Genomic DNA, 547,795 nt, shown 5'->3' with positions numbered 1-547,795 from the left:
AGGGCCCCCCTTTCCCCCCTTCCTGCCCCAGCCAATTTTCAGCGCTGTTGCATTTTAAATGACAATTGCACGGTCATGTAACGCTGTACCCAAACTAAATTTTTGTTACCACAAATAGAGCTTTTGGTGGTATTTGATCACCGCTGGGATTTTTATTTTTTACTAAGCAAACATTTTGAAAAAAAAGTTTTTCTTTGTTTCAGTTATAAAATTTTGTAAATAAGTACGTTTTCTCCTTCACTGATGGGCACTGATGAGGCTGCACTGACGGGCACTGATAAGGCGGCACTGATGGGCACTGATGAGGTGGCACTAATGAGGTGGCACTGATAGGCACTGATGATGAGGCACTAATATGCAGCACTGATGGGCACTGATAGGTGGCACTGATATGCAGCACTGATGGCCATTGATAGGTGACACTAATGGGCACTGATAGGTGCAATGATGGGCACTGATACTGTAGGTGACACTGATAGGCACTGAAAGGCCACCCTGATCGGCACTTATAGGTAGCACCGATGGGCACTTATAGGCAGCACTGATGGGCACTGATAGATGCACTGATAGCACACCTCCAGACATTTTGAGATGGGAATGAGGGACACCTACTAGCAGATGTATGTAGGCATAGGACACGGCCCCTTAAAGGATAATTAACCAAAAAAAAGGTTAATTAAATCCACAAGGAACTTTTTTTAACCACTACTACTTTATATTGGCTTTAAAATTTACAAATGCAGCAATTTATAATTTGGATGAAAGGTTTAGCACTGGGAAACACTTTTTGAAAGATAAAAAGTGCATTTTATATACAACTATATAGATCAGACCAAAATGAGGGACAAATGAGGAGGAATGAGGGACAGAGGGATATTGCTCGAAATCAGGGACAGTCCCTCGAAATCAGGGACAGTTGGGAGCTATGCTGATAGGCAGCACTGATGAGGAGGCACTGGCAGGCATTACTGATGGGCACTGATTGCCATCTATAATGGGCACTGATTGGCAACCCTAATGGGCACTAATTGGCATCCCTGGTGGTCATGGGTGGGCATCCCTGGTGGGCACGGGTAGGAATCCTCGGTGGGTCTGTGCTGATAATCAATCAATGCAGACACCCCCCCCCCCCCATCAGGAGAGCAGCCAATCGGCTCTCCTCTACTAGCGTCTGTCAGTGCGAGTAGAAGTAAAGCCAATAAACGGCTCTTCCTGTCTACACTGTGATCAACTGTAATTATACAGCTGATCACATGGTAAAGAGCCTACGTCAGAGGCTCTTTACCTCGATCGGAAATGGGGTGTGTCCAGGGCCGGCCCAAGACATTGTGGTGCCTGGGCCCAGGATCGAAATGCTGCCCCCCCCCCCCAAAAAAAAATAATTAAGCCCACTAAAAGGCCCCCACATTCATTATTTTATATCATGACAATTAAAACCAAAATTACATTTATTAGGAAGTCAGATTTACATGCAGTGATGGTGGGGTTCAGACAGAGGCGGCGGTGGTGGTGGTCAAGGCCGGATTAAGAACATCATGGGCCTGGTGCTAAGGATTATGGTGGGGCTTTTTATAAAAAAGTAAAAATAAAAAAAAATAATTAAAATTGCCAACATTTTTTGTTATAACAAATTAAATTAAATATAGAGAGGAAGGATGAGAGAGAGAGAGAAAGGGGATGAGAGAGGGGTGAGGGGTAAGGGAGGGAGGATGAGAAAGAGAGGGGGGGATGAGAGGAGGAGCGAGGATGCGAATGAGCATGCGTGGAAGTGACAGCAACACAGTCCGGCCAAGGCAAGTGACCGAAGGCACAGAACCTGGAAGGAAGACAGGGTGAAGATGGAACAAAAGTGTGCCTATTCTAGAGCTGGTAACATTGAGGATATTCAATATCATTTTAAAGAACTGTTTTTGTGTGTAAGAGGCATAGGGGAGGAGCATGGATGGTATAAAAGTGGGAAGTATGTGCAAGTGAGGGAGAGGAATGTGGAGGGTATAACAGTGGGCACTATGTACAGGAGAGGAGTGTGGAGGGTATAACAGTGGGCACTATGTACAGGAGAGGAGTGTGGAGGGTGTAACAGTGGGCACTATGTACAGGAGAGGAGTGTGGAGGGTATAACAGTGTGGGAGTTAGGAGTTGGAGTTTGAGGAGTAAACATCTCTGTTTCATCGCTGTGATTATTCGTATTGTCTATAGTGTGATTCAGAGATTTACTAGATTTCTGCGATCTGGTGATGTTCTCTAGAATTACAGGATATTGAATCTCGCTTGCCAGGAATATATACATCTCTTTCCAGGCAAAATGGTGAAATTAGATCGCACCGCCTACCTGCGTGTAGGAGAATGCGGTCCGTATCAACGGCGCAATAACAAAAAACATCAAGAAAAAACATCAGAATGCCAGGCTCAGCCTTCTAAGAAGTTAGTGTAGCGCTGGTAGGTTTGCAATCTACCGCAGATTAGGTAAATTTAGTAAATTGGGTGTTAGGAAGGCTAAAAGTTCGCCTCTGTTCCAGCTTGGCTGATGTTGTGTGTGCTTCCGTGCTGACCGGTGGGTGTCACTGTTACCATTAGTCAGTGTTGGAAAGGCAACGTGTCAAAGTGTATAGATGCTCCTCTGTCTCGGAGACAAGCTCGGTGGACGTGGTCCTCTGGGAAGAGGGTATTTATGGGACAGACGCCATGTTCTAGGGTTCATTTTACAGCCACCTGCTGGCCCTCCTGGCCGACAGGTATGCGTTAAGGAGCTACCTCGTGGTCCTCCGATCGGGAGGCCCACGATACAGCAGTGCAGGGGTGGGTCCAGGGCCTACCACCGCGGCCGAGGAATGGTCCTGAGCTGTCGGTCCTGTGTGACGAAGCTGGACAACCGAGGAGATCCCAGGGAAGGACCCGTCTTGGAGAGATCACGCAGCATGCTGGTCTATAGAGGGGCCTGGTGACTCGGTTGAAGGACGTATCCAAAAGAACTAACTATACAGCATAATGTTGCCGGTTTGTCTTAAAGGTTCAGGCACTGTGACTGACTGTTCACTGCAGAAGATCTGATACATCCTGTGGCAGAGGATCGTACGGATTTACCCCCCAAACAAGTCTGTGGCAGAGACTTTTGATTCGTGTTGCGTACTGGCTGCTAGACCGATGAGAGAGGCCTATCCAGACAAGCAAGGAGTGTGTCCCACGAGGGGAGCGCATTCCACATAATTATCTGAATTCTACCAGGACATTTGTCGCTAAGATTCTATAAGAAGATATTTGAGTTTCTCCTGAAAGTTTCCTTTTCCGCCTCTTTCCTGCTACTTCCTAAAGTTTGTTTGTTCAATAAAGCATTGAAAACGTACTCCAGTGTTGGTGCATGTGTCGTCCAGAAGTAAACTCAACGGAACCCTAGACCCGATGCCGGTGAAACAGAGGGAAGCAAAGCGAAGGTAACAGACCATCAATAACCAGTAGGGGATCAATACAAAGTGGCAGGATATAAAACAGAATTTATTTAGAAGTGATCAGCTAATCATGAGATTTTGAATGTGTCAGTAAGAAGGAGGCCAACTGCAGGTTATATACACCGGTCAATGAATTCTGAATCATTTCAGAAATATCTTAAACTAATATTAAACTGATGTCATAGGTACAAGCCTATTTCTATTTCTGTTCTATGTTTCATAGAAACCACCAAACTTCTTTATCTTGTTCTACAGAGAATTTATATTATTCTAATAAAAAATATTTTTGACCATTTATTAAAATGGAGTTATGAGAAAAAAACTGGGGATCCTGGTTATTTCACTTGTCAAACACACATGACCAGCTCTCTTCCAATCACAGAGCAAGTCTGTGAACTACCATGCTGCTTTTCGCATGTAGCCACACACCGATCGTTTACCTGTGGATGTCGGAGTTGGACACAGCTGACTGCATCAAGGCTCGGACCTCCGCAGGTAAACACGCGGTGTGCGGCTATATGCGAATAGTGGTGACCACTGTCAGCCTGTCATTAGTTTAGAGGCTGACCGGCCACTGCTATTCCCATTATCAGGTCATTATACTGGAAAGAATCTGCCACTGGAATCCACAGAATGCAGATAACCAGCCATGTGAAGGAGGCCTTAAACTCCTCAGATCTGTTATTAACCACTTCAGGTCCGCCCCATTGCACTTTTACTACAGGGCGGTACCCGTGCGCCGGATCAGGTATATATACCTGATTCGGCTCTTCCAGGTAGGGTGTGCGCATGCGCAGCACCGGTGGCCCGCTCCTGCTGTGATTACACAGCGGGAGCCCAGTGGCGATACTCACCGATCGTTTGTTACAGAGGCAGAACGGCGCTCTAACTATGTAAACAAGGCAGATCACCGTTCTGTCAGTAGGGAACGGTGTTCCTGCAAAGCATGGACATGGATCCATGCCTTCCCCTAGTCCCACACAGTGCACAAACACTGGCTGGGCACACATTTAACCTTTTTATTGCCCTTGATGTTAACACCGTCCCAGCCAGTGTCATTAGTACAGTGACAGTGCATTTTTTTTGCCACTGATAACTGTACTAATGTCTCTAGTCCCCAAAAAGTGTCAAAAGTATCAGAAAGTGTCCAAATTGTCTGCCGCAATATTGTAGTCCCACAATAAGTCGCTGATCGCCACCATTACTAGTAAAAAATAAATAAACAAAAATAAAAATCTCATAGTTTGTAAACGCTATAACTTTTGCACAAAACAATCAATATACACTTATTGGAATTTTTTTCTTACCAAAAATATGTAGCAGAAAACATATTGGCCTAAATTTATGAAGAAGTTTGATCTCTTAAATGTATTCATTGGATATGTTTTATAGCAGAAAGTAAAAAATTTTTTTTTTTTTCAAAATTGTCGATCTCTTTTTGTAGTGCAAAAAATAAAAAACCACAGTGGTGATCAAATACCACCAAAAGAAAACTCGGCAGATAAATCTGACCCCAAATGACACTTTTTGGGGACCAGTGACATTATTAAATTGATCAGTGCTATAAAAATGCACTGATCAATGTAAAAATGACACTGGCAGGAAAGGGGTTAACAGTAGGGGGCGATCAAGGGCTTAACTGTGTTCCCTGGGTGTGTTCTAACTGTAGGGGGGATGGGCTGGCAGGGACATGACACAGATCACTGTTCTTGATCACTGGGAACAGTAGATCTCTGTCATGTCTCCTGTTAGAACGGGGATCCGCTTGTTTACACTGACAGATTCCCATTCTGACTCTGTACTAGGCAATCATCATCCCATCGAGTCCGCCCGACCCACAGGCAAGCTCCCACAGCATGCGTGAGCACACGCCTGCCCGCTATCTCGGCTGGCGCAAGCCGCCGTACAGCTCCGGCACAGGAGAGCCGGCCTGTCGCGGTATAACGACGACGGCTGGTCAGCAAGTGGTTAAATGAAATCATGTTATGGTCACTGCTACCCAGATGTTCTTTTATATGAACATTAGTAATAAGCTCCTCAAGGTTTGAGGTTACCAGATCCAGCAGAGCATCATTCCTAGTCAGGGTCTCTATGAACTATGTACCATAAAATTGTCTTGTACATTTCCGCCCTTTTACTGTTCCAAGCTTGGGTTGCTACCTTTTCTTAAAGCCAAACCCAAACACTTAGTAATGCAGTGCATATAGCATGCTGCAGCAAAATGTGGGTGTGGCCAAATTGCTTTTGCTGACATCATCACCCTGCCCCCCAGTGATGCCAAACCTACTCCCAGACAGCCGCCAGCAGCTCCAGGATAGCAACAGATTTGTGTGTGACTTTCTTGGTTACTTGGGGAGCCACAGCCCAGTCTAAATAGAGTGTCCGGGTTTCAGGTGGACTGAAACCCGGACACATGTTTCAAAACCTGGACTGTTCGGGTGAATCCCGGACAGGTGGCAACCCTATATATGGGATACATTTTACCTTTACATTCACCAAAAAAGTGTCAAAAAGTAAATAAAAACGCACACACAGTTTTTAACAAGTCCTTTATTAAGAAAAATAAATAAATTTGTCCCCAGTGCAAATCCATTGTCAATTAAGTTGACCTAAGGGTCTGGTATCAATTTCAGGGGAAACCCTTTGCCGTGATTAGTATGCAGGGGAAAGAAAACAAGCACCTTCTAAGTGTAGCATATACTGGGTTTATTTCAGGTAAAAAAGAGTATTACTCACAAAGGTATAAAAGTCGCACGCATGTAGCGCTGTTTAGTAAGATCTTCAACATTACTGTCCTGGGGGTGCCCAGTGGATGTAGAAGGCTGTGTTTCCTCGATCGGATAGCCTCGGTGGACTCCGTTGCTTCCTGGGTCCATGGAACGCAATGTTGGGCTGCCGTGTTGTCACTTTCAAGATGTGATGTGCAGACTTTAGCTAAACTCTGTACATGCTACACATAGAAGGCGCTTGTGTTCTCTCCCCTGTCGTCCTTTAGTGCTGCTTCTTGCTCCATCACTGAGCTGCCACTAGAGTGAGCATTTCACATGGATTTAACAGACTTTCAAGGAATTTTTACATGAACTGTCATTATTTATACTGAGAACTCTAGACTCCTACTTGGTACCTACTTTTTGCGCCAATATTTTATTGTCATTATTTTAGGTTTGGCGTGGGGTTCCCCTTAAGACCATACCAGATCTGAAGGGCCTGATATGGATTAGGGGGGAGACCCCCATGCTGTTTATAGCCGGCAATTATTTAGTTTACATTCAGCTGTCAGTGGGGAACCCCGTTGACAGCTGATGAGTCATCTGTTGTTAAGGACACAGCAACCCGGCTTGCCGACCCGCTCCTTAACAACCAGTTATTCACTTGCCGACCCGCTCCTTAATAGAAATGCTACTGATCCTAAACACTTTAGAAAATGTTCCTAAACCCTGCAAAAACACTGGCAAAAAAACTAAATGTTAGTGTTTTTATCCAGCAGTTTTTTAGTGTTTTTTTAGCATCTAGTCTGCATGGTGCCTTAAAGTGGTTGTAAAGTTAAATAACTATTCCTGCCAGCCCCTCTATTCTACTAAGTAATCCTACACTGTGTACATGTTTTTTCAAAATTGTCCCTGTAAATACCTTTTTTCAGATCGGTTCTGGCAGGTCACGTGACCTCCAGCTGGTCTCCTCCCCGATCTAAGGGCTACAGCGGGAGGGGCCGAGATCCCCTTTGACATCAGTCGGGAGGTCACGTGACAGCTGTGCTTTCGGCTTAGCCCCTCCCACTGTAGCCCTTAGATTGGGGGAGGAGAGCGGCCAGAGGTCACGTGACCGGCCAGAACCGATCTGAAAAAAGGTATTTACGGGGACAATTTTGAAAAATCATGTACACAGTGTAGGCTCACTTAGTCGAACAGAGGGGCTGGCAGGATTAGTTATTTAACTTTACTGCCAGCTACTAATAGCAGCAGGAGGGAAGGGGATGGGTGGAGGAGATGGCTCACACACACACAAGCTGACCCGGAGTAGTCCTCCCCGGAGACTCTTTCAAGTGTTCTCTCTCGCTGTCCTCTACTTGTGCTCCCATGTGCCTCTCCTTCCAGGATCTCATCACTCCTGGATGCACCCGAGCCCCAGCCCAGGGTCACCCCCCCAGACTGGGGAGCTCCCTGTGGGCCCCAACAGCCTCCACACTCTCACTCCAGCTCTTCCACTCGACAACTCCTCCACAGCTGGGCTGACCCCAGGTATTTAAGGAGGCCTACCCCCTGGCAATCCAAGTTGGGGATTGGTCAAGGCTCCCCAGAATACCCCAGGCAGCTCCACCTCTCCTCTCCTCCTCTCCTTCCAGGACCTTCAAGAAAGAAAAGGGAGGGGACAGTGATGCTGTCTGTGAGTCACCAGTTGCTGCCCTGAGCCACTCCCAGCCCAAAATGAAAACAAACAGGCCTAGCCACCAGCTAGACCTGCCTAAATTTTCCTACTCTGTCAGAAAATCCTCACTCTAGCACCTCCCTAACTAGAAGGTGCTACATAAACAAGTAAATATATATATTTTAAAGCATTCTTCACACCTGAGCAGGCGGATAACAGGTCTATGTCCACTCCGCTTATGCAGAGTGGACATGGACACAGACTGTTTTCCTCTATGGGCTGTCAGGCGATTCCATGCTCTGCACCTCCAGCACACACTGGACTGTGGAGGGGGCGGGAGCAGCAATGCGTTACATTTGGCACACTGGGGATGCCTTTCTCCTCTCATTTGCCATACAGTAAGATGACCAAATGTCTCAGATTTCTATGAACAGTCCCTGTTTTCATGGGGCTTATAGGCAGGTGCAAGTTTTCCTCCATTCAGTAGGTGGCACTGTACAGATGGAGCAAAGTCTTTAGAGGGAAGCGTCCCTTCAAGGACTTCTTCGGTGTCTCAGAGGTAGCAGCTGTCTGATTGGAGGTTGCAACCTCTGGTGATCTTTGGCAGCCATCTTGATGTGGGGCCTTATAAATTAGAATGCCTGCATGATTGGGTGTGCCTAAAGCAAGTGGGAGGACAGGGACATAGACTCTGCTTTATAAGGAGAGTTTATAGTGCAGGGAGAGGTTCCTAACGAGTAGGGTCAGTGCAGGGACAACGCCTGATCCGAGGAAATGTTCTGTTATGCAGACCAGCGTAGTGGGGATCCCCTCAGCAACATTCTAATACCATCCCAGTCCACTCCAGTGGAATCCATCCTTCAGTAATACAGGCCTAAGCCTGGAGATACTGTACAGATACCAATCGCCAATTATTCATTACCATTACTCTATTTATAATATACAAGATAAATTGCAATAAATGACTGTGCATGTGGTCTCTCCCTGACAGAACCCTGGGCCTAGGCTCTGTCTACAGGCTGTCCAAAGAAAAAAGTGTCCCCAGATGTGACCCTGTTTAAAACACGGAGTCCCCAGTCTTGTAATTGAATTGGCATCTTGATTCAGTTCTCTGGCTGCTTGCAGTGCTGACTGACAGGAGTGACTGCATTACTCCTGTCAGTCATAGAGAGCAGGGATCAGACTAGCTGCTGGTGGGAGGATTTTACTCACTCCTGCAACCATTACCAGCCAACTCTGGGCCATGGGCAGAAGAGGGCAGGAAGAGAGAGTGCCCACTGGGGAGTGAGAGAGGATTGCCTGGAAGTCCACCTACCATGGCCAGAAAGAAGGGGGGCAGTGGAGAAGCTGCCACTGCCATGGGCACAATGTTTCCACATGTTGGGGGGGGTAAGCAGTGAAGAAGCAGAACACAGAGCTGCCGCCTATGTTGTTCATATGTCAGAGCCCTGCCTTCACTCCTCCTGTCCTCTCTTGACCTGTCCTGCTGCCTGTCTGACAAGACATTGCTGAGGGGAGTTTAGAGCTGTGGCTGTGGATTAGAGCAGGGCTGTCAGCTTCCACATCCCATCGGCAGCATCTGCATCACATGGTGGATGATTACCTCGGGGCCAAAACAGAGATGGAGAGCTTTCCAGGTGACGATCCACTGACTTACTGGGTCAAAAGAATAGACCACTGGCGGAAACGTGCCCAGTATGCTATTGAGTTGTTTGGCTGCCCTGTATCCAGCGTGCTTTCAGAACGGGCATTCAATGCTGCAGGAGGTTTCATTACTGATCATAGTACACGTCTGTCCACAGACTCCGTGGACCGTTTGACTTTTATAAAAAATGGATCAGTCCTGGATTACCAGCTACGAGCCCCTGATGCCCGATGATACTGATTAAATCTTTTTGGGATGTGTTAACTCTGAAGGACTTCAAGGCTGCCTAGCTTTGAGGGTGTTCAATCGTCTCATCTGGAAGAATGTTTTTGGTATAGGTTTCATGGGCACAATTAACACCCAAAGACCAATTTTTCAGCACCTGTTTGACAGGTGCATATCATTCCAATTTTTTACAGCAAGGCCAACTCTTGCTTTCATCAAGAGTACCTCTATATGGTTACGGTGGGAAGGCGCCACCGACACCCAAAGATCAATCTTTATGCACCCGTTATTTCTATCCAAAGTCAAAGTGACACCAGAATGTATCCAAAAGATCTCTAATAGGGATGGGCTTTATGTTCGAACATGAGTTTGACTCGAACATTGGCTGTTCGCTAGTTCGCCAAACAGCGAACAATTTGGGGTGTTCGCTGCAAATTCGAAAGCCGTGGAACACCCTTTAAAAGTCTATGGGAGAAAACAAAAGTGTTAATTTTAAAGGCTTATATGCATTGTACTGTCACAAAAAGTGTTTGGGGACCTGGGTCCTGCCCCAGGGGACATGTATCAATGCAAAAAGAAGTTTTAAAAGCAGTGATTTTAATAATGCTTAAAGTGAAACAATAAAAGTGTAATATTCCTTTAAATTTCGTACCTGGGGGTTGTCTATAGTATGCCTGTAAAGGGGCGCATGTTTCCCGAGTTTAGAACAGTCTGACAGCAAAATGACATTTCAAAGGAAAAAAAGTCATTTAAAACTACTCGCGGCTATTAATGAATTGTCGGTCCGACAATACACATAAAAGTTCATTGCTAAAAACGTCATGGGATTTCCCCACAGGGGAACCCCGAACCAAAATAATAAAAAAAAAAAAAAATGCGTGGAGGTCCCCCTAAATTCCATACCAGGCCCTTCAGGTCTGGTATGGATATTAAGGGGAACCCCGCGCCAAAATTTAAAAAAAAATGGCGCGGGTGCCCCCCTGAATTCCATACCAGGCCCTTCATGTCTAGTATGGATATTAAGGGGAACCCCGTGCAAAAAATTTTTTAAAAATGGCGTGGGGGTCCCCCTCAAAAACCATACCAGACCCTTCAGGTCTGGTATGGATTTTAAGGAGAACCCCGTGCCAAATTTTTTTTAAAAATGGCGTGGGGTCCCCCCAAAAATCCATACCAGACCCTTATCCGAGCACGCAACCTGGCAGGCCGCAGGAAAAGAGGGGGGACGAGAGAGCGCTCCCCCCTCCTGAACCGTACCAGGCCACATTGCCCTCAACATTGGGAGGGTGCTTTGAGGTAGTCCCCCAAAGCAACTTGTCCCCATGTTGATGGGGAGAAGGGCCTCATCCCCACAACCCTTGGCCAGTGGTTGTGGGGGTCTGCGGGCAGGGGGCTTATCGGAATCTGGAAGCCCCCTTTAACAAGCCCCCCCATGTGAATTAACCCCTACCATTTCACAAAAAAAGTGTCAAAAAGGTAAAAAAACACAAGAGACGGTTTTTGACAAGTCCTTTATTAATTTCTTCTTTCATCTTCTTTCTTCTGGTCTTCCTTCGGTGTTCTTCTTCTTCCTCCATCTTCTTCTTCATCTTCTTCTTCTCCATCTTCTTCTTCCTCCGCTCTTCTCGTTCCGCATCTTCCTTCAGGCATCTTCTCCGCTCCATCCGCACAATCAGCTTCAGTGGGAGTCTTCCGCCGTGTGACGCTTCGGTTCTTCTGACATTTCTTATACAACGGAGGGTGGGGCCACCCAGTGACCCCGCCCTCCTCTGACGCACGTAAACGGGTGACCCAGCCCCCTCTGACAACATGGGGAAAGTCACAGGGAAGTTCCTGTGCGTCAGAGGAGGGCGGGGTCACCAGGTGGCCCCGCCCTCCATTATATAAGAAATGTCTGAAGAACCGAAGTGTCACACGGTGTAAGACTCCCACTGAAGTGGATCGTGCGGATGGAGTGGAGAAGATGCCTGAAGGAAGATGCGGGACGAGAAGAGCGGAGGAAGAAGAAGACGGAGAAGAAGAAGAGATGAAGAAGAAGATGGAGGAAGAAGAAGAACACCGAAGGAAGACCAGAAGAAAGAAGATGAAAGAAGAAGAAATTAATAAAGGACAAAAAACGTCTCTTGTGTTTTTTAAACTTTTTGACAATTTTTTTGTGAAATGGTAGGGGTACATTTGTACCCCATTACCAATTCACACGGGGGGGCGGGATCTGGGGGCCCCCTTGTTAAAGGGGGCTTCCAGATTCCGATAAGCCCCCCCCGCCCGCAGACCCCCACAACCATCGGCCAAGGGTTGTGGGGATGAGGCCCTTCTCCCCATCAACATGGGGACAAGGTGCTTTGGGGGGCTACCTCAAAGCACCCTCCTAATGTTGAGGCCATGTGGCCTGGTACGGTTCAGGAGGGGGGGCACTCTCTCGTCCCCCTCTTTTCCTGCATCCTGCCAGGTTGTGTGCTCGGATAAGGGTCTGGTATGGATTTTTGGGGGGCCCCACGCCATTTTTTAAAATTTTGGCACGGGGTTCCCCTTAAAATCCATACCAGACCTGAAGGGCCTGGTATGGAATTTAGGGGGACCCCCACGCATTTTTTTTTTAATTTTGGTTCGGGGTTCCCCTGTGGGGAAATCCCATGCCGTTTTTATCAATGAGCCTTTATGTGTATTGTCAGACCGATAGCCACCGATAGCCACGAGTAGTTTTAAATGACTTTTTTTCCTTTGAAATGTCATTTTGCTGTCAGACTGTTCTAAACACGGGAAACATGCGCCCCTTTACAGGCATACAATAGACACCCCCCCAGGTACGAAATTTAAAGGAATATTACACTTTTGTTGTTTCACTTTAAACATTTTTAAAATCACTGCTCCTGAGAAAACGTCTGTTTTTAAAACTTTTTGCATTGATACATGTCCCCTGGGGCAGGACCCAGGTCCCCAAACATACAATAGAAAAAAGTCGACCCCTATATTGCTACAGGGATCAAAAAGTGGCTACTTGAAGCAACAATAAGTCAACACCAGGGTATGTATATATAAAAAATAATTGTATTTATTATTTAATTTAAAACTGCTTCAACACGCATCAGTTGCACATCACGCCCAGTGATACATGTTCACCTCATTGTATGAATTATTAATGGACTGACTGATGTTCCAGCGGGGGGAATGGACTGCCTTACGTGCCTGAATAAATTAGCTGGTGGACTAAGAGGCAACTGCAGCTATCAGCTGCTGCATGTTATACTTTGTGAGGGACTTTGGTGAGAGCCTCTGGAATTCCCGACTGGGAATAATCTATTGATTCCAGTTTTACTTGGGCGATAGCACCCCTTACCCAGCAATACATGTTTAACTAGCCCCAGTTCACCAGTATCATCTATGGCCATATGGTTTCCTAGGGGGAGCCTTCACAGTGATACTGGGTATACCCTGGTCTGAATTTAACATATGGGATGTACCCCTATGTCTCCTACCCATTCCCCGGGTGGTTATGGTAGTTATACTAGGGTCAGGTATCCAGCCTCACTGTGAAAGGCGTCTAGCCGGCGTCCGGACTGTCTGTATTGTGGTTGTGTTATATATGTGTCCCTTATCTGTTGTCTTGTTATGTGTTCAGGTGTATGTGTTTTTCCTTTTGCTTGATGTGTATTCACTAACCACAGTGCCCACCAGGACAGTGTCTTATTGCTGCACCTGGTGGTGCACACCATGTGCATGAGCTACATGCCCTGCATATGGATGCAACTGATGCGTGTTGAAGCAGTTTTAAATTAAATAATAAATACAATTATTTTTTATATATACATACCCTGGTGTTGACTTATTGTTGCTTCAAGTAGCCACTTTTTGATCCCTGTAGCAATATAGGGGTCGACTTTTTTCTATTGTATGCTGCGGTCTGTTTGGCTATAGCAACATCACTAGACTTTAGTGAACTGTTATAGGGCATATTATTATTTAAGTCCCTACCACCAGGTAGTATATAAAGTAGGACCTGGTTTTATTCTCTTCTTTTTGGTTACCCAGGTCCTCAAACACTTTTTATGACAATAACTTGCATATAAGCCTTTAAAATGAGCACTTTTGATTATTCATGTTCGTGTCCCATAGACTTTAACAGTGTTCGTGTGTTCAAACTAATTTTTTGCCTGTTCGCTGTTCTGCTGCGAACTGAACCTGGGGTGTTCGGCTCATCCCTAATCTCTAATCTTGTTCCTAATGCACTACATTGTGGCCTCATCATACACACTGGCTCCCTAGCTGTTGCTGAGCAAAATAAAGGCAGCTTGCAGAGAAAATGTCTTTTTTTTGGCTTTAAAATGCAATTATTTCTGCAGCAGATTCTAGACATGGTACAGATCTGCCACTTTACAGGTAGACTAAGGGGAACCCCCAGGCACTATATTGGAAAGAATTTTTTATTTTTATGCTTTCACTTTAAAAATCAAAAAATCACTGCTCATTTAAAAATGACTTTTTTTTTAATTGATACATGTCCCCCAGGGGAGGACATGACCCCTATAACCATTGTATGCCCAATTACTTGCATATGAGCCTTCAAAATGGGCACTTTTGATTTTTGACATTCGGGTCCCATTGACTTTGAATGGAGTTCGTTATTCAGGTCTGAACTTTGGCGGTGTTCAAAAGTTCTGGGCAAACCGAACGGGGGTCCGTTCGGCCCATCCCTACAATTGAATCAAAAGCTGTTTCATGGCCAGGTGTGGGCTACTCCTTTGTTATTTCTTCATCAATTAAGCAGGTAAAAGGTCTGGAGTTAAGTGTGGTATTTGCATTTGGAATCTATTGCTGTGAACCTACATCATGCGTGAGCTGTTTATGCAAGTGAAACTGGCCATTGTAAGGCAGCAACATTAGAAGTGGCCAAATCAACAGTTTGGTACATTCTGAGGAAAGAAGAAGGCACTGGTGAGCTCAGCAACATAAAAAGGCCTGGACATCCACGGAAGACAACAGCAGTGGATGATCGCAGAATCCTCTATATATATGGTAAAGAAAAACCCATTCACAACATCCAGACAAATGAAGGACACTCTTGAGGAGATGGGCGTATCATTGTCAAAGTCTACAATCAAGATAAGACTTCACGAGAGCAAATACAAAGGGGTTCACTACAAGGTGCAAACCATTCATAAGCCTGAAGAATAGAAAAGCCAGATTAGACTTTGCCAAAAAAATATCTAAAAAAGCCAGATCAGTCCTGGAAAAGCATTCTTTGGACGGATGAAACTAAGATTATTCTGTACCAGGATGATGGGAAGAAAAAACTGTGGAGAAGGCTTGGAACAGATCATGATCCAAAGCACACAAAGTCATCTGTAAAACATGGTGAAGCTTGCAGTGTGATGGCATGGGCATGCATGGCTTCCAGTGGTACTAGGTCATTGGTGATTATTGATGATGTGACAGAAGACAGAAGCAGCTGGATAAGTTCTCCAGTGTTTAGAGATATACTGACAGCCCAGATTCAGCCAAATGCAGCAAAGTTGATTGGACGGCGCTTCACAGTACAGATGGACAATGATCCAAAACACACTGCAAAAGCAACCCAGAAGCTTTTGAAGGAATGGCCGAGTCAATTACCGGATCTCAACCCAATTCAGCATGCATTTCACTTGCTAAAAGGTAAAGCTAAAGGCAAAAAGACCCACAAACAAAGAAAAACTGAAGACAGCTGCAGTTAAAGCCTGGCAAAGCATCAGAAAGGAGGAAACCCAGTCTTTGGTAATGTCCATGGGTTCCAGACTTCAGGCAGTCATTGCCAGTAAAGGATTCTCAACAAAACATTAAAAATGAACATTTTGGGGGGGCAGGAGGTGGAGCCTAGCGGAGCAGACATACATTGTTAGAGCTCCACACCGCTGAGAAGAGAAGGACAAAGCGGAGCCTGCAGGCTCAAAAGGTATCCATTTGAACCTTTTTGCCCCTGGGAACAAACTGTGAAAGTTTGGGCAGGAAATATGGTACTGGGAGGAAACCGTGGCAGAAATAAAAATCACCTCACAAAGAGCTCACAGGAACTCACTGCAGCTGAAGCAGCTCCAGTCACCTCACAAGATACAGCATCAGGGCGCTCTCACAGACAGAAAAATGTCACAGCAAGACTCTCCATTTGAGTCAGATACAGAACAAATCCTCTCACAAACTTTTCCACAAGCCTCCTCAGCATCCCCAGTAATATTATTACAATTTGAAAAGATGCTTCATAAGGCTTTAAAACAAACCTCAGACCAAATAACAAAAAGCCTAACCAAAGAAATAAGAGAGCTGGGAAACCGCACCGCAGCCCTAGAAATAAAAATGGATGAAATTGAAATTACAACCCAAGAAAATATAACAGAATTGGAACAATTAAAAAAAGAGAATTTAATACTTCAAACTAAGCTCGAAGATTACGAAAATAGAGCCAGACGTTCAAACTTGCGCATAAGGGGAATACCTGAAACTGTGACAGACCTGCAATCTACTATTACTGCTCTATTACAAGAACTAAAGCCAGATATCCCTATTGAACGTTTAGAACTGGACAGAGTACACAGAGCCCTCACAGCCAAAAAGAAAGATGGACCCCCACGTGATATAATCACAAAATTTCATTATTACAGAACGAAAGAACAAATACTAATTGCTGCAAGAGAAAAAAAGGAACTTAATTTTCAAGGACACAATTATCAAATTTTTGCTGACCTATCCCAACTTACTATTACTAAAAGACGATCCATGAAACCCCAACTAATGGAACTGCAACGCCACAACATTATGTATCAATGGGGCTTCCCCTTTTCAGTCAGATTTAACTACCAAGGTACAATTTACAGAAGCAGATCAGCAGATGAACTACAACAAACCCTTTTAAAATTAAATCTGACAGAACCCACAAGCAGCAACTCTCCCACACGCAGAAGAATGGCATCATCTTCACCTTCAGGCAGCACCCAGAAAATTTCAGAACAAAATGGGAATCATCATTCTCACAAAAGAGGCTGTTATGCTACATCATCCATGGACCAAGAAGATTCAATGGACTGACATCCTAATTCCTGATATCTCTTCATTTATTATACTAAGAGATGGTTCTCTATAAAAAACCTATATTTATAACTGAATGTAACTGCATTCTGATAGTCACACACTGTGTGGGATCATGTTACATTCCAGTTATATTTCTTATTACTTCTGATTCATATAGCCTTAGAATATATAAGTGAAATAAGGAAATTCTTGTTCAGTTATATATTATCAGGTAATAACAATAGATTTATTACTTTTTAGGACAAATATGTTCAATAATCCAGAAGTAATGGAAGCTTTTTCTTTCTTTTCTTAAAACAAATATATTATTACCTAACTAGTTCCTAGAATTATGTTTTTGTTTATTCTAATCTGAAGCAATACAACCTCAATTTTATGAGTTAACATATCTAAACAGTTGCATATGAATAAAATATGTACCGTATTTATCGGCGTATAACACGCGCCGGCGTATAACACGCACCCCAAGTTTAGGAGGGAATTTTAAGGAAAAAAACTTTTAGGAGGGAAGTTTAACCACTTCAGCCCCGGAAGGTTTTACCCCCTTCCTGACCAGAGCACTTTTTACAATTCGGCACTGCGTCGCTTTAACTGCTAATTGCGCGGTCATGCAATGCTGTACCCAAACGAAATTTGCGTCCTTTTCTTCCCACAAATAGAGCTTTCTTTTGATAGTATTTGATCACCTCTGCCGTTTTTATTTTTTGCGCTATACACGGAAAAAGACCGAAAATTTTGAAAAAAAATGATATTTTCTACTTTTTGTTCTAAAAAAAATCCAATAAACTCAATTTTAGTCATACATTTAGGCCAAAATGTATTCGGCCACATGTCTTTGGTAAAAAAAATGTCAATAAGTGTATATTTATTGGTTTGCGCAAAAGTTATAGCGTCTACAAACTAGGGTACATTTTCTGGAATTTACACAGCCTTTAATTTATGACTGCCTATGTCGTATCTTGAGGTGCTAAAATGGCAGGGCAGTACAAAACCCCCACAAATGACCCCATTTTGGAAAGTAGACACCCCAAGGAATTTGCTGAGAGGCATGTTGAGCCCATTGAATATTTTTTTTTTTTGTCCCAAGTGATTGAATAATGACAAAAAAAAAAAAAAAAAAAAAAAATTACAAAAAGTTGTCACTAAATGATATATTGCTCACACAGGCCATGGGCATATGTGGAATTGCACCCCAAAATACATTCTGCTGCTTCTCCTGAGTACGGGGATACCACATGTGTGGGACTTTTTGGGAGCCTAGCCGCGTACGGGGCCCCGAAAACCAATCACCGCCTTCAGGATTTCTAAGGGCGTACATTTTTGATTTTACTCCTCACTACCTATCACAGTTTTGAAGGCCATAAAATGCCCAGATGACATAAAACCCCCCCAAATGACCCCATTTTGGAAAGTAGACACCCCAAGCTATTTGCTTTGAGGCATGTTGAGTCCATGGAATGTTTTATATTTTGACACAAGTTGCGGGAAAGTGACAAATTTTTTTTTTTTTTTTTTTTTTTTGCACAAAGTTGTCACTAAATGATATATTGCTCACACAGGCCATGGGCATATGTGGAATTGCACCCCAAAATACATTTAGCTGCTTCTCCTGAGTATGGGGATACCACATGTGTGGGACTTTTTGGGAGCCTAGCCGCGTACGGGACCCCGAAAACCAATCACCACCTTCAGGATTTCTAAGGGCGTACATTTTTGATTTTACTCCTCACTGCCTATCACAGTTTCGGAGGCCATGGAATGCCCAGGTGGCACAAACCCCCCCCAAATGACCCCATTTTGGAAAGTAGACACCCCAAGCTATTTGCTGAGAGGCATGGTGAGTATTTTGCAGCTCTCATTTGTTTTTGAAAATAAAGAAAGACGAGAAAAAAAAATTTTTTTTTTCTTTTTTCAATTTTCAAAACTTTGTGACAAAAAGTGAGGTCTGCAAAATACTCACTATACCTCTCATCAAATAGCTTGGGGTGTCTACTTTCCAAAATGGGGTCATTTGGGGGGGTTTTTTGCAACCTGGGCATTCCATGGCCTCCGAAACTGTGATAGGCAGTGAAGAGTGAAATCAAAAATTTACGGCCTTAGAAAGCCTGAAGGCGGTGCTTGGTTTTCAGGGTCCCGTACGCGGCTAGGCTCCCAAAAAGTCTCACACATGTGGTATCCCCGTACTCAGGAGAAGCAGCAGAATGTATTTTGGGGTGTAATTTCACATATTCCCATGGCATGTTTGAGCAATATATCATTTAGTGACAACTTTGCGCAAAAAAAAATAAAAAAAATAAAAAATTGTCTCTTTCCCGCAACTTGTGTCACAATATAAATTATTCCATGGACTCAACATGACTCTCAGCAAATAGCTTGGGGTGTCTACTTTCCAAAATGGGGTCATTTGGGGGGGTTTTGAACTGTCCTGGCATTTTATGCACAACATCTAGAAGCTTATGTCACACATCACCCACTCTTCTAACCACTTGAAGACAAAGCCCTTTCTGACACTTATTGTTTACATAAAAAAATAATTTTTTTTTGCAAGAAAATTACTTTGAACCCCCAAACATTATATATTTTTTTTAAAGCAAATGCCCTACAGATTAAAATGGTGGGTGTTTCATTTTTTTTTTTCACACAGTATTTGCGCAGCGATTTTTCAAACGCATTTTTTGGGGAAAAAACACACTTTTTTACATTTTAATGCACTAAAACACACTATATTGCCCAAATGTTTGATGAAATAAAAAAGATGATCTTAGGCCGAGTACATGGATACCAAACATGACATGCTTTAAAATTGCGCACAAACGTGCAGTGGCGACAAACTAAATACATTTTTAAAAGCCTTTAAAAGCCTTTACAGGTTACCACTTTAGATTTACAGAGGAGGTCTACTGCTAAACTTACTGCCCTCGATCTGACCTTCGCGGCGATACCTCACATGCATGGTGCAATTGCTGTTTACATTTGACGCCAGACCGACGCTTGCGTTCGCCTAAGCGCGAGAGCAGGGGGGACAGGGGTGCTTTTTTTTTTTTTTTTTTTTTTTTTCTTTATTATTATTATTTTTTTATCTTATTTTTAAACTGTTCCTTTCATTTTTTTTTTTTTTAATCATTTTTATTGTTATCTCAGGGAATGTAAATATCCCCTATCATAGCAATAGGTAGTGACAGGTACTCTTTTTTGCAAAAATTGGGGTCTATTAGACCCTAGATTTCTCCTCTGCCCTCAAAGCATCTGACCACACCAAGATCGGTGTGATAAAATGCTTTCCCAATTTCCCAATGGCGCTGTTTACATCCGGCGAAATCTAAGTCATAAAATGCTCGTAGCTTCCGGTTTCTTAGGCCATAGAGATGTTTGGAGCCACTCTGGTCTCTGATCAGCTCTATGGTCAGCTGGCTGAATCACCGGCTGCATTTTCAGGTTCCCTGTTGAGACAGGAGAGCCAGAGAAAAACACGGAAGACGTTGGGGGGGGGAGGGGCATTCCCTCCCACTGCTTGTAAAAGCAGTCTAGAGGCTAATTAGCCGCTAGGATTGCTTTTACATGAAAGCCGACCGCTGGCTGAAAAGAATGATACCAAGATGATACCTAAACCTGCAGGCATCATTCTGGTATAACCACTCAAAGTCGTGAATGGCGTACCTGAAGACAAAAAAATGGTTAACAATAAAGCACAGTAAACGGTAAGGTATAAAAAATTGCATACCTGAAAAGCAAACATGATAAAACATAATAACAATAAAACATTGCAGAATAGAATACAGTAAAAAAGAACAGAACAATAGAGAGAGAGAATAGAGAGAGAAAGAACAATAAAACGACAACTATTTTTTTTTTATTTTATATTTTTGTATGTTTTTTTTTTTTTTTTTTTTTTACACTTTTTTTTGTAACTAACTTTTATAACTGTAACCGGTTCCAGGTTCGGGTCTCTCAAAATGCGATGGCATCTTGGGAGACCCTGTGAAAGTGTGCCTAGTCTGTGCAATGCTGTACCCTACGCTAATACTCAACTAGTGTATGGTAGCGTTCAAAACATTCACCAATGCAAAGACCAGGATTGTCAGGACAGGAGGGACAATAATAGCGGGTGTCACGTCTATATCCGCGCTTCCTGCAGACACAACATCTTTTTTGGGGGTTCGTTGGGTAGGGGTACTCGGGAGGACATAAAGAAAATGCCTCTCATGCAGCCGACTGCATTTGGTTGGGGATGTGAATGGGGGAAGTACGGGCGCTGCAGAAGTGGTGGGTTCCCAATTAGGATTGGCGAATGCAGCAGGAAGGGCATTATGGGCACGACAGGCCTGTGTTTGTCTTTTTGGTGGCAGCGGGACACTACTTGTGCTTGCCACCTCACCAGCTTGAACTGCACTTATGGGACTCGCCACGTCACCAAGTGTTACTGCAGTGCTGGTTTGACTACGACCGGGGTGTACTAGGCCGCTGGTGCTTGCCAGTTCACCAAAACGCTACCAAAAAAACTGTTAGCGATCGCAGGGATCAGGCCTGACTCTGCGAATGCTGCAGTTATGCGTTTAGTGTTTTGTAAGTGTCAGTGATCGATCGATACTGCACTTGGGTGGGCTGGGCTGGGCCGGGCGGAGGGGCAAAACGCAGGTGCTAGCAGGTATCTGGGCTGATCCCGCTAACACTGCGTTTGTGGGAACCCTAAACTGCTGGGGATGCTAGTATAGATCTGATCAGATCAGATATTGATCCGATCAGATACTATAGCACTAAGGGAGGCGTATGCTGCGTGCATGGGTGTTAGCGCTACTGGCACTAACCTGACGCTGCCTGGGGCTGGTGCTTGCCAGTTCACCAAAACGCTACCAAAAAAACTGTTAGCGATCGCAGGGATCAGGCCTGACTATGCGAACGCTGCAGTTATGCGTTTAGTGTTTTGTAAGTGACAGTGATCGATCGATACTGCACTTGGGTGGGCCGGGCGGAGGGGCAAAACGCAGGTGCTAGCAGGTATCTGGGCTGATCCCGCTAACACTGCGTTTTCGGGAACCCTAAACTGCTGGGGACGCTAGTATAGATCTGATTGGATCAGATATTGATCCGTACAGATACTATACCACTAAGGGAGGCGTATGCTGCGTGCGTGGGTGTTAGCGGTACTGGCGCTAATCTGACGCTGCCTGGGGCGACGCATATCACCGCCGGGCGATCGGGGGGCTAAACCTTTATTCGGTAATAAACGGCGGGTGCCCTGACACTATAAAAAATAAACGAACTAACCAGCGTCACTCGTAACAGTTATACGGTGATCAGTGGTGAAAGGGTTAACTAGGGGGCAATCAAGGGGTTAAAACCTTTATTAGATAGTATATGGGGGTCCCTGACGCTATAAAACGCTGACGGCGAACCTAAATATTTACGTTCCTAACTAGCGTCACCAGCGACACTAATACAGCGATCAGAAAAATGATCGCTTAGTGACACTGGTGACAGGGGGTGATCAAGGGGTTAAAACTTTATTAGGGGGGGTTAGGGGGGTATCCTAGACCTAAAGGGGGGTAATATTCACTGCCCTAACACTGTAACTGTCACAAACTGACACTATGCAGTAATCAGAAAAAAAAAAAAAAAAATACTGCTAATGTCAGTTTGTGACAGGGGGGGGGGTGATCGGGGGGCGATCGGGGGTGTAAGGTATGCCTGGCATGTTCTACTGTGTGTGTGTGTGTTGTGTGCACTTACATGTCTTCTCTCCTCGGCGCTGGGACGGAAACTGCCAGACCGAGGAGAGATGACATCACATCCTCTGCCTGTGTGAAACTACACACAGGCAGGGGAGGATTCCTATTGGCTGGGAGCGATCGCGAGGGGGGGGCCACGATCGGATGGTCTCCCCCTCGCCTCCCGACGCTCCTAGTCAGATGCCGACCGCCGGTGGCACCGGGGGGGGGTCCGATCGGACCCCCCGCCCGCGGGAGGCAGATCACGTACAGGTACGTGATTCTGCCTGCCCGTGCCATTCTGCCGACGTATATATACGTTAGGCGGTCGGCAAGTGGTTAAGGAAAAAAAACTTACATTTAAATGCCCATCAATGCAGCCTCATCAGTGTTCATCTGCAGCCTTTCCCCAGTGTCCAGTGCAGCCTTGTCAGTGCAGCTTTGCCCCAGTGCAGCCTTGTCCCCAGTGCAGCTTTGCCCCAGTGCAGCCTTGTCCCCAGTGCAGCTTTGCCCCAGTGCAGCCTTGTCCCCAGTGCAGCCTTGTCCACAGTGCAGCCTTGTCCCCAGTGCAGCTTGTCCCCAGTGCAGCTTTGCCCCAGTTCAGCTTTGCCCCAGTTCAGCTTTGCCCCAGTGCAGCCTTGTCCCCAGTGGTCCGTGCAGCCTTGTCACCGCTGACATACAAACGTTTAGTTTGTATTTTTAAACATGGCGCCGCGGAGTTCGGAGGGACTCGGGGGCGCTCGTTCACTGAACGAGCGCCGCCGAGGACATAGTGACTGGGCGGAGCCGAGATACACATATCCGAGGGTTCTCGGCTATTCTCAGCGCCGTTCACAGTCACGCCCAGTCCCTATGATTGACATAACACAGGTCCAATGGCGGGACTGGGCGTGACTGTGAACGGCGCCGAGAAAAGCCAAGAACCCTCGGCTATGTGTATCTCGGCTCCGCCCAGTCACTGTGTCCTCGGCGGTGCTCGTTCAGCTGAACGAGCGCCCCCGAGTCCCTCCGAACTCCGCGGCGCCATCTTTAAAAATACAAGCTATGTGAATGTCTATTCATCTCTTCAGTCCACACAGGTTGATCTGCGCAGTCAGCTCTGCATAACAAAAAGTAAGTCAAAACTATTTGATCTATTGCCATGGCACCACTGAATATACTTTCCCTGAATGTTCAGGGAATAAATGTCCCTCAAAAAAGGACCAAAGCCTTCCGTACTTTCCATAACAAGAAGGCTCACATAGTATGCCTCCAAGAAACACACTTCACCAAAGATTCTACTCCAAAATATATTTCTCCTTTTTATCAACAAATTTACGCGGCTTCTGCCTGTACCAAGCAAAGGGGAACTCTAATTGCATTTCACCGATCCACCCCATTCACCTTATCATCAGAAATTAAAGACCCAGAAGGTAGATACCTGATACTCATGGGTTATATAATGGATACAGCAATCACGGTGATTTCCTACTGCGCTCCTAACAAACAACCTACACCATTCCTCTCACATATATTACAAGTGATTAATACACACAAAATAGGAACAGGGATAATGTGTGGGGATTCGAACCAGGTCCTCCTCCCATTTCTAGATAAATCACTTTTTACACCATCCAAAATAACCTCTAGATTACCTTTTTCTCAACTTCTTTCCAAATACAATCTGGTAGATTCGTGGAGAGAAAGTAACCCAATGAAAAAGAAATTCACTTATTTCTCGCACCCTCATCAAACCTTCACCAGAATAGATCATATTTTTCTAACAATAGGAATGATACCAGAAATTATTGCATCAGATATAATTCCGATTCCGTGGTCTGACCATAATGCAGTATACACTACTATAGCCTCAGCCATACCAAAAGCGCATGACCCAACGTGGTACTTACCGGACATAATGCTCAAACACCCACTACATCAGATGGCCATTGAACAAGCTTTAAAGGAATACATATCAATTAATAATACAACAGACATCTCCCCAATAACACTGTGGGAAGCTCATAAGCCTGTCTTGCGTGGTACAATACAAAGACAAATGGCACTATTTAAACGGGAACGCAAAAATCTAGCAAAAAAACTAGAACTCAATTTTAATGCAGCCTACATATCATTTCAAGATAATCCATCTCAGAGTACAAAATCTCATCTGGAAAAATCTAGATTGGAATACGATCTATTTCTCACTGAGTCAGTTGATAAATCCCTCAAACGCTCCAAACACAATTTCTACATGAATACAAACAAACCAGGTACATATTTGGCTCGGGCATTAAATTCAACTAACAAATCTTTCAAACCAATACGTTTGAAATTATCAAAAAATGTTTACACTTGTAATCCAGTTAAAATAGTCCATAAATTTCACTCACATCTCGCAACTTTATATAAGACAAACAATGAATTTAATCCTACAGAGGCTGAATCCTTCTTCTCAAATATAACCTTACCTGAATTATCTCAGAATCAAAAAAGCAGTTTGGATGAGCCTATAACTATAGATGAAGTTGCTAACGCCATAAAAGACCTAAAACTTAACAAAAGACCAGGCCCAGACGGCTACTCGGCTTTATACTATAAAACATTCTCAGAAATACTCTCTCCCATTCTCACTGAAACGTTTAACAAACTTCTAGATGGACATTCTTTTCGTCAAGAAACACTAATGGCAATTGCTTGTATGATCCCAAAACCCCTTTCTGATGATACTTCCTGTGTGAATTATCGGCCTATCTCTCTGTTAAACCTCGATATTAAATTATTAGCAAAAATAATAGCAAAACGCCTTAATAGCATTATAGGTAAATTAATACATAGAGATCAAGTAGGCTTCATGCCAAATAGACAGGCAGGCGATAATATACGCAGGGCAGTGTTATTGGCACATATTGGTAAAAAACTGAAAATCCCTTTATGTTTTCTATCTCTCGATATTAAGAGGGCATTTGACACAGTATCCTGGCAATATATGCAATATTCATTACAAAAATGGGGTTTTGGACCCCACTTTTTAACATGGATCAAAGCATTATATAATAAACCCAAAGCCTATATAAAATATGCTGGATACAAATCTGAAGCCTTTAATATCGAAAGAGATTCCCGACAGGGTTGCCCATTATCTCCCTTATTATTTGCCCTTATACTCGAACCCATGGCCCAATACATCAGAACAAACCAAACTATAACTGGCATTGAAGTAGGAGGTATTACACACAAATTATGTATATTTGCAGACGATATATTACTTTTTCTATCATCACCACAGGTCTCTAGTCCTAACTTAATACCAGCTCTTGATGGATTTGCAGCCCTATCCGGCCTTATGATTAATCCTAAGAAATGCCTAATGCTTAATATTTCACTCACAAACATGGACTTGATCCCGGCTAGGGCTGCACTCCCATTCACATGGGCAGAAAAATCAATCCCATATCTTGGAATTCATTTAACAGCATCTCATTCTGACTTATTCTCAACCAATTATCCTCCTGTATTAAGACAGATCACAAATCTAATAAAACAATGGTCGCAACTTCCTTTATCCTGGATAGGGAAGATTAATGCAATCAAAATGACTATTCTACCCAGATTGCTTTATCTATTCAGAGTCCTCCCTATTCCAATTCCTTCCTATTTTTTGAGAATAGTATAAAAAAGAGCAACTTCGTTTATATGGGGCTCTTCTAAACCACGTATACCTATACACACACTACATCTTCCCAAAAATAAAGGAGGCCTGGGATACCCTAATTTTACTAACTACTACAGAGCAGCACATTTGGCCAGTCTGTCCAAATACCATGCAAAACAGGAAATCCCATTATGGGTATTTATAGAGGCTTCAGAAAATGACCCTCTATTAATATCAAATTTATTATGGCTTGATCCTAAAGACCGCTTTAAAATTCATAATCCCATAACTAAACACTTCTTATCTCTCTAGGATAAACTAAAAACCAAATATCAGTTACAATCTCCACACAATCCTCTCCTTTCTTTTATCAGAAATCCGGCCTTTTATCCGGCATGGATCTACCCAAATTCTTTTAAAGCTTGGACAACATCAGGCATTCAGACACTAAATGACTTCATAGCATCTAAATCATTCCTTTCATTCCCATCGCTTAGAGAAAAATATGATCTACCAAACTCTGAGATATTTAGATATCTCCAAATCAAAAATTTCTATACACCATTCCTAAAGGGGGATACACCATTATCCCAATTATCCATTTTTGAATCAATCTGTACAAAAGATCCATTTGCTAAAGGTACAATTTCATCACTTTATAATCAATTATATGGAGTAGCAAATCTTAATAGACCCTCTTACGTTCAGAGGTGGGAGGAGGACCTGGGATGAACTTTAGAAGACACGGACTGGTCTAACATATGGCTCACATCTAAGTCATCTTCACCCAACATCTTAGCACTGGAGACAAATTATAAAGTCCTAACTCGCTGGTACCTTGTACCCGCTAGAGTGGCAAAATATTCACCTAATACCTCAGCTCTTTGTTTTCGAGGATGCTCAGAAATAGGCACATATTTACACATATGGTGGACGTGCCCAGTAATCCAAACCTTCTGGAAGGAAGTCTTCGTGATTGCATCTAAAATATTTAAAAAATAATACAACCAGATCCATATTTAACTTTACTTAATCTAAAACCGGAATGGTTAACACTCTCTCAATTCAAACTTATGATCCAACTAATAACGGCTGCAAAACAAACAGTGGCCAAGGCATGGAAATCTCCTACATTGGTACTAGCAGAAACAGTTCACAGAATGAATAATACAATGTCCCATGCTAAGATGGTAGCCATCGATCAAAATCAAATTCCAAAATTTGAAAAACTTTGGCATCCTTGGATAAAACAACAGTTCCTGTCAAACTTCAATGACTCTGTCCTGTTGCCATGGTAACAGATTAAATGACTTACAGAGACACCCATTCTAAGGCTTCAAAGAGAACTAAAAAGAATAATAAACTGACGAGCGGGACAACCTTGTGGACCATACCTCTACCTTTCAACCCTTTTTCTTCTTTTTCTTTCCTTTTCTCCACCTTACGATTAAAGCTCATTATCAGAATTTATTTGACCTATATACACTCTACTTGTAAACAATATGTATAGTAGGTATAAATCATTTAAATACCTACAAAAGTAACTAAGGAAATGATATATATCTTTAATTTAGGTTTACTTAAACCCAATGTTTAATATTTGAAATTTCATTATATTTACCTATAGAAACCCTACTGTAAAACAATGAGCTTACTTTATAGATCCTTGTAAACTTACTTTATGTATCTTTATAACATTGTATACTCAATAAACTTCTTTTGACAAGGAAAAATGAACATTTTATTTATGATTATATTCATTTGTCCAATTATATTTGAGCCCCTGAAAATGGGGGGACTGTGTATAAAAATGGTTGCAGTTTCTAAAATTTGTACTTGATATTAATGTTCAACCCCATGAATTAAAGCTGAAAGTCTGCACTTCAAATTCATTTGGATAGTTTCATTTTGATTTTATTCTGGTGGCATACAGAGCCAAAAGTATGAAAATTGTGCCCGTGTCCAAATTTACAGTCAGGTCTATAAATATTTGGACATCGACACAATTCTAATCTTTTTGGCTCTATACACCACCACAATGGATTTGAAATGAAACGAACAAGATGTGCTTAAACTGCAGACTTTCAGCTTTAATTTGAGGTTATTTACATCCAAGTCAGGTGAACGGTGTAGGAATTACAACAGTTTGTATATGTGCCTCCCACTTTTTAAGGGACCAAAAGTAATGGGACAATTGACTGTTCAGCTGTTCCATGGCCACATGTGTGTTATTCCCTCATTATCCCATTTACAAGGAGCAGATAAAAGGTCCAGAGTTCATTTCAAGTGTGCTATTTGCATTTGGAACCTGTTGCTGTCAACTCTCAATATGAGATCCAAAGAGCTATCACTATCAGTGAAGCAAGCCAACATTAGGCTGAAAAAAACAAAGCAAACCCATCAGGGAGATAGCAAAAACATTAGGTGTGGCCAAACCAACTGTTTGGAACATCCTTAAAAAGAAAGAATGCAACACCAAAAGACCCTTAAGACCACGGAAAACAACTGTGGTGGATGACTGAAGAATTCTTTCCCTGGTGAAGAAAACACCCTTCACAACAGTTGGCCAGATCAAGGACACTCTCCAGGAGGTAGGTGTATGTGTGTCAAAGTCAACAATCAAGAGAAGACTTCACCAGAGTGAATGCAGAGGGTTCACCACAAAATGTAAACCATTGGTGAGCCTCAAAAACAGGAAGGCCAGATTAGAGTTTGCCAAACAACTTCTAAAAAAGCCTTCACAGTTCTGGAACAACATCCTATGGACAGATGAGACCAAGATCAACTTGTACCAGAGTGATGGGAAGAGAAGAGTATGGAGAAGGAAAGGAACTGCTCATGATCCAAAGCATACCACCTCATCAGTGAAGCATGGTGGTGGTAGTGCCATGGCGTGGGCATGTATGGCTGCCAATGGAACTGGTTCTCTTGTATTTATTGATGATGTGACTGCTGACAAAAGCAGCAGGATGAATTCTGAAGTGTTTTGAGCAATATTATCTGCTAATAATCAGCAAAATGCTTCAGAACTCATTGGACGGCGCTTCACAGTGCAGATGGACAATGACCCGAAGCATACTGCGAAAGTAACCAAAGAGTTTTTTAAGGGAAAGAAGTGGAATGTTATGCAATGGCAAAGTCAATCACCTGACCTGAATCCGATTGGGCATGCATTTCACTTGCTGAAGACAAAACTGAAGGGAAAATGCCCCAAGAACAAGCAGGAACTGAAGACAGTTGCAGTAGAGGCCTGGCAGAGCATCGCCAGAGATGAAACCCAGCGTCTGGTGATGTCTATGCGTTCCAGACTTCAGGCTGTAATTGACTGCAAAGGATTTGCAACCAAGTTTTAAAAAGTGAAAGTTTGTTGGATGATTGGCAATCTGTCCCATTACTTTTGGTCCCTTAAAAAGTGGGAGGCACATATACAAACTGTTGTAAATCCTACCCCGTTCACCTGATTTGGATGTAAATACCCTCAAATTAAAGCTGAAAGTCTGCAGTTAAAGCACATCTTGTTCATTTCATTTCAAATCCATTGTGGTGGTGTATAGAGACAAAAAGATTAGAATTGTGTTGATGTCCCAATATTTATGGACCTGACTGTATATGGACCTGTGCAGAGCGGCTGCCCTTTACCAGTAAATGTGCTATGGGACGGTCGGCAACTGGTTAAAGGATAACCTCACCTTTTATAAAAAAAAAACTATAATAAATGCACATCTTTTTGCAGGTAAAAAAATGTGCATTTTTTTTTTATACTGGAGCCTGTAAAGCATTGCACCCACAATCAGGAGATTGTGGGTGCAATGCCAGGATCCTGCAGGCTCTCAGTACACTGTCTGCCCGTACCTCTGATATGGGCAGGCGGTTACTGAATTGCAGGAAGGATCAATGAATTACAAGGATGCTCACCGCAGTCGTCGGCTGCAGTGGGTGACGGTACTTGTAGTTAATTCATTCACAGGACTGAATGAATGATGTGGCAGTGTGGACAGAGCCCCTTACAGCTGCACTGTTTTCAAATTGTGACAGCGAGTATGAGGAGAGGATCCACCGCCCGCTGTCACAGGGAGGGGGGATCAGGGGGAGAGGAAGCAAGAGCTGGAACATTATACATGTTCCACCCTAAATACGGGTAGAACATATAACATGTACCAAAGGTGAACTTATTCTATAAACAAAGGGCCAGTTTACTTCAGACTTTAGGGGGGCCGGACTGTGGTACAAAGCACCTGTGGCAGATAGGAGTATTGCATCATTATTGGTATCAGTGGGAGGAATAGTGTCCAGTTGCTGGTGTCAGTGGGAGGAATAGTACCCCATAGTTGGTGTCAGTGGGAGGAATATTAACCCATCGTTGGTGTCAGTGGAAGGAGTAGTGCCCCATCATTGTTATCAGTGGGAGGAATAGTAACCCATTGTTGGTGTGAGTGGGAGGAATAGTACCCCATAATTAGTGTCAGTGGGAGGAATAGTAACCCATTGTTGGTGTCAGTGGGAGAAATATTAACCCATCGTTGGTGTCAGTGGAAGGAATAGTGCTCCATCATTGTTATCAGTGGGAGGAATAGTAACCCATTGTTGGTGTCAGTGGGAGGAATAGTAACCCATTGTTGGTGTCAGTGGGAGGAATAGTGCCCCATCAATGGTGTCAGCGGAAGGAATAGTAACCCATTGTTGGTGTCAGTGGGAGGAATAGTGCCCCATCGTTGTTGTTAGTGGGAGGAATAGTGCCCCATCAATAATGTCAGTGGAAATAATAGTGCCCCATTGTCAGTGTCAGTGGGAGGAATAGTGCCCCATCATTGGTGTTAGTGGGAGGAATAGTGCCCCATCAATAGTGTCAGTGGAAGGAATAGTGCCCCATCGTCAGTGTCAGTGGGAGGAATAGTGCCCCATTGTTGTTGTCAATGGGAAAAGTAGTGCTCCATCTCTGGTATCAGTGGAAGGAATAGTGCCCCATCACAATTGTTAGTAAAAGAAATAATGTTTCAAATTGTGACAGCAAGTATGAGGAGAGGATCCACCGCCCACTGTCACGGGGGGGGGGGGGGGGGGGGTCAGGGATTTATTTGTAAAAAAAAAATGAAAATCATTTATTATTTTCCACTTCACAATTATGTGCCACTTTGTGTTGGTCTATCATATAAAATCCCAATAAAATACGTTTATGTTTTTGGTTGTAACATGACAAAATGTGGAACATTTCAAAGGGTATGAATACTTTTTCAAGGCACTGTATAACCCCCATTTATCCCTATTATCACAAATCACCCCAAAAAATGTCCCCTCCTAGCACAATTCCCCTGCCCCCACTACCACATTACCACTTCTAGCACAAATGTTCTTTTCTCACCCCCCCAACACAAATCCCTCTAAAACACCACTCCTAGCACGCCCTCCAAATTTTCCCTCCTAGAACATTTCTTATGCCCTGCTGCCCCCCCCCCCCAAATTCCCCCTCCCAACACAAATCCCCTCCCCCTCGATCTCCTCCTGGAACCCCACCTGACAAGATGCCACAGTGCCCAGGACAATTTCCCCTCCTGCCCACATCTTGTGCCGACCCTGAACAGCAGATTTGACTGATTTACCTCTTCTGACTGCAGTGTCTCTTTAACAATATACTGCATTTTATCTTCCTTTCTCTTCAGAGAGCTCAGCATGTTCAAAGCTAAGAATATACTGGAAAATAAAGTTTTGTACCAGAACAGGATGAAGACTACGCCATTGAATGACCTAGAGAACAATGGCTGAGAACAACACTTGCTGATTCAATGACAAGGCCTTTTACCTAGTGCCTGTCCCTGACGTCTATAAAACATTCATATTAACATTGTTTTTCTTCTCACATACTGGAGGTGTTTGCTGCATTGTTTAACTTCTTTAAGACTGCCCAGAACATTTGTGCGGCAGAAAAAGGGTGAGTTTTATTGCCCACACACTGGGCGGCTGATGTTTATGTGCTGAGAGCGCGCGCGCTGCGCACTCCTAGCACAAAGACCGAGCTGTCAAAGACAGCTCTCGGCGGTGGCGGCCCGTCCATAAGGGGCGCAGGGGCGCTGCCCCCCTAATCCATGAGCCCGGACCCTAATCTACATGCAGGGCTTGGATGCATGGATTTCATTGGGTTATTTTTTTTTAAGCACATGATTAGAGCCTGAGGCTCTAATTGCCGTGAAAAAAGGGTGGGCTTGGGAGGCGCAGAGCACTGCGCCCTGAGCCCACCTAGTTATGTGACAATAGCGAATTAATATTCGCTATTGTCTTCCTGATTCTCCTCCCGGCCAGGAAGCAGGTCCTGAGACTCGATTGGTCAGGGAGTCTTAGGACTCCCTGGCCAATCGGATCTCAGGACACACTTCCTGTTCAACTGGGAGGAGAAGCAACGGCCCACCTCTTACTTCCCCCTGCCTCCTAAGGTAAGACCTCTGATCGCCGCATTCTTGTCCGTCTCCCGTGGGGTGGGGTCGATCGGCGCACTCCCTTCCGTCTCCCACGGGGGGGGGTGGTGGTCTATCACCGCATTCCTGTCGCTTTCCCGTGGGGGGAATCGCCGCCTTCCTGTCAGTCTCCTGTGGAGGGGTTTTTTTGTTAGTGTGCCCCCCCCCCCCCCAAAAAAAATATTGAGCACTGGCTGCCACTGGCTCTCGGCCCAGCTTCTGATCATGTGACTGGCGAGACCAGCTTCCAATCATGTGACCACTGTGTGGTCACATAATTGCCAATCCTTCCCGTCTCCCAGGTGATGGGAACTGCTTAAAGGGACGTCTGGGCGGGCATTACACCAAGCAAGGTGTAATGTAAATTTTTTTTTCTTCTTAATCCTCTGCCCCTAAACTAAACAAGCATTTAACCATCCCCGGGGGGTAGGGGGGAGGGCGTATTGTAAGGGAGGATTTTTTTATTTTTATAGAGTTGGGCTTTAATGGAAAATCCTGCCTTTTGTATCAAAGTAATAGATGCACTCATATTGCAGAAAAAAAAGTGCATTTATTGTTTTTTTTGCATTTGAGCCTGCAGAGCACTACAACTCAAATCAGTGGATTGCAGGTACAGTGTTCTTGTTCCTGCTGACTATTCCTCCAGCTTGGTATGGACCTTCAGTTTTAGAGCTGGGGGAAGTATTAATGGACTACAAATGTGCTGATGTCATCACACTTGTTTTCCATTGGAAACTACAGTTGCTCTGCCATAGTAGTTTTTCTCTGTGAATACAGTATATATGACGTGGCTGAGTTGGCGTGGTGAGTATGCCTGGTGACTTCACAAATGTCGTTGCTCCTGCTCCTTCGAATTTTCTCATCACTGTGGTTGAAAACAAATGTCTATTTTTGAACATAATTCTACTAGTGTATGGCCAGCTTTCACTAACTCCCGCCTGGCCTATAATAAAATGATGGCCGAGCGGGAGTGCTGCCATCCTGGGTGGACGTCATATACAAGCTATACAGTGAGATCGGTGTTCACAGCTGTCCCTCCCGCTGCAGCTCCGCCCCCCTCCGTGTCCTCCTCTGCCCCCCCGTTCTCTTCCGGCTCCCTGTCCTCCTCCGCCCCCCGCAGCTGGCTTCCCTCCTCTCCTCTCCCGCCGGCTGCTGGGGGGATCTGTCAGGATGGAGAGCGGAGGAAGGGACCCTTCCTTTTCTGAATTGGACACAGTGAGCAGCGCTTGCTCATGTGTCCTGTGAAAACAGAGCAGAGTAAACTATGTTTACTCTGCTTCAGTTTATGAATGGACAGGAGCCTCTGCCTCCTGTTCATTCATCTTTAATGCTGAGAAATCTGTGGGAATCTGTGTCCTTAGTCTCTTTCTCTGTCTCAAAGGGGAGATGTCAGGGGTCTGTTTAGACCTCTGATATCTCACCAAAGGCCACCAACAAGGCTGATTAAAAAAAATGCAAAAAATATAAAAAAAAGAATTTTTTTTTTTTTCTAAAAACCTAACTTGTAAAAAAAAAAAATTATATAATAAAAAACTACTGACACGACTCCCTCCCTGCCCTACCAACACTGTCCACCGCAACAACCCCCTCCCCCCCAAAAATCATTGTGAAAAAAATTAAAAACAAATTAAATTGTAAAAAAATCAATGTATAAAAATAAAAAAACTACTGACCCCGTCCACTGAAACATACCCCCCACCCCCTTCCCCAGAGACACTGTGAGAAAATATTCAAAAAATAGTTTCAAAAGAATCTCGCCGCAGGGGGGGTTTTGCGGCACTGAGCGCCACCTCCCTGAAATTTGTATTTGCAGGTTGGGATGTCTGTCCTCGTGAATTATACTTTGAGTGCTAATGAATCTTACCAGTTGCTGGAATTGATAGGGTTAAATCTTGAGAGCACCGTTGTTAGTGTAATGAAAATACCAGGTTTTTGTAAAAGCTGGAACAAATACGTTTTTGCTCATGGTTTTTGCAACCTGCTGATATGTCTTTCTCTATAGGAACATCTTTATGCCAGTTAATCCTGTTTTATTTAGCAAAATGTAATGTAATTAAACATTCACAGGTTAAAGATCTTTCAGTCTGTGTGTTGACATATCTTGGGGTAATTTTTGGCCTTGCTGAGTCCTATTTCTTTGACTATGAAACTGGTTTGTAAATGTCACATGACCACCATCAAATGGAACATTAGTTGGGCAGGTCCCCATCCCCGGTGTTCCTCCTGGGATAAGTTGCACCGACAGCCAAGAGCGGTACCTGTGTGGTCAGATCAGCATTGTATGTCCAATAATCCACAAATATGGATTTAGCCCAACTCTATCCGCTGGCCCAATGTGATTTCTTTTAGGTGTATTTTAGTAGGTGAATATGAGCACTTCCACCACTGGAAGTGCCTTTGTTATCACTTAGCACTGGCATTTGTTCTAAAATCAGTTTGAGATGTTTCAGTGATCACTCAGAATTCATTAACAGGTAAACTTGACCTCATTCTGACCTGCATTTACCTGTGCTTTATACAGATTTTGCATTCCAATAAACTTGCATAGGTATGGAAAACCTACTTGAAGCAAGCAAAAGACTCTCAACACAGGAGCTTAGGGTCCATTCACACCAGCCGCTGCGTTGATGGGGCCTAAAGCAGAAGAGGTGTGGTTTGCAGATGACAAGGCGGGTCTTAAATGGGAAGGGGTGTGTCCTTGACAGGAAGGGGTGGGTCATATTTAATTTAGGTGGTACACGAGTTTAGTCAGGCCTAGGGCAGCACAAAACCTAAATACACCACTGCCTGCGGTGCGACCAGTGGTGGACCATGCATTGTGGGCGCAAGGGCGCTGTCCCCCCTTATCCATGCGCCCGGCCCCTTTCAGGATGCTGGATGCATGGACTCCTATTGCGGAGGTGTTTTTTTTCAAGCACCTGATTAGAGCCAGAGGCTCTAACAGGCTTCAAAATAGGGTGGGTTCGGGACGCAGAGAGTGCCGATCCCACCCAATTGTGTGACGATATATAATTCATTTTCGCTATTTTCACACTAACATTCCTCCCCGCCAATCAGGAGGCAGGGCATCAGACCCGTTTCCCAATTGGCCAAAGCACCAGACGTTCCTATTGGATGCCTGGTGCTTAGGACAAGGAGCAGAGGAGACACGCACTGGACTGGAGGAAGGATGCCTCCTCCGCCACTGCTGCTCTGGTGGAGACACAGGAGCACTTGGAGAGGATACCCGCAGCCTGGCGGTAAGTGCCTGTCATCAGAGCCCAGAGCCATGAGCCCTGGGGTGGGGGGGTGCTGTAATCAGAGCCCAGAGCGCCGCGAGTCCTGGTGGGGTGGGGTGCTGTCATCAGAGTCACAAGCTGGGGGGTATACTGTCACCAGAGCCGCAAATCCCACGGGGGGGGGGTGCTGTCATCAGAGCATCAGAGCCGGGAGAGGGGGGGTGCTGTCATCAGAGCCGTGAGTCATGTGGGTGGGGGGGTTCAGGGGTGCTGTCTGAGCCAGGGGTCCTGTGCCAAGCTGTATACCCTGATCTGTGTACCCTGATCTGTATACCCTGATCTGTGAGGCTGAGCTGTATACCCTGAGCTGTATACCCTGATCTGTATACCCTGATCTGTGAGGCTGAGCTGTATACCCTGATCTGTGAGGCTGAGCTGTATACCCTGAGCTGTATACCTTGATCTGTGATGCTGAGCTATATACCCTAATCTGTATACCCTGATCTGTGATGCTGAGCTGTATACCCTGATCTGTGATGCTGAGCTGTATACCCTGATCTGTGAGGCTAAGCTGTATACCCTGAGCTGTATACCCTGATCTGTGAGGCTAAGCTGTATACCCAGAGCTGTATACCCTAATCTGTGAGGCTAAGCTGTATATCCTGAGCTGTCTACCCTGATCTGCGAGGCTAAGCTGTATACCCTGATCTGTACACCCTGATCTGTATACCCTGAGCTGTATACCCTGATCTGTGAGGCTGAGCTGTATACCCTGATCTGTGAGGCTGAGCTGTATACCCTGAGCTATATACCCTGATCTGTGAGGCTGAGCTATATACTCTGTCCTGTGATGCTGGGGCTATATACTCTGTCCTGTGATGCTGCGATGTATACTTCTAACAATATGGTGGAAGCAAGTGGAATACAGGGGACGGAGTGGGTGGATCACATAGTAGCCCATTATGTGTCACTTACCTGACAAGGGAGCCTGCGATGTCACCGCTGTCCCTTCTCCTACGAATCGTCCATCTTCTTTCCGGGTATCGCGGCTCCGGCGCTGTGATTGGCCGAAGCTGCGATGACGTCACTCCCCACGTATGCGCGCTGGTGCCACTACTAACGGCATGATCGCCGTTAGAGACGGCACGCTCAGTGCGCCGTTATCTACGGCGCATGCGCCGTAGACATTGGTGCCTGTCTTTTGGAAATATCTCCTAAACCATGTAGGTTTAGGAGATATTTCTTGCACCTACCGGTAAGCCTAGATTAAGGCTTACCTGTATGTGCAAGAAAAAAAAGTGGTCTGTAAGGGTTTACAACCACTTTAATCCTCTTGGGCATGGAGTTCACCAGAGCTTCATAGGTTGCCACTGGAGTCCTCTTCCTCTCCTTCATGATGACATCACGGAGCTGGTGGATGTTAGAGACCTTGTTCTCCTCCACCTTCTATTTGAGGATGCCCAACAGATGCTCAATAGGGTTTAGGTCTGGAGACATGCTTGGCCAGTCCATTACCTTTACCCTCAGCTTCTTTAGCAAGGCAGTGGTCATTTTGGAGGTGTGTTTGGGGTCGTTATCATGTTGGAATACTGCCCTGCGGCCCAGTCTCCGAAGGGAGGGGATCATGCTCTGCTTCAGTATGTCACAGTACATGTTGGCATTCATGGTTCCCTCAATGAACTGTAGCTCCCCAGTGCCGACAGAACTCATGCAGCCCCAGACCATGACACTCCCACCACCATGCTTGACTGTAGGCAAGACACACTTCATAGTAGGTGAGGTTGAAAAAAGACACAAGTCCATCAAGTCCAACCTATGTGTGTGATTATGTGTCAGTATTACATTACATATCCCTGTATATTGCGGTCATTCAGGTGATTATCTAATAGTTTCTTGAAGCTATCAATGCTCCCCGCTGAGACCACCGCCTGTGGAAGGGAATTCCACATCCTTGCCGCTCTTACAGTAAAGAACCCTCTACGTAGTTTAAGGTTAAACCTCTTTTCTTCTAATTGTAATGAGTGGCCACGAGTCTTATTAAACTCTCTTCTGCGAAAAAGTTTTATCCCTATTGTGGGGTCACCAGTACAGTATTTGTAAATTGAAATCATATCCCCTCTCAAGCGTCTCTTCTCCAGAGAGAATAAGTTCAGTGCTCGCAACCTTTCCTCATAACTAAGATCCTCCAGACCCTTTATTAGCTTTGTTGCCCTTCTTTGTACTCGCTCCATTTCCAGTACGTCCCTCCTGAGGACTGGTGCCCAGAACTGGACAGCACACTCCAGGTGCGGGCGGACCAGAGTCTTGTAGAGCGGGAGAATTATCGTTTTATCTCTGCAGTTGATCCCCCTTTTAATGCATGCCAATATTCTGTTTGCTTTATTAGCAGCAGCTTGGCATTGCATGCCATTGCTGAGCCTATCATCCACTAGGACCCCCAGGTCCTTTTCCATCCTAGATTCCCCCAGAGGTTCTCCCCCCAGTGTATAGATTGCATTCATATTTTTGCCACCCAAATGCATTATTTTACATTTTTCTACATTGAACCTCATTTGCCATGTAGTCGCCCACCCCATTAATTTGTTCAGGTCTTTTTGCAAGATTTCCACATCCTGCGGAGAAGTTATTGCCCTGCTTAGCTTAGTATCGTCTGCAAATACAGAGATTGAACTGTTTATCCCATCCTCCAGGTCGTTTATGAACAAATTAAATAGGATTGGTCCCAGCACAGAACCCTGGGGAACCCCACTACCCACCCCTGACCATTCTGAGTACTCCCCATTTATCACCACCCTCTGAACACGCCCTTGTAGCCAGTTTTCAATCCATGTACTCACCCTATGGTCCATGCCAACGCACCTTATTTTGTACAGTAAACGTTTATGGGGAACTGTGTCAAATGCTTTTGCAAAAACCAGATACACCACGTCTACGGGCCTTCCTTTATCTAGATGGCAACTCACCTCCTCATAGAAGGTTAATAGATTGGTTTGGCAAGAACGATTCTTCATGAATCCATGCTGATTACTGCTAATGATATCATTCTTATTACTAAAATCTTGTATATAGTCCCTTATCATCCCCTCCAAGAGTTTACATACTATTGATGTTAGGCTAACTGGTCTGTAATTCCCAGGGATGTTTTTTGGGCCCTTTTTAAATATTGGTGCTACATTGGCTTTTCTCCAATCAGCTGGTACCATTCCAGTCAATAGACTGTCTGTAAAAATTAGGAACAACGGTCTGGCAATCACCTGACTGAGTTCCTTAAGTACCCTCGGATGCAAGCCATCTGGTCCCGGTGATTTATTAATGTTAAGTTTCTCAAGTCTAATTTTAATTCCGTCCTCTGTTAAACATGTAGGTGCTTCCTGTGTTGTGTCATGAGGATAAACACTGCAGTTTTGGTTACTGAAGCCCCCCGATTCACTCGTGAAGACTGAGGAGAAGAATAAATTCAATACCTTTGCCATCTCCCCATCCTTTGTAACCAGATGTCCTTCCTCATTCTTTATGGGGCCAATATGGTCTGTCATCCCTTTTTTACTGTTTACATACTTAAAGAATTTCTTGGGATTTTTTTTGCTCTCCTCCGCTATGTGTCTTTCATGTTCTATCTTAGCCATCCTAATTGCACCCTTACATTTCTTATTGCATTCTTTATAAATTCTGAATGCTGTGGATGATCCCTCAACCTTGTATTTTTTGAAGGCCTTCTCCTTTGCTTTTATATGCATTTTTACATTGGAGTTAAGCCATGCAGGATGTTTGTTCGCTCTTTTAAATTTATTACCCAATGGGATACATTGGCTAATGCCCTTATTTAATATGCTCTTAAAGCAAACCCATCTCTCCTCCGTATTCTTTGTTCCTAATATTTTATCCCAATTTATGCCTTTTAGCAAGGTTTGTAGTTTAGGGAAGTTGGCTCTTTTGAAATTCAGTGTCTTTGTGTTCCCTTCATGTCTCCTATTTGTGTGATTTATACTGAAACTAATTGACCTGTGATCGCTGTTACCTAAATTGCCCCGTATTTCCACATCTGTTATCAGGTCTGTATTGTTGGTAATCAGTAGATCTAGTAATGTTTTATTTCTAGTTGGTGCGTCTACCATCTGACCCATAAAATTGTCCTGCAAGACACTAAGGAACTGGCGAGCCTTAAATGAATGCGCGGTTCCCTCCGCCCAGTCTATGTCTGGATAATTAAAATCCCCCATTATGATAACACTTCCCATCCTTGCTGCTAATCCAATTTGTGATAGGAGATCTGTCTCCACTTCCTCCCTCAGGTTAGGGGGCCTATAGCATACTCCCAGTATTATTTTCCCCTTAGCTTCATCCCTTTGGAGCTCTACCCATAAAGATTCCACCTCCTCCCTAGCCCCCTCAGTGATGTCATCTCTCACATTCACTTGTACATTATTCTTGATATATAGGCATACCCCTCCCCCTTTTTTACCCTCTCTGTCCTTGCGGTATAGGGTATACCCTTGAATGTTTGCCAGCCAATCATGAGAGCTGTTGAACCAGGTCTCTGAAATTCCCACAAAATCCAAATCCTCCTTGTACAACAGTATCTCTAGTTCACCCATCTTGTCCGCCAGGCTCCTGGCATTGGTGAACATGCCACATAGTTTAGACCGGTCGCATATTGTCCTCGTATTGGATGTTTCAAGATTGCAACTTGGACTTGCTACTATACTCACCTTGTGTTTTTGTGCTTTGGTTAACCTACCACTAATGCCCCCAATACTACCCTCTGGAATATCTTCCGCGCTGGCTATCACTGTCTCTGGACCCTCCCCCCCATCGCCTAGTTTAAAAACCCCTCTAACTTTTTGGCCATCTTCATTCCCAGCAGATCTGCACCCTCCTCATTTAGGTGCAGTCCGTCCCTTCTATAGTACCGGTTACCGACTGAGAAGTCGGCCCAGTCCTCCAGGAACCCAAACCCCTCCTTACTACACCAGCTCTTCAGCCACTTGTTTACTTCCCTAATCTCCCTCTGCCTCTCTGGTGTGGCTCGATGTACCGGTAGTATTCCTGAGAACACTACCTTGGAGGTCCTTTTCCTCAATTTAGTTCCTAAGTCCCTAAAATCGTTCTTTAGGACACTCCATCTGCCTCTGACTTTGTCATTGGTGCCAACGTGCACCATGACAGCCGGGTCTTCCCCAGCCCCTCCCAGTAATCTGTCCACAAGATCCGTGATGTGCCGAACCCGAGCGCCCGGTAGACAACATACTGTTCGGCGCTTCAGGTCTTGGTTACAGATTGCCCTCTCTGTCCTTCTAAGAATTGAGTCCCCTACCACCAGAATCTGTCTTTCCTTTCCCTTTGCTGCCCCCCCACTCTCACTGGAGGAGTTCTTCCCCTGGCAGCTAGGAGAGTCCCTCATCTCCAGCAGTGCTGGTCCCTGACTGGTTACACCAATGTCACTCAATGGAGCGTACTTATTGGGATGCTCCAGTCCTGGATCGGCCTCCCTGGCACTTCCCCCTCTACCCCTCCTGACTGTCACCCATCTACTCTTTGCTAGTGCCTGCACCTCTTTGTCTCCACCCGCCTCTGTGCTGGCCCCTGCCGGCACCTGCCGTGTACGTTCCTGGCTCACCTTTAGTATGGAGGGACTTCTCAGTGCTGACAGTTGCTTCCCCAGATTCAGAACCTGGGCTTCCAGGGAAACAATGTGCTTACATTTTGCACAGCAGTATTCGCCCTCGATCGGATGATCAAGGAACGCATACATGCGGCAAGATGTACAAAGAGTCACCTCTCCACACCCGCCGGGCATCGTACCTATTAAATTTGGTGAGGATTTGGGGATTTTACCCTGTCCAAATTACCTAACAACTAGCTTCCTGGCACTAATACTCAAGACAATACACAGGTACACGACAAGACAATACACAGGTACACAATACACAAGTACTAACGATCCACACACACTACTCAGACAACACTCAGATACTCACACTACACAGGTACTATGACCCCTGTTATAACCTCCTGTTTTAAACTCTTGTTTTTAACTCCCACTTAATCCAGCTCCACTTACACCAAGCTCCACAGCTTCAAACTAAGCACGCTCAGACTGAGTCCTACAACAAGTTAAATAGGCACCTGTGAGCAATTAACCACACCCCTTAATTGATAGACTGATGAAACAAGAAAAAAAAAAAAAAAAAAAAAAGCTATTTAAAAAGTGACAGCAAAAGGCAAATTAAAAACTAAAAGGAAAAGTCCCCAAAATGCAACCCAGCAAACACCAACAGACAGCAAACACACACCAACAGACAGCAACACACACCAACAGACAGCAAGACTTGTATACTCTAACACTTGTTTTTAATTCCCACTTAATCCAGCTCCACTTACACCAAGCTCCACAGCTTCAAACTGAGCACGCTCAGACTGAGTCCTACAACAAGTTAAATAAGCACCTGTGAGCAATTAACCACACCCCTTAATTGATAGACTGATGAAAGAAAAAAAAAAAAAGCTATTTAAAAAGTGACAGCAAAAGGCAACTTAAAAACTAAAACTTGTCTTTGTACTCCTCCCCTGGTTGCCACCACACACGCTTGACACAATCTGAACCAAATAAATTTATCTTGGTCTCATCAGACCACAGGACATGGTTCCAGTAATCCATGTCCTTAGTCTGCTTGTCTTCAGCAAACTGCTTGCGTGCTTTCTTGTGCATCATCTTTAGAAGGGGCTTCCTTCTGGGACGACAGCCATGCAGACCAATTTGATGCAGTGTGCGGCGTATGGTCTGAGCACTGACAGGCTGACCCCCCACCCCTTCAACCTCTGCAGCAATGCTGGCAGCACTCGTACGTCTATTTCCCAAAGACAACCTCTGGATATGATGTGGGGCATGTGCACTCAACTTCTTTGGTTGACCACGGAGAGGCCTGTTTTGAGTGGAACCTGTCCTGTTAAACCGCTGTATGGTCTTGGCCACCGCGCTGCAGCTCAGTTTCAGGGTCTTGCCAATCTTTTTATAGCCTAGACCATCTTTATGTAGAGCAACAATTCTTTTTTTCAAATCCTCAGAGAGTTCTTTGCCATGAGGTGCCATGTTAAACTTCCACAAACAATGAGAAATAAACAGATACAAAGTATTTCTCCCTCAGCGCTCATGCAAAAAAAATATGATAAATAAAAATATATATAGCTGCTACTATAAAAATGTAAACTGTATAAAAAATATGTTAAAAAAACAAAGTAGCAGCGCTTAAGAAGTTCATATGTGAAATAAAATAAAAATAAAGATGAAAAGTTCCACTTGTGTCTTAATTGTGTACAGCAGAGTGTGGGGTGGTAGCTGATCCATTTATAAAGAATGTTGAACACCAACTCTCTGCTGATCAAAATCCCAGATAAATCCTTCACCACATTGCTTTTATGGGAATCCCCTATATAGGTAATTCACTTACCAGAAGGTGATGGGTTAACAGCGTGCCTTTCACTGGTTTAATATCAATGGACTTAGTTCACTCAAATAGGACTGGATCCGTGAATGGATATTTGGATAGCTGTCAGCGCACTCTGCATACTTCCATCCAAATTAAGCTCATAACGAGCGAAGAAATAGAAGTGCCCATAGCGTAATCCAGTAAATTAAAATACTTTTATTTAAAAAACAAAGTGATCCCATATAGATGTACATTTACAATGTATCAAAATAATATAAGCATGCATCATAGATCGTTGAGTCCCGATATATCTTATTACCGCTGGGAGCGGTATTCCCAGGTAAGGTATCACAGAAGATCAACGGCGTGGGTAGCTGAATGGTCATGCCCTGAGCCCTGAGGCCATGACCAGTATGAGAAAGTGAGAGCGACAACACCAAATTTAACACACCTGCTCCCCATTCAGACCTGAGACTTTGTAACACTAATGAGTCAGATGTCACCGGGGAGGAAAAATGGTTAATTGGGCCCAATTTTGACATTTTCACTTAGGGGTGTACTTACTTTTGTTGCCCGTGATTTAGACATTAATGGCTGTGTGTTGAGTTATTTTGAGGGGACAGCAAATTTACACTGTTATACAAGCTGTACACTCACTACTTTACATTGTAGCAAAGTGTCATTTCTTCAGTGTTGTCACATGAAAAGATATAATAAAATATTTACAAAAAATGTGAGGGTTGTACTCACTTTTGTGAGATTCTCTATATCTGTAGTGTTTACTTGACTCTCTCCAAAGCGCTAAGTGTCCTTTCTATCTGGTGTTTCCTTCCTCTGTTATCAGCATAAGTGACTTCTAAGAAGTTTATTCCAAAACATGAGATAAATATGTGATGGGGAGGGAGCTCAGCACTTAGCTTGTCTGTTCAGAACACTTTTTTTCTTCCTTCGTCCCTGTGCAGTGTGTGGATTGGGGGGTCCCTTTCCTCCAATCAGCTCTCACACACTGTAACTGCAGCTCTCCACCCCCTCCTCTCTGCTCCTCACAGATGCTGAAGGATTTTATCACAAATCTGCACTTTTGAATAGATATAGGGAAGACAAGACTGCAGATAAGTAAGTAGAACTTGTGTAAGGAGATTTGTTTCATCTCTGTGTCTCACCCAAAGCTGTTCACTTCACTGGTTATAGGAGAGGGTTAATATGTTATTTGCATGCACATACATTTTGGGGTCTATGTATTAAAAAAAATTCCATGCGAATGTGCCAATGATCGCACAACCTGCATGAATCTACACCAACACTTTAGTAATAGGTTTGTTTCCTAGGACTGTGAGCACCATCTAGTGGCATTTTGCGGTATTTTTTCCTGAAATACCTCAAACAGCAAAAATACTGCATTATTGCCACAAGATGGTGCTGTTGATCCTGGGAAATAAACCTATTAGGAAAATTACAGTGAGGATTCCTGAAGTTTGTGTGAATGATTAAAGTGGCATTAAACCCCAAATCAAAACGGTAATTATTTGCAGCTTACTGATCCTTATACAGTATGTGTTGACTGTGTTTGTTTTCTTTTTTCTTTTTAATCTTTTTATTCTGATTTCACCTTGTGATCTGGCCAGTAGCACACCTCCTGTATTAGAGAGTGCCCACTCTGGATGAAGGAGCACCGGGGGCACATTTGGATGTTAGCATTGTGTTAAATGGACTAGCAGATTCCGATATGCTAACAAATTGAAGCCACACTCCAGCTCACACTGCAGTTACACAAGCAACAGTTTCTTTCTATTTGGGATAAAGGTTTTACATGAATATATAAAAGCCAAGCATTGTAAGCACCCCTGTTAGTGCTAAATGGTTTGTCTAAACACTCTAATTGATACATTTATTGGAATAACTTTTTCTTTTTAAAAACAACAGACTTACTGGCTAGATCATCAGGGGAAAAATAAAAGAGAAAAAGCCTAAAAAAGAAAACCACCCGCCCCATGCTTGGGGGGCTTGTGGGGGGCTATTTACGCGAGAGCAGGTAGCCTGTGGGGGTTAGCTGAAGAAGAGGAGGAGCCCTTGAAATGTGTCCTGTGACCCCACTTCTACAGGAGACGATCGTCCACAGAGAGCTGTCCTTGGGAATGAACGAGCCGAGGAGGAGCAGCAGAGATATCTGGCATCCAGCCCAGCTCTTCACCTGTCAGCTGGCCACACAGCGATCCAGACACTGTAGCTGCTCATCCATCCATTCCTTGTCACTGTGTTTTGTGATGAATGGGCTCTTTCTCATAGACTATATGTGCTTGTGAGTATATAATATGTTGTTTTTATTAAAGCCGTTTGATCCTTTTTCTAGACTTTAACATTGCATACTGTAGTGAATAAAACCACAGGGTACAAACCATACATCTTTACCATTCCATGTAGTGCCTCTAGAGGATGCTGTAGTGCAGCATTTTGTCTTACTCGGAGTAATAGCATGGAGTATATGTACATTATCTATCAAAGATACAGATAATAATCGAATGAATCCTGTTCTACTTTTTGCTGGCATAAAATCATGGCATAATTCGATAACTTAGGCCTCATTTAATAAATATGTAATAGGATAAATTGACTGCAAACCCAAAGTGATTGTAAAGTCTCATTTTAAAAATAAAATAACAAGCAGTTGCGCAGTTTTTTTTTTGCACAGAGCAGTCCAGATCCTCCTCTTCTCGGGTCCCTCTTTGCTGCTCCTGGCTCCTCCTTCCTATTGAGTGCCCCTACAGCAAGCAGCTTCCTATGGGGGCACTGGAGCTGAGTCACAGCTCACTGTGTCCATTCAGACACAGAGCCCCAACCCGGCCCACTCCTTTTCTCCCCTGATTGGCTGACTGACTTTGATTGACAGCTACGGGAGCCAATGGTACCGCTGCTGTGTCTCAACCAATCAGGAGGAGTGTCCCGAAGTGTTGTTCACAATGTTGCCCCCCCCCATCTTCTTATACCTATACTACATAGATTTTATAAAAAAACAAAAACAAATGTGGAAATATTTTTTTTTTAATCCACTCCAGTGCAGTCACATGATCCAGAAGCTCCAGCTCCCCTGGGTAAGTGATTGGCTTCTGCAGGAGGCAAGGGAGTGTCAACAATGGATGGACAATTGGGGGACATTTCCTTTTAGACCGTTAACACTGCAACGTGTGTTCCCATTGGAAGGATTTTCCAACAATTCCTATACCAAAGACACACTTCCTGTCCTGAGCCAGTTGCTCCCACCCCCTCCACAGCCCCAGCGCTCCAGTGAGCACACGGGGGGCAAGGAGCTGGTGACTGTCAGTCTCCAGATCTCTGCTGCCCCCCCCCCCCCATGTAGATTAGGGGTCCAGGCGCATGGATGGGGGGGTGGTGCCCCTAATGGACAGACCACCACTGTTAACAATACCGAAGTCGCTCCAACTTTTGAAAAGGTTCCTGTACCACTTCAAGGCGACTTCTATCTGACTTGTTCCTATTTCGCTGCCAGAGCAGTATTTGTGTTTTTTGCACACATGTTTAAAAATAATTTTAGGCCTGAAGCTTACACAAACCCCACAAATATTATATATTTTCTGAAAGCAGACACCCTAGAGAATTAAAATGGTGGCAGATCGCTTCTAAAGTTGCATCAAGTCGCATTGTCGCATTAAAGTAGTACTCAAGTCGCCTGGCAAAGTTGCACCGTAAGTCGCATGACTTTCAGGTCGCAGTAGTGTGACAATGCTGCTGTTCAAGGTGCTTGTTCATCCAGAGTGGGGGCACTCTAATACAGCAGATGTGTTATTGGCCAGAACACCAGAGGGAAACAAGCCCCCCAAAAAAGAAAATGAATGCAGGCACCACATCTAAAGGTTGGTAAGCTGCAATTTATTACACTTCAGGTTTTGAGATTAATACAGCTTTAACATCCACAGCTAAGACACCATGCAGTTGTGGGTCATTACGTATCAGCCTGTATAGATCCACCTTGCTGCTATATACGGGTCTTCTAGCTTTTCATGTGCCTGCTCAGGATCAGCTTTGTTTCTTCTACTCATGCCTTACTATTGGAAAGAAGCCAATTGAATGTACAGTTCTGCACTGCAGCAGAATCCTTTGCTGGGAAGGCAATCTGATCATTAGGAATAAGTATCCTAAAACACTGACCAGTCTGTGGCTGACTTCTTGTGCAATCTGAATCTAGATAACAATTGTGAAACAAAAGTATATAGAAGATAGTAAAAAAACAAAACAAAACTAAAGTTTCTTAAACCAATATAATTCAGTTCACCATCTACTAAGTATTTTTGCAGCATATGTGAAAGTATAGGCATAGTCAAAAGTCTGGGGTGGCTGTCATTGAGGATGATACGTATATTCATTTAATCATAGAGTAGAATGAAAAAAATGATAAAGTATGAAGAGACTGTATGAATACAGATTCAGCATTTATGTAGTAACATCTCTACAGCACCATTCACACTGGGCTTTTATTGAATGTGCATCTAAATGCATAGGAAACGCACGTTTTTCCCTCGTGTTTCAGTACCGTGTTGCAAACATGTGTCTTACTTGTGGTGCCATTAATTGTTAATGGCACCCCCAAACGCAGTTAACAAATGTGCGATGTGCCGCAGAGCAAATACACTACAAACGCATTTTTCAAAAAAAGGCCGATGCTCCACGCCCAAAAAGGTTTGAGAGCTTCTTTGGCACATTTATCATGCATAGGACAGCCCATTGAAATGTATGAGCTGCCCTATGTGTGACAAGCAGAACACACAAAGAATGCACAAAATTTATCATGCATAGGGAAGCCTATTCATGTTTACAGGCTTTCTTATTGAAGTCTATGGGACCAGAATCACCCATATATGCTAAAAAATAAGCTTGTGTATTGGGGCAACTGAGTGTACAAGTGTGAACTAGGACAATTGGAAAAAATGAATTTTGAGCCTAGTCAGGCCAATGGCGTACTTAGTGTGGTTCCAAGGGTGCAGTACACACCGGGTACCGGTACTATGGGGGTGCTGGTCAGTACACGTTCTGGTCAGTGGTGGCTGGTGCTCAATATTTTGGGGGTGGGGGGGCGGCAAACAAACCTCCCCCCTCACTCGCACCGCCACCACCACACCAAACCCCCTCCCCGCGGGAGGCGGACGGGAAGGCGGCCTTACCTTAGGAGGTTAAGAGGATCGAGGACGAGGGGTAGGGCTGCTGTTCCTCGCTCCAGCTGAGGGAAGAGCCAAGGCTTATCCTCCCGGGTGAACAGACGTTGCTTCTTCTCCCGGCCGAACAGGAAGTGGGTCCTGAGACCCATTTGGTTGCCAATCGGGTCTCAGAACCAGCTTCCTGATTGCCTGGGAGCAGAACCAAAAAGACAATAGAGAATATTCATTCGCTATTGTCATACAACTGGGTGGGATCAGGGCGCAGTGCGCAGTGCTCTTTGCCCCAAGACCATCTTTTTTTTAAGACAGTTAGAGCCTCAGACTCTATTCATTTGCTTCCAAAAACAAACACATTGAAATCCATGTGTCCGGAGCCCTGCATGTAGATTAGGGGCTGGACGCATTGATTAGGGGGGCAGCGCCCCTGTGCCCATACCTCCCAACTTTTTGAGATGGGAATGAGGGACACCTACCAGCAAAAGTATGCAGGCATAGGACACACCCCTTGCCACGCCCACTTAAAGGAGAATTGTACAAAAAAAACAAGATTGGTTAAACCCACAAGTGCTTTTTCAACACTACTCCTTCCTTTATATTGGCTTTTGGAATTTACAAATGCAGCAATTTAGAAATCAGATAAAAGGTTTAGCACTGGAAAACACTTTTTGAAAGATAAAAAGTGCATTTTATATACATCTATATAGTTCAGACCAAAATCAAGACAAATGAGGAGGAATGAGGGACAGAGGGACATTGCTCCAAATCAGGGACAGTCCCTCGAAATCAGGGAAAGTTGGGAGCTATGCCTGTGCCCCTTAACCACTGATTCTGGTGCTGTACACATTACATCTTGTGTAGTCTGTGCAATTTGGCCACATCCGCTTTATTCCATTACTTTTTTTTTTTCTGTGGGTCAGGCCTAGTCAGGCCTAAGGAAAGAAGCTGAAAAACGCTTTATAATTGGAGGGGTAATTTAATATTTAAGCCATGCAAATAAAGCCTTTGTTGCAAGGAAGCAAATTTTTTTGCTCAAATCTGCAATACATGCTTTCTGGTCATCAACTTTTATATGTCAGATATAAACTTCATATTACTCCTGACCACAGGAAAAGAATCCCTTTGGATTTGTATCAGAGATTGTCAGTAAGGTTCTTGACAGCTTCTATTTCAAATGAGAAAACTCTTTCAGAATACGTCTGTAGCAGAAATTTCCAGTACTAGCTATTAAGCTATTTTTTTTTTTTGGCCCTCTAAAGTTGTTATTACTGTAAATTTTTTTGCCTTGGGCCCTCTAGGGCAAAGACCAGGTTGTATTGTTATGCAGAGACGTAACAACCAAGGTTTCAAGAAAAAATCACATAATGGGTAAATGGTTTTTGAAGCTCCATTTTAAAAGCAATCTCACAGTGTTGAACTTTATCACTATATACCTGTATTATTGTGATACAATCATTTACAACCCATACTAGTTGTGTTTAGAATAAGCTGCCACATGAACTTCATACCTCCCAAATTTTTGAGATGGGAATGAGGGACACCTATCAGCAAAAGTATGCAGGCATAGGACACACCCCTTGCCACGCCCCCTTAAAAGGAGAATTGTACAAAAAAAACAAGATTGGTTAAACCCACAAGTGCTTTTTTTTTACCACTACTATTCCTTTATATTGGCTTTTGGAATTTACAAATTTAGCAATTTAGAAATCATATGAAAAGTTTAACGCTGGAAAACACTTTTTGATACATAAAAAGTGCATTTTATATATACATCTATATAGATCAGACCAAAATGAGGGACAAATGAGGAGGAATGAGGGACAGAGGGACATTACTCCAAATCAGGGACAGTCCCTCGAAATCAGGGACAGTTGGGAGCTATGTGAACTTTAACCTTCTATACAAAATTTTTTGCCTGTGTTACGTCAGAACCAGCAACCCGTCAGATTAGGTAACTAAAGGGACGTTTCGTCAGCTGTGCACATGTACACCGCTACCAGGTTCCCTAACCTGACAGAACACTGTAGTCAGGAGAAGGCGGCAGTGGACACACCCAGCTAGGTCTTCAATTTAAGAGTAATTTTAGTAATAAAGTGAGCGTATATACAGTATCTCACAAAAGTGAGTACACCCCTCACATTTTTGTAAATATTTTATTATATCTTTTCATGTGTCAACACTGAAGCACTTTGCTACAATGTAAAGTAGTGAGTGTACAGCTTGTATAACAGTGTAAATTTGCTGTCTTCTCAAAATAACTCCACACACAGCCATTATTGTCTAAACCGCTGGCAACAAAAGTTAGTACACCCCTAAGTGAAAATGTCCAAATTGGGCCCAATTAGCCATTTTTCCTCCCTGGTGTCATGTGACTCATTAGTGTTACAAGGCCTCAGGTGTGAATGGGGAGCAGGTTTGTTAAATTTGGCACGCCTGGTTACGTAATTTCTCGATTTCCATTTTCAGTTGTCGGCGGCTGATGCTGGAACGCACGCCAGTCAACACGCGCCAAGCGGAGCTCTCAGCCTCCTAGGAGCAGTTCAGGCTCAGTGCCGGGAGAAGGCACCCTGAGATGTAAGCAGCCATTTGGCTTTTGTTTTTAACTGTTTTTATCAATAAAAGGGATTACACTATTGTAGCCCTTCTTGTATCCTTATGCATATATCCTGATGTCCTACCGGGTGAGAGGAAAAGGCTACCCAGCACGGCTCATCCATATCATTACAGCAAGTCATTTCTTGCTAAAAGCCCATTTGATCTTTTTTTAATTAAAAAGGTCAACAACTTCTGGTAAGCGGACATCCATACACAGAGCACTTTGGGTGTTTAACACTGGTGGTGAAGGTGATCATCAAATCAGCGGAAGAGTCACCTATTTGAGTTTTTTCTAACCTTATGAAATCGCATATCGACGTTTTCTTATATTTTTCTCGCAAAGGACATTTATTTTTATTTATTTTCAATACATGCTTAAACGGCACGGATGTTATCCTTTTCTAATACGTTGTATTTGCACGCTAATATATAGCTTTTTTTGTATAGCAAATTGATGTATATTTAAAATATTGCTGTTGGATCCCACATTTTTATACATTGTAGCTAACAGTAAATTTAGACTCAGCGCCCCCACCATACACATTCTTCCATTGCCAGTATTGCCTTGGTTCAAGAGATTTGAGCTCCATGCACACTGGCTTAAAAAAACATTGCTCCTAGAGGAGTTTAGCGTTTTGCCTGTTGAAGCAACTAATGTTATCCTATGTATCCATACACATTAGGTAGTCTAGAGGCGTTTTTTTAAGCTCGGCATTTAAAGGCAGAAAAAAAGAACCTTCTGCTTTGCGTTTTTGAGAGCGTTTTTCTGGCAGACAAATAAAATGCTCCTAAATGCTAATATAAAAACACTCAATTTATTTTTTAAGCGAATGTGCATGGAGCCTAATACTGAAAAACTGAGAATATTCCCTACTCTTTATTAATAGTTTTATGCTACTTAAGGCCTCATGCACACTACAGCTGATAATATTACGTTTATGTGAGTTTGGGTGGTTTTTTAAACAGCCGTTAAACTTCTCTCTGTGTTATCCTATGTGTCCATGCACACATGGATGTTTTTTGAAGTTTATCAGCAAGGGAGTTTTTGGCCTATTGTCTGAATGCCCTAAACAAAACAAACAAAAAACGATGAACGCTGAAAAACACTCATAAACATTCATAAAAACACTTTAATCAGTGTTCAGCATTTTCTACATTGCAGAGCTGAATGTAAGCTGGTGTCATTTTACAAAAACACCCAAAAACGCTCACAATCAATCACAATTGCGCATAAACGCGATTAAAAAACACTGTCAAAAGCGCGTTTTTAAAGCAGCAGTTTCCTGCCAGCAATCCAACGTCCAAAAAGACTCTTTTGGACGTTCTGTGTGCATGGAGCCTAATAGAAGTGAATTGCATTTGCCACAGCAAGGAAGCTGGCACTGCCATGGACTACTGCATAATTCCACAAATTCTTTAGTGTTGACCAGCAACAGTCATTCACTGCATTTGGGCACATCCTTTAGATCACTGTTCTTTTGGAGGCCCCTGGGATATTATTCAAAGGATTCTACAGCAATTCTGTAAAATAAAGTTGAATTTTACAAATAGCCACAATGCTATTGCTGAAAACTCTTTTTACTAGTTTGTCACTATCTCCAAACAGAAAACTTAAAGCGGTAGTAAACTCTTGTATATTTTTGCCTACTGGTAAGCTTATAATAAAGCTTACATGTAGGTAAAATGACATCACCGGCAGAAATGCGCTCAGAAGGAATGGCATACCTGTGCCATTCTTTCAGGGCTTTGTGCCATGGCCAAGACTTCATTGCGGCTCGCCCAGTCAGGCAGCTGCAGTCCCCAAACCCGGACGAAAGACTGGGTTAAGATGGAAGCCTCTGCAGTGGTGACAGCGTGCCGCTGGAGGGCTTCGTTTTAAGGTAAGTCTTTCATACAGTGCTAGTATGCATATGATATTGCCTTGCAGGGGGAAACTTTTTTTTTCATAGAGTTTACTACCGCTTTAACACTAGATGAATTATTTTTCTGATAGGTGGAGTATAGTCCAGGGGGTCAGGTCCCAACAGGTCCTCTCAGTGTCACTCCGCCTGTGCAGGAAGCATCAGCTTATGCGACTCTGCTCTGCAGCTGTTTGCTTCCTTTACCACCGATGTCGCAACACTGATGATCTGGGCTTGCCAACCCGCCATCCCAGAGCAGGAGGTTGTGGGCAACATCAGAGGGCTTCGCAGGCCACTAGTTGGGCACCCCTGCTATAGCCCAACCTTTCTTAACCAGGATTCTGTGGAAACTTAGGGTTCATTAAGAGGTTGCTAGGTGTTCTTTGAGCTCTGGCTAACTGACCTCCCATCTGATGGTGCCTTCATAAGTCCGGTCCATCGCCATTGGCAAAGCTAGTAGTATGTCCAAAATAATCTTTTTAGCTGGCTGTAAGGGTGGAATTCTAATCACCATTGTGAGAGTGGCATTCTTCCAACTGACCACCAAAGTAAGGGGAATTTTCATGATAACCCCCTACTGACTAATCTTAGCAGGGGTTCCCTTAGCCTCGGTTCACACCAGAGGCGGCACGACTTGCAGGTCGCCTCACCGAGGCGACCTGCACACGACTGCCGGGGCGACTTGCAAGACGACTTCTGTATAGAAGTCTATGCAAGTCGCCCCCAAAGTAGTACAGGAACCTTTCTTCTAAGTCGGAGCGACTTGCGTCGATCCGATTAGAACGGTTCCATTGTACAGAACGGGAGGCGACTTGTCAGGCGGCTAGGTCGCCTGACAAGTCGCCCCCGTGTGAACCGAGCCTTAGACCTGAAATTCATTTCAAGGGTTCCTCAGGGCCAAGGAAGGTTGAGAAATATGCCCCGTACACACGATCAGACTTTCCGAAAACAAAACTGTGGATTTTTTTCCGAAGGATGTTGGCTCAAACTTGTCTTGAATACACACGGTCACACAAATGCTGGCCCAAAATTCCGAACATGAGAATGCCGTGACGTACAAGATGTACGAGGAGCCGAGAAAAGGAAATTCAGTAGCCAGTGCGGCTCCTTCTGCTTGATTCCGAGCATGTGTGAACTTTTGTGCGACGCACTTGTGTACACACGATCGGAATTTCAGACAAAAAAGTGAAGTTGGCGGAAAATTTGAGAACCTGCTCTCAAACATTTGTGTGCAGAAATTCCGACAGCAAATGTTCGATGGAGCATACACATGGTCAGACTTTCCGACATCAAGCTCACATCGAACATTTCCCGTCGGAAAGTCCGACCGTGTGTGCGCGGCATTACTGTTCTAATGTAACAATTGGCTCAGTGCACAAAACTATAAGGTTGATTTACTAAAACTGGAGCAATGAAAATCTGGGGCAGCTCTGCACAGAAACCAATCAGCTTCTAGGTTTTATTGTCAAAGCTCAATGGAACAAGCTTAAATTAGAAGCTGATTGACTACCATGAACAGCTGCACCAGATTCTGAGTGCTCCGGTTTTAGTAAATCTCCCTCACGACTGTTATTTGACAGATTTAATAAAATATTATCTATTTGAGAGCTCATTGCTGGAAAAAAAAGGGCATCATAGAAAATAACATTCATTATAGTATAGTAAATTGAACATAATCCCTTAAAATATGAATGTCTCAAAAATATTCTTGTCTTTTTACCATGCAACAATCACCTGTAATTAGGCAATTTTTCCTTTGGTAACGGGGGCACTCTTTATGTCTGGAGAAAAAGAGATTTTACCTTCACATATGGAAAGGCTTCTTCACAGTAAGAGCTGTGAAAATGTGGAATAGTCTCCTTCAAGAGCTGGTTCTGGCTAGCTCAGTAGACTGTTTTTAAAAAAAGAGCTGGATGCATTTCAAATATAATAGGATATACATTTTTTTTTTTTTGGTAATAACACCAGGAGTAGTTGATACAGGGAATATCCGATTGCCTCCTGGGATCAGAAAGGAATTTTTCCCCGGCTGGAGTAATTTGGATCATGCTTTATTGGATTTTTTGCCTTCCTCTGGATCAACTGTGGGTATAGGATAGTGTAAATGGAGGTTCTTGCCCACCGCCTAACTGTAAATGTACATAGTTACTTTACAGTTAAATACCGAGGTTATGGCTGCAGCTATCTACCATAACCCCGGTATCTTTTTTTCTTTCCACAGGTGATCGGTTTTAAGAAAAAAGTGATCCCAACGATAGAATCACTTTTATATGCGGCGGGGGAGGTGACACCCCCCCCCCCTCCTGTGCTTGCCGTTGTTTCCGAGCTTACTGGAGCCGCCGTTACCGATCCGGTGTGGCCGATAGCTAGGCAGGAAGTCGAGTGAGGGCAAGATGGCCCCCACTCAGCTCTATGTCCCTGGAGGACCGAAGCGACATCTGACGTCACTTGTTGTTTTTAAGGCAAAATGTCTTTTTTTCTTTCTTTGCTTTTCAATGTAAATAAGAGATCTGGGGTCTTTTTGACCCCAGATCTCTCAATAAAGAGGGCATGTCATGCTTATTTCTATTACAAGGGATGCTTACATTCCCTGTAATAGGAAATAAAAGTGATCAAAAAAAAAAAAATGAAACTAAAATAAATAAGCAAAAAAATTAAAAATTTAAAGAGCTCCCATCTCTCTGAGCTCCCGTGAAGAAATGGACGCATACATAAGTCGCGTCTGAATCTGTAAACAGTGTTCAAACCATACATGTGAGGTACCGCCGTGATCGTTGGAACGTGAGCAATATTAATTCTAGTGCAAGACCTCCACTGTAGCTCTAAACAGGTGACCTGTAAAAATAATAAGTACCGTAGTATGTCGCCAATTCCACGAGCGTGCACAATTTTAAAGCATTAGGTATCTATTAACTCGGGGGAACATCATCTTTCACATTATACAAAAAATTGGGCTAACTTTACTGTTTTTTTATTTTTTTCATTCATTAAAGTGTATTTTTCCCCAAGAAATTGCATTTGAAGGATCCCTACACAAGTACAGTGTGACATAAAATATTGCAATGACCGCCATTTTATTCTCTAGGGACTCTGCTAAAGAAAAAAAAAAAAAAAAAAAAAATATATATATATATATATATATATATATATATATATATATATATATATATAGCGGAAAATTTTGTTTAGATTTGTTTCATTGTCATTCGTAAAAAAACATAGTTTAGGTCGGTTATATTCGTTATGTTACGTTAATTCGTTTTCAGATAATTCGTTATTTCTGTAGAGTGTGAATATCCGTTATACTAAATCTCGAATCATGTTGAATTCATTCATTATATCCGCTATAATATTTTTCGTATTAGTTGAAATTCGATATTTATGTATGTATATATATATTCGTGATAGTGATTCGTAGTTTGGAAAGTTGTTTGTTTATTGAATCTTTTAACACGCACAATGACAATATCTCTTCTCCTCTGCTCAAATACAATACAACACCCTTCTCACTCAGTTCTCAGGAATGCACTTTGCCAGTAATCCAACCTCCAGCACAAAATTAATCAGCTGATTGGACTGTAAGATTTACTTTGAGTTGACCTTTTGTTTCATTAGATCTTTAACAAATTACTGAATCATGTCTAATTCATTCGTTATATCCGCTATAATTTATTTCGGATCAGTAGAAATTTGTTATTTTTTCGGCCGAATTTCGTTTTGTTACGAAACGAATTGCACATGTCTAATATATATACTGTGGGTTTGAACATAAACTGGCTTATGTTACTGGTACAAGCTGCATCATAGCCTGTGGGAGCTTTATGACAGGCTAAGGCTGGGTTCACACTTTCTCCGCATCCAATTCGCACAGCAGGAGATTGTGACCGGCTCTCTATGGAGCCGGTTCACATATATCCGCAGCGTCTCCAGTGCGATTGGCACAGGAGCCCGGTGCGTCTTTTGATCCGTTTCAGGTCTGAATTCAGCCAAACATTCGGGCTGAAATTAAACCTGAAACTGTGAACGAGGACGCACCGGACTCCTGCTGTGAGCCGCTCCGTGCTCATATGTGAACCCAGCCTAAAGAAACACACACAGGTCCCCAAGGGGGCTAAAAGTAAATATTTACTGTGACAATTGCTAAATGATTCAAAAGAAGTAACATATTCCATTGATTTTATCACAAACAATCTGAAATATTAATCATTTATCATAATGTGCTCTACACAGTCTTTTTTCTTTTCAGTTATTGTATTTTGTTCTGTAATGAGAAAATATGTCTGTGAAATCTCTGTAAAGCTATCCATAGGGACACTGCAGCCACAGGGTGATCATTACTCCTTATAACTTGGACCATTGTATGTGGTTGGTTGATTTTTTTAAATTTTTTTTTCTGTATTGTTCTGTGCTTGTTAAACTTGTTTTATTTTTTATGCAATCCATAGAAACAAATCATAACAAAACTAAAATGAACGTTTTTTTCTACTTTGTATCATTTTTTTTCTACCATATTCCCCAAATAAAATAACACTAACAAAGCTATTTACAAACAAATGAAAGGCTTTAAAAAACAAACAAACAAAATAAAAAAAGTTTAAATAATTATAGTTAGAAATAGAAATAATGATAAAAATATCAGTAGGAAAATATTTATTAACAAGAGAAATGGAAGAAGGAGCTAATTAGGATGGGTTGCTTAGGGTAAACTAAGGGTTACTAGAGGTTAAATAAGAACACATATTATATACAATATCTCACAAAAGTGAGTACACCCCTCACATTTTTATAAATATTTTATTATATCTTTATATGTGACAACACTGATGAAATGCTACAATGTAAAGTAGTGAGTGTACAGCTTGTATAACGGTGTAAATTTTCTGTCCCCTCAAAATAACTCAACACACAGCCTTTAATGTCTAAACCGCTGGCAACAAAAGTGAGTACACCCCTGAATGAAAATGTCCAAATTGGGCCCAATTAGCCATTTTCCCTCCCCGGTGTCTGTAACCTGTTAGTGTTATAAGGTCTCAGGTGTGAATGGGGAGCAGGTGTGTTAAATTTGGTGTTATCACTCTCACTCTCATACTGGCCTTGCCACAGTCGACCAAAGAAGTTGAGTGCACGTGCTCAATGTCATATCCAGAGGTTATCTTTTGGAAATAGATGTATGAGTGCTGCCAGCATTGCTGCAGAGGTTGAAGGGCTGTCCCAGAAGGAAGTCTCTTCTAAAGATGATGCACAAGTGTTGGAAGGCAACATGTTTTATTTCATAAATATAAGAGGTGTTTGAAATATGAACTATGGCTATTCCAAACCTTTGCATTCTTGGGGGCTTTCTGGAATGTAACAAGTTGCACATCAAAGCTTTGTAGCTTATAAGAATATTCATCTGAAAGAAGCAAGACTGAACAAAAGCTTGGCTCCTGACTGGCTGGTGTGATAACGCTCTGCAAGCATGCTTCAAAAAGGACCATGGCTGACAAGATAATTGATGAAAAAACAACAATAATAACCCAGCGCCAATGAGTGTACACTTAGGGCGTTCAATCAAGACATGTGGTGTATAACATATAATTTACAATTAGCATATCGTGTAATACATAACATAATTGATGAATGTCCTGCTACAGAAGATCAAAGGGCAAGCTAAGAACTTCCCCTGGAGGCCAAAACAGCAGGACATACAGAAATATAATATATTAAAAGGACTACCTCTTGGCAATATCTCATTGGACAGGAGGGTAGTGGGGTGTGGTTATGAGTGGGTCTGAATGAATGTGTAAAAAGTGCACACAGAAGGGAAATCGTCCCCTTTTTCTGCTCTTGGCTCATGCCTGATGGTTCTCTGAGCCTCATGGCTCTCTGTTACCATTTTTTAGCCCAGCTGACGAGACACTATCTAGGAGACAGTCCTGCGATAAGTATATTTAATTTTTTTTGTTATATGCTCTATAATATTTATTTTAAAATTTATTTCAATTGGCACCCCAGAAGGCGTGTGGAATTTATTTCTGCACAGAACCCAAACCCTAAGCCTTCTCTACTGTGGACAAGATTCACGCTGGTTCGTGAATTCTGAAGCCCTGCGTGAGTGGTCCTGAAAGTTCTATGAAATATTTCATCAGTGAGTGGACACGCAAAACCTGGTGAGATTTTTGGCCAGTATATGTGTATGTGTTAACGTTAATTGTATTGCTAATGCAAATTGTTTTAGGCCTGTGTTGCTGGTCAAGTGTGCTGGCGAGTGAGGGGCTGATCACCCTTGGTTATCTGATGTAGCCTGCAGATTGACAGGATAAACCAGACATCTTTGAGGAGAAAGTGGGAGAAATAGAGATTTTTTTTTATTTATTAGTTTATTTATTTATTTTTTCTCCACGTGAGAGTGAAATAACTCTCTGTTCCAATAGAAGTTCAATGTGGCCTGCGTTCTGAGATAATAGAGCTAAAATCAGTGGAAAAAGTAGAGCATTAAGAGTGTTCTCTGCCTTGTGACAAGTAAAAGTTAGCTTTTAAACAGCTTTTTATCTGTGTTCTGTCTGTGTGTATTGTATAAGAAACTGTTGTATAGACTGGTTAACAAGATTCAGTGTGAACTTAGCATATCAATGGAGGTCATTGAAGATTTTCTTAAGAGATATGCCTGTGTTAATTTCAGCACTGTGGCAGAAAACACTTTAACGCACCAATTTAGTGAGTTATTGAGACAATGTAATATTCATAATGATCAGATAAAACATAAAAGGCTTAGAAAAAAGGCAGGAAAGCAAAGATGGGCAATGTTGTATGCATGTTATTGAAAATGAAAGACATTGCTATAGCGAAAGAATGCCAATGATATGCTGAGAGAAAGCAATTATTGGAGCAGGTACAAAGTGTAACTAAGAATTTAATAACAATGGTTGCAAAGGCAGATGCAAATGTTCGTGATCACATTGATCATTTAGTGACTGAGAAATGTGTATTGGAACAGAAAATGAATGAATTAGAGGAAATGTGTAAACAAAGTGAAAATTGCATTGCCTCTTTGAATCAGAGAGAGGCTGAGAATGAGCGTATTATAATACTGCTTAGGAAGGAATTACATGAAGCCCAGTCAGCCATGGAGTTCTCAATCGACAAGTTTTACATGTGTATCTGCAGTCTTCCCCTTTCTACATTCTTTAGAAAGTGGTCGTTATCATGTTGGAATACTGCCCTGCGGCCCAGTCTCCAAAGGGAGGGGATCATTCTCTGCTTCAGTATGTCACAGTACATGTTGGCATTCATGGTTCCCTCAATGAACTGTAGCTCCCCAGTGCCGGCAGCACTCATGCAGCTCCAGACCATGACACTCTCACCACCATTCTTGACTGTAGGCAAGACACACTTGTCTTTATATTCTTCACCTGGTTGCCGCCACACACGCTTGACACCATCTGAACCAAATAAGTTTATCTTGGTCTCATCAGTACACAGGACATGGTTCCAGTAATCCATGTCCTTAGTCCGCTTGTTATCAGCAAACTGTTTACGGGCTTTCTTGTGCATCATCTTTAGAAGAGGCTTTGTTCTGGGATGACAGCCATGCAGACCAATTTGATGCAGTATGCTGCATATGGTCTGAACACTGACAGGCTGACCCCCCCACCCCTTCAACCTCTGCAGCGATGCTGGCACTCATACGTCTATTTCCCAAAGACAACCTCTGGATATGACGCTGAGCACGTGCACTCAACTTCTTTGGTCGACCATGGCGAGGCCTGTTCTGAGTGGAACCTGTCCTGTTAAACCGCTGTATGGTCATGGCCATTGCGCTGCAGCTCAGTTTGAGGGTCTTGGCAATCTTCTTATAGCCTAGGCCATCTTTATTTAGAGCAACAATTTTTTTTTCAGATCCTCAGAGAGTTCTTTGCCATGAGGTGCCATGTTGAACTTTCAGTGACCAGTATGAGAGAGTGAGAGCGATAACACCAAATTTACCACAAATTTACCACACCTGCTCTCCATTCACACCTGAGACCTTGTAACACTAACAAGTCACATGACGCCGGGGAGGGAAAATGGCTAATTGGGCCCAATTAGGACATTTTCACTTAGGGGTGTACTCACTTTTGTTGCCAGCAGTTTAGACATTAATGGCTGTGTGTTGAGTTATTTTGAGGGGACAGCAAATTTACACTGTTATACAAGCTGTACACTCACTACTTTACATTGTAGCAAAGTGTCATTTCTTCAGTGTTGTCACATGAAAAGATATAAGAAATATTTACAAAAATGTGAGGGGTGTACTCACTTTTGTGAGATACTGTATATATGCCCAGGTCAAATTTAATTAATGGGGTTTACAACCACTTTAAGGTGGCCCTGGTGTGAGCCACTGAGGAGAGAGACCCAGAGCCACTGCCCTCATGCACATCTCTGGATAGAGATGGGGCTCGGGTAAGTATAAAGGGGGGCTGGGGGGAGCTGCACCCAGAAGGTTTATTTTACCTTAAAGCATAAAATGTATAAAGGTAAAAAACCTTCTGTCTTTATAACCACTTCAAAAGAGGTCTGTAGGTATATAGGTGTAGCTTTGACCAATGTTCGGCAATTCCCTTGCTATAGGTGTAGGCCATTTATGTACCCTATGAAGCCTGATTGGAAAAATTCCAATATTTTGCTAAGAGACTCCTAGCTGCTCACTTGGGATGAGCTAAACACACCCCCTGGTTCGGTTTGCAGCAGAACGGGCAAACAGGCAAAAAATTTGTTCGAACACGCGAGCACCGTTAAAGTCTATGGGACACGAACATGAAAAATCAAAAGTTCTCATTTTAAAGGCTTATATGCAAGTTATTGCCATAAAAAGTGTTTGGGGACCTGGGTCCTGCCCCAGGGGACATGGATCAATGCAAAAAAAAGTTTTAAAAACGGTCGTTTTTTTCGGGTGCAGTGATTTTAATAATGCTTACAGTGAAACAATAAAACTTAAAATATTCCTTTAAATATCGTGGGGGGGGGGGGGTGTGTCCTTAGTCTGTAAAGTAGCGCATCTTTCCCGTGTTTAGAACAATACTGCAGCAAAATGACATTTCTAAAGGAAAAAAATAGAATTCAAAACTACTCGCGGATGTAATCTAATGTCGGGTCCTGGCAATATAGAAGAAAATCATTGAAAATAAATGGAATGGATCCCCCCCCCAGCCCATTACCAGGCCCTTTGGGTCTGGTATGGATATTAAGGGGAACCCCACACCCAAATTTAAAAAAAAATGGTGTGGGGGTCCCCCAGGCACTATATACTCTGAACAGCAGTATATATACTATACGGCCTGCCCTATATACTCTGCAGAAAATTGGGCCTTAGGTGTTGGTGGTACCAGAACACTGTAAGTCCTCACAGTTACTCTTGCTGGACGCAGGAACGAGCCCTGCTGTGAAATATTAGATGAAGAATTGTAATTACATGTCCCTGTTAAATAGGGGCAGAAAAATTGGCCCTCAGGCGGTGGTGGTGCCCTAAACCAAAAATATTGTTGGAAGCTAGCATCATCAAGATTGAGGAGGAATAGGATAGTCAGCATAGGCAGTCTTCAAGGGATCCCACATCCATAGCAAATTCAACGTTACATCGGCATCAGGTGCTTGATAACTGCTGATCCAGGACTGATTCATCTTTATGAATGAGCGATGAATGGGACGTGCTCTGTGCTGAGCTTCCTGTTCATTCACAAACCGAAGCATAGTAAATACAGTTTACTATGCTTCAGTTGTGAATGAACACAGTGAGTGAGTGTATTAACTACGTTCATTTAGAAAAGGAAGGTGCTGGAAATGACATATTCCATAGCTCCCAACTGTCCCTGATTTCAAGGGACTGTCCCTGATTTGGAACAAAGTCCCTCTGTCCCTCATTCCTCCTCATTTGTCCCTCATTTTGGTCTGATCTATAGAATTGTATATAAAATGCACTTTTTATCTATCGAAAAGTGTTTTCCAGCGCTAAACCTTTCATCAAATTTCTAAATTGCTGCATTTGTAAATTCCAAAAGCCAATATAAAGGAATATTAGTGGTAAAAAAAGCACTTGTGGGTTTAACCAACCTTGTTTTTTTTTGTACAATTCTCCTTTAAGTGGGCGTGGCAAGGGGTGTGTCCTATGCCTGCATACTTTTTCTGGTAGGTGTCCCACATTCCTATCTCAGAAAGTTGGGAGGTATGATTATTGAATAGTCCCTTCCCTGCAGCAGCTAGGGGGAGAGGAGAGAAGCCAGTAGCACTGCTGTGGGGGCAACACAGGGGGAAGTCCGGGCAGTAGGTGGATCAGCCTTGCAGGTAGTGATTAGGGTGTGCCCAGGCACACCCTCCAATGATATTAACTCTAACCTGTATTCAGTGTTTTGATTCATGTGACTATTTTGTGACTTTCATGACATCAGAAAACCACAATTTAGTATTGAAGTAAATCCTCTGAGGAAACACCATGACTGCAGAAATTACACTGCAAAAAAAATTCCTGCCCTCGGCACCTCAGAGGTTAACTCTGGCAACTTCCCTCCCATGAAGGATTGCTAAGCTTTCCCTCATCAGCCAATAAGAGCAAAGCTTTCTCTTTTAGCCACGCCCCGTTTTCCAGCGTCGTCCTGGTGAGGCCGTCTCGACCAATCAGCAGCGCCCAAGCCTTCTTTTAAGAAGCCGAGCGCGCTCCCTCCCTTCCCCTTTCAGCCTCCCGGACGTTTCCATGGAGACCGAGGCGGGCTGTGCGGAGGCCTTCGGCGTTGCTATGGAGACGGGCGCAGCAGGCTCGGCGCTGGAGGTTCAGCACCACGGAGAGCGGCGCTCGGCCTCTGCTGCAGCCTCGGCCGCCAGGTGGGATCCTCAGAGACATTACCTGCTCATCGTCATCGGGGACATCGCCACCGAGAGCCAGCTGCAGGCGGTGAGGGATCACCTGGAGCACGGTGAGCGGCCCGGCCTCTGGGGATGATTGGATGAGGGGGGTGCGATGGCTGGAGCCATACACTGTGCGATCTATTAGATAGGAGGACAAACCTCAACAACCAGGCAGGCTGCATCTAATAGTGACCATGTGTGCTGTGATTGTAGAATTCCATCCAATCCCATAGACATAACTTACCTGTCCGATCAGCCGGGGCGGAATATTATTGATCGTAAAGTATTGATCGGCAGTAATGAGATACTCTGTTCAAGAAAACAATCGAATTGCGACCGGTCAGATTATGAAATTGCATGATGATGACAGAGATACGATCCATAACTTGCAAATCGTGTCCTAAGATCATAACTAGTGATCAAAATCTGCTTCCCTGGTTGTGTCGTATCGATTGGATGGCTTGTCATTTATCGATCAACTATTCCTATTGCTGGAGATCGATCAGAAAGGAAATCCTATGATTTATTGAAGTATCTTCATCCCCCATAAATCAGATTGTATAATGTATGGACACCTTACAATGTGTCTGGGGGGGTCTGCAGGAGATCGGCTGCCGATCCTACGAGCAGATAACGTGTCCGGGGATCATTCACCGAAGACTAACAGGCCGATCGCTTCACAGGGAACTTTCCCTTCTCTTGGTGAAGCTCTGCTGTCTTCTATCATCCAATCATGTGCAAGAAAACAAATACTGATTTATTTTCTTTTTTCTTGCACGTGATTGGTGGTTTTTTGCAAAGTCAATTTGAACACAAAACTAAGAGAAAATTCCCCTGAAAACTGAACACGTCTGATTGCCTTCAGTGAAGCAACTTCCAGACGTGTTATCTGTCCATAGAAGGGAGATTATCTCCGCATAGACCCACAGCAAACTTTATGGGGGCCACACACTATACAATCTAATTGTACAATCTGCTTTAAATCACATCCCACCCCCCGGCATCCTCCTCTCCCTGCTATCTTCATTCCTCATTCTGCCCCCCCCCATGTCTCCCCTGTAATGATCGGGGAATGGTGTCTTTGCTGGGTGTGGATGAGAATCGGAGACGGTGTTCTGTATATTACACTGCAGTATTGTTCATCATTGTGTCACCCCGACTCCCCCGATTGTATGCAGAGCTCTGCAGTCATGTCACATCGGGGTCACCGACAAAGTCTGATACTTGCTATAAAACTCCTATAGACCCCCCAATAATATCATACAGAGAACTGACATCTGTCCATATAAAACTCCTATAACCCCCCAGTAATATCATACAGAGAACTGATATCTATCCATATAAAACTCCTATAGACCCCCCAGTAATATCATACAGAGAGCTGATATCTATCCATATAAAACTCCTATAGACCCCCCAATAATATACAGAGGACTGATATCAATCCCATATAAAACTCCTATAGACCCCCCAATAATATACAGAGGACTGATATCAATCCCATATAAAACTCCTATAGACCCCCCAATAATATACAGAGGACTGATATCAATCCCATATAAAACTCCTATAGACCCCCCAATAATATCATACAGAGAACTGATATCAATCCATATAAAACTCCTATAGACCCCCCCCCCCCTATATATGTCTTTAACAAGGATAATGATGTTTATTCCCAGTAGGATGTGGAAACAACAGTCACATGTCTGTCAATGGAGAATCCAGATCCTGGTCCTTGGTGAATGGCCCCCATACTATGTAGGAGGAAAGTTACGATATATTTCCCTATGAAGCTGATTAGTAAATACCGAGTTCATCTCTCTACACTTCACTAGAGTGAGAGTCAGAACATTGCACTGTGCCCATGTCATTACGTTTTCCTGCATTGCAGTTCTCCTTAGCTGGCCATATACATTGTACAATCTCCTTTACATTTACCATTAACACTATAATGTAAAGGTCTCTGTGATTGGATGGAAATTTATTGCATTGGGGTTGATTTACTAAAACTGGAGAGTGCAAAATCTGGTGCAGCTGTGCATGACAGCCAATCAGCTTCTTACTTCAGCTTGTTCAATTAAAGTAGAATTATAGGCAAAACTTTTTTTTTTTTCTTTTTGGGTAGAGTGGGCTCTCAAAGAAGTGACTCCTTCGGGCTTCTGAGCTTTACTGAGCTCGTATTTTTTATGCTTGAAAACAACCCTATATGTTATCCAATGTGTCCATTCACACTATGGCACTTTTAGGAGTTTCCAGGCATATGTTCTTACAGGCAGAAAAAAACCTCACCAAACTCACACTTTTGAGAGGAGTTTTCAAGCAGAAAAGATGACAAAGATGCGCGAAAATGTGCATAAAAGTGAGAAAAAGCTCGAAGAAGCTTGAAAACACACAAAAAATTAGGAAAAATGAGCTGAGGGGAGGGTTTGTGAACAAAAAAAACGCTTATGCCCAAAAAAAGCTCAAAGAAGCTTAACGGAGCTCAAAGAAGCTCAATAAAAACATGCAAAAAAATACAAGTTTCTTAAAGCTGAAATAAAAACTCAAATGCTTGTAAAGCAGCTTTTTTTTTAGCTGCATTGTGTATGAGCCCTCGGGGAGGGTTATAACCCCTGTCAGATTTTTTCACCATCTGTGTCCCATTGCGGAGATTTCCCTTCACTTCCTGTCCCATAGCCAAACAGGAAGTGACAGGAAATCCCTCCAAATGAAGGGAGTTTTTTGGGGACCCCCAGGTCACCAGAACTAGTGTCCCCATTGGAAGATTATCCCTCTATTGCTTTTCTGGGGACAACCCAAAATTTGGGTAACTTCTCTTTGACTTTCAAAGATAATGGTAAACAAGACAAATAGAGGGGATGCATCTCCTTAACAGGGGCACAGACAGCAATAAAAACTTACAGGGGTTCTAATCCATCTCCACTCTATACAATACTAAAAAAAAAAGTTTTTCCTTTAGTTATACTTTAGCCTTTGACAATAAATCCTGGAAGCGGATTGGTTGCTATGCAGAACAGCAGATTTTACACTCTCTAGTTTTAGAACAATAGACTTTTATTGGGTTTAGACAGTACAGGCACTCTCTAGTTTTAGTAAATCTCCCCCCTTGCAGGTTTGGCCCCATATTACACAGCTTTGTTAAATTTAAATGAGGTTGTAAAGGGATTGTGCGATCGGATTGTAGTCTGTATGGCCACCCTTAGGACTCACACTGGCTTTACATTTAGATCGCTCTTTAAAGAGCTTTTGACAGGCAGTGAGGTGGCGTTATATTGCCTCCATACTGCCTGTTTTAACCACTTGATTGGTGTACTAGTGTACATCATTTGAAGGGGTCACACTCAGCAGGCGCTACTCACACCGAAAGCAACGGCACTATAATCCCTACCAAGCTGTAAAGCAAAGTATCTCGGCCACAACTTGATTACACCCCTGGCTGTTACCTCTGCAGCTAAAAGGGGTAGTGGTTGGGGGCAGTGGCGGCTGGTGCTCAATATTTTTTGGGGGGGGGCAAACAAACCTGCCCCCCCACCCACGGGAGACAGATGGCGGCGATCAGTACCCCCCCACGGGAGACGGATGGCAGCAATCAGTGCCCCCCCATGGGAGAGAGATGGCAGCGATCAGTGCCCCCCACGGGAGACGGATGGCGGCGATCAGTGCCCCCCACGGGAGACGGATGGCAGCGATCAGTACCCCCCCACGGGAGATGGATGGCAGCGATCAGTGCCCCCCCACGGGAGATGGATGGCAGCGATCAGTGCCCCCCACGGGAGAGGGATGGCAGCGATCAGTGCCCCCCACGGGAGAGGGATGGCAGCGATCAGTGCCCCCCACAGGAGAGGGATGGCAGCGATCAGTGCCCCCCACAGGAGAGGGATGGCAGCGATCAGTGCCCCCCACAGGAGAGGGATGGCAGCGATCAGTGCCCCCCACGGGAGAGGGATGGCAGCGATCAGTGCCCCCCACGGGAGACAGATGGCAGCGAACAGTGCCCCCCACGGGAGACAGATGGCAGCGATCAGTGCCCCCCACGGGAGAGGGATGGCAGCGATCAGTGCCCCCCACAGGAGAGGGATGGCAGCGATCAGTGCCCCCAAACGGGAGAGGAATGGCAGCGATCAGTGCCCCCCCACGGGAGAGGGATGGCAGCGATCAGTGCCCCCCCACAGGAGACGGATGGCGACGATCAGTACCCCCCCACGGGAGAGGGATGGCGGCGATCAGTGCCCCCCCACAGGAGACGGATGGCAGCGATCAGTACCCCCCTCCCACCCATGGTCAATGGACAGCGGCGATCAGTGCCCCCCCTCCCCATGGGAGATGGATGGCGGCGATCAGTACCCCCCCACAGGAGACGGATGGCGACAATGAGTGGCCTTACCTTAGGAGGCCAATGCTGCTCCACGCTCTAGCTTGCCGAGGGAAGAGCCTCTCCTCCCGGTCGAACAGGCCTCGCTTTTCCTCCCGTCCTAAGACTCCTGGCCAATCGGGTCTCAGGACCCACTTCCTGATTGGCCAGGAGGAGAAGCAGGAAGAGACAACAGCGAATATTAATTCGCTATTGTCACTCAACTGGGTGGGCTCACTGCGCCCTGAGCCCACCCTTTTTTGAAGCCAATTAGAGCCACACCTTTGAAATCTATGCGTCCGGTGCCATGCATGTAGATTAGGGGTCGCATGGATTAGGGGGCAGTACCACTGGTTGGGGTCGGTAAAAAGCATGGCTTGATCATAGGATTTTACCACACCCCCAACCTCATGTGTGAACAAGCCCTTAGGCTGACCATACAATATATTAATCTTCATACAGTCTACTTTAGGTTTACCAACACTATGTAATATGAGGACCTTCTTAACGTGGTTGTAAAGACAGAAGGTTTTATATCTTAATCTTAATTCATTCTATACATTAAGATAAAGAACCTTTTTGTGTGCAGCAGTCCCCCTCAGTCCCCCTAATAAATACTTTATTTATTTTCTCTCCAGCGATTGCACGAGACTCGGCTGTCCAGGACTCTCCCTCATTGGCTGAGACAGCAGCGATGCCCCATTGGCTCATGGTGCTGTCAAAGTCAGTGAGCCAGTGAGGAGAGAGAGGGTGGGGCGGGGCCGGGCCGGGACACAGGGAGCTGCGGCTCAGCTCGGGTGCCCCCATAGCAAGCTGCTTGCTATGGGGGCACTCAACAGGAGGGAGGAGCCAGGAGACCTGAAGTGGGACCCGAAAAGAAGAGGACCTGGGCTGCTTTGTGCAAAACCACCAGCAACAGAGCAGGTAAGTATAACATATTTGTTATGTTTACTTAAAAAAAAAAGAGACTTTAGTATCACTTTAAAGCGGAGTTCCACCCATTTTTTAGTTTATTAAAAGTCAGCAGCTACAAAAATCATAGCTACTGACTTTTAATAAACCGACACTTACCTGTCCCACGGTCCAGTGATGTCGCCCAGAGGCTAGCTCCTCTCACCCTCCTTGGCGCCGTCATGGTAACTATGGGCACCCGGCCGTGGCAGCTTAGAGCTTCACAGCCAAGTCGCGCTGCGCTCTCTTGTTGGCCAGTCCTGAGTTTGCTAGGAAGCAGGAAGTGGGACAGGAAGTCCCACGAAAAAAAGGGTACACACTCCCCCCCCCCCCCCCCCCCCCCCAAAAAAATGACATGCCAAATGTGGCATGTCAGGGCGCGAGGAGTGCTTAAAGTGGAAGTTCCACTTTTGGGTGGAACTCTGCTTTAAGATAAAAAGCTTTCTGTGTGCAGCAGCCCCCTCAGCCCCTATAATACTTACCTGAGACCTACCTAAATCCAGCGATGTTGTAGGAGTGTCTTGTCTGCCTTGGACTCCCCTCCTCATTGGCTGAGACAGCCAGTTTGTACTGTATATATCTGATCAGACAGACCCTTATATTACATACTTATTGGTAGATTTAAGGCGGTTGTACAATGGGTTGTAACATGTGTGAAGAGCTTTAGGTGACCTACAATATAGTCCAGGGCAAAGATACGGAACTGCACCCCTCCCCCACTGTTAACACATGCCGTAGAATGGGTTTTTACTGCCCTGTGTCTGTTCTCTGCCCTCCTTGCTCTAGCTGTGCCCAGGGCACCTGTCCCTCCTGTCCACCCCTTGCCTTGTCCCTGCTACCAGCAAGAGCAAGGGCCTGCCTTTGAATTTGGTACTATTTGAATAGATTGTTTCATATTGTCCTCTTATTACACAGTTTTTGGTACATCTAAAGTATAGTGTGGGGCCAGGCTTAAGATACCATACAGTATGCAATCTTCTTTAGATCTACCAACATGTAATGCAAGGACCCAATGGATTGGATACAGATTAGATTGTTTAGGTGGGTCCTCATATTACAACTAAATCTATGGCTCCTTTCAGATGCCGTCCAAGCAGATCTGCTCAGCGGGGGGATCTCTCCACTGATCTCCGCTGAGAAGGTGGATGACAGGTCTGTGTCTGTTCCACTATGCAGAGCAGACATGGACACAGCCTGATCTCATCTATGGGGCAGTTGGATGGAAACGGACTACATGTCCATTTCCATCCGATTGTCATCCGATCCGCTGGACGAATGGGGAACAACCCCCATCCCTCTGTTTTTAGCAGACAAGATTGGATCGGACGCCGGCGGGTTAAGGCAGACACATGTCCACTGACATCCAACGACCCATAGAGACCAACAGATGGTCCGATTGGGTCCGCTTGAAGAATGGACAGGCGGACTCAATCGGTCCTCTGGTGCGAAAGGGGCCTAAAGTAGTTTGTAGAATCATAGTATAGCGTATGTCCAGCTTTAGGCTCCTTTAAGCTGGCCATACTCTATACAATTTGTACAATCACTACGCAATCACCTGTAGATTTACCAAAAATATGCAACAGGAGGTTAAACCTAAACATTTAATTCAAGTACTATCCAATCAGACAGGACCTTGCACTACATAGTTGATGACAGATGTAAAGGAATGATTGCACAATCAGATTGCACAGTGTATGGACGGTCTTAAATCTACCATGAACTAGAGCTGCACAATTCTGGCTAAAATGAGAATCACGATTTTTTTGCTTAGAGGATAGATCACGATTCTCTCACGATTCTCGCGGCGTAACATCATCTTTCACATTAAAACAAAAAAAAATTGCGCTAACTTTACTGTTTCTTTTTTTTTTATTTATTGAAGTGTATTTTTTCCCAAAAAATTGCATTTGAAAGACTGCTGGGCAAATACAGTGCGACATAAAATATTGCAGCAATTGCCGTTTTATTCCATATTATAAAATATTATAATAAATAAATTATATATATATATATATATATATATATATATATATATATATATATATATATATATATATATATATATATATATATATATAATTTTCTCTAATGTTTGGGGGTTCCAAGTAATTTTTTTTTAGCAAAAAATATTGATTTTAACTTAAGAAAGAAGTGTCAGAAAAAGATTTAGACTTTAAGTGGTTAAACTTCCTGCATTTACACGTTGTTTAAAGCTTGGCAGATTGCCCAGGTTATTTGTTTACACAGAGAAGTTCTATCCCTTTGATCTAAGAAGGAAGTTAGATACAATGTTTCAAGTTCTAAACTTGGCAGAATGCCTGGATGTTTTCTTTTGACAGCTGAGTGAGCAGATAATCTCTCCACTTGTTTATATGAAAGAATCGTCAAACTCAGCAGGAGAGATCGTCAGGGGAGGTGAATCGAGATCACGATTTTTTAACGATTAATTGTGCAGCTCTACCATGAACTATATAGGCCAAGGGCCTGTCTGATTTAATGCTAATAGAATGGGCTGTTTAGGTTTGTCCCCATATTATAACGTTTTGGTAAAACTAAATAATTGTACAATCAGATTGTATGGTGTATGGCCAGCTCTAAGTTAAAAAGCCAAAAGTAAGAAGTGAAGCAAACATTTATTTTGCAGCTCATGTTTACCGTTGTCTTGTCTGTATGTCTGATAGTCTAGGTGACCTCCTCTGCGCCCCACCCATATAGAGTCTGTTCTGCAGGGAATGTGGGATGGAATATTAGGAGCTCATTAGATTTACAGGGAGACGTGACGCATTGCTGTTGTACTTCTCGAATCGCTGAGTCACCGGCCTGCACTGGGGGAGATTATTGGCTACGACACGGCTTACATTACTTCTAATGCAGATCCCAGCTCAGCGTACAGACTGTGTACTGCTCCCTCGTCTGTCTATAATCTCACCGATAGATTATGATGATTCCAGCTAAAGCGCAAAACGGGAGCCCATAAAACGTTCTCTATTGAAGTGCGTCTTACTGCATCTGCTTGTACTGAGGCTTCGTGCTTCTCTGTATTGCAGTGCTATCATTGGCACAGATTGCTTGTATCATCTATATTGTGATTGAAGTAGATGGAAAGCCTAGCTCACCGTTTCTTAACCAGGGTGCTGTCTGGGTACCCCCGAGTTTGCCCTGGATCAGCAGCATGAGTTGCCATGGTGTGGGCAGACCGGCCACCAGCACCATAATAACCAATGATGCTCTACGGCCAGGATGGCAGGGGACAATTATTGCAATCGTGATGGCGGTCTACGGCTAGGACGCACAGCGTCATTCATTCCTGTGGTGATGGTGGCCAATGGCGCTCTACGGCCAGGACGTATGGTGTCATTTATTGGTTTGCTGATGGCGTCCAGCTTGGCTGCACCATGCAGTACCTCCAACAGCATCCAGGAGAAGACAAAGGTCCACCTTCTCCAGATCTCCTCCACCTCTGGCCCTCTGATATTCTGCTGGAGGCAAAAATTGGGGTTCTGATGTAAAGAGGAGACTGGGGGACTCTGTGTGGATGGGAGGACTCATTTATAGGGGGGCTTTGATGTAAAGAGGCAACTCTGGTGTAGTGGGGGCCTCTGATTTATAGGAGGACCTCTGATGTGGAGTGATTCTGACATGATGGGGGACCTCCGATGTGAAGGGGGAATTCTGACATAATGGGGGGACTTCTGATGTGAAGGGGATTGTGATGTAAAGGGGGACTCTGATGTAATTGTAGGACTCTGATGTTAAGTTCAATCCATCAAGGCAGATAAATTGTCCCAGGCTTGCATTGATTTATGTTTTTTTACATTTTAGACTGGGTGACCTCGAGATTATGCATACTTTTAAAGAGTGCTGCTACTGAAAAAAAAGTTCTAGAATCACTACCCTTACTAAAAGACCATTTTTAAAAAGCTTAAAGTGGTTGTAACCCTAAAATAAAAGAAAAAAAAAAAAAAAAAAAGATCCTGTTCTTTTAAAGCAGGATAGTGCTTGTGCTGTGTCATTTGTCCCTCTCTATGGTGTAAATTACCTGGTTGATCCAGCCTGTTCCTGTGTCCCCCTTAGTGTGCTGACCACAGTAATCATGGCTGCTGATCCATGATTACCATGGTCAGTTTATGTGCCTTCATCATCCGCAGCTCTCCTCTCTCCCCCCCTCCCTTCTGCCTGTCAGCTCGGGAGTCTGTGTGTGTAAGTCTTCTCCCCGCTCCTCCTCTATTCCGCTGTGGCTGTAAAATCACGAATCACAAATCCTGGAAGCCCCTCTATTAAAGGAAGATATACTGTGCAGTGTCGGTTTTTTAAAAAGTATGCAATACCTTATTTCAGAGCACCGCTGTGCGCTCACGTGACCTCCTGCCGCTCTCCTCCTCTCCTCCCGACTGACATCAGAGGGGAATCTCAGCCCCTCCTACTGTAGTCCCCGGATCGGGGAAGGAGAGCGTTGGGAGGTCACCTGACTGCACAGCGGTGCTGTAAAATAAGGTATTTCACTGAATCATTTTTAAAAAACACATACACTGCATAGTATATCCTCCTGTAACAGAGGGAATGCCAGGATTTGTGATTAGTGACTTTACAGCCACTTTAAATCCTTCCTGTTGATTTTTTTTCCCTCTTACCCTGACAACCGAGTTGCCCTTAAAAAAACATATTCAGAGATTTTGCGGCATGTGCGCAGGACAGCAGAGATTGAGGCCCCATTCACACCTGAGCGTATTCAAAATGTGCCAAAAACACATTGAAACGCACAATGTGTACTTGGATGCCATTAAAGTGTTTGTAAAGGCTGAAGGTTTTTTACCTTCTTGCATTCTATGCAAAAAGGTAAAAAAAACCTTCTTTGTGCAGGGCTCCCCCCCCCCCCCAGCCTCCCTAATCCTTACCTGACCCCCTCTGATCCAGCGCTGTTCATGATTGCCTCGGCTGTATGGGGAATCTTCCTCCTCATTGGCTGAGTAAGCAGCAGGAGCTCATTGGCTCCCACTGCTGTCAATCACAGCCAGTGAGCCAATGAGGAGAGAGCGGGGGAGGCGAGACCGAGCCACGGCACTATGTGTCTTATGGACGCATAGAACAGCGGCTCAGGAGCAAGCACACAGCAGTGCCCCCAGGGCAAGCGGCTTTCTCTGGGGGCACTGCTCCAGGGCGAGGAGCCAGGGGCACTGACGGGGGACTTGAAAAAAAAGAGAATCGGAGCTGCTTTGTGCAAAACTACTGCACAAAGCAGGTATGTATGACATGTTTGCTATTTAAAAAAAAAAAACACGCTAAGTCTAATATCATCTAATTCTTAGTGAAACCTGAAACATGCATAGCAAGCTTTTTGTTGTGCAACAAAACGCACGAACATGCAAAAACGCGCCAAAGTCAAAAAACAGGATCTACTTTGACATGTTTTTACAGGGCAGCTTACTCAATGGTGCCTCTCCAAAAACGAAACATGCAAAATAAATGTGCCCTCACCCGATGCCTCCTGGTATTTGTGATGTCAGTTTCCCAGGAGGCAGGACCCCTGAAAAGGTACATATTACCCCCCCTAAAAAAAAAAGAGGGGGGCAGGAGGAAAATCATGTACGGTCCTCTTTGAAATGCCTAGAGGATTACATAAATGAAAATGAAACGCCTTTTTAGCTGAAAGTTTCTTCCTCCATCAACAACCCTGATAGAGCGTCAGTTACAGTATTATCCTTCAGCTCAGGCAGGGGAGAGGCCCACCTCCATAGAGGCCCCCAGTCTGACAAGCACTGACATTCTTACTCCTTGCACAGAGAATACAAGTAACAATACACATACCTATCCTGAAGGAGGGGTAAGGTTGCAATGGTACAAAAAAATGTCACTCTTATGCCCCGTACACACGGTCGGATTTTCCGACGGAAAATGTGTGATAGGACCTTGTTGTCGGAAATTCCGACCGTGTGTGGGCTCCATCACACATTTTCCATCGGATTTTCCGACACACAAAGTTTGAGAGCTTGCTATAAAATTTTCCGACAACAAAATCCGTTGTCGGAAATTCCGATCGTGTGTACACAAATCCGACGGACAAAGTGCCACGCATGCTCAGAATAAATAAAGAGATGAAAGCTATTGGCCACTGCCCCGTTTATAGTCCCGACGTACGTGTTTTATGTCACCGCGTTTAGAACGGTCGGATTTTCCGACAACTTTGTGTGACCGTGTGTATGCAAGACAAGTTTGAGCCAACATCCGTCGGAAAAAATCCTAGGATTTTGTTGTCGGAATGTCCGAACAAAGTCCGACCGTGTGTACGGGGCATAACAATTGCCTATTCCTGAATCTTTGTTAACCACTTCACTCCGGAAGGTTTACCCCCCCTTCATAACCAGGCAATTTTTTGCGATATGGTGCTATTTTAACTTACAAATGCGCGATCGTGTGACGCTGTACCTAAATAATATTGACGTCCTTTTTTTCTTACAAATAGAGCTTTCTTTTGGTGGTATTTGATCAGCTCTGCGGTTTTTATTTTTTGTGCTATAAACAAAAAAAGACCGACAATTTTGAAAGAAAAAAAACAATATTTCTTACTTTCTGCTATAAATCATATCCAATAAAAAAAAAATGTAAAAAATCGAATTTCTTCATAAATTTAGGCCAATATGCATTCTGCTACATATTTTTGGTAAAAAAAAGTCCCAATAAGTGTATATTGATTGGTTTGTGCAAAAGTTATAGCATCTACAAACTATGGGATAGAGTTATGGAATTTGTATTTTCTTTTTTTTTTTTACTAGTGATTTATAGCAGGACGACGACACTTTTTGGGGACCAGTGACACTAATACAGTGATCAGTGCTAAAACTATGCACTGTCACTGTACTAATGACACTGGCTGGAAAGGAGTTAACATCAGGAGCGATCAAAGGGTTAAATTTGTTCCTAGGGAGTGCTTGCTAACTGTGTGGGAGGTGCTTGTACTATGGGAAGGCAGAGATCCGTGTTCCTGCTTGGTAGGAACACAGGATCATGACCTTCGCTTCTCACAGAACAGTCATCTGCCTTGTTTACATAGGCAAAACGCTGTTTTGCCTGTGTCCCGAACAATTGGCGGGCCCTGGTGGACATTGCATCCTCTGATTGGCTCCCGCTGAGTCCAATTACAGTGGGAGCGGCCTGCCGGTGGCGCGCCTGGGCGCCCCAGACCCGGAAGTGCAGAAAGACATACAGGTACGTGAGTCTGCGCAGATCGGCCACCCTGCCGCAGTAAATGTACATGGGGCGCTCGCTAAGCAGTTAAAATCTTCTTTCAAAGAAAATTGTTATCCCCCCAGCCTGCACCACTGATCTCTGCTGCCTTTAGGAGCAATGGTGGCTGAAACATCTTTAGCATCCGACACTTCCAGGTGTGTGAGATGCCTGGTTCCCCTCTGAACTCTGTGGTTCCTTCCTTAGACTCCTATATCACTATAGTCTTCTGTAATGACATGAGGTTCAATGGAAGGAACCACAGCTGGCAGAGGGAGGACACCAGGCGTCTGAGTTTGGCAGCGCAGGCGGTGGGTAGGGGTATGTATTTTCAAGGAATTTACAAATCAAAAATGTCACTTTAAGCCTTAGATCCCTTTCACACTGAGGGCATTTTGCAGGCGCTATAGCGTTAAAAATAGCGCCTGCAAACCGCCCTAAAACAGCTGCTCCATTGCCTCCAGTGTGAAAGCTTGAGGGCTTTCACACTGGAGCGGTGCGCTGGCAGGGCGTCAGAAAAAGTCCTGCCAGCAGCTTCTTTGGAGCCGTGAAGGAGCGGTGAACTCAACGCTCCTCCACCGCTGCTCCCCATTGAAATCAATGGGGCAGCCCTGCGATACCGCCCACAAAACGCCGCTCTGATTTAACCCCTTTTCGGCTGCTGAATAGCGCTGCTAAAACGACGGTAAGGTGGCGCTAAAAAATAGCGCCACTTTACCGCTGACGCCCGGGGCGGCTCGGTGTGAAAGGGCTCTTATGGCCAGTAAGTTAATATTTTGGAGTTCCAGGATCCAGAGTATATGTGGTGTGTATGCAAGCCAAGTATTTCCAACTATACTCATTTAAGGCTCTTTACTGTCCGTCAGACAGAATCATGTGACAAGAGATTGTGGCCTCCCAGAAGCATGTGTGAAAGGCTGGTTTACACTTGCAGCAGTGTTTGGAAAGCAATCCATGGTGGATTGCTTTGCAGAGAGTGGTACAAGGCAACACTGATGACTCCTGAGTGCCCGTATTTTTTTACATTTTGGTGTTTGCCTTGCGGTTGGCGTCCGGACCCATTCACTTGGATGGGTTGTACTCGGTGGTGGTATTGCCTGCTGAATGAGACGGAGTATCATGTTTGCTGTGGCACATCACAAAGCAATGCCAATGCCCCTTTATGTACAGGGCTGCCAGGTTACCATTATATTACTATAGACAGGTACGATGGTGGGCGGTAGGAGAGCTCTAAGAACCACTTTTGATGCAATTATAAACCAGGCCTAAAGGTCAGTAATACTGGCTGTAAACTAGCAGCACCCCATTCTATACAGTGCCTTGAAAAAGTATTCATACCCCTTGAAATTTTCCATATTTAGTCATGTTACAACCAAAAATGTAAATGTATTTTATGTGATAGACCAACACAAAGTGGCACATAATTGTGAAGTGGAAGGAAAATGATTAATTGTTTTCAATTTTTTTTACAAATAAATATCTAATAGTGTGGCGTACATTTCTATTCAGCCCCCTTTACTCTGATACCCCTAACTAATATCTAGTGGAACCAATTGCCTTCAGAAGTCACCTAATTAATAGAGTCCAACTGTGTGTAATTTAATCTCAGTGTAAATACAGCTGTTCTGTGAAGTCCTCACAGGTTCGTTAGAGAACCTTAGTGAACAAACAACATCATGAAGGCCAAGGAACACACCAGACAGTTCAGGGATAACATTGTGGAGAAGTTTAAAGCAGGGTTAGGTTATAAAAAAAATATTCCAAGCTTTGAACATCACAGAGCACTCTTCAATCCATCATCCGAAAATGGAAAGAGTATGACACAGCTGAAAACCTACCAAGACTTGGCTGTCCACCTAAACTGACAGGCCGGGCAAGAAGATCATTAATCAGAGAAGCACCCAAGAGACCCATGGTAACTCTGGAGGAGCTGCAGAGATCCACAGCTCAGGTGGGAGAATCTTTCCACAGGACAACTATTAGTCATACACTCCACAAATCTGGCCTTTATGGAAGAGTGTCAAGAAGAAAGCAATTGTTGAAAGAAAGCCATAAGTCCTGTTTGCAGTTTGCGAGAAGCTATGTGGGGGACACAGCAAACATGTGGAAGAAGGTGCTTTGGTCAGATGATATAGCAAAACTGCTATGTGTGGCAGAAAACTAACACTGCACATCACCCTGAACATATCATCCCCACTGTGAAACATGGTGGTGGCAGCATCCCTTTTGTGTGGATGCTTTTCTTCAGCTGGGACAGGGAAGCTGGTCAGAGTGGATGGGAAGATGGATGGAGCCAAATACAGGGGAATCTTAGAAGAAAACCTGTTAGAGTCTGCAAAAGGCTTCAGACTAGGGTGGAGGTTCACCTTCCAGCAGGACAACAACCTAAACATACAGCCAGAGCTACAATGGAATGGTTTATGTCAAAGCATATTCATGTGTTAGAATGGCCCAGTCAAAGTCCAGACCTAAATCCAATTGAGAATCTGTGGCAAGACTTGAAAATTGCTGTTCACAGACGCTCTCCATCCAATCTGACAGAGCATGAGCTATTTTGCAAAGGAGAATGGGCAAAAATGTCACTCTCTAGATGTACAAAGCTGGTAGAGACATCCCCAAAAAGACTTGCAGCTGTAATTACAGTGAAAGGTGGTTCTACAAAGTATTGACGCAGGGGGGCTGAATACAAATGTACGCCACACTTTTCACATATTTATTTGTAAAAAAATTGAAATCCATGTATTATTTTTCTTCCACTTCAAAATTATGTGGCACTTTGTGTTGGTCTATCACATAAAATCCCAATAAAATACATTTACGTTTTTGGTTGTAACATGACAAAATGTGGAAAATTTCAAGGGGTATGAATACTTTTTCAAGGCACTGTAACACATATTTCTCTGGAGGAATCAGTCTGTCTTTTATTTGGATAAAACATGAACATGCTCATCTGCCCCACCAATGTACTACCCCGCACATCTGCTCCACCAATGTACCCCCCCTGCTCATCTGTCCCACCACTGTACCCCCCCTGCACATCTGCCCACCACTGTACCCCCCCTGCACATCTGTCCCACCACTGTACCCCCCCTGCTCATCTGTCCCACCACTGTACCCCCCCTGCACATCTGCCCACCACTGTACCTCCCTGCTCATCTGTCCCACCACTGTACCCCCCCTGCTCATCTGTCCCACCACTGTACCTCCCTGCACATCTGCCCACCACTGTACCCCCCCTGCTCATCTGTCCCACCACTGTACCCCCCCTGCTCATCTGTCCCACCACTGTACCCCCCCTGCACATCTGCCCACCACTGTACCTCCCTGCTCATCTGTCCCACCACTGTACCTCCCTGCACATCTGCTCCACCAACGTATCCCCATGCTCTTCTGTCCCTCTGTACCTCCTTTCTCCATCTGGAATGGATGCACAATGATGGGCTCAGGTCGGGGGTATTTTATGAAAGCAGTGGGCCTGTGTACAGGATCATAGGTTGGGCCCCCGCAGCTGAGAAAAAGTGCGTCACTCTGCACCGCAGCAAAAGTTGGGTGTGATTTTCATTGCGCTGAATACTGGCTGTGGCTTAAAAGGGACAGAGAATGCAGAGGGGTTCAGTAGTAAGTGACACAAAGGTTTGTGTAATTCCACAAACTGTCACCCGATCGGGGTTTTCTCAATCAGTGAAATCTCTTCTTTCTGAGATTGTCATCTTCGAGTCATCTTCCTCCAGATGGTGGGCGGGGCTAGCAGGACTGTGATTGGCTTTAGCAATGGCCAATGACAGTCCTCCTCCTGGAAACAGGGACCTCCCCCCCCCAGCAGCACTGCACCCAGTCTCTTTCCCATCACAGAAGCTGACGATCGCAGCTACAGCAAAGTTGGAGAACCAAACAATGTTTCCCATCTTTTACAATATGTGGGGGGCGCAGTGCCTCCCCCTCAGTGCAGGTGTGGGGAATTCTGAAATTGGAATGCTTTAGTGTCTCACTGACACTTCCCTGCACTGCTCTGCTGATGGGGAGGAGTTGAGTGCCGGCAAAAGAGGCTTCGCGTGCCGCTTGCAGCACCAGTGCCGGGGTTTCCCACCCCTGATCTATACCTACAGTACGACATGGTGGCCTCTTAGGTCGGCCTCCATTGCTGCAGCCGCAATGCTTCATGGCACGGCAATTTTAATTTGACATGTCCTCTAACTTGGCCGGTCAATGGGGCCACACTCCATGATGTCAAACACTTGGCACATGGGGGTAATGCAATATTTCAATTTCAAGTCTCCCTTCGGATAACAAAAAAAGGTTATTCAGGAAGTGACACTATCGCCTCCTCAATGCCCATAAACTGGTTCCAACCAGCCTCTGAAAAAGTGGTCCACCATAGATCACTTTTCAGAGGGATGGTAGAGCCCGCCTCCTGTGTGAATGAGCCCTACATGTTTCTATACGTTCTCTTATTGATTTTGGTGTGAGTATTGACCAAAATAATCATTTATTTTGTGATTCGAAATTCTTTGAGCTCCCAAAAAGTAATCTTGTTTTGCTCTACAAGGTTTTAGAAAGACTGTCATCTTTATTCTGGGAAGAAAATTGCTCAATTTGCACCAATCCATTTCTATTGGTTCTTCCACTAATCTGATTTCAGTAAACTGGATTCTGATTGGCTGTTATTGGTCACCTAAAGCTTGATTCCAGACAGATATGAAAGACATAAGTTAATTTCAGAAGTGTAAGTACCTGAATTTGACTTAGTATCAGCCCCGTGCAATCCCCTGTACAGCAGAGCTAAGACTGGCAGAGGGATAAACAGAACAAGGATCCAGTCAATTAAAGTTTAACACCGAACAATTAAAAAAATCATCCCTTACAGTGGGACTGTGCCTGCACTGCAAGGATTCATTGCTTGTTTTGGTCTAGAGCAGTGGTCTCCAAACTGCTGCCCTTTGCTTGTCTTTATCCAGCTCGTGAGACATAATTCCTGCCACTGACACCAACAATGGGGCACTATTCCTGCCACTGACACCAACAATGGGGCACTATTCCTGCCACTGACACCAACAATGGGGCACTATTCCTGCCACTGACACCATCAATGGGGTACTATTCCTTCTACTGACACCAACAATGGAGGTACTATTCCTTCTACTGACACCAACAATGGGGTACTATTCCTTCTACTGACACCAACAATGGGGTACTATTCCTTCTACTGACACCAACAATGGGGTACTATTCCTTCTACTGACACCAACAATGGAGGTACTATTCCTTCTACTGACACCAACAATGGGGTACTATTCCTTCTACTGACACCAACAATGGGGTACTATTCCTTCTACTGACACCAACAATGGGGTACTATTCCTTCTACTGACACCAACAATGGAGGTACTATTCCTTCTACTAACACCAACAATGGGGTACTATTCCTTCCACTGACACCAACAATGGAGGTACTATTCCTTCCACTGACACCAACAATGGGGTACTATTCCTTCTACTGACACCAACAATGGGGTACTATTCCTTCTACTGACACCAACAATGGGGTACTATTCCTTCTACTGACACCAACAATGGGGTACTATTCTTTCTACTGACACCAACAATGGGGTACTATTCCTTCTACTGACACCAACAATGGGGTACTATTCCTTCTACTGACACCAACAATGGAGGTACTATTCCTTCCACTGACACAAATAATGGGGCACTATGCGTCCCACTTACACCAACACTGGGGCACTATGCCTCCCACTGACACCAACAATGGGGTACTATTCCTTTCACTGACACAAACAATGGGGCACTATTCCTTCTGCTGACACCAACTATTTTTCCCCCTAATACCAAAGATCAGGTATTTTTTACCCCCCCCGGGCCCTCATAAAGTCTGAAGAACAGTAAACTGGCCCTGCACTGGACGTGATGATGCTCGGACAGTCCACCACCGGAGCGTGGGGAACAAAACAAGCCCATGAAGCCTGGTCATTCTAGTGGCTGAACAGACGGAAGGAGGAGGGAAGACCGGGAGAAGATGGAGGGGCCAGGACCAGCGGGATCGCTGACAGCGCAGTGCTGGAGGGTATAATTTGGCAGGTAAATCTGCCATAATATACTAATATTCTAAGCATACTAGCACATTATGCCAAAAAACAAGCAGAGTTTGAATCTGCTTTAAGCCTTGCAGTGTTGGCCCATCCCACTGAAAGGTATCATTTCTTAGTTGCCTGCAGTTGGGCCCAGGAGGACAGAAATGTGAATATTCTGATAGGTGAGACTACTCAGGTACTGTGTGTGCATTTCATTTGTGTATTTAGTTGTTAGTGCGGAGTTCAGATTTTTTTACACTTGCTTATTAAAAGTATTCTCTAATTATAGAACATACACAGAGTGAGTTCACAACAGTTTCCTTTAATCATTCATAACTAGTATATTTTCTTGGTACTTTGCTTGCAATGCATCAATGTATTTTATAATTACAAGTTGCTCTATAAATATTGATGATGTGAAACTTCTGGAAGGACCAAGGTTGGCATAATCTATGCGGTTATTGTACCTTTTATATTAAATTATTATACTTCACCCAAAAGGGGACATTTTCAGCCTCTCCCTCTCCTCTACAACTTTAGGCACGTTCAGTTTTTTTTGGGAGGGCAGCAGGTACCTTGGTTTGATAGGTACCTGATCCCACTTCTACTCTAATGACCCAAACAGAAGTTCACCCCCCTGCCTACAGGCCGCGGGACCATTCACAAAGGAGTCACAGCCAGCTTCCCACAACAAAAATGGCAGTGCTGAGGACAGTAAGACTAGTGAAGAACTGGCCCCGGGTGAGGACTGCGCTGAATCCTTGGACAGGAAAATGTCCCTTTGTTAAAAGTCAGCAGCTACAGTATTTGTAGCTGCTGACTTTAATTTTTTTGTTCCTAGGGTGAAGATCCTCTTTAAAGTGGAACTTCACTCTCCCAATCAGCATTGATTATGTTTAATCCTCATGCTGCTAGTATTAGTAAATAGATAGGGAAGTATATCATATATACTTTAAACTTTTGTTTTACATTTCTTCAATTACTTCCTGGTTTCTTGCCTAGGCAAATGATGTCATACATCCCAGGAGTCTTCAGGAGGGGAGGAGGGTTTTTTTCCTCAGCTAAAACAAACAAATGGCCACTGCCCCCGCCTATAACTGGCCTTTGCAGCAAGGAGCACATGGAAGGGTGACGTGTGTCAAACAAAACTTAGGAAAATTTCCAGCTCAACTTACCGACCAGCCTGCAACCAGTCTGCGTTAAAAACAGGTTTAGTTTGCGCACATTTGCAAATACATCCATGTGCTGCAGAGCCACTTCACGGCACCCCAATATTATCTGCAGTCCTAACTCTAAAATTTTGAGAACCTCCATAATAGAGGAACATGCATTATAATAGATAGGCAGAGGGCAGGAGAGCCCATTATAAATTAGGACTGCAGATAATATTGGGGTGCTGTGAAGTGACTCTGCAGCTTACACATGTATTTGCAAATGTGTGCAAACGAAACCCCTGTTTTTAACGCAGACTGGTCGGTAAGTTGAGCTGGGAATTTTCCTTGGTTTTGTTTTCTCAGCTTGCGTGCTTGAGATAAGGGCAGATGGATTCCAGGAAGTAAATGCTACATGAATCATTTGCCCGCATTCAAGATGGCCACAGCCAGAAATGCTAGGGGGGGGGGGTGCATTCCAAAGTGATGTCTTATCAAAATAAAGCATGGAGACATGGAGGGATAGGTGAGTTTACTTAGAATTAAAAAAATGAATAAAATCGTGTTTTTGGTTTGTGGTGCTCAGATGCAGTGAAGATCTGCTTTAAATCTCTTCTTTCTCTCTCTTGGGTCTCATACACACAAGGTGCATGCTTTTCTCCTCTAGACGCCAGAACTCCTGGCAGGAGAAAGGTGCTTAAAAACACGCCTAAAGCTGTGTATTGCACACACGTTTAGGCGTGTTTAGGTGCGTCAATCATTTGAGCGCTAATGGATACCATTGGCCAAAATAATAATTTATTCTGGCCTCTTTCATTAATTAATTCATTAATGTTCAAACGTGCCTAGAGTCATGTGTTTAAACATGTCACGTTTTTTTTCCTTCTTCAGATCTTCTTCTGAACATGCTTGTGATTGTTTTAGTGGCTTGTGATATAAACGCTCCTCTTCTAATACACCTGTAAACACCTACACTATATTATCAAAAGTATTGGGACGCCTACCTTTACACACACATGAACTTTAATGGCATCCCAGTCTTATGCCCCGTACACACGGTCGGATTTTCCGATGGAATATGTGTGATAGGACCTTGTTGTCGGAAATTCCGACCGTGTGTAGGCTCCATCACACATTTTCCACAGGAATTTCCGACACACAGTTTGAGAGCAGGATATAAAATTTTCCGACAACAAAATCCGTTGTCAGAAATTCCGATCGTGTGTACACAAATCCGACGCACCAAGTGCCACGCATGCTCGGAATCATGCAGAAGAGCAGCACTGGCTATTGAATTTCATTTTTCTTGGCTCGTCGTACGTGTTGTACGTCACCGCGTTCTTGACGTTCGGAAATTCCGAGAACTTTGTGTGGCCGTGTGTATGCAAGACAAGTTTGAGCCAACATCCGTTGGAAAAAATCCGGTGGATTTTGTTGTCGGAATGTCCGATCAATGTCTGACTGTGTGTACAGGGCATTAGTCAGTAGGGTTCAATATTGAGTTGGCCCACCCTTTGCAGCTATAACAGCTTCAACTCCTCTGGGAAGGCTGTCCACAAGGTTTAGGAGTGTGTCTATGGGAATGTTTGACTTTCTTCTAGAAGCACATTTCTGAGGTCAGGCACTGATGTTGGGCGAGAAGGCCTGGCTCGCAGTCTCCACTCTAATTCATCCCAAAGGTGTTCTGTCGGGTTTAGATCAGGACAGTCAAGTTCCTCCACCCCAAACTCACTCATCTATGTCTTTATGGACCTTGCTTTGTGCATGGCCCAAATCATGTGGTGGAGGGGGCTTATGGTGTGGGGTTGTTTTTTAGGGGTTGGGCTTGGCCCCTTAGTTCCAGTAAGGCATCAGCATACGAAGACATTTTGGACAATTTCATGCTCCCAACTTTGTGGGAACAGTTTGTGGATGGCCCCTTCATGTTCCAACATGACTGCATACCAGTGTACAAAGCAAGGTCCATAAAGACATGGATGAGTGAGTTTGGGGTGGAGGAACTTGACTGGCCTGCACAGAGTCCTGACCTCATCCCGATAGAACACCTTTGGGATAAATTAGAGCAGAGAAGCCAGGCCTTCTCGTCCACATCAGTGCCTGACCTCACAAATGTACTTCTGGAAGAATGGTCAAACATTCCCATAGACACCATCCTAAACCTTGTGGACAGCCTTCCTAGAAAAGTTGAAACTGTTATAGCTGCAAAGGGCGGGCCAACTCAATATTGAAACCTACGGACTAATGCTGGCCATACACTATACGTAAAATCGGCCGAAAATCAGTCATTTAGACCGTTCGTTTTTTCGGCCAGTTAATGGGCACAAAATCGATAATCGTTGGGCCGTTTTTGAGTTGAAAAAACTAAGGACAAGGTTGGAAATTTTCTGCTGAACGAACGATAAGTGTTTCCCGTCCGAACTGTCTGCACTAGGTATATGTAAAAAAACGAACACAAAAATGATTTAATTATGTCCACTGAACGATTTATCGGTCATTACATGATGGCACAATCGTTTGCGGTCACGGCCGAACGTTCGTTTTTTGAAAATGGGTTCGGCCGAGTTTTCATATAGTGTATGGCCAGCATAAGACTGGGATGCCAATTAACATTCATGTGCTTGTAAAGGTAGGCGTCCCAATACTTTTGACAATATAGTGTATGTGTGTATGGTTTACATAGTGGTGCTTTCACATTCATTCAGTGCCTGTAAAAGCGACATTTTTGTAAGCCTAGCGTGCATGAGACACTAGAACTAACGTAGTTGATTTTTTTCTTTGGCTTTACTAGCAATAAGAATATTACATCCATCCTTCAATGTCTGTTGTTCCCAGTTGTGGTGACGACAATCCATGATAGTGTAAAGTATAGGTAGCTTTGTATTATGTAATCATACTTTGCTATATAGCAGCAGTTTTATTTTCTGTATTCTATTTTTTTATGAGTGCCTACAAATCTCATTTCCCTTTCTTGGTGTCTTAGTGAACAGGAATCAATGTATCTAGTGGATGCAATGGAAGTGACTCAGCAAGGAATGATAGAATTGCAGCAAACGGTAACTCTAAAGTGTAAATGTTCTAACATTGTGTTTGCTGGTGCTAACCAAGGTGTTTAGGAGCTGAAATATTTCTTTTGCACTAAGCAAAAAAAATGATAGATGGAAAAAAAAGTTGCATTTTGTCATGTATTAAGCAAAACTCTAGTGCAATATACAGTGCCTCCGGAAAGTATTCACAGCGCTTCACTTTTTCCACATTTTGTTATGTTACAGCCTTATTCCAAAATAGATTAAATTCATTATTTTCCTCAAAATTCTTCAAACAATACCAAATAATGACAATGTGAAAGAAGTTTGTTTGAAATCTTTGCAAATTTATTAAAAATAAAAAATGAAAAAAAATCCCATATTCACAGCCTTTGCCATGACACTGAAAATTGAGCTCCGGTGCATCCTGTTTCCATGGATCATTCTTGAGATGTTTTGACAACTTGATTGGAGTCCACTTGTGGTAAATTCAGTTGATTGGACATGATTTGGAAAGGCACACACCTGTCTTTATAAGTTCCCACAGTTAACAGTGCATGTCAGAACACAAACCAAGCCATGTCCAAGGAGTTGTCTGTAGACCTCCGAGACAGGATTGTATTGAGGTACAGATCTAAGGAAGGGTGTAGAAAAGTTTCTTCAGCATTGAAGGTCCCAATGATCACAGTGGTCGCTATCATCTATAAATGGAAGAAGTTTGGAACCACCAGAACTCTTCCTAGAGCGGGCCTCCCGGCCAAACTGAGCATTAGTTGGAGAAGGGCCTTTGTCAGGGAGGAGACCAAGAACCCGATGGTCACTCTGACAGAGCTCCAGCGTTTCTCTGTGGAGAGAGGAGAACCTTACAGAAGAACAATTATCTCTGTAGCACTCCACCAATCAGGCCTGTATGGTAGAGTGGCCAGACGGAAGCCACTCCTCAGTAAAAGGCACATGACAGCCCATCTGGAGTTTACCAAAAGGCACCTGAAGGACTCTCAGACCATGAGAAACAAAATTCTGTGGTCTGATGAAACAAAGATTGAACTCTTTGGCCTGCCATGTCTGGAAGAAACCAGGCACCACTCATCACCTAGCCAATACAATCCCTACAATGAAGCATGGTGGTGGCAGAATCATGCTGTGGGGATATTTTTCAGTGGCAGGAACTGGAAGACTAGTCAGGATCGAGGGAAAGATGAATGCAGCAATGTGCAGACACATCTTTGATGAAAACCTGCTCCAGAGCGCTCTGGACCTCAGACTGGGGCGAAGGTTCATCAACAGAACAACGACCCTAAGCACACAGCCAAGATAACAAAGGAGTAGCTACGGGACAACTCTGTGAATGTCCTTGAGTGGTCCAACCAGAGCCCAGACTTGAACCCGACTGAACATCTCTGGAGAGATCTGAAAATGGTTGTGCACCGACGCTCCCCATCCAGCATGATGGAGCTTGAGAGGTCCTGCAAAGAAGAATGGGAGAAACTGCCCATAAAATAGGTGTGCCAAGCTTGTAGCATCATACTCAAAAAGACTTGAGGCTCTAATTTGTGCCAAAGGTGCTTCAACAAAGTATTGAGAAAAGGCTGTGAATACTTATGTACATGGGATTTTGTTCATTTTTTATTTTTAATAAATTTGCAAAGATTTCAAACAAATTTCTTTCAAGTTGTCATTATGGGGTAATGTTTGAAAAATTTTGATGAAAATAATGAATTTAATCTATTTTGGAATAAGACTGTAGCATGACAAAATGTGGACAAATTGAAGTGCTGTGAATACTTTGCGGATACTTAATAAGAGACACTAAAAGGGAGAGAGAGCAAACTATTAGTGCTATTACGAGTGTCAGTAGATTCCCATTAGACTGAAGGTTTCCCCTTAACGGACTACTATCGTTAACTGAACACAAATTAAAAATTGCAACAGGCAGGCTCTTTATTGTGGATTGTGTCTCTTCTGCAAAAATATACTCTTAACCACTTCCAGCCCACGGATGTCATATGATGTCCTGGGCTTTGGGCGGGTATATCTGAATGATGCCTGTAGTTACAGACATCATTCAAATATTGCCGGTTTCAGCCGGCGAATCTCTACACCATAGGAACGATCATAGCGGCCATTCTGCCGCTTGATCGTTCCTATGGGAGGCGAGAGGGGACGTCCCCCCCTCCCGCCGCCCTTCGGTGTTTGCTCCGACTCACCGTTACGATCGGTGAGGCGGAGAGTGGATCCGCCGGCGCCGTATGTAGATCATAGAGATTTCCGGCGGACCAGATGGTCCCCGGAGTCTCTATGATCGTCGGAGGCCGGGCACGATGTTATGACGTCACGCCCGGCCTCTCCATTAAAAAAAACGGCGCCGCTTCGGCCGGGAAGCGGCGATCGTTTTATTTATTTTTTTTTATTTCAGGCTTCCCAGCCTAGTGGTGAGATATGGGGTCTTATTGACCCCATATCTCACTATTAAGAGCACCTGACATGTCATATTGCTATTACAAGGGATGTTTACATTCCTTGTAATAGGAATAAAAGTGATCAATTTTTTTTTTTTTCAAAAAAGTGTCAAAATAAAAAAAATAAAATATAATTAACAATAAAAAAAAAAATTTTTTTTTAAGCGCCGCTGTCCCCGTGTGCTCGCACGCAGAAGCGAACGCATACGTAAGTCCCGCCCACATATGAAAACGGTGTTCAAACCATACATGTGAGGTATCGCCGCGAACGTTGGAGCGAGAGCAATAATTTTGGCCCTAGACCTCCTCTGTAACTCAAAACATGTAACCAGTAAAAAAATGTCAAGCGTCGCCTATGGGGATTTTTAAGTACCGAACATTGGCGCCATTCCACGAGCGTGTGCAATTTTGAAGCGTGACATGTTAGGTATCTATTTACTCGGCGTATCTTCATCTTTCACAAAATGCAAAAACATTGGGCTAACTTTACTGTTTTGTTTTTAAACACAAAACAGTTTTTTTTCCCCAAAAAAACGCGTTCGAAAAATTCCTGCGCAAATACTGTGTGAGATAAAAAGTTGCAACAACCGCCATTGTATTCTCTAGGGTCTTTGCTAAAAAAACATATATAATGTTTGGGGGTTCTATGTAATTTTCTAGCAAAAAAATTATGATTTTTACATGTAGGAGCAAAGTGTCAGAATTGGCCCGGTATTGAAGTGGTTAATAAAAAAGTAAAAAAAGTGTGAACAAAACCCCAAACATTGAGAATATATAAAACACATATGTGAGAAAGTCCTTCTAATGTATGAAAGCGACGTGAAGTGTCCAAAAAGTGCATAAGTGCAAATGAAATTGGATGATGAAATCCACCACCAAACACAATCAGCAAACGCCTCCAACTAAAAATAGTGGACCAAAAATTATAATGGTCATAAATACACCATAGGAAACCAGCATCAGAAGCAGACGATGGTATTCGCTCCAAATATAACCAGTAATAAAAGAACAAGCCAACATAGTGAAGCCCATTTAAATCTTCCCTCTTTTATTAACTGCTTAAGGACCGCCCTTTAGCGCAAATTAACGTACCTGTACGTCATTGTTCCTTCCTGCTCTGGGGTGCCGTGCACGCCATCGGAGCCCCGCTCTCGATGTGATTGGACACAGCGGGAGCCAATCAGCGGGTCCAATGGCTGTTGATTGTTCAGAGGAGAGGCAGAACGGCGGTCTGCCTATGTAAATAAGGCAGATCACCGTTCTGCCAGAGAGGAAAATGGAGATCTTGTGTTTCTGCTAAGCAGAAACACAGATCTGTTTTCCTTCAGTGTCAGCATCCCCCACACAGTTAGAAAGCACTCCTTAGGAGCACACTTAACCCTTCGATCGCCCCTGGTGTTAACCCCTTCCCTGCCAGTGTCATTTATACAGTGACAGTGCATTTTGTTTTAGCACTGTTCACTGTATTGGTGTCACTAGTCCCCAAAAAGTGTCACTTAGTATGAGATTTGTCCGCCGCAATGTTGCAGTCCCCCTAAAAATTGCTGATTACCACCATTGCTAGTAAAAACAATAAAAAAAATAAAACGTCCATAAATCTATCCCATAGCTTGTAGACGCTATAACTTTCGCACTAACCAATCAATATACACTTATTGTGATTTTTTTTTTTACCAAAAGCATGTAGCAGAATACATATTGGCCTAAATTGATGAAACAATTTGATTTTTTACATTTTTTTATTGGATGTTTTATAGCAAAAAGTAAAAAATATTGTTTTTTTTCAAAATTGTTGCTCTTCTTTTGTTTATAGCGCACACAAAAAACCACAGAGGTGATCAAATACCACCAAAAGAAAGCTCTATTTGTGGGGAAAAAAAGGACATCATTTTAATTTGGGAACAACGATGCATGACTGCGCAATTGTCAGTTAAAGCAATGCATGCAGTGCCATATCGCAAAAAATGGCCTGGTCAGGAGGTGGGTAAAACCTTCCGGAGCTGAAGTGGTTAATGTTTAAAAAGTACCTTAATACAACTTGTTAGTGTACAAGGCAAAAAGGATTCCAGCAGACTGTCGGCTCATAGACGTAAAAAAGCCGCAAGTTTCGGCACAGTGTATGTGATGTCAGTATCAGGCCAATCCAGGCAACCTGCACAAAAAAGCACACTTTGCGGCGCATTTTGAAAATGTACGGCAACATGCATTACACTTATGTTACTATTGGTTCCCATCTGCGCGTTTCCGAATGCACGGCAACTCACAATAAAAAGCACGCTTTGGTAAACATTTCAAATGCACATTGCAACGTGCGGCTCGCTTTATTATCATTTGTTTGCATCTGTGCGTTTCCTGAAGGCAACCCACAAGAAAATGCACACCATGCCATGCTTTTCAAAAACACACAGCAATGCGCGTTGTTTGTGTTACCATTCGTTTGCATCTGCGCAGTTCTGAATGCACAGCAACCTGCAAGAAAATGTATGCTTCTCTGTGCGCATAAAAAACGTGTGGCAATGCGCAGTGCGCTTGCATTAGCATTCGTTTGCATCTGTGCATTTCCAAATACACAGCAAGCTGCAAGAAAACACATGCTTTGTCATGTGTTTGAAAATGCGTAGTAGTGGGTTACCATTTAGGCTGCATTTGCATCTGTGCATTTCCAAACGAGCAGCAACCTGCACAGAAAATGTGTGCTTTGCTGTGCATGTTGAAAACTATTGGAAACGCATGTCATACTTGGGATACCATTCCTTCACATCTGCGCATTTCCGAACGCAGGCCAATCTGCAAGAAAAGCACGCACTTTCTGTGTGATAGTTATAGTCTGTGATAGGGGCGCCAGAAGTCACGTGACCTTCGTGTGGTGCTGTGTGTACCACGGCTGTATATTCATCTCTCCCAGCAGCAGCACAGCGAGCTCTCAGAGCAGGCTATGAAGGCTCTCAGAGCAGGTATGAAGGCATGGACTATGCGATTCTCAATAATGCTGTGATCTGTGAGGCGAGACTTGGGAGGTTTGGACTCTTCCTGTAGGTGTGACTGGGCGGGACCGAATGCTAATTAGGATGTATTCCATCCCACCCAGCATCAGAGCTGTGGAGGAAGTTACATCATTTGCACAGTCTCAGACTACAGAGGGGTGTGTTCTAGGCTAGAGATGGAGTCGGTGTTCTATTAGATTACCGCTACCCATCAGATTGTGTAACGGAAGTGACGTTCCGACCAAAAAAAACATACTGCGCATGCGCGATGCGCTTCACCGTGCGTTCCGCGGCGCGGTGCGTTCTACACACTTTATGATCTGATGGGCAGTGGTAATCTGATACAACACCCATCCAGACATCTTACTACATCCAGCTACATCTTGAATTTCAGAGTCATTTTAGCAATAAAGTGAGTGTATATAAATAAATATAGTATATTGATATCTGTGATTCTGTATGGATGTTAAAGAGGTTGTAAACCTGAGAAAAAAACCCTGCAAGATAAAGGCATAATGAGCTAGTATGCATCACATACTAGCTCATTATGAAATACTTACCTTAGAACGATGCCCTGGATCAGCGTCGGCCCTCCAAGTACAGCACAGTCATCTTCCACTGGAGTTACTGGGTTCGTGGCTCTTGCGCTGTGACTGGCCGAAGCCGCAATGACCTCACTCCCGCGCATGCGTGCAGTCACAGCACAACTTCTGAAGAAACCGCACAGCAGCCAGTTTCTTCAGTGAGCATGCACCGATGACGTCGGCAGCAGTGCATATACTGAATGTATCCTAAACTGTGCAAGTTTAGGAGATATTCAAGACACCTACAGGTAATCCTTGTTATAGACTTACTTGTAGGTAAAAGTGGTGTAACAGGGTTTACAACCACTTTAAGTGTGTGGAATGCATCTTGCCGTGGAACGCATGGTGAAACACATGCGCAGTAAGTTTTTTTTTTTTTGAATTGAATGTCACTTCCATTGCACAATCTGATGGGTAGCGGTAATCTGAACACCGGAAGTGGCAATGAAAGAGGTTTAGACTATACAGAGTGTCACATGGTACAAAGCCACAACTAAAACCCAGAATATCAGAAGATCAACAGAGCAGCATGGTACAGAGGTATGACCTATGCTGGGACTGATCATTCCATTCACTTCTAGTAAAAAGAAAGTTGGAGTTTAGCTTTAAAGGAGTTGTAAAGTCTCAAGGTTTTTCACCTTAATGCATTCTTGTCAGAAACCATGAATCAGACTGAGACAGAAGTACAGTTAATACACACTTGTTTAATAATAATAAAAAAAGTACACAGAGTAAACGTAGTCAAAACATAGCCAGAGTTCAGGAACCGGAACGGATAGTCAGACAAGCCAAAATGTCAGTGAGCCAGAGATGAGCATAGTAGAACAGCAAGTAGGATCTGGAGCCAGAAAGAATGTTAGCCAAGCAAGTCTTTAACAGGAACATAGGAGAGCGTCTCTAGAGATGTGACCAAGGTGAAGGCAGAGATCATCTGGACTGGACGGCTTAAGTAGGGAAGACTGATGAGCAGGATATCATCAACAGGTGAGTCACTGTGGAGAGATAGGAGCTGGCAATTAGCCGACAGATTTTTCTTACCTGAACCTGATCTTTCCAGCGACGAAAAGGAGCCCAGCAGCTCCAGCCACTGTCTTGGGTCCTCATTGGATAAATTGATCGAAGCAGGAGCCATTGGCTCCAGCTGCTATGAATCAATTCAATGACATGGGGGCGGGGCCGAGTCCTGCTGTCTGTGTCAATAGATGCAGCAGGACTCGGGAACAAGCCCTGCAGGAGTGCCCCCATGGAAAGCTGCTCTCCGTGGGGGCACCCGATGAAGAGGAGAAGCCAGGAGCGTCGCTGGGGGACCCCAGGAAAGGAATATCAGGGCCGCTCTGTGCAAAACCCTTGCACAGAGGAGGTAAGTATAACATGTTTGTTAATAAAAAAAAACCTTTACAATCACTTTAACATGAGCTTAGCGCATGCAGAAAATGTGTAAATGTGTACCATGTCTACAGTTTATACAAGTAATCATTCGATTATTAGTTTAAAGAATGGAGTGGGTAACCAGAAACATTAGTACTCAACCCATTTTATCTTTTTCCACCCAGCTTTATGTATAAAATGTAACTTTCCTATGTACCACACTCTCTCTTTTGCTTTAAAATAGGTTGCAAGTAAAATCTGATGGTGCAAGTTGTTTGTGGCTAATGTAATAGACCTCACATGTGTTCTTTTTATCACAATGGACTGATTGTACTAATCTAAACTCCTGCAGCTACATGCCATCCACTTTAATGTAAACCTTTGTGTGTTTCTTAGTAAAAAAAAAAAAAAAAAAAGAAAATTTCTTATATTGAACGCTATAGAACACATCTACTGCAATCTGAGGTTTTCACAGATGCGGTACTGTAGAAATTGAATTATTTTCTATTTTCTATGCCCTTCTATGTCATGCAAAAAAACTGTAATGGTTGTGGATCTGTTTTTTCATTAAAAGGATTAAAGTGGTGTTCCAGTCAAAATTATACTTTTTAAATAGAAATACCCCTATAATATACAAGCTTAATGTATTTTAGTAAAGTTAGTCTGTAAACTAAGGTCTGTTTTGTTAGTTTATAGCAGTATTTTGTTATTTTATAAACTTACAGCAGGCCGTGGCCATCTTAAGTGTGGGCATCTGAAGCCAGACCATATTTCTTCCTGGATCTCATCCTTGCAGATCTTGCACACGCTCAGTGCAGCACAAGCAATGTAATAGGTTTCAGGTCAGGTTTCCATAGCAACGGCAGTGTCAGAGGAAGTTGCCGCCCCTTCCCAGAAGGCATTGCAAACAGGAAATGATGCGATGGGCCACGGCCAGGGAGGAGGAAGTGAAAAATGAATACAGCAGATATACAGTAGGTGCTGAGAAAAAAAAAATTAAAAATATCCAATTCGTTTACAGTGCACAGTTTAGTGAGGGATGCTGAAGAGTTGTAAAAGTGGGTGGAACTCCACTTTAAAGTGATGTTTAAGTCTTGATTTTTTTTTTTTTTTTTTTGTTAAAAAATAACAAACATGTCATACTTACCGGCTCTATTCAGGGGTTATGTACAGAGCAGCCCAGATCCTCTTACAGCAAGCAGCTTGCTATGGAGGCACCCGAGCTATGCCACTGCTCTGTGTCCATTCAGACATGGAGCCGCTGATTGGCCCCACCCCCTCTCTCTCTCATTGGCTCACTGACTTTGACAGCAGCATCAGCCAATGGCACCTGTTGCTGTGTCGCAGTCAATCAGGAGGGGGAGTCTCAGACAGCCAATGCTTTCGTGCAACATCGCTGGATTGAGATCGGGCTCAGGTAAGTATTAGGGGGGCTGAGGGGAGCTGCTGCACACAGAAACCTTCTGCCTTTAGAACCACTTTAAATGATTCCTTTATGACTGTTCCAATTGATAGAGCATAACATTTTTTATATTTACCTGACAGTATGTATATTTTTAGTATATAAATAATAGTAATATAAAACCAGCACATATTCCCTTAAAACATGGCTAGCCAGCTGCCTCAGTAGAGGTAGCACACAGACTTTAGCGATCTGTACGTGTTCAGGAGAGTACGCTGCCATCTGTCAGTCTTTGCTGTTAATGTTAGCATGCCTCCCAACTTTTTGAGATGGAATGAGGGACATCTATTAACAAAAATATGTAGGGATAGGACACACCCCCTGCCACACCCTCTTAAAGGAAATTTATAAAAAAATATATTAATTAAACTCACAAATGCTTTTTTTTACCACTACTATTCCTTTATATTGGCTTTTGAAATTTACAAATGCACCAATTTAGAAATTGGATGAAAGGTTTAGCACTGGGAAACACTTTTTGAAAGATAATTAGTGCATTTTATATACAACTATATTGATCAGACCAAAATGAGGAACAGAGGGCTAAGTTCACCTTTTGTATATAAAAAAAATGAATGCACATGATTTTGCATGTAAAAAAATGTGCATTTATTATGTTTTTTTTACCATGAAGCCTGCAAAGCATTATACCTGCGATCAGTAGATTGTGGGTGCGTGCAATGTTGGGCTCCTGCGGACACTCCTGACAGCTGTCTGCCCTTTCCCCCCTATGGGCAGACTCAGCTGCAGGAAGTGTTAGTGAACTATGAGGGGCTTATGAGCATTCTGATAGTTTATTGAGAACTAGAAGCCATCTGCTGTGGTGGCAGGCAAGACTTGTAGTTCATTTATGCACAGATTGCTGTGAATTAATGACTCGGCTATGTGGGTGGAGCCCAACACAGCTGTGCTGTTTTTAAATTGTGATGGTGGGTGTGGGGAGAGGATCCCCCTCTGTCACAATGGGGAAATGGTGGGGGGGGGGGGGTCAGCTGGTGCAAGGATGCTCCATTAGAAACATGCTACATATAACATGTTACGAAAAGGTAAACTTATCCTTTAATCATGAAGGCAAGTGGGTAGGTTGGCCACAATCTGTAAGGGGTGCAATTCCCAGTATGGCCACTAGGTGATGCCTAGTGGGACTCCAGAGCTGGCCCCCATGGGACTTGGTGGGGCCTTTTTTCTCTGAGATGCTCCTAGTGATTGGTATTCCCCAGCTGGTCGTGGATTCCTGGATAGGATGGAAATGGGGACAGGACATTCATAACCCAACCTGGGAAAGTGCCAATGACCACCACCATAGTGGTTATAAGCTGTATGCCCTGAAGATGTATGCTCTGAAGATACATGCCCTGAAGTTGAATGTAGAGAATGTGTGTACATTGAAGTTGTGAAAGTAAAGTATACAGCTGTATATGTATTTGGGATGCCACTTCTTACTACTTATGGTCTGTCTGTGTAACTGGTACCTGGCTCAGCCAGGAAGAATGTGGGATGAAGTGTCGGACATGGTAATGTACATGTGTTGGTGAATGTACACTTATTTTGCTCCTTCTGGGTGCTGGGACTCTAATATGAATGAGGGCATGGGGCCCGTTAGTGGAACCTGGGATTGTGAATTAAACATAATGCCCACTATCTTAATAGCCCTTAATAGTTAAGAGTTATTTTGAGGGGACAGCAAATTTACACTGTTATACAAGCTGTACACTCACTACTTTATATTGTAGCAAAGTGTCATTTCTTCAGTGTTGTCACATGAAAAGATATAATAAAATATTTACAAAAATGTCAGGGGTGTACTCACTTTTGTGAGATACTGTATATAGGTACTATGGAACCTTTATTTCTTTCTTACATTGGATGCTGTTTGATCCATACTGGCTAAGTCTATCGATGTTAAGTTACATTCAGGCTCCCTGGCATACCTTAAGCGCTAATAGACCTCATAACCTAGGGGGCTACATAGCTGGTAAGCGGCAGTGTGTTCATAAGTGGTGGTGCACCAAAGTAGTCGCATTGAAGAACCATATTGCATATCTGTGTGACACATGTTTTTGAAGTTAAAGAGGAACTTTGCCTAAAAAGGAAAGCTTTGCTTTAACCCTTCCTCTACCAGCTAGTTTTGAATGGTACATACTCCAATTATTTTTTGGATCGCCCAGAGAGTCCGAGTAGAATTTCACCCCCCCACCCGCAACCTCCTGGGACATGTTACAGGTTCCAAGTGACTGCAGGTCCATTCACAAAGTGCAGCGCGACTCGCAAATGCGCAGTGGGAACCCAGCTGTGAAGCCGCAGGATACCCCACAAGCAATATGGTGGTGTCGGGGACCCAAAAAAAGCAAAGAAAGAGCCTGGGTGAAGATAGCGCTGGATCCCTAGACTGATAAGTGTGTTTATTATAAAGTCAACAGGTACAGTATTTTTAAATGCTGACTTTAAATTTGCTAGAAACGATTGTAGCTCCTCTTTAAATCATGGATTTTCATAGACTTTGAGTTGTTTTTTGCATATTGATTGTCAACACACAAATAATTTCACGTGTGAAATGTTCATGGTCACATATTTATTAATGTTTATGTTTTTTTTACTTATAATATTGTTTTTTGTTACATATTATTTGTGCATAAGTTGAAATTTTTGTTCATAAAGGGGACAACGCAACACATTTTTGTTTTTTGTATTTTTATAGGTTTTATTGTGGTAGCTCCAGTTTGTAGTGTCATGGCTCATCGATTCCCCTATGTCCATGTATTTAATCTCCTAGCTTGTCCCTATTCATTAAAGGGACAGGTTGTGTGTTCATTGCCAACGCGGGAGTGCTAATGTTATGATAGACTACATGGCAATCTCTCTGTTAACTGCTCTGCCTGCTTTGGCTGTGTCAGACCTAATTACTATTTAGCTCCCATCTGCACCAGCACTAGAGACCCAAGGATTATGAGATATCGGTAGTTTCTTCACAAAAAGTGTCAGTTCTTGGACTATTGACAGAGGTCATGCATTAACCTGTACAGCGCCATGCCACATACCTCATGTTTGAACAAAAACAGAAACTGCTGATAAAGTAATGTGAAGGTATACTTAAAGAGGAGGGCCCATGAAAAAAAAAATAAATTAAAAGTCAGCAGCTACAAATACTGCAGCTGCTGACTTCAAATCGGACACTTACCTGTCCCAGGGTCCAGCGATGCGGGGGATCGAAGCCCCGCTCGTCCCCCCCACCGCTCGGTGGCGCCGGCATTTTAACTGTGGGCGCCCGGCTGTGGCTTCACAGCCGGGCACCCACTGCGCATGCGCGAGCCGCGCCGTGCGCTGTCACTGGCCCCGTAATCATCTGGGACCAATAACGTGTCCCAGATTGACAAGAGGGAGGGTAGAGAGGCGATCTTCCTTCCTGCACCGAGGGAAGTGATGTCACCAGCCCAGGCACCGAAGAAGGCAGACTACGAGGGACCCCCTAGCAACAGGCATTTAGAGGTGAGTAAAAAAAAAATTTTCTCCAAATGTTTTTTTATGATTTTTTGTATGCACAATACTAATTTTTTCTTTTTTGGGGTGGAACTCCACTTTAACTATAAGCTGTGCATATCAAAGCAGCAAAGGACACCATGAAATTACATTATCAAGTCAAATCTTATGCAGGTGAAATACACAAGGTGCAGGAATCTCACTGCATTCCTGTTCAAATCACATGCGATTCTTTGCAGTGCAATTTGATCCTGTTCATTTTGTATTGCTCAAATTGCATGCCCCCCTCACGAAAAAGGTGCATGCACCTTTTTTCTGCCGTACTAGAATTGAATCTCATCCTGTTCACACCCATATGATCCAATTCAGCCAATCACACTGTGTTTTGCAACCTGTTTTTGTGGTGTCGTTAACATTGACACCCGCAGTGATTTGCATGAATGGAGTGCGATTGTGATGTGGTGTAGGAATAGCACAGGAATCGCTGCAAATTCTGCACTGCATCAGTGTAAACTGAGACTAAAGTGTAACTAAACCCATTTATTTAACTGATTCTCAAATAATTTTGTAGGCAGGTGCAGACTACTTTCTCCACTGCAGGTGACGCACAACTGCAGTGGCATTGCAGAGGGAGAGGAATTCAAGGGGAACCTAGTTCCTCTCTGGTTCCTTGGGTCACAAGGGGGCAGCTATCCAACTGGATGATGACATCCCATGTGACTATAGTGGCTATTTTGGGTCAGGCAGAGTCTATTTAGGACCCACCTGGCTCCCGGGTTTGGCGTGCATTTCGCATGTGACTAGAGTATGGCTTAGCGTCGGGGAAATGTTCCTGAGGATTAGGGAAAGTGCAGGGAAACTCCATCCTTCCTGGAAGCCTCCCCACATAGGTACAGACCGGCCAGGCCACATTCCGCCCTTGGAGACGGACGCTGTCAGCTCGTCTGAGACCTTCTGCTACTACTTGTCGCTGCTAGCTCCTGTGAGTGCCCCGGTCGGATTGCCTTCCCGCTGGGGTTGTGCATTGCTGAACTTCAATGACAATATATTTCTGTTCTCTGAACCTAGACCTGGAGTGTTTTCTGCTGCACCACGCTGCACTTTCCCACAAGTTACATTCAAGGAATGCCGTATAACAGTTGCTTTTGCACCCGAACTGTCCAGCCATCAAATGGATGGTGTGATTACATGTGCAGCGCCATGGCAACTGCAGCTGAAGAAATTCTGCCCCATGGATTGTGTCAGTGGGAGGAATTGTGCCCTTTCATTGGTGTAAGTAGGAGGAGTAGTGGCCCATCATTGGTATCAGTGAAAGGAATTATGCCCATTGTTGGCGTCAATGGAAGAAATTGTGCCCTATTGTTGGTGTCAATGAAAGGAATTGTGCCCCACCGTTGATGTCAGTGGGAGGAATTGTGTCCTTTTTGATGGTGTCAGTGGGAGGAATAATGCCCCATTGTTGGTGTCAGTCAGGGTGGATTTGATTTAAATCAAATCTATTTAAATACATGATTTAAATCACTCGTAAAAAGGTTTGATTCAAATTAACTCAATTTAAATCATAATCTTTAAAGAGCAACTGTCATCTCTGTCCCGCAGCGGCTCCTCCTCTGACCCCCTGTTGACTCACCTGCTTGTGATGCGGCAGTGACACAAGGTGATGGAAGTGGCGGCAGCAGGTGAGTGGATGCCGGCTAACGGGTGTTGCCATGATGGATCTGAAATGACAGGTTCTCTTCAAATGTAAGGACTCCTTCTTGCTGGTAGTTAGAATCATTAATACTTGCAAACAAAATGAAGGTTTTCCTATTTAGAATAATAAGCTGTCAGGTTAGTAAAACAGCGATATCAGAACCGATTCAATCATACAGTTTGTAGTGTACATAGATTTTCAAAACTTTTACACAGCATGGCCACATAGAGAGGCCCAACATGCAGGGAGCACCTTCAGGCGTTCTGGAGCACCCAGGCCAATGCGAGCACACGGACAGGGGCGCTTTAAAAAAAAAAAATTATTTTTATTTTTCTTTTTACTTTATTTTAGTTTGACACTTTTTCCCCCCAAAAAATTTTTGATCACTTTTATTCCTATTACAAGGAATGTAAACATCCCTTGTAATCCCTTGTAATAGGAATATGGCATGACAGGTCCTCTTTACAGTGAGATATGGGGTCAACAAGACCCCACATCTCACCTCTAGGCTGGGAAGCCTAAAATAAAAAAAAATAAAAACGATCCTGGCTTCGATCGTAGCGGTGAGTCGGTAGAAGCACCGGAGGGCGGCGGGAAGGGGGGGACGTCCCCTCTTGCCTCCCTTAAGAACGATCAAGCAGCGGAGCAGCCACTATGATCATTCTTATGGTGTAGGGAATCGCCATCTGAAAAAGCTGATATCTGAATGATGCCTGTAGCTGCAGGCATCATTCAGATATCCCCGCACAAAGTCAAGGACGTCATATGACGGCGGGAGGGAAGTGGTTAAAACGCATTTTTTTTTAACACAAAGTTGTCCATTTATACAATATTTCTAACACATAGCATGTACATACCCAAAATGACACCCCAAAATAGATTCTCCTACTCCTCCTGAGTACGGCGATACCACATGTGTGAGACTTCCACAGCCTGGCCACATACAGAGGCCGAGTACAGCCGAGTATGGCAGAGCATGGCCGGGCATGGCTCAGCATGGCAGGGTATTGCAGGGTATTTCAGAGTATGGCTGGGTATTTCAGAGTATGGCTGGGTATTGCAGGGTATGGCTGGGTATTGCAGGGTATGGCTGGGTATGGCTGGGTATTGCAGGGTATGGCTGGGTATGGCTGGGTATGGCTGGGTATTGCAGGGTATTGCAGGGTATTGCAGAGTATTGCAGGGTAGTGCAGGGCACTACAGATCAAGCCCACAGCTGGTGGCTCTCCTCTCACACTGTACCGATCGATACACAGAGGGGGGAGAGAGGAACCGGCGTCATGACATGACGCCGGGTCGTTTACATGTGATCGCTCTGTTATTTGACGGAGCGATCACATGGTAAATGGTCACGATCAGAGGACCCGGCAGTCACGGATGTTCTCGAGTGTGCGCCCCAGGGGGCGCGTGAAAGCGGGATTCTGGGAGGACGTCCATGGGCGCCCTCCCAGAATAAGCCGACCGCACTGTAGCCGTCTTTCGGCTATGGCCCGGTCGGCATGTGGTTAAATTAGAAAACTATCTTTAGATAGATTTTTATGCCAAAAGCATTTTATTAAAATAAAAATTTTAAAAAATCTGATTTAACCACTTGCCGCCCGCCATATAGCAATATGACGTCGACAAAGTGGTTGCGATATCCTGACCAGACGTCATATAACGTCGCCAGGATATCAAGCTGATGCGCGCCCCCGGGGGCATGCATTGCGGCGATCGTTGCTGGGGTGTGTCAGTCTGACACACTGCAGCATCGATCTAGGTAAAGAGTCTCTGACGGAGACTCTGTCTGTCAGATGCGAGTAGAGGAGAGCCGATCGGCTGCTCACCTGACAGGGGGGGTCTGCGCTGATTGATTATCAGTGCAGCCTCCCCGAGGATGCGCACACTGGACCACCAGGGACGCCACCAGGACCACCAGGTATGCCACACATGGCCACCAGGGATGCCAATCAGTGCCCACAATGGATGCCAATCAGTGCCCACAATGGGCATCATTGATTGGCAGGCATTATTGTTTGGCACTGATTGGCATCCATCAGTACCATCCATTAATGTAAATCAGTGCCCATTCGTGCCACCTATCAGTGCCCATCCGTGCCACCTATCAGTGCCCATCCGTGCTGCCTATCAGTGCCCATCCGTGCCGCCCATCAGTGCCCATCGGTGCCACCTTTCAGTGCCACCTGTATGTACCCATCAGTGCTGCATATCAGTGCCACCTATCAGTGCTGCAAATTAGTTCCCATCAGTGCCACCTCATTGGTGCCACCTCATCGGTGCCCATCAGTGCAGCCCAGTGAAGGAGAAAACTTACCGTACTTATTTACAAAGTTTTGTTACAGAAACACAAAAAAAAAACGTTTTTTTTTTTCAAAATTTTCGGTCTTTTTTTTATTTGTTTGGCAGAAAATAAAAATCCCAGAGGTGATCAAATACCACCAAAAGAAAGCTCTATTTGTGGGAACAAAATTATAAAAATTTAGTTTGAGTACAGTGTTGTATGACCGCGCAATTATCATTCAAAGTGCAACATCGCTGAAAGCTGAAAATTGGTCTGGGCAGGAAGGTGTATAAGCGCCCTGTATTGAAGTGGTTAAATTAAAAAAATCTGATTTTTTTTTTTTAAATCATAGATTTATATCCACCCTGGTGTCAGTGGATGGAATTGTAACCCAAGGGCCAGATAAAAGCAAGCAAAGGGCCGCATTTGGCCCGCTGGGCTGCAATTTGGAGACCACTGTTATAAAGGATAGGAGGGTTTAGTTCCACTTTAAAAATGTATTTTTTTTTTTTTATCTTGTTGGGTATGCTTTGGACCTACACAGTTGTACAGCCAGATTGTAATATGTAGGGCGTTGCCTTAGCTGATCTAAAACATACGCATCTTCTTCTATAAGTCACATGGGGAAGTACAACGCAAAGTATCCTTTATTAAAAGTGTATATTAAATCATTGTCATATTGTACTCTTTCTTTCTCTGCTGATCTATTACATTTATTCATCTACTTACTCATTTAATAGAGCATTTTTTGTTAGGAGTGTTAAATCCATTTAGGGAAATAAATGATCAAAGACAGTTTTAAGATAGCTTTGATGCAAATGTGAATGTTTGATTTTCAATTATACATCAAATACCCAGCTTTAAAATGAAGCAGGATCTCCAAAAAAACCCTCTGAGAATAATAAGGAATTTTAAGCTAAGAAAAATAGACCACGATTAAATTATTTATTCAGGATAGACAAATTACCATTTTTACCTTATTACTTTAGTGTGAGCTCATTCTACAGAACATAGGCAATTATAACAGGCCCAGTGAATATTATACTGGCAATTGTATAAGTGATCCGATTTAGTTGAATTGCAATTATATTAAACAAAGTAGAATACGACATGCGGAGTGGTGAGATAGTTTGTCTTTTTGGTGATAAACGACTTAAAAGCTTGCAATAACCGATGAACCAATACATTCTCTCATATTAGAATTCTACGCTGCTGGAATATAGGAAATTGCTCTATAGTATTTGCTTAATGGTGACCAGCTGCCACCAGAGATAGAATATACAAATGAATGTGGTCAGGAACCTCATCTGTGACGACTCCACCAAATTAGCTATGCCTATTCTTGGTGCATTTGCTGTATGTGGGCATACTGTATATATCACTTTGTCCTATTTAAATCAGTAGGACAAAAATATCTCATACTGTAGTAGTAATAGTATAATAACAGATACAATTATTAAAACACATTCACAACCCCTCCCCCCTTCTTCCATGCCCATGAAGTATTACACTAAATGTTATGTGACCATTTAGAGCCCTGGTACCTTACCTGCGGCCCTTTATTTTTTTTTGAGCAGCGCTGGGGCCCTGCAGACACTAATTTGTGTTTCCCTATTACCCTGCTATAGCAATGATTTCTAGCAGTCTCTTATAGAATATCTCCAATCTATGCCAGTCTCCTGAGGTCTGCCCCAAATCTCCAAGAACTCCTATACAGGCAGTCCCCGAGTTACGAACACCCGAGTTACAAATGACTCCTACTTACGAACGGCCTCAAATCCTGGCCACTTGTGCTCCACGCGGGTCCTGGATACCTTTCGAGCACTTCCGAACACATCCCACACTGCTGTACTACGCCCCAGATAACATAACAAGCACCCGGAACATCCCATATTCATGCACGGGCAGCAGTTACACTTACAAACGCAGTGTTCCGACCGGAAGTTACACTTACAAATGCAGTGTTGCGACTTAAGAACAACTTCGACTTACGAACAAACCTATAGTCCCCATTGTGTTCGTAACTCGGGGACTGCCTGTAGTATGTTCACAGTGTCAGAAAGTCTCGTGCAGAATGTCTGCAGTCTGTGATCATCTAATGTATCATGTCTGCAGTCTCTGACCATCTCTTGTATCATGTCTGCAGTCTCTGACCATCTCTTGTATCATGTCTGCAGTCTCTGACCATCTCTTGTATCATGTCTGCAGTCTCTGACCATCTCTTGCATCATGTCTGCAGTCTCTGATCATCTCTTGTATCATGTCTGCAGTCTCTGATCATCTCTTGTATCATGTCTGCAGTCTCTGACCATCTCTTGTATCATGTCTGCAGTCTCTGACCATCTCTTGTATCGTGTCTGCAGTCTCTGACCATCTCTTGTATCGTGTCTGCAGTCTCTGACCATCTCTTGTATCGTGTCTGCAGTCTCTGAACATCTCTTGTATCGTGTCTGCAGTCTCTGACCATCTCTTGTATCGTGTCTGCAGTCTCTGACCATCTCTTGTATCGTGTCTGCAGTCTCTGACCATCTCTTGTATCGTGTCTGCAGTCTCTGACCATCTCTTGTATCGTGTCTGCAGTCTCTGACCATCTCTTGTATCGTGTCTGCAGTCTCTGACCATCTCTTGTATCGTGTCTGCAGTCTCTGACCATCTCTTGCATCATGTCTGCAGTCTCTGACCATCTCTTGCATCATGTCTGCAGTCTCTGACCATCTCTTGCATCATGTCTGCAGTCTCTGACCATCTCTTGCATCATGTCTGCAGTCTCTGACCATCTCTTGTATCATGTCTGCAGTCTCTGACCATCTCTTGTATCATGTCTGCAGTCTCTGACCATCTCTTGTATCATGTCTGCAGTCTCTGACCATCTCTTGTATCATGTCTGCAGTCTCTGACCATCTCTTGTATCATGCCTGCAGTCTCTGACCATCTCTTGTATCATGTCTGCAGTCTCTGACCATCTCTTGTATCATGTTTGCAGTCTCTGACCTTCTCTTGTATCGTATCCACAGTCTCTGGCCATCTCATGCATCATGTCTGTGGTCTCTGACATCTCCTATATTATGTTCTCATTCTCTGATCATCTCTTTTATCACGTCTGCAGTCTTTGACCATCTGGTGTATCATGTCTGCAGTATCTCACCATCTCTTATATCATGTCTGCAGTCTCTGACCATCTCTTGTATCATGTCTGCAGTCTCTGACCATCTCTTGTATCATGTCTGCAGTCTCTGACCATCTCTTGTATCATGTCTGCAGTCTCTGACCATCTCTTGTATCATGTCTGCAGTCTCTGACCATCTCTTGCATCATGTCTGCAGTCTCTGACCATCTCTTGCATCATGTCTGCAGTCTCTGACCATCTCTTGTATCATGTCTGCAGTCTCTGACCATCTCTTGCATCATGTCTGCAGTCTCTGACCATCTCTTGCATCATGTCTGCAGTCTCTGACCATCTCTTGCATCATGTCTGCAGTCTCTGACCATCTCTTGCATCATGTCTGCAGTCTCTGACCATCTCTTGCATCATGTCTGCAGTCTCTGACCATCTCTTGCATCATGTCTGCAGTCTCTGACCATCTCTTGCATCATGTCTGCAGTCTCTGACCATCTCTTGTATCATGTCTGCAGTCTCTGACCATCTCTTGTATCATGTCTGCAGTCTCTGATTATCTGGTGTATCATGTCTGCAGTCTCTGACCATCTCTTGCATCATGTCTGTGGTCTCTGACATCTCCTATATTATGTTCTTATTCTCTGATCATCTCTTTTATCACGTCTGCAGTCTTTGACCATCTGGTGTATCATGTCTGCAGTATCTCACCATCTCTTGTATAATGTCCACAGTCTCTGACAATTTCCTGTATTATGTCCTGTATTATGTCACTGACCATCTCCTGTATTATTTCATCAGTTTCTGACCATCTCTTTTATCATGTCTGAAGTCTCTGACCATCTATTGCAGTGGTTCTCAACCCTTCTAGTGCCATGACCCCTTGATAAAATTTCCCAAGTTGTGGGGACCCCTAACAGTAAAACAGTAAAATTATTTTCGTAAGATAAGATAAGTAATTTGTGCCCCTAACCCATGGACATTTAGTGCTCCCCGAGTCCCTTCCACTCGTACAGTATTAAAACCCCTTATGGTACATTTTAGGATGTACCACTCTTTCTCTTTGTTCTCCTTTCTTTCCCCTTTATCTCTCTCTATCCTAATGTTTTGTTTTATTTCCTCCATCCCTCTCTCTAGCCGTCTTTCTTGTTCTTTCACTTATTCTTTTTCTCCCTTTTTCTTTCTTTCTTTTTCCCTTTCATGTATTCTCTATTTTTATTTCTTCTTTTACTCCTTGTTGGGGGGGAATGGGATGAGTGGCAGTGCTGGCATGGAGTTGGGATGAGTGGCAGTGCTGGTGGGGGATGGGATCAGTGACAGTGCTGGGGGGAGTTCTGATCAGCCAACTTAGGTGCTCTTGATCAGGGTCATCTGCTGATCTGAGAACTGTAGTGTGGACTTTTAATGGCAACTCTAATCACCGGTAGTGTTACTCACTGTGTCTCCAGCTTCACTGTGTCTCCGACTTTGTGGTGTCTTGCAGCAGTGATACCTATGCTGAATCAGGAGATAGGGTGTCCTCCAGCCCCTCCCACTTCACATTCCTCACCAGTCAGCTAACCTCTAGTCTCTATGCCGTGAACTGAATGGGCGGCTGCGAAGAGGCTGAGTGGGCGGCTGCGGGCTCCAGGAACAGCCCAGCTGGGCGGCCACGAAAAGGCTGGGAGAGCGGTGCGAGATTCAGGAACAGCACAGGATTTGGTGACCCCTGGCAAATAGTCATTCGATAGTAAATTAAAGGTCCGCGCTTTGGAGATTAAAGGGTTGCAGCCTCCCCCTAATTGGTTCCCACTGGGACCTATTTAAGTATAAAGAGGAAAGATGGGTATATGGCGCTACCCTGTAGTCATAGTCATAATAGTCATTCGACCCCCAGGTTGAGAACCACTGATCTATCGTATCACGTCTGCAGTCTCTGACCATCTCCTGTATTATGTCTACGGTCTCTGACCATCTCTTGTATTATATCCTCAGTCTCTGACTATCTTTTGTATCTTGTTCAGTCTCTGACCTTCTCCTGTATTAGGTCCTCCAGTCTATGAACATCTCTTGTATCATGTCCTCCGTCTCTGACCATCTTTTGTATGATGTCTGCAGTCTCTGACCATCTCTTGTATCATGTCCTCAGTCTCTTACCATCTCATGTGTCATGCCCATAGTCTTACTATATAGTCTTGTGTGTCTGCTGTCTCTGATACTTCCCTGAATTTTATGTGCGTTCCTTTGGTTATGTCAGGGGATGCACTTGAGGCCCCCATATCAAGAAAGTTGACCACCACTGATTTAGAGTCTATGATACATGGTAAGGGGTACCTAAAGTGGCCAAGGTAAGCCTTTAGAAAATGCAGAGAGAATGATCTGTACCTTTATTGTACCAAACCCACACATCAATATGCTATTGTCAGAAACCATAAATCAGACAGAGACAGAAGTACAGTTAAATCTCACTTGTTAATTAATACAAAAAGGTAAACGGAGTAAACGGAGTCAAAACATAGCCAGAGTTCAGGAACTCTAGAAGCTGCAGATAGGACCCGGCTTGCTGTGTGACTCCTCCTTGACTCTCTCTACATAATGAGGTCAGAGTTCCTTGCTTTCTTTTTGCATTTGGATCTGAGCCTTTGCCATGAGATACTTACACATGATGATGCAATTATGTGCATGGAGGATGACATCATACCAGTCAGTGTTACAAGTGTCACGTCAGTATTGAGTGCAGTATTCTGGTGCTTTACCTTAACATAGATTAACCACATCCATGCAGAAATGTTTATATAGAATTTAGGGGAGGAGAAGTATTGGATGGTGATAGGGTTTTCAGAGGTGTCATTTGTGTCTCTTTATTAGACTATAAAGACCACTAAAATAATATCCAGTTAGCTAGTAGATATTGTTCCCACTTCATCTTTGTGCCATGTTATTACATTTAAAAGAGGGATAAAATAAGACATATATAAGCAATAACTACCCAAAGCTCTTGTATAAAATTAGGATGCAGCTCTTTCTCTCCACTGTATTGTCACTGTGTTTTCTGATGAGAAGACTGTGTCTCATAGGGGACATGGGCTGCCCTTGGCAAAAAAGTCGTCTCTTGATAATAAGAATTCAGACTTAGAATTCTAATCAACAGTGCACATCAGCCCTGCAGAGCTATTATCCAAAGCTCTCTTACCGTTGGGATTTAAAGTATAACCATATAAACGTATGAAATTACAAGAGGCAAAGTCTCAAGGACATGCATCTGTCAGTGTCCTTCAGTATACGGCCTTCTGGAATACTTCTGTTTTCAAATGTACGTACGTAAAATAATGAACATTTTCAGGTTAGGGGTTTCTTAAAATCCTGCATTGCTAGAGCTGTTTTTGCATTTTTTTGCACACATTTAAAAATGAATATAAGGCCTGAAGGTTATGTAAATCCCCCAAAACAATATAGATTTTCTGAAAGCAGACACCATAGGGAATGGCGGTGTATGTGCCCTATGTATAGCTCAGAGCGGTTCTGGAGCACAGCATTTTGCCTCATATACCTGATGTCACTACAGATTGGCTGGGTGTGGCTTGCATACCATTATAACAGCAGTATCAGAAAAAGTAGTTCCCCTGAGTGGACTTTACCGGCACTTGCTAATAAATTTTGAATAGTGAGTACATATAACAGGGTGTAAAGAGTAAAAAAAAATTATTTTAACATATCATAGATTAAAAACATATTATATTATACATTCTACGGAACATATTACAGAAACAGAGAATAACAGTATTGTTACCAAGCAAATTGTGCGAAGGCTCTTGTTCACACCCTACGCGTTTCGGAGTACATACTATTATTATCCTTGTTGTACACGCTGGAAGCTGGGATGCGTGGCTGACACACTGCAATACTTGATACAAACAGGGGTTTCCTCTTCTCTTGCCTCAGTACATTGCTCTGGTCTGCACGCACCCGGGAGGAACGGGGGTTGGTGAGATTTTATGTCCCAGTAAAGGGGACCTCCAACAAATAATACCAACCAGTGATAACCATTATGTTCCTACGATAATAACTATACCAGCAACAATGTCCAAATGCTATTCCAATTCGGAAGTTTTAAAGTAATTTAATGAATCATATTAGAAACGAAGTGCTCTTTTGTGCTACATCCCTGAAGAAGGATGATAATAGTATGTACTCAAACGCATTGGGTGTGAACAAGAGCCTTCGCACAATTAATTTGCTTGGTAACAATACTGTTATTCTCTGTTTCTGTAATATGTTCCGTAGAATGTATAATATAATATGTTTTTAATCTATGATATGTTAAAATAAAAATCTTTTTTTACTCTTTACACCCTGTTATATGTACTCACTATTCAAAATTTATTAGCAAGTGCCGGTAAAGTCCACTCAGGGGAACTGCTTTTTCTGATACTTATGTAATTATTGGATGTGGCACTGCTCTCTTTTTGCCTAGGGAAGCTAATCACCCTATCTAGCTTATTATAACAGCAGTGGGAGCCACTGAATGGACAGTCAAAGCAGCGGTTTGGGAGGGAGCCTGCTTGGATGTCTCCATAGCAAGCTGCTGGCTTTGGGGGCACTCGGCAGGAGGAAAGGGCCAGGAGAGCCAGCGGGACCAGAGAAGATGAGGATCAGGGCTGCTTTGTGAAAAACCATTACACTGAGCAGGTAAGTATGACGTGTTTGTTATTAAAAAAAAAACAAAAAACAGCCTTTAATATTACTTTGATAGGAAGCCTGAGGGGATATCTAAACATCAATTTATTCTCTTGACCCATGTTCTCACCACCATTAAACAGGCAATAGTGAAAGCTTGGTATTAAAACATATTGTCAGGGCTGGGCTCAGCCCTTCCTTCTCTGAGCTGGCCGCTCAGCTAATTGCCAGCTCCTATTTCTCCACAGTTACTCAGCTGATGATGATATCCTGCTCGTTAGTCCTTCCTACTTAAGCCGTTCAGCCCAGTGGATCTCTGCCTGTGCCTTGGTCAACATAACAGAGACTATCTCCTGCGTTCCTGTTCAAAGACTTGCTTTGCTGACGTCCCTTCTTGCTCCAGATCCTGCTTGATGTTCCACTATATTGATCCCTGACTTCTGGCTTGGCTGACTATCCGTTCCGGTTACTGAACTTTTGGTATGTTTTGACTATGTTTGTTCTGTTTACTTTTATTATTAAACAAGTGTGATTTAACTGTACTTCTGTCTCGGTCTGATTTCATGGTTTCTGACACATATATCAGTGTCTGAAATTAAAATGGTTTTCTCAGACTTTGAGTGAGTGTGGGAAAGTGTAGAAGGGCTGACCCAAGGACCAAAACCCTCTTAATACAATCAACAAAAAGGCATCAGGAGAACATTGAGTGCAGCCTGGTGAAACAGGGCTAAATCAAGCTTTAAATTTAGAACTAACATAACAAAATAAGTAACAAAGAAACATGAACTGTGTTACCAGCATCCTGAGTCGGGTGTGGGAATGTATTACCAAGTGATGAGTGGCAGTTTCTGGCTTTATTGGCATCTGTGGTGATGTCATCCTTATCCCTAGAGTGAATTCTGGATTGTGAATCGCCGTTTCTAGGGCCAAGGGCTGATAGGGTCCCACAAGCCTCTGTCCATTGATAGGTGCCAGCCAACCAGAGACAAAGATCTTTTTGCAACTAGAGAACTGAAAGAGGCTGGGAGGGTGAGTAGAGGGTGAACAAGAATCCTTGTTTGCAGATTATCAGATGGAATGGATGTATTTTGGCACCTGCAAAAGAGATGTGACCTTATTGCCATGCCTTTTAAAGGATTTCTTCTTTTACTACATAAAAATGTACCCTTTACAGGACTGGTAAGGTGAGGTGTTTCTCACCCTTGCTGTACCGTTTGCCACATCCCCAGTTTTCAATAACTTTTAAACATGAGTACTGAAAATATTCAAATTTGTTCTTTAGTAGAGAAATTCTGTATATGTACAGCCCTGGCCAAAAGTATCAAGAATGACAAATATAATTTTCACAAAGTCTGCTGTTTAAGTGTTTTTAGAACTTTTTGTCAGATGTTACTATGGTATACTGAAGTATAATTACAAGCATTTCATAAGGTTTAAAGGCTTTTATTGGCAATTACATTAAGTTTATGCAAAGAGTTAAAATTTGCAGCGTTGACCCTTCTTTTTAAAGACCTCTGCAATGCGCTCTGGCATGCTGTCAATCTACTTTTGGGCCACATCCTGACTGATGGCAACCCATTCTTGCATAATCAATGCTTGGAATTTGTCAGAATTTTGGGGGGTTTTTTTGTTCACCCATCTATGGAGGATTGACCACAGGTTCTCAATGGGATTAGGGTCTGGGGAGTTTCCTGTCAATGGACCCAAAGGGGTTGATTTACTAAAGGCAAATCCACTCTGTACTACAAGTGCACTTGGAAGTGCAGTCAGTGTAGATTTGAGAGGAAGATCTGAAATCAGGGGAAGCTCTGCTGATTTTATCATCCAATCATGTACAAGTGCAGTGCACTTGTAGTGCAAAGTGGATTTGCTTTTAGTAAATAAACCCGAAAGTTTAGATGTTTTGTTCCCCAAGCCACGTAGTCATCACTTTTGCCTTATGGCAAGGTGCTCTATCATGCTGGAAAAGGCATTGTTCTTCACCAAACTGTTCTTGGATGGTTGGGAGAAGTTGTTCTCGGAGGATGTTTTTGTACAATTCTTTTTTCATGGCTGTGTTCTTAGGCAAAATTGTGAGTTAGCCCTCTCCCTTGGCTGAGAAATAACCCCACACATGAATGGTTTCAAGATGCTTTACTGTTGACATGACATAGGATTGATGGTAGCACTTACCTTTTACTCTCCGGACAAGGTTTTTTCCAGGTGCCCCAATTAATCGGAAAGGGGATTCAGAGAAAATTACTTTACCCCAGTCATCAACAATCCAATCCATGTACCTTTTGCAGAATATCAGGCTGTCCCTGATGTTTTTCCTGGATAGAAGTGGCTTCTTTGCTGCCCTTCTTGACACCAAGCCATTCTCCAAAAGTCTTCACCTCACTGTGCGTGCAGATGCACTCACACCTGCCTGCTACAATTCCAGAACTGCAATGCAAAGGTGGTGCCCCGATCCTGCAGCTGAATCACCTGTAGGAGGCGGTCCTGGCGCTTACTGGACTTTCTTGGGCGCCCTAAAGCCTTCTTCACAACAATTGAACCTCTCTCCTTGAAGTTCTTGATGATCCCATAAATGGTTGATTTAGGTGCAATCTTGGTAGCAGCAATATCCTTGCCTGTGAATCTTTTTGTGCAAAGCAATGATGAATGCACGTGTTTCCTTGCAGGAAACAATGGTTAACAGAGGAAGAACAATGATTTCAAGCACCCACTTCTTTTAAAGCTTCCAGTCTGTTGTTCTAACTCAATTAGCATTACAGAGTGATTTCCAGCCTTGTCCTCGTCAGCACTGACATTTGTGATAACGAGAGAATCACTGACATGTCAGCTGGTCCTTTTGTGGCGGAGCTGAAAGTAAAAAGGTTTTTTTGGGATTAAAGCGGAGTTCCATCCATTTAAAAGTCAGCAGCTACAAAAAATGTAGCTGCTGACTTTTAATAAACAGACACTCACCTGTCCCACGGTCCCGCGATGCGGCCGCCTGAAGCCGTGCTTCACTCCCCCTCCTCTCTGTGGCGCCGGCATTGCAAGTGTGGGTGCCTGGCTGTGGCTTCACAGCGAGCCGCATTGTGAGTGGCCGGGCAATCTTCTGGGACCTGTGATATGTCCCAAAAGATTGCAGGGGGGGAGAGGTGAACTTCTGCTCGGCACCGCAGAGCCAAAAAAGGAAGTGGGAGCTTGGTACCTGTGAGAACTAGGTACCTGCCCCCCCCCCCCCCCCCCCCCCCCAAAAAAAAAAAAATTACATGCCAAATGTGGCACGTCAGGGGGTCACAAGTACTTAAAGCGTAAGTTCCATTTTTGGGTGGAACTCCGTTTTAAGTTCATTTTCATGGCAAAGAGGGACTTTGCAATTGATTGCTATTCATCTGATCATTCTTCATAACATTGTGGAGTATATGCAAATTTCTATAATAAAAACTGAGGCAGCAGTCTGTGAAAATTAATATGTGTCATTCTCAAAACTTTTGGCCAGATCTGTATAATTCCATAACCCTAAGTTATGGTAGTCGCTCTCTATCAATTCTATCTAGGGTCATTTCATTCTCTCATATTCTAATATGATTATAATGACATAACGCTGAACTCAGAAACAATTAATGATCATTTGCATTGACATAAACAGAAGAAAGTACACCACTTTCTATAAGGTATTTGCAAAACCTTTTATATTTAATTATTGAAACCACTGTAGGAGACAATTAATATTTCATATGTTAGAGATCAATTTCTAAATACAATGTAGCACACATATGTATTTTTATATTTTAATGGCTGTTTGTGTGAAATTATTTAATTATAAAAATAAAAACCTGTATAAAATGAATTGTCTGTCTGGATTATTGTACTTACATTTTTTTATTTCCCATATGTTTTCTACGGTTCCATTATTTAGTAAATTATATGCTGCTAAAGAGTAATGTAGAAAGGTGAACAAAGTCTTTGGCAGCCTTCTCCATCTTCTCTGCTCCTGACCAAGTCTCTGCCCTACTGATTATACTCACCTGACATATAAAGAAACTCTTCACAAGAGTTAAGTACGGTAATTACGTTTACGGGAGTGTAATCACAATGGTAAAGAAATTAAAGTGTTCTGTATTTTCTAGGATGTGTCATGAAAAGCACTCTAAAACAAGCTTTTATTCATCTCTGTAGGCATTGTGGAGAAATTAATCTTCAAAGTTCACAACAGATGCAATGAACTCTCATTTATTTTCTGTGGAGAGTAGATGTTGACAACCTTCCAGCCTTCTAATTTCAACCACCTGAATTCCAAGTATACATGCATGTACAATAACGAGAGGCCGGTGGGGCTTGTTTTAAAGCACTTGTACTGCTCTTCAAGCATAATATACTTTAAAGCCCAACTCTAGGCGAAAAAAAAGTTTCCTCGTGCAGTGAGGCTGTGCTTGCATGGCACGGGTCAACTGCTCATTTTGTCCAAGGGAGAGAGCTGTATACTCACCTGATCCTCCGCTCCACCGGCAAATTGCGCTCCCCCATGATCCAGCAGTGGACTGTTCCCGATGTCCTCACATGCAGAGCAGGCCTAATGGCATCATGACGTCAGGAACAGTCAACTGCACAAAACCGCTAGTCTGCCGGGGGGGGGGGGGGGGGAATGCTACAGGAACCGATCTTGTGTGGGAATAATTGGAGGAGTAGGTTCTCTAATCCCCTAGACAAAGACAAGCAATTAACTAGTGCAGTGCGGGCACAAACCCATTGCATGGGAAAGTTTTTTTTTTTTTTATTTGCCTGGAGTTGGGCTTTAATGTCCATAGTTTTTGCATTTTAGGATTTTTTTTTTTTCAAATCTAGAAAATAAGGGATAATCTCAGTAGTGGAGTCACAAACAGAAAAGTTCTATTTAAAGTGATTGTAAAGTTTTTTAAAATTTTTTTTTAAATTAACAAATATGTCATACCTGCTCTGCACAATGGTTTTGCACAGAGCAGCCACAATCCTCCTATTCTGGGGTCCCGCGCCAGTGCTCCTGGTTTCTCCTGCCTTCTGAGTGCCCCCTAGCAAGCTGCTTGCTGAGAGAGTACTTGCGCAGGCTCGATCCCCGGCTGCACTGCGTGTGTCTATTGACATACACAATGCGGCTCGACTCTGCTCCCTCGTCACTGGATTTGATTGACAGCAGCAGGAGCTAATGACTCCCCCTGCTCTCACTGAGTCCAGTGAGGAGGGGGAGCGAGAGAGCACCGCCACTTCTCTGGGACACAGCACTGGATTGAGATTGGGCTCAAATATGTATTTAGGAGGGGGCGGTGGGGGTGTGTGCTGCATAAAGGTTTTTTTTACCTTAATGCGGAGAATGCATTAAGGTAAAAAAAAACTTTAGCCTTTACAACCACTTTAACCACACATATAAAATCCCTTGTATTTTGGTTATTGCCACCTATATTGCCCGTTCACACCAAAATGAATTACACCGAGCTGGGCAGCCTTGCCCAAAGCAGCTCACCCCATAAACAGGGCAATTTACCTTGTGTACTATGGGGATAATTTACTAAAACTGGAGAGTGCAAAATCTGGTGCAGCTTTTTATGGTAGCCAATCAGCTTCTAACTTCAGTTTGTTCAATTAACCTTTGATCAAAAAACTTGGAAGCTGACAGGTTCCTATGCAGAGCTGCAACAGATTTTGTACTCTTCAGTTTTAGTAAATTAAGCCTTATGTGTTCTGTACACATGACATAACATGCACTAATTTTTTTCACTCGAGCTCGCCACAGCATTTTGCAATGCACTATACCGCATCACAACACACTGCAGTGCATAAAGATGAATGAAATATCATTTTCACATTTAAAAGAAGTTATGAAAAAAGGTAACCAGTGTAATTGGCACTGCTTACTTTGTAGCATAAATCATGGTGAGAAAGGAGCCTAAAGCCTCGTACACACGATCCGATTGTTGGCAGGGGATTGTGTGATGACAGACTTTTGGCCTAAAATCCGACCGTTAGTACGCTCCTTCAGACAATTGTTGTCCAACGTTCGGCCAACAAATGTTGGATGGCAGGCTAGTAAATTTTCAGGGGACAACGGTCTGTTGTCAGATTTTCGTATCGTCTGTACACAAATCCATCACACAAAAGTCACAAAAGTACAAACACGCATGCTCGGAATCAATGCTCACCAAACATGACATTAGCAGAAGGTGCCCAAAGGGTGGTCCCCAAGAGTTGAAATTCCACGTAATATGTCACTACGTTTGTGTTTGTTGGCTGACAATTGTGTGCCGTTAGTAGACAAGATCCAGGCACACGCCCTTTTGATAAAAGTCTGACGCTCTGTTGGCCAACAATCTGATCGTGTGTACGAGGCTTAAGGCTTCACATTTTAGATCTGCTTTATGTTATACTTTTATTTTATTTTATTTTTGATCTGCTTTAGGTTTTGCTGAGATCCAGAAATGATACATTTTCTTTGGACTTACCCTTTAAGGAGTCTTATACTACCATTTGATCTTCAGCAGAGAAGTATTTCATGATCTATTTTTAAGCATCTAGAAATAGACTTAAAAAGAATCAATACTGGTCACATTTCTGAAAACTGATAAGAGCAGACTTTATTACAAGTCCTGCCATTAAATCTAACATTTGAGCAGGTATTATAGCTTATAGTGCAGTAAACACTGTAATACATAATGGCATGGAAAATATTCATAAATACTTCTTTTATTTTCACTCTAATGACTCAATATTTTCCTGGAAAAGTCATTTAGATGATGTTGATCTGAACAGTAAAATTAAAAGGAAAGTAATAGCAGATACAATGGTGACAAACAAGATAAAAGAAAGAGAATTGTGTTCTCATCACTTCTTGCAATTATAAAAAATAATAAATATTAAATATAAATGTTCACTTTTTTTGCATATGCATGTTTGAGATATACTTTGTTTATTACCATAAAGAAAGTGGGAGAAACAAAGCAAGAATAGTACATGCTAGCAAAATATTGCCTCTTTTCTTTTAACGTTTGTTCTCTGTTGAGTGGAAATCTATACAAACATATATTTCTTCATTGTAATGAGGCATGTTGTGATCCCTGTTCCGTGCTTCATTTTGGTCAGTGACCACATCAAAGATATCTCTCACGATTACCAGCCTTGCTCTGACAGACAGAGCTTAAATGTTTGCTGGATTTCTCCTCAGAGTACATTCTCTATATAGTCCTTTGCAGAAACCACTGGAGAAGGGGTCTCTAAACTACAGCCCGCTGCAAGATTTTACTCAGCCCTCTGATATAAGAGGGGACTCTGATGGGAACCCTGATGAAAGGGGGGAACTCTGATGGGAACCCTGATGTAAGGGGGGAACTCTGATGGGAACCCTGATGTAAGGGGGGAACTCTGATGGAAACCCTGATGTAAGGGGGGAACTCTGATGGGAACCCTGATGTAAGCGGGGAACTCTGATGGGAACCCTGATGTAAGGGGGGAACTCTGATGGGAACCCTGATGTAAGGGGGGAACTCTGATGGAAACCCTGATGTAAGGGGGGAACTCTGATGGAAACCCTGATGTAAGGGGGGGAACTCTGATGGGAACCCTGATGTAAGGGGGGAACTCTTATGCCGCGTACACACGAGCGAACTTTATGGCAGACTTTGCTCGACGGACTTTACGACGGACTTTCTGAATGAACGGACTTGCCTACACACAATCCACCAAAGTCCGTCGAATTCGTACGTGATGACGTACGACCGGACTAAAACAAGGAAGCTCATAGCCAGTAGCCAATAACTGCCCTAGCGTGGCTTTTTGTCCGTCGAACTAGCATACAGACGAGCCGACTTTTCGACCGGACTCGATTTCGATGGATTAATTTAAAACATGTTTCAAATCTAAGTCCGTCCAACTTTTGAGAAAACAAAGTCCGCTGGAGCCCACACACGATCGAATTGTCCGACCAAATCCTGTCCGCCGGGCAAAGTCTGCCGTAAAGTCCGCTGTGTGTACGCGGCATTATGGAAACCCTGATGTGAGGGGGGAACTCTGATGGGAACCCTGATGTAAGGGGGGAACCCTGATGTAAGGGGGGAACTCTGATGGGAACCCTGATGTAAGGGGGGAACTCTGATGGGAACCCTGATGTAAGGGGGGAACTCTGATGGAAACCCTGATGTAAGGGGGGAACTCTGATGGGAATCCTGTCGTAAGGGGGGAACTCTGATGGGAACCCTGACGTAAGGGGGGAACTCTGATGGGAACCCTGATGTAAGGGGGAAACTGATGGGAACCCTGATGTAAGGGGGGGACCTCTGATGGGAACCATGATGTAAGGGGGAACACTGATGGGAACCAGTAGCGGCTGGTGTTTTTTATTTTGGGGGGGGGCGGCAAACAACCAACTCCCCCGGCCCTCGTCTAGGTTGTGGACGGGCGACGGGCTAAGGGTGGTGGCTTGCGGCTTCCATCAGGTCTTCTCCTCCTCTGCATCTCGGTGGGTTCCACCGTGCATCTCCTCCCTCCTCCTTCTAGGCGTCCAATCCGATCACCTGTCCTTTCAGCCAATCGGGTCTCAGGACTCGCTTCCTGATTGGCTGGGAGGAGGATCAGTGTTTTAATAGCGATCTTTCATTCGCTATTGTAACACACCTCGGCTCTAATCACGTGCTTCAAAAAAACACCCCCCATTGTAATCCATGCATCCGGTGTCCTGCATGGGGGCCGGGCGTATGGATGGGGAGAGGGGCGCCCGTGCGCCCTTACTGGACGGGCCACCCTGATGGGAACCCTGATGTAAGGGGGAACTCTGATAGGGACTCTGTTGTAAGGGAGTGTCTCTGATGGGGACCCTGATGTAAGGGTGTGGACAGGGCCACTCTCCCTGCAAGTGGGAGTATCTTTTGCCGTGAACGGCCCTCGTCGCTGTCCGGGACCCGGCGGGGACTGCTTTCATGTGAGAATCAAACTTTAAGGCAGTTCCCAGACTTAGAGATGAGCCGTGTGACTGTGTGCAGTAATAAATATAGGGTTCCCCTAAAAAGTACTATCCCGTGTCACTGTTGCCTCATGAATGTTGTATTTAGGAGGCACTTGTTGAGCCTGTGCTCTCTCAACCAGTCCAGCATACCTCTGTAACAGAATGGGGGCCCACTATGCACATAATGCGGACGTCATGCGTGCACTTGTTAACTCCTTCCTTCCCGTACCATGTGACCAGGCTTCAGGTCTTTGTAACGCGGGTCCGGTCTTGGCTGCTACGGGAGACCAACCTCTGGGGAGGGAGCCTACCCCCTCACTACCAGAGAACCTCTCACCTGTTTCAGGTACCACGCTTTGTGACTGGCTGCAACCTACCTTGTACTAGTCCTTGGTTACCCTTAGCAACTGCATTCCTTCTCCTTATCTTGCCAAGTTAATCTTTGTAGTAGTGTTGCTTCATACCCCACATGTGCTTTACTGACCTAAGTTCTTCTGATAGGTGGTATCTACCATACACCCCTTGAATAAATTCAGCTCAGGTTTAGAATGTCCACAACAGTACAACATGTTTAGTGCAATACGTCTCGTACGTGTCTAAGCTAATGCTACCCAGGCATACCTCAACAAAGTTGAAAGTCCAGTTTTGGGATTCTCCATAGCTTGGCAGTCCTCCGATCTTCCAGTGCCTTCTTGATGGACTACGGGGTGCAGCAGCCCTACTTTAGTGTCCCATGTTGAAAGCGGCAAGTATGAGAGCAGGCAGTCAGGCCTTCCCCCTATTTATATATGACAGGAAGGACAGGCAGGGCCCAGAAAATTCAGAAAGGTAGCCTAGAACTGCCTCCCTGCCTGGGCAGACTAACCAACTAACAAGACCTACACCTGCGTAGCCTCCCTGGCGGTTTTCCCGAGTGTGGCTCGGGGTTAAAATTCAGTACCATTAGCGGTAACCCCGAGCCACACTCGGGATCGCATTGCAGGATCCTGGGGCGGCGTTACTTACCTTGTCCCCGGGATCCTGCGATGTCCCCCGCAGTGTCCGAGGGCTCCGTCCTCCTCCGAAGCCTCTCCGTGCCAGGCTCCGTTCCCTGCGAGCGGCGCGACGCACGGGGGCGGAGCCTGGCGGCAAATTCAAAAAAATGTCAAAATCATAACACATACAGTACTGTAATCTTACAGATTACAGTACTGTATGAAATGATTTCACATCCCTTTTGTCCCCAGTGCTCTGGCCCATGCCCTGCATGCAGTTTTACATGATATACACTGTTCTTTCTGCCTGGAAACTGGAGATTGTCCATAGCAACCAAAAAGTGTCCCTTTACGTCAAAAGTGGCTTTAGACCAGCTAGAAAACAGCGATAGTAAATTAGAACACTTGCAGAATTGAGCGATAGTGAATTGTGGGGAAATTTATTTTATTACTATTTTTTTTAATTATTTATTTTTATTTATTATATTATAATTTATGTTTTTGTGTTTCAAACTTTATCATACCCGGGATATCTACTAGACTCTGGTTTGGACAGATTTAAGTGTGTTATTGTTAAGATTTACAGACCTACAATATAAAACGCCAAATTTCCATGCAAAATAATTGTACCGCTTTCAGCACCTAAAATCCGAAATAATCATACCGCCAGGGAGGTTAAAAGGGGAAGTGGGGGGGACTCTGATGGGAACCCTGATGTAAGGGGGAAACTTTGATAGGAACCCTGATGTAAGGGGAACTTCTGTTTTCATCCTAAAAGTGGCGGTTCCAGAGACAGAGAAAGTGTCTAAAATACTTACCTACAAAAAGCTTCCTAGTTAAAATCCTCCAGAAGGCTGTTTGTGCTTCCATCAGGCAAATTTGGAGAAGGAACCTACAGCAAAACCTTGTCATCTTGGAGAATCAAAGTCATCCAGAAAACTTGGTATGGCCAGGCAAGAGCCTTTAGAAGTGATACAGGCTCATTCAGCTAGGTCCATTTTTACATCTCCAAATTCAGGCATTTGCCTATGGAGACATCTGCAAAGCAGCAGGCTGGTTGGTGCAGTGCACCTGCCTCAGGCGCTACAGGGAATATCCAGGGGCTCGTACATCAATGGACTTCAATGGAATGACAGTCCAGGCTTCCATGTCTATTTTAATAATGTTTGATTATACATTTTAGCCCTCCCTGTTTAGTTCGTTATCATATGCATGATGCCATGTTGGCGTCAGGAAAACAGAAAATTGTATCAAATACTTACCATAATTTTCCTTTCCTGATGCAAATCCATGGCAGCATATAAATCCTCCCTTTTTTGATCTTGTTATTTTTGCGGCGAATGGGGGAGGTTGCTCTCAGTCAGACTTTTTTTATTTAAACAGGTCCTCTGGGTGGATATAGGGACTGACCTATATCATATGTATGCTGCCATGGATTGGCGTCAGGAAAGGAAAATTACAGTAAGTATTTGATACAATTTTGTGTTTTAGCAAGGAACATTCCACATTAATAATTATGCTACCAAAATTAGTGTGTGCTGTAAATTGCCTCCAGCATTGTTCCTGTTTCTTCTTGTCAGAGGCTGCCATTTTGCTGAAGCACAGTGCCCCTGAGCAGCAGTAAATCTTTAGTCTGTCAGCTTATTGGTCTCTAGTGGCTCTGATTTTAGGCACAGTGCCGAAAATTGAGAGCAACTGAGCATGTGCAGAGCAGGGTGAGACAGTGTATTACTGGATTATAACCACTATCCATCCTGGCCATTTCTGACACTTTACTCCTACATGTAAAAATTGACTTTTTTTGCTAGAAAATTACTTAGAATCCCCAAATAAAATTGTGTCTGCCCGTGGAATGGTGACAAACTATGGTGATTAAAATTAGGTGACGCTTTAAACGCCTTTACAGGTTACCAGTTTAGAGTTGCGCAGGAGGTCTGGAGCTAGAATTATTGCTCTCGCTCTGGCGTTCGTGACCATACCTCACATGTGTGGTTCGATCGCCGCGGGACAGGGGCGCTTTACAATTTTTTTTTTTTTATTATTATTTATTTATTTTATGCAAAAATATTTTTATATCATCCCGGTATAACCACCGCAACCCAAGGATGTCCATTTACGCACCTTGGGCGTCAAGTGGTAAACAGTATAGGCACTTATTTTTAATGTTTCACATAACTATACCTGCAAAAGGGGACAGCTTGAAATGATCTAGCACAGTGGTTCTCACCCCTTCTATTGCCGTGACCCCTTGATAAAATTTCCCAAGTTGTGGGGACCCCTAACAGTAAAATTATTTTCGTAGCGTGGGTTGTCAGCACCCAAGGCAAGACAAGTAATATGCGCCCCTAGTCCCTTCCACTCGTACAGTATTAAAACCCCTTATGGTACAATTTAGGATGGACCACTTTCTCTTTGTTCTCCTTTCTTTCCCTTTTATCTCTCTCGTCTTTCTTGTTCTTTCTCTTATTCTTTCTCTCCATTTTTCTTTGTTCCTCCCCCTCTTTTCCTCTCCCTTCCATGTATTCTCTATTTGTATTCCTTCTCTTACTCATTGGTGGGGGAAATGGGATGAATGGCAGTGCTGGTGTGGAGTTGGGATGAGTAGCAGTGCTGGTGGGGGATGGGATCAGTGGCAGTGCTGGCGGGGAGTTGGAATGAGTGGCAGTGCTGGGGGCAGGGCCGTTTTTTCAACTGGGCACGCTGGGCAGTTGCCCGGGGGCCCCACTTGCCTGGGGGCCCCACCTGCCCAGCGACCAGTGGCGTTGAAATCCCGGCTCTGTCCCCCACACTTTCTATTTCCTATGTCCCCGCGGCCTGTGCTCCAGCCGCCATATTTAGATTCTGGCTGCCCCTGTGATTGGGCGAATGGGGTCATGTGCGGCTTTCCTCTTCCACCTACCGCTCGACGCTGATGTCATTGTCGTGCACCGGACACCTTTGGCTCAGCTCGGCTCCCCTGGTCCTTGGCTCTCCGCTTTCAAGAGACATGGCTCCGTTTGGTAGACCCCTCGGACCCCAGTCTTGGCCTAGGCCGGCCCCACGTCCTCCCGCACTGCAGGTACCACCATCTACTAGACACGGCCACGTTTCTGCCCATAGCCCGCTACACTTCCAGACAGGGATTCCATCCTTCCCAGCATGGTCGCTGGTGCCCTTCCATGATCCACCAGAAAACCTTCTGGCTGTTGGTTATCTCTCCATGCCTGTAGGCTTCCAGTTGTCAGTGTAGTGTAATAGTGTTAGTCTAGTGTTGTAGTGGTCAGTGTAATGTGTGTGTTGCAGTGGTCAGTGTAGTGTGTTTTGTATGGTCAATGTAATGTGTGTGTTGCAGTGGTCAGTGTAGTGTGTGTTGTAGTGGTCAGTGTAGTGTGTGTTACAGTGGTCAGTGTAGTGTGTGTTGCAGTGGTCAGTGTAGTGTGCGTTGCAGTGGTCAGTGTAGTGTGTGTGTTGCAGTGGTCAGTGTAGTGTCTGTTGCAGTGGTCAGTGTAGTGTGTGTTGCAGTGGTCAGTGTAGTGTGTGTATTGCAGAGGTCAATGTAATGTGTGTATTGCAGTGGTCAGTGTACTGTGTGTTGCAGTGGTCAGTGTAGTGTGTGTTGCAGTGGTCAGTGTAGCGTGTGTTGCAGTGGTCAGTGTAATGTAGTGGGTATTGTAGTGGACAATGTAGTGTAGTGGGTATTGTAGTGGACAATGTAGTGTAATGGTCAATGTAGTGGACAGGAAGGTCAATGTACTGGTCAGTATAGGAAATAGGTTAGTCAGTATAGTGGACAGGTAGGTAAGTGTAGTGATCAGTCTAGGAATCATGTAGGTCAGTGTAGTGGTCAGTATAGGAATCGGGTAGGTTAGTGTAGTGGTCAGGTAGGTCAGTGTAGGAATCAGGTAGGTTAGTGTAGTGGTCAGTGTAGGAATTAGGCTGGTAAGTACTATTGTGTAAGGGTCAGTGTAGGAATCATGTAGGTCAGTGTAAGGGTCAGTGTAGGAATCATGTAGGTCAGTGTAAGGGTCAGTGTAGTGGACAGTGTAGGAATCATGTAGGTCAATGAAAGGGAAGTGGTCAGTATAGGAATCGGGTACCAATAAATATAGCCTTATTAATAATTTGCATTTTTATTCTCGTGCGTGATTGTGTAGACAGGGCCCCAGTGCACTGTATTGCCCGGGGGCCTATAATGCTCTTAAGATGGCCCTGGCTGGGGGTAGTTTTGATCAGCCAACTTAGATGCTCTTGATCAAGGTCATCTGCTGATCTGAGAACTGTAGTGGGGACTTTTAATGGCAACTCTAATCATAGGTAGTGTTACTCACTGTGTCTCCAGCTTCACTGTGTCTCCGACTTTGTGGTGTGTCGTAGCAGTGACACCTATGCCGAAATCAGGAGATAGGGTCTCCTCCAGACCCTCCCACTTCACATTCCTCACCAGTCAGCTGACCTCTAGTCTCTATGCCGTGAACTGAATGGGCGGCTGCATAGAAGCTGAGTGGGCGGCTGCGGGCTCCAGAAACAGCCCAGCTGGGAGGCCGTGAAAAGGCTGGGAGAGCGGTGCGGGATTCAGGAACAGCCCAGGATTCGATGACCCCTGGCAAATCGTCAATAGACCCCCGAGGGGGTCCCGACCCCCAGGTTGAGAACCACTGATCTAGCAGGACCTAATTTTCTGACTAAGGTCCACTTTAAGGCCTCATTAGAGATGGATATGTAATATTTTTTAGTTCTAATAATGCCCTGAGCTATAAAATATTACATAGCAGACGGGATTTCAATCATCAGCAGCATCTGATACAATGCTCCCTTCAGTGCCTCATATACAGACTATTAGTACCATGGCTGGGGTGTCAGTCTTGTATGTCTTTGTAACATCTTTGTCTAACTGGCTGCCCTCTGTCTGTAATTTGTGTGCACTTCCAGAAAAGCAGTGGAGTCCCGGGGAATGAGCAGTGACATGCCTATTACTGGCAGAGGAAGCGGAACCATTATCTTTCCCACACAGTGCACATAGGGCACGACGCATTATGCAAAACGTCATTGATCTCCAACATGAGCTCTGTTAACTAATAACATACTGTCACCTCTGCTGGAAGATCTATAACAAGAGATCAATGACTTTTAATTTATCTTTCACAATGTATGAAATACAAATATAAAGAAAATGCAAAAGTCTAGAGAGCGGACACTGAAATGTAGACGTAGAGGCTTTCATTTAAACCAGAACTCTAAGCTGGAGTCTAGATGAGCTATTAAAACTACTAAATGTAACCAAATACCAATACCTCCTTCTCTATGCTAGATACACTTACAAAATATGTGTCTGACTATCCTGATCCCTACATTAGGCTAGGTTCACACCATACATTCAGATTGAGAATACGTTATTAATCCCAAAGGGCAATGATTATACATACACATAGCTCCCAACTGTCCCTGATTTCGAGGGACCGTCTCTGATTTGGAGCAATGTCCCTCTGTCCCTCATTCCTCCTCATTTGTCCCTCATTTTGGTCTGATCTATAAAGTAGTAAATAAAATGCACTTTTTAACTATGAAAAAGTGTTTTCCAGCGTTAAACCTTTCATCTGATTTCTAAATTGCTGCATTTGTAGATTCTAAAAGCCAATATAAAGGAATAGTAGTGGTAAAAAAAGCACTTGTGGGTTTAACCAACCTTGTTTTTTGTACAATTCTCCTTTAAGGGGGCGTGGCAAGGGGTGTGTCCTATGCCTGCATACTTTTGCTGATAGGTGTCCCTCATTCCTATCTCAGAAAGTTGGGAGGTATGCATACATACATGTGCGGCGGCACACACGCATGTTTCTGTGCATAAAATGAAGGGCAGCCCATTCATTCCAGTGGGTTGTCCTATGCGCAAAAAACCCAGAAAAGTAGTCCCTGACCCTCTTTTGCAAAATCACACTGCACGATATATTTTTCAACCTTCCAGTTAATGACTTGCATTTTTTCATGTTGTATGGTAATTTTTATCGGCATTCTCACCAAGCACATCTTATGTTGAGATTTCTACATTCCCACCCAACAACGTCATATGACGTAGTCGACTTTGAGCGGCAATATCTGAATGATGCCTACAGCTGCAGGCATCATTCAGATATCTTCTTTTAAAGCCGGTGATTTCCCTGCACCGTAAGAACAATCATAGCGGCTGTTCAGCCGCTTGATCGTTTTTACAGGCAGCAGGATGGGCCCCCGCCACCCTCCGGTGCTTCTCCCGGCTCGCCCGTACAATCGGCAAGAGGGAGAAGGAATCGGTCCATGACAGAAGTTTACTATAGAGAATCCAGTGGGCCTGCTGGTCCCTGGAAGTCTCTATGATCTTTTGGAGGCCGGGCGTGATGTTATGACGTCACGCCCGGCCTCTGCATTTGAAAAAATGCCGTTGCATTTGTGGAGGGGCCACAAATAGCAGCAAGAAGGTGGTAACTTTTGTAAAGCCATAACTGATTTAGGTTAATCATACACAGCTTTGATGAAGAAATCTCCCGTGCTGGCTATTGTATTCTGTCACCTGGGGCTGAATACCAGAACAGTGACTGCATCTGATTGGATGGCAATGGATCTCTTTTCAGAGGTGGCTTTGACTAAAGTCTATTAAAAACTCAACTTTTTTGAGCTGGGTAGTGTCAACAACACTACCTTGGATGAGGTGGAGAGCAAAACTATTGCACAGAGTAGGTAAGTATAACATGTTTGTTATTTTAGAAAAAAAAGAAATAAACCTTCAGGCTGGGTTCACACTATCTTCGCATGCGGCTCACAGCAGGGGTCCGGTGCATCCCTGTTCACTGTTTCAGGTCCAATTTCAGACCAAATTTTTGGCTGAATTCGGATCTGAAACGGACCAAAAGACGCACAGGGCTCCTGTGCAAATTCGCACCGGAGCCGCAGCAGAGATGTGTGAACCGGCTCCATAGAGAGCCGGTCAAAATCTCCTGCTATTGCGAATTGGATGCAGGGAACCTGCATCCAATTTGCAATAGTGTGAACCCAGCCTTAGAATCACTTTAACATCTGATTTACAAAGTTGTTTCCCTACATGGAAAGGCGTATTTTAGGGTTTTAAAGCTGAATTGTATTTATGGCACCTTTTACATTACAGTTACAGTCATACCCCACTTTTAGATACACAATGGGACCAGAACATGCATGTAAAACAAAAATGTACTTAAAGTGAAGCAATACCCAAAATTGGATATGTTGTAGTCCACGGTCCCCTCTTGGTTTGGTGTTCCTGTCACTTATGGTTCAGGAGCAGTGCATGTCAAGCTGACCGAGATTTCCCATAGACGTCAATGTTAAAAACTGGGAGCAGTGCCGTGTCAAGCTGACCAAGATTTCCCCTAGAAGCCAATGTGTCCGTACTCGCGAGTGTATGTAAAGTGAGGGTACGCAAAGCGGGTATGCCTGTATATTGATCCAGCTTTGACCAATGTAAGCATGTACCTGCCATACCTGTGGGATCCCCGTGGAAGCTGGAAATTACTGTCGTAGGCAACGCTATTACAGTGATCTCCATTAGCTCCCAGGTCCTGTGCCAATCTGCTGCCCCTCTGCTTACAGAACACAGGAGGTCACCCGCTTAGCATGGGTGCCATTTAGAGAACACTTTGCTTTTCTCACTGAATGAAAAGCATTCTCTGCTTTTACGAGGTAGAGATCATGATGTCACCGCCCCACCTGTCTACCTTATCCAGTAAAAAACTGTTGCATTCTTTGAGAAAATGCAAAGTGTTCCCTAAAGGGAATTCATGCCGAATGGGTGACTTCCTATGTTCAGTAAGCAGCAGGGCAGCCATTTGTTACAGGACCAGGGCCGGTGATAGGGCAGTACAGCCAGCCCTCCTGTACTGGGCCTGTGCCCCATCAGTTCAAAAGGGGGGGGGGGGGGCGTGTACCTGACAAGCAGGAGGGCTGGCTGTACTGCCTTATTGATAACTCTTGTGCCTCCCCCTGCAGCGCTGTTGGCTTCTCCTTGTTTTTCTCCCTCCTGCTGCACTGCAGAAGGATAGGTATCTGCTCCATCACCTCCCCCCCCTGCTGTCCGGGCCCATGTGCCCCCCCCCCCCCCCGCAGCGTTAACAGTTTCCCTCCTTTCCTTTTTTGCTGGCACACAGGGGGGTGTTTGAGGATAGAGAGTGGAAGGGTAACAGCAAATGTCACATTTACCAGCCCCTTCCTTTCCTGAATTAGCACTGTGAGCGATTGGTACAGATCGCTCCTGTGTCCATTCATCACTGTTTTTACTATGCTTCAGTTTTTGAATGAACTGACAGCCTCAGAGAGCCTCCCATTCATTCACTGTCCAGTGCAGCTGAGGTGCAAAGAAAGGGACTGATGAATCTCTGTCTTAAAGTGATAGTAAACTTGTTTCTTCTACTTTTAGCTACAGGTAGGCTTATAATAAAACTCACCTGTAGGTAAAAAGAATGTCTCCTAAACGTGCACCATTTGGGAGATATTCTAGTTAGCAGCCGCCGGTGACGTCCCCCATGTCTCTTTACAGAAAAAAATGGTGAACTAGGACCTTACACCCTCCCCAACTCCCCTTTCCTCTCTATGCTTATCTCGGGTGATTCTGAGCTGTCAGCACTCGTGTAGCCAGTGTGGCTGTCCAGGGATTTGAAATCCCAGTTCTTCTACCTCTCCTCTGTGCAGCGCTTTCAGAACAGAACAGATCGATGCTGAGTGGTCAGCACCTGTCACAGTGAATGAATCTGGTCCATCTCAGACGTGCTGCAAAAGCAAGTTGCGCTTGCAGTGCCATTTATTGTTAATGGCGCCCCGAGTGCGGGTAGCAGACGCGTGTATTGCCGCACATTTGTCATGCAGCAAACGTGCCAAAGCTTGCCATGCTCCCCTTTCAAAAACGTTTTTGGAGCTTCTGTGGGGCTTTTGTTGTGCGTAGGGCAGCCCATTCAAGTGAATGGGTTGCCCTCTACGTGACAAGTAGTGATTCTCAAAAAACTTGCAAAAAACACGAGTAGAAATCGCATTCCCGCTACGCTCACTTTAGCTTTCCACCTGCCAGTTGTAGCTAAGTAATCCTGTTATCTACTTTGTTGTGCTAGATACACTCACTAAATATCTTTGACTATCACAGGGTCTCACAGTGCTTGTGCTATATCACAGGAGCACTGATGTAAACATTTACTGTATATTATAGGATTGCCTTTTAGTTTTAAAAATGGAGCTAATGTGTATGTATAACCAAAACTTTTGTTTTGTTTTGGATAGAGTATGAAAGAGTAGAATATGAAACACCTTTCAGTTTATTTTCCTCTCTTTGCGTACCATTGAGGTAATTTCCCTTCACTTCATCATGGTACAGGATGATGTCAGAGAGCTGCGACTGGTAGACCAGGGGACTGGTCGCATATATAGGGGTAAGCAGGGGCATACCTAGAGCATTTGGCACCCGGGGGGATCCTATATCTGGCAGCTCCCCTTAGGCAGGTAGGCAGTGCACCGCATGTCGATGTCAGGGTAGTATACTAGCAGGTTAGATGATAGAGTGCCAGGTTAGGTGATATAGTGCCAGATAAGGGTGGTATATAGTGCTTGGTTAGGCTGATATAGTACCAGGTTAGGGTATTATAGTGCCAGGCTAGGGTGATATAGTGCCATGTTAGGTGATATAGTGCCATGTTAAGGTGATATATAGAGACAGGTTAGGGTGGTATATAGTGCCAGGTTAGGGTGATATATAAAGACAGGTTAGGGTGGTATATAGAGACAGGTAAGGGTGGTATATAGAGCCAGGTTAGGGTAATATATAAAGACAGGTTCGGGTGGTATATAGCAATGTTTCTCAACTCCAGTCCTTAAGGCGCCCCAACAGGTCATGTTTTCAGGATTTCAGATGAAATGGCTGTGGTAATTACTAAAGCCCCATACACACTATCAGATTTTCTGCTGATTTTTGTCTTCAGATTTACCAAAACCATGTATTGCAAGGGCCTGCCTGATTGCATACAAATTGAAACTCCTAAGGTTTGACCTCATATTATATGGTTTTGGTAAATCTGAAGGAAAAAATCAGCAGAAAATCTGATAGTGTGTATGGGGCTTAAGGCAGTGAAACTGATCAAATCACCTGTGCAAAATCATGGAAATCCTGAAAACATGACCTGTTGGGGCACCTTGAGGACTGGAGTTGAGAAACAATGGTATATAGAGACAGGTTAGGGTGGTATATAGAGACAGGTTAGGGTGGTATATAGAGACAGGTTAGGGTGGTATATAGAACCAGGTTAGGGTAATATATAGAGACAGGTTAGAGTGGTATATAGTGCCAGGTTAGGGTGATATATAGAGACAGGTTAGGGTAATATATAAAGACAGGTTAGGGTGGTATATAGAGATAGGTTAGGGTAATATATAAAGACAGGTTAGGGTAATATATAGAGACAGGTTAGGGTGATATATAGAGACAGGTTAGGGTAATATATAAAGACAGGTTAGGGTAATATATAGAGACAGGTTGGGGTGGTATATAGTGCCAGGTTAGGGTGATATATAGAGACAGGTTAGGGTAATATATAAAGACAGGTTAGGGTGGTATATAGAGATAGGTTAGGGTAATATATAGAGACAGGTTAGGGTAATATATAAAGACAGGTTAGGGTGGTATATAGAGATAGGTTAGGGTAATATATAGAGACAGGTTAGGGTAATATATAAAGACAGGTTAGGGTGGTATATAGAGATAGGTTAGGGTAATATATAGAGACAGGTTAGGGTGGTATATAGAGATAGGTTAGGGTAATATATAGAGACAGATTAGGGTGGTATATAGTGCCAGGTTAGGGTGATATATAGAGCCAGGTTAGAGTGGGATATAGAGCCAGGCTAGGGTGGTATAGAGAGATAGGTTAGGGTGATATAGAGCCAGGCTGGGGTGGTATATAGAGATAGGTTAGGGTGATATAGAGCCAGGCTGGGGTGGTATATAGAGCCAGGTTAGGGTGATATAGAGCCAGGCTGGGGTGGTATATAGAGATAGGTTAGGGTGATATAGAGCCAGGCTGGGGTGGTATATAGAGCCAGGTTAGGGTGATATAGAGACAGGTTAGGTCTGCATGTAGTGACAGTGTGCACTGCTCAGTCACTTACAGCATGTCAGGTGATGAAGATTCCTGGTCTGCTGTGGTCTCTCCTCTTTCTTCTGCCTGAGGGGAGGAGTCTGTAGGAGGAGTGGTGGAGGCAGCCACACCCTGACCTCGCCCACCAACTGCAGCTGCCTCAGGAGATAGTGAACATCCCAAGGGACAGCCTAACTCAGTGATGGTTCGCCATCACTGGCCTAATTTGATGAGATGACAGGGGGGAGTTACAGACAGCCTCCCCCACACCACTGGGCTCTGTGCTGAACCAATCAACTTTTTACAAAGCACCAATAAATAGGATACATGCACCCGGGGTCCCTGGGCAGTGCCTGACAAATCCACCCCCCCCCACCCCCCACCAATGTGTGTCGCTCGGGGCAGACCGCACCCTCCTTGGTACACCACTGGGGGTAAGCCTGCATGAGTGAGAAATTGGGTAAATGTACCAACTTATTCACCATGCCATAAGCAAAAAGAGCAGTTAGAACAATATAGAAACATAGAATTTCTGACTGATGACAGAAAATAACTGATAACTAATGATATATATAGAGGAATCAGGATCCCCTTCCTCCTGCTGGTGATTCCTCTAGTGATATCTAAAGATCTATACAGAGGAATCAGGACCCCCTTCCTTCTGGCGGCGACCCCTCTAGTGATAACTAAAGATGTATATACAGTTGCCACCTCATCCCTTTAAAACCGAACACGTATTAATTACACAGGTTCTGTGGCTCATTAAGGTGGTAATTAAACTCACTTGGTGCCTTATCTGCATTAAATCAGCCTCAGAACCTGTGTAATTCATATGTGTTCGGGTTTAAAGGGATGAGGTGGCAACCCTAGATGTATATAGAGAGGAGGGGAAATTCAAAATGTTAAAGCTGTGCCCAGAACACAAGGTAAATCTTCCAATAAAAGCACCTGTTCTGGGGAACAACTGTCTAAGGACTCATTCACATGTGTTACAGGGACTGCTACTCCTCTCGAAAGCAATCCACACTCAGATTGCTTTTCAGAGACTATTGACAGGTTGTGAGGATGTGATATGTTGCCCTATAATTGCTGTTCTACCATGTCACAATCGCGCGTACTGCACAAGGTTGCATCATGGCCCCTTAGAATTGCATTAGTCGGAGTCCAGAGGCAGCGGCACTTGCTGAAAGCGATATGCTGTTTCGATTTTGCTGCAATGTTGGGCTTCGCAACTGCACCATGTGTACAGCCATGAGCGACTACATGATAGTGTTCTGTCAAGCATTCGGGGGGTGGTAAATGTCGTAGCTTAACCGCCTGGTTTCACTTCCCCCCAGCCGCATGTGTGAACGAAATCTAAGAGGAGCATTCCCTTCACTTTTGGGAGGTTTCCCCGGAGTTCAGCTTTACACCCAAATAAATATATTTTTTTTAGTGTAAAGAAAATAATAAAGAAGGCTTTATTTTTTCATTAAACATTAATCCCAGTTGGGGCTCCTGATCCGCATACAAAGATTAATACATATTAAATAACAATGTGAGTAATTTTTATGGTGAAAATGACTGGAAAGAAGGATTTTGTTTTATTAAAGCATACACGTCTTCTTCATACTCCGGAATGAGATGGACTCTAGTTGAAGAGCAGTTTTAAAGCTGCAGGGAACTTTGAGGGGTGGGGGATTACTCAGGATTCATCAAATAATTATACATTTTATTATTCGCTATATTAGTTAACAGTTATTATACCTAATATGGTATTAGACTAGTATAGAGAATAAAGTAGGCATTACAAAATTCACCATATTTGATGTCACCAGGGACCCTGGAATGTTCCCTTTCCAAAGTTTTCTAAAAGGACAGGGTCACGGAAACTGCCATTGCTGACTTGTAGGCAGGTGTTAAGCTGCAGTATATCCTCCCACCCAAAGGTGGCACTGTGCCATTTCTTAAGGCTGGCAGGGTACCCTTAAGGACTAGTATGTCCCCTGCTATGGGCTCCAGGCAGCCATCATAAGGAGAATGACAATTTTATTGGATACAAAAATCCTGCGAGAGTTGGAAGGCCAACTTCACTCTTGATGGGGATAGAGCTCATGCTGTTTGGGGAAAGAGTAGGATTAGCATTAGGAAGAGGGAAAAAGTATGTTTCCCCATACATGGTGTCTCCTCTGTCAGCTTTTTGGAATAGTCTCCCTCTGGCAGTATATCTACATGGTCAATTGGGGGTCGCAGTGTGACCAAGCAATGTCGTAGCCCCTCTTAGGGAAGTGCTCCTCTGGCATTCTGTGGTATTTAAGTGGAGTTGTGTCGATGTCCCAATATTTATGGACCTGACTGTATATGGTACCATTGCTGTAAGTTGCCTTATTTCTGTGAAAATTCAAATTCTACATTAAAAAAAAAAAAGTTTGGGAATGTACGTGTGTTTACTTCTTGAGTTCTTGGGTTCCCTGGTTAGGTATCACCTACAGACTGAAGGTGTGACTTCTGATGTTATTCTTATCCTTGCTTCTGCACTTAATGAGTCACAACAATCACATTCATAATTAGTGTGCCAGTCTGTTGCTGCTCCATCCACTGCTGTTACCATTTTTACACACCTTCGCTTGCCAGCTATGCCACAAATCTAGACCTCCTAGCATTTTTTTTTCTGGTTGGAGGGATTGGTTCCATTTTAAAGACCAAAACATGAACCCTCTCAAAACCTAAAAAAACCTAATCTAACCTATACATTTTTTTCTTACCTTATTTACTGTATTTATTGGCATATAACACTCACTTTTTCATCATGAAAATCGGGTGCAAATAGCGTGTGCGTGTTATACGCCAATACTTCAATTTTAGCTGCCTCGGAGGGGACAGGGAGGGGGGCGGGACGAGCGCCGTCAGATTAAATACAGTGAGAATCTCCTGTTTACTTGGTGGCCTCTGTAATAGAAAGTCCCATCTCCTGGGCCGCCATTGGACCACTGATGGCAGTGGTGAGGCTGCTGCATTGATGGCAATGGTGAGGCTGCATTGATGTAGACTAATGAGGCTGCATTAATGGCACTTGTGAGGCTGCAGATGGGCATTGATCAGGCTGCATTGATGGCAATGGTGAGGCTGCAGATGGGCACTGACCCTTATTTTGCTTCAAAGTAACTTATTAAAAATGTAAGTTTTTTTCCTGAAACTTCCCTCTTAAAATGAATGTGCATGTTATACGCCGATAAATACGGTACTTACCTAAATTCACCATCTATAACTTTCACCAGTGCTATGAAAGGGTGTGGGGCTGCTAAACCAGCACTGTAGATCTCCCCACACCATTCTGTTCCTGATAGTCCCCCTGCACTCATTGCTCTTCTGGACCGTGAGAGGACCACCCCACTAGTCAGCCAGTAAGATTGTCCACACAATGCAGGCAATGACATAAACACCCAAAGATGGATCCTTGTCAATAAAAGAGAGGATTTAAGACTGGAATTTCATGTGACCACAGCAAAGCTTTAAGTAAGTAAAAATTACAGCTAAGTTACACGTTACAAGCCCATAGATGCAGTGGAGGAGTGCCTGTAGCCACCCAAAGGCAGGAAGTGTGTTACTGATAGGAGAACATAATGGAAACAGCCTTAAAAAAAAAACCAAATACAACCACTACTTCTAAGGACTGGCAAGCTGCAAGATATTACATTTTTGTTTTTGGATTTAGATGCTTTAAGTGTATTAACCACTTGCTTACCTGGCCATTTCTCACAGTCTTGTCACACATCTGTATTTTTTGTTAGAAAATTACTTAGAACCCCCAAACATATATTTTTATCTTAAAAAAACATATATGTGGGACGTTATTGGCATTAGAGAGGACAGACACTTTAATATATTAAAATTATAGAAAATGTATACCAATAACATCTGACATATATGAGTTTTTTTGAGATTTTTGTAATATTTTTGGATGTGGTACACTTTAGCGATTTTTTTTTTTTTCAATATAGTGCAATTACGGTATATATTTTTAATCAGAGGCCCTAGAGAAAAAAATGGTTGGGGTGTTGCAACTTTAATGTCATATGAGAGTTGTGCAGAAGTCTTTCAAATGCAAATTTTTGGAAAAAAATACACTTTAATAAATCTTAGTGAACACGAACACAATAGAAATACCCATATTTTTTGGTAAAATATAAAAGATGATGTTACCCCAAGTAAATAGATACCAAACATATCATGCTTTAAAATTGTGCTTGCCCTAGACCCTAGATCTCATCTCTTACCTCCAAAGCAGCAGATCATTCCAAGATCGGTTTAATCTGCTGCTTCACAAGCCGGCAACGGCTTGTAAAAAAACCCAAAAATGAAACCAGCAGTGAAGACATCCTCATCGCTTCTGGTTTCTGATGTCACACAGTAGGAGGGACAACATCAGTTCCTCTCACTGTTTCCGGGGAAGCTGATGCCGCTGGTCGCATCCTTACTGGGCTCCCTTATCGGACAGGAGAGCCCAGTAAATACAAGAAAAGGGTGGGACCCCCTTCCGCCGCCTGTAAAAGTAATCTAGCGGCTGTAAAGGATTACTTCTACCATTTAGAGAATCACTTACTGTAAAAAGCGGCACTGTTAAATGGTTGTAGCCTAAGCCCAGGTTCACACTGCTGCGATCTCAGAGATCGCATGTGATTCGCACCCGCACTGCATCACATGCGATCTCTTAGCCCTCTTCTTCGTGCTATTGGACGCTAGTTACTCTTTTTAATACCATAATTAATTCATTTATTATACGTGAATTTGCACACGTATGTTTTTTCAGGAATGAATATTGCCTGTACTAGATGATTTGATGAGATTAGTATCACTTTTTGCAGGAACACTTCAGAAGTAGGTGTTGGATATAAAGCTTCCAATAGCACGAAGAAGAGAGCTACACTAGCACATTACCCAATACAGGTCACAGGTTAAACACACACCTTTAAATTTCCCTTGTAAAAGTGACCCATTGGGTAATTACCTTTTTAGGTGACGGAATAGGCACTAGTTACTCATTTGCATACTCACCTGTGAAGAGTGACTCACTGTGGGGAGTCGCCCCTTTAGGTGACGGGACACGCTATCTACAGCAACTAAATACCTACCTATTGTGCACTCACTTAGAGGAGTGATTCATTGGAGAGGATCACTCTTCAGGTGACATTCAGCACCATGCACACAGTTACACACACAATTCCTTATATTGGAGCTTTAATTAAAGCACCTCGGGGGAGGCAGCAGCTTTTATGAACCCAAGAACAGAATATAACAACTCAAATACTGCCTGTTCTTATTCCCCACTGATTCTGAACTGCTCCCCGCAGTTTATGGCTTCCCTGACCACATTTTCTGTTTGCATGGCTTACCGGATTACACATTTTTATAGCTGCATTCATATTGCAATCACAAAATCATAGCGTCGTTTTTAGGGACAGCAGATAGTGCTTTTTTATGATGTGTGTGGCACAAACATCTAATTGATACTGTATAGTGCCAGATCGTTCCCTTATCCTAATAAACAAGACATTTAAATACATAAAATGTGCCATTGTGTATATGAATTTTCTTGCTGGAAATTTATATCTACAATAGATTAAAATTGCTAGCACAGAATGACTATAATTTTGAAGAATAGCATGTGGCTGCTGGAGCCTGATAGAGATATGGAGGTGGATAGGATGACATTGTTTTGCGTTATGTTATGACATAATTATCAGCAATATATCCATGGCACAGTGGGGTCAGATCACTAACCGTTAGCACATGTGATATTTGTGTTATTTTGGAAATATTGCATGCAATAATAAAAGAGTCAATTCATCAAAGTAACATAGAATTCACAGTAAATACTGAAAACTCAATAAATATATGAAATAATTAGTGCAAACTATTTGAGATAAATCATTAAAGTAACTTCACAAAAAAAAATTTGTTATTTATTTCATGGTCATTATTTTAGGAGTGTACAAAATAACAAAAAGGGGAACTCTGCACTGGCCAGAAAATGAAAAGAAAGCAATATATCAGTGTGGAAATAGCTCAGGAATGGAAGTAAATTGTAATATTGCACTAGAGCAGTGGTCTCCAAACTGTGGCCCGGGGGCCAGATGCGGCCCCTTTCTTGTCTTTATTTGGCCCTTGGGGCACTTTTCCTCCCACTGATACCAACAGTACCAACTAATACATGGCACTATTCCTACTGCTGACACCAATGATGGGGCACTATTCCTCCTGCTGACACCAATGATGGGGCACTATTCCTCCTGCTGACACCAATGATGGGGAACTATTCCTCCTGCTGACACCAATGATGGGGAACTATTCCTCCTGCTGACACCAATGATGGGGAACTATTCCTCCTGCTGACACCAATGATGGGGAACTATTCCTCCCACTGACACCAATGATGGGGAACTATTCCTCTTGCTGACACTAACAATGGGGGATTATTCCTCCTACTGACACCAATAGTGGGGCATAATTCCTCCCATTGACACCAACAGTGGGGTACTAATACATAGCACTATTCCTCCTGCTGACACCAATAATGGGGCACTATTCCTCCCACTGACACTAACAATGGGGGATTATTCCTTCCACTGACACCAACAATGAGGCACTATTCCTACCACTGACACCAACAATGGGGCACTATTCCTTCCATTGGCACCATCGATGGGGTACTATTCCTCCCACCGACACCAGGGCACTATTCCTTCCACTTACACCAACAATGGGGCATCATTCCTTTCCCTGACACCACAAGTGGAGCACTATTCCTCCCACCAATACCAATCCTGGAGCACTATTCCTCCTACTGACCACAGGCACTATGTACTTTTTTTACTCCCACTGACCAACAAGCCTGAGACATTGGTTTACTCCCACTAACGCAAAGACATTTTCTACTCCTACTGAAGGACTGTAAACTGGCCCTTTTTTTAGAAAGTTTGGATATCCTTGCACTAGAGCGAAGGTCTTCAAACTTTAAAAACAAAGGGCCAGTTTAGGGGGGCCGGATGGTGGCCAGTGGGAGTAGAAAATGATATCGGTAGAAGGAATAATGCCTCGTTGATGGTGTCAATATAAAGAATAGTGCCTCTTCATTGGTGTCAGTGGGAGGAATAGTGCTCCATTTTTCTGTGTCTTCATTCACAGAACACCTTTATTGTGATAAAACGTTAAAAAAAAATATCTGCCTGGTGTTCAGTTAACTTTTTTTAAAAATTTTGGATAGAATAAGGGATGGATATAACCCTTGTCAGTGTTTTTTAGCCATCTGCGTCCCACTGGGGAGATTTACCTTCATTTCCTGTTCCATAGTCACAGCAGGAAGTGAGAGGGAATCCCTGGGGGTCAACATAACTAGTGTCCCCATGGAAGATTTCCCCTCTATCCCTGTTTTGGTGACATCCCAAAATTTGGGACCACTTTCACTCCTGCCTCTATCTTAAAGTAAAGCAAAAACCATTTCCCTATAGTTATACTTTTAAAGGGCTGTGCAACCTAGTTTTTAGGGTTTGCTCACACTAGCACTTGAGGGGGCAGGAACACCCCATGGTTCGACTACGTTTTTACCGCCCCGCCCCCAACCGCTCCACCTTTAGCTGCATAGGCAGCAGCCGGGGGTGTACACATGTCATGTCTGTGGTGTGAATTATACCCGCCGTTGCTTTGGGGGCGTAGAGCCAGCCGAGTTTGACCCATTCAAGGTAATGGGGCCCCTCTGCACACTATTGCAGATGCAAGGGGTTAAAGCAGGATACAACGCCTCCTCACTGCCTGTCAAATGCTTTCTGAAGAGCGATCTGAATGCAGACGGCTCTTCAGTGATCAAAGCATGTGTGAGAAATCCCTTATGCCGCGTACACACAAGCGGACTTTACGGCAGACTTTGCCCGGCGGACGGGATTTCGTCGAACAATTCGATCGTGTGTGGGCTCCAGCGGACTTTGTTTTCTCAAAAGTTGGACGGACTTAGATTTGAAACATGTTTCAAATCTATCTGACGGACTTGAGTCCGGCCGAAAAGTCCGCTCGTCTGTATGCTAGTTCGACTGACAAAAAGCCACGCTAGGGCAGCTATTGGCTACTGGCTATGAACTTCCTTGTTTTAGTCTGGTGTACGTCATCACGTACGAGTTCGACGGACTTTGGTTGATTGTGTGTAGGCAAGTCCGTTCATTCAGAAAGTCCGTCGTAAAGTCCGCCGGGCAAAGTCTGCCGTAAAGTCCGCTCGTGTGTACGCAGCATTAGTGTTGACATGTGTGTTAATCATGTGTGTCCTCACAGCAAACACAAATGGTTTAGGGTGGCTGGAGAACCTTTTAGTTCATATGGTAACCAAGATAGGTGATATGAGAACATGCTTGAAGCCATGTGGTCCATAGCAGGGCTGTCTTTAACGCAGGGCAAAAGGGGAAGCTGCCCTGGGCCCAGTCATTGTTGCGGGGCCCAAAGCAGCTGCCCCTTGAGCCCACACTGTCCACAAATAGTTGATAAGTGGATTTGGTAGGGCCCAAGAAAATGTTTGCCCATAGTCCAATCAATATTAAAGACAGCTCTGGTCCATGGTGTGTCTCCTGCATTGTGGAAAAAATCCTTGATGGCATTGAACAAAGTGTGAACTGCTGACCATCTTCTTGACTTTTCCAATGAGATGGAATGCACACCATCAGCAATGTGAATGCCAGGATCCAGGGTCTTAGTTACACCTGCTCTTCGCCATGCTGTGTGTCTTTATACCATTGTGATATGGATAAAACAGATACAGATGTATATAGAGTTACATAAAAATCTATACTGCGCTGAGTAACATACTGATATTCTCTTTCCAGGAATCCGGTCATGGAATATCAGCCTTGGCTCCTGTGACCTGGACGCACAGCTCAAACTCTTTGTGACCCGGCATCTTGCTCACTTTTCTCCAGATGTCAAAGGTTTGAACGTATCCCTATTATCTTCTCCTATTGACACCATTATGCCATGTTGTTGTATTGTATTTTTTTTTAAATATCTTTATTGAATCAATACCAATACCATAATAAACATCTCCAATTGGGAGAACATTAACATATATCAACATATATTCCTTCTTTACTTTTACATCGTACAAATTTTAATGTTTATAAATACCTTGTTTTTTCTACTTATATTTATATACAAATAACAAATGAAATAAAAGCACGAAAAGAAAAAAAAAACTGAAAACCCCCCTAGCATTAAATCCTGCCCCTCCTCAGTATGTGTTATAATAAGGATGAACACTGTTCATCTTCAAATCCTCATGTGTCCAAAAAAAATAAATAAAAAACTTCTGTGTTATAATAAGGATGAACACTGTTCATCTTCAAATCCTCATGTGTCCGAAAAAAAATAAATAAAAAACATTTCTGTGTTATAATAAGGATGAACATTGTTCATCTTCAAATCTCATGTGACAAAAAAAAAAAAAAAAAACCCTTTCTTATCTCGCCATCTCTAAAAAAAATTGAAATTATTGTGTAACATTTAAGGATGAATGCATTTCATCTTTAGAAAAAAAAAATTACGTGCTATAATTTAAGGGGTATGGCACATGTTTTTTTCACCTTAATGCATCCTATGTTGCTTATAACAATGATTATTTATTTAAAAAAAATCCTGTTCCCCTCCCAAGTGTAGTACAGTGTTACTATGGTAACACTGTATTGCTCTGAGCATAAAAAAAAATCATAAAAAAGAAAAAAAAAATTAAAAAGTTAAAAAGAATTATTATTATTTTTTTTTAAACATACATCACCACCACACCAGTTATATGATGACGCTGTACTGCACTGGTGATAGTATGTAAAAAAAAGTGAAATCATTTTTTAAAATTTCTTAATTTTCCAAAAAATTGTGACAAAAATTACAACTTCATAAAACTCACAATGCCTCTTACTAAATACCTAAGACTGTCTACTTTCCAAAAAGGGGTAATTTGGGGGGTATTTGTACTGTCCTGGCATTTTCGGGCCTCAAGAAATGAGACAGACCATCAGTACATTAGGATTGTAAACTATTCATTCAGTGTGTACTATTGTGATTAGCTGTGATTGGCCCTATCTGTACCATGTGATCACTGTGACCATTTATAGATCAAAAACAATAGTACACAATGTATAGCGTGAATGGAAACAAACCATTGTGTACAATTGCCATGTGATCTGCTTTGATTGGTCACAAGGATCACATGGTACCGGTAGTGGTCTGGTACACTGATCTGCCATCTGCTGTTTCTGGTGAACACATCTGAGGCCAGGCAGGAAGCAGTTAATATTGGTTCTAATAGACTGTAGTTCTGTGAAATCACAGTTTTTATCCACCTTTTATCCTGTGTTGGGCCTTGATGAAGTGCATTGGTGAATCTTACTAACAGTGGTGTAAATACTTGCCTGAATTAGGTGCGGGTAGTTCTTAAGCAGTTCCCACCATGCCTATTGGATAATGACGCTGGCGGAAACATCTCATTGATCCAGGTGGATGTCATATGATGTCTTCCCGGATCGCAGCCATCGGACATAGCGGATGACTAATCACTATACCGGCCTGCTGCTGGTACTATGTGACCGCTGTAATCACAGCAGGTCACGTGACAGCCCATCTGTACCATGTGATTAGCCCTGACCAATCACAGCTATCACAACAAAAGAAACCTAATGAATCAATTTAATTCAGTAAAACTGCTATATGCAAAAATAATGTGTAAAAAAAACATACTGATCGCTTCCTCAGAGTAGTACAATGTTACTATGGTAACATTATATTGCTCTGGCCACAATGTGTTAAAAAAAATCGTAAAAAAATATAATAAAAAAAATGTGATTTTTTTTTTCTCATACTATCACCAGTCAGTGTCCCTGATCACCGCCACACCAGTTATATGATGACACTGTACTGCATTGGTGACAGTATGTAAAAAAAAACAAAAAAACTATTATTTCTTAATTTTCCAAAAATTCATGACAAAAAAATGACAATTTCAAAAAACTCGCCATGCCTCTTACTAAATAACTTGGACTTCTTACTTTTCAAAAAGGGGTCATTTGGGGGATATCTGTACTGTCCTGGCATTTTTGGGTCTCAAGAAATGAGATCAGTACATCAGGATTGATCGATTCTCAGAAATATACCATATTTTGTGGACTCTATAACTTTCCTACAGACTAAATAATTAACCAATGATTTGGGTTATTTTCACCAAAGAAATGTAGCAGAATACACTTTGGCCCAAATCTATGAAGAAAGATTATTTGCAAAATGTTATGACAGAAACAAAGAGAAACATGTTTTTTACTCAAAATTTTTGGTCTTTTTTCATTTATTTAGCAAAAAAATAAAAAACCCAGTGGTGATTAAATACCACCAAAGAAAGCTCTATTTGTGTGAAAAAAAATTATAAAAATGTCATATGAGTACAGTGTTGCATGACCGCGCAATTGTCATTCAAATTGCGACAGCGCTGAAAGCTGAAAATTGGCCTGGGCAGGAAGGGGGTCAAAATGCCCGGTATTGAAGTGGTTAAGTTGGACCTTCACCCCCAAAAAACATGTTGTTTGCATCTGGCACCCTGCCCCCTCCCTCTACCACAATTAGATCATTGTTTTAAAGTGTTCTTGACATTTTTTGCTGCAGTGCAGCACTTCCTCCTTTCTCACCAAGGCTAAAATGACATTGTGGTCCTGGTGCCCCCTAGCAGTCAGAATCTATACATGCACAGGACTCTGACCGCCTTTGGAACTTCGGCAGATTTGTGCAGTTCAGGTTTTCCCGGTGCATGCGTGAAGATGCTGCCGTTCTGGAAGTCCTGAATCTCTAATTGTCAGCGCATGCGCAGTAAAACTTGACACTTACGTGGATGTGCCGCAGGTCTGTTGCAGATCCCGACGGTCAAACAAAGCCCTTTGGTACTTTTGTGCACACGCCAGATTTTCAAAGATGGCAGCACCAGCGAGGTGGAGCAGGATCAGCTTTAACAGGGACTTATGTCCCTCTTTAACTGCTTTCCGGCCAGCCGCCATTGTTATACTGCGGCAGGTCGGTTCATTCCCGCAAATCGCCGTAGCTGTATGTCTGTCCCTATAGCAGGTGCGCTCTGCTTGGCGGGGGAGCTAATGCTCACAGCCACCCACAATCGCTCCACAAATAGCCAGAATGGGGATCTGTCATTGTAAACAAACAGATCCCCGTTCTGACAGGGGAGTAGAGAGTGATCATCTGTTCCTAGTGATTAGGAACAGCGATATCTCTCTACTCCCAGTCAGTCCCCTCCCCCCACACTTTTAGAAACAACTCCCAGGGAACACATTTAACCCCTTGATCACCCCCTTGTGTTAACCCCTTCCCTGCCAGTATTTTTATAGCACTGATCGCTGTATATATGTTTCTGGTCCCAAAAAAGTGTCCAATCTGTCCGCCTCAATGTTGCAGTCCCAATAAAAATCTCTGATCACCACTATTACTAGTAAAAAAAAAAAAAAAATCATAAAAATGCCATAAATCCATAGCCTATCCATGCGCAAACCAATCAATATACGCGTATTGCGATTTTTTTTTTTTACCAAAGATTTGTAGAAGAATACATATTGGACTAAACTAATGAAGACATTTTTATTTATTTATTAATTTTTTTTTGGGGGGGGGGGGGGATTTATAATAGCAAAAAGTAAAAAATATTGTTTTTTTTTCAAAATTGTCGCTCTTTTTTTGTTTATAGCGCAAAAAATAAAAAACGCAGAGATGATCAAATACCACCTAAAGAAAGCTCTATTTGTGGGAAAAAAGGACGCCAATTTTATTTGGGTACAGTGTCGCAGGACCGCGCAAATTGTCAGTTAAAATAACGCAGTGCCGAATCGCAAAAAATGGCCTGGTCATTAAGGGGTAAATCCTTCCGGTCCTTAAGTGATTAAGGAATTCCAGGGATAGTGTTTAGATGTGCAAAGCTAATAGAGACCTAGCCACACAGATTGAAAGCTGGAATTGTGGCTACTAAATAGTGATTTGAGAGCTTGTATATGCAATCAGTTATTTTGTATTTTTTTTTTTTTTTTTTTTTTTGTATTGCAATGTTACATGCTTATATGTGTACACTTTTTCATTTTACTGGATCTTTAGGTATGGCTAGAACCCACTTTCAAAAATGTGTAGTTTCCACAATATGGTCCTGAGCCGTGCATCCATTGTAATAATGTAATATATATTGTATTTACCAGTGATTCGCAACCTTTTTTCAGTAAAGGTGCCCTTTATGATTTATGGACAATCTCGAGGCACCTCATTCTAAAATGTGAAAAACTATTCTAACAGTTTTACGCAATGCAGCAACATCCACACGTAGGACACCCAATATTAGATGGTGATTTATTCTTACAAACCAAATACACTTTTGCACAGTGGTACCGACTAGTATTCCAGTGTTTCTCCTCTCCTTTAGTTTCTCTCCATCACTCAGCTAATGTGACCCCAGTATTGATGGAGAGGGGCAGGGGAGAGTCAAACAAGGGGGCCATGCAGGCAACCAACATCCTTCTTATCAACATTGATGGAAGGGCCGGCCATTGTATTGTACTTTCACTTCCTCTTCTCACTTCCTTCTCCCCACTTTCTTTTATTTATTTACCCCGTGTTCGTCACTTTTTTGTATCCTTTTGTTGAATGTGTACACGTTTTGTCACTGTGTGACTGGTAGGGTGTGGGTCCTCAGGCCTACCCTGAAAGTCTTGGGAGGGGGTGGACATGGCCTTCTGGCTTGGGTCACCCTCTCTCACGAAAGGAGAAGGGAGACCCCCACTAAGTACTTGGGTGGGTCTGTTTCGGCAGACCCTCCAAAGAACGGGGTCCATCTGGTTTCGGCCAGACAGGTCATAGTGAGTACCTCAGTCCCGCCCCGGGGGATCAGGGTAAGGTCCTTCCTAGGGAGGACCATAGTACACCCGTTGCACGTTTTGTGTCACTCATTATGTGTGTGCACTTTTTTTTGGCACCGGGTGGAGTTTTTGGGTGTGTTTCACACGGCACTGGCTTAAAAAAAAAAATTGATGACATCCCTGGTTGTTAGGACGCCGGTGGCTGGAAAGTTGAAATGGTGCACAATAAAAGCCTAAGGCCTCTTTCACACGGGGCAGATCAGTCATGATCCGCCCCGTGAACACACGCTGGCTCAGCGGGGATCGCTCCGCCGATCCCCGCTGAGCAGGAAGATGACAGGTGCATCGCTGCACGCTGTGCAGCGACGGACCTGTCAGAGCGCCGCTCTCCCCTATGGGGGGATCGGATGATGACGGTCCGTAGTGTCCGTCGTCATCCGATCCGATCCGAAAACGGAGGGAAAAGTAGGTTTTTCCTCCGTTACACTTTTCGGATCGGAGCGGGGTCGGATGTCAGCGGACATGTCACCGCTGACATCCGACGCTCCATAGGGATGACTGTATGTCCGTTTTTCATCCGAAAACGGATGGATGAAAAACGGACATACGGATCATCCGTGTGAAAGAGGCCTATGGCTTTATGTTACTAAAAGCAGACTTGATCCATCTGCTGGCTTGTATACATTTTAGGGCAATTTTTAGGCATTTTGCCAAGGCATACCTGGAGAAACCTCAAAGCACCCTGGTTTAAAAAGGCTGGTATGTACTATCCAGGATGATTGAGTACAAAGACTAAAAAATAATGTGCAAATGGCAATAACCTACAACAGAGAGTTATTATTATTTTTTTTAACTGGTCTTATTATAATAAGGACATCTGATATGTTGCTGTGAGCTGTTGTACTCTAGGAACCTTATTGAATAAGCTTGGGCCAGTTCACACCATAGAAACGCAGTCCGGATGCGCTCCAGGTCCTTTTCTGCATGCACGTTTTTGATGCGTTCCAGTGCGTTTTTGATGTGTTTTTGGTGCATTTTTGATGCAGTTAAGTGCTTATTTTCCCCCCTCTTTTTTCTTAACCTTAAGGTCAGTTCACATGCAGTCCAGTGCGTTTTTTTTCTGCAACAAAAACGCATGGAAAGTAGGTTATATTTTTTTCAATGGCATAGTTCACACCAGTGCAGTCAGTTCCAGTTCCAAAATAAAAAGTAGAACATGCTGCATTTTTTCTGCACCGGACTGTACTAGAACACTGTAAAACACATCAAAAACGCACTGGAACGCACCGTAACGCACCTAAATGCACCAAAAACGCACTGCAACACACTTGTCCTTATTTAAGGTTAAGAAAAAAGAGGGGGGGGGAAAGAGGGGGGGAAAAAAGAGGGGGGGGGAAGCACTTGACTGCATCAAAAACGCACCAAAAACACACCAAAAAACGCATAAAAAATGCACTTGAATGCATCAAAAATGTGCATGCAGAAAAGGACCTGGAAGGCATCCGGACTGCGTTTCTATGGTGTGAACTGGCCCTAAATAAGGACAAGTGTGTTGCAGTGCGTTTTTGGTGCATTTAGGTGCTTAACGGTGCATTTCAGTGCGTTTTTGATGCATTTTACAGCGTTCCAGTACAGTACGGTGCAGAAAAAATGCAGCATGTTCTACTGATTTTTCTGGAACTGAAACGCACTGGAACTGACTGCAATGGTGTGAACTATGCCATTGAAAACCATATAACCTACTTTATATGCGTTTTTGATGCAGAAAAAAAAACGCACTGGACTGCATGTGGTGTGAACTGGCCCTTACTTTTTGTAGTCATGTAGATTTTACTATTGAACCCTACATGTGTGATGTTCTATACTTCCTTGAGATCATAGCATCAAAGTATTGTCAATGTTTAGTAAAGGCGCTTTGCTGCCACCTAGCAGTGACAAATAAATTCCAATGTAAGATCTTCAGCTGCAGAATAATACGGTAATCATGTATTTGGTGCCTAGAGAGCTTTTATTTTGAAAAAAAAATCCTAGCTGCAAATCATGGATCTTTCTGGAGTCTTTAGCTGTTTATTAAAGTGTTTTATTATACCTGTTTAAAAAAAAATAGCTGTTCATTCAACCTGAAATCTTGTGAGTTGATAACTGCCTGCACTTTCTGCCTCTGGACTGTTATCAGTTAGCATTGTTCCCTGTTATCTTTGTGGACTACAAAACACCTCCACTGTTGTGGAGAAGAGAGGGAGGTGCTGTATAATCCCAACACAGTGTTTGACAATGCTGCTCAGTACAGTTGTTTCTGTCAGAACCCCATGAAATCAGGCCGAGACAGAAGTACAGTTAAATCAAACTTGTTTAATAATAAAAGTAAAAAGAACAAATATAGTCAAAACATAGCCAAAGTTCAGTAACCGGAACAGATAGCCAAGCCAGAAGTCAGGGATCAATGTAGTGGAACAGCAAGCAGGATCTGGAGCCAGAAGGGATGTCATCAAAGCAAGTCTTGAACAGGATCGCAGGAGATAGTTTCTGTGATGTTGACCAAGGCGAAGGCAGAGCTCCTCTGAACTGGACGGCTTAAGGTGTCCGTTTATGAAGCAGTGATCAGCGGTGATCCCGAGGATCACCGCTGATCACAGTCCATAAACAGTTTATGAAACCGTGATAATCGGGGGAGAACATGTTTGAACTTGTTCTCCCGCCGATTATCTCTACACACGGAGAATCCTCATTGAATGACAGTAACGGACAGTTTATGAAGCGGTGATCTCACCGCTTCACTGGCGATCTGAGTCAGAATTCATACTCCCAGGTTCACCAGCTCAGAGGTGGTGAATCGGGGAGTGAAGAGGAAATCTGGGGGGTTCTGAGGGGGAAGGAGGAAGATTTTTAACTTCCTTATGCCTCGTTCAGACCCCCCAACACTGTAAGCATGTCCCCCTGTCATATTTATGTGTATACATATATATATACATATATACATATAATGTGTATATGTATATATATATAATGTATGTGTATATACATGTATATATAATGTGTGTGTGTGTATACATATGTATATAATGTAGGGGGACTCATTATTTTATTAACATTAATCGTCCGTGTATTGAGCGGTGATAATTTATCACCGCTTAATAAACTGACATCTCTGTATTTCTGGTGCTGTAATCTCGTAAAGTCTCACGAGATCCCGGTATCAGGGGCCGTTCTCCACTGTTTGAAGCATTTGTAGATCTCTTCACTCCTCCAAAGGTGAAGCGATCTACAAAGCTTCATAAACAGGCACACAGAGGAGAAAAATCTTCACTGTGAATGCCGGAGAACGAAGCAGTGAATAGATTTCAGCTCAGAGCAGGAAGGGCTGAGCCCAGCCCTGACAGTTTCCCTAGGGGAAGACATTCTATTAAATGGCAGAATTATTTGTTTTTTCAAAAAAGTGTGAAAAAAGAAACTAAATGCAGCCATCACATCTAAAGCCATACACTGAGTGAAATTTGACTGGTCAAGCAGGGACTGGACACATTTTACTTGGTGTGGCCATTTCAACTCAACAGAAGTTGATAATTTCTGTTAAAAGGACGTGGATACTTTTCTCGAACAGTAGCTGCAGCCAGTGTTTTGTCAGATTAGGCGACCCATCAGATTTTGTATCGGAAGTGACCTTCCGTCGACGCCATCTTGGTACACCCCGCACTTGTCCGCAGTAAGGATACAGTGAGAAGGCAGCACGCGGACATCTTGTTACACCCACCAGAGTCTTGCATTTCACACTTATTTTTAACAGTAAACTCATCTTATATAGTGAAATTCAGTATTTTGAAATCCTTCAGACTGTTTTGACGTTGATTTTTCAAAGCAGCGTTGTCCTGTGAAATCAGCAGGCTTGCCGCAGCTTTTAAAGCGGTGTTCCAGCCCAAATGTTTTTTTTTTTAAATTCAGCAGCTGCAAACACTGTAGCTGCTGACTTTTAATAAAGATACTTACCTGTCCAGGAAGCCTGTGATGTCCCCCCCCCCCCTCCCCCGAGGCCGATCCGTCCATCGGATTGGGTGCAGGCGCCACCATTCCAACTAAGGGAAACCGGCAGTGGAGCCTTGCAGCTTCACTGCCGGTTTCCGATTGCACATGCACGAGTCGCGCGGTGCTTTGTAAATGGCCAGCTTGTCTTCTGGGACACACATAGATCCCAGAAGTCAACGGGGGGCTCGCCGCAGAAGAAGATGTGACGTCCTCGGCTGCGGCCCGGCTGGATCGAAAGTACTCTTGGTACTTACAAAAAAGGTAAGTTAGAAAGTAAAATTTTTTTTTTAAATATCCAAAAACGAGGGGTGGAGCGGTGGTCTTTCGTTTAAGACCACCTCTCAAAATTGGGTGGAACTTCACTTTAAAATTCAACCTCTAAACAGTCAGACGGATTTTTAAATACTGTATTTCACTATATAAGCTGAGTTTACTGCTAAAAATAAGTGTGCAATGCAAGACTCCGGTGGGCTTGCCGTCTTCTCACTGTATCCTTACTGTGGAGGAGTGCAGGGTGTAGCAAGATGGCGGCAACTGAACGTCACTTCCGTTACAAAATCTGATGAGTCGCCTAATCTGACGATTAATCTGACGTTTAATCTGATTAAACTCAGTGAAAGCCTCTAGGCCAGGGATATGCAATTAGCGGACCTCCAGCTGTTGCATAACTACAAGTCACATGAGGCCTAGCAAGACTCTGACAGCCACAAGCATGACACCCAGAGGAAGAGACATGATGGGACTTGTAGTTCTGTAACAGCTGGAGGTCCACTAATTGCATATCCCTGCTGTAGCCAGTTGAAACCTTGGGGCTTCGCTCGCAGGTTTCTGAAGGTTTCTCTAATGGGATAACCTTGTACTAAGTAGTGTACACGTTGGTCGCTAGATGGAGATCACCATCATTACTGTACATTACACTCATGTAGGTTGCACCAAACATTTTTACAAACTGACAGCTCAAAGATGAGCTTTTAAAGGACAAATTGAATGTAAAGAGCTGAAAATTATATATTTGATAACAGAATAATTTGAGGGATGTCTCACAAATTACCAATCACTCTACAAATGTACTGAATATAGTTGATACGTTATAAAGTACTTGTAGCAAAGTACCTCGGTTTATATATATATACTGTATACATATTTTTTTCCTGTTGTGCTCCAGTCCAGTGCCCACCTTGTTCATATGTGTAATAAATTATAGAATGTAATTTTAGTGAAAAAATGGATTGAAAAATAACTTCTACATTTTAACCACTTGCTGACCGCGTAACATACATGTACTGCGGCAAAGTGGCTCTATTGTGCGAAATCACATACCTGTACGATATTTTGTTCGTGCAATAGCCTCTTGGGGGCGCATGCGCGCCGCCAGAGACCAGATCGCGCACTGATTGAACAGAGGGGGAGCCAATCAGTTGGTTCCGTCTGACCCAATGTCCGCCGGCCACCCATGATCATTCCCGAGGGAGGCAGAACAGCGGTATGTAAACAAGGCAGATCGCCATTCTCACAGGGGAGAAGATGGAGATCTTGTGTTACTGCTAAGCAGGAACACGGATCTCTGTCTTCCCCCAGTCAGAGCAATCCCCACACAGTTAGCAAGCACTCCCAGGGAACACATTTAACCCTTTGATTTCCCCTGTTAACCCCTTCCCTGCCAGTGTCATTAGTACAGTGACAGAGCATTTTTTTTAGCACTGATCACTGTATTGGTGTCACTGGTCCCCAAAAAGTGTCACTTAGTGTCAGATTTGTCTGCCGCAATGTCGCAGTCCCGCTAAAAATCGCTGATCACCACCATTACTAGTGAAAAAAATAAAAAAACAATAAAAATTCCATAAATCTTTCCCATAGTTTGTAGACGCAATAACTTTTGTGCAAACCAATCAATATATGCTTATTTGGGATTTTTTGTTTATCAAATATATGTAGCAGAATACATATTGGCCTAAATTGATGAAGAAATTAGATTTTTACATTTTTTTTATTGGATGTGTTTTATAGCAGAAAGTAAAAAAATATTGTGTTTTTTCAAAACTGTTGCTCTTTTGTTGTTTATAATGCAAAAAATAAAAACCGCAGAGGTGATCAAATACCACCAAAAGAAAGCTCTGTTTGTGGGAAAAAAAGGACATCAATTTTGTTTTGGGTACAGCGTCGCACGACCGTGCAATTGTCAGTAACGCAGTGCCGTATCGCAAAAAATGGCCTGGTCATTAAAGGGGGTAAAACCTTTCGGGGCTGAAGTGGTTAAACTGCTGCTGGCTGTAATCTCCCCAAACTGACAAAAAATACAATATCCTTTCTATGCGGCCATGGCAATAGTTCTGTTTGTAGATTGGGTTTCCCAGTATTCTCATACCCCCTACTGAGAGAGCTAAGAGAGGCCGGAGTTTCACTTCAGTTACAAATAATACACAAATGAAGCACATGGGACATCCTGTCCTCTCTGTCCTCGGCTGGGTTCCATGTACCTATACATTTCTGTTCTCTATGGTTTCCGCCATAATTGATTCTGCAAGACTCACTATTCACCCTCTTGGAATTAGAGATCCTGATTATTGCCAGTGCTTTTATAAGATCATTTGTTTATTCACCTAAAATAAACATTTATTACTCTATTCGTCACAAATGTTTCTTTTTTAATAAAATGAAATCTTTAGGCCCTTTGCACACCGGACCATTTAGCTGCAATTTATTTTTCCTGGCATTAAAGTGCCTGGCAGGGACAAGTGCAGCATCCCCCACCGCTGTCTGCAGCCTGTCAAAGTCTATGGAAGGCTGTGGCAGGATGGGGCCAAAAGCTGTACCGATTGGTACCCACATTTACAGCCCTATGCGTTTGGGGACAAATGCCCAAAACACAGGTCTTCTTTGTTCCAGGCATTCATCTCTTACTGCATAGGGCCAAAAACAGGGGTACCGCTCAGTACAGCTTTCATCCCTTGTCTTCCATAGACTTGGACAGACTGCCTGCCCCGGGGCTCGATGGTGCATCTACCCCTCCTGGGTGCACTGCAGCTCAACAGCCTAGTGTGCAAGGGGCCCCTATCTATTGGACTGTCCAAATAAGGAATTCAGAGCTGTCCTTACTTCTATATATCAGCAAATCATTTTCAAGTTTTCATTCACTAAGGGACAGTTTCCCATGGCGAGTTCCTATCTGTTTGTTTGCTATAAACTGAGACAACTCCCCTTGAAGCCAACAGTTAGGTAGATATATACTAAGGTACAATACTAGGGAACTGGAAGACTGGGTATGTGGATTTGCTCTGAGTTGCAATACCAGCGATTCGTGAACCTAGGTGAATGTTGGAGTTGGTGTCTTGATATCCTTTCCGGTTAATAAATATTCATCAATCATCAGTGTCATGAGTAACAGATACAAAAATGTCTCTAGAAACATTGGAGGTGTATTTATTGAAAATTTTCGGAGATATTCATTCTGTGAAACTGCACATTTGATATGTGCTAACAGAGGGAAAAAATTAAATGTTATTAGGTTATTTTCTTTCCAGGTCGAATGTTTTGCATTCAAACAGGATACAGTGAGTCAGAAAAATACCACAATATGACCACTAGAGGGAGCAGACAATAATAGTAAAGAAAGTATTTATTTCTTATAATCATCAGTTCCATCTAGTAGTCATAATGCAATATTTTTCCTGATGGGTTTTACTTCCTCTTTATTTCCCTGCAAAGGTAAAGCATAATGAGCTACTATGCATCGCATCGCATCGCATAGTAGCCCATTATGTGTCACTTACCTGAAACCGAAGCCTGTGATGTCACCATTGTCCCCAATAGCAGCGAGCATCCATCTTCACCCCTCTTCCTTCCGGGGCTGCGAACTCCGGCTCTGTGACTGGCCGGAGTCGCGTGACGTCACTCTGACGTCACTCCCACGCTTGCGCGCGGAAGCTGCCAGTCACGGCGTGACCATTATTAGAAAAGGTACAATGTGCCCCTTTCTAAAGTGCGCATGCGCCGTAGACTTTTTTGTAAATATCTCCTAAACTGTGGAGGTTTAGGAGATATTTCAAGCACCTACAGGTAAGCCTTAATATAGGCTTACCTGTCGGTAAAAGTGGTTGTACAGGGTGTACAACCACTTTAAAGGTTAAATGCCAGTGTATTTAACCACTCAGCCCCGGAAGGATTTGCCCTCTTAATGACCAGGCCATTTTTTGCAATACGGTACTGTGCCACTTTAAATGACAATTGCGCGGTCGTGCGATGCTGTACCCAAACAAAATTGACGTCCTTTTTTATCCACAAATAGGGCTTTCTTTTGGTGGTATTTGATCACCTCTGTGGTTTTTATTTTTTGCGCTATAAACAAAAAAATTTTACTTTCTGCTATAATACATATCCAAAAAAATATATAAAAAAACAAATTTATTAATCAGTTTAGGCCGATATATATTCTTCTACAAATTTTTGGTAAAAAAAAATTACAATAGGCGTTTATTGATTGGTTTGCACAAACGTTATTGCATCTACAAACTATGGGATAGATTTAGATTAGATTTTTTAAATTGTTTTTACTGATAATGGCGGTGATTTTTAGCAGGACTGGAACATTGTGGCGGACAAATCTGACCCCAAATCATGCTTTTTGGGGACCAATGACATTATTACATTGATCAGTGCATTTTTCTAGCACAAAATGACACTGGCAGGGAAGGGGTTAACACTAGGGGGCGATCAAGGGGTTAAGTGTGTTCCCTGGGTGTGTTCTATCTGTAGGGGGGATGGACTACCAGGGACATGACAGAGATTGCTGTTCCCGATCACTGTGAACAGTAGATCTCTGTCATGGCACTAGACAGAACGGGGAAACGCCTTGCTTCTCCCCACTGCGATCATGGGTCGCCGGCGGACATCGAGTCTGCAGGACCCGCGGGCGCGCACCCGCTATCCTCCCTGCACAGGCCGACCTACAGGTATGTAGGTTTTCGCGGGAGAGGCGACCTGCCGCAGTAAATCTGCGTGAGCTGGTCGGCCAGTGGTTAAGGTGATTTTAAACCCTCAGTTTTTTTTAAGTACTTTTGGCAGCTGATTTAATCACTTACTAAGTATGCAGCTTCTTTACCTTTTAACTTTTGCTTGTGTTCCAGTTGTGGAACACAATGATTCCATTGGAAGTCAGAATCCAGCTGGTGCCATGACTGCTGCACCAGGTTTCTTGTTTCAGGGTGGCTCCTTTCTCTTGCGGAATCCTATGAAGCCACCCTTGTATGCAGGGACTAGGGTTCTGCCTCCCTATACTGTGTGCATCAATAGAAGCACACAGCCTTGTAGCCTAGAATGACATGGCACTCCTCCTCCTCCTCCCATCTTTCTTCTCTGAGCTAAGGGACTGACTGGAGACTGCATTGTCCACTGTTAGCACTATCCTGTGATGACTGGAAGTTCAGGGAAGCAGCACTGAGAGATCAGGAGACAGCAGCATTGCAGGGTGAAAACAGCAGATAATGAGTTAAGAATTGTAAAAAAAAATATTTACAGGGAAATGTTTATTTTATTGTGCTCAATGTGTTAAATTAAAAACAAATAAGGGTTTAATACTACTTTAAGTCTGAATGCAAACTTGTGTTATTTCTAACAAATAGTTGTTTTCATCAGCAATTCACGGTGCATCTGTTTAATTAATGTTGTGTAGAGAACACTGATGTATTTTATATTTTATAACGTTCACTCAGTTCTCTTAGCAGAATGGATCCATTGTGAAATCATTTTCATATAACTGCCAGATTGATGGCTGGTCCCATAAGCCAGTTTTATCATGAGCTGCAGCAGGATAAGGGCTGGAATGTTCATTTAAACATTGCAGAGAGCATGCAACCGTCTCCAGACTGCTGCAGAACAGGTGGTGCTGTAACAAGGGTATGCTTGGGTTGCTATGGCAACAGAACTCTCCTGTTCCTATCCATAGATCTCAGCAAACTGCAGATATTTTTCAGATAAACTGCTGAAAAACAGTATGTGAGAAATACAAATGTAAACTGTTAGGAACTGTACAGAAGCAGTTAGCCATACAGTATGCCAGATACAAATGTTGTAAAACACAAGCTAACTCCATATGTTTATTAAATACTTATGTGGACACAAATATGAACCAATCTCCCCAGTTACCCCAACTGTGAAGTGTCCCTCTCCACTGAGCTAACTTTTATTCTATTTGAATTGCTTCCACAAAGACGTTTTACTATATAGTTTATCTAGAATTACAACATCAGTTTCCAGGGACGCGCAGATGCTATGCAGTGTATTTATAAAAAAATTTGCAGAGCTATTTTTCCTGTGAAACTGCACGTGCACTCATTTTGTGGGAATGGGGGCAAAAAATTAATGTTGTTAGCCTATTTTCTCTACAGGTCGAATGTTCTTCATAAAGTGAATCAGGAAACTACCACAACATTAGATGGAGCTGATGACCATAGGAAATAAATACTTTTCAGCACATTTTTTATGCTGAAAAAGCCCCCCTCGGCTTATACTCGAATGAGGGTCTCGAGTGAGGGTCTAGAGTGAGGGTGCAGCCTCACTTTGCCCATCTGTAGCTTCATTGTGCCTATCTGCAGCCTCACTGTGCCCATCTGCAGCTGTACCTTTGATAACCAAGACAGCGGGTGTCTCCCGCTGTGTCATGCAGTCTGTTCGGCGGCCGTCCACTGTAACAAAGCCCCGCCTCCTCCTCGTCCTTGATAGACTGAACACTGATCTAATGCTGGGAAGCTGAATCAGTGTTCCGTCTATCACAGACGAGGAGGAGCTGGGGCTTTGTTACAGTGGATGTCCACTGAACAGACTGCATGACACAGCGGGAGACACCCGCTGTTTTGGTTATCAAAGGTACAGCTGCAGATGGGCACAGTGAGGCTGCAGATAGGCACAATGAAGCTACAGATGGGCACAGCGAGGCTGCAAATGGGCACAATGAGGCTGCAGATTGTCACTGATGATACAGTTGGGCACAGTGAGGCTGCAGATGGGCACAGTGAGGCTGCAGATGGGCACAGAGAGGCTGCAGATGGGCACTGATGATACAGGTGGGCACAGTGAGGCTGCAGATGGGCACAGTGAGGTCTGCAGATGGGCATTGTTTACCCAGTAGCTGCTGCATTTCCCACCCTAGGCTTATACTCGAGTCAATAGGTTTTCCCAGTTTTTTGTGGTAAAATTAGGTGCCTTGGCCTATATTTGGGTCGGCTTATACTCGAGTATATACGGTAATTAATTTTTAAAATCAAAGGCAGGTCCATCCTTTTGTTGCAAACCTTGGACCCCAAAACCCTTTAACCTTGCCCAGAAGCCCTCCTCACAATGAAAAGGGCAGTGGGGGTCCAATCTGTAATTTCCAGGGGCTACAAAATAGACTTTTCTATCTTTGCACCCTCCTTGGTTCTTAACCTCTAGTCTGCCAGCTTTGCCTCAAAGATAAGCATATTTGTGCCCCACCCTGAGTCATGTTCAGGCACACAGAGTGGTAATCCCAGTTCCTGCAGAGGAAAGGTTCAAAGGGTGTCACTTGAACCTATTCTCAGCCCTTAAACCAAATGAGGCATTTGCCTCATTTTGGACCAAAAATCTGTAAGTAGCATGTCCCCAAATTCTGCATGAAGTCTGCAAGATCATCACTTCTCTCAGATCAGGGGAATTTCCCTTCCCACTTCACATTCCAATCTTTCCTGCCCAATAACACTTTATATGTTTTGATGTGGGAGACCAACATTTTCAATATGTGACCCTGCCACTTGGACTCTCCTCTGCACCATAAGTCTTCACAAAAATGCTTGTTCCACTCCTCATCCTGCTAACATCTTCGGGGTTAACTGGACAACCTTCTGCTGAAAGATTCCTCAGCCATAATTCTGTTTTAAAACACAAACTTTCGGATGGCTTATCAACTTTAAGAAGTCCGCTACTCCTCACCTGGAGTATTAGGGGATCATCTTGAAGTTTTCCTTCTTTAGGAAAAGATTGCTTGCTGAGGTCCAACTGTTGGAATCTCAGATCAACCAGGCCTTGTGGTGGCCTCCTTCAAGTTGGTTCCCTTTGCTCAGTTCAACTTAAGACCTTTACAGCTCAACATTCCCACAATGTGGGACAAGCTGGTTCTCGCTCTCAATTTGGCATGGTGGACTTCCAACTCAGCCCTAGTATCCAGGAAATCATTCCTTTCCTCTCCCTGGAAGGTGGTAATGATGGATATAAGCCCAATGGGCTGTAACAGGATCTATCATTTCAACATGAATTCTAGTGATCCTCATCACTTCAAATTGGCCCAAGAGAACGTGGTACACAGATATACACAGACACTTGGTGGATGATCCTTGCTTCTTCCAAACAGGACAGACCTCCTGTCACAGGATAGTTTTAATCGTATGGCTGTTAAAACCCAGGTCCTAAAGGATAAGGGCATTGCTGACTCTGTTATTCCCACCTTGCACAAGGCAAGAAAATCTTCCACTCGTAGGGTCTACCATTGCACCTGGAGGGCCTACCTTGGCTGGTGTGAGAGCAGGCACCTCAACCCCCAGATATATTCTGTTCCTTACATCCTGGCCTTCCTCCAGTCTGGTCTAGACCAGCATCTGACTCCCAGTACTCCAAAGGGACAGGTTTCTGCTTTATACATTCTATTTCCGGAAACCTTTGGATTCCCACTCTCTTGTCAAGACCTTTAAGAATGTACTCATGTTAATCCCCCATTCCAAGCTCTATGTCTCCCTAGGATCTGAATCTCGTACTTTTAGTTCTTCAAATACCATGCTTTGAATAATTTGGTATAGCTCTATGGGGATCTCATGGCTATGGTGGCTTTTTTGGTGCCTATTACCTCCATCAGGCTTGTCGCAGAGTTACCAGCTCTTTCTCGTAAAGAGACTTTTTTTGTCTTGCATACCAACAAGGTGGTCCTTAGACCCAGGAGACGTAGGCCCTCCTTCCTCCCCAAGATAGTCTCTTTCTTTCAACTCAGTGAGGATATGATCTTCCTTTCCCTATATCTTGCCCGAAACACATTTTCTGCAGTTTTCTATGTTGTTGCCCAGCCCTCAGTTTATTGTTTGGGGTTATCCCATGGTCTATGACTTCCTGTGCTGTGTTCTATACTGTATGATTACAATAATGGGTCTTTTTGGCTTACCAGTAAATTCCATATCGTGGAGTACGTAAAAAGACACAGATCCTTCCTGTCTATTCCTTGTTTCTCCTTATTGCTTTCAACAAAACTGGAGCCCCACAGAGTTTGTGGGGTTATAGGAGGGTGCACTGAGGGCATTCCCAGCAAAACTTTTGCCAGTGTCCAATCACCTGAAGGTAGTGACATATAGCTCATGGTCTATGACTTTGTGTTTTGTACTGTACTTGAAGATTTGGAATTTACTAGTCAAAATTCCAATGTTTGTGGTCTCATAGACCTGAACAAGCTTTTAACCTTTCAGTGTGGCTAGGGCCCCATTGCATGGAATCTTTTTTGTTTTCCCCAGAGTTCAGCTTTAAATCTATATGGTGGGATGGAATATGGTTTGTGACAGTGACTTTTTTATATTCCAAGCTTTGAGGAATAACGCAGATCCTGCTGTGGATGCGTATGGAAAGCTCTACTGCATCACAAACTAGATTACTAACAAAAGGGAAGGGGGTAGACTGGTGCATTACAGCAATGTCTGGAGGAAAAGCTTAAATACTGAGTATGAGCAAACAGGCTGTGCTTCCCGAAAGCATCTCAAGGATAATCTTTTTAGTTTTGACCAGAATGTTCATTTAACGTAGAACGTCAAAAATAAAAATAAATACATCAGTAAAAGATAACAGGTAAACTGAAAGATGACAAAACCAGCTTTGCTGCAATTTTCAGTTTCAAGCCAGAGATTTCTCCAACAATACATTTTCTGCCCCTGGATGTCCACAGTTTAATACCCAGCATCTTTTAACCCACTTCCTCTGAGCCCAGGTTGTCAACACAGTGAGTATACAGGCATGAGGTTATCTCTCTGTTACTCGGCTTTCTCCTCCTATCAGTACATGAACTGTACGGCTTCTTGTACTGCTTTTTCCTCTCACACTCCAGACCTAATGCACAAGGACTGGAAGAGGCTGCTACCATGTCACATTCAGGTACTTACACTGCTTGTATTTAAAAAATAAATTTAAAAATGTATTAAGGTAGAACTTAACTCCCAAAGGGGAAGTTAGTTCTGTTTAAACAATCCCCTCCCCAGGCAGAATTGTATGTTTTACTTATTGGCTTCACCTTCTGCTGACATTCTGGCCTAGGCCAAAATACTGCGTACCTTGTCCTGCAGCCTCTTGGGATACTTACATTACATCTCCCAGGAGGCTGCATGATTGAGCAAACAGAGTGGAATGGGGTGGGCTGGAGGGCAGGTCAGAGGGAGAGCCCGGCCTGTCATCGGTAGCTGGCTGCCTGCATTGGGAAAAAACTAGAATCGCTTAGTGAGAGGGAAGAGGGGAAAATAAAAACAACATGGGGTGTGGAAGCTGAGTACACCTTCAAAGTGGTTCTGGGGCCTAAAGCGCCAGAGGGGGACCCCAGAAGAAGAGGATCATGGCTGCTTTGTGCAATAGCATTGCACAGAGCAGGTAAGTATAACATGTTTGTTATTTTAACCCTTTCATGACTAAGCCTATTTTTGACATTTGGTGTTTACAAGTTAAAATCCGTATTTTTTGCTAGAAAATTACTTAGAGCCCCCAAACATTATATATATACATATAAAATAGTAAATGTGCCCGCGCTAGTATAGTGTCACATATAAAATATATAATATATAAAAAAAAAAATACTTTCACATATAAAACACATATAATGTGATAAATAAAACCATACAGGTAAAATATAATGCAAATAACTATAAATGATAAACCACCAAGTGCATATAAAGGTGCAATCGTGGTAATAACTAATAAAAGTGCAACGTGCTGAAATATAAATATCAAAACACTTTCCAGTGACAAATGAGTGTATATCCCAATTATTAAATACAAATCACAAAAAACGTGAATAAATAGTGTCCATAAAATGAGCTGCTTATTATTTTACCTGTACAGTCTGGTGCACTCTAGCACCCATCTAATGTGAGTACCCTCTTGGAGGGCTTTATTCTTTTAATAAATATCCTGGCTATATTGCACTATGGAGTCCCTCTGTTTGTTTCTTCTATGATTTTGGATCTTGGTTTTACCTGAGAGGAGTGTTTTTGCATCATTGTAACCTGAGTGAGCCTAGCAGTTTCACCTGAGAGGAGTGTCTTTGCATCATTGTATCCTGAGTGAGCCTAGCAGTGGCCCCAATGCTTATTTTGACACCGTTTAATTACTGTGTCACACGACTGAAGGTGAGCGCAAGCACATGTGGGGTGTCACGGGAGAGCACAGTTTTCACGTGTTGTGATTTATACACTCATCAGAAGAAGCATGATGTATACTCATTTTATGGACACTATTTATTCACATTTTTTGTGATTTGTATTTAATAATTGGGATATACACTCATTTGTCACTGGAAAGTGTTTTGATATTTATATTTCAGCACGTTGCACTTTTATTAGTTATTACCACGATTGCACCTTTATATGCACTTGGTGGTTTATCATTTATAGTTATTTGCATTATATTTTACCTGTATGGTTTTATTTATCACATTATATGTGTTTTATATGTGAAAGTATTTTTTTTTTTTTTTTATATATTATATATTTTATATGTGACACTATACTAGCGCGGGCACATTTACTATTTTATATCTATTTACACGCAATGAAACGTGGTTCAGTGCTTGCAGCTTAAATAGTTTACTCCTTAGAGGCATTAGTCCATCTGTGGCTCGCAAGACACCTATATTTTGATTATATATATACAGTGGCTTGCGAAAGTATTCGGCCCCCTTGAACTTTTCAACCTTTTGCCACATTTCAGGCTTCAAACATAAAGATATAAAATTTGTATTTTTTGTGAAGAATCACCAACAAGTGGGACACAATTGTGAAGTGGAATGAAATCTTTTGGATTTTTGAAACTTTTTTAACTAATAAAAAAATGAAAAGTGGGGCGTGCAAAATTATTCGCCCCCCTTGCGTTAATACTTTGTAGAGCCACCTTTTGCTGCGATTACAGCTGCAAGTCGCTTGGGGTATGTCTCTATCAGTTTTGCACATCGAGAGACTGAAATTCTTTGGTGAAGAATCACCAACAAGTGGGACACAATTATGAAGTGGAACGAAATCTATTGGATATTTTAAACTTTTTTAGCAATTAAAAAACTGAAAAGTGGTGCATGCAAAATTATTCGGCCCCTTTACTTTCAGTGCAGCAAACTCACTCCAGAAGTTCAGCGAGGATCTCTGAATGATCCAATGTTGTCCTAAATGACTGATGGTGATAAATAGAATCCACCTGTGTGTAATCAAGTCTCTGTATAAATGTACCTGCTCTGTGATAGTCTCAGGGTTCTGTTGAAAGCGCAGAGAGCATCATGAAGACCAAGGAACACACCAGGCAGGTCCGTAATACTGTTGTGGAGAAGTTTAAAGCCGGATTTGGATACAAAAAGATTTCCCAAGCTTTAAACATCCCAAGGAGCACTGTGCAAGCGATCATTTTGAAATGGAAGGAGTATCAGACCACTGCAAATCTACCAAGACCTGGCTGTCCCTCTAAACTTTCAGCTCAGACAAGGAGAAGACTGATCAGAGATGCAGCCAAAAGGCCCATGATCACTCTGGATGAACTGCAGAGAACTACAGCTGAGGTGGGAGAGTCTGTCCATAGGACAACAATCAGTCGTACACTGCACAAATCTGGCCTTTATGGAAGAGTGGCAAGAAGAAAGCCATTTCTCAAAGATATCCATAAAAAGTCTTGTCTAAAGTTTGCCACAAGCCACCTGGGAGACACACCAAACATGTGGAAGAAGGTGCTCTGGTCCGATGAAACCAAAATCAAACTTTTTGGCCACAATGCAAAACGATATGTTTGGCGTAAAAGCAACACAGCTCATCACACTCAACACACCATCCCCACTGTCAAACATGGTGGTGGCAGCATCATGGTTTGGGCCTGCTTTTCTTCAGCAGGAACAGGGAAGATGGTTAAAATTGAGGGGAAGATGGATGCAGCCAAATACAGGACCATTCTGGATGAAAACCTGTTGGAGTCTGCAAAAGACCTGAAACTGGGACGGAGATTTATCTTCCAACAAGACAATGATCCCAAACATACAGCAAAATTTACAAAGGAATGGTTCACAAATAAACGTATCCAGGTGTTAGAATGGCCAAGTCAAAGCCCAGACCTGAATCCAATCGAGAATCTGTGGAAAGAGCTGAAAACTGCTGTTCACAAACTCTCTCCATCCAACCTCACTGAGCTTGAGCTGTTTTGCAAGAAAGAATGGGCAAGAATTTCAGTCTCTCGATGTGCAAAACTGATAGAGACATACCCCAAGCGACTTGCAGCTGTAATCACAGCAAAAGGTGGCTCTACAAAGTATTAACGCAAGGGGGGCGAATAATTTTGCACGCCCCACTTTTCATTTTTTTATTAGTTAAAAAAGTTTCAAAAATCCAAAAGATTTCATTCCACTTCACAATTGTGTCCCACTTGTTGGTGATTCTTCACAAAAAATAAAAATTTTATAACTTTGTTTGAAGCCTGAAATGTGGCAAAAGGTTGAAAAGTTCAAGGGGGCCGAATACTTTCGCAAGCCACTGTATATATATTTTTTAGTAGAGAATCTAGAGAATAAAATGGCGATTGTTGCAATATTTTTTATCACATGGTATTTGTGCAGCGGTGTTTTAAATGCAAATTTTAAACTGATGCCATTGGCAGCCGAGTAAACGGGAAGTGACGTCGCTTCCGTGTTTACAATTGGAAGGCTGGAACGAAGCCGTATACGGCTTCGTTCCAGACTGTCAGCAGCCGCCGGAGGCGGCGGATCATCGATCAGGCCTCCTGGTGGATCGGGAGGCCCGGTAAGAGCGGTGGGAGGCGGCAGGAGGGAGGGGACGTCCCCTCCCGCTCCTCCGGTATAACAGCCGAGCGGCTTTTAGCCGCATCGGTTGTTATGCTCGGATAGCCGATCGCCTGCTCTACAACATGGTACCGGGATGATGCCTGCAGCTGTGGGCATCATCCCGGTATAACCCCGGAAAGCCGAGTACCCACATCTGCGTACGCTCGGCGGGAAGGGGTTAATCTAAAAAAAAACAAAGGTTTAATAGCACTTTAATGATTATGATGCTGCATTAAAGTGGTTGTAGAGGCAGAAGGTTTTTTTATCTTAATGCATTCTATGCATTAAGATAAAAAGCCTTCTGTGTGCAGCAGCCCCCCTCTGTCCTTGTAATACTTACCTGAACCCCATCCCTATCCAGCGATGTTGCACGAGAGACTCAGCTGTCCAGGACTCTCCCTCCTTATTGGCTGAGATGGTAGCGAAGTGCCATTGACTCCTGCTGCTGTCAAAGTCAGTGAGCCAATGAGGAAAGAGTTGCGGCTCCATGTCTGAATGGACACACAGAGCTGCGGCTTGGCTTGGGTGTCCCTATAGCAAGCTGCTTGCTGTGGGGGCACTCAACAGGAGGGAGGGGCCAAGATCACCAAAGAAGGACCAGAGAAGAGGAGAACCTGGGCTGCTCTGTGCAAAACCACTGCATAGAGCAGGTAAGTATAACATGTTTGTTATTTTTAACAAACAAAAAAACAGAGACTTTGGTATCACTTTAAAGGAGAAGTACAGCCAATGCTCGTTTGGCTGTACTTCTACTGTGGATCACAGAAGTGCAGTTCATTCTGCACTCCTGTGACCCGTTTTCAGGGTGAAGCCCGCTGTCAGCTGAGGTCACAGAGCCGGTCCAGTCTCAGGCAAGATTGCGACAATGAAGTTGGGATTCCTACACATGCCTGGATCGGCACCTAGCTCTGCCTCTCAGCGAGCCAGCGAGAGCATGAGCCAGCCGCTTCCGCCCCCTCCACAGCCCAATGTACCAGTAAGCGAGGGGGGGGCAGAACAGAGAGCAGTGACTAACAGTCACCAGCTCTCTGCTCAGGGAGCTCTGAGAACTGAGCGATTGGTGGTGTTTGATCGCTCGGCTCTCACTGTTAGAGCCAGCAGGGGACGGATATTGCATCCACCTAGGCATAGGTGTGAGTGGCCCATTGCATTAGCGTGTGCACCCCAAAAACACACATGCCTTTCTCTGCAGCCTCAGCTGCACTGGACAGTGAATGAATGGGAAGTGCTCTGTACTGAGCCGCTTCCTGCTCATTTACAAACTGAAGAATAGTGAACACTTATGCTGGCCATACACTATGTGAAAAATCTGCTGAAATTCGGTCATTTATACAGTTCATTCGTTTTTTGGCCAGTTAATGAGCACAAAATCGATAATCGTTGGGACGTTTTTGAGCCGAAAAAACGAAGGACAAGTTTGGAAAATTTTTTGCCGAACGAACAATAAATTGAAAAGTTATTGTGTTTCCCGTCCAAACTGTTTGCACTAGGCATATGTAAAAAAAATTAACAAAAAATGGATTCATTTATGTCCATTGAACGATTTATCTGTCATTACAGGATGGCACTATCGTTTGCTCTCACGGCCGAATTTTCGTTTTTCAAAAATGGGTTTTTTGTATGGTGTATGGCCAGCATAATATAGTAAAACACTTTGCTAGGCTTCAGCTATGAATGAACACAGTAAGTGAGTGTGCTCACTGTGTTCATTTAGAAAAGGAAAGGGACCGGTAAATTACATATTGACTAGCTCCTCCCCCTGCTCTCCATCCTGGCACAACACGGGGGGAGGCCTGGGCAGTAGGGTAAATCGGCACTGATTAGGGTGTGCCCAGGCACACCTGGCACACCCCCTGTGCACGCCTATGCACCCAGGTAAGTATCATTCTGAGAAAAATAGAAAATTATATCTGCCTAGAGTCCAGCTTTAAAGTGCAACTTTACCTTCACTCCAGCAATGTGGTGTCCGCAAGCTTTCCCACTGGCCATTGACATCTTCGGCTGGTCTTCTTCTGGGTTCAGATCTTAATCCTTCTTGATTGGTGGGGCCAGGATGATGCAACTCCCACCTCTCATGGGAGTTCATTTATCTCAGCAGATGCCAAAATTGTATACGGAAAACAAGCAGGTAAGAATACTTTCATACAGAAGAGACATATTATGAAAGTATTCTAACACCTAACAAAGAACTCCATTTTTATTGTTCCCATCTCCTCATATTCTTGAAGTAGAACTTTACTTACAAAATAAATATTGGTGATCAGGCAGGCTTTTTATTGCAGAAGAGACATTTGGGTTAATTTACTAAAACTGGAGAGTGCAAAATCTGGTGCAGCTGTGCATAGAAACCAATCAGCTTTCAGGTTTTATTGTCAAAGCTTAATTGAACAAACAGAAGTTAAAAGCTGATTGGCTACCATGCACAGCTGCACCAGATTTTGCACTTTCCAGTTATAGTAAATCAACCCCCATTATGTATCTTCTTCTATAAAAAGCCTGCCTGATCACAAATATTTATTTTGTAAGTAAAGTTCTACTTTAAGTATATGAGGAAATGGGAACAATTAAAATTGAGTTGTTTGTTAGGTGTCAGAATCTATTAGTTACTCATCAGTGCAGTTTGTTCATTTAATAACCTAATGTTTATTCAATGTCACTAAACTGCGCTAGATTGTGTCAAGATCATTCACCAAATTAAATGGACACAAATCAACCTGATGAGTAATGCAATTTGAAATCTGCTTTGTAAATAGCACTACTTGTTAAGCTGATGTTGATGTAAACCGTGCACCCGATGAATACATGTTTTTAAGTGTACAGCGCTGTCATCTCCTGGCTACCTCTCTGTACAGCAACGGTGTCAGCTGCAACAAATGATGTTGTCATGGCTCTGCTGACAGTAGACTTTGTGGAGGTGCTGATGTGCCCTGGGGAACACTGCGGTAAAATCATTCAGCCATTACTGCCTTTACACCAAAAATCCATCAATACAGAGGGATCAGAGGTGAAAAGCAAATGAGATCAGCAACTTAAAAGGCGCTATAGAGGATCCAAATCGTGGTAAAACTACAGGAAGAGGAGTACTTAGCTTTTGTATCAAACCCCTATCCAAACACAAAACAAATTTGTCAGGCATTTACATATGTAATATACATTGCGATTTGCAAGTGGTTTTGCCGGGATTATGGCTAAAGATATCAGCCATAACCCCAGTATCTTTTTTTTTTGCAGCTGGAGCAGTGGCGGCCCGCCCACTAGGGGCGCACGGGCGCTGCCCCCTCTGTCCATGCCTCCGGCCTCCTGGGCCTCCTGGGCCTCCTAATCCACATACAGGGTGCCAGATACATGGATTCCAATGGGGGTTGTTTTTATTTTTTTATTTTTTTTTTTTTAAGCACGTGATTATAGCCAGAGGCTCTAATAGGCTTCAAAATAGGGTGGGCTCGGGGCGCAGAGCACTGCGCTCCGAGCCCACCCAGTTGTGTGACTATAGGGAATAAATATTCGCTATTTTCACACTGATCCTCCTCCCGGAAGCAGATCATGAGACCTGTCACTAAATTGTCTGAAAGGACAGGCGATCCTATTGGACATCTAGGAGGAGGAAGGAAGAGACGCACAGCGGAAGCCACCATGATCCACAGAAGGAGGAAGGATGTAAGCTGCCGCCCGACACCCGTCGGACACGCTGCCCGCCCGCCTACCTAGATGGGGTAAGTGCGATGCTTTGATGTCTTGGGCGAACCGTCGGAAACGGTGCGACAGTGTGGTCGGCTGTTGCCATAGGCGATCAAAGAGTAGATACTCTTTGATCGCCTCTATGGCCTTGGAGGACCGAAGCAACGTCACTTCCGGTCGGGGCTGGAAGTAAATAATTTTTTTTTTTTTTTTAAAGCAAAAGATCAAATTTTTTTTCTTTTTTTGATCTTTTGCTTTTAAAGGTAAAGAAGAGATTTGGGGTCTTTTTGACCCCAGATCTCTCCATTAAGAGGACCTGTCATCCTTATTTCTATTACAAGGGATGTTTACAAGGAATAGGAATAAAAGTGAATAAAAAAAATAAAGGGACAGTAAAAAAAAAAAAAAAAAAGTAAAATAAATAAAAATTTTTTTTTAAAGTGCCTCCATCCCTCCGTGTTTACACGCAGAAGTGAACGCATATGTAAGTCACGCAAGCATATGGAAACGGTATGTGCACCACACATATGAGGTATCACCACGAACGTTAGAGCAAGAGCGATAATTCTAGCACTAGACGTCCTCTGTAACTCTAAACAGGTAACCTGTAAAGGCATTTAAAGTGTTGCATATGGAGATTTTTAAGTACCTTTGTTTGTCGCCAAACCACGCGCGTGCACAATTTTAAAGTGAGACATGTTAGGTATCTATTTACTCGGCGTAACATCATCTTTCACATTATACAAAAAAATTGGGGTAAATATTTTTTTTTTTTTTTTTATTCATTAAAGTGGAAGTTCAGACAAAACTAACGCTAAACCTGCTCTCTGCCACATTCTAAACCTAATTTATCTAACCTTGTAAAGCAAAAATCGCTATACTTACCTTTTTTCCAGCTGATCCGGACCGTTCCCAACATCCGCTGCCAGCAGTGGCTTCAGTGTGCAGGTGGGTGCAGGAGAGGCAGCCGACAACAGAAGCCCCATAGTAAGTCTATTGGTGACGTCACTTCCCAGCTATTTCACAATGGTTGTCGGTCCTCTCCTGCCCATCAAATGCTACCACTGTGCCCATCAAATGCTACCACTGTGCCATCAAATGCTGCCACTGTGCCCATCAAATGCTCTCACTGTGCCCATCGAATGCTGCCACTGGACCCCCCCCCCCGCCCGCTGTCTGCCCGCCGCTTACCCTGTCTCGGTGGAGCAGGGGGTGACGGCTGCGGGCGGTGTCCTCCATGTCCTCGATTTCTTCTCCCGTCTTCTCCTCCCGTCCTCTCCTATGATTAGATGCCTGATAGGTGTCCAATCACAGCGCTTGTTGTTTCAGCCAATCAGGTGACAGGTAACAGACCCGAGCACCTGATTGGCGAAGAGACGGTTCAGTGTTAGGAAAGCGAATATTCACTCACTTTTCTAACACAGCTGGGTGAACTGCGAGCCTCGCTGTTTACCTTTTTTGTCGCCTATGACTCTAATCAGGTGCTTCAAACCCCCCCCCCGCTGCTGTAATTCAGGCGCCCGGCACCCAAAAAGGGGCCGGGCGCCTGAATAGGGGGTGGCAGCGGCGGCCATGGATTGATTCATGCAATGCATGAATCCATCTATTGGTGATAGAGGGGTGGCTGGAGAGAGTGGGCGGCACACGTACGCCTTTATGGACGCACTGCCACTGCTTGTAATATGTCCGCAGTCTCTGACCATCTTTTGTATTATGTCCTCATTCTCTGACCATCTCTTGTAATATGTCCACGGTCTCTGTCCTTCTTTTGTATCATGTCCACAGTCTCTGCCCATCTCTTGTTTTATGTATGCAATCTATGACCATCTCCTGTATTATGTCCACAGTCTCTGAATATCTTTTGTATTATGTCATCATTCTTTGACCATATCTTGTAATATGTCCACAATCTCTGACCATCTCTTGTGTCATGTCCACAGTCTCTGTCCTTCTCTTGTATCATGTCTACAGTCTCTGACCATCTCTTGTATAATGTCTGCAATCTCTGACCATCTCCCATATCATGCCTATAGTATTTGACTCTATTCTGTTGTGTCTGCTGTCTCTAATTATGAACATTCACTAAATTTTATGCGTGGCCCTGTGGTGATGATGTAAGTTCCCCATTTAAAGAAATTGACCACCACTGACCAACAGTATACAACAGTAATGATTCTAAATGTAACACATATTACTTGTCCTTTTTGTGCAATCAAGAGATGATCAGGCACATCAGGAGCTTGCAGTCCAATGTCCATATTAACAGCAAGTCAATCTCTTAGAAAAGTGACACAAGAAGCTCTCCTCATTGGAGGAGAGTACACTGAGTTCCCAGCATAGCTAAAGAAGTGACCACGCTGTGCTCTCCTGCTTAGTGTGGTGAGTATTTAATAGGAAAGCAAGTGGACTAGCAGGAACAGCAGGGATTTCACACAAAGGAAGCAATACAAAGAGAACAGGATACTTTCTCATACAAGTACATGGTACAGCAGGCACATATCAGGAATACGGAGTATTGGGGTAACAAAAGCTTTAATTGAACAAGCTGAAGTTAGAAGCTGATTGGCTGCCATGCACAGCTGCACCAGAGTTTGCACTCTCCAGTTTTAGTAAATCTCTTTTTGGACTTTTGAATGTTTGCAGACATGGCAAATCATGATTGGCTGTAGATCAACATGAATGAGAATTTTTTAATAACATTATATTACAAAAGGCCTTGTGTAACAATAATGTCATATCCCAATTTATCAAAAGTAGTGTTTTCTTTTAAATCACTCAACTGACACGTAGTTACTGTTGACAATGTTGTGTTTTACTTCTAGTGACAAACACAAGCTACCCACACACTGATTTATAATTTAATTCTCTCCTACACAAGCACAGTGCCCTCCCACACAGTAATAACCTTGTCTACATGGCAAGCAATAACATCAGCCTATCCGTTTTGAACTCCCACTCACCAATTTGCTCCAATTTAATACCAAACGCACATCTTTCCTATTACCTGAGTTGGAGAATTCCACCCACTGGACATACTGACATTTGCATCAAGACAAAACATTGCACTTTGCTGAAATAAACAATTTAATGTGCGAATATGTCTTTTCTGATGATATTCCAAAATCACATGTAGCGGTCTCCCCGACCTCCAGAGGCCTAGTGGTGACCCCCAGAATCAGCGAGAGCTGAGATTCCTCCTCAGGGTGTAGTTTACTAGGCATGGTGGGTGTTGTGCAAGGTGGAAAGATGGACGCCACTCACTTTTAAAAATGAACAAAGAGAGTTTTATTTCTCTTAACGGGAACAGGGGGTAGAGAGAAGTAGGGCACAGGACACCCTTAGGCAAATGCAATAGACTCCTTGTACAAAAATAGAACTAGGCAGACAGCAATACAGATAAAGGGCCTTTAAGCTGAATACAGCGATCTGTATATTGTAGCAACTGCTGTCTCCTATGTCAACAACTTCACTCACAGTATCCCACTGCGGGGGGGGGGGGGGGCAGCTGTCTGGGGACCCTGATGTAAGGGGGGGGGCCCTCTGGGGGACCCTGATGTAAGGGGGGACCCTGATGTAAAGGGGGTTCTCTGGGGACCCTGATGTAAGAAGGGGGTTCTCTAGGGACACTGATGTAAGGGGGGGCTCTCTTGGGGACCCTGATGTAAGGGGGGGCTTTCTGAGGATCCTGATGCAAGAGGGGCTCTCTGGGGACCTGGATGTAAGGAAGGGGCCTCTCTGGGGACCCTGATGTAAGGGGAGGCTCTCTGGGGACCCTGATGTAAGGGGGGCTCTCTGGGGACCCTGATGTAAGGGGGGGCTCTATGGGGACCCTGATGTAAGGGGGGCTCTCTGGGGACCTGGATGTAAGAAAGGGGCCTCTCTGGGGACCCTGATGTAAGGGGAGGCTCTTTGGGGACCCTGATGTAAGGGGGGCTCTCTGGAGACCCTGATGTAAGGGGGGGCTCTCTGGGTACCCTGATGTAAGCAGGGGCTCTCTGGGGACCCTGATGTAAGGAGGGGCTCTCTGAGGACCCTGATGTCAGGGAAGGCTCTCTGGGGACCCTGATGTAATAAGGCGCTCTCTGGGGACCCTGATGTAAGGGGGGGCTCTCTGGGGACCTGGATGTAAGGAAGGGGCCTCTCTGGGGACCCTGATGTAAGGGGAGGCTCTCTGGGGACCCTGATGTAAGGGGGGCTCTCTGGGGACCCTGATGTAAGGGGGGGCTCTATGGGGACCCTGATGTAAGGGGGGCTCTCTGGGGACCTGGATGTAAGAAAGGGGCCTCTCTGGGGACCCTGATGTAAGGGGAGGCTCTTTGGGGACCCTGATGTAAGGGGGGCTCTCTGGGGACCCTGATGTAAGGGGGGGCTCTCTGGGTACCCTGATGTAAGCAGGGGCTCTCTGGGGACCCTGATGTAAGGAGGGGCTCTCTGAGGACCCTGATGTCAGGGAAGGCTCTCTGGGGACCCTGATGTAATAAGGCGCTCTCTGGGGACCCTGATGTAAGGGGGGGCTCTCTGGGGACCCTGATGTAAGTGGCGGGCTCTCTGGGGAGCCTGATGTAAGGGGAGGCTCTCTGGGGACCCTAATGTAAGGGGAGGCTCTCTGGGGACCCTGATGTAATGAGAGGGGCTCTGGGGACCCTGATGTAATGAGAGGGGCTCTGGGGACCCTGATGTAAGTGGGGGATCTCTGGGGAACCTTATGTAAAGGGGGATCCTCACTCAAAAATGTAACAATATTTTATGTATATATAGCTATATATATTATACATAAAAAATATTGTTACATATTTTATGTATAATATATACATATATATATATCTATGTATATTTTATGTACAATATATATATATCCCAAGCGTATGACTTTCTTTACTTCGCTGATTCTAGATTCTAGTTACGCCTCTGATAAGAGTGGTTGACCCTCCTTCTTCAACTTCTTCTCCTAAGCCTCCTGGCAATGATCAGGCTACCCTTCGGGCTGAGCCCCTTTACACGTGGCTAGGCCTCAGGTTTCAGGCCTACAACTCTGCTGCTGCTCCACACACACCCACACAGGCCACAGCCCGGGTGAAAAGAACCCCGATCACCTGACTCTCTCCCAATAAATAGACTATCCCAGCAGCCTCAGTGGCAAAATAAACTCCTGCTGATTGGCTGAGAAAGCATATTCACTCATAACCTGAAATTAACTGTAATCTATCATACTAATGCCAAAGGTAACAGTGCCACCTATTGACAAAAGAGAGAATCACAGTTCCATTCAAGCTTAGGAGAAAACCAGTTGATCAAACTACAAATTAGGCAGGGTAGTTACCACCTGGCACAACTAAATTTACTAGCCGCCCTTTTTAGGACAAGGGTGGTACACACACTATACATATCTCTCAGAAACTAAATTTTCCTTTGCAGTTATCTTGTTTTAATCCCCATGTTATTTCACTTCTCCAGCTTCATTGTCCATTTGCAACAGGAAAAGAGAATGCCTTCCTTATCATGGTTGTGACAGATGGCCAGACCATAAAATTCTGGTATATTGGAGTCCCCAAGAGATGTAAAACTCTTAAAACGTGATTATTGGAAGGTTTGGCTTAACATTTCCAAGAATATTTCTGGATTATTGTCACAAACCACATTTCAGAACAGAAGATGAGAAATGTATAAGCAGAAGCCCCCCTTAGTGAATGCTGAAGGTCAAAATATTTAGTAGACCCAGAGTAGGGATACGCAAATGTATCTGGGTTCGGTATCCAAATAGATATTTTGCAAATCTTGCCCAAAGTTCCCGAACTTTGCACTAAACTCTGTTAAAGTCGATTGAAGCACATGTTTGTGATAAGGGAACTTTGCAAATTCTGGGCATTCTTCCCAAACCAATGGTAGCATCGAACCTAAACCTGAGCCCTCCTCCATATTTATATGGAATATTTTTTAATGTACTCTTTTTTTCACCTTGCATGTCTTCAGTTTAGCCTCGCTGCTTCCACCTCTTAGAATTCCATGCTGGTCAATGAGACAGCACATCACATTATGGGAGTAATAAAGAGGCTCAGAGGGTGGACTTGATAAGAGCAAACCTCAGTTGACTAAATCTCTGAACCTGTTGTTTGTTTTGACATGCAGTTCTCATTAAAGATAACCTGTGCTTATGCATTTTGTCATCATATGATTGGTTTGAGGCCTTCAACCATTAGGCCATTGGGTGTAGATGGCCTACCCAGGGCCTCTGATAGGGGCGTACACGTGGTCCTCCCATACCAGGCAGCCAGAAGATGCTCTTTCAGGTTAAGCAGCTTATCCCCGGACAAGTGGGGTTGGTGGTCGGGGTCTGGGGTGTTGTTGCCTCCTCTCCTCTTCGAACAAATATCTGTTTCACTTTGGTTGAAGCTGCTGAAGATGTGGTGATGCTGAAAAGGAAAAGCAGAGATAGCAGTGGGACAGGTTTTTGACCTGAAGCCATGCAGTAAGTGACTGATGGGGAGAGGCTCCCCCAAAGGAATTAGTTCTATCTGTCCTGCTATGGGCCTGGGGCCACTGCACACAAACAGATGGCAGGGGAACTTCTCTTGCATTATACTCTTGGCTAGATACTTCTGAATTACTGCCCTGCCACTACATACTGCCCTATCATTACATACTGCTCACTTCTGTAGCCTGGTCACTACATACTGCTCACTGCCCTACCACTACATACTGCTACTTACTGACCTGCCACAACATTATGCTTACTGACTGCCCTGCCACTAAATACTGCTCACTTTCTTGCTTACCACTACATACTGCTCACTACCCTGCCCTGCCCCTACTTATTGCTCATTGCTCTGCCACTACATACTGCTTACTAACTGCTTTGCTACTACATAATGCTCACTGACCTGCCACTACATATTTCTCGCTCTCCTGCCACTACATACTGCTCACTGCCCCACCTTACATAGTCTTCACTGCCCTGCCACTACATAGTGCTTGCTCCCCTACTACTACATACTGCTCACTGCCCTGCCTTACATAGTGCTCACTGCCCTGCCACTACATACTGCTCGCTCTCCTACTACTACATACTGCTCACTGCCCTGCCTTGCCTTAAATAGTGCTCACTGCCCTGCCACTACATATTGCTCGTTCTCCTACTACTACATACTGCTCACTGCCCTGCCTTACATAGTGCTCACTGCCCTGCCACCACATTCTGCTCCCTCTCCTACTACTACATACTGCTCACTGCCCTCCCTTACATAGTGCTCACTGCCCTGCCACTACATACTGCTTGCTCTCCTACCACTACATACCACTTGCTCTCCTACTACATAGTGTTCACTGCCCTGCCACTACATACTGCTCATTGCCCTACCAATACATTTTTCTCATTGCCCTGCCCTACCACTGCATAATGCTCACTGCCCTGTCCTGCCACTGCATACTTCTTACTGTATTGCCCTGCCATTACATACTACTCTCTGCCCTACCACTACATACTGCACGCTGCCATGGCTTACCACTACATACTGCTCACTGTCTTACCACTTACTGCCCTGCCACTGCTTACTGTTCACTGTCCTGCCACTGAATACTGCTCACTGTCCTGCCCTGCTAGTACATACTGCTCACTGCCTGCAGCTACATACTGCTCATTGCCTGCAGCTACATACCGCTCACAGACTCTCACTGGACTGCCCAATCTCTACATATGCCTCACTGACCTTCCCTACCTTTACACACTAGTACCAACAGTCACAATGAATGGGAAGGGGTCTGTAAGGGATGCTGTATGGGGCAGACATTGCTTACCACTACATACTGCTCACTACCCTGCCCTTCCCCTACTTATTGCTCATTGCTCTGCCACTACATACGGCTTACTAACCAACTTCCTTGCTACTACATATTTCTCACTGCCCTGCCACTACATACTTCTTGCTCTCCTACCACTGCATACTACTCACTGCCCTGCCTTACATAGTGCTCACTGCCCTGCCACTACATACTGCTCGCTCTCCTACTATCACATACTGCTCACTGCCCTGCCTTACATAGTGCTAACTGCCCTGCCACTACATAGTGCTCGCTCTATTACTACTGCATACTGATCACTGCCCCGCCTTACATAGTGCTCGATGCCCTGCCACTACATTCTGCTCCCTCTCCTACTACTATATAGTGCTCACTGCCCTGCCACTACATACTGCTCGCTCTCCTACCACTACATACCACTTGCTTTACTACTACTACATAGTGCTCACTGCCCTGCCATTACATATTGCTCATTGCCCTACCACTACATATTTCTCACTGCCGTGCCCTGCCCTACCACTGCATAATGCTCACTGCCCTGTCCTACCAATGCATACTTCTTACTGTGTTGCCGTGCCATTACATAATACTCCCTGCCCTACCACTACATACTGCTCGCTGCCATGCCTTACCACTACATACTGCTCACTGTCTTACCACTGCTTACCACTTACTGCCCTGCCACTGCTTATTATTCAGTATCCTGTCACTGAATACTGCTCGCTGTCCTGCCCTGCTACTACATACTGCTCACTGCCTGCAGCTACATACTGCTCACAGGCTGCCCTGTCACTACATAATTCTCACTGCACTGTCCAATCTCTATATATGCCTCACTGACCTGCCCTACCTTTACACACTAGTACCAACAGTCACAGCGAATGGGAAGGGGTCTGTAAGGTATGCTGTATGGGGCAGCCCTGGGCCCACCATCAGAACTTTATAAAAGTTATAGTTCAGAACATATGACTATTAATGAGGTTCGTGCTCATGGAAGGTTACCCTACTCCATGAATGAGGTGGTGATAATTGTCCTTCCCAAGCCAGGTAAAATCTGTTTACACCCTGAACTATACTGTCCAATTTCCCTCCTTACCTCAGATATAAAAAGGAATTGATAACATTTTGACCAGTTGCCTATCCAAATGCGTTCATAAGGTTATACAATTTGGAGTTATCCCATTTCGATACACTGACGCAAATATCAGATGTCTATATCTGAACTTACAAACCTCTCCTGTCAATATTGGGAATAGAGCTATTCAGTTATTAGATGTTGCTAACACTTTTGACAGTGCAGCGTGGGAATACTTACAGCCAGTGTTGGTCAAGTTTGACGTTGAATTGCCTAGTTTGTGACACGTTAACTTTAAAGTAGAGTTCCACCCACTTTTACAACTCTTCAGCATCCCTCACTAAACTGTGCACTGTAAACGAATTGGATATTTTTACATTTTTTTTCTCAGCACCTACTGTATATCTGCTGTATTCATTTTTCACTTCCTCCTCCCTGGCCGTGGCCCATCGCATCATTTCCTGTTTGCAATGCCTTCTGGGGTGGCAACTTCCTCTGACACTGCTGTTGCTATGGAAACCTGACCTGAAACCTATTACACTGCTTGTGCTGCACTGAGCATGTACGAGATCTGCAAGGATGAGCTCCAGGAAGAAATACAGTCTGGCTTCAGATGCCCACACTTAAGATGGCCACGGCCTGCTGTAAGTTTACAAAATAACAAACTACTGCTATAAACGAACAGAACAGAACTTAGTTTACAGACTAACTTTACTAGAATACATTAAGCTTGTGTATTATAGGGGTATTTTTATTTAAAAAGTATAATTTTGGCCGGAACACCACTTTAACCGCTTCAATACCGGGCCAATTCTGACACTTTGCTCCTACATGTAAAAATCATAATTTTTTTGCTAGAAAATTACATAGAACCCCCAAACATTATATATGTTTTTTTAGCAAAGACCCTAGAGAATACAATGGCGGTTGTTGCAACTTTTTATCTCACACAGTATTTGCGCAGGAATTTTTCGAACGCGTTTTTTTTAGGAAAAAACTGTTTTGTGTTTAAAAAAAAACAAAACAGTAAAGTTAGCCCAATGTTTTTTTTGTGAAAGATGAAGTTACGCTGAGTAAATAGATACCTAACATGTCACGCTTCAAAATTGCACACGCTCGTGGAATGGCGCCAATGTTCGGTACTTAAAAATCCCCATAGGCAACGCTTGAAATTTTTTTACTGGTTACATGTTTTGAGTTACAGAGGAGGTCTAGGGCCAAAATTATTGCTCTCGCTCCAACGTTCACATGTATGGTTTGAACACCGTTTTCATATGTGGGCGGGACTTATGTATGCGTTCGCTTCTGCGTGCGAGCACATGGGGACAGCGGCGCTTTAAACATTTTTTTTTTTTAAATTGTTAATTATATTTTATCTTTTTTATTTTGACACTTTTTTGAAAAAAAACCCCATATCTCACCACTAGGCTGGGAAGCCTGAAATAAAAAAAAAAACGATCGCCGCTTACCAGCCGAAGCGGCGCAGTTTTTTTGAATGGAGAGGCCAGGCGTGACGTCATAACATCGCGCCCGGCCTCCGACGATCATAGAGACTCCGGGGACCATCTGGTCCGCCGGAAATCTCTATGATCTACATCCGGCGACGGCGGATCTACTCTCCGCCTCACCGATCGTAACGGTGAGTCGGAGCAAGCACCGGAGGGCGGCGGGAGGGGGGGGTGTCCCCTCTCGCCTCCCATAGGAACGATCAAGCGGCGGAATGGCCGCTATGATCGTTCCTATGGTGTAGAGATTCGCTGGCTGAAACCGGCAATATCTGAATGATGTCTGTAACTACAGGCATCATTCAGATATACCTGCTCAAAGCCCAGGACGTCACATGACGTCCGTGGTATTGAAGTGGTTAAGGAAAGATTTTAGGGCAACGATGGACATGTAACAGGAGTCGTGTAACCATGCAAAATTTTTTAGCTAGTGTGTTTTTAGTTCTCAATAAAAAATGCTTGCTCCCAGACCTTCTGCGAGTGCCTGTTGTTTACTGGACTTGGTCGTTAATGTTACATTCTTTGTTTCCACCACATATTTGGGCTTAGTTATTAAAACAAATGCAGAAATAAAGGGTACTCTTGTTGCAGATCCTAAGGCCCCTTTCACACTTATACGACTTTGTACTGCAAAATCGCATGACAAGTCATTCTCCATGATTGGCACGACTTTAAGACCCTTTTCACACTTGTGCGATTTTACTGCGATTTTGCGGCCGCAATTTTACAGCGATTTGGGATTAGTACTACTTTGTACGACTTTAATGGAAAAAAACCCCATATCTCACCACTAGGTTTACAAATGCTTTGACCCTCAGCTTGTGCTTACAGCTTGTGCTTACAAAGTCGTACTGAAATCGTGTCTATATTATTCAGGTACGATTTGCATGCTACTTGAGGGTTAAACATTGAGGTCTATGGACATCTCACATGGAAGTTGGACCAAAGTAGTGCAGGGACTACTTTGAAGTCAGCACGACTTAAAGTCGTGCCAATATGAATGGTAGTCATTGAAAATCATGGAGAATGACTTGTCATGCAATTTTGCCGTATAAGTGTGAAAGGGGCCTAAGTCGTGCCGACTTCAAAGTAGTCCCTGCACTACTTTGGTCCAACTTCCATGCGAGTTGATGTCCATAGACCTCAATGTTAACCTCCCTGGCGGTATGATTATTTCGGATTTTAGGTGCTGAAAGCGGTACAATTATTTTGCATGGAAATTTGGCGTTTTATATTGCAGGCCTGTAATTCTTAACAATAACACACTTAAATCTGTCCACCAAGAGTCTAGTAGATATCCCGGGTATGATGAAGTTTGAAACACAAAAACATAAATTAGAATATAATAAATAAATCTAAATAATTAAAAAAAAAAAATAATATAATAATAATAAAATAAATTTCCCCACGATTCACTATCGCTCAATTCTGCAAGTGTTCTAATTTACTATCGCTGTTTTCTAGCTGATCTAAAGCCACTTTTGACATAAAGGGACACTTTTTGGTTGCTATGGACAATCTCCAGTTTCCAGGCAGAAAGAACAGTATATATAACATAAAACTGCATGCAGGGCATGGGCCAAAGCACTGGGGACAAAAGGGATGTGAAATAATTTCATACAGTACTGTAATCTGTAAGATTACAGTACTGTATGTGTTATGATTTTTACATATTTTTGAATTTGCCGCCCGGCTCCGCCCCCGTGCGTCGCGACACTTGCAGGGAACGGAGCCTGGCACAGAGAGGCTTCGGAGGAGACAGAGCCCGCAGACACAGCGGGGGACATCGCAGGATCCTGGGGACAAGGTAAGTAACGCCGCACCAGGATCCTGCAATGTAATCCCAAGTGTGGCTCCAGGTTACCGCTAATGGGACTGAAATTTAACCCTGAGCCACACTCGGGATTACCGTCAGGGAGGTTAAATCCTCAAGTAGCATGCAAATCGTACCTGAATAATATAGACACGATTTCAGTACGACTTTGTAAGCAAAGGGCTGTAAGCACAAGCAGCTTTTGTAAACCCCAACCCTGTAAAGTCGTCCAAAGTAGTACTGATTACAAATCGCGGTAAAATCGCAGTAAAAAAGCGCGACTTTGAAGTTGCAGAAGTGTAAAAGGGGCTTTACTCCATTATATTCCCTCATACAGAACTTTCTTTAGCTGTTTTGCAGTTTCCAGTGATGAAGAGGTACAGTATATAACAGCTGCAATGCATACCTAGAAACAAAGTAGTGCATAATACATATTCTAAAAATTAAAAAAAAGGCATGGTCCCAATAGGATGGTCTGTGCGCTCTCTTTTTTTTTTATTCAAGGGCTTAGTGTCATAAAAACAGCATGCCTTTAAAAAAATAATAGATTTTTCCCTGCAGCAGTTTCCTTGGGTTATATCCATCTGTGGATAGAATGCCAGGATCTGAGGAATGCCGATAACCCTGGTGCCTTCCCTTGAGCATATTTGTTAGTCTTTGAGGCTACCCTATGGCATATCGTCTGTCTGAGTCCAACACATAAAATATTTACTTGCTCGCCATACTGACATAGGCTACCCACGATCATACATTTTTAAAATTGTAAATTAGATGGAATCTTCTTCTGAACTTAAGGCATCCATCCCCTCTCTCTAGATAGTCATTTTTTGAAATGTAAACTCCTCATAGTAAAAAATTATTTAGGCAGGCATTATAGGGTAGTTTGTCTCAAATATCTAAAATGTTTATGTGGCTGCTTTATATGTTAGAATAGTAGTTTGGTTGATACCTTGTAGATATTAAATATAAATATACATTTTTTCAATTGAATAAAATAATCATATTTTTGTTAAAAAAGCAATGGCATATGTGCTGGCCAAGATGTGGGTAATATATACTGTACATTATCGCAAAATACTGCATAAGTCCTGTTTAACAATATAATTTGCCTGTTTTAGCAGTGTTTTAATCTATCAAGTAATTGTACATACTAGGGTTGCACCAATACCGATAGCGGTATCGGTATGGCGATACTAAGCATTTGCATGTTCTCGTGCAAATGCTCCGATACTAGAACCGATACCTTCCAGGGCCGGTTTGCAGTGCGATTTCAGGTGCGATTCTCATATGAATTGTAGTGTATGAGATTTGAAATGGCACCTGAACCGGACTGAAACCGCAAAGTACTCTTTAAAATTGCATTGCAAACAAGCTGTAAAAACTCACTAAAACACATATGAAAACTGATGTGAAACTGATCTGAAACTGATGTCTCTGCAAGTGAAATCTGTGCGGTATTCCCTTTAGTTTTCATGTATGTATGGTGTGAACAAGTCCTAAAAAAAACTGTCACATGACACGGAAAATAGGTATCGGTAATTGGTATTGGCGAGTACTTGACAAAAAGCTCCTGCTTCTGCAATGCTTTGTGGATCTCTTTTCATCCCTCACCTACAATGACTTGATCATGTCTGGCCACCTATGACCCTCTTTAGCATCGGATGCTTGGGTTTGGGACTGTGTGAGGTCATGCTTGACTTTGAGTCTAGTGTTTCTATGGGGGATTTCTTGATAACCCCAGAAGGGACTAATGGCTGTAACCTTGATTCTGGGTCCCCTACCATAATGGGGTCGCCCTCATAGGAGTCTTACATACGCTTGACCTCCCATGTGTACATAAGACCCCTATTACCCACTTGTCAGTTTGTGTACAAAAATGGCACAATCTGCTTGCAGAGGCATCGGAGCCATCTACGATTCTATCATTCTGCTCCAGTTGGAGACCCACCTCTAAATGTACACGAGGCTCCTATAATGATCACTGATTTAGATTTAGAGTTCCCACAGCAGAGTGCTGAAGTGACTGCATCTCAGCAAATTCCATATGACTCAGATTTATGAGAAGGTTTTGATAATCTGATTGATGCAGTACTTTCCATTCTGCAGTCGGAGGATTTGCCCGCTGTTTTAATGCATAGGTTCTTTTAGAGCTCTTTTGGCTGCAAAGACCTTCTCAATATATTCAGCAGGTTAGACATTCCTTCATGAGCAATGGAAACAACCTATGGAATACTGACTCCCCCCCGACAGGGTGAATGAGCTTTTTTCCCTTTGAACTGGAATTTACTGATAAGTGGTTTCTTTCCATTGTAAATACTCCAGTTTTCCAACTTACCAAGCAAACCACCAAACAGGTTGATGATGTTCTAACCTTCGCTGACTGACAGTTGTCTATCTCCTGTTGGCGCTGACTCAGATTTGTGAATCGGTGTTATTGTAGATCAAATCAACATCTCAAAGACAAAGCATCATGTTCTAAAGCTTTTGGAAAAAACATGTTTTGTGCCCTGCGTTTCAGCTGCCATGGTCTCTTTCAAACATCTAAGCTTGTGTCTTGCATGGGCATATTTTCTGTTCATATATCTAGGTCGCTTTGGTTTTGTGTCTGGCACATGAAGCAGCTGAGGAACACTTGGTTTACTTGCCCATTAAAAGTATGTGTCTCTGCCCGTGACTAGGTTATTCCCAAGTTTGGGACTATCCTCAAATCCCAAGATACTCCCGTTCCCCTGATGACGTGTATTGATGCAAAATGCACTGGGGGAGCCTGACTTCTGACATCATCACGTCTGCCGAGGCTTCGCTGGTGTGTTGTTTGTATTGCATGCTGATTTGATTTTAAATTGTAGGTACCTGTCTCTATTTTAAATAAATGCTGTAGTAGCAATTTTACATTATGTGCAGTTTTTGTTCCTTTTTCAAAATACTATCCATGATGATATATGGTCTGGTATAACTATTTAGGGAGCCATCTGAGTTACAATTGATGGTGGTCTGATGGCGGTCTGATGTATACTATCGCTGAATACCTGGAATCATTTGATAACAACATGCGTTATTGATCTCTGTTATAAGGGATCAATGTAATCCAGTAAGAGGCTCATATTTGTGGTGGAGGGCACAAGGTGTTCACATCTATTTTTTCAAGAAGTGTTCACTTCATTGATGGAAGGTGGGATTTTTTCATACAGTTATTCGTTTGATGGACTCACTGTTTCATAACGTTTGATTCCTAGTCTCATCTATATTGATCTTCTGGAGATTTTTTCACACATTTTTATACTATTTGTGATTTGTTTGGATGCGCTTACAACGGGCAAAACAGTATTGAACACAACACCACTTTTCTTGGTAAATATGTTTCTAAAGGTGCTATTGACATGCAATGTTTGCCATATGTCGGTAACAACCCATGCAATCCATATATACAAAGAAACCAAAACAAATAAGTTCAGAAATTAAGTCATATATAATAAAATGGAGTGACACAGGGAAAAGTATTGAACACACGAAGAAAAGGAGGTGCAATGGAAATCTAAGACAGCAGCTGAAATCTATCAGTAATTAGAAAGCAATCCTGCCCCTTCAGCCGGTTCAGTCTCAACTGATGGCCTATAAAAAGGTGTCTCTTTACCAAGGTGTCATACAAGAAACATCTCACGATGGGTAAAAGCAAACAGCTCTCTCAAGACATTCGAAACCTTATCATTGCAACACATACTGATGGCATTGTTTACAGAAGGATTTCTAAACCATTCTGAATGTTCCCGGAAGCACTGTTGGGGCCATAATCCGGTAGTGGAAAGAACATCATTTACCATAAACCGGCCACGACCAGGTGCTCCTCGCAAGATTTCTTTTTTTTATTTTTTTTTAAATCTTTTTAATATTTTGAATAGGTACAGAAGCATAGAAATACAGTCACACCATACCTGTCCATACCTCAGGCATTTAGACCATGAAAAATGGATGGTATTGAACATTAGCCTTATGGAGAAAAACAACTCACAAAACCAACAACTAATAAGACTCGTGACCAGTGGTGGCTGGTGAAGTTTTAGGTTGGGGGCGCCAGACCCAGCCCTTCCTTTTTGACCCCTCCCACTTGGTGAAAATGGGCGTGGCTTCAGCGAAATAGTGGGGGTGGTGTGGTTAGTGTCTGAGATGAACGAGGAATGGAGGGAGAGGGAGAGAGGGATGGAGGAACAGCAGGCCCAGATCCTACAGCAGATAAAGATACTCCAAACACCTGGTGTTAGCGCTTCAATCATCCCGGCACCATGGTTGTTATGGTGTCAGGATGATTGAAGCGCATTATTTCTATTATTACATTGTAATATAAAATGAAATAATTCAACTCACCATATTGCAGAATCAGTGGGAGCCCCGAGTCTGTCACTAGCCACATCACCTGCCACCAGATGCCATCAGGTGTCCCCAGCGGAGTCCCTCCTTACATCAGGTGACCCCAGTGGAGTCCCTCCTTACATGCAGCCTGTGTCACATAAAATACAGCCTGTGTCCCACCAAATGCAGTAGCCTGTGTCCCACCAAATGCAGCAGCCTGTGTCACCACCAAATGCATCAGCCTGTGTCCCACCAAATGCAGCAGCCTGTGTCACCACCAATTGCAGCAGCACGTGTCACCACCAAATTGCAGCAGCATGTGTCACCACCAAATTGTAGTGGCATTAGCGCTTCAATCATCCCGCCACCACGGTTGTTATGGTGTCAGGATGATTGAAGTGCATTATTTCTATTATTACATTGTAATATAAAATGAAATCATTCAACTCACCATATTGCAGAATCAGTGGGAGCCCTGAGCGTGTCACTAGCCACGTCGCCTGCCACTAGATGCCATCAGGTGTCCCCAGCGGAGTCCCTCCTTACATCAAGTAACCCCAGTGGAGTCCCTCCTTACATGCGGACTGTGTCACATAAAATGCAGCCTGTGTCCCACCAAATGCAGCAGCCTGTGTCTCACCAAATGCAGCACCTGTGTCTCACCAAATGCAGCAGCCTGTGATTCACCAAATGCTGCAGCACGTGTCACCACCAATTGCAGCAGCACGTGTCACCACCAAATTGCAGCAGCATGTGTCACCACCAAATTGCAGCAGCGTGTGTCACCACCAAATTGCAGTGGTGTTAGCGCTTCACTCATCCAGGCACCATGGTTGTTATGGTGTCAGGATGATTGAAGCGCATTATTTCTATTATTACATTGTAATATAAAATTAAATCATTCAACTCACCATATTGCAGAATCAGTGGGAGCCCTGAGCGTGTCACTAGCCACGTCGCCTGCCACCAGATGCCATCAGGTGTCCCCAGCGGAGTCCCTCCTTGCATCAGGTGCCCCCAGCGGAGTCCCTCCTTACATGCAGCCTGTGTCACATAAAATGCAGCCTGTGTCCCACCAAATTCAGCAACATGTGTCACCACCAATTGCAGCAGCCTGTGTCACCACCAAATTGCAGCAGCATGTGTCACCACCAAATCCTTTCCCTAGCCTGACATGGAGACGAGTGAGGGGAAGATGGCCCCCATCCGTCTCCATATCATTGCAGGGCGGTAGTGACATCAAAACTTCACTACCGACCATAGTTCTTCAAGGGCCATTTTTTTTTTTTTAAATGCCAAAAAAATGTTTTTTTTTTTATTGCATTTTAGTGTAAATATGAAATCTGAGCTCTTTTTGACCCCATGTCATGCTTTTTTTCTATTACAAGGGATGTTTCTTGTAATAGGAATAAAAGTGACTCATTTTTTTTTAAAAAAGAACAGTGTAAAAATAAAAAATAAAAGGTAAAATAAAAATGAAATACATTTTTTTAAACGTGCCCTGTCCCGACGAGCTTGCATGCAGAAGCAAACGCATACGTGAGTCGTGCCCGCATATGAAAATGGTGTTCAAACCACACATGTGAGGTATCGCCGTGATCGGTTGAGCAATAGCAATAATTCTAGCCCTAGACCTCCTCTGTAACTCAAAATATGCAACCTGTAGAATTTTTTAAACGTCGCCTATGGAGATTTTTAAGGGTAAAAGTTTGTTGCCATGTTGGGTACCAATTTACTTGGTGTAGCATTATCTTTCACAATATAAAAAAAAAAATTGGGCTAACTTTACTGTTGTCTTATTTTTAATTCAAAAAAGTGTATTTTTTCCCAAAAAAAGTGCGCTTGTAAGACTGCTGCACAAATACGGTGTGACAGAAAGTATTGCAGCAACAACATTTTATTCTCTAGGGTGTTAGAAAAAAAAATGTATAATGTTTGGGGGTTTTAAGTAATTTTCTAGCAAAAAAAACTGTTCTGAACTTTTAAACAAGAAATCTCAGAAAGAGGCTCGGTCCTTAAGTGGTTAATTAACATTCTGGCTAATATAATACATGAACGCGCATGCAAAAACACAGTTTTCACCACATTTTTCTGCTGCTAACTCCTGTAAGAGAAAAGGCGTCATAGAGAATACAATGTGCATGTGGCTTTAAAGTGCCTTTGCAGAATTGCATACCTCCCAACTTTTCAAGATGGGAGCGAGGGACACCTATTAGAAAAATATGTCGGGACAGGACACCAACCCCCCCCCGCTATTTCTCCTTAAAGGAGAATTATACAAAACAATTAAAAATATATATTTTTTTTTTTCCTTTTTTCCCACTACTATTCCTTTGTATTGGCTTTTGAAATTTACAAATGCAACAATTTAAATATTGGGTGAAAGGTTTAGCACTGGGAAACACTTTTTGAAAGAGAAAATAGTGCATTTTATATACAACTATATAGATCAGACCAAAATGAGGGACAAATGAGGAGGAATGAGGGACAGAGGGATATTGCTCCAAATCAGGGACAGTCCCTCCAAATCAGGGACAGTTGGGAGGTATGGAATTGTAAAGCCATGTAAAACAAAGCGTCATATTTTATATAGACCTTTAAGAGACATAGGATCACCAGATCAATATTATATGTTTTGTTTAAAACTCACAATGGCGGTTCTTACAGTATACTACTATGACGCTTTTCTTTGACACATTGCTCATTACTCCACCAAATCCATAGGTTTAAATTCAGCAGAAAAATATCTTCAAATAACGCCTGCAATTTGTATTTTCTTTATTACTTCCACTAAGCAAATGTACATTTTTTTGAATTACAATACTTGTAACTGTTGTGACAAGAGGGAAACTAAAATATTTAGTATTATGACAGGTTATCTTCATGAAATGACAGATTATAATGCCTCCCTGACTTCCTTAGACGGTAATTCAAATTTTCATTGTCAAAGCACAATGGAGAAATACTGGAGCTAATTTATGCGCTGAATTAGATATCCAGTTCATGAAAGATGTTCCTTTCTTCTTTTCTCTAATAATCTGTTTTTGGGGCTTTGCTGTCCTATTTTAAGATGCCAAGAATTTAATTTGCTCTCTTGGCTTTATGCTAATATTAGCTAACCTCATTCGGCACCAGGCTACATTTTCACATTTACACCTATTTCTAGAATTGTAGTGCCCTTTACATTGGAGATCGGAGTCTACAGAAATATTGAGTTTACAGTAGTGCATTTATGTATTACAATCAAATTGGAAAAAAATAGATTAAAGCTTTCTACATGCAGATTTCTGTTTGTACAGGAAAAAGCAATAAAGGGAACGTATCAAAACTGGAGCAGACAGAATCTGGAGCAGCTGTGCATGGCAACCAATCAGCTTCTGACTTTCATTTTCAGAGCTTAAAGTGGAATTTCATCTTACACCTAACTACAAAAGCAAGCATTTATTATATTGCAGCTTACCAGTTCTTAGGAGTGATGGATCCATTCGTTTTCTTTTTAGGCCTTTTTTCTTCTATTTGGTGATCCAGTAAGATGGTCAGTAAGTCTGCTTTTTTAACAAAACAAATGTAGCTGTTATTGCATGTTTGGGTTGTCTATTTCACATGCACTTAAAGCGCACTTGATATGCGCTTGAATGCGTTTTGCATGCGTTTGGTGCTGCATTTAGGTACTGCATTTGCAGTGCATTTTTCTATACATTTTTGGACTTGGCTTTCTTGGCTTAAAAGGGGCACGTTGCGGTGCATTTGAAGCGCATTTGTATCAGGTTACCTGCATTTTCGGTACGAAAGATTGCAGCATACTCTAGCAAATGCATCCAGCTGCAGCCAACTGTAGAACATGCTGCATTTTAACACACCGCAAATGCAGGGAACGCGCTTCAAATGCACCGCACCATGCCCCTTTAAGCCAAGAAAGCCAAGCCCAAAAACTGTATAGATTAAGCTCCTGTCACTAAATAAAATGGTTAGCTTACAGTCCTGTTTAGACCTTGCTTTTGTTCTGGCTTTGCTTCAAAAATTATACCCCATGTAGCTTCAGTGGTGCTTCAAAGCACCTTCAAAGCCTCCATAGAAGTCTATGGCAAAGCTCGCTTGAAGCTCCACCAAAGCCCCCCGAAGCCCCATCGAAGCAGGTGTAAACAGGACTGTAAGCTAATCATTATATTTAATGACAGGAGGTTTGACTGGCATTCAGAGAGCTTTAACAAAGTGTGTCTGAAGCCTTGTTTTGAAGCAAATGTAAACTAGCCCTAAATCTGCTAGTACATCTTATGCCTCGTACACATGATCAGACTTTCCGACAACAAAACCGTGGAATTTTGTTCGAAGGGCGTTGGCTCAAACTTGTCTTGCATACACACGGTCACATGAATGTTGGCCAACATAGTGATGTACTACAGGGGGTCCCCTAGTTACGAACCTCCGACTTGCAAACGACTCCTACTTACGAATGGGAGGCGTCGTTGGCGTGCACATCAGAAAACAGCTGAAAACATCGGAAAACGACGTCGGAAACAGTGGAAAACATTGGAAAACATCGGAAAACGACGTCTCTGCCGCTCTGTGCATGCGCTTCCGACTTACGAACAAATCCGACTTCAGAACAATCAGGCAGACTCTAACCCGTTCGTAACTCAGGGACTGCCTGTACGTGGTTTTTCAGCTCTTTAGCGCCACACTTTGGGCTCCTTCTGCTAATTTCCTGTTAGTAGAAGTTTGGTGAGTGTTGATTCGTGCTTTTTAGTTCGTTTCTGAACTGCCGTTTGTCAACCAGACATGTTGCGGAATTGGAGGAGATAACGTGTTATTTATTATTGGCCTTGGAGATATTGTTTTGACATAATTTCTTTGGTTGAATAATGATTTGATTTGGTATATTTTCTATATTTTTGGATGCATAGAATGCACTTTTTGATTAAGTTCTATTGGCAGATAGCATGTCTAAGTTTAAAATTGACAAGGGACACCAACATAGTTGTATCTTTGATCTTAAAAACTACGGGATAATGGTGTTGTGGTAACTTGTCCAAATAAAAAAAAAAAACATAATAATATTATTCTTCATTTCACTAGAAAAAAAAAAGCCTTTGAAAATTCATTTGCAATAACTCCATCATTATCACCAGCAAAGCAGCTTCATTATTATCCCATTAAAGAAGAGAATTGTGCGCTGCATTTGGAGATTTCATAATTTGCCACGTCACGAATGTTAATTCTCCATTACGAACGCTAGTTTACAAGACCGACCACTTCTGGCTTGTCCTTGCTTCCGAGCATGCGTGTTTGTACTTTGGACTTTTGTCCAACGGACTTGTGTACACACGCTCGGAAAATCCGACAACACACATTTGTTGGCGGAAAATTTGAGAGCATGCTAGCCATCTATTGTTGGCGGAAAGTCCGACAACAGTAGTCCGATTGAGCATACACACGGTCGGACTTACCGCCAACAAGCTCACATCCAACATTTCCTGTAGGAAAATCCGATCGTGTGTACGCGGCATAACACTCCCCTCCCCCCAGACTGACAATGCTGCTGTCCAAAGGTGCCACCTGTTCTCCTTCATCCAGAGTGGCAGCACTTTAATATAGGAGATGTGTTACTAGGCAGCAAGGGCGGCCCGTCCATTAGGGACCAGGGATTTTACCTTGAAAACCTGAAAGATGGTAAACCACATGAAAATCCAACATCTTCAGTCAAAGACTGGCAAGTTCCCAGGTATGCAAATAGAAAATAACCAGAAACATTGACATAGCAGGATGTTGCCATTACTGGGGATTTCACGTCCGCTGATAATGTTTATACATGGCTGCAACCACTGGGGGGGAGGTAAAAATCCTGTCTCAGATGCCAAAACCTAGAGCTTGCAAAAAAAAGAGAAAGAGCATTAGACTTTACCTAATAATTTTTCAGCTGTTGCTATGAAAATGTTCCAAGGGTGCAGTATAGGAATCCCTACACTGTTGTCCTAGCGTTAATAGGCAGAAAAGGTCAGAATCACATGGGACGGAGCTTAGCACCAGGTGCAGAATTTAATGCCATTGGTCAAGGATGTCATTTCAGTGCTGCGCTTTTTTAATTGTACACCAGTGTCCGTGGTGACCTTGTTCCTTTTTAAAATAAAGAAGATAAAGTCCTGTGGTATTGCAAAAAAGAAACCTAGCGTTGTTTCCTTTAAAGCAACCACGTTTGCTCTGCTTTTTGTAATTTTCAACTGCTAATAATATTGGGAACCTGTTTTCTCTTTGTTAATTTAATTTGCAGCAAGCATTCTCCATTGCAGAATAAGACAATCAAACAGATTTTTCTTTATCGTACATCACGGGACACAGAGCACCATAGTAATGACTATCTGGGTTATATGCTACCTTCAGGTGATTGGACACTGGCAACCAATAGTAAGAAGGTTCCTCCCATATAACCCCTCCCACACGGGAAGTACCTCCGTTTTTTCGCCAGTGTCTTGAAGGTGATGGTCATGGCTGTTGAAGCTCTTAAGCGGTCGCTTGGTCTTCAGTTCATACGTTCACCAAGTTTTACCAGGTGGATGTTAGATCTCAAAAAGGGACTGTCTTTGGCCACAGCGTGTTGCAGGCAGCTTTATAGGTCCTGAGCCCCATTGGGGCTTAGGGATACTGTGTGTTCCCTCCACTCAGGTGCATTGCTTTAGGAGATCCCAGATAGTCATTGCTATGGTGCTCTGTGTCCCGTGATGTACGATAAAGAAAATGGATTTTAAAAACAGCTTACCTGTAAAATCCTTTTCTTGGAGTACAGTCTTATCATGTATCTAGTATGTGATCCAGCACAGGAGAGACGATTTGCATCTGTACTTGGCAAGCAGATAAAGTGTGAGCTGGAGTTTGGCTTCAATTTGTTAGTGTATTTAAATCTGCTCATACATCTAACATTAACCTCTCCCCAGACTGACAATGCTGCTGTCCAAAGGTGCCCTCTGTGCTCTTTCATTCAGAATGGGGGCACTCGAGCACAGAAGGTGTGCTACTGGGCAGATCAGCAGGTGAAAACACAGGGGGTAAAAAAGCCTAAAAAAGAAAACAAATGCAGCCACCACATCTAATGATTGGTAAGCTGCAATGTATTATATTTTCAGTTTGGGGTTTAATACTGCTTTAAATGAAAATTTAGTTAATATGGCCTGCAGACTGCCATAAATGCTAAAATACTGCAGTCCTTGATATCACCTTGTAAGATTTCTTGGAAACACGTGACAAAGATAAATGACAATAGATTTGGACGCATGAAGTCTTATTCAGCTTGGCTGGCTCACAGCACATCATAAATGCACAGCCATCAGCCTGAGCTCTTGTCTTCACAAGTCTTTTTATCTGTCCTTCTCATAATAAAGAATACTGAAATGTAACAAATCAAACAAACCATGCAGACCTGGAAATTGATTTATCCTCGGATGGTATTGGGAACCTGACAACATGCAGGCATATTTCTTTCAATTACATTTTGTTGTATCATTCAAGAAGTTATCTTTGTGAAAAAGAAATCAACAAAGCCAAAGTATTTTCTCTGTCGTCCATTGAGGGAAACAGCTTGATGATAATCAAAAGGGAATTCCACCCCACCTAGCTAAAACTAAATTTAATTTCTATAACAGTGTTCCAATATGTTCATTAAAAAACAAAAAAAACAAAAACGTATTAGTATATGAAGTTCTGTGTTCAGCTGAAGTTATCCTTGCACTGCTCTGCTTCCGTGCCACAGTCTTCATACTCCTGTCCCCAGGGAGGCTCCTTCCTCCTGATCTTCAAGTGCATGTACACTGTGGGATCTTACGCATGCGCAGACATGCCGCAGGTCTCTACCATGACCCAAATACATGAATCATGCTGGATTATGCAACACTTCATTCCTCACTAATACACTGCTTCCAAAGATGCATGACCTGAACTTTCGAGATGGGCTGAACGACCCCCTGTTTGGTTTGCGGCAGAACTTTCCAACATCACAAAAGTTCAGAAACAAATAATGAACCCAATTGAATTCTATGTGACCCGAACTGGAAAAATCAAAAGTGCCCATTTTGAAGGCTTATATGCAAGTAACTGGGCATACAATGGTTATGGGGGTCCGAGTACTGCCCCGGCGGACATGCATCAATGAAAAAAGTTTGTAAAAAACATAATTTTTAAATGAGCAGTGATTTACTGATGCTTAAAGTGAAACCAGCAAAATGAGAAATAACAATAAAAATGAATAATTCTTTTAAATATAGTGCCTAGGGGTCCCCTTAGTCTGCCTGCAATATAGCACATCTGTACTATAGTGCCTGCTGCAGCAATAATGACATTTATAAAGCCCCAAAAAAATGACATTTTCCATTCAAGCTTTCTTTATTTTGTAAAGAATGGCTTGGGGGACCAGTCTGTATGATGAGGCCACAATTTAGTGCACTCAGAACAAGATTAGAAATTTTTAGGATAAAGTCTGGTCTTTCGCAGACTTTGGATAGAAGTAACAGGTGTGGAAAAATTGGTCTTTGGGTGTTGGTGGTGCCTTCACACCGTAACCCTATGGAGGTACTCTTGCTGAAAGCAAGAATTGGCCTTGCTATCAAAAATTAAAATGATATGCACCTGTCAAACAGCTGCAGAAAAATTGGTCCTTGGATTTTAATTGTGCCCATGAAACCTACACCAAAAAATGTCTTCCAGATGAAATCAACACCCACAAAGCTAGGCAGCTTAGACAGTCTTTCAGAGATTCAAGATTACTTGCTAGGGGGAGAACCTCTGGGGGAATCTAGGATAATAATAATTTATATCTATAGCTATTTATATGTGCTTTCGCTACTAGATAATCTCCCAATATATGAAGAAGACGCTGCAAATGGGATGTGGCAGCTGACAGCCCTGTGCGCCAAGGAATAAAACATTTTTGAAAGGCATTTCTGTGGCGGCCCCCTTCTCCACCACTCCTCTCTTGATCAACAGAAGCCTCAAAACAACGTTTTCCACCAGACTGTAACCTACCAGAGTCGGGAAAGGCGTTACATAAACTCCTCTTTAAGGTGTCCTTGAGATTTCATCTTCTGCTCACTCTGTGGGGATGGGATACGTTCTGAGACTTTCCCCTTGTAATGGTGGTCAAGGAGGGCTGCCAACCAATAGTGATCCTTCTCCTTGATGCCACATATTCTCGGGTCTTTTTGCAGGTTTTGAATAATGAGGGAGCCCATGCACCGCAAGTTTGCAGAGGCATGATAAGCAGACTCCTCAGGGTCACTGAGGATTACAGTATCTGGAAATGCCTCTTCCCAGCCCCATACTACTCCCAAGGGTTCTGTGGATGGAAAACCATCTGTTAAGGCTTGACGTATGTCTTGCTCTGCTTCAATGAATAAGGGAGACCATGCAACCCAAGTTTGCGGAGGCATGATAAGCAGACTCCTCAGGGTCACTGAGGATTACAGTATCAGTAACAGAAAACCATCTGTTAAGGGTTGACGTATGTCTTGCTCTACTTCAATGCCTCCAAAGCTGCCAGAATTCTCCTCCTCCTCTTCCTCCCTCTCCTCTTGTGTGTTCTGTGGCATAGGTGTCTGCATAAAGTGGGCCTTGAGAGGAAAGGAGGTCCGCCTCTTCCTCCAGCTGCTCTGCCTCAAGTGCCCTGTCGATATTGCCATGCAGAGTCTGCTCCAGCAGGAACACAACAGGGATTTTGTCACTGATGCATACATTGTCACAGCTTACCATCCTTGTGGCCTCCTCAAATGGTGACAGTACAGTGTATGCATCCTTAATTAGCAACCATTGGAGTGGGAAAAAAAAGCAGAGCTGGCCTGAGCCTGTCGTTGTGCCATACTCACACAGGTACTCGTTGACGGCCCTCTGCTGCATGTGCCGCCGCTGCAACATTGCCAAAGTCAAATTCCACCTGGTGGGCATGTCATAAATCAGGCGGTTTACGGGCAGGTGGAATTCCCACTGAATTTCAGCCAACTGAGCACTGGCTGTATATGACGACCTGAAATGGCTACAGACTCTTCTGGCCTGCTTCAGCAAATTTTCCAACCCTGGGTACCTATTAAAATGCTGCACCACCATATTAAGGACATGTGCCAGGCATGGCACATGTGTCAACTTTCTCTGTCTAAGGGCAGACAGGAGGTTTGCCATTTTTATCGCACACCACCCTGGCTCCAGCTGGCGTGGCGTGGTGTGAACCACCTCTGGTCCTGCCCCTGTAGAGAGCTGCCAGAATCTTTTATCCGGTGTGGCTCCTGTGCCCTAGACACACCAGCTGAAGCACTGCATGGCACCTTTCAGCCTGACTTATTGAATAGCCTCACCAGCTACTAGCATCACCAACTGTATGTTGATGTGGGGGCACAACAAGCTGCAGCACTCAGCCCTGTCCTGCATGCTTCCAAGCTGCAAGCAGAGATACCCAGTGTGCTGTGAATGAAATATATCATCCCTGACCATGCTTGCTGGACCACGTGTCAGCAGTAATGTGGACCTTGAGGCTGACTGCCTTGCCCAATGATGCCACAACATTACCTTCCACATGATGGTAGAGAGCTGGAATAGCCTTATGTGAAAAGCCTTACGTGAAAAGAAATAGCGACTGGGAACCTGCCATTGTGGTACAGCACATTCTGCAAACAGAATCTACCAGACAGAAAGGCAAGAGTTGTAAAGCCAGCAGCTTTGAGCAGCTTGAATTTAGACGCTCTTGTCAAAAACCATGAATCAGACTGAGACAGAAGTACAGTTAAATCACACTTGTTTAATAATAATAAAAAAAAGGTAAACAGAGTAAACGTAGTCAAAACATAGCCAGAGTTCAGGAACCTGAACGGATAGTCAGACAAACCAAAATGTCAGGGAGCCAGAGATGAGCGTAGTAGAACAGCATGCAGGATCTGGAGCCAGAAGGAATGTCAGCCAAGCAAGTCTTTAACATGAACACAGGAGAGTGTCTCTAGAGATGTGACCAAGGCGAAGGCAGAGATCATCTGGACTGGACGGCATAAGTAGGCAGGACTGACGAGCAGGATATCATCAACAGGTGAGTCACTGTGGAGAGATAGGAGCTGGCAATTAGCCGACAGCTGAGCGGCCAGCTTTGAGAAGGAAGGGCTGAGCCCAGCACTGACAGTACCCCCTCCTCAATGACCTCTCATTGCAATAATTGCAGTGACAACCTGTAATTTACATAAATCTATATCATTTACATATTAATACACTTTTATATAGATTTATGTAAATTACAGGTTGTGACTGCAATTAGGATCGCATAGGATTGCAATTTTTATTGTTCATGATCGCAACTTATAATCGCATAAGATTGCATTATTATATTCACTAGATTTTTTTATATAGGAATAGAATATCTCACTACCACTATTTAACTGCAGCCAGTAATATTATGATTTAGTACAGTTACCGTATAATTACATTTGGATAGCGCAGCACTATATTAGTATAAAAACCTAGTTTTGACAGGTACCCAGCTCTCACTTCCTCTGTCGCCGCCTAGGCGACTCCTCCTCTCCCACCCTGCAATCTTCTGGGACACGTCACAGATCCCAGAAGATTGCCCGGCCGTTGAGAAGGCGCAGCCCGACTTGCTCATGCGCAGTGCGCACCTAGCTGTGAAGCCGCATGCTGTCACACCCGGGTGCTCACACTTACAATGCCGGCGCCGTGGAGAGGCAAGGGAGAGGAGCGAGGCTACGGACGGCCGCATCACTGGATCGTGAGACAGGTGAGTGCCTGTTTATTGAAAGTCATCAGCTACACTTTTTGTAGCTGCTGACTTTTAAAAAACGTAAAAACGACTGAAACTCCGCTTTAAATAGGCCCGGTTCTGAGATGTCAATTCTATTGGCTATAGTATGGATTTTTTTATGATTACCATCAACATCCTAAGTATGTAGAAATTCAATTAACTCACACATTGACACATAACTATTTATAATATTATTTGAATCTGAAGGAAATCTAATTAGACGACCCGAGGAAATAGTAGTCACGCTTAAAGGAGCATAACATATATATTTGCGTCAATATACATTTAATATGACATATAGTCTACACCACTGCATATGTTCAATTAACTTTTTTTTTTTAAATGTGTTTATTAAATGATGCAGTACCTCAATATTGTTGATCCAACTCTATACACCTAATTAGAAGACTACTGAAAAAAAACATCCATTAACAGATAAGCCATATACACATACCTTGGAATGCTTTTTGTTTTGGATGCACCATGTAGCAGAAGAGATATAAAACCATGTCCTAGTTCAGCAAACATTGAGAATATGTAGAAATTAAACATTTATTAATTCACACAATAATTCAAAGTTAAACAGGAACTCTACCCTTTTAAAAAATAAAATTTTTGAATCCTAAAACTTGTCCCTATATAAAAGTAAGAAAAAACATAATCACTAGTCCATGGAGATCAATGTTGTCTTGCTTGTAGGGTAATTTCTCTTTCTCCTGCTCCTCTCCGGTGCCATCATCGTGAATTCAGACACAGTGCATGCGCAGACACGTGCAAGGATCTTTCCCAGGTTTTCAGGCACCATGGCGTTTCTGCGTAGGAATGACATCCTGTGAGCCGCCTTTTGGGACGAATGATGTAGAAAAACCCAAGAGGCAGTTTGCAGGACCGGACGCATGCAAGAAAACGCTGTGACAGATCCTGGAGTGACCTGTGACGTTCCTGCACATGTGTGGGGTCCGGGTACATCATCCTTGCCTAGGCGAGATTTGCAAACCTGAACTTTACGGGAATAAATATTTACTTAAGCACTTGACCTCCAGAAGATTTACCCCCTTTATGACCAGGCCATTTCTTTGCTTTTTGGCACTGCATTACTTTAACTGGTAAATGCACGGTCATGCTATACACAAATTAAATTCATATCCTTTTTTCCCACAAATAGAGGTTTTTTTTGGTGGTATTTGACCACCACTGTTTTTTTTATTTTTTGCGCTATAAATGAAAAAAGATTGGTGATTTTGAAAGAAAAAAAGTAGTATTTTTTCTTTTCTGCTATAAAACATATCTCATAAAAAATAAATAAAATCTCTTAATACATTTTGGCCAAAATGTATTCTGCTACATGTCTTTGGTAAAAAAAATCCAATAAGTGTATATTCATTGGTTTGCATGAAAGTTATAGCATCTACAAACTATGGTATATATACTGAAATTTTTATTTATTTATTTTTTTATACTAATAATGGTGGCAGTGTGCATGTGCAGTGCGCTGTCCCCTGCTCCAGATGAGCAGAAATTACATCTTTTTTTTTTTTTTTTTTTTATGAAAGAAAGAAATTACACTTTATGCACTCTTCATTGAGTATCCCATTTCTCAGTGATAAAATTCTAAAAGTGTATTCACAATATGTTAGAATTCAGGATTTAAAAAGGAAGTAAACTCTGGTGGGTTTTTCTTCCTCTTTATTGCCCTGCAAAGGTAAAGCATAATGGGCTACTATGCATCGCATAGTAGCCCATTATGTGTCACTTACCTGAAACCGAAGCCCATGATGTCCCCACTGTCCCTATTAGCAGCGAGGGTCCATCTTCGCCCCTCTTTCTTTCCTGGGCCGCAAACTCCGGCTCTGTGACTGGCCGGAGTCTTCTGACGTCACTCCCGCACATGTGCGCGGGAGCCACCAGTCACGGCATGACCCCTATTAGAAACGGCAAGGTGTGCCCTTTATAAAGTGCGCATGCGCCGAGGACAGGACTCTGAAGGAACAACCTGGGTCAGGTGGGTGGTGACGTCACCGTCTGCATGTACAGTAAATATCTCCTTAATAGTGCATATTAGGAGATATTTACTGTACCTATAGGTAAGTCTGAGATGGGAGTTTACTGCAACTTTGAGCTGGCCATACACTGCTGGACTGGCTGAATTTCGAAAAGTATGTGGGCTCCTCCGCTTGAAAGAAATTGATTGTTTAACCACTTCCCGCCTGGCCTATAGCAAAATGACGGCCGGCGGTGGTTCAGTTATCCCGACTGGGCATCATATGACGTCCAGCAGTATAACTGCCGGCATGCGCCCGTGGGGGTGCCCATCGCGGCGATCGGTGGTGCGGCGTGTCAATCTGACACACCGCTACACCGATCTCGGTAAAGAGCCTCTGACGGAGCCTCTTTACACTGTGATCAGCCGTGATTGGACAATTCTGATTATGTGGTAAACAGGAAGAGCTGTTTATCAGCTTTTCCTCACTCGCGTCTGACAGAGGCGAGTAGAGGAGAGCCGATCGGCGGCTCTCCTGACAGGGGGGGTCTGTGCTGATTGCCCCCCCCCCCAGATTCCCACACTGTACCACCAGGGATGCCACCAGGGTCACCAGGGATGCCCACCTCACATGGATGACCAGGTATGCCCCCCCATGGCCACCAGGAATATCACACAGTGCCCAAAATATGCCAATCAGTGCCCACAAATGGTGCCAGTAAGTGCCCACTACTAATGCCTGCCAGATGTCTCCTCATCAGTGATGCCCAGCAGTGCCATCGATCAGTGTCCATCAGTGCCACCTATCAGTGCCCATCCATGCCCACCTATCAGTGCCACCCGTAGGTACCCATAAGTGCAGAATTTCAGTGCCGCCTATCAGTGCCACCTATCAGTGCCCATCAGTGCTGCATACTAGTGCCACCATATCAGTGCCCATCAGTGCAGCCTCATCAGTGCCCGTCATTGAAGGACAAAACTTACTTATTTACAAAATTTTATAACAAACAAACAAAAACTTAGTTTTTTTTCAAAATTTTTGGTCATTTTTTATTTGTTGTGCAAAAAATAAAAACCCCAGCAGTGATCACATACCACCAAAAGAAAGCTCTATTTATGGGAACAAAATGATACAAATTTTTGCTTTGGGTACAGTGTTGTATGACCGTGCAATTGTCATTCAAAATGCGACAGCGCTGAAAGCTGAAAATTGGCCTGGGCAGGAAGGGGGTGAAAGTTGCCCCGTATTGAAGTGGTTAATTGACTTTTGTTGAAGAGACATATTGGGGCATTTACAGGTGCCGCTGTCAGAATAAATTGTCCGGGCGAGCGGAATTCCTCCATCCACCTCATTGGCGTGGATGGAGGAATCTGTTGGGGAGAAAAAAAAAAAAAAAAAACTAGCAGTGTGGGGCCAGCTTTACATTTCTAGAATGTCTGAAGAGAAAATTTTCCTGAAGGTATAAACTTAGAAAAATGATAACCTTTGCTATGTTTGATAAATGTAAAAAATAAAATCTTGCATGTTGGTGGAAGGCAAATGATCTACCATTTACAAATACTACAACTGCCCCTGCTTGTATTGCCACCTTTTACATAGTTACATAGTTACATAGTTAGTCAGGTTGAAAAAAGACACAAGTCAATCCAGCTCAACCATTAAAAAAAAAAAAAAAAATTAAAAAAAAATAAATAAAAAAAAAATATGGGTGGTGACGTCACCCATTTTAGAATGAGTATATTGCAGCATGGCACATTATATACAGCATTTTAATACTTATAATTGCAGAAGAGATTGTATCCGAATACTAAAATCAGGTTGCTCGTAGAGAAACTTCATTGTCATTTTCGGGGTAAAAATTATAACTCCAACTGAATTCCCAGGAGCATTAAGCAGTAAAGCGAAGACAATCTGGTAATCCCATTTTGGTATCAGATTAATTGCTGTCATATGTCATTATAGTCCTAATGCAATAATTCCTGCACCACCCCTGGAGGGAACATATGTTGCTGGAAGTGTTTGTGGACAATAGCCAGGGATGTTTGCCTCAAGCTTTTAAAAAAAAAAAATTTAAATGGAAAAAGCTCTAATTATGGTGCTTAAAGTCTCACAATTTACACATAGATTTCTATTTAAACAATAATGAAGCAAAAATGCATTTTGTTGGACTCTTGGGAATCCCAACTTGAGCTCCACGAAGATGTTCTTTATCATTCTCTTTCTAATTAGTTAGTTAATTTGCAGGCACCTTAGCCTCCTTACGTAAAATGGAAGACAGCCTCATTTTTCCCGTCTATTAAAATTGTTTTGAAGCAATGTTGTCATGAAGCTACCTGCCAGGTCTTATTAAAATTTTTTAAGCGGAGATAAGGTTGTTTTTAGTCTGAGTTGGCCTAAGAAGAAAAGTCCTGGGAATGAATACTTTCCTGTGAGTTCTGAAAGTTTTATTTGCATATTAAATTCCAACATACAAAAAAGAATTTGCTGCGTCAGGCTTTCGAAATCCTAACATTTGCTCTTTTTATTTTAGGACAAATAAAATGCCATATGTCACTGTTCCTAATAATGTGGAATAGGAAAAAAAAACAAAAAAACTTGGGTTTGAAATGAAGAACTAATTTGGAAATAAAACCAGTGAAGGCATAAATACATTTTCATATCTTAGGAGACCGTAAATTTCAAAGCACTGTTTTCTTTCCACAGCTGTGACTACGTTCTACAACATTAATTTAGGCAATGAGCAATATAAATCTTCACATTCTTTATTTGTTTTCTATGCCAGTGTTACTTAACATTTAGTTGTTTACATTAATGTGTTCTTTTATAACAAAGGGTACGTGAAATTCATTTTTTGTTTCTTTTAATGTGTTTGTACATTTATAAATGTCCATAAAAACATATATTATCCATCACATTTTAATCATGCTTTCTGTTGTCCATTTGTCATATGAAGACATCAAACCATTTGTAAAATTTACAAGTCTTTCAACCCATGGTTGCAGGAAAGAAATATGCACTGTCTATGGCCTGTTTAAGGCCTCGTTACATAGTAGGTGAGGTTGAAAAAGACACAAGTCCATCAAGTCCAACCTATGTGTGTGATTATGTGTCAGTATTGCATTGTATATCCCTGTGTGTTGCGGTCATTTAGGTGCTTATCTAATAGTTTCTTGCTGCTCTTACAGTAAAGAACCCTCTACGTAGTTTAAGGTTAAACCTCTTTTCTTCTAATTTTAATGAGTGGGCACGTGTCTTGTTAAACTCCCTTCCGCGAAAAAGTTTTCTCCCTATTGTGGGGTCACCAGTACGGTATTTGTACATTGAAATCATATCCCCTCTCAAGCGTCTCTTCTCCAGAGAGAATAAGTTCAGTGCTCACAACCTTTCCTCATAACTAATATCCTCCAGACCCTTTATTAGCTTTGTTGCCCTTCTTTGTACTCGCTCCATTTCCAGTACATCCTTCCTGAGGACTGGTGCCCAGAACTGGACAGCATACTCCAGGTGCGGCCGGACCAGAGTCTTGTAGAGCGGAGAATTATCGTTTTATCTCTGGAGTTGATCCCCTTTTTAATGCATGCCAATATTCTGTTTGCTTTGATAGCAGCAGCTTGGCATTGCATGCCATTACTGAGCCTATCATCTACTGGGACCCCCAGGTCCTTTTCCATCCTAGATTCCCCCAGAGGTTCTCCCCCCAGTGTATAGATTGCATTCATATTTTTGCCACCCAAATGCATTATTTTACATTTTTCTACATTGAACCTCATTTGCCATGTAGTTCCCCACCCCACTAATTTGTTCAGATCTTTTTGCAAGGTTTCCACATCCTGCGGAGAAGTTATTGCCCTGCTTAGCTTAGTATCGTCTGCAAATACTGAGATTGAACTGTTTACCCCATCCTCCAGGTCCCTTTTGAACAAATTAAACAGGATTGGTCCCAGCGCAGAACCCTGGGGGTATCAATGGGCCGTGTTTACCAGCACAGCAATGCCCAGGTGTTTTGTGCATCCCTGTGCAAGCAGTCCCATATACACTATATTACCAAAAGTATTGGAACACCTGTGTTTACACGCACATAAACTTTAATGACATCCCAGTCTTAGTCCGTAGGGTTCAATATTGAGTTGGCCTAACCTTTGCAGCTATAACAGCTTCAACTCTGTCCACAAGGTTTAGCTGTGTGTCTATGGGAATGTTTGACCATTCTTCCAGAAGCGCATTTGTGAGGTCAGGCACTGATGTTGGATGAGAAGGCCTGGCTTACCGTCTCCACTCTAATGCCCCGTACACACGGTCGGACTTTGTACGGACATTCCGACAACAAAATCCTAGGATTTTTTCAGACGGATGTTGGCTCAAACTTGTCTTGCATACACACGGTCACACAAAGTTGTCGGAAAATCCGATCGTTTTAAACGCGGTGACGTAAAACATGTACGTCGGGACTATAAACGGGGCAGTGGCCAATAGCTTTCATCTCTTTATTTATTCTGAGCATGCGTGGCACTTTGTCCGTCGGATTTGTGTACACACGATCGGAATTTCCGACAACGGATTTTGTTGTCGGAAAATTTTATCTCCTGCTCTCCAACTTTGTGTGTCGGAAAATCCGATGGAAAATGTCCGATGGAGCCCACACACGGTTGGAATTTCCGACAACAAGGTCCTATCACACATTTTCCGTCGGAAAATCCGACCGTGTGTACGGGGCATTATTCATTCCAAAGGTGTTCTATCGGGTTGAGGTCAGGACTGTGCGAGTTCCTCCACCCCAAACTCGCTCATTCATGTCTTTATGGACCTTGCTTCATGCACTGGTCCAAATCATTTGGTGGAGGGGGGATTATTATGGTGTGGGGTTGTTTTTCAGGGGTTGGGCTTGGCCCCTTAATTCCAGTGAAGAGAACTTATAAGACGTCAGCATACCAAGACATTTTGGACAATCTCATGCTCCCAACTTTGTGGGAACAGTTTGGGGATGGCCCCTTCCTGTTCCAACTTGACTGCGCACCAGTACTGTCAATCAAAGCCAGTGATGAGGGAGCGGGAGACAAAGCTGAGTCCTGCAGTCTGTGTCAATGGACGCAGGGCTCAGGTTCGAGCATGCACGAGTGCAGGTTCCCAGAGGGGCAATGTACAGAGGAGAGGGGCCAGGAGCGCCGGCAGGAGACCCAAAAAGAGGAGGTTTGTGGCCGTTCTGTGCAATTCCATTGCACCAAGCAGGTAAGTATAGACATGTTTGTTTGTTTTTTTGGCTTTTTAAAAATGTACCTTTACAATCTCTTTAAGATCCAGTCACTTTTTTTTGGTGGTGTGTTCACTTTTGGTTTTGTAGCATGACATCATTGGCCTCTCCCTATGCCTAGGGAGGAACCAATGATGTCATGCTTCAAAAGTGGAAGTGAGCGCACCGCCATCTTGTGAATGAAAAAAAAGTGACTGGATCGAAAAACGGTAGTAAACTGCACTTTTTTTTTTTAAACCCTGCAAGACCATTGCATAATGTGCTAGTATGCATTACAAAAGAATGCCACCCAAACACGTGTGGTGCATTTTGCCACTATTGCAGTGTGATTCGAGATCGTGAGCAGAATAACAGCGTTATTCTGCCTGAGATCCCAAAAGGCCAGATCTGAACTTGGCCTAATAGTAATAGACTAGAAATAATTGAAATTCAATGTGGATATGAATGTATGATTTTACAATGTGACCATAGACACAATTTAAATAATAACATAATTACACCGTGGTCAGGAATATGGTCTGCTACAAAATGTTTTCTTTCTTTGTGTGAATTACTTCAGTTTGCTCAGGCTACTGGCAAAGCTTTTACTTAGATGAAAAGGATCATTACACAAAACCGTATGTTTAGAACAACGTAGATTTATTTGTATTTTAGGCTCTGTTCACATCTTGGTGTTCTGAATTGTGGGAGGAATCGCCATGATTCTGCTCTCGTTTCAAAATAGCAGCAAAGCGTGGGATGCCCGCGCAATCCCCCGTCACTTCCAATGGCACCCCAATCGCGGCACGATTTTGCCACAGTTCGTCAGGTGACAATAGAGTTAAAAATCACACAAACAGAATCGTGGGACGCCTGTCACCCAAAATAAGCTCTTGTACTTCTTTTGGGCAACAGGCGTCCCGCAATTCTGTTGTTGCCCAACGAATCGCGCCACGATTGGGGTGACATTGGAAGTGACAGGGAATGCTCGGGCGTCCAGCAATTTGCCACTATTTTGAATCAATGGCAGAATTTGCGCAATTCCACCTGCGATTCGGAACACCAAGATGTGAATGGAGCCTAACAGAGAAAAATCATGAAAACTGTAATGCCCTGTACACACGGTCGGACATTGATCGGACATTCCGACAACAAAATCCATGGATTTTTTCCGACGGATGTTGGCTCAAACTTGTCTTGCATACACACGGTCACACAAAGTTGTCGGAAAATCCGATCGTTCTAAACGCGGTGACGTAAAACACGTATGTCGGGACTATAAACAGGGCAGTAGCCAATAGCTTTCCTCTCATAATTTATTCTGAGCATGCGTGGCACTTTGTGCGTCGGATTTGTGTACACACGATCGGAATTTCCGACAACGGATTTTGTTGTCGGAAAATTTTATAGCCTGCTCTCAAACTTTGTGTGTCGGAAATTCCGATGGAAAATGTGTGATGGAGCCCACACACGGTCGGAATTTCCGACAACAAGGTCCTATCACACATTTTCCGTCGGAAAATCCGACCATGTGTACGGGGCATAACTTTCATCAGTGGTATAAATTCCAGGAGATACAATCTGTACATCTGTTATGTAGATTACTTGATGAATCATGTGTCATGTAGTAAACAGATACTGTACAGCATGGATATTTTCCTCGTGATCCGCCCTTTCCTATTTGATTTAAATTTGCTTGGACTGAAGCAGGGTAGTTTGATTTTTTGAAGCCCTTAGTTGTGCATTTTGATCAATAATTCACCAGGATAAATTATTCAAGGGGTTATTGATTTGAGGTTTGATTGTTCTTGCTGTTCCCCATTGTTTTCTCCTACATATGAGATAGCAGAATGAGCATCTTTTCAGGGCTCAGGGACTGTCGTTAAGTAGTGCAGTCAGAAAATACGATAAGCATTCAAGAACGCTGCAGGGATTTTATCATTTACATTGGCTCAGTGTGACCACATTAACCATCTCAAATTGCTGAAATAATTACAGAGCCTTCTCAAAAAATAATTATGAAACGTGGGTTGCAAGCAAGATAAGGATGTTAAGATTTTGCAAAGGTAAAGCATAGAAATAATTTCCAAAACTTATAGGGTTTATATAAGAAGTACAGTATATTAAAGGGGTTTAAAGGCAGAAGGTTGCATTTTATGCGTTAAGATAAAAAGCCTTCTGTGTGCAGCAGCTCCCCTCAGTCCCCCCCCCCCCCCCCAATACTTACCTGAGGTTCCCTCTCTGTCCAGGGATGTCTACAAGTGTCTCAGCCATCCGAGATTCTCCTTTCTGATTGGTTGAGACACAGCAGCGGCGCCATTGGCTCCCGCTGCTGTCAATCGAAGTCAACTAGCCAGTCAAGGGAGAGAGGAGGGCAGGCCAGGTCTGGGTTCTGTGTCTGAATGGACAAAGGAAGCTGTGACTTAGCTTGGGTGCCCCCATAGCAATCTGCTTGCTGTGGGGGCACTCAACAGGAGGGAGGGGCCAGGAGCACCGAAGAGGGACCCGATAAGAGGAGGATCCGGGCTACTCTGTGCAAAAACCAATGCAACAGAGCTGGTAAGTATAATAGGTTTGTTATTTTTATAGGAAAAAAATGAGACTTTATAACCACTTTAAGTTAGATAGCCTAGGTTGGTAGATCAATAGATAGATAGATAGACAATCTAGACTAATGCATGGCATTGTAGGTCATGCAAGAGAGTTACTTGATCTACCAAGTTTAAAGATGAAATCCAGTCAGTATATATCGAGATTTAATCATTCATTTGGTCTAAGGGCTGCATTAAGTTTATTAGTCTCTTCCATGGCAGCTGAGCTCTGATCCGCTCTGCTCCTGGTTTTTCGGATGGACCCTCACTTTTCTCATGTACAATGCAGTATTGCTGGTCCTGTGTTGTACATGATGACATCAGAGAAACTGCAACCAGACAAGTGACAAAGAAAAACAGCCTTCTGTGATCAGTCGAAACCTGCAGAAGCAAGGGCTAATGTAAATAATTCCCTACTTTCACATAGACTAAGTCTGGCCATAGACGGTTCGTATCTTGGCTGGTTCAACATGTATTCGAACCATGTATGGGCAGGCTGAATGTACCCAAGTTAATTGATTGATCAACTTGGGTACAACCAGCCTGCCGAATTTTACATACGATTATCGCTAGCGGCCGGTATAACCGTTTGCAATAATCACTGTCTTCTCCCGATGGTGACAGCTTCCCCTTCCCCCCCACTGGGAGAATGAAATGGCTCAGCTGGAGCGATTCCTCCGTAAACACTGTCTGTGTTAGTGGGGGAATGAAGCAATTTTTTTTTTCTGTTGCAGGAGAGAAATTTGCTCCATGTATAGCCTGCCTAAATGAGCTATTAACCCTTGCAGTGTGGAGGGGGCACATGAAACTGAAATTTTTGATACTAATCGGAGTTCAGTTTGAAAAAGCATGTATAACTTATTCAAATGTTGTTCCACGGTATCCCTTTCTCCCACCCTCCTAATTCCTAGCTTTATTTCTTTCCTTCCTCCCTCTATTTCTTTTCTCCCTTTCCCTTCTTTCCTCTTTTTTCCGTCTATTCTCCCCCTCTCTTCTTTCTTTTCCTCTTTTGATCTCTTCCTCTATCTCTTCTTTTCTTATCCTTTTCTATTCCTTCCTTCCTTCCTTTTCTTTTCCCATCTCTCTTTTTCGATCCTTTCCCCTATTTCTTCTTTCCCTTCCCCCTCTCTTCCTTCCCCCTCTCTTCCTTCCCCCTCTCTTCCTTCCCCCTCTCTTCCTTCCCCCTTTTTGCGTCTTTCTTATCTTTCCTTATGTCTCTCTTTTTCTTCCTTTCTCCCTCCCTCCCTTTATTCTTTTCTTACATCTTCTCCCCCCTTCCCTTCTGTCCTTCTTTCTTATCCCCCCCCTCTCTTCCTTCCTTCACTCCTTTTTTCCCTTCTACACCCACTTACTTCCTTATTTCTTTCTCCATACTTCCTTTTCACCCCCCCCCTTCTTTCCTCTTTCAGTCTCCTCATCACTCTCTTCTTTCTGTTCCACACCCCCCCCCCCGCCCCCATTCGCCCCCATTCGCCCCCATTCTTTTCATCCCAACCCCCTCTCTTTTCCTTCCTCCCCTCTTTCTGTCTATTCCCCTCTCTCTCTCTCCTCATCCTTTTTTTCCTTCCTTTCTTGTTTCCTTCATTCTTTTTTTTTTACTATCCCTTCTCTCTTTACCACTTTTTCTTCCCTTTTCTTCTTTCCTTCCTTCTCTTTTCTCTTCTTTTTACCCTTCCCTTCATCTTTTGCATTTTCCTTCCCTCCCCTCTTTTTTGCTTTCACCCTTCTTCCCACTTTCTTAACCACATGCCGACCAGCGCACAACGACGTATGTCGGCACAATGGCACGGCTGCGCAAATGGGCGTCCCTGTACGTCCCCTTTAAGACGCGGCATTGTGGGTGCACACGTGCACCACCGCGTGCTCCGTGACCAAGCCCGAGGTCCCGCAGACTCAATGTCCCTGCGATTGTGTCAATGAGCGGCAGAACGGGGAGATGCCTTTGTAAACAAGGCATTTCCCCTGTTCTGCCTAGTGACATGACTGAAATCTACTGCTCTCTGTCATCAGAAGCAGTGATTGCTATCATGTCAGTGGTAGCCCATCCCCCCCACAGTTAGAATCACTCCCTAGGACACATTTAACCCCTTGATTGCCCCCTAGAGTTTAACCCCTTCCCTGCCAGTGTCATTTACACAGTAATCAGTGCATTTTTATAGCACTGATCGCTGTATAAATGACAATGGTCCCAAAATAGTGTCAAAAGTGTCCGATGTGTCCGCCATAATGTCGCAGTCATGATAAAAATCACAGATCGCCGCCATTACTAATAAATAATAATAATAATAAAATAATAAAAATGCCATAAATCTATCCCCTATTTTGTAGACGTTATAACTTTTGCTAAAACCTATCAACAAACCTGTAGGCTTATTTTTTCTTTTACCAAAAATATGTAGAAGAATACATATCAGCCTAAAATGATGAAGAAATTTGTTTTTTTATATATTTTTGGGGATATTTATTATAGCCAAAAGTAAAAAATATTGCTTTTTTTTTCAAAATTGTCACTCTTTTTTTTGTTAATAGTGCAAAAAATAAAAAAGCAGAGGTGATCAAATACCACCAAAAGAAAGCTCTATTTGTGGGAAAAAAAGGACGTCAATTTTGTTTGGCCGCAGTGTCGCACGACCGCGCAATTGTCAGTTAAAGCGACGCAGTGCCGAATCGCAAAAGTGCTATGGTCGGGAAGGGGGTAAATTCTTCCGGGGCTCAAGTGGTTAAAGTATTTGACGGATCTTATATACAGTATATATATATATACATATATATATATATATATATATATATATATACACTCACCGGCCACTTTATTAGGTGTATCTGTTCAATTGCTTGGTAACACAATGGCTAATCAGCCAATCACATGGTAGCAGCTCAATGCATTTAGGCATCTAGACATGGTAAAGATGACTTGCTGAAGTTCAAACTGAGAATCAGAATAGGGAAGAAAGGGGATTTAAACTCTTCTTTTTTGTTTAAAGTGGATGTAAACCTTCTCCTATACCCAGTAATGTGAACAGCCTCAGGTGATACACAGAGATGAAACAAATCTTTGTACATAAGTTTTACATGTATATCTGCTGTCTTCAGCTTTCTAGCCTCTTTAGAATGTAAACATTGTGTTAGAGATTTTTCTTCCTGTTTCAGCAGTGGGTGTGGAATCTGGGCATACACTGTGAGCTGATTGGAGGAAAGACACACACCTCCTCCACATAGGCAGAGGTGCTCTTATCTCCTGTGTCAGAGAACTTGTCAGAAGTTATCATGCTGATAACAGAGGAATGGAGCAGCAGAAAGACACAGGACCTAGGGCTTTGGAGAGAGATAAGTAAACATTACAAATATATGTGCCCAGGTCAGATTTCTTGAATCAAGTTTACATCCACTTTTTTTTTTTATAAATCCTTTTATTTATTTTCTTAACAGACAAAACAAGACATAAAACATCACACACACTGAATCAAAATAATGAAGCAGCTTCAAAATCCACTCACATTACATAATATGGTATAGTAGCCATCAATTCAAAATAGCAAATTAGAACAAAAAATAGTTAACGAAAAAGAAAAATATTTTGACTCAAATGAGATCTAAACCATACCGTTTATCAACCCGGTATGGGTTTACATCCACTTTAAAAAAAAAAAAACATGTTATACTTACCTTCTTTGTGCAGTGGTTTTGCACAGAGCAGCCCCGATCTTCCTCTTCTCGTGTCCCTTGCCAGTGCTCCTGGCCCCTCCCTCCTGCCCTGTGCCCCCCCCAGCAAGCAGCTTGTTATGGGGGCACCTGAGCTGAGCCACCGTGTGTCTATTCAGACACGGAACGGCAGCTCAGACCTGTCTCCTCTCTCTCCACATTGGCTCACTGTCTGTGATTGACAGCAGCAGGAGCCAATGGCACCTGCTGCTGTGTCTCAGCCAATCAAGAGGGAAAGTCCCAGACAGCCGAGGCTCTCGTGCAACATCGCTGGATCAAGATGGGGCTAAGGTAAGTATTAGGGGGGATGCTGCACACTGAAGGTTTTTATTATCTTAATGCATAGAATGTATTAAGATAAAAAACCTTCTGTCTTTAGAATCGCTTGAAGTGACTTTGAACGTGGTATGGTTGTTGGTGCCAGACGGGCTGATCTGAGTATTTCAAAAACTGCTAATCTACTGGGATTTTCACACACAACCAGCTATAGGGTTTACAGAGAATGGTTTGAAAAAGAGAAAATATCCAGTGAGCGGAAGTTGTGTGGACAAAAAATGCCTAATTGTTGTCAGAGGTCAGAGGAGAATTGTCAGACTGGTTCCAGATGATAGAAAGGTAACTCGAATAACCACTCATTACAACCAAGGTATGCAGAATACCATCTCTGAACGCACAACACATCAAACCTTGAAGCAGATGGGCTACAACAGCAGAAGACTACACCAGGTGACACTCCTGTCAGCTAAGAACAAAAAACTGAGGCTACAATTCGCACAGGCTCAACAAAATTGGACAATAGAAGATAAGAAAGACGTTGCCTGGTGTGACGAGTCTCGATTTCAGCTGTGACATTCAGATGGTAGGGACAGAATTTGGCGTAAACAACATGAAAGCATGGATCCATCCTGCTTTGTATCAATGGATCAGGCTGGTGGTTTTGATGTAATGGTGTGGGGGATATTTTCTTGGCTCACTTTTGGCCCCTTAGTACCAATTGAGCATTGTTTAAATGCCACGGCCTACCTGAGTATTGTTGCTGACCATGTCCATCCATTTATGACTACAGTGTACCCATCTTCTGATGGCTCCTTCCAGCAGGATAATGCACCATGTCACAAAGCTCAAATCATCTCACTACTGGTTTCTTGACAATGAGCTCACTGTACTCCAATGGCCTCAACAGTCACCAGATCTCAATCCAATAGAGCACCATTGGGATGTGGTGGAACAGGAGATTCGCATCATGGATGTGCAGCCAACAAATCTGCAGCAACTGCATGAAGCTATCATGTCACTATGTACCAAAATCTCTGAGGAATGTTTCACACCTTGTTGAATCTATGCCACGAAGAATTAAGGCAGTTCTGAAAGCAAAAGTGGATCCAACCCGGTACCTGGTAGTAGTGAGTGTACAGCTGTACATTTGCTGTCCCCTCATTAATGGCTAAACCGCTGACAACAAAAGTTAGTACACCCCTAAGTAAACATGTCCAAATTGGACCCAATTAGCCATTTTCCCTCCCCGGTGTGATGTGACTCGTTAGTGTTACAAGGTCTCAGGTGTGAATGGGGAGCAGGTGTGTTAAATTTGGTGTTATCGCTCTCACTCTCTCATACTGGTCACTGGAAGTTCAACATGGCACCTCATGGCAAAGAACTCTCTGAGAATCTGAAAAAAATAATTGTTTCTCTACATAAAGATGGCCTAGGCTATAAGAAGATTGCCAAGAGCCTGAAACTGAGCTGCAGCACGGTGGCCAAGACCATGCAGTGGTTTAACAGGACAGGTTCCACTCAGAACAGGCCGAGCCATGGTCCACCAAAGAAGTTGAGTGCATGTGCTCAGAGTCATATCCAGAGGTTATTTTTGGAAAATAGACATATGAGTGCTGCCAGCATTTCTGCAGAGGTTGAAGGGGTGGGGGGTCAGCCTGTCAGTGCTCAGACCATATGCCACACACTGCATCAAATTGGTCTGCATGGGTGTCATCCCAGAAGGAATCCTCTTCTAAAGATGATGCACAAGAAAGCCCACAAACAGTTTGCTGAAGACAAGCAGACTAAGGACATGGATTACTGGAACCATGTCCTGTGGTCTGATGAGACCAAGATAAACTTATTTGGTTCAGATGGTGTCAAGCGTGTGTGGCGGCAACCAGGTGAGGAGTACAAGACAAGTGTGTCTTGCCTACAGTCAACCATGGTGGTGGGAGTATCATGGTCTGGGGCTGCATAAGTGCTGCCGGCACTGGGGAGCTACAGTTCATTGGGGGAACCATGAATGCCAATATGTACTGTGACATAGCAGAGCATGATTCGGAGACTGGGCTGCAGGGCAGTATTCCAACATGATAATGATCCCAAACACACCTCCAAGACAGCCACTGCCTTGCTAAAGAAACTGAGGGTAAAGGTGATGGACCGGCCAAGCATGTCTCCAGACCTAAACCCTATTGAGCATCTGTGGGGCATCCTCAAATGGAAGGTGGAGGAGCACAAGATCTCTAACTTCTACCAGCTCCGTGATGTCATCATGGAGGAGTGGAAGAGGACTCCAGTGGCAACCTTTGAAGCTCTGGTGAAATCCATGCCCAAGAGGGTTAGGGCAGTGCTGGAAAATAATGGTGGCCACACAAAATATTGACACTTTGGGCCCAATTTGGACATTTTCACTTAGGGGTGTACTCACTTTTGTTGCCAGCAGTTTAGACATTGATGGCTGTGTGTTGAGTTATTTTGAGGGAACAGTGTGTAGCACCCTGATGCTTAGGCAGGGTTGCTATCAAATTTATTTGCCAGGCGATAGTAGCCTTGGCCAATTGTTAGGAGATAAATTGATTCCTCTCTAAATCTGGACTTGTTGCGCCCTTTCTCTTCTGTCACTAGGTGGCAATATGTCAGTGGCATTAAACAAGACAGGGGCTTTGCAAGCTCAGACACAAAAGGATGGGGTGTCTCAGCCAATGGGCAGGGATGTTCTTTGGTCCCTTGGCCTGTTGGGGGAGCCTATTTATTTGGGTGGAGTCAGGTGATTGGGGTTCTGTGCCACCTGGGGCAGCTGTCTGGGTGGACGTGTGTTATGCTGCCCCAGGCTGCTAGGCCGGATGCCTGAGGCCTATCCCAGGGACATCTGGCTGCTAGGCTGTCTGAGGGCCTATCCAGAAGCAGGAGAGCAGCATAGGGTTGGGACTGCGGGCTTGTAGTTCAACCAGAAGTAGCAGTTCAGCCGGACGGGGGAACCAGCTGTGATCAGAGGTAGAGGGGGAAGCTGTTGCCTTTAAGGGACCATCCACCTCATTACCGGAGATCACTTTGAGTAAGCTGAAGCCAGTACCAGAGCAGTCTTCTCACCAGCTGGGGATGGTGAAGAAGTGGGAAAACTTCAGTGAGTGCCAAGTCAGGGACCCAGCAGGACAGCAGAGGTGACGCTTGCGGAGCATTAGTGGGTGCCAAGCCAGGGACCTAGCGGGTCAGCAGGGGTGACCCTTGAAGAGTTTCTGTGATTGCCAAGCCAGGGACCCAGCAGTGAAGGGGGGTGATGCTTGAGGAAGATACTGAGTGCTAAAAGTGGAAGAGCTCAGAGGATCCAGTGGCTAGTGGATCCGAAGTCTAGTGAAACACTGTAAGTGAAGACCCACAGTGAGTGACTGTGGAGTACCGTAAGTGGAAAACTATTTGTGTTGCCAATAGTTGAATACAACCACCGTTAGTAACGTTTACAAGATAGTTGCCATCGGAGACAACGGCCCTGCCTATACAGAAGCAGTGTCCAGCTGGAGGCCTTCATCTATATAGCTGTCTGCCTATAGAAGTCTCGAAGACTGCCAATTATCATTGCATCTACTGAAGAGTGTCCTAGCCCTAACCCTCTCTCCCACAGTTTTGTTTAAGAGACAACAAATCTCTTTGCATTCAAAAAGTGTCTGGCGCCCACCATTTCATCTTGCAGTACACCCACCATGCCTTGTAACCCACTCTACACAGAAGGATGTCAGCTTTCCCTAACTCTGGAGGTCATCATTAGGCCTCAAGGGACCCAGGACTTTGATATATATATATATATATATATATATATATATATATATACACACACACACACACACATTGGGTATAGAAAAAAAATCACCCCCTTTTCAAAAAATCACATTTTGTTGCTTTGTAGCCTGAAATGAAGACAGACACAATTTTTGTCTTATCCAGCTGTATTTACTCACTGCAACTTATAACATCCAAGTGAAAGATACAACACCAACATGTCAGCAAAAAATAAAGACAGAATCACTGAGTTGGAAAAAGGGTCACCCCCTTGTGTCAGTATTTTGTTGAACCACCTTTTTTTTAATTACAGCCTTTAGTCTGTTGGGAGATGTCTCTACTAACTTTGCACATTTAGACTTTGCAATATTTGCCCACTCTTCTTTGCAGAACTGCTCAAGTTCAGTTAAACTTTAGTTTGTGAACCGGAGTCTTCAAGTCATTCCAAACATTTTCAATTGGATTTTAGTCTGGACTCTGACTGGGCCATGCAAGGACATTCACCTTTTTCTCCTTTTTCTCCTTCAACTACTGTGTGGTCATTTTTGCTGCGTGCTGCGTGCATTGTCATGTTGGAAGGTAAACCTTCTTCCCATCGACAGCTTTCTGGCAGAGGGCAGCAGATTTTCCTCAAGAATTTGATGGTATTTTGCCCCATTCATTTTTCATTCTATCCTGACAAATGCTCCAGTCCCTGCTGCAGAGAAATACCCCCGTAACAGGATATTACCACCTCCATTTTCTACTGTAGGAATGGTGTTATTTGGAGGGTGAGCTGTATTGGATTTCCGCTAAACATATCGTTTGGTGTTGAGGCCAAATAATTCAATTGTAGTCTCATCTTAGGATAACGCCTTTTTTGTTGTTGTCAAATGCACACAATGACCACTCTTTGTCATAAATTCCTGCAACTGCTTCGGAGTTGCTGTAGGCCTCTTGGTAGCCTCTCACCAGTTTCCTCCTGGCTCTATCATCCTCTTTGGAGGGATGTCCTGATCCAGGGAGGGTCTGTGTTGTACCAAATACCTTCCACTTCTTGATAGACTTCACTGTGCTTCTAGGCATTCATAAAACCTTTGCATTTTTTTTGCATCCATCTCCTGACTTGTGCCTGTCCACAACTTTATCCCGGTGACAATGCCTTGCATACCATGGTTGATTGTTTGCTTCAGTTGCACTAACAGGGACTGAAATGCTCCAGGAAAGCTCTTTTCATGCTGAGCTAATCAAAATTACTACAGCTGATCACAGTTGAAAGTCTGGAGGGGGTGATCCTTTTTCCAACTCAGTGATTCTGTTTTTCAGTTTTTTTTCTGACATGGGGGGTTATTTACGAAAGATAAATCCACTTTGCACTACAAGTGCACTTGAAAGTGCACTTGGAAGTGCAGTCTCTCTAAATCTAAGGGGTAGATCTGAAATGAGGGGAGGCTCTGCTGATTTTATCATCCAATCATATGCAAGCTAAAATTATGTTTTTTATTTTCCTTGCATGTCCCCCTCAGATCTACAACGACTTTACTTCCAAGTGCACTTTAAGTGTACTTTCATGTGCACTTGCAGTGCAAAGTGGATTTGCCTCTTGTAAATAACCTCAATGGTGTTATATCTTTCACTTGGATGTTATAAGTTGCACAGAGTAAATACAGCTGGTTAAAACAAAATCTGTGTCTGTCTTCATTTCTGGCTGCTGATTTTCTATACCCACTGTGTATATATATATATTTATCTACAGTATATACATTTGACATCTGTGTGTGGTTATTCAGTCTTTTCAGATGGTATAATCTGAGAGTACCAGTTGTGTAGATACATTTATAGCACTGCAAAGTAGATTTTAGTGATTTTGTCTGCACACTTGGTACATTTGATTGGGGTATATATTGCATCTGCAGGGAATATATAAATTATTTTAATTGATTTAATTATATATTTTTTAAGATATTCATATTTCTTTTTTCACATTTATTTGATAGCGTGGAGTGCGGATTCATTTGATTTAAGGAATCTGAGAGTAGCCACAATATTGCTATGTATTTTACTACAACATATTAAGCTGCATTTGGAGGTAAGCAATGCATTGAATATCTCAGTTAGGAAATGTGTTCCTATTTTCTGCATTGCTAGTATGATGTTGATGATTTGGAAAGGACATCATGTTTAATAAAAGTTTCTGGGAATAATATTTTTTGTGGCATTATGCTTTGTTCAGTTTTTTCATCAATCTTAATCACGTATATGGAGGCTTTCCAGCTTCTGTGAAATCTGCCCACTTATGAAGTTGGAGAATGGGTGTTGGTCATTAAAAAAACTAGGTCAGCATCTAAAGTAAACAGCAGGTCCCTGGTAATAGGACTTCACATTCATAATGACTTCCAAAGAATGAGCACTACGGGGAAGTGAATGCTGGATGAAAAACAAGGGATTTCGTAGTTACCAGCGGTACTTCCATCTAATGTGGCCGCGTATGAATCAGACCAAAAGTCAAAAATATCCCAGAAACATTGCAGTAATCATTTATGCATTGATTTGCTAATATTAAACTAGCTAGAGATTGAATCCGGGTCACTTACAGTAAGATGACTGATCTCTATTGGCCCCAGGGTTGAAGTAGTAAAGCAGAAAAGAAATGCGATCGTTCTAATCCAATATAGACCAATAAATATCTGGAATGTCTCATTTTGTAAAAACGAAAAAAAAAACAAAGGAAAACAATACAATATATTATATTAGACACATTATCTGTCCATGTGTATACCACTGGAAATACTTCACAAAGAAATCAGTGGAAGTATTTATAGCCATGCGGATAATATTTCATGTTGACAGCTACAAAGTTATTAATCATCATTTATTTACATAGTTACTGTCCATAGTTATTAAAGTATAAAGGAAGGTAAAACTATTTTTTAGTTTTAGATTTAAAGAGTTCAGAGGGATTAGAACATCTGACAGTTTTTTTTTTTTTTTTTGTTTTTAATACAAACGCTTTTATTGAGAAACAAAAAGCATAACAAGAGAACCAGTAAATTATTATTATACAGGATTTGTATAGCGCCAACAGTTTACGCAGTGCTTTACAATATAAAAAGGAGACCATACAGTTATAATACAATAAAATACAAGAGGATTAAGAGGCCCCTGCTCAGAAGAGCTTACAATCTAATAGGGTGGGGCAGGTGGTACAAAAGGTTGTAACTGTGGGGAATGAGCTGTTGGAAGTGGTAGGAGATTAGTTGGAGACGTGGCTTTCCTGAAGAGATGAGTTTTCAGGGATCGCCTGAATGTAGCAAGAGTAGGGGATAGCCAGAAAGGTGGGGATAGCGAGTTCCAGAGGATGGGAGAGGCTCTGGAGAAATCCTGGAGACGAGCATGGGAGGAGGAGACGAGAGAGCTTGAGAGTAGGAGGTCTTGAGAAGAGCGGAGAGGACGATTTGGATGATATTTGGAGACAAGATTGGTGATGTAGCTCGGGGCAGAGTTGTGAATGGTTTTGTATGTTGTGGTTAGTATTCTGAATTTAATTTAAATGTAAATAGGATGCGGTACATACATGGAAGTGAAAAGTACAACAAAAGAACAATATGCAGTATGTATAAAAATTAGAGACTATAAAATATGCTTGAAGTCAGTCCTGAGTTATAAGTAAATAACAGATTTTATGTCTGAAATATACTACAGTCCAGCATGTGGGTTCAGGCATTTTTCTCCTGCCAGTAAATGAAGAGGAAGGCTTGGCAGTTAAAATGTGGTTGTGACGCTCGGCCCAGCACTGCGCATGCACAGTTTTGGTTTGGAGCCAACCGAGACCATCCGAGTGCATCATGCTACAGTGTGTTTGGCAGCGACGGGGGGGGGGGGGGGGGGGGGCAGTCTAATGGAGGCAGTGCCTGAGCATATCGTGTGATGCAGGGAGGCCAAGGGGAGTGAGCGGAGCCTCATGTACAGGTATGCGGTACGGATAAGGTAAGTCGAGAGCGGGACTGTCAGCGCTGTTTGGACTGGAGTGGACCGGTGGGACCGCCTGGCGTGGAGAGAGACTGTCAGTGTTACTCAGGAGGGTGTTGTGTCAGTGAGATGTCATCATCATCTGCACATTGCTGTCAGTCCTGTCCCTGGACTACTTACTTACTATGGATAGAAGGGTATTGCCACAAGAGTTGACTAAAGATGTTAGAATACCGGGTACCATCATCCTATATTGATATGTTGAGAGGAGAATGGGGGGAGAAAAGCAAGGGCTACTCCAATTGAGCCCTACCTCCCCATAAGGGGATCATTGTACTATAGCGGTACCCAATTAGAACTTACTATATCGAATATAAAATATGAAATATGTTTTTTGCCTTAATATCTACCTAAATCACATTTCTAGTTGCATATTATACTTGTTTGTAGTCTAAATACTGAATTTTGCAAATTTTGTAAATGCCAGTAACAACTTCGCTGTGCCAGTAAATTTTGGGTGTCATGTCAGTAAATTTCAATCTGGTAGGTTGGCAACACTGGTACCAAGGATAGGTACATCCCAGTTTCCAGGTTCATGAAGCAAAGTAGTAGAAATAAATAAAAACAAACCAAAGTCATCTGTCAGGTTAGGGAGCTTCACCTTCTCTATTTGACATGGTAAGCATCAACACAAACAGTGAAAGAAAATCCTAAATTTTGAGTGGTCATAAGAACAGAAATAAAGGTGAAATCTTCCAATGTGAACACTAGTTCTCATGACCTTGATGTCTTTCAGAGATTTCCATCACTTTGAAGGGATTTCCTTTCACTTCCTGTTTTGGCTAAGGGACAGGAAATGAAGGTGTCTCGTCCCTGGTCGGTGAGCCCGACGTGCAGTGAAAGGCCTCTGGCACAGCTCCAGCTTGAGGGCCACTGATGGTGAAATAGTAACCGCTAGAGCACGGCGAGGTAAGAGAGCCCATTATCAGTCCAGTAGTATGTGCTGGTAGTAGCCGATGAGTCATGAAAGGGAAGCCAGGAACAGCTGACAACAGATGATTCAGCAGGCAGATAGGACAGCAGGATGCAGACTGGCTCGGAGCTTGGATGGTGACAGACTGTGGATGCACGGCTGGAAGCAGGAGCCCGAAGATGATGAGCTGGACTGAAGGAGCTGTAGCAGGCTGGAAGTGCTGGATGGAGGGTCAGGCGAGCCGGGTCAGTAACGGGCACCCAGATCAGGCATAGACGGCAAGCAAAATAGTCAGGTCACAAGCAATGTCGGCAATGGATGAAGAATCAACAGGAGCAGCAGGCTCCTGTTGATCACGCATGTTCGCGCATGCGCACGTCTGCGAACATCTGTTTGGCCTGTTATCAGCTGGTGCTTGCGCATACGTGCATCTTCATTATGGCAGAGCCTATCCTGACGAAAGGACAGTTGCCTAATGGGCCATGGCAAAAAAACAACCAAAACAGGAGTTATAACTCTCCTTTACTCCATTAGAACTAAAAGTTTTGCCTCCAGTTCTACTTCAACCACTTACCGACAACCTCCCGCACAAGTACTGCGGGCAAAGGCAAAGCGATGTACCCGTAAGTCGCTTCCTACTTCCAGGTTTTGGGGTGCGTGCATGTGTGCCTGCCACCCGCTGTGATTGTACACAGTGGGAGTCTGTCTGTAGGTCCCACCCAATGATTCACGGCCAGGACCTGCTAACCGGCTGTGTACAATCACAGCCCAGAGCTCTATGTTGGTACAGAGAGAGCCATCTGTCAGTTTTTCATCCCTACAAAGCAGGAATGAGAAACTGAGAGATCTAGTTGTAAAAGCAATACAATTTACACACATTACACATAGTTAGGCACATATTTAACCCCTTGATCGCCCTAGATGTAAACCCCTTCCCAGCCAGTGTCATTAGTACAGTGACAGTCTATAGCAGTGATGGCGAACCTTGGCACTCCAGATGTTTTGGAACTACATTTCCCATGATGCTCATTCACTCTGCAGTATAATTCCAAAACATCTGGGGTGCCAAGATTCGCCATCCCTGGTCTATAGTATTATCTCTGATCGCTGTATTATTGTCATGGATAATGTCAGTTCCCTCCAGCGTCAGATAGTGTCAGATTGTCCACCGCACTATTGCAAGTCCCATTATAAGTCACTGATCGGCGCCATTGCTAATATAAAAAAATATATAGAAATTCCTGTATATACTGTATATATATATATATATATATATATATATATATACACACACACACACACACACACACACAGTCATGCTCAAAAGTTTGCATACCCTGGCAAAAATTGTGAAATTTTGGCATTAATATTAAAAATATGACTGATCATGCCAAAAAACTGTCTTTTATTTAAGGATAGCAATCACATGAAGCCATTTATTATCACATAGTTTTTTTGGATCCTTTTCAAATCCTAATGATAACAGGAATCACCCAAATGGCCCTGATAAAAAGTTTACATACCCTGGAATGTTTGGCCTTGGTACAGACACAGAAGGTGGCACACACAGGTTAAAATGCCAATTAAAGGTTAATTTCCCACATTTGTGGCTTTTTAAATCGCAATTAGTGTCTGTTTATAAATAGTCAATGAGTTTGTTAGCTTTCACATGGATGCACTAAGCAGGCCAGATACTGAGCCATGAGGAGGTAGAAAAGAACAGTCAAAAGACCTTCAAAATTTTAGTCTTTTTTCGTTTATATCGCAAAAAAAAACCCAGAGGTGATCAAATACCATCAAAAGAAAACTCTATTTGTGTGAAAAAAAAGGATATAAATTTTGTTTGGGTTGCATGACCATCCAAATACCAGTTAAAGTAGCACAGTACCGAATAGCAAAAAATGGCCTGGTCATGAAGGGAGTAAAATGTTCCTGAGCTTAAGTGGTTAAGGGTAGATTTAGATGCGCTTATAATAAAGCTTACCTGTAGGTAAAATTAATATCTACGAAACGTGCACTGTTTGGCACATATTCCAGTGAGAAGCCACCGGTGACGTCACCAGCACCTGCGTTCTGAAGGGATGGCATGCTCAGCCAGTGTCATTAGTACAGTGACAGTGCATATTTTTTAGCACTGATCACTGTATTAGTATCACTGGTCCCCAAAAAGTGTCAATTAGTGCCAGATTGTCCGCCTCAATATTGCAGTCCCGCTATAAGTTGCTGATTGCTGTCATTACTAGTAAAACTAAATAAATAAAAATATCCCATAGTTTTGGTAGACGCTATAACTTTTGTGCAAACCAATCAATATATGCTTGTTGGGATTTTTTAATCAAAAATATGCAGCAGAATACATATTGGCCTAAATTTATGAAGAAATTAGATTTTTAACATTTTTTTTTTAATTGGATATGTTTTATAGCATAAAGTAAAAAATATTGTTTTTTTTTTGTTTTTTTTACAGAATTGTCCGTCTTTTTTGTTTATAGTGCAAAAAATTTAAAAATGGTTGTTTGGGTACGTTTGTTATTTGGGTACAGTGTCACAATTGTCAGTTAAAGTAACGCAGTGCCGTATCGCAAAAAATGGCCTGGTCAGGAAGGGGGTAAATCTTCTGGAGGTCAAGTGGTTAATTGTTCAATAAATGTTTCTTACTATTCTAATGAGGATCCCACGCTACTATTCTTTTGTCATTTAAGCACAGAAACCTAGTGATGATGTCACTGGGTCTAACATAAAGTATATAAATGAAATCGAAGGGTTTAAAAAATGTCATAAACATGTTGGAGGTTGCTGGGGCGAATGGTAGGGAAGGCAAATATAGACAGAATAAACTTCAGTTTTACGCACATTTTCAGATCTTCATCATAGTGTGTGAGAGAAGTACTGTCCTAGCGGTGTTCCCCCAACCATACAGGATCAACAGTTTGATCAATGTAAGAACCTTTCTTAATTACAATATAATAGGTTTAGAGCCAAAAACAATGTTGTACTGGTAGAAATGGCAGAAGTACGGCTTCTGCTGAGTGTTTTAGGGATTGTAAGTTGCGTGGCTCCATGCTCCACATTTGGTGGGAATTCCCCAACATCAGGAACTATTAGAATAAGGTGTTTTCGTGCTCTGAAAATTAACGGGGGTTTCCAATCAAACAGCATCCACATCTAGCACTGCTTAATGACCTGCCATCAGTGTTGCCACATCCAATGAAACTTTTGGTTCATTTCATTCTACTGGCAGCCAAAATTACTATTGCAGGAGCATGGAAGACACCTTCAGTATCCTTCAGTAAAACACAGGATCTCTTGGATCATGATCCACAAAAAGGTTGCCAGCATTATTATTGATAAACAAAATCTATTTGAACAGACTTCGGAACTGTGGGCGGCTTACATACATGTGCTCCTCTCCTTAACGCAGGTGTCTAGGCATACTAGGTCTCCTTCTGATTTATATCTTTTTTCACCCTCTTTCTCCCCTCTCCCCCCCCCCTTTTCTTCTCTCTCTCTCTCTCTCAAGTTTCCCCCCCCTTTTTTTATTGTTATATATTTTTTTTAACTTTATATCTTTATTAAAGCATTTTCCAAAAAAAGAAAAACAACATACATCTAAAATTTTGAAATAGGAGGGGGATACAGACTCCCCTCTTTTAGGTAACTTCATTCAGCTCTGTATGTCCCTTCCTTCCCTAGCTAACTCATATATCCCCAAGCCAACTAATGCCTCGTTTCCACTGAGCAGATCGGTTCGGGGTGGTACAGTTTGAATGGCCTAGAATGGTCTGGTCTATTCTGGTGAGCGTTTCCACTGTAAGTGGGACCACAAGGGGCCATACAGGGTTTAGAAAAAATGCCTCAGCATAGCACAGCAGAGGGTTTTCTGTCAGCCAATCAGTGGAATGTATCGTAGCTCTGCCCTAACTGTACCGTTCCATTTTCCATGGCCCCACATCTGAAGCAGGACCCTTAATGGAGCGGTACGGTTCGGTTGTATGAGCCGCTTTCATAATGGAAACACCCAAAATAGTGTACCGTACCGAACCGATCCGCTCAGTGGAAACGAGGCAATAGTCTCACTTCCAATCCTTTCGCTCACCTTTCACCCAGCACTTTTCTTTCCACTCGTCTTTAACCGTTTTCCTTTCTTTTTACCTCTTTCTAGTTTATCGTCCCTTTGGCTATTTATATATATATACATTTTTCTTTCTTTTTCTCTCCCCACATTTTCCAGATTGTATTAAATTTCTTAAGAGCGTCTAATGTACGGTGTTCTTACCTTAAGAATCACCACATTCATGCTCTGTTCCCACTCTCTGCTGGACGGAGGTATGGTAGATTGCCATTTTGGAGCGATCATTTTCCTTGACTGGAATAGGCATCTCAAGATTGTTAGTTGAGTATCTCCTAGTTTACCTTCTCCCTCTATCCACCCCAGCACACATAGCCTGGGATCCATGTCTATAGATACTTCAAATACCTGGTCTACGATACCCACTACCTCCCTCCAGTATCGGAATAGCCTCGGGCATCTCCAAAACATATGGATCAGATCCCCTTCTGCCCTTCCACACCTAGGGCAGGTAGCGTCCTGTCTACGGCCGAATCGAAAGAGCTTATGCGGAGTATAGTAGGCTCTGTGTAATAAGAATAAGTGTGACATCCTCTGGGGCAGGGAGAGTGACACCAATGGGGCAAGTTCCAGAATTCTTTCCCATTGTACCTCAGTTCAACTTCCCACATTTCTTTCCCATTTCTTCCTATGAGACCAGACTTCTATTCCTTCCCAACTCCCTTTATATATACTTGGATAGACTTGTGATATTAAGCCTTTCAATGTTTTTGCACTAATAACTTTCTTTAACACAAGTATCTTACTCCATTCTAATGTCCTGCCTCTAAACCAGGGGTCTCAAACTGGCTGTCCTCCAGCTGTTGCAGAACTACAAATCCCATAATGCCTCTGCCTATGGGAGTCATGATTGTAACTGTCAACCTTGCAATGCCTCATGGAAATTGTAGTTCTGCAACAGCTGAAGGGTCCCCCAGTTTGAGACCCCTGCTCTAAACTGTTCTGCCATTGCGTGCCTAAACTGCAGGTATCTAAAAAAGGATTTGTTCGGAATTGCAAATTGTTCTCTCAGTTCCTGAAAGGATTTTAAATTTCCGTCTTGGTAGAGCTGGGTGATGTACTTTATTCCTCGTCTTTCCCATTCCCTAATTGTCCCCATCTTCTGCACCTCCTCCAGCTTGCTATTTTCCCAAAGGGGGGAATATTATGTAAATCCTCTATCCCAGAGTTTTTTTTGCTGCTTCCCAGACTCTCGTCATTAACACTAGGGTAGGTAGCCCACGCAAAAAAGACCCTGCTTCCAGTGTTTCAACCAGCGAGTTATGCGGAGTGTTTTGTATTTTTATTTCTTAAAGTGGAGTTCCACCCACTTTTACAACTCTTTAGCATCCCTCACTAAACTGTGCACTGTAAACGAATTGGATATTTTTATATTTTTTTTCTCAGCACCTACTGTATATCTGCTGTATTCATTTTTCACTTCCTCCTCCCTGGCCGCGGCCCATTGCATCATTTCCTGTTTGCAATGCCTTCTGGAAAGGGGCAGCAACTTCCTCTGAAACTGCCGTTGCTATGGAAACCTGACCTGAAACCTATTACACTGCTTGTGCTGCACTGAGCATGTGCGAGATCTGCAAGGATAAGATCCAGGAAGAAATACAGTCTGACTTCAGATGCCCACACTTAAGATGGCCACGGCCTGCTGTAAGTTTATAAAATAACAAACTACTGCTATAAACTAACAAAACAGACCTTAGTTTACAGACTAACTTTACTAGAATACATTAAGCTTGTGTTTTATAGGGGTATTTTTATTTAAAAAGTATAATTTCGACCGGAACACCACTTTAATTTTATTTTTCTCTTTTCTCCATGGTGTATTAATGTCAGCCATTTTTTTTTACCTTTACAATGGCGGATCACGAAGTAACTGTCAATACTATCTACTGTCGAGCTATGGTTTGTGGACGATTGGTCTCTCGCTAGTTTAAACATGGCATCGATAGAGTATCAGGCACTTTTCTTTTGGTTCTGGTGTTTCATGTGTCCCTTTTTCTTTTCAGTTTTTTTTATATATTTACATTGTATTTAGATGGTGAGTCTTGTGCCATTGTATCATTTCTTTATATGTTCCTACTCTGTGTTAGATCCATGTACCTTTTGTTCAGATAGCTGTCATGTTGATAATCTGTTGATACTATTAATACTGAAAATAGAAATCTTTGAACGTAAAAATGGCAGAAGTATTGTCAGAGTGGTACCATTTATGGATACACTGCACATACACACTAAGCTCCTCCTGCTGCTTGACACAACAAGGACCATCGGGTAACATGATCTTTAGCAAATTTTATTTTTATTTTTTTTAATTCATAATTTTTATTAACACTGATTTTCAGTTCATAACATTTAAAACAAAAACAAATCAATAAGAATAGCCAAAAAAAAAAGAGTGGGCCAGCACAATTATTTTTTAGCAAATTTGACCATATTTTTGCATTGCTACATCTGTACAATCTGATTGCTCAGCATTGTAGACAAACTTCCAGATGCACAAGAGGACTAAAATTTGGCACCATAATCTTACACTGTCCCACCAAAATTATATTGAAGGAGATGCTGCTCAGGAAAGTAAATCAGAGCAAGCCATACACACTGATTTTTGGCAAATTAGGCCTAAAACAACCTATCTTTGAGTATTTAGGTTTCATGAACAGGAGTTTTAGGGGATCAGTACTGTTATCCTTACTGACCCCCCCCTTTCTTCATCTAAGATCCATTCAAAGACTTTTACTTCCCCGTCTTTGCCCCCTGGTAGATCTTCACCATGCAGCCTACTTTGAGCCTTGCCACTGCTTCTGCAAAATCTCCCAACCAGACATATTTTTCTGCACATTCACAGAGAAATCTTTACCTCTCCTATGGAGAGGCCATATACCACTGGGATACATATTAGATAGCCTCTCTGAAAAAAAATGAATGATTTTACATGCAGAGGCAGAAGAAGATGTCTGGCTGGAAGATTTAGTAGCGAAGCAGCAAGGACAGGGGAGAATTTGACTTTTAGGGTACTGGGGGAGGGGGAGATACTCAGTTAAAGGATAACCATACTAAGCCAGGCAGCTACTTAAAAAAAATCCACATTTATAAATCACAGCACTGAGCTTTAGAAATGTGCTTGATGCTTTGCTTTTTCAGTATTTCAAAGCAATTAAAGCCCTATTAATTTCTATGAAAATGGGTAAAATAAGTTTTGGAAGGAACAGAGGCCAGTCATATGACCTGTTAAAGGTGATACTCCTTGGGGCACCACAGACTGCGCACCTCGGGCTACCTTTTATGAATTACAAGTAAAATGTAGAGGGAAGTGTGGAGTAAGTACTGTGGTGTCCAGCGCAGAATGGGTAGCAGTATCCACCATTATAAATGGGCCTCTAAAAAATACAGTTATATTTAAAGTGGTATTAAACCCAAAACAAGAATGTATTATTTTGCATCTCACCAGTTCCTAAATGTGGTGGCTGCATTAGTTTTTTTTACCTGTAATACATACAGTAAGGAAAAAAGTATTTGATCCCCTGCTGATTTGTACATTAGCCCACTGACAAAGAAATGATCAGTCTATAATCTTAATGGTAGGTTTATTTTAACATCGAGAGATAGAATAACAACAAAATCGCCTTGAGGCGATTCAGTTCGCATTTTCAGCGCTATACAAGTCATTCATTCATTCATTCAAAAATATCCAGAAAAACGCATTTCAAAAAAAGTTATAAATTGATTAGTATTTTAATGAGTGAAATGCGTATTTGATCTTCTATCAATCAGCAAGATTTCTGGCTCCTAGATGTCTTCTATACAGGTAACGAGCTGAGATTAGGAGTGCTCTCTATAAGGGGGTTCTCCTAATCTCAGCTTGTTACCTGTATAAAAGACATCTGTCCACAGAAGCAATCAATCAGATTTCAATCTCTCCACCATTGCCAAGATCAAAGAGCTGTCCAAGGATGTCAGGGACAAGATTGTAGATCTACACAAGGCTGGAATGGGCTACAAGACCATCACCAAGCAGCTTGGTGAGAGGGTGACAACAGTTGGTGCGATTATTCGCAAATGGAAGAAACACAAAATAACTGTCAATCTCCCTCGGTCTGGGACTCCATGGATGATCTCACCTCGTGGAGTTTCAATGATCATGAGAAAGGTGAGGAATCAGCCCAGAACTACACAGGGGAATCTTGTCAATGTTCTTAAGGCAGCTGGAACCATAGTCAACAAGAAAACAATTGGTAACACACTATGCCGTGAAGGACTGAAATCCTGCAGCGCCTGCAAGGTCCCCCTGGTCAAGAAAGCACATGTACAGGCCCATCTGTAGTTTGCTAATGAACATCTGAATGATTCAGAGGAGAACTGGGTGAAAGTGTTGTGGTCAGATTAGACCAAAATTGAGCTCTTTGGCATTAACTCCTCTCGCTGTGTTTGGAGGAGGAGGAATGCTGCAAGAACACCATCCCCGCCCTCAAACATGGAGGTGGAAACATTATGCTTTGGGGGGGTTTCTGCTAAGGGGACAGGACAACTTCACTGCATCAAAGGGACGATGGACAGGGCCATGTACCGTCAAATCGTGTGAGAACCTCCTTCATTCAGTCAGGGCATTGAAAAGGGGTCATGGATGGGTATTCCAACATGACAATGACCCAAAACACACGGCCAAGGCAACAAAAGAGTGGCTCAAGAAGAAGCTCATTAAGGTCCTGGAGTGGCCTAGCCAGTCTCCAGACCTTAATCCCATAGAAAATATGTGGCGGGAGCTGAAGGTTCGAGTTACCAAATGTCAACCTTGAAAACCTTAATGACTTGGAGAGGATCTGCAAAGAGGAGTGGGACAAAATCCCTCCTGAGATGTGTGGTGACCAACCAACCTGGTGACCAACTACAAGAAACATCTCACCTCTGTGATTGCCAGCAAGGGTTTTGCCACCAAGTACCAAATCATGTTTTGCGAAGGGGTCAAATACTTATTTCACTCAAAGTGCAAATCAATTTATAACTTTTTTGAAATGCGTTTTTCTGGATATTTTTGTTGTTATTCTGTCGCTCATTGTTAAAATAAACCTACCATTTAAATTATAGACGGATCATTTCTTTGTCAGTGGGCAAAAGTACAAAATCAGCAGGGGATCAAATAATTTTTTTCCCTCACTGTAGCATATAACACTAACAGGAGAGCTTTCAATGATCAGCTTTTATTCATTTATGTAAAAACTTTATCCCAAAAAGGTAATAAATGTTGCTGTAACTGCTTAAATAGTGTTAGCTGGTGTTCGACTTTGAGCGGCTCTAAATCTGCCAGTGAATCCAACACTCCCCTCTCCCCAGACTGACAATACTGCTGTGGCTCTGTTGTTCCTCCATCCACAGTGGAGACACCCTAAGACAGAAAGTGTGTTACTGGCAGGATCACCAGGTGAAAATAAAAGAAAAAAGTTTAAAAAAAGAAACTGATGTGACTAGCAAATTTAGAAATTTAAATGTAGTTTTTAGTTTTAAAAGGGCTTTAAGTAAAATAAATTGACAGCTGCAAGCCTTCAGAAGACTTGGGTCTTTTCAGCAGACATGTAAAAATGGAAAGAGTTGCAAACTAATTTTCCCTGGATGAAACGGTTGATTTCCACAATGGACCTGCTGTTTAACGTTCTCCTCTCTGCTGTGTGTATCCATTAACAGTAAAGTGTATCTTTTCTAGAGTGGGTCTCTACAGACAAGCTGACCATTCTCAGGGGGTTATTTACTTACTAAGTGTAATTGTGTAGAAGAGTGGCCATTCATTTGCTTTCTCATTTGCATTGGCTTGATCACTTCTTTTTACTGATTGACAGATGTGGCCTGTACTATCAGCAGGACCATCTTTAAGGCAGGGCAAAAGGGACAGCTGCCCTGGGCCCTATTATTGCTGTGGGGCCCAAAGCAGCTGCCTAATACTTGCCAACTATCCCAGTTTAAATTCCCTTGTCCTTTGAAATTTTAGTCCTGTGCTGTGTCCCAATATCTCAGTGTGAAGTGCTGGTACTATTGCTGCCCAGCTCTGCCCTATTGTTGTGTACAGATGACTCACCTGCAGACCCTGTGTTTACATGTAAATAGCGGCGGCATTCAAAAGTAAATAGCTGCGGCCGGCTGCATTGATATGTAAATAAAGGCGGCATTCATATGCATATCATTCCCCCCCTGCAGTGAGGAGATGATGTGCTGTAACCTCTAGCAACCAATCAGTGAGCAGTATTACTGTACAGTAAGCTCTAGCAACCAATTAACAAGCAGAAATCATTTGCTGTAGCCTCTAGCAACTAATCAGTGAGCCGTAATGTGTGCTGTAACCTCTAGCAACCAGTCAGTAAGCAGTAATTATATGCTGTAACCACTGGCAACCGATCACAATTGCTACCTGATCTGATACAGTAAACTGATTTTAAGTCTATCTGCTATTTATTGTATGTCTCAGAGCAGGTGGAAAGTGAAATTGCATGGGGGGGGGGCAAGAAATTTTTTGCCCAGGGTCTAATCAATATTAATGATGGCCTTGACTATCAGTACTTAATAGTAGCACAGAATGTAACCTACAGTATCAGGATGGATCAGCTGACTAGCACAGAGAATCCAGCTCTTGTCACTTCTACCCATGTACAGCTTTATTTTACGTCCAGCCAGAAATTGAGATACTCCATCATTTACGTGGTTCTGGCATGCAGAGCATCATGGGAGATGTCATTTAGGAAAAGGTGGAGTACTACAAAAGCCTGTTCATCTTAAAGGCACAGCTAATTCCCAGTACATACCAAACTGACTTCTATTGAGTGTGTGTGTTGGGGTTTCTTCTGTGTCTATGGTAAAGATAATAGATTGCAAGCTCTGTTTCGAAGAGTGACGGCAGAAAAAAAAACTGTTGCTCTATTAAATCTGTTTCACCTTTCTATTTTATTTATAAATATATTTTTTTCTAAGTATAGATTTACTGTCTAAAGCAATGTGTAATATTAATGTTATATAGCATGAAGGATATCTTTATTATTATTATACAGTATTTATATAGCGCCAACAGTTTACGTAGCGCTTTACAACTTGAGGGTAGACAGTACAAATACAATACACTTTGATACAGTAGGAATCAGAGGGCCCTGCTCCTTAGAGCTTATATCTTGTTTTCCTTCTACTTTAAAATTGTAGTTTTAGATTTTTGCCCCCTCTCATCTAGTTTCTTAGATGTAAAATCTAAAATTGCAGACCACACTTCATTTACCAAAATGCCATACCTTACTAAAGTTTTTTTTTTTTTTCAGCCGCTACATAAAAATCCATAACCGTGCATTAATATCCCATGTAATTTGGGTTAGTTAACCCTTGTCTTGCGCAGGATCTGTCACTGTCCAGGCTGGATTGGAATCCCTGTGTGTGATCTATGGCTGGCTGGTGAGGGGTTAAGTCTGCCTGGTGCATTGTGGAGTGGGTGTCAGAGAGAGGCTGGACCGCTCCTCCCTGGTTTGCGTTCAGAAAGCAGCTGCCTTGTGCTGGCTCTTCTCTATGATTGTATCACTGCACCTCTCTCTTCTTTCTCAATTCTTTTACATTTTATTTTATTTTATTTTTTTAAATCACAATCTAAAGACTCTTTGTATGACCTCCTGCTTGTGCGGCATCTCCGGCAGCGACTGACACAACTCTGGAGTCCTGATATGGAATGGTATGTTTAAGATGACTCTTTCCGCTGTAACATAGTAGTTCTAGATTGCTGATCTCTATCTTTTTTTTTTAAGCTTGATTCAATTGTAGGACATAAAATCACCAGAATGCAACATGTAAATCTTTTCACGCTGTCACCCTGAAGACTTAGTGTGCTAATGTATTGGTAAAGCTGAGATTAGCCGCCGCCTGCATATAAGAAGCCTTGCACTAAAAACAGATTAATTGAAGCTGTCCCCTTTGCTCATGCGATTGTTATGTCTGGGTGTTTTCATCCAGCTGGAATCTAGGATGGAAATTCTGGAGAAGCCAGCCTTAGAAGGCAGAGCTATGTACATTTCTCATTTTCCTAACACCAGCCTTCCCAATCCTTTCCCTGCTTTCCTCGTCATTGCTGCTCTCAGACAGGCTGTTATTTGATCCTCGCTCCGGCATCCTTTAAGTGATGCTTTTGTCTGTCTAATTCTCGTCATTAGAGAAAGTAAAAGAAGGACCATCTGTGCAGCTCCTTGCCTGATTCTCCACATTCCATCTTGGATGAAATAATAACCATAATAAAAGTCAAAAGGGCATTAGGGATGACATGAACGTAAAGTAGCGTCTTTTTGTAATAGGTGTGTCTGCTCCTCCCTTGTCACTCCCGTCCCAAATGGAGGCCTGACATCTGAAGGGCACTGACGGGTTCCTTTACAGGTTTTTTGCTCAGTATGTATGTATAGATGAATAAGTAAAATAATGTATTTTTATTGAGTGCCTAAGAAACAGACGTCTTTTCAATCCAGATGTTACACTTTTAGGACCTGTTACTCGGCCAGGATGTGTTGGCCATTGATTTACAGGGTTTCTATATCTCATATTGTGGTTTCTTTTACATTATGCTTTTGTTCATTTGGATGGGGCATATTTTAGTGTAAAAAATCTGAAAGATAATCCAAGATTTCATGGATAAACCCAAGGCCTGGACTCGAATATTCTGTGTCACGCTCATGCTCAGAGGCCTTTGATATACCTCCTGGTACAGCAAAATAAGGAACTCATAGAGGCAGTATTTCAATAGGAGGTTTTATCTCCATGGCGACTGTTTCCTCTGGGTACCTGAAGCCTTCCAAGACTTATCCTACGTTTATAGTTCTGTAACCCTTACACTACCGTCACAGTGTAGCTGCTTTTCTTGGTCTATAGATCTACCAACGTTTGCTTTACGATGGTGAAAATCTGATTTATTTGTATTTATTTGAATTGCCTAGTAAAGGAAAAAGGCTTAATTGCATCATGTCAATGTCCATCATGATGCTCTGCTTTCTCTTTTGGAAATTTTATAATTGTTTGATTGCTATTCATATAGGCATGCATTCATTTATCTGATGGTCTGGTTATCTTTCTTAAGTCTCTTTCTATGTATTATTCTCTCTATTTCTACAGTTGCATCTCTCTGTTGTTATAGTGCCATGTCCTTTATTGACTAATCTTTATTTTAAGAGCTGTAGAACATATAGAGACCTTCAAAGCTGGCAGGCTAAATGACTTCTGTGGGCGAAGTCTGAGGCCTACGCTTGCCACAAACACCATCAATTCCGTTTCAGCAGGTCACATATCATTTGGCCTACTGACTTTTTTTTCCTTTACAGAAAACTCAGAATCAAATAGAATGAGAGATTATGAAATCGTGCTACATATGGAATTTAACTATCTATACACACACATATATATTTATTTTTTTGTTAAATACATTTTGTACATTTTTATACATTGACACTTTTTCCTAATTGGGATTACAGTTGGCAACCGTTAAAGTCCAATATTTCCTATTTTTTCTTTTTGTGTTCCTCATGGATGTGGTACCACAAGTATTGGGTTACATCTCTCGATTTTGTATCTATCTATACATCTATAGCTATATAGATATAGATATATAATGATCAAGTCAGATTTATGTGTTCAGTAAATTATTCAGATATCACTGAATTGTTAAAGATTTTTTGACATTGGAAAGATAACATTTATCAGATGTTTGTTTTTTTTGCCATTCTTAGGTAGTCTTAACTGTGCAATAATAAAAAGGTATCACTATGTTTTTAAAAAAAAAAAAAAACATATAAGTCAATTTCCTGTATATATACAATATATATATATATATATATATATATATATATATATATATATATATATATATATATATATCCTTGAGAAAGGTGGGCTATGGCTTGCTGAAAGCCGGTGCAATAAAACAATTATACTGTCCTTGTTCATCTGTAGAAGCTCTTTGATTGCCTTCTATACCTATAGTAAGAAGGAAAAAAAGAGGGGAAGAGAAAGAAAGAGAGAAGATGAGAGAGAGAGAGAGAGAGAGAGAGAGAGAGAGAGAAAGAGAGATGTAAGTAGGTAGATAGATAAAAAGATACTGTAAATAAACATTGCATTTTTTATATTTTTCATTATATCACTTACAATAAAAAGATAAAGTAATAGGTAAATTCCGTTACTATCAAATGCAACCATTGAAATGACTTCGTTTTTAAAGCCTACAATGCAAAATATTGTATAAGTCATTTGTTGCTCATTTGTGTCAATGTAAAATTCACAATGTCTTATGCGGTCTAAAGTAAATGTATTGCATTACAAACACAGCCACTTTTCTCATAGTAATCCCAATTATCAGTTTTGCTGAATATGAGGTGGAGAGGAAGGGAGTCATAGGCATTACCCAATGTGCTGTCAAGGAGGGATACATCAGCAAAAGTCCCCTTAATGAGGAGGTGGGGGAGGAAAGAAGGGAGCATCACGGTGTCAGTAACTATAACAAAATGACCAAGAGCAAGCTGAGAAGAAGAATTGACATTGGAAGTCTGATAGGGGAGTTGTACAGACCCATTCATCACAGAGAGATATTGTTGGTTTGGGAGGGGCTGGTCGTGACACACATACACACGCACTCACACTGCGGCAAAGGCTGCAGCTGATTCCTACAAGCTGTCTGCTGCAGAGCAAGCCATTTTACCTTTAATAAGATATCTATTTTCACTGTATCGACACGTCAAGTGCTTTTCCCAATAACAAATGCCTCTATTGCAAGCCTAGCATTTGAGGGAAGATGGATTATTTTACAAGGATTTGTCATCATTATTGAAGCATGCAACCTTTGTATAGGATAAAACACAAGAATGTGGTGACTGCCAAAGCTTGATTCTGGGACCCCATTTGGCATTTCAACCCAAGGTCATGCTTTCCTTTTCTCTAAGAAAGTTGTGTATGTAAACATAATGTCCAGATTTCAACAGACCACAGTCTACGTGTACCATCATGGACATAAATGGTTCAACTGGCAGAGGAGGGGATACATTCACATGAGAACAGACTGATGTAGCTTTTACACAAGTCACCATTGTAGTGACCACAGATGGCTTTAGAGAACCTAACAGCAGAACTACAGTCTTTATAAAAATAGGATATTGTTTAAAATAGACAGATGTTAAAATGAATAATCCCATACAATTAGTAAATGCTTTCCCTGCTTTTCTTGAATTGGTAAAGTATCTTAGCAACTCTCCAATACCAGGTTCCTTCATAAACTACAGTATGTACCTACCCCATACCATGATGACTGAGAGCTCAGGTCATTAGAAGTAGAGCAGGAATAATCCAAAGCATTTTGGGATTTTTATCTGTGTTCTGAGGAGAAGGAATATTTGCACATGAGATCAAAACTTTAAATGACCTAATATGCACCTGTCAGTTAGAAGCCTGAAGACCACTTTTCAAATTATACTGTAGGTTAGAAAATGTAGATCTTCATCATTAAAAAAAATGGGAGATCTTATAGAGGCTGACAGCTCCAGTAGAGGATCGAACCTTCCCTATAATTTTGTTTGTTGCTTACATGCCCTTAGGATACAATTACATAACTAAGTAATTGCATACAGTATCTACTCTTCTACAGCTGTATAGAGTTCTAAGCTATTTAGGAAGACTGGCTTCGGTGTGCTACTTTCTACCAAGATCCAGCACACCATGTAATAAAAGAACAAGAAAAGTGCCGTAGAAAATGATGATAATAATTAAGCATACGAAGCGCCCCATACTTCAAAAATATCTGAAAAACTGTCTATGTTGCCAGCCAGTTGGCATCTTCCATTAATTTTCTAACCTGAACTGTAAAACCAACAATTGTGATACAAACAGCAGCTATGGACAATACATTTTGACATATAATTACTAATAATTGCAGTATAAATACAGTTTTTACAAATATCGTTGTTTCCCTTATTTTGTCATTTTTTCCCCTATCCCCGATGGATTCCCAGAATATTTCCCAATGTCTGTAAAAATCCTATTTCTTGTTGTGGGTTTGCTAATATGATTGACCATTGTTCTTTTTCGGGGTCTGTAAACCACGAGATCACACTGCACCTTGACCTATTGTGCTTTATTTTAGGACAGCTTATCTTCTAACAAAGAGCATGTATACATTTGACAGTCCCGAATCTCAGATTTGAACAGATCTAAGGTCTCCCATAGACCTACGTGGGCAGTCAGGTGTGCATGGCAGACCTGATTGCCTTTAGGAACCAGAATTAGCTTGTACATTGCTCAGCTCAAGCGTTGTGTTTGTTGCTATGGAAAGGAAAAAGGGGGAAGGGAAGTGGTAATGGCAGATACTGCTGGTGCTGCTTATTTCAGCAGAGACAGTTGCTGATAGAGTGTTTCCCCAGACAGTGTCCATTAGGTAACTGATTGGGTTACTGACATGTAATGTCTATGAGTGCACTAAAAATGCATAGGCTCCATGACTTGTTACAGGTCATATGAAAAACAATAGGAGGAATGCAAAGCCTTGTTTGCATATGAAGAATGTTTAGTAAGTAGTGATTTTGAAAAGCATGGGGGCTATTGAATATTCTTTAACCATTTTCGATAGCTGACACCTCTCTTGTTTGGCTTACCTAGGTGTATTGATAAAGTTTTGAATTTTGAATGCACCATTCCCTCATACACTGAAGACTGATCTGTCCCCTTAAAACCAGTGACATCATAAACAATGATCCTATCTAATTTCAACAATGCTGAAAAATGATGATGAAAGAGATATACAACTTAGGCCTTTGCCCTATTACAAAGCCAAATAATATCTAATACCCCATGACAGTCATCACAGTTATTCAGATATAGTAGCAGCATATACTCTACCTACCTTCCTTTTTCTCCCCGCTGCTCCGTTTAGCCAATGGAAAGCAAAGAAAAGCCCCATGTAAACTACAAATCACTGGAGTACACAGTGCTATAAACTTTTTGTGTGTCAGTGCTTGTTGGCCCATTATTGTCATGTGGAGTCATTCTGTCAGAAACCATGAAATCAGACAGAGACAGAAGTACAGTTAAATCACACTTGTTTAATAATAAAAGTAAATAGAACAAAACGTAGTCAAAACATAGCCAGAGTTTGGGAACCAGAACGGATAGTCAGACAAGCCAAATGTCAGGGAGCCAGAGATGAGCGTAGTAAAACAGCAAGCAGGATCTGAAGCCAGAAGGAATGTCAGCTAAGCAAGTCTTTTAACAGGAATGCAGGAGAGCATCTCTATGATGTTGACTAAGGCAAAGGCAGAGATCCACTGGGCTGAACGGCTTAAGTAGGCAGGACTGACGAGCAGGATATCATCAACAGCTGAGTAACTGTGGAGAGATAGGAGCTGGCAATTAGCCGACAGCTGAGCGGCCAGCTCTGAGAAGGAAGGGCTGAGCCCAGCCCTGACACATTCACATGTTTCTACATACGCAGAAAAAAATAGGTACTTCCTTCAGCACCTGTCACAGAGTAAATAATGGTATCATTAACTGTTAGCGCAAAGAACAATGTAAGTTTAAAATTAGTAGCAAAATTAGTGATAATATAAACAAAAAATCACTTATATTCAGTCTATAAGCAGTTCATAAGTGGATCATCAGTTCATGGTAAAAGAATGGTGGGGTGGTAGAGGCAGCTAATGTCCTCAGAGAGCCAACTCTGTATACAGAAGATAGAAAGGGAGAACATAGGAAACGCCACCTAATTGCAGTATCAAAATCAGGGTTTTAATGACAAGGTACATGAGAACACTCACAAGATATAAAAAAGATATAGGCTCATCTGTCATCCAGTAGTCCTGGGGGCTCCCTGTGTCTGGAAAGGGCTCCAATGCGTGGCTGTGTAGATGGTGTGTCCTCAGCACGTCCTGTGGCCACCGGGAAAGCAAATGGAACCCTCGTGGAATGCAGGGCTTTTAAAACCCTGATTTTAATACTGTACTTAGGTGGCGCTTCCTGTGTTCTCCCCTTCTATCAACCTGTCACAGAGTGGCAGGGTATAAAGGAAAGATATTGTTGAAAAGAGAAGCAAACGAGTTGCATTGACCTAAATGAGCAAACCACAGGTGGTCATACATGGATGGCCAGGAGACAAAAATGACGAATGACAAAAACCCAACATACTTCTCCATCCACACAAATGAGTTGGATGGAGGAATTCCCCCTGCCGGGACATTGTATTCTGACAGCAGGACCCACAGTTGTCAGAATACACTAATCAATGGCTTTGGCTGCCGATCGATAGAAGTTTCCTGTCATTTCCCTTTAATGAAACAACTTTTTTCTGTCAAGATGGGAGAGCCACACACTGATCGAAATTTGGTTGGTCCCCATATTCAACCAAATTTCAATCAGTATATGCTTTAATGGGGTATATATAGCTTAAATGGGGTACTTCACTCTGTTTGACTGTTACCCCCCCTTACATGTGATGACAGCTTGTCTTCAGTTCACATACTCACCTGTCAAGTGGATCCAGCGTTGTCCTGCTATGATCCATTGTTCAGATGACAAAGCCTAGTTGCCACCATCTTGGTCGTCTTCAGTGATTTAGTGACCTTATTTTCACCTAAGGATGGCAGTGGGAAGGGGGGGTGGGATGTGAGAGGCAGGTGGGCTTGACCTGACAAAAAAGAATTCAATATGTGAACAGAGCTAAAAAAAAAAAAAAAAAAAATTATGCGGTTTATGTTGCGGGGGTGGGGAGGAGCGACCAAGATGACCTAAAGCCGACCATACATGGATCAAATTTCAATCAGTTCAGCAGGGACTATCCATAGATCGACTTGGGTACAACCAGCCTGTTGGATTTTTTTGCATATAATTATTGCCGCTGATCTATTGGGATTTTCACGCACAACCATCTCTAGGGTTTACAGAGAAAAAGAGAAAATTTCCAGTGCGTGGCAGTTGTGTGGAGGAAAATGCCTTGCTGAGGTCAGACGAGATTGGGCAGACTGGTTCAAGACGATAGAAACGCAACAGTAACTCAAATAACCACTCGTTACAACCAAGGTATGCAGAATACCATCTCTGAGCGTAAAACACATTGAACCTTAAAGCAGATGGGCTACAGCAGCAGAAGACTACACCGCGTACCACTCCTGTCAGCTATAAACAGGAAACTGAGGCTACAATTCACACAGGTTTACCAAAATTGGACAATAGAGGATTGGAAAAAACGTTGCCTGGTCTGTTGAGTCTCGATTTCAGCTGCTACATTCAGATGGTAGGGTCAGAATTTGGCGTAAACAACATGAAAGCATGGATCCATCCTGCCTTGTATCAATGGTTCAGGTTGGTGGTGATGTAATGGTGTGGGGGGTATTTTCTTGGCACACTTTTGGCTCCTTAGTACCAATTGAGCATCGTTTAAACGCCACGGCCTACCTGAGTATTGTTGCTGATCATGTCCATCCCTTTATGTCTACAGTGTCCCCATCTTCTGATGGCTCCTTCCAGCAGGATAATGCACCATGTCACAAAGCTCAAATAATCTCACCACTGGTTTCTTGAACATGACAATGAGGTCACTGTACTCCAATGGCCTCCACAGTCACCAGATCTCAATCCAATAGAGGACCTTTGAGATGTGGTGGAATGAGAGATTTGCATCATGGATGTGCAGCCAAAAACTCTGCAGCAACTGCATGATGCCATCATATCCATATGGACCAAAATCTCTGAGGAATGTTTCCAACACCTTGTTGAATCTATGTCACAAAGAATTAAGGTAGTTCTGAAGGCAAAAGGGGGTCCAACCCGGTAGTAGCAAGGTGTACCTAATAAAGTGGCCAGTGAGTGTATGTATGTATATATATCTATATCTATATATATCTATATATATATAGCTATATATAGATATATATAGATAAATCTATATATATCTATATATATATATAGATATATATACTGGACAGGGGCAGGCTGATAATTCATGGGGCCCCCGGGCAATAGGAGATTATGGGGCCCCCAGGCAATCAGAGATTATGGGGCCACACAGTATACAATCACACAGTATACACATACATGTACACACAGTATACAATCACACAGTATACACATACATGTACACACAGTATACAATCACACAGTATACAATCACACAGTATACACATACATGTACACACAGTATACACAAACAGATGTAAAAAAAACACAGATTTATACATACTGTCCCTGGTTTTACTGAGGCTGGCAACCCTGATGGGGCCCCCTAGTGGCCCAGGGCCCTCGGGCAGTGCCCGAGTGGCTCAATGGTCAATCCGCCCCTGATACTGGAGTAAAGTGTTGACTTTAACTTTGCAGCCATGTGTGGGTGAATCTTTTAAGAAAAATGGATTTTGCCTTGCAGATAGTTGGTTGATTGAAGCTTCATTTTATTTTTTTTGCTATGTAAACTTTCTTCAGTCTTTTAGTATATGAACTCTACGGTATAAGTGTAAATGGGAGAGATTTCTTTTCTTTAATCTGGTGTTTTGGTGAAGGGCGACAGCTGCCACGTTTACGAGGCTTGTGTTTCAGAGTTTAAAAAGCATTGTAAGTATTTAAACTATTTTCCATATACCGTTTAAAAAAAGGTTTTACATCTTTAATTTTTTTTTGTTCACTAAAAATAATCAGATTGGCGGCGTTATCTTTAATCCTCTATTTTGGACAGGCCACAGTGTATGCAGGTGTCAGGACTGAACTGCTATGCATTGAGACTGCTGGAGAACTATGAGGTCATTCTGTAGAGCTTCCTATGGGCTTGCCGCTGTGTTTTCGGCCTCTATGCAAAGTTAAGAGGTGGACCGAGAAAGAATCAGACCTCACTAGTATTTGCATGTCTGTGCATTCATTGAAGCAGAGCTTATTTCCAAGTGAATGAGATCTGCCTTGGAACATAATGCATGACATCATTCTAGGCACACAAATAGCCCCATTTAGGCACCATGTCCCACACCCTTTTCTGGATTTCACCCTTCCCAGGGAATGAGTCTGGGGCCAGACGTTATTAAATCCTTATTAGCATGGCTGGGAATTATTTGCACCATGAAGACGATCTACAATAGCACTTTACTATTTTCTTTACTATTCTATGGCATTTGTACTATTGAATTATATTGTTACCCAGGGCAGTGTAATAATACAAGAAGAAACAAAGAAAACACTAAAATAGAACTGACCCAAAACTATAAGGCCTCATGCACACTGGGTGTTTTAAATGCCCCTGTTTATTGAGGCGTCTTGCACTTTTTTCTGCCTCTAAACACCACTTAATGTTAGCCTACAGTATGTGTCCATGCACACATAGGCATTTACATGCAGGAAAAAAGAGCAGCAGCGTTTTGGCAGAAAAAAATGCTTGACGCACCTAAATGCGTGTAAACGTATCTAAACGCGAATTAATATTCTAGCCAATGGAAAGAGTAAATGACCAAGCACTTGACGTGCTTAAAAGCACCTAAATGCGTTTGCAAAAACATGGCTATAGTTGTGTTTTTGACGTTGCTTTTCTCCTGCTTGGATAAAGGTGTTTAGAAGAGCTGAGCAAACGCCCAGTGTGCATAAGGCCTAATAGTTTCCCTTTAAAGAAGACCACAGTATGCGCATTGGGGTTGATTTACTAAAACTAGAGAGTGCAAAATCTTGTGCAGCTCTGCATAGAAACCAATCCGCTTCCAGGTTTTATTGTCAAAGCTTAATTGAACAAGCTGAAGTTAGAAGATGATTGGCTACCATTCACAGCTGCACCAGATTCTGAGTGCTCTAGTCTTAGTAAATATCCCCCAGAGAGTAGAATAGCCCCTGGCTCAGTGGACCCAAGCAGTATGTATATAATACAGGATTATCGTATATACTCGACTATAAGCCGAGTTTTTCAGCATATTTTGTAGGCTGAAAAACCCCCACCTCGGCTTATACTCAAGTGAGGGTCTCGAGTGTGGGTGCAGCCTCACTGTGCCCATCTGCAGCCGTACCTTTGATAATTAAAACAGCAGGTTACCTCCCGCTGTGTGATGCAGTCTGTTCGGCGGACATCCATTGTAACAAAGCCCTACCTCCTGCTCGCCTGTGATAGAGGAACACTGATACAATGCTGGGAAACTGAATCAGTGTTCTGTCTATCACAGAGAAGGAGAAGGCAGAGCTTTGTTACAATGGACGGCTGCTGAACAGACTGCATCACACAGCGGGAGACACCCGCTGTTTTAGTTATCAAAGGTACAGCTGCAGATGGGCACAGTGAGGCTGCAGATGGGCACAATAGGGCTGCAAATGGGCACAGTGAGGCTGCAGATGGGCACAATGAGGCTGCAGATGGGCACAGTGAGGATACAGGTGGGCACAGTGAGGCTGCAGATGGGCACAGTGAGGCTGCAGATGGGCACATTGAGGCTGCAAATGGGCACAGTGAGGCTGCAGATGGGCACAGTAAGGATGCAGATGGGCACAATGAGGCTGCAGATGGGCACAGTGAGCCTGCAGATGGGCACTGATGATACCGGTGGGCACAGTGAGGCTGCAGATGGGCACAGTGAGGCTGCAGATGGACATTGTTTACCCAGTAGCTGCTGCATTTCCCACCCTAGGCTTATACTTGAGTCAATACGTTTTCCCAGTTTTTTGTGGTAAAATTAGGCTTTTATTCGGGTCAGCCTATACTCGATTATATACGGTACATTATATTTTGTATAGGGTAAAGAAGCACTGACTAATTTGTTCTTGTTTGGTTGTCCGCATTTTGAGCCTGTTTCAGTAAAATAATAATTTAAGCCTTATTTTATTTAAAGTAGATGTAAACCCCTACTGAATAACATTTACTTTGCTAATGCATTGTATGTCATAACCAACTACTGTTTGTTTTAAGAAAGTATAGGTTTTTTTTGTTACGTTTTTTTAGCCTATGCTTCTTTGCAGCCTCTTTCAGTCAGTATGCATGCATTCCAGTTATAGCTGCAAGGCACTTCTCAGGACAGGTTTGCAGAAGGTGATACCACTGGACCATGCCTACATTCAATGTGTGTTAAAACAGGCACTTGTGGTCTCCATTGGAAGCTCATCAGAAAGGGTGACAGCGCAAAATCATTATAGGGTTACAGGGACAGTGCGTGGGAACACTATAACAGGAAGTACCTGAACAAGGACAGGCAGGTTAATATTTTTATTTTAACGAAAGCTGCAGTTTTAGGGCTCCTTCACTCAGACAATTAGGGACATACAGAAGATTCCAGCAGCAATAATCAAAAGATTCTTGCAGCATAGATGAGCAGTATATGGGAACAGCTGCAGCCAGTCATCCTGTACAAAGCAATGATAGGCTGACAGGAGCCATTGCTGTCCACATATATTCCCTCGTTAACTACCTAGTGGTTACCTGCAGATAGGGATGGATGATGTCTGAGGGTTCAGGGTTGCTACAGGCTGAGCGGTCACATCTATTGGCATACACCCGTCATCCAAGTTGCAAGAGTCCACTGATTCCTGCTACTGGAATCCGCTGAATGCCTCTAAGCAGCCCTGTAAAAGAGGCCTTAGACAAACCAAACATTGCTTTTGTATTAACATTAAGGTGATAATAAAGCTTCAGCTTTAAAAAAAAAAAAATTGTCATACTTACTTGCTCTGTGCAGTGGTTTTGCACAGAGCAGCCCAATCCTCTTCTTCTCGTGTCTTACGTCGGAGCTCCTGGCTCCTCCCCCTGACCAGTGCATGCTCACATTTCCAAGCCGCGCTGTATGCATCCATAAGACACATAGAGCTGTGACTCGGCTCGACCCTGCCCCCACTCTCTCTTCATTGGCTCACTGGCTGTGATTGACAGCAGTGAGAGGCAATGGCTCCCGCTGCTGTGTCTCAGCCAGCAAATAGAGAGAAACCCGGACAGCCTAGGCTCCTGTGCACATCACTGGGTGGAGAGGGGGCTCAGGTGAGTATTAGGAGGGGCTGTGGGGGGAGCATAGAATGCATGAAGATAAAAAACCTTCAGCCTTCAACCACTTTAACATATTATTAATTATATCATATTTTAGTGATTGGGTTTACATATACTTGAAGAGATAGAGAGGATCATCAAGTAGTATGACAGTGTCCATGTTAAAAATCTGCATTTTTAGCTCTAGCTAACAGCATCTTTTTGTGTCCCTGTTCTACCTCACTTGTGTCCTTTGTACGTCTTCTGAAGTATCCATTTTTACAATGCAAAAAATTAGACTGTGTACCTAAAAAAAAAAAATGGGTCTCTAAACCCTTATTTTCAGTTTTGTCCAAAACCTTCATATAAACTCAGTAATCCTGTCCCTGCGTTCCCAGGTGGCAACAATCAAAACTAGAACATTTTCTGCTTGCAACAATAGATACCTAAACATCTGGTACAAGCATTTGAGAAGTAAAAACTTTATTAACAAATTATCATTCTGATGTCCTTCCTAACAAAATGAAATCTCTTGTACACAAAGGTGAAGTTATCAGAGATTAAAGAAAATAAAATTGGATTAGGGCCCTTCACACAGGTGATCTGATTTGGTCCACCTGTCGTTTTCTTTTAGACGGACCAGCTCACAGATGCCCTGCTGATCGGAATGGAACGCTCCCTTAGGTTGCATTCACATGCCCGTAAAAATTGCATTTATAGGCCTTTGTAAACATATCTGCATTGTTTTCATGCTCTGTGTTCAGATCCATAACACAAAACGTTAAACTATGTATCTGAGGACATGCGTATACACGTATGCAAAATGCAGGAATAAAAAAGAAAGGATACATTTATTGCAAGTATTTACTGATTAATAAGTAGAAACTTTTGTGCTGAAAAAAAAAAAAAACATGCGTAATAAGAACAGTAACATTACCAGGACCACATTCAATCTTGCCTCTGAAGCAGCCGGCAGAGACCAGCAAAACCGGTCAGGCTATACCCATTGACCACCTCTTGCTTTTAAGCACTCATTTACCCATTCAAGGACAATGATGCTCTACAGGATCTGATAAGTAAACACACATACATTTGGATTTGGAACTGATCATTCCTCTCTTGTGTATTTCTAGCATGGATTACAATTGGTCCCTACAGGACCGGAACTGGTAGCTCTATTGCACAATGTGATTTCGTCTGTGGATCATTAATATAGTGCGAGGGAGGCAGTTCAGAAAACAGAGTGGTTTACAGCAGACTTCTGATATCATCTATTCAACCTTTTTTTTTCTTTCAAATATGATGTTTATTGGGTTTTTTAACATTAACAAATAGTATGAAGAGCATAAGTTGAGTATCAGAGGCATTTACATTAACATGCATTGGATATGTGATAAAAGGTCACAATTCAGAACAAGTCGTGTTAGTCAAATCAACGTATAGCAAAGCAGACAGAGGTCAGATGAGCCGCTAGGGATTCCCATAAGTGGTGCATATTTTGCAGTACTGTTGAGTTTATACATATGTCACACAATATACATTCACTGCGGTTTGTGCAAATTAAGCCAAGGGTCCCATGTCTTGTAAAATTTCCCAAGGGAGTTAGACTGCAGAGCCAATCTATTCAACTTTTTACAACCCATATTTCTGATCCTGATACCTCCTCTGGGCCACTGTCACAATCATCATTATACCTAGCAAAACTAGCTACCCTACCCTATCGTCATCCCATTGTGTTGATTTCAGCTTGGACTGTGTTTACTTCCATTGAGCATTCATTGGATCCGTAGACTTTGTTTACAATTTTCAACCAATTAGGATCCTTCATGAACAGCCCCCTTTTCACAGGATCACTAGCCATATACTTCAGTGTCTTGCATATATCTATTTACATGTATTCCCCCGTAGAGGCCCATTGAGCCTGGGGGTACTATACCATACATTGTAAATATTGGTTTTGATACTGTGGTTATATTATGTTTACAGGAGGTGGTCATGATGTTTTTATAGTATGTATGTCATTGCTTATTTGATACTGTTTTTAGTGTTGATTATATACTTATTTTGATATAGATATAATAAACATATATATTTTTGGTATGTTCAGTGAGTTGCGTTATTGGTTTATTGTCATGGGGATGGTTGAGCTGAATCACGTTTTTTTACAATTGAGTTACAAACATTTTTACACCCATGTGAATGTAGCCATATAGTAAAAACTGATTTCGATCTAGATGAGGCTAGTTAATGAAATCACACTTTTTAAAGTTAAAGTTTAGTTATAGGATATACTGTAGGTTCAGTAACATTACCTCTATTCATAAGCGTACGCAGGGGTTGTGCCTCGGCACATACTCATCACTCTGTGCAGTGCCGATTCCCCCTACTGCCGGGCTTCTCCCTGTGTTGTGCCCCCCTCTGCAGTACTGCTTGCTTCCCTCCTTTCCTCTCCCCCAGCTGCTGCGGGGGATGTTTCAGGATAGAGGCTGGGGGAAGGGGCTATTCAATATGTAATTTAAAGGCCCCTTCCTTTTCTACATGAACACACTCACTCACTTTGTTAAATCATAACTGAGGCATAGTAAACTGTGTTTACTATGCTTCAGTTTGTGAATGAACAGAAAGCCGCTCAGCACAGAGCACTTCCCATTCATTCACTGTCCAATGCAGCTGAGGCTGCAGAAAAAGGCATGTGTGTTTGAACTTTGGGGTGCACACCCTAATGCAATGGACTGCACACACCTATGCCTCTAATGAAGTATAACCCACATCCTGCTGATTGCTGTTAAGTGAAGGAATGTTCCTTCAGTAATGACAGGTCCCCTTCTGGTGCTGCAGAGGTTAACTTCCTCAGCTCTTACATTGTAGAACATTGAACAAGCCCCAATAGCTGTCCACCGCTTTTTGTCCTCTCCTTCATTCAGAAAAGCCCTAAAAGTATTTTAAAGCATGCAGCATTTTCGGTGAATGGGGAAGAGGCAAATGAATGGCAGGATCCCATATCCCATTCACAGGATGTGTTGTATTCAGTAAAAAAAATGCAAGGATTTTTATGAATGGAAGAGAGTGCAGAAAGGGGTGGGTATTCAGTGGGGCTTCTTTAATTATACTGAGTAGTGACAAAGTGGCGGGGCAACGTTGACCATTTAATATAATGAAGGCGACTGAAAACAGCAAAAGTAAAAATAAAGCCATAGTGTAGACTGGTCTGGGTGGGAATCACAATATTAATGCAAAGTTATGCCCATGGTGACCACAGCAAGCATTATTACACAATGTTAGCCCAGGTTCACACTGCTGCGGGATTGAAATACTCGCACGATTTCATTCCCGCATGTCAGTCTGATGATTTTCAGAGACATCTGTGCGGTTTCCTGCACAGATGTCTATTGAAATCACACCTGAAATCACCAAAGGTAGTACAGAAACTACTTTTGGGAAACGGTGCCGCGCCGCAAAGTTGGCGTCGCACCGATTCAGGCGGTTCCATTGCAGGCAATAGCCGCCGATTTGGCATGCGACTTAATGCCAATTCGCATCAATGTGAACCAGGGCTTACATGCTGCTGATGCCTCTACAAAAGTTTCCAGTGATAAATACCTGTACATAAGATGTAGTGTTTGCTCTGACAGCAAGACATTTGTTTTTGACATGCTTAATTGCTTTGTTTTATTTTGAGATAAAATGTTGCCACGCACATTTCTTATTGCAATGGAAAGACGTAAAGCAGCATTAATTGGATGTGCCAAACCCACCACAAACGGAGGGCGCACCATAGACATTAAACATCAGTGAATGATTTGTTTGATTCGGGGATCGCGTTGGCTGTGCATGCATGATCTGATCTTATGTCATCTTGCGATGTATGATTTCCATAGTATTTTTCCCTGTTCTTGTTTCTTTATCAGGCCTTCGTGGTTGTATGCTAGCCAGCCTGATATCTGTCATACAATTCGGATGGGGAGTTAAAGAGGATCTTAAGGCTGTATGAAAAAAAAAATTAAATATCAGCAGCTACAAATACTCTAGCTTCTGACTTTTAATAGAAGGACACTTACCTGTACAAGGATCCAGCGCTGTCCTCAGCCAAGCCAGTTCTTCACCAGTCTTTGGGTTCCCGACGCTGACATGTTTACTAATGGAATCCTGCTGTGACTCACTTCGGCTTCACAGCCAGCTTCCCACTGTGTAAATGGTCCAACAGACTTCAGGGACCTGTGGCGTGACCCAAGCGGCTGTGGGCAAAGGGGGTGGGGGCAAACGTATAGGCAATCCGAGCAGAAGTGGGAGTGGGCACCTCTCAACCTGTATCCAAAAGTGATAGAGGTGGGGGGGGAAGGAGGCGGGAAAGAGGAACTTCCCCTTTTGGGTGAAGTTCCGCTTTAGGTTGTTCTTTACAATACACACAATCCTAAAAAAAAAAAAAAAAAGTCTATACAGTACAGCCACATGGTGTCCTTGGGGGGCCATGAAAGCAGATAAAGGTGGGAGTGCAGGTGGTGGAATCACACATGGTGATAATTTCATGTATGACATCAGTATTCAACAGGTGTGTCAACAGGTGTGACATCACTAATGACCAAATTCACGCACATATAATTATTTCACTTTTATATTAAAACAGATTCAGAGCTTCAGGCACCTGTCCTACATTTTATAAAGCTCCAGACCTCCTTGCAGTTATTTTACATCTTGCAGCCCCGCAGCACTAACCTGCTTTGCATTAAAATCCAGTAACTCACAAGATTTTCTTTAATAGTGGCAGCAGGAAAACAGCGCGCTGTGAGCAGAATATTAACTTAAAAGTAATTGTTTGCATGAATGCTAAAATAAGATCTCATTGTAAAACGAAGTTGGACAACAAATCTTTGTAACTCATCGCCTGCTCCATTTAATATGACTTTGTTGCAGTTGTCAGCACAAGCCCCTTCCAGGCATGTTTAATGTATTTTTATGATTGGATCTCTAAAAATGGTCCTGCTCTGGTTCCTGATTTAGCAAATGTTTAAATAAAACATGACCAAATAAAATAGATGAACACACCGATGTAAACAGCTGCAGTGGATTAGGTCATGAATGAATCTGGAGGTATTTCCTAGTGACAGGCGGTGCTGCAGCTTAGTTACTGCACCCATGAAAAGAGAAAGCAAAGGCAAATTACTTGGTATAAGGTTACAATTAGTGTTAGAGAGAACAGTTTTTATATACAGATTAGACATGTCCCTAGAGGTTTATCTTAAAGTGGACCTGATCTTAAAAAGTGAAGATTTGCTATGTTATGGGGGGACATCTAGAATTGTTGATTGTGCCTAAGAAGTACCCTGAAATGCACTGTGACTAAGGTGCCATGCCTCGGGCTTCTAGTCTCAGGATATTAGGTGATATCATTATTGTGCTGCTCATTGTTCTCCTTGCTGGAGAGGAAGCTGTACCCGAGGACCTGCAATGCAAGAATCTCCCTGCGCTTCATTCATTCTGTCCATGTTGTTTTTTTTTAACATCTGCTTCTGCTTTTTGAATATTTCCCCATCAGTCATTACATAACCAGCAATCTTATGAAGGTGCAGCTTAGATATGAAGAAACAAATCCCTGCCTATATCAAGATGGCCACCCAAACACAGACACAGAACAAGGCATGGGAAGTCAGTAATGGGGGGAAAGATCAGATGTGAGGAGCTTACAGGCAACACAGATGACTATATTTGTCCTTCTGAAAACTTCTTTTTGGTACACTTTTCCGTTCTGTAGCTTTTTGGACTACTGTTAGAAAAGTTATACTTAGCACAATGTATTACCCTTCATGTTTGGAACCAGTGGTCTTCTGGAACCAGGGTTAGTAGGAAGTTGTTGGCTTGTAGCTCACAGAGAAAAAAAATATGTTATTGTGTATGTCTAACCAAATATTACTTTTGGGATATAGTAGAAAACAGAACTACTGTCCCCACTAGACTGAGATTTACCCTCTCAGTTTTCACTGCAGTAGAAAGTGATGAATAATCCTAAATTTTACAGTTATCATCAGTACAGGAATAAAGGGAAAATACAATGATATTGCTTGTTCTAGTGAGATGTCCATGCACTTTGGAGAAATTTTTACTTGCTTCCTGTTGCATCCCTGGGACAGGAAGTGCAGGGAAATCACCTAAGAGGGACACAGACAACAGCACAAAAAAAACAAGAAGTTGTAACCTCTTCCTACTCTCTTCCTGTACTGCGCACATCATGTAGAACAGCCATTCTCAAAGAGGGGTCTGTACAACCCCTTCAGCTATTGAGAGGGGCTCTTTGAGCTTTGGATGATTGACCAACTATTTGATGGTGCCTGCAAAGTTTCAAGAGCAGTGTCACTTAGCAAAGCCAGCAGCATGACGCCAATTTTTAAATATATGTAAGGGTGGCATTCTGAACACCACTGTAAGGGCTGCATTCCTCTTACTGGCCCCCAATATATTGGCCATTTTGCCTGTTGACCCCTGATGAGTTGGTCATAGGTGCATGTTAAGCTTTCAAGCTGTTAAGCTATCAAAAGTTATGAGGCCTGAGCATAGGATTGTGATGCTTCGAATGCCTCCTGATTGTAAAAGCAGGCTTGTAAGATACGAACCATCTCACTCCAAATAAGGTAGAAGGGCGATACTATATGTGGGCATAGTGGACAACTTGAAATACTGAAAAGAGAGGAAGTAAGGTAGCATGGGATAACAAAAGTAAAGAGTAGGTAGTAGGGAGTGGTGGGGAAAGGGGGATGAAATGACATGGTAGGTGGAATGCCCAGTGCTAGGTGCAAGGGCTCATGGGCATAAACTGTGGTCACAAGAGAGTGAGTGAGTTAAAGTCTACCGTACTAGGTTCATGGGTGACCTATGGGATCCACACATTTAGAAAATCTTAATGAGTGTTATTTAAAATGCATTAGAGCTTTTCATTAATCATATGTTCGCATTCACACCTGTGCAACACGTCATGTTGCTTTATTTAGTGCATTGTTTGGCGCTTTTGTCTTGCAACAGCATAGGCCAGACAATTTACTTGAATGCGCTGGCCTACGTGTGAAGGAAGTGCCAAAGTAGCTCATGTACCTATGCCAAGAGCATTTTGCATTCCGCGTTTTGCTGTGCTTTTTGCTACCCACGTCTGGAGTACCATTAAGAAATAATTGCATGTTCTGCTGCGTTTTTAGCGTGTTTTCAGAAACTCGTGTTACAGAAAAACTTAGGAGTGAACGTATCCTGAAGCGATATAGTTGGGTCTTTTCTTTTTAAAATGTTACATTTATGCTCCGAGCAAAGATACTTGTAATTTGCTGTGTTTAGCATATTGAAAACATACAAATATGCTTTGAAGAATTTGGAATAGTGTCACAGCTTTAAAATCCTCATCATGCGCATATTCTTGTTGTGTAGGTTTTGGCATCCATATATGGTTTGGTTCATATTAGACATAGAATGACTGTCTGCCATGTGGTTTTGTGTGCATGTGACCACACTGCAGTTTTACATCTAAAAAAATGTGATGGTGAGAAACCCTTTAGCAGATCATCCATCATGGCCCTTAAATGTTTCAAATTAGGAAACTCATTAACCCTTAAGGTATTTGGCCCCTTTCACACCAGCGGACCGATTGGGTCCGCCTGTCTGTTCTTAATGCGGACCTGATCGGGCCACCCTTTGTCCTCTATGGGGCGGCGGATGTCAGCGGACACCCGCCGGGCATCCGATCCGACAAAATCCGCTGCAAACAGATGTATGGCAATACGTTCGCCATCCATCCAGCGGGTCGGATCGGATAACAATAAGATGGAAACAGATATGCAGTCCATTTCCATCTGACCACCCTATAGAGGAGAGGGGGCTCTGTCCTTGTCCGTATTGCGTAGCAGAGCAGACATGGACCTGTCATCCGCCTGCTCAGCAGGGATCAGCGGAGAGATCCCCGCTGAGCAGGCGGATTCCGCTCGGACAGATCTGCCCCATGTGAACGGAGTCTTTCTAAGCCAAAATTTTTATCAGTTTTGGATAGAGCAGGGAATGGTTAAAAGTTTTTAACAAACCTCTGTGCCATAAGGCTCTGTGCACACCTGACTGTGTGACTGATTTGAAGCTTCACTGGAAGAGCTCCAACGTTCAACACTAGGATTTCTAGTCAGTTGCTTCAGGATCATTGCTGGAAAAAGTACAACTTCTTTTGGGATAGAGTCGATCATTTTAGCCCCGATTGAATTCAATTGGTGTGCCTAAAAAATATGCAAAACACACATATTTTTGTACATTTTCTAGCTCACTAACTAGTTTTCATCGGCCAGCCATACATGAATTGAAACTCAGCCCGTTCAGCAGGGACTGGCAAAGATTCGATCCATCTATGGGCAGGCTGTTGGATTTTTTAAATTCAACAACTGCCGGCGGCTATAAGCGTTAGCAGTAATTATTGTGTTCTGCCAGCCAGGAAGGCTCCCCATGCCCCCACCCAGTCGGCAGAACACAATGCAGGCAGCATTCCCCCATCAACACTGACTGTGTTAATGGGGGAGTCAAACTATTTTTTTTCCTTCCACCAGTGGTGGAAGGAAAGAAGATCAAATCATCTACAGGCTACCTTACCTGATTCACTGCTCCTTCCTGCAGATAGACCTAATCGCTTCCTCTCCCCCACGCTCCAGCTGTCTAGGGTCCTGATATCATCAAAACCAAAGTAGGGTCCTTAGTCCTTATCCACTGGATATGATGATGCTGAGGGACAGTCCACTGCCAGAGCATGGGGGAACACCATCTGCCAAAAGGAGAGTAGAATCAGGTAAGTAAAACTACTTCTCTTTTCACCTAGACAAAACAAGCTATTAACTCTTATAGTGCAGGCGTAGCCCCTTGCAAGGAATAATTTAACATTTTTCCAGAGTTGGGCAATAAGTCCATAGCAGTTTGTAGTCACATAAACAACCCGGAGATGTACAACTAGTTTTAAACCATATAGGGAAGATTGTGAACTGATTGAGTTGGAGTTACTATGCTATAATCGGCATCAGTAGTTGATTCTTAGATGATACAGGGTGGCGTGTTTGAGTATACATGTTGTTCTAGGAGGTTTGTCCCTGATGACTTGACAACAAGTAACAGTCCAGGGAATTGAGTTGCTAGATAACCCTGGAGCTGTAGCCAATTAGGGCTCCCATAGCATCTGTTATACTAAACTGTGTGTACTTTTTACTGCAGCCAAATCGAAAAAAAAATGTTTTCATAAGCAGTTTAGGGCATTTTTGATGCAGGATGGAGGATGCATTTACTGGAAACTGCAACTGATGGAAAATGCAGCAAGCAGGATGTTTACTAATCCTTACACGCTAAAAAAATGCATATATGTGAACCATGCCCTAATGTGCTCTGCCATATCTGTGTAAAGATAACTAATTACTTACTATGTAAACCTTGCAGACAGGTTGCCTACAGTGTGAGTTTTCTGTACTAGTCAGGAAGTTGGCTTGCCCAGGCTGGGGAAAAGTTTTAATTTTTTTGTGCCGCAGTTCCCAGGCTTATTGTCTTGGGCCAGCCCCAGTAAATAGGAGAAATGTCTGAATCAGAGGGGATGCGGCAGGAGCTTGAGAACAAAGAAACACCACTGCACATGGAGCCCGGGAACTTAAGAATCAGCATATATTCAGCACAAGATGCTGATGTTCCAGTGAACACTACCAGTCATTGGGGATTGCCAGCTTTGGACTAGCACCTGTAAAGGTATGCCTGGGCAGCCACCTCTGTTAGCCAGTTTAAGCTTGGGACTTTGTTATGCACATTGTCTGCCATAAGAAGTTGCAGTAATGTTTTCAGCCTGGCCTGAAGTCATTTAGAGGGGCTTATGATGGTTTCTGGTGAAAGAAGAAAGAACAGAGTCAGTAAAGCACAGATGGGTTACGAAGCAAAGCCACCACAAAAGGTTAACACAGCAAGAAAGTAGGAGGAAGAATGCAGTTGCTATTGGTAACCATGAACTAGTGCAAGGTACATTGCAGCCAGTCACGAAGCGTGCTACCTGGTTTAGCTGTCCGGTCTACGGTAGCGAAGGGATGAATGTTCTGGTTCCTTCCCTAGCTGTCAGTTTCTCTAAAGTAACTGGGACTGAACCCGTGGTATAGAGACCTTGTGTATCTGGCCGCATAGTACACGAGAGTGGAAGGAGTGAATTAAGTGCACGTATGAGGTCTGCGCTAGGTGCATGGTGGGACCTCATTCTGTCACTGGGAGCAAGGTGACAGGGGTATTCCGGACTGGTGGAGAGGGCTTAGACTCAGTGGTGTCCCTCCTGAATGCAATATACAACAAGGAAGGTGTGTAGTGTCACAGGACAGCACATTGACAGAAGTTTGATTCTCACATGAACATCCCCGCCTGGTCCCAGGCATTAATGAGTGTGCATACACATGAAAGGTACTCCCATGTGCAGGGCAAGGTAGCTCCACCAACAACATGGAGTAATCTGCAAGGATATGCTGCATACGCCCCACAGACTTGTATTAGACATATGAAAATAAAATGAAAGGAATAGTTTGCTGAACCTGTGAAATTGTGATCTTATATGTTAAGCCAAGAGCTTTGGTTTCACATGTCCAGGTCTTACTACAACTACTGCCTGAACCCCAGTGGCTGGGCTTGACCTGCATTTAGGAGTATTAAGGGAATCTGTCAGGGGGAGAATACAGAATATGATCTGTTATTGTTGACTATTTTTCATGATGCATATTCCAAATCTGCTATCCTGACCCTTACTTCACAATTTAGCTAGTCATGGACCCAGAACAAGAAGTTGCATACATGATATTGTATGTACATACTTCTTCTAGGTCAATGACTCACCAAGTAGTAAAGGCATGTTCAGGATGACAAATCTGGATCATGCGCCTTGAAAAAAACGGGTCACCAACAGCAGTTCCTATATTTTAGTCTTAACAGGTTTCTTTTAAAATTAGCAATCTTACAAAACGTATTCTCACATTAACAATTTCTGAGTGCCGGTGAACCTGTTTAAAGGGGAATTCTTTTAAAAAAAATTAACGGTCAGCAGCTACAAATACTGTTGCTGCTGACTTTTAACATAAAGACACACCCCTCTCCAGGAGTCCAGCGCTGTCATCACTGGGGCCGGTTTTTCAGATGCCTGGCGCTATCATATTGGATGCGGGAGCAGGCTGTGACTTCCTGCTGCCTTACAGGAAGCTCTCTCTAGCCACGCGCAATATCATGCTGTGCTTTCACATTACTCTTAAGACGCGTACACACGGTCGGACTTTTCGGCTACAAAAGTCCGACAGCCCATCCGACAGATTTTCGACGGACTTGCGGCAGACTTTCTAACGAACGGACTTGCCTACATACGATCACACAAAAGTCCGACGGATTCGTACGTGATGACGTACGCCGGACTAAAATAAGGAAGTTGATAGCCAGTAGCCAATAGTTGCCCTAGCGTGGGTTTTTGTCCGTCGGACTAGCACACAGACGAGCGGATTTCTGGGTCCGGCGTAGTTACGACGTAAAGATTTGAAGCATGTTTCAAATCTAAAGTCCGTCAGATTTGCGGCTGAAAAAGTCAGCTGAAAGTCCGGGGAAGCCCACACACGATCGGATTGTCAGCCAGCTTTGGTCCGTCGGACTTTTGTAGACGAAAAGTCCGACCGTGTGTACGCGGCATTAGAGCTTCCTGGGATGTGTGATGTGAGAGCTGAGGGTGAGCGGTGACAGGCCAAGCTCCCGTAATTCTCGCAGGAGGTACCCACGCCCAGAAAATAATAAACCGTTTGTGATTTACCAGGACCAACATAAATATCCCTTTTCATCCAGAACTAATTTATTGAAATTGTTTATGTATTCTTTATTACCATAGTTTATTCAGAAATTAGGGAATTTAAAAAAAAAAAACTAGAAAAAAAGATGAATGCAGAAACGTGTGATTTATGAAGTTAAAATAGTATTAACGCAAAAACAATCCTTAGATTTGGTGGCTTTTATTCCCTTTATTTTCACCTGGTGATGGAGCCAGTAACATAATTCATGTCTAAAGCTCACTATACACCGTTAGTAGTTTAGTTGTTAGTTCTGTCAGCCAGCTGAACAAAAAAAACAAGAAAAAACAAAAACGATTCCCCTATCTACACAAATGGGATGGAGAAATACATCCTGTGGGATATTGTATTTGGACAGTTGCACCAGCAGATGTCAGAATACACTGATCAGTGGCTGCAGGCAATTGGCTGCAGTCACTGATCGAGAAAAGTTTATCCAACATGTCCCTTTGACAGAAGTGGATCATTTGACAAACTTTATTTGAGCAGGGACTGCCACATACCGATTGAAATCGAGCCAATCCTTGCTGAACCAGCCAAATTTTGATCAGTATATGGCAAGCCTTAAAAGAGAAGTATGGGTTTTGGGTTTTATGTAGATTCATACTTACCTAGGTGGATGAAGCATCAGACCGATGCTGCAGCTGTCCCCCGGCGTCTCTGCACTGAGAACCGAGCCACTGAACATTGCCGATGGCTCGGTTCTCACTCCTCCCCAAGTGGAGAGATGTCAGCATCTCTCCTGCTCTGATCCTCCACGCTCATTGGAGCGAAGAGCTGTGGAGGGATGGGGAGTGGCCGTCTCACATTGGAGAGACAGGAGAGGCGCTTTACAGGCGCTATGCAGGCGCTATTTTTAGCGCTGTAGCGCCTGTAAAGCGCATCAGTGTGAAAGGGGTCTTAGGCTAATGCCGCATACACACAGTCGGACTTTCCAACAACAAGCTCACATCCAACATTCCTTGTCGGAAAGTCCAACCGTGTGTACGTGGCATAAGAGCTAATGGCTAAGAGCGCTGACCGGAGTGTTCTGGCGGAGGGCCGTCCCCCTGTCTTGAACACAATATCTCGGCAGGGGAGAGCGATGTACTAACATCAGATTGTTAGTACAGGGGCTCCGACCAGAGCTGTCAGCTTCAACCCAGCGGGTTGAACGAAACCAAATAGTAGTGTTTATGAGGCTTTAGGATGCCTCCACTCTGTGGCGGAGCACGAAGCCCCACTTGAACAGCAGCGTTGTCAACCTTCACAGAAGATGGACATAACTAAAAAATTAAAGCGGAGTTTCACTAAAAAAAAAAATTTTAGATGTCAGCAGCTGCAACTACTGCAGCTGCTGACTTTTAAAATAAGGACACTTACCTGTCCCGGGGTCCAGCGATGTCGGCACCCGAGACCGAGCCGTCCCTCGATCCTCAGGTGCTGCCGCCGCCATTCTCACTGAGGGAATCAGGAAGTGAAGCGTTGCGGCTTCACTGCCCGGTTCCCTACTGCGCATGCGCGAGTCGCGCTGCGCGTCTACACTGGTCCCCGTTGTGTTGTGGGAACTGTGTATTTCCCACAACACAACGGGGGTGGGCGGGGAGTCTGCGGCTAGCTATACCCGGAAGTGGGTGCAGATACCTGTATTATACAGGTATCTGCACCCCCCTCCCCCCTGAAAGGTGCCAATTGTGACACCGGAGGGGGGGGGAATCTGATGAGCGGAAGTTCCACTTTAGGGTGGAACTCCGCTTTAATAAGCTGAAAGCGAAGCTCTACCAAAAAGGGGAAGCTCCGCTTATTTGCTCCCCCCCCCCCTGCTGCCACATTTGGCACCTTTCGGTTGGGGGGAAGTGAGTTTCCCCCACTTCCAGTTGACATTGCTGTGGCGAAGTCACCTGGAAGTTCAGCCCCAGTCCTCCTTCCCCTGCCGCCGGGCCATTCACAAAGGGCAGCGGGCTTCACACATGCACAGTAGGGACTCGGCTGTGAAGCCACAAGGCTTCACTGCTGGTTTATCTTACCCGACATGGTGGCGGCACCACCCGAGGGTCGATTGAAAAATCGGCTTAGGTGAGGACACCGCTGGATTCGTGGCCAGGTAAGTGTCCTAATATTAAAAGTCAGGAAAAATAAAACTAATGCAACCACAACATCTAAGAACTGGTAAACTGCAATTTATTACATTTTTTCTTTTAGTATTGCTTTAAAGGCTAGTGATAATGCTGTTGCTATCAGTTTTACAACATAAGTAGCAGACATTTTAGCACACATTAGTATACAAAGAGCAGAATTTGAATTATGTGTATGTAAACTCCAAACTTTTTTTAAAATTAGAATAGAGTGGGCAGCGCTGAGACCCTGTGTAGGTTAATATTTCTCCATTAACATTATTCCCCAAAGGGCAGGGGGAGCAGTAGATAAGTCCTTTGCCCAGAATAGTGCTGAAACAAATACTTCAAATGATAGTAGTTCTCCAAGGAGTGTAGGGCTCAGGAGTGCATATCCGCACAGGGAGCAGGGTTCAGGAGCGTGTACCATACAGGGCACGGGGCTAAGGAGTGCATATTGAACAAGGTGCAGGGCTAAGGAGTGCATATTGCACAGGCTAATGTACAACCAAAAATGATCCTCCCACCAGTACAGAGCTCTCCCCCCCAACCACCCAGTACAGTGATCTCCCATCAGTCCCCCACACCAGTGCAGAGCTCAAACTCCTAACCCTAAGACCCTAACCCCTTCCCAGTACAGTTTTGCCCCCTTCCTAGTACAAAGTGACACACTGCAGAGGAGCAGCTACTATTTACCTGACAATGAGGAAGTCCTCAGTGCAAGCTGGGGGGAGGGCTGCAGGTGGAGCCACTACTACAACACTAGTACGTCGGACCTAATCTTCGGTGTAATGTGGATGGTGCATCATATGGAGGTATAGCAAATTTAGAAAATAGTAATGCAGAGCCTCTAACTGTATCTGTATACTTGCATTAAATTCCAGGTGTTCGCTCATCTTCAAGCTGTTTGTAAAACAGTAATCCCTTGATCCAGGATTTTGAGTCCTTCTGAAGATGTATTTTATTGAAGACATGCTAGAAAAAAAAGATTGTATCTAAGTTTATCTACTTAACAAAGCTGAAAAGGAAAGGCTCAACTCAAAGTATTACAAGGTGAAACATCTACAGCAATTGGCGCTTGAAATAACAAAGGAAATAAATTGCTTGTAAAAAGGCACAATGGTCAAATGTATAAAATAATTATCTTTAACAACACAACATTTTTCCGAGCACACCAATGCTCCCTCTTCTTTTATGGAATGGGTTGAATCTATGCCTTTTTTTAAGATTGTCCTCTCTAATCAGGGTGTTTTCTGCTCTCTGTTACATCCTTAATTAACTTCTCTACTTGTGTCTGTCTTTTTTGACTTGTAGGCATGTTATTTCCAGTGTTGCTATACTCACATATCTATCTTCTAAACCAGGGGTCTCCAAACTGCGGCCCGAGGGCCAGATGTAGCCCTTTGCTAGCCTTTATCCAGCCCTTGGGGCACTATTCCTCCCACTGATACCAACAATGGAGCACTATTTCTTCCACCAATACCAATGATGGGATACTATTCCTGCTACTAATTAGGGGCACTACTCCTCCTCCTATTAGCCACCAACCCTGAGGCCATATTTATTCTCACTGATGCCAGGCCCGAGACATTTTCTGCCCCCGCTGGGCACAATCTGGCCCTCCTAAAGTCTGAAGGACAATAAACTGGCCCTTTGTTTGAAAAGTTTGGAGACCCCTGTTCTAAACCATTAAAATCTATATACAGTGCCACTCCTACTTGATGCCTTGATGAACCCATCTTTTTCTTTTGGGCCTTTGTGCAAGAAATTAGGCTACACATGCAAAATGTATAGCCATATTGTATTCCATTACATTTTCATTTTGTATAGACCTTTTAAAACAAAGCTGTAATTTAACCACTTCAGCCCAGAAATGTTTACCCCCTTAAAGCGGGGGTCCACCTATCTATTGTTTTTTTTTTTTTTTTTTTAGTTCATTCACAAACTTTTCTTCTCAGCATTACATACTCACATATTGTGTGTAATATGTCCACCTGTGTCAGATTTAGTCGGAAAGAATAACTTATATTATTCACTGCAGACGGTTTCCATCTTCATTGTGGGCATTTGAAGCCCACAAGCATTTATTTCCTGGATGTGGTGAATGCTGTGCTCCCAGCATTCACCGCTCGTTCCCGCACATGCTTAGTGGCATCCTGGGAAGCCTGAGACTAGCTCCCAGGAGTCTGGGAGAGGCTAGAAACACGCCTACTCCCACGGGAGGAGAACCAGGAAGTGCAAAGAAGAATAGAAAAATAAAAGGTAATTACGGCGATTTAAATTTTTTTAAACGGCATGTCAGCATCTAGGCAAGGAAGAGAATACATACAGATATTGTTCAAAATTTGGGTGGAACGCCGCTTTAATGACCATGCCATTTTTTGCGATACGGCACTACGTTACTTTAAGTGAAAATTGCGTGGTCATGCAACTCTGTACCCAAATAAAATTGATGTCCTTTTTTCCCCATAAATAGAGCTTTCTTTTGGTGGTATTTTATCACCTCTGTGGTGTTTATTTTTTGCACTAGAAACAAAAAAAGATCATCAATTTAAAAAAAAAAAAAAAAAAAAAAAAAAAAAAACACAATATTTTTTACTTTCTGCTATAAAACACATCCAATAAAAAGATGTAAAAATGTCTTCATCAATTTAGGCTAATATGTATTCTGCTACATATTTCTGGTAAAAAAACATCCTCATAAGCGTATATTGATTGGCTTGCGCAAAATTAATTGCGTCTACAAACTATGAAATAGATTTATGGAATTTTTTTTTTTTTTTTACTAGTAATGGCAGCGATCAGTGATTTTTAGCGGGACTGCAACATCGCGGCGGACAAATCTGACACTAAGTGACACTTTTTGTGGACCAGTGACACTAATACAGTGATCAGTGCTAAAAAAAATGCACTGGCAGGGAAGGAGTTAACATTAGCGGCGATCAAAGGGTTAAATGTGTTCCCTGGGAGTACTTGCTAATTGTGTGGGGGATGCTCTGACTGGGTGAAGACAAAGATCGGTGTTCCTGTTTAGCAGAAACACAAGATCTCCATCTTCTCCGCTGTCAGAATGGCGATCTGCCTTGTTTACATAGGCAGAGTGCCGTTCTGACTCTCTTGGAAACCACCGTGGGTAACCAGCGGACATCGGGTCCACCAGACCCACTGATTGGCTCCCCTACTGTCCAATCAGTGCACAATTGGGTCTCCGGTGGTGCGCCCCCCCTAGAGGCTATTGCATGAAATGACGTACAGGTATGTGATTTCACGCAATAGAGCCACTTCGCCGCAGTACATGTACGTTACTGGGTCAGCAAGTGGTTAAAGTAGAACTAAAAAAAAGGTAAAACTTTTTTGTTTCTACTGTAATTTTGGATAGAGTAAGGCAGGGTTATAACCCCGGTCAGGTTTTTTTTTTGCCATTTGCATCCCAGTGGGAAGATTTACCTATTTACCTTCACTTCCTGTCCCATAGCCAAAACAGGAAGTAATAGGAAATCCCTTGGGGACACACAGGTCACCAGAACTAGTGTTCCCATTGGAAGATTTTTACCCTATTACTGTTCTGGGGACAGTCCAATATTTGGGATTTTCTTTTACTTTCAGTTTTAATGATAATGGTAAACAGGACAAATAGGGTGAATCTCTCTAACAGGGACGCAGACAGCAATATAAACATAATAAATGTTTTAATTCATCTCCAGTCTGTCCAAAACTAGAGAAAACATTTTTGCCTTTAGTTATACTTTAAAGTTGTTGTAAAGCCACTTTGCTATCTTCATAGAATCCCCTGTGTTCCATTACGTTATGTCCCTCAGTATATGTGCTTTATAAAAAAAAATATGTAGGTTTAAACCTTATTTCAGAGCGCCACACACATGACCGCCCACTGCTTTCCTTACTTATCTGAGAACTACAGTGGGAGGAGCTGAGAATCCCCTGCGACATCAGCTGGAAGGAAGAGAAGAGGAAAGTGGCCTGCGGTCACATGAGCCCCGAGCGGGGCTTTGAAAAAAGGTATAAACCTATATATTTTTTCTAAAGCACATACAACTAGGGCACATAACATAATGGACCACAGTGGGATTCTATTAGGAAAACACCATTATTATGGCAGCAGGAGGGGAGAGGCAGTCACTGACACTAGCTGACAGTCAGGGAAGAGGGGAGAGAGGGTGAGAGGAGACTGAGGCACATAAACTGACCACTGTATAAAGCTTTCAAGTCAGTGAGAGATACATTATCTTATTTTATGTTTTGTCTCCACTGATCTTTTATAATAGATCTTGCCAAGGAATACCAGAATGCCAGGGAGAGCCGCATTCCATAGGGGCACCCGTGCAGGCACGCTTCCGAGTCTTGCTGCTGAATCCATTGACACAGACAGCAGGACTCGGCCCCGCCCCTGACTCCCGTCTCACTGGATTTGATTGACAGCAACGGGAGCCAATGGCAGTTCCAATATCCTATGAGGACCTGAGACAGCGTCTGGAGCTGCTTGGCTCGTGCTCGTCGCTGGAACGATCAGGTTCAGGTAAAAAAAAGGGGGGGGTCTGGGGGGCTACAGCACAGGTTTTTCACCTCTATGCATATGTAACACCCTGGTCCTAAACAGGGCTGCTAATAAATCTAGTTGTGCTAGGTGGTAACTAGCCTGGCTAATTGGTAGTCTTTGATCCCCTGATTTCTGTCCTAAGTCTGAGTTTAATTCGTAGTCTCTCTCTTCTGCCAATAGGTGGCACTGTTGCCTTTGGCACTAGGATGATGGATTACAGTGAATTCAGGGGATAGGTAAATAAGTTGTCTCAGCCAATCAGCAGGAGTTTCTTTGGCCGCTGTGCATGCTGGAATAGGTTATTTATTTGGGAGGAGTCAGGTGATCGGGGTTCTTCCCACCCGGGGCTGTGGCCTGGGTGGATGTGTGTGTCAAATGGCTCCTGGCTGCTAGGCCTGAAGCCTGGGGCCTATCCAGGAGTCCTACTGGCTGCTAGGTCTAAGTGAGGCCTATCCAGTAATTTAGGGTTCCACAAAGGAGGAACAGCAAAGGTTAAGCCTTGTGTTAGAGGCTCAACCCGAGGGGAGCCTGTTTGTTGCCAGTGGTAAAGGAGAAGCAGTTGCCGGAGGAACGACCACTTCTGTTACCAGAGGCAAGTTTGGAAGGGATGAAGTTCTGAAGGAGTACCAGAGCAGATGCTTCACTAGCTGGGGACGGTGGAGTAAGTGGGAAAGCTTCAGTGGAGACTCATCCAGGAAGATAGCGGGTATCTGTGAGTAAAACTTAAAGGAGTACAGCGGGTAGCTGTAAGTAAAGCTTTAAGATAAGTACAGCGGTTAGCTGTGGGTGAAGCTCGAGGGATCCAGCAGGTAGCTGAGAGTCCAAGAACTCTAGTGAGAGATGGCAAGCTGAGCTTAAGGATCTACAGTGGGCTACTGTGAGTTAAGCTGGAAGATCTACAGGGGAATACTGTGAGTTAAACTGGAAGATCTACAGTAGGATAATGTGAGAGAAGTTGTTGCTATAGGAGACAGCAGTTGCTACAAAATACAGATTGCTGCATTCAGCTTACAGGCCCTTTATCTGTATTGCTGTCTGCCTAATTCTATTTTGGTCTGTGGAGTTTGCCTTATTGCTATTGCATTTGCCTAATGGTGTCCTGTGCCCTAACACTCTCCCCCCACCATTCCTGTTAAGAGAAATAAAATCTTTGTTCATTTTTACAAAAAGTGACTGGCGCACAATCTTTCAATCTTGCACCACACCCACTATCCTAGTAACCTAGACCCTGAGGAGGAATGTCAGTTCTCCTTGGCTCTGTGGGTCACCATCAGACCCTTGGAAGTCGGAGAGACTGCTACACATAGTATGCATTAAGGTGAAAAACCACAAGACTTTACAACTCCTTTAATTATACCAAATAAATCCAACTTCTAACAATTTAAAAAGCTGTGATTCTCAATGCTTAAATTTTCTTAAAATGCATAGCAAGGCCTTCAGACATTGGGTGGGCCTGACTGTGGCCAGTGGGAATTCAAAAAGTCCTGACATCAGTGGGAGTAAAATGATTACCCCATCATTGGTATCTGTAGAAGGAATAGTGACCAATCATTGGTTTCAGTGGAAGGAATAGTGCCCCATGATTGGTATTAGTGAAAAAATAGTGCCCCATCATTAGTAATAGTGGGGGGAATAGTGTCCCACTGTTGGTGTCAGTGAAAGGAATACCACCTCATATCAGTGGGAGGAATAGTGACTCAAGGACTGGATAAAAGATAGCAAAAGGCCTCATTCAGCCTGCAGGCCACAGTTTGGAGACGCTTGGCTTGTATAAAAAAAGTGGAAATTCACCTTTAGCTATGTCTGCCTGTTCACTAGCCTAAGTCTTTGTGTACGATGGTAAGACAAACAAGGAAAAAGAGCACAGAACAAAGTCAATAAGGAATGGCAAAAAAAGGCAGTTAACAAGATTTTAATATTTCTTTAGATTGTCCCCCCCCCCCACCCTTTTGAAATGCTACCATGTCCTTTTCATTCTAAAAAGTGCACTTTCCCTTTAATGAGAACTCTGAACTTGATTAATGTACACAGATACTTATTATCACAGATATAACAACAGCATATTCAAATTTATCAGGGTTAGAGATTAAATTAAATATGAGGGATTAGTAGAAATATGATGTTGTTAACCAGTACCAATAAACAAGGAGCAGGGCCCTCTGATTCCTACTGTATCAAATTGTATTGTATTTGTACTGTCTACCCTCAAGTTGTAAAGAGCTACGTAAACTGTTGGCGCTATATAAATATTGTATAATAATAATAGGCACCCATTGCTAATTTCCAGTTATGTGCATCCTGGGCCCCTACTGTTATGCTGCGTACACACGACCGGTTTTGCCATCGGAATAAACTCCTAAGGTTTCTCCGACGGAACTCCGACAGAATTCCATTCAAGCGGTCTTGCCCACACACGGTCAAGCCAAAGTCCGACTGTCTAGAACGCGGTGACGTACAACACTTACGTTCAATAGCCAGTAGCCAATAGCTTCCGTTGTTTTTGGTCCATCGGAAAAGCATACAGACGATACAGACGATCGGTTTTCCCAATAGGAATTGGTTCCGTCGGACATATTTAGAACATGTTCTATTTCTAGGTCCGACAAAATTTAAAAAAAAAAAGATGAGGCCTACACATGATCGGAATAGACGATGAAAAGCTTCCGTCTGACTTTTTCTGTTGGACATTCCGCTCGTGTGTACGCGGCTTAAGGCTTTTTACATGACTACACATTGTTTTGGCTGTTCAAACTATTTATAACATACATAAGTTAATAGTATTTATAACTGAAGCTAATATATTGTTTGTTGAATGGTTGCAAGCTTGCATCATTTTAAAGGAATTAAACTGACAAGATAATGAGACAGAAGCAGATTATTCTGTATGACATTGTCCGTGGATGGTATTTTCTACCCACAAAAATAGGCCTGCATATACAGTTAAATATTATACGATGATGTGTGTGCTAACCAGATAAAAGACATACGTTTCACTATGTTGGCAGTAATTGATGCTGCCTGCACAGCTGAAAAAACAGGAACACTACAGAGGTTTTATTGAAACCGAAACTGCCTCCAGGATTCCAGACTAGATACTGTATTGTATTGCTTTTCACTTATTAAAGATGGCAGGATTCTATCAAATGGATACAGATATTGGACAATTATCTTATATTTTTAGATATTGGGTAATATTTTTTCTCTTAAAGTGGAACTGTAATAGCCAGTACTATTTAAATACAATGATTTAATGTTTGCCTATGCATGAAACCTAATGATTTAGTTAAAACATGCATGGGTGATTACAGAACCACTTTAAATTGAAAGCGCCAGGAGCCGTGAACCGGGCAGAGACAGAAAATGCAGTTAAAATCACACCTTTAATGTAATAGCAAAAATAACAGTTCAGGAACATAGTCAAAAACAGAAGTCAGGGTTTGGAAGCCAGAGCGGGTAATCAGACAAGCCAGGATCAGGAAACCAGAAGTCAGCATTGTCAGGAGCCAAAAATCAGGAGCGGGAATCAGAACAGAAATCAGCCAGGCCAAGTCATACACAGGAACACAGCAGGAAAACACAAGAGATGTTGACCACACGAGGGCACGGAGGGAATGAGCAAAGCTGTTTAAATAGCCAATAGGGGCTGGCTGAAGGCTGGACTAACGAGGCAGGTAATCGTAAGCAGGTGAGTCACTGTAGAAACAATGAGTGGCTGGTATCTAACCGATAGCTGAGCAGCCTCTGTGTACTGAAAGAAAGAGCTGCTAGTAAATAGCATGAGCCCAGCCCTGACAAAAGTATATGTGACCTTGTAAAACATTTGAATATATATATATATATATAAAAAATTATTTACAGCACTAATACCTTTGTTTCTGTTTTTATAAGTGATCACATAATCTCTGTTCTCAGCTTCATAAGGGGCTTGGAGAGGTGGGGGTGGAGAAACAGCAGGGCACTAATCTTTCCAGTGAATGGTTGTGCAGGGGGCGTGTCAGCACAAGTCTTGGCCATTGGAGGGCAATCAGGCTGTTCACCCAGCACGACCAGAAAAATGATCACGCTGGGAAAGATGAATTGGCTGCCCTATGCACGACACACAGAAATGCGTGTAAATTGCCCAAAAAAAATTGTGAGCAGGGACGTGCATTCCTGCTACAAAAGGTGTGAATGGGGCATCAGCAAACCTTCGAACTGTTTGTTTACAGGGTTTGCTTATACAGGATCAAGGCACTATATGCCAACGCTTCTATATTAGGCCTCATACACACTGGACTTTTTTACAGCTGCTCTAGCGTCTAGCTTTTTTGTTTCCTGCCTCCCTTGCATGTTAGCCTATGTGTTCATGCACACACAGACTTTTAGCAGCATTTAGTGGCAGGAGAGTTTGGAGGCAGGAAAAAACCCACTGGCAGTGCATCCAGAGCAGCAGAGTTTGGGCAGAGGAAACACTTGACGCTTGTAAATACATCTAAATGCATGTTAACGCTAAGCATGTTTAGCGCTTGAAAATTAATTCATTTCAATGGGCATTATTAGAATATTAGAATTATTATTCTGGGCAATTTAATTAATTATTGCCTTGTAAATGCGCCTAAACGCTTGCAAAAGCTTTAGACACTTTTACAAGCATCGGGTATTTTTTCTGCTACCAGGAGGAAGGCTTGTAGGAGAGGTAAAAAGACGGCAGTGTTTGATCGCTCAGTTCTCGGTCTAGAGGCGAGGGACAGATGTGGCATTGGATTAATGCTGCATCCACCTAGGTGAGTATGCATGTGGTTTTTTTTGTTTTTTGGGGTTTTTTTTATACTTCTCAGTTAAAACCACCCATTCATTTTGAATAGGCTGTCAATGCATGGAAATAGCCCAAAAACATACATGGGGGGGCAGGACTTTTACATAAAAAAAAAAAGTAACCAAAACAAAAGTGCGCTCTGTGTGTAGAGGAGGGGTGGAAAGGAGGGAACCTAAATCTAAGGGTGAAGATTAGCTTTAAGAACTCTAGAAAAAGTATAGATGGAAGGTATGTATTGTGTTGATTTTTTTTTTTCTTTTTCCTGTTAAGATCTGACGGGACTTTATGGAGGGGGGATTGCTAGGGTGGAGGAAAAAGATGGAGTTTAGCTTTAAGCCATTCTGCTGGCTTAAAATTTTACCCAAAACAGCTTGATAAAAAAAATGATGTTCTTTAGCAAGTATCATACATTCTACATTGATAATTATGCTATCAAAATTAGCGTGTACTGTAAATTGCCTTCAGCATTAGCATTGTTCCTTTTTCTTCTTGCAAGAGGCTGCCATTTTGCTGAAGCCCAGAGCCCCTGAGCAGCCATAAATCTTTAGGCTGTCCTCAGATTGGCCTCCACTAGCTCAGATTTTTGACACAATGCCAAAAATGGAGAGCAACTGAGCATGTGCAGAGCTGTGTGAGTCCGTGTATTACTGGATTTTAAACTTATTTTTAATGTTTTACATAGCTATACCTGCAAAAGGGGCCAACATAACGTGATCTAGAAGGACTGCACCTGACTAAAGTTCTACTTTAAGCTAAAGCTCATAAATCACATATATACTCAGGGTCTTTTTCGTTCCAGATACTGTACATATTGAAGGGGCCTTTTCCTTTAGACTCCCAGTTAAAGAAGGCAATTGACATTTATTTATTATAACATTTTTAATTGGCACAATACAAAAGAAAACTCAATTAGTAGAAATCCAAGGATGCAATTATATTTTCTTATTTAGTTTATGATTTTGGATCTTAACATAAAATTACTCTTGTTAATGATTTGCTGAGTTTACTTCAGAATTGTCTGTTGGTAGCCTTTGTATAGATGTAAATTCCTCAAGTGTTTACAGCTGGGAAGATAATATTCTTGCATTAGGTTTACAGAATGCAAGTGCTGTGTGGGAGGAAAATTACAAACTGATTTGGAAGTAAAATGAATAACACATTTTTCGTTCTTTCTTCATTTGAATGGCTTTTTTTTCACATACTTTACACAAATGTGTTTCATTCCCAGTAATGTATTATTCGTGAATTCAATTATCATTGAAGCAGACAAGTGACAGGGTTAATTGTCAGTTTTCTGTAATATCCTAAGTAATATTGTTATATCAATATTTTCCATAGGCCAAAGAACTCTACAGCATCAAAGTGATGTCCTAGAGACAGTGATCTTGGTGAATCCCAATGCCGAAAGCATTGTTCATGAGGTACTATTTCTACAACGTATACAGCCGAAATTGTGTATATACATTTGATTGTACAGATACTTTCCAAGCATGCATGATTCAAATTTTAACTTTTCCTAGTGCCCATCCAACAACATGAAAAGTCTAAAGATTGCTTTAAAACAATGCACACATTGTCAAAGCAGAGGTACTAGTCCACTCTTGCAGTAGACATAAAAAGGCACATTTAGAGCTCATTTTTTGATCCTTTGGGAGATCTAATAAGTACATGTATTAAACATGTTTAAATATCTCCCCAGTGTTATCCATCAAGAATATAACAAGCATATCTTATACTTATACTGTACATGAATTTGCCTATCTTGTAGAGGGGCTGAAGACTTTGGAGAAAATGTGAAAAGGTTAGGGACACCATCCATTTTTTTTCTGGCTTTTTTGTCCTTTTTAGAGAGATTTCTCCACACTTTTAGATCTTTTACAATAGAAGAGAGAGTGAGGGGAGACCCAAAATGTAATTATTGTCACTGGAACAAGCCTTGAAAGGAAGTCTCCCAAACAGGTGTGCCTGTTTCTGTGTGTAAGGCTGGCCATACATTAAACTATTTTCTTGTAAAATGTTCCTTTATATTTACAAAAACCATATCATGTGAGGTCAAACTTAAAGAGTAACTCTACTTTTTTTGCGAAAAAAAGCATTCCCCTCTGGGTGATCTACAGGATGTACATTACAAGGATTTTGACAAACTATACTTACTACAAACTTTTATACAAATTTTATTGCAGATTACTAGCTTCTGTTACTCAAAAGAAATTCCTGTGTGTTTGTCTTTGTCCATTAGAGTGAGTCTAATGGGAGTTGTTTCATAATTATCAACCAGCTGCTGCACCTGCAAAGCTCTAATAAGGAAAATTGCTGGGTCTGCATCCCTTTAGACTTGATTTCCTATTGAGAGTATCTCACCAAAAGGTTTTTTGTTGCAGGGGATGCCTTAAATCTGACTTGTATATTAGTGCAGACTTCTGGGAAAATCAGTGAGCCAATCACACAAGCAGGAAATTATCTGTGGTGCGTTCTGTACAGAACACCCCCGGGTAGCCATATTACATTGCAATATGACTTGTGTTGCAATTGTATATGATATATATATATATATATATATATATATATATATATATATATATTGCTATTTTTGTTCCCACAAAGTTTCTTTCCTTTAAACACTTTCAATTTGTACTCAGTCAGGCAGACCCTTGCTCTACGTAGTTGAAGGTAAATCTAAAGGAAATGGAATCTAAAGAAAACTGTATAATGTATCACAAGCTTAAAGGCTAAGTTCACCTTTGTTCACTTTTTTTTCTACCAATATAGGTACCAATATAGGATTAATGTACTCATTTTGTAAAAATAAAACAGCTTTCCTTTAGTTCTACATAGGCTTACCTCACTTTCTGCATAGCTGTTTAAAAAAAAAAAGTCTCAATTACTTCTGCCTTACTTCCTGGACAGACTTTAGGTCATGACACAGGGAGGAGTTGACCAGCCCATCTCATTAGCACACACCCTGCATCATCTACCCTCAGCTGGTCAACTCCTTCCTCTGTCATGACCTAAAATCTGTCCAGGAAGTAAGGCAGAGGTAATGGAGAAGTGTTTTTAAACAGCTTTCAAGACAGTGAAGTAAGCGTGTGTAGAATAAATGGAAAGCTGTCACAAATGGAATAAATGGAAACACACACACACACACAAGCAAAGAAAAAAAATGTTTAGCCTGAAGTTACTTTGTAAGCCCTAGCCAGGAAAGTAGGTAAACTTTCCTGAGCTCTGAATAATAAAAAAGGATGTACAAGGATGCCATTTATATTGGATTGTTAAATATTAAATCATCACTATTTCTAGAACATAAATGGTACTGGTAACATTCACAGCTTGGTCTGTATATGTACCCAACACTTTGTATAAATTGAGACATTCTCCCTATTCTGTACAGAGGCAAGAACCATATATGTTGTCACTCTGAGGAGCAAAGTTCACTGGTTCTTCAAAGCATTAGATTGTTTTGCTTTGCACATTGCTAAATGTGCTCTGAATTCTATTTTTAAGGTACGCTCCTTGATCACGGATCCTTCTGCCTACAAACTACTCATCTTAAGTGGTCAGTGTTCAGACCAAGAAGGAGATTTAATTCTACAAAGTGGCACTTTTCCCCTTCGAAGACTTGGAGAGGTGTTCAGTGACCCAGAGGTAAGTATAGTATAGTCAAAATCATTAACTAAATGATTTAAAACAGTTTTACTTATCAGTAATCCTACTTTTCTTTTTGGAGCTTGGTGCCATACTGGTTGGACTTTTGTGATATGTTTGTCTTTGGTTCAAATGTGAGCCGATTTCAGCTTAAAATGTCTGTCCACCTAAAAGTGATATTAGTTAAAGGTTCAGTGTGGTTGCGAAGTAGTGTATATATCATATACTGTTTACACTGTATACACTATATACCAATGTTCCAGCTACTCCTGCTGCATTATCTGTGCCATAAATTAGATAAAAATGCAACATAGGGAGTGGGAACTATTTATAATAGCCACAGCTGGTGTACAGAGATCAAAACCCAGTACAGTACTCCTCCAATTAGTTGCTTTGCATTATGCTGTTGTGTTCAAGGGCTGTGGATGGGAGGTTTTATCTTTATGTATCATTCATGGCTGGGTAGATCAATTAAAAAAAACTTCAGTTTCCTTTAGTCCAAGATTGCTTTCTCGTCAGGGTTGAGTAACTCATTATTTTTTTCTGCTTTTGTCACTGCAGGTTTGTCAGCTTTTCAGTAACACTGATCCAGAGATCAAGGCTTCTTTAACGGTTTCTTGTTTGGAAGAAGGTGATTGGTGCAACCTTGGACATTCCCATTTCCAGGATATCATCAGTTTAAAGCTCAATCCTGAACCAGTCTTACCTGCAATGGATGGGGTTTCGGAATTTGCAGATTATGTCTCAGAGACTGTCGATGTTCCTTCTCCTTTTGATCTCCTGGAGCCACCCAATTCTGGTGGTTTTTTGAAACTGTCAAAGCCATGTTGTTACATATTTCCTGGCGGCAGAGGAGACTCTGCCCTTTTTGCTGTTAATGGATTTAATATTCTAGTAGATGGTGGGTCTGAAAGGAAATCCTGCTTTTGGAAGCTAGTTCGGCATTTAGATAGGATTGACTCCATATTGCTGACACATATTGGAGCAGATAATCTACCTGGAATAAATGGACTTCTTCAAAGAAAGATAGCTGAACAAGATGAAGAACAATCTCAGGGCTCTACTGCTTATAGTGACTGGATGAAGAACCTAATATCCCCAGAGCTTGGGGTTGTGTTCTTCAATGTACCAGATAAACTCAAAATGCCAGAATCTGGTATGAAGGTTAAAAGAAGTATTGAAGAAGCTTGTCTAACATTACAATACTTAAATAAATTAGGAATAAAAGCAGAGCCTTTATACAGGGTAGTGAGCAACACAATAGAGCCCATAACATTGTTTCATAAAATGGGCGTTGGAAGGTTGGATATGTATGTTTTGAATCCAGTGAAAGACAGCAAAGAAATGCAGTTTTTAATGCAAAAATGGGCTGGAAACAGCAAAGCAAAAACTGGCATAATTCTAGCAAATGGCAAAGAGGGTGAAATTTCAGTACCATATCTTACGTCCATCACTGCTCTAGTCGTCTGGCTCCCAGCAAGCCCAACTGAAAAAATAGTACGTGTTTTATTTCCTGGAAATGCACCACAAAATAAAATTCTTGAAGGTCTTGAAAAGCTTAAGCATTTAGATTTCTTGAGGTATCCAGTTGCAACACAGAAGGACATTTCTGCTGGTGGCCCACCATCTATTGGTAAGCACACAAAAATCAAACAAAGGGCAGACAGCAAAGAAAGTCTCAAATCATCTACAAGACCAAGCACAGGTAAACCAAGTAAAAGGGAAGACATTTCAGAAGAGGTGGTCAAGGAAGTTAAATCAGAGATCACAAAAGAGGCCAAAACTGAGAAAAAGGTTAAAGAAGCTTTAGACAAACATACTGAAAAACCTTCAAAGATTGAAAAGACAAAAACAGAATCAACTGATTCTGCAAAAGCTGAAAAGCGGAAACTTTTGAAAGAGAAAACAGGCAAGAAGTCTATCAAGGACAAGATTTCTAAACTTGATGAAAAAAAAGACAAAGAGAAAAAAGAAATAAAGAAAGAAAAAATTGATATCAAGAAAGAAAATGTTAAAAAGGAAGAAAAGAAAGATGTAAAGAAAGAAGAGAAAAAAAGAGAAGTTAAACCTGAAATTAGGAAACTACCCAAGCCTGACTTACGACCGTTTACACCTGAAGTAAGAAAAACACTACATAAAGCAAAAGTTCCAGGCAAATTTAGGGCTGAAAAAATAAAGAGTAAAGCAGAGAAAGATGCTATATCAGAACAAAAAGTAAGTCGCGTACAACAAGTTCCCATAGGAAAGTCGCCACAGATGGCTGATATAGCAGAACAAAGATCAGTTATGTCATCTCCTGAAGATCTAACCAAAGATTTTGAGGAGTTGAAGTTTGAAGGAAAACTGGAGCAATTCAATGAAAAACAAGAGGATGCTATTCTTTTAGAAAAGGATACTACTAAAGACATACTATCAGATATGTTAGTTATACAAAATCAGTTCAAAGATGAAAATGAAATAGAAGAGATGACATCTGATAAAAAAAGCCCTATTGAGTCTCCAGATGAGGGTATTACCACTACTGATGTGGAGGGAGACTCACAGCATGAAGAGAAGCCATTGTACCAAATAGATGACACAAATGAATTGGTAGATGAAGGTGCAGCAATGGATGAACCTGCTGAGATGGCAGAATATGAGGAAGAGGTAGCAACAGAAGAAGAGAATGAGAACACACCAGACGTGGAAAAGAGAGTGTCGGGGAGAAGCAGGTTAGAATCTATGCCAACTTTGGACATACAAGACTTGGAAACTGATGAAGATAAAGAAAATGAATTGGATGAAAAGGGCATTTTAGATAGAAAGCAAAAGGAAGAAATAATTGAGCGATGTGAAGATGATTATGTCAGTAAAAAAGAGAAAGATGAAAAGGAAACAGAGAAGAGCATTGAGGTGGTAGAAAAAGCTGATGTAGAAGAAATGGAGGAATATGTCGAAGAAGCTGAAGATAAACTGAAATGTAAGGACAGTGAGTACAAAGAAGAATTAAATGAAAAAGAAGAAAATATGTCATGTGATTTTACATCACTAAAAAAGGAGACAGATACATCAAATCTTTATGAAAAAGATGCAGAAAAGGAGCCCTCATACCTGGCTGGTGTCCCTTTGTCATCTGGAACTGCTGCTGAGCACATATCATACATCCAAGATGAAACTATGCCTGGCTATTCAGAAACTGAGCAGACAATTTCTGACGAAGAAATACATGATGAGCAGGAAGAAAGAATTCCTCACCTACAGTATGATGTAGGAAGTTATGATATTTCAGTTCCAGATCATCCTGGATCATTTGATGCAATACATGGTATCATGGCTATACCTTCTTCTGAGGTGACTGTGAAGGGGTATGGAGTGCAAGAGCCTGAAATAGTGGGTTATTCCACTAATATTGTTGCAGCACCTCTTGCAGAAGAGGAACATGTTTCTTCAGCAACGTCGATTACTGAATGTGACAAACTATCTTCTTTTGCCACATCTGTTGCAGAAGACCAGTCTATTGCCTCTATTACTGCACCAAAAACAGAAGAGACAGGCAAAAGCTCTTTGCTTCTTGACACTGCTAACAGCATTCCCTCTTCCCATACTGAAGCTACCCAGGGCATAGAGTATTTACCATCTGCTGGTACAATATCACCAACCTCTTCTCTAGAAGAAGATAAGTGCTTCAAATCTCCACCTCCAGAAGATTTTCAGGCAATGATTTCTTCTGCTAAAGTTCATCCCTATGAGAGCTGTCTTGCAGAGGTGGAGGAAAGCAATCAGACTACAGATATTGGTACAATAGATGAAAGAAATTACAGCTCTGTTTTATTTTCTGAACATGAGCAAGCTGATGTCCAATATACATATGGCATGGATATAAAGTTCTCCTCCTCTGTTCCTTGTGGTGAATCAGAGAAAGTTGACTCCATCTTTGCAGAGACTGAGGAAAGATGTTTGAGTCCTGATGATAGTACTGTTAAAATGGCATCTCCAACTCAGTCTGGGCCTACAAGCACAGGACACACCCCTTTCCACCAGTCACCTGTTGAGGACCGATCTGAGACTACACAAGCTGAACTATTTGAAGCAGCAGATATACTTACACATGCAGAAGATGTGAAAGATGAAGTACATGACAAATATGAATTATATGAAAAATGCACAGAGCAGCATTATAAATCAAAAGAAGTGCCTTCTCAAACTGCAGAGCAGGTGACTGTATCAGAAACCCTTACATCAAAAGAGCCAACATACACCAGAGATCAAGATTATGATAATTTTAGCAATGAAACATTGCCAGCAATGAAAGAAATAATCCAGAGCGTGGAAGACAAAGTAATTGAAAAAAACATTGACCTTGCTCCATTCAGTGAGCTTCCTACAGAGCCATCAATGGGTTCTAGACCATACATGCAGCTTGAAGAAACAGTCGCATCTAAGGAAATATCCCATGAAGACTGGAAATCTTCACATGTCCAAGAACCAGAGACTGATCTATTCCAGTCAGTGTCACCCAAAGAGATGCCAGAGTATGCAGATTATGTTGATATTAAAGACCAAAAGCTTGGAAAAGATGAAATGTCACCAGTGAGTTGTAGTCAGGATATTTTCCTCGGAGATGCTAAGTCACTTTCCTTCACAGAACAAGGAAAAGAAGATGACACCTCCTTACAGATGTCATTAATAGAGCAAAGTCCAATTGTGAATGAAACATATCAAGGTAGTCCAACAAAAGAAACATATTTGGATAATGAAAGTTCTTTGCCGTTTAAAGATCAAACTGAACAAAAAGAAACAAGATATGTGTCTGATGAAATGTCACAGGGATATGTGGAATCTTTGCTATCCACACAGGAAAGCTTTGAGGATGATCAAAAACATCTAGAAGAGGTTCCTGAAACACATTTTCAAGATCAGTTTCAGCCTCTCTCTCTCCATACCACAGAACCTAGAGAGGATAAAGAAACCCATTCAGAGGAATCATCTGTGGAAAAGATACATGCATATAACCTTGAAGAACCAGTATTACATAAGGAACAATCTCCAGTAATTTCCTCTTCAAGCCCTGATGAATCGGATTCACTATCTTTTGCAGCTCACAGTGCTCTTAAAGAAAGTGAATCAGTAAAAATAAGCTCTTATAAAGAACCATGCCAAGATTATCCAGATGTAGAATATTCTCTGAACTATTTAAAATCTGTAGATTCTACAGAAACCACACAGGAAAATAAGAGTTCCTCAAAGATGTTCGAGAAGGACATATATTCAGAAAAGGAAGTTATTAATGAAGGTTTCACTACAGAAGATAACTATCTTAAACAACTAAACACAGAGAAGAAAATATGGTTCACAGAGTCAAAAGAAGTAAAAGAAATAGAATATGTTAAAAAAGAAAGCAAGCTACGATATACTGAAGAAGGCGAGAGCACCTTCCTTGATGATGTTTCTGACTGGGAGGAGCAGCCAGCCTCAAATTTAGAGGATTCAGAACAGTCAACACCTGATAGAGTAGAGAGGGATATTTTGGATACAGCATATGCACATTTCCAAGAGGATAAACATATAGACCCTTTGCAGGAGTCTTCTTACATATCTGCTGAAATTCATCTCACTGATGACAAGGTATCACCTGCTGAATCTGTCTTGCAACAAGAAACAACATATCAATCGGATGAAGCTGATCTCTTAGATAAACTGTCCTATGTAACAACCTCTTCACCTGTTAATGCTTTATTGGACAAGAAAGATGGAGCAATCGAGCCTATATTCCATCAAGATGGCATTACAGAAAAAATAAAGGAAGCTTCTTTGCCTGTAGCAAAGGGGTTTGAAGACCATGATTCACAAGAGGAAGAAGAGTATCCATATTCACAACCTGTCTTTGATACAAGAGTTTATTTTCATGATAGTGATTTTGTTGAAAAGAAATGTGATCTTCAGCTTGGCAGGGATACTGTAAATGTATTAGATAAATATGAACATTCTCCAGTCAAGGAATCAAGTGATAATGCCTATAAAGAAAAGTTAAAACAGGAAGATGAACAATATGAATATTCCAGAGAATGCACAGAGCAAGAATATGTGGAAACATCATACCAAGAGACTCTAGCATTGTCTAAAGTCACTACTGAGTATAGTTTGGGAGACAAACTAGATAACACAAAAGGCGATCTGCTTTCAAAACGGGACAAAAAACTTTCTCCGTCTTCACTGGACTATCCTACAGATTCCAGCTTTACATCATCTCATAGTCAATTTGAGTCTAGTGCACAAGAAAGAGAAATATATTGTTCTACAAAAAAAATTGAAGAACGGGAACCAACACCTTATCCAGGTGACAAATCATTTCAGTATGCAGATATATATGAGAAGATTGCTGTTTCCGGAGTTGGGCACATCATGGAAGAGACTGAGCCAACAAGTGCTAGTTATCTAGAGAAAGAAAAGCCAACTATTCCTTCTGTTGATGCAGTATCTACAAGCATACAGTGTCATCAAATGTCCTTAAAGGAGGAGGAGTCACATTTATATACATCAGGAGAAAAGGAACTCTCTTCACCAATGTCTCCAAAAGGGAAAGGAGACCGTTCAACATTTGAGTACACAGAAACACAACAACATGATTTAGCAAGCTCAGGCATTGATAAAAAGTCAAGTATTAAATCAGACAGTAATGAAAAATTAGACACGGATATGTCATTTGAACAGATACAAACACAAAATATAGATGATCAGTTTGCATTATCATCCAGCTGCATGGATCATTCACAAAAATCAGATACAATAGCACATAGTCACAAAGATAGGGCTGTTTCTTACATCCATACTTCACAAATAAATGATGGTAACATGAATTTAGCTAGTCAGAACGTTGCCCTTTCTGAAATAAGACCTGTTCAGGTTAAAGATTCTTATTATGAAAAAACAGACATGTGGGAAGAAAATGCAAGTGATTCTGAATTGGAGAAAGGAGCCAAAGAGAAGTCAGAAAAGGAGACAAAGGATCCCATTCTGCATACAGATATAGAAAGGCCATACGAAACATACACATTTGATGATGTTAAGGAAAGGAATGACTTGGCTAATTTTAGTATTCTTTCTGAACACAAAGATGTAGAAATAGAACACTTTAATGTGCAGGCTGGAGCAAAAACTGAGGAATTAATTGGAGCTCAAACTGTTGAACATTCTTTACTGGGAAGAACAGAACACAGCTTTCATGAAGACGAACAAAAAGAGCATAGGGACGATAGCGAAATGGATTACACATACTCTCCTTTCAAGTTACAAAGTGATTTTACAAAGGATATACCTGAATCTCAATTCCAGATAGATTACCATCAGAAAGAAGCTTTTATTGAATCCCATGAAGCAGATTCATTTTTAGAAAGTGGTGTTTTATGTGGTAAGGACAAGAAGCAATCTTTTGGTGTTGCAGAAACTGCAATCTCAGCTACTGAATCTGAGTATTCATCTGGAATGTTTTTAGTTACAGAAAAAGAGATTGAAGGTTTGGCATCTTCTGCATCATACAAACCACATTATGACTCTTTGTCATTTTCAGATTCTAAAGAATTAGGTGCAGATGTCTTAGTTGCATCATTAAAAGGACAGAACGAATACCTCGAGGTTTCTGAAAGGGCTTACAAAAAAGATTCCTTCTCTTTAACCCAATTCTCACCACTAAGCTCATCTGAAGATAATCCTTTATATTCAAAAGTTTCAAGTCAACAATACACAGAAGCAGATTACCAAAAAGATTCTCACAGTGCATCAGAAACATCCTCTGAAGCTAGCACTCCAGTAAAAAAAGACACTGCTGAAGGACTTTACTCACAGATAGTTAGCAGTTATTCTTCAGATACTGAGCCAGCAGTCAGGAATCTGTGGGATGTTTCTCCTCTTGTTCCAGCTGATGCTGCCAAACCCTGTATACCGGGGGAAAGGGATGCCACTGATGATCATGAGTCTGCAAGCTCCTATGATATGGATGACTGTACTTTGCCTTGTAGAATTGAATGCAAAGGAACACCTTGCACTTCAAAAACAGATGCTGTTAAAGAAATTTTTAGTGGCCATATAGCACCTACGCAGGCAGAAAATATGGATGGCAGTTCCACAATTTCTACTGTGTTGACTTCATTTCCACCCCATCAACAAGAAGAACTGTCAGCAGCAAATGGCCCCACAGAGGTTAACATAATGCCGGAATTATTTCAACATTCACAATATGTTGAAAAGGAGTTCTACTCTTCAGATATAATGGGTGAAAAAGCATCTCCAGATTCTGATAGAGACTCTCCATACTCTGAGGAAGATACAGAAAAACCAAACCGGCCCTCTTCTCTTGTGTCTCCTGACCACACATTCCAACCTTACTTTCCAGATACACAAAAAGGTAGAGGACCTGAAGATCATGGAGATGCTTCCCATGAGCATGAACCATGCCTAGGAACATCAAGTGAGTATGAGCACAAAATATCCTCCTCTGAGTACTTACACAAGAAAGATGAACTCTCTCCATCTTTTATAAACCCTAGCCCCCTTGACCTTTCAGATGATAGTGACGTGTCACAAGATGAAGGTCATCCTTCAGTTAAGGGAAGGTCTCATCATGGGTCAACCCGTCATGTTCAGGGGACCACTGCTGAGGAAACACCTCCAACATCTGTTAGCGATTCTAGATCCTCCCAATCAGATTCTGATGTTCCACCAGAAACTGAAGAATGTCCATCAATAACAGCTGATGCAGCAATGGATTCTGATGAGGATGCGGACTTCCTTCCTGTAGATAAAGCAGTGGGAAATTCTCACCACAGCAGCTCAAGGCAAGGTCACGATCCACATCCAGCTCCAATGATGGATCCCTATCCTCATCCTCCACATCCTGATGTCTGTATGGTAGACCCTGAAATGTTAGTAAATGAATTAACCCTGGGTAAAGGAGAAAAACTGCTCAAAAAAGATCTAAAGGAGAAAGCTAAAGGCGTTAGAAAATCTTTAAATAAACCCAAATCTACTTCGCCTGCTAGGAAGCTGGAATCTAAAGTAAAACATTCTCCAACACTATCAAAGCAGACATCCCGAGAGACAACAGAGAAATCTTCAAAACATACAACAGCAAGGAAAGAAACAACAGAGAAATCTCAAAAAACAAAAACTTCATTGCAGACCCATTCCTCTAGGGGAGAAGACAAAGAAGACTTTTCTAGAAGCAGTAATCCTAGCAAGCTGGTAAACAGCATCAAATCTACAGGTAATTTCATTTTTGAACTATGCCTCAAGTTCATTTAATGCCCGCTTATCATAATTAAAATTGTGTGCACACTAGAGGTTTGATGGATGTTGAAGAATGCTGTGTACTACCTATATGCATATTGCTGGCATATGTCAAAGTTATTTTTTAGAATTAGCAGTTATTTTTATTAATTATAAGAGAGGCTTTTTTTCCTTTTTCACTTGGTGATCCTGCCAGTGTGTCTGTTATCTTTAACCTTCCTTTAACAGACCGAGCTGTCAAGACAAACCATCTAAAACTGGCAAGGGTGCTTACATTGGTCAGCTTTTATTTGTTTATGTAAAATCTTTAATCCAAAAGAAAAAAAACTGCTAGTCTATCCACTTAAAGAGCATTAGCTGGAGTTTGGCTTTAATTTATTAGTCCAGTCTATCTAAGGAGTCAATTCACTAAGAGTTAAATATTGAATGAATAACAAATGCGGTATTTAACTCATGAATGTTCACAAAAAAAACATACAGTAAATATCTCATGAGTTAAATTTTTTATTTTGCGTTATTTAAGGTGCTCTTGTATGTTATTTTAACTCATTCTGGACCTCCAGCTGCAACATGAAGTGAAACATTTAACTGTGGTATTCCTACCAGTGGCGTACCAAAGAGGGGGGATGGGGGGGCGGTCTGCCCGGGTGGCACACATTGGGGGGTGTCAGTCAGGCACCCTCCGCGAGTGAAGCAGTGACAGCGGGGCGCTGGGCACAGGCAGCAGTGGCGGCGCTGTGAGAGTCAGGGCAGGGAGAGGTGAGCTGTGACAGGGTGCGGGGGTGCCCATGTGTGGATCTTACCCGGGTGACTGACGCCCAGGGTCAGCCGCCAGATTCATTCTGCACCTCTCACAGCCAGGGGAGAGAGACAGTGAGCAGCACTGAATAGAGGATGGGCGGTAACTGCTGAACTTAACTTTTCAAGTTAACCAGCAGGTGATTGGTTGCTAGGTGGTCCTAGCAACAAATCATTAGCTTGTTAATATGAAAAATTAACTCCAGCAGTTCCCGCCCTCTGTTCTGTGCTGCTGTGTCTCCAGCTCTGCATGCATGCCCCAGTAAGGTAGGAAGGGGTAATGTGCAGGGGTCCCGAGCTGGGGGGTGGGGGGGCTGTGTGTAATGTGCAGGGGTCCAGAGCTGCGGGGGGGGCAATGTGTAATGTGCAGGGGGCCAGAGCTGGGGTGGGGGGGCTGTGTAATGTGCAGGGGTCCAGAGCTGGGGTAGGGTTGTGTAATGTGCAGGGGTCCAGAGCTGGTGTAGGGTTGTGTAATGTGCAGGGGTCCAGAGCTGTGAGGGGCTGTGTAATGTGTAGGGGTTCAGAGCTGGGGAGGGGGGCTGTGTAATGTGCAGGGGCCCAGAGCTGGGGTGGGGCTGTGTAATGTGCAGGGGTCCAGAGCTGGGGTGGGGGGGCTGTGTAATGTGCAGGGGTCCAGAGCTGGGGTGGGGCTGTGTAATGTGCAGGGGTCCAGAGCTGTGTGGGGGTTGTGTAATGTGCAGGACTTCAGAGCTGGGGTGGGGGGCTGTGTAATGTGCAGAGATCCAGAGATAATGTGGGGGGCTGTGTAATGTGCAGGGGTCATGACCTGTGGGGGGCTGTGTAGTGTAAAGGGGTCCAGAGCTGCGGGGGGCTGTGTAATGTAAAGGGGTCCAGAGGTGCAGTTGTGGAGAGGGGGTACACAGTAGTAACAAAGAGATATTGGGGGTGCAGAGGTATGCAGGGGGCACAGTGGGGTGTTTTTACCTTTTAAAGTAGGGGGGTGTCAGATATAGGATCTGACCCGGTTGCCAAATGCTCTAGGTACGCCCCTGATTCCTACCACTGCTAAATTTCACAGTTAAGCTTAGGGCTGCAGGATGTTAAGGAGCCAGCACCCTTGACTTATCCAGCAGAATGTAAACAAAAGAGCTGACAGTTCAATTTATAAACAAAACAAAGCTCACCCTTCGGTTCCTTTAAAGATTTTGGGGGGACTTCATGCCAAAAATAAAACATACCAGTCCAAATGTCCTCAACATGGGGGGTGCTTTGTTGATGAGGACAACGGCCTCTTCCTTACAACCCTGGCCCTGTGGTTGTTCAGACGTGGAGGGGATGACTTAGCAGAATCTGGAAACCCCCCTCAACAAGTCCTTTATTAAAAAAAAGAAAAATGTCCCCCCCCCCATGTAGATCTATCTTCAAACACGATGAACACCACCCGCACAAAAAAAAACCTACTGCTCGGCTTCTGCTGACTGGCACATGATGCCATTGACCACGCTTCCCTCGTTGACTTAAGCGTGGCGTGTCAGTTGGCAGGAGCCAAGTGTCAGGGGTGGCATGTTGAGGGCATGTGATCTGTTATTGTTGGGGGGGTTCGGAGGGTGTGTGCTCATTCCCTCCTTCTTTCCTGCTGTGACGGGTGGATTGAGGGGGGAAACCGCACATTTTTTTTTTTTGGGCTTTTGTTTACCTTCTGTCAGTGGGGAATCCCTGCTGACAGAGGATGAAACACTGGTTGTTAAGAACACAGTGGATGCTGGCTCCTTAAAAAAACAGCTATTCCCTGGTTGTTAAGGATGCCGGCAGATGCTGGCTGCTTAACAACTGGCTAGACCACAACTTATTTAACAAATGCGTTTGTTTACATTTTTGTTAGTAAATTGACTTTTAACTAGGTTTATGCGGTATTTACCAAACACTTCTTATTTTTGTGGTAAATAATGCATAAACCTACAGTAAATTGAGCTTTTCAATTTTGCATGTGATATTTGGATACATGACCCAAATATCATATGCAATCTCCTTTAGTGAAGTGAGCCCTAAATCTGCTAGTGCATCTAGACACCCTAAGACAGGAAGTGTGTTACTGGGCTGATATTCAGGTTACAAAATAAAGGAAAATTGTTACAGCCACAACATTTCGGGATTGGTAAGTTGCAATAAATAACCTTTTTGTCTTTTCAATGTAATATTGCTTTAGGCATACATATGTCAATTTTATTGATAGGTGTGACTCGCTATGGAGCATATGCTCCAGCACCTGAATAGATGTCTAAAGTATTTTATTTCTAATCTTTTGGGCTCCATCTAACCGTTCTCAGAGATTTTACATGGGCGTGGGCAAGCAAAAATTGGGCATTACAGTGCACATGTGCAGATATGTCTGCTGTGGTGGCAGCCAAAGTGAGTTCACAATATTTTATGCTGCTGCTTCTGAACAGGTTCTTTACAATAAATACCCATGCTCTGCTTGTTTTGTTCCCACAGCACTGCATATATATTTATCTTAATCATACAGTACAGGACACAGGCTGTTCACAGACCCTGGGTTATAGGCTTATTAGGTTATAGGTGATTGGACATTGGTAAGCTTTTGAGGAAATTCCCCCTGGGCACCTTCCCTTTAACCTTAAGCCTAGTACACACTATGAGTTTTTTTTTTCATTCAGCCCGAAAACTGCCAGCTCCCCCCCCCCCCCCCCCACCAGAACACTCCGATCAGTGCTCTCCACCGTTGGCTGAGAGTGCTGATCGGGAGTCAGTTGGCTGCTGGCTTTCCAGCGTGCTCGTCTAACAGAAGCTGGCCACAAGGCTTTTGTCAGACAAGGTGGCCTATGTGTCTCCCAACATTTGGCCTGTGTGTACCGGGCTTTACCCTGTTCAGTCCTCAGTTTTTTGCTAGTCTCCTAAGGGGATTGACCTTTCTCCCTTACAGAGAAATCCCTCTTAGCTTAACTAGTTTATCATTTTACCTTCAAATTCTTCAATCAACTCTGGGGACCCTGATATTTAAGAGCTGTGGCGCTTACAGTATCTATATGTGAATGAGAGGAGATCCTGTTGGATTTTTCAAACCGCATCAATTAGGAAGATGGATTTCCATATTTGTCTCATCCTCAGGACCTTGCAAATTACATCCTGCTTTCAAGTCCACCATTGCTCTACAGATAAGACATCTGATCACTAGCACTTACACTCTCCAAGACGAATCTCCTTCTTTGCTTTTAGGTTGGTGGGAGTTTTCTGGCCATTCTGGCATCCCATAGCCCAGCTTTGTAAGGCTGCCACCTAGTCCTCTATTCATGCTCAAAGTTCTACGAGGTGGACATCCAGTGTTCTGAGCAAGCAGCTTTTAGCCACAAGGATCTTGCAGCGACACTCTGAAGTTGGATCTATTGACCCTTGTTGGGCCTGTTGACACAATTTTGTTTGACCAGTTGTTGCCCACCCTTCTCATTCATTGTCTGGGGACATCCCAAGGTCTATGAATTCTCAGCCTGTGTCCTATACTGCACGATTACATTAGATAAGAGAAGTTTTGACTTACTTGTGAATTCCAAATTTTGGAGTACAGTATAGAACACAGGTCACCCTCCCTTCTATTCCTTGGTTACTATGCATTACAAACTACAAAACTGAGGACTCACGGAGTGAGATAGAGTGAAAGGGGATGTGTCCAGGGAGTGTGTCTTCAAAAGCTTGCCAGTGTCCAATCACCTGAAGGTACAAACCTATATATAACTCAGGATCTATGAATACTGAGCCTGTGTCCCATTCTCCAAGTTATGGAATTTACGAGTAATTCAAAATTCCTCTCTTTTTACCTGCTGCTTTGCTAAGAGCATTGAGTTTTTGATTGCTTATCTAGTCGGTTGCTTTAGTAAAAGAGAGTAAAATGTTGACACACAATTATTTGTGTACCTTATCGGAACAGAATGCAAGGCTAGATAGAGTTAGGGATTGCGTTCACTATGGATGTGGTCATCCGCATGCTCATGTAAGCCTGCACTGCAAGCGTTTCCTTGAGTAAATCAGGCACTGTAAGTTTTAATCCACTAAGGGATGTTTTACTATATTTCTGTGGTTACAAATGGGTCATACCAAAGTAATAATTTGTCAAGTCAGGCAGTTTTTAAAATTCATGAACCAGCTTTCGTAAATTGATGAATTAGCCACTGTACTATATAGTCTCATTGCCTTGCATACAAAATGCATAATCACATATATTATAGGACCCATCTCAAGTATAGAAATAATTTGCTGGCAATGAGGTTCAGTTTTACTGCCAGAATACTCTATACTCCCATAGCCCAGTACTCACTACATACTGTCCAGCATACAGAAAAGTTTTGTTGATGTCCAGTATAATCTCACTGACCAGCATCAAGAATCAATTCCTATCTGCAACAAAATATTACAGGGCTTTGAAGTTTGTGGTTTCAATGATAAAATATAGTGAAATAGCAATAGAAAAATGAAACTTGAATATTCAGACTTGTTAATAGATCAATAAGGTATTAAGGTAATAAGGTCTGAACTACTCATCTTCAAAATTATCTAAGGAAATATATATACATATATAATGATATATAGAACATTTCTTGGGGCTCCATCCAATTTCAGTTCTTAATCTTTTTGACTGCAAAAAGAAAGGAGCTTCATTCAGCTCACAACCATCTACCCCCCCTCAACATATGCATACTTACCTAAATTTAACTGACAGAAGCTTTGGTAATGTGCAGTGGACCACTAGACTTATATGCTATTATAGTTACATAGTTACATAGTAGGTGAGGTTGAAAAAAGACACAAGTCCATCAAGTCCAACCTATGTGTGTGATTATGTGTCAGTATTACATTGTATATCCCTGTATGTTGCGGTTGTTCAGGTGCTTATCTAATAGTTTCTTGAAACTATCGATGCCCCCCACTGAGACCACTGCCTGTGGAAGGGAATTCCACATCCTTGCCGCTCTTACAGTAAAGAATTATTATTGTTATCCTATTAAAATAAGACATCTAAGATTAAAGTATAAGTATGTTGAATACATTGGTCACTACTGAGCGTGCACCTGTATTCTCTTCAAGGTACAAGCAGCTCAACTAAGTCAAGCTCTTCTATTCCTCCTGGCCCACCTGTCTATGTGGATCTGGCATATATTCCTAATCACTGCAATAGCAAAAATACTGATATGGAGTTTTTTAAAAGAGTTCGAGCTGCGTATTATGTTGTAAGTGGCAATGATGCAGCCAACGGAGAACCAAATCGAGCTGTACTTGATTCGCTTCTGGAAGGAAAGGCCCAATGGGGAGAGAATTTACAAGTAAGTAAGATTGTTATCAGAATTCTTATATTGTCATATACTGATTTTATTACTTACCAGACCATAAATTACAGAACAATACAACTGTTACATTAAAGTGGTGGCATAGTAAATTTAAAAAAAACAGCGACTGTTCCAGTATAAAAAAATAAATGAATAAAAAGGTAACTCGCAACACTTTAGGATGCAGAACAGCAGTGGTCATACAAAAGGTGATAAAAATGGTATCATATCTTACAACTACTTTCTGAATCCTCCTTATATAAACACACATGTACAGTATGGTCAAATCTGCCAAAGTTCACGCTGCTCCATGGTTCAACTAGATGGCAATGGTATTGCTTAGTATAACTAAAGACAAAACTTTTTGTTTTTCGTTTTGGATAGAGTGAAGAGGGATTAGAACACTTGTCAGTTTTTTATTGCTGTCTGTGCCCCGGTATTGAGATTCATCCTCTCTATGTGTCCTGTTTCTCATTATCATTGAAAGAGAAAGTAAAAGAAAATCCCAAATTTTGGGTTGTCCCTAGTAAAGAAATAGAGGAGAAATCTTCCAATGGGGACACTATTTCAGGTGATCTGGGGGTCCCCAAGGAATTCCCTTAATTTGCAGGGATTTCATCTCACTTCCTGTTTGGCTGAGGGAGAGGAAGTGAAAGGAAATCTCCACAATGGGACGCAGATGGCAAAAGAAAACCTGACCCTCCTTTACTCTATCAAAAATGAAAAAATAAAAATGTTTTGCCTATAATTCTACTTTAACCACTTCCCGACAGATGTATTGTGGCAGGTCGGCTCTATTACGTGAAACGACGTACCTGTACGTCATTTTGTGCAATAGACACTGGGGGCGCACGCGCTGATTGGACAGAGGGGGAGCCAGTCATCGGGTCTGGCATGCCACCCGCGATTGTTCCCCAGAGAGGCAGAATGGCAATCTGCCTATGCAAACAAGGTCAATCGCCGTTCTGACAGGGAAGAAGATACAGATCTTGTGTTCCTGCAAAGCAGGAACACCAATCTCTGTTTTCATCCAATCAGACCATCCCCCACACAGTTAGCAAGCACCCTCTAGAAACACACTTAACCCTTTGATTGCCCCTGATGTTAACGCCTTCCCTGCCAGTGTCAGTACAGTAACAGTGCATATTTTTAGCACTGATCACTGTAATGATGTCACTGGTTCCCAAGAAAGTGTCAAAAGTGTCAGTTAGGTGTCTGATTTGTCCGCCGCAATGTCGCAGTCCCGCTAAAAATCGCCGCCATTACTAGTAAAATAAATAAAGAATGCCATGAAAATATCGCATAGTTTGTAGACGCGATAACTTTTGCGCAAACCAATCAATATACGCTTATTGGGTTTTTTTTACCAAAAATATGTAGTAGAATACATATTGGTCTAAATTGATGAAGAAATTTGAAGTTTTACATTTTTTTAATAGGATATGTTTGAGCGGAAAATAAAAAATATTGTGTTTTTTTAACAATTGTCTGTCTTTTTTTTTTGTTGATAACGCAAAATATAAAAACTGCAGAGGTGATCAAATACCACCAAAAGAAAGTTCTATTTATGGGAAAAAAATGACATGAACTTTAATTGGGTACAGCATCGCACGACCGCGCAATTGTCAGTTAAAGTACGCAGTGCCGTATCGCAAAAAATGGCCTGGTCATTAAGGGGGTAAAACCTTCTGGGGCTGAAGTGGTTATTGGCCACGCCTGGACGGGTAATGTTGGTAAATTAACCACTTAAGGACCAAGCCTATTTCTTACACTTGGTGTTTACAAGTTTAAATCATTTTTTTTGCTAGAAAATTACTTAGTACCCCCAAACATTATATATATATATATATATATATATATATATATATATATATATTTTTTTTTTTTTTCAGACACCCTAGAGAATAAAACGGCGGTCGTTGCAATACTTTATGTCACACACCGTATTTGCGCAGTGGTCTTACAAGGTTACCAGTTTTAAGTTACAGAAGAGGTTTTTTGCTAGAATTATTGCTCTCACTCTAGCGATCATGGCAATACCTCACATGTGTGGTTTGAACACCATTTACTTATGCGGGCGTGACTTACGTATGCGTTTGCTTCTGCACGCGAGCATAGAGGGTCAGGACGCTTTAAATTTTGATTTTTTTTCTTATTTATTTTACCATTTATTTTTTTTACACGGTCCCTTTAAAAAAAATTTTTAGATCACTTTTATTCCTATTACAAGAAATGTAAACATCCCTTGTAATAGAAAAAAGGCATGACAGGACCTCTTTAATGTGAGATCTGGGGTCAAAAAGACATCAGATCTCACATTTACACTTCCGTTGGGCAGAAATTATGTTTGACGCCGCTCCCGTCATCCAATGGCATAGAGTGGGGGCCATCATTCCCTTACTTGACTTCCTGCCTATCAGGGGAAAGGATTGGATCGTCTCAGCCGCTACCAACGAATCCGGTAAGCTGCGGAGATGACAGGGACGCGGCGGGAGGGGGGTGGGCACCTTTCCCACCACCGATAAAAGTGATCTTGCGGCGAATCCACCACTGAGACCACTTTTATCCTAAAGCAGACCGCCCCATTGAAGAAAATACCGGGGTTATGGCAGCTATCTGCTGCCACAACAATGGTATTTAACGTCAAAGTAGCGACGTACACTGAGCAAAATTATAAACACAACAATTTTGTGTTTGCCCCTATTTATCAGGAGCTGAATTCAAAGATCTGCGACTTTTTCTATGTACACAAAATCCTATTTATATTGTTCACAAATCTGTCTAAATCTGTGTTTAGTGAGCACTTCTTCTTTTTCAAGATAATCCATCCACCTCACAGGTGTGGCATATCAAGATGCTAGACAGCATTGTTATTGCACAGGTGTGCCTTAGGCTGGCCACAATAAAAGGCAACTCTAAAATGTGCAGTTTTACTGTATTGGGGGGGTCAGGGGGGCCCGGAAAACAGTCAGTATCTGGTGTGACCACCATTTGCCTCACTCAGTGCATCACATCTCCTTCGCATAGAGTTTATCAGGTTATTGATTGTGGCCTGTGGAATGTTGGTCCATTCCTCCTCAATGGCTGTGCGAAGTTGCTGGATATTGGCAGGGACTGGAACACGCTGTCTTATAAGCCGATCCAGAGCTTCCCAAACATGCTCAATGGGTGACATGTCCGATGAGTATGCTGGCCGTGCAAGAACTGGGATGTTTTCAGCTTCCAGGAATTGTGTACAGATCCTTGCAACATGGGGCCGTGCATTATCATGCTGTAACATGAGGCGATGGTCGTGGATGAATGGCACAACAATGGGCCTCAGGATCTCGTCATGGTATCTCTGTGCATTCAAAATGCCATCAATAAAATGCACCTGTTCGTTGTCCATAGCATACGCCATACCATAACCCCACCACCACCATGGGCCACTCAATCCACAACGTTGACAACGGCAAACTACTCACCCACATAATGCCATACACGCGGTCTGTCATCTGCCCTGTACAGTGAAAACCGGGATTCATCCATGAAGAGAATACCTCTCCAAAGTGCCAGACACCATTGAATGTGAGCATTTGCCCACTCAAGTCGGTTACGACGATGAACTGCAGTCAGGTGGAGACCCCGATGAGGACAACGAGCATGCAGATGAGCTTCCCTGAGACAATTTCTGACAGTTTGTGCAGAAATTCTTTGGTTATGCAAACTGATTGTTGCAGCAGCTGTCCGGGTGGCCGGTCTCAGACGATCATGGAGGTGAAGATGCTGGATGTGGAGGTCCTGGCTGGTGTGGTTACACGTGATTTGCGGTTGTGAGGCCTGTTGGATGTACTGCCAAATTCTCTGAAGCCCTTTTGGAGATGGCTTATGGTAGAGAAATGAACATTCAATTCAAGGGCAACAGCTCTGGTGGACATTCCTGCAGTCAGCATGACAATTGCACGCTCCCTCAAAACTTGCGACATCTGTGGCATTGTGCTGTGTGATAAAACTGCACATTTTAGAGTGGCCTTTTATTGTAGCCAGCCTAATGCAGCGTACACACGGTCGGACTTTTAGACCGGACTTGTCTGACGGACGCCGACGGACCAAATCCGGCGGACAATCTGATCGTGTGTGGGCTTCACCGGACCTTCAGCGGACTTTTCCAGGCACAAATCTGATGGACTTTAGATTTGGAACAAGCTTCAAATCTTTACGTCGTAACTCCGACGGACCCAGAAATCCGCTCGTCTGTATGCTAGTCCGACGGACAAAAACCGACGCTAGGACAGCTATTGGCTACTGGCTATCAACTTCCTTATTTTAGTCCGGTGTACGTCATCACATACTAATCCGTCGGACTTTGGTGTGATCGTGTGTAGGCAAGTCCGTTCGTTAAAAAGACCGTCAGAAGTCCGTCAAAAGTCCGCTTGAAAGTCTGTCGGACAAGTCCGGTCGAAAAGTCCGACCGTGTGTACGCGGCCTTAGGCACACCTGTGCAATGATCATGCTGTCTAATCAGCATCTTGATATGCCACACCTGTGAGGTGGATGGATTATCTTGGCAAAGCAGAAGTGCTCATGAACACAGATTTGTGAACAATATTTAAGAGAAATAAACCTTTTATGTACATAGAAAAAGTCGTACATGTTTGAGTTCAGCTTATGATAAATAGGGGCAAACACAAAAGTGTTGTGTTTATAATTTTGCTCAGTGTAAATCCGGAAGTGGTTAAATAAGAAGCAATGTCTGATATTGTCTTTGTGCCAACTTGAGTTTCTGTGATCTTTCCAGCCCCAGGAAACATTGCTACAATTCGGTTACAGCTCATTCACATTACTGCTCTTCTAGGCTTAACAACATCAGATACCCAAATGTGGGCTTCAGTTAAAGTGACAGAGCTTCTTTTTAGTCCAACTAAAGCAGTGTTTCTCAACTCCAGTCCTCAAGGCGCCCCAGCAGGTCATGTTTTCAGGCTAGCCATTATTTTGCACAAGTGATTTGATCAGTTTTACTGCCTTATGCCGCGGACACACGAGCGGAATTTCCGACAGAAAGAATCCGAGCTTTTCATCATATATTCCGACCGTGTGTATGCCCCATAGGACTTTTTCTGTCGAAAATTCAGACAGACTTAGGTAAAGAACATGTTCTATATTTTTCCGACGGAACAAATTACTATTGGAAAAACCACTCGTCTGTATGCTGTTCCGACGCACCAAAAACAACGCATGCTCTGAAGCAAGTACGAGACGGACGCTATTGGCTACTGGCTTTTGAACTTCCGTTTTCTAGTCCTATCGTACATGAGTTCTGGATGGTCGGAATTTGGTGTGACTGTGTGTATGCAAGACAGCTTGAGCGGAATTCCTTCAGAACTCCGTCGGAAAAACCTTCAGAGTTTATTCTAACGGCAAAACTGGTTGTGTGTACAGGGCATAAGTAATTACCACAGCCATTTCATCTGAGGTAAATCCTGAAAACGTGACCTGTTGGGGCGCCTTGAGGACTGTAGTTGAGAAACACTAAACTAAAGCATTGTGTATGGCCAGCTTTATTCCAACTTCTAAAAAACAGGCAAAGCCCAAACTATACAGGAACACCGAGATGTTGTACTGCATAGAACATTAAACAATGTGGTACCTATATCGTCATCTCTTTATACAGTAAAGGCTAGAAAAATATTACTGGAATCTATTAGTAGTTAGTCACATTCAAATGTTCTTGTTCTCTAATGTTGAGAATGTTTTGCTTCCCATCCAAGTAGGATGAGTTGTAAAACACTTTCAGCATTACAAAACAAGTCAAGTTGTAGGTGACTAGCTAAATAAAAGTAAAATATAAACACTCATGTCACTAAAAAAAAAAGCAAAAAAGAGCACACCAGCCTAGTGCATGACCTTGGTAAACACTTTATTAATAAAAGCAACATGGATGTATACTCACAAACGACTACATACCACAAACTCATCAAAAACATCCAAAGACAATGTTGCCCAGGAAGATGCCGCCTGGATCTAATTAGCTTACATGTTCCAAGGAGGTTCCCCTCTTTATTAGAGCCACTTACAAATGCATAAGCCAATTGGATCCAGGAGGCATCTTCCTGGGTCAAGGAGCATGTCCAGTGGATGGGGGGTCATTATCCTTGGTTGTTCTTGATAAGCTGCATCAAATCATTCTTTGCAGCTGTTACCTTTTGTACCCCCACCCCCTCCCTTTAGAATGTTAGCTCTACGAGCAGGGCCCTCCTGTACCTTTTGTATTGTACTGTAATTGTGTTGTCCCCCTTATACATTGTAAAGCGCTGCGTAAACTGTTGGCGCTATATAAATCTTGTATAATAATAATAATAATATACCGTTGTTTGTGAGTATACATACATCTTGCTTTTATTAATAAAGAGTTTACAAAGGGAATGGCTAGGCTGGTGTGCCCTCTTTCTTTGCTTTTTTAATGCCATGTTATTGGGGCGCCCCCAGTCCTAAGAGGGCAGTGAAGTGCAGAGAAGTGGATGAGTAAGAAACATTGGGTCTGAGCATCACACTTCTGCGCAGGAGGATGTTGATATGGTCTACAAACGCTCATATGCATAGATCAGTTATAACCTAATTGTATAGAGATGTAACATACCAAGCAATCCAATACCAACATATCATATTCAAAAGAAAAGAAAAGAAAAGAATGATCAAACAGGATGCAGATGTTGAAAAAATAATTTATTCTGTCAAACAGTAAATGACTGAGCTCTCCTCTCAAAAATGTTTCCCCCTCAGGTGAAAGTTATAAAAATGCCAGTGTTGTCACCTGATCCCCTATTATGCACACCACACACATCCACCACACCAGTACCAGTATAAAGTGCAAATGAGAGGGTACTGTCGATTACTATTTTTTATAATAAATCAGCATCTTGTTTCATGCTTTTTTGCTTAGTTGTTTTACGTTTAATCTGACTGCCTACTATAAAATTTACCATGACCTGGATCAATGAGAAACTTCACAGACATTACTGGAACCAGAAGTACTGAGACCTGAAGCCTTTACATCTACTTAGCTTAAAGTAGAACTATAGGCAAAACTTTTTTTTCATTTTGGATAGAGTATAGGAGGGTTATAACCCCTGTAAAGTTTATTTTTTCCATTGTCCCATTGAGGAAATGTACCTTTGCTTTCTGTCCCATAGCCAAACAGGAAGTCAGAGGAAATCCTGGCAAATTAAGGGAATCTCTTGGGGACCCCCAGGTCACCAGAACTAGTGTCCTCTTGGAAAATGTCCCCTCTATTATTTTTCTGTGGACAAGCCAAAATTTGGGATTTTCTTTTACTTTCACTTTCAATGATAATGGTAAACAGGACAAATAGAGAGAATGAATCTCCATAATGGGGGCATAGACAGCAATAAAAACTGACAGGTGTTCTAATCCCTCTCCACTCTATCCAAAACTGAAAAAAAAAGTTTTGCCTTTTGTTATACTTTACTAACTGCAGAGTACAGCAGGTCTAGAGGCTAAAATATATACTGTATATAAATTAAATTAAATTAATGATTCATTTTCCTTCATTCAACCAGTGGGTTAAACAAAATAAAATGAATCAATTCCCCCATCTACACATTCAAGGTGGATGGAGGAATCCCTCCTGCTGTGGTATTGTATTCTGACAGTGGGTAGGCTTTCCTGCCATCAAAATACTTTCATCAGCACTGCCAACTATAGCCAGGGCACTGATTGAGCGAAAAGTTTCTAACAGGCTGGTTGTACAGAAGTCAATTGAGAGATCGACTTCTGTACAACCAACCTGCCTATAGATGGATCAAAATTCGGGTGGTCCCTGCGAAACCAGCCAAATTCCGATCCATTTATGACCAGCTTAATGATTACCAGCTGACCTATTTAATTAGCAATACACTGTATTTAACAATATTATTTTAGTATTTTTTTTTCCCCTTTTATCCAGGTGACACTAATCCCAACCCATGACACCGAAGTGACACGTGAATGGTACCAGCAAACCCATGAGAAGCAGCAGGAGCTTAATATAATGGTGTTAGCTAGCAGCAGTACTGTAGTGATGCAAGACGAATCCTTCCCAGCATGCAAAATAGAATTCTAAGGATCACAGCAGTCACAGTGTGTCTATGTGTATGTTGTGTTTAGGTGTGTGTCCAGGCACAATCCGGTTCTTTCTACAGATCTAGATTGTAGCGGTCCGCCTTGGCAAACACTGTCAACTGAACATCCAGCATCTCTTTAGCTGGTTAGGATCTGTATTGGTAACATAACTACCAATGTTGGATGTCTGTGACACATGCAGCTTTTATTTTTCTTCACGACAAGACCGTTACGGCAAACTCTTTTCGTTTGCTATATGTTGCCGTTATCTGTGTAATTTTTGTTACATTTTCATGCATTGCCAATTATCAGCAGAAAGAAAGATAACACCAATAATGTATGATAACAGCAGCAAGGGATTATTTATATAGAAGCATTAATGAATATTGTCTTAGCAGCCTCATTTCTGTAGTACGATCATTCAAGAGATTTGGGTTAAGGGAGGTCAGTTACTGGCAGAAAATACAGCCATTAGATATTATACCATGATTTTTGATGGCAGTTGAGACTCGGTTACCAAGTAGTGAAAAATACTGTAAATAGATAACTACTTGTTTATTTTAACTTATCAACCTAGGATTGTAAATCTGGATCAAAAACCAGAGGAAAGGTTCTCAGATACATAAAACATGGAATGTTCTCAGATACATAAAACATATGGGTTACTTGTACATCCACACATGAGAAGACACATTGGTTCCATATTCTGCAACAAACCAAAGTATTTTCAGAGTTAGAAAGCAGCGAGTCGGCTAGGGACATACTTATGCTGAGCTTTGAAACCCTAGGGTATGATCTGCATAAGGGGGATTTGTTAGGGCTGTTTGGATATGTAGTTAAAAAGGTCATTTTTATCTGGGAGTGTTTCCCATAGATTTTCCAGAAAAATATCCTAAAAAGTTCTTTTTGGCTGTATGAGTATAGTAGCATAAAATTACTTGCAACAGACTGAACAAAATTTGGGCATTGCTCAATCATAGAATGTGGAACATAGACCCCTAAACTGTACATAGCCATGAAATCGCTAGTGATAAACTAGAACGAGAGGCCTTGGGTCTAACTTTATATACACTGTTGTATGGCCCTATTTTTCAGGTCCTGCCCTAGGTGTCCAGTCAGAGCAATGAAGCTGAGTCCCTGGAAGCAGTTAGCAATGTTGTGGGTAGTCTGCATAAATGTAATAGCTGCAATAATAGATAAAGTTAAGGTTTCCCGTAGTGTCATAAACACCAGAATACCGCCATCCTATTTTTATAAATGAAACTCAGACTGCTGACTTAATATTTTCTTTGACACTGCTGAATCGCCTATAATATACTGCACCCGGCTCGTTATGGTGGTTATCAGTTTATACCAATTGGCTTATATCACTGGTCAAAACAAATAAATGCCATTTTATACAAATATCCAGAATTAAAAAAAACGTGTAATATGACATGAAGAACAATTTATATTTTTCAGTCATTTATCTCAGCTTCCAGGAAGGATATGATCAACATGTTTACTCGTAGTGTCAGTAGATGGTAGTTTGACTGTCATATAAAATTAAGCTTCAGTATTCTACTTATCTATAATCCTGTAACCTGCTTGGTTAGAGCACTTGATTTCCTTTGGCTCCTCCATTGTACACAGCTGATCGCTCACTCGGGCTTATTTAACAAGGACGAAGAGCAAAGTGCTGTAACACATAGCAATCACGTAGAATGTTTTTTTCTTTTTTTTTCAGTGGTCTGACTTAAGTAAAATAACATGTGATCTTCAATTTTGTCTTTTCTTTGCCTTACTGAATAAGTCCGATAGTGTGATTGTGATGTACCTATTGATGTGCTTTCTTGCAGTGGGGACATGTCCTAGTGACCGCCTAGCGGGCAGCCCACATACAAAACATTAAATAAGATAAAGTGAATGTTGGGTATTTATCACTTACTATTATTCTTGCTCATATCAGCTGTATAGGTGGTAGATTCACAAAGCTTAAGAACATTATCAAATCTTTTTATTTCACCGACCATGGAAGCTGCTACACAAAAAACATTTTTATAGCTTGTTTGTTTACATTTTAGATTTTGTTGGCTGCTCTAGGGAGCTACCTGCCTTACACAACAAACACATTTCTTTATTGCTGAACAAACCATTTATATATCAATGGTGTATTTTGCTGTCTAATTTATATATTTATTTTTATTGTCAGAACTAAGCTATGTGTTATTAATTTATGGGTCTAACAGTAGGTGATGTTTGTATATATATATATTTTTTTTTTTCTGTAGGCCAAACTATTTAGATGCATCTAACCTTTAGTATAATCTATTGATTATCGCACTGGACTTGGCAATAAGCCAATTGCTTATTAATTGGGATATAATTTTATAAGCTGTTAATTGTTCTTTAACACACAGAGCTCTAAAGGGAAATTACCCATAGTCAAGACTTAGAGAATTGTAGGTATGTAATTATATCTGTGTGTAGTCATCATACTGTTGCTTTTAATAGTATGAAATGATGTTTTAGTAAATTTTTTGCACTAGTTGTCCATACTCTACAAATCAATAAAACCCCTCGCGATTTTGCACATATAAAATGAAGTCCTTTAAAAAAAATTATCTTGCTTTTTATTAGTTCCATGGTGACTCCTAGGCCAACTTGTGGAAATATAAATACAGGATGTACCATAACATGAAATGCTTTTTTTCTCCAGATTTTGTAAGAACAGATCCAAGTAAAGGATTTTTGGAGTGGTGATTTTTGGAAAGTTAATACTCTTCTTATCTAACCAAGTGTCTGTGAAATGTTTGCTATAGATTGCCTGGCAGTGGTTATATAGTGTTATGATATGAGTTGACTGTACTGTAGTAATAATGCAAAGTGATACAGATAGGAATGGTGTGTAATGGGACTGGGGGGTCAGTCCCCAGCTGTCATGTTGTATTATAACAAGATAGCTACATTCTGACCATCCCTTGTGGTTAGTATACTGTGTATGTGTAAGGACCTGTAGGCTAAGACCCAACAAACCAAAACAATGACATATAATATCCAAAGTAAAGCTACTAGAATGGAATGACTTTGTTGTTTTGAATGTTTTTAGATTTTAATTAAGAAGGCGATCAGGTGTCTTTTCTAAAATGTGTTTGCAACTGTCCATTTTTTTTACATGCTTTTACGCATTTTACCCCAAGTCCCTGTCTTCTTTTAGTGCTGAGCTAAGGAAAAAAATGCACATTGTATCAGCACTACACTGTACTGGAATGGTATGCTTGATTTATTTTAATGAAGCTAAATCTTAAAGTATGCATGCGTTATGTTCTCTGCATATGGCTGTTAGATTTTGTTGAATCTGCTTATATGTTCCATTTTTATTAATGTGGATGCTCGACCTACAAGCCCCACCTACTTGCTGCAATGCTTGTGGCTCTAAGCCAGTAACATAGGTGCCTGGATGCCTAGCGCACTCATCTGATGACGACCCAAAAGGAACACGCTAGCACACAGCCATTTCCTTTGATCACATCCATACGGGTGTCTAGGCAGAATAGATAATGCACTAAAAAGAAATGAGCTATGAATGTTTCTATTTCTCTTAAACTTGAAAGCTAATACAAAAAAATAAAGACCAAGAAACAGGATAACCATGGTCACTAAGAAACCTGCCTTGCACATGACAATACTGAATGGAAACACTTATACACAGCAATGATGTTATGAATAAGAATGTACACAGACCTTAGACCTTTTCCCTTTATTACTGTGCATTGAAAAGTTTGATTTTTGTGATTCCCCTTTAAATAGTTGACCAATAGCAAGAATAGAAAACCTACAACAGACTACCAAATAGAGCTTCTCATTGCTGCCTTTTGATGCGTATTAGTAGTTTTGTAGCACTAAAGCAGAAGGGTCAGACCTAGGTTCTCAGCTATTGCTAAATTGTTGTTTAATCTGACAATAGCTATAGGGCCGGCGTTGGGGCCCTGCATAAAGGGAACAACCCAAAGTCAACCAAGGTCAAACTCATGATTCCGCCCTCCTAACCAGACAAGATGGGCAGAGACTGTATTTGCTAACATGTATCACAAATAAATGCAGAATCTCTGTAAATCCATTACTACCATTACAACGTAACATATAGGCGATATATAAATATAGAAACATTTAAAATCAGCTGTTGCTTGTTTCTGCATGTGGACTACAATGAGTTATACCCCTGTATGTAATAGGTGAAACAAAAGAATAAATAATTATTTTACAAAATATATAAAAAAGTGAACACGTCTTAATTGTATTGAAAATTGCAACCTGTATTCCTGATAGCTTCTTTCTACGTTGGATGTTGTATAAATAAGACCCCCGACTTTTTCATTCTTTTCCTTTAATGTTCTGCAGCGTTACTAAGAAACTTGTTTACCGAAAACATTTTTTTTTTAATTTGTTCTCTACTTCTGTTTCTTAATGTCCACTTTTCTGTGTGCAATATTCTGTCATTTTGAATTTCTGTAAATGGAAAACGCCTGAAACTCTAACAATAAAATGACATGAATAGGTCTGTCGTTCTTTTTGCGTTTATTTTACATGGTTGAAAATTTGTTATTAAAATTATATATTTTTTTTCCTCTTAGCTATTCTCCACTTTAACACTTTACATGGAATGTAGGAAGGTCATGGCTGGTGGGAGGAGCTAGCAGGGGGAAATACATAGGTTCTTAAAAACATCACAGCGTCCTGCCTCAGTACACCTCTTAAGAGCCATGAACCCTATTGCAAGCAGTAGGCCCATTTTTTGGAGAAGATATGTAAAAATCAAAATGTTTTGATGGGTGATGTCAGTCTTGAATGAATAGTGGATGTTCCTGGGCAGGCTGAATTTGCATGCGCATCCCCCTAGGTAAGGCCTACATGCAATGCTGAGCCTCCATGACTGAAAGAACTTAAATGTAATGAGTGAAAGGGATAGGCTAGGAAAAGTAGAGCTGGGGAAGAAAGGTCTAAATCAGCCTTTTTGTCCCAGAGGAAAATTTGATATAGTTTTCAGGTCTCAGGTAATGCCTGTTAAACCAATTTAATTGGGGCATGGTGAAAGAAACACCCCTTGGTTGGCCAATGCGAAGAATGCCCCCCTTCCTTACAGGCAGATACAAACATCATTGATGTCTTGCAGCCAACGATGCCAAGTGGCCTTTGTCCCGGAACTATGCAATCAACATCAAATGAAAGGTCAATCAGCCACAGCTCAAAGAACCCACAGCAACCTCTGAAGGAATCCTAGGATTCCGTGGACCCCTATTTGAGAATGTCTGCTCTAGATGATACTGGATGTTCTGCAGGCAGGAAATGTGGTGGGTTTTATCTGGCTTCCTCTACTTTCTAATGCACATTTTGAGATGCTTGCAGTGATTTAGAGTAAGTAATTTCAGTACAAAGAGGAGTCTGTACAGCTATGCAAGACTGGAGTTCAGCATTAAAGTAGTTACACAGGTAAGTATTTTCTATGCTATCAAAATGCTGTGAACTTGTAAATGTTGGTCATTTTACAAAGCATATAAAGAGAGCTTGATAATAATTATATACCGTAATTCTGTGGTAATGGTAAATAGAATTCAATGTATAATTTTGTAGTTATATATGTACATGGTGGCAGCTGTACTTGCTTATTACTGTACATATGCAGCTCTGCTTCCAGTTTAGCAGTGGTTTCTGCAGTGGTTAGTGGTTCTGCTTTACTGGTCTTTCACAAAGGCATAGATTTACTTAAGGTCCAGTAACTGTTCACTTGCACATTAAATGTTCACTGGGGGTTAGTAAAAAAGTTGCGTTCATTTTAATCTACAATCATGAGCTAGCAAAAAATATTTTTTCAATCTCCCTGGCACATGATTTGGTATTTAAAGTGAATACAGGTTAACTCTATTTAATTTAAATCACTTTTCAAGTTAAAGCTGGCCATAGATGGATGAAAATTTGGTCAGTTCAGCAGGGGCTAAATTTTGATCTATGTATAGCTGTCCCTGTTCAACAGAAGTCTATTGTTAGATGTAGATTGTTAGAATGGGACTGTTGGAAAACTTTTCTCAGTCACTGAAAAAAGAAAACGAGTCATCTATGGGCACCTTCTTAGCAGACTTTGCTCCTTTAGAAAATCAATCAAGTGGATCTGCTGAAAAATAGCTTCCTATTTTGACTCCATTGCCAAACTAAAAGTGCCAATAAAAGGTGCCCCTGAAAAGAAGTTAGTAACTTCTTACCTCTCTGCCAAACACAGCCCTTTAGAGGCGAAAAACGTTTCATCTAATTTCTGTGTGTTGATCTCCTGTGTCCCCCATTGTGCTCAGTGGTTCCTCCCAGTGACCTCACATTGCTACAGGACAAAGCAGTGAAATGTGTTTGGTAGAAGGAACCACTGAGTACAATGTGGGACTAGGATATCAACACTCCCAGGAGGTGTCAATTTCTAAAAAAAAAAAAAAAGCTTCAGCTTGGGATTATTTCTCTTCAATGGAGCAGTGTTTGGCAGAAAGGACAGAAGGAGAAGTATTTACTTACTTTTCGTGGACAGATTTTACGGGCAAGTTCACTATGTTGTCATTCGCTTTAAGAGAGAAACAGATAAATTGCGCTGACAGTTTAATTTAGTTCCCAACTTGAAGATATACCTAAGACTTTATCAACTATCCTGAAGAAGATCTATATCAGCAGAAGTTTGGACATTCCAGCAGAGCTTTCAGAGGATAGCAGGAGAAAAAGAAAAGGTAAAAATTGTGTTTGCAAACCTATTGGGTTTTTTGTCCATATTAAATCAGCTTTGGTGTGCAAAAATGCACTAATCTTTAACTTACAAGTGATAAGAAACATATCAGGGGATCAGAAGTACCCCTTTGGGCTTGTGCAGTAAATAATGCAAGGAACATTCTATGAAATGCAAATTGCAGTAACCAATAGCAGTCAATCATTATTATTATTTAAGGTACTTATATAGCGCCGTCAATTTACGCAGCTCTTTACATATACATTGTACATTTACATCAGTCCCTACCCTCAAGGAGCTTAATCATAGACCACTTTACTGAAAACCAGTGAAAGATGGATCCTAATTGGTTGTTATGGGTATGCACTTTGAACTTAGCGATTTGCCCCTTGAACTGTTTTGTTGAATAACAAATTCTTTCCAACATTTTACAAACTATAGTGTAATTGTTCCTTTTCCTTATAGAGCAGGTCTTAGAAGTGTGTATATGTGCATTCTTGGTAAGAGAACAAGTATGGCAGACCCAATTTTTGACTGGTACTCCAGATAAGATTGGTTAAAGGTCTAATGCCACCATGCAACCTACCACCTTCCTTTATCCGGTGTTGATAGACATCTTCACTGTTAATCTTTATTCATATATTCTGAGTGACAAACTGTGTAGATAATGATTGTGAATCCTTGGAGATAAGAACCCATGTGTTTATAATCAAACTGGATTTGAGCTAAAATTAGATTGCATTGCCTGTTATAATTATCTGGTAATAAAATGATGATTTGAGAATGGAAATGTGTTCTCATGTTAAGAAAGTCAACTCAACCATGACCCCTGCAACTGGGTCATGGTAGTGAATGCTAGGGCCAAACAAAAAATATGGCTATAGTGGACAACGCCTTTTGAATCCTTGTGCCTAGACAGCACTGACTGTTCACATGAAGTATCCCAACTTTACAATATCCTATTAACACATGCATTTCCAAACTGAGCTTTCATTATTAGAGACCGGAAAAGGGAACTGGGATGCACCATCTCAGAAGATGATTGAGAGAAGTCATTTTTCGTAAACTTTAAATCGAATCGTATAGCCAACCAAACAACTAACTAGATGGTATAATATCCCCTGCCATGTTGCACAGCATGTTTCCATCGAGTCCCCAAATGTTGTTGGAGATGCATAAAGGAGATTGGAACAAAGCTCCAAATCTGGTGGATCAGCCCCCCTATTGGAACCTACAGGTGATCTAGCTTTAAAGTATTACACCAAATCATGGAAACTGCTTGGCCAGAGTCTCCAGAGGTAGATTTAATATCCACTATACCCACTATACCCAGATCGGTTATAACCCAATATCGGTTCTCCGATTCCTCCTATTTGCAGGTCAAGCCTTGATTCCTAGGCATTGGAAGATGACTACTATTTCTAGTATTAGGGAATGAGTTGACAAACTCAACCAAATCATGAGGATAGAGGAACTTTCAGGGAGCATACAAGAATGTCACTCAAAGTTTATAAATATCTGGTACACTTGGATCGACTTCTCTAGTGTAGAGATGGGTTCGCTTTAAGAGCATATTAAATAAGGGCATTAGTCAGTGCATCCCATTGGGTAATACATTTAAAAGAGCGAAAAAAAAGTCCTGGATGACTTAACGCCAATGTAAAAATGCATATAAAAGCAAAAGAGAAGGCCTTCAAAATAAAATACAAGGTTGAGGGATCATCATCAGCATTCAAACTTTATTAAGAATGCAACAAGAAATATAAGGGTGCAATTAGGGCGGCTAAGATAGAACACGAAAGACACATAGCGGAGGAGAGCAAAAAAAAATACCAAGAAATTCTTTAAGTGTGTAAACAGTAAAAAAGGGATGACAGACCGTATTGGCTCCATAAAGAATGAGGAAGGACATCTGGTTACAAAGGATGGGGAGATGTCGAAGGTATTGAATTTATTCTTCTCCTCAGTCTTCACGAGGGAGTCGGGGGGCTTCAGTAACCAAAACTGCAGTGTTTATCCTCGTGACATATCTCAGGAAGCACCCTCATGGCTAACAGGGGACAGAATTAGAATTAGACTTGGGAAACTTAACATTAATAAATCACTGGGACCGGATGGCTTGCACCCGAGGGTACTTATGGAACTCAGTCAAGTAATTGCCAGACCATTGTTCCTAATTTTTACTGACAGTCTACTGACTGGAATGGTACCAGCGGATTGGAGAAAAGCCAATGTAGCACCAATATTTAAAAAGGGCCAAAATACATCCCTGGGAATAAGAGACCAGTTAGCTTAACATCAATAGTATGCAAGCTCTTGGAGGGGATGATAAGGGACTATATACAAGATTTTAGTAATGAAAATGGTATCATTAGCAGTAATCAGCATGGATTAATGAAGACTTGTTCTTGCCAAACCAATCTATTAACCTTCTATGAGGAGGTGAGTTGCCATCTAGATAAAGGAAGGCCTGTAGATGTAGTGTATCTGGATTTTGCAAAAGCATTTGACACAGTTCCCCATAAACGTTTACTGTACAAAATAAGGTCCGTTGGTATGGACCATAGGGTGAGTACATGGATTGAAAACTGGCTACCAGGGTGAGTTCAGAGGGTGGTGATAAATAGGGAAAACTCGGAATGGTCAGGGGTGGGTAGTGGGGTCCCACAGGGTTCTGTGCTGGGACCATCCCTATTTAATTTGTTCATAAACGATCTGGAGGATGGAGTAAACAGTTCAATCTCTGTATTTGCGAATAATACTAAGGTAAGCAGGGCAATAACTTCTCCGCAGGATGTGGAAATCTTGCAAGAAGATCTGAACAAATTAATGGGGTGGGCAACTACATGGCAAATGAGGTTTAATGTAGAGAAATGTAAAATAATGCATTTAGGTGGCAAAAATATGAATGCAATCGGTACACTAGAAGGAGAACCTCTGGGGGAATCTAGGATGGAAAAGGACCTGGGGGTCCTAGTAGATGATAGGCTCAGCAATGGCATGCAATGCCAAGCTTCTGCTAACAAAGCAAACAGAATATTGGCATGCATTAAAAAAGGGTGTAACTCCAGGGATAATTCTCCCATTCTACAAGACTCTGGTCCGGCCGTACCTGGAGTGTGCTGTCCAGTTCTGGGCACCAGTCCTCAGGAAGGATGTACTGGAAATGGAGCGAGTACAAAGAAAGGCAACAAAGCTAATAAAGGGTCTGGAGGACATTAGTCATGAAGAAAGGTTGCGAACACTGAGCTTATTCTCTCTGGAGAAGAAACGCTTGAGAGGGGATATGATTTCAATTTACAAATACCATATTGGTGACTCCACAATAGGGAGAAAACATTTTCGCAAAAGGGAGTTTAACAAGACACGTGGCCACTCCTTAAAATTAGAAGAAAAGAGGTTTAACCTTAAACTACGTAGAGGGTTCTTTAAGAGTGGCAAGGATGTGGAATTCCCTTCCACAGGCGGTGGTCTCAGCGGGGGGCATCGATATTTTCAAAAAACGATAGATAGATAAGCACCTGAACAACAGCAACATACAGGGATATACAAGGTAATGCTGACATATAATCACACACATAGGTTGGACCTGTCTTTTTTCAACCTCACTTACTATGTAACTATGTAACCAAACCTCGGTCCTTTCAATGAGTTTTAAGTAGCGATCCTATTGTCAATTAAGGAAATCCATAGCCAGACTCCTAACTGGGTACACTCTCTCTCCTACCCCCTGTGCCTTCTTTTCTCTTTAATGGCCCTCTTTCTACTTTTTCTTTTTTAGACTTCCTCTGTTTGCTCCATCTATTATTTCTTGCTTATTAGAGGTGTTAAAAGAGGCATTTTGCTTCTAGCATTTCCAGTGGCTACATGATATAACTGCAACGGTACAACTCTCTCCAAGTTGTTATAAAATTGTCATATTGCAATATTGCTCATGTTGATGTGACTTCAGTACTGAATTCGGACTCTTGGTTCTTTCTTTACTAGTATACAGTACTGTATGTGTACTTATGCCAAAGTACCCGATAAACTCTATTCTTTAAAATTACTCTTATAGATCTTATACTGGAAGTGACAGGTGAGGAGAGATCTGCAAATTCTCAATCCCTATATGGACCATGTATAATGAAGGAAATGTTCCATTTTCTAGAATAAAGGAAAAAAATTGTGAAAACTTCCAACATGTTGGAAAATCAATAAATGCAATAATGAGCATTTTTGATACAAAAGTGAAATGTTATAGCTCAGGTATTAAAGTTTGTAATCAATGCTAGAACAGGATAATCACTTGCATTCAGTTCCTTAACTGAATATTTTGCAAACATAATTTATTGTTTAATTTTCATTACATTTATTTTAATTCACAATGGAAAATGAATATAAAGTAATGATTTTTACAGCTATTTGATAAAAAAAATAGAACTATTACCTCACTATTTTGGTTTTGAGCTCATTTCCTAAAGAAGCCTATTCTGTGAGTGTACCGGACCTTGCGACATGCCTGAGTTTTAAAGGGCTTGTAATATATTATAAAGTAGAAAATGTTTTATTCATGCTCTACATATTTTATGTTAAAGGCGGAATGATAAGGTTTATATCCTGTCTGTCGGACTGCAGTTTATAATGTCTGAATATGTTGAAGTAACAAAGTGTTCCATTCAGGGCATGACCTGCACAGTGCTGGCATTCCAGGACTGCAGTCTAACTCCCTCTTCTGTGATGCAGTTCTGTTGATTTCTAGATTCTTTGGATGTTCAGTACTGAGTGGGAAGACTTAACAGAAAATAACTACATTACATCCTCCAGTAAAGACAATTGTAATGTTTTGGCTAAGGATAAAATTGCCCCTAATAGGATTAGATGATGTAGGCTATTAATTTCCTTTGTAGTCGTATAAATCAATCCTAAACTTTGTATTCACCTTTATTTTGTTTTAGTTCAGTAACCAGCCACTTTGAAATGTGAAAGAACAGTGTTTTAACCTCCTAAGGTCAAATAATGCAAAGGCCATAAGAATCTGTCTATGATGGTTTTTCAGTCATTCAAGTGACTTCTGCAGTTCATCTGATGGTAGGGTATTTCTAAGCACTTAAACCATTTTGGGTAGTCCAATTACCATTAGTCCATTACCATAAAGTTTTGCACAGGAGGCAGTGTGTTGGCACGGCTCAATGCATGACTGTTGTTTACCCAACAGAGACAGGTGTTAATTGGAGCCACATAAGCAGCTGTTTACATACACCTAGGATGCAAGGTGCACCCTTTAAAGGGAAGTAAGGTATAGACTTTGGATAGAAAAGACAGGGAATTCAAAAGGGATGTGAGAAAGGCCAACACACACAGTTGGAGACCTGTGACATCACGTATCAGCAACTTAAAATGTATTTTTATCAAATGTAAAAGGTACCCAGGTAAGGGTGTTATAACAACCTTGTAAGTTGTATAGTTGATTACAATTAGGTGTGAAGGAGAAAACACACAGAGTTGGGGTCCTGGGACACCACATACAGTGGGGAAAATAATTATTTGACCTCCTGCAGATTTTGTAAGTTTGTCCACTTACAAAGAAATTAGGGGTCTATCATTTTTATCATAGCTGTATTTTAAATGATAGAGACAGAATATCAACCAAAAATCCAGAAAAAACACATGATACAAATGTTATAAAGAGTTGCAGTTCAGTGAGTAAAATAAGTATTTGATCCACTACCAACCAACAATAATTCTGGCTTTTACTGACTGGCTACAGTATGTAGAAATGTGGTACACAGATTAGACCTGTCAATTTAAGAAGGTGCTCCTAACAATAACTTGTTATGTGTATAAAAGACACCTGTCTACAGGATCTCTTCCTGTAGACAGGTGGGCAAGACCAAAGAGCTGTCAAAGGACATCAGTGACAAGATTGTAGACCTACACAAGGCTGGAATGGGCTACAAGACCATCAGCAAGAATGACTCCAAGAGCACAACGTCGACTCATCCAGGAGGTCATAAGAGAACCCAGAACCACATCTAAAGAACTGCAGGCCTCACTTGCCTCAGGTAAGATCGATGTTCATGATTCAACAAAAGGAAAGAGAGTGGGCAAAAATGGCATCCATGGGAGAGTTCCAAGGCCAAAGCCACTGCTGACCAAAAAGAACACAAAGGCTCACATTTACCAAAAAAATCTCGATCATCCCCAAGACTTTTAGGCAAATTTTCAGAAAATACTAAAGGAGAATGTCCGGCCATCAGTTCGTGACCTCAAGCTCAAGTGCACTTGGGTTATGCAGCAGGACAACAATGATCCGAAACACAACAGCAAGTCCACCTCCAAATGGTTCAAACAAAGCAAAATTTAGGTTTTAGGGTGGCCTAGCTAAAGCCCGGACTTAAATCCAATTGAGATGCTGTATCATGATCTTATACAGGCCGTTCATGCTGGAAAACCCTTCAATGTGGCTGAATTAAAACAATTCTACAAAGAAGAGTGGGCCAAAATTGCTCCACAGTAATGTGAAAGACTCATTGCCAGTTATCACAAACGCTTGATTGCAGTTGTTGCTGCCAAGGGTGGCACAACCAGTTATTAGGTTTAGGGGGCAATTACCTTTTTCACATAAAGCCAGGCAGGTTTGGACAGCTTTTTTTGCCTTAATAATGGAAACCATCATTTAAAAACTGCAGTTTTGTGTTTACTCGGGTTATCTTTGTGTAATAATAAAATTAGTTTGATGATCTGAGTCATTTAACCACTTCAGCCCCGGAAGGATTTACCCCCTTCCTGACCAGAGCACTTTTTACAAATTGGCACTGCGTCGCTTTAACTGCTAATTGCGCGGTCATGCAATGCTGTAACCAAACGAAATTTGCGTCCTTTTCTTCCCACAAATAGAGCTTTCTTTTGATGGTATTTGATCACCTCTGCCGTTTTTATTTTTTGCGCTATACACGGAAAAAGACTGAAAATTTTGAAAAAAAATGATATTTTCTACTTTTTGTTCTAAAAAAAATCCAATAAACTCAATTTTAGTCATACATTTAGGCCAAAATGTATTTGGCCACATGTCTTTGGTAAAAAAAATGTCAATAAGTGTATATTTATTGGTTTGCGCAAAAGTTATAGCGCCTACAATCTAGGGTACATTTTCTGGAATTTACACAGCCTTTAATTTATGACTGCCTATGTCGTTTCTTGAGGTGCTAAAATGGCAGGGCAGTACAAAACCCCCACAAATGACCCCATTTTGGAAAGTAGACACCCCAAGGAAATTGCTGAGAGGCATGTTGAGCCCATTGAATATTCATTTTTTTTGTCCCAAGTGATTGAATAATGACAAAAAAAAAAAAAAATTACAAAAAGTTGTCACTAAATGATATATTGCTCACACAGGCCATGGGCATATGTGGAATTGCACCCCAAAATACATTTAGCTGCTTCTCCTGAGTATGGGGATACCACATGTGTGGGACTTTTTGGGAGCCTAGCCGCATACGGGGCCCCGAAAACCAATCACTGCCTTCAGGATTTCTAAGGGCGTACATTTTTGATTTTACTCCTCACTACCTATCACAGTTTTGAAGGCCATAAAATGCCCAGATGGCACAAACCCCCCCCAAATGACCCCATTTTGGAAAGTAGACACCCCAAGCTATTTGCTGAGAGGCATGTTGAGTCCATGGAATATTTTATATTTTGACACAAGTTGCGGGAATGTGACAATTTATTTATTTATTTTTTTTTTTTTTTTGCACAAAGTTGTCACTAAATGATATATTGCTCACACAGGTCATGGGCATATGTGGAATTGCACCCCAAAATACATTCTGCTGCTTCTCCTGAGTATGGGGATACCACATGTGTGGGACTTTTTAGGAGCCTAGCCGCGTACGGGACCCCGAAAACCAATCACCGCCTTCAGGATTTCTAAGGGTGTACATTTTTGATTTCACTCTTCACTGCCTATCACAGTTTCGGAGGTCATGGAATGCCCAGGTGGCACAAACCCCCCCAAATGACCCCATTTTGGAAAGTAGACACCCCAAGCTATTTGCTGAGAGGCATGGTGAGTATTTTGCAGCTCTCATTTGTTTTTGAAAATGAAGAAAGACAAAAAAAAACATTTTTTTTTTCTTTTTTTAATTTTCAAAACTTTGTGACAAAAAGTGAGGTCTGCAAAATACTCGCCATACCTCTCAGCAAATAGCTTTGGGTGTCTACTTTCCAAAATGGGGTCATTTGGGGGGGGGGTTGTGCCACCTGGGCATTCCATGGCCTCCGAGACTGTGATAGGCAGTGAAGAGTGAAATCAAAAATTTACGCCCTTAGAAAGCCTGAAGGCGGTGCTTGGTTTTCGGGGTCCCATACGCGGCTAGACTCCCAAAAAGTCTCACACATGTGGTATCCCCGTACTCAGGAGAAGCAACAGAATGTATTTTGGGGTGTAATTTCACATATTCCCATGGCATGTTTGAGCAATATATCATTTAGTGACAACTTTGTGCAAAAAAAAAAAAAAAAAAAAAAAAATTTGTCTCTTTCCCGCAACTTGTGTCACAATATAAAATATTCCATGGACTCGACATGCCTCTCAGCAAATAGCTTGGGGTGTCTACTTTCCAAAATGGGGTCATTTGGGGGGGGGTTTGAACTGTCCTGGCATTTTATGCACAACATTTAGAAGCTTATGTCACACATCACCCACTCTTCTAACCACTTGAAGACAAAGCCCTTTCTGACACTTTTTGATTACATGAAAAAATTATTTTTTTTTGCAAGAAAATTACTTTGAACCCCCACACATTATATATTTTTTTAAAGCAAATGCCCTACAGATTAAAATGGTGGGTGTTTAATTTTTTTTTTTCACACAGTATTTGCGCAGCGATTTTTCAAACGCATTTTTTGGGGAAAAAACACACTTTTTTACATTTTAATGCACTAAAACACACTATATTGCCCAAATGTTTGATGAAATAAAAAAGATGATCTTAGGCCAAGTACATGGATACCAAACATGACATGCTTTACAATTGCGCACAAACGTGCAGTGGCAACAAAATAAATACATTTTTAAAAGCCTTTAAAAGCCTTTACAGGTTACCACTTTAGATTTACAGAGGAGGTCTACTGCTAAAATTACTGCCCTCGATCTGACCGTCGCGGTGATACCTCACATGCATGGTGCAATTGCTGTTTACATTTGACGCCAGACCGACGCTTGCGTTCGCCTTAGCGCGAGAGCAGGGGGGACAGGGGTGCTTTTTTTTTTTTTTTTTTTTTTCTTTATTATTTTTTTGCATTTTTATCTTATTTTAAAACTGTTCCTTTCATTTTTTTTTTTTTTTAATCATTTTTACTGTTATCTCAGGGAATGTAAATATCCCCTATGATAGCAATAGGTAGTGACAGGTACTCTTTTTTGAAAAAATTGGGGTCTATTAGACCCTAGATTTCTCCTCTGCCCTCAAAGCATCTGACCACACCAAGATCGGTGTGATAAAATGCTTCCCCAATTTCCCAATGGCGCTATTTACATCCGGCGAAATCTAAGTCATAAAATGCTCGTAGCTTTCGGTTTCTTAGGCCATAGAGATGTTTGGAGCCACTCTCGTCTCTGATCAGCTCTATGGTCAGCTGGCTGAATCACCGGCTGCATCCTCAGGTTCCCTGTTGAGACAGGAGAGCCAGAGAAAAACACGGAAGACGATGGGGGGGGGGGGCATTCTCTCTGCTTGTAAAAGCAGTCTAGAGGCTAATTAGCCGCTAGGATTGCTTTTACATGAAAGCCGACCGCTGGCTGAAAAGAATGATACCAAGATGATACCTAAACCTGCAAGCATCATTCTGGTATAACCACTCAAAGTCGTGAATGCTGTACCTGAAGACAAAAATATGGCTAACAATAAAGCACAGTAAACGGTAAAGTATAAAAAACTGCATACCTGAAAAGCAAACATGATAAAACATAATAACAATAAAACATTGCAGAATAGAATACAGTAAAAAAGAGCAGAACAATAGAGAGAATAGAGAGAGAGAGAATAGAGAGAGAACAATAAAACGACAACTATTATTTTTTATTTTATATTTTTGTTTGTGTTTTTTTTTTTTTTTTTTTTTTTTTTACACTTTTTTTGTAACTGTACCTTTTGTAACTGTAACCGGTTCCAGGTTCGGGTCTCTCAAAATGCGATGGCATCTTGGGAGACCCTGTGAAAGTGTGTCCTAGTCTGTGCAATGCTGTACCCTACGCTAATACTCAGCTAGTGAATGGTAGCGTTCAAAACATTCACCAATGCAAAGACCAGGATTGTCAGGACAGGAGGGACAATAATAGCGGGTGTCACGCCTATATCCGCGCTTACTGCAGACACGACATCTTTTTTGGGGGGTTCGCTGGGTAGGGGTACTCGGGAGGACATAAAAATGCCTCTCATGCAGCCGACTGCATTTGGTTGGGGATGTGAATGGGGGAAGTATGGGCGCTGCAGAAGTGGTGGGTTCCCAATTAGGATTGGCGAATGCAGCAGGAAGGGCACTATGGGCACGACGGGCCTGTGTTTGTCTTTTTGGTGGCAGCGGGACACTACTTGTGCTTGCCACCTCACCAGCTTGAACTGCACTTATGGGACTCGCCACGTCACCAAGTGTTACTGCAGTGCTGGTTTGACTACGACCGGGGTGTACTAGGCCGCTGGCGCTTGCCAGTTCACCAAAACGCTACCAAAAAAACTGTTAACGATCGCAGGGATCAGGCCTGACTCTGCGAACGCTGCAGTTATGCGTTTAGTGTTTTGTAAGTGACAGTGATCGATCGATACTGCACTTGGGTGGGCTGGGCGGAGGGACAAAACGCAGGTGCTAGCAGGTATCTGGGCTGATCCCACTAACACTGCGTTTTTGGGAACCCTAAACTGCTGGGGATGCCAGTATAGATCTGATCGGATCAGATATTGATCAGTTCAGATACTATACCACTAAGGGAGGTGTACGGTGCGTGCGTGGGTGTTAGCGCTACTGGCACTAACCTGACGCTGCCTGGGGCTGGTGCTTGCCAGTTCACCAAAACGCTACCAAAAAAACTGTTAGCGATCACAGGGATCAGGCCTGACTCTGCGAACGCTGCAGTTATGCGTTTAGTGTTTTTTTAAGTGACAGTGATCGATCGATACTGCACTTGGGTGGGCTGGGCTGGGCCAGGCGGAGGGGCAAAACGCAGGTGCTAGCAGGTATCTGGGCTGATCCCGCTAACACTGCGTTTTTGGGAATCCTAAACTGCTGGGGACGCTAGTATAGATCTGATCGGATCAGATATTGATGCGTTCAGATACTATACCACTAAGGGAGGTGTACGGTGCGTGGGTGTTAGCGCTACTGGCACTAACCTGACGCTGCCTGGGGCTGGTGCTTGCCATTTCACCAAAACGCTACCAAAAAAACTGTTAGCGATCGCAGGGATCAGGCCTGACTCTGCGAACGCTGCAGTTATGCGTTTAGTGTTTTGTAAGTGACCGTGATCGATCGATACTGCACTTGGGTGGGCTGGGCCGAGCCGGGCGGAGGGGCAAAACGCAGGTGCTAGCAGGTATCTGGGCTGATCCCGCTAACACTGTGTTTTTGGGAACCCTAAACTGCTGGGGACGCTAGTATAGATCTGATCGGATCAGATATTGATCCGTACAGATACTATACCACTAAGGGAGGCGTATGCTGCGTGCGTGGGTGTTAGCAGTACTGGCGCTAATCTGACGCTGCCTGGGGCGATGCATATCACCGCCGGGCGATCAGGGGGCTAAATCTTTATTCGGTAATAAACGGCGGGTGCCCTGACACTATAAAAAATAAACAAACTAACCAGCGTCACCCGTAACGGTTATACAGTGATCAGTGGTGAAAGGGTTAACTAGGGGCAATCAAGGGGTTAAAACATTTATTAGGTAGTATATGGGGGTCCCTGTCGCTATAAAACGCTGACGGCGAACCTAAATATTTACCTCACTAACTAGCATCACCAGCGACACTAATACAGCGATCAGAAAAATGATCGCTTAGCGACACTGGTGACAGGGGGTGATCAAGGGGTTAAAACTTTATTAGGGGGGGGTTAGGGGGGTACCCTAGACCTACAGGGGGCCTAACACTCACTGCCCTGACACTAACTGTCACAAACTGACACCAATACAGTAATCAGAAAAAAAAAAAAAAAAAAAAACCTGCTGGTGTCAGTTTGTGACAGGGGGGGGGGGGGGTGATTGGGGGGGGGTCGGGGGGGCGATCGGGGGGGGGATCGGGGTGTAATGTGTGCCTGGCATGTTCTACTGTGTGTGTGTGTGTTGTGCACTCACATTTCAGTCTTCTCTCCTCGGCCCGGAACGGAAAATACCGAGCCGAGGAGAGATGACATCATTTCCTCTGCCTCTGTGTACAATACAGAGGCAGGGAAATGATCCCATTGGCTGGGAGCGATCGCGAGGGGGGGGCCACGAATGGATGGCCTCCCCCTCACCTCCGATCGCCGGGGGACATTTGCCGACCGCCGCAGGCACCGGGGGGGGGTTCGATCGGACCCCCCACCCGCGGGCAGGCAAGGACGTACATGTAAGTCCTTTTGCCTGCCCGTGCCATTCTGCCGACGTATATAGTCGTGCGGCGGTTGGCAAGTGGTTAACAAATGTGACAAATATGCGAAAAAATCAGAAAGGGGCAAATACTTTTTCACACAACTGTATATCGTCTCTAACACCCTTACCTAAGCAGCGTCACACGTGTTAGAGGGATATTGTAAGTTGCTGATTGGTGTGTCCCAGGTCCCCAACGCTCACCTGAACACCTTTTACAAATAAATTGTCTTTACCATTCAAGAATTTGTACTATACTGTGCTCAAAGGAGTCTACCTTGTCCCTTAATTGTAGAAAAACTTCAGATTTTTGACCAGACCTTATATCACCTCTGATTGGCCATGTGTTTGTTGGTCATATGTTTCGTCTGCATTCCCCATTGCATTAAACTTCATAGAGCCAAAGATTTTGAATCTTTTAGAGGCACAAGCTACTGAGTTACTGAATTTGATAAACACAATAATATAGTGCTGGTTAAAAGTCACCCTGTAATTGTCAACACTCCACCCACCTATAGAATGACTTGTTACTCCAGCTGGATCTTGTTGCTGTGTTCACAATGATCCAAACTAAAGCCTAGTACACACTACTAGTTTTTTTGTTGGGGTTAAATGAAAAAAAAACTGACAGCTCAGGTAGGAACCGCTGTACTAACGATCCAATGTTAGTACAGTGACCTCTCCTACTGAGCTTTTGTGTTCTGACAGGGGGCTGCCCCCCCCCCCCACCCCCGCCAGAACACTCTGGTCAGCACTCTCAGCCAATGGCTTAGAGTACTGACAGGGAGGCAGTCGGCAAACCTTTTTCGGTCATGAGCCTTCGACAGAAGCCGGCCGGCTTCTGTTGGACTTGCTGCCGTACACACGGGCCAAATGCCGGCCGTTTTCTATTGAACCAGCAGATGTTGGCCGATATTTGGCCCATGTGTACTAGGCTTTAGTACGCTTACTATTTCAGTACTCCTCTAAGGTATTCGAATGCCTTTCCCTTAAATTTAGTCTTGTTACTGTGACTGAATTTACAGCCTTTGTACAACTAGCCCAACATGTCAAGCAGCACACATTCAAGTTTGTGAGGTAAAAATAGAAAGAAAATGAAATAATGTTATCCTGTGATATCAAATCACTATTTACATGCATGCTTATTACTGAGATAATTGAAGATGTAAGAACCAGTTGAAATGAGAAAAAAGAACTCAGCACAAAAGAATTATGTTTCTATTTCTGTATGCCACTTCAAGTACAAGAATAATTTCTGTAGACAGGAACATGGGTGTACTATTGGTTCAACAATGTCTCCTGTTGCAGCCAACTCTCTATGTGTAGGAAATGGAAAGGAGAACACACTACCCAAGGAACAGCACCAAGCCACTGGTTCAGAAATGTGTATTATACCTGGGTCAAAATCAAAAACCAAAAGTTACAAGCTTTCACTGAACACAGGAAAATAAGATGTTTGTTTTGCAAATGAATAAGCACCCTGCTTAATGAATTTGGTGAAAATGTACTTTGCAAAGAATACCCAATCGTGCGCAAGAAAAATAAAGGAATATTGCACATGACTGGATGATAGAAGTCAGCAGAGCTTCTGCTCTTTCAATATGCTCAGAGTAATTCCCTTGCAAAGTGAACAGCCCATTTGCCTTTAGTAAATCCCCCCTATTAACCCCAATATAAAGTTCACATACAGGACCAGAGCTTTCATTTTTTTCTCTATCCACCGTATGCCTCCCCTAAACAATTGCTTGGAAAACTGTCCTTGTGTGCTGTTTCACATTAGAATTAAAAAATAATCACACAGTGGATTTAAATCCCGAGGCAGCTTAAAATTAACCTGTGCTCTGCTTATGCAGGCCCCTTTAATGCCGGCCACCGCAACGACTTATTCTAAATGTTCATTTGCTTCCCTGCCACACTGTTGGACTGACAAAGTAACATAGCCTATACTTCTGAGTAATGAGAAGCATGTGACTTCCTCCTATGTGATAGCAATGATGCTTGGCACCGTACACTGTCACATAGAGATAGCAAGAGACCTCAGTCCTATGCAAGTTTCAGCTCTTGACTTGAAGCATACACAAAGCTTCTTATTGTAAGCATTTGCAGGGGCAATATTCAAGTGAACCTGTATTTTGCCCATTCTGGGTAATGGATACACATAACTGGGGGTGAAGATAAATACCCTCTACCTTTAGGTATAGGCTAGGGGCATGTAACAAGCCCCTGTTCCTTCCACACTAACCTTGATAATTAGCAGCTTGGTGCTGTTACATGGGGCATTGACAGAGTCCTCCTCAGCCAACTTTGTAAGCAGAGGGCAGTAGTCAAGTTGCTTTGTCCCGTAAGGGCAAAGCACAAGTTAACCACAAGTTTCCTTAATCATTAATCTTTTTTCCTTCAAGTTGCACCTTCACCTCTCAGATGGTCATCCAGATCTATACTCAGGCCAGGCAGCATGCAGATGCTAGCAGCAGCCCGCTCAAATGGTCATGTGCTCACTCCAAGCTTCTCCTAGACCTAGACAGATCCACAGTTCAGAGGCACAACATCAGTGTGTAATTGATAACGAGTTGTGGTTCTGTAGTGGACCAATAGATGTAGATAAATTGCAGTCTTTGTCCTCCTTACAGTGCCCAGGAAGAGGAGAGGGGTAGCAGGTTGCTTGCTATTGGGCTCCGTGAGGCTTGAAGTAGCAGCCAGCTATATGAGCAGCATACAATAAGTGGCTTGTGTGGCCTAATATGAAATCTGTCCCTGTTCACATGGGAAGGTGTTTTAAGAACCTTTTGAGCAATGTCAGTTGCATGAGAGAGGATGAAAAGATAAAGTTTGAAGAGCACATGGAAACTCATACAGACTAGTATCTGCATTTGAAATCTCAGCACCCACTAGAATACAAGATGCAGGTCAGTTCTTCACCGTCAGGCTGAGAATGTACTGTACAACCAAAACTACATGTTGGTACACCCAAGTTCCTATCTAAAGACATGGAATACAAACACTTTGAAGGAACTTGTGACTCCACAGACTGAGCCTTTGTTAAAAAAAAATGACAAGATCCAGCAAAGAAGTCAAGAGGTAGAGCTAAGATAACAATATAATTAAAAATGTGGCTGGAGTATATGAAAAACTCAAGAGGGATATTCAACAAACATGTTTTTTCAAACCCATATCATGCTTCTGAAAGAAATGCTGTATCTAAGCCAGAAAAATCCAATACCCATGTATGAGCATTAGGTATATTGACGTAAGTGGTGAAGAAGGTTTACAACTCCTGTTAACGTCAGTTAATACAGACGTTGAATTTTATGGAAAAAAGCCCTTTGCCCCCTTTTATTAATATGTATCCTGCTGAGGCAGGTTTCTAAACAATAACCATATCTCAAGTTACATACTCTGGCTAACACCTGTCTGGTGTGCATAACTTTCTGGAATTAGACCCATAAATATGACCAATTAATGTTGGGGAATTCCCTCCTATTAGATGAACAGAATAAATCATTTGGATGAGTGGTGAAATGCTTTCACAGATAACAGAATGTCCAGTTGTATTTGATACATACAAATAAATGCCATAACATGTATTTGTCTCCGTAATTTTTCCTACAACCTGGCGATACAATGCATCACATTTTTTGGGTCGGTTCTCACAAATGTGAATTGTAAAGGTAAAGTACTTTGACACTAGTTGGAATGGGAAGTTGCATGAAAAAGGAAATGTGGATGTGGCCAAATGGGCATGATCCAGAGGGATGCAATTTATGAGTGTAAGCAAAGGAGGGGGGGTATAGTGGCGCTTGGAGAGAGACAAATAGTGGGGAGTAAGGCTATAAGTGAAAATAGTCAATTTATGAGTGTACCATGCTTCACTCCTACCACAAACTGGGTTAATGGCTTTTTAGCTCTTGGTCCTCACTAATAAGATTTCCAAATGCATTGCCCTGACAAAAGTTACACTACATTTAGCTTTTTTGGCTTCACTGTACTCTGTTTTTCTTTGGTCTGGTCAGGGTTTTCCTAAGGTCAGTGTTTGATTGCTCGTGTCTGCTTCTAGAGAAAGTGAAGATAGAGCTTTGCGTCATCTAGCCAACTGCATTGCCTGTGCTTCCCATACCGGCATATATTTCAGAACAAGATTCCTCAAAGTTTGGGACTTTAAATGGACGCAAGGCAGTAATATAAAAAAGTACAAAATTTATTTGACAAACAATAAATCAGTCAGTAGTGTAACAAAAATACAAATATAAATATAAACAAATGGCTGATGATAATAAACATTTATATAGAGGGAAACCAGCTTAAGGAGAGGAGGGAGCTCGCAAAGGAATGGCCGACGCGTTTCAATTGCACTATGAAGTGCGGATCTTCCTCAGGGACTTTACAATTTGCACCACTCCCAATGCTGTAGTTCCCAAATATACAGTTATTTTACCAGCAGCTGAAAAGACACACTCAAGTGGTAGGAATGAAAACATTCATCCATGCCAGACCGAGAAACACCATCCAAAGGACAACCTGAATTCACCCATGCTCCAAGAAATTGCTCGTAGTCACTTGTGGAGGAGTTTTGTTTAAACAGTGTCAGGATAATGTCCAACTTAATAGTGAAGGCTTAATTGATGTATATATATTTCATGGAGGGTTGTATCACATCCAGAGAGGGTTACATAGTTACATAGTTACATAGTAGGGGAGGTTGAAAAAAGGCACAAGTCCATCAAGTCCAACCTATGTGTGTGATTATGTGTCAGTATTACATTATATATCCCTGTATGTTGCGGTCATTCAGGTGATTATCTAATAGTTTCTTGAAGCTATCAATGCTCCCCGCTGAGACCACCGCCTGTGGAAGGGAATTCCACATCCTTGCCGCTCTTACAGTAAAGAACCCTCTACGTAGTTTAAGGTTAAACCTCTTTTATTCTAATTGTAATGAGTGGCCACGAGTCTTATTAAACTCTCTTCTGCGAAAAAGTTTTATCCCTATTGTGGGGTCACCACTACAGTATTTGTAAATTGAAATCATATCCCCTCTCAAGCGTCTCTTCTCCAGAGAGAATAAGTTCAGTGCTTGCAACCTTTCCTCATAACTAAGATCCTCCAGACCCTTTATTAGCTCTGTTGCCCTTCTTTGTACTCGCTCCATTTCCAGTACATCCTTCCTGAGGACTGGTGCCCAGAACTGGACAGCATACTCCAGGTGCGGCCGGACCAGAGTCTTGTAGAGTGGGAGAATTATTGTTTTACCCCTTGCGTTGATCCCCCTTTTAATGCATGCCAATATTGTTTGCTTTATTAGCAGCAGCTTGTCATTGCATGCCATTGCTGAGCCTATCATCTACTAGGACCCCCAGGTCCTTTTCCATCCTAGATTCCCCCAGAGGTTCTCCCCCCAGTGTATAGATTGCATTCATATTTTTGCCACCCAAATGCATTATTTTAAATTTTTCTACATTGAACCTCATTTGCCATGTAGTCGCCCACCCTATTAATTTGTTCACGTCTTTTTGCAAGGTTTCCACATCCTGCGGAGAAGTTATTGCCCTGCTTAGCTTAGTATCATCTGCAAATACAGAGATTGAACTGGTTATCCCATCCTCCAGGTCGTTTATAAATAAATTAAATAGGATTGGTCCCAGCACAGAACCCTGGGGAACCCCACTACCCACCCCTGACCATTCCGAATACTCCCCATTTATCACCACCCTCTGAACTCACCCTTGTAGCCAGTTTTCAATCCATGTACTCACCCTATGGTCCATGCCAACGGACCTTATTTTGTACAGTAAATGTTTATGGGGAACTGTGTCAAATGCTTTTGCAAAATCCAGATACACCACATCTACGGGCCTTCCTTTATCTAGATGGCAACTCACCTCCTCATAGAAGGTTAATAGATTGGTTTGGCAAGAACGATTCTTCATGAATCCATGATTATTACTAAAATCTTGTATATAGTCCCTTATCATCCCCTCCAAGAGTTTGCATACTATTGATGTTAGGCTAACTGGTCTGTAATTCCCAGGGATGTATTTTGGGCCATTTTTAAATATTGGTGCTACATTGGCTTTTCTCCAATCAGCTGGTACCATTCCAGTCAATAGACTGTCTGTAAAAATTAGGAACAACGGTCTGGCAATCACTTGACTGAGTTCCCTAAGTACCCTCGGATGCAAGACATCTGGACATCTGATTTAATAATGTTAAGTTTCTCAAGTCTAATTTTAATTCTGTCCTCTGTTAACCATGGAGGTGCTTCCTGTGTTGTGTCATGAGGATAAACACTGTAGTTTTGGTTACTGAAGCCCCCCGATTCACTCGTGAAGACTGAGGAGAAGAATAAATTCAATACCTTCGCCATCTCCCCATCCTTTGTAACCAGATGTCCTTCCTCATTCTTTATGGGGCCAATATGGTCTGCCCTCCCTTTTTTACTGTTTACATACTTAAAGAATTTCTTGGGATTTTTTTTGCTCTCCTCCGCTATGTGTCTTTCATGTTCTATTTTAGCCGTCCTAATTGCACCCTTACATTTCTTGTTGCATTCTTTATAAAGTATGAATGCTGAGGATGATCCCTCAACCTTATATTTTTTGAAGGCCTTCTCCTTTGCTTTTATATGCATTTTTACATTGGAGTTAAGCCATCCAGGATTTTTGTTTGCTCTTTTAAATTTATTACCCAATGGGATACATTGGCTAATGCCCTTATTTAATATGCTCTTAAAGCAAACCCATCTCTCCTCCGTATTCTTTTTTCCTAATATTTTATCCCAATTTATGCCTTTTAGCAAGGTTTGTAGTTTAGGGAAGTTGGCTCTTTTGAAATTCAGTGTCTTTGTGTTCTCTTCATGTTTCCTATTTGTGTGATTTATACTGAAACTAATTGACCTGTGATCGCTGTTACCTAAATTGCCCCGTATTTCCACATCCGTGATCAGGTCTGTATTGTTGGTAATCAGTATATCCAGTAATGTTTTATTTCTAGTTGGTGCATCTACCATCTGACCCATAAAATTGTTCTGCAAGACATTAAGGAACTGGCGAGCCTTAAATGAATGCGCAGTTCCCTCCGCCCAGTCTATGTCTGGATAATTAAAATCCCCCATTATGATAACACTTCCCATCCTTGCTGCTAATCCAATTTGTGATAGGAGATCTGTCTCCACTTCCTCCCTCAGGTTAGGGGGCCTATAGCATACTCCCAGTATTATTTTCCCCTTAGCTTCATCCCTTTGGAGCTCTACCCATAAGGATTCCACCTCCTCTCTAGCTCCCTCAGTGATGTCATCTCTCACATTCGCTTGTACATTATTCTTGATATATAGGCATACCCCTCCCCCTTTTTTACCCTCTCTATCCTTGCGGTATAGGGTATACCCTTGAATGTTTGCCAGCCAATCATGAGAGCTGTTGAACCAGGTCTCTGAAATTCCCACAAAATCCAAATCCTCCTTGTACAACAGTATCTCTAGTTCACCCATCTTGTCCGCCATGCTCCTGGCATTGGTGAACATGCCACATAGTTTAGACCGGTCGCATATTGTCCTCGTATTGGGTGTTTCGAGATTGCAACTAGGACTTGCTACTATACTCACCTTGTGTTTTTGTGCTTTGGTTAACCTACCACTAATGCCCCCAATACTACCCTCTGGAATATCTTCCACGCTGGCTATCTCTGTCTCTGGACCCTCCCCCCCATCAGTTCTCATATCAAACAATGGAGAAGTATCCCACCTGCAATTGTATGCAATGAGACCCTGAGGTTTACATGCTTGAGGCAATTGTTATCACCTTAATGGATGGAGCGGAGGTGTGTGGTCCGTCAGCTGCAAAGTCAAAAGTGCAGGGCAATGCACTTCTTTGGTTGATCATGGAGAGGCCTGTTCTATGTGGAACCTGTCCTGTTAAACCGCTGTATGGTCTTGGCCACCGTGCTGCAGCTCAGTTTCAGGGTCTTGGCAATCTTTATGTAGAGCAACAATTCTTTTTTTTCAAATCCTCAGAGAGTTCTTTGCCATGAGGTGCCATGTTGAACTTCCAGTGACCAGTATGAGAAAGTGAGAGCGATGACACCAAATTTAACACACCTGCTCCCTATTCACACCTGAGACCTTGTAACACTAATAAGTCACATGACACTAGGGAAGGAAAATGGCTAATTGGGCCCAATTTGGACATTTTTACTTAGGGGTGTACTCACTTTTGTTTCCAGCGGTTTAGACAATAATGGCTGTGAGTGATTTTGAGGGGACAGCAAATTTACACTGTTATACAAGCTGTACACTCACTACTTTACATTGTAGCAAAGTGTCATTTCTTCAGTGTTGTCACATGAAAAGATATAATAAAATATTTACAAAAATGTGAGGGGTGTACTCACTTTTGTGAGATACTGTAAATACCCTGGAATCTAGTTAATCTGAAACATCCCAGTCTGTGGGGAAGCTCAGGAGGCAGGAGGAGAAGAAACCCAAACCTGATGTATTGAAAAGCAGAATACATATCAAAATCATAACATTTACATATATGTGACCCATTTTCAGAATGTAAGGGCGGTAAAAAAATTAAGCACTCTTATGAAAATTATCATATCACACTTTAATATCCTATAAGCTGTACATATTGCAGCCAATAGTTTTCAGTGGTTTTCAAATACGTTAGAAAAGAGGTGAGAGAGATCACAGGGTTTCCAGACAGCCCATTTAAAAATCTCCTCTTCTAGCACTTGATCTTCCGAAAAAAGTTAATTGCTGTAATTGTTTGGAGGTGAGTTATGTGAACTGTAATCCTTTAGAGTGTCTGTAAAATGGGTGACACCATGAAAGGAATCCTGACTGCTGAGTAACATGGGCATTAATTATCACACAACAGACCCAAATGGGAGCCTTGCCCGAATAACGACACCAAAGCTACTTTATGTTGGAAAGGTTAAGGCCACAGCTTTCTTGGGACTAAACAGCATACTTCATTCCAGTATAAATGCAAACAACGTAAAAACAAAACAAAAAACCTGATTAACTTTGAATATGCAACTAAATTAATCTAAATTAATTAATTAAGCTCCCTTCAGTCCACCTGCCCTCACTTATCCATTAGAATGCATGTGCCTCCACTGTGGGGACACCGAAATTTTAGGGTTAGGACCACAGATTACAGGGTGCCTTGACGTAGCTCTGTGGCTTACGCATGCATTTGCAAATGCGTGCGGACTGAACCCCTGTTTTTAACGCATACTGTTAGACAGGTCAATTGGTTGTCTGCGAGCTGGTGGTAAGTAGGCTTGGAATTTTTTCCTGGGCATTCCCCAGGTTTTGTTGTTAACTAAATTAATCTAGCCTAAGCCCAAGAAATTCTACCAATAAAGCTGGAGGTGATTGTAGCCGTATTAGTGCACTTGCGACAATTGAGTACTGTCCATGATACTTTTTTTATTTGCACTAACAATTTTTCAGGACAAGCTTTCGGGGGATGTCCTTTTCATGGACAAGTCAATGGCAGAAACTGGTAGACAGATATGCAAGAAGTCAATTCTGCAAAAGGGGGCAATAACAGTTTCTAAGGCCAGGGGTGTACTTACTTTTTCCATGTTAGAGTATCTGTAAAATGTGTGACACCATGAAAGGAATCCTGACTACTGAGTAACATGGGCATTAATTATGAGTCCCCAGAGAGCCTCAGCCTTGCATCAGGGTCTCCAGAGAGCCTTTTTTCTGCACTGGAAAAACACAGGTCAACGCTATAGCACATAGATAACAATTGTTTTCTATTTGCCCCATTCACACTGCAACACTGTTCTGATGTGTGGTGCAGTTCAGCATGCCTGCATTTTCTGTACTGGACGTTATCACTCAGTACAACACATCACACTGCTGTGACATCATAGTTAGTTTCATAGTTAGTCAGGTTGAAAAAAGACACAATCCATCCAGTCCAACCAAAATAAATAAATAAATAAATAAAATAAAAAATACGTACAATCCAATATACCTAATTCTATACCCACAGTTGATCCAGAGGAAGGCAAAAAACCCCAGCAGAGCATGCTCCAATTTGCTACAGCAGGGGAAAAAATTTCTTCCTGATCCCCCAAGAGGCAATCGGGCTTTCCCTGGATCATCTTTACCTATAAATGTTAGTACCCAGTTATATTATGTACATTTAGGAAAGTATCCAGGCCTTTCTTAAAGCAATCTACTGAGCTGGCCAGAACCACCTCTGCCGGGAGTCTATTCCACATTTTCACAGCTCCCTTTGTGAAGAAACTTTCCGTATTTGGAGATGAAATCTCTTTTCCTCTAGAGGTAAAGAGTGCCCCCGTGTCCTTTGTGTTGACCGTAAAGAGAATAACTCAACACCAAGTTCACTATATGGACCCCTTATATATTTGAACATGTTGATCATATCCCCCTTATTCTCCTCTTCTCAAGAGTGAATAAATTCAGTTCATCTAATCTTTCCTCATAGTTGAGCTCCTCCATGCCTCTTATCAGTTTGGTTGCCCTTCTCTGCACTTTCTCCAGTTCTCTGATATCCTTTTTGAGAACTGGTGCCCAAAACTGAACTGCATATTCCAGATGAGGTCTTACTAATGATTTGTACAGGGGCAAAATTAAATCTCTCTCTCTGGAGTCCATACTTCTCTTAATACAAGAAAGGACTTTGCTCGCTTTCAATAAAGTGATAAGCATTGCATTGCTCCCTGCCAACAGTGCACAATGAAGTGCTGCATTTTAGTGTGAATGTAGCCTAATACATTATTAAATCCAACTTGTTAAATGGTCACATCCGTCACAACAGTGTATAAATATTTATCCACAGGAGCTAAATATATTACAAGAACACACTCATGATACCCCCAAAAAAACAGGTAGAAAATAACCCTAGCTGTGACATATACAGTGCCTTGAAAAAGTATTCATACCCCTTGAAATTTTCCACATTTTGGTCATGTTACAACCAAAAACGTAAATGATTTTTATTGGGATTTTATGTGATAGACCAACACAAATGGTTTTCAAAATTTCTTACAAATAAATATGTGAAAGTGTGATGTGCATTTGTATTCAGCCCCCCTGAATCAATACTTTGTGGAACCTCCTTTCACTGCAATTACAGCTGCAAGTATTTTTGGGTATGTCATAAACAGTAGAAAGAGTCGGCAACACTGAAATCCTTGAAGTGTCAATTATTGGTACATCAGAGTGACAATAAAACAATAGCCCTAACTTGTTTCGGCAGAAGCCTTAGTTGTAGCTAGTTTGAAAATAGATATGGCAAGAGATATATATATATATATATATATATATATATATATATATATATATATATATATATATATATATATATATATACCCCTATACAGACTCCACCTTTAAACAATTAGAATATTTAATTGATACCACAGATCATTGAAGTGGATGGTGAGTGACTACATCTGTTTTTGCCAAAAAAGAAAAGGGGATTTTCAAATGTTGAGCCAAAAATAGGAAAAAGTGTGAAAGAAAGTGATGGAAATTACTTCATGAGATGTTGAACATTATTCTTCCAAGTTAAAAGGAAGAAAGAATGTGGAACAATTGCTAGTTCAAGTTCTGTCAAATTGGACAGAGAGTGTCCGTGAAGAGCAATTTTTAAGTCTTGCCACAGATTCTCAATTAGATTTAGGTCTGGGCTTTCACTGGGCCATTCTAATACATGAATATGAATATGCTTTGATCTTAACCATTCCATTGTAGCTCTGGCTGTATGTTTAGGTCCTTGTCCTGCTGGAAGGTGAACCCTCGCCCCAGTCTCAAGTGTTTTGCAGATTCTAACAGGTTTCAAGATTGCCCTGCATCCCCACAACATGTTTCACGATGGGGATGGTGTGTGCAGGATGATGTGCAGTGTTAGTTTTCCTCCACACATAGTGCTTTGCTTTTAGGCCAAAAAGTTAAATTTTGGTCTCATCTGACCAGAGCACCTTCCTTCTTAAAAATGTTTGCTGTTCCCCCACATGGCTTCTCGCAAACTGCAAACGGGACATCTTATAGCTTTCTTCTTGCCATTCTTCCATAAAGGCCAGATTTGTGGAGTGCACAACTAATAGTTGTCCTGTGGATAGGTTCTCGACCTGAGCTGTGGATCTCTGCAGCTCCACCAGAGTTACCATGGGCCTCTTGGCTGCTTCTATGATTAATGCTCTCCTTGCCCGGCCTGACAGTTTAGGTGGACAGCCATGTCTTAGTAGGTTAGCAGTTGTGCCATACTCTTTCCATTTTCGAATGATGGATTGAACAGTGCTCCGTGAGATGTTCAAAGCTTGGGATATTTTTTTATAACCTAACCCTACTTTAAACTTCTCCACAACTTTAACCCTGACCTGTCTGGTGTGTTCTTTGGCCTACATGATGCTGTTTGTTGACTTAGAGGTTTGTTAGAGAACCTGAGTAGGGATGGGGTGAACGGACCCCTGTCCAATAAAAGCAAAATCTGGTCCAACAAAATACTGACATTTATTTTTTATTTTTTATGACATGTTGGTGTTATATCTTTCACTTGGATGTTATAAGTTGCAGTGAGTAAATACAACTGGATGAAACAAAAACTGTGTCTGTCTTCATTTCAGGCTGCAAAACAACAAAATGCGATTATTTTAAAAAGGGGTGTTTATTTTCTACACCCACTGTAGGTGACAGGACAATGTTGTGGCATTTGACGTATGCAGTGTCTGTTAGCTGTTTTTTTTTCGCTTGGGCTTTAAGCAGAACCCTAACTTCATGCTATGCTTCAATCAGGGCTCATTTTTCCTTTAGCTCAAGGGGCCCTACATTCCATTGGAATTGCTGCTAACAAAACATGTTTTTCTTTTTTTTTTTTTAAATTGAAAAAGGATGTTTTCTTTTACATAAATACATTTTTAATAAGGTATGGTTTAAAATTGCAGTTGCATATGTATACTGTTTTTAATAACTGTAAATAAGGGCTAGCCATCATTTCTTCTAGAAAATGCAAATCAGACCCTCCAGTTGTGTGGATACAGGCAGTGACATCACAGCATGGATCACGAGTGTCTCCCAAAGGAGACGAATTCCATTTAATGGCATGTTGATGAGTCTTTGTATTTTCTCTTGTTTCCCTTCTAAATAATGAGGCTTTTCAGAGGCAGCACTGTTCGCTTGGCCTCTTGTTTGGGCTCAGTCACAAATAGCCGACTGTGTGGTGTGGCATCCACACAGCAAAACAAATCAACATCCTAACAAATGAGGGATGTTCACAGCCAGCTCCATGATCCAAATTCTAATGAGCTCTCTCCCTTCTTATGGCGTGAAGATTAGAACTTAAACTGTGGTTCGTTTGATAGAAAAATACTCCAGGGTTAGCTCTTGAAACAACAAGGATCTTATCAAAGTTTATTATAGATCTTCACTTCCTTCAGTTATTTAACTATTTTAATAGGCTTTCAAAACCACTTATTGAAAATTTCCAATTCTAAGTGCTTTTTCCATTGCTCTGTGGTCCAGTTCTGATGCTCAGGTACCCATGCTAGCAGGGCCAGCCCTACCATGGGTCCACTGGACCTAGGCGGCACGTTAAGAGGGGCGACAACAGGGTTGCACTGCCCGAGGACCAGAGGCTTCCTCCCTCTAGCATGCAGTGTCAACCTTGCATCATACTCCGCTCCCCAGCCCCACTCCACTATGCCCCCCAGCAGTACAATTTGTACGGCTGCGGAGCGGGCGTGGCTAGGAAGCAAAGTGGGGCGGGAGGTGGAGCAGCTCTCCTGGAACAGCACCGGTTTCAATAGCAGAAGCACCCGCCGCCACTGCAGCACTGCTGTCACTGCATGTTGCATCACTGAGCCAGGATCGGAGCGTAGTTGGTCGATGTCAGTAAAGGGGGGAGCTTTCGTTATGCTGCACAATTAATATATCTGTGAGCTGAGCTGATGTTTTTGGGCATGTCTCTTTGCTGAGGGGGCATGTCTCTTTGCTGGAGGGGGTATGTCTCTTTGCTGGTTTGGGCTGTCTCTTTACAATATGGGGATGTCTCTTTGTTTTATGGAAATGTCTCTTTGCTGAATTTATGGAAATATCTCTTTGCTGAATATATGGGGACGTCTATTTGCTGAATATATGGGGATGTCTCTGCTGGATTGGGTTGTCCCTTTACTTTAATTTAATGTACAGTAGTTTGTCACCATTTAACAGGCATATGCAATTTTAAAGAGTGACATATTAGGTATCTATTTATGCGGCATAACATCATATTTTATATTTGACCAAAAATTTGGCATTATATTGTATTTGAGTGCACTAAAATTCATTAAACATTTTCTTCTTCCTAAAAATTTGCCTTTAAAAATGGCTGCTCAAACATTGTGTGACTTAAAAAAATTGTAGGGGCCATCATTTTATTCTCCAGGGCCTCTGCTTAAAAAATATACAATGTTTGGGGGTTCTAAGTAATTTTCGAACAAAAAAAATGCTGATTTTTATATGTATGTGAGAAATGTCAGAACTGGCCTGGTTATGAAGTGGTTAAAACACCCAAAACATTATATAGATTATGGAAGCCGAGGCACTATAATAAAATGCTGGAAATCTGGAAGTTGCAGATTTATGTAACACAATATTAGTGCAACTGTTTATGAATGCCTCTATATAAGATTTAACATTTTAAAGTCATTTGAAAATGTTTGAATATTTTGGATATTATTCTGGAACTAAACGACACATTGATTTTATCCATATATTTGTTTGGACTGTGCTTTGTATCCTGTAGAAACCTCAATAAAAATTGATTGAAAGTAAAAATATTTTAATATTTTACATTGCAGCTTCCATAAAAATAATCCCTGCGATCCAGATATGAAGGTCCTTGTACTGGCACCTCCTGGTGTAGGTTGACAACAAGCAGAAAACGCTTCTTGTGTGGGTGGAACAATTAAGCGGGATTTTAAATGTACCTCCAAGGTAAGTTTTCAACACACACACTATGCTACGCAAACAATTAATACATCATTTATTGTATAGATACAATAAAAAATGATTGATGTCATTAAAACACGTGATCAACCGAACCTTGTGTGACACAAATTGCAGCAGCTCGCAGGCTTATACGTTTTCCCAACACTCATCATTGACATGTTTTATAATAGATAGGCTCTTCCTCAGGATAGGCACTCAGATATGAGCTTATTCACATCATCCAATATGGATTTTCAAAAATATCAAAATACAAAAAAGGACTCACGTATCTATATCCCAGCAGGGCACTAAGATGTATTGTACAGCATCCATTCATATATAGACAGGGGTGGACCAACACTATACACATATGTAGTTCACCTTCTCAGAACTCTCAATTTCAATTGCTACCTATAGAATGATGTGCAGATACTGATAAGAATATTTTAAAAGGATCCACACAATTTAATGACTAAATAGGTCATAGGTCTCCACTCAGACAAGCAAGGCTCCTGCTTGGAATGGCGGAAGTGCTTGCAGATGTAAGGTAAGTAAAGATTCTTCTACAGCAACCCCTAGACGTAACAAGCTTTTATTCCTTGCAGTTGGGGGAAGTGGGGGGGACAAGGGTTGATTTTCTTTTTTGAATTTTCATGGAGTTTGACATTAGGACAAAGTGCACTAACCCTTCTGTCCTTTTATATATTGTTGTATGTTTTTTATCTCTGTAATGACATAACCAGCACCATATTGAGCCTAGGCAGAAACCCAAGGCCATCTTGGAGAAGTCCAAGGAGGTGTATATATATATATATATATATATATATATATATATATATATATATACACACACACACACTACCAGTCAAAAGATTTAGAACACCCCCATTTTGCAAGTTTTTATTGAAATTTATGCAGTTTAAAAGAAAAGTATGGGTTACCAAAAAAACGAAACAAAATTATACTCACCTACAATAGGTGATGCTGCATTTGTCACCCATTGCTTCTAAGACTAAGAACTAAGCGATTAAAGACCACTGATTGCTCAGTTCTCCTCAGTCTTCAGAGAGCTGCTGATTTTTAGTCACCTCGTCTCTGCTCTGCCCCTCCAGTGCTCACTGGAGCGCCAGCCTGTACAGGGGGGCAAGAGAGGCTGGCTCAGTCCAGCGGCTCACTGAAAGGCTGAGCCAGTTGCCAGTCCAGGCATCTGGGTGGATCCCGACTACAAAGTCGGGATCTTTCCAGAGCCTGGACTGGCCGAGTGATGGCAGCCAACAGCGGGCTTTAGCTGAGAGAGAAGTGCACTCCTGTGATCCATGGGAGACGTAGGGCAAAAAAAGCTTTGGCCCTACTTCTCCTTTAATGTCTCATTTACTCTGAAAATAAAACATACAACAAATAAACAACTGGACATAAAAAAAGGAATCATGGAATAGTTTTCTTTAGCAAAATGTAAACTAATTTGTTGACCCATCCAAGTAGCCAAGTTTTGCAGATACAACAGCCGAACACACTTGTGGCATTCTTTCTACAACGAAAATCAAATATTTTTTCGGAAAATGCCACCCAGTACTGTTGCAGAAGTTCCTACAAATGTGATGAACTTGCAAAATGCTGTGGTAGTAATTATGGTTCAGGGTGCCACTCACTGTGCAAAGCACGGACTCTGGATCCAGCAAAAGAGCCCCATGCCAGCACCCTTCCTCCTCCACGTACAAAAACCCTACGTGATGAACCAAAGATCTCACATTTTGATTTATTGACCCATAAGACCATCTTCCAGTCTTCCATAGTCCAGTGGCAGTGCTTCATGGCCCAGGCAAGCCTCTTTTTCTTATTCTGCCATCCTAGCAATGACTTTCATACAGCCACTCAACCTGTCAAGCCTGCAGCTCAAAGTCTTTTTTTTTCAGGGGAAAGTGAGACTTGCTTACTTTGATCAGTGTTAAGCTGTGCTTGAAGCTAATGACCTTTAAGCCGCCTGTCATACAAGCTTTTGGCTCTCAGAAACTTGTCTTCTGATTCTGTTGTGGCTTTGGATCTGCCAGACCTCCTCCTGTCAGAGTTTCCTCCAGTTTCCAAGCGGCTTTTGATAGTGTATTTGTCAGATTACCTTTCCGAGGCCAAGATGCTGAGAGCGTCTCCCCTTGCGGCTGAGCCCAGTATACCCCTGAAGTTGGCACAGAGGGTATAATGCTCAAAGAAGCATGGTTTGCTAGCAGGATGTGCAGGACTTGAGCAGATGACCACTTGCAGGCAATGTGCTTGAGGATGTGCTAGAAGCAGTCCTTAAGAAGTGTGGACAGGATACAGGGCGTAGGGTATCCAGGGAAGTCAGCAAAGGCCTGGCTGAGGATCCAACACCGGTGATCATACATGGGTAGGTAGACTGGTGTAAGAAATAGCAAAGTCTCTAAGGCAGCAGGCAACTTGAGGAGGTGCTGGAAGCAGTCCTTAAGGAGTGTGGACAGGATACAGGGCATAGAGTATCCAGGAAAGTCAGCAAAGGCCTGGTCGAGGATCCAACACCAGTGATCATACACGGGTAGGTAGACTGGTGTAGGAAATAGCAAAGTCTCTAAGTGTCAGAGAACTCACACAGCAAGCACCCGTCTCTGTGCAGCAGCTGCCAATCCTCGTTCCGCTAATGACAATGTGCATGCACGGAACCGTAGCCAGAGACAAATGAGATCCAGGGTAGGCATGCATAATGGCACCTCGAACGCGCGCGCACGCTAATGCGCACCCGTGAGTGCCAAAGCGCTAATGTGTTAACGCACATGCGCCGATGCGTTAAGGTGCTAATGCGCATGCATGTAAGCTGGCACCAATCCTGGCACACAGCACCCTATATAAACAGAGAGTCTGCCTAGCATCAGTGCTGGATTGTCTTCACCTTGTTCCTGTGTTCCTGTTGTTACTCTGCCTGATTGACCTCGTTCCTGAAAACCCGGCTATCTTCTGACTATTCTCTTGGATCTCCCCTGCCTGCTGAACCTGCCTCTACCTGCAATACTGACCTTGGCTTGGACTTATGATTACGGCTCTGCCTCCTGATTCTGTACCCCGCTGCCCGTCTGTTGCCAACCTCTGCCTGTTTCTGACTACGGTTTTGCCTTCTGATTCGGTACCCTGCTGCCAGCCTGTCGCCGACTCCTGCTTGTTCCTGATTCTGCAGTTGATCCTGATCTGGCTCCCACTGAACAAGTCTAGTGATCAGTTTCCATATCTCCTCAGCAGAGGTTCCCGTATCTCAAAGTTCCAGCCTCCTGCCTGCAGGCACCTGCACCCTTTCGTTGCCCTCGCACTCCCTGTACCCACAACCAGGGGTGCTTGGACTGGAACCGTGCAAGAGGCCACCCTCATCATTTTGGGCTCCGCTGTAAGGTACGTGACACTAAGGCAGGCCAGGGTGTCAGGGAAATTTTAAGCTTCTCCCTATAAGCATATAATTTCTTTGTGCTTGAAAGCACAAAAACAGCTCTCTCATATAATGCTGGCAAAGCGCACTTTTCTTTCTCTCCAAGTAACACAGATGCAGATGCTGGTATCACCTCGAGCTTAGTAGAATCCTCCAGAGTATAGCCAGGCTCCTTTCATTTATACTAAAAACATGGATAATAAAAGAAGGTGTTGGCTTCAGAATCAGTCAGACACTTGTATCCATTCCAAAGAACCAATCACACACATGTATATATTCAAATAGAAATACAGTAGTAACGTGTGCAGATGGTGGTGTGCAGAGCCATGCGGCAAGCACATGGCTCTGAACACAATCATGTGCACATTCCCACTGCTACCAATGACGCAAGCCATACTCTATCATGGCTCAGTGGGCCATAATTTTGTATGGTTATGCCATGGTTCCCATGTACGCAGATGTGCTTACTTAGGAGTTTAAATGCTGTCGCCATGGAGTGGCCAGCCCCTTGGTGAGGCATAAACAAACATCCTTAAAAGAGCAAGCAGATCTACCGTGCCCAGGGGAAGGTTTCCGCAGCCAATGGTCTTCCACCAACGTCTGTATGTGTGAATACCCCCACATGAGCGTATTACAGTAAAACTGACACTGGGGGACATCTGACAACATACATTAATAAAAATTTCCACAACAGGGATCACATACAAGTAGCAGAGGTATTCAGATAGAAACAAGTCCTTTAAACAGGCCAAGGTCATACACAGACAAGCAGGCTGATTAGGCAGAAGAGTAGTCCTTATGGTAAGCTGGGTCAGAGCCAGGAGAAGATCAGGGTAAGCCAAGGAACAATCCGGTTCACAGTGAGACAACAGGAAACAAGTGCAGGTTCAGGAAATCAGGGAGAGCTGAGGACAATCCAGCAACTTGGGTCAGACAGAGGCAGCCTTATATAGGCCAGCAGGGGGAACCATCTGTCACATGATGCGCCTATGGTGCCCATTTCTTCTACTGGCAAGATTTCCAGTACTTCCATGGCCTATTCCCTGAAAGTAGGAAAGTGTACTTTTTGAGACCTTGGCTTTCTTTGCAATTTCTCTAAGGGAAAGACCTACACTTTTAAGAGTTATAATAGGCTGTCTGTCTTCCTTTTTAATTGCCTTTAATTGCCTTTTTATCACCATTTTGAGAGCAATTTAATACTTCATGCAGTACAATACTGTCCAAATATTGCTTAAAGCAGTTCTTCACCCTGAAAACAAAAAAAATAAAGTCAGCAGCTACAAATACTGTAGTTGTTCATTTTCAATAATAGAACACTTACCTGTCCAGGGATCCAGCACTGCCCTCAGCCAAGCCAGCTCTTCAGCCGTCTGAAAATCCAGGCGGCATTTTTACTTTAGGAAACTGGCTGTGACTGCTTGCAGCTTTGCATCTGGCTGGCACTGCACTATGTGAATGGTCTTGCAGCTTTCTGGGACCTGTGACAAGTCCCAGAAGGCTGCATGGGAAGGTGGGGGGGGGGGGGGCAAACTTCCGCTCAAGGATTCGACAGAACAAGGGAGCTGGTACCTGTCAAAACCAGATACCTGCCCCCCCCCCCTCCAAAAGAAAAAGAAGTGCCAAAATTTAAAGAGCAGGAGGGGAGGAGGAAGACAGGTGGAAATTCCCCTTTTCTGTGAACTTTCATTTTAAGAGGGTGTAGTAACACAGTCTTTTTCAACACTACTTTTATACAGACAGAGAGCTTGTAAAAAAATAAAGAAAAGTTGGGACATCTGCGGGAATTGTTAGCATAAACTTTCAAGGCTTAATTTAGTTACATATATACAGTATATTCACAATAGATTTAAACTCCACTGACATTTTCAGGGATAAATTCTTAAAACCTGGAACTGTGCATGAACACAGTTAGTGTCAGGATCTCCAGGTAAGAAATGTTAGTGGAGTTTCACAAAAAAATGCTTGAAAAATGTGCAATGTAACATTGTTACATAGTTACATAGTAGGTGAGGTTGAAAAAAGATACAAGTCCAACCTATGTGTGTGATTATATGTCAGTATTACATTGTATATCCCTGTATGTTGCGGTCGTGCAGGTGCTTATCTAATAGTTTTTTTAAACTATCGATGCTCCCCACTGAGACCACTGCCAGTGGAAGGGAATTCCACATCCTTGCCGCTCTTACAGTAAGGAACCCTCTATGTAGTTTAAGGTTAAACCTCTTTTACTGTAATTTGAATGAGTGGCCATGTGTCTTGTTAAACTCCCTTCCGCGAAAAAGTTTTATGCCTATTGTTGGGTCACCAGTACGCTATTTATAAATTGAAATTATATCCCATCTCAAGCGTCTCTTCTCCAGAGAGAATAAGTTCAGTGCTTGCAACCTTTTCTCATAACTAATATCCTCCAGACCCTTTATTAGCTTTGTTGCCCTTCTTTGTACTCGCTCCATTTTCAGTACATCCTTCCTGAGGACTGGTGCCCAGAACTGGACAGCATACTCTAGGTGCGGCCGGACCAGAGTCTTGTAGAGCGGGAGAATTATCGTTTCATCTCTGGAGTTAATCCTCTTTTTAATGCATGCCAATATTCTGTTTGCTTTGTTAGCAGCAGCTTGGCATTGCATGCCGTTGCTGAGCCTATCATCTACTAGGACCCCCAGGTCCTTTTCCATCCTAGATTTTCTCCAGAGGTTCTCCCTCCCAGTAAGTAGATTGCATTCATATTTTTGCCACCCAAATGCATTATTTTAAATTTTTCTACATTAAACCTCATTTGCCATGTAGGTGCCCACCCCATTCACTTGCTGATTACTGCTAATGATACAGTTCTCATTATTAAAATCTTGTATAAAGTCCCTTATCATCCCCTCCAAGAGCTTGCATACTATTGATGTTAGGCTAACTGGTCTGTAATTCCCAAGGCTGTATTGTGGGCCCTTTTTAAATATTGGTGCTACATTGGCCTTTCTCCAATCACCTGGTACCATTCCAGTCAGTAGACTGTCAGTAAAAATTAGGAACAATGGTCTGGCAATTACTTGACTGAGTTCCCTAGGTACCCTTGGATGCAAGCCATCTGGTGATTTATTAATGTTAAGTTTCCCAAGTCTCATTTTAAATCTGTCCTCTGATAACAATGGAGGTGCTTCCTGTGATGTGTCATAAGGATAAACACTGCAGTTTTGGTTACTGAAGCCCCTCGATTCCCTTATGAAGACTGAGGAGAAGAATAAATTTAATACCTTCGCCATCTCCCCATCCTTTGTAACCAAATGTACTTCCTCATTCTTTATGGGGCCAATACGGTCTGTCCTCCCTTTTTTATTGTTTACATACTTAAAGAATTTCTTGGGATTTTTTTGCTCTCCTCCACTACGTGTCTTTCGTGTTCTATCTTAGCCACCCTAATTGCACCCTTACATTTCTTGTTGCATTCTTTTTAAAGTCTGAATGCTGATGATGATCCCTCAACCTTGTATTTTTTGATGGCCTTCTCCTTTGCTTTTATATGCATTTTTACATTGGAGTCAAGCCATCCAGGACTTTTGTTAGCTTTTTTAAATGTATTACCCAATGGGATGCATTGGCTAATGCCCTTATTTAATATGCTCTTAAAGCAAACCCATCTCTCCTCCATGTTCTATGTTCCTAAGATTTTATCCCAATTAATGCCTTCTAACAAGGTTTATAGTGTAGGGAAGTTGGCTCTTTTGAAATTCAGTGTCTTTGTGTTCCCCTTGTGTTTTCTATTTGTGTGATTTATACTGAAACTAATTGACCTGTGATAGCTGCTTCCTAAATTGCCCCGTATTTCCACATCCGTGATCAGGTCTGTATTGTAATCAGTAGATCCAGTAACGCTTTAGTTCTAGTTGGTGCGTCTACCATCTGAACAATGAAATTGTCCTGCAAGACATTTAGGACCTAGCAAGCCTTAAACGAATGCGTGATTACCTCTGCCCAGTCTATGTCTGGATAATTAAATTCCCCCTATATGATAACACTTCCCATCCTTACTGCTAATCCAACTTGTGATAGGAGATCCGTCTCCCCTTCCTCCCTATAGTTAGGGGGACTGCATACTCCCAGTAATATTCTCCCCTTAGCTTCATCCCTTTAGAGCTCTACCCATAAGGATTCCACCTCCTCCCTAGATCCCTTAGTGATGTCATCTCTCCCATTCACTTGTACATTATTCTTGATATATAGGCATACCCCTCCCCCTTTTTTACCCTCTCTATCCTTGCGGTATAGGGTATACCCTTGAATGTTTGCCAGCCAATCATGAGAGCTGTTGAACCAGGTCTCTGAAATTCCCACAAAATCCAAATCCTCCTTGTACAACAGTATCTCTAGTTCACCCATCTTGTCCGCCATGCTCCTGGCATTGGTGAACATGCCACATAGTTTAGACCGGTCGCATATTGTCCTCGTATTGGGTGTTTCAAGATTGCAACTAGGACTTGCTACTATACTCACCTTGTGTTTTTGTGCTTTGGTTAACCTACCACTAATGCCCCCAATACTACCCTCTGGAATATCTTCCGCGCTGGCTATCACTGTCTCTTGACCCTCCCCCCCATCGCCTAGTTTAAAAACCCCTCTAACTTTTTGGCCATCTTCATTCCCAGCAGATCTGCACCCTCCTCATTTAGGTGCAGTCCGTCCCTTCTATAGTACCGGTTACCGACTGAGAAGTCGGCCCAGTCCTCCAGGAACCCAAACCCCTCTTTTCTTCTATATAATTATTCTTTTCCTTCTATAATGATAAATAAATACAGAAATTCCCCTTTGAAATATTTTTGATTGCAGCTAAGCCATGGATATGAAATGTGGAAAAAATGTAACCCTTACTAAGGTGCTGTGAAAGGCCGGAATTGCAGAGATTCAACAAATGGAACCTCTCACCTTGACCTCGAGAAACCAGGAAGAGAAGTACTTCCACATCCATACTCTTCCATATCTTTTTCCCAGTAATTGTTCCGCAGCCAGACACACGATCAGAGTCACTCTTTGACTCGATGACAAATCCAGGGGTGTTTTTTGGTGTTTGTATTTTTGGGGTAACTTGGATAGGGTTGAGAAATTGAGTGAGATACTCCAAAAAGAACTATGTATAAGATGAGGACAGTAAATGCTCTTCTGTAGAAATTAAGCGAAAGTCCTTGCAAAAGCAAACCATGGACTTGACTTTGTCTCTTTAGGACAAGACTGCTCTATGTCTTAGCGTCAGGGCCATAGATAATGTTTTTTCCTGGGGGGGGGGGGGGGTTCAGCCTATATATACATATACCACAGTACTTGTTATCCTAATTACCTTTAATTACCATGCTACAAGCAAGAAAAGATTATGTTCAAACCTCAGCACAATGATTTGAAAAATATGAAACTCTACCATTACATAGGCTTTTCTGAACACAGCCTACCTTGAAGAAGAACTTCATTAGCAGTGACTACTGAGTAACCAGCATCAGTACAATATAGCATAAATATTGCAGGTGTATGTCATATACAGATGCAATCTCCTTTAGGCAAAACTGTATTGGTGGCAGCAAACAAGTATGAAACAAATAAGGGTGGTTGATGGCCTCTCACCACAGCGATAATTCAAATGTTCTCTTGATGGTGATCAATCTCCACTACTTTGTCCTAACCAAGTGAGTGTTATTCAGCAATGCTCCGGATCTCCCTCTCAAGCCTTGTGTCCACATGGTCCCCTGGCTTAGCAGTCCATCCCCTGATGACCAATCCAGAAGTCCGGATGGAGATGAAAGAGCAGGACACACTATCCCTATAGCACAGTGGAGGGGTTAAAGCTTAACTTCATGTTTACGGTGACTTTAAATAGTTAATTTGGGCCAAGCTGGTCCAAATTAACTATTTCCTTTATGAACAGATGCGCTTGCGTTCAGTGCTGTACAAATTGTGTGTAGCATCAGCTACGTTGTACACATAGTATACATTGCTGTATTCCGGCAGCAGGACAGGGACTTCCCATATGCTTCTATATATCCATTTGCATGGACAGATGCAAATATTACAGATTTTACAAACTGTTTGTAAATATACTTACAGTAGGCAACCCTGGTCCGGAGGGAGGCACAGGCCCCTACCTCTAACCCCCTAGTCAGAATGTATTTATACTTTTTTATTACCAATCTACTTTCAGTTATATTACAATATACATGGTAATCTAATGTATGCACAACCTGTTGATGCACATCCAGAATGTAATCTGTTGATTATTATGTGTAGTTTTTGTTAACTGGAAATTATATGTATACCAAATGGGTTTTAATCCTTCTGTTGCCCTCGGAAATAAATATTATCAATAACAAAACTTGGTCCATTCCCAATTTTTGATCCTTTCTGGTTCATTGATAACCCATTCAAATAAATGGTCTGCCTTAATTCAACTCACTAGAACTAAAATATGTGAATGGGCCCTAAATTTTATAGCGTACTCCTTTTAAGCAATTGTGGACTTCCAACCTTGTGACAACAGTATGGGGAAGACTCATTTCTGTTTCATCATAACTGTGGCAGCTTACTAAAAACATAGTTTAATTTGGTGTACAGGAATTTATGTGGTCTGTGAAAAGCTCTGACCATCATCATCTTTGGGATGAATTGGAACACAGATTTTAACCAACACTAGTACTTGATCTCACAAATGCTTTTTTGGCTGAATGTGCAAAACTTTCCACAGACACATTCCAAAATCTTGTAAAAAGCCTTCCCATTATGCATTTTGGTCCCGACGAGCAAATCCTGTCAGGAGGGAGCCAGGGCCAGGGCCAAGCCGTGCCGTGTGTATCAAAGCTCTTCCAAATTGGAATTGAGCCTGCACAAGTGCCCCCATAGCAAACAAGGGGGGAGGAGCCAGGAGTGTCAGCAGGGCCCCCAGAAATGGAGAATCAGGATTACGCTGTACAAAACCATTGCAGAGAACAGGTACGTATACCATGTTTGTTATTTAACAAAAAATACCTTTTACAATCACTTTATAATCATGGATTGCTCTGCCATGGAATCTGATGAACCAGTAGATTTTTGTATTCAAAAACTGGAGTGCTCTGCAAAACTCCATATATCTTCTGTTTTGATGACTTTATTGAGAAGTAGTGAAAGCGACCATCTCGCCCATTTAGTATGCCATAGAGCTTACAAAATGGGCGAGAACAAATCTCACAAGTCTATACGTACTTGGAGAAGCAGCTAGAACAAGGCTTAAAGTATGTTTCCAATCCAATGTTGAACTAAAAAAACAAGGAGAGAGGCGCCTCTGGGTGCAGACGTTTTTAACCAGCTTTAATATACATAAATTAGTCAAACTCACATTTCAGCAGAAAGTGATAGGCATAGAAGTATAGACATGGTTATGTCACAGTGGCGATCCTGAGTCCTGGGCCTTGTAGTTCATCTGTCAAAACAGTCTGGTCAGAGGGGTGTCCGCCTTTAAGATGGTTATACCAGGGTCTGTTGATAAAGGAGTGTGGCTTGCCAGTACACCGCAGCGCGCCTACTCAAGAAATGCATCCACTACTGGTGATGTCATCCCCTGCAGCCTGCTGTTCCCTGCGTTTCACGCCTCGTCTTGAGTTTGTCTTCCGGAGCCGGCATAACTATCTTAACGGTGGACACCTCTCTGACCAGACTGTTTTGACAGAGGAACTACAAAGCCCAGGACTCGGGATCGCCACCATGACATAACCACGTCTATACTTCTATGCCTATCACTTTCTGCTGAAATGTGAGTTTGAGTAATTTATGTATATTAAAGCTTGTTAAAAACGTCTGCACCCAGGGGCACCTCTCTCCTTGTTTTTTTGCAGCTCCCTGGAACATGGTTTCTGTTCTAATATGATGGCAGCCCTGCTTGCTCTGGACTTTTAACCCCTTCTCACCATCCGTACATAGACTTATATAGACTGTGTAGACAAAACAAAACGGATTGATCATAGATCTATGATTGATCATTCTAAAATGTGATCATTCTAAAATTTAGGGCCCATTCACATATTTTAGTTCTAGTTTTATTTCAGATTTTTATTCTGCTTTTTATGGTTTTAGTTGTTGCGCCTCCACTTGTTTTATTTTTTTTTTGCATGTAGACTATCAGCCTGTGGCCAAATGTTGGTTGGATGACCAAGCTTCTAAGAAGGCTGTCATGGATATGCTGCTTAAACTGGATCAGGCAAACCATTGTAAAACATACGCCATCAAGCTCTAAGAACTATCATTCTGCACAGTAAAAGTTCCATCAGGCACCAATTTCACAAGTTTGAAAGGTGGGCACTTGGTCTTCCATTCATATATTTAACAAATTTTACAAGGTGGATGCCAGTTTTGAGAATAAAGTTTTGCAGGCAGCAGTTTAAGTGGCCTTATTTTTTTTTCAAGATGATTAGTCTGATTTTTCATTCCATCACTTGCCGGTCCCATTGTGGCACTGCTTTGAAATGTCCCAGTTGGTGATGATTTGAAGCAGAGCTGCGTTCCCCAATAAAAGAAGAGAAAAAGATTTTACCGTACAAAAATCCTATCACTTTAATCTAAGGGGATTGATCCACTTGACCTTGTGGGGTCATCAAATAAAAATGAACTGTCTGTATGTTGTAAAATTGGAGTTAACTGAGCTTGGACTTGATGGTATTATTCTTTTTTTAATTCTTTTTTTTTTTTTTTTTTTTTTTTTTCCTTGTCAAAAGAAGTTTATTGAGTATACAATGTTATAAAGATACATAAAGTAAGTTTACAAGGATCTATAAAGTAAGCTCATTGTTTTACAGTAGGGTTTATATAGGTAAATATCATGAAATTTCAAATATTAAACATTGGGTTCACGTAAACCTAACTTAAAGATATATATCATTTCCTTAGTTACTTTTGTAGGTATTTAAATGATTTATACCTACTATACATATTGTTTACAAGTAGAGTGTATATAGGTCAAATAAATTCTGATAATGAGCTTTAATCGTAAGGTGGAGAAAAGGAAAGAGAAAGAAGAAAAAGGGTTGAAAGGTAGAGGTATGGTCCACAAGGTTGTCCCGCTCGTCAGTTTATTATTCTTTTTAGTTCTCTTTGAAGCCTTAGAATGGGTGTCTCTGTAAGTCATTTAATCTGTTACCATGGCAACAGGACAGAGTCATTGAAATTTGACAGGAACTGTTGTTTTATCCAAGGGTGCCAAAGTTTTTCAAATTTTGGAATTTGATTTTGATCGATGGCTACCATCTTAGCATGGGACATTGTATTATTCATTCTGTGAATTGTTTCTGCTAGTACCAACGTAGGAGATTTCCATGCCTTGGCCACTGTTTGTTTTGCAGCCGTTATTAGTTGGATCATAAGTTTGAATTGAGAGAGTGTTAACCATTCCGGTTTTAGATTAAGTAAAGTTAAATATGGATCTGGTTGTATTATCTTTTTAAATATTTTAGATGCAATCACGAAAACTTCCTTCCAGAAGGTTTGGATTACTGGGCACGTCCACCATATGTGTAAATATGTGCCTATTTCTGGGCATCCTCGAAAACAAAGAGCTGAGGTATTAGGTGAATATTTTGCCACTCTAGCGGGTACAAGGTACCAGCGAGTTAGGACTTTATAATTTGTCTCCAGTGCTAAGATGTTGGGTGAAGATGACTTAGATGTGAGCCATATGTTAGACCAGTCCGTGTCTTCTAAAGTTCGTCCCAGGTCCTCCTCCCACCTCTGAACGTAAGAGGGTCTATTAAGATTTGCTACTCCATATAATTGATTATAAAGTGATGAAATTGTACCTTTAGCAAATGGATCTTTTGTACAGATTGATTCAAAAATGGATAATTGGGATAATGGTGTATCCCCCTTTAGGAATGGTGTATAGAAATTTTTGATTTGGAGATATCTAAATATCTCAGAGTTTGGTAGATCATATTTTTCTCTAAGCGATGGGAATGAAAGGAATGATTTAGATGCTATGAAGTCATTTAGTGTCTGAATGCCTGATGTTGTCCAAGCTTTAAAAGAATTTGGGTAGATCCATGCCGGATAAAAGGCCGGATTTCTGATAAAAGAAAGGAGAGGATTGTGTGGAGATTGTAACTGATATTTGGTTTTTAGTTTATCCCAGAGAGATAAGAAGTGTTTAGTTATGGGATTATGAATTTTAAAGCGGTCTTTAGGATCAAGCCATAATAAATTTGATATTAATAGAGGGTCATTTTCTGAAGCCTCTATAAATACCCATAATGGGATTTCCTGTTTTGCATGGTATTTGGACAGACTGGCCAAATGTGCTGCTCTGTAGTAGTTAGTAAAATTAGGGTATCCCAGGCCTCCTTTATTTTTGGGAAGATGTAGTGTGTGTATAGGTATACGTGGTTTAGAAGAGCCCCATATAAACGAAGTTGCTCTTTTTTGTACTATTCTCAAAAAATAGGAAGGAATTGGAATAGGGAGGACTCTGAATAGATAAAGCAATTTGGGTAGAATAGTCATTTTGATTGCATTAATTTTCCCTATCCAGGCTAAAGGAAGTTGCGACCATTGTTTTATTAGATTTGTGATCTTTCTTAATACAGGAGGATAATTGGTTGAGAATAAGTCAGAATGAGAGGCTGTTAAATGAATTCCAAGATATGGGATTGATTTTTCTGCCCATGTGAATGGGAGTGCAGCCTTAGCCGGGATCAATTCCATGTTTGTGAGTGAAATATTAAGCACTAGGCATTTCTTAGGATTAATCATAAGGCCGGATAGGGCTGCAAATCCATCAAGAGCTGGTATTAAGTTAGGACCAGAGACCTGTGGTGATGATAGAAAAAGTAATATATCGTCTGCAAATATACATAATTTGTGTGTAATACCTCCTACTTCAATGCCAGTTATAGTTTGGTTTGTTCTGATGTATTGGGCCATGGGTTCGAGTATAAGGGCAAATAATAAGGGAGATAATGGGCAACCCTGTCGGGTACCTCTTTCGATATTAAAGGCTTCAGATTTGTATCCAGCATATTTTATATAGGCTTTGGGTTTATTATATAATGCTTTGATCCATGTTAAAAAGTGGGGTCCAAAACCCCATTTTTGTAATGAATATTGCATATATTGCCAGGATACTGTGTCAAATGCCCTCTTAATATCGAGAGATAGAAAACATAAAGGGATTTTCCGTTTTTTAGCAATATGTGCCAATAACACTGCCCTGCGTACATTATCGCCTGCCTGTCTATTTGGCATGAAGCCTACTTGATCTCTATGTATTAATTTTCCTATAATGCTATTGAGGCGTTTTGCTATTATTTTTGCTAATAATTTAATATCGAGGTTTAACAGAGAGATAGGCCGATAATTCACACAGGAAGTATCATCAGAAAGGGTTTTTGGGATCATACAAACAATTGCCATTAGTGTTTCTTGCCGAAAAGAATGTCCATCTAGAAGTTTGTTAAAAGTTTCAGTGAGAATGGGAGAGAGTATTTCTGAGAATGTTTTATAGTATAAAGCAGAGTAGCCGTCTGGGCCTGGTCTTTTGTTAAGTTTTAGGTCTTTTATGGCTTTAGCAACTTCATCTATAGTTATAGGCTCATCCAAACTGCTTTTGTGATTCTGAGATAACTCAGGTAAGTTTATTTTTGAGAAGAAGGATTCAGCTTCTGTAGGATTAAATTCATTGTTTGTCTTGTATAAAGTTGCGAGATGTGAGTGAAATTTATGGACTATTTTAACTGGATTACAAGTGTAAACATTTTTTGATAATTTCAAACGTATTGGTTTGAAAGATTTGTTAGTTGAATTTAATGCCCGAGCCAAATATGTACCTGGTTTGTTTGTATTCATGTAGAAATTGTGTTTGGAGCGTTTGAGGGATTTATCAACTGACTCAGTGAGAAATAGATCGTATTCCAATCTAGATTTTTCCAGATGAGATTTTGTACTCTGAGATGGATTATCTTGAAATGATATGTAGGCTGCATTAAAATTGAGTTCTAGTTTTTTTGCTAGATTTTTGCGTTCCCGTTTAAATAGTGCCATTTGTCTTTGTATTGTACCACGCAAGACAGGCTTATGAGCTTCCCACAGTGTTATTGGGGAGATGTCTGTTGTATTATTAATTGATATGTATTCCTTTAAAGCTTGTTCAATGGCCATCTGATGTAGTGGGTGTTTGAGCATTATGTCCGGTAAGTACCACGTTGGGTCATGCGCTTTTGGTATGGCTGAGGCTATAGTAGTGTATACTGCATTATGGTCAGACCACGGAATCGGAATTATATCTGATGCAATAATTTCTGGTATCATTCCTATTGTTAGAAAAATATGATCTATTCTGGTGAAGGTTTGATGAGGGTGCGAGAAATAAGTGAATTTCTTTTTCATTGGGTTACTTTCTCTCCATGAATCTACCAGATTGTATTTGGAAAGAAGTTGAGAAAAAGGTAATCTAGAGGTTATTTTGGATGGTGTAAAAGGTGATTTATCTAGAAATGGGAGGAGGACCTGGTTCGAATCCCCGCACATTATCACTGTTCCTATTTTGTGTGTATTAATCACTTGTAATATATGTGAGAGGAATGGTGTAGGTTGTTTGTTAGGAGCGTAGTAGGAAATCACAGTGATTGCTGTATCCATTATATAACCCATGAGTATCAGGTATCTACCTTCTGGGTCTTTAATTTCTGATAAGGTGAAAGGTGTGGATCGGTGAAATGCAATTAGAGTTCCCCTTTGCTTGGTACAGGCAGAAGCCGTGTAAATTTGTTGATAAAAAGGAGAAATATATTTTGGAGTAGAATCTTTGGTGAAGTGTGTTTCTTGGAGGCATACTATGTGAGCCTTCTTGTTATGGAAAGTACGGAAGGCTTTGGTCCTTTTTTGAGGGACATTTATTCCCTGAACATTCAGGGAAAGTATATTCAGTGGTGCCATGGCAACAGATCAAATAGTTTTGACTTACTTTTTGTTATGCAGAGCTGACTGCGCAGATCAACCTGTGTGGACTGAAGAGATGAATAGATAGAAAAGAAACCAGTGAATTCTGGAGTAAAGAGTAAACAAAAAACGTATGAGATTAAATGATACATTGTATAAATTATTTTTTGCAAGTAATCACAATTTACCCGTGAAAGAGAGTAAATATCTCTCTCAGGGGAATAAGTGCCTTCGTCACACTCCCACATAATATGATTGGGAGAATGAGGAGGGCTAATGGGGGTACACGGATCTTCCGCTTACAGGAGAGAAGTGCTATGTCAAAAGACATCAAAATGATGTTTCATTAATTGGAGTGCAGAATATAGTTTTTGTTGAAATTATTTATTCCAGGGTGGTTGTATATGGTTAGTCTTGCCCTAGGCTAAATAATTCAGTTAGAAAGGTACTGTTAATAACTTTGGTATTGATGAAGATAGTTTGAATTATTTTGGGATTTTAACCATTTTAGAGTAAACAATTATATATTTTATTCATATGCAACTGTTTAGATATGTTAACTCATAAAATTGAGGTTGTATTGCTTCAGATTAGAATAAACAAAAACATAATTCTAGGAACTAGTTAGATAATAATATATTTGTTTTAAGAAAAGAAAGAAAAAGCTTCCATTACTTCTGGATTATTGAACATATTTGTCCTAAAAGTAATAAATCTATTATTACCTGATAATATATAACTGAACAAGAATTTCCTTATTTCACTTATATATTCTAAGGCTATATGAATCAGAAGTAATAAGAAATATAACTGGAATGTAACATGATCCCACACAGTGTGTGACTATCAGAATGCAGTTACATTCAGTTATAAATATAGGTTTTTTAAAGAGAACCATCTCTTAGTATAATAAATGAAGAGATATCAGGAATTAGGATGTCAGTCCATTGAATCTTCTTGCTCCATGGATGATGTGGCATAACGGCCTCTTTTGTGAGAATGATGATTCCCATTTTGTTCTGAAATTTTCTGGGTGCTGCCTGAAGGTGAAGATGATGCCATTCTTCTGCATGTGGGAGAGTTGCTGCTTGTGGGTTCTGTCAGATTTAATTTTAAAAGGGTTTGTTGTAGTTCATCTGCTGATCTGCTTCTGTAAATTGTACCTTGGTAGTTAAATCTGACTGAAAAGGGGAAGCCCCATTGATACATAATGTTGTGGCGTTGCAGTTCCATTAGTTGGGGTTTCATGGATCGTCTTTTAGTAATAGTAAGTTGGGATAGGTCAGCAAAAATTTGATAATTGTGTCCTTGAAAATTAAGTTCCTTTTTTTCTCTTGCAGCAATTAGTATTTGTTCTTTCGTTCTGTAATAATGACATTTTGTGATTATATCACGTGGGGGTCCATCTTTCTTTTTGGCTGTGAGGGCTCTGTGTACTCTGTCCAGTTCTAAACGTTCAATAGGGATATCTGGCTTTAGTTCTTGTAATAGAGCAGTAATAGTAGATTGCAGGTCTGTCACAGTTTCAGGTATTCCCCTTATGCGCAAGTTTGAACGTCTGGCTCTATTTTTGTAATCTTCAAGCTTAGTTTGAAGTATTAAATTCTCTTTTTTTAATTGTTCCAATTCTGTTATATTTTCTTGGGTTGTAATTTCAATTTCATCCATTTTTATTTCTAAGGCTGCGGTGCGGTTTCCCAGCTCTCTTATTTCTTTGGTTAGGCTTTTTGTTATTTGGTCTGAGGTTTGTTTTAAAGCCTTATGAAGCATCTTTTCAAATTGTAATAATATTTCTGGCGATACTGAGGAGGCTTGTGGAGAAGTTTGTGAGAAGATTTGTTCTGTATCTGACTCAAATGGAGAGTCTTGCTGTGACATTTTCTGTCTGTGAGAGCGCCCTGATGCTGTATCTTGTGAGGTGACTGGAGCTGCTTCAGCTGCAGTGAGTGCCTGTGAGCTCTTTGTGAGGTGATTTTTATTTCTGCCACGGTTTCCTCCCAGTACCATATTTCCTGCCCAAACTTTCACAGTTTGTTCCCTGGGACAAAAAGGTTTAAATGGATACCTTTTGAGCCTGCAGGCTCCGCTTTGTCCTTCTCTTCTCTCCTCAGCGATGTGGAGCTCTAACAATGCATGTCTGCTCTGCTAGGCTCCGCCTCCTGCCCCTCTTTTTTTAATTCTAGTCAAAAGCTGTTAAATACAAAAAATAAGCACTGAGATGTATACAGGGAGCACATTATACGATCTTCTCTATTGCACCTATGCAATTTTGTATAAGATCTTTGGGCCAATGTTCTTCATTTTTTTTAATTTCTAGATGATCCTCAACTTTCCATCTGGACGGCCATCGATCTGCGAGTACCCTGCATAGGTATTTGCTGACTACATATTTGAAAGACCCAGATGATCCTCAACTTTCCATCTGGATGGCCATCGATCTGTAAGTACCCTGCATAGGTATTTGCTGACTACATATTTGAAAGTCCCACTTCTGATGCGATTTCTGGGAGATGTTGATCTGTGGAGAAAACCATCTGGATATTGTTGTCTGTATTGATGAGGGGTTCCAGAGAGCTGAATTTGATGGATGTTACTGAGAGTATCTATACATGCCTACTTTTTACAGCCATCTGGTAAGCAGACTACATTATCACGTGGTGTCGAGTGCTCCTTTATATCTGCACTATACCTGGTGATTGGATTTCTCCTACTCTTCAGACCTTCCTTGGACTGTGTTTTTTTTACTAGTTATTGATTTTAGCGCCGCATTACACACATTTTTAGTATGGATTATAAACTGAATAATTCCAAGATTGACTTCAAGCCAATGGGCTGTGGTAACATGGTAAACATGCGTTTTACAGTGTGTATCCACAACACATGTAACACATGGATGGCAGTGCCATTCTTTTTGAATGACATCCCAACACAGGAAGTTTTTTTGTTTAATTTACAAGGCTTGTGCATCACACAGTAATTAGAATGTTTTTTTTCTTTAACGGTTGTATAAGAACCCTGGGGAAAACCTTGTTACTGCAACATCCTGAAGGAATGATGGGGACCCCTCAGATGATCTATTCTACAGGGCATAATGGCTGATTGTGTTACATGGAACGGCTTTGAAAATCACTCAGAACAAAAAAGTATTGCACACAGATGTCTAAAATGTTAACCATTGCAGAACTGGTAGCCCACGCACATAGCTCTGTATATCTGATGGGCAGCTATTCAATTCTAGTAATTATGATCCCTCCCAGACTCAGAAAGTGCATACTTTATTAAAACACCAGGTAATATAAATAGCATTCTTGTTTTCATCATCACCCTCTAGAATGGCTTTGGGCCTGACTATTTATATACAGGAGCCTTTAATGGGAAGGAAATTACATGATGACAAGCAGCAAACCAGCTGGTTCAGATGCAAACACAATCATACAGGTCCTGATTCTTTGCTTCCATGGGTTTAGGGCAAACCCTGAGGGTTCGAGATTCGCTGTCCCAGGGAATTTTTGTGCAGGTTCACCTATGGGAATTTTTAAAATCATAATGCATTGCATGGCTTTTAATAATGGCCAGCACGTTCAGAAGAATCAATAAGGGGCTTTTGGATAAGCCACCCCTTCGCTATAAAATGGGGGGGCAATGAGCAGACATAGTGTCAGTGAAGTGGCAGCTGTTGTAGAGAAAGCTGACAAACAGCATAGAGAGAGATTGGGATCAGCTATGTTACTGTACTTTCTTTCTGACCGCTAGCTCTTTGGGCAAGCAATCCCTTTACTGTGCTTTTGTTCTGATTATTGGGAGTGTTTTGGTCTTTCATTTTATAGTTGATTTGAAGTCAGCAGTTACTTTTAGCTGCTGTCTCGTCCACAGCAACTTTTTTTTTTTTGCTGCAGGGTTTCTCTTTTTTTTTTTTTTTTATTCTTTATTTAAAGATGTGACACAGATACAAACAAAAAGACAACTTTGCATTGCGTATAGACTGTGACGAGCGCATCAAGCACACCAACTATACAAAACAAATTCATGTGAGTGAAGGGAGCCACTCAGTCTGGCTCACTCCACTAGCTGAAGTCTAATACAGGGTAAATATAAGCTTCTGTGCCCATCACTTTTTGTTTTTTAGTTGAAAAGGAGAGATGGAAACGGGAAAGAAAGAGAAAAAGGGGGAGATGAGAGAGATAGAAAGAGAGAGATAGAGATAGAGATAGAGATAGAGATAGAGAGAGAGAGAGAGAGAGAGAGAGAGAGAGAGAGAGAGAGAGAGAGAGAGAGTGTTCCTCTCCCATTTTGCCAAGAATGAAGGGTCTTCAGTGGTGTGAAGGTCTAGCAGGAATTTGTAGGAGGTTGATTAGGACCTCAGGATCGGTCCCTCACCCAAGCATAGTTCCTCAAAAGGGTGGAGCTTTCTGAGAAAATGGGTTGGTTTGGGCAGAGAGCTGAGGAAGTGAGATAGTTGATTAATCCTCCAGCGATCTAATGAGAGAGGGACCTGACCACCGAGAAAGTTCTCCATAGTTAGGCAACTGGAGGAACATAATAACAAAGAGGCCCTCATGAGTCCCTGTGGGGCTTGCGATAGAAAAGATGGGTCAGTGAGGCCAGGTATGAAATCTGAGTGAACAACAAGTGGCGTCATTGGGGATGGAAAGTTTCTTAGTGAGGATAAACGGAAAAACCTTTTCAGTTCCATAAGAGTTGGTCCAATCAGTGGGTGAGTAGTCAAGTGGGTGGCAGAAGTTTTCCCTGCCCAAGGTAAACCCGCGAGTGGGGCCTGGGCAGCCTCCTGTTCCAGCGACACCCAGAGTTTCAAGTCGCTGTGCCGGCACCAGTCCACAACCCTGGTAATATGTTCTGCAGTATAGTATAGAGCTGGATCCGGGAACCCGAGACTGCCCTTAATCTTCGGTTGTAGTAGTAATGCTCTGCAGAGACGTGGGTGTTTACTGTGCCAGATGAATCTGATAAATATTGAGCGTATGGCATGAAAGAATGTCTGGGGTATCTTGATGGGCAATGCCTGCAATAAATGCAGAAGTCTGGGCATTGCATTCATTTTAAGTATATTACAACGGCAGAACCAGGAAAGGGCCAGAGAGTCCCACTTTTTAGGATCAGCAGTGAGCGTAGATAAGAGGGTCTGGTAGTTGAGGGTAAAAACGTTGTGCAAATTTGCAGAAATTTTTGTTCCCAGGTATTGAATTGAGTGGGCAGCCCATTTGAACGGGAAGAAGACATTCAGTGCCTCTGATTTTTGTAAATTAACCTTAAAATTAGACAGGGTGCCGTAGCGCTTCAGGTCCTATAACAGGGAGAGTAAGGAGGTAAGGAGCTCAGTAATGTAGAATAAAAGGTCGTCAGCAGAGGCTGCAACTTTGTGTTGAGATTTGCCTGATTGAATGAGGGAAGGGCTGGAGTAATAGCCATTTACCCGTACTGTCGCTGTGGGATTATCATAGATGGCTGATATCCATGACAGGATGGGATCTGGCATTCCCACGAATTTAAGTGTCTCCTGGAGAAAAGACCAGTCCACCCTGTCAAAGGCTTTCTCAGCATCTGTGGTTAGGAGCAGCAGGGGTACACGGGATTGTTTTACTTTTTCTATAATGTTTAGTGTCCGAATGGTGTTGTCTCTGGCCTCTCTAGTCTGGCTAAAACCAACTTGATCTGTTGCAATTAGACATGGTAATAAGACATTCATCCTAGAGGCAAGGATTTTAGTGAATAGTTTCATATCACAGTTCAGAAGTGAAATGGGCCTGTAACTGGCACATAGTAGTGGGTCCTTACCTGGCTTAGGGATCACAGATATAGAGGCACGCAGCATGTCTGCAGGGAGGCTGTGTCCGTTGATAATGGCATTGAAGTCCGCAAGAAAGGAAGGCACCAGAGAGTCCTGATACATTTTGTAGTAAGGGAGGGTGAATCCGTCAGGTCCGGGAGCCTTACCGGACTGGATGTGAGCTATGGCGGATGCAAATTCTTCTGTGGTAATAGGCTTAGACAGTTCTTCTCGCTCTTCCATTGTCAGAGTAGGAAGGTAGGTTTCTGGAAGATAATTGCAGATATCTAGAGCGTTTTGGGGCTTCAACCAGGAGGTGGAAGGTGGGTCCAAATTATATAATTTGGAGTAGAAAGCATGGAAAGTCTCCACTAGTTCTGGGGATGAATGAACTTTGGAGCCCAATGACAAGAGAAGAGCGGGATCGTACGTCTGATAACGCTTGGCACGTAAAGCATTGGCCAATAGGCGGCCACATTTGTCGCCGTATTCGTAGAATGAACGACGGGCCTTCAATAGTACGTTTCGCTTTATACATGGAATGATCCCGAATAGCCTCCCGAAGATGGACCAGTTCTGCTTCGGTAGCACTATCTGGGCGAGTCTTATGTTGATGTTCCAAAGTGTGAAGTTGTGCCAGGAGGTCAGACAGAGTTTTAACGCGACGTTGTTTGGCCCATTGACCGTGTTTGATTAGAATTCCTCTGATAAAGCACTTATGCGCTGACCACACTGAGGTTGGGTTGTCCACAGAGTCTACATTGATAGAGAAGTAGGACTTAAGTTCCCTAAGGATGTCTGCGGCAATTTCAGGATCCTTCAGGAGCGCCTCGTTAAGTCACCACGTAGAGGTCCTGGGGGATGCTTGTGAATTAGCCAATTCCAGCAGGATTGGGGCGTGGTCAGAGAGTGCAATGTGGCCTATATCTGTCTTGTTGACCAGGGGAATTGCCGAGTGTTTTAGGAGAAAAAGGGCGATTTTGGAGTAGGACCCATGGACGGCAAAAAGGTGTAATCCCACTCTTGTGGATGGACTATTCTCCAGATGTCGACTAGCTGATGGGAGTGCAAAAGATCTTTGAGGTGAAGTCGGGTTCCCTGTGGAAGGGAAGACAAGTTCGAGGAGGAGTCTTTATGAGGGTCAAAAGTTAAGTTGAAATCCCCTCCTAAGACAAGGGTTCCCTTGAGGAAGGAGTCGAGGGTGGACAAAAAAGACTCAAGGGTGGGAAGTGGTTTGAAGTTTGGAAGGTATATGTTAACAAGAGTGAAGGTCTGAGAATAAATGTTTCCCTTTAGAAGCAGGATTCTGCCCTCTTGGTCGTGGTACTCGTCAAGAAATTGCCAGTGGAGGGACTTAGAGATGAGTATACTCGTCCCTTTAGACTTAGAGGATGAGGACGGACTATGATAGGCCATCAGGAAGTGTTTGTTAGTTAGCGTGGGTATCTTGTCTCCCCTAAAGTGAGTCTCTTGGAGAAATGCAATGTGCGCCCTTTGTCTCCATAGCTCGGCAAGACAACTAGTGGGCTTCACTGGGGAGCTCAATCCCTTAATGTTCCAAGAAAGGATCTTGACAGTCATTATTATTATTATTATACAGGATTTATATAGCGTTAACAGTTTACGCAGAGCTTTACAATATAAAAGGGAGACAATGCAGTTATAATACAATAAAATACAAGAGGATTAAGAGGGCCCAGCTCAGAAGAGCTTACAATCTAATAGGGTGGGGTAGGTGGTACAAAAGGTTGTAACTGTGGGGAATGAGCTGATGGAAGTGGTAAAAGATTAGTTAGAGACATTATAGGCTTCCTGAAGAGATGAGTTTTCAGGGATCGCTTGAAGGTAGCAAGAGTAGGGGATAGCCGGACAGGTGGAGGTAGCGAGTTCCAGAGGATGGTAGAGGCTCTGGAGAAATCCTGGAGATGAGCATGAGAGGAGGAGACGAGAGAGCTTGAGAGTATGAGGTCTTGAGAAGAGAGGAGAGGACAATTTGGGTGATATTTGGAGACAAGATTGGTGATGTAGCTCGGGGCAGAGTTGTGAATGGCTTTGTATGTTGTGGTTAGTATTTTGAATTTAATTCGCTCGGTGATTGGGTGCCAGTGTAGGGATTGGAGGAGAGGGTTGGCAGACACTGAGTGGTTGGTAAGGTGTATAAGTCTGGCAGCAGCATTCATGATAGACTGAAGAGGGGATAGCCTATGGAGAAGAAGGGAGTTGCAATAGTCAAGGTGAGAGATAACAAGGGAGTGAATGAGGGGCTTGGTTTCATTTGTTAAAAAGGGGCGAATTTCAGAGGTGTGAATTCTACAAACTTTTGACAACGATTGGATTTGAGGCTGAAATGACAAATCAGAGTTTAGGATTACACCTAGTACCCTGGCGTGAGGGGAGGGATTGATGGTTGCATTGTTGATTTTGATGGAATAATTCATGGAGGGGGGCACAGGCGGGGGGGAATATTAATAGCCCAGTTTTAGAGAGATTTAGTTTAAGGAAGTGGTGCGACATCCATGCTGATATGTCAGTTAGTAAGTTAGTAATGCGAGAGGAGAGTGAAGGAGTGAGGTGAGGAGTAGACAGATAGATTTGGGTGTCATCAGCGTATAAGTGGTATTGGAAGCTGTGGGCGGTTATCAACTGACCAAGGGAGGAGGTGTAGATAGAGAAGAGAAGGGGTCCAAGAACAGAGCCTTGGGGGGCCCCCACAGAAAGGGGCAATGGAGAGGAGGAGACAGAGTTGTAGGTGACAAATGTAATATGAGATGTGTTTAACGCACGCAGCTGAGTAGTGTTTTATTAAGTTTTGTGTGGCTTGCAGGATCTTTCCCAGAGTTGTAGGTTACACTGAAGGAGCAGAGGACCAGGATAGAGCAGAATCTCAGAGGCCAAGGGAATGTAGTTTATTGAGAAGGAGCAGGTGGTCAACAGTATCAATGTGACAAGTAGTCGGCGCAAGAATTAACAGCAAAACCCAGTTATGTAATAATGTACAAAGATAAATTATAAATGGAATTGCATTTAACAATAAAATGAGAGTTAAAGTCCGTGATGTAACACTGCAAGTGGAAGAAACCAGGGTAATATATTGTCCACATTCACGGCAGCCTTCCGATGGGAGTGAAAGCCATTATCCCAAGAACACTGTAAAACAAGGAAGAGGAGGCGCCTCTGGGTGCAGACTTTTAAAACAATTTATTATAAGAACAGCAACAGCTGGTGGTACACTCACATTTGTGAAGAAGGTTTCAAACATAAAATAGTCCCAAGGCAATCCAGGGGGTCCGTGGAGTCATCTCTCTCAGCTGGTGGATGTGTAAACTCTGGGCAGTCTGAAGCGCTGGATGTATACCGGCCAACAGTGTAGACAGACACCAAAACGAGGCTTGGATGGCAAACGATCCAGACGAGGGATGATGACGTCACACGATGTGCGACGCGTTTCCTGAGCTGGCTCGCCGTGAATGGCGTGACGGTGGCGCTCCTTTGTCAAGCTGATTGGCTGGGAGCTAAAAGGGGTGTATATATGGAGCAGTGATGGGGAGGGGAATGGAATAGGAGATAGTGAGAGAGGAGTGGCTTAGAGCCCTGTGTATGGAAGTGTCAGCAATGACAGGGATCGAGGAGAGACAAGGATGAAAAAGAATTAGTGAACTAGAAGGAGGACTGTGAGGGAAGGCGGGAGGGGAGGGAGGGAAGGCGGGAGGGGAGGGGGGGAAGGGGGAAAAAAGGGGGAAGGGGAAAATGAAAGGGGAAAAGGAAAAAGAAAAGAATGGGTATATATGTGTATATATATGTGTAAAATGGAACATATATAGGCGGAAGATCCTAATGTATAAGTGAGTAGAACAGTGCAAAATGATACAAATTGCAAGGGAATAAAAAGATGCAGGGAGATATAAAGATGCAGAAAAATAAAAATAAAATTAAAATAAAAATAAATATAAAAATAAAAATAAAATATGCAATGTGCAGTGGAATAAAGAACCCGGGAGCATATGACCATGATTGTCTTATAGTATACACAGAGGAGAAAGGGGATGGATATATGTATATGAATATATGTGTGTAGGGGCTGAGGGAGAAAATATAAAAACAGTATGGTATGCACTGTATAGTATGACGGTGTATATTAGCACATAAATGGATGATATATCTGAATTTTGTGCAAGTTACAGGAAATTATATTTCTTAGAGGAGAATTAAAGACTATGTGTGATGGATGACAAGTATAGATATGGCTAGGTGATATATGCACATAATGGTGCATATCCACATAGATGATATAAACAAAAGGGAATCACAAAGATTGGTAAGAAAAAGGGGGGGGGGGGGACAAGATATATATATATATATATATATATATATATATATATATATATATATATATATATATATTTTTTTTAAATATATATATGGGGAGGGGGAAGGGGAAGGTCAAGGTAGAGGAAGAAGTGGAAGAGGAATAGGCGGAAAGAAAGGGATGTACCTAATTACATACATAAAAGTGCATTCCAGCACGTGCATATGGTGGCACCTGTACATGTTTTTACATGCAGAGTCCAGGTTGGAGTAAAATTAAGATTAAAAGGAGGAAAAAGGAAAAAGAAAAAAGAAAAAAGAAAGAGTGCATGTCTACGTATGTGGACCAATTGTATGCGATACACATCAACATATATGTTATACAATAAAAAAGTAAAAATATATATAGTAAAAAAATTTTAAAAATTGTTATAACATGTTATTATCAGATAAAAAGATGATAATAGTGTTAAAATCAAAATAGAAGTAGGGATAGGTATAAAAGAAGGGGATATGGATACCGTATTGGCTTATATTGATGTGGACATCACAAGATGGCTGAAGTTTCGATACATTCGTTAATTCCTCCAGGCGAGAGGACATCTAAACGGTAGATCCAGTAGATCTCCCTCGCACATAGTTTTTTGAACCTTTCGGCAGGCGAGAGAGACCTAGGGATCTGCTCTATGACCCAGACTGATAGCCCAAGGGTGGAGCCCTTGTGGGCTAGAGCGAAATGTTTCGGTACACTGTGGGGGTCAGTGCCACCCTCAATGTATCTCCTGTGTTCCCCAAACCGTTGTCTGAGAGGCCGAATGGTGCGGCCAACATATATGAGGCCACAGGGGCAAGTCAAGCCATACACCACATAATCGGATGAGCAGTTGTAAAAGTCTTTCAGGATATATGTCTGGCCTTTGGTAGAAAAGGATTTTTGGCCATGTTGGACAAAGTGACAAGTCTTGCATAATTTTTTCCGACATTGAAACATCCCTACTAGAGGGATGAGTGGAGTGATGGGCGGAAAGGCCGGAGTGATTTTAAGTTTGCTGGGGGCGATTTTGTTTTTGAGATTGGGGGCCCTTCTGTAGGTAACCTGTGGATATGTAGGGAGAATGGATCTAAGGTGGGGATCTTGTTGGAGAATGTCCCAGTGTTTCTGAAGTATCTTCTCCATCCTATTGTGTTGAGAGTGAAAAGTAGTAATGAAACGGATGGGGCAGTTGGTGGGGGGCGTATTATTGCGTGGGTTTTTTTTATGAAGATATAATTCGTAAGCTGTCTCGACTAGGTCTTCCGGATATCCTTTCTCAAAAAACTTGTTTTTGAGGTGGACGCTAGATTCTATGTAGTCGGCTTTTCTGGTACAATTTTGTCTCAACCGGCAGAATTTCATTTTTATTTTTCTGCATCTTTATATCTCCCTGCATCTTTTTATTCCCTTGCAATTTGTATCATTTTGCACTGTTCTACTCACTTATACATTAGGATCTTCCGCCTATATATGTTCCATTTTACACATATATATACACATATATACCCATTCTTTTCCCCTTTCTTTTTCCCCTTCCCCCTTTTTCCCCCCTTTCCCCCCCCCTCCCCTCCTGCCCTCCATCACAGTCCTCCTTCTAGTTCACTAATTCTTTTTCATCCTTGTCTCTCCTCGATCCCCGTCATTGCTGACACTTCCATACACAGGGCTCTAAGCCACTCCTCTCTCACTATCTCCTATTCCATTCTCCTCCCCATCACTGCTCCATATATACACCCCTTTTAGCTCCCAGCCAATCAGCTTGACAAAGGAGCGACGCCGTCACGTCATTCACGGCGAGCCAGCTCAGGAAACACGACGCACATCGTGTGACGTCATCATCCCTCGTCTGCCCAGAGTTTACACATCCACCAGCTTAGAGAGATGACTCCACGGACCCCCTGGATTGCCTTGGGACTATTTTATGTTTGAAACCTTCTTCACAAATGTGAGTGTACCACCAGCTGTTGCTGTTCTTATAATAAATTGTTTTAAAAGTCTGCACCCAGAGGCGCCTCCTCTTCCTTGGTCAACAGTATCAAAGGCCGCAGAGAGGTCAAGTAGTAGGAGTATGGAGTACTGGCTGTTGGTTTTAGCAGTTAGTAAATCGTTAGTGAGTTTTAGTAAGGCAGTTTCCGTGGAGTGCTGCGAGTGAAAGCCAGACTGTAAGGGGTCAAGAAGGTTATTTTCACTGAGGTAGGAGCTAAGATGGTTGTAGACTAAGCGTTCTAGAAGTTTAGAGGTGAATGGGAGCAATGAGATGGGTCTTAAGTTGTTCAGGTTGGTAGGGTCCAGTGAGGGCTTTTTAAGTATGGGAGTGATCTGCGCATATTTTAGAAGGGAGGGGAAGGTGCCACTAGAGAGGGAGAGATTGAAGATGTGAGTGAGGGAGCATAGGATAGAAGAAGAGAGTGACCGTAGTAGTGGTGAGGGAACAGGATCCAAGGGATAATTGGTTACGTGGGCATCTGAGAAAAGTTTTGTAACCTCTTCAGTAGTAGCCAATTCAAAAGAGGAGAGTGTTGAATGTGCTGTTAGGCAAGGTATGTTGGGTGGGGAAGATGTACGCACAGTGGAGATGTCCTCATGAATTATTGGCAATCTCTTGGGCAGTGAGTTAGTGGGTAGAGGGGGTGGGGGGACGAAGCAAATAGTTAAAGGTTGAGAAGAGCCGATGGGGACTGAATCACAAGGAATTAATAAGTGAGACAAAGTAGGCTTGTTTGGCAGCATGGAGGTAGGAATTGTATTTTAGAAGGGCAGATTTATATAGGGTGAAGTCTTGCAGGCATTTGGTTTTACACCACAGTCATTCAAGAGCACGGCAATGTCTCTTGAGATTTCTAGTGTTGTCAGTTTGCCAGGGTAGTAACGGTCGAGGCCTGATTCTGCATGTGGTTAGAGGAGCAAGTGCATCTAGTGATGATGAGAGCGAACTATTGTAGACAGTGGTGGCCAGGTCAGGACAGGACAGGGGAGAGATTATGTCATATAGGTGGTCAGTAGCAGAATAGAGAAGAGAAGGGTTAAAGTGGTGAAGGTTTCTACAAGTAATTGTTTGCTGCTTGGAGGGATGGGTGATTGGAGGCAAGGATACAGTGAAAGTAATGAGGTTGTGATCAGAGAGAGGACAGGGGGTGTTGGTGAGGTTGACAGGGTTGCAGAGATGGGAGAATACAAGGTCAAGGGTATTACAATTGGTGTGAGTGGAAGTATGTGTCCATTGGGTTAGGTCAAAAGGTGAGGTTAAGTCAAGAAGTTTAGCTGTAGTTGGGCTGGTAACATTGACAGGAAAGCTGAAGTCACCAAGAATGATAGTGGGTATTTCAGAGGAGAGAAAGTAGGGTAGCCAGGCAGCAAATTCATCAAGAAGCGTGATACCGGCCCAGGAGGCTGATAAATTGCTACAATTTGGGAGAAAATAGACGAATACAGTGCATCTCGAAAGAAGAGAGGGATAGAGAGGGAGGGACAGGAAGGACTTGGAAGGTGCTTTGTGGGTATAGAAGGAAGCCAACTCCACCTCCTTTCTGTCTGTTGGGTCTGGGGGAGTGAGTCCAATGGAGACCACATGGGAGAGGGCAGCAGGAGAAGCTGAGTTAAAATTCTGAAGCCAGGTTTCTGTTATGGCGAGTATGTTAAAGCCATGAGAGATGAAGAGGTCATGTACAGATGTTAGCTTGTTACAGATGGAGCGGGCGTTCCAAAGGGCTAGAAATTAAACTGAGTGGATTGTGGTGGTTGCCAGAGGGGGAGGGGTCTTGGATATGTGGCTTGCAGCTGGAAAATAGCGGACCAGGATTAGGAGAAATGTCACCTGAGACTAGAAGAAGGAGGAGGGCGAGGAAGGCAAGGTGGGAGTGGGATGTGTATGAGTGCACGTGTCTAGTGGCCCTGGTGATTATGTGAGTGCAGCAAATGCAGGAGATGATGAGTGCCATAGTAGGGAGAGGGTAGGAGTGAGGGTGATATGTGCATGCTGCAGGGAAGAGAGGAGGGGTAGACTAAAGGTAATTTGAGGATAGAAGACACCAATGTGAGAAGGAAGAGAATAAGGAGCATGTTAGTGGATAGAGAGTGGGAAACTGACTTTATATAAAATATAAAATAAATGTCAAAAGCTGGTTTGCTTGTCGTCTTGCAGAGTGGAGCAGAGACCTTGTTGTATCTCCACCCAGCTTTAGTTATCCTGCTTTTGTTAAACAGTCATGCTGTCAAACTCTATGTCAACTCGCTTCGACTCCTGGGGTGTGAGGGAGGGGGGGAGGAGGTGGAGAGGGGGAAGAAAAAAAAAAAGGGGGGAAGAAGAAAAAGATGAAGAAGAAAAGTAAGGAAAAGTGAAGGTAAAAGGTAAGAAGAGATCTAGTCAAGGATGTAGGCTCCACAGAGAGAAGCTACTGCCACCAGGGCAGAGTGTTCCTAGTGTGGGGAGTAGTAATGCACAGCTAAGTTCTGGGCCCCGGCCGTCGGGGCTCCCGCAGCCATCGGAATCATACGTTTAAGGCACCGAAGTTACCCGGAAAAATGAAATGGCAAAGACGGACCAACAAGCCGAAATCACAAAGTAATTGCAAGAGCAATAAACTGAAAACTCCCATGGGAGCAATTGGGATCTGCACTGGTCCAGTGCTCCAGTCCTGAGGCGGTCCGGCATTACGGCACCCGAATCGAGGTGCCGCAAGTCAACCGAGCCCGTCCCGAGGCAGGACCACGGCATCCAGGTGGAACGTGAAAAACTGTGAACATCTAACAACACCTACCAATATTAATTCATTCGTTAAGAGACAGAGAACATATACAAACACACACACACATATATATATATATATATATATATACACCCACATATACACGTGTAGGTACATATATATGCCCACACACATACATACTCATAGTAACATTACAAACAGTATAACAAATACGTTAAGTATTTGTGACAGATAGTGTACTGGTAGGCCGCAGTTATATAAAATAAGCTGCCGCCACCCCCTCGCTGGTCCAATACTCAGAGGTCTTCGCTCATCAGGGAACCAATATAAACTGAATGCTAAGCCAGAGGACCCCTAGTTCTTAGGCCCAACACATATCGTTCCTGGCATGTCACCCATAGATAACAATAAAGGTAACTTGACTCTAAGTTCAACATGGAAAACAAGAAAAGAGAAACTCTGAGCTGGGTGTGTGTTAGCAGTCTGCATGTAAAGGATCAGCCAGCCCCCTCTTCATTCAGGGGTTGTACCCGCCCGTCTAGCTTGTGAGTGTCTCCCGCGACCACGGCGACTATAACGAGCCCTTTGTGGTCTACCCGGGGGAGCTTGGCGCTGCGGATCATTGGTGACAACAGTCATCAGCCAGTTGGGTACTGGAATTGGATCCATGTCGGCAAAGGCGAACAAGTCTGGAAGCCCTGAGGGGTGACGCAAAGGGAAGGTATCTGGGCCTTTGCGGACTATGAGGTGAAATGGGTGACCCCACTTGTATGTAAGACCTTTATCCCCAAGACCATCTAGGAGAGGTTTGAGCGATCGTTGCATTAGGAGAGTCTTCCTGGATACATCCGGTAGGAGGTGGACAGCTGTGCCATCAAATTACAGGACTCCCACCTGCCAGGCCCCCTGCAAAATATCTTCCTTAAGGGTGAATGAGTGTAAACAGCAGAGGACGTCTCTGGGTCTGTCAGATGGATCCGATCGCGGGCCCAGGGTTCTATGAACTCTGTCAATGATGATCTCAGAGTCCAGCAGGCGGTCTAAGTAACATTTAAAGACATTAACCACTGTTTGCTGTAATTCTGAATGTGGGATAGTTTCGGGCACCCCCCTTAACTGAATGTTCTGCCTGCTGCTGCGATTCTCCAACTCGTCCAGAAGTAGGTGCAGCTGTATAATTTAATCAGTAAGTTCAGAGTGGGAAGTCTGCAGGGTTTGCACAGATTAGGACACTATACCCAGTTCCTGTGCTATTACAGTAACACGGGAGTCCAGCACAGACACATCCTGCCTAATAGTTTGTATATCACCCTTCATGGCTGTCTCCATTCTCTGAACAAGGGATTCCAAATCAGTTCTTGTGGGTAGCTGCTGCAAAAAAGCCCACAGCCTTTGTTCAGAGGAGGCACTGAGAGGGAGTCCCTGTGTTTGAAGTGGACTACAGAGTGTACTCACTGTGGTCTGATGAGTAGGTATCAGCCTCTGTCCCTCCATGTCTCCCGGGCTGAAACACATAGCACTGGATGGGAGCTGAAGGAGAAGCTGAGAGTACTGGGCTGAGCATAACGTCCTCCATGTCTGGGGAGGCTGCCAGCAATCTGGGGAGGCAGGGAGAGAGGTCACTGGGGGTTGAGAAGGGCGGCATTTTATAATCATCCGCCGCCTGTGGAGGAGGGTGAGGCACACTGGAAACCTCCTCTGTGTCTGTGTCTGCATGGTGGGACTGCGCCATCTTGGCGGCTGCTGGAGTGGACTGCCGGCTGGAGTGGCCGCAGGAAGTGATCCATGCTGGTCTTAGAAGCGGGTGGATGGCGGTTGGGTTCCCCTGATGTCCAAGGAGGCTGGTAGGAGCGGGTTATGCACAGTGATGTGTATTGTTATCGCTGCAGAAGAGCCGCCAGCTGGGAGCCCTGTGAAGATGCGTCCTCAAGCTGCCATGCCCAGGCCAGGGGGGTTTCTCTTTTTTTTTTTAAATGGCTTTTTATTCAGAGGATGGTATTCTGGGGTCAATTTTACAATGTTGCATCCTCTGCCGCATACCAATTCTTGTAGTAAAATTCCAGTCTGTACTCTAGTATATGTGGGTCTAGCCTTGTTCATTAAAATTGTCCTGCTGCCGAACAGTTTTAGAATACTGTATTATTTAGTGTCTCTTAATTCCTCTAGTAAAACACCTTCCCATTTTCTTTGTTTCTAGGATATTTTGGGCTGTTATCCCTAATTAAAACTGTCCTGTTACTGGCTGGCTTCTAATAAAGCTCTTTGGCTCTATAAATTTAGGTCTAACCTTGTTGTTCAAAATTGTCCTGTTGCCAGACAGTTTTACATTGCTGTTCCATCTGCGTTTTTTTAGTTCTTGTAGCAAGACACCTGCCTGTGCAAGTTTCACTTTCTTTAGCACACTTCCACAAATTCTCTCTCCATGTGCCCCATGGCAGTGGTCCAGCTTACTATGCCTTTTTTTTTTTTTACAGTAGTTGACCTAATAACCTTAAAAATACCAAGACTTTATCAAGATTTGCCCCCAATGGACTTCAATGGGATTCGCCTCAAAGTTCATGTTTACCAATATTTCAAACAAGGTTCATTGAACTCTTATATTATTGAACCTGAGCAGATTCGTTCATCACTACATACAGTTTAGGCAGCGACATATTAATAGGAGCTCATAAAGCACAGCTTTGAAAACAGGTCAGTGGAAGTTCAACCCTAGCTGGAGGTAATGACTGCCCTTGATTGTCAACTAACAAGGCACTTTTAAGCAGAGGCAGACATACACAGATACATGACTTTAAGCTTTACTATAAATACTGTGTTTGTTTGGCACATGCCATTTCTGGGCTAAATCAAGCATCAAATAGCTCTGTATACCTCTGGCATAGATTTAGCTTTTAGTTCCCAGCTGCCACACTATTGCAAGCTTTTGCTTCATATTGCTGGGTCTTTTTAAAATTTGCAATATATAGTGACCATTTATTAACATTAGAAACATGCAGAAAAGGAGCAGACTTGCTTAAGGATATACAGTATTCTGCATGGGTACTTGCAAAAAGTTTGTGTAGGGGTACCATTTTACAAGTAAATGTTGGTGCTCTATTCTACAAACTCATTCACAGGGTTAGAGTGAACATAGAGACAACAGAATGAAGGCATAGTTCAGAGGAGAAACCCCTGGTACATGCAATAAGCTTCTTTTAACCACCGGGGTCTCAGTTTTCCTCCCTCAGGTGACCCACCTTAAGCCTCTTAGCTGCAGCTTGTGCCCGAGAGGGCAGCGTACCCCCCTCAGGCTGGACTCCTTCACTCTGGGACAATACCCAGAGCTCTGTGTGCTCCTAGAATAAATACAGTTTCCCAGCATGCTTTTAGAGCCTGCCTCTCTGGGATAGGCTGGGGCTGTATCAATATTCATGCTGCCATCACCATAGCTCCACACCTATCATCCAGAAACAAGTTGCCTGGATACAGAGGTAGATATCCAGCAGACTGGCAGCAGCAGAGCACATAGATCAGACCTAACTAAACAATAAGAGCTTACTGGGTACAGTGAGCCAAACTATGCTTTTACCTTACCCAAAATTTATAGCCACACTGCCTACAGTGTGGCAACTAAATTTACCTATCAAAAACACACTTCTAACACTTATCTAACTATCATAGCACCTACCTAGGAGGGTGCTACACCCCTTAATGTAGTGAAGAGTGAAGATAGCTGCAGTGCGAAATTTGAAAAGGCACGCAATGGTGTCTACTGTAAGGTGGACACCAGTGCTTCAGCCTGACCAGCTTTTCTACTTATTCCAGTCATCAAAGATGGGGACTCACCAGAGGGAGGCTCTCACCAGTAGCCACAGCTCTGGACTTTTAAAGTACGCTGTAGCTAACACTGAACGGTCTAAAAATGCAGAGCACCATGCTCAAAGGTCACATTCCAGGCTAGCCATTAAATCTACCTGTCTAGCGGGCTCTGCCTCCAAAGCTGTTGCTGGGGATATGCCCATCTGGACAGCTGCTATTTATAGACCAGCATAAGCAGTGGTGTAGAAATCTTGAATAAATTCACTAAAGAATAATTTACCATCTGTGCATCAAGGATCTTGAAGTCATTAAAAAAAATGTCAAGGAATACAGTGCTATCAAAAATATGGTTAAAATGCTTTCAGTAGAGCTGAAGAAAAGGTGTCCAGTCACCTAGGACACTAACAAAAAAGGGGCGCATGATAAATAGAGAAAAGGTTATACAGGGGACTGGCTTACAACATTTTTTTGTTTGCCAGTGTTTCACCCTCTTGTAGGTGGCAGTATAACCCCAACTGCTTTAGAATTCCTGTGTCCCTCCCTTAACAATAAAGAAATGGCTTTACATACACTTTTGTTGATTATTTTAGCAACATTTAAACAATAAAGCATTGTTGCGTGATGTCAGCTTTCAATACAGAGCCATAACTGCCCTTTATAATTCATACACCTAGTTGATAAAGTAAAAAAGATGGTAAATGCATATTACAAGAGTTGTAGACAGTCATGAACTCTTTATAAGCTCTACCACACATGGATTCATGGATTGTCCACCACTTTCTGTCTCCTGCATATATAGAGAGGGTAGATTCTACCACCCCCCCCCCCCCCCCCAGCAAGGATACAAACAGCAATAAAAACCTGACAAGGGTTCTAACTATTACCTATGCCTAAAAAAAAGGCCCATACCTTTTGTACCAAATCTATCTAGCAATCTTTTGTACCCACTTTTGTATCTATACCTTTGAAATGTAGGGTACAGTCTTCTTTGTTTAGATATGACTTTGCAGTATTGGATCACAAAAACCCCAAAATAGAGTTATGGTCTTCAAAGCCTCTGAGAAATGTACTGATTAGAGACCCGACCTATCACTTTCACCTTTCAGGAACATCTGGTTGCAGATGTGACTTCTGCTCCTTTGTGACCTGCAGATGTAGTTTCTTAGGTGTACTTACACTATGTACCATGCTCCCAGTGCTGTTGGACTTCCAAGCAGATGCATGGTTACTGCAGCTATCATTACCCTTGTATCAGGGCAAAGTAGAAAATGTACTTTATAAGGTATAATAAATAGCTTGGATTCATGCTCTCCAAAGACGAGGATGCGATTTGTATATTTATATTATGTCGCTTGCCATTATACTAAGTATTTAAAAAGGAATACAACCTTCAGTTTTGTATACTTCAGAACAATTACTGTAAAAATGAATGTGTGTAAGAAGAGGAGAAAGTTGCCATAGTAATAATGTTTACGTCATTAGGTGAGTCATCCTTAACCTTAAACACTCTGGACGCAAGAATGGAAAGAGAATGGAGAGAGGGCGATGTGTGCTCCCCACACAGCGGAGGAGGGGGTGATAAACCAATGCTGCAAAATAAAAACACCACAATATTAACTAATTCTCAATCTGGGCTTTTAGGCTGATTTGTAACCTATGTCCAAGACTGTTATCAAATGAAGGGTTCAGCACAAAGGAGGCACGTTTATGAGTGTGTGCTGACAAATCAAGAACGAAGGTCTCTGAAAGAACCATCTTTGCTGTCTAAAAAAAAAACAAATAAAAAAAAAAAAAAAGATTTTTCTTTTAGAGCCTCTTAAAACTGCTCTGGTGTGGACAGTATTGTGTGCCATTATGTACATCAACCTATGTTGCATTAAGACAGCCCATTCAAAATGAATGTATCACAAGACACCTAAAACTGGCCATGAATTTTTGCTCAACACATCACTACACATATATGGTTCCCATCTGTGTGTTGTGGTGCGCTGCAATACATGTATTTGGGTACATTTCCAAGGTGTGTTGGGATGTCATTCAAAAAGAATGGCACTGCCATCCATGTGTTACTTTGTGTTGTGGATACACACTGTAAAACGCATGTTTACCATGTTACCACAGCCCATTGGCTTGAAGTCAATCTTGGAATTATTCAGTTTATAATCCATACTAAAAATGTGTGTAATGCGGCGCTAAAATCAATAACTAGTAAAAAAAACACAGTCCAAGGAAGGTCTGAAGAGTAGGAGAAATCCAATCACCAGGTATAGTGCAGATATAAAGGAGCACTCGACACCACGTGATAATGTAGTCTGCTTACCAGATGGCTGTAAAAAGTAGGCATGTATAGATACTCTCAGTAACATCCATCAAATTCAGCTCTCTGGAACCCCTCATCAATACAGACAACAATATCCAGATGGTTTTCTCCACAGATCAACATCTCCCAGAAATCGCATCAGAAGTGGGACTTTCAAATATGTAGTCAGCAAATACCTATGCAGGGTACTTACAGATCGATGGCCGTCCAGATGGAAAGTTGAGGATCATCTGGGTCTTTCAAATATGTAGTCAGCAAATACCTATGCAGGGTACTCGCAGATCGATGGCCGTCCAGATGGAAAGTTGAGGATCATCTAGAAATTAAAAAAAATGAAGAAAATTGGCCCAAAGATCTTATACAAAATTACATAGGTGCAATAGAGAAGATCGTATAATGTGCTCCCTGTATACATCTCAGTGCTTATTTTTTGTATTTAACAGCTTTTGACTAGAATTAAAAAAAGAATAATACCATCAAGTCCAAGCTCAGTTAACTCCAATTTTACAACATACAGACAGTTCATTTTTATTTGATGACCCCACAAGGTCAAGTGGATCAATCCCCTTAGATTAAAGTGATAGGATTTTTGTATGGTAAAATCTTTTTCTCTTCTTTTATTGGGGAACGCAGCTCTGCTTCAAATCATCACCAACTGGGACATTTCAAAGCAGTGCCACAATGGGACCGGCAAGTGATGGAATGAAAAATCAGACTAATCATCTTGAAAAAAAAATAAGGCCACTTAAACTGCTGCCTGCAAAACTTTATACTCAAAACTGGCATCCACCTTGTAAAATTTGTTAAATATATGAATGGAAGACCAAGTGCCCACCTTTCAAACTTGTGAAATTGGTGCCTGATGGAACTTTTACTGTGCAGAATGATAGTTCTTAGAGCTTGATGGCGTATGTTTTACAATGGTTTGCCTGATCCAGTTTAAGCAGCATATCCATGACAGCCTTCTTAGAAGCTTGGTCATCCAACCAACATTTGGCCACAGGCTGATAGTCTACATGCAAAAAAAAATAAAACAAGTGGAGGCGCAACAACTAAAACCATAAAAAGCAGAATAAAAATCTGAAATAAAACTAGAACTAAAATATGTGAATGGGCCCTAAATTTTAGAATGATCAAATTTTAGAATGATCAATCATAGATCTATGATCAATCCGTTTTGTTTTGTATACACAGTCTATATAAGTCTATGTACGGATGGTGAGAAGGGGTTAAAAGTCCAGAGCAAGCAGGGCTGCCATCATATTAGAACAGAAACCATGTTCCAGGGAGCTGCAAAAAAACAAGGAGAGAGGTGCCCCTGGGTGCAGACGTTTTTAACAAGCTTTAATATACATAAATTACTCAAACTCACATTTCAGCAGAAAGTGATAGGCATAGAAGTATAGACGTGGTTATGTCATGGTGGCGATCCCGAGTCCTGGGCTTTGTAGTTCCTCTGTCAAAACAGTCTGGTCAGAGAGGTGTCCACTGTTAAGATAGTTATGCCGGCTCCGGAAGACAAACTCAAGACGAGGCGTGAAACGCAGGGAACAGCAGGCTGCAGGGGATGACATCACCAGTAGTGGATGCATTTCTTGAGTAGGCGCGCTGCGGTGTACTGGCAAGCCACACTCCTTTATCAACAGACCCTGGTATAACCATCTTAAAGGCGGACACCCCTCTGACCAGACTGTTTTGACAGATGAACTACAAGGCCCAGGACTCAGGATCGCCACTGTGACATAACCATGTCTATACTTCTATGCCTATCACTTTCTGCTGAAATGTGAGTTTGACTAATTTATGTATATTAAAGCTGGTTAAAAACGTCTGCACCCAGAGGCGCCTCTCTCCTTGTTTTTTTAGTTCAACATTGGATTGGAAACATACTTTAAGCCTTGTTCTAGCTGCTTCTCCAAGTACGTATAGACTTGTGAGATTTGTTCTCGCCCATTTTGTAAGCTCTATGGCATACTAAATGGGCGAGATGGTCGCTTTCACTACTTCTCAATAAAGTCATCAAAACAGAAGATATATGGAGTTTTGCAGAGCACTCCAGTTTTTGAATACAAAAATCTACTGGTTCATTAGATTCCATGGCAGAGCAATCCATGATTATAAAGTGATTGTAAAAGGTATTTTTTGTTAAATAACAAACATGGTATACGTACCTGTTCTCTGCAATGGTTTTGTACAGCGTAATCCTGATTCTCCATTTCTGGGGGCCCTGCTGACACTCCTGGCTCCTCCCCCCTTGTTTGCTATGGGGGCACTTGTGCAGGCTCAATTCCAATTTGGAAGAGCTTTGATACACACGGCACGGCTTGGCCCTGGCCCTGGCTCCCTCCTGACAGGATTTGCTCGTCGGGACCAAAATGCATAATGGGAAGGCTTTTTACAAGATTTTGGAATGTGTCTGTGGAAAGTTTTGCACATTCAGCCAAAAAAGCATTTGTGAGATCAAGTACTAGTGTTGGTTAAAATCTGTGTTCCAATTCATCCCAAAGATGATCAGAATGGTTATGGTCAGAGCTTTTCACAGACCACATAAATTCCTGTACACCAAATTAAACTATGTTTTTAGTAAGCTGCCACAGTTATGATGAAACAGAAATGAGTCTTCCCCCCCGAGTTGAATTAAGGCAGACCATTTATTTGAATGGGTTATCAATGAACCAGAAAGGATCAAAAATTGGGAATGGACCAAGTTTTGTTATTATTAATATTTATTTCCGAGGGCAACAGAAGGATTAAAACCCATTTGGTATACATATAATTTCCAGTTAACAAAAACTACACATAATAATCAACAGATTACATTCTGGATGTGCATCAACAGGTTGTGCATACATTAGATTACCATGTATATTGTAATATAACTGAAAGTAGATTGGTAATAAAAAAGTATAAATACATTCTGACTAGGGGGTTAGAGGTAGGGGCCTGTGCCTCCCTCCGGACCAGGGTTGCCTACTGTAAGTATATTTACAAACAGTTTGTAAAATCTGTAATATTTGCATCTGTCCATGCAAATGGATATAAAGAAGCATATGGGAAGTCCCTGTCCTGCTGCCGGAATACAGCAATGTATACTGTGTGTACAACGTAGCTGATGCTACACACAATTTGTACAGCACTGACCGCAAGCGCATCTGTTCATAAAGGAAATAGTTAATTTGGACCAGCTTGGCCCAAATTAACTATTTAAAGTCACCGTAAACATGAAGTTAAGCTTTAACCCCTCCACTGTGCTATAGGGATAGTGTGTCCTGCTCTTTCATCTCCATCCGGACTTCTGGATTGGTCATCAGGGGATGGACTGCTAAGCCAGGGGACCATGGTTTGCCATGGTTTGCTTTTGCAAAGACTTTCGCTTAATTTCTACAGAAGAGCATTTACTGTCCTCATCTTATACATAGTTCTTTTTGGAGTATCTCACTCAATTTCTCAACCCTATCCAAGTTACCCCAAAAATACAAACACCAAAAAACACCCCTGGATTTGTCATCGAGTCAAAGAGTGACTCTGATCGTGTGTCTGGCTGCGGAACAATTACTGGGAAAAAGATATGGAAGAGTATGGATGTGGAAGTACTTCTCTTCCTGGTTTCTCGAGGTCAAGGTGAGAGGTTCCATTTGTTGAATCTCTGCAATTCCGGCCTTTCACAGCACCTTAGTAAGGGTTACATTTTTTCCACATTTCATATCCATGGCTTAGCTGCAATCAAAAATATTTCAAAGGGGAATTTCTGTATTTATTTATCATTATAGAAGGAAAAGAATAATTATATAGAAGAAAAGAGGGGTTTGGGTTCCTGGAGGACTGGGCCGACTTCTCAGTCGGTAACCGGTACTATAGAAGGGACGGACTGCACCTAAATGAGGAGGGTGCAGATCTGCTGGGAATGAAGATGGCCAAAAAGTTAGAGGGGTTTTTAAACTAGGCGATGGGGGGGAGGGTCAAGAGACAGTGATAGCCAGCGCGGAAGATATTCCAGAGGGTAGTATTGGGGGCATTAGTGGTAGGTTAACCAAAGCACAAAAACACAAGGTGAGTATAGTAGCAAGTCCTAGTTGCAATCTTGAAACACCCAATACGAGGACAATATGCGACCGGTCTAAACTATGTGGCATGTTCACCAATGCCAGGAGCATGGCGGACAAGATGGGTGAACTAGAGGTACTGTTGTACAAGGAGGATTTGGATTTTGTGGGCATTTCAGAGACCTGGTTCAACAGCTCTCATGATTGGCTGGCAAACATTCAAGGGTATACCCTATACCGCAAGGATAGAGAGGGTAAAAAAGGGGGAGGGGTATGCCTATATATCAAGAATAATGTACAAGTGAATGTGAGAGATGACATCACTGAGGGGGCTAGGGAGGAGGTGGAATCTGTATGGGTAGAGCTCCAAAGGGATGAAGCTAAGGGGAAAATAATACTGGGAGTATGCTATAGGCCCCCTAACCTGAGGGAGGAAGTGGAGACGGATCTCCTATCACAAATTGGATTAGCAGCAAGGATGGGAAGTGTTATCATAATGGGGGATTTTAATTATCCAGACATAGACTGGGCGGAGGGAACCGCGCATTCATTTAAGGCTCGCCAGTTCCTTAGTGTTTTGCAGGACAATTTTATGGGTCAGATGGTAGACGCACCAACTAGAAATAAAACATTACTAGATCTACTGATTACCAACAATACAGACCTGATAACAGATGTGGAAATACGGGGCAATTTAGGTAACAGCGATCACAGGTCAATTAGTTTCAGTATAAATCACACAAATAGGAAACATGAAGGGAACACAAAGACACTAAATTTCAAAAGAGCCAACTTCCCTAAACTACAAACCTTGCTAAAAGGCATAAATTGGGATAAAATATTAGGAACAAAGAATACGGAGGAGAGATGGGTTTGCTTTAAGAGCATATTAAATAAGGACATTAGCCAATGTATCCCATTGGGTAATAAATTTAAAAGAGCGAACAAACATCCTGGATGGCTTAACTCCAATGTAAAAATGCATATAAAAGCAAAGGAGAAGGCCTTCAAAAAATACAAGGTTGAGGGATCATCCTCAGCATTCAGAATTTATAAAGAATGCAATAAGAAATGTAAGGGTGCAATTAGGATGGCTAAGATAGAACATGAAAGACACATAGCAGAGGAGAGCAAAAAAAATCCCAAGAAATTCTTTAAGTATGTAAATAGTAAAAAAGGGAGGACAGACCACATTGGCCCCATAAAGAATGAGGAAGGACATCTGGTTACAAAGGATGGGGAGATGGCAAAAGTATTGAATTTATTCTTCTCCTCAGTCTTCACGAGTGAATCGGGGGGGTTCAGTAACCAAAACTGCAGTGTTTATCCTCATGACACAACACAGGAAGCACCTACATGGTTAACAGAGGACGGAATTAAAATTAGACTTGAGAAACTTAACATTAATAAATCACCAGGACCGGATGGCTTGCATCCGAGGGTACTTAGGGAACTCAGTCAGGTGATTGCCAGACCTTTGTTCCTAATTTTTACAGACAGTCTATTGACTGGAATGGTACCAGCTGATTGGAGAAAAGCCAATGTAGCACCAATATTTAAAAAGGGCCCAAAAAACATCCCTGGGAATTACAGACCAGTTAGCCTAACATCAATAGTATGTAAACTCTTGGAGGGGATGATAAGGGACTATATACAAGATTTTAGTAATAAGAATGATATCATTAGCAGTAATCAGCATGGATTCATGAAGAATCGTTCTTGCCAAACCAATCTATTAACCTTCTATGAGGAGGTGAGTTGCCATCTAGATAAAGGAAGGCCCGTAGACGTGGTGTATCTGGATTTTGCAAAAGCATTTGACACAGTTCCCCATAAACGTTTACTGTACAAAATAAGGTGCGTTGGCATGGACCATAGGGTGAGTACATGGATTGAAAACTGGCTACAAGGGCGTGTTCAGAGGGTGGTGATAAATGGGGAGTACTCAGAATGGTCAGGGGTGGGTAGTGGGGTTCCCCAGGGTTCTGTGCTGGGACCAATCCTATTTAATTTGTTCATAAACGACCTGGAGGATGGGATAAACAGTTCAATCTCTGTATTTGCAGATGATACTAAGCTAAGCAGGGCAATAACTTCTCCGCAGGATGTGGAAATCTTGCAAAAAGACCTGAACAAATTAATGGGGTGGGCGACTACATGGCAAATGAGGTTCAATGTAGAAAAATGTAAAATAATGCATTTGGGTGGCAAAAATATGAATGCAATCTATACACTGGGGGGAGAACCTCTGGGGGAATCTAGGATGGAAAAGGACCTGGGGGTCCTAGTGGATGATAGGCTCAGCAATGGCATGCAATGCCAAGCTGCTGCTAATAAAGCAAACAGAATATTGGCATGCATTAAAAGGGGGATCAACTGCAGAGATAAAACGATAATTCTCCCGCTCTACAAGACTCTGGTCCGGCCGCACCTGGAGTATGCTGTCCAGTTCTGGGCACCAGTCCTCAGGAGGGACGTACTGGAAATGGAGCGAGTACAAAGAAGGGCAACAAAGCTAATAAAGGGTCTGGAGGATCTTAGTTATGAGGAAAGGTTGCGAGCACTGAACTTATTCTCTCTGGAGAAGAGACGCTTGAGAGGGGATATGATTTCAATTTACAAATACTGTACTGGTGACCCCACAATAGGGATAAAACTTTTTCGCAGAAGAGAGTTTAATAAGACTCGTGGCCACTCATTACAATTAGAAGAAAAGAGGTTCAACCTTAAACTACGTAGAGGGTTCTTTACTGTAAGAGCGGCAAGGATGTGGAATTCCCTTCCACAGGCAGTGGTCTCAGCGGGGAGCATTGATAGCTTCAAGAAACTATTAGATAATCACCTGAATGACCGCAATATACAGGGATATGTAATGTAATACTGACACATAATCACACACATAGGTTGGACTTGATGGACTTGTGTCTTTTTTCAACCTCACCTACTATGTAACTATGTAAAATGCATAATTTTTAACAACGTAGTGCACCACAATGCTCAGTAACACATTACCATGCATTGTAGTGTGTTGTAATTCATGTAGGTTTCTTTAGTGAGTTTGGGTGTAATTAAAAATGAATGGTACCCCAATGCAATAATGCATGTGTTGGAATTCAACATGAATTAATATCACATTTCTGGATTTTCTACGTATGTTTCCTATTGCCAAAATCAGCCAGGCCTCCGTGGTTTTAAAAGGCTGAAGCCAATTAACCAATTGACCCAAGTCGGATAATGACGATTCATGGACAAACACTGCCCCCAGAGGCCAATTATGGCAAGACGGTCAGTAATATAACCTGTTGAGGAAACACCCCAGAGCTACTGTGATTCGTCCAAAAATAGAGTTGAGCAGGCAATGGGAAAGGGTTTGGATGAGGTGTGTTTGTAAAAAGGAATGTTTCAAAGAGCTTCTCTCTCTGTTTCGCTGCAAAGCCTGCCATGAAGCTGTCTCTCTGCCATCTTGGGACTTTGCTCTGACTGAGGGCTTGGGCCTAAATTCCATGTGGCCCAGACCCCTTTTATCATCCAGAACCAGCAGATGAAACCATGTGTGATAAGTATCTTTGATATTTCATTGTTGTTATATGCTCTGTATATATACTGTGTTGTGTAGTGTGTGATGTTAGTACATTCCTATTTTCTTTGGAAATAAATAAGATATTGTTTTTACTAGCAGCGCCGTGTGTTTGGTTTCATAGCTAACCTGGTATTATTGTGATATTAACAGTAACATGTGCTCAGAGTTTAATAGACTAACTAACTATAGGGATTAGACAAATTAATACACAGATATAATAATAATTATTGTATCAGTTACATCATTTGGCACCCCAAAGGCGTGTAGTATTTTTTTTTCAGCACAGAATTCACAAACCTTAATGCGTTTTTGAGTCCCTGTAAACATAAATCCTCAAATACACCCAGAACTGAAAATCGTCTCTAGTGTAGACAAGATTGGAGCTGGCTCGCGAATTCTGAAACCACGCTTGGATGGTCATGAAAATTCTGTGAAATATTTCATCAGTGAAACAGACGCGTAGAACCTGGTGAGATCTTTGGCTGATATATGTATATATGTTACACATTGTTACATTGTTAATGTGTTTTCGGCCTGTAACCAGTCCACGGTACTGGTCAGTGAGGGATTGATCATCCCTGGTTATCGGATATAGCCTGTGGATTGACAGGATAAATCACACATCTTCGAGGAAAAAGTGGGAGAAATATAGATTTTAATTTTTTTAATTATTTTTTTCATTTTTTTATTATTTAGTTTATTTTTATTTTTCCCCACTTGAGTGTGAAATAGCTCTCTGTTCCAATATAAATTCAATGTGGCCTGCAATTTCATAGAGGAGAGCATTGATTAAGAGTGTGTTCTTTGGAACAAAGTAGTTTTTAAAACAGCTTTGTATCTGTTTATTTATTTTTTTTTGGTTGTGGGACTACAGGTGAAAGTTTAAGCTTTTAGCTTTTAAACAGCTTTATCTGTGTCTCTGTGTGTGCTTTGTATGTATGCATTGTAAGCAACTGTGGTAAAAACAGGTTAGACAAGCTTCAGTGTAGACTAAGTTGCAAATTAGCATATCAATGGATATCCTTGAAGAGTTTCTTAAAAAAAAATGCCTGTTTTCAATTCAATACTATACAAAAGAATGCGTTAACGCACCAATACAATGATCTATTAAAACAATTCAATACTCATAATGATGCCATAAAGTATAAAAAGTCTTCCAAAAGAGGAAAGAAACAGAGAATGGCCAATGTTATAAGCATGTTGTTGAAAATGAAAGACATTGCGGAACAAAAAGAATAAGAATGGTATAGTCAGAGAAAACAATTGTTGGAACAGGTACAAAGTGTAACTGAGAATATATTAGCAATAGTTGCAAAAGCAGAGGCAAATGTTGCTGATCACATTCAACAATTAGTGACTAAGAAATGTGTATTGGAACAGAGATTAGATGAATTAGAACAAACGTGTGAGTTAAGAGAAAGTTGCATTGCCTCTTTGAATCAAAAAGAGGCTGAGAATTTGTGTGTTATCACACTGCTTAGAGAGGAATTACAGGGTGCACAGGCAGCCATAATGGAATTATCCTCCCAACATGCAAAAGCCAAATGTGCAATGGTGGAGGTACCCTCCGCACGTCCTCAGTGCACAACAAAGATAGAAGTGAAACAACATGCAGAAAAACCAAACGCTCTTATTGCTGCAAGTGATGTTACTATGATAGAATGTTGGAGATTTAAATAAAAGTGCGATAACTGCGCTTGAAATTGATTCAGGAGTTGAAACAATGGAAACTTCTGATGACTCCTCAGACGATGAAAGTGTAAAGTCTGTTTATTCCAATCATAGTAATCGTAGTAATAATGTCCAGCAATGTGAGTTTCCAGTGCCATATGCTCAAAGAAGGGCCTATACACAGAGACCAGCCCTCAAATGTTTTTTGTGTAAAAGGGGGGGTCACATCGCAAAATATTGTTGGGCGGCAAATAATGATATCGAAAGAAGATCGAACCATCCTAAAATGACCCCAAGGCTTTATGAGGTGTATTCTGCCTGATGGGGTAGCAATCCAAAGCATGAAGGCCATAGTAATCAAACCCATTTACCTTTTAAGACCCAAATGTGGAGACGACAAACTGAAAATCATCAGTATGTAGAACAGTCGCGTAAGGTCAAAATTGAGGTAGCCGCATGATTATTCAAATGTAGCACTGGGGGAAACAATGTTAGCAGCACTTAGTGAGCTGCATGGATGCTAAGAATTTTCTGGTCAATGTTTCCTTGCTATGAATAAGGTTTAGATGTGAGCTTCATGTTTAAATAAAATATGGCAATTGTTCCCTAGCATTACAATTAATGGGAAAAGGCTTGGGGGACTAAAAAAGTCAATTGTCATGATAATTGTGTGTAATCACTGTCTTTGTGTTCCTTTTCCAGAGACCTTGGAAGGAGTTAAACTGGTTTGGATACTAATGTCTGTGTTTTGTTTGCAGGTCCTTCAAAGTGAGAACAACAGTGGGCAAATTTAGCAAAACAGGGGTTAGGTTATTGTAAATGCATAATCGATTATCACATGGTACCATGAGGTCATTAATTAGTAATTGTTTGCAAACAATGAAAAAATTAAACAATAGTCAGGCATTAATGGATTAAAGAGTTATAAATGAAGTTACAAATGTTGTGATGAGGTACAGATGTTTTGTTTTTTGTTTTTCCCATTAACTAATTGTCTTTCAGATCAAAAAGTGCACTTACTCTTCTCATGAGGAAAGTCCATGGATGTCTTTAATTAAAAGTTGAGTGTTTGTTATTGTTTTTATGGTGGTTGTCTTGTAATGTTGTTTTTGTGTGATAATGGCCAGAATTTATTTATTTTTTTTGTTATTAATTTCTTTTTTTTTATTATATATTTTTGGTATTTGTTTAGTCATCTATTTTATTTTTGTTTTGTTCAGGTGGAAAAATGATTGTTTAGTCCACCTGAAAGGGGGGTAATTGGCTATTCTGTCAATTAGCAGCTGAATAGATGGTCATGGGTTATGTTCTCCAGCTGGATACATTTTGTTTAAGACAAGAGTTGGTAGCCTCTAGCCTCTGGAGTTTGTTTGTTTTTTTCGTTGTTTTTATTTTTTCATTCAGGTGCAAAGAGTTCCAAAAGGTTCACGCTTTGTCCACCTGAAAGGGGGGTTAGTGCATAGGTCTTAAGATACAGATAAATGCATTGCTTTTTTAGTGTTTAAATTGAGAATTATTGAGAAGCAACATTGACGTTTGTTTTTTTTAAATTTTTGATCATACCATGGGAATCCTTTTTAGAGTGGGTTCAGCCTAAAGAGGTCATGGTTGTTTTGATAGTTTGGTCAGAGTTGCAGAAGCCAGGAATACTAAGTTCCTGGGTTCCAAGGAAGGAACTGTAAGCAAGCATAGTAAGCGAGCAGATATTGTGGATAAGAATTTGATTCTACCCGTTTTTCACTTCCAGAATCCTGGTGAAGCGAGATTGGAGAGGTTTCTGGAACAGAGATGAAAGATGTTCATCTGGTTGGCAGTTTGTCTGTGCCATACCACACCGAAAATTTGTTCTTATAAACATTCAGGAGAGAAGGGACAAATTAAAAGATTCCGTTTAATACTTGTTTTTTTCTTATGGACAATGTAGCGCTAATGCTGAATCTGAAAGACTGTGCCTATCGACAAGACTTGTGAAACATTTTTGCCGGAGTCTCTCCTGATGAATGCAAATGTGCTATTAATACATGTGCAATGGGTTGGAGGTTGGGGAAGGAATATAACATATCCAATCCGTCAGAACATGAAATATATATTATGTTTTTTTGTTGGAGGGAGGAATTGAAAGAAGAAAGGTTTTTAATGTATGACATGTGTTGACGTAACTGAAGTAATATGGTGCAGGTACCCAGGAGACTGGCACTTATACATAATAAGGTGTCAGTTGGCCAGACTAGAAGGTGCCAGGTGACACATCAACGGGGTGAAAACTTCCTTGTGGGGGCGGTATCTCAGTCTTATCGGTCCTACAGAGAAGCTCTCGGTTACTGGACATGTGGGACACCAGAAATGGACATGGGGAGATACGCCTGGTTGATGTCTCACCTGAGAGGTTGAAACCCTGCATAGGTAATGCCAGTGAATACACACAGGAGCATGCTCCATTAAAGGGAACAAAACGTTGGCTACCAGGGTACAGTATGCCTTCACCACATGGCTCTGCAGCATCTCACAGTGGTTGATAAAAACCTATTACCCTATATGTGCTGAGTATACACTGAATCAAGTGCGGTCATTGTACCAGTGGCTTGCTCCCAGAGATGTGCGGACACAGGATGAGGTTCATGCAGGACGCTTATTTCTGAGGAGTAACTCAAAAGAGGAGGGATGTATTCAGCACTATATTGGGGGGAATAGGAGCTGGGATGGAGTGGACATCCGTCTCCTGAGGAACAAACTCTCAGCCATACCTAAATCGGGGCTTTGTTGCTCTGAGAGATTGGTGGCATCCATGATAGCATTCAACAAAGTCACATAAACACCCAGGTTAAAATGGCTCTGGATTTTGGTCAACCATGTTGAGAGGTTGGTAGAGAGTGTGATGGTATAGGACAGAAATCTGTCATTGGCTCTTGTGTGCACGCAGCGGCAGGCGGATTTATCAACCAGCATTAAGCTTATTGTACAGTCTCTGTATGAGGGGCAGTGGCCTGATGAGTTAGCATCGCCGCTTAGTAAGACTTTGCCAAAACACGCCGCTTACACTAATCCAAAGTGGTGGTCGAATGCCTGGATGGGCTGTACTAGTTTGGATTGTGAAAGGTGTTATGCTGTATGATCCCATATACAGAAGTGCAGACTCGGTCTGTATATTTGGTGGTATCAATGGGCTTACTGACTGAGGATTCTATCTTGTTGCATTTGAGGCTAAATTACCCACATGTGATCAGAGAAGATGGAAGCTGGAGGCAGGTTGATACTTCCCTTGGTCGGAAGCATGACCATGATGTTCTTTGTATGCCAGGTCAATACATGGTGGTGAACGAAAAATGTTGGGAAGATATTTCATTCTGTGGTCTGTATGGAGAGATCATTGCTGGGAAGGAAGCAGCTGGGTATTATTTGGGACATAGATGAGTTTGTTTCTTTGTCCTAAAGAATACCAATGTAATGTTAGTCATGGAGCTAGAGGGTTCCTAAACCTAACCATAGGTAGAGGTGCATGGTATACCCTGGGCATGGTCTCTGAAACCCAGGCACAGGGATGGAATTGTGTGGGTTTTGTCATTGTTGCAGATTTATATGTGTTGTTAGACTCGAGATTTATATAGAAGGGTCTCCCATTTATCTATGCAAGCTAGGGGACGAAGTGACAGTAGGGTCTCTGCGTACAAGTTAGAGACATTGCTGCCAAGTCAGAGCCCTGCAATACCGCTGACATGCCAAAAGTGCAGTAGGAAAGGCCATTGCGAGCAAGCCTGCCTAATCCCGACCCATATTTACAGTAAAGGGTTAAAGGAGATTGGGAGCGGGATGCGTAATTGGATGGGACACATATATACCCTGTTTCCCCGAAAATAAGACCTAGCATGATTGTCAGTGATGGCTGCAATATAAGCCCTACCCCCCAAATAAGCCCTACACTGTTTCCCCAAAAATAAGCCCTACCTTGAAAATAAGACCTACAAGGACTTTAACTAGGGCTTATTTAGGGGGTAGGGCTTATATTGCAGCCATCACTGAGGATCACGCTAGGTCTTATTTTCGGGGAAACAGGATATGTATATATTATGGTGATGGGTTGATTTAATGTTATGGTATAGTGTGACCTATGTGTATAGTAGGTTAGTAATATGGGCGAAAGGCCCTCCTCGAGACTCGGTATCTGAAAGCTGGCTGATATGTTGCTCTGAATGTGTGTTGGTGAATGGTGAGTGAATGGACACCCCTTGCCTGTACTGCACCCCGTCCTGAAAATATCGAAAGGAGAAGATACAGAATGGTGACATGGAAGCTGTCGATAAAGAATGATGGTGGTGTGTCACTCAGTGGCAAAGCGGCATGTGTTGGGAAGCACAGCACATTAAGATCGTGATGGACTGTTCCACAGGAGCTGGTTCTGAGGCCTATGTTGAGAAGCGCAACACGGTGAGACCATTATGGACTGTTCCATAGGAGCTGTTTTTGCACATGTTGAAAAACACAACACGTCAAGACAGTTAAGGACTGTTCTATAGGTACTGGTTCAGAAAAACATGTTGGGGAGAAAACAATAGGAGCCGTGTCTGAAGAAGGGTGGTATGAGCCCTTTAGGCGCAAAGCGGCATATGTTGGAATTCAACATGAATTAATATCATATTTCTGGATTTTCTACATATGTTTCCTATTGCCAAAATCAGCCAGGCCTCTGTGATTTTAAAAGGCTGAAGCCAATTAAGCCTAACTCTGCATGACAATGCTGACTCCGATCTGTCTATGAGAATTCCTGATTAAAGCAAGCTTCAAAGAGAGGACAAGTTGATGAGTTGAGATACAGGAGATCAAGGACTCAGATATCTGTGATAGATTTGACCCAAGTCAGATAATAACGATTCATGGACAAACACTGCCCCCAGAGGCCAATTATGGCAAGACGGTTAGTAATATAACCTGTTGAGGAAACGCCCCAGAGCTACTGTGATTCGTCCAAAAATAGAGTTGGGCAGGCAATGGGAAGGGGTTTGGATGAGGTGTTTTTGGAAAAAGGAATGTTTCAAAGAGCTTCTCTCTCTGTTTCGCTGCAAAGCCTGCCATGAGGCTGTCTCTCTGCCATCTTGGGACTTTGCTCTGACTAAGGGCTTGGGCCTAAATTCCATGTGGCCCAGACCCCTTTTATCATCCAGAACCAGCAGATGAAACCATGTGTGATAAGTATCTTTGATATTTCATTGTTGTTATATGCTCTGTATATATACTGTGCTGTGTAGTGTGTGATGTTAGTACATTCCTATTTTCTTTGGAAATAAATAAGATATTGTTTTTACTAGCAGCACCGTGTGTTTGGTTTCATAGCTAACCTGGTATTATTGTGATATTAACAGTAACATGTGCTCAGAGTTTAATAGACTAACTATAGGAATTAGACAAATTAATACACAGATATAATATTAATTATTGTATCGGTTACATCAGCATGTATGGTAGAATATTGGACATGGTGTCATAACATACAAGTTTCCACAACAGATATGTGGTAATGGGCCCAACAGTACCCTTCATTGGAAACACCTAAACTCAAAATTTGGGGAGGTCCACATACTTTTGGCTATGTAGGAAGTATGATGATCAGATGTCCTCCAACATTTGACCATATAGTGTATGTAAACTGAAAGAAATATTATTTTGCACTTAAAAACCAGCAGTAGATAAAAGCACAAGCAGCAAAAAGAAAACTAAGCCACATTCTAACCTCACTGCATGCCTATCCAGACATAGTGACTACTAATGTCAAACATTGCAGCCACATGCTGCGAGAGTGAATGCTTAAGAAAATACCTAGACATTAATGAGGAAAGTCACTGAGTGGGTTTTTAACCCATCCATACATTTACTAAACCTGCAATCTGAAAGTGTCATTAATACTCTGAAACACTTTGCTATGAAAATTAACAAGCAACAGTGATAAAACTGCAATGAGTGCTTATGGAAATTTCTCAGATAAATTAACCTTGAAGAAGCTTCTGGACTGAAGATCTCCGTGTCTTTATTCCTTAGGCACAGAAAACATTAATAACAATCCTTTGGGAATAAATTACATAACCATTTGAACGCCCACTTCTCACCTAAGATGCGTGAATTATGTAAAGCAGAGAAAATTAATTCTATGTTAGTACAAAACCATCAGATATAGGTGTGGAGAGATCTCAGCAAGTCGTTTAATCAGAGGGAGAAGGCAGGTAACCCGTTCAGTTATAAAAAAAAGCAGGTCTGACTTTGGGGTGGTGTATCAGGTGCATCTACAACAGATCAGGTGCATCAGATACATCTGGAGAGATGCCATCTAAAGGGTTACATGGCCAGATTTCTGTATCCAGGTCTTCGGTTATGAAGGCAGTGGGGTGTGTATTGCAGCTCTGACATCTGAGCCTGACTGCTCTTAGCAGAAGTGTGATATGGAATTAAATGAGTTGGGGGAGGTGCTGTGAAGACTAAGGAAGTATGCCAAGAATACTAATTCTTCGGTGTTATACAATGGGAATATTACAGCATTTAGCAACCTGGATACCGGGAAGATTCTGATAATTACTGATGGTACACAATGTAGAATAAATGTCACATGGAAATGCATGAGGAACGCCGTTACACAATACAATTACCCCTTTCTGTGCACTGCTGCACAGACCTCTAACATTAAAAGAGCTAGTATTAGAGTCATATTAGAGATGTTAAACTGTATATTATGAGAAAATGATAAGAAATGGTGGAATTTATAGGAATGCCAGATATCACCGACATGTAACAGTAAAAGAGGGCCACTCAACCCTCTGCCCATTTACATCTCTTATCCAGCCCCCAGTGCTTCCCTTCCCCCCATCCTCTGACTTTCCACTTCTCATTCTCAACTTGGTATATTCTACAGCCTTTCCAGCCTCAGCAGACATTTTAGTGAATCTTCTCCAGGTTTAATTACATCCCACACCATTAAAGTTAGTCTTGGCTTTTTTTCTTTAAAATTTGTTGGAACATTTTTTTCTTCTATATCTTTTTATGATTATACTTTTCAACATTTTTTAATCTACAATTATAATTTCTATAGGCGATATTAAAATAAAAACTAAAAATGATCACTAATCACTTGGTTGACAGTTCATACCATTTTAGTTGCTCTACACATTTATATTAATTCTAATACTAGATGAAATTCCACAGATTATTTCTTACCAACCACTATGCTTAAGGCGATTGTAGCCATATTAGTGGACTTGTGACAGAAACAATTGAGTACTGTCTTAATACTTATTTTGTTTGTACTAACATACAATTTTTCAGGATGAGCTTTTGGGGATGTCCCCTTCTTCAAGGTCCAAGCAGAATACTGTTTGGACCTTAAAGAAGGGGACATCCCCCGAAAGCTTGTCCTGAAAAATTGCTGAGAGGCATGTTGAGCCCATTGAATATTATTTTTTTTTGTCCCAAGTGATTGAATAATGACAAAAAAAAAAAAAAATTACAAAAAGTTGTCACTAAATGATATATTGCTCACACAGGCCATGGGCATATGTGGAATTGCACCCCAAAATACATTTAGCTGCTTCTCCTGAGTACGGGGATACCACATGTGTGGGACTTTTTGGGAGCCTAGCCGCGTACGGGGCCCCGAAAACCAATCACTGCCTTCAGGATTTCTAAGGGCGTACATTTTTGATTTTACTCCTCACTACCTATCACAGTTTTGAATGCCATAAAAAGCCCAGATGGCATAACCCCCCCCCAAATGACCCCATTTTGGAAAGTAGACACCCCAAGCTATTTGCTTTGAGGCATGTTGAGTCCATGGAATGTTTTATATTTTGACACAAGTTGCGGAAAAGTGACTATTTTTTTTTTTTTTTTTGCACAAAGTTGTCACTAAATGATATATTGCTCACACAGGCCATGGGCATATGTGGAATTGCACCCCAAAATACATTTAGCTTCTTCTCCTGAGTATGTGGATACCACATGTGTGGGACTTTTTAGGAGCCTAGCCGCGTACGGGGCCCCGAAAACCAATCACCTCCTTCAGGATTTCTAAGGGCGTGAATTTTTGATTTCACTCTTCACTGCCTATCACAGTTTCGGAGGCCATGGAATGCCCAGGTGGCACAAACCCCCCCCAAATGACCCCATTTTGGAAAGTAGACACCCCAAGCTATTTGCTGAGAGGCATGGTGAGTATTTTGCAGCTCTCATTTGTTTTTGAAAATAAAGAAAGACAAGAAAAAAAATTTTTTTTTTTCTTTTTTCAATTTTCAAAACTTTGTGACAAAAAGTGAGGTCTGCAAAATACTCACTATACCTCTCAGCAAATAGCTTGGGATGTCTACTTTCCAAAATGGGGTCATTTGGGGGGGGGTTTGCCACCTGGGCATTCCATGGCCTCCGAAACTGTGATAGGCAGTGAAGAGTGAAATCAAAAATTTACGCCCTTAGAAAGCCTGAAGGCGGTGCTTGGTTTTCTGGGTCCCGTGCGCGGCTAGGCTCCCAAAAAGTCCCACACTTGTGGTATCCCCGTACTCAGGAGAAGCAACAGAATGTATTTTGGGGTGTAATTTTACATATTCCCATGGCATGTTTGAGCAATATATCATTTAGTGACAACTTTGTGCAAAAAAAAAAAAAAATTGTCTCTTTCCCGCAACTTGTGTCACAATATAAAATATTCCATGGACTCGACATGCCTCTCAGCAAATAGCTTGGGGTGTCTACTTTCCAAAATGGGGTCATTTGGGGGGGTTTTGAACTGTCCTGGTATTTTATGCACAACATTTAGAAGCTTATGTCACACATAACCCACTCTTCTAACCACTTGAATACAAAGCCCTTTCTGACACTTTTTGATTACATGAAAAAATTATTTTTTTTTGCAAGAAAATTACTTTGAACCCCCACACATTATATATTTTTTTAAAGCAAATGCCCTACAGATTAAAATGGTGGGTGTTTCATTTTTTTTTTTCACACAGTATTTGCGCAGCGATTTTTCAAACGCATTTTTTGGGGAAAAAACACACTTTTTTAAATTTTAATGCACTAAAACACACTATATTGCCCAAATGTTTGATTAAATAAAAAAGATGATCTTAGGCCGAGTACATGGATACCAAACATGACATGCTTTAAAATTGCGCACAAACGTGCAGTGGCGACAAACTAAATACATTTTTAAAAGCCTTTAAAAGCCTTTACAGGTTACCACTTTAGATTTACAGAGGAGGTCTACTGCTAAAATTACTGCCCTCGATTTGACCTTCGCGGTGATACCTCACATGCATGGTGCAATTGCTGTTTACATTTGACGCCAGACCGACGCTTGCGTTTGCCTTAGCGCGAGAGCAGGGGGGACAGGGGTGCTTTTTTTTTTTTTCTTTATTATTTTTTTGCTTTTTTATCTTATTTTTAAACTGTTCCTTTCATATTTTTTTTTTTTTAAATCATTTTTATTGTTATCTCAGGGAATGTAAATATCCCCTATCATAGCAATAGGTGGTGACAGGTACTCTTTTTTGAAAAAATTGGGGTCTATTAGACCCTAGATTTCTCCTCTGCCCTCAAAGCATCTGACCACACCAAGATCGGTGTGATAAAATGCTTTCCCAATTTCCCAATGCCGCTGTTTACATCCGGCAAAATCTAAGTCATAAAATGTTTGTAGCTTCCGGTTTCTTAGGCCATAGAGATGTTTGGAGCCACTCTGGTCTCTGATCAGCTCTATGGTCAGCTGGCTGAATCACCGGCTGCATTCTCAGGTTCCCTGTTGAGACAGGAGAGCCAGAGAAAAACACGGAAGACGGTGGGGGGGGCATTCCCTCCCACTGCTTGTAAAAGCAGTCTAGAGGTTAATTAGCCGCTAGGATTGCTTTTACATGAAAGCCGACCGCTGGCTGAAAAGAATGATACCAAGATGATACCTAAACCTGCAGGCATCATTCTGGTATAACTACTCAAAGTCGTGAATGGCGTACCTGAAGACAAAAAAATGGTTAACAATAAAGCACAGTAAACGGTAAAGTATAAAAAATTGCAGACCTGAAAAACAAACATGATAAAACATAATAACAATAAAACATTGCAGAATAGAATACAGTAAAAAAGAGCAGAACAATAGAGAGAGAATAGAGAGAGAGAGAACAATAAAACGACAACTATTTTTTTTTTATTTTATATTTTTGTATGTGTTTTTTTTTTTGTTTTTTTTTTTTGTAACTAACTTTTATAACTGTAACCGGTTCCAGGTTCGAGTCTCTCAAAATGTGATGGCATCTTGGGAGACCCTGTGAAAGTGTGTCTAGTCTGTGCAGTGCTGTACCCTACGCTACTACTCAACTAGTGAATGGTAGCATTCAAAACATTCACCAATGCAAAGACCAGGATTGTCAGGACAGGAGGGACAATAATAGCGGGTGTCACGCCTATATCCGCGCTTGCTGCAGACACAACATCTTTTTTGAGGGGGTTCGTTGGGTAGGGGTACTCGGGAGGACATAAAGAAAATGCCTCTCATGCAGCCGACTGCATTTGGTTGGGGATGTGAATGGGGGAAGTACGGGCGCTGCAGAAGTGGTGGGTTCCCAATTAGGATTGGCGAATGCAGCAGGAAGGGCATTATGGGCACGACGGCCTGTGTTTGTCTTTTTGGTGGCAGCGGGACACTACTTGTGCTTGCCACCTCACCAGCTTGAACTGCATTTATGGGACTCGCCACGTCACCAAGTTTTACTGCAGTGCTGGATGTACGACCAGGGTGTACTAGGCCGCTGGTGCTTGCCAGTTCACCCAAACGCTACCAAAAAAACTGTTAGCGATCGCAGGGATCAGGCCTGACTCTGCGAACGCTGCAGTTATGCGTTTAGTGTTTTGTAAGTGACAGTGATCGATCGATACTGCACTTGGGTGGGCTGGGCGGAGGGGCAAAACGCAGGTGCTAGCAGGTATCTGGGCTGATCCCGCTAACACTGCGTTTTTGGGAACCCTAAACTGCTGGGGACGCTAGTATAGATCTGATCGGATCAGGTATTGATTTGATCAGATACTATACCACTAAGGGAGGTGTACGGTGCGTGCGTGGGTGTTAGCGCGACTGGCGCTAACCTGACGCTGCCTGGGGCTGGTGCTTGCCAGTTCACCAAAACGCTACCAAAAAAACTGTTAGCGATCGCAGGGATCAGGCCTGACTCTGCGAACGCTGCAGTTATGCGTTTAGCATTTTGTAAGTGACAGTGATCGATCGATACTGCACTTGGGTGGGCTGGGCTGGGCCAGGCGGAGGGGCAAAACGCAGGTGCTAGCGGGTATCTGGGCTGATCCCGCTAACACTGCGTTTTTGGGAACCCTAAACTGCTGGGGACGCTAGTATAGATCTGATCGGATCAGATATTGATGCGTTCAGATACTATACCACTAAGGGAGGTGTATGCTGCGTGCGTGGGTGTTAGCGGTACTGGCGCTAATCTGACCCTGCCTGGGGCGACGCATATCACCGCCGGGCGATCAGGGGGCTAAACCTTTATTCGGTAATAAACGGCGGGTGCCCTGACACTATGAAAAATAAACCAACTAACCAGCGTCACCCGTAACGGTTATACGGTGATCAGTGGTGAAAGGGTTAACTAGGGGGCAATCAAGGGGTTAAAACATTTATTAGATAGTATATGGGGGTCCCTGTCGCTATAAAATGCTGACGGCGAACCTAAATATTTACGTTCCTAACTAGCGTCACCAGCGACACTAATACAGCGATCAGAAAAATGATCGCTTAGTGACACTGGTGACAGGGGGTGATCAAGGGGTTAAAACTTTATTAGGGGGGGTTAGGGGGGTACCCTAGACCTAAAGGGGGGTAACACTCACTGTCCTACCACAGTAACTGTCACTAACTGACACCCTGCAGTAATCAGAAAAAAAAAAATTAAAGTTACGCTTACCGGTAACGTCTTTTCCAGTAGTCTTTCAGGACAGCCACATTGAGAGACCTTGGCTCCTCCTCTTCCTGGGAAACACTGCGCCAGCCCCCATAAATTTTCACCTTCCCCTGCCAGCCTCAGTTTTTTCTAGAGCACCTCTGGTTAGCTGGGGAGACACAAGCACACATTAATAACATACTATCACATATTACTATTGTGCCCTTTTTTCTTTTAGGTCTTCCTCAAGACCCCCCAAAACCTCGGGTGGGTACTAGGGCTGTCCTGAAAGACTACTGGAAAAGACGTTACCGGTAAGCGTAACTTTAATTTTCCCTTCCCGTCTTTCAGGACAGCCACATTGAGAGGATAGACGAGCACTTACCAGTTAGGGTGGGACAACAGCTTGCAATACCTTTCGCCCAAAGGATTGCTCACTTGCTGATACCAGATCCACTCTGTAGTGTTTCACAAAAGTAGTGAAACTAGACCATACGGCTGCTTTGCAAATCTGCTCTGGCATTGCTCCAGCTCTTTCCGCCTGTGAAGCCGCCATAGCTCTGGTAGAGTGTGCTTTAATTCCCATGGGGGCCTCTCTACCCGCTAGCCTGTAGGCCTGACTAATAGCTATTCTGAGCCACCTGGCAATGGTGCGTTTAGACGCCTTCTGTCCCTTTCTTGCTCCGCAAAAAGAAATAAAGAGAGAATCTGACTTTCTAAAATTCTTTGTCAGCTCCAAATAATGTAGGATACATCTCCTGACGTCTAAAGTGTGAAACCTGAATTCCCTTTCACTTGAGGGATTAGGACAAAAGGTTGGTAAAGTTACCTCTTGGCTTCTATGGTATTCTGAAGCCACCTTCGGTAGAAAAGCCGGGTCAGTCTTAAAAACGACTCTATCCGGAAATACAACACAAAAGGGGGGTCTAATTGAAAGAGCCTCTAACTCACTGACCCTCCTGGCTGTGGTTACAGCCACCAAAAAAACAGCTTTATATGTTAGGTCCTTTAGAGTACACTCCTCTAAAGGTTCGAACGGGGGTTCAGTCAAAACCTGCAAGACCAGGGAAAGGTCCCACTTAGGGAAGGAAGGACCCTGCACTGGTCTTTGTCTTGCCAGGGCTCTGAAAAACCTGACCACCCAAGCGTTGGTGGCCAGGGATTTTTCAAGATATGTGCTAAGTGCTGAAACCTGGCTCTTAAGGGTACTGATGGCTAACCCCTTAACAGCCCCGCACTGCAGAAACTCCAGGACTGCTATAGGGCTCTGCACCTTAAAGGAGTTTTCTAGGCACCAAGCCTTAAAACGCCCCCAAACCTTTTGGTAGATTTGGCGCGTCTCCTCTTTTTTACTATCGAGGAGGGTGGCTACCAGTTGATCTGAAAAGCCCTTGCTTCTTAGAATCTCTTCTTCAGAAGCCAAGCAGCTAAGTTCCAGCGGGCTACCTGGGGACAGAGAACTGGGCCCTGCGACAGGAGATCCCTCCTGGACGGAAGGAGCCAGGGCGGTTCCGCCGCATACTGCCCGAGAATCGAGAACCAAGCTCTCTTGGGCCAGTACGGAGCCACTAAAATTAGTGTGGTGTTTTCTACCTGGAATTTTCTTAGAACTGCTGGCAGAAGCACCGGGGGTGGAAAGGCGTAGCAAACTCTGAAGTGCCAACTTTGTGTCAGAGCGTCTACTCCTAACGCGTTCTCCCATCTGCTGAGAGAAAAGAAGTATGGGGACTTTGTATTGCTTCCTGAGGCAAATAGGTCTACCTCTGGGAGGCCCCATCTCCCGACTATGAGGTCGAACACCTCCTGATTGAGTACCCAGTCCGCCTCTCTCAGCTGTGTTCGGCTGAGAAAATCGGCCACTACATTCTCCTTCCCCTTTAAGTACACTGCTGAAAGGGACAGAGCATTGGCCTCTGCCCAGCCCAGAACCTCTGTGGCTAGGCTTAACAGCACCCCGCTTCTCGTGCCACCTTGCTTGTTTATATAAGCAATGGCCGAAGAGTTGTCGGACCGTACCTGGATATGTTGTCCCAGTAGGTCTTCCCTGAAAGCTGTGAGTGCCAGTCCTACTGCTTTCAGTTCTTTCCAGTTGGAGGACCTTTTGAGCTCCTCTTCCTTCCATGTCCCCTGCGCCAACTGGGATCCCAGATGTGCCCCCCAGCCTCTGCCACTTGCGTCCGTAGTAATCACTCTGGAGACTGGAATGATCCACAGGCGCCCCTGAGACAGATTTATCTGCTTCCTCCACCACCAGAGGGACCTTTTGACCCGAGGAGGGATAGAAAGCAGCGTGTCTAAAGACTGCTGGCTGTGGTCCCACACCTTTAGAATCAGTGCCTGCAGGGGACGGAAGTGAAGGCCTGCCCACTGGACTGCCGGGATGGCAGAAGTCAGCAGGCCGAGGGTTGACATAGCCACCCGTATTGTTACCTGCTGACTGCTCTGAAGGCATGCTACTGCTTGATCTAGCTTCAGAATTTTTTCTGGTGGGAGAAAAACTCTTAGCCGAGTAGAATCCAGCAGGTATCCCAGATAGGAAATCTGTTGAGCTGGAATAAGGCTGGACTTTTCCAGATTTAGCAGCCATCCTAGCTCTTTCAGGGTTGTCTTTGTGAGTTCCAAATCCCTGATTAATTGTTCTGAGGATGGTGCGAAGAGAAGAAGATCGTCTAGGTAGGCAATAATTGATACCCCCCTGATTCGCAAAAAAGGCCATGGCCTCCGCCATGACTTTCGTAAATACTCGGGGTGACGAGGATAGGCCAAATGGCAGCGCCTGAAACTGTAGGTGAATAGTTTCATCTTCCACCTTTACTGCCAGGCGTAGGAATTTTTGAAAGGCCTCCGCAATGGGGATGTGGAGGTAGGCGTCCTTCAAATCTAGCGACACCATGTAACAGTCCTGGGGAAGTAACGCCCTGACAGTGAATATTGATTCCATCCGGAATCTTTTGTAAACAATCACTTTGTTCAGAGGTTTCAGGTTTAGAATTAACCTGTAACTCCCCGAAGGCTTTCTCACCACGAAAACGTGTGAATAAAAGCCTGTCCCTTCTTCTTCCTTTGGAACTCTGCACACCACATTCTGATGTTCTAGTTCCCTTAATGCCCCTAGGAGGGCCTCTGCTTTTGCCAAACACTTGGGGAGAAGCGTTATTAAGCTTCGACGTGGAGGGGGCTTTGTAAATTCCAGACAATACCCCCTTCGTATGATCCCCAGTATAAATTGATTGGGGGAGATTACTTCCCATTGTGGAAGGAAGGCTCCCAATCTTCCCCCCACTGTGACCCCTGAGTCACTGGGTCTTATTGGGCTGTTCAGGAGGGCGAAAAATCGCCCCTCCTTTGCCCTTACCCCTTTGGCTCCAAGTCTTTTTCCCCTGTGACTTGGGAGGCCTACTCTTTTGTGGACGAAACCCTTTCCTGGGTTGATTTGGGGATTTTCGTTTAACTGGGAATGCTTTCTTTTTATCAGCGGTACGGTCTAATACTGTCTCTAGACCTGGGCCGAAGAGCAGATCACCGGTCAGCGGAATGCCACACAGCTTGACCTTTGATGCATTGTCGCCTGGCCACGTTTTGAGCCAGAGAGCTCTTCTGGCTGAGTTGGCAAGTGCCGCAGTCCTGGCTGACATGCGCACTGACTCTGCCGAAGCATCCGCTATGTATGCTACGCCTCTCAGTATAGTTGGAAAGGACGCTAAAATAGTCTCCTTAGCCGCACCTGCCTCAATATGAGCCTGGATTTGCGTAAGCCAGTGCTCGAGGTTTCGGGCCACCACCGTGACTGCCATCTCTGGTTTCAGATTACCTAGAGTTGATTCCCAGGTCTTTTTTAACAGGGAATCTATTCTCTTGTCCATGGTATCTGTCAGAGCTCCCAGATCCTCGAAGGCCAGATCTGTGTGTCTGGACACCTGTGAGAATGCTGCATCCAATCTGGGGTTTTAGTTCCAGACTGAGGCAGGATCGTCCGAAAAAGGGAATCTTCTTTTCATGGCCCCAGAAAAGAAGGGTTTTCGTTCGGGATCCTGCCATTCTTTTTTGACCGTTTCTACTAGGACCTCATGAACAGGAAATACTTTTCTTTTCTGTTCTTTCAAGCCCCTATACATTTGGTCATGGAGAGATAGGGTCTTTTTATCCTCCTGGATACCCAGGGTAGTGTGGATAGCCCCTAAGTGGTCCTCTACCTCATCAAGGGACAACTTGTACCTTGAGGGCTTCCTGCACTCCCCCTCCCTACTCTCCTCCTCCGAGTCGTCCTGAGACCCGGAGGTAGCACTGTCAGGTTCCTCCCTTGCTTCCTCTCTGGAAGTGCCTGCCACTTCAGCTGAGGTGGCGGTCCCTGGTTGGGAAGATGCAGAGTCCTGTGCTAAACATGGGATTGTATTCTGCGATGCAGGTGAGGGTTTAAGGGGAACCTGTAACCCTTCAAACAGGGTCTTAAATGATTGGAAGGTTGAAGATAATTCCTTAACTGATGCTGCTAACCCTGACTCCTGTTCAGAAGTTCTTTCGTCAACAAGAGCATCTATACAGTTTTTACATAAGACCTTTTTCCAAGCCTCCCCCAGGGTGTCCCTACAGGAGGCACACTTTCTCTTAGAGCTATGTGGGGGCTTTTTCTCAGAAGCTTTCTGAAAAACATAGAAAAAAAAACCAAATACCAATCAATATCCCCACACTGACACAGCAATACAATCCTGGGGAGATTCAAGTCCCTCCTTTACAACTGAGGGACCTGGTCCCCCCCCCCTCTGCCCACCTAGAGGGGTTTCTTCCCCACCCCCCCATACAGGAACCCTAAGGGGGGGACGGAAAGCCTAGGTAGAGGGGGAACCCTTCCCCAGGGTACCCTTACCTTAGGCTGGCTGGAGCTGGCATCGCTGAGCGCCGTCTGAGCATCTGCTTCCGACATGCTGGTGGGCGGCCTGTGGAGTCTTTACACTGCCTGTGCAGTGAACAACTCCTCTCCAGCCTGTGCCCGGCCCTCTATCAGCGCCGCACGACCCGGAACCGGAAGCCGCGGGTCAAAGGACACACTTCCGCCCCCCCGCCGGAAATGACGTCACCCGCCGTCCGGCCCGCTCGGCTCCACTGCGGCCTGTACCCTGTACAGGGGGAACAGAGGTGTATCCTGCTAACAGCCCTGTGGCTGTGAAAGAGGGCCCCCCCAGACTTCCACCAGCGCTCGGTAAAGTGGAAGAGGCGGACGAGATGCGGCCGGTATGTAGCCTGCCGCTGACCCAGAGACCCCTGTCTCTTTAGCTAGGGATTTTAGTAATATAGCCCCCAGTCTCCCTGACTGCTTAGGCCTGGTTCCAGACGCAGTGTCTCCCCACCCAGGGGAAACACAAACAACTGAGGCTGGCAGGGGGAGGTGAAAATTTATGGGGGCTGGCGCAGTGTTTCCCAGGAAGAGGAGGAGCCAAGGTCTCTCAATGTGGCTGTCCTGAAAGACGGGAAGGGAAAAAATACTGCTTGGTGTCAGTGTTACAGGGAGGGGGCAGGGGTGATTGGGGGGGGATCGGGGGGCGATCGGGGGGGATCGGGGGTGTTTTGTGTGCCTGGCATGTTCTACTGTGTGTGTGTGTGTTGGTGCACTTACATGTCTTCTCTCCTCGGCGCTAGAACGGAAACTGCCGAGCCGAGGAGAGATGACATCACATCCTCTTCCTGTGTGTACTATACACAGGCAGGGGATGTTCCTCATTGGCTGGGAGCGATCGCGAGGGGGGGGCCACGATCGGATGGTCTCCCCCTCGTCTCTCATCGCTCCTAGCCAAATGCCGACCGCCGCTGGCACCGGGGGGGTCCGATCGGACCCCCCGCCCGCGGGAAGGCAATCACGTATGGGTACGTGATTTTGCCTGCCCGTGCCATTCTGCTCACGTATATATGCGTGAGGCGGTCGGCAAGTGGTTAAGAAATGATAACGAAAGTGCAGAGTCCGAAAAACGAAAGATCCGACATAAACAAATGCTTTATTTTTGTTTTCGTTGCTACAACAGTTCGATATAGATAGGAGATTCGACATGATGATGACAATAACAATCTGTGTCCATCAAACCTGTGGTCGAATGTGCCTAACCTTAGCTCTATTAGTCCAAGATTATTCTACATAGAGAGAAAAGATTCGACATAGAGAGAAAAGATTCGACGTGGGGAGGAAAGATTCGACGTAGGGGAGGAAAGATTCGAAGTAGGGGAGGAAAGATTCGACGTAGGGGAGGAAAGATTCGACGTAGGGGAGGAAAGATTCGACGTAGGGGAGGAAAGATAAATAAAAATAATGATGATGATGATGAATGTTATTAGCTGATTGTAACCAAAGAGGTGGAGCAGTAAAATAGCTAGAACTAAGTACACACGTACTTTGGCTTATGGTGTCTGTTGAAAGTTCTAAGAAGATTCAACGGAGCAGGTAAACTATACGGCATTGTACAGTTTAGCTGCTCCGTCGAATCTTCTTTGAACATTCGACAGACACCATAAGCCTTCAATGACAGATTCGACCTTAATTTGGATTTTCGGACGAATGCAATTTTTAACGAAAAATGAAATAAATAAAAACGAATTTCGGGAGTAACTAAATAAATTTATTTTTCAGACGAAAACGAAATTCCGAAACGAAATATTTCAGTGTGCACATGTCTGCAGGAAAAATGTATGCGCCTTTATTCAGTATATTCTGTGCCATTGTATATTCTAAACGTGTGCATTTGAAGGAAGCCTAGTGTAAACACAAACCTTAACGCTCAAAATTAAAGTGGGCCTTTGGTTGTTTAAAGACTATTTATAGCCAAAACAATTTTTGTTGGTTTTAAATTGAGTAAGGAATAGTTAATACTCCTGTCAGATTATTTTTATGTTTTCAACGTCTTCTTGGGTAGATTGTCTTGGCTGCTTGGGGGACACAAAGGTGAGACCTACTCAACTTGAAGTGCTTGCATTAATGGAAGGACCCAAGCCCCACATGATCACATAAAAGTCCATATATCCTTTATTCTTGTTTAACAACCAAGCTTGAGCTCTGATGGATGAGGATGCTTTGTCCCCCAAAATCCATGGGCTATTCTCTACTGGTTATGACTTTGTTTTCAAGAAAAAAACATATGAGAACTGTCAGGAAAGGCTTACCAGAGGAAGAAATGGTTCCTGCAGGCTAACCCCTTTTTTCCCAAACTTGTCTTGGAAAAGGTGCGTCAGCGCGTGCTATTGTACGTTTCTGCATGCGCGCGAAGATGCGCCAGATTGCGAACGGATATGCACATGCATGCATTAGCGCGCGTGGCACATAATATGAGAGATGAGGGCGCCAAATGAGCTATTTAAACCAGATCAGTACCCAGATATAGTGCTGTCTTGTCTACAGCGTTCCCATTAGTGTCCTGTTCCCTGTTTATCTGCATCTGATTCCAGTTACCTACCCGGCTTGCTTGACTATTCCTGCTCTCCACCTGCACCGACCTCAGCTTGAACCTTGACCATTCTCCAGCCTCTGCATCTGTACCTTATCTGACTCCACTGGGTATGACCCAGCTTGTCCAACTCTGCACCAGTCTTCTGCTTCCTGCCTATGTAGCTTCGGTACCGCTGAACTGCATCCACAGCATACCTGCATCCACAGCATACCTGCATCCGCTGTCATCTGGTACATAGGGTTGCCACATCATCCCTTTAATCCAGGACACGTATTAATTACACAGGTTCTGTGGCTGATTAAGGTGGTAATTAAACTCACTTGGTGCCTTATCTGCATTAAATCAGCCTCAGAACCTGTGTAATTCATATGTGTGCTGGATTAAAGGGATGATGTGGCAACCCTACTGGTACACCACTCAACCAGAAGCCCCGCAGCTAGCACGACTAACGGTCCTCGTGCGACTCTGCACTCCTGCGCCACCTGTCTGCTCTACCAGGGGCCCTGAGTCAGAGGGGTAATATATCAGGCTCTTCCTCCTAGGTACGTGACAAGAACTTTTAGGTGATTGTTTGGAGCTCAATTCCTTCCATTCAGATGTAATCTTTGGGCATCTTTACATTACAAATTAAAGTGGAACAATGCTCCTTTTTCCAAGTATAGGATACCGTGTGTTTTATCTCTTTTGGTTATTTGTTGGTATTGTAGACATACAGTCTGTTCTCTGCTGTGAACTGAACTTCTTAACTGCCTTATATCTAGAACATATTTTGACATATTTAAAGAATCTACTAGGGACTGATTATGTTGGTGAAAGTATCCCCTACTAGATTCTCCATAGGAATATATGGAAATGCATTTCAGAACAGTTTCTGAGCTAGTGGTACTAGGAGGTACTTGTGAAATATATACAGACCAAGCTTCAGATGCCAAGCGACAAAGTGTTTTCACTGCCACATGCCCATTCATAGAGTATAATCTCACATCATGCACTGCAGACATCCATTGTACTATATGGTGGGACCAATGCATGCGCATGACAGGGCTGCTGAGGAATGCTGTACAGTATAAGCACAGTCCATACACAGCCTGTAAAATGGAGTTTGCTCTTTTTATTTGGTGTCTCATGCAGACATGCCTGGTGAAGCATACTGTGTATCTTAATGTCATAATACAGGAAAATCCAGCTTTGCTCCTTCAACTTACTTCAGTAACTCTGACAATTATTACTAAACTCATTTAAAAGAAATAGTCTATTTATATCTATATACAATGATCAGCCATAACTTTATGACCACTGACAGGTTACTTTAATAAGATTGATTATCTCAGTATAATGGCATCTATAAGTTGATGGGCTATATTAGGCAGCAAGTAAACATGTTGTCCATAAAGCTGATGTGTTGAAAATAGAAACAATGGGCAGTGCAGTTTGTTTTGTATGGGGTACATGGCTGCAAACCAGTCAAGGTGCCCCTTGCTGACCTGTGTCCACAGCCAAGAATACCTACAATGGGCATGTTGGTACATACATTGATCAGGGATAGCATTATGATGACCAACCTAATATTGAGTAGATCTCCTTTTGCAGCCAAAACAGCACTGACCTATCATGGCATGGACACCACTAGAACACTGAAGGTATGCTGTGGTATTTGGCACCAAGTTAATAAGATCAAAATATAGGGGATGGCGCTGTGGCTTACAGTGTTTATAGTGTATGATTTTTTTTGTGTTTGTTTATTATATGGGATTATAACTGCGTTAATGTATGTATATACAGTTTATAATTCTCTTTTGCACTAACCAAGCACTTATCACTTTATATTTATAATATACACTATTAAATTTTTTGGCTCATTCTATTCTAATTAATTTAATTGATTATTACACTTGTCTATTCATATTAGTGAAGGGATTGAATCACCGCACTGGTGCACCCGTCACTTTAGAAATTAGAATTATTTTACACCAATACTCCCTCTTCATAACACAGCGCCATCCCCTATATTTTGATCTTATTCTCTGAGGTTTCACTGAGGTGTTCCCTACTCACATAGGGGGGCAGCAGTCGTTTAATATTCTGAAGCGCGGATCCATTGATATATCATTATTTGGCACCAAGTTGTCAGTAGTAGATCCTTTAAGCCCTGTAAGTCACGAGGTGAGGCCTCCACGGATCAGACTTGTTGTTCCAGCACATCCCACAGATGTCTTGATGGATTGAGATATGGAGAATTTGAAGGCCAAGTCAGCACCTCAAACTCGTTGTGTTCCTCAAACCATTCTTAGACCATTTTTGCAGTTTGACAGGACACATTATCCTGCTAAAGGAGGCCACTGCCATCAAGGAATACTGTTTAGATGCAAGAGGTGTACTTGGTCATCAACAATCTTTAGATAGGTAGTATGTGTCAAAGTAACATGCACATTAATGGGAGGACCAAAGTTTCCCAGCAGAGCATCACTCAAAGGACTACACACTGCCTCTGCCAGCTTGCCTTCTTCCCTTATTGCATCCTGGTACCATCTCTTCCCCGGGTATGCACATGCACCCAGCCATCCACATGATGTAAAAGAAAATGTCCAGGCCTCCTTCGATTGCTCTGTGGTCCAGTTCTGATGTACATGTGTCCATTGAAGGTACTTTTGGCTGTGGACACCGGTCAGCATGGGCACCCTGACAGGTCTGTGGGTACGCAGCCCCATACACAGCAAACTGTGATGCCTATTTTAACTTTAACTTCATGGACAACATGTTTACTTGCTGCCTAATAAATCCCTCTGAATTTCAGATGCCATTGCAATGAGATAATCAATGTTATTCACTTTACCTGTCAGTGTTCTTAACCTTAATCTTATTGGACGCCTGCCTTTATACGCACGTGAACTTTATTGGCATCCCAGTCTTAGTCCGTAGGGTTCAATGTTGAGTTGGCCCACAGTTTGCAGCTATAACAGTTTCAACTCTTCTGGGAAGGCTGTCCACAAGGTGTTCTATCAAGTTGAGCTCTGGACTCCCACACCATAAACCCCCCTCCACCAAATGATTTGGACCAGTGAACAAGGCAAGGTCCATAAAGACATGGATGAGTGAGTTTGGGGTGGAGGAACTTAACTGGCCTGCACAGAGTCCTGACCACAACCCAATAGAATACCTTTGGGATGAATTAGAGACTGCGAGCCAGGCCTTCCCGTCCACATCAGTGCCTGACCTCACAAATGCGCTTCTGGAGAAATGGTCAAACATTCCCATAGACACACTCTTAAACCCTGTGAACATCCTTCCCAGAAGAGTTGAAGCTGTTATAGCTGCAAAAGGTGGGCCAACTCAATATTGAACCCTACGGATTAAGACTGGGATGCCATTAAAGTTCACGTGCGTGTAAAGGCAGGTGTCCCGATACTTTTGGTAATATAGTGTGTGTGTGTATATATATATATATAAATAAATCAGAAGAGGATTGCTGCACAAACGGTGAAAATTTATTGGTAAAAAGTTACATTATATCAGGTATTGTCAGGTGACGTTTCGGCTAACAATGATATCGCCCTTCTTCGTGACCACATACCTACAACTGATCATATACAAAGGTCTATATATATGTAGCTTGTGAAGGCTACTAATCAATCAATCAAATTCAGCTGGAATCATCACATAAAATACACATTCCTTATCATGAGTAATTCAATCAGTTACAAAACATGGAACAAGAGGAAAAAATCCCTTCACTATATGATACCCTGTTTCCCCTAAAATAAGACCTAGCGTGATTGTCAGTGATGGCTGCAATATAAGCCCTACCCCCCAAATAAGCCCTACCCTGTTTCCCCGAAAATAAGCCCTACCCTGAAAAGAAGACCTACGAGGACTTTGACTAGGGCTTATTTGGGGGGTAGGGCTTATAATGCAGCCATCACCGGCAATCACGCTAGGTCTTATTTTCGGGGAAACAGGGTAGTATGCTTGATAGAATAGTTCATCTATAAAAAATATATACAACATAATCAATAATAGGTAAACCATTATCCATCATTAATTAAAAACAGTTGCAGAAAACAACAAAGAGAACTGTGATAAAATACTGGATCTGTCAGTAAAAGATTGATCGATATATTAATCGATCGATTATCTAGTGACTCATATCCTAAGGAACACAATGAAAAGCACACATTTCAAAGGAACAGATACAGATCAAAGTCCATGTTTAACCCCTTAGGTTGTAAAGTGTCTAAACGATTTATCCAATATGCCTCCCTCTTTTTTACTTCCAGCTCTCTATTACCTCCTCATCTGTTGATTGGGATACCATCTATAACCACATACCTCAGTTGTGAAACAGTATGGTTCATTTCTACAAAATGCCTAGACAGTGGTAACTTGTCAATCTTATCCCGGATCAAATATTTATGTCTTGCAATCCTATCCTCTACCTTTTGTGTAGTTTCACCTACATAGACCAGTCCGCATGGACATTTAATAATATATACTACGTACAGTAAGTGGATTGACAAGTAAAATAATCTTTAATGGCAATATTTTATCCTTTATGTGGATGGTTACTTTTTTTCCTTTTATCACGCTGGAACACTGAATACAAGAGAGGCACAGGAACGAGCCTAAATTGGGTGGGCCCAGAAAAGTCACCCGGGGAGTAGGGGTACGAAATTGGTCAGATTTAACCAATCTACTGTGTATGGTTCTGCCCTTTCCTCCCCTTATGGTTCTTCCCCCTATTTAGTATGGACCAGTGTTTACTGGTCTACTGAATAAATCTAAACAATACAATTCAAATCAAATTGCATTCATTTTAGAATTACTTAAAGAGAAAAAACTTTCTTCCAAAACAATTTTAAGGACACGTACTACCTACAGCTGACCGGCACTGCGATGGGTTCTAATGTCGCCCCCCCCATATACTAACTCATTCATGGACTTGCTGGAAAATGCATTCATCTATCATTGCAAATTGTTTGAAGACAATTGCATGGCATGGTTTAGATTTATTGATGACGCATTTGGGATATGGGTGGGCGACCGAGACTCATTATGGTTATTTAATGAATACTTAAATCAGTTGGTTCCTGGCTTAAAGTTATGTCGGTTGCGACTGAGATGATACCGTTCTTGGACACATTACTGTATTTACAAGAGAGTCATATTGTCAGTGATCTCTATCGAAAACCGACCGATTGTAACCAATTATTACATTTCTCCAGCTTCCACCCCCCAGGTGTATTTAAATCAATACCAAGGAGCCAATTAAAACGAGTATCGAGAATCACACATAAATCTACTCATAGAGTGGATAGACTGGATGAAATGGAAGGCATACTCCGACAAAGGGGTTACCCTGGTGATGTGATACACCAGGAACAGATTAATTTACATAGAGATAAAAGAATAAACACAGATCGCAGGCTTCCTTTCATTTCCCAGTATCATCCTTTTTCTAATAAGGTGAACAACATTATTAGAAAACACTGGTCCATACTAAATAGAAATGATCCTTCTGTCCCTGAATTTCAACATGCACCATTACCATCATATCGCAAGGGGAGAACCATACACAGTAGATTGGTTAAATCTGACCAATTTCGTACCCCTACTCCCTGGGTGACTTTTCTGGGTCCAATTTAGGCTCGTTCCCGTGCCTCTCTTGTATTCAATGTTCCAGCGTGATAAAAGAAAAAAAATTTAACCATCCACATAAAGGATACAATATTGCCATTAAAGATTATTTTACTTGTCAATCCACTTACGTAGTATATATTATTAAATGTCCATGCGGACTGGTCTATGCAGGTGAAACTACACAAAAGGTAAAAGATAGGATTGCAAGACATAAATATTCGATCCGGGATAAGATTGACAGGTTACCACTGTCTAGACATTTTGTAGAAATGAAGCATACTGTTTCACAACTCAGGTATATGGTTATAGATGGTATCCCAAACAACAGACGAGGATGTAATAGAGAGCTGGAACTAAAAAAGAGGGAGGCATACTAGATAATTGATCGATTAATATATCGATCGATCCTTTACTGACAGATCCAGTATTTTATCACAGTTCTCTTTGTTGTTGTTTTCTGCAACTGTTTTTAATTAATGATGGATAATGGTTTACCTTATTGATTATGTTGTATATATTTTTTTATAGATGAACTAGTCTATCAAGCATACTATCATATAGTGAAGGGATTTTTTTCCTCTTGTTCCATGTTTTGTAGCTGATTGAATTACTCATGATAAGGAATGTGTCTTTTATGTGATGATTATATAAAGTCACAGATATATAAAGGCCAGTACGGTGGCCTAAATTTTTTGGGAATAGTCTGGGGGGTATTTAAGCAGCCCAGTCATCTGTGGTCTTTGTCGCTTCCTGTGCGTGATTCGTTACGTCACTAGGCTGACTCTTCCAACTCATTCGGAGTTGTGTGTCCAAACTTCCAGAGGGTTTCGGTTCTCCGTTAGTGGTTTTTCGTAAATTGAGTCTTGCTCAACTGTTGCAGGTAGGATTCGTATATCATTTCTTCATTTCACGCATCATTGTTTGCCAGGTACCCCATATCACCGAAACCCCACTACGAAACTTACGAGTCATTCGTTAAGTCTCCTTATGCAGCTTTATTTAGCCTCATGCAAACCACAAACCCGTGGCTCAGTTTGTGAGCACAAACATGAAGCCGTTTTTCCATCGGTTTCATTCGTACATTCTTGTACCTTGTTACACGTCACATAGTCGGCCCATTTCACTTAAAAAAACACTGTCTATCATTTAAGTTATTTTAGTTCGCATTACCGTCTGGTCCGAAATCAGTCGGATCAGCGACTCAACGATTCGTCTCGGCTAGTTTTGTCACGTCATATCATGACATGCTCCGCAATCCAGTTCGCTGTCAGTCACAATCGCAGCACACCGATTCAGGCCTCTGTCATGGCATCCATAGTCACCTCACATATCCTTCACTCCGATCCGAATCCAGTCGCATCTGTGACGCACCGATTCCTGTCGGCTCGTTCAAGTCATTCCATCTCATTTCATTCCACGCTCCATAGTCCGGTTCGTTGTCAGTCACAATTGTGGCACACTGATTCGTGTTTCTATCATGGCAATCATTCCATTCGTCTCATATACCCGCCACTCCAATTCGAATCAAGTCGCATCTGCGACACTCCGATTCGTGTCGACCCGTTCTAGTTATTCTGTCTCGTACAATTCCATGCTCCACAGTCCGGTTCATTGTCAGTCGCAAGCGCAGCACGCTGATTCACGCCACTGTCATGGCAAACATTTCATTCGTTTACATTTCGCATACCCTTCACTCCGATTCAAATTCAGTGGCATCTGCGATGCACTAATTCACGTCGACTCGTGTTAGCCATCATTATTTCCTGTTCCATAGACCGGTTTGTTGTCAGTCGCTATCGCAACACACCGATTCGTGCCTCTGTCATGGCAATCATTTCGCAATTTTCATTTTATATACCCCACACGCCGATCCGAGTCAAGTAGCTTTAGCAGCACTCCGATTCGTGCCGGCTTAATTCTGCTCATTTCATTTCGCCCTCATTTCATCCCATATTCCACAGTTCGGTTCACTGTCAGTCACAATTACGGCACCCCGATTCGTGTCACCATCACTTCAATCATTCAGTGGTATTTTTTCGTATATATTGTCTGTCATGTTCTTCTTAGGTTCGGCAGTCGCTTTGTGTCGGGTCAGTCGTGCATTTTTCGTTACTTTTATCCCGTCATACGCTCTATTGTTGTTTGATATCGGTCGCTTCAGCGACGCAACGGTTCACTTTAAATTCAGATCACTGTTTGATTTGTCAGGTCATTGAAGTACAACCCTCAGTACGGCTCACCCTACGGTCCAGTTTGAATCCAGTCGCAATAAGGCACATCGGCCCACATAGCTCCAGACCAACTGTTCTCAAAGCCGTTTTCCTTCAAAGTCCATTCATGGTTTCAATTCCTTCTTTTAACCATCGCTCGTCCCCCCCGATAAGGTACCCCTTGCAGTCACATAAACGCATCGCAAAGTCACACGACCCAGCCACTCATTCACCTCCTAATCGCATGAAATGAAGCCACTCACCATTGTCCGTCTGTCATTTCTCCTCTAGGTCAGTCGAATTCAGGTAGTTCCATCCTGCACCAGGTTGGACGTTATTCCCCCAGGTAAACAAGAAAAAAAACTGGACTTTAATGTCACCCCCACTACAGGTTCCGGTCGACTGAGCTTTGGACCTCAAAGACCAGGACTTTGCAACCAGGGCACAAGCCAGCCAGAGCCATGTCACAGGCCGGCAACGAAGACCTCACATCTGCCCCTCTGTCACCCTCTCCGGTTTCAGAGAGCGGCAGCGTGCAGTCCCTCAGGGGATGAACCATCCCCAAGTTAACAGCGGAGCTAAGGTGCAGGGGAGTGCCCTTCCACGCTACAGCCAGGAAAGCCGAGCTCTTCAGGCTCCTCTTCCCACCACCAGCAACAGATGGGCCCAGCACCCAGCAGGCGTCTCTTCAGTCCATATCCTTGGCCATTTCTCAGCTTCACACCATGGGGTCATCATTGTCCACTGCAGTCACTGACAATCAAGCCAAAGTGACAGTCTTGGAGGGATGCCCGGCCGCGGCCATCCCTGACTCGGTCGCAGTCTTGGTCCCGACACCCCCTCCTACAGGTATGACAGGGAAGAGTTCTACTATCTTCCCAGCCCACCTGGTCCCAGCCAGCATCAGGAAGGACATTTTGGACGGCAAGGACGTCAACCTTGCTTCCCTCCTCATTTCGGTTCACGATCTGGCAGAGAATAATTCTTATGCCTGGGGGGACGTATCAGTGGCCCTCAAAGCCAAAGACCCTAGGCTCAACCACAGATTAACTATTGCAGAGTTTGCATTGACCTTTGGGATGGTGAGGGATGTCCTGTGCTCAGCCAGAAGAGCTGGACTTATTTCTCCACACCGTGGTGAACCTGGGCTATAAATACGGGGGGGTTCCCATTTTATGATTACTACCGTTCATTCTCAGCCAAAGCGGCAGCCAGGCTCACAGTTCCAAGTAGGCATGGACCGCCACTTTGCCGGTCTAAGCTCCTACAGTCCTCCACCCACACCGCTACCTGGTGCGCCAGCATAGCTGTCAGGCGCCCTCTCGATCTTCCCTGCACCTCCAGAACAGCTCAGGGCTTGTCGGTCCTAGCTCAGATGCCCCAGGTGGAGAAGTTTGGACGTCCCGTTCTCTCAGTAGGGGGAGCATCCATCTGTAATAACTTTAATTTTGGATCGTGCAACTACAGCCAATACCGGCTGTAAAATATGTCATAGAGCACATCCTAAAGCCCTATGCCAGATCAAGCAGCAGAAAACGTCCTGACTAGGCAGGATTCTATACCAACCTCATCGCACTGCCCCACACGACTTACGAGTGCAGGAACCTCTGCTCAGCGGCCACAGACGAACAGGCCATAGACCAGCTGTTACAGGCTGAACTTGACCGAGGCTTCATCTTCGCTCAGCCCCTTTTCAACATCTGGAGAGTTAACCCTATTGGGCTTGTCAAGGGCAAGTTTTCGAATAAAATTTGTTAGGTGTACGACCTGTCTGCGCCTCATTCTTCCCACATCCCAAGTCTGAATTCCTTAATTCCTTCAGAGGAATTCTCCCTGAAATATGCTTCAGTTGACATGGCGATTCAGGTCATTATCAAAGTAGGCACAGGTGCCTGGCTCGCTAAAGCCGACATATCAGACTGCTTCTACCCATCCAACCGTCCCTCTGGTACTAGCACGGCATTAAATGAAAAGAGTCATATTACGTCGCCACCAAACTGACCTTCGGCTCTAAAAGTAGCCCGTGGCTCTTTGACACCTTCGCACGGTCCCTCACCTGGTTCCTGTTGCACCAAGCCCAGTGCCAGAGGGTCATTCATTACCTGGATGACTTCCTGCTAATCGAACAGCCCAGCGTACCCCCGGTAGACCCAGATAGGTTAAGAGTGGTGTTTGGGAATCTCAATGTGCCCATTGCAGAACACAAAGTGGAAGGCCCAGCACACTATCAGCTTCCTCGGGGTCAACCTGGACACTCACTCCATGCAGGCCAGCCTTCCCCCTGACAAATTGACCCGCATCAGGTCGGTTCTTCATGACTTTACCCTTGCACAGGGGTGTACTAAGAAACAGCTTCAATCCCTCTTAGGGATGCTCAACTTTGCAATGAGAATCATTTCCCAGGGACGATCTTTTGTTTTGCACCTCTTGGTCTTCCTCTCTCAGACACAGGACTCCGATCAAATCCTTAGATTAGACACAGCAGCAGTAGCGGATTTGTCTATGTGGGATGAGTTCCTTACTAGTTGGAATGGCATATCCATGTTCATACCGTCAGTATCGCCTCTATCACCGCAGGTAGTAACGGATGCCGCAGCCTCCACAGGCTTCACTGCAATTTTTGGCCATCATTGGTTTGCAGGACCATGGCCTCCAGAGATACTCCTAATCCCTGGGTTCATCCAGTCTTCCTCATTGTTCGAACTATACTGGATTGTGGCAGCCGCTCAGGTCTGGGGCCATACCTGGACCGGACAAACGGTGGCCTTCGTCACCAACAACCAGGCCACAGCCGATATCATTAATAAGGATAGGTCCAAGTCGCTCCCTATTATGTTCTTCCTACGCAGGCTGATACAATTATCTCTGCACCATCAGTTCAATGTGCACTGCACATTCATTTTGGGCAAGTGCAACGTCGCAGCAGACGCACTGTCCAGTTTTAACTTCATTTAATTTTTCCAGCAGATACCCGGAGCCGACCCTACATCATCTCATATCCCACCTTGGTCTCAGCTGACATTGGATTAAAGCAGCACCTTCACAGCGCGACCCAGCTCATCAATCAATCCTTATCCCTCAACACACTCAAAGCCCACCACACAGCTTGGAACGTCTTCTGCAAGTTTCTGGCATCCTGCCCAGCGGCAACGTCAACAGGCACTAAGCACATATGAGCTTTCATTTCATATTGCCACACTCAATTGGCTCTATCACACAACACCATTGGACTATACTTAGACGGCATCCAACACTTCCTGGCCTTACAGGATCCCACAAAGCTGCCCTTGTTCGCAACCCATGCGATCCGAGCCATCCTGTGCAGCATTCAGAAGCAACAGCCCATAGCCAACTCCAAACGCTTGCCCATCATGAGTACCATCTTCAGAGATTTGTCGACCATCCTCTCTCATTCCGTTTGTCTTTCTTTCTTCCCAGCTTGGTCATTCAAGCGGCCATCTACCTGGCCTATTACGTTTTTTTTGTGGCCTAGCGAGTTTACCACTCGGATGCAGGTACAACCGACAGACATATATGGAATCCCTTATATATATATATATATATATATATATATATATATATATAAAAATAAAACATACAAACCACATTTCTCTATGGCAGGGATATGCAATTAGCGGACCTCCAGCTGTTGCAAAATTACAAGTCCCATCATCCCTCTGCCTCTGGGTGTCATGCTTATGGCTGTCAGAGTGTTGCTTTGCCTCATGGGACTTGTAGTTCTGCAACAGCTGGAGGTCCGCTAATTGCATACCCCTGCTCTATGTTATATACGTTAGAGTGCTGGGAGGTGGACAGCTTTAAAGCTAAGGAGAATCCATCACTTACCATGTAGCCACTCTCTTTTATGTTTGTCTACCATATTGTACAGACTTCTCCTGTTGTTCTTCAAGGCTCTGATGAAGAGGGAACCCCTTGAAACGCGTCAGCCACCTTTTAGCACTTGCCCTTGCATGGGCATGTCCAATTTCTAAAATTTTAATGTGTATATTTTGTAACCCTGTTTTTATGAAAAGGTAGCTACTTTTTATATACATTTATTTGTTTCTGTATATAAATAAACTGCTTCAATTTGATCAAAGCGCCAGATCATGTTCCACCTCTTTCCTTTACCTGCAACAGCTCTGTCGGCCAGGTACTGTGTAGACGTCACCAGGCTCGCTTCCAAGATCATTTCATTCTCCACCTCGCGGTATCCAAAAGCCAGCAATCTGGCTCCGGGGTCGACATCCATCTTTTCAAGAAAAACAACATCTGGTGCCCAGTAGCGATACTCGACCGCCTACTGTCGCTCCTACCCAGCCAATCAAACTCTCGTCCCCTACTACCTTTCCCGACCAACCCCTTGAGTGGCTGCCAGTGCAGCATGTCAGGATCCTCCTGTGCAACTTAGGCCTCAACCTCAGGCTAGCAGGCTAGTCCATTTTGCTGAAATTTCATTGCAGCAACTCAACATGGTACTTAGTAGTTTGTATGGCCCCACACATGCTTGTATGCATGCCTTATAAAGTCGGGGCATGCTGCGAATGAGAGGACAGATGGTGTCCTGGGGTATTTCCTCCCAGATCTGGACCAGGGCATCACTGAGCTCCTGAACAGACTGAGGTGCAACCTGGCGGTGTCAGATGGACTGAAACATAATGTCCCTGAGGTGCTCTATTGGATTTAGGTCAGGCAAGCGTGGGGGCAATTTAATGGTATCAATTCCGACATCCTCCAGGAACTGCCTGCAGACTCTCGCCACATAAGGCCGGGCATTGCCGTGCACCAGGAGGAACCCAGAACCCACTGCACCAGCATAGGGTCTAACAATGGGTCCAAGGATTTCAAACCGATACCTAATGGCAGTCAGGGTGCAATTGTCTAGACTGTAGAGGTCTGTGCGTCCCTCCTTGGATATGCCTCCCCAGACCATCACTGACCCACCACCAAACCAGTCATGCTGAATGATGTTACAAGCAGCAGAACGTTCTCGAGGGATTTTCCAGACACTTTCACGTCTGTCACATGAGCTCAGGGTGAACCTGCTCTCATCTGGAAAAGCACAGTGCACCAGTGGTGGACCTGCCAATTCTGGTGTTCAATGTAAAATGCCAATCGAGCTCCACGGTGCCGGGCAGTGATCACAGGGACCAAGAGAGGACATCGGGCCTTAAGGCCACCCTCATGAAGTCTGTTTCTGATTGTTTGGTCAGAGACATTCACACCAGTAGCCCACTGGAGGTCATATTGCAAGGCTCTGGCAGTGCTCACCCTGTTCCTCCTTGCACAAAGGAGCAGATACCAGTCCTGCTGATGGGTTAAGGACCTTATACGACCCTGTCCAGTTCTCCTAGAGTAACTGCCTGTCTCCTGGAATCTCCTCCATGCTCTTGAGACTGTGCTGGGAGACACAGCAAACCTTCTGGCAATGGCACGTATTCATGTGCCATTCTGGAGGAGTTGGACTGCCTGTGCAACCTCTATAGGGTCCAGTTATTGCCTACCGCTACCAGTAGTGACACTGACCCTAGCCAAATGCAAAACTAATGAAAAACAGTCAGAAAAGACGAGTAGGGAAAAAAATGTCAACGGCCTCCACCTGTAAAACCATTCCTGTTTTAGAGGTCGTCTCATTGTTGCCCATCTAGTGCACCTGTTAATTTCATTAACACCAAAGCAGCTGAAACTGATTAACAACCCCCTCTGCTACTTAACTGACCAGATCAATATCCTCAGGAGCAGTGGCCATAAGGGTCACACAGGCGCCGCCCCCCCTTTCCATGCTTCCGGCCCCCTAATCTACATGCAGGGCACCGAATGCATGGATTCCAATGAGGGGGATGGCGTTTTTTATTTAAGCACATGATTAGAGCCAGAGGCTCTAACAGGCTTCAAAAAAGAGTGGACTCAGGGTGCAGAGCACTGCGCTCTGAGCGACAATATTGAATATTCGCTATTGTAACACTGATTCTGCCTCCCAGCCAATCAGTAAGCGGGTCCTGAGACCCGTTCCGGATTGGCCAAAAGGAGGAGCTACCCTATATACCACCGGCCGCCACTGCCCAGGAGAATATTGACTTGATGCTATACTCTGATTAAAAATTGCTCCTTTAATCTTTTTGAGCAATGCAGGTGTGAAGAAATGTTGTAAAGTAAGAGTTTTAAAAACATATATATTTTAATAGTTTATTTTTGTAATATTACAAAATGCAAAGTGAGCGAACAGATTTAAAATCTACATCAAATCAATATTTGGTGTGACCACCCTTTGGCTTCAAAACAATATCAATTCTTCTAGGTACACTTGCACACAGTTTTTGAAGGAACTCAGCAGGTAGGTTGTTCCAAACATCTTGAAGAACTAACTACAGATCTTCTATGGATGTAGGCTGCCTCAAATCCTTTTGTCTCTTGGTGTAATCCCCGGCAAACTCAACAATGTTGAGATCAGGGCTCTGTGGGGGCCAAACCATCACTTCCAAAATTCCTTGTTCTTCTTTACACTGAAGATTGTTCATAATGACATTGGTTGTATGTTTGGGGTTGTTGTCCTGCTGCAGAATAAATTTGAGGCCAATGACACACCTCCCTGACAGAATGACACGTTGGAAAGTGAGAACAAGTTGTTACTAGAACAGTTTTCCCCACTGGATGATTTTCACTCACTTTGTGCCAGTGCTAACTGTTAGTTATTCACAGAGACAGGGCTTAGGAAAGTCATTGTCTTCTTACACGTCAAAAGACTGGAAAAACATCCTCTGTACTGCAATTAACTGAAGTAAAGTTATGTTGGATTCAATTTCTGTGTCTTATTAAAGAGTTAAGCTGTGGATGGTGCCAGGTCAGCAGGTGACAGAGTCTAAGAAAGTATGTCAATGCATAAAGTGGCATTTGAAACAGATACAGAACTTTCAGGTATGGAGAAGCATGTGGCATTGTGGATGTTTGGTAACTATTCTGCCCAATTTTAGCTCCTAAATTGATTCCTATGGGATTCATAAGGTTTGGTTTGGAAACTGAGATTCTTTATGTAAATAAAGAGTGAAAATGAGGTTTAGCGTGAATCAATAAGTAAATTAGAGCATTGGAATCTCCAAAAATCCCTTGTTCTTCTTTGTGCGATTCATTCTGTCTGCAAATAAAAGCTGCATTGACTGGTGGTTGAAAGGGGGAATAACCCACCATGGGACTGGGAAGATAGAACATTAATATAGATTGCCCTTATAGCATATTAATAATTTGATAAAAGGGGGAAGCCAGGGAATTGGTATCCAGGGCCCCCAGACTTCAAACACCTGCCTAATACTGAAAGGCACCTGTGCTAATCTTACCGTGAGGCACAGAACAAACTGCATAGAGACAACTGTCCATGAGGGTGTGGTGCAGTAAACAGAACTGTAAGAGTACTGACCAAGTAACTATTATGCTGAATCCACAGCAGCCTGTTTAATCAGTATACTGAAACCATCAGGTGTCTAAAGGTGTGGTGCTACCATAACGTATCGCCTTCACCCATTTGAAACAAGCCCACTCGTTTTGGTACTGCAGACCTAGGAGAAGGGGGCATTAACAATAACTTAGAACTTATGAAAAAGTCTGCAAACAGTCAATTTTATGCATACCCATTATCAGGTGGCAGAACCAAGCCACTTTCACACAGGGGCCTCTGCTAAGCGGAATATACTTGCACAGCGGGGGATCTCTCCGCTGATCCTTGATGAGCAGGCGAATGACAGGTCCGTGTCCGCTCCGCTATGCAGAGTGAACACGAACACAGTCCCACTCTCCTCTATGGGGGCAATTGGTTGGAAATGGACCCACCTGTCCGTTTCCATCTGATCTGCCAGGCGAATGGGGAATAGGACTATCATCCATCTGTTTTTGGCAGACAGGATGGGATCCCATGGCGGCAGGTGTCAGGGGACATGTGTCTGCTGATATCCGCCGCTCCATAGAAGAGACTGGAGGGTCCGATAAGGTCTGCCTAAAAAACTAACAGGTGGACCTGATCATATCGCCTGTGTGAAAGGGGCCTTAGAACCATGACAGGTGGGTCACTCTGTGGATGGAAGCAGTACATCAGTCACAGAATCACTAAAATTATACTTACGTATATTATCCGAGGTAGTGACTCTTATGCTGCCTGAATTTGAGGTTGCAACAAAGCTAATACCACAGGTGATAATTTAAGTTTATAGTGATTCTATACCTGGCCAAATGTTGCCGATGGCAGAATCACCCATTTAACTTGACCCTACACTAAGGTTTGCCTTCACTTCCAGGAATGTAAAAGAAGTATGAATAACACTGTAGTTTTATTAAAGTGTTTTTGGGAAGAGAGAGAGAGAGGGGAAGATAGGTACAGCATTGCCCCCCTTTCCCACAAGAAACCTTAGCAACAATAATCATTAGTGTAGATCATATTATATATTAGGGATGCACCGAAATTTCGGCCGCCAAAACAATATCGGCTGAAAATGGCCTTTTCGGCAATTTGCCGAAAGAGAAAAAAGGCCGATAATGAACCTGAAAATGGGGCAGGGCTCTGTCCCCCCGCCCCTGGTGCCGCCCATTACAGGGGTGTCGAATAGCGCAGAAGAGAGAGGAGAGCCGCCGCCACCTGGTTGATTAGAGCCCCGGGAACATGTCTATCAAAGTTCCCCCAGGGAGGGGTTGTATGTGACGGTGCTCGGCGGGGAACACATAGCTATTGAAATGAAAGCTGTGATGTTCCCGGGGCTCTAATCAACCTGGCGGCGGCTCTCCTCTCTCTTCCCCTGCACAGGTAGGCTACACTGGGGATACACAGGCAGGCTGCACTGGGGACACACAGGCAGGCTGCACTGGGGACACACAGGCTGGCTGCACTGGGGACACACAGGCAGGCTGCACTGGGGACACACAGGCAGGCTGCACTGGGGACACACAGGCAGGCTGCACTGGGGACACACAGGCAGGCTGCACCGGGGACACACAGGCAGGCTGCACCGGGGACACACAGGCAGGCTGCACCGGGGACACACAGGCAGGCTGCACCGGGGACACACAGGCAGGCTGCACCGGGGACACACAGGCAGGCTGCACCGGGGACACACAGGCAGGCTGCACCGGCTACACACAGGCAGGCTGCACCGGCTACACACAGGCAGGCTGCACCGGCTACACACAGGCTGGCTGCACCGGCTACACACAGGCAGGCTGCATCTGATGGGCACTGGTGAGGCTGCATTGATCTATTGTATCATGTCTGCAGTCTCTGACCATCTCCTGTACCATGTCCGCAGTCTCTGACCATCTCCTGTATAAATTTTTTTTTTTTTTTTAAAGTTTCCGTGTTGGTCATTTTCGGTATCGGTTTCGTTTTTTGGCCTAGTGTATTTTTCATTTTCGGTATCGGTTTTGGCACCAAAAACCCATTCAGTGCACCCCTATTATATATTATAGAACCATACGTGTCTGACACAAATTAAGATGGTTTCTACTGCGTCACCTGCTCAGGATTCCTTAAAGTGTTATTAAACCCACAACAGTCAAATCAATCTGTATACAGTGAGGGGAAAAAAGTATTTGATCTCCTGCTGATTTTGTACATTTGCCCACTGACAAAGAAATGATCAGTCTATAATTTTAATGGTAGGTTTATTTTAACAGTGAGAGACAGATAATAATATCCAAAAAAAACGCATGTCAAAAAATGTATAAATGGATTTGCACTTTAATGAGTGAAAAGTATTTGAACCCCTAACAAGCAGCAAGATTTCTGGCTCCCAGGTGTCTTCTATACAGTTAACAAGCTGAGATTAGGAGCACTCTTATAGGGAGTGCTCCTAATCTCAGCTTGTTACCTGTATAAAAGACATCTGTCCACAGAAGCAATCAGATTCCAATCTCTCCACCATGGCCAAGACCAAAGAGTTGTCCAAGCATATCAAGGACACGATTGTAGACCTACACAAGGCTGGAATGGGCTACAAGACCATCGGCCAGTAACTTGGTGAGAGGGTGACAACAGTTGGTGCGATTATTTGTAAATGGAAGAAAGACAAAATAACTGTCAATCTGCCTCGGTCTGGGGCTCCATGCAAGATCTCACCTCGTGGAGTTTCAATGATCATTAGAACAGTGAGGAATCAGCCCAGAACTACACAGGAGATTCGGAAGAGATGTGTGCAAACCTGGAGGCCAACTACAAAAAACGTCTGACCTCTATGATTTCCAACAAGGGTTTTGCCACCAACTACTAAGTCGTGTTTTGCTAAGGGGTTAAATACTTATTTTACTCATTAAAATGCAAATCAATGTATAACTTTTTTGAAATGCGTTTTTCTGGGTATTTTTGTTGTTATTCTGTCTCTCACTGTTAAAATAAACCTACCATTAAAATTATAGACTGATAATTTTTTTGTCAGTGGGCAAACGTACAAAATCAGCAGGGGATCAAATACTTTTTTTCCCTCACTGTATGCAGTAAAGCAGGCTTGCTATACTCACCATGGAACCTAAGGGGTAATCCTCCGCATTGTGTAAAAAGGCTGTTTGATTCCATCTCCTCTGATCCTCTCCTCCATCCACTGTCCCCAATATATTTCCTGATAATACAGAGCCAGGGGACAGGCTGCACATGCTCAGTTTGGTGTCTATTGCTAGAGAGTTTTTTTTTTTTTCTTGGGAGGGTGCATGTGATCAACACAGGGCCAATCAGAACTGTCCAGAGAGAGGGTAAGGGGTCCTGCATCCTGATAGGGCAGTCAGTGCAGAATGAAAATTATTTAGCAGCTTATATTTACTAAAATAATTGCATTCCCATGTTCTGTGTACTGTGAGAGACCAAATATAGTGAATGCAGCGTCCTGAGTTTAGTAACACTTTAAGCCCCTGTTCACACCGGTTCGGCTTTGAAATCATGCTACTGTATTTCAGCACGATTTCAAAGACGCACATCAGTGCGATTTGCACTGCCAATTTCATTGCGGCTTGCCACTTCATACAACAAAAGTCTTAGCAAGTTGCAATGAAATTGGCAAAAAGGAGAGCAGGAACCTTTTTCAAAGTCGCTGCTACATGAGTCACGGCAATTTAAACATTTCCATTGCGGACAATGGGGTGCGACTTGTCATGCGATTTGGAACTGCCAAATTGCATGACAAATCTGACCTTTCACTGATATAGACTGGAATTCTTATTTATAAAACAACAAAGCATAAATGGATGAAAAGCTGCTTTTTACGCTGCTAACCTATGCAAAAATAGCAACTCAGCAGCATCTCTAGGAGGGATGGTTGAGTTTATTTGATCAGGGGTGCTTTGAGTGTTCAGGATCAGCTAAAACAAAGCTGTGCTGACACAGAATTAAATGAGAGGTTTTCTCATACAAGTGGATAAACAAGCCTAATGCCGGGTACACACGATCGGACATTCCGACAACAAATGTTCGATGGGAGCTTGTTATTGGAAATTCCGACCGTGTGTAGGCTCCATCGGACATTTTTTGTCGGAATTTCCGACAAAAATTTGAGAGCTGGTTCTCAAATTTTCCAACAACAAAATCCGTTGTCGGAAATTCCAATAGTGTGTACACAAGTCCGACGCAAAATTCCACGCATGCTCGGAACCAAGCAGAAGAGCAACACTGGCTATTGAACTTAATTTTTCTCGGCTCATCGTACGTGTTGTACGTCACCGTGTTCTTGAGGTTCGGAATTTCCAACAACATTTGTGTGACCGTGTGTATGCAAGATAAGTTGAGCCAATATCCGTCGGAAATAAATCCAGGATTTTGTTGTCAGAATGTCCGATCGTGTGTACCCGGCATAAGTTTTACAGAACAAAAGAACAAACAAACAAAAAAAAACAACAATAGAGCACAAATGTATGTCTTCATATATTAGAGAACACAATGTTTGGAATAAAGCAGTTGTAGAATTGGTACTTGCTGACTCACTGTATTGTTTAAGGAAACATCTCCCTCTAGCGCTGATCATGCGACGCTCCCATTCCATCTGCACTTCCTTCGCACAATCCCCTATGGACTTAAACATAGTTGCTATGCAATAATGTGAGCCAATAAGGAGTCTGGCAGGACAGGCATCCTGTTCCATTCCCTTAAAGGGAAGATGGATATTTTCCTGCTGCTAGTACCGTTAGTACAGCAGGAGACATAACCATTACCATGACAACTGGTGACTTAGCAACAGAAATGGAGATTTAGATAAACTGAGGAAAAAGAAATGCCTCTGAGACCAAACAATTCCTAAATAAATCATTTACGATGGATGGCTAAATGTTAAGTCACTTAATTCCTGTGTCAGGAAATCCTACTCAAGTGCCGAGTTCACACTCGCAGGCTTTAGCTGCCTCTAGGCCAGGGCTTGTAGGTTTCTAGCTATTATGTGAATATAAAGCTAGACTTGTAGCAGCAGAACTTCAGTATGAAGAGCGATTAGACAACTGCTCGGTAGGGATGAGCTGAACACCCCCCCCCCCCAGTTTGGTTCGCAGCAGAACATGCGGACAGGCAAAAAATTTGTTCAAATACGCCAACGTGAAAAATCAAAAGTGCTAATTTGAAAGGCTTATATGCAAGTTATTGCCATAAAAAGTGTTTGGGGACTCGGGTCCTGTCCCAGGGGACATGTATTAATGCAAAAAAAAGTTATAAAAACTGATGTTTTTTAAAGAGCAGTGATTTTAATAATGCTTAAAGTGAAACAATAAAAATGAAATATTCCTTTAAACATTGTGCCTGGGGGTTTCCTCAGTATGCCTGTAAAATAGCGCATCTTTCCCATGTTTATAACAGTGCCACAGCAAAATAGGATTTCTAAAGAAAAAAATGTAATTTCAAACTGTTCGCAGCTGTAATGTATTGTCAGATCCTGGCAATATAGATAAAAGTACCAAAAAAAAAAAAAAATGGCGTGGATGTCCCCCCAACACCTTCAGGTCTGGTATGGATATTGAGGGGAACCCCGCACCCAAATTTAAAAAAAAAATGGTGTGGGGGTCCTCCAGGCACTATATACTCTGAACAGCAGTATATATACTATATGGCCTGCCCTATATACTCTGCAGAAAATTGGGCCTTAGGTGTTGGTGGTACCAGAACACTAAGCCCTCACAGTCACTCTTGTTGGGCACAGGAACGGGCCCTGCTGTGAAATATTATATCAAAAGTTGTAATTACATGTCCCTGTTAAACAGGGGCAGAAAAATTGGGCCTTGGGTGGTGGTGCCACAACACTGTAACCCCTCACAGATACTTGTGTTTGGTGCTGGAACGGGCCCTGCTGTGAAAAATGACTGCCAGTTTCTTGTCCTTTTGTGGCACCGCCTCTCTCTAGGCTCACGTTACTCCCTTCCTCAACCTGGGCACTAACATCTAGCAACTAAATCGCATCCTCCAGCAGCATATAACCGACACTGTGGTCGAATAAATCTGGGGACTCCTCTGTGCATGATGGTAGGGCTACGGAAGGAGTGACTGTGGACAAGGAGCCGGTGGAATAGGCCGCTTTGGAAGGCAAACTACTCTGAGCCTGGGTGACAGAGGATGAGGAGGATGAGGACAGCTTTGTTATCCACTCCGACAACTCTTCTGCATGTTGTGGCTCAATAACATGGCCAGCAGTAGCAAAAAAGGACAAGCGTGCCCCACGGCCACCTGCAGAGGATGCACCATGTCCACGTCCAGCACTGTTGACTGTAGACACAGAGGCTGCTTGCCCTCTTTTAGTGGCCTGTGAGCGTCTGCCTCTTCTTGGTGGCCTTCCAGACATGATGTATTTTTTGTTTTGCAACACCACAGTACACCACAGAATGCACTGTAGATATAGGCTACACTGGATGCAGAGTATTTTATATATATATATATATATATATATATATATATATATATATATATATTTATTTATTTATTTATTTATTATGTATAGTTTATAGACATCCAGTATACATCAAGTAATCCCTGGTAGATGTTACAATATAATTCTCCACACGTGCACATTTATTGTCAGTACCCCTAATTGTGTAATAGGTTTTCTACACATTGAACCTGTCAGAGCCTTCTGACATGCACCATATATGGGATGCGCTTTGTTTCCATTAACCAGTAGTAATACTTCCTTCCATAATTACTTAAACTGGAAATTTTGCACTATTCCTAGGGGTCTTCCTTTTCTAGGCCCAGGTCCATGTGACCTGCTGGAAAATACAAGCCTAAACTCAACAAGAACACACTCTCAAATGCTGTGTACTTGCTGGGACCACTGTTACCAACTGTTCATAAAATTATGATCAGTTTGTAAAAAAACAAAACAAAAAAACAAAAAAAAAAGGCACCTTTCTCCTGTCTGTAATTATCCAGCCTATTGATAAACTATTGGGCTTGGCCTTGGCTTAGGTGGTGGGGCAGGTCCAGCAAGCATGAGGAGGGAGGGTGTCTAGCTTTACCACTTGCAGTCAATTAGACCTGCTGACTGCCACATGTCTCCCCTTCCCCTATGTCACCACTCACATCTTAAGACATTTAGAAAAATGACTGAGGCACCAGTGTTTGGTGCAACTTGCTAGGTGGGAGGCATCGCCACTTGGCGCTCAGAACAGATTCTGGTGTAAGTACAAGACAGGGGTGCATTTAGGAAGAGTAGGGTTGGTTTGCAATGGTTAGAGGAACGTTAGCACTGGTTAGAGGTCTGTACTTGCTTTTTACTTGGGTTTATGATGTGTCTGATTTTTGTACATAGGTTTAGTCTACATTATATGAAATTTAAATTAAGTCAGAGTGACTTTTACTGATCAGACATATCATAAACCCAGGTAAAGAGCAAGTACAGACTTCCCTCTTCACTCCCTCTCTCCCCCCACCACCGTTTCTGTTAATGATGTGAGGGGAGGTGGGAACACTGGTATAAGAGGGTGCTCTGATGTAAGGAGGGCTAATTGATAAACTGACTGGCTCTTCCTCTGCTTGAGCTGCGGAGCAGGTCTGGCAAGCATAAGGAGTGAGGGCATCTAGCTCCACAACCTATGGCCAGAAAGAAAGCTGAGAACTCTGGGGAATCTGATGTAAGGAGGGAAGTTGGGGACTCTGATGTAAGTGGGGACATTGATATAAGTGGGGACACTGGGGACCCTGATGTAAGGGGTTACTCTGGGGCATTCATTGATGTAAGAAGGGACTCTTATGTAGGGAGGGAATCTAGACACCCTGAAGTATAGGGGAATGCTGGGAACTCTGATGTAAGGAGGGACTCTACGTGTACCACAGAATTTGGTTTCCTGCTCTATCCCAGGGTGTCCCAGGTCATACTGTTTTGACTTTGTAATGTCAGGGAAAAACCCACTAAACTCTTTTGGGCTAATGAGCGCCCATTTCGTCTAATGGTATAAGGGATCTTACCTATCACTCTATTTCCCGCATATCCCCATGTAAATAGACATGACCACAGGTAACGTCCTCATCTCAGCACGACTGCCCCATCGAGCACCGCAATGGCTCTTTTATTCAAAGACAACAAAAGCAATGACAAACAGGAACTCCTGGCCCCAACAGCCAATCGCTTTCTCCATGGGAAATGACCTCACAGGATATGAATGTCAACACAGGAAATCCTTCCAACAGGATGAGTTTATACAACCAATGAACAATGACTAGGGGAGTCTTAAGGGCATGTCTGGGCGGGGGCAACGTCTATGATCTCCCGCCCCCTGTCTCTGTAAGCTATCTTCAGCTACACGAAGGAAGCTTGAGATCATGAACGCTGTTCCCAACCACAACGATTCAAAGACTCCCATTTTTTCAGTTTTTCGTGAATCCTTATTCTACTTTGTTCAGAGAACAAAGCATACTCGGACTATACTACCGTCCAGCGTGGATGGGAGATTATCTGCAGGTGTACGCCAAGGCCCCCCCAAATATGTTGTTCAGGCATACAGGGGTGACACGAGCGCTAAACCTTTAAACCGATAATCTCTTTGCAGAGCGAACACACTCCCCCAGACGATTGATCTGTGCATCACACAGGGGCCCTTTACTGGCGGACATATCCCCACTCTGCAAACACTTCTCTACATCCCCAAGGAGCTTTTCACTACCAAACGGATCTCAACCAGCGTCAGTCTGCCCCAGTCAGCTCTTTAGAGCAGGTTGTGGGAGATCTAACACTGGGAGACACTATGACAATACATATTAAAATACATCTTCATAAAATTTCCACAACAGTTCCTCCTCTTGTCAATTGCTCCCATGTGTCTCTCAATGAATCTTGATCTTCTTCTTAATCAGTCCTTAAATCCATAAAAAGGAAAACATGGCTTGACTTGTAGACTCTGTTCTTCAGGAGGGATGACTTAGAGGAGGACATGAAGGCCGGTCGGTCTGGGATCCTCTGTGTCTTGTACGTGGGTTGGGCTTCGGGGCGTCTCATCTCAGAGGAAGATGTGGTCACTCGTCCCATCAAGCAACAGTAGCACCTCATCACGGCATAGAAACAAAAACAACATGAGTATATATACCCCTACTTACTTCAACCATGATATGCTGAAAAATACAAAATAAAATCCCCAAAGATTCCCAGACCCTTAAAGGGACTTAAACCTTCACTAGCTATAGCCTGGCTTTGCCATGCAGGGATCTAAACCTTATCCATATGGGCCTGAACTTTGTCACTAGTATCCCCGATCCAGGTACAACAATCTTTACCTATGAATTCACAGAAACCCCCCTTTGATGCCAACAGATAATCATGGGCCATCTTTTAATAAAAAGGTCTTGATTTGCCGTTATTCCTGTGGGAACTTCCTTGTAGCTTCAACAGTTACATTAAACATCCCATCCACAATGGATGAGAGACAAATTGTTCAATCGTTTCATAAGCTCAAGCCCCCACCGTGTACAAGCAGGAAACCATGCCCAGACCTTTCCTCAGCAGCTGTCGACATTCTCAGCTGATGGGGTAGGTGCAGTCACTGTAACATAAACTTCAAAAGGTCCACCACAGGGTTCATGAGCCCCTCCTGGACCCTGACACAATAACCGGTTTACATTCTTTCCAACCAGGTGACTGGGTCATTGTAAAGAAGCTTAAGGGACGAGACAACTGGGTCTGAAATAAATCCTCCATTAAATCCTCCATTATTCAAAACAATATTATGGCTTCTATCTGTACCTAGATATTACAACAATAACTTGGATGCCTTCTGTTTACTCTCTACCCGAAACTGTATTACAGTATAAAACTTCACAAAACAACTGGAATTAAATTTAAAAATCAAAATGGTTTCCATCATATTTCCAAACACGAGTCAAAAGACCCCAAGCTCCTCCCGCTAACTTCCTGTTGCATACCTGCAAAGAACTTCCTGTTGTACATCACATCTTGTAAAGAACTTCCTGTCTGCTCAGCTCTAAAAACCCTAAATCTAACTGGTTTAGTTAAACATCAATGGACAGGAAGAGGGAGGGGGAGGGGAAGCCTTTCTTTTCTACTGCAGGCTATACAATACAAACCTCAACTCTAAAAACCCAAAACAATGGGTGGGCAGGGGCATGAATTGCCCTCTAAAGCCACGTACACACGGGTGGACTTTTCAACCGGTCTCGTCCGACGGACTTTCAACGAACTTTTGATGGAGTTCCGACGGACTTTTTAAGGAATGGCCTTGCCTACACACAATCACACCAAAGTCCGACAGATTCGTACATGATGACGTACACTGGACTAAAATAAGGAAGTTGATAGCCAGTAGCCAATAGCTACCCCCTAGCATCAGTTTTTGTCCGTTGGACTAGCATACAGACGAGCGGATTTCTGGGTCCGGCGGAGTTACGACGTAAAGATTTGAAGCATGTTCCAAATCTAAAGTCCGTCAGATTTTCGACTAGAAAAGTCAGCTGAAGGTCCGATGAAGCCCACACATGATCGGATTGTCCATCGGACCAGTCCGGTCGAAAAGTCCGACTGTGTGTACACTGCATAAGACTATCTATTGAAATTCAGTGCAAAGTAGAGATTTCACTTAAAACCAAAATTCAATACAAAAAACTGAAATAGTGGGTGAAATAGTTTTACTGAAAAGTATGCAAAAAGTTCAAAAATAAAAATAAACCTGAAAAGATTGAATTCACTTAAAAGGAAATGGTGCCTAGAGACAAGGTGGTGGCTCAGACCGCATGGCTACACACACACACACACACACACACACACACACACACAGGAATTGGAGCAGTTTCCAATCTGGGATGATTTACAGGCTAAACAGTATAAAATCCTTAAACTGCGCCTCCACAAACCAAAATCACCTTTTTAAACCTGGCCCAAAAACAGAGCAATTCCACCCAAAACACAGCGGACACAAAATAGCAGTTTCAACAAACCAAAATCAAGCCACGGCCACATGGTGACTACAAAAAAATGGCAGACGAAAGCTGGGCCACATGGTGACTACAAGAAAATGGCAGACGAAAGCCAGTCCACGACAAAATGGTGCCATTAACACATGAAATGCAGTTGTTGGTCCCGCCAAAACCAGCACAAACCGAGTTTTCTTCACTAAAACACCAAAACTTCTCCCCATAACACTACACATTTGAGACACCAAATTAACACTTACAAACATTTTAGGCTATATACTACTAGGGACCTTGGCCAACCAAACACATGCTCTCCAAACAACGTTACATAAAACACAAAATAACACAGCTCAAACATACACACTTGTTCCCAAATAAAGTTCATATACTTACTCTGGCATCAGCTTCCATAGGAACAAAACATTTGAGAAATACCCACAATGGTGCTTGCATGCATGATCTTTTCATCTCAAACCAAAAAGGGCTCTTCCACATGCTATTGTCCACAGGGAGTAGCCCTTTCAACAAACAGTCCCCATTGTAAGTGATGGAACAGCCATGCCTGGCCGCCCTTCCCCCTCCCAGCCACATGGCAGTTTCAAAACTAATTAAATCATCAGTTACTTAAACAAACTGCTCAGTCACACACACATTACAGGTTGCATTAAATGGGTCCCATAGAGGAGGCAAATATCCCAATCAATACTGACAAATAATACACAACAAACACACGATCAAAATCATCCCGAGTACCATTATATCAAACGACAAAAAATTTGTTCTTTTGCAAAGCAGAACCTGCAAAGGAGGTTCTGTTCACTCCTACAATGGCCCGCCAATAAACTGTTGTGGAAAAACCCACTGTACGCTTTTGCGCTAATAAGCGCCAATTTCATCTAATGGTATAATGCATCTTACATATCACTCTATTTCCCACATATCCCCAAGTAAACAGACATGACCACAGCTTACGTCCTCATCTCAGCACGACTGCCCCACCGAGCACCGCACTGGCTCTTTTATTCAAAGACAACAAAAGCAATGACAAACAGGAACTTCTGGCCCCAACAGCCAATCGCTTCCTCCATGGGAAATGACCTCACAGGATATGACCTCACAGGATATGAATGTCAACACAGGAAATCCTTCCAACAGGATGATTTTATACAACAATCAATGAACATTGACTAGGGGAGTCTTATGGGCGTGGGCAGCATGTACGATCTCCCGCCCCCTGTCTCTGTAAGCTATCTTCAGCTACACAAAGGAAGCTTGAAATCATGAACGCTGTTCCCGACTACAACGATTCAAAGACTCCAGTTTTTTACAGTTTTTCGTGAATCCTTATTCTGCTTTGCTCAGAGAACAAAGCATATCTGGACTATACTACTGTCCAGTGTGGATGGGAGATGATCTGCAGGTGTACCCCACGCCCCCCCACCCCCCCAAATATGTTGATCAGGCATACAGGGGTGACATGAGTGCACATCCGCTAAACCGATAATGTCTTTGCAGAGCAAACACATCCCCCCATAGACGATCGTGCTGTGCATCGCACAGGGGCCCTTCGCTGGCAGACATATCCCTACTCTGCAAACACTTCTCTACATCCCCAAGGAGTTTTTCACTACAAAACGGATCTCAACCGGCGTCAGTCTGCCCCAGTCAGCCCTTTAGAGCAGGTTGTGGGAGAACTAACACTGGAAGACACTATAACAATACATATCATCATTAAAATACATCTTCATAAAATTTTCACAACAGTAATCTGTCTACATTTACAATTGCAGAGTATTGATATTATTGTTAATGCTTACATATTGCTTATACAGTTTAAATGTTTAAATACTAAGTTCACTTCTACATGTAGCATGTTCCTAAGCACCCACCTCCCACCCCCAGAGCTCCTCCTCATGACAGGGTTCCCCTCCCCTTTAGCAGCTGTCACATTTCAAAAAGCACCCCCCCCCCCCCCAACACAGCGGCATCATTCATGTGTGAATGAATAAACTATAAGATCTTTCTGCCACCACAACCCACAACAGCTTTTTAACTAAAAACCTGTACAGGCTTTTGTAGCTGGAGGAAGTGTCTTCAAGTGTCCACAGGCCATGAATCAGAGGAGTGGGCAACCATTTTTTTTTTTTTTTTGAGGGAAAGTCAGAGATTGATTTTTTTTTTTATCTCCAGCATGGAGGAGAGATCTGGGGACTTATCGACCCCAGATCTCTCTATAAAGGGGACCTGTCATGCCCTATTCCTATCACAAGGGATGTTTACATTCCTTGTAAGAGTAATACAAGTTATCAAAAAAAAAAAAAAAATTAGGGGAAAGTGTTAAAATAAAAATAAAATCAGAATTTTTTTTTTTAAAGTGCCCCCATCCCCTCGTGCTCGCACGCAGAAGCAAATGCATAAGTAGGTCGCGCCCACATATGTAAATGGTGTTCAAACCACACGTGTGAGGTATTCCTGCGAATGTTAGAGTGAGAGCAGTAATTCTGGCCCAAGACCTCCTCCGTAACTTCAAACTGTTAACCTGTGAAAAAAATTAAATTGACGTCTGTGGAGATTTTTAAGTATCGTAGTTTGTCGCCATTTCACAAGCGTGTGCAATTTTAAAGGTTGACATGTTAGGTATCTATTTACTCAGCGCAACATCAATTTTCACATTATACAAATTGGGGTAAATATTGTGTTTTCTTTTTTTTTTATTCATGAAAGTTTTTTCCCTAAAAACAACGCATTTGAAAAATTGACGCACAAGTACCATGTAAAAATTGCAACGACTGCCATTTTATTCCCTAGGGTCTCTGCTAATATATATACACATACACACACACACACACACACACACACAGCTGTGCTCTTATGTTTACATACCCTGGCAGAATTTATGATTTCTTGGCCATTTTTCAGAGAATATGAATGATAACACAAAAAAAATTCTTTCACTCATGGTTAATGTTTGGCTAAAGCCATTTATTATCAATCAACTGGGTTTACTCTTTTTAAATCATAATGCCAACTTCCCAATTGACCCTGATCAAAAGTTTACATACCCTGGTGATTTTGGCCCGATAACATGAACACAAATTGACACAAAGGGGTTTTAATGGCTATTATAGGCAATCATCTCCTCACCTGTAATCTGTTTGCTTGTAATTAGCGTGTGTGTATAAAAGGTCAATGAGTTTCTGGACTCCTGACAGACCCTTGTATCTTTCATCCAGTGCTGCACTGGCGTTTCTGGATTCTGAGTCATGGGGAAAGCAAAAGAATTGTCAAAAGGATCTCCAGGAAAAGGTAGTTGAAATGTATAAAACAGGAAAGAGATATAAAAAGATATCCAAGGAACTGAGAATGCCAATCAGCAGTGTTCAAACTCTAGTCAAGAAGTGGAAAATGAGGGGTTCTGTTGAAACCAAACCACGGTCAGGTAGACCAACTAAAATTTCAGCCACAACTGCCAGGAAAATTGTTCGGGATGCAAAGAAAAACCCACAAATAACTTCAGTTGAAATACAGGACTCTCTGAAAACATGTGGTGTGGCTGTTTCAAGATGCAAAGTAAGGAGGCACTTAAAGATGGGCTGCATTATCGAGTCGCCAGAAGAAAGCCATTACTATGCAAATGCCACAAAGAATCCCGCTTATAATATGCCAAACAGCCTCAAACCTTTTGGCACAAAGTCATTTGGAGTGACGAGACCAAAATTTAGCTTTTTGGCCACAACCATAAACACTACATTTGGAGAGGAGTCAACAAGGCCTATGATAAAAGGTACACCATTCCTACTGTGAAACACGGAGGTGGATCACTGATGTTTTGGGGATGTGTGAACTACAAAGGCACAGGAAATTTGGGCAAAATTGATGGCAAGATGAATGCAGTATGTTATCAAAAAATGCTGGAGGAACATTTGCATTCATCAACCAGGAAGCTGCGCATGCGACGTACTTGGAAATTCCAACATGACAATGATCCAAAACACAAGGCCAAGTCAACCTGTCATTGGCTACAGCAGAATAAAGTGAAGGTTCTGGAGTGCCCATCTCAGTCTCCTGACCTCAATATCATTGAGCCACACTGGGGAGATCGCAAACGTGCAGTTCATGCAAGACAACTCAAGAATTTACAGGAACTGGAGGCTTTTTGCCAAGAGGAATAGGCAGCTTTACCATCTGAGAAGATAAAGAGCCTCATCCACAAATACCACAAAAGACTTCAAGCTGTCACTGATGTTAAAGGGGGCAATACACGGTATTAGGAACTGGGGTATGTAAACTTTTCATCAGGGTCATATGGGTAGTTTCTGTTGTGATTATGATTTAAAAAGAGTAAACAGTTGATTGATAATAAATGGCTTCAGCCAAACACTAATGAGTGAAAAAAGTTTGTGTTATCATTCATATTCTCTGAAAAATGGCCAAGAAATCATAAATTCTGCCAGGGTATGTAAACTTATGAGCACAACAGTATATATGACAAACAGTATAAAAAGTGAGCACTAATCAAAATCATGCAGCTGGCACTTAAAGTGGACCTTTAGTTATTTCAACTTTCCATCTATTAAATCTTCTGCCGTTGTTGTTTTAACTTTGGATAGTAAAAATTTTTTTTTTCTGCCAGTAAATACCTTATACAGCCCAATTCCGGTTTGGTAAAAAGCCTAGGCTTATGACATCATGCACAGCTCTCTCTCTCACTCTTGTGAGAGTTTGCCAGGAAGGGAGGGGGTAGGAGTCATAAGAGGGCCAATGAGAGCTGCAGGGCTGCAGAGCTGGAGGTGTGCCTCTGTGTAAATCTAGGAAGTGAACAAGCAGCAGCTTCAGCTGCCCACAGTTAAAATGGTTGCATCCGTGTAACTTTCTACATCGATTTTCACGCTCCCCGGGTATATCTCGACAGCGTAAGGAACTGGAACGCATTTGCCACAAGAAGGAGCCAATCTGTCACGGTTTTTCATTGATTTACGAATTCCTGATATGACTGGCGACAGGGTATGAGCTTGGGTTCCTTTCAAAATGGGAATCAGACCTTGAAACCAAAGGGAGAAGATTTTTCACTTTGCCCAGAAGTCCTCCATAGCTACTAAAATCCAAGAGACTAGCTACAAGATTTTGATTTGCTGGTACAGGGTCCCGGGCGCTCTACACCTTTTTTACCCTCAGGTCCTCAGTACATGCTGGCAGTGTGGCAATGTGGAGGGAACAATGCTCCACATCTTTTGGGATTTTCCCAAACTTAGACCCTTTTGGCAAGACCTGACTAATGTCGACCTGGAGGGGAACCCCGCGGCTTGCCTGTTGCGTCTCTCAAACCATCCAATCAAGAAATATAAGTCTTCTCTCACAATTCAGCTACTGAATGCAGCTAAGGCATGCATCCCCTTATGCTGGAGATCCGAGAACCCGCTGTCACAATCCTTGTGGTCTTCCAAAGTTAATGAACTCAGAGACATGGAGGATCTCACTGCTACTTTGCATAACTGAGAGGAGACCTTCTGAGACATCTGGAGACCATGGCAACATTTTGTCTTTACTGATGCCCATCTTCAAGGGGCCTTGCATTCGAGCCGAGGTTGGCCACGTTCCCTGGGCGAGGGTCCTTACCCCTCTTTCTTCACCCGAGTTCCTTTTCTCCTACATCTGAGAGGCTCAATTATTTTTCTTTTTTTTCCCCTGTCTCCTGCCAACTTTCTCTCCCTTCTCCCACCCATAATCCGCATCCTTCCGGTTTGCTGGGCTCAGTCCTCTTCCAGATATTTGAATATCCTGTTATATATTAAATTGGTTATCTTATTCCCATTCTGGGCCCAGCTGGCCACCGGGAGGTCTGCTTCCCAACATAGTTGCACGGCTTTTAATCTACGAATTGGTGTGTGTGGTCTCCCCCATTGTTACTCTATTTGTTGCATATACTAGTACTACTAGTACTACTACTACTACTAGTAGTGCATTCTCATATTTGATCAGTTTATTTGATTATTCAGACTGTGTTTTAATAGGTCTACTGACCTACGTATTTTACTGAGAGGTTTTCAATGTCTATGCTAAATGCTGATCATGCTTCGTCCTTTCAAGTTTCTGTTCAACTATGAATTGCAACTCTCAGAAAATAAAGGAATACAAGAAAAAAAAAAAAAAAGTTGCAGCCAGACTCAGTGGAGGGAAATTTCTGCAAAGTGGCTGGAGGGAAACTTCAGGATGACAAAGATGTTTTTATTACAAATTATGTGAGCAGACTGCAGTTCCTCTTTAAAAAGGTGAATATACAACCTTTAATCCAACAATCTCAACAAGTGCAGTGCTAAAACAATAATATATAATAAGAAGTCCTTAAATATAAAGTCCCAGGTGAATCAAATATACATGTCTTGAGTTCACAAAAGTCTGTGACGTCAGTATGGTGTGCCAAAACACTCACTAGATCGTGCATGAATAAGTGCCTGGATTTCAATATAATTCTCAGTGCTCCTTATTGACAGCAACCCTTCACCAATACTAAACCCTCACCAGAGACAAAACCTTTAGAAGCCTTGTATCAGTATCCTGAAGCTTGGCATCGTTGGGCAAATTGGGAGATCATCACAAAAAGCCAGCACTAGGTAAAAAAGCTAATGCAAAGTAGCCCAAAAAAGCTTACATGGTGTAGTATTTATTAAAAAAAAAAAATTGCTGCAGCATAAAAACTATGTAGAGAAATGACTTTCCCATTTCCCAGGTTGGATTGGAAATCCAATAAGCTAGGGAGCTGCTTCCTTTACTGGAGAGAAGCAGAAGGAAGTTGAGAGATGGAGTGTTCCAGGCCAACAGAATGTTGTGCTGGAGAGGCTTTGAGTTGAACAGAGCAAAGGAAACACTCTCAAACGGACCAGGACTCTCATGAAGCATTCAGGGATGTCTTTTGGATCTTAAGGTGTTACTAAATCCACAGCAGTAAAATATGCTGGTTATTAATCACTGTGGTACTTAAGGGGTTAATCCTCTGCACTGTGTAAAAAAAGCTTGGGAAAGTGCATGTGATCAGTACAGGGCTGATCAGCACTGTCCATATTATATACTGCTGATGAGAAAAGGTATTTAGCAGTTTTATATTTACTAAACCGATTGCATTTCCATGTTCTGTGTACTGCAGTTGACCAGATGCAGTAGATGAAGGGTTCTAGGTTTATTAACAGTTTAAGGCCCGAGTATGGGATTTTAGAGAGAGAAGCTTGTTTTCTGAAAGGATTACTTTTGCTTGGGCCATGTCTAGAATGAGGCCTAAGTATTCCAAACAAAGAGAAAGCTGGAGGCCAGACTCTTGAAAGTTGATTACCTGAGTAAGTTTTAAAAATCTGAATAGTATTTGGGATGCTTGCAGACAGGGATGAACCCTTTATAAGGAGGTTATCTGTGTACCCTGTGACCTGGATGCCCTCAGTTTTTAAGTGGGCAAGTAGGCGTGCAAGCACCTTTGTGAATCCTCTGTGTGAAGAAGATTGGCAAAACAGCATGATGTGTTGGGGCGCCTTGAGGACTGGAGTTGAGAAACACTGCTCTAGAGGGACCGGAACATTGGGACAAAAGATGGTCCAGAGTGGTCCTTGAGCAGGTTTTAGTTGGTTTGAGAGAAGAAAATAGTAAGGGAGTTGAGGCTGAAAATCTATTTTGTACCCCTTTGAAACCACCGATTAAACTCATAGGGACACCTGTCATCCAGAGAAATGCAAACTAACAGATGTCTCCCAATTCTTAAGAGTGAGGGTGCCCCTTTCATTGAGAAGAAGACTTTGTGGCTTGAGGAAGAGATGTGGCCTTGAAATGCATTATTGGCATTATACTGTGATTGTTCAAAAGTCAGTGCGACTCCCCTCTGGGAGCAAATCTCCCTCAGTGGCTTCCCCTCCTATGGGGTGCAGGTTGGCTTTCCTCGGGGGTGTTGAATCTATCAGCGATCTTGGTTGTCCCACTGTCTTTTCCGTGCTCTGGCCAAAATTTGGCTTGGGTATCATCCACCCGGGGCCCCCACTGTCATGAGTACACAGCTGAGTTTATTTTAATAAGAGAAGTAGGGGAAGAGGTGCCATCTAAGTGCAGTATGAAGATCAAAAAGTTTATTAACAATAAATTAAAAATACTCAAAATGACAGGTAAAAGTTTGCTCATTTAAAAGCACAGTATCGGCTGCTTGCCTCTGTCCTGCAGGCACCGCTTGTATTCCAGACAGCTGGGAATGGGCATAGGCTGTTTCTTTTTCCATATTAGGCCGCATATAGCAATGCAGCATTAGGCCTGTAGAAGGAGCTGGAGGCTACAAGTGCATAGCCTGACACACATCCGGCTCTCTCTTCCTCCCAGTGACTTCACATTCGCTCATGCGTTCAACGTTGGTTGGCGTGGAACTAGATGGCGCCTCTCCCCCTCCTTCTCTTTTATGTTAACAGAGCTGGCCAAACTCTGATGATGGCGGCTGCCAGTGCATTATTCTACAGTTATTCATTTATATGAAACTTAATGCATTTGAACTGCTGATAAATTTTATGGACTTGATTATTGCCTGATAGACTCGAGTGCTGTCCTAGCATTTGCTTGATAGCCAGGTACATACTCTCCGTGCACCAGAACATCCTGACCTTCTGAGTTTATTTAATGTAAGTGTACATTTTTTCAATAAAAGTAATTGTATACTGCTCATCTGAGTTTTCCTATCCTCCAGTCAGTGACTCATGGATGGTCGAGCTGCATCTACAGAGCTCTTCAGATGACATCTTGATTAGGGCACATTCTTCTGTGCTGCAATAGCCTCCATTAGTCTTTCATATAATATCATATAATCATATAATAGACACAAGTTCATGTGGATTTTATATATGTGGACATTATATATATATATATATATATATATTTATATAAACACCTTACCTTCCAGCATGCTACCTAGAATGCCAATATTTATTATTATTATACAGGATTTATATAGCGCCAACATTGTGTGCGCTTTACACTGTTAGGGCAGATAGTACAATTACAATACAACTCAATAAAGGAGGAATCCGAGGGCCCTGCTCATTAGAGCTTACAATCTAAGAGGGAGGGTCAAGTAATACAAAAGGGTAAAAAACTGTGGGGGATGATCGAATGAAGGAAATTAAAGTACAGTTGTTACGTGGAGGCAGGATAGGCTTTCTCTGAAGAGAAGAGTTTTCAGGGATCGCCTAAAATTGGATAGATTTGGAGAAAGTCTGACAGATTGAGGTAGAGAATTCCAGAGAGTGGGAGAGGCTCGGGAGAAGTCCTGGCGGCGAGTATGGGAGGTGGTGGGGAGCTAGAGAGCAGGTCTTTGAAGGAACAAAGAGGACGATTAGGTTGGTATTTTGAGACTAGGCTAGTGATGTAGCTGGGGACAGAGTTGTGATGGCTTTGTAAGTTATTGTTAGTATTTTGAATTTAAGTCGTTGACTGAGTGGCAGCCAATAGAGAGATTAGCAGACAGGGGTAGCAGACACTGAGCGGTTTGTAAGGTGGATGAGTCTGGCAGCAGCATTCATGTTGAACTGAAGGGGGGATAGACTATTTAAATGTAAGCCAATGAGAAGGGAGTTGCAGTAGTCAAGGCGAGAGATAACCAGGGAGTGAATCAGGAGCTTTGTAGTTTCATTGGTTAGAAAGGGACGTAGATATTTAGCAATATATTTAGTGGATGGTTGAACGTTATTCTAAAATCCCTTTGCTGACAGAAATAGTTGTTTTGTACAGTTTTTTCCTTTGGTTAGTTTTCAATTTACCAGGCTCCACTGGGTAGTACTGGTTGCATGTTTCCTCCTAGTAATATTGGGGGTACCGTTTGAGTTGTGATGCTGGTTTATTGGAGTTTTTTTTACTGGGTATAAGGATTTACAACCACTTTATAGCGGAGCTCCACCCAAAAGGGGAAGCTCCGCTTGTATGCCCCACCCCCCTTCTGCTGCCACATTGGGCACCTTTTGGGGGGGGTACCAAGTTTTCATAAGTACCTGCTTCTACGTTCGAGTTTGCTGCGGCGAAGTGAGGCAGAAGTTCGCCCCCCTCCTCCTTCCCCCACAGCCGGCCCATTCACAGAGCGCAGCACAATTCATGCATGCACAGTGGGAAACCGGCTGTGAAGCCACAAGGCTTCACTGCTGGTTTCCCTAAGCTGAGATGGCGGCGCCAGCACCCGAGAGCCGATTCAAGAATCAACTTGGGTGAGGACAGAGCTAGATGCCTGGACAGGTAAGTGCTCTAATAGTAAAAGTCAGCAGCTACAGTATTTGTAGCTGCTGACTTTTTATTCTTGGAGGGAGGGGGGGTGGTGGAAGGTGGAACTCCACTTTAAGTGTCTCAACTTTTCTGTCTGCAGAATACTTAAAAGAAGGAACTTCAGTTACAGGCACAGTAAGATGTTTATTTCAGATGGCAGGGTCTACTACCAGAACAGTCCACTTTAGTGATTTTTTTTTTTTTTTTTTTTACAACTGAATATACTGTAGATTGGTAGTGATTCTTGCAAGGGTGAAAATCTTTTAAGGAGAAATGCAATTATAACTTGCCTATTCTATTTGTCCATGAATGTGGAATGTCTTTTTAGACTTTGTAACCAGAGGTGCATGACAATATAGAGGAGAATCAAGTGTGACTATACTGAGGTGAAGAAGCCTGGTGCTTTTTGGGTCTGGGCAGGGATGGCTATAATAAAGCTGTTAGCGGTCTGAGAAATTTTGACATAGTTGGCAGGGAGCTCGTTGTATGCCTATTATAGAGGTAGAATTGGATGAACTGATCAGTGTTAACAAGGGCCAGGGTCCTCCTCTGATGCAAAGGAAGCATTGTTACCTTCAGTGGTTTAACAAAAATTTGCCCGATTTTTGTTTTTGCCATGGTTCCCTTGCACTTGCTTTCCGCTAATGCTGTCAACGAGGGTACTCACAGAGTAGGGTGCGGAAATGGGGAAGTATGCCCAGAGAAGTATGCACACCCTTGTGGAAGGATTCCTTGTGGCAAAAGGGTGGGAGGAAGCGCTTGAGTATCTTATAGGGCTTGAGTGGAAGCGGCGGTACAAGTGCGACCTGCAATGTGATGTAACACCTAATCCTCCTCCGAAGACTAGCCTTGCTTACCTTTTCACATTTCACTTTTTGCTGATGTCTGTATGGTTCCTAGCTTCACCCATCATGGTGGGCATACTCCTGAAGGGTTCGGGAACATAGGAATGGACCAGGGGCATGGACCTGTAAAGCATTCTGCTGCTAACTACACACAAGTGCTGAGCTGCACACCCATGCAGGATCCAGCACCATTACAGCATGGGGTCCAAAGTATTACTGAGCTTACACTGATCCAGATGTACTGCTTCCACTGTTATATTAGAAAGCAGTGAAGAGCTGAATGAAAAATTCCAAGTATATAAGAACTAGTTAAGGAAAAAAACTTCTCACAGAGAGGGATAAAGTTATAGGGGTATGCCCATTTCCATTCACCTGAAGGTAGCAGCCTATAATCGGGGTCTATGACTACCCAGCCTGTGTACAATTAAGATACTTTTAAAAACATTTTGGATAGAGTAAGGGAGGGTAATAACCCGTCAGTTTTTTTTTTTTTTCATCTGTGTCCCATTTGGGATATTTTCCCCTACTTCCTGTACCATAGCCACAACAGGAGGTCATAGGAAATCCAGCCAAAGTGGGGAAAATCTATGGTAATCACCAAAACTAGTGTCTGGAAAATGTCCCCTCTATTCCTGTTCCAGTGACAAATAAAAATGTTGAATTTTCTTTCACTTTTGGCAATAACGGTCACTGACACAAATGGAGTGTGTAACTCTTCCTATAGGTAAGAAATCATCGCCTTATACATTTCTTTAAAAGCCACCTACCTGCATGGTTTGGCATTTTAAAGGATCTATAATAGTTTAAATATCTAGTTATCTTGCCAGTGATTGACCCTTTTCCTTTTGTTAAACAGGGTGACAACATTGTTTAACCCACAGTGAAATCACTATGGTGGTATCACCCTGTTCAGTTCTGTAGCTTCATGTGCTGCTTCATCACACTATTGAGTAGCAGAGAATTGTGACCACTGAGAACCCTCCTCCTCACTGGAAACCGATGCTGGGCCGGCCTGCATATCAGCCATGTGTCTGACAGAAAAGACATGGGGTGTTCTCTTGGATCCCTCCTGCCAGCCTGAGGAGAACTATGTCCTGCACTGGTTAAGTAATATGTAAACTGCAAACACAGTTGCAGGATTTTAGGCAAAAAAATATTTATATAAAGATGTACTTCAAATTATTTAAAATGCTGGAATATTCAAAGCACAATATCAGTATCCACACTTGGAAAATAGAAAACTTCTGTTTGGAGTTAGAGATTTTTTTTTTTGCATTTAATAAATAATTGCAATGCTTAAAGAGGAAGTAAACTTCCCTCTAATGTTTGTGCCCATTATAGGTAATCTAATAAGAAGGCAGGTATATAAATATATATTATAAATATCTCCTAAACATGCACCGTTTAGGAGATATTTACTGTATACTGCGCCCATTACATCATCGGCGCATGAACTCTGGAGGAATGGCCGCCCGTGACGTTTCTTCAGGGCCCTGTGCCATGACCGGCAGCTCCTGCGAGGTCACAGAGCCGGAGTCCGCAGACCTAGAAGGAAGATGGGCGAAGATGGATGCGGCCTCCAGCGGGCACGACGAGGGCTTAGTTTGCAGGTGTCACATAACGTGCTAGTATGCAATGCATACCAGCACATTATGCCTTTATTTTGCAGGTAAGAAAGCAAAAAAAAAAAAAAAAAGGAAATGGAGTTTACTTCCTCTTTAAGTTTAAAGCAGCTGAAAAGTTCATATATGACATGAGAAACTTTACATTTTCTTTTAAACACAACTTTATTGCTTTTACACACGTGCTGCAAACTAGCAAGCGGTTTTTGTATGTTTCTATGGTTACAAAAAAACCTGTATGTTTTGTTTTACAAGAAATGCTGTACCATTTGTGATGAGATTTTCAAATGCAGAACAGGACGACATTCAGTACATAAATAGTCTTTAATAATTTAAAGACTATGAAAACCATTTTGACTAAACACATTTTAAAAACATCTATAAAGCTCCCTTTCATATAATTATGAATTCATTATGTATGGCTTCAGCATGACACAGGTAACCTCCTTAGGCTAGAAATGACATGCAACATTTAATAATAATACAATGATGAGCAAGTAAAAGTATAGCAGCAGGGAGACTATCTTCCTCAAGTTGACAATATTTTGAAAAGGATACATGTGAGGGCTGTTATTGCCATCTTTCTACAGTACTAGTTACTGATTGCCATGCTCTTCAATACCTATTTTTTTTTTTTTTTTAAGAAACTGGCCTGAAACTAGCATGTGGATTTGCAAGTTATAGTGTAGCCCAAACTCCTAATGTTCCAGGTCAGGGACTCAAAATATTGAAGACACTAGATTAGTAGGATAGCAATAAAACTAGCACTTTCACAAGTAGAGGTCAGCAACAGCCAACATGGCCTTACCTTTAAAGGAAACCTGCCAGAAATACAGGTATTGCCATAGATAGCTCGTTTTTGAAGGCGAGGGTTATGTAGTGGTCATTCTTGTTTTTCCTTCAGGCCTTGTCTAGGCATCGGATACCCGATATATACATTTGCAGCAGAAAAGCATTGGCACTCCACTTTTTCCCAAAGAATCGCAATTCAATGTGAAATAAGTTAAAACTGAGAGATAGATGTCATTTATTATTCCATCATCCATAACACTTAAAGACTTTGATATATTTATAACATAAAAATAAAACAGAAGTAGAAGTTAGAAGACGCTACTGGATTTTTGCGAACTTCTAAAAAGACCATTCAGGTACATAAATGTTTGGGACTTTAAATATATCTCCTTGGGTCTAATAAAACACTGACCAATCAATTATAAAAATTCAAACAACTTTATTTAAAGTATTATACAATTTCTAAAAATGGGTTTATTTTAAAAACAAATTCTCAAACTGATTATACAGGGTGATGTTGTCCTGGGTTTAGGATCCGACTTGTATTGCCAGCGTGTTTCGTGGGCTGACCCGCTATGTCAGGGCCTCAGATCCAACTAAATACTGTAATAGTACACAGAAATAACACTATTCTCCCCTCTTTTCAATACTTAGACTTGTGGAATTGTCCAGTACCATATATTTATCACCAACCACTACACAACATTATACAGGTGATTGTATATATATATATTTTACATCACCCTTTTAGTGAATCTTCGCAATGGATAGACTCATTTGATACATTATTTGTTAAATATTCTTGAGATTTGATACCACATTATCTAGAATAGAATATGACCTGCTGTTAAATATCAAAAGTTTATTATGTGATTTTTTTCTGTGTACTATTACTGTATTTAATTGTATCTGAAGCCCTGACGAAGCGGGTCAGCCTGCAAAACACATTGGAAATACAAGTTAAACCCAGTACAAAATCACCCTAGATAATCAGTTTGAGAACTTGGTTTTTAAAATAACAAACCCATTTCTAGAAATTGCATAATACTTTGAATAAAGTTATTTGAATTTTTATAATTAATTGGTTAGTGTTTCATTAGACCCAAGGAGATACATTTAAAGTCTGAAACATTTATGTACCATAATAGTACCTTTCATAGGGATGGTATCTCCTTAGGTTAAGAACTGTTTACACTCTATCCCAACATACCACTTTTTAAGACTATTCACTTTAATTAGCATCATTGATGTCTTCAAACAAATTGGGTGTTTTGTGTTATTATGTACAGCACAGTAAACATGGGCTCGGAAAAGGTTAGTGTGACCATGGTCTCTGATATTATCAAACACTTAAAGGTCCATGGGACCATTAGGAACATCCCTGTGACTGAACAGAAGGATATTGTGAATGGTGAAGAAGAACCAAGGACAACCGCAAACTTGAACCTGGCAAACCTCTAATGTCAAAAAAACAACAATATCAAGCTGTATATCTAAATGAAAGTGGCCTCCACAGTAGAAAACCCTGCTTTCCTTAAGAGGCACAGAAGAAAGCCAGACTGCAGTTTGCTAAAACGTATGTGGACAGGCCATGGTTCTGCTAGAATGCTCTTTGGAGAGATAAAACATATTTAGACTCTTTTAGCACGTCATAGCAGCGTTATATTTACAGTAGAGAAACACCACCATCCCTACTGTGAAATGTGTGAGAGCTTCTGTTATGGTATGGGTTGCTTTGCAGCTTCTGGCACCAGGTGCCTTGAATATGTACATGGCACTCACTATATGACTAATAAGACATTCTGGAGCAAATCATAAGTAATAAGGAATTCAGCAGGATACTGATCCAAAACATACATTTAAGCAAGCCCAGAAATGGTTAAAGAGCAAACTATTACCCATTCTGAATTGGCCTGCTATGCGTCCTGATCTGAATTAAATAGGACATTTATGAAAAATGATAAACTCACAGTTGGGAGAAGGAGCCCACCAAGCCAAATACAACTAGAGCAATTTGCTTAAAAAACGCATGTGAAATTGTCAAATAAGAAATGTCAAAGTCTTATTCCGAGGTGTAGAAATAGCTTGTTTGTCATTATTACTTCAAAGGGTGTGCTTCCAAATATAAGGTTATGGGTACCAATAATTATGTCAGTTTATGGAAATTTGTTTTAATTTTTAAATATTATGTTAAACCATAAAGTAAAATGTCTTCTCTATTGGCTATGGAATAAATAGAGCATGATGCTTACCTTAGGTACTTTCAACTTCTTTCACAGCAAATCGAGATATTTTGGGGAAAAAGTGGAGGGGTAACAATACTTTTTTGTACATGCCTTTCTTATGTCAGTGGTTACACCCTCAAGTCAGTAAGGACAACTTCCATATTTCTTTGGGACAGGTTTTAGAATAGCATAGCTAATAACCAGGGGAAATAACACACTACACAATCTGAGGAAGCACTCAGTGACACCCTGGAACTCTTCTGAAAGGCTCCCCCCCCCATGATCTTGGAAGAGGGAAAACAGCAGAAGGGCTCATACTGTGTTGTTTCTCTGGTGTCTAAACAATGGATGTAATGGATGTAACTGTCCTTCCTGCTCATTAGAAAAACCTGCAACACAGATCTATTTATAAATGTTTTACAGAGATTTACACACCTTTCAAACAAAATTTACTTGTCTTTCTAATTGGATTAAATTGGAAAAAATTGTGAATTCTGGGTAAAATGTGTGTGAATCTTAGGTGAAAAATGTATAAGTAGATCCACAGAGGTGAGCAATACTTAAAATACTGATATCAAGAATGTTTAACCGGTTCAATACCGGGCATTTTCACCCCCTTCCTTCCCAGACCAATTTTTAGTTTTCAGCGCTGTCGCACTTTAAACGACAATTGCGCAGTCGTGCGACGTTGTACCCAAACAAAATTGACGTTCTTTTTTCCCCCACAAATAGAGCTTTCTTTTGGTGGTATTTGATCACCTCTGCGGTTTTTATTTTTTGCGCTATAAACAAAAGAAGAGCGACAATTTTGAAAAAAAACACAATATTTTTTACTTTTTGCTATAATAAATATCCCAATTTTTTTTTAAAAAAACAAATTTTTTCCTCAGTTTCGGCCGATACGTATTCTTCTACATATTTTTGGTAAAAAAAATTGCAATAAGCGTATATTGATTGGTTTGCGCAAAAGTTATAGCGTCTATAAAATACGGGATAGATTTATGGCATTTTAAAAAAAAAATTATTTATTTGTTTTTACTAGTAATAGCGGCGATTGCAATTTTTTTTCGTGACTGTGACATTATGGCGGACACATCGGACACTTTTGACACATTTTTGGGACCATTCACATTTATACAGCGATCAATGCTATAAAATTGCATTGATTACTGTGTAAATATGACAGGCAGTGAAGGGGTTAACCACTAGGGGTTAAATGTGTTTCCTAGGGAATGCTTCTAACTGTAGGGGGAGGGGACGCACAAGGGGAGGAGACCGATCAGTGTTCCTCCGTTCTGGGAACACAGATCGCTCTCCTCTGAGCTGACAGGACGTGGATCTCTGTGTTTACACACAGAGATCCACGGTCCGGCCCGGTTAACGGGCAATCGCGGGTGCCCGGCGGACATCGCGGCCGCCTGGCACACGCACCGGGTCCCGAGCAACGCGGCGGGCGCGCGCCCCCTAGGCAGCCGGGAACCCGAGGCCATCATATGACGTCCACCCAGGATGGGAGATCCCATCTGTGGACGTCATTTGACTATAGGCGGGTAGGGAAGTGATTAAAGTAAGTATTGTTTTTGCTTTACTAACTCCCTTAAAGCGGGGGTCCACCTATCTATCTTTTTTTTTTTTTTTTTGAGTTCATTCACAAACTTTTCTTCTCAGCATTACATACTCACATAGTGTGTAATATGTCCGCCTGTGTCAGATTTCGTCGGAAAGAATAACTTATATTATTCACTGCAGGCGGTTTCCATCTTCATTGTGGGCATTTGAAGCCCACAAGCATTTATTTCCTGGATGCGGTGAATGCTGTGCTCCCAGCATTCACTGCTCGTTCCCGCACATGCTCAGTGGCATCCTGGCAAGCCTGAGACTAGCTCCCAGGAGACTGTGCGGAGTCTGGGAGAGGCTAGAAACACACCTACTCCCACGGGAGGAGAACCAGGAAGTGCAAAGAAGAATAGAAAAATAAAAGGTAATAACGGCAATTTAAATTTTTTTAAACGGCATGTCAGCATCTAGGCAAGGAAGAGAATACATACAGATATTGTTCAAAATGTGGGTGGAACCCCGCTTTAATGACCTAAGCCCCACCCTTATTTAAGGGATTTATTAAAGCTTTTGTCTAAGTTTGGGGATGTGGTGCCAATGGTTACCCTCTGCACCATGTAGCTGAATTTAGGTACTGTTCATGTTGCCTATTTCAACCAGTTAGGTTCTCTACTTAAAGTATGTGTAAATACTAGCACACAAAAATTATATTAATGACTATGACACATTTGTTGCTGCAATGGCTGGCATGGTGTACACAAGGGCGCGTTTTAATGTCACTTTCTCCTCGAGTCCCAGGCAAGGACCAGCATGTTCCGCAAACCCTATAGGCTAACAATGCCTGGGCTATGATACGCTTACCCTGTGGGAAAAGGATGACAATGCTGCTGTAATTAGGGGAATGACCTATCAGCATTGTCAGCCATGTTTAAAACTGTCAGGATCAAGCAGAAACACAACGTGAAAAAATGTGCTCACTTTAATGTGTGCAGGGTAAGAGAATATTTTATTAATTTTTGCTTTAAGGTTTACACTTTAATTTTCCAGTTTGGAATAGAGGGATGTAGGAGAGAACTTCAATGACCAACAAAAATTTTTTTTTGCCTTCACAAACTTAGACAAATAATCTCTATGTTTGGCAGGGGCTGTGCGATTTTGGAGAGACAGTTTATCCAGCCAAGGTATCCTAAAATGCTTCTGTCACCTTTTGAGGTAGTTGGGTGGGAGACAGGTTTATGTTAATATGGCACTGGAGGCAAAGAACACATGCAAATCCAGTACCTATAGCAATCAACTGGATTTTAGTTATTTAGTTTAATGTAATGGATTACAGCATTTTGATTTACTGAACAAGTTCCCTTTTGTTTGTCCATGGACATTAGAACTACATCAAATGTTTATTCAATTTATGTTTATGCAGTTCTTCATACAATAAACTGAACAAAAATCCTTAAATCAGATCTTCAGGAAAGCAGCTTCAACTATATAAAGGGGATCTGTTTTACCTCTCAAAGTATGTTATTTTATCCAGCCAGCCCTGAGATTTTCCATTCCCTGTTCTCTAGTTAAATAAAAAATGATTTTGAATGAAAATTATTCTGAATCAATGTTAAGTTTTACTATTATTCATATACATAATCTTTGTTTTACAAATACATATTTCATAGATGACAAAGTATTCCCAGAGTTCAAATCATTTTACTGAGCATATGTGCATGCGGGGAAACTGGCTCCTAGTGCTGGCCCTTCCTCGCCAAATCTGGGTTCTGTGCAGGGGATTACAAAAGGCTGACGTCTAGCTAACTAACTGTATTTGATAAAGTATGCAAGTTAAAAAAAAACTGAATTATTTGGTGCTTTGTTTTATTGTCTGCCTGAAGTTCAGCTTTAAAAACTGTAAAAAAAAAAAAAAAAGTGGTTGTTACCACAGTACAATAAAATCCTCCTATCCCCTCTGAAACATAACAATGTGTGTCCCTGTGCCTGTGTTATATAAAAAAGCTGCCAAACTGTACCTATATCAGAGCGTCTCCCGACACTCGCGTGACTCCTCAGCTCTCTTCTCTGCCCGGCTGACAGCTATAGCGGGCGGGGCCGAGCACTCCTGCTGACGTCAGCCGAGGAGGAGACAGGAGAGAGAGAGCCGAGGAGTCACGTGAGCGCCCGGAGATGCTCTGATAAAGGTACAGATTGGCAGCTTTTTTATATAACACAGGCACAGGGAAACATATCGTTATGTTACAGAGGGGATGGGAGGATTTTATTGTAGTTATGATGGCAGCAAGAGGGGAGGGGGCGGGCACTAACACAGAGCAGCCAGGCAGGGAGGGGACGGGAGAGGAGGACAGAGGAGGGCTGCGGATGAATGAGGCACGTAAACTGACCATGGTGTCAGGGCTCAGCAGCCGTGATAAACCGTGGTCAGGTTACAGGGGGAGGCTATAGCTAGGCAGGATCAGCCAGGTTTTTTAGGTGATAAAAGGGGCCAAATTTCACAGCACAAGCACTGTGCTGTACAACATGCTTTAAGGAAACAGGGTCTGTGTTTTTTTTTTTTTTTTTAGGTTAACAAACACTTTAACTTGTATGTTAGCAATTCTTGTACAGCTGAGAATGAAGAAGGGTAATGGAATGATACAACTTCAGAGCACATGCACGAAAGTTACATTATCAGTGGCAGCCCAATGGCAGGAGAGAAGGCCCTGGAAGACTAAGAGAAGATACTGGAGGAGACCAAATTAGTGAATAAGTATGCCATGTATACGTGTACTTCATGGCAATTGCTCCAGGGAAACAGTGAATTTAGCTCCACTTTAAGTACGAATATCTATTTTCTGAAAATAAAGCGGATTAGAAAAAAAGATAAAATATAAATATATTTATGAGATTTATCCAACTGGCAGAAGGTTAATTTAGTGGAAGCCACGCATACATTTTGCATACGTTTCTTCAAAAAACCCTCATATTAACCACTTAAGCCCAGGACCATTTGGCTGGCCAAAGACCAGAGCTCTTTTTGCGATTTAGCACTGCGTCGCTTTAACTGACAATTGCGTGGTCGTGCGACGTGGCTCCCAAACAAATGTCCTTTTTTTCCCCACAAATAGAGCTTTCTTTTGGTGGTATTTGATCACCTCTGCGGTTTTTATTTTTTGTGCTATAAACAAAAAAAAAGCGACAATTTTGAAAAAAAGCATTATTTTTTACTTTTTGCTATAATAAATATCCCCCAAAAAAATAAGAAAACATTTTTTCTTCCTCAGTTTAGGCCGATACGTATTCTTCTACATATTTTTGGTAAAAAAAAAAAAAATCGCAATAAGCGTTTATTGATTGGTTTATGCAAAACTTATAGCGTTTACAAAATAGGGGATAGTTTTATGGCATTTTTATTAATCATTTTTTTTTATTAGTAATGGCGGCGATCAGCGATTTTTATCGTGACTGCGACATTATGGCAGACAGATCGGACACTTTTGGTGCGATTTTGGGACCATTCACATTTATACAGCGATCAGTGCAATTAAAAATGCATTGATTACTGTGTAAATGTGACTGGCAGTGAAGGGGTTAACCACTAGGTGGCGCTGTAGGGGCTAAGTGTGTCCTAGGGAGTGATTTTAACTGTGGGGTGAGGGGCTGTGTGTGACACAACACTGATCACCACTTCCGATTACAGGGAGCGGTGATCAGTGTCACTAGGCAGAACAGGGAAATGCTTGTTTACATTTGCATTTCCCCATTCTTCCTCTCCGCGAGACTATCGCAGGTATCCCAGCGGACATCGAGCCCACAAGACCCGCGATCGCGCTCACGAAACTCCCGGCGCCCGCAAGCCGCCTCTTAAAGGGCAACGTACAGGTACGTGATTCTGCCTGTACGTGCCCTTCTGCTGACGTATATCGGCGTGAGGCGGTCGGGAAGCGGTTAAGGACTAAAGCCTGGTAAGTAATTACCACTACGATGAAAATGGCACAGTAAGAGGTTACCATCAGTGAAAACTGGAGGTCAAAGTGAGGGATTTTTTTTTTTTCTGTATAAGGAGTTTGGCATTGCCTCCTTTCACCTCTCAAGCCTTTATAATGGTTATTGATGTTACCTATTACATCACAACCTAAAATTGGTACATGAACATTGCATAATGAAGTACATCTACTGTATATCATGAACCCTATAGACGATCCCCGAGAAGCCTTCCTTTCAGAGAAGCCTATCCCTATTCCACCTAAACTGTACTTTTATTTTCTCCATCAGCTCATCCCCCAGAGTAATAACCTTTTGAATCTCTTGACCCTGACTCTTATGCCCTGTACACACGGTCGGATTTTCCGATGGAAAATGTGTGATAGGACCTTGTTGTCGGAAATTCTGACCGTGTGTAGGCTCCATCACACATTTTCCATCGGATTTTCCGACACACAAAGTTTGAGAGCAGGATATAAAACTTTCCGACAACAAAATCCGGAAATTCTGATCGTGTGTACACAAATCCGACGGACAAAGTGCCACGCATGCTCAGAATAAATAAAGAGATGAAAGCTATTGGCCACTGCCCCGTTTATAGTCCCGATGTACGTGTTTTATGTCACCGCGTTCAGAACGATCAGATTTTCTGACAACTTTGTGTGACCGTGTGTATGCAAGACAAGTTTGAGCCAACATCCGTCGGAAAAAATCCTAGGATTTCGTTGTCGGAATGTCCGAACAAAGTCCGACCGTGTGTACGGGGCATTAGATTGTAAGCTCTAACAAGCAGGGCTCTCTGATTCCTAAGGTATTAAATTGTGTTGTAAATGTACTGTCTACCTTTATGTTGTAAAGCACTGCGTAAACTGTTGGTGCTATATAAATCCTGTATAATAATAATGAACCACTATTGCTTCCCTTGCTTTTCTTCAGCACATTTGTGTTGGATACCTGCTTGCCCCCACTGTGCACATCCAAGCTGCAGGGACACATTTGTGATGTAGTGGCTGGCGGAAGAAACCAAAGCAAGCATCAAATAACAGTAGGTAACCAACACACACACTTGGACATCAAGGAAGATGTTTCTACTGGAACTTATATTTCTGCAAGAGAGCAAATATCTGCTGCAAGGAAAGCAACACTGGTAAATATTATGAAATGCTGTGTTTATTTGCTTTTGTTTTAAGCTAGCGACAGTGTCTCTTTACAGACCCCTTAAAGGAACAAAAGGAAGGCTCAGGAGGTGAAAGGTGAGGGGCCAATCTCAATTCCACAATGGATAATGTGAGATTTGTATATAAGTTTAGTTCTGAATCTTCAATCTCCAGCTCTACAGGGAATTCTGAAATGCAGTGTTCACTAAAAGTTATGACTACTTAGTATAAATTGGCCAGGTTTGTGCCACCCTTAAGCCACCCATACATGGATACAAATGCAGCCGTTTCAGCAGGGACCGGACAAATTTCAATCCATCTATGGGCAGACTGACTGTACCCAAGTTGATCCATCAATTAACTTGGGTACCCTCAACCTGTCGGATTTTTGATGTGATTACTGCCGACGGCTCTAGCTGCTAGCTGTCTTCATTGCGTTTCGCCAGCCCGGAAGGCTTCCTGTGCCCTCCTGCCGACAGAACACAATAGAGCTAGGGAGGTATTCCCCCACCAATACTGAATGTGTTGATGGGGGAATCAAGATTTTTTTTTCCCTTCCATCTGTGGTGAAAGGAAAGAAACTGGAATCATCTATGGGCTGCCTTACTTTAATTAATTGGCTTTTTGTTTTCAGCTGTCTATACTTTTTGTTAAGACAGCCAGTCATAACACAACTGTGAGACCTACTGCATTATGTAGGGTCATCAAGATGCATCCATCGAAACTATAATTATAGTAAAAAGTGTGGGACTTTTGAGGCACAGCATCTTGGTAAAAAATATAATATTTTTTTTCATTTTCTTAAAATTGGACATGTAATAAAACAGGCTTATAATAAAATGCAATTATAAAACAGTCAATTCCAACCACTGCAGTAATTTATACAACATAGTTTTTCTGCTCAACATGTTTCTTGGACATGGTCCTCTTCATCAGACAGACTTTTGTTGCTGCCATCTAAATAGAGAGTGACAAGATTTGTTTTAAATAAGTAGTCATATCAATATAAAATAATTTCACATATCATGCCAAGACCCCTCCCCAGGTACTGTGACGTGCAACCAGGTGTTCCCTCATAATTCAACTGGCTATGATTAGGCACTTTGTAGTGTGAAACGCGTCAGCTTCCCCGCACTTTCTGCTGTGGAATGTATTTTTGTTGATTTTATTTAATAAAGGCGAATATCATTTTGAGTGCGGCTGTCCAGGACTTATCTCATAACTTTATCATTACAAGCATTGCCGGCACCTGTGGTTTCCAGCCTGGAGGAGAGGTCTATTCCTGATTGACCTTCCAAGAGCAGTGATATCTTTCTCTCAACTGTATATAGCATGGAAGACCCAGATGGGGGCCCTCTCCCCCTTCGTCTCATTCTCCAACCTCCAATATCGTTTGTACGTTTACTAATTTCACTGATTTCCTTAATTTACATGTACTATAAGTACTACTCAGAGGCATTAGCATTACTTGTTCATTTATATTGCATTGACTCTTGGTTGTTTGGCAGATTTCAAAAACAAATTAATATTAATGGGTACTACTATCCTATGTATAAAAGGGGATGGGGCCACCAGCCTCACTTCTATACATAGGATAGCAGCACTCTTTAACACCCATTAATATTAATTTGTTTTTGGAACAGATAAATGGACAAACTATATTGGGGGTTGGAGGAGGAGGAGAAGGGGAGAGGGCCCCCATCTGGGACTTCCATGCTATATAGAGTTGAACCATGAGGGAACACCTGGGTGCACGTCACAGTCCCTGGGGAGGGGTCTTGGCATGATATATGAAATTATGTTATATTGACATGACTACTTATTTAAAACAAATCTTGTCACTCTATTTAGATGGCAACAAAAGTCTGTAGCTCCTGATGAAGAGGAACATGTCCAATAAAAGCGTTGAGCAGAAAGACTATGTTGTATAAATTACTGAAGTGATTGGAATTGACTGTTTTATAATTGCATTTTATTATAAGCCTGTTACTATTATATGTCCAATTTTAAGGAAATTAAATAAAATGTTATATTTTTTACCAAGATGCTGCACCTCAAAAGTCCCACACTTTTTACTATAATTAGTCTTGATGCACCATACTTAGGGATGTGGCAAAGAAATTGACCTACCTTTAATCGAATTAGGGTTGTCAAGACATGACTTGCTTGTTTCAAGAAATCAAAGCTCAGAAAATATTTAGGTCGCAGGTAAAAAAAAATCTTTTAGGTTGCAGAGTGTGGAGGGGGTCCTTAAAGTTTAAGTTCACCATAGAATTACTCAATAAATATTACACCGCAATATAACAGGTGAACCTTAATAAATGCATAGTATCATGTTTGATTTCAGTCTGTGCTCCAGTTGTCCAGCAACCAGCAATGGAAAACTGCCGCTATTACAAGTGACACCATGGAACTCATGCTATCTAGGTTTTGTGATTACAAAGCCTCTCTAAAAATTGCTTAAACGAGCTTACTCTGTGCCCTGATGCTGTCAAAGATTTAGACAGCATGAGGGGGGCCGAGTGACACCATGTTTTTTTTTTTTACTAAAGACATGTAGGACTGTGCACTTTGAAAGTGCAGTTGTACTCTACAAGTGAATTTGCTCCAGAGCTTAGTTAATGTGGTAAAGCTCTGCTGAGTTCCATCATTTAGTTATGTGCAAGCAAAAATATATATATTTTTTTCCTTGCATGTGACTGGGTATTCTTTGTAAAGTTAAGTGCTTCCTTATTTACTAACCTCTCCAGCAACTGCACTTGCAAAGTGCAGTCTATTTGACTTTAGTAAATCAACCCCTGTGACTTGCATGGTGTTGCTCGCAATAGCCAGTAGTTTGATGATGCTGATTGCTGGACAACCATAATGTGATCAGAAGTCAAATATGGTGCTATGCATTTAAAGGAGTTGTAAAGGCAGAAGGTTTTTTATCTTAATACATTCTATACATTGTTAAAAAGCCTTCTTTGTGCAGCAGCCTCCCTCAGCCCCCCTAATACTTACCTGAGCCCCATCTCTGTCCAGCGATGTCCACGAGTCCCCAGGCCGCCTGGGACTCTCCCTCCTGATTGGTTGAGACACAGCAGTGGCGCCATTGGCTCCCACTGCTGTCAAAGTCAGTTAACCAATCAGGAAAGAGGGGACAGGGCCGAAAAGCAGCTCTGTGTCTGAATGGACACACAGAGCTGCAGCTCGGCTTGTGTGCCCCCATAGCAAGCTACTTGCTGTGGGGGCAATCGACAGGAGGGAGGGGCCAGGAGCAGCAAAGAGGGACCAGAGAAGAGGAGGATCCAGGCTGCCCTGTGCAAATCCACTGCAACAGAGCAGGTGAGAATAACATTTTTAATTTTTTGAAATAACAAACACTTTACAATCACTTTAAGGGACATCTGGTATAAGGTTTAATGTTTAATGAATAATTCTAGGGCAAACTTCCATATTAAATAAAAAAAATATGAATGACTAGATATATCATGTTAGCGGATTAACTTTTTATATCTCCCCTGGTTTCCTTATATATTTGGAATTTGTTAATAGAGTTTTAAACAGTACTGAAGAAGTACAAAATATGTAAATCTTATACATACACTAGCAAAACATTTAGAAACAGTACTATAATAAAAAGTGACAAAGAACTCCACATTAACCCCACAGAATTTACAATGAACTACAAAAACAGCATGTCCTGCAGGTATTTGAATCTCAATTACAATTAGGGGTTTACCTATAAACCACCCACTGATCACTAATGCAAAGGGAGAGATAGCGAGAGCATAACAGCGGACATGAATACCTTGTATTCAGCACAGTGGTACATGGTCCAAACAGTTTTGATAAATATTTAAATAAGAGAGCTGCTTGTTCTACATAGATATATATATATATATATATACTTGTATACAATATAGATTTTTTTTGTTACATGTTTAATAGATTATTTGAAAAATATCATCTTCCTTTTACACATCCAATGCAGTAATACTTTTGCACTCACAAGTCGCCTCCCCACTTCCCAATTTTAGGGCTTCCTGTTTGATAAAACATTTATATTATGTGTTTTTCACATTATTATTTATTTATTTTTATTTTTTTTGCATTTGTCACCATGAATAATTTTTTGTTAATACATTTAAATACCGGCATAGAAAAAGGGAAATTAACAAAAAAAATTAAGTATTTAAAATGCTGGATAAAATGTACATTTGTATATAAAATGATATTTCATCAAATCAAAACCAGAAGCCCCGTTTTAAGGTCGAATTCACACCAAGGCATTAATCAGGGGCACATGGAAGTGGCATTACAGAAGAAAAAAATCATTAATTTCTGTGACACATATACACAGCATAGAATTAGCTACAAGAAAGAAGGCTTTGGAAAAATGTATTTCAGTGCTCAGAAACAGTTGTAGAACCACAAGGCAACTTTATCTGTGGTTCTGAGGTACATCGGTGTGAATAGGACCAGTCAAGTATGAGAACGTGACATAATGTAGTAGATAGCTGTTCTCTGTGCTATACTTTACATATACTTTATATAAGGAGTAAAAACAAAACTCTGCTATGCATTATTGGTAAAGTGGTCTGAAGTGGATATAATGTACAAATACTATTCAGCTCCATGACCACATTCCAACAGCTTTATAGGAACTCTCCAAAAAACTAAGCAGTTACTGGCAACTCGTTTTTAAAAGCACTGGGGCTGTGATCCTTATTCATTATTAGAGGGTATACCAAAACTTCCATTGCAGCTTCTTGTTCAAGGTCAGCGACTCATTAAGTAGCAACAGCAAGAATAAAGTTGACAGCCTGGCAACTGCACATTCAAAAACAAGTCAGCAAGGGCAGTTGCCACATTTCTGTCCTGACAGCTTTCATTTGAAGTTCTCCCAAAAGCTTCTGTTAACCATACAGATTTTCCATTGATCTCTATAAAAGTGACAGCTAAAGGTATTCTGCGAACACTGTAAATTAGAAAATTGGTTAAGCGCATTTATTTTCGCCGGATCCCCCATTTTTGTTCTCCACAGTATTTAATATTATTTACAGTAACATCATTTAAAGCAAAGAATTTCCATCAGTCTTCCATTCCCATTTTTTTTTTCCACAAGCAACAAACCGAACAAGTGGAAAATATAGATTTAGTTACAAAAGATAACCAATAGTTTACAAAATTTGTGGAAAAACGAGTCAAGGGCAGGACAAACCATATCCCATTATCTCCATATACTGCATTCCTCAACATGATTCTTGTATACATCCACTGCTTATATTTCCAACTGCTGAAGACCATTTGCTGTTTCTTACAAATCTACACAAAAAATTAAAATATCTTTTATAAAATTCTATTACCTTTTGGCACCTACATTTAACTTTTGTCCTGTGAGCGAACCACATTCAAGCAAAATATCCTTACTGCATTGTGTATCTTCAAGTATCCTACAGGACTAAAATACACCCTGTAAAGTCTAATAGTTATACAAAAAATAAAGCCTTAGCTGCTCTTTTCTGCTTAATATATAGTTTCAGTGTCCAAACAAGTGACACCCATGGTAGTATATTCTACATACAGTCTTCTAGCCAGAATAAAAAGAATATACCCAAGGTTATAAATACCTTCTTTCACAATTATTTTAACAGCTTTGCGGTACAATTTGTACCGTTAAGAACAAGTGCAAATTAATAAAACCCTTTCCTTTCAGGACAGCACATAATGCTTTGCAAAAGAAACAGTTAGTCTTGCTGGTCTGCTTCTCCTAGCAACCAAAGATTAAATCTGGACTATGACGTGGGAGGTCAGTGGGTAAGGTGAGCATAATGTCAGCAATCTGTCTTATGTTGATTAGTTTAACGATATATTTGTATTAGTACATAATACAAAATGTCAGCAGCAGGGACATATAATTACCAAACATTAGCTGGGGAGACACCAGCTTAGAAAATATCAATTGGATGTTTAGTTGCAGGACTGTATTTTCTTTTCTTTTTTTTTTTAACTAATTTACAGTCTATTTAGTGCAGAGTATGATGACAACAGAATGAATATGACTAGATCCCATTGATAAGAACCTAAGCTCTTGTTTTCCTGCAAACTAAATTAACACGTAATGGAGCAGGATGTAAACACAAAAAAAACAGGAGGGTTATTGGTCAATTAACCAGTGTCACCTGTAGAGAAAAGAGTTCCAAAAACAGTGGTGACTAACCCCCCTATGGCAGTATAAAGAGGTCCACATGGTTATGGTACACCACCTTCATCGTAGGATTGGAACTACATAAGAACTGTACTTACTGCCTTTGGTAGGTTTACAATACCATTACTCCAAAATGAAAAACTGTATCTGCAAGAAACTATCATCATTCAGGCATTTGAAAACTGTGCACCTACATCCGTTGAGGTCTTCAAACATATTACTCCTAAATCTTAGTTCTTTAGTGCTGGTGGGCCAAAAACACTACAAGCATTAAGAATTTAAAAATGTTAGTGCATTAAAAACACCAACAAATTAAAAGTCTGTGGTTGAAAGATTCCTCCCCCCTTTTTTTGTTCCAATAACGTTTTATTGAAAAGAAAGTTCCTCTTAATTTGTTACAAGGGTATCCATAGAACCAGGATCCAGCTGCACAGATTGTCCTGGCCTTCACATCACTAGCATATTAATGTCAATTTTTATCCAAGACATCGGACAAGTGAGACTTGAGATAAAGTTCATTCTGAGACTGAGAATATTCTATGATAGGATTTTCATAGTTGCTGGTATGGACTTTGTAATGCAAAAACTAACCTATTTCCCGGACAACATCTTAAAACATTCCCTTCAGAGAGTGTGGACTGGCAAATTTCCGCATGGGAAGTCTTTTTGAACAAGGTAATTTGTTACAACAAATCTGTTAATCGTAAATATGTAACAATATCCAAAACAGCAGGATGGATTCATAATAGTGGAAGGCTCATTGCGCAGTGATTGCCCGTATTAACTGTCTACCAGTATTCCATTATCTGTAAAATACCGAACTCATTACTGATATTTGAGTCCAGTTATTCCTAAGAATGAGCATCTTCATTATTTGTAAGGAACGGTAAATTAAAAATGGCGATGAATAAATAATCCTCCGTCTAAAATTGTACATGTTTAGTAGGCTTTGATGCAGAATTGTGTTCAACTAGTTGACATAATGGAACACAATCCATGAATATTACAGTGTAAATACCCTGGCAGTTCGCTTGGAAAAAAAAAAAAAACAGTGTTTATGCTGGCAGAGTGTTTCTAAGTGGTTTGTAGAGCCATCCACAAATGCTCAGCCTTTCATTATTCCACCTATCGCCTACAATGACGTTTCCTGTCCATGTAAAGATAATTCTGTTAGCATTTGTTCATCCAATACCGACCGCTGATGTATCAGGTTTTCAAAGACCATGCTCCCTGACCCAGCAGGTGGTGGATACGGCAAGGAAGGGTAGCCTGGTGCTTCTATGCCAACAATCACTTCTTCTTCCATGCAGGGTTGTGCTGTAGGTGCCAGATCACACAGAGACTGCTGTGCTAGGTAGGTAGAGTCATGACTCAATGGTTCTTCCACTGGAGGCGAGTCCTGCCATGCTTCCTGACTGCTAGAAGCCTCCTCGCCTTGTATCTGATTTGGTTGAAGGTTGTCATCAAGATTCAACTTTCTTCTCTGCTCTTCAGTTAGTGAAGTCTTCTCATTGAAATTGAAACGTGATGAGAGATCTAGAGTAGTTGGAGATGAAGGACCAGCACTTGACACAGTGCTGGAAGGTCCACTGCTGTCTACAAATGGCAAAACAAAAGCTTTGTTAATATTGAATGAAAAAAAAATAACCTTTTATAGACATGGTTGCAGCTATTTTGGTCACGCGGCTTTGATCCACCCTTTCTACAGTTTTGCTGCGTCTGCATTTCTCTAAACATTGACAATAGCTGGCAACTGAAGACAATTTTTTACTATTATTTTAAGAAACAAAGCTGTAGCAGATGACTAGTGTCATACTCGATCACCAGCTGGGAGATCACATGTTTAAGTCAGTCATAGATTCTGTGCATGTGCACTTTTGCGAGGCAAGCTCTTAAATTCAGGCACACTTTCCTTTAGGGAGCATCTGAAGTTTAAAACAATAAACCTAAATATGTGAAGGAGGACAGCTCTATGAAGTTGGGATTATTAACACTGTTCCAAAAATACCTTAAAGGATAAGTTCACCTTTGGGAACATGTTACAGATTCCACCCGTTTTTAGGGTGGAACATGTAACGTTCCCACTGCTGCAGCTTTTCTCTGGCCCACCACCCCTAGGGACAGTGAGCCGGGGATCTTCTCCCCCCACCTGCTGTCACAATTTAAAAAAATAAAATAAATGGTTGTACAGGGCTATACCCACCTGGTTGCATCATTCATTTACAGAGTTCTGTGAATAGGAAAACTGTAAGTAGAGACAGCCTTTGCTGCTGTCGGCTTGTAGTTCTCAATCAACTACCAGGTGCTGTTGAATGCTCTAGGTAGTTCATTGTTTCTTCCTCTCATTGCATAACTGCCTGCTCATATGAGGTACAAGTAGACAGCTTACACTGACAGCCTGCATTGCACCCGTAATCTGCTGATTGTGGGTGCAATGCTCTGCAGGCTTCTAGTAAAAAAATAAATAAATGCAAACTTTTTTACCTGCAAAAAGATGTGCATTTATTATTTTTATATTTTACAAAGGTGAACTTATCCTTTATTAAGGCTGGGTTCACACTAGTGCGAACTGGATGTGTGTTTCTCCACATCCAATTCGCACAGCAGGAGATTGTTACCAGCTCTCTATGGAGCCGGTTCACACATCTCCGCAGCAGCTCTGGTGCAATTTGCACAGGAGCCCTGTGCATCTTTTGGTTCGTTTCAGGTCCGAATTCAGCAAAAATTCGAGCTGAAATCAGACCTGAAACGGTGAAAGAGGACGCACCGAACTGTGAGCCGCTGCTTACTCATATGTGAACCCAGCCTAACAAAACAGTTGTCGTGTTTACCATTCCCTCTAGCTTAAAGCATATGTTTTTCCAAGACTGCAGGTGCATTTCAATCATTACAATTTAGAACAGCAAAATAGTTTAGAATTACATTCTTCCATTTTGCTAACAACTTGGCATATTCTAAATATCTAAAGTGGAAATCCAGTCAAAAACAATACTCTTAAAAATCCCCCCCCCGCCAAACACCTATCGTGACTAAACTGTGTAAGAAAGATCTGTATACTTACCTATTTTCAAGCTATTTCGTTTCAGTCATGTGATCCGGCTCTCCTGTCTCAGCTAGCGGTGGTTGCAAAAGAGAGGAGGGAGCACTGACAACGGATAAGCCCCGGTAAGCCTATGGGTGACATCACCGCTCTCAGGCATTGCTGTGTATAGTCAAGCGCTCTCTCTCCCCTCTCCTGTAGCCACAGCTGGCTAACATAGTGGAGATCATGTGATCAGACCTGAGTGGCCTGAAATAGGTCAGAATAAGTGTTGGGGGGGGGGGGGGGGGGACAGCAATTTTCACTTCCCGACCAAGGACATCATATGACGTCCTGGACCTTGAGTGGAGATATCTGAATGATGCCTGGAGGGGGAGGCATCATTCAGATATCTTTTTTTCAGCAGGTTTCCCTGCAAAGTAAAAGCCATCATAGCAGCTGTGATTGGCGAGCTGGAGAATAAATCCCTGGGTGGCGGCAACTTTTTACCATAGAGCTGACCAAAGACCAGATGGTCCCCGGCCATCTCTATGACCCTCGTAGGCCGAAAGCGACGTCATGACATCGCTTTCTGCGCCGGCAGATGTAAACACTGCAGTTTTTTGCTGGGAAGCCTGAGATCGATTTTTTTTTTAATCTCAGCCTTTCCAGCATAGAGAAGAGATCTTGGGACCTATAGACCCCAGATCTTTCCGTAAAGAGGACCTGTCATGCCATATTCCTATTACAAGGGATGTTTACATTCCTTATAATAGGAATAGAAGTGATCTTAAAAAAAAATGTAAAGGGAAAGTGTAAAAATAAAAAAATAAACAAAATTTTTTTTTAAAGAGCCCCCCATCACCTTGTGCTCACATGTAGAAGCGAACCCATACGTAGGTCGCGCCCGCATATGTAACCGGCATTCACACCCCACATGTGAGGCATCGCCGCGAACGTTAGAGCGAGAGCAATAATATTAGCAGAAGACCTCTAACTCTAAACTGGTAACCCGTAAACATTTTTAAAGCGCAGCCTATGGAGATTTTTAAGTACCGAAGATTGCCGCCACTCCACGAGGTGTTCGAAAATTTAAAACATGACATGTTAGGTACCTATTTATTCGAAATTTGAAATAACATCATCTTTCACATTATTACAAAAATATTGGGCTAACTATAGGGTTTTTTTTTTTTTGAATTCATGAAAGTGTTCCCCCCCTAAAATTTTTTTTTTTTTGTAATTGCTGCGCAAATACTGTGACACATAAAAAAATTGCAACCACCACCATTTTATTCCCTAGGATCTCTGCTAAAACAATATATATATATATATATAATGTTTGGGGGTTCTGAGTAGCGAAAAAAATATGTTTTTTTCATGTAGGAGAGGAATGCCAGAATAGGCCTGGGCTGGAAGTGGTTAAGAGTACTTTGCCTGAACTTCCACTTTAAATTTATTTTTAGTCAAAGCTTTTTTTTTTTATAGTTTCAAATAGCATAGGTAAGGGTTTGATCCTCTAAACTTTTTATTGTCTGTGTTCCCACTAGGGAGATTCACCACTCTGTCGTGATCACTAATATCACTGAAAAAGAAAGTGAGGGGAATCCAAAAATTTTAGAATTGTTTCCAGAAAAAAAGTTACAGGGAACATCTTCCAATTAGGACACTTGTTCTGGGAATATCTAAGAAGGGAATTTCCCTTAATTGTGGGAGATTTCCTCTAACTATCTCTGGACACAGGAAGTGAAGGGACATTTCCCCAATGATACACAGACAGCAAATGTTTTAACCCCTCCCTATTCAAAACTAAGATCCTATGCCTATAATCCAATCTTCTACAAAAGTCACACCTATTTGAAGATGTTACCATTATACTTTATTTGTGCATTCACCTTTTACAGGATTAAAAAGACTGGGATGAAACAATGCAGGGTAATGTGACATGGAAGATCATAAAAATACATAATGGACAAAAGTTAGCCTTAAAACGAATGGAACTTTTAGTTGGGGTTGGCCATGACGCCATTTGTCAAAATGTACAAGTATGCGCAGCATGCTTGTACATTATGGTACACCTACCTCTGGGTTTGCCTTCCTCCAGCAAAGCATTATCTTATGTTCTTCTGCCGAGTCCAGGGTCTTTCTTTGTTCAGCCATTAATGATGTAACTGTGCATGTGCACTGGAGTTACATTATGCCAGCAACTGGCTCTATTCTATGTACACTGGGAGCCTGAACGGTACACAGTACATTGCATGTACTGCAGTGTATGAACAAATAAAATTTGCAAGCAGATAAATGTTTTTTTGTTTTTTGCAGAAGAGATATAACAAATTCTCTTCTACCAATAAAGTATACCCATTACATTTTTTTTTTTAAATCAAATGTTCAGCATTAAATGGGTATTACAACATTCATACAGAGAGCAAGGGGTTTCTACTAATAATAGAATGATGGAAGAAATGGGAGTAGTGACTGCAAACTGAAGGGGAAAGGGTAGCGCTGAATGATGAGGTGGGTGGCATTAAATGAAAAGGAGAAGAGAAAGACCATACTAGGGAAAATATTAGGATACGGTAACAAAAACTTTTTTACAAATAATTTGTATAATTAAAAAAACTTTCAATTTGTCATGACATTTTGTTAACCTCCCTGGCGGTATGATTATTTCATATTTTTGATGCTGAAAGCGGTACCATTATTTTGAATGGAAATTTGGCGTTTTATATTGTAGGCCTGTAAGTCTTAGGAATTACTCACTTAAATCTGTCCAAACCAGAGTCTAGTAGACATCTCGGGTATGAAAGTTTGAAACACGAAATCATAAATTATAATATAAAAAATAACTATAGATAATTATACCAAATAATAATATAATAATAATAATAATAAAAAAATATTCAATAATGTAATCAAATCAAAAACACTGAAATTTGCTCAGTTGCAGAATTGTTGCCGTCATTACTTTTCAGTGTTGGATGACGGATCTCCCCACAAATCACTATGGCATCAGTTCTGCGTGTGATTCTAATTTATTATCGCTGTTTTCTAGCTGGTCTAAAACCACTTTTGATGTAAAGGGACGGTTTTGGTTGAACAATCTCCAGTTTCCAGGCAGAAAGAACAGTTTTTACAATATAAAACTGCATGCAGGCCACTGGAAAAACCACTAGGGACAAAAGGGATGAGAAATAATTTCATACAGTAATGTAATCTGTAAGATTACAGTATACTGTATGTATTGTGTGTGTTTCACTTTTTGAATTTGGCGCCATTCTCGGTCCCCGTGTGTCACAACGCTCGCAGGGAACGGAGCTCAGCTCCGTGATGAATCAAGCGGAGGACGAGCTGCTCACACTGCGGGGAGACATTGCAGGATCCAGGGGACAAGGTAAGTAAGCTCTTCCTGGATCCTGTGATGCGTTCCCGAGTGTGGCTGAAATTCCACCCCGAGCCAGACTCGGGAATATCGCCAGGGAGGTTAAAGTATAGCATAAAGCAGAAATACATTTTTTTACAACAAGCATATATTTATTGGTGATGATGTATAACAATAGTGGAGATTCTGGCCAATTTTGATAGGCATGTGGTTAAAAACAGCAAACAGAGTAAGAAAAAAACTGAATATAGTGCAAGCAAAGCTAAATCTTAGACCATTGTTTCCCAATAAGGGTGCCCAGCACCCTGGTGTGCTGTCTGGGTTTGTCAGAGGTGCAGCGCTGCGCCTGGGATTTAAGGTCATGTATGTCCATGGTGAAAGCAGGTTGGCACCATGGAAACGCAAGACACTAAACCAGGGCGGCAATTAAGACAGCCCCAGCATTCAGACCTGTTCCACCATCTGCCATGCTGTGGTGAAGATCGGAAGGTAGGACTCTCCTGTGAAAAGGTGGTGGTGGAGGAAAAGGTGGTGGTGGGGGGAAAGGGGTGGGGGTCTGAGGACTCTGAAGTGAAAGGGAGGAGGGGTTGGGGAACTTTGATGTCAAAGGGGGCTGGAGGAACTAAGGGCTCTGATGTCAAAAGATGGGGGGACAGGGGAGGGGAGACTGATAACTCTGATGTGAAGGGCACTGGGGTGCCTCGTGATTTTGCATACTTTCAAAAGGGTGCCATGACTGAAAAAAGTTTGAGAACCACTGGCTTAGACAACGTGCATGTAAACAAAATGGAGATACAAAGCACTTACACCAGGGAGGCCTCTCTGAACGCTGGCGCAGGGGAAGTGAAGAAGAAGAGAGGATTCTGTGAGGCAGGCAAGCATCGCCAGGTGTATGGCGGTGTGAATCACATCCAGCTGATAAAAGTGGATAAACAATACAAAGTTTTGACAAACAAGGCACTCCATATGGATAGATCTGAAGCATAGAAATGATTAAAATGAGACTCCAGATACTTTTTAATTTTGGATAGATTGGGAAAGAGTATCCTCACAAGGTCCCTACTGCAGTTGGTGACCACTCTGGGGAAATTCCCTTTAATGTCTAGAGTCATCACAGAACATAATGTGGGAAAAAAATCTCTCTAACAGTGACACAAACAACAATGAAAACACATTTTGCTTTCATAGAGATTCTAATTCCTATCAGGTTTTTATTGCTGGCCACATTCTAATTAGAGAGATTTTCCCTCACTTCTTGTTCCAGTGACCAAACTGCAACAAACAGAATGCAGAAATCATATAAAAATTACAGCAGTTCAGAACCTTGCCCAATAACCAAAACTAAAAAAGTTCTGGCTGGAGTTCAACCATAAAGAAAAACCCAAGTTTTGTTAAAATACAGATTCAAAGTTGCAGCAAAATCATTTCTGTAATTTAAAGTATAACTAAAGGCAAAACTTTTTTTTTGGGACACAGATGGCAAAAAAAAAAAAAAAACCCCGACACGGATTATAACCCTCCCTTACTCTATCCAAAATGAAAAAAAAAGTTTTGCCTTTAGTTCTTTAATCAAAAATTATGTTTCCATTTCAATCTGCAGCAAGCTTTAATTTTATATAACTTCCAAGAAATTAAATATTTTTGCAGGCAGAATACACCCCAGAATCCACAACCCATTTTATCTAAATAGCTCATTTCCTCTCCCAGAAATCTTCACAGAACATGCAATTAGATTATCGTTTAGAACAGAAGCAAAGCAGATAAACTTTAGAAATGAGGTTTGGATCACCCATGAGTATGAACCTGAATCCAGCTTGTTTGCTGAATGAGCAAAATAAATAGGCAGTACGGCCGGCCGGCCGGCCACGCAAACCACTGGCTGCTTGCAGCCAAAGTCATTTAGTGGTGGTATCACTACTGCTACTAAAATACAGCTTGTTGCACATTGCAAACATGCTGATGGGTGGCGAGAATTCTGGGTGACATCAATAGCCAAATATGGTCATCACAATATATTTGGTCAATATCACCTAGGTTTCCTGGTACTGTATTGACATTCCACAAGTACTGGGGAACTGTAATTTATGGCAGGAGTAGCAGCGAAAGAGGATCATTGCAAAACAGATCATTCTGTAAATAGATAATCAGGGCATCATTCATGATTGACGTTGGCTCTACATCACTGGATGATGTGTCTGACTTTAGGTTTACATTGTGGGACATTACTTTTTAATAAAGAGCTTTTCACAGTGTGGGTGTTTTTATTTGCTATTTAACTTTTTTTGTGAATGAGTAACAAGACACAGTCATGGCTCATTCATGTAGGGGAGAAGGGCTGGATATAGGGCCTCCTTGCACCTGCAGACTTCTACAGGGATGTCAGGAATGATGCCCTTGTCCCCACCAACATAGGAACAAAGTGATTTGCAAGGAGAAAGGCTTTACATTCCCTCTGCAAGCTGCCCTTCCAATGTTAATGGCATATGGCCTGGTATAGTTTAGGAGAGATGGGGGGGGGGGGGGGGGGGGGGGGTCACACGCTCACTGACACCCCTTTTTCCTGACTAGCCAGGCTACATGTCTGGATAAGGGTATGGGGTTCTAATGATATACAAGAATTTCCATACAGTGTTAACATATGGAAAACATTATTAGTTGCACAAATAACATGCCTTCTAATACCAACCTGCATTACATCAATATATGATTTTTTTTATTTTGCAATATCAAATAAATGAACAAGCTCCATTTTCCTCCCAGTTGTTAATAATAGTCATTGACTGACTGCTTCAATGGAGACTGCTTCGATAAGTGCTGGTTCATACCAAAACGAGGTGCGGTAAACCCACGTTCCATGCGCATTTACAGTACTGCATACCAAATGCACTGGGTGTGTGATTTGCTGTGGGTATCAATAGATTCCCAACAACACCCCAAACAGATCACAAATGCAGTCCATTTGCCTGCACCAGATTGCATGGCACAGCAGTCAAATGCAATCTGGTTGTAGTGAGGTTTTTCAAAGTAGCACAAGCACCTCTTTTGGAGCGACCCAGTGCAATACCAGCCTATTCAAATGAATGGCTGAAAATCGCATCGTACTGAACCCCGATTCCTAGTGTGAACCAAAACTAAAACCCCCTTTTTAACCAAAATGATTCAAATGGAAAGAGTTACTACAAGACTGCAGCTGTGCCTTTCCTACAATAAATGTTATAACAGTTTTCCTACAATATTTTCTGTGAATATTAGACTTCATGCATCAAAAGTATGATTTCTAACCTGCATTAGGAAAAGTATAGGTACAAGCTGATTCATTTTATTGACAATACCAACACTTTTAGCAAATGTTCTATAAGATTTTGTTAAATTTGAACTTCAGGCAAACAGCCAAAATACGCAGTTGAAATACATACAGGGAGTTATACAAGTGGTAGGAGAGACCGTGTCCCAATCAAAAGAACCTAACACCATCCCCCTTTAGATCGTATAAACAAAAAAATGGGAAAAAGAAACCCCAAGTCTCCGATAGGAGAGCCTCGAGTAGAGGGATGTTAGAGTGTCACACAATACACAAAACAGAAATTATATTTAACCACCAGGCTCAATATTTTGTATCCTATATACTCATGCAGATCCAATTTTAATAAGGACAATTGTGTTTTAAATATTAATAAAGATGTATTGTTTCTTTTTAAATATCATTTCTATTTTGTGTATTGTGTGACATTCGAACATCCCCCTACTCCAGGCTCCCCTGTCGGAGACTTGGGGTTTCTTTTTCCCATTTTTTGTTTATAAAATACGGGAGGTTGTTTTTACCACCAAAGGATTTGCCCATCTGTCCATCTATTTCCAATTTACAAAGCCTTGTCAAAAAACTGACCTGGTTTTTCTACTGAATTTAAGCAGTTCCCACCCCCACCTCTAGCTTGTGACTAGAGAGTGAAGGAGCAGCAGTATACCAATGTTGTCATCTCTCTCCTCCTCTCAGCTTGTTCATTGTCAGCACAGACTGGCTCAAACTACCAGTCTCCCCTTTACCAATCTATTGCACAGGAGATTACAATAGGCTGATACTAAAATAGATTCAAATAATTACCATATTCGCATTTAAAATTACATAAAATTATTTTATAATGAATACAATATAGTAACTGGTGTTTTTTTTCTATATGCCTGGAGTTTAGCTTTAAATCATATAAAAATAAAAAGAAGAAATATAGAAACATAGAAAATGGACGGCAGAAAAAAAAGACCAAGTGGTCCATCGAGTCTGCCCATTCCCTTTTTTACATTTTTTTTTTTATACAGGTTTTGTATTTTTTTTTTAATTTGTGTTTATTTTGTTAACTTTTTGTCTGAGTATAGATCTGTGTTTGTCCCAAGCATTTTTTAAACTATTTACTGTTGACTGACTTTCAACCTCTGCTGGAAGTCTAATCCAAGCATCAACTACCCTTTTAGTAACATGATACTTTCAAAGATTAGTTTTGAACTTTCCTCCAGTTAGTTTTAGGTCATGTCCCCGTGTTACAACATGGTATATAAAGAGTGCTGACTGGCATGAGATTCTTCAAGGGAACATTATCCTGTTTTTTTTACAGCAAGCCATCAGCGTAAAGATTTAATAAATACTATTACTGTACCTGAAGAGCTTCTTGAATGGGTTTCAGCAAACTGTTTACATACAGCAGACAAGAATTCATTGACTTGTCGGAGAGACAAAGAATTATGCAGAGTCTCCAGTGGATAAATAGTGGGAACCATAGAGCACCCCTCAAAACCTGTCAAAATTAAAAACACTAAAATATCAACACATACATTTATACCAACAGAAAATAATGTATATGCAATTTATAAAATCAAAAGGTAAACACTTTTTTAAAATAGAATCTTAAATTTAAAATCCACACCGGGAAAAAAAAAGGTTGAATTTGACTGTTCGATAGCAGCACCTCCAATTTCATTTTTATATAGTGTCATGAGAGTGATAAAAATCACTGTACGCTATTATGTTTATAGCTCGCCCACCATTGGAATAAAATACCTTATTTAAAGTAATGGCTTATTTTAAAACAAAATATCAGGTATTAATAATTAACTAAAGATATTATATTGACTTGCAAACTAAGAAAAATTCTTTTTGTCTTTTCTATACTAACAGACTACTGAATCAGGCAAAAAATAAACACAAGACAGAAAATATGATTAAATCCTTACTTTTGGGCTTTTTGGGTATTACCTTAGCTTCTCACATTGTACACATTTTTGCATCCAGCTTAATCTTTGGTGAAGCCTCCAATCCATCACCAGCATAAACGCTAGGAATGAACTACTCCCTCAACAGCTACTGCTTACTAAAGAAGAACCTTGTTAAGGCTAGTATACAATTGCCTCAAGCAGAACGATCATCTGATACAGAAACTCTGGTATACTACAGAGAACCTTTGAGAGGTAGTATATTAAAAAATTAAATATTTAGATGTGAAGGATCTTCTCAGTTAATACCAAGAAAGCTAAAGAAGAAAGTTTAACATGAAATTACTGAAAAAAAAAGTTAAGGATGTTAAATTCCACTGAAAAAGGAATTCTTCATTTTGCATGGAGTGGGTTGGGCCCTGATTGCTCACTGGGCCCTCCTTTCTGAACAAGAGGTTCTGTCTTGCTGCTCATAACCAACATGTGTACTATCTAATATTCTTTTGGCGTATATACAGTAAATTGTCTGCTACTCTTGTTGCATTAAAAGACATACTACCCAACATTAAAGAATCTGCTTACCTGGAGGTAGCACATCTTATTGCAAACAGATCAACTTTATTCAAATCTGACACATAATCCAACAGCTCCATAATAATTTAAATACCATTGCCAATGTAATTCTACAGTACATGCTCCTCCAAATTAATAATGCATATCTTTGGCCACACTATCAGATATATCAACATTATCCAAGGGTGTTTTTTTGAAGACACACACAGACGAACCTCTATCTTCACCAATGCTTTCGCTAAGGAGATCCAACTATCATTCCTATCATACATGCACTCGACTCCACCGGTACCTCAGATCTTGGCAGGTCCCATTATTATCAAATACATACAAACATAAGTCCTCAGAGATGTCTTGTTATATTGGTGGGTGTTTTTTTTAGTCAAATCACATGGTATGCAGCCAGTTTCAAAAGTGGAAGATGCCACACCACAGCCAAATTCTTTTTTGTTTTCTTCTCAGTTAGCTTTATTTCACAGAAGACAATGAACTGCAAACAATGCTGCCAGCCAGACCCCGCTTCTCCTCCTCCAATGCATCTACCCTGGAAGGGTAGATGTATTGTTCAGATCTTGCAAGACACCTTTGAGGAGTCCTCATGTTTGTATGTATTTGATCTTCAATGGGTGCTAAATATAGTCTTTAACCACTTCAATACCACGGACGTCATATGATGTCCTGGGCTTTGAGCAGGTATATCTGAATGATGCCTGTAGTTACAGACATCATTCAGATATTGCCGGTTTCAGCCGGCGAATCTCTACACCATAGGAACGATCATAGCAGCCGTTCCGCCGATCATAGACGCCCCCCCCCTCCCGCCGCCCTCCGGTGCTTGCTCCGACTCACCGTTACGATCGGTGAGGCGGAGAGTGGATCCGCCGGTGCCGGATGTAGATCATAGAGGTTTCCGGCGGACCAGATGGTCCCCGGAGTCTCTATGATCGTCGGAGGCCGGGCGCAATGTTATGACGTCACGCCCGGCCTCTCCATTCAAAAAAATGGTGCCGCTTCGGCTGAGAAGCAGCGATCATTTTATTTATTTTTTTATTTCAGGCTTCCCAGCCTAGTGGTGAGATATGGGGTCTTATTGACCCCATATCTCACTATTAAGAGCACCTGACATGTCATATTGCTATTACAAGGGATGTTTACATTCCTTGTAATAGGAATAAAAGTGATCATTTTTTTTTTTTTCCAAAAAAGTGTCAAAATAAAAAAAATAAAATATAATTAACAATAGAAAAAAAAAATTTTTTTTAAAGCGCCGCTGTCCCCGTGTGCTCGCACGCAGAAGCGAACGCATACGTAAGTCCCGCCCACATATGAAAACGGTGTTCAAACCATACATGTGAGGTATCGCCGCGAACGTTGGAGCGAGAGCAATAATTTTGGCCCTAGACCTCCTCTGTAACTCAAAACATGTAACCAGTAAAAAAATTTCAAGCGTCACCTATGGGGATTTTTAAGTACCGAACATTGGCACCATTCCACGAGCGTGTGCAATTTTGAAGCGTGACATGTTAGGTATCTATTTACTCGGCGTAACTTCATCTTTCACAAAATGCAAAAACATTGGGCTAACTTTACTGTTTTGTTTTTTTTTTAAACACAAAACAGTTTTTTCCCCAAAAAAAACGCGTTCGAAAAATTCCTGCGCAAATACTGTGCGAGATAAAAAGTTGCAACAACCGCCATTGTATTCTCTAGGGTCTTTGCTAAAAAAACATATATAATGTTTGGGGGTTCTATGTAATTTTCTAGCAAAAAAATGATGATTTTTACATGTAGGAGAAAAGTGTCAGAATTGGCCCGGTATTGAAGCGGTTAAAATGGGAATAAGTAGGATACTATTGCTGACCTTCCTTTTGAAAAAGGAGCTCTGATGAACTGGCAGGAGTATCACCAGGTATTTACGAACTAGTAATGTATTTTACAGAAAACATCACCACAGACATCATATTATACTTTCTGACTTAATTTTGAATCACTAAATTATGATTTTTTTTATGCCAGAGGAAGCTGGGACATGGACATTTTAAGAAATAAGACAGCGATGGCAGACTCTGTGTTTCTTTCAGTATGTTTCCCAAGCTGCTCAAGTGAATTGGAAGTACGGTATATAGGCTCAGATTTACTCAATGCCTATCATGACTATAAGTGAGGGATAATCCACCATCATCCAGGGAAGGCCAGTTGGGCGAAGTCCTGCACCATTCAAAATGAAGAAAATCTGTTTACAGCAGAGCTGCAAAGGACTAATCAAATCACATGAAAAAAGTATACTGTATTTTTTTTTTTTACAGACATTGACCATACTTAACCCTCAAAACATTACCATATCCAAAGCATTGTGTATGTAAGGTATGGAACTTACATAGCAAAAATCTATGTAACATTTTTTGTCTTGTAACTACAGAAGACAAGCTGGACCATATAAATATCAGACCAGTACAGGGAAGCTTTTTATATTTGGAATACAATTATATTAATTAAGTAAGCAAATACTCCATATTAAAGAACCATACTTGGGTAAACACATTATATCTTCTATGCTGTCTACCTAGTCAGATTGAAAATATATAATGTTTATATTATTTTAAATACTTACACAAAAGAAATTAAAATAATTACATATTTATGGGCATTATGGTAAACCCTAGTAAAGTTCATAGCAACCTATCAGAACAAATCTTCTTATGATATGACAATAAATACAGGTTTGATTCCAATAAGTTGCTGTACTTTTCTCTATACACTGTCTGACAATTAGTTTTGTTTTATATACAGTAAATTGTATTATATTCATACTACTAATTCAAGATTATCAAATTAGCTGCCTATGACAACACGCATTTCATTCTTAGTCTGCCACTGGCGCCCTGGTACCTTTATAGGTGACTAAAGTACCATTCTATTTTCACACAGTGAAACAAAAGGGATAAAGAAAAATTAATAAAATCTCTATTGAATAAGTTTAATAAGTCAGATGAACAAATTCATTAGAATCAAACACATGAAATCTGGAATAAATGCAGGGAAGATCATTTTCATATTTACTTTTCTCATAAAATGTCTCATTTGCAGCACACTGAAACCTAGGTGTTGTCATTAAAACTAAACTAAACAGCAGACTGATATTAGGCAGTTCAATTAAAATAATTAAATTGTGATAACACTGCAAACTCCAATAAACTAAAACACTATATATGGGAGCAGTGCTTATAATTGTCCATCCAAAATGCTGGAAAATGAACAAAAAGTCCTTTTGTAAACAAGAAGTGTTTAATTGTCCAAAAGGCCATATTTGGTGACTGTTTTTCTGTGAGGTGATGTCACAGTAGTGATTGAAATTTCAAGAAGCAAACTTCTACATTTCATCACATTTGGACTTATTATAATTTATTGTTTACAAAAGGATTGTTTTGTTCACATTCAGCATGTTGGATGGATAGTTACAAGTGCATATATAGTGTTTTGAGTTAATTTAAGATAAAATGGCTCTCAAGCAGGCTATATTGTGTTCAGATGGCCATGGTCCCCATATGATGGAGGGACAGAAGTTCACTAGAAGAACCTGCAATTGTGCTGACATAGCAAATGTACTAGAAAAGTAAAACAAACTATCGATTTTTATACAAAAGAAAAAAATTAAAATAAATCAACAACTACACTACTTAACTCTAAAAATAAAAAAGTACCCACAGACATTAGATGATCACCGCCTGATCAAGTTTGAAAAACTGAATGTCAGGTGACAAACAGGATGGGAGGTAGCACAGACTAGCCACACTAGCAGATAAAAGGCAAAAGGCTATCACCTGGGTTGATGATAGCCTGGCATGGAATGATACACAATGAAATTTGCAATTTCAAATGATACTGCAGCCAAAACTTTTGTTTTGGATAGAATAGGGCCGTGTTAGTACCCTCTGTCCGTTTTTATTGTCAAGATTTTTCTTCCTCCTTGTCCTGGTGACCAGACAGTGATATGAAGTTCTCCCAATAGAAACATGAGAGAAGATCTAAAAATATGGCAACTACCTTAAAGGAGAAGTCCTGCCTGTGCTCGTTTGGCTGAGCTTCTCCTATGGGTCACAGGAATGCAATTAGTTTTGCACTCCTCTGACCCGTTTTCAGCAGAGAGTGGTCTGAAGTCCGCTCTCTGCTGACGTCACTGGAATCAGTGCAGGTACCGCGTCATCACAAGAATAATGTCTGGATCTGTCACCTGGACTGATGCTCATCTCCGCCTCTCAGCGAGCCAATGAGAGACTGAGACGGCCACTCTCTGCCCCTCCACAGCTCAGTGAGCGCGGGGGGGCAGAGCAGAGAGCCGCCGACTAACAGAGCCATCAGCGGTGTTCGTTTGTTCAGTTCTCAGTGCAGAGGCGGCGGGGGACCGATGCTGCATCTACCTAGGTAAGTAGGATTATGGGGAAAAAAAATCCCACACTTATCTTTTAACTACTTTAAAAAGGGCATGACATATATCAATTTTGCAGTAGCTGTGTATTGGAAGGCAACAAGGTTTTTGTTTTAATATCAGATGTTTCTGGATGGTTGAAACCTGACTGCACCTGGCCTGGAATGCACCAGCAGGGTGTTGATAACGAAGGAGTCATGAATGGGAATTGATATCCTAGCAGGATGTTCTCGAGGGCCTCCTGATGTGGTATAGTGGTATAGTAGTAGAGAAGCACCAGCTAAGACCTCCTGGAGGGGTGCAAATTCAAATGTCCTGGTACAGAACATCAAAAAGAAAGTTGTCACTGAAAGATGACCCGGGTCAAATAGTGGTGATTCATGGATGAATGCTGCCCCTAGTGGCCACTACAGCATGCTGCATGGAGGAAGGACAGATATTAAGAAGGACTGCTTCTTAAAGATTCTTATTGGATACAGATGGCTAGATAGACTGGCAGTGGGTGGTGTCTGAGTGGGCTTTAAAAATAGTGACCAGATGGGGCCACTTCCTCTTTGCCTCATGGCTCTCTTTTGCCATTGAGCCCAGCTGAAGATACTGACCAAAGAGGATGACCTTACCTAAAGTATCATTGATGTTCTTTTGTTTCATGTGCTCTGTAATATTTTCTTTTAGTGTTTTATGTTATTATTCCTATTTTCTTGGGAAATATATAAGACCCTTGTTTATTTAAGCAGTGTGTTTATTTTTTAATAGCTAACCTTATTATTGTACCATTAACAATATCAGAGCTTTGCTAGATTAGCTAATTATAAGTATAGACAAGTTAATACATATTTATAATAAATAGGGGGAATCCAAAACCCAAGAATATTTATTTAATTTGGGACCCAGAAGGATTGTGGAATTTATTTCTACATATAATTCAAATCCTAGTGTATTTTTTGTCTTGAGTTCCTATAAGCTTAACCGCTTCAGCCCCAGAAGAATTTACCCCCTTCCTGACCAGAGCACTTTTTGCGATTCGGCACTGCGTCGCTTTAACTGACAATTGCGCGGTTATGCGACGTGGCTCCCAAACAAAATTGACGTCCTTTTTTTCCCCACAAAAATAGCTTTCTTTTGGTGGTATTTGATCGCCTCTGTGGTTTTTATTTTTTGCGCTTTAAACAAAAAAATAGCAACAATTTTGAAAAAAAAAGCATTATTTTTTACTTTTTGCTATAATAAATATCCCCAAAAAAATATTTAAAAAAAATTTTTCCTCAGTTTAGGCCGATACGTATTCTTTTACATATTTTTGGTAAAAAAAAAAAAAAAAAAAATCGCAATAAGCGTTTATTGATTGGTTTGAGCAAAAGTTATAGCGTTTAAAAACGGGATAGTTTTATGGCATTTTTATTATTATTTTTTTTTTACTAGTAATATCGGTGATCAGCGGTTTTTTTTAATGTAACTGCGACATTATGGCGGACATTTTTGACACATTGTCATTTATACAGCAATCAGTACTATACAAATGCACTGATTCCTGTGTACATGACACTGGCAGTAAAGGGGTTAACCACTAGGGGGGGCTTAAGTATGTCCTGGGGCGTGTTACTAACTGTGGGGGGGCGTGGCTACGTGTGACACGTCACTGCTCTCTGCTCCCGATCACAGATCAGTGACACTGTCACTAGGCAGAACGGGGAGATGCTTGCATGCTTACATTAGCATCTCCCCTTTTGTCCTCTCTGTGAGGCGATCGCGGGTATCCCCACGGCAATCGAGTCCTAGCGACCCGACTCATGGAGCTTCCGGCCGGCGCGTGCACGCAATGGCATGGCGGCAAATTCAAAGGGACATACAGGTACACCCATTTGCCCAGCCGTGCCATTCTGCCGACATACATCGGTGTGCGCTGGTTAAAAGTGGTTAAGGAGTCCTCAACTCTTCGAGAGACCCAGAACTGAAAGCATTTCTCTACTGTGGACAAGATTTGCGCTGGTAGGTGAATTCTGAAGCCCTGCTTGAACGGTAAAAAACCTACTTTAAATCAAAAGTTCACAGTAGCCTTGCCTTAGTCAGAGCAAACACTATCTTTTCAATGTCAACACATCACTATACATTGCAAGTATGAAAGCCTATTTGCCTAGCCTTTTCAACTAGCCTGTCATTTGGGCCGACCTGCAAAAGCAACTAAAGAACAAATTCTCAGCACATTGTGTTACGCTAATGGGAGCCTTGAAATGTAGACATGAGACATACACAAACATTACTGAATATGAAAAGAAGTTTTGAAGAGAAATGACCAATACCGCTACTTCTGGTATGCATTATGCACCATATTATTCTTCTATGCGCCACACAACAATTGACTGCACATGTACTGTTTATCTCATCTTCATTTGTTTGCAGTGATGAAACACACACATTTATATGGAGTATTAATGTTTTACCAATAAACACAATGACTAACATACGCATAAACTGAACACAAGCCGATGTAGACCAAAAAACAAATTCACAGATGATTGGGTAAATTCAACTGCAGTAACAAACAGTAGATGAAATATGTAAAATCATTTTGTAGTACGATGGAGGAAAATAAAATTATTTGCACGTACATCACAACATACACAGAAACTAATATAGAGATAATTTTTCATAATGTCATGCTTTTTGCACATGCAACTGGTCTATACTTTAGGTAGCAAAGTCATCATGAGCAAATAAGTGCTCCAAAGTCCTTTACCTTTGATTCAAAATGCAGACTACTGCTGACATGCACACAATGAAGTTTGTTAAACTGCAAATTTTGGGAAAACAGGGTTATTGCTTTCAAATGTCAGAAAATCTAGTGATTGTGACTGCAAATTTGCCCCATAAGCTCAACATGACGACATTGTATGAGTTTACCTGTAATTGCCAATCATGTTTGTATGTGTCCAACTATCTTGGAGAATGCTGGGAAGCAATCTTTGGGAACACCAAAATGCCAGCTACAATTTTGGCTGCCTTGCACCTTGGATTTGTTCAGTCTTGTACATTGGTGTACATGTGTCTTTATATACACATAAAATCCCTTTTGTAAGACTGAAACTTGCATTTCCTTAACTGCTGGAGGCATACTGTACTGTAGGTTTCCCGCTAATACCTTTAAACATAAATTACCCATTCTTTAATAAAGATTTCTTTATTGTGGGTAATTTTTTATGATAAAAAAGATGCATTTGAGTGAAAAGTATGTTGATTTCCTACAGAAAAGAAAGCATTAAAAGGGTTATTTAGGTAAGGAATATAATGGTATGCATGCAGTAAGAGACAGTAAAACTCCCACACTCAAGCTAAAGGGCAAGCCAGTCAATGTTTTACTAAAGCTATGCAATAAACATTGCACTAAAATCAGTAAGTTCACTAAACTTGCCTTAAAGCTTAAATAAGTACTAAATGAATATGGTCTAAAAACAAGGGAAATTTGTATTATTATTTGAATTGTGATGTGCTTTGTATATTTGTTCCAGAACTGCAATAATCTAGCACATACCAATTAAACTATGCCTGTGTGCAGGAGCTTTCTGTAATAAAGACCAGTCACTTGCTTTCTGGTCTTGTATTCAGCCCTTGGCTTTTTGTATCACTGCAAAGAACATGTTGTGTGTTTAGAGATTCCTCTCCTGTATCAAAAGCAGGGGTTCCAGATCACCAATTTTCTGACAAAAGAGACTGGAATGGGACTAATGATCTACAGAAATGCCTGGAAGCAAAAAGCAGGTAGTATGTGATACTTGCACACATTTAAAGATTTACTTTTCAATGTTGATTGCAGTATACATTAAACATACAACCAAAGTTATTTCAGAGCCCGGGTTTCCTTGCTCTAGGACTGTAAATGTTAATTTTGTGATCGACAGATTAGTTACTGTAAACAATAAGACAGTTTTGATAACTGTCCCCCACAGTGGGCTGGCATTCCAAAGATCCCAGTCCATAAGAAAAAAGAACCTGCAGAATTCAACACCATGATTTACTTTCAGTTATGTTGATAATCTAAAAAACAGCTGGATCAAGAAGCGGTCATCTCATATCTGTGGGTAATATAAAGCATGGGCTCTCAACCTCAGCCCTCAAGTACCCCCAACAGGACATGTTTGCAAGTTTTCCTTTATCTTCCACAGGTGCTTTAAATCAGAGTCAATGGTTTGGTATTTTGGACAGCTATTCCCAAATCATGGCCTGTTGGGGGTACTTGAGGACCGAGGTTGTTGTTGTCAGGACCACTGGTATACAGCACTCCTAATCTTAACCCTAAACACCAAGCTAGGCTGTCCATCTATTTAAAATCATAAATTGGCCTACATTTTTAATCAAATTATATGATGAATTAACAAAATAATAATACATACTGTATTTCTGAAAAATTTCTGACTTCTCTTTAAACTACAATTATTTACGAAAGGTAAAATAATCCTTTTCGATTCTTAAGCTGGCCATTAGAAGACTGTTGTTGAATGTTCAAGCACCACGCAACCACGTTCAGGAATTTGTCTTGGCCACCATGTCTCTAAACATGAATAGTTGCTCTGTAGGTCGATTACAGTTATACCATGCTTTCCAACAGCGTTGCAGAACTTCCCCTTAATTAAATATATTGGCTGAGTTGGTACAGTACATTTGATGAGAAAAAAAAAAAAGATTCTGGATGGTTAAAAAAACTAAAAATTATTAAATAAAATGAACCCCCTAATTTAGACATTTTAATTGAACATATGGTAATACCACAGTACATTTTTTCAGGTCTTGGGGAGACATCTTTGTTTGGATCTAGCCTAAAGTTGAAAGCTAACAGTAAAGGATATTTAAACCCAAATCAAAAATGGAATATATTGCAGTGTAGCAGACCTTAGGTGTGGTTGTTGATCTAGTTTTCATTTTTCAGGCTAAGAACATTTTCAGCAGCTACAGAAAGTGCCAGCTGATGCTACCAGAAATGCCTGGACACTTCCTGGAAGTTAAATTAACAAACAATGCTATCTTCCTTTCCAAGCTATTGTCTATAAACTACTAATGCCTTTCCCATTGTGTAAAGAGAGTAATAGGTGTTTGTAGTTCTGTCCTAAGGTGACAGAGAGTAAGAGTAACCACCCTTATGCCGCGTACACACGGTTAGTTTTGCCGACGGGAAATGTTGGATGTGAGCTTGTTGTCAGAAAGTCCAACTGTGTGTATGCTCCATTGAACATTTGCTGTCTGACTTTCCACCAACAAATGTTTCTTAGCAGGTTCTCAAATTTTCCGCCAACAAAACTTTGTTGTCGGAAAGTTCGATAGTGTGTACACAAGTACGTCGCACAAAAGTTCACGCATGCTCTGAATCAAACAGAAGGAGCCGCACTGGCTATTGAACTTCCTTTTTCTTGGCTCGTCGTACGTCTTGTACGTCACTGTGTTCGGAATTGTTGGCTAACATTTGTGTGACCGTGTGTATGCAACAACCTTCTAACAAAAATCCACGGTTTTGTTGGCGGAAAGTCCAATCGTGTGTACGTGGCATAAGAATGTAAGTGTGCTATTAACAGAAATACCAGTTAAAAATAAAGAGGAGAAAAGTCTGAAAAAAGAAAACGAATGCCGCCAATATATCCAATGAATGGTAACCTGGAATATAGTACATTGTAGTTTTGGGTACACTTTTTTTACCATTCAAGCCTATTAAAGTGATTGTTTCTTTTAGTTAAAAATAACAAACATGTTATACTTACTCGCTTGGTGCAGTCCTGGGTCCCTCTGTGGTGTTCCTGACACCTCACTCCTGTTAGGTGTCCCCACAGCAAGCAGCTTGCTATGGGGGCACCCGAGCCTAGCCGCAGCTCCCTGTGTCCATACAGACATGGAGCCGTGGCCTGGCCCCACCCCTTTCTCTCATTGGCTGAATGATTTTGATTGACAGCATTGGGAGCCAATGGTGTCCACGCTGCTGTCTCAGCCAATGAAGAGGGGAGTCCCATGCAGCTGAGAAAATACTACAACATGGCTGGATCTAGATGGGGCTCAGGTAAGTACTGTATTAGAGGGGCGGAGGGGGGCTGCTGCACACAGAAGGCTTTTTCTCTTAATGCACAGAATGCATTGAAAAAAACCTTCCGCCTTTACAATCACTTTAAGGCTGACTCATTTGTCAATAGGTTTCCCATTCTTCTTGGTAGCATCATAATACATATATTCTATTTTGGGGGACAAAAAATACTTTATTTAGGTAGTATTCGCTTGAAAATATAGCTTTCTATATATTTTTTCTATATAATCTATACTGATATATCAAAATGTGAAACATAAGATTTTTGTCTAGTTTTACCAGGTTAGTTTTAAAACAACTAGTGTTATTGTAAATAAATGGTGCAACCTCTCGTGTGATTTGCCCTATTTAGAATTACACTAAAATGGTGTTTCTAGAACAAAGCATGGCATGTTATTTATAAATGAATTCAAAGCTGAACTCAAGGAATTAGACAAACTCTATACAGTACAGGAGTGCCCCACTGCAAGGATTAAAAACTTGTAAAGACTAGGGGTGCAGGGAAAACCATATTAGCTCATCTCTCGCTCCATTACTGTCCTCTTCTGCCCAAAGCTCTGGACTTTGGGCAGTCCCTCAGCCTCATCACATACTGTTCAGGGCTATTAACCATTAATTGTATGTAAGGAGGCAAGCTTGTGACCTAAGGATGAACTCAGGCGTGTTCGTATACCCCACGTGCTGGGGCCGCCAGGAAGTCGGCACTAATCAGACATTTCCCGATCTCTGCAGCTGCACATCGGGAAAATGTCTCACTGCCTGTGATTAGTGCAGCACAGTGCCAACTTCCTGGTGGGCTCTGCATGTGGGGTGTGCGAACACGCCTGAGCTCATCCTTATTGTGACTGAGGCCCAAAATGCCTTTGAGAGGATGCTGCATTGGACTATTCCCATGGAAGGGGCCTATCAGAGCCAAGAACAAGGTAAGTATTACACCCTATCCCTGCACTCATAAACCAATGAGTATTTCACCATTCCAGTGCAGGGAACCCCATCGTATAGGGTAGATTTTGACCAATTAATTTAAAGGTATTTTGTAAATGAGCAAAGCAAACTAAAATGGAAAAACGTTTAGTAATTAATGGTAGAATGGAAAAATATATAGCAATGAAGTAATAGCGAAGGGAAGGAAACTGAGGAGCCAATTAGGACTGATTACATTTAAAGTGTTTGTACACTTTTTTTTTTAAACAGAAAAAAAAATTTTTTTTTTTTACTTAATTGCTCTGTGTAAGCACAGAGCAGCCCCAAACCTCCTCTTCTTAAGTCTCCTGCCATCACTCCTGGCTCCTTCCCTCTACTTAGTGCCCCCATAGCAAGCCGCTTGCTTAGGGGGCACTTGTGTGGGCTCGCTCTAGAGCTGGAAATTGAAGGTTTTTCACCTTAATGCAGAGAACGCATTAAAAGAGAAGTATTTTTTTTCCTGAATCATACCTTACCTAGGTGGATGCAGCATCGGTCCAGTGCTGCATCTGTCCCCCCGGCGCCTCTACACTGAGAACCGAGTGATCGAACACCGCTGTTCTCACAGCACCCCGAGCAGAGAGAGGCTGTCAGTCACAGCTCTCTGCTCTGCTCCCTCCTCGCTCTTCGGAGCGCTGGGCTGTGGAGGGGGCAGCTCTCTGAGAGGCTGAGTTGTGTCGGTCCAGGGATCTGGCAGGCTTAGATTCCATTGTCATGACGACGTGGAGCCTGGACCGACTTCTGTGACATCAACAGGGAGCAGACTTCAGCCCGCTCTCTGCTGAAAATGGGTCACAGGAGTGCAAACCGAACTGCACTCCTGTGATCCACAGGAGAAGTACAGCCAAACAAGCTTTGGCTATACTTCTCCTTTAAGGTAAAAAATCTTCAGCCTTTACAACCACTTTAACTAAGGATTATTAAGGTGTAAAATAGGAACATTTTTTATTAAAGAAAAAAAATCACTTGGAAAATCACTGGTTTTCAGATTATATGCAGAGCACAGTATATCAGGCATGGGTGCAGTTGGAAAAGAAGGCCTGGGCATACAGTATGAGCTACACAAAGGGTATTTGTCTGAACATTTAGTTTCTTTACATAACTTCAAAAAAGTTTAAAGTGCATCTGCATCCAGAATGCTTTTATTGGGTACTAATCCCCATATACAGTATCTCACAAAAGTGATTACATCCCTCAAATTTTTGTAAATATTTTATTATCTCTTTTCATGTGACAACAGTGAAGAAATGACACTTTGCTACAATGTAATGTAGTGAGTGTACAGCTTGTATAACAGTGTAAATTTACTGTCCCCTCAAAGTAACGCAACACACAGCCATTAATGTCTAAACCGCTGGCAACAAAAGTGAGTACACCCCTAAGTGAAAATGTCCAAATTGGGCCCAATTGGCCCTTTTCCCACCCCGGTTTCATGTGACTTGTTAGTGTTACAAGGTCTCAGGTGTCAATGCAAACAGTTTGCTGAAAACAAGCAGACTAAGGACATAGATTACTGAAACCATGTCCTGTGGTCTGATGAGACCAAGATAAACTTATTTGGTTCAGATGATGTCAAGCGTGTGTGGTGGCAACCAGGTGAGGAGAACAAAGGCAAGCGTGTCTTGCCTACAGTCAAGCATTGTGGTGGGAGAGTCATGGTCTGGGGCTGCACGAGTGCTGCTAGCACTGGGGAGCTACAGTTCATTGAGGGACTATGAATGCCAACATGTACTGTGACATACTGAAGCAGAGCATGATCCCCTCCCTTCGGAGACTGGGCCGCAGGGCAGTATTCCAACATGGTAACGACCCAAACACACCTCCAAGACGACCACTGCCTTGCTAAATAAGCTGAGGGTAAAGGTGATGGACTGGCCAAGCATGTCTCCAGACCTAAACCCTATTGAGCATCTGTGGGACATCCTCAAATGGAAGGTGCAGGAGCGCAAGGTCTCTAAAATCCATCAGCTCCATGATGTCTTCATGGAGGAGTGGAAGAGGACTCCAGTGGCAACCTGTAAAGCTCTGGTAAACTCCATGCCCAAGAGGGTTAAGGCAGTGCTGCGAAATAATGGTGGCCACACAAAATATTGACACTTTGGGCCCAATTTGGATATTTTCACTTGGGAGTGTACTCACTTTGTTGCCAGCGGTTTAGACATTAATGGAGGGTTGAGTTATTTTGAGGGGACCTCAAATTTACACTGTTATACAAGCTGTACACTCACTACTTTACATTGTAGCAAAGTGTAATTTCTTCAGTGTTGTCACTTGAAAAGAGAAAATAAAATATTTACAAAAATGTGAGGGGTGTACTCACTTTTGTGAGATACTGTATATCTTGGAGACCTGTAACAGAGACCTCAATATCCAAGCTCCACCCACCTGCTGCTGCTTTTAAAAAGGTAGCCGACTTTGGTGCTGGAGTCCTCATATATTTCATATCACAGACAAGGCACCACATGTGACATCCCCTTGCTAAGTTTGTAATGGACATTGTGTAAAGTGCTAAAAGAAGGAATTCTGTTGAAGTGTCACCAAGGGATGTAACAAAGTGTCTGATTGAACTAAATGAAATTGAAACGTAATTTTAGCTGAACATGAGTTTAGTTTTAGACTGCCTTCTTTCAATACTTTGTGTGTTACCATATTTTTTTGGGGGTTTCAGCTTTTTGGAGGCTATGTTCATACCTAATCAATCTAGCAACTTATACCTGACCTACAGACTGAAACACATAGAAATAAAATAAAATAAAAACCTGCTTGCCATATTCTTTCATTACACACAGCAACCAAGCAAAGCTCATGAGGTGCAAACTTAGAATCTGAGCAGCCAAATATGACTGAATGCAACAGAAAATGCACAAAAAGCAAACCACTGCAGGATGATTGAGGCAAGTTAATAACCAAACAGACATTTAAAAGGCAGTTGTCTGAAACTGTAGTGCAGTTGTTTGGAATTATTTCTCAGCGCATATAGCATTCCATAAAGCAGACAGTAGAACTGTCCCTGCCATAATAGCAGAGGGCACAGCGTCAAGCGTGCAGTACCGTAGAGGCACTCCAAATCGTCCTGGCCCGAAGTCAGCCAGTTCTTGAAGAGACGCAGGTGGTAGGAGCACTGGTGCAGGTGGTGGGCCATGGCCCCATCCAGACCGATGTTCCGAGTCTGTGGGTAGTCAGAGGAAAAGCAGCGCAGCAGCTGGGTGACCTCGTGGTCTTCCAGGCATTCTACAGGAAAGTGGCCCACAACAAGCGACAAGGAAAAAGAAAAGCGTGAGGATGGCGAGATGAAAATAAAAAGCAAAATAAACATGTGATGAAGCATCTTGAATGTGTCAAACAGCAGATGGAAGAACCTGATAAATCATGCTAGAAAGAAAAATAAATGTTAACAGCTTATGCCACAGAGGCTTTGGAAATACATTACCCTGCCTGTTTTGTATTACAGGTTCTGCCCAACACTTAAATAAAGCTAATACAGGATTAACTCATATATATTGGCTCATTCTGATGAGGGGTGAGCTGTGTCTTGTAGGTGCAGCTCACAGCTCTGCATTTCCTGAGAAGCTTATGTGTGTTTTGCTTGAAGAATGAAGGTCAATGCCGATAGCTGTGATCACTCGCATTGTGTAGGAACAGCAGCTACACCGAACATAGCATCTAAATGCTCAGTACATGGAGTTGTGGCTGCACAATGCAGCTCATCACTCATCTAAACGAGCCACACGAACTAGATATTGCTGTGAATAATGTTATCCGCCTTTATACACTAATTAGAAAACAATTCTCACTCACTGTAAAGACATTGTGCTAAACACATCTCTATTAGCTTACACTTAAAACAAAACACGTCTGTTGTACCTTAATGCATTAAGATAAAATATATCAATGTTGAAGTATATCCTGTCCTATGTATTCATTAGCTTTGAATTTTAGTTTGTTTTTAAAAACACTAGAAAAATACAAGAATAGATGATTATCTTCATTACAGTGTGCTGTATTTAGCTGTCATTTGTGCTCAGAATTTATATTTGGCCTACTGTTGCTTAACATTTCATTGGTATAATTTCTAGACAACACTTTGTAAAATGTTACCTATATTTGCATATTTGAATATCTAATGATCAACAAACATTAATTGTCATTGCATTTAACACTAGCTATATATAGCAACTTTAGGAAACTTAAATATATTTGTATACATTTTCTTTATAAATTTTGCAGTTAACGTAGTTGCTAGTAGGATTAAAGGACAACTAAATGGAAAAGTGAATTTGCACATATGAAACATGAAGTTAAAATGCAACGTTCAGATTAGCTTTTAATGTTAACTTCCTGCTCCAAATATCAAGCCTCATGTTAATTTCTAAAAGGCGTCTGAGATGAAACTTCATATCGTATGCTAGTATTGGTTATGCCTATAATGGCCGTGCATATAGTTAACTCTCTATTATATAGCCATATCAAGCACAAGTAAATACAATGAAAAAAAAAAAAGTAAATGGTTCTCAATCACATTCTGTTAAGGATCTTGCAAGCTTGATGTCACCAGGTCTGCTCCCACTAAGGTGTCCAACCAGATAGATTAAGAGGTTGAGGAATGAGGACATAAAGCCTCAAAACTTAAATCTGGAAGGCCTAGGCAACGTCATAAGAAAAAAAAATTCCATAATCTGCTGCATTTCACTGGGTTTTGTGAGGGCCACCCATTGACTGTGCCTTGTTTACTTTTAGAATTTAGGTCCGCTTTGACGAACCCTCCCGTGTCTGCTGAATTCAAATCACCACTAAATAGATTATCCCAAGTAAGCTCCTTCCTTTAGTGTTTCTCCTTCATAGTGAGTAAGCAACTTCAGACAAATGTTATGGATTACCGCAGTTTAGAGACCTGCCTACCTAGCTTCCTGAGGGAAGGGAGCAATGTATATTAAAACATTTCATGCTGAGAGACAGATGACATCACCTGGGGGAGTTTGCCTTTAAGAAAAGCTTTAGTGGAACCCATGTCAGAATAACTAGTGTCCTAGTGACTCCATATTGATTTTAGTGATAGTAGATTATTGCAGCAACAAAATATAATAGACAGTATAGGAGACAGAAGCCTTCCGCTTTACAGAGCTTACCTTTTATATAGGTTTCCTAAATTAATCATCTCTTTGCTTTTGATAGCATATTTGAACTACAGTGCCTTGAAAAAGTAGTCATACCCCTTGAAATTTTCCAAATTTTGTCATGTTACCAAAAACGTAAATGTATTTTATTGGTATTTTATGTGATAGACCAACACAAAGTGGCACATAATTGTGAATTTGAAGGAAAATGATAAATAGTTTTCAACATTTTTTACAAATAAATATGTGAAAAGTGTAGCGTGCATTTGTATTTAGCCCCTTTAATCTGATACCTCTAACTAAAATCTAATGGAACCATTGGCCTTCAGAAGTCACCTAATTAGTAAATAGAGTCCACCTGTGTGTCATTTAATCTCTGTATAAATACTGTTGTTCTGTGAAGCCCTCAGAGGTTTGTTAGAAAACCTTAGTGAACAAACAGCATCATGAAGGCCAAGGAACACACCAGACAGGTCAGGGATAAAGATGTGGAGAAGTTTAAAGCAGGGTTAGGTTATAAAAAAAATATCCCAAGCTTTGAACATCTCTCGGAACACTTTTCAATCCATCATTCGAAAATGGAAAGAATATGGCACAACTGCAAATCTACCAAGACATGGCCGTCCACCTAAACTGACAGGCCGGGCAAGGAGAGCATTAATCAGAGAAGCAGCCAAGAGGCCCACCATGGTAACTGGAGGAGCTGCAGAAATCCACAGCTCAGGTGGGAGAATCTGTCCACAGGACAACTATTAGTTATTCACTCCACAAATCTGGCCTTTCTAGAAGAGTGGCAAGAAGAAAGCCATTGTTGAAAGAAAGTCATAAGAAGTCCTGTTTGCAGTCTGCGGGAAGCCATGTGGGGGACACAGCAAACATGTGGAAGAAGGTGCTCTGGTCAAATGAGTCCAAAATGTAACTTTTTGGCCTAAAAGCAAATGCTATGTGCAACGGAAAACTAATACTGCACATCACCCTGAACACACCATCCCCACCGTGAAACATGGTGGTGGCACCATGTGGGGATGCTTTTCTTCAGCAGGGACAGGGAAGCTGGTCAGAGTTGATGGGAAGATGGATGGGGCCAAATACAGAGCAATCTTAGAAGAAAACCTGTTTGAGTCTGCAAAAGACTTGATACTGGGCCGGAGGTTAACCTTCCAGCAGGACAACAACCCTAAACATACAGCCAGACCTACAACGGAATGGTTTAGATCAAAGCATATTTATGTGTTAGAATGGGCCAGTTAAAGCGGAAGTAAACCCATCCATAAAACAGTTTCATTTGCGGCACGTGCCGGAAATGTAACACTCTGATTGGTTGTGCTGTCAATCAAACTGTCAAACCATCCAATGGCTGGTGTTATAACTGATCACATGTGCAGCATCATGGCAGTTGTAGATTAAACAGAGGCAAAGATGGCAGCTTCCTTGGCTGAAAACGATAGGAGGGTTTACTTACACTTTAAAGTCCAGACCTAAATCCAATTGAGAATCTGTGGCAAGACTTGAAAATTGTTGTTCACAGACACTCACCATCCAATCTGACAGAGCTGCTCAAGCTCTGTCAGATTGGATGGTGAGTGTCTGTGAACAACAATATTTTGCAAAGAAGAATGATAAAAATTTCACTCTCTAGATGTCCAAAGCTGGCAGAGACATACCCAAAAGACTTGCAGCTGTAAAGGTGGTTCTACAAAGTATTGACTTAGGGGGCTGAATACAAATGCACGCCACACTTTTCACATATTTATTTGTAAAAATTTTGAAAATCATTTATCATTTTCTTTCCACTTCACATTAATGTGCCACTTTGGTTGGTCTATCACATAAAATCCCAACAAAATACATTTAGGTTTTTGGTTGTAACAAAACAAAAAGCCCTACAATAGTGGAATGGATCTGTGAAATGAACGAGATACAATACATTGAGAAACAGATAAGGAGTGAGGTTATTAAAAGGAATCAAATGTCCAAAATATGGAATCAATGGGAAGAGTTTTGGTTTTCGATAAAAACGATGCAATACTTATGATGAAAAGGAGCGGATTATCCCATGGAGATGGGAGTAAAACTTTTTTTTTGTGAGAGTGGGGGATGGTGCATGGGATCCTGCGGGTGCTGGTGAGGGGGAAGATAGGCCCCAATATAGGGAAGTGTTGACACAGGATATTGTTAGTAGTTAAAAGGCGGGAGGTGTGAGTGTAGGTGTATTCGTATAGATTGTATGTGTGGAAATGGATGGAATTACAGTTCAGTGATGAATGAAAGGAATGTAGGGTGGATGGACAATGCATAGAATTATATGTTAAATGACACACTGCAGAACTGGATATTAAAAATTATTACTGAATATTGAAATCCTTTGGTGAAGATGCAATATAATATTCACTTTTGTAATGAGAATAATTTATATGTATTTGTATAATTGTGTTTTTTTTTTTAAAGAAAAAATTAATCAAAAGAGATTGAAAACAAAATGTGGAAAATTTCAAGGGGTATGTATACTTTAAGGCACTGTATACTGTCCATTTAAACTACACCCAATTCCAGTGCTCTATATTGGTATAGATGAACAATGGCCTCACTTCTCATGCCCGCACATAAGGTTTTTTTTACTAAAGTTGGAGAGTGCAAAATCAGGCTCACATCTGCGTAGAAACCAATCAGCTTCAAAGTTTTATTGCCAAAGCTTATTTGAACAAGCTGAGGTTGGAAGCTGATTGGCTACCATGCACAGCTGCACCAGATTCCGAGTGCACCAGCTTTAGTAATTCTACCCCATAGTGTAGAGAAAGAAAAGAAAGTGTCTAGGTCTGTTAAAGTATGCTAAACTGGACGGCACAGTCATATTTAGACACGCTGCATAACGGCTATCTCCAGTGGATATCAATCCTTTACTCTTTCCCCTCCACCACTGTTATATACGCCAGTCATCTCTCTGCTCCCTTCCCTATTTTTCTAGGGACTGGGCAGGGTTGCCCCCTAACCCCAATTTTATTGGCTACAGAACCTCAGGCCATAGCCCTCAGGGACCCTAATGTTACAAGTATCCAATACACGGGCGTACATTACAAAGTCAGCCTTTTTGTGGACGACACCCTTCTGACCCTGATAACTCTACCCAACCACCAGCATCTCCTTTCTCGCTTTTCAGCCCTCTCAGGTCTCTGGATTAATCCCAAAAAAAACACTGCACTAAATATCACCTTGCCGCCCTCGACTGTATCACAGCCACAAACCTCTTTCCCGTTTGCTGAAAACACCTCTTCCTTGGATTACTTTGGTGTCGAACTGACCCTCTCCTACTCATCCCTCTTTGCGGCCAATTACTATCCATTGTTGAAAACCCTTACTTCTCCCATGCAATAGTGGCAGTTCCCCTCTTTGTCATGGATTGGTGGCATTCATGCGGTAAAAATGACCATCCTTCACAAGGTTTTATACTATTTTTGAAGCCTACGGGTCTGTGTCCCCTCCTTCTTTCTACGCCTACTTCAAAATAGGATCTTATCCTTTATCTTGGCCTACAAGTGCCCCAGGGTCCCTCACTCCACTCAGATTTCTCAACTAACCCTGCTCCATGCAACCATGGACGTCCCCAATGTGGCTGCTCCTGGAGCTCCCCAACTGCGCTTCAATTCCCGATCTGGCCCTCTTATGGCTTTCCCATAGGCTCCACGCTCCTACCCTAAGCCCCTTCATGCTTCATAGCTTGAAACTCTGGGACCCGGTCCACTATTCAGGTAACCTTATGTCTCCTTTCCTTCCACTTCTTCTGCTTTTCAATGACCCCTTATTTCCGTTGGGCCTTGAACAACCAGGATAATTTTCCTGGTGGTCATCCCACAGGTTCATGGAGGTCTGCACCTTCCCCTCTTGGCCTTCATTTCAGGAAGCTCACGAGGTGCCGCCCGTGGAATTTTCCCAGTATGCACAACTACGCCAATGGGTGTCATTGCAGAGATAGAAATCTTACCCATTTCAAAAAACAGCCTTCGAACACACTTGCTTTCACTCTCCCGGCTCCCCAGGCACTATCTTGAGGATTATTTTTCTCCCTCAATGTCATAGACCCTCCTGCCGCTGCCTTCTATAAATCCCGATGGGAACGTGACTTGGCGCCATCCACTGACCCCGAGGAGTGGAGCAAAGCCTGGTTCTCCATTGTAAAGAACTCTTTTAACACTGCAACTTTAGAGGCTGTCTACAAGCTCCTTCTAAGATGGTATTGGGTCCCGGTCTGTATAGCGAGTTCAAACCCATCCTATAGTGACAGGTGCTTTAAGGGCTGCAGCCAATAAGGGGATGTTGTCCATACCTAGTGGTCCTGACCCCGTCTAACGGGGTTCTGGACCAGGGTGTTCAGCCTCCTCCATACTTTGTTTCATATGCCCATTCGCAAAGATGCTAAAGTGGCCTTGGTACATTGCCCGATTCAGGGTCTGTTTTCTCACCAACAAAAGCTGGCGACCTATTTGTTTATTGCTGCTAAACGTGCAATCGCCAGAGGCTGGCATTTTCTGTGGTGAAGAGCATTTTGACCGACCTCATGGTAAATGAAAAAATGGTCACCCTGGTGGTCTTATGCTCTCCCTACACTGCATCCAATCAGCCTGGGCCTACCTTAATTCATTTTACATAAACCCTAGTCTGTGGGACCACCCCCACTTTCCTCCATACCCCTCTTTATCTTTCCTTTTTTCTTTTTACTAATACTGGGCATATGCCTGCCCCACAGTATGCTACTAAGCCCCTGAACTTAGGTCATCTCTGCAGACATGCAGCCTGTGCTGTAAAGTCACAATTTTTGGCATTTGCCTCAGAAAGTTGTTACATTATAAGTGCACTTACAAGTGCATCATTTTCACCTTCTCATTATGATCCCCCTGCGTGGGTAGCCAGTTGATTTGCTTTTGTGAATCCTTCAAAACATACTATTGCACCTGAAAAATAGACTGCCGCTCTTGGCCCTCGGGCTTAGGCAACTTACGCAGACCGTAAGCTCGTCCAATGGACATTTGGTATTACTGAGATGTTTAGTTGCACGAGATATTACTCATGTCTTTATGCCATGTTCTTTGTTGTGTACCCCTGTGATCAGTTGTCATGTTGTTTTTGCTTACTACAATAAAAACGATTGTACCAGAATATATGTAATGAAAGTGAAGTTTGAACTTTTACAATTTTCACACATGCTTGCAGATACCCAAGACTGCCACACTGATAACAAATGTAGAAACCGTACTTCTGTTATATGAACCTTGTTCTTTTATTTTTAATTTATCTGGCTTACCCCCTAGGAACTCCATTCTTTAAAAAGATGATAAATTATGAAAAGTACTGCTCTTTTATCAAACATGGCACACTGCAAAAATATTTCATCTGTTAGATTTTACTCGCATCATTTGGTTCCTAAAAGCATAAAGATTAGACATGTGCATTCGTTTTCGTCCGAATGCATTTTCGGCCGAATTTCAAACAAACGATAACGAACGTGCAGAATCCGAAAACCGAAAGATCCGACATAGATTCCACATGATGCTGACAATAGCGATTTGTGTCCATCGAACCTTTGGTCGAATGTGCCTAACCTTAGCTCTATTAGTCCAAGACTATTCTACATAGAGAGAAAAGATTTGACATTATAGAGACAATAGCAAAAAAGGTTGAATGTGCCTAACCTAACTCTATTAGTCCAAGATTATTCGACATAGAGAGAAAAGATTCGACATGAAGATTGGACGGAGTCTCCGCGAGTGGACATTTATGGTCAAATGCTCCGCCCATAGGCTATAGAAGAATTCTAATGTTGGTTGACTAGTAATAATAATTATTAAATATAATTATTACTAGTGTCATACAACATTAGAATTCTACTATAGCTTGTAGGCGGAACATTCGACCGGAAATGTATGATTGCGGCGTCGTACAGTTTAGCTGCTCTGTCGAATGTTCTTAGAACATTTGACAGACACCGTAAGCCTTCAATGACAGATTCGACCTTAATTATTTCGGACGAATGCATTTTTTAACGAAATGAAATGAATAAAAACGAATTTCGGGAGTAACTAAATACATTTATTTTTCGGACGAAAACAAAATTCCGAAACAAAATATTTCAGTGGGCACGTGTCTAATAAAGATATCAAATTTGAGTAAAGGTCAATTGTGGCTTATGTTTGCACCTATCTGTATTCCCTCAGCTAGAGAATGTGCTATGTCCCAAGTATGCCAAGAACAATAGTTGCATTCCATCAGTGGTTGTATTTCAATACTTCTCTGCTGCTTGGGCATTTCAAAAGGTATCACAGGGTGAGAAGTGTGCATGGTTTCTTATTTTTATCGTACACACGATCAAATAATCGCCTGAAAAATAAGGCTTTCGAAGAGATCACAAGATAATCCGATCATTAGTATGCCGTTTTCATGAGCCGATCACGAAAAATTCATGCAAAACTATCAGCTGGGACAAGCACGAAAATTTTTCTTTGATCTTGTATCGTATGATTTTCGGTTAATCAGTACAGTCATTCGAAAATACAATACAAGTACACTACAACACATTACATCACTTCCAAATGTTTATGCTGTTATAGGAGAATTTTGGGAACTTTAGCAAACTCTTCATTTTCGATGAGACTAGCATGCAAAAAAAAAAAAAATACAGATGAGCATTCAGCCGATAATCTCATCATGTGTACCAGGCATTCCCCCTTACAACAGGCTTTACCACTCAGATGGATCAAGAGAAACCTGACATCATCCCGCCCCGTGGGCAGGGGTGCACTGCTTCACCGGGGAAAACACATCGCAGTGCTGCTCCGGCCATTCACAGCAGGGTGGCCTGCTATTATCACCAGCTGCCTCCATTCAGTGATTAATCAAGGGAGGTGTTCCTCCCAATATGGCCCCTATAATTACAGCATGTCACCCTGCTCGTCTGTCTCAGTCTTGAGCCTGCAGACGATGGGTAGACATGCTGTTTGCTTCTTCCAAGATATTATACTTATTCTTGTACATTTATGATTTTAAAAGTTCTATCTACTTGATTTGCCTACCGATATAGATCTAATTCAGGTCATTCTATCATTGATCTTATACAATCTCTTTAGATGATTTCTAATGTCTGCTACATATTTTTGCATGCAATGAGGACTACTCATTTCCTTATTGCCTTTGATTTTTAGATATCATTACAGAGTGATTGGTGCTTGTGCAGGGGGTGATTTTCAGACCCCCTTCTGTACTGGGTTCCCTGTGTTTGCAGCAGTGATTGGTGTAGAAGCCATCTCCCTGGGTGAGCCCCCCTGACTTGTGCTCTGCAGCCACTTCTCCAGACAGGAACACACGTCTCTTTCTCTATTGTATTCCTGTATCTGTGCTTGTAAGTATGACCAGCAACTATACTTGATATAAGTCACATTATCATTTGATGTATATTTATATATACATGCTTATATTTCTAAAGTAATTGATTGTCGCATATCTACTTTCAGAATCAAATATACCCCATTCCCTGAGGAGGGACTATACGTCCGAAACATGCATACTGGCACATTATGAAAGACTTCCCTTAAAACAAAGCACTCCAGCGGTGCACTATTAGCGCTGCTAAGGCTTCCATCTTGACCCGGTCTTCTTTCAGGGTTCACAGACTCCGGACGTCTGGCTGGCTGAGCTGCCACAATGTCACTCCTGTGCATGCGCGTGGGAGCGTCGGCTGTGGCACATAGCTCTGAAGGATGGCACAGGCATGCCATTCCTTCAGAGCACATGCACCGTTGACGTCACTGGCTGCTACTCACAACAATATCTCCTAAATGGTGCACGTTTAGGAGATATTCATTTTAGTCTTGTTTTTTATTTTTACCTACCAGGTGAGCTTATTATAAGCTCACCTGTAGGTAAAAATAAAAAACAAGAGTTTACTACCAGTTTAATATTATCAATTCAATATTTTATATTTAACAAACGTAAAGTAAAATAACTTAATTAGATTAAAAACATTTTTTATATTTAATTCTTTCGCCATGGACAAAAATTTTGGAAGATATAAACAAAAACACTGTATATTCTGTTTAAAGCACCCTGGAAAATGTGCATCTACTAAATACACACAAACTAACTGGGTGCTTTATTTACATTTTTATTTATTAACTGTGTCTGTTAGGCCTCTTGCACACCGCAGCTTGAAAAAGCTTAGTACAGCTTTTTCTTTTAACTGAGCTAAAATACAGCCCATTAATAGTAATGTGCACACAGGCGCGTGAACAAGAACCGTGCATTGTTCAGTAAAAATAAATAAATCGAGAAATCAGCTTTTTTTGGTCAGTAATTCACACCTCATGTGTGCAAATACGCGCAAATGCACACAAATGCCTCATTTACATGTTTTCACGCATTTGCGTGTAAATATACGCAAATGCATACAAAATAAAAAGTTGGAAAAAGTAGATGCTCAAACATGAGTATCATGTGCAAAAGAGAGGCCTTAGTCATTATAAACGTATGGTATCCTGTGTATCCATAACTAAATATAGTAATGTAAATAGCTAGATTAATGTTTTCATAATGTGTAACGTACAGGAGTTTTTAAAGCCAGCAGGTATGCAGATAGTCCACTGCTTTGGCCATTTATTCATTATGTTAGTAATCTGATTTCCAGTCCATTAACGTAAAAACAATTGATCAACACTTTACTAACATGGACTCACACATTACAGAATTCCATCCAATACTGAAAATACAGTACTAGCAATTGGATGGATGAAGACATACTCACCTTTGCAGTTCTTCCATTAAAACCAGTTTGTGGTTCACATCACTTCTCTGCTCACACTATAAAGCACAACTTGATCTTGAAAGACTGCCTAAGGCCCCTTTCACATGAAAGGACTGGACGGGGTTCCGCCTGTCAGTTTTTCAGGTGGACCCGATCAGACAATCTATAGCTCTCTATGAAGCAGCAGATGTCAAGAGACATGTGTCCGTTGACACCTGCAGACATCTGATCCTGTACCCTAAAAACAGAAGGATGAGAAAACAGAACGTTTTTGTGTGCAATCAAAAGTGCCTTATCCAACATTTTGGATTTTTTTTTTTAGAAAAACAAAACAAATGATGGCACAATTGTATGCGCCATTTTCATTTTCGATCGACAGAATGTTTGGTTTTGGACTTGTCTATGGCCGGCGTTACTCTCTTATCTGTCTATTCATTGTAATGTTAAAATAAAAGAGGTCTTCCTGTACGCAGTCAAATCATACCAGAGAATGTGGCACGGGACAAGAAACTACTGCAGGGACTTCTAAGGTAAATAAAACAAGCTGTGTACTGAAATTTTTGTGTTGTGTTTCTCTTTACCATACTTACCATGTGGTTCTCACTGAAGCTGAGAAAATTGCCCACTAAAAGATTACAGAGGAGCTGGACAACCCCCTAGGCTGGCTAAATAGCTTTTACATCTGCGCTACCCAGAGATAATGCGAGCGTGTTGCACGAGGCTGCCCTATTGGGCTCCTATGCGGAACTCAGTAACTTGCCCTTTTTAGGGACCCCAGTCCAACCCTGTAGTAACCACCCCAATGAGAACTACTCTTTTGGTTTGGAAACAGGCTGGAATTCAATATAGGACTGCTGATATGTGTTCACCATTTGCACCTTTATGGGGCAACCTTAATCTGTCCCACTTCTGCACCATTCCGAATCCTGTCCTTTGGGCCAGACACATAATTACTTAAACTTAAAAAAAAAAAAAAAAAAAACTTAAAATCATGCCACAGGGCACTCTACTATCTTTTGATGAACTTTGGGCTACCTACTATCTACCCAGCACTATATTCTTAACTGTCCCCCCTAACCCTACCCCAAGATGAATACCTTTTATCACAAATGCCAGACGGACATCCCTACGTTGACAGAGGATTACTAGAAAGATTGTGCGCTTCAATTTCTGAAACTTATGATTTCCTCTAGGGACCGGTTTCTCTAACTAAAATTCCTTAATAAAGTTTATTATACACCTCAGCTTCTATCCGAACCTCAGATATTTGTCTTAGATGTACAATGCATACAGGTACTCACTTCCATGTTTTTTGTCTGTGTCCCAAACTACAAGGCTATTAGAGGGGTGTTGTTGACACTGTTAATGCAGTGGGTAACCTTTCTCTTCTGTTAGATCCCACTGTTTGGCTCCTAGGCATTGTGGAAGGTGTTTTATTATTTGTATTTTATTCAGCTTGTAATGCAAGGAGGGAAATTCTCCTGAAGTGGAAATCCCCTGCTCTCTCTATGGTGTGTAGCTGGAAGGCAGCTAGTAATGGGACCCTGCCTCTTTACAAAATTTACATATGCCTGTAGGAATTTCCCTCACAAGTTTGCCAAGATCTGGGACCGTTGGATTGATGCTCAAGGTCTTACCATTTAAACCTTTGTTTCTTCTAGAGTGATTAAAGGGGATACCTACCTATAGGCCCTCTTACGGTCTCCACACGCTGCTTTTCTGCGCTCTTTACCTCCCCCCCCTTCGTTTATGTTGCCCTTCCCAGTTCCCTCCCTCATCCCCCCCCTTCTCTTGTTTCCCTTCCCCTTCCATTTTTCGCCTGCTGAGGACCAAGATCCTACTTACTCTGCTGGATGATGACTATGGTGTTACACGGGTGCCTTGCATCTGTGACGATTTACAACTCATGATAGTGTGTTTTTGGAAAGCTGAGATACCATTTGTTATTGTATGTTTGCGACTATATAATAGTTCTATTTGTAACTTTTTACTTGCGGTACAACTTGGGTAAATTATCTTTTTTTAATAAAACGTTTACTGGGAAAAACAAAAAGATTATGGAGCAATGTTATATGCTCAATTAAAAATTAAGCATTTTGCATTATAATGCTGGGGTTATTTGCCAAGCGTATAGTAGTAAACAGTGTAGTATTAATAACTGAATTAGATTGTAAGCAACAAAGTTAAAGCAGACTGCTCATCAAGAAACAGGGACACAATTACTTAGTGTACATATAGAACACTGGCACAAACACACAGGGGTTGATTTACTAAAGGGAAAAAGACTGCACTTTGCAAAGTGCAGTTGCACTCTGCAAGTGTACTTGCTCCAGAGCTTAGTAAATGAGCAGAAACTCTGTTGACTTCCATGATCCAATCGTGCGCAAGCAAAAATGCAGTTTTTTAGTTTCCTTGCACGTGATTAGTTAATCTTCGCAAAGTGAAGCCTTACCTCATTTACTAAGCTCTAGAGCAACTGCACTTGCAGAGGGTAACTGCATTTGCATAGTGCACTGAATTTTTGCCTTTAGTAATCAACCCCACAGAGTCGCTGTGCTGGCATTGGGTGAGGTATTCAGGCAGTCAATCAAAATTTTTACAATACCTTAAATGTTTTGCAGTTTCTGTTTTAGGAGTTTGGCTTTCATAGGCTGTATTACTAACCCGAGTTATCTTCTTAAGAAAAACAAAACTGCGGTAAAATAATCCAATCTCCATCTGAGCTTGCCAAAAAAAGATGGGCTCTGGGCATTCAGAATGGCTAATCTTCTAAATACTAATTATTGTTGTGGGCTGGGTGAGATTATGCAAATTCTGAAAGATAATTGTATGACTGATGTATGGGCAATACCCAATTGTTTTGGGCTCTCACAAATCCATAATGATATTGAATGACTTAAGGCTGGGTTAACGCCTATGTGAATTGGATGCGGGTTTCCCTGCATTCCAATTCGCATGACAGGAGATTGTGACCAGCTCTCTATGGAGAGCCGGTTCACATATCTCCAATGCGGCTGTGGAGTGGCTTGCACAGGAACGCTGTGCGTCTTTGGCTCAGTTCGGTTTCAGGGCCAAATTCAGGCAAAAATTTGTCCCTGAAATGGAGAAAAGAAGAGATGTGAACTCAGCCTAAATGTTTAGCACAAGAAAACATGGCTCTTGTTTGAAGTCCTTGTATAACTTCTGTTTTGTATACCCTACGCATTCCGCAAGAAATAAAAAAAACTTTTTGCAGCTGATACAGTATTCTCACAAAAGTGAGTACAACTACAACCCTCACATTTTTGTAAATATTTTATTATATCTTTTCATGTGACAACACTGAAGAAATTACACTTTGCTACAATGTAAAGTAGTGAGTGTACATCTTGTATAACAGTGTAAATTTGCTGTCCCCTCAAAATAACTCAACACACAGCCATTAATGTCTAAACTGCTGGCAACAAAAGTGAGTACACCCCTAAGTGAAAATTAGCCCAATTAGCCATTTTCCCTCCCCAATGTCATGTGACTCGTTAGTGTTACAAGGTCTCAGGTGTGAATGTGGAGCAGGTGTGTTCAATTTGGTGTTATCGCTCTTAGTCTCTCATACTGATCACTGGAAGTTTAACACGATACCTGATGGCAAAGAACTTTCTGAGGATCTGAAAAAAAAAAGAATAGTTGCTCTAAAGATGGCCTAGGCTATAAGAAGATTGCCAAGACTCTGAAACTGAGCTGCAGCATGGTGGCCAAGACCATACAGCGGTTTAACAGGACAGGTTACACTCAGAACAGGCCTCGCCATGGTCGACCAAAGAAGTTGAGTGCATGTGCTCAGCATCATATACAGAGGTTGTCTTTGGGAAATAGATGTAGGAGTGCTGCCAGCATTTCTGCAGAGGTTAAAGGGGTGGGGGGGTCAGCCTGTCATTGCTCAGACCATATGCCGCACACTGCATCAAATTGGTCTGCATGGCTGTCGTCCCAGAGGGAAGCTTCTTCTAAAGATGATGCATTAGAAAGCCTGCAAACAGTTTGCTGAAGACAAGCAGACTAAGGATATGGATTACTGGAACCATGTCCTGTGGTCTGATGAGACCAAGATAAACTTATTTGGCTCAGATGGTGTCAAGCATGTGTGGTGGCAACCAGGTGAGGAGAACAAAGACAAGTGTGGGGGTGTCATGGTGTGGGGCTGTATGAGTGCTGCCGACACTGGGGAGCTACAGTTCATTGAGGGAATCATGAATGCCAACATGTACTGTGACATACTGAAGCAGAGCATGATCCCCTACCTTCAGAGACTGGGCCGCAGGGCAGTATTCCAACTTGATAACGACCCCAAACACACCTCCAAGATGACCACTGCCTTACTAAAGAAGCTGAAGGTAAAGGTGATGGACTGGCCAAGCATGTCTCCAGACCTAAACCCTATTGAGCATCTGTGGGTCATCCTCAAATGGAAGGTGGAGAAGCACAAGGTCTCTAACATCCACCAGCTCCATGATGTTGTCATGGAGGAGTGGAAGAGGACTCCAGTGGCAACCTGTGAAGCTCTGGTGAACTCCATGCCCAAGAGGGTTAAGGCAGTGATGGAAAAATATGGTGGGCACACAAAATATTGACACTTTGGGCCTAATTTGGACATTTTCACTTAGGGGTGTACTCACTTTTGGTGCCAGCGGTTTAGACATTAATGGCTGTGTGTTGAGTTATTTTGAGGGGACAACAAATTTACACTGTTATACAAGCTGTACACTCACTACTTTACATTGTAGCAAAGTGTCATTTCTTCAGTGTTGTCATATGAAAAGATATAATAAAATATTTACAAAAATGTGAGGGGTGTACTCACTTTTGTGAGATACTATATTTCTAATGTCTGAAAACCGAACACTATAATATAATAATATGAACACTAAAAAAATAAAAAACGAATAATACTTATGAACACTAAAACTTACTGAGGTCCACATGGGCGATGCTTATGCAATCAAAATCAGAACCTCTTATACCAAGTTAAAGTTTCCTAAGGACTGAAAATGCTCTCCAACTAAACTCAAATTTTCATAAAGTAATCAGGGCCTCACACTAAAAAGTTGGTAAAATATCATACTTTAGTGGGCCCAGAGGGCTACAGCATTAACCTCTGGTGCAGAAAAATAAAGCAAGCAAAATAAAAAGAAAAAACTAGAGCAATGAAGCAAGAATACAGATGAAATATATAAAGGTTTTAAAGGTTTTAAAAGAAGAAAAAAAAAAAAAGCTAAAATGAAAAAAAAAAAATGAGAAAATGGAAGAAGTAAATCAAATTGCATTTGTAATAAATACCTGAAAAGAGAAAGCAAGAAAAATAGGAAATCAATAAATAAATGTGTACGAATAAATGAATTTTAAAAAACTGCTTCTCATTTTTTTCAGTGGAACAGTGTTATCACTGAATCAGATTTCTACTTTAACAACTATTTTGTTAAAATTACAGTTAATGTATAATTGTAGGTTTGTTTACATGACTTTATACATATCCCAGATAGCAAGCAATTGTGCTGTAAGTTGAAAATGACTTGCTCAGCTATTGCTAGACTTGCCCGGTTTGACAAGTTTGTTGCACAATTCCAGCAAGTCCGCATTACATGACTCCAGATCAACTTTCTTTTCAAACATTCTGCAAGTCGGCTGCAAGTTCTGGTTCAGCTATGTTATGCAATAGTCATCCTACCACAGGGGTCACTGTGGCTGAATTTTTATGCTGTAGACTTGCAGAGCTCTTGCTGTAGACACACCACTGCAACTTTTCTCTTGCTGGAGACTTGCCATAAATTTGCTACAAATTGGAAAAAGTGTCAACTAGAACTTGTGCTTCAAGTGCTCTGCAAGTGTACAACTTGGCAGTGAAAATGTGCCGCAAGTTAACAGACTTACAATTCATCACTGCCACAAATTTGTGTCAAGTTATCCTTCCTATCTGGGATAAAACATGAAATATGAATGATCCATACAAATGGATTAGGCCAGATGGGAGCACAGCTCAATTTGAGATTATAAATTTTTGTATTTTAGGGATGAATAAAGACAGTAGTCTGGCCATTGACTAGTGTATGTAAACCCCACAATAAACGATTATTTATTTATTCTGCTATTTGTTCCTGTTTGTTCCGTTAAATATACCATAGAAAGTGTTTTGTTGTTTCTTTTTGGCAAGTACACAAAATACCTGTTAATCTTTGCAAGAAATCTTCTCTGCTGCAAACTCCCTGTGCTTTCCGCCTGTTATCAGCTATCTCTGGAGACTACAGAACCATACTTTTCTGTGTTTTGGACAATAGAAGGGGTGAAGTGCTGTAGTCCTATCCTGACACATTAGGGAACACTGTCATCCTAGGACTGGAAGTGTGTTACTAGAAGAATCACCAAGTGAAAATAAAAGGAAAAACGCATACCAGGTTTCTTTATTTTCTTCCTAAGGGCCTGTTCACACTTGACTAAATTTCTAACGCTTAACAAACGCTCCTATAGCTTTAGTCTCATGTTAATGAGCTTTAGTATGGGCGTTAGACTGGCGTTTTACAAGAGTTAAAAGTGCTCCCCAAATTCCCTATGGGCAGTTTTGAAGCACTTGATGAGCGTTAAGGCGCTTAAAACTGCTCCACAAATGCCTATTCCATTACAGTTAATAAACGAATCAATGCACCGCAACTGCCTGCCAGAGTGTTTGTAAAGCGCTACCATAGACTTGAAAGGCTTCAAATGCCTCCTGCCTCGACATAAGGCGTCTAGGTTTATTAGTGTGAACAGCTCTATGTACTGCCCATTGTATCATTTACATTTGCATTTGAGGGGCGCTTTTAATGCCTCTCAAACGCCTGCATTTAATACCAGTGTGAACTTAGCCTAAATGTCAGCAGTTTGCAGGGACCAAGTGTATAGGGAAAGATGGGATTAGCAGTAAAATCCATACAGTACCAGATGCAGGATATTAAGTCATCAGCACTGGGTGGTTAGTGGTAGGTCCTTCAGTATTGGGAAGTACATTAATTGTAACACCAGACATGTGAAATATCTAATCACATGTAAAGAGTGTAATATTCCATATCTTGGTCGCACCACCAGAAGATTAAAAGATCGATTGAACGACCAGACATATCAATGAGATTCACAATGGTGACACTTCCTTGATACAAATACAGAGTATAGAAAGAATCACTACACCTAGACGAGGAGGTGACAGTTTTGGGATACTGTGTAAGCGTGAAGTATATTGTATATTTAGTTTACAAACCAGAATTCCAAAGGGTTTAAACTTTGGTGTTGATCAATAACATTTATAGATTATAGTCTACAATTCGGGCGCCCCTTGATATGAACCTCATGGTGGTAGTATATCTGTGTATATATATATATTTATATTTTCAGGTATTCATACCTGTGTTTGTGTTCTCGTATATATATTTATATATTGTTATTCCACATGATAGATCCTCCACAGTTTCATGTATGCTATGCTTATAAGCGTTTTTAGTTTGCTCATGTACTGGTTTATGGTTTTAGAGTGATGCTTGTCAAGTCGCATCATTCATATTATATCAATTGTTATTTATATTTGATTGTAAATGATGGGAACTTGAAAACGGGAAATGCGAGTGTAGAATTGGACACACCTGAGTTTAATTTTTAAATCTATTCACATATATACAGTATAGGGACAACATTCACATTTCCATATGGTATTGGCAAAGCACAGTCACGTGTGAAACGCGTCTGCCTTTTTGTTCCCCTGTCCCTTTGGATTGTTTTTATAGGTTTTGGAAACAATAAAGCCTTTTTTGCAACATATGGGAGTGCTGCCATTCGTCCAATTTTTCCTCATCGGTAGTCTGCTTGCAGTGGCAGGGCGTGCACCTTATGGTTGCAGCATGCTTTGGAGTACCTGACCTTGATATTGCATGTTTGGCTGCTGTTTCATTTTGAATCTTCATCATGAGCATTATTACAGACAACACCAATGGGTTGGCAGGGGATAAGTATAGCAGGACTCTTTGGCAAGGCTCAGGACAATCAATTGAGATCAGCTGCCGGCCAGAACCTGCATGACACTGTGGAGGATGGATCTGGATTGTTGAGATTACTATTCCGTAAAATGGAGAGGTCAATGATTAAAGAAATGAACGCATTTTGGGACAAGAAGACCCTTATGGGATATTTGACTCTAGAACGGGTCCCCAAGAGGACTGAGGATAAAAAAAGTTTCCAACGTTTGAATTAACTGATGATAGTTTGATAAAACAATGGACTGCTACCCTTACAAATTGCTCATTTGAGCTCATGAGGATTATCATCAGTTCTAAAATGGATGACGTTGACAGATTACAGCTGGAGATCTCCAATATCAAAAAGGAGATCCTGCCATCTAAGGAATCTGCGCTGTTCAAAGATCTTGATTTGAAATTGAGTGACAAATTGGATCGTATGGAAAGAGACATTATTGATAATAAAAAATCTAAGTTATTAAGAGACCGATTTGATTATGAAGCTAACACAGCGTACATTTGTAAGAAACCCCAATTCCAGCACAGACATCGCAAGACATCTAATAGTGTGGGGAAACAAGTCAGTTTTTCTGACACCGACGCAGAGGTGTTGGATTACACGCTAGCTGGATCAGGTTCAGATTCATCCACTGAGAACACTGCTTGGAGAGATACACAGCTGTCTAATGATGTTCATTTAAACGCATCTCATGGCCCTCTACCCAAAAAGAAAAAGGAGACAGTAGAAGCCTGTGCACTGTGGGCACACGGGCGCCCCCCCCGGCACCTCCGCTGTCCTCCCTATTCATGTGCCCAACCCCTTTCAGGACGCTGGACACATGAAATACTATGGCGGAGATAGGTGGGGGCTGTGTATTTTGAAGCATGTGATTAGAGCCAGAGGCTCTAATAGGCTTCAAATTAGGGTGGGCTTGGGGTGCAGAGCACTGCATCCCGATCTCACTCTGTTTTTGTGGCATAGCGAATGAATTTTCACTATTTTCACACTAACGTTCCTCCCTGCCAATCAGCAGGCAGGTCAGTGAGACCTGTCTCCCAACTGGCCAAAGCAATAGGCGATCCTATTAGATGCCTAACGCTTTGGCGGAAGAGGAGACATGGCGGAGGAAGCCTGAGGAGCTGAGCGGACACAGGAGCCAAAGCCGCCACTTCCCGCCAAGAAGGAGAGCCTCGTCACTCCAGGAGAGGAGCAGAGCCCCGCCACACGAGCGGTAAGTGCCGCCGGACCGGCCGGGGGGGGTTTGTGAAGTGGCAACCGAGACGAGGGGATGCGCCTGCCTGCATTTGATGGGCACAAGTGGCTGCATATACTGGGCACAAGTGGCTGCATATTATGGGCACAAGTGGCTGCATTTGACGGGCACAAATGGCTGCATATGATGGGCACAAGTGGCTGCATATGATGGGCACAAGTGGCTGCATATGACGGGCACAAGTGGCTGCATATGACGGGCACAAGCGGCTGCATATGACGGGCACAAGCGGCTGCATATGACGGGCACAAGCGGCTGCAAATGACGGGCACAAGCGGCTGCAAATGACGGGAACAAGCGGCTGCATATACTGGGCACAAGTGGCTGCATTTGATGGGCACAAGTGGCTGCATTTGATGGGCACAAGTGGCTGCATTTGATGGGCACAAGTGGCTGCATATACTGGGCACAAGTGGCTGCATAAGATGGGCACAGTGAGGCTGCAATTGATTAAGGGGGGGGGGGGGTTCAGTATTTTTCAGTTTGTTTGCGCCCTCCCAAAAATTTTGAGCACCAGCCCACAGTAAAATAAGGAGAGGAGACAGGAAGAAGAAGCACTTGCAATCTGAGAGACCAACAGCAGAAAAACCTCTAAATGTGTTGAATGTATCACAGACTGCTTACATCCTCTAATGTCACCCTGCTTGCGAAAAGTTAGAATTGCTGCCCATTGAGACATTTTAATTTGTTCCAGACTGTTTTGGATGTTAATAAATTTTCTCGTAACCTTACCTTACGTAAACATTTTTTTCAGGATCAGCAGGGGGCATTGTATGACAAGCGTTCTGACACTGCTTCAGCTAATATGCCCATATGCAATGAATTTCAAAAAGTATGTGCGCTACAATGTTTGGAAGAGTTGCAAAGAGAATCTGCTTTTGTATGTGATGATCAAGATGAGGATTATGTTCCACCAGTACAAGCCCCCCTTGAGGTGCGATCGGATTTTTATCCGATCAACTCTAGGGGTAAATGCTTAGATTTGTTTCAAAAGAACATTGAGAAGGATCTCACCAGACTAGCCACATATTCTAACAATAATCTTATGTCAGTAGAACGCAATGAGTTAAAAACACTCGCATGGATACTTCTATTGTTATAAAGATGTCAGATAAGGGAGGAGTGTAGTTGTGGTTCAAGATTCCCATGTTTACAGGGAGGAAGCTCACAGACAGTTGTCAGACCATAACACATATCAGATATTAACTAGCAACCCCACCATTAAATACTAAAGTATTCTACACATACTTGCGGAAAAAGGTGTGCGTCTGGGGGTATTATCTAGGAAGGAGAGTGAGGCTATGGCTCCTGACACTTCAATCATGTCTGTCTTTCATTACGTCCCTAAAAAACTCACAAGGGCCTTACTCCCTTGACTGGATGTCCAATTGTGGCTGGGATTGATTCTCTCAACAAACAATTAGGTCATTGGGTGGATTAGCAGCTACAACCACTAGTCAAAAATCTTCCACGTTATCTTAGGGACACCAAACAGCTTCTCGCCACTGTTAATGGTAAGCAATGGGATATGGGACAGAGATGGATTGTTTGTTATGTGTCCAGCCTGTATTCATCTATCCCTCATGGGTTAGGTATACAGGTAGTAAACTTTTTCCTGGATTTGTACAGTGGGTATTCACCAGTGCATCAAGAGTTCATTCTTGAATGTTTGGATTACCTGCTGTCTCACAATTTCTTTTCATTTGCTGGTAGCTTTTATCTGGACAGATGCTGAGCCACGATGGGAGCATGGTTTTCACCCTCTCGCCAACCTATACATGAGTTGCTGGGAGAGTGTCCATATCTTTGGAGATGGGAACCCTTTTCGTTCATCCATCATCATGTACCATCGGTACATTAATGACCTGCTATTTATCTGTTCAGAGGACGTTAATGAACTTGACAGATTTCTGGGCTACATGAATGACAACAGCCTGAATTTACGTTTCACTAGACAGATGGCTATGGAGTCCACCTAGTTTTTGGATGTGTTGCTTTACAGTAGGGGGGGCCATATTTGTTCCGGTTTATACAGGAAACCACTTTCTGGAAACACACTACACCATGCTGACTCTAGATACCCCAAACATGTCATACGGGGGATACCAGTTGGGCAGTTTATTAGATTAAGGAGAGTGTGTAGTGAGCATCAAACATACGAAGAAGAGAAGAGACTTATGGATAGCAGGTTCTCTTCACGGGGATATGGACCAGGTATCATCCAAAGAGCGATTAATATTGCCGATACCATTGAGAGAGACCCACTCTTATAAGATAAAAAGCAGAAAAGACATGCAGTTAGTGTACCAGTGTTCTTAACCCCTTATAGTCTAGAATTTGGCAAAATTAAGAGGATTGTTGAGAGACACATACCAATTTTGTATGAGGATAGCATTTATGCCAATATTCTATCCAAGGGGAAAAAGTGGTATCTAGACGGGCCCCATCCCTGGGCAATATTTTATCACCTAGTGACTTTTATTCTAGCACTCCCAATAGGACATGGCTTGATTTTGCGGGTAACTACAAATGTGGAGCCAATGTATGCCTGTGTTGCCCGCGTATGATCAGAGGTGATACATTTTCTACCAGCGTTAGTGGCAGGTCCTTCAGTATTGGGAAGTACATTAATTGTAACACCAGACGTGATTTATCTAATCACATGTAAAGAGTGTAATATTCAAGATTCACCAGAAGATTAAGAGATCGATTGAATGACCACGTCCGCGGTACTGAAAAGGAGCATGCCACTAACGTTGCCAGACATTTCAATGAGATTCACAATGGTGACACTTCCTTGATACAAATAAAGGGTATAGAAAGAATCACTACACCTAGACGAGGAGGTGACAGTTTTGGGATACTGTGTAAGCGTGAAGTATATTGTATATTTAGTTTACAAACCAGAATTCCAAACTTTGAATGGGATTTAACCCATTATTATGATTGACTATGGTAAATAATAGACTAGTGACCAATGCCATTGATTCATCTTGGCAGGTCCGTTTACCGATTATATGTATACACGAACACATGTATGTGTTTTGACATGTGAGTGTTGGTGTTGATCAATAACATTTATAGTTCATAGTCTACAATTCACCTCCTCTCGCTTGATATGAACCTCATGGTGGTATATCTGTGTATATATATTCAGGTATTCATACCTGTATTTGTGTTCTCGTATATATTTATATATATTGTTATTCCACATGATGTCCTCATGATAGATCCTCCACAGTTTCATGTATGCTATGCTTACAAATGTTTTTAGCTTGCTCATATACTGGTTTATGGTTTTAGAGTGATGCTTGTCAAATTGCATCGTTCAGATTATGTCAATTGTTGTTTAAATTTGATTGAACATTATGGGAACTTGAAACAGGAAATGCGAGTGTGGAATGGGACACACCTAAGTTTATATATATATATATATATATATATATATATATATATATATATATATATATATATATATATATATATATATATATACACACACACACACACACACACACACAACACTCGCGTTTCCATATGGTATTGACAAAGCATTTGAAACACGTCTGCCTTTTTGTTCCCCTGCCCATTTGGATTGTTTTTATAAATTTTGAATACAATAAAGCCTTTTTTGCAACATATGGGAGTGCTGCCATTCATCCAATTTTTCCTCATCAGTAGTCTGCTTGCAGTGGCAGGGCGTGCACCTCATGGTTGCAGCATGCTTTGGAGTTTATAGTCGGCACACATCACCTGGGAGCAGCAGCTTTTTTACACCACTGGGTTATATGCAACAACCTTCAGGTGACTGGATACTGGCAAAAAGACACTGCAGGGACGTTCCCTTACATAAGCCCTCCCACTCCCAGCTAGCCCCAGTTTCGTACCAAGCAAGAGATCATAAGAAAAGAAGGGAGGGACTATACTGTACTCCAAGAAACTCAAAAATACTTTTGTCCTAGTCATACACTATGGGTCACTGGATTTTAAAGGATAAGTTCCTCTTTTAAAATAAATAAAATAAATGCATTTTTTTTTTTGCAATAAAAAAATGTGCATTTATTAATTTTGTGTTGTAGGAGCCTGTAAAGCATTGCACCAGTGATCAGCAGATCGCTGATGCTATGCAGGACCCCTGCAGACCTGTCAGAGTATCTGCTTGATCGTACCTCCAATGGGCAAGCCAATACACTCTGATAGGAAGAATCAATGGACTACCACAGTGCTCACAGCGCCGTGGTAGCTCAATAAGAACTACAAGCTGACAGCTGCTAAGGCTGTTGGGACTTGTGGTTTTCCGTTCACAGAACACTGTGAATGGAAAAACATAACATTTTTTTTTTTTACATTTTGACAGTAGGAACGGGAGAAGATCCCTGCTAGCTGTCAGAGCGGGTGGCAGTCCTTTATAAACAAGTTACACCCTGAATATAGATGTAACATGTAACATGTTATGAAAGGTGAACTTATCCTTTAAGGCATTACCACTATGATGTCCAAAATGAGCCTGACTGAGGGGAGGAGGAGCAACACAGCAACAATGCCAACTGGCCCACAAAGCATCAGGACAAGAAAGCTTGACAAAATTGGGAAGCAAATTACTGTTTACCTATTAGATTACTGGTAGATCTGTTAACAGTAACTACTGGTAGATTTTTTAAAGTGGCAGCTGGAGTTTAAGTTTTAATTTAGTACTATGGCGCAGAGATAGGGTCAAGAGTGGAGTTTGTAGATCCTGTGGATTTCCCAATATTGGGAAGCAACCCGTAGCACCTTCACACCCAAAACTGGCAGCAGAGGAGGCCTGAACATCTACCTGGTAGAACTTAAGAAGCTTATTAACAGAAGCCTAGCTGGCAGCATTGCAAATCTGAAAAACAGATGCCTAATGCTGAAAAGCCAATAAGCATTGACAGATCTGGTAGGGTGTGCCTTAACAGTGAAGGTAGAAGTTCTATCCTTCAGCTCATGGGCTTAAATAAAAAAATTAGATCCACCTGGCAACAGTGTAGTAAGAAGCAGGGAGGCTCTTGCGGGAACCCTGTGTAAGTACAAAGAAAGAATTTGGTTGCCTAAAAGAGGCAGCAGCTGAGAGAAAGACTCCCACAGCATTTACCACATCAAGACAGTAAAGAGAATTTTCCCTGGAATGTTTTGGAGCAGGACATAAAGGAACGACAATAACCTGAGTGAGGTGGAAGAGACCACCTTAGCAAGGAAGATGGCTTTTGGCTTCAAGACAAATTTGTCCTTGTGCAACACGGACAGGATAAAGCTGTTAATATAAAGACCTTCCATGCAGAGGTCATAGCCATTAAAAAGGATACCTGGCAAGCAAGGTCAGACAGCGAAATATCACTAATAGGTTAAAGATAGCTTCTGAAGAGCCAAGAGATCCAGATTCAGATCCCAGATAGATACGCAATGGGGTAGAATGAGGAGATATGTGCCCAATACTCTGAAAAAAGGAAGCTCAACTTAAGTGAGAGTAGCCAGAAGTATGAAAAACAGAATGTGGAAGGGCAAGGTTGTCCTCAAAGCCAGATGCTGATCCAGACCAGAGTGGAGAAAGAACAGAATACATCCCATGGAGTACTTTTTAGGATGAAAGTTCCTAGACTCGCACCAAGTAAAACATGCTTTCGAGGTGCGATAGTAAAAACTCTACAAGAAGTTGATTTTCCAGCCTTTAAGAGGGTATAGATGACAGAGTCCGATAGTCTCTCAAGACAATGGCTTCAACAACTATGCCATTGATTCTAACGACTTAGAAGCACGATGGAAAACTGGCCCTTGGTCCAGAAGATCCAAATGATCCCGAAGGGCCAATGGAATACCGCATCCTCTTTGGCTAATTTGGTGTGATGAAAATCTCCATCTTGATCATGCGGAAACTGAACTAATCAGTCACTAGAGTGTCCGTTGAGAAGGCCTGGGGGTCTCTGAATCTGGTGGACAAACCTGTCCAATTTGTTGTTGAATCTGGATACAGAAGATCCACTTCCGCTGTCTCCCACCTGCAACAAAGGCTTGAAAAACCTGGAGAGCTCTGAATGACATCACTAATAATGAAACAGCTTCTATTTTGTTAACAGGAGGAGTGTGATGGCCGATGTGCTTTCAATGTGTTGTGAGACACTTGAGAATTACCCAGAGCGGTGTAATCCCACATCCTGGTTGTTTGAAGTCTTATGGTGCGTTTAGGATGTAAGTGCAATTCTGTGTTTAATCAATAAATAAAGCAGTAAGCACTATTTTCCATTTGTTTTCCTTGAGCTTCCTTGAGCTTGCTTCTATGAGAGTGGCTAAGTCTGGCAATTCCACCTGCTGCCTTGATCCTTTGGGAACGGGAATCCCCTGGGCCAAAACCTTTGTGAATACGTGTGGGGCCGTGGCCACGTCAAAAGGCAAGGCCAGAAACTGAAAATGCAGATAGCGCTGATGGGGCTGAAACATGGGGATATGGCGGTAGGCATCCTTGATGTTAATTGTGGCCATGGGGGAAGCAATCACTGATGGTACAGATTTCCATATGAAACTTATGATGGTGCAAAAACTTGTTCAGTCACTTCAGGTCCAAAATGGGCCAAACCCTTTGGCTTGGGCAACATTAACAGGTTAGAAGAGTAATTATAAAATCTAGTTTAGAACAGGGACAGTGGCCCACTGAGAGCGCAAGTGGTCCAGTACAGCAAGCAGGGCAAAACGTTTGTCAGGTGCAGTAGGCACATTTGAGGGAACACTAGCAAAACACTGACAAAAGACAATGCTGGGAGGGTTTATGCAAGGCTGAGTCAAGCTTTGTTATTTGTGTCCAATAACCTGGAGGTGGAACATAAACCACTGATCAAAGAATTAATGTAATAAATAATAAAATTATATTTATTACATTAACCACTTAAGGCCCGGACCATTTGGTTGGTCACAGACCAGAGCACTTTTTGCGATTTGGCACTGCATCGCTTTAACGGACAATTGTGCGGTCGTGCGACGTGGCTCCCAAACAAAATTGACGTCCTTTTTTCCCCACAAATAGAGCTCTCTTTTTGTGGTATTTGATCACATCTGTGTTTTTTATTTTTTGCGCTATAAACAAAAAAAGAGCGACAATTTAAAAAAAAAAAAGCATTATTTTTTACTTTTTGCTATAATAAATATCCCCCAAAAATATATAAAAAACCCACTTTTTTTCCTCAGTTTAGGCCGATACGTATTCTTCTACATATTTTTGGTAAAAAAAATTGCAATAAGCGTTTATTGATTGGTTTACGCAAAAGTTATAGCATCTACAAAATAGGGGATAGTTTTATGGAATTTTTATTAATATTTTTTTTTTACTAGTAATGGTGGCGATCAGAGATTTTTATCATGACTGTGACATTATAGTGGACAGATTGGACACTTTTGGCGCTATTTTGGGACCATTCACATTTATACAGCGATCAGTGCGATTAAAAATGCATTGATTACTGTGTAAATGTGACTGGGGTTAACCAGGAGGGGCACTGCAGGGGTTAGGTGTGTCCTAGGGAGTGAATCTATCTGGGGGGGGGAGGGGCTACGTGTGACATGACACTAATCACCGCTCCCAATTACAGGGAACTGTGATCAGTGTCACTAGGCAGAATGGGAAAATGCTTGTTTACATCAGCATTTCCCCGTTCTTCCTCTCCGCGAGATGATCGCGGGTATCCCCGCGAACATAGAGATCGCGGGTATCCCCGCGGACCCGGGATCACACTCACGGAGCTCACGGCAGGGTCGCGCGCACGCGAACACGCAGTGGCAAATTTAATGGGACGTACCTGTACACCCATTTGCCTGTCCGTGCCATTCTTTCGACGTATATGTACATGCGGCGGTCTGCAAGTGGTTAAAATGAGGCCTAAAGTACAAGTCACATGATTTGACTCCTCTTCTATTCTGTCTCACAGCTTTGAACTGTAGCTGGAGTTCAGCATCACACACACAAAATTCAGTGATGGTGTGTGCACCGCTCTCAGACTATAGCAAAGCTTCTGGACAATGCATGTGGGCGTGCTTGCCCTGCTCACACTCACACACACAAGATTCAGCCAGGAGTGTGGTTACGCATCTCACTTAATCAAGTAGACTACAGGAGACAGGTCTTCAATGGCCAGGAGAAGGAGGAAGCAGAACAGCATCACTAGGCATCATATAGCCCATCAATAAGGTGAAGATGTTGGGAAGAAAGGGACCTTACAGGCTAAACAGTGCTAAGGTAAGTATAGCACAGAATGCAATTAACTGGCTATTAAACTGCTGAAGATGGAGTAGGGCTTTCATTTTTTAAATGCACAGCTTTCATTAAAATAATACTTGGTAATCCTGGCATGAAGGTCCTTGTTCAGGCACTTCCTGTTGTAGGGTCCCTGTCAAATAATTGCTATCCTGCATTGTGAGCCTGTCATTTTCCCCAGTGGCTGTGACAACGTGCAATATTGTCAAAAACTAGGTAACCTATCCTCAAAAATCCCATGTAGCCACCACTTGAGTGCATGCTTTAAGACATGAAAAGGCTGCAGGAGATCAGCAGTGCTGACATGCCAAAAAAGAATGGAAAATTGTCAAAATCCAGTGCTTTCTAAAAGAAAGAGCACAGCAATTTTAATGATACACAGTGCTTTTAAAAAAAAAAAAAAAAAAAGGTGCATATTTATAAAGCATTGAAAGTGGCATTCACCAAACATTCAAAGATGGTTAATCATTCTCCATAATTTAAGATTCACCTGCATTAAATATCTGGTGAATGCTACATTCACTGCTTAAAACACATTCTCCTATATGTCATATATGCATCCAGTTAGTGTACCTGCATTTCAGCTATCCTACTTTCCAAAGTAGTAAGCTTATTCTGCTATGTCATATTACTCTTAATGCCCCACTTGATCTAAAAAAATGGAAGCTTAGCACAAAAACTTATGGTAAATACACATAGGGTCTATGTATAAAAAATGGTATAGGCTATTCCCCCAATGAAAATGCACGTACATTTGTTCTGTGCAAAGTAACCAGCTGTTTGGGACAAAATTAAATATTCTTAGGGTGTTTTATCTTCTGGGCAAATGGTCTTGGGCTACTTTCTCCTCTGAAATAGAGAACAGAACTCGCCAGTGATATGTGTAAAAGGAATGGCCGTGTGTCAGGCCATTGGGAATAGATTGCACCAAGTATCAACTTACATTTAACAGGGTTTCCTGTCGCATCATGGCAGCATACACTTTGGGTTGTGACTCCGCCCCTCACAACCTGATAGGACCACATAGCTATAAGTTGTAAAGATGGCCCCCCGCCCCAGTATTCTCTTATTTTTCCTCACCTGAAGGACTGAAGATGTCAGAAGCACCCCCTTACCGAATTCGTCCCAGCCAGGTTCTAGCCTCTCCTGGGTGGAAGTCCTTGCCTGTACAGCCTCTAAATGTGCTAGATGGAAGGAACCCCACTCTGGTGATCTCAGGGGTATATGCGGCTTCAGTATAAGCCTTAAACAGGCTTAGTTGTGTGCAGCGGTCTCCATCTGCCTTTCCCATTTTTTGGTGCAGCTTGCTGGGCATTGTGGTACTTTTCTGTCTCTCCCCTGTGCGGTCGGGCATCTCGGGGGAGCTCACCATCAGCACTTTACGGCTCAAGGCCGCTGGCCATTCAGGGCACAGGACACTGTCAAATGTGTTAGAAATGAGAGCAGCACTCCAGGCGCTCCTGTCCTTCAGCTCCCTCTTGAGAGGAAGACATGTTCTTCTGAGAATGGACAACAAGGTTGCGGTTGCCTATGTAAACAGGCAGGGGGGCACCAGAAGCAGGTCCATGATGCAGGAGGTCCGTCCTGTCCTAGAGTGGGCACAACTGAACCTGTTAAGCCTAAGGGCAGTCTATGTTCCGGGAGTCCAGAACGTGTTGGCCGACCCGCTGAGCAGGAATTTCACCTCCAACCATGAGTGGTCTCTGAACCCACAGGCCTACGCCCTCATATCCCGGACTTGGGGTTCACCAGAGATAGACCTGGCGGCAACCCCAGAGAATGCGAAATGTCGGAGATTCCTATCAAGAATACCATTCCCTTCGGCGGAGGGGACAGATTGTCTCCTGCACCCCTGGAACTTCCAGCTGGGATACATCTTCCCTCCAACTCCTCTCATAGCGAGGTTTCTCCTGAGACTCAAGGAGTCATCGGCACTGGTGGTGGCAGTGATTTCCTTCTGGCCAAGGAGGCCATGGTTTACCGCTCTGATGCAGCTGAATACGGCAGATCCCCTGCCCCTTCCGTTACCGCCAGACCTACTCTCCCAAGGTCATCTTCTTCACCCGAACCCGGAGAAGCTACATTTGATGGCTTGGAGACTGAAAGGGCTAGGTACCTAGAGCAAGGCTGTTCCCAGAGGGTAGTGGATACCCTACTCCAGGCCAGGAGGCCTACCACGAATAATACTTACAGGCGAGTCTGGGAGAAGTTTACTGCCTTCGCTTAACAGCAAGGTTGGGACCCATCCTCACCATCGGTGTCACAGGTCCTGGAGTTCCTTCAACTAGGCCTAGAGAAGGGCCTTAGATCAAGTACCTTAAAGGTCCAAGTCTCGGCCCTGTCCGCCTTGACAGGAGTCAGATGGGCACAAGATCCCCTTGTGGTTCAGTTCCAACGGGCCTGTCTAAAGCTGAGGCTGCCTAGAAAACCTTCCTTCCCAGTCTGGGACCTCTCAGTCGTACTGGAAACTCTATCTAAGGAGCCCTTCTTTCCAAATGAGAACATATCCTTATGGGATCTGACGCTGAAAGTCTCATTCCTGTTAGCCATAACATCGGCTAAGAGGGTGTCAGAGATGCAAGCCTTAATGGTCAGTGATCCATATCTGATTGTATTGCCAGACAGATTAGTCTTGAAACCTTCGGACCGGTTCATCCCCAAGGTATTCTCATCCTTTCACTTCAACCAGGAGATTAACCTTGGTCCTGGTCCTCCAGGAACACCTTTATGTTCCATTACAAGGTGGATTCCGCCTGCTTATCCACAGTGGATTTCGGAAGATCCGTTATCCAGGCCAATTCTTCTGTTCTTTGTTGATAAACTTAGTTTGAATTCCCACCCAGTCTTTGTGAGTTACTCCCCAAAGTGTATGCTGCCATGATGCGACAGGAAAACGGAAAATTGTATACTCACCTTTGCGTAATTTTCCTTTCCTGTCGTATCTTCATGGCAGCATACAATCTCCCACCCGTCTGAGGTGATATATACGGAGAATACTGGGGCAGGGGCCATCTTTACAACTTATAGCTATGTGGTCCTATCAGGTTGTGAGGGGCGGAGTCACAACCCAAAGTGTATTCTGCCATGAAGATACGACAGGAAAGGAAAATTACGGAAAGGTGAGTATACAATTTTCCGTTTTCCTGTTACACATATCACTGGAGAGCATTTTTCTCTCTTTGCAGAGGGCATTTGCCAGGCGGCTGAAAAAGCAATATGTTGCCTCCTAAGCGCCCGTTTTAACCCTGTATGACCACACCAACTTGCTGCAACTGATTGCATTGCAATAGTGTAGTGCATTCCCAAGTACTTAAATAGGTTGTTTGGTGGCAGTGCTGTCTGCAGAACATTACAGGGAGTACAGTTTTTGCTGTGCCATATGTACAACCCTCATCTGCCTTTGCAGCTTAAGGAGTTGGCAGTGGTCAGGAGTTGGTAAAACTGCAGCTTAACTGCCTATTTTTGCTGCCCTGACCCCCAACCACAAGTGTAACCTAGGCCCAAGAACATTTTATATTTCCTCGTCACAACAGCTGGTTACTTCACATAGAATGAATGTACAATAAAGTGTTACTAAACCCAGGACCCTGCATTCACTAGATCTGATCTCCCACAGTACACATAACATGGAAATGCAATAGTTTTAGTAAATATAAACTGCTAAATACCTTTTCTCATCAGCAGTTAGAGCAGTCTTGTGACTTGCATCAGTGTCTGCTTAAAGCTTGTAGGAGAAGTTTTCATTCTCCCCTGATCCTCTGTCTGGACAGTGCTGATTGACCCTGTGCTGATCACATACACTCTCCCAAGAAAAAAAACAACTCTTTAGCAATATACACCAAACTAACTGAGCATGTGCAGCCTGTCCCCCAATGCTCTGTTCTATCAGGAAATGTGTTGGAGTCAGTTAAAGAAGAGGAGGATCAGAGAGACAAGATCACACAGCTGTTATACACAATGCAGAGGATTAACCCCTTAGGTTCTACAGTGCGTATAACAAGCATGCTTTACTGCTTATAGAGTGGGGAAAATAATTATTTGATTCCCTGCAAATTTTGTAAGTTTGCCCACTTACAAAGAAATTAAGGGTCTAGATTTTTTTTATCAAAGGTGAATTTTTAATGATAAAGACAGAATATCAACCAAAAATCCAGAAAAAACAAATGATACAAATGTTATAAATTGAGTTGCAGTTCAGTGAGTAAAATACGTTTTTGATCCCCAAGCAAGACGTGACTTAGTACTTGGTGGAGAAACCCTTATTGGCAAGCACAGAGATAAGACGTTTCTTGTAGTTGGTGACCAGGTTTGCACACATCTCAGGAGATATTTTGGTCCACTCTTCTTTACAGATCTTCTCCAAATCCTTAAGGTTTCTTGGCTGTCGCTTGGCAACTCAAAGTTTCAGCTCCCTCCATAAATTTTCTATAGGATTAAGGTCTGAAAACTGACTAGGCCATGCCATTACCTTAATGTGCTTCTTCTTGAGCCACTCCTTTGTTGCCTTGGCAGTACGTTTTGGGTCATTGTCATGCTGAAAGACCCATCTACGACGTTCTGGCTGAGGGAAGAAGGTTCTCATCCAAGATTTTACAATACATGGCCCCACCCAATGGCCCCTCAATGCGGCAAAGTCGGTTTGTACCTTTAGCAGAGAAACAGCCCCAAACATAACCTCAATGCTTGACTGTAGGGATTGTGTTCTTAGGGTAATAGCATTTTTCTTCCCCCCCAAACACGGCGAGTCCCCCTCCTCAAGAAGGCACATGTACAGTGATGCCAATGAACATCTAAATGATTCCGAGAAGGATTGGGAGAAAGTGCTGTGGTCAGATGAGACCAAAATTGAGCTCTTTGGCATTAACTCGACACGCCGTGTTTGGAGGAAGAAAAATGCCGACTATGACCCCAAGAACACCATCCCTACAGTCAAGCACGGAGGTGGAAACATTATGCTTTGAGGCTGTTTCTCTGCTAAAAGGTACAGACCAACTTTTCCGCATTGAGGGACCAATGGACGAGGCCATGTATTGTAAATTCTTGGATGAGAACCTCCTTCCCTCAGCCAGAACACTGAAGATGGGTTGTGGATGGGTCTTTTAGCATGACAATGACCCAAAACATACTGCCAAGGCAACAAAGGAGTGGCTCAAGAAGAAGCACGTTAAGGTCATGGAGTAGCCTAGTCAGTCTACAGACCTTAATCCTGTAGAAAATGTATGAAGAGAGTTGAAGCTTCGAGTTGTCAAGAGACAGCCAAAATCCTTAAGGATTTAGAGAAGATCTGTAAAGAAGAGTGGACCAAAATCCCTTCTGAGATGTGTGAAAACCTGGTAACCAACTACAAGAAACATCTTACATCTGTGCTTGCCAACAAAGGTTTCTTCACCAAGTACTAAGTCATGTTTTCTTGAGGATCAAATACTTATTGGGCAAACTTACAAAATCTGCAGGGGATCAAATAATTATTTTCCCCACTGTACACACTGATTTTACTGTTGTGGGTTTAGTAAAACTTTAAATGTCGCTGGATGAATAGCTATGCAAATCTTTTTTTATAAATAGACTCCACAGTCTTCTTTGTCTTTGGCTTTCTTTTTGTGGAGTTTCTGTTAAAAAAATCTAGACTGCAATCCAAAACCACCTCTGAGCTTTGCTGACAGTTAAGAAATCCATATTTTATGGGTTTACTGAAAAAGAGAGAATGCATTGCTTTTGAGAAACAATTATCTAGTCTATTAAAAATATTTTTCCGAGGAAATTTCAAACACAGCAGATTTTATAAAATTAAGCAAAATTGAAGTGACACAATTTGAAAAATATTATGTAATTTGTACTACTTTTTTTTTTTTTAATCTGAATGATGTATGCTTACAAGATCATCTCAGAACGCCCTTGCAGGAATCTACCACACAGACGACCGCGCAAGAACTGGATCTTGCGACGTCACAAAGTTGGAAGATGGATGAAAAGCACGATACGACACAAAAAGAGGAAAATAAATCACTTGAAGTAAAATGATGGAAAAGAGGAAAGGAAGGATCCACATCATAGTATCAATATGAACAAAAGATGTCGGAATGACAAAAGAATTTAAGTAAAAATAAAAATGGGGTTAATAATGTGAGGCAACACTTCAAATCAAGTAAGCAAACGTACCATTAGTCGGATGCTTTGCAAACGACACAGAAAATCGTTTTACAGCTGGCATAGACAACAGTTCTGAGGAAATAAAAGAAAACAGGCATTGGCATTAACATCCTGGTTTTGGCCACCAAGACAAGCACATATACACACCAAAAGGATCCTGGGACAACAAACAGCAACTTGTGTTAAAGCCAAAACATCATCCATTCGCTTTGTGGTTATTATCACAAGCCACACACAGAAGAAAATCAGTTTCAGAAAAAGATCAGTTTATAACGTTATGCTTTTCATGCATAGGTTATCCATCCAAAGATGTTACTGCGTGTTCTAATTTCCCAAATCATGGATCAGGTTCAGCTGTGGACTACAGAACAGAAAAAGAAATGAGAAAATGTAGTGACAACTTTCACTTTACCAATTGTTTGGAAAAAAAGCACAACTGATTCAAGTATGAAAAATGGTTAAAATTGTCAGCATTGCATACAGCAATGGATCAAAGGCTAGCTTTCCTTTTCTAACCTGCACTAGAAATGTGACAGATGAGTACTAGTAGACATGAAATGACAGTTGCTCAATTCATTTTCAGCCTGTAAGTAGCATCAAAATCTGCTGGCCTGTTACTGTAAGGGGAAAATAATCAAACACAATGCCGGTTCACCTGTGCCCAACAATGAATGAATGAATGAAAGAATGATTTGTAAAGCGCTGCAAATGCGAACTGAATCGCCTCAAGGTGCTAATGCGTTTTTGTGTCTGAGCAGCAACAATGCCGCCTACTTGTGCCCAACAACGCCGGCCCAATTTGGACATTTTCACTTAGGGGTTAACTAACTTTTGTTGCCAGCAGTTTAGACATTAATGGTTGTGTTGAGATATATTTTGAGGGAACAGCAAATTTACACTGTAATGCCTTGTACACACGGTCGGACTTTCCGACGAAATATGTGCGATCGGAGCTTGCTGTCGGAAATTCCGACCGTGTGTAGGCTTCATCTGACTTTTTTCATCGGAATTTCCGACACACAAAGTTTGAGGGCAGGCTATAAAATTTTCCGACAACAAAATCCGTTCGCGTAAATTCCGACCGTGTGTGGACAATTCCGACGCACAAAGTGCCACGCATGCTCAGAATAAATTAAGAGACGAAAGCTATTGGCTACTGCCCCGTTTATAGTCCCGACGTACGTGTTTGACGTCACCGCGTTCAGAACGATCAGATTTTCTGACAACTTTGTGCGACCGTGTGTATGCAAGACAAGTTTGAGCCAACATCAGTCGGAAAAAATCCATGGATTTTGTTGTCGGAATGTCCGATCAATGTCCGACTGTGTGTACAGGGTATTATACAAGCTGTACACTCACCACTTTACATTGTAGCAAAGTGTAATTTAATTTGTTGTCACATGAAAGATATAATAAAATTATATAATATAATAAAATATTTACAAAAATATGAGAGGTGTACTCACCTTTGTGATATACTGTATAATAATGCTACTCCTCTCTGTCAATCTCCCACTGGCTTCCGCTCACCCATCAAATTAAATTCAAAATACTAACAACTACCTACAAAGCAATCCACAACTCTGCCCCCAGCTACATCACTGACCTAGTCTCAAAATGCCAACCTAATCGTTCTCTTTGTTCTTCTCAAGACCTCCTGCTCTCTAGCTCACTCATCACCTCCTCCCATGCTCGTCTCCAGGACTTTTCCAGAGCCTCTCCAAGCCTATGGAACTCCTTACCCCAATCTGTCCTTCTATCTCCTACTCTATTAAAGTGGAGTTCCACCCACTTTTACAACTCTTCAGCATCCCTCGCTAAACTGTGCACTGTAAACAAATTGGATTTTTAAAATTTTTTTCTCAGCACCTACTGTATATCTGCTGTATTCTTTTTTTACTTCCTCCTCCCTGGCCGCGGCCCATCGCATCATTTCCTATTTGCAATGCCTTCTGGGAAGGGGCGGCAACTTCCTCTGAAACTGCCGTTGCTATGGAAATCTGACCTGAAACCTATTACACTGCTTGTGCTGCACTGAGCATGTACGAGATCTGCAAGGATGAGATCCAGGAAATACAGTCTGGCTTCAGATGCCCACCCTTAAGATGGCCACAGCCTGCTGTAAGTTTATAAAATAACAAACTACTGCTATAAACTAACTAAACAGACCTTAGTTTACAGACTAACTTTACTAGAATACATTAAGCTTGTGTATTATAGGGGTATTTTTATATAAAAAGTATAACTTCGGCTGGAACACCACTTTAACTTTTAGACGATCTCTCCTCTTCAGAGAAGCCTATCCTACCCACACCTAACAATGGTATTTTCATTTTGTCCATCTGATCATCCCCCACAGCTACTACCCTTTGTTCCACTTGAACCTCCCTTCTAGATTGTAAGCTCTAACGAGCAGGGCCCTCTGATCCCTCCTATATTGAATTGCATTGTAATTGTACTGTCTTCCCCGATGTTGTAAAGCGCTACGCAAACTGTTGGCGCTATATAAATCCTGTATAATAATAATAATAAATACAAAGTTGCATTTTGTTTTAAAATCCAACTCCACCTGAAATTAAGCTTTTATTGGGGACAGGTGGGTTCAGTGTCCAGCTGTTCATATCTCCCATACAAAATTTTACCAAAGAAGATTGTGTCTCTTTCACCTCCCACAAGACCATGAGAAATGTGACACTTTCTTTAAGGTAAATTCCACGGGTATATGTCTGTTCTACCCATCTATACAGTAGCAGTATAGGATGCATGGGTCAAAAAACTGGCTGATCATGTTTACAAATCCATTGGCAGGTAGCATGGTTCACATATATTCATTTATATATAAGTATATACATTGTATGAAGTGGTTTGCCAGGAGTTCAGCTTTTTGTACACAGGTTGAAGAATGATATATCTTAAAACACCTAGACTTTTGGAATTTTATCTAGATATATGTATAACATTTGTGCATGCTGCAGCAGTAGAAAGATGACAGTTTACAAGGCCAGACATGGAAAGCACCCACTTTTTTAGTTAACACTCAGTGTTTAAAATATGATAGTCAAATAATTGGGTCAAAATACCTAAGCAGGATGGATTATCTCTTCAAACAAATGAGCAAATGCCCATTTGCGCTGCCTTATTGCTACACATTCCTCTTGTTCTTTGGCCCTCAGATCTGGCATGGATTTTAAAGGGAGAAAACGCACCAAAAAAAAAAAAAAAAAAAAAGGTAAAACTAGTTGGTATAGAAGTCCCCCCCCCCCCCTCCAAAATCCATATCAGATCCATATCCTGAGCATGCAGCCTGGCAGGCCCTGACCTGCTGTGTGAGGGGGTCTTCTGGCAGGGGGCTTATCCGAATCTGGAAGCCCCTTTAACAATAAGGAGGTCTCCCGATCTGGCCCCCTCATGTGAGAGAGTATGGGGCACATAGTACTCATTCACCAAAAAAAAAAAAAAAAAAAAGGTAAAAAAGAAACACAACAGTTTCTGACAAGTTCTTAACAAGACCAAAACAAAAACATACTTTCCTGTAAAATCCTTTTATTTGAGTACATCATGGGACACAGGGTCAGGCTAATATTCATTACCTACTGGGTTATACTCCATCTCCAGGTGAATGGACACTGGTGGACCAAAGGTCTTTAGACAGGAAGTGATCCCCTATATAACCCCTCCCAAACAGGAAGTTTTGTAGCAAGCACTGAATCCTCAAAAAAGAGGGGAGGGATCTGTGTCCAATGATGTACTCAAAGAAAAGGATTTTCCAGGTAAGTATGGCGGAAAAATACTATTTTCTTTTTCATACATCATGGGACACAGTCAGGCTAATATTCATTACCTACTGGGACGTCCCATAGCAATAGCCTTTAGGGGAGGGAGACACCCTGCCAAACAATAGCCATCAGAACGTATGCGGCAGCCCCCAGTACACTGCAGCTGAAAGCCGAATCCTTGGCTGTTTGAACATCCACTTGATAAAATTTTGTGAACGTATGCACTGAAGACCAGGTAGCAGCTTTACAAATCTGAGCCACAGATACCTGATGGTTTAAAGCCCAGGAGGTTCCTACACTCCTGGTACAATGAGCTCTCACCCTAAAGGGAGGAGCTTTATGTTTGAGACCTTAGGCCTGAATGATCAATTGACGGACCCAATTGGCAATGGAAGCCTTGGAAGCTGCCTGGTCCTTTTGGTAAAACAAAAAAAGAGGTCTGATCCTCGGATCTCCACAGATCTAGACAAATAAACCTTGACTGCCTGGACAACGTCCCATGAGTGCAGTTGTCTCTCTTCCGCCGAGTGAAGCGAAGAGAAAAAAGGAAGGCAAAATAATGTCCTGATTTAAATGAAAGGCCGGCACCTTTTTAGTCAAAAAAGGATGGAACAGGTCGTAACACGACCCTGTCGTGGTGAAGGATCAACTATGGTTCCCTGCATTAAAGTGCTGCCAACTCCGACACCCTTCTAGCCGAGGTGATGGCCATAAGAAAGGCTAGCCTGGATGACAGCAAGTCTAATGGAATTTCCTTGATAGGTTCAAATGGTTGTTTTTGTAACAGACAACACCAAGTTCAAGTTCCAAGGACACATACAGTGGGGCAAAAAAGTATTTAGTCAGTCACCAATTGTGCAAGTTCTCCCACTTAAAAAGATGAGAGAGGCCTGTAATTGTCATCATAGGTATACCTCAACTATGAGAGACAAAATGTGGAAACAAATCCAGACAATCGCATTGTCTGATTTTTGAAAGAATTTATTTGCAAATTATGGTGGAAAATAAGTATTTGGTCACCTACAAACAAGCAAGATTTCTGACTCTCACAGACCTGTATCTTCTTCTTTAAAAGACACCTGTCTACAACCTCAAACAGTCACACTCCAAACTCCACTATGGTGAAGACCAAAGAGCTGTCAAAGGACGCCAGAAACAAAATTGTAGACCTGCACCAGGCTGGGAGGACTGAATCTGCAATAGGCAAGCAGCTTGGTGTGAAGAAATCAACTGTGGGAGCAATAATTAGAAAATGGAAGCCTTACAAGACCACTGATAATCTCCCTCGATCTGGGGCTCCATGCAAGATCTCACCCCGTGGGGTCAAAATGATCACAAGAATGGTGACCAGAACCACACGGGGGGACCTAGTGAATGACCTGCAGAGAGCTGGGACCAAGGTAAGAAAGGCTACCATCAGTAACATACTACGCTGCCAGGGACTCAGATGCCAGACGTGTTCCCCTGCTTAAGCCAGTACATGTCCGGGTCCGTCTGAGGTTTGCTAGAGAGCATTTGGATGATCCAGAAGAGGATTGGGAGAATGTCATACGGTCACATGAAACTCGTCGTGTTTGGAGGAGAGAGAATGCTGAGTTGCAACCAAAGAACACCATACCTACTGTGAAGCATGGAGGTGGCAACATCATGCTTTGGGGCTGTCTCTCTGCAAAGGGAACAGGACAACTGTACATGAAAGAATGAATGGGGCCATGTATCATGAGATTTTGAGTACAAACCTCCTCCCATCAGCAAGGGCACTGAAGATGAAACGTGGCTAGGTCTTTCAGCATGACAATGATCCCAAACACACCGCCCGAGCAAAGAAGGAGTGGCTTCGTAAGAAGCATTTCAAGGTCCTGGAGTGACCTAGCCAGTCTCCAGATCTCAACCTCATAGAAACCTTTGGAGGGAGTTGAAAGTCCGTGTTGCCCAGCGACAGCCCCTAAACATCACTGCTCTAGAGGAGATCTGCATGGAGGAATGGGCCAGCATACAACAGTGTGTGACAATCTTGTGACAGAAAACGTTTGACCTCTGTCATTGCCAACAAAGGATATATAACAAAGTATTGAGATGAACTTTTGATATTGACCAAATACTTATTTTCCACCATAATTTGCAAATAAATTCTTTCAAAAATCAGACAATGTGATTGTCTGGATTTGTTTCCACATTTTGTCTCTCATAGTTGATATATACCTATGATGACAATTACAGGCCTCTCTCATCTTTTTAAGTAGGAGAACTTGCACAATTGGTGGCCGACTAAATACTTTTTTGCCCCACTGTATGTGACCTAATGAGGGGAAGCAGGCTAGTTACCCCCTGCATAAAGGTTTGGATCAGTGAATGGGAGGCTAAAGGCCTTTGGAAGAATACTGATGGGGCTGAAACATAACCTCTGATTGTACTCAAAGCCAATTTGATTTCCACAGCTGTAGAAAGGAGAGAATTCTCCCAATCACGTATTTCCCTGAGGATGCCATTTTATGGCTTCACACCAAGCAATAAGTTTTTCAGACCTTATGATAAATTTTTCTAGTGACAGCTTTTCTAGCATTCACTAGGGTAGACACTACTGGTCCCGAGAAGCCACGGTCCTTCAGCACTCTGGCTTTAATAGCCACGCCGTCAAATTTAGAGACTATAAATTGGGGTGGAATATAGGACAGTAGATCGGGGCGACGTAAAAAAGGGTCCACGGCCCATCTATTGTCAGTCTTGCAATCTCTGGTAACCAGGGCCTTCTGGGCCAGGCTGATGCCACCAGAATGACTGGAACCCCTTCTTTCCGAATGCTGCGCAACAAATGTGGAAGGAGAGGGATCGGAGGGAAAGCATAAACCAGGGAGTACTGGCTCCATGGAACTATGAGAGCTTCTGCTCCGATTGCCAGAGGATCCCTTGTTCGGGACACAAATTGCTGTAGATTGTTGTTGAACCTGGATGCCAATAGGTCGACCTCTGGCCATCCCCAACGCTGGCAAATTTCCTGGAACACCCATGGGTGTAGGGACCATTCCCCTGGGCAGATCTGCTGGAGGCTGAGATAATCTGCCTTCCAGTACTCTACTCCTGGGATATGGACTGCCGATATAATCGGCACATGTCCCTCTGCCCAGGATAGTATGTGGTTCACCTCCTTCAGAGCTTAACGACTCCTGGTACCACCTTGGTGGTTTAAATAGGCCACTGCAGTGGCATTGTCTGACTGTACCCTGATAGGGCAGTCCTGAAGCTCCACTGTCCAGGCCCGTAGGGGGCATGCGTACTGCCCGTAATTCCAAGACGTTATTGGACAGGATCTGTTCTGTCCCTGACCATTTCCCCCGAGCTGTGAGCCCTTCTAGGGTCGCTCCCCAGCCTGAGAGACTGGTATCTGTAGTTAGTACTCTCCAAGTTACCCAGATACCCAAGCACCAGGATTCCTTGGGCCTTTAAAAGACCCAGTACTGGTGCTAGGACCTTTGTGAACACCCGGGGAGCTGTAGCAAGCCCGAAGGGTAGAGCCACAAAGTGAAATTGACGTTCCTCTACTGCAAATCGCAGGAACCTCTAATGAGGCTGAACGATAGGTACGTGTAAATACGCGTCTTATTTCGATGGAGGCTAAAAAGTCTTCCATCTGGAGAGAGGCTACAATTGAGCGGACAGACTCCATCCGAAAGGACTGGATTAGTATATACTGGTTCAGGGATCTTAGGTCCAAAAATGGGCCTTGTGACCCTGTTTGGTTTTTAAACTGTAAAACAGGTTAGCTCTTTCGGATACAGGAAACTGTACAATCACTCCCTGATGCACTAAATGATGTAGAGCCTGAAGCAATAAGTCTCTTTTTGGAGACGCTGGATCTTGAAAACTCCAGCTTGTAACCGCAAGATATAATTGAGGTGACCCACTCATCCTGAAATATTTTTCTCAAAATGTCTGAAAAAAGTGCAGCAGCCTTCCCCCCATTCGATGAAGTGGGGGGGTGCCCTCAAAATTAGGGCTTGGTGCAGGGTTTAGAAGAATTTTGGATCCAGGGCTTTTTCGGGCCCTGGCCTTGCGGCTTGCCCCTGGCCCTAGTGCCCTCTGGTGGCGGAACTGCCCTGGCGCTGAGACATTTGAGGAAGCAGTCCCTGAAGATTTAAACGAGGGACGCCTGGTGCTTTTCTTCACAGAAAGTAGAGAACTCTTCCCTCCGGAAAGCTTTTGGATATATTTGTCCAAATGATCACCAAATAAAACAATCTCCATGAAAAGGGAAACCTGCCAATTCCCTTTCACAAGGAAGCTCGACTGACCAATTCTTAAGCCCAAAAAAGTCTATGTATATGTACAGACAAGAGAGCCAAACGAGAAACATGCTGTATTAAATCCTTTTAAGGCATCAACAGCAAAACACAGCGCTCGAGGAATATCTGTCTTATTTTCAGGCAGATCATCCTCCTGGTTAGGCCTAACAGGCCATTTGATCTGATCCTTTAGGGACTGGCAGATACCAATTGCTGCAACAGCTGGCTGAATAGCTGAACTGGCCAAAGAAAAGGAAGCCTTTAATAATGACTCCAATTTCTTGTGAACAGGGTCTTTCAAGCCCTGTGCATTATTTACCGGACAAGTTAAGGTCTTGTTTAAGGAAGAGATTGCTGCATCTACGGCTGGCATACTCCACTTTTTTGACAAACTTTTCATCCATGGGGTATTAAAAGGGAAAACCTCTTAAGAGGAACAAAATCCTGTCAGGATGTTCCCAATCAGCATATACTGCCTGTTCCAGCAGGGGGTGTAGGGGGAAAGCCTGTGCAGCCTGAAAAGGCCTCAGGGATCCCAAGAGGACCAGGGGGGCTCAGTCACTTCTGCAAGAGGCAACTTAAAGGCAGAATGAACCATTTTGGTCAGAGTCAGGATGAAAAGCCTCTGCGACTGAGGGGCAGACATCAACTGGATATCCCTTTGTCCAGATTGCTCGGAAGCAGACTCATCCACCAGGCCCTCCACATAATCCTGAGCTTTTTAGCGCTTCCCCATTCTCAACCCATTCCTGTTCCAAACTAGGAGTCTCCAGGGAGGGAGCTCTGTCACGCTTCTTGCCACCCTGCGGGATGGAGGCAATCCTGCCAGGAATCCAATGCTCTAACCCGGCTAGGGTCGAGGACAGTTCATCCTTGGTGATAAAGGGTGAAGCAGCAGCATTGACTGTAGGCACAATACCAGATAGGCGCAGCGGCTCAGATTGCCCGGAAGCCTCTGGTCCTTTAGGGGATACAACACTAGGGATATGACTAGGTTCATCAGGAACTACTGACGACATAGGAGTGCACTTCCCTGTAGTGTTAGTCCCACTCCTCTTTTTTGAAGATTTTTACTAGCCACAAAAAGAGTGTACTTGGGTGTGGTATTAGAACACCTCAGAATCCTTTAATAGGGCTCACCAAGCACCTATGCAACAATCCTGCTAAGCACCTTAGCCTGCCAAGCATCACTTGGTGACTCACTTTACCCGGGTAAGGAGAAATGAACTGCTGCAACTGCCTGTTCAGAGCCTGCTCTGTGTCCCACAGCTGCCTTTTGGAAGCACCGCATGCTTGGCATATACAGCTTAAATAAGCTGGCTGTGGGCCAGAACGTTCTGTGCATGCGTGTGCATGTACGTGCGTGGTCCCAGCGAACGACGTGGCTGTATTTGAATATGACGTGAATCTTCATGCACCCAGGTAAAGGCTACTGCGCATGTGTGGGGAAGCCTGCGTGCGCCATGGCCGCCAAACTGCCAGTCCAGCGGCGCTTTTGCGAATGCACGTGTGCCATGGTGAACCAAGGCGAAATGGCGCACCATCGTGCACCATCACACAGGTAAAAAACAGCCAGACACAAGCAAAAAAAAGTACACTTTGCAAACACCCACAGCTAGCCCAAAACTCCCCCATATGGTCACCGCACACAGGTGTGCAGCCTCTAGCTAGCTTGACTGATTGTTACAATCACTGGGGCACCCCACAATAATAAAAGGGTTTCACTTACCCGTCCAGGCACAGGGCAGCTTAGAAACTGAGAGCCAAAACTTCACCCATCACGGCAAGTTCCTGTCATTTGAGGACCTTCAAGGACTGGGTACCCTTTTCATATTTAGGGTTCACTCCCTTGAACCTGTACAGCACCCTGCAGGAATACCTTAGCGCTGTGGTGTCCAGGATTACACTTCGCAGGGTCTAGAGAGCTGGAGCTCAGAGAGCAAAAAACAAACCGTGCACTCCACCTTGCAGATAGTGGTAAAACACTGAAGTGCTTCCTGTATGGGAGGGATTATATAGGGGATCACTTCCTGTCTGAAGACCTTAGGTCTACCAGTGTCCATTTACCTGGAGATGGAGTAAAACCCAGTAGGTAATAAACATTAGCCTGACTGTGTCCCATGATGTATGAAAAAGAAAAAAAATACCCCTAAAGTACATTCATAATCAATAACGTTGTCTAGTGTTGTAAGTCCATCTCAATCCCAATGAATGACAGCTACCGATCTGCACAAACCTGTCCGCTGAATGATAGCTCCGCATCCCCTTGCCGCTGAAGTGGGCGGAAGCAGAGCTGTTAGGTTTTGCCACTTTTTTTTTCTATGTGGGTTGATGGCTGTCGTGCATCGTGATTTATGTGGACCTACATCGCTGGACGGCGTGATTAATGATGGATGTACAACGGGGGACATTTTTTTTTTAAAACAGACTAATAATAGATTTTTTTTTTTTTAAATAATAGACTTTGTAAAAAACGGTTTGTGTTTTTATTTACGTTTGACAGCTTTTTTTGAGTGAATGACCCCACTCCTATTTCACATTGGAGGGGGCTATAATCTGGGGGCTCCTTTGTTTGGTAAAAGGGGTTTTCAGATTTTGATAAGCCCCCTGTCAGCAGACCCCGCACATCCTCTTGGCCAGAGTTATAGGGAAGAGGCCCTTGTCCTTGTCAACATAGGGACAAGGTGCTTTGCCAGTGGGGAGTCCCCGCTCACTCGTTCCCCCCTGTTTCATGGATATTTTGGGGACGGAATCCACATTTTTTTTTTTTTTGCCATGGGATTCCTCTTAGAATTCATACCAGACCCTTCAGAGAGACCGCTTGCCATTTTTCTTTTTTCACAAACAGCACCTTTGTTTACATTCTTATGGCACCCGGGAAACCCCGGCTGACAGTATAGATGAGTCATTAGTTGTAAGGCCCCTTACACACTGGGGCGGTTTGCAGGCGTTATTGCGCTAAAAATAGCACCTGCAAACCGAGCTAAAACTGTCGCTGCTGTTTCTCCAGTGTGAAAGCCCGAGGGCTTTCACACTGAAGCAGTGCACTGGCAGGAGAGAAAAAAAACTCCTGCAAACAGCATCTTTGGAGCGGTATAGGAGCGGTGTATTCACCGCTCCTGCCCATTGAAATCAATGGGGCAGCGCAGCTATACTGTGGTTATATCGCCGCTGTGGCGGCGCTATGCGAGTGGTTTTAACCCTTTTTCGGCCGCCAGCGGGGGTTAAAACCGCACCGCTAGCGGCCGAATACTGCTGCTAAAACGACGGTAAAGCGGCGCTAAAAATAGCGCTGTTTTACCGCCGACGCCCCCACCACCCCAGTGTGAAAGGGGCCTTAGGGTGCCAGCAGGAGCCAGCTCCTTAACTAGCAATGACTCGTCCCTGCTGGCTGACAGCAGGGATGAGTCACGGTTGTTTTGCTGGTTGGCAGATGCAAAAATTGATGTAACAACAGATGTAAAAATGGACGTCATCTGTTTAAACGGAGCAGCAGGGAGACTTATTTGATTTGAAAAACGGACCTAAACAGAAACGGATGTAAACAGATGCTCATCCATTTGCATCTGTAAGCCCATAGAGAGCTTTTCGTTTTTCATCCAAAAACGGATGGATGAAATAGACAAATGTAACATTCATGTGAAAGGGGCATACGTGTTGCATCACTCTTCTTGTTGAGACTAATGAAAATGTGGCAATGGGATCCTCTGATGTCAGTGTCAGACAAGCTTATGAAAATGTTCTCCAAAGCGACTAACGGCTTTTTCAGTCCTTTTTTAATCGAGGACAATGTAAACAGCCAAAATGCCACATATTAAATGAGGATAACAAAATTTTTACGTATTGCAGATTACCTGTTCTCAGATGAGCTGGCTGTATTTTTTTTTTTCTGGCTTTCTTTTTATTTTCCTTTTCACCTAAACTGCAGGTAAACATGCAAATAACACTTTCTGTCTCTGGGTGGCTACACTCTCTCTGCTTTATCTCCACTATATCTAAGCAGGGAACCATGGTTGCCATCCAGGCTGGACTTTGAACATGTCTGCCTTTGTTTACCTAATTACAAGGGGTATCAGGAGATTAGTTTACATTAATTGTTTTATGCTTCCAGATCAGAGCACAGGAAGTGAAAAGAACAATGCATTTCTGAAAATATTAACAAATGTTTTCTGTACTTCCTAAAATGTTCTTTGTCTGAAAAAAGGAAACTGATGCAGCCACTGCATCTAAAGCCTGGTAAGCTGCAATAGATTAAATTTCTGTTTTTGGATTTAGTTGTCCTCTAACCAAGAAGCACAACGTAATTTTAGTTTTGACACATACTGTATGTTATTTTATAGCAAACCTAAAGTCTTTAAGAAACATGCACATTCCCATGAGGCTCCATAATATAGTCAGTATGCAAAGGATGGTTCAGAGAAAATCTAATATTGTGACTAAATGTAAAAAATTGGATTTAAACACTACCTGGTAAAAAAAAAACAAAAAAAAAAACAGTCTAGGCTGCTTCCTGCCTCTCAGGTGCATCTTGGAATACTGTAATCAGACTACCTCTTTTTAGACGTAACTTCTTTAATGCAGTTCTGCGCAGTTATATAATATGGACAGCTGACATAAAGTTTTCACTGGATGTTAGAGACCTAGGCAGAACATGTTGCCTTCCCCACTCTATTAGCTCTCTTCTCTTTCCTTTCCTTTTAGTCCCCCATTCTATTATCCCATTTCAGCTCCCTAAGGAAGACACCATCCCAAACCGTTGGCTGTATCTGCTAAATTCAAAATTCCCAACCCTTTTATTAGGACAAAAAACAGATGGCACTGGTGGGAGAGGATCACTGCTTGATTTGCTTAGAGTTTTCTCTAAGTGCAACCAATAAGGACTGGCTAAAATTACAGTATTTTAACTACATGTCTGGTTATGCAGAACTGCAATATTGTACTTGTCATGTCCTGGGTATGTTTATCAGTTTGTTTTATTGATTCTCAGTTAATTATGTGACTCTATACCTGTATCTTTGCCTTAGTGCTAAATAAAAAAAAAAAACAAAAGGCTGAAAAATTTTATGCAAAGAGAAGGTAAATATTTTTGGTGCTGTAGAAGAGGCTATTACTTTTGCAGTAAAAGTTGTTTGTGCATCTAATTCTGAACGCAATTCCTGTTTGCAAGCAGCTGCGCGTTTGCTGTGCAAATAGCTTTACTTTGACTTTCTGACAAAGATCTCTCACTGCCTCTTAGTTATCAGAAACCAGAAACAGCATTATCAAGCACAACACTGTAGGGCATTTAACAGTAAATTCCATATTTATTATTCTCAGCAGAAAGCTGCCTCTTCAAATATACATGTGGGTTACCCATATAAAGCATTACAGAGTATAATGAGGGATAACTTGATGAACCCCATTAAAAATATAAAGATTTTCAGTCATGCCATCCACTGCTACACTTTATTGCTGATTTGAAGTGATCCTGTTACTAGTGAAAAAGAAACTAGTGTTCCTCTACAGGGTACACAAACCCTGTAGAGGAAGAAGCTATACTTACTTGTCTGGAGGGTAGCAACTCCAATTTTTACTTTGTGAAGATTTATGGTTTCTATCCACCCGTCCCTACATCAATGAACTCCAGTGTTCATTTGAAGGCAATCTCTGTTTATGCTTTATTTTATTATATGGTCAGTTTGGATTGTCCAGAGTTGTGAAAAGTTTACTTTCAGGTAACTAAATCACCTTTAAAATATAGCTGCAAATGTGGTCCATACTGATTTTCTGACTGCCAATTAACATTCTTTTATATCTGGCACATTATGCTTAGTAGCACGTGGAGATGTGAGTTATCCAAACAACACAAGACCAAGAAATTCAAAATGTTGTTGCTTGACTTACAGGTCACTTAGTAAAAATAATAAATGCATAATTGTGTTGCCATGACTATTAGTATTGACGTCATAATAATATGGATTTAGATTTTTAAACCATGTGTTGTTAAAGCCCCCCCCCCTCCCATTGATATGTAAATAAACCAAGTGGATAGGGTTGGGAGCTGAGCAGGGGACAGGAAGTTGGTGTATACAGGAAGTTGATGGGAGGGGCTTGGGGTATTTGGAAATAAGCATGTGGAGAGACAAAGGGAGTTGTGTTTTTGAAGGAGAAGGGGCAAGACATGGCTGCCAAAAGCTGGAGAGTTTGGAGACATTTTGAGTTTGGACTTTGACCAAGGAACCATGAAAGACATTACATCTTGAACCCTAAGTTGAGTAACTGTTTAGTTTACTTAATGCGTACATTTTGTACATGCTTATATTTTGCTAAAAAAGATAATTGGCTTGTGCATGTTTTAGGCATATTTTTGTAAGCTATGAGTTGTGTTGTACTGTGTATCCTACACTTATATGTGCAGCTTTTCTGTTTAATAAAGCATGGATACACTACAGAAGTCCAAGCTTCCTTGGTTTTACTGCAAGAACCTTAATAGATATACACAAAGCAAAACATTGGGGGCTTGTCCGGGATTTGTGCTAAAAGCTCAACTGATGCAGACCTGTTTTCTGAGGTGTGTTTTGTAGCTTGTGCTGAAGAAAAAGGCTGCGTACACGGTTTAGGAAAAGTAAGGCTGCAAAGCTTTCGGGTGTCCAGGAGGACTTGAAGGCGTGTACCCTTCCTACCTGGGCCAGAGATAGTCAGTGGATGTCTGTTGCAAAGGAGCTGGCTAGATATGCTTCTCCTTTGAACAGAGCTTGGGGGTATGAAGTCTCTTATCTATCCTCAGATTTTGGTTTAAAAATTTTGGGTTCATTAAGGGAGAGATGCGGGCAGTTTGTGTTTGGTTTTCACTTCCTGCATGCTCAACATATTAAATATGAAAAGAGGGAAAAGGCAGAATTAGAAAGATTTACTGAAGGAGCAGCTTGCAGTGGCATCCAAGTGTTTAGAAGAAACTGCAAGCAAGGCAAAAGTATTAGAAAGTAGGGTAATCAAAGTTAAACTTGCAGTGGCTTCAAAGTGTGTTCAAACCCCTGTAGGCAGAGCTGAAGATTTGAATAAGAGGTGTGCAGCCCTCATAAACAAGTCTAATGATGCCCTAACAAAGGCCCTAAGCCTGTAAGGAAGAGTAGGACGTGTGCCACTGTTACCTCCCATAAACGGGAAGCTGGAAATTCGATCAGCTCAAAAAGAGATGGCCGAGTTGAGTCAGATGAAAGTAAGGCAAGGCCCATGGTCTCTAGGAGACACATGTGGTGTGATTTACTTAAGGTGGGGGTCCCTATAGAGCAGTGGTTCTCAACCTGTGGGTCGGGACCCCCTTGGGGGTCAAATGATGATTTGCCAGGGGTCACCGAATTCTGGGCTGTTCTGAAGCCCGCATCGCTCTCCCAGCTTTTGCGGCCACCCAGCAGGACTGTCCCTGGACCATGTGGCTGCCCACTCAGCCTCTTTGCAGCCGCCCATTCAGTTTATGCATGGCTGGGGGGCAGAGACTAGACGTCAGCTGACTGGTGAGGAGAGGAATGTGAAGTGGGAGGGGCTGGAGGAGACCCCATCTCCTGATTTGGGCATAGGTGTCACTGCTAGGAGACACCAAAGAGCTGGAGACACAGCGAGTAACACTACCTGTGATTATAGTTGCCATTAAAAGTCCCCACTACAGTTCTCAGATCAGCAGATGACCTTGATCAAGTGCACCCATGTTGGCTGATCAGAACTCCCACCAGCTCTGCCACTGATCCCATCCCCCCACCAGCTCTGCCACTGATCCCAACTACCTGCCAGCACTGCCACTGTTCCTATTCCTCCCACCAAGGAGTAAGTGAAGGAATAAAAATAGAGCATAAATGGAAGGGAGAGGAAAAGAGGGGGGGGGGGGACAAAGAAAAGAGGAGAGAAAGAATAAGAGAAAGAACAAGAAAGAATGCTAGATAGAGGGATGGGAAAAAAAAAGAAATTGGGATAGAGAGAGATAAAAAGGAAAGAAAGGAGAAGAGAAAGAGTGGTACATCCTAAAGGGGTTTTAATACTGTATGAGTGGAAGGGACTCAGAGCGCTAAATGTCCCTGGGTTAGGGGTGCAAATTACTTGCCTTGGGTGCTGACAAGCCACGCTATGAATATAATTTTACTGTTAGGGGTCCCCACAACTTGGGCAATTTTATCAGGGGGTCACTGCAATAGAAAGGTTGAGAACCACCGCTATAGAGGAAATGGATGGGATTACTACTCCAGCATTGCTTAAGAAGTGGAAGCAAGTGGTTGGGAATGGTAGATTCAGTCACTTTAAGTGTTTCTGTTGCCATAAAATAGGGCATTTTGCTAGAATGTGCCATGCTGTAAAGACTGGACAACAGCAGGCCTGTGTTTCCGGGACAGCAAGGAGAGACATGCAAGTTTATTCATTTCGTTGGAATTCAATGCCTTTCTCGAAAGTGTTTCAAGGCAACAGTGGACACCCTACAATGGTTTCACAGTTAGAACTGGGGAGATAGAGAAATGTGAGCAGTGAGCTATGTTTTTGGCACAGTTGGAAGGAACATATAATCTTTATAAATTATCATATAAACTTTCATCATCTGGACTTTGTTTCCACAGACTGCCAAGGGCATTGCTAACCCTGCTCTAAGGATTGTTGGAACTTTCCAGGGACTTAGTCTGACCACCGGGACGTTACGGGGTCAAAAAAAAAAAATTTTTCTCCAGTTTACAATACAGGGTTTTTTTTCGCCCTTTTCTGGACAAAATGCTTTAAAAAGTTGACGTTTTCTATACTATGCTATAAAGTCAAGAGTTGGTATGTTTTGCCATGACTAGTATTGACTTTATAATAATATGGAGTTAGATTTTTAAACCATGTATTGTTACAGGCTAAGGCCCCCCTCCATTAATCTGTAAATAAACCAGTTAGATAGGTTTTGGAGCCGAGCAGAGGACAGGAAATTGGTGTATACAGGAAGTTGGTGGGAGGGGCGTGGGGTCTTTGGAAACAAGCATGTGGAGAGACAAAGGGAGTTGTGTTTTGGAAGGAGAAAGAGCAAGACATGGCTGCCAGAAGCTGGAGAGTTTGGAGACGTTTTGAGTATGGACTTTGACCAAGGAAACATGAAGGACATTACATCTTGAACCCTAAGTTGAGTAACGGTTTAGTTTACTTAATGCGTACATATTGTACATGCTTATATTTTGCTGGAAAGGATAATGGCTTGTGCATGTTGTAGGCATATTTTTGTAAGCTATGAGTTGTGTTGTATTGTGAATCCTACAGTTGTATGTGCAGCTTTTCTTTTTAGTAGAGCATTGATACACTACAGAAGTCTAAGCTTCCTTGGTTTTACCACAAGAACCTTAATAGATATACACAAAGCAAAACAATAATTATTCAACGAAGCGAGGAGAACACGCTATACATTGACAAACTGCACTGGCAATCAGAAACATCACCAACATTTAAAAAGACAGGCAAATTAACAGGTTAGTTGCTAAACGTCACAAAAGTCTAGCCTGCAAAACTGAAATTATTTGAATCAGCACTTTTAAAAAAAAATCTCAAATAACTGTACAGTACATTGTGAGTTTTATAAAGCTGGAATTTAGCAAGATGCCATTTGGAATCCACTTGCCTACCCCCGAGCACTGGAAAATTGTAGGATGGGGATGTAAGGAGTTCTATTTCACCTAATTTCCAACATCTGAGAAAGTTTACATTTTGGGATGACTCATACCAGAATAGAACAGAGATGTGGTGCGCATTCCCGTGAGTTCCCCTTCAGTGCAATTTTCTGCCCATTCATATGAATTGGCTGAAATTGCACCAGATCACACTAAAAGTAGTGAATGCACTACTTTTGAAAAGCATGCAGCACCAAATCACATGGTACTGATGTACCATGTGATCTGGTGCTTGCAAATGCACTGCATTTTGAGTTTGGGGTTCCATTAATGTATTGGCACCTGCAGCAGATTGCAAAGGCAGTGTGTTGGAAGGCACCTTACTCGCACAGCATTCTGATGTGAACAGGCCCATAAAAGAAAGTCAATGGATACCTTCTACCTACAATGAAAATGTAAATATAAATCGTGATCCATAAAAGTGAGGCAATCATGAAGAAGCCACTGGCTTGGCTTTTGAAACTTTGCAAGTGCTTTTAAAATGTAACTATTATTAAATGCTAAAGGAAAAAATGCAAGTCATCAGAAAAAGATTTTGTTCAGTAAAATAAGTAAATGCTTTTGTTGGCGGAAAAAAGGTAAATGCTATCTTGGTGAACTACCAAGGCTACCTGGGAGGGTGGGCAACAAAGTCGTAATACAGATCAAAATTGAGAGCATGAAGTGAAGAGGAAGCAGAGTGCGAAACTCCAATATAAAGCCCCAAGAAAGGCCACGCTGGACCCAGGCATCTGTAATTTCCTGGGAAAAAAAAAAAAGGCCAACATATGCCCCCCCCAATCTGACAAGTGGGAGCTCCTACCACTGGAGAGAGGGCTTGGAGCTGGATTTGGCTGGCATGGAGAGTCAGGACTTTAAACCAAAGTTTTTTCCAGACTTGCACTTGGAGCTGGAGGCCTGAGGGGATAAGAAGAACTTTTCCTATGCTCAGGAGTAGGTCTACCTGCAGAAGCACAAGTCTTCTTTTTCTGGGGAAGGAGTGTGCATTTACCCCCTGTGATCTCCTTGATGTGCTTATCCAAGGGGTAATCAAATACATGTTCTCCCTCAAAGTGCAGATGCTTGAGGTGCTTCTAATATCGATGGACGGCTGACCAACATTTAAGTCAAAAAGTCTTATGGATAGAGGGATCTTCATTGGATATCTGGCGAAGTGTTTCTGCCAAGCTGTTCATGCAGTAGCATAAGGTCACAGGTACATGTACAAACTCCAATTGGTGGAAAACAGAGGGATCTGTCAAGATCGTGTCATGTGCTTAGCCATGGTAGCAACTGCAGGCTGCATTGCGGTGTCTACTAAGAAAGGAAGGGTCCTGAATAGGGTCTCTAACCATTTATTCACTGAATTCTTCACACAGGATTTTTTTCCTCAGGGACAGTTAGCATCTTGGTAAAACAAAAGATGACAGGGTCCACTACAGGGACAGGGGGGTCATGTTCACATGAAGCTCTCCTTGATATTGCTGAGCAAAACATTTTAACGGAGCAAATCATTTTTAAGGGTGAGGTCAGTCACCATACAGGACAGGGCCTAAGAGCAAGTTGACTGGGAAGGTCAATTGGACAACTGTAGAGACCCAATGCAGAAGACTTTAGGGTGAGCAGATTCAGGATGCTCCAAATCTAAACAAGAGCACAGAGCATCAATAGGGGTAGCAATCATATATAAGTTTGGATAAAATTTCAGCCAAAGATGACTCATTTAAAATCTCAGAAAGAGAGGGGGATCTTTACCATCTACCTCCTCCTCAGGCTGTGTGTCTACAGCCAATGCAAAGTCAGAGAAATCCAGAAGTGGAGAATGACCCGTTATCCACAGCCTCCAAAAGGGCTAAAATTAAGTCTAGGAAATCAGACATTGTAGCAGAAGTTTCTGTGCCAGATATAGGAGGAAGGCTGTGCAACTAAGAAATTTATTTTTTTAAATGCGAGCTGGACTTGTTATCAGCTGTATAATAGAGCTCAAACTAGGTGAGGGTAAGGACATAAGGAACAAGTCAGCTGTGTTACAGTACTGATGCACTCACAAGGAGCACACTGATAGAAGAAGAAAGCAGAATGAAAGAAGGATGAGCTCATTCGTCTACTGCTTTTCATTTCACTGGTCAATCAGTGCTCCGGCCCCCATGTGCTCTTTGCACATAAAACAGCTCCCATATGTACTTGATTGGTGTATTTAGCCGTTTGCCTGGAATTCAGCCTTGGGCTGTCCAATCGGGTGGGGCTGTCCAATCAGGTCTGCCTGTCAGTTTTTCAAGTGGACCAGATAGGACCCTGCATTGTCGCCTACGGAGCGGTGGATGGCAGCGGACACATGTCCACTGACATGCGCTGCCATCCAATCCGGTCTACCAAAAACAGACGGATGGTGGTCCTATTTTCCATTCATCCGGCAGATCAGATGGAAACGGACAGGCCATCAGTTTCCATCCGATTTCCCCTTAGGGGAGAGCGGGACTGTGTCCGCTCTGCATAGCGGAGCGGATACGGAACTGTCATCCGTCTGCTCAGCCGGAATCAGCGGAGAGACACCCTGCTGAGAAAGCGGATTCCGCTTGGTGGAGGCGCCCATGTGAAAGTGGCCTTATTCCTTTAAATCTTGTCCTCCTTCAAGTATAAAGTAAAATCTACTAGGAGTTCCCTACAAAAGTTAGTAAACTTAAATGATAAATTTCTACAGTATATAGAACTACACCAATATAAGTATTGAGCACCAGTATAAGTAATGAGTGTGTATATATATATATATATATATATATATATATATATATATATATATATATATATATATGTATATATGAGTGTGTGGTAGTTGTGGGCAATTCACACACTGTTTTTAGGCACTTATTTGCATACCAGCTTGCAAGACTTTCTATATCATCTTAATGTAGAACTACACCACTTGCAAATGTCTATGGGCGTTCAACCACTTGTCGCCTGCCCACCGTCAAATGACGGAGGGATGCTGCGGCTCTCGTTCTGGGTGGATGTCATTAAACGGCGCACCCGAACAGCCGCTCCCGAGCGCCGATCGCAGTCGGCTGACGCAGCTCTTTAATCATGTGATTGTCTGTGTCCAATCACAGCCGGTCACATGTAAACAAGTAAGTGCTGGTAATCGGCGCTCCTCGCCTCACACTGACAGAGTGTGTGGCGAGGAGAGCCGATCAGTGAGTGACATATCCTCACAGGGGACAGTAAAAGATGATGTAATCAGGGCACTGATCATCAGTGCTCTGATTACATTAGAGCGCCAGAAGTGCCAGCCACCAGTGCCCACCAGACCCTGCAATCAGTGCCCATTAGTGATGCCAGCCAGTGCTGGCTTTCAGTGCTGCCCATCAATGCCCATCAGTGCCACCCATCAATGCCCATCAGTGCCGCCTATCCATGCCACCTACCATTGGCCACCAGTGCCAGCTATCAGTGTCACCTATCGGTGCCTACCAGTGCAGATAATTAGTGCCTCCTCATCAGTGCCACCTAATCAGGGCCCATAAGTGCCGCCTCATCAGTGCCCATCAATGCCGCCTATCAGTGCTGCCCATCAATGCCCATCAGTGCCGCCTATCCATGCCACCTATCATTGCCCACCAGTGCCAGCTATCAGTGCCTGTTAGTGCCCACCAGTACCACCTATCAGTGCCCACCAGTGCAGATAATTAGTGCCTCATCAGTGCCACCTAATCAGTGCAGCCTATCAGTGCCAATCAGTGTAGCCTATCAGTGCCGCCTCATCAGCATACATCAGTGAAGGAGAAAAATTACTATTTTATAAAATTTACTGACAGAAACGAAGAAAAACTTATTTTTTTTCTAAATTTTCTTTCTTTTTTTTTTTATAAAAAACCCAGCAGTGATTAAATACCATCAAAAGAAAGCTCTATTTGTGTGAAGAAAATTATAAAAATTTGGTTACAGTGTAGCATGACCATGCAATTGTCATTCAAAGTACGACAGCGCTGAAAGCTGAAAAATGGCCTGGGCAGGAAGGGGGTGAAAGTGCCTTGTAGGTAAGTGGTTAAACAATATATCAAAACAAAAACATAAATCTTAGGCGGGATAATTTTCTATATCATATTATATTTCAGTTCAGTGATGGAAGAATACTGTGGTAAGATTCCTTTAGCCAGAATGGTTGATAACTTAGAATAAAAGATCACAACAATCCACCATGTTGCGAATCTGGCATTTTTAATTTTCAAAAATCATACTCCCCATCAGCCAACACAATGCACGCTAATTATAAAATACAGTAGCCCTCTGGGTGCCAGAACATGCTGGCAGTATGAGAATTTACATTTGTGCGTCTGCTATATGTGACAAAATTGCATTGCTGAAAATTCATGAAAGGCTTTTTCTGTATCCGATAATATATTATAATGCCATTCCAAATGTCTACATTTTTACAAAATATGCAAGCATTTACATAAATATTTGTAAATGATACAGGTAGCTCTGTAACACAAACGTAACGCAGGTATTTTGGCCTTCCTGGTGCCTTACTTAACCAATACATACATGTTGGTTTAGCGGGATTAGTATTGCCACCTGGTTTGGTTACTGCAACATACATAGGGTCCTAATGTTATTGTTAAGTATTTCCCATAACATATGTCCTGTATCTTCCCCATTTTTTAGAAGTGTTTCATGTGCAGTGAGATGCAGAACTGAGTGCAAATACTTTAAGTATCATACAACTATTAGGTGCCATCAGGTGAGTAACACAAGTAGTGGATTCTTTAAAGAACGTGAACTGACGCATGCTGGTCATAACAAATCTTTAAGTAGAGTGACTGTGTACATTAAAGAAAAATATTGTTCATAGAACAGAGAGTCCATATTTTTTCACCAAATGACAGTACAATATTTTCATTTATATTTCCATTTGAACAAATGAAATATCTCTGTGTGATCAGATAACTGTTTATCAATTATCCTAACAGAATTATTACAAAGAATCAGTCATTATTTTGACAATTAAACGTTACATGCAAGAGCCCCTTATTGCCCAAAAGTTTAGGATTTAAATACAATAAAGAGTTGGGATACAAAGTGCACCTGGCTTTGAACACACGTACCGTCTTTGTAAGTCAAGCTGCCAGCGGCGCTGATTTTTTTGCGATGGCTGCGTGCGTAGTCCTGTAGATTTGGAGCGCTGGAGGAGCCTCCCAGCACTGTGGTGCTGAACAGACCAGTGCACTGTGATCCTGAAAGGTGGGGATCGGGGATTAGTATGCACACAGATCTACAACATGCCATTAAAGACCAATCACCTGGGTTAATGACAGCCATCATTCCATCAGCAGTAGCGTCAGTTCTTATCTGCAAGTGCTAAACATTGGCATCATCGAGTTGATTTAGTTCAGTTTTAATGGAAGAGCACAGCACACCAGGAATCCTCAAAATTATTCCACAGTATCAGCAACATAATAAAACATATGGCTTTAAGTAAAGGTTCATCACTAGAAGGCATGGATAGGTAAATTAAAAGATTAACGTTAAATTAAAAACTAAGAGGACATGACCAGTCATAAAATGGTCTAAATAGGACACTGTTCTCTTCCCATACAGCTACATTTTCATGATAGAGCAGTCATTCTCTATAACAAAAGATAAATAAAATAAAAGAAATGATTATTATGATTTCTAATTGTAAATATAGACTTAGTGCTACCATATTTGATAAAGCTGACTTGAAATCGTAGCCAGTCTATTATATTTCTGGCTCATTGGTCTGCTTGACTACTGGAGCTCTCAGCTTCTTCATCCATATAACCAAGGGGCATGAACATGACGGTGATATAAGTTTTGGGTGAACTGAGCCTTTAAAGAAGCCAACCAATCATTTGCTTATGGAAATGTACATTTGTGCTTTCGCATATTTCACAAATGTATCAAGGAAAGAAACATGCACATAGAATATGAGTAATTAGCGAAGTGTTAACTCATTTTAGATATCTGCATGCAAATCACAAGCTTTCATAATATTATTTAGAGAATTAGGATCAACTGATGCAGTCATAGACTGTTCCATGAATGTGAACATGAGCTCCATTTTAAAAACTTTTTAAAATTGCTGTTGAAAAAATAAAAGCCTGACTTTTAACTTTAGTTGCCTAAAAAGCTTTCTTTGTCTGATTTATTCTCACTTTGTTACTGGGGTTTGATCCCCCTGGCCTTATAGATATGTCCTGTCAACTTTCATTTCAATAGCCAATGAAATGTCCTCAGTGGTCAGTAAGGGAAAACTCATTGGACAGTAGAATGGTGGTTGCCAGAGATTAACTACAAAGTTAGAGAATGTCAAGCTTCAGTAAAATGTAACATACATATTCATTCCCCTACAGAACAGTATTGTTTTGATGTTATCTGGGCAGGAATCAATTCTTATAAAAAATGTTTTAAAAAGTTTGTGCTTGGAAAGCATCGGTGTCATCCCTTGAATTTAGAAAACAGTGTGACCTTTCACATGTCTAATTAAAGCTGTTCTTCAGTGGTTCTTTAAAAAACAAAGTCAGCAGCTACAAATACTGTAGCTTCTGACTTAATAGGACATTTACCTGTACAGGGATCCAGCACTGTCCTCACTTGAGCCGGCTTTTCAGCCGTCTTGGTGTACAGGATCCAGCATGTTCACTTTGGAAAGCTGTCTGTGACTGCTGGTGGATTCACAGTCGGCTTCCCACTGAGCATAGGTGAACTGCGTAGGATTTTGTGAATGGCCCCACAGCTTTCTGGGACTTGTGACAAGTCCCAGAAGGCTATGAGAGAAGGAATGGGGGGGGGGGATTTCTGTTCGGATCGCCGCAGTAATTTGACCAAATGTGGGAGCAAGTACCTGTCAAAACCAGTTACCCGCTCCCCTCAAAAATAAAAAACAAAGTGCCAAAACCTAGAGAGGAGGTTAGGGAGGAGGCAGACAAGCGGAACTTTCCCTTTTCGGTAATGTTCCGGTTTAAGATAGTACTGAAGATTGTAAGTTCCTGATCAGATCATGTATGATGCATCAGTCATGAGGAGCACATTATAAGAGACCATTTGTATTTTTCACAGATTCAAACATAGGAAAGAAGGAATTGCCAAAAAAAAAAAAAGAAAAAGGCAAAAATGTACCCTCTCTGTAACATAAGACATGATAGAGTTTTAAAGATTCCTCTGGGTATGTATGTGATATTGTGTAACAAATATTTTTATTAGGCCAATCTTTTTGAATCAGCTAACATTTTTAGATATAATAAAAGCTTATGTAGCAGATGTGTACCTATGAAGATAAGTTAGTTGTATGTGTAGTGAAGTACACAAGTGCGATGAAACAGCAAATGGCAGACCACAATACAGGATACAGGAGGTAAAGAAGGATGAAGCCCAAAATGAAGGAAAAACTAAACAAAAATGAGATGAGTAGTTCTATATGGGGCCTTCCAAAAACAAAACCCAGGGGTGGAAAGCGGCATTTTTGGAACATGAAAGAAAGATGTTAGCTGGCGTAATAATAAAATCAAGCAACGGTAAATACAAAATGACAGACAAGTGATTTTCAGAGCCCCTACAAACCCCTTTATATTTTATGAAGTGGTGCACCATCATGCTTGATCAAGTCACCAAAAACAAAGCGTGGAAAGCTTGCAAGGAACGGATGTATCACAAGTACGCGCAAAATTGAATACTGGCAAATGAAATGTAAAACGAAAAACATCCTAGGGAAAAACTACACTCCACTAGATATGACATGCCATAACTAAAATTACATCCTCAGAAGCAATAAAACTATAAGTGAAAAGGATCTACTGATGAAGAAAATATATATTCAATGGCAGGAACCCTCTTAACAATTATGTGTCTTTTATCTGGCACATTACAGAGGGACTATAGTCTTTTTAATGACATTTAGCTATTAATTTAAGAGACCATTATGTAAATAATTTTATGAAAGTGTTTGAACCCCTAGGTGCCGAGCGCACGCAAGTATGCAGCCTCTCGGCATGCGGGCGCATATTTATGAGCAATAGCGCTGATAGAGCTGTGCTGAGAGCGTGCGCCGCCTGGCACAGTTACCGGCGGCTAACGGAAAGCTAAATGGACAGCCAATTATGGTGGTCACATGACCATAAATCCTGCCCCGGCATTCTAAACCCCTTAAAGGGCCGTCTCTAAGGGGTTAATGTAAAAACAGTGTTTCTATTTAGTTTTAAATAATATATGTACACAAGAAATGTATATTTGATCACTGAATAAATTGCTAATATTGCAGGCAAGATCTGTTTAAGAATTTCACAAAACATCTAAAAATGCTCCTGGTAGTCAAGTGACTCTTGTCACTGGGATGGGGGACGCATGGCTGTATGTAGGAAAAGTAGGCATCTAGAGGTAGCATTCCAAATATTCCTGGCATGGCTGATTCTCGGGTGCAGACATGCAAAGCTTTGCCCCTTTGATAGTTTGCCTGTCAGAAGAGGGAGGTTCCTACAGGTAAGTGCAGACAGCTCTATGTGCTTGTACTCTATGCCCCCCTCCTTCCTCCCAGTGACTCTCGGAGTACATTTAAAGATTTTTCCTTTTACCTTACTAAATAGAGTTACTTTACAAAAAAAAAAAAAAAAAACATGAAATTTGATAATGATGACATGATGACATGTGTCCTATTCAAGCTGTAGCGCTAGTGATCTGTTTTTCTCCAAACCGACAACCTGATACCTTTCTTTGCTATATATTTCTTATTGCTTTAACCTTTTTTGAAAATAATTGTTCACTGCTAACAATTGGCTTATGGCTACTATACTACACTGAAAACACATTCAGCTAAAACTACTCATTTAGATTTTGTGGAGTTTGAAGTCCTCTCTTCTTTGTTACTGTTAAATGTGTTGGTATTAAAGAATTACCCAATTAATTCAACGATAAAGGCACAAACTCCTGGATGATATATCAGTGGGGAGAGGAGATCGGGAGGGTAACTTCAGAATTGCATCCAATCGGGACTACAGCTTTAAGGCTACATGCACACTGGACATCCCTAAATCCCTTTCTCCTGTGCAGCAAAAAAAGCTGGATTCTGATAAATGTGCGTACCGTGTTTGGCGGTATTTTTCCACATTTAGCAGCATCCAGGGATCAGGCATTAATTAATTTAAAGCAGAACTCCGGGAACGGCAAAAAAATCCCCCATTAGTACACCCCCCTACAAAACACTAATTACATTTGTGAGATTCCTTACCAATCAAGAGAAACGTTGAATTCAATTTTCAGGAAGTCAGCTCTGCAGTTCAAAAAATGCTGCCTGTTTTCTGGTGAGGAGGAGGTGTTAGAACAGGGATTGCATGATATCCTCTCCCCTCTCTTTACACTGCCATTAAACTACATTTCCCATCATGCTTTGCATATTGCACTGAATGTGGGAGGTACACTAGGCCTGTGTACACTAAATGTGAACAAGCCCACTTCAACATAAATCACACCCCTCATTCTGCAGCCACACTGCTGAGCACAACACAGACAGTGAGGGGGGATTCTTATAACTGTAAAGCATGTCTGTGCTCTCCCCCCTCCAGCCACAGCAGGAGATAAACATATTTCCCTTACATGCTTTATGTAATCAGTACTGAACTGTATACACATCCCATAATTCTACATTATGCACACTGTATTCTGCTGTAATTCAGGATTAGAAATATTCCTCTTCATGCAGCTTTGAGATCTTTCTAATAGTAATCAGTGCTTGCATAGTATATGTGAGCACATCCCTAGCCGCACCACAGAAAGAGCCGGGCCATGCCGCTTTACATCAGTGCGCGACGCAAGAAATGTCTGCATGAGAAAAAAAAACAAAAAAAGCGCACAGTAATGGTGGAACCCTCTAATGTTTGGCAATCTCAGTCAGCTTCAATATCGCCCCAATACCGGACTTTTTGATATGTAACGTCACATATAATACATATCACATTGAAAATAAGATATATAAAATTACTGCAAACTTTGCAGGGATGGTGGAAACATCTCCTACAGATACTTAGCAGTGGCTGGTGTCAGTAAAGCAGTGGATGGTGTCCACTGCTGATCAGTACAGCCTCATCAGTACCCATATGGGTAGCCTTATCAGTGCAGATTTGCAGTGCCCATTAGTGCAGCCTCATCAGTGCCGCCTCAGTGCAGCTCATCAGTGCCGCCTCAGTGCAGCTCATCAGTGCCGCCTATCAGTGCCACCTCAGGGCAGCTTATCAAGTGCAGCTCATCAGTGCAGCTTATCAGTGCCCACCAGTACGGTCTCATCAGTGCCCACCAGTACGGTCTCATCAGTGCCCACCAGTGCGGTCTCATCAGTGCCCACCAGTGCGGTCTCATCAGTGCCCACCAGTGCGGTCTCATCAGTGCCCACCAGTGCGGTCTCATCAGTGCCCACCAGTGCGGTCTCATCAGTGCCCACCAGTGCGGTCTCATCAGTGCCCACCAGTGCGGTCTCATCAGTGCCCACCAGTGCGGTCTCATCAGTGCCCACCAGTGCGGTCTCACCAGTGCCCACCAGTGCGGTCTCACCAGTGCCCACCAGTGCGGTCTCACCAGTGCCCACCAGTGCGGTCTCACCAGTGCCCACCAGTGCGGTCTCACCAGTGCCCACCAGTGCGGTCTCACCAGTGCCCACCAGTGCGGTCTCACCAGTGCCCACCAGTGCGGTCTCACCAGTGCCCATCAGTGCGATCTCACCAGTGCCCATCAGTGCGGTCTCACCAGTGCTCATCAGTGCGGTCTCACCAGTGCCCATCAGTGCGGTCTCACCAGTGCCCATCAGTGCGGTCTCACCAGTGCCCATCAGTGCGGTCTCACCAGTGCCCATCAGTGCGGTCTCACCAGTGCCCATCAGTGCGGTCTCACCAGTGCCCATCAGTGCAGCCTCAGTGCAGCTTATCAGTGCCCACCAGTTACATCTTATCAGTGCCCATCAGTGCGGTCTCACCAGTGCCCATCAGTGCGGTCTCACCAGTGCCCATCAGTGCGGTCTCACCAGTGCCCATCAGTGCAGCCTCAGTGCAGCTTATCAGTGCCCACCAGTTACATCTTATCAGTGCCCATCAGTGCGGTCTCACCAGTACCCATCAGTGCATCCTCATAAGTGCAGCTCATCAGTGCTGCCTCAGTGCAGCTTATCAGTGCCCATCAGTATGGTCTCATCAGTGCCCATCAGTGCGGTCTCACCAGTGCAGCCTCATAAGTGAAGCTCATCAGTGCTGCCTCAGTGCAGCTTATCAGTGCCCATCAGTACGGTCTCATCAGTGCCCACCAGTTACATCTTATCAGTGCCCATCAGTGGCGCCTCATCAGTGCAGCTTCATCAGTGCAGCTTATCAGTGCAGCTTATCAGTGAAGCTTATCTATGTGGTCTCACCAGTGCAGCTTATCAATGCCCATCAGTGGCGCCTCATCAGTGCTGCCTCAGTGCAGCCTCATCAGTGCAGCTTATCAGTGCCCATCAGTGCAGTCTCACCGGTGCCCACCAGTGCAGATTATCAGTGCCCATCAGTGCAGTTTTACCAGTGCCCATCAGTGCGGTCTCACCAGTACCTATCAGTGCAGCTTATCAGTGAAGCCTTATCTGTGCTCATCAGTGAAGCCTTATCTGTGCTCATCAGTCCAGCCTTATCAGTGCTCATCAGTGCAGCTTATCAGTGCAGCTTATCAGCACAGTGTCACCAGTGCAGCTTATCAGTGCTCATCAGTGCGGTGTCACCAGTGTAGCTTATCTGGCAGGGAGGAGGGAGCAAAGGAGGAGGAGGACACCACCTCTATGGGTGGCACAGACCGGGGGCTGCGAGACAGTGAGCCAGGGCGGAAGTACAAGTCCCTTCTCGCTTTCAGAGAACTACAAGGAGGCATGTCAGACCGCTGGCTGAGGTTACTGGAGGGATAGCAGCCAGCGGTCTTACAAACAGGAAATCACCAGACAATAACGGTTTTTCAGCAAGTTCAGCAGGCTACTGCAGAGGAACTACAGAGCTCAGAAGAACATGGCTGACATAGTTGGTGAGGGTAGTAGAATAGCAGCAAGAACATGGAAAAAAGGTTTTGCCCGGAGTTCTGCTTTATTTGGGCAGAATAATAATTTATTATGGCCATTGAAATTAAAGCAATAAGCTCACCTAGCATTAACCTGTTTAGACACGTTTTCACACATTTTTTCGTGTCCAGTGTTTTTCTGGCAAAACTCTTTTCTTCTTTTCTTCGCAATTTTTCTGCGTTCAGGAGAGGAGCATTCAACTGCCCCTAAACTCTGGTAAAAGTCTGTGTGTGCATGGACACATAGGCTTTTATTGAGTTGTGTTCAGGGGCTTTGGCAAAAAAAAGTAGCGTGCAGCAGTAGCGTGCATGAGGCCTAAGTATGTTACAGCCTTTAATTAAAGCTGAACTAATGTCCCACTTAAAAATAAAAATTGCTAAGAGCAATAATTTTTTTTGTCAAGAGACATGCAAAAAAACAAAACCTTACCCAGCCAGAAACAGTATTATCGTGTGCATGAACAGGGGTTACATCATGTAACTCTAATAGCCAAAGAGGATTGCTGTAGGACCAGAAAAAAAACAGCAGGGGAGATGGCAGAAAAGTGAATGCAGCCCTGACCTGTCACCATCAGAGGGGGCCACATTGACAGGTAAGTGTGCCATAATGTGCAAAAATGCATGCTCATACATAATGGCAATTTACCTTGTTTACATTTATGGTTCTATAACTTAGGTGGCCAAAACAATACTTCTATGCCTAAGCCAACATATGGAATAACTTACCAGAAAACCATGTTACAAGAACTTAATGAATCCTCCGATGTATTAGGAGGGAACACAATAAAGATTTTCCATCATTGTCTCATAAATCATTGAACTAAGTGCATCTACTTTTACAGCTTTTTCATTGTTTTAGCATAATTCACAGTTCTGACCACTTGACCTTACTTAGAATATTTTTGTTGATGTTCCGAAATTGTAACTTGAATACAGAAGTACAAATATGCATTAATAAAACTCAATATATTTACTTGCCAATACTGTAAATTTAAAATTGCATGGACATAGTGTAATGTAACCACATTTAAAACAATTAGCAAGGAGTCCTGGACGGCCGCACACCGATACAACACCTTTATTGGCAATTTAAAATCCAACAGTCAGTCAATATGATGTGGAGGCAGACACGAATATCTATCAAGTTTCACACCGTATGTTGGTGCTTAATCATAGCTATGATTAAGCACCAACACAAGGTGTGAAATGTGTTAGCTATTCATCTCTGCCTCCACATCATATGGACTGACTGTTGGATTTTAAATTACCAATAAAGGTGTTGTATCGGTGTGCGGCCGTCCAGGACTCCTCCTTGCTACTAGATCCATTCCAGAGCCTGCACCTGTGTGCCTTGTTAGAGTGTGTGCTTCAAGGAGCGGCAATATTTTTATTTTTCACATTTAAAACAATGCCTAACCTATCAATAGTAATTTCTAACATAATTATTATTTTTTAGCCACTTTCAACTCTTAGGCATTAATTAAGAACAAAGAGTAATGATGTAAATCTACCCAGAGCAGTCAATACGATTACTATAGGTCACGTTTTTTTAATATTAATTTTTGTTTTACTGAATGCTTTATTACATAAGACTCTAGTTTTTGTCAGGCAGAAATTCCTGGAAGAGAGCAGAAGAATCAAACAATGTGAACATTTTTAAAATGTTATTGGGACCCTTCCAAAATGTATCACACATAAAAGTATATTATTTAAAATATATAAGACTTAAAGTAAAGACTGCATTGAAATTTTTTAATGGTCAATGAAAATAAAAAGACACTGGACAAAAGATTGCTTTGCCTAAGGCTGGGTCCATAAGTAAAGTTTTTACATGTTGGAAGGACAACTGTATACACTGACTGAATGTCAGCCGGTTTCTGTGGAACTGACCGATAATCAGCCCGTGTGTACTTGGCATAAAGCTGGCCCATACACTATAAGCTATTTTTTTTTTTTTTAGCCCTGCAGGCTGAACAAGGAGCATCACTAGATTCCTCTATCCAAGCCAAACAGTGTGGATGGACAAATCTCTCCTACCAGGCTACTGTACTGTGACAGCCAGCACCTGTGGCTGTGAGAATATCTAAAGAGTGAGGCTACTTTCACACTGGAGGCGCTTTACAGGCCCTATAGCGCTAAAAATAGTGCCTGCAAAGCACCTCTTCTGTCAAACCAGTGTGAAAGCCCGAGGTGCGCTGGCAGGACGCTAAAAAAAGTCCTGCAACCAGCATCTTTGAGGCGCTTTAGGAGCGGTGTATAAACCACTCCCAAAGCGCCCCTGCCCATTGAAAGCAATGGGCAGCGCTGGCAAAGCGCTGCTTTGCGGGCACTTTTTACCCTTTTTTGGCCACTAGCAGGGGTTAAAAGCGCAGCTAAAACTACGGTAGAGCGCCACTAAAAATAGCGGCACTTTACCGCCGACGCTCCAGCGCCTCAGTGTGAAAGTACCCTGACTGTTTCTGATTGGATTCAGCCAGTTAGACTGACAATTTTTCACCAGGCTCCATCCATTTTAAGAATGAGTGATGTCGAGGGGGGGAAGGATGCTAATTGGGCCATCCACAATTCGAATTTCATCCGGTTCATCAGGAACCCACAAAAATTCACTCTGCGCATGGGTCTTTAAAGAATGCAACCTTCAAACTTTAATTGCCTTGTTGCTGCAGTCCGCAGGAACATGTTACTAACTGGTACACTATAATCAGCATCAACTTCTAAAACCAGTAACTGTTGTAATACTAATGATTTCCATTTAAAAACCCTGAAAAAATGTAAAAAAAAAAAAATATATATATATACACATGGTTTAAGCTACATTGGCTTCCTAACAGAGCAAATTTCTCAAACCTATATACAACAGGTCACCTGAGATGTGTTAGCTTTATTGCTATTATCACATGTGAAGTGAATATTTAAATATAAAACATATACCTACTTGTTTACGATACCCACAATAAAATAACTGAGAAAGGGCCCAACATACCTAGACCACTTTGTTTCAATTCTGAGGTTTGCCTGGGATATGAAGTGAAGAGACGGTAGCCTCCTGACTTTGAGGATGTTTCTGAGAGTACCTGGTGAAAGAGAAAACAATTTTGACTATGATTTCATCTAAAAGTCAGGGTCAGCTAACAAAAATCACAACTGTGATTTCTGTATAAAAAAAAAAAAAAAAAAACAGGCCACTTAGAATCGCATTAGACAAGGGATCCAATAGTGTACATTTACAGAGGAGAATAAAAATAATAGGCCTTGGTGTTAAGGAGAAAGGCAGAAGCAGGTACAGAAGGAAAGAGAAGGAGGACAGGTTATCCATAACATCAATGTTAGTTTTAAGCGAAGCAAGAACTGCCAACAATTCTAAAACCTGGCCTTTCAATCCCCAGCATTATGTGTCTTAAAGATCTCTGTATCAGCAGTGCATAGTCTATGAGTGCTACCTTGGTGGACCATATGGTCCCGGCAGAATTTTTTTTTTAAAAAACCCACACAATAAATATAAAGCAAACTTCTTGCATAAAAATTATTCCATAAAGGTGGAATATGTTGCAGTTGCAAAGTTGCATGCAGTCGCTATGCCAGCTTCTGCTCCTGTCCAATCACAGAGTATTTTGTGTTATGTGAACCCATTCACAAAATGCTGCTGTAATAGTAGCACAGATGTTGAGTGGGCAGAGCTGCCGTGTGTGAGTACACTGCGTCTCTTCTGTCAGAGCTCCTGGAGTGTAGCGATAGCTGTGCTCACAGAGCTCCATAAAACTGTCAGATCTTAATTAAAGAGATACGTCCATCAGGTGGCATGCGCCTCATTTGATTTAAAGTGAATGTAAACCCGATTCATAAAATTTGAGCTGGGCACATATATCTGCAGTTTTTTTTTTTTATCTCTCTTCAAAACATTAAGTCCCGTGGCTTTCTCCTGCTCCATTCTTCTGTTATCAGCATGATAACTTCTGACAAGTTCTTTGACACGTGATAAAAGCAGCCTGAATTTTGTGTCAGGGTGGGTGCTATAAGTAGATTGGCAGAAAGCTGCTCTACTCACAGCACAGCTCTGAAAGTCTCTGCCTATCTGGAGAGGGGGTGTGTGCCTTTCCTCCAATCAGCTGTCTCCCAGTGTAATCCAACACTACACTGCTACTGTTGAATGAGGTGAGTGAAAATCTCTAACACAATGTGCACTTTCTAAACAGTATAAAAAGCTAAAGACAACAGATATACACGTAAAACTTATGTAGGGAGATTTGTTTCATCCCTGTGTATCATCTGAGGCTGTTCACTTTACTGGGTATATGTGAGGGTTTACGTCCATTTTAATTCATAATATGCCAGCACATTTTAGATTAAAGCTGAAATCCAGGAATTCAGCCAATCAGAAACCATGCAGTGCACTGCACATATTGCAATTAATGGAGAATGATTCATTTGACAGGTGGTAAGACACAGGTATTAAACATTAATGTTACTAAACACATGAACTTTTGGGCTATATATAAGTTTCAGTGTTAACGTCCCGCATGAGCCTCATATCTCCAGATGACGCTGGTTACAGAGAAACACGTTTGAAGGGGCCTCACGCTTGACGTTATTCCGCAAGTCGGCCTGACCGCCTGGACCTGCAGGTTGTTTGTAGCACATGCTGTGTAATTCCTAAACATCGTAAGTCTAACTGTATCATTTTATTAAAATCTTGGTGAAATACTACACTATGTCGATTTTCCTCTGTACTTTAACTTCCTCCATGGAGTGGAGGAGAGGAAGCCATCATGGCTTAGGAGATTGTGGAACCTTTGCATGCAAGATCGTGGTGTATATGGCTGCTTTGCAGCAAGGCACCTAATGATCTCCTTGTGGGATCAGAGCACCTGGTAGGGAGCTCATTTAAACGCTTGTGGTGATTCCTTTTGGCAGCACTTTTTCTTCGGTGGTGCGCGTTTTCATTCCTTCACAGCAAAAAAAAGAGGAACTATTGATGTTTAGAAAATCTAAGCACGTTTTTACATTTTACATATATATTTTTTTTATAACTTTTTTGCATAGTGTATGCACAATTTGTATGTACTTTATTTGCACAGATATGTCAATTTAGGATGAGTTCATCATATGTTTGATGCACTTTTAGAGTGTCTCTTATGTGATTTATTAACTTATACCTAGCACAAGGATAGCGCACTTTTAAATATTGTTTGGAATTAAACGTAAGGGCTAGTGAAGCTAAAATAATATTATTCTCTAGATATACTTTACTGAAAGGAAATAAATATAGATAATAATATATGCGACCCATAACGGAAATTAGGGACCACATTTAAAGCCTCACTGCTCTACAAATTAACAGCTTATACACGATTGCCAAAGACATATATACCTAAGCTGTGTGAGTAGCATAAGTGCAATAAAAATGGACTAATACACACATACTGTACATGCTATGCAAAGTGTTTATGGTGCTAAAAATAGACAAATGCTAACCTTAAAATGAAACCTGTCTCTTGAAAGCTACTGAACTGCAGATAGATGCCTGCAGGTATACGGACATGCCATTCAAAGCACCTTAGGGACCCTGGAGACTGGCTAACTCCAATATGCAAGGGTGACACAAGCTCCTGAATCTGTGCATGCTTGCCTCTGTGTCCTCTTCCTTGCCTAAAGGACACTTAAAATAACAGTTCAACAGTCAGGTATGGGAGGAAGGAGGGGGTGGAGTCAAGTACAACTTTTGGATCTCTTGCTGCTACTTGCAACTCATAGCACCACAGATGTCGAATTGAGTAGATGCCAAAAAAACAAATGAAAAACCAAGAACAATTATAAACAAAACATTATCACCAGATCAATTAACACAAAAAATATGCTGTACACAAAAAAAGGGCATCAATGTTTATATACATTTAATACCATAATGTATAAGAACGTCCTCTACATCAAATTCTTGTTTGGTTCACCAAAGAAGGTTTGTGGTAAGGAGAAAAGAACTATATACCCACATCCTGTCCCCCAAATAGGATGTAGATAAGGAAACCCCAGAAATCTAACTTTCATTCCCGTCAGATCAGAGTAGATCAATATGATCAATATTGCCCCAATGCCATGACGGCCATCACAAAATGACATATCCCAGGCTGGCTTTTGTTCGTAAACAAACCAGCCAGCGATCCTGGGGGACGTCATTTACCAAAAATAGCTTTGACCATGTTTGGTCAATGACATCACCCAGTATCCTGATTGGTCGGTTTACAAACAGAAGCCTCTGAAGAAAAATGACAGATCCCTGTTTGGCTGCTGTCTGTAAACAAATCAGCCAAGTATCTGTCATTTAGAGGTGTTAGCGCAAATACCAGCAGCAGGCCCTATTCCTTTCTACAGTGGGTGGGTAACTTTCAAGTGGCTCCTGGGTGACCTCATTGACCATATACAGTTATGACTATATTTGGTCAACGGCATCAACCAGGATCTCTGGCCAGTTTGTTAGCAAATAGCAGCCAGCCTGGAATCTGTCTTTTTACGGCAGTAGTGAGGAGAAGAAAGATCAGCGAGTCACTGTGGCAACATCGTTGGAAAGTGGGTCTTTGTCATCAACGATGGATCTACATGGGCAATGTTACTGATGATGAATTTACATACTGACACACTTTTAAAATTTGCAATAAAGGGCAATATCAGTTGTGGGTGTTGATTTGTAATTTTTTTTGCGGAATGTGTAATAAGGGTACCCCAAACTCATTCCCCTCGTAGGGGGGATATATGTGGGATTTCGGAGTCCCCTTATTATAAAGAGGGCTTTCGGATTCAAATAAGTTACCACCAGTCCCCCACACTCACATCCTCTTTAGGACCAGGTGTGGGCATGACACTATTGTCACCTCAACACGGGGAAAAGGTACTGTACATTGCAAGGGGGTAATGCTTGGCTGCCCCCTTCCTTCCTTGCAAGGTACCCTACCAACCTTAAAAAACATGGGGCCTTGTATGGTTCATAAAAAGGGGACCGCATACTCACTGACCTCCCTTGCTGGCCACCCATGCCTGCATAGGAGCCTGATGTGAACTTCATGGTGATCCGAATGCTGTACTACAGTGGAACCTTGGATTACGAGCATAATCCATTCCATAATGCTTGTAATCCAAAGCACTCGCATATCAAAGCGAGTTTCCCCATAGACGTCAATGGAAATGAAGATAATTTGTTCAGCATTGACTTCTATTGCATGCAATACCGAATATGGCCAGAGGTGAGGGAGGCGCCCGAGAGAAATACTCAGGGACAGCTCGGCTGAACTCAGAAAGCCTCGGAAACATTCGGGAACTGAGTATTTCCGAACGGCTCCGAACCGTTCCGAGTGTAACCGGCGCCCCCCGCACCTCTGGCCAAATGCGGTACTGCACACCCCATTAGCTTGAATTCTGCTCGTTTTGCGAGACAACACTCACAAACCGAGTCAGAATTAAAAAAAAAAAATTTTAAAAAGTTGCTCATTTTACAAAACGCTCGTTAACGACGTTACTCGTTAACCAAGGTTTCACTGTACTGTGCAATGACTGTACTTACACATCCTAGCTCTGTTTTCTGCTTGCTAGTATTTAGCAGCCACTGTGCATACATAAGTATCCGGCTCTGCTTTTAATAGTACTTTGCAATGACATATCCTAGCTCTGGCTTCTGCTCATTAGTAATTTGCACTGATTGTGCTTACGTAGCCCAACTCTGCTTTTTTCTTTATTAGTAGCACTATGCTAGGACTGTGCTTACGCAAGTCAACTCTGCTTTCTGCTTGATAGTACTGAGCAATGACCTGCTTCACTACTCCTCTCTCCCAGAGAAAGCCTATGTGCGTTAAAAATAATGTTAAGACATTGCCACTTAAACACATTTATTATCCCTGGTGGATCCAGAAAACCTTTACATACAGATGCAAGAATGTTATGAATAAGTATTTTGCCCTCAGAGTTTTAACTAGTCCAATGAAAGTAACAATAAAAAATAGGATTTTTATAACAGCTTACCTGTAAAATCCTTTTCTTTGAAGTACATCACGGGACACAGAGCCATAGTAATTACTATGTGGGTTATAGACCACCTTCAGATGATGGACACTGGCACACCCTAAGACAGGAAGACCACTCCCTATATAACCCCTCCCACTACTGGGAGTACCTCGGTTTTTGTAGCAAAGCAATACACGTGTATACCAGAAAGAGGGGAGGGACCTCAGGATTTTACAGGTAAGCTGTTATAAAAATCCTATTTTCTTAATCGTACATCACGGGACACAGAGCCATAGTAATTACTATGTGGGATGTCCCAGAGCAATGCCAACTGAGGGGGGGGGGGACACAACAGAATTAGGGCAACATGAGACTAGAGGACTTATGCTGCTGCCTGCAGCACACTACGCCCAAAGGCGATATCCTCATGCCTTTTTACATTCAACTGATAAAATATGGTAAATATATGGACTGAAGACCAAGTTGAGGCCTTGCAGATCTAAACCATGGAAGCTTGGTAATGCACTCCCACGAAGCACTAACAGTTATAGTGGTGTGCACTTTTGATTTGAGAGGGTGTAATCCTCCTCTTTAAACCATAAGCCTGAACAGTTACTTGCTGAATCCATTTAGAAATAGTAGATTGTGATGCTGCCTGTCCTTTTTCTAGGACCTTCAGGCAACACAACAAAACATCCTTTTTTTCAAATCTGAGCAGTCGCCTTCAAGTAGACCTTGAGTGCTCTCACATCAAGAGAATAGTGGTAATTTTCCTTCAGTAGAACAGGGTTCTGGGAAAAACGAAGGTAGAACAATATCCTGGTTTGGATAAAAACTAGACACTACCTTCGGTAGAAAGTTAGGATGAGGACGCAATACTACCTTATCCTTGTGAATAATCAAATATGGCTCCTTACAAGAAAGAGCAGCAAACTCTGATACCCTTCTTGCAGAAGATATGGCTACCAGAAAATTAGTATCCTTGTCAAAAGGACCGAGGGAATATGCTGTATCGACTCAAAAAGGCTGTTTCAGCAATGCCGACAGAACTAAATTCAAGACCCAAGGGTTCAGGGGTGACTTAACCGGAGGATTAAGCCGCGTTACCCCCTGAATAAGCTACGAACCAAAGAATGCGAAGCAAGTGGTTGTTGAAATAAAACCGATAAGGCCGAAACCTGGCCTTTGATAGTACACAAGGCCAGCTTCATTTCTAACCCCATCTACAGAAGTCAAGAATTCTATCTATGACATACTTCCTGGGGTGCCAACCCCTGGATTCACACCAGGAGACATATGCTTTCCAGACTCTATAATCTATGATTCTGGAAGCCAGCTTCTCTGCATTAACCAAGGTAAATACCACTGGACCTGACAGCCCACGCTTCTTCAGAATGTGGGTCTCAATAGCCAAACAATTAAATT

General features: G+C 42.3%; 2 protein-coding genes across 16 annotated transcripts in view; one reads left to right on the top strand and one right to left on the bottom strand.

Moving 5' to 3' along the window:
* The first annotated feature begins 63,521 nt into the window (after positions 1–63,521).
* On the top strand, positions 63,522–296,920 carry MAP1A (microtubule associated protein 1A). Of its 2 annotated transcripts, XM_073618548.1 has the most exons (7): positions 63,522–63,756; positions 140,402–140,503; positions 266,629–266,711; positions 268,792–268,932; positions 269,494–278,170; positions 284,047–284,282; positions 292,228–296,920. In XM_073618548.1, the coding sequence occupies exons 1-7, from the start codon at positions 63,537–63,539 to the stop codon at positions 292,381–292,383; spliced, it is 9,615 nt and encodes a 3,204-aa protein (XP_073474649.1). In that variant the 5' UTR covers positions 63,522–63,536; the 3' UTR covers positions 292,384–296,920. The 2 variants fall into 2 exon arrangements, with proteins under 2 accessions (XP_073474649.1, XP_073474651.1); XM_073618550.1 differs by lacking the exon at positions 268,792–268,932.
* Positions 296,921–446,210: 149,290 nt separating this feature from the next.
* Positions 446,211–547,795, bottom strand: part of PPIP5K1 (diphosphoinositol pentakisphosphate kinase 1) — a 306,207-nt gene continuing 204,622 nt past the window's right edge. For 4 of the 14 annotated variants that reach the window (XM_073618536.1, XM_073618533.1, XM_073618535.1 and 1 more), the window contains 7 exons: positions 541,368–541,458; positions 531,418–531,546; positions 508,637–508,699; positions 474,087–474,266; positions 458,463–458,600; positions 454,621–454,728; positions 446,211–449,008 (listed from right to left, as the gene is read on the bottom strand). In XM_073618536.1, the coding sequence (XP_073474637.1) occupies positions 448,545–449,008; positions 454,621–454,728; positions 458,463–458,600; positions 474,087–474,266; positions 508,637–508,699; positions 531,418–531,546; positions 541,368–541,458 (1,173 nt within the window). In that variant the 3' untranslated portion in view covers positions 446,211–448,544. The remainder of the gene's footprint in view (positions 449,009–454,620; positions 454,729–458,462; positions 458,601–474,086; positions 474,267–508,636; positions 508,700–531,417; positions 531,547–541,367; positions 541,459–547,795) is intronic. The other 10 variants (XM_073618538.1, XM_073618542.1, XM_073618540.1 and 7 more) reach the window with 6 other exon arrangements.

Source organism: Aquarana catesbeiana, linkage group LG03, assembly GCF_042186555.1.
Source record: "Aquarana catesbeiana isolate 2022-GZ linkage group LG03, ASM4218655v1, whole genome shotgun sequence".
Taxonomy (NCBI): Eukaryota; Metazoa; Chordata; class Amphibia; order Anura; family Ranidae; genus Aquarana; species Aquarana catesbeiana.
Note: the sequence above shows the minus strand (reverse complement) of the source record. Positions and strands in the feature narration are given on the sequence as shown.

Bases quoted from the DNA above. Each gene is read 5' to 3' on its own strand.
- MAP1A (XM_073618548.1), top strand. From the start codon at position 63,537: ATGGAGACCGAGGCGGGCTGTGCGGAGGCCTTCGGCGTTGCTATGGAG. The intron at 140,504-266,628 runs GTTTGAACGTAT...TATTTTCCATAG, and splicing joins CTTTTCTCCAGATGTCAAAG to GCCAAAGAACTCTACAGCAT. The intron at 268,933-269,493 runs GTAAGTATAGTA...TTGTCACTGCAG, and splicing joins AGGTGTTCAGTGACCCAGAG to GTTTGTCAGCTTTTCAGTAA.